Source organism: Falco peregrinus, chromosome 6, assembly GCF_023634155.1.
Source record: "Falco peregrinus isolate bFalPer1 chromosome 6, bFalPer1.pri, whole genome shotgun sequence".
NCBI classification, from domain to species: Eukaryota; Metazoa; Chordata; class Aves; order Falconiformes; family Falconidae; genus Falco; species Falco peregrinus.
Genome location: NC_073726.1, coordinates 68,959,831 through 69,513,598, shown reverse-complemented (window position 1 = coordinate 69,513,598; position 553,768 = coordinate 68,959,831). Strand labels below are relative to the sequence as shown.

The following is a 553,768-nucleotide window of genomic DNA, read 5'->3' as shown; positions in this document are numbered from 1 at the left end:
GCAGTGCTTGCTCCAGCTCCACCCCGTGCCTGGCAGATGAAGTATTTCCTGCTCCGTCTTCAGTATTTCATCTCTAAAATGGTGCTAATGATTTTAAAATATTTTGAGATCCATTGACGAAAATTATATTAAAACTGCATGTCATTTTCGTTTGTCATTTCCTGTCACCATAACGCAACCAGTTAAGAGAGAAATTGAGATAGGAATACTGACTGTTTCATTAAATATTAAATAAAAGGAATTAGGGTGGTTTATTCAGGTTTGGGAGCCTGGAAGTCAAAAAGTAAATTTGTGCTTTGCCATTTGGGGCAAAGTATTCATTCAGAAAGACGCATTTTTTAAAACTAAGTAATGTAATGCCTGACAATTTATAAAGAATTTCTAGAAATTGTAGCATTAATATAAAATGTTCACTGCCTTAATTCCATCTCTGAATGTTTTTGTCCTACATGCATAGCCCTGTACTTTGTGAAAGTTGGAAGGTTATTAGTTAACTCCGCTGTTGTTCCTGAGCAAGCAAAAACAAATTTGCCTCTGGTAAATGAAACTGAAACTGGGCAAAATCATCACAGTGAATTGCAGAGGGCTGCCACTCTAAAAACCTGGTCTAGATGTTTTCTCAGCCCGAGAAAGGTAATGGCCAAGCACTTGTGCAGGTCCTTCGGGCTGTGAACAAGGCAGGGCTACAATTAGCTCCAGCACAATGACTGTGACAGTCATTAAATGACACTGGGTCTTCCTCACATCTTTTTTTTTTTTTTTTTTTTTTTTTTTCCCTGAAAAGCAGGATTGTAATGTGTCCTTGCATGGTAATGCCTCATCCTGTCCATCCCACGTGATCATGATCCTCTTGCAGTCATGCCAAGAACTGACACAGCTATATGGCACTCCACGAAGAGCCAAAAGACAAATTATGATTCAGAATATAACTGCCCTAGGATAAGGAAGAGCCTGCACCCTTTTTTCTTTTTTTTTTCAGGATATGCCTTATTGCTACAAGCCTTTAAACTTCTTCACCTCTATTGGCAAACACACTTGAGCAGCTTCCTTCTGAATTCTCCAGGATGGCTGCCACCATTTGACAGCACCATGGGGCAATGTTAAAAGGGAAAGGGCCTGGGGGTGGTATTATAATCTCCCTGCTTCCCAGTAAAGCAGTGCCTGCTCACTTTCTTTGTATTTTTTTCCTTATTACAGTCTTCTTCACCTCCCAAATCACCAAGGGCCTGACTCTCACCCCATGCCCTATCAAACTGCTGAAGGCTGGTGCTTGCTGCAGCCACCAAGTTCCAAACAGAGCTGCTGCTGCTCCATGGGGCCATCAGGCCCAGCTTGCATTAGGCAGGCGGTATGGAGAGCTAACTGAAATTTAGGGCAGGTGTCCAACTTGAGTGTCACAGGGCAGTATTTAGTCCTCCATTTTATGGCTGCTGCATTTTATCCCAGCTCTCAGGGAGAACTCCCAACCCTGCTGCTTGTTCCCCCTTTGTCTCTCTTCGAGGAAATGCTATGAGTAGGTCATGCCTTTTTGAATTCTAATGCAAAAAGAATAGATTGCAGTTGTCGTTCAGATGGAAGGCATGAGTATGCTGTGATCATTCTACTATACTGGGGTTTTTATATTATTAATATGTATTAACAGTTAATTAATAATATGTATTAACAGTTTTTACTGCTGTTGTTTGGAGATTTACAACAGCTGATCATCATTCTTTTTGTCCTTTCTGCTATGTGTCCTGTTGGCCACGGAAATCTGTTTTGCTTATCTTTGAGGCTGGTTATATTTAGACTTCAGAGCTAATATGCTCATGACATGGCCCAGTCCCAAAGCCACCAGCTATCTATGCTGGAAAGGCTACCCACTCGATGGTCTCTGCATCCATCAGCCTTTGCACACAGGGTATTGGTGCCCACGCTGCCCTAGCAGGCAGGCAGGCAGGGTTTGGCCAGGATACATATCTGGACCAAGGAGATGGGATGCATCTCTGGGTCCCATGGGTTAGACATAGCCAGAGCCTACATTTGAGGAGAAGGGGATCCAATATTATGTTCACATCTGCTCACTATCTGTTGTATGACAGTTCCTTCAGAGCCTGCCCTTCAGCGAACTCGATTTCATGGAGTATCCTCTGGAAACTACTTAACCTGAAATGTAGTTAAACAAAAGCTAAATGAATGACCATATAAGCAGGTGGTTCTGGAAAACCTTGTGACAGACACTTGAGAATTGCCCTTTAGTCACTGGAAGTTATTTCCCAAGGTCTCCTTGGGATGTTCTATGTCTGTGTCAGTTGATGAAAATACTGTCTATATTTCTGTAGCCACTGATGACTGCTCCCACAGCGTAATTTAAACCTACTAGGCTTCTCCCTGGATGGGGTCAAGTGAGCAGAGAGAGACCCTTGTATGTTTGATTTTATATGACTGAACAAGATCTGCTTCATTCATGCTTTGTCCGGGCTACAAAACTTGGGTCCATATAGAAAGTGTAAGTTACACTCACAGTGTGTATCTGGGTTCCACTTGGCTGTTTCCTGAATCACAAAAGGCAGCAGTCTCTGTTATATTGAGCTCCGGGTAGGCACAGCTTTTGGGGACAAAGAATGGGAGCCTGCAGACAATGCAAATGGCCTAGAGTCTGGTGGTATTAAAAGGTTCATTTAAATATTCTCACAACCCTGACACTATCTTTTTACCATAACTGATATCAAATGAAAGTTTCTGTTTGTTCTAGGATCAGCTATTGCTTGGCTTACCTTGCAGCAGAAAATACTAAGGCCTCATTCATTCACGTTGTAACTTATGTATTACTAGCTGGTTGGAAAATGATGACAGATTTGCATCCTGTTCTGCTCCGTTTAGGAGCTGATGTTGACTGACTTGCAATAACCATATATTTGCATAGTGCCTTTAACTCCAAAATATTTTAGTTTTACATGACTTACGGGTGGTCATTTCTATCAGCCTTGAAGTGCAGTGACTTCAGGGTTGGAATGTGGCAGCCAGTTACCAGCACATACTATATAATAGCGTATTGTGTGAATATCTTATCCATATGAAACTGCAAACAGAATTTGAGTAGGCAGGTATTTGATTCAGAAGCCAGGCTAACCTCCCAAGGCCTTAGTCTTGCTACGAGATATTCAATACCCATAAATAAACAAGCCCAAAGTTCACCTCTCTTTTGTAGAACAGTCTTTCCTCCAGCATTGTACCAGACTAGGGCTTCACTGCAACTGACCTTCCAAGCCTCCTGCGGAGCCCCCAGCCACAACCTCTGAGCATCTGACCCCCCAAGGTGTCACTGAGCCTTTTTGTCCCGGATTGAGCGTGTCCCTGCACAATGGGGATACAGCTGTCTGCCTGCCAGAGTTAATGAGCGTAGAAGGTAGGCCTTCAATTATGGTTCTTCTCAGCTGTATTTCTGAAAAAGCTTTGCAGAAAAAAGGAGGTATTCTGCTCCTCATTTTATACAGAAGGAGGCTGGAGGCTAAAATGCAAAGAAATTAAGTAACTTGTTGAAAATTACAAAGCAGGTAATCGGCAGAACTCAAAATCAAGCTTAGCTTCCCACCTCCACATCCCTCTACCACTTTGTGCATCTAACAAGGCACAACCTAAAATCCACTTTATAACTCTCATGGTAAAGAAGCAGTTCTGCTACAGCTTTCTGTTCGACTTTCTTTGGCTTTGCATCAAACCAATCTGGCTGTATTCTTATTTTATACTTACTACCACCCGAAGGAGGTTCTTTTATGTGTGGGCACCATAAAAATTAAGTTTTAAGCTAGAGTTTAGTGGGATCAAATTTTTGGATACAAAACTCCCAGAAAGTCGAGAAGACTGAAACCTAGGTCTTGTTAAAAAAAGAAAAAAGTGGAGGGGGGAGAAATCCAGTGGTCACTTCTCCCCTATCGCTATATAGTCCCTATTCAGTAGGAAATGCTGGCTCCAACCAGGCTGCCAGAGGTCCGGAGTGCTGGTACAAAAGGCCAAAAATAATCTTTTTTCCATCCAGACAGTATTTTCAGTGGAAAAAAGGACATACCTAGGGACACCCAGATGAATAGTAGCCATAACAATGACAACATTTCTACCCTCAAAGTTGTTTACACCCACAAAATAAATTGTGGTGCCGAACTGCAAAGAGAGTTGTGAATCCCTTAGATGTGTGGTCTTTATCAGAAAGGCCAAATGAAATAATTTTGAATTATTAGGCACATTAACAATGCCTGAGGGTGTCATATACAAATAGCTGACACTTTTAAGTACTGACGCAATAAGGATGGACAAGAACATGAGGTGAGGGTGGTGGGAGGCAAAGTCTTTTTTAGATGTATCCAAGGTAGAGCAAGTTTTATTACTGGACTAGAAACATATAGTATCCCAGGAGTGAATAGCTTACACATTTGATCCAATCTTGGGCTCAGTCCAGCTCCCACTGAAGTTTAATGGGAGCTGGATCAGGCCATTGCACTCACATTTTTTCCATGCATGGAAAACTATTTCCGTTACTTTGAATTACAATACCACTGGCTTTGGATTTTATATAATAAAATAAATCTAGGCCACTGTTTATATTCCAAGAAACTGCATTCTGGGATGCCAGCAAATATATTGCCTGTTGGATTAAAAAAAATAAAATAAAAACTGGACACATCGGTTAAAAAAAACAACAGCTCCTAATTATTAAACATAATTTTTCTTCCTTGTGCTTTTCTGGAGTCCTCAAATATTTGAAGTATGAAAGGTACATATAAATTCTTCTCTGGTGGTTGAAATGGTGGAATCTGTAAAACTGCAATGCTTTATAAGAAACAGAGGTTTAATATAAAAATAACAATCTTCATGACTGGCTCTTTGCTCACTGGCATATTATGCACATTTTAAAATTTACAGGAGAAAAAAACCCAACACCCTTGGAATGTCAGTAACAAAGGGGACGTATATTAGCAAACCCTTATATTTTGGGAAATGGCTTCTCTTGATTGTTCTGACTGCAAATGAACTCTGCAGATGCTGAGAGGCACAGGAAATGTCTTGTGCTAGAAACAGCATTTGTTCCCTGCTTAATGAATTGGATTCTACTGAAATCCCAACATGGTAAGACTGATTAGCAGACTTTGGTAATGCCTTCTGCCCTAGTATGATTTTATTATACTCTTTTATTACCAAGGAAAAACCCATTGGTGAACATACACCCAAATTCTGGGAGAAAATGTATCGGTGATTAGCCTGTGCTGGGGAAGAGCATGGCCCCTGGACTCTGAAATACAGAGCAGCAAAATGAAAGACACCCCACCAAAAAAATAAAACAAAAACAGACATATACACAAGCAACAGAGGGAAAGAAATGTCATTGAGGGGTGTTTAATGTTAAAGAGAAACTATACATCTGGGATGGTGGTGAGGAGGATTTATAAGAGCTGAACAAGGTGACCACCTGCATTCACTTCAAAGAGAAAAACCCGCAGCAGTGTGAGGAGTGCTTATGAAGCTACGCGCATGTGTGTGCATGCGATGCTTCTTTTTGCTGACAAAGTATGAAGTATATTGTCTTCGCAAACATCCCTGGGCACCAGCAGCTTCTCCTCTATATTGACAAATTAAGTTTCAGCATGGGATTAAGAGGGGGAAAAAAATAATCTCCCTCATGCATGTAGCCATGTAGTCTGAGCTGGACAGATTTCCCCTTGGCCCAGGCAGTACAGAAGAGCTAGGTACTGGCTTCATGGGGACTCCCAGGCTATGCACTGGTCAGCCACAGGTCATACCTTCCTTCCTCACAACAGCAGGTTGTTAACCTTCCTCCACCACACTGTGGTCTGTGCAGTGTCCAGGAACAGTTTACAGGACTGCAAATTTTAAACCATATTCTTGTAGAAGAGCCTTGGTGAACTTTCCCTCTAATGTGACAAAGCCCTTTAAAGGGACCAAGAATTGGTTCCAAATTCCCCAGTGGGGTGGCAGGGTTTGAAGCCCATGTAACTAGGCCTCACCCATGTCTGGCTGTCATTTCAGATGTGCAATAATGATGCAAATTGCTGAGATTTACCGATGAGAGAGCAGAAAGAACTCACTCTTCTCCTCGCTGGCTTTGTTTCTGTAATGAAATAGCATGTGCTTGTATGCAGGGGAGCAGTTTACTTTGTCAGCACCTCCTCTGCCTCTTCACCCTGACTGAAGCATCCAAGGGGAGACGCACCCAAAGACAAACTCCCCAGCAGAACTGAAGGAATAGCAAACCAGCTGGCCTGATGGGGGAAATTTCAAAACCAAAATGTCTCTTAAATAAGCTTCTTTAATTATTATCATCATCTGTTTATTTATACAAATATAAAATATATTTATATAGATTTATATAATATAGATTTGTTGCTTTGGTGGCTCCTTTCATTTACAGACATACTGGTCGACGATCTCTGTGCACTTTTTACACTTGACGTAACAACACCAATGGAACTTGCAGTGGCAACGCTCCACCTGGACGCTCTTGAACTGGTCATAACCCCGTCCGCAGCACATCAGCTCACACCCATCCATGCCCTCCGAGGTCTTGTTACACAGTCGGCCCTGGGTGCCCAGAGAGCCAGTGGTCTCATTGCGCAGGCAATAGTCCGGGCTGGGGTCGACATAGACCAGGTCCTCTTGCGTCGGCATGTTGAAGCGGTTGTTCACCAGCTCCAGCTTGCCCTTGCGGCTGATCCTCATGGCAGCAGCACTGTCGTACTTCTCCTTCAGCAAGTCGCCCACCTTGCGGAAGTCAGCCAGCTGCAGCCAGCAGGTCTTGAGGCTGCAGGAGCCTGACACGCCGTGGCACTTGCAGGCCACGTCTGCCAGCTTGTACACCGCCTGTGGGGAAAGAAATGCCATCAGGCAAAGCTGCATTTATTCCTGCTGCACTGGCAGCTGACTTAATTACAATGAATTCATCACGTTTTCATAACTACTTTGATTACCCCCCCAACTTCTGTTGTTTCACCCTTCAGAAAGACAAAAGTCTCCTCTTCCTCCTGTTGCGACTGCTGCGTTCCTGTTCCCTAAATATTTCTATTTCTGGTCATGCTGCCTCCAAACATGGCTCCCCCACCCCACCTTCTTTTCCTCTGGCAGATTTCTGACTTGACAACAGGGTCATGAGCAGGAAAGATGAGAGAGTCCTCTCCGCGTGGACTCTGGAAATTCCCCCAGTCTCACAGACCACGGCAGTCTTACATGTTTTTCTCGTCAGAGCTGAGAAAAGGGAACACCTGGGAACCATCCCATGTCCTATCACCCACACCAGGGACCAACGCCATCGCTGCAGGGATGCACCTGCATCCTTCGGAAATAAACCCCCGGACCCACACCCTTTCCCTCCATCTCTGCCGAGAGGAGCTCGTTCGGGAGCAGTGTCCAGAGGAGGCATCATTTTCCAGAGGAGGAGCCAGCAGGGGTGGTGGTGGTGGGAGAGACGGACAGGCCTGGCCTGGAGCACAGCAGCTCACCTCAGCTCGAGGTGCGACCCGGGCGCCCGGCCGCGGGCCCTAACTGCAAGCCGGCGCCATCTTGTGTCCACACACGTCCCTGCACCAACGGGGCTGCCGCCGCGCGGAAAGGCCTAACGTTTTAAACCGCAAATGCAAGCTTTCGGCGCTGTCCTTTCCAAGATATTTTCAGCTACGTTTTCCGGAGTCTGTATGATGCATCATACCCCTGAAAATCCGGCATCAAAATCGGCAAACAGTCTTGAAAATTCAGGCCAGTGAGCATTAAACCCTCAGCAGAGCAAGTACATGATGTGAAGGAGCACAGCAGTTCCTCTCCTCCTCCCCACACTAGCTAGGAGGAGAGAGAAATATTGAAAAACACTCTGGAAGAACAAAGCTCAAAACCTAGGAAAATAAACTGAAATGCAGGTTGGGTTTGTTCTTTCCATTATTTTCAGAGACAGGCACCGAACTGCAAGGCTACGTGAGATCCCGTCAGCACTCACGAGCACTGACAGTTTGCAAAGCAAGGAGCCGGCATCCCCACGCAACCGGAGCAGCTTCCCCCCTGCCCCTGCTCATCATCCTCTCACAGTCAGTCTCCCATCTGCTCTCCCACGAACATCCTGCGTCCTGCACGTCCGCAGGACACTGCCTCTGCCAGATCCCTCGTGCCAAGCAGAGGTGTTTGGCATCTGCTGCAAACCTTATCTGGTGGGGCAGATCAAAGAACATGGGAAAAAGCTCTGAAGGTGACAGCAGTATGTCTTCTAGCCAGGTTTTTCTGCTGCAGAACACTGAGGTTTCTTTTCTGCCTCACTCACTGACACAGAAGAAAGCTTCCCAGCTCTCTGCATTCGCATGCCAAGGAGTAGGTGATTAAGGCAACTGAGCATACTGCAAGCAAAACCTTCTGCCTACAACTACGTTCTGGACCAGCAGCAAGAGGTCAGAGTTCTTCTACAGCAACTGATTGCTCCTGGTCTAACTAACATCTAGTGCTTTTGACAGCTAGTGAAGATTCAATTTGGCTTAATGGCTAAATCACATGGAGACCAATCCAGCTCCTGAGAAAGTCAATGGAGTGAGTCCTTAAAACAGAGAAGCTTTAGTTCTGCTCCTCAGAGCTCAATTTACTGAGGCAATCCCTCACGGCGCAATGTAACAGCTACAGGCTGGGACTTAAGCACTTGCCTTGGATCAAACTACAACTGCAGAGGACCAACCACACCGTTACTTAAGGATTCCTGCTGTACTATAACCAGACAGAGCTACAGCTGAATTTCCCGAGCCCCAGACACTCACTATATCCTCACTGCATTGCCAGCCTGCTTGTTATAAGCCTGTGTTAGCACTTTTTGGTTATGGTTCTGTCAAATCCCAGGCCACTCATGCCTCCCTTGCCCTTGCATGTGTTTTTATGAAGTATTACGATTCTTCCTAATCCTGGGCTTTGTTCCTTTAGGAAAACACTGCAACTTGATCCCTCTCAGTTAATGTCATGGGACTGAGTTCACTCTGACTTGGCTTTAAGCAACTGATGCTCAAAACATCTGGCCCATGTGGGTAGTAGCTGTGCTGGGGAATGCAAATGCTACCAGTTATCACAGGTAAGCATGGCGCCACTCAGCCCCCTGCAGCTCCCGCTATCAGCGTCCTGTGGAGGGAACCATAGCTTCAGCTGCTAAATGACTCTCCATCTTTGCTGCCCAGATGAGGAGAAAGCAGAGGAAATTGGAGAATTCCTCTCTGACCAGGCTCAGGTCAAGGTAAAGAATAACAGACCCCACATGCAGTTCTGAGGGCAGGGTCTGATCGATGGCCATGCCACTTAAGCAGGTTGAAAATGCCTCTAATGGAAAGGCTTAAAGCCCCTTCCCATAAGCCCAAGTTCTCTTCCAATTCTTTTCTTGCAGGGATGGGAATGGGAAGAGAATTAATGGGGAATTCCTATGTGGTCAATTAGCCAGACCCCCTTCCAGGCTCTTCTGACACTGGCTTGAGTGACTGATGACTGAGACCTGCCATATGCTGACTGGGTAAACAGCACGGAAGGACTGACTGCCACAGTTTGCCAGACAGGGCAACTGATAAGGAATGGGGGGAAATAAGAGAGGGTAATGGAGACCAATTGGAAGAAGACAGATGGAAGGAAAGGACGTATTGAGATAACAGCCAAAGACAAACAAACAAGGCCAATAAAGCCAGGAGCCACCACAGACTCCGACATGGAGTGAAGGGGTGATGAGGTCAGGACTGCTTGAAAGATGAAAGACCTCTGGTCCGCTCCCATCCCTCTCAGCTCCTTCTGAGAGCCATGAAGAACAGGGACAATCTTCTCTCTTGCCACCAGAGCTCCTCGAGGTTCAAGGAGAACTTTCTCACCTACAGGAAACTCAGTGAGGGGACGTGCCAAAACTCTGCCTAGAAATCAGAAGACATCAACTGAAATGCTGCCTGGGAAAGTGGGGCAAGACTGTACGTGGGATAGCACCTGGTGGACACTTAGCAGTGCTCACTGCCATGTCTCCAGTACTCCTTTCTTTCAGCACCAGCTTTTGGGAGTATGGAGTTACACATGCACCTTCCTACTTTCAAAACCAGAATCTCAGAAGTTTAGGAATGCAGGATGAGATGAGACCTCCTTGGTTATTAAGTATGATCTCTTGCTGTTGTGGGCACCACTTCAAATGATATTTTCCTTAAATGTATAGAGTGCCCTTTTAAAAGCAATTAGGTTTTCAGCCACCATTATTCTGACCACTATTCCAATGATAAAATATCTTTTTCTAATTTCCAGCCTAAATGTATTCACTTTATGCCCATTTGCAATTGTGCCAAATTGGCCTTTTGCTTAGAAAGTACTTTTCCTTCCCTATTATTTCTCCCACTAACACAGACATCAGTCATATCCTCTCTCAACTTTCACTCTGCTAGGCTAAACATGGCAAGCTATTCCAGGCCACTTTCTTAAGAAAAGATTCCTATCCCTTGGGTCAGCCATAACAAGCCTTTTCTAGTCTGAGGTCATTTTGCTTGGGAATATGAGACATACAATATTTTGGGGCCTCACAAGAGCTCAATACAATGACATTAGTATTCCCCATGTTTTATAAAAAGGCTTTCCCTAGTAAATTATAGGGTATTTACCACCTTCCAAGCCATGTTATATCTGCAGCTGACTGCTGCAACCAATTCTTTCCTACTCATTTCCTAATGACTAAAAATGTTTTTTATACAAGACCTCAAGTGATGGTCTTAATGTTGTTAGCTGCTGTACAAAATTCAGATTCTCCCCTGTATTCGTATTACCTGCCACCTTTGCATCATCAGTAAATTTCATCAGCCCATTCCTAAATCTTGTGTTGAGGCTGAGAAACAAAAATAATATGTGTTAGTCTTGAAGCAAGTCCTTGAAAGAACTCTGCTAATTAAGCTCTGTTAAGACCAAGAGATGCCCTTTCACACAACTTACTGACATCTTTCTTTGAATCAGTTTCTTGTCCATCTCATAGCTGCTGCATTTCTCCTTACCTTTCCCAATTTAACTAAGCGTTTCTCATGTGGGAAATACATTAAATGTCTCACAGAAGTTCAGATAAATGAGACTTGTCAGATCTAGCTTGCTTTTTAGGAAATCAGTAATGTTCTAAATGCTTGTGTGATCAATCTTTGAGAAATTCTTCTCCAATTATTTCCCATTTTGCCCCTTCCTCTGAGATATCCTTTCCCCCACGTCCTCCTGTAACACCGCCTGTGCTGCCAGGTGCCATCTTTTTCAGAGTGCCAGGAAAGAAAGTGGGCACTCACCATGACTTGAGAGCTTTATGACACTACCTGAGCTTTGCACCCACCTTGGTGGTGATAATTTACATTTCCAGCCCTTCTCCTTTGCTCCCATGCTAATATACTTCTAAGAGCCAAGAGGAAAGGCTGCCCTGTACTGCCCAAATACCATCCTGACCAGACAGCCCTGGAACCTGTAGCAATGCCATCTCAGAGCCATCCTGGGTCTTATCCCTAGATCATTTCACATCCACCTCCTTTCTTGATCCCAGCACCTCCATTGCTCACTACCCCCAAATCCTCATCCACCCAATCCACCCCAAAGCTCCAGCCTCATTTACCCCAGAGACCTCTGTCCTGTCAACCCTTTGCTGCCACTGGACTGCCATCTGAATCATGTGACCTGATCCCAAACTCCCCTCCATTAGCAGCCCCTGGCACCATCCCACCCATCTCGGGTCTGCTGACCCCAAACTGCGGTACCTGCTGCTCAGCTCTTCTTCCTCTACCTGTCTGAACAAGACAGCTGCCTCCTCCAGCTGCCTCCTCATGCCTTCCTCGCTCCCACATCATGCCAACACCATTGGCCACTGCCTACTGTGATAGACTGTGCCTGCCCCTAGGGCACTCTGCCTGACTTCCCCCAAAAAGCAGGGTCCCAGGGGGATTAAAAAATTTACACTACAAGCACTTATTCCCCTAGGCAGAAGCGCCGAGGACAGAAAAAGACATTTCCATTGTGCAGCAGGCATGCAGTACCCCTCCCTGGGAGCAATGCCCCCCATTCCAGTTTGAAGTCCCAGGTAAAGCACTCACTCACTTTGGGGACCAAAATGACTCTGTCTTTAGACTCAGCCCCATCCTCACTGACTAGGAGTCTCCTTTCTTCCAGCCTCCTCCTATTTGCAAAATTTAAAAAACTTTGCTGTTTATTTTACTACCCTTTGCAAGGTCTGACTCAGCATGATTTTTTACTGCTCTCACTTCATCTTTACACTTCTTGACCTCTAAGACAGACCTTTCCATTATTTATTTGCTATCAGTTCTTTTTTTCCATTCTTAGCAGTAGGCTCTCAGTCTATTCTTAACAGCTTCTCTGTGGTAGTTATTCATTCAGTGAGGTCTGGATAGTCTTCCTACAAGCTTTTTCCTCTTGCTTGGCATGCAGAATTGTAATGGCTTTAGCATCTTTGACTTGAAAAAGTTCCAGACCTCCTCCACATTGAGCTCCTCGGCTGAGTTTACTAACTGGCTCTCTTAGTTTATCGGTTTGTTCTTTGAAATCCACAAGCTTAATTACACACTGGTTTATACTTCCATTTAATATAATTAAAATTACTTGTATTCATTGAATCTAAGGTTATTTTCTACAGCCATCTGTTCTACAGAGTCTACAAAAACCAAGCTTGAAATAACATTTTCTTTTGCTGGCCCCTTTGGAAAGCTTTTGTCCAGGTCCTGTGTTAACTGAAATCGCCTTGAGAGCTTGCCTATGGAGTCCAGAGAAGCACGGGCACTGTAGCATTTCAAGTACAATTTAAACAACTTTCTGCACCGTAGTAGGCTGGACATAACTGGTTTTAAGTCTGTTCTTAAAGCAAGACAAAGCTTTCTTCCATCTAAAACCATACCATCATCCAAAATCACAGCTCAGTCAGATTCTTGCCCATATAACAAGAATAACAGGACAGGGTAGTGTTTTACCCATGCTGTGGAGCAAGTATCTTCTGACTTGATTTTCTAACACAGGTGTTACTACAGTTCAACTGGCACCTCAAACTATTGGCCATATTCTGTCTCTGGATCCCTCAAGGAAATGGGACTGGCTGTAAAAAAGTCTCATAACATATTCACTCCCTATTTTAGGCAGGGTATTTTTTCGTAGCAGTCCAAGTTCATGACTCTAGACATAGATGTTCAAAACAAGCAATGCAGAGAAGAATGTTACTTTCAGGCAGCTACACCATGGAGGAATGCCCCCCCATTTCTAAGCAAATGCAGACCCTCTGCCCTTCCAAGTCAAAGAAAACACAATGCCAAATCAAAAACCCAGTGAGTTCTACAGCTTTCAAGTTCACAGTTTTCGACGTACTGCTAATTTACCCCAATTTGATTTTTGCAAAAGAACCATAAAGTATTTGCAGTGCTTCAACCTGACGCATTGATTTCACAATCAAACAAATAGAGCAAATCTTCTTTGCTGGCAAAATGAAGCTGAAATCACACGCAGAAAAGACAGGCACACATGGGAAAAGGAAAGGTAATTCAGTAACTATTAGAAGTAAGAAATGGCATAAAATTGGTAAGGGAACTAAGGATATTAGTTAAGAGTGTACAAAAGAGCAAGTCTAAGTACACTTAGAATTGTTTAATGTGCATTAGAAATAAAATTAACCTTCGAAAAGCTCACTACTAGGGAAGAACGGTAAACATTTTAAACACCCCATGTAAAAGGCACAAATGTTCAAGTAAATATTCCTGTTCTACCATTTGGAAAGAGGCAGGATTACAGTTGTACTGCATATGACTGATGCTACACCTTCCAGGCTATTAATCACAGACAGAGGAATTGTGTAAAAAGCATATGTGCATACACTGAACACATACAAAGGGGGCAACTTCACCTATGTTTACAGCATCAGAATATACAAATACCAGAACCCAGCACATCATTTCGGTATCTAGTTTCCAAAAGGATATGGAAAAAACGGAACGGATACACTAAAATGCCATGAAAATGATTTGATGGCTGCTGAGTTTGTCAAGAAAGAGTGGTGAATGAATAAATTACAGCAGATAAATACTTCTAGTCAGAGGAAATTCCGATTACTAAAAGGCTTTTGGATCTAGCTGTAAAAGTCAGAAAAAGAACTGACTGGAAGCTGATGCCAGATAAATTCATGTGATGATGGGGTACTGCGCTGAAACATGGTGATTAATGACGGTAGTGTACTACAAAGGGAAGAGGTGGATTCTCCATCCCTAGGGATCTCCAGATCAAAACTGTATATCTTCTCAGAAAATGTCTGTCACCTAGATGCAAATTATTTATTTTGCCCAATACCCAGGTAACTGAGCAAGGCGTAAGTTTCAGAGATAGCCAGGTAGCCTGATCGGATGTTTGCTTCTGGCCTTACATTCTCCTAAATCTGAATGGTGGCAGTAGAAGAAAACTCCACAAGCCAAGAGATTCTTCTTTTCAGCACCAGCCTGCCACTTCCCAGCTCTGGGAAGACAGTTTCTGAGACGTAAACCTTGCAGGTGCGTCATGATAGCACCTAGTTTATTTGGCAGGTGTTTACATGCCTGCACACATATGTCATACAGTATCTCAACAGACCCAAAAATTCACTGGCTTTAGCTGGCAACAGAAGCCTGCCATCAAAAATGGAATATCATATTGTCAATATTGTCGGTAATATTCACTACAATGCAGAAAATGTCACCATACACTGCTACTGGGGCATCATTGGACTATCCCTCACCAAACCTCCAAGTAATTTGGTATCTAGGTATCTCAAGCCTTCTGAATCTGCCTCTGAGAAAGAAGAAAGGGTCAGCATTCAACTTACCCTACGACCAGCCTCATTGTTTTGCAAGTTCATCAGCATGCGAGCCTGCTCCTCTGAACCTCTCACGTAGTTCTTCTCCCTTTCCTTAGCATCCACAAACTCCTTGGCAAAACGATATCCATACTCCACGTTATCCCCGCAGCCACCCCACAGCCAGTCCCGGGGCAAGTCCTTGGGCCGGGCTGTCCGACTGCAGCCACAGCTGGAGAGCTCTCCTTCACGGCAAGCCCGGCTGATCGCATTCACCACCCCAGCGGCACTGACTGCATAGGTGAAAGCAGTCTCTCTGCTACCTGTGACAGAGACATGAGAAGCAAAGTTAACAAGAGACAGATCTCATTTAACAAATGCAATGCACAGCAAGGAGCCAGCAAACAGCTTCTGGAAAGTAGGACATGGTGTGCTCGGAGACAGTGCACAGAATTAACTGGAACATAGGAATGGGGTGGTCAGGCACAGGGGCACCACCCCGTTCTAGCAGAGAGGGAACTGTCTGCCCTAACACATGGTTTGCACCCTGTTTTTTTTCATTTCACAGTAACAGCCCCAGTCAATTGTCTGTCCAGAGCTGGCAGTCTGTAAACAGGATCAAACCCAAATATGACTATCTGACACACACCAGGGAAGGGTCTGAGATTCCTGCTGTTGCCTGCAGGAACGTTCTTGGGAAGAGCATGTTCTTCATGTTCTTCATCAATTTGTATGTGCTGCTCCTCAAGGATTATTATTTTTATTACACCTATGTTTGTCCATTTAAGAGCCCTGGAAACTCTGGGCCTTGCCCAAAGGAAATAGCAACACCACAGACAGGGACTGCTCAGTCTCTTTCCCCTTCAGCAACCTCTCATTTTAACCTGGAGGAAACTCAAGCAGCAAAAGGGTTATTCCCTTGCTGAAAATACAGCTGTTGCCTTAGCCACTGAATTTGCCAATAATCATTGAGACCCTGGGTCTGTGTAAAAGGAGTGTTCTGATTAAGTCAGATATCACTCTGGAATGGTTTTCATTTAATTGGGACAAGTGCTCTTTAAGGGCTCTTCAGTTCATCAACCTTATTTACATAAGACTATAGTTTTTACATTTGATATATGTATCATATATAATATATATCATAGATAAGACTATATATTTACGTAAGACTAAGTAAAACATCAGCTATATTTACGTAAGGTCAGCTGAGAATTATTTTGAGAAAAACTGAAGGAAACCCATTTTTACAATAAAGTATCAAGGCAGAGACTCTCCCAGTGCCTACAGAACCACAGTGCTGGAACGAGTAGAACTTTCCCATGTAGACAATAATAAATGAAAAGACTTTCCATTAGCAGGTTTACTAGAGGCTGCCCTGCTTTGAGTGTATGCTCTGTACAGCTTAAGAGTCTGAGCCAAGCAGCTGGATTGGGTCTCCAGCTATGTATGCCTGGCAGTGATTCAGCCCCAATTTGACCGGGGCACAACACAGCCAGAACACTGCATGAGACCCACAGAGAGTGCTGTGGGTCTGAAGAGGGGGAGTAGAGGGGGATGAGGAAAAGGAGGCAATCCACACCTGCACTTTTACCACGGGGTGTAATAAATAACTGACCTGACACCTTCAGAGTAATTTTGTGTGTCACCAAACTTTCAGGTGATAAAGAGAACAACTGCTAATGCTTCACTGGAATAAACAATCTGATTGTGAAGAGCTATTTACACCAAAACCCAGCAAGATGCTCTCAAACAAATTTGAATGACATCAGAGGGCAGATCCTCCAAGAACAGTTTGTCACCAGCCCACGAGGCTCTCAGTGCCAGCTCCCTCAGCAGGACTGAGCTGATGCTTTTGGTATGCTCTTGTTCCAATTTGCATGTGCTGACAATCTGTAATTAATAGCAGCTTATCACCAGCTTAGTGGTAATGACCCAAGATAAAGGCAAGGCTGTCAATGGCATCCACCTTGCAGAACAGCTTGCGATTTACAGCCGCTGCTGCTGCCCCTGTGTCCCCCCCCTGCCCGTTCCCCAATGAGAATTGTACACTAAGGGCTTCTGCTCTGGAATACAGCACAAGGCTGATAAAATGCTACAGGACACATAATATAGAAGGGAGGGCCTTACTAGCAGGTCATCAGGAGAAGACTATGTCCCTCAAACATCCCTGGTTCAAGAGGTAAAGAGGAGTGACTCTTAGCTAAGGTAATTCGGCTGAGACTGGCCCATAAGGGAGTTATGGCCATTTTTCAATAATCAAAATCAAGCTTTTACTCATCTAGTTTGTTTTGCATGATATGGCTATTTGAAGGTAATGGTCCAATGAGCAGTTTTGCCCCTACCAGTCTGTGCCTGTATGGTGACAGCCCTGCAGACACACCGATCGTCCTGTTAAGTAGGATCATCCTGTTAAGTAAAGCACTCCCTGCATCTACAGGGATTAAAATAAATACAAGGGAAGGACCTCCGGGTGTTACAGCTTATGCGACAGAGCCTGCATGACTCCAGGTGCTTAGCATCCTTACAGTTTGATTGAGATCTCTGAAAGCACAGGCTGGATTTACACTTTTACTGTCCACGTTTTAAACGTCTTCACGTTTCAGAGGTAGCTGCACGACTCAACACGCAGCCCCTAGATCTGCATGAGTTGTTCAGGCTGCTGAGCAGGCTGCAACAAGTCACAGTGGCGCTCACCCCCCCTCCCCTTGCTGCCCACAAAGCAGAACAAACCATGGTGCTCAGCAGATGTAGGTTTGGAAGACCGTGGCTTGGTTTGGGAGGTGGGACTGGCTGCATGCATGAAACCCTGTGCTAATAACACAAAGCAAATTTGTAGCTGGCAATTGCGGGCTTATAAACCCTAGTTTTCTTTGCCCTCCTGCCACACCTTCCAGCCTTGGAAAACTATTTGGGTTTTTGCTGACCAACTCAAAAGTTCACTCCAGTTCCACGCTGCCATCTCAAAAGGCAGGGCTGTTATTCCCCAAATTTAGGCGAACGTGAACAGAGGTTACAGAGATGGTCAGGCAGTAGCCCCCCCTCTGCCCCCTCCCGCGCCCCCCGCGCAGCGGGCTGGAGCCAGCCGGGCTGCCGTGCCCTGCGCGGCCCGGGCCGTGCGGGGGCTGCGGGCGCGGGAGGCGCTGCCCGCCGGCGCGGAGCTCCGCGGAGCTCTGCTGCCCTCCTGTGCCCGCCAGCCACCGCCACCAGCAGCAGGAGCTTTTTGGGGGGCTCTGCCGAGGGTGCCAGCGTGAGCAGTACCCAGACGAGGTGTCGGTCCCCACGGGTCGCTTTTCTGGAGCGGCTCAAAAAGGAAATAGGAGAACGGATCCCAGCGGGGAGATCGACGTAAAGATGAGAAAAATGTGTTGCTCTAACTTTTTTTTAATGAAAAAGTTTTCAGCTGATTCATTTTTCTCAAAAGCACATCCCTAGAGTTTGCCAGTCTCGAAGGAAAAATATTTCTCTTTGTTCTCTTCTTTTATGACTCTTTTTACATTTGAAAAGGCAGAAGAGATAAGATCTTTGGTTCCATAAATGAGTGGACTAACCTGGAAACCCCAGCCTTGCATTTAGGATTGCACTGAAGGAGATACATTCTGTCCTCCCATGAGGAAATTTTAACATGACCTTTTCGGGAGCTTTGTCTTCTTCATAAACGTAGCAGCAAGGAATGTGTCTGTATATAATAATACATATATAGAGAGAGATGCACATGTGCGCAGCCTAAAATCTGTATCAACAGAACAAGAAGCAACTTCAGAAGGATAATTTTTGTGTATCACCAGATATCATTATTGAATAAACCACATTTAAAATGCGAGAGCAACTCTCACACCACGACAGTAGGGAAAAAACAATGCTAAAAAAGCAGCCTACTTCAGCGCTACGGATGCCTCCACAAAAGCTTTGTATCGTTGGACGGCCTGACTCTATGAAATGCACAAAATGAAGGTGTCATGATTAAACACAGACCAACTAGGTCTCCCATTTCTGAGCTGAGCCAAGTTCTGGTATGGGGAAAGGAAACAAATCTTCCAGGTTTCTGAGTGAATGCTCTTACAAGGATCTCCCAGGCTTCGGACTTGGCCAGGGTAGGTTCTCCTCCCCTCTCACAATCCAGTGCAGCTCAAGAAATCATATAATATATACCATGCCTGCATCGGTGGGTGGGCAGCCGAGGGTTGTTGGCATACTACACACCTTCTGGGTCCTTCTTATCTTTTCCCTCCCTCAAGACTCTGGCATGCCTCTGCACTGTTGCAGATACTCTGGGCTCCAGACCTTCCTCATGCCATTGGCACAGAGTACAGAAAAAGGGCTGTGGTCCAGAACTGGGGCTCAGAGGTTGAAAACAAGGAGACAGGCACACAGTATGATCGCAGGGAAGAATTACTTTATAGTTGGCACAGCCTGAGAGATTGAAAGGCTTTGTTTTCTTCCTCAGCATGGAAATTTAGATTTGCTGAAATGATGAGCAAGCTTCATTACAAAGTAAGAAAAAGTGGAAGGTGGAGCTAAGAGAAAAGAGGCAGCATCTCCCTCCACAACAGCTTGTCACTGACACAGACAACAGCAATGCATCATCACAGACCCTTTAATACCCCAGGCCACCTATAGTGACATTTCTCCTACTGCTGTGCTGTCTTGTGCTGGAGTATAAACACCTGAACATGCTCTAACTAACCAGAGAATCTAAAGGAGATAGGTTCAAAACTCTTTGTTAGGATAGGTTTTTAAACAGCAGGCAATCACCTCACAGACATTACCATGAGCAGTGCTCCTAACAAACAAATGCACGTGCACACAAACCAAACAGCAGCCGGAATACCGGACATACCCATCACATACCCACCACACCTCTTTCCTCATCAAAAAACAAACCTACTCCCAATCTAAACTAATAGGATCAAATTAATTTTAGAGGGGAAAGATCCTTCCTCTTCCACTCTCCGCTCCAGTCCCTCCTTCCTGCATACCCTCTGATCCTTCCTGACAGCTTTTCATCCTTCAGCTCTGATCTTTGCTTTGTCTTAGTTCACCCTTACTTCTTTTCTCCAAGTGTGGACTTACCCAGGGCTGCAGGAAAATACCGAAGAAGAAGAAGAGGTTTGCCCCAGAAGGGGAGATTCCTATTTTCTTGTGTCCTTGCAGAGTCACTAGGATCTCTCTGGGGATCTTAAACTTACCCTATTATTTGGGATAAGTCACATGTGAGGGAGGGACACCAGAAGGAAAAGATGGAGTTGTATTTTCTTGGTGGCTGAAATTTGTTTTCATACCCCAAAGCACAAGTTTTAACAATCTGGGATTGCATGCAGCCTCACCTGGCCACCACCCTTTCTATCAGAAAGCAAGAGAGCAAGGGTGCAGATGCCTTGGATGTGCATCAAGAGCTGAAAGTACGCCTCAGGAAACGGCATCTCCCAGGGGAACATCCCAGAGAAGCAGGGATTTGCTGGGGTATGAGCTGGACAGAAAGGGAGGAATTAGAATGGCTGTGGTGGGCTGAATTAGAAATTCTGAAAGACTGAGTAACACATGCAAAAAAAATCTATAAAAGTCTCTAAGATGACAGATAAGAATTTCAGGATCAAACGGAAGGGATCACAGGACTTGATTACCCTGGTGCCCTATCGCCTTGACACCCCAGACGTATTAAAGATGCATCTCGGTGTCCTGCTGCCTACGCAGGTTTTTTTGAGAGTGAAGACAAAAAGGTGCAAGCAATACTGGGAGCAGCTGGGGGTGCAGGAGCTGAAGGTCTTTTCCCATCCCTTGCTAAGTGTTTTCCCTGACCTCACAACCAAGAAATAGTACTGGTTCTTCAGTGTAAATGATTGGCTTTGTGGGTGGGAAACAAGACCTCTACACAGGGGTTGGAAAGCGTGCATGTGTGTGTGTGTGAGTTGAGTGACTGTTTTAACACCTTTTCTTTATTGTCCTGGCTGTCGGACACATCAAACTGAGCCCGGATTTCTCAGTTTCTTGCCATCAGATGACTGCATTTCAAAAGGAGCTGGGACAATGCAGCTAGGTCACACCTCAATTCAAGTGCAGCAATGGCCTGTCAATGTGCCTCTTGCGGCCAGCAGGGCAGGAATTATAAAAATCTCCTAGGTTTACACAGAAAGTGGCAGAACAGTGAAGGTGGGGGAGAGATCCCATGCCAGAGGAGTCTGCATTTCCCACATGTCGAGGCTGCATTCCCTGTCCGAGGGCACTCCAGATGCTAGGAATGATAGCATGGGACCATTGTTCCTGGCTCCAGCTTCTACCCTCCCTACCTTTAAACACGCACACAAAACAAGAGCAGCCTCTCTCTTCCTGACCTTCCCATGCCCCCCCGAAGAAAGTGTGTGTGTCCCACTAACTCCTGCTGTGTCTCAGGTGCCCTGCTGCCACCCACCCAGGTGCGGGCAACACACAAGCAATGCCAGCACACCAGGGAATGGAAAAGCTCGTTAAGCACAGCTTTAGGAGCAGTGCTAACGGGGTTCATTACTCCTGCGTGTGTATTTGGCGAAAGGGAGAGCACTGCACAGGGACAGCCAGCCGGCGCCCAGCACCTCCCTGTACCGGGTACTCCTACCTATTTTCATGACCCGCCCGAAGACGGAGGTGTTGTCCACCGTGCTGCAGTTCCACCGCCGCTGCCGAAACTGGTACTGGCATTCCTTGATGGCGCTGCGGGCCCCTTCCCCAATGAACACCATGTGCTCCTGGTAGAGCTGGCAGAGTTTGCGCTGCCCGGGGGAGAGCCCCGGCAGCTGGCTGCACACCGGCTGCGCGCCGATGATGTACATCTCAGGTCTCTGGATGGGGTTCATGGCCAAAGACCTACGATGAGAAAAACATCCATGGGAGCCTGGAGGGAGAGGCCCCCTCCGCGAAACGCCCGGCACCTTTCCCCGCCAGCCCAGCCCAGCCCCGCTCCCAAAGCCCGGGCGCATTTCTCATGTCAGCTGCCTCCCTCTACGGCTCTGCCAGATGCAAGGCTTTTCCAAGGCTCTAGCGGGAGGAACACAGCTCGTTTGTAACCCGAGTTTAAACACAGAGGACACCCGGGATGGGGAGGGGGCAGAGAGAAAGCTCAGCACTTTCTCTGCAAAAGAAGAAAGTGAGCTGCTTTTTCACAGACCGCCAGCGAGCCATGCCTGCCTTCAAGCCAGGCTATTTTTCTCGCTCCTTAGGCGAAGGGGGCTCCGCGGCTGCTCCCGGGGCTTTTGGCAGCGGGTCGGAAACCTTACCCATCCTCTCCTCCCGCATTCCCCACATCCTCAAAGCCCGGACGGGGCTGCACCAAGCCCCTACAAACAGAGCCCAGAAACGCCTGGAAGAGAGGGGCTACGTCCCACGTCCCCAGAAACGAGGCAGGGTCAGCGGGAGGGGGGAACCTGGAAAGAAGCGAGCTGCGGCGAAGGACGCCCGGGAGGCAGGAAAGTTCCTGCGGGGAGCGCAGGGCGGCCGCCCCGCTCCCGCTCCCCCGCCCGCCCCCGGCCCCCGGCCCGCGGCGGCGGACAAAGGCGCCGCTGGCTGCCCCGCGCCCTCACTTACCACCAGGAGTTGGCGTCGGCCACCGGCGAGGTGCAGCTGCAGAGGAGCGCGGCGGCGAGGGCCAGCCTCGGCCCGGTCATGGTGGGCTGCGGGCGGCGGCGCTGGGGTAGCCCCCGCAGAGCCGGCCGCCGGGACGGGGCGCCCTGCGGAGAAGCGCCGAGGAGAAGCCCTGAGCGGGGCCTGCGTGCGGCGGGGGCGCGGCGAGCACAGCCCGGCTGCCGCCCCCTCCCACCCCGCCCCGCCGCCCCCCGCAGGACCCTCCCCCGGCCGCCGCCTCCCGGGGGCTCCGACGGCGGCCGTGCCTCCCGCCCGGGCCGCGCTGCCGGGGCTCCGCCGCAGCGAGCGACGCTCCCTGTCCGGCCCCGGGGGAGCGAGGGGACGCCTGGGGCTGGCCTCGCCCGCAGGGGCGTCGGGAGGGGCCTCCGGGCTGCCCCCCGCTCGGCCGCCTTTGATGCGCCCCCTCCCCCGGCCCGTGGTCCGCCGGTGCCACCGCGGGCCGAGCCGGGCCGGGCCGGGCCGTGGCGGGCAGCCCCGCGGCCGCAGGTGTGCAGGGAGCCGGCGGGGCACATCAAAGCGCCGCGCTGGCCCCGCTGCCTCCGTAACGCAGGGCCGGCTCGGAAATGGGCCGCCCCCTCCCCAAAACGGCCTCCAGAGGGGCCCCACGCCGGGGCCCCAGCCCCGCGCCCCGGGCGGGGATCTGCGGGGCTCGGCTGGGCTGCCGGCGGCCGCGCAGACGGGGCTGGCACCACAGCCTAATGGCTTTATGGGCTGGGGAGGTGGACAGGGGAAAAGCTTCAAAGGCTCCTCGTGTCCAAACACCCCTCTCCCCTCCCCGCTGGACCCACCAGGAACCTCAAAGGCAGAGGTAATCTGGCAGCTCCTCGGCCCTTTTCACCCCCCAACACCAGCAGAAAGCAAACGCAGGCATCCTGGACCAGTGCGGGTACTTGGAACAAACACTCCTCACACCCTGCCTCCCTCATGCCACAGCTGTCGACACCGCTGCTGCTGCCTCCATCTCTACGTGGCTTCCCACCATCCTGTCCTATCCTGTGCCACACAGTCCCCACCTCTCCACCACTGATAAATGCCCCCTTATCGTCTCCCATGAAATCCTCTCACCAGGCCTGGTGTCCCCCTGCCACTGCCCCTCCGGTGGTGGCTCCCTGAACACAGGCTGAACGTGCAGGTCCCCCCCAGGTTGTGGGCACGGCGTACATGGTCCAAGACCCGCAAGTACCCAGCCCTTCGCTCTGCCTCACGAGCAGCACCCGAGACATGAATCACCAGACTCGGCAGCTCAGACCGCTGAAGTATATTTTTTATCAAATTCCTCACACCCGCCACGGTGGACTTGCTGTGTTTGTTTGCAGCATGCTTCGCTTCCTCCCCCATCCAGATGTGCTGTACCTGCAGCTGGTGGCCCATCTCACCTGGCAGGCAGATGTGGGGCCGCAAGTGCCAGAATTAGCCTCAGGACAAAAAAGCCTTGTGTGACCCAGAACCTCGGTGGGAGGGGAGTTTTACTGCTTGGGCACAGCAGGATCCACGTCTGAAGAAAACAGGGTGACTTTATTCCCATCTTCTATATCCTCCCTTTTCCTCCTCCCACAGCTCCAAGCGTGACGGAGGGATGGCGAGGTGTATGTGTGTGTAGCCACGCATACATGTTTTGGGTCTGTTTCTATAGGGAATAGACAGAATGGAAAGTTTATCTCCGGGAGTCTGGGGAGGAAGGAAGTTGTGTATGGATGAATGGCTTTTCCATGACAAACAATGAGTCTGCACAGACATGGTGTGATGTCATCTAAAGAATTTCCAAGCCAGTCTCAGATACAGAAAACCTTCTCGCTGGCAGAGATGAGAGCGTCCCACCTTTCCATCTTACCACAGCCAGAAGGAAGAACTAGGGCAGGGGAAACAAAAGCCCTTGCTGTCTCACACACACACGCAAGGCATGCACCATGTAAATAGATGACACAATGGGAGAGGTGTATCTCCAAGCTTTGCCCTCACCAAGTCTCCTCGCGGATTCTGAGAAAGGAGTAGACCGTGGCAAGCCGCCCTGGTGCCTCTCCCAGCCAGGAATGTGAGACAGCACCAGCCGATGAGGCACTTCCACAAATACAAGTGATGTCAACGTCCGCGTTCGTATGAGTTTCTCTGAGCCCATGTGCGCAGCCGCAGCACTCCATGAAGCGACACGGATACACCACCATGCAGTGCTGGACTGGTGGCCCACCTCTGGCACTGCGGTATGGTGGAAAGAAAAACCCTTCCAGCTGCTAAAGTATGGGAAGTGCTCATGTGAAACTTGGTCCAGAAACACACAGTATTAATTAAATATCTCATTTTAAGTATTACTGTGTGAAGGTGGCTGACAATTAGCAACAGCAAAGTGTTGTGAATACTTCTAGTAGCAACCTGACCACCAACAAGCACAAGCAAGGCAATGATCTTATTTTGAAACACCAGACATTAAAATTGCCGGATGGGATAAGATCACATATCTCGGCAGCCTAATATCCTGTCAAAGGCAGCAACTAAAGGAGATGCTTCAGCAGGAAAGGTCTGAAACTCTGAATTCTACCTAAATTCTGCTGCTGGTGAGAGCAACTGCTGTTAAGATGTGAATTATGGAATTCAGTCCTTTTCAAGGTGCTGGAAGTAATTTCTTCACCGGCTGTGTTTATGACTTCAGATAAAGCGGTAATAGCAGGTGAGGCATTGTTGGAGTGGTTTAGCCTCAGCCAGCAACCTCTAGACAAAAAAGCTGCAAAACACTTGGCTGGTGGTCCGAAGAATACTGTCTATTCCTCTTGCGCCTGTTTCTACTTGCCACCAAAATCCTGAAAGAAAGCTTTCAATTTTGTAAATAAAAAGCTTGGGTTATTTTTTAAGCCCAGCTGCAGGGCTGGTTCAAACACTTTTGGTGAGGTTGTTTGCCAAAGCAGGGCTGGGTGGGAGAAGTCAATGAAATTTTGTGAGGATGAGAGGTGGGGTGAAGCGGGGCTGCTGGTGGGCTGCAATGAATGGAGTCCATAAAGCATCAGGTAAGAGAGGCGGGTAAGGAGCTGCCAGTGGGTAATCCTGGATGACCAACTGGGATGCTGGCAGGGTCATGATGACTTAAGAGGTTTCAGGGGAAGGAGGCTAGGAGTGAGCAGGATTTTGGGGTGCTCCATATAAGTGACATGAAGGGGTACTGGGTAGGACTAGTGGGTATTGGGAAGGCCCTGGAAAAAGCTGGTCTCACCTGCCTTTCTGTTCCCTGGTTAACCCTGTCTCAGATCCAGGAGAGCCCAATCTCACCCCAGGCAGACCACCCCTCCTGGCCATCAACCCCATCCTCCCCCTGCCACCCAAGGGATTCCCACTTTCCTCCCAAACCATCCCTCCCCAGCAGCATCCCACTCACACCAACTCACACTGCCCCTAGTGCAGTAGGGAAAGAAGGGTCGGTAGAAAGAACTCCAAAACCTGGGGCTGCTCTCGCTTCTGCTGATTATTGCCTCATCCTACCCCTTTCAGTGGGCCTGGCTCACTCAGACAGCAGTACAGAACCCTCACTGCAGCTCAAGCACTGCAGGTGCTTGCACCCAGACCACTGAGGATCACCTAGGCCAAATAGTGAGCTGTCTCCTGGAAACAGGACATGAATCTCAACCTCAGATTAAAGGTCTAATGCTCCCTTCTTAGAGGGAAGAGCAGCAGCAGCAAGCCTGCATCTTTGTAAAGCCTTGGCATTCTGCTGCATTCAACAGTCTGCTGCCCTAGGCAACTGTCTACTGTGTTGGCTGGCTGCCTAAAGTTAGTACCTGTGGTTTGCCTTTGTTTGCTTTTCAGAGGTGACAACGGTGGCACGAAGCACAAATTTACACACTGAGTTTCCAAAGTCACGGCAGAGCAGCTGGAGAGCTATCACTGCTTTCCCAATACCACCGCATTTGCTGGAGGGAAGCTGCAAAACTCCAAGAAGGGGAGGTCATGTCCATGAGATCATTTGCAAAGATTTGGCAGACTGAAAAACGTTGAACCCTAGCTGGAAGACAGCTCTGATAAATGAGAAAAGGAGAGTTCCTTGTTCTACCCTTTATTGTTTTTCAAAAATATGGGAGGTACTCAAGTGCGACACAGATTTTTAGCAAGTCCTATAAGGCATGCTGAAAGAAAACATAGGTCTCTTTCCATGTAACTCAAATGATCCTCATGTGTGCAATTTGCCCGGTTTCTCCCAGGCTTGGGAGAACTGGACGTACATTCTTGTTGTAAGGATCAAGAGCTTCTTTCAAGTTCCTGTTTATTCCTGCAACTTGACTGTGGTTCAATGCTTTTTTTTAATGCCACGCAATGTCCAGTGCATCCAGAAACATTTATTGCTCTCCCTGACATAAGACACTTCACCAAGACTAGAAAATTTTTCACTTTACTTAAGTAGTCTCCTCTACTTAAGGAGCCAGAGATACATTGCCCTGGAAGGAGGGTTTACATGTGCTGCTTGAAAGGGAATCCCTGCCCTCTGGTTCTGTGCCACGGACCTGCTGGTTGACAGCACCAAGAGATGTACCATAATGTCCTGCTATACATGTGCTTCTGGCAGCCAGGTTTGGTTTTAACCACAGTTCTTACTAAGATTTCAGGAATCTCATTAAAGTCACATACTTGGCCATTCAGCTGAACCAGTTTTAGAAGGAGTGTAGATTTAAAAAACAAACAAAAAAGTCCCTTAAAGGTAAATTGCAACCCTCACACTGAAACCTAAATCATCTTTTATCCCACCACCTCCCACTCATTTGGCCTGTGCTGCTCCCCTGCTGCCGAGCCATTCCTCTCTCAGCACTGTACCACCGTGTTGACCTTCCCAGATCTAAATGCATCATTTTATTTGTATTGCGATTAGTACTTAAGCAGCAACTGGAGTCACCTCCATAGGCCAAGATGTAGCTGGGGTGTTACAGAAGGTGTTAATAAAACCTTCTCAAAGTATCCCAGCATATCAGTCCTTTGTGTCTGCCTCTTTTGTCTTGACATTGTCTTGCCTCCTCAAATTGTTACCTGCTGTCTGTCTCCACTGGAAGGGCAGACTATTCCTGCTTCTGTCCTGCTTGTTTCTTTTGGAACTTACAGACTCAGTTTTATCTCCTGATGTGCTCGTGTGCTACCTTTTTCTGTATCTCATCACCTGTCACCCCTGCTGACAGATCCAGATTTCTTTTCACCACTACCTTGCTCTTTCATTTTTCCATGACTCCCCTGGCCAATGACATCCAGTCTCACTGTCACCCGGGCATGTGGTGCAGCAAATGCCAAAATATACCTGCTAGTCTCAGCAGACCCAGTGACAGCTTCTCCCTGAAGTTCCTCACCAAGGAAAGCAAAAATGGAGGAAAGCTGCAACTAAAGCAGAAGTATTAGACAACAAAAGAGGCCAGATACTAAACATTTTCATCGTTTAAAACCAGAATAGGTATAAAGGACAGTGGTTCTAGGAATAAAACAGCTTCTCATTAGTGAAAGATAGAGAATATATGTAAAGCCTTATGAACTTTGTCATTTATGCCATAGTATTTCACATGGCGGGCAACAAACTCATGTAGAGCAAGACCATCTCACCCACTACCAAAAAAGGAGCAAACTCCATGGATACACCAGGACATGACCCTCCTCCCTCTCAAGGTGATTAAATGGTAGTTGTACTCTTACAGCAGACTATATCCCAGTGTTGAGCCCACTGAGACCAGCCCCAGACATCCCAAGGGAAAGCAGTGACCTGCGAAGCACCTGCAGAAACTGCATATGCTAAAACAAAATAGGGTTTGATTTTTCAAAATCAAGAAGGAAGCAACATAAATCCATCCCTGCAGGTACATAGCTGCCTGGCAACCATCCATATTTACGATATTCCCAGGCACAGATCCAGGCCACCCTTTTCCATGGGAACTCTTATTTGCATGTTGGTGACCTCAGTAGAGAGCCAGAGACCTGAGCCGGGACATGTCTGGCCCAGTTTTGCACTTCTTGTTCCCATGACTACTAGAATACCAGGGTTTCTGGGACTGCAGCAAATCATCTGTAATCACAAACTGAAACCTTCTTAGCATCTTTAATTATATGGGCAAGACGTATAAGAAATTAGACCAGCTCCACTATGTATAGTCATAATCTAACAAATCACTAAATACATCTATTGGAAAAAAGTACCAAGTATTATCCTCTGCTGACCATTCAGCGGCTTATTTAACATGCCCACAGTGTCACAGCTTACTCGCCAAACAGGCACCCCATCTCCTTAATTTGCACTAACAATTCCCTCTTCAGAAATCGTTCCCCAGACCCCCCTGAAGGAGCCACAGGAGGTCAAGTTGAAACACAAGCCCAGGCAGGGTTAGGAAGTCCATGCTGCTGCTCCCCAACATCGCAGGTTTCTAGGAATGAAAGACTCCTACCCTTCAGGCCATCTAGCCCACACCTTTCCCGTGTTAAGTTTACATGGAGGATTAACTATTCTAGAGAGGAGTAAGACATGAGGAAAGTGAAAAGGCGCCCTCCTTTATTTGTTTTCCAGGGGCCAGCCCTGGGAGCTGGTTTGTTACCTGCCATAGCTGACTGTGCCAAGGACCCCTCAAGCAGTGACAGGAGGGCAGCCCTCATCCTGCTAGACAGCTGATGCTGGCTGCAGGATTTGCATGAGAACTCTGGACTCAGATTATGGTGGTTAGAAGCACATACGTCAGCCCTCCTTGAAGATTAGGAAGGATAAGAGGACAAAGTTCTCCGACAGCATGAGCAAGCAGGCAGCGAAAGGCAATCCAAGTCGAAGCAACTTCTCTGCGGAGATTTCAGAACAGACCAGGGGATGGAAACAGCTTGCTGATTTTTCTTCCTTCATCTGATCTTGCAAAGCACAGAGCACACTTCATCCTCCCTACAGGGGTGTCCAGCTCTCCCAGTCCCACTGGAGCTGTCGCAAACCGAGATTTATGTCTCTGCATTTCACGGGCCTGGACTTCATTTTTGCTCTTAGTATGTATTCCTTTTAGTTTGTTCCATACTATAATAATTACATCAACTGGCCAAGAAAGTAAAATATTTAAAATACAGTTAAGCTGCTGCTGCAGTGGTTCTTAGCTTTTCAGGAGTGAATGACCAGGGGAAACAAGGAGAAGCACAGTTACTGCTCTGTCTTGGACATTCAGCATCTTGGTGTAGGTCACAGGGACCGGTGTCAGGCTGATTCGGATCAATAGCCTCCTGTCAGTTAAATCATTGCCAGAAAAGCTTGATATATACATTTCCAAAGGAAATAGTAAGCCATGGAATAAATTCAAATTTAATTTAATCTCTCTCCTTCCTGTTACAGTCTTCAAAGATGTTCTTATGAAGTCCAGTCTAATGAAAATAATATTAATGATCAGCTCTTCCTCCATTTCAGAATTGCAAAGCAGGCATGTACACCCCATACATTAGACCACACAGCTCTAACAGCCACTATTTTCCCCTTACCTTACAGAAAGGGAAAGGGAGGTGCCGGAAGGGCTGAGTAACAGGTTCAAAGTAGTAAATATGTGGTGCAGATTTACCTCCATTCAGCAAACCATTATACCAGGTGCTTGAAAATAAGCATACACTTCACAGTTTTGCTGAATCAGGATCAAAATTAAAATCTGATTGCTTTTTCCATTCTTTTGACCACCAGATACTTCTGCCATGAATTAAATGTTGTTCCTGCTCAAATACAGTGCATTCAAAGCACAAGTAATAAACAAAACATTTTGGGAATAAACCCCCAGTGTATCAACTGCATCACCTACATAGTTATCGCAGTTTCCAAACCAAAGAAAAAAAACTTTCCCAAGCATGCTTATTATATTTTGATATTGAAAATTATATATAGAAAAGGCTGAAACACTATAAATAAAGCCCTGTCTATATCAGAAGATTACACTGATTGAACCAATTTCAGAACTTACCTTGTACACTGTCACACTTCAGTGAAGGAATTTCCTGTTAATTCTGGATGCAACAGATTTAAGCTAAACCTGTTCAAACTGTCTGGGGAACAGACTGCATGTACATTTGTACCCAAAAGATGATCATTTTATATCTCACCTTTATTCTAGCACCAATCATGTATGTGCAATTCTAACCGCAGAGAACAGAAGTATCCTATTTCAGATCTTGTTTGTAAAATGCTATTATAACATTATTACCTCCTTAAATAGAGTCTCCAGGTACAAATTTTCAGCAAAATGTGCATTCATGGAAACCTAATCTGGAAGAGCTATATCAATATATCAGTGCTGTGTAGGTTAGTTACCCTTTAAACCAAAAGCAAAGCCTTCAAAATTAAGATCTGTACTGATTTAACTAGACTGTTCAGTTAAACTGCCTTTTTTTTTCCTTTTTAAGTACATAAGGTCTAATATTACAAACAAGGGGTTGTGCCTCTTTTCAGCAACACATCATATGATCCCATACATAAACTCAGTGAGCACCTTGAAAGCCGTGGTTTATTTGGGGTCCCTCCTCTGTCTGGCATCTCACCACGCACAAAGCTGGGACTCTTTCTCTAATTTCCAGTCTAAATTTATTCATGGTCAGCTCATGCCCATTTATTCATGTGCCAGCTTGTCCCTTAAAACTCAGGATGCCAAAACCAAGGCTGGAGCCTGACAATATGGTTCTGCTGGCGGCATTACCGGGGTAATAAAGACCTCTCTCTCCCACCCGGGGGGGGTCATTCCAGCCCTGTGCCACAGGATACTTCTCTTTCAAGGTGCAGCCCCTTGATGATACAAGCAGTTAGACCAGATAAGGAGTTAAAATGACTCAAAATTAGACTTACAAAAAGAAAAGACCAGGTTTTACTTATTTAACTGCCGGGACTGGTTCACGTGGATATCAGAAGTGCTGTGGAGCAGGGCAGGAACACACGGCTGGAGGGGGCTGAGCCACAGCAGTACCACCTTCACCCAAGTTAAATTTGGATGGATTTGCACCGGCACTTCAAGGAAAGTTGTATTCCTGAGAGGTTTTTTTGATTGTGGATTCATTCCCTGACTGATTTCACAGCTCACTGCGACAGGCTGAGGGCACAGCTACACAGAGGGTGAGCATCAGCTTCTTGGACAGGAACTACTTAAACCCATGTTGCTGCCAAAGCCCCTGTGTTATCAGAGCAAGGCCTGAAGTGCAATAACATGGTAGTAAAATGCCTCTGTATAAAACTACCTGCTTCGGAACAGATGAGGTTTCCAGTGTAGCAACTAGTATTTGCTGCTTTGTAAATCCTCCCCTGAGCAGAAAGAAAAGAGAACTGGAAAAGTAACTAAAATTGCTAGTGCACTTTACTCAAATTTATTCCTTTTCAATGACTTTGAATTTGACTCAGTTTTCAAAGCATATTATATAGATATTTTAACTGCCAAAGCTATCCAAAAGCTTTCCAAAAAAAGCTATGCTTTTTTCCTGCTTCTCTCCTCAACATGAACTGTGATGTGACATTTTTGCTGGTGGTACAGCCACTAGAATAGCATCCATCTTCTCCCCCCCCCCAGCCCTGCTTGCCCAGCAGGGCTAACAAACTTGCTTTACATCAACACAACCAGTGCAAGTTGTCACCAGACCGGCTTTACACCCATCATGAGGTTTTCTGAGCACATCCCACACTCGACCAGTGGGGACTTTATCCTCCAAAGAGCTCAGCCCACACCTGGGCTTCAAAATGAGGAATCAGATTTCAGAGGTGCCTGTGGAAAACTGTGCTTTTCCTTTCCTGCTTTTGACATGAAAAATGTTGTAACCACCAGAAGCAAAAACTCCAAGAGGTTAAATTATCTGGAAAACGAAGGTGCTTATCTAACACCTCATCTACTCAGAAAGTAGTGTACAAGCCCATGAATGATGGACGCTGGAGAATTATGCCCTAAGTGTTCTAAGAGCCCAGCTGGTAGTACCCACATTTTGCAGCCCTTCCAATATGTATTTAAAAGTCACTGTTCCTGCAGCAGGTGCAGCTAGGCTGGATAAGGGTATCTGATTCAAATTGTTATGATCCTGCACACTTCGGAAAGGCACTTGGATGCTTTCACTTCTAATGCCAACCATTTTTTCAATCCAGTTTGCTACCAAGAGCTGAGGAAGGGCAGGACTGCTTCTTTTGACACAATGTGGGTTGATGTCACCTTTGAATGATCATACATCTACAGCACCAGATGGTGTGAGATTGTCAACAGGTCTCAGAATCACAGCTGAAGAAGGAAAGAAGTAATTACTGAATGATTCTCAACCCTGATGAAAATTCAGGTAAGTATACGGTCGTGCACTAATTTGTCAGAGGGAAGGGCATTTTCTTCAGAAGTAACCAGAGCTTGGAAGACGGAGGCTAAAATCCTCTCCTGTGGCCAAACTTTACCCTGGGCACAGGGTGGATATCAGGTCAGGTCCCGTGCAGGGACAGCCTGCCTCCCCTCCCCAGTCACTGAGGCTGCATCGCACCTTTATGCTAATGGTACTCTTTGGCCATATAACGCGTGGCACTTAAATTGCACTGCACTGGCATTTCCAGCAAGGAGCACGTACAAAGCCAACAATTTGGCACGAACAGTCCTTGCTGCGGTGACTTCGTCTGGAGCTCTGCTGATCTAGGCAAGGTGGGGATCTGACCCTGTGTCTGGTGACTACAGCAAGGGGTCAGGTCGGGACCTTGCCTTCCCAGCACTGCTGCTGATTTGCTTAGCCATCTCCTTTTGGTTATAACTAACTGAGACTCTGAAATTCAGCTTCTTCATCTGCCAGGGGGAGGTAAATTTATTTCAGGACTGGTATTGTGATCCTGCCTGTGGATGCTGTGATACGTTACAGGATCTAAGGCACTTAAAAGTGAAAATATGTAGATACAGTTATTATTAAGTCCATGCTCACAGTAATAACTCAGGCAGAACTTACAAAAACCAAGAGAACGGTCTATAGTAGACAGCTCTCTTTCAAAGAAAGAAATGTGTTTATTCTTCTCTTGAAGCTAAAGGGAAAACATGAACCCAGTGGGAGAAATCCAGTGGGTTCAGTTTTTCCAACTGCCACTCAAATAGGGAAAAATTAAAATGATCTATTTTATGCTGCCATCTAAAAGCATATTTGCAATACTGGAGATTTTTTTGCTTCATTATCTTCAACATATTTATCCTCTCTGGCAATATGTTTCTGAATATGTTGACTAGACAGGACTAGGGAATTCCTGTAGGTGGAACAGCTGTACATCTGGAATGCAGTCTTGGCTTTTTTGGACAAATACAAAGTTCTTGGCAGTGAAAAATGTGTTTGTCCTGAAAAAAATAGTGTATTTGTAGAGGAGGTAAGGACTGCTTCTCTTGCAGTTGAAGGAAGCATGCTGCACTGCACAGAAGGGTGGGTGACGTGTGTGATGTCTTGCGTCCTTGCTTGCAGGTGTGGACCACAGAAAGCTGGTGTATGAGGATATATGCACCCATCCCTGCAGGGGGCAAGGTGTAGGAAGAGAGAAGGAATTGCCTGAGTCTCTATATTGCAGGGAAAGCAAGAAATCCTATTAAGGATTTATGCTGTTCCAGCAAAATAACTTCCTCACTTGAAGCAGAAGCCAGCTTTTTCATTGTCTTTACTTCACTCACGCTGACAGCGTGCAGTTCTTCAGTCAAGCCCGGTGCCAGTTTTGTACTGAGAGATTCATCATTAGGAAACAGGCTACCAAGCTTCCTAGCTCCTACCCCTGCTCTCGGTCACAATTTCAGTTGCCTTTGGGATGCATTTCCCAGGCTTCGAGTGAACAGCCCTCACATTGCTGAACACTCATAGAGAGAAAACAGTTATTTATTACATGAATGGGTTTCAAAATACAGTGACATACACATTCAATATGTTCTAGAGAAGGCATGTATGGGAGATGTCTGAGAAGACATTTGTGCGTGGTGTGTAATAATTATAATATGTTTTCATTTACGCAGTGTCTCCTCCACACACAAGGGAATATAATAAAATGTAACTAAAACAGCATATCCTTACAAATAAAGGGAGAGAGTGCATTTCATACAAAGGTTAAACAAAAAAATCTGTTTAATGTCACATTGGGGATTAGAGGAACTGGAGTAAAACAAACATCCAGAACAAACTTTGAGGGGTTGCTTCAGGAAAAGCACGTGTGTGAGTGTGTGCCATCACATCTGCATATTCAATACATCTTGCTGGGACAGCTCAGGGAGAATAGGAAGCTGGAAATTTTCAGTGTGGGAGTTAGATGGAAGAATGTGAACCATTCTAAACAAAATATAGCAAAGTTGCCAGCTGACTTGATAAAATGCCAGTGCTCTCTAGGATCCCTTGAAATGGAGCTGAGGACTGGCCTCGCCGTTCAGGCAGTGGGTAGGCAGCCAGGAGATCTGGGCTGTATTCCTGGCCTTGCAACAAACCCAGCATGTGACACTGGAAAGTCATTCAGCCCTAAGTTTCCAAAAACCGATTTCATGCCTATATTTCTGGGCACCTAGCGTGAGATGATGTGAGCCCAAACATCCAGGATTTCAAACAAAGTTAAGCCGCAGGTACTAACTTCCCATCCATGCAGAAGATCCGTTTCGGGGCTCAGTTTCATCGTGGATACAATGGGACTGAAACCTGCAAAGCAACCCAAAATGCTACAAAGCTGCAGGTATTAGATGATTACATAGATCTCTAATTTTACCAAAGGAGAGGTGCTACGGCTATGCAAAGGAGTATTATTTAGCTACCTGTTGTTTCCCACATCCTGGCAACCACTGCCATTCTATAAACATTTTCACAGGTTTCAATACGTCTGAAGGTTTTTGTTTACATTTCCTGCTTCAGGGCATCAAGGAATAACCTTACGAAAGGATTCACTGTTCCAAAAGGAACATAAAGAATACAGACCAGGACTTCTGGCAGTAAGTGTGGAACAACAACACCGACAAGACTAGGAAAATACTAGATCTCAGGGGTGAAATAGTGGAAAGAAAGCAGCTTTTCCACATAATTTAGTCAGCATGTATGCTGGGGGAAAAGGAGTAAAAGCAGTTTTTCTAGCTTATGTTTTCCTGTGCACACACATTTTAAAAAAAATATTTGGAACCATCTGGATTAAAGAAAGTCGTGTTCTCATTGTACATGATAGGGTCTTGTCACAGAGATTATACTGTAAGCAAAGGATTATTGTGTTTTTTCTGAATGGCGTAGAAACAAGTTGAACGAACTAGCTTAAAACAGAGATCTTGTATTACCCATCTATATTTCCACTTCCAACATGGTGAGCTTTGTACTTTCTTCCCACCCTGTCTGTGTCTGCCCTTAATTTTACCCCTGCATTCTCAGAGAGGATTTTCAAGATCTTTGTTACACACGGGTAGATAACATGCATTGGTGAATTAAGCACTTTGAATTGGGTTTTAGAGTGTCTACATGTATCCCAGAACAGAAGCAAGAACAAAAGCAGTTTCTGAAAGGCACCTCCTTTTGCCACACCTCTCTGTGCATCCCACGGAGTTGCAGCAAGCAGGTAACTTTCAGAAAACAAGGGGAATTTAGCACTAACAGTTTCTGTGCTGTTACTTTTAGGAACATGTTAAAGTAACCTTCCTTTGGCCAGAACTAATGCAAATCCTCCATTAAGTATAAAACTGTATTTTGTATCTTTATCCTGCCTTCTATAAAACTGGTTTTTGTAACTCTCACCTGCAGTTTCTGCCGGGCTCTAACTATGACTGATTTCCACAGCATGTTTCCAAAACAGTACTGCCCTAATTTTCAGTTTTCCTCTAAGAACTTACTTTGGAGACGATGCTTGTAGGGCAGGTGACATAACGTTGTCTGATTCTAGTCAACTGCCAATTTTAGAATGCTATTTACTACCTGAAAATGTGCTGGTGGCCACGGCCCAGAGAGGGAGGAGTTAATAGTTAAAAGTAACGCTGTGGTAATCCACAGGTATAAAAATGCTCTGTTTTAAGAACCAGGCAGCTACAGCTGTACCGTCCCTGGGCCAAGCTTACCTTCTTGCAAGGTTACCTCTAACTCTTGCTGTCATAAGAATGTATGAGTTACCCATCCCTGGACCTCGCTCCTGGGGGCCCCATGCAAGGCATGACCGGAGAGGACAAGCCCAGCTCCTGATGCCTTCTCCTCCTTGGAGCTTCTGACAGAGAAGACACCAAGAATCTTACCTGGTAGCCAAATAACCCTTACCTTGCAAGCTGGCCAGTGTTGCTACATTTGCCCTGACTGCACGGAAACCTTTGGCGGAGGGGAGGCTGCTCCCACTCGTCTTCAGCCTCAGCCAAAGGCCAGAACATCTCCACCCCAGGCTGAACGTGCTGGCTGTCAGTGGAGCTACACACAAACAGCATCCAGCCATCTCCGCTGGGTTTTGGACAGAACAGCCGTTACAGAGGAAGACTTCACAAACCTGCTGCTGTAACAGGTACCACACAGCACGTTGGACACACATGTTTCTGCTGTAACTGCAGGGGCTGTCCCTTTTAGATCAAGTTGTAGAGGTCTCAGAGTTCAATCCCCAGGAATCGCTTATGAAAGCAATTACTACCTGAAAGGTCTCTTTGTTTTTGTGCCACTGCTTTTAATAATAATGATTACATCAGATATTTTCTGCCATCTCAATCTTCTTTGGTACTGCTAATAAAGAAATGACAAAGCCCAACACTTAAAATAGCACCCAGTGCAATGAACTGCAACCGCCGAGGCTTCAGATTTTACGTGCTACCCTCCCAGAGCACTTTCCCTTTAATGATTTAACTATTGAGTACTGAGCTTCTTATAAGCCACGAAGGGTGTGACACGTGTGGCGGAGTCAGAGAATCGCCTGCGGCCAGGGGCCCAGGTCACTTGCTCTAACCACCAGACAGTCCTGTCCCACAAGAGCAGACCAAAACATATGTGATAGGTACATGGCATTTAAGTGCAGTTGCCTGGACCATAGTATATTATTTTGGTTCTTTAAGCGATCCTTTCATTTGTGCTTGGTTCAGTCTGTTACAGCAGCAACAGTTGCCGGCCAATTTAATGGCAAAACTGGGAATATAATCCAGACCTCCCACACTTTACATCCTCTGACCATTCCTCCTCATACCAGCATAGTTATATTCTTGTCAGCTATTGACTGACAAGTAAAATCAAAACCTGAAGAAAACACCTAAATCCCAAAGGCTCAAATTTAGAGCTGGAGTCTGCACTCACACATCAGCTCTGAATTTTGCCCCAGCACCTAACTACATATTCACAGTACGCTGTATTTCGAATAAACCACCCCCGACACCGGGAAACACATGGCAGATCAGAATTGTTTTTTGCAGGAGGAACCATGTAATCCTAAAATACAAGCAACATGATACCTGCAAAGTACAGAAAAAGCACTAGTTTTTAATGTTTCAGAAAAGCTTCATAGTGACCTAAGCTTTGCAACAAAGCTCTGCATGCAAGAGGATCCTAATGTTACCATTTTCAAATAACCCACTGATTAGTTACACGCTCTTTATAATAGCTGGTCAAAAAAAAAAAAAAAGATCATGACAAGCATGAATTCCAAAGGAGATCCATTCACTTAACAGCCCTATCCTGATTTAAATATGAGCGTGTGCATGTACACAGATATGTATATATGCTTATGAATCTAAATTATGCACATTACACATCTGCTCTGCCTACACTTAAATGCATAACTTAAATGCATAATAGAGATCTTTGTCATGTAATTACTCATTGCATTCACAGAAGCGTTCTAGGGGATCATTTTCGCTTTACCTTCAAGAAAGGCTAAAACACGCTGGCGCAGCTTCTCTGACACCTTGCTAGGAGCAGAAAAGCACTGCAGTAGTAGCCAGGAGTCCACTCAGCATGAAATGCTGATGAGCACCACGTTCTCTCCATGACAAGGTGACACCCTCATTTTCCTGAGTCATGTCAGAAGATGGTGGCTTAGGCGTCATCAATGCTAAAGGACCGTTTTGGTCTCATTGATACACAAAAAACGTTCCACAAATTGACTTTTAAGAAGTTCCACTAAACCAACTCTAAACCCAGTTTAAGACCATGGGTTGTATTAGGTTTAGTTGGATTTTTGTGGATGCGCTGCAAATCTGATGAAGGTCTGGAAGCCAATTTGTGAAGGACAACTGTAGCCCCCTGGAGCGTGGCTGACATTAGAATTTGAACCAGTCCCAAACCAGTGTCAACTGAACTACTCATTAAGGCAGTTGCATGTTTTGGAGAGGTGAAATTTCCCCACTACAGCTTAGACTGCGGCAAAATGCTTTAAACTGAGAAGTAATGTAGTGGTGTGCTGGACAAAAGGACTGAAAACCCAACATCAGCTCGTCACAGGAAATTATCTAACAGATTATATCAGGCTACACCCCAAAAGGCACCAGCCTACAGCCTCTGCAACAGATGAGGGAGGCTAAGGCCGTCCATGCCTTGTTTCTTTCAAGGGTGGAAGTAAAAGCATCACTGTTTTAAATGAAAGCCTAGATCTCCAAAGCTGTTTGCATGACTGAGGCTCCTGCCTCCCTAATATCCCTTTGATCATCTTAGCCATAGCGAGCGGAGCGCATGAATCCAAGCTGCCTGTCATCTCCGCTCCCTCAGATGCTGGGATGTGGGACAGCGTGTTTGAGTGGGGCAATGAAAGGGATTAGCAACTGCGGGGCACAAGAGAAGGCAAGGAGGAACACAGTCTCAAGGAGCTAGTTCATCGAAAGAAGTATGGTTAGGCAAGGTGGGAAAATAGATTACTTTAGGAATTAATTTAAGGTTAAAGGGATCAAAAAGAGAGAGAAGAGTTAGCAGACCACGGGCTTTATGATTCAAGCAGTTCTGTGTCATTTCTATCCTGCAGTGCTGGTGGCCACCACCCATCGGTCAAGAAGAGGCCAAAGGCCAGGAATATTCCTGTGGGTAAATTCATGAGTTTTCCATTCCACAGCTGAAGCCATAAAAATGCAGAAAGCACAGGGAGTAGGGTGGCAGAAGAAAAGGAAGGTTAGGGAAGGATTCCATATTTGTTTTCTCTTAAATGATTAATTTGAGCCAAAAGCTACCCTGCAAATTGAGAAGCAAAAGAAACAAACACGGGCAGACTGAGATGGCAGCTGCAGAAAGACCTGGTGGACACTATGCCCAGCAATGCAATAAAAGATACAGGACAGACGATGGGACAGCTTTATCAGCACGACTTACTTCCAATCACAGAGGCCACAAGTGAGTCACACAGATTCTCCTGAACCTCTGCCAAGCAAAACTGTCCAGCCTCCACTGAACACCAGTGGTAATTGGGGGGAAAAAAAGAATGAAACATTTATCTGGCAAGTGCTTTCAAAAAGAGAAAGCGGCTGTTGGGAGCTGCTCAAGGGGCTGGAATGCTGGAGACAGTTCCAGGGGGACAATCAGCCATCTGAGTGCATACCAGGCAGGCAGGGATTTTTAATAAAACGCAGTTTATCGCACGGTGATTACCACCTCCTATTTATACCGTATGAGATCATTTAAAAACATGGCATGTATTTCCTTACTTCTGGAAACACAAAGTCAGCTGACCAACCATGTGATAGATTGGCCCTTTTCACACACTTTTACTTCATCTTTCTAAACCTCTATTTCCAAACATCTGTCACTTAGATATGTCAGAAATAAAAATCTACTGGAAAAATATCTTCTGTGCCTCCCCTGCCCCCACAAAAAACTCAGCCCCACAGCAGATTAGGATTATGAGTTCAAATTCCAGGGCTGTTCCATTTAACATGTAAATCTTAATTGTTCACAAGGAAGCAGACGCTCAAAGTATACGTGTGAGAAAGGGAACTGCAGGGTCTCCAGAAAATGCACCATCTATTTCTAACCTTTCCTGGTTACACACAACAGGTGTTACAGACACAACGTGCTAAGACATAAAGAAAAAAAGTACTTCAGGTGAGCTTTTATGCCTTAAAGAGCACGCCTTTCCTCACTCCTCCTCAAATGTGGTTTGAAGGTAATGTGAAGGCTGGGAGAGAGGAAATACCGCGTTACTTCCATGGTAAGATTCTGCAGTTGAATTTGGGATAATACGGTAAAAGACTTCATTAGCACTCTTTCAGAATTACTTGTATAACTTGCTTGTAGCTTTGCCAGTTATGAGTAATGCAACAATCACCAAGATACACCACCACCACCTTTATACCACATTTCTCTCACATGTTGCCTGGTGGCTACTGGACTCAGCCTTTTTGTAAGCAATCCCGCTGTCTTCAGCCGAGCAATCCTCACCCAGGCAGGCCCACGCAGCCCGCGAGACGCCGCACCTTTCACCTGCTCCTCACTTCACAGAAAATCTCCTTTTCAGTTGCGATGTTCAACAACTGGTTTGAGCGCAGTAGGTCTGCAGTGCGGCTGCTCAGCAAAATGTATTGCCCCTGATCTTTTTCTTATTAACCCAATGGTTAACCACCACCCCTTCAACAGCACAAAACTAACTAAATAACGCTACAAGGACAATTCATACTGGGTGACACCCCGGGACAGCATCTGTGTGGGACTGCGGCCCCACGATCATTAAAACCAGGTCTACACATTGCTGGATCACCCAGGAGTACAAATTTGATCGGGATTGGGCCAAGGCACATGATCACACTTCTGCTGAATGAGCCAGAGCGCACAATATGGAGCCAACGCCAGTTTTAGGCTGGCCATATGCCAGCCGCAGGGGTGCAGACGATACCTGATCTGGCTAGAGTTGTGTACAGTGATACCTGATCCAGCATAAAGCCTGCTAGTAAAAAGTTAACCTGTTAAAAACTTCTTGAATTAACTTGAGCAGTGAGTGAATGAATACCAGGTTAGCGCTTCACATCATGTGACCACCCCATTTTTGAGCCAATAATAGAGGAGTCGCACTGCTGGCTTTTCTGCATTGCCAAACCGCAGGCTAATGTCGATAGCAATGCTTGTATGCATGGGGATCTCCTTGAAGAATCAGGGCCTCAGAGTCCTTCAACTTGCCTTGCCTCCAACTTAAAGCAAAAAGGAAAGAAAAAAGTAGAAGTCTAAATGATTAACCTCCAAGTAGTCAACAGAGTCTACAAACACGGAATCTGTACATGGAGATGGAGCCACAGGCATTTCTGTAGCAGATAAATTTAGATGATGATTAAATAGAGCCTGTCCCTTCAGGTGAGTGAAACTCTGTACAGCAAACACATTGGTTACTAGGCTGATTTTTGTAGTACTTTAGTAATCTGAACGGTATTAAGAATGCACCCTGTTGTGCTGAACAAATGTGAACTTTATTTTTTTCTTTACAGCCCTTTGGCACAGATGTGCAGTCCTCTTTTGAAACTGTTCTGAAAAGCCTTACCTGATCTCTGGTAGAACTTAACCCATTTTTAATGCTGCACAATACTGCCCAGTGTCAAAACATGTGCAGCCACCCCTGCACGAGGCTACAGACCTGTAGGAAACATGGATTTCAAACATTCTTTTCTGAAATGGCTCGGTTTACGTGAGTACTTCAATTATTTTCAGAGCTACCTCAAGGAAACCGTTAGCTAAAAGCAGTTTCCATAAGTTTTTCCATTTCCTATCACAGAGGCCCTGCGATGGTCCACCCAGAGGTGTAGCAACCTTGACAGTTACCCAGGTCTCCGAGCTCTTTGCAGCCGCGCTCCTATGGCTCCTGCAGGGACGCACAGCCAGAGGGGTCTCGATCTTTGGTCCTCAAAGCTGTCCCGCAGCCTCGAGGCCGAGCCGCCCGTGCTCCCGCAGGCACGGCGAGGCAGTGGCCCGTGCTCCCCTCGCCCCACGCAGCGGCACAGGCCGCCGTCTCTCCCTCCTCACGGGGTCCGCCCGCGCCGGGCTCCCCAGGGAGCTCAGGGCTTCGTTCTCCAGCCGGCCCACCGCGGCCCTGGGCAAACCGCGGCGTGGGGCAGGCTGCCGGGCGGCGGGCGAGGAGGGAAGCCTGCGGTGAGGGGGCCGGCGGGCCCGCCATCTGCGGCCCGACCCTCCCCACGGCGCGCTCCGCCGCCCCCGCCCAGCCGGGGACGAGTCACCCAAGGGTGACAACGCAACGCCCAGCCGCGACCTCCCCACGCTGACAGGGCGGGAAGGGGGGCGACGTCGGCCGGCGGCGCTCGGGGGGCAGGGCGCAGAGGCCCGCGCACCCCTTACGGCGGCGGAGCGGCGCTGGCGGGGGCGGCGGGCAGCGGGGCGCCGCGGCGGCGGCGCAGCAACGGTTAACGGCGGGGCGCAGCGAATGGGCCGCGCTGTTTCCAGGGCGACAGCTCGGAGTGTTCCGGATCGTACCATTGCGCAAGCGGCGAGGGGGGGGGGGGGGGGGGGGGGGGGGGGAGAGACGGGGACGGGAGAGAGGGCGGGGGGTAACGCGCGCCGCCGCCAGGCCCGGCCCAGCACCGCCTCCTCCCTCCCTCCCTCCTCCCCCCGCCCCCCCGCCTCGCCTCCTCCCCCTCCCGCCCGGCCGGAGCGCGGCGCCGGGGCCCAGCAGCGAGCGGCGCGCGGCGGAGCGGAGCAGGCGGCCGGCGGCGGCCGGGCCCGGAGCGGCGGAGTCGGTACCGACGGCGGGGCGGGCCGGGCCGGCGCGACCCCCTGCCCTCGCTGCCTTCTCGCCGCCGCCGCCGCGGGATGCAGGCGGCCCGGGGCCGGGGGCTGTGAGCGGCGGCAGCGCGGAGACAAAGGGAGGCGGCGGGGCTCGGCGGCCGGCACCAGGGACGGAGCGCGGGGGCCGCCGCCGCCGCCGGGGCGCACCCGCCCGCCCGCCGGGAGGCGGCACGATGCGGCACGGGGCGGCGCGGCGGCAGCAGCGCGGCGGCAGCAGCGGCGCGGCCCGCCCGGCGCGGCGGTAGAGGCGGCAGCCGCAGGGCGCGGGGCCGGGCCGGGCCGGCGTTCGCGCAGCAGCGTCTCCCGCGGGCCGGGCCGCGCCGCGCCGCCCGGGCCGGCGATGTGAGGGCGGCGGCGGCGGCGGCGGCGAGCAGAGGCGCGGCGCGGCACGGCGCGGAGCGGAAGGCGGGCGGGCCCCGAGCGGAAGCGGGCCGGGCCCGGCGGCGAGGAGGAGCGCGGCGCCGGCGGGGGCGGCCGGGCGCGGGCGTGCGATGGAAACGCACATCTCGTGCCTGTTCCCCGAGCTGCTGGCCATGATCTTCGGGTACCTGGAGGTGCGGGACAAGGGCCGCGCGGCGCAGGTGTGCACGGCCTGGCGGGACGCCGCCTACCACCGCTCGGTCTGGCGGGGCGTGGAGGCCAAGCTGCACCTGCGCCGCGCCAACCCCTCGCTCTTCCCCAGCCTGGCGGCGCGGGGCATCCGGCGGGTGCAGATCCTGTCGCTGCGGCGCAGCCTGAGCTACGTGATCCAGGGCATGGCGGACATCGAGAGCCTCAACCTCAGCGGCTGCTACAACCTCACCGACAACGGGCTGGGCCACGCCTTCGTGGCGGAGATCAGCTCCCTGCGCTCGCTCAACCTGAGCCTCTGCAAGCAGATCACGGACAGCAGCCTGGGCCGCATCGCCCAGTACCTCAAGGGCCTGGAGGTGCTCGAGCTGGGGGGCTGCAGCAACATCACCAACACCGGCCTCCTCCTCATTGCCTGGGGCCTGCAGCGCCTCAAGAGCCTCAACCTGCGCTCCTGCCGGCACCTCTCCGACGTGGGCATCGGGCACCTGGCGGGCATGACGCGCAGCGCGGCCGAGGGCTGCCTGGGCCTGGAGCAGCTCACGCTGCAGGACTGCCAGAAGCTCAGCGACCTCTCGCTCAAGCACCTGGCCCGCGGGCTGGGCCGCCTCCGCCAGCTCAACCTCAGCTTCTGCGGGGGCATCTCGGACGCGGGGCTGCTGCACCTGTCGCACATGAGCAGCCTGCGCAGCCTCAACTTGCGCTCCTGCGACAACATCAGTGACACAGGCATCATGCATCTGGCCATGGGCAGCCTGCGGCTGTCCGGCCTCGACGTCTCCTTCTGTGACAAGGTGGGAGACCAAAGCCTAGCCTATATCGCACAGGGCCTGGATGGGCTGCGTTCCCTCTCCCTCTGCTCCTGCCACATTAGCGACGAGGGCATCAACCGCATGGTGCGACAGATGCACGGGCTCCGCACCCTCAACATCGGCCAGTGCGTCCGCATCACTGACAAGGGCCTGGAGCTCATTGCCGAACACCTCAGCCAGCTCACGGGCATCGATCTCTACGGTTGCACCCGCATTACCAAGCGGGGCTTGGAGCGCATCACCCAGCTGCCCTGCCTCAAGGTGCTCAACCTGGGACTTTGGGAAATGACTGAGAGCGAGAAGGTCAGGTGAGAGGAGGGGGGCACCCCGAGACCTCCATCTCCTCTGGAGGGACTCACTGACTGACTGACTGACTGCTGCAATGGAGGAGAGAAAGAGAGAAGAGAGGGGCACGCACAGAGCCATGCTACCCACACACCCTGGCACTGGAGGGAGAAATGGAGAGAAAGAGTGTATATCCTCGACCCTTCTGTGTTGCCTACCTACCCTTGCTCTGGACGAGGAGGAGGAGGAAGGGTGGTGGGGCAGGAGGAGAAAAAGCACCTATCCTTTTTCCAGGTCACGCCTCCAGCTCTACGCTGGGGAGACAGAGCTCCCCCTTCCCTCACAGCATCCTTCCCTGCGGAAGAGGTAGAAGCCCACATTCGTTATGCACTGGGGCTAGAGACACCCCTCTTTATCCCCACTCCCTGATTCCATCCCCTTGTGCACTAAGGATGGATAAAGGCAGACCCTTGTTCTGCCACATATCCAGGATAGATTATTTTTTGTTAATATAAAGGAGAGTGGGAATGGAGATGGGAACAAACAATAACAACAGCAGAAAAGGCTTCCTAGCTACACTTATGTACCCAGCCACCCAGTCATTCTGCGCTGGGCACAGACACAGCTTTTGGTAAAATAACCATTCCACCTCTGCGCTTGCCCCTCCCCTGTCAATTGGGAATTGTGACAAATACTGCTCCCTAGGTACATTGGTATTTTTGGGGTTGTTTTTTTTTTTGTTTGGCTTTTTTGTTGTTTTGTTTTTAAATCTGTTTTCATTCTCCAGTTCCATGTTATTTTCTCTGGTGTGGGCGGATGCAACCTCCCACTATTCCAGTTCTCCACTGCACTGAGACTAGGGATAGCTTCAGCCTTTTCTTTTGTCAGTATGTTTCTGTGTCATCCTGCACTATGGTTAATGGAAAAGCCTAGGCACTCCATTCTCTCTCCCCCCATCTCTCTACTGGAGATGAAGATACCATTTCCTTTTTCTCTTGCCTCTGTGGGGCCTGGACATAGACCCCAGTCTCTTAAGCCTTCCTGTGCACTGGGGGACACTGAGGAGTTACCAAGAGTCGTCTTCCCTTTCATCATTCTCTCTTTTTCTCCCCTCCTTGGCAACAGGGATAGACATATCCAGCTACATATCCATTCCTCTTTGGGTTGGGGTGAGCAGGTAGAAGGGGTGGCTAGCTCCCCTCTAACCAGGGGACTTGACGAAGAATCTCCAGCTTCATTTCTGCTTCATTTGAGATACTGTGACCTGTTCTTATTTTGAAATGCATAAAAAAAATTACTGCTACAAAAACAGCCTCTTACTCTCCCATCTATCCCTTGCTTATGTCCTGTAACTGATCCCAGTTTTCCTCACTCATTCTCCTCTTTACAGTATTCATTTTCTTACATGGTTTTATTTTTAAAGACATATGAAGTTGCTGTTCTTGTGGATTTTTAAGTACATTTTTTTTCTGCTGAATATATTCTATATATATAAATATATATATGATGTCTGGCTACCTCGTTTTAATTTGTTACTTCCCCTTCCCCCCCCCCCCCCCCCCCCGCCAAAAAAGAAAAAAAAAAAAAAAAAAAAGCCCTGGAATTCTTACAGGAAAGAGATTTTGAGACTGAAACATTTTTGTGCCTAGACTGGAATAATGCCCCTTGGGTTTGTTCTTCTTTTTCTCCACCCCCCCCTCCCCTCCCTTCCCTTTTTTTTAATTTTTGTTTTTAAGCTTATCCTACTGTGTCCCACCTTCACATTCTGGTTGTGCCTCTCCCTCCCTCTTCACCAGGGACTGGGGACCCGAACTGTGCTTTTACTCTTCTAGCACAAACATGTAACATGAGAATCCACACTGAGGATTGGGCTACTGTTAACAGAAATGTGTAAAATGCAAGTTTGTTTAAAAAAGAATTTATATATATAGATATATGCAAATGCTTTCCCCTCCCCTCCCAAATCACCTACAAAAGGTCACTATGCCAGGCTGCCTTGTTTGTAGGTGGAGAGGAGCAGAGCTGGCCTGCAGGCCCCGAGGCTGCAATGTGAAGGGGAGGAGACTGAAGTTCATCTGTCTTATCTCTGTTCTGTCAATAAAATGGAGCTGGGTCTTTACATATTTTTTTTATTATTATTTTAAAGAGGAAGTTTGGTTTTTGTTTTGGTTTTGCCTTTTTTTTAAAAAGAAAAATATCATGGCTTTTTTTTTTTTTTTTTTTTTATGCTTATCTGTTCAAAATCTCGAATCCTCCACAGTAACAGGCCAGACCACGGAGTTAACGCAAACCCAGAGACCCCTATGGATTAATTGTACTGTTTGTGAATTTGTATAAAAAAAAATAACAAAGATCCTCTTAAAACATTTTATATTCTTACAGTAAAAGGTTAAACATATTTATATAATAAAAGAGGAAATATGAAGTATGTTTTTAAAAAAAAAGCTGTATCTGTGTTGTCTGTGCTTTTTAAAGATGTGTATCTATCTGTCTATCTGTTGGGTTTGGTAAGTATGCTGTGCGACTCATGCTGGGGGTTTGGGGCTGCTCGCTCTTTTTCCAGTGAGCGACAGAGGAGGAGAAGGAAGGAAGAGAGCCTGGTGCCTCCTGTGCAGGATGTTGAGTAACATCACCATGAAGAGCTCATAAGGAAGGGGTTTGGGAGGACCGGCCTTGTCTGCAAGGGCGCTCGCAGCATCTGTGGGGAGAAACGAATTTCAGCTGCCCGGCGGTGTGAAGTGTCAGCTCAGTCTGAGGTCAGACAAACCCAAAGCACTGCAGCTCGCTGCCAAGCCAGTGAGTGTTCAGTGGCTGACGAAGACATTTGGGAGGGGGTACAGAAGGGCTGTGTTTCTTAATTTTTGAAAGCTCCAGGTAGATAGCTAAGGGTTTTTTTTTTGTGATTTAAATTGAGGCCCACCCTGGGTGGGAGACCCATCAAATAAAAACATTTCCCAGCAGTGACAACCACCAAAAAGGGTGCCCTCACCAGCACATGAGGACCTGGGAAATCTGAAATGGCTTGGCTGGTTTCTGCTGCCCAGGAGAAGATTAAAGAAGTAAAATGGGAATGTGTTAAAAAAAAAAAAAAGTTTGAATAATTAAGGTGTCCTTTGTCCTATGCCATAATCTTTTGCCTCAATGTATGACTTTTAACCTGATGGGGTCTCTTGGTAGCCTTCCACGGTGTGGGTTTTTTATTGTTGCTGGAGATGGAGCTAAGCGGTGCTTACAGGGCAGCGACAAAGCCCGTCTCCCCCAGCCCGGCGGCGGGGCTCGCCCGCTGCCCCCTTCCTGCCTCGAAGGAGGGGGAATGCGAAATGGTGGAAGAAGCCGGAGCCATTGTTCAGGAAAGTTAAAAGAGGAGCTGTCCTTGCTTGCTTGCTCAGTCATGCATACTCAATCTGGCCGGGCCGGGTCCCTGTGGAAAGGAGGAGGGCGATTCTTCCCCTCTTTTTAACATTCCTCTCCAGGCCTGGCTGTATTTAAGCTGCTTTCCTCCGCCGAGGAGGAGGGAGGGGGATGGTCTGAAGTTCCTGTACATTTGCATTTTAAGCACTTCCAGCGCTGAGCAGGCCACTTTGTTCCCCCCTGCGCTACCCTGCTCCAGCTCCAGCGGCTCCGGGGTGCTGCTCCAGGTGGGACAGATGCGGAGGTCCCCTCCGCGCCCACCCCGGGGGCTCAGCCTCTGCCGCCACAGGTATTTTTGGCTGAGGTTGGACTGGGCATACTTCTTTTGTTGCCAGCTCTAACCACCTCACCCCTTTTATGTCAGTGCTGCATTTCAAAGGGGAGAATAGTGCCCAGCTCTGGCCCTCCGGAAAAGAAACACTATCTCCTCCGCATCCCAAGGACCTGGGCTGTCTCGAGGTTTAGTCTCTGGGATGCGTGTTCTTTTTTCCACCTTCTTTCCAAGACTTCCAAGCTTTCTGTGGGGAGACCATCACAAAAGCTTCATTGTTTGCTTTCGGGAAAGCCACCACAATTGGATCTAATTGAGCCTGACACTATATCCATCTTCCTCTACTTGGAAGGAGGTGTAGGGTCTGTCTTTCCTGCATTAAGAAAAAGTTTACAGAAACTTCTTGACCAAAAAAAGAGGATGTATGTATGAATGTTAAAAGCAACGGGAATTCCAGGTCAGGTTCCCATTACCTCTGAAAATGTAAATGTTCCTGGGGTAGGCAGCAGTTCCAGCCAGGGATAGGTCAAATGATACATCTCTCATAAGGTAGGTTAGTTTCTGCTGGATTTGAGCGAAAATGGCATTTCCTTATTAAGCTCCATGTTCACATGGATAACGATGGGACATCTGTGCACTCATAAGTTCTGTAATCAGAACTAGGACAGGATTTTTTTTTCCCCAAAAAACCCCAACTTCCTCTCCCCATGTAAAAATAACAAGCCAAAAGCACTGCCCACATGGCCTGGCATGCTCTTTAAGGAGAACCCAAGACAAAGGAAGCTGCCGAAACCAAAGCCACCCTGAAGCCCAATGTTTAGACACCCTGGGCTGTTCCCGTAGATGGAGCAAGGGCTCCTCACGCCTTCCCCTTACGCCCCAGTGTGACAGCACCTCCTGAGGCACAGATGTGTGCCTCCCTGTTCTGTGAGGCCAGGGCTGGAGGAACACACGTGTTTATTAGTAAAGAAAAGGGTTTCTTAAAATAAATAATCGATCGCCAACAACCATAGACCAATTACCCCATGACTCCTGAGCGTAACAAGGAAACTTAATTTTCACTCTCCAGCCGCTCTTGAATTTCTGAACATGACTCAGTTGGCAACTGGGGTAGAAAACCACAAAAAACCCCCACCAAAACCCACCAAAAAAACACTACTATTTGAAAGCAAGCTGAAAGTCTCCCATCAGTATCAGGGAGCCCACAGAGCCCCAGTGGTGGCTTTGGTGCCAGCCTTTGCTGCTGCGCCCAGCAAAAGCACTCCCAGCCCTGCCAGCCGTGCCGGCTGGGGCTGCAGGGTCCCTCACCTGCAGCCACGCAGGCTGGGCCACGGAGGATGGAGGGTGGAGCTGGGACCCACTTTAGGGACCGGTGGCTCTGGGGAGCAGAGGGGCCACGCTCCAGAGTTAGTGGCAGAAAGCGGAACAGAGCAGGAGCGACGCGAAGAGAGGATGAAGGGACCAGGCAGGAGAGGAAGCAGCCGGGGACCGAGGGGCGGCGATGGGGGATGCTGGCTCGCAAGCTGTGGCCAAGCCTTGCGTGTGCGAGGGGGTCCCCGGGCTGCTGCAGCAGCTGCTCCCCTGGCCAAGCCAGTGGCTGGCTCCTCTCCCTGGGAGATGGGGAGCAAAAGGCGGCTCCACCTGGGTCCTACTGCCCGCGGACTAGCATATGGGAGGTCTGTGCGTGACAGATTTATACATGTTACACCTTCCCGCCCCATGCTGTGGGTTCGACTGAATCAGTTTGTTGTGGTGATTCTGGGGTCCCTTTGTTTCCCCGATAATAAATAACAGGGTCATGGGGCAGCTGTCATGCAAACCTCCTGGGGCCTCTGCTAGGACAAGAGGTGATCTCTGCGCTAGATAATACAGAGCTTACTACTGAACCTGCCCTTTGGAGGTCAGGGAAGAGTTAAAATGAGAGCTGGGTGGCCAAGACACCCAAATTTTTTGGAACCAAAGCTAGAAGTTAGCACAGGCTGCCATTAACAGCTCAAGGGTAGGTGTTCCTCCAGTCTGGCAGCCTTGCCACGTATGTACGCAGGATGCTTCTAGCAAAGTGGATCCTTTTTTATTTTCTCTCTCTCCCTCCTCTACCTGAGATCCCATTCTTTTAGCCAACAGCTTTGTAGTGGTGCCTTCTGTGGAGGAAAGAGATCACTGATAAACTCAGCCAGGTGGTGCAGGCTGGATGTGACGACCCCTCAGGACACCAGTGAGGCCCCATGCCAGAGCTGCTGGCTCGGCTGCGTGACGCTCCCCGCCACAGCCAGCCAGCGAGGCCGTCCCACGCAATTCCCCAGCCCCACGCTGCACGAAAGAAAGAGCTGGAGAGGGTTCGTTGGGCTCCTGTGCCAGAACTTAGACTCCAGCCATATTTGGCAGGCATGCTAGTGCTTCTCACTCTTCTTTAATTAAATCTACCAAATGCATTAGCTCGATGGCAGCCCACACTGAAATAGCACCATAGAGATTTTGAAGAAATCCAAACCCAATCTGTCCTTGCAACAGAAAGATGAACGGAAATGGGATTTTCCTAAAAGATTTCCTAAAGCCTGAGGTGTGCTTTGGAAAGGGTGTCAAAAGTTTAATACCAGGGCCTGGATGCATGCCCTGAGCAAGTATTTCCACGAGACGGTTACTGAGACATAAACCAAACTCGTATTCTGCTACAGATCTAGAAATGGGCAGCAACTCCTAGTTATTTTCCTTCCTTTAAGTCTTGTGTCTCCGGGCTCAGTTTAGTGATTTCAGGATGAAGCTCATCCTCTTCCTCCTTCTCCTTCCCCTCCTTCTCCTCCAAAACATCCCAGCTTTACAACCCCTGGGCAACTGAAGGGGCTTGGCAGGCTGGCACCAAAGGTGTACAGACAGCACCCTGGGGCATGCTGGCTGCAGCTCCGTGGCCAGCAGCCTCTCTCCCTGTTTGGTGAGCTGCAAGCCAAGCGCCCAGCAGCACTAAGGCCCTGCCATTATCTCCCTCCGTGACAGCCACAGCTGCATGCCCGGAGCCTCAGCTTCAGCGTGAACTATGCGCATCCTCCAGCGCTATAAACTTCTCCTGCAGCATGTTGGGGAGAAATCCTGTAAGGTTGCTCATGCCACAGACGAGCTGGTTTCCTCGGCTCCTGTAAGAGTCGGTCTAAACAGAATGATATTGTCTCAACATTGCTAACAGAGACCTGGAGATGGAATGTGCTCCTCATGGACACCGAGATGCCGAGACCCTGAAGGAGAACTGCATGGTACAAGGAGTACTATGCCGCTCCCTGATACCCGGTGCTGGAAGGAACAACTACGATAAGGTCGCATACAACTGTTGTTACGATGAACCATAACATGCGTGATAACCTTGCTCGAGAAGGCAGAGACTGACAACAAGCCATGGGCCAGAGGAGGAGCAACGTGTATTGCTTGGCATAAAAGAGGACTCTTTTATCAACCGAATTTGAGATCTTCCCCACCAAGGATCATGACAATCGGAAGGACTGGTGGGATGCTGCCTGGACCTGGGACCACAGGGACGCCTTGGACCCGTGGTGGTAGCTATAATCCTCTTTCCTTTTTCTTTTTACTTTATCTTTTCCTTCACTTTCTGTCTTTTTACTTATCGCACGCTGCTTTAACGGCAAACAATAAAACTGTGCTGTTTAACTGAAGCATAACCCCTTGGCGTGGTCGCCTTGATTTTTGCGCTTTGAGATCATAGTAAACGCACCATCACAAGTCCACTGAGTGGACCGTGCCAGCTCCTCCAGGCTCATGGAACCGCCTGGGACGCAACACCGGCTGCTCAGCTCTGGCAAATCTCCGGCCGCTTGGCCAAAGTTCCCTACGTGCCACCAATCCCTGTGTGGATTGGCCAGAGGTGATGGGGACAACGGGGTCCCTCGGGCCGCTTGTTTACCACCCAGTAAACCAGGCGGGGACGGCACGGGTAAGAGAACAGTGAGTGCTGCCCATGATACCGGTGGGGCTTATGCGTTGGCTGGGTGAAGCATCCTTATCCCCACCCACCCCCTTGCATCCCCACCCCTTACCCAGAGGCGCACAGCCCCGAATTTCTCTCTCCACCTCGCAGCACCTCCAGGGACCGGCCGGCTCCCCGCCCCCCCGCCGCCGCCCCCCGCCGGGCTCCGCCTGCGGCGCCGCGCCGTTCCGCCAGGCGGCAGCATTGCCCGCCGAGTGCCGCCCGCGCCCCTCGCGCCACAGCGCGGCCCGGCTGCCCGGGGCGGGGCACGGCGCGTCGGTGTAGCCCGGGCCGCGGCGCCGCACGACGCCTCTCGCTGCAGTTAATTACAGCTTCACACATTCGTTAATTAAAATCGCTGTCCCGCGAGCGGTCCGCAGCAGGGGGTCATGGTGTCGCTCGGGGGTCACCAGGGGAGAGGCGTGCGGCCCTGGCTGGGTGGGCGCACAGCAGCGCGGGGAGCCCGGAGGGATGGTGAGCTGCTCTCGTCATCACCATCGTCATCACCATCGGTACTTGATGGCGGTGAAGGGGCCTGAGGGTTCGAACCACGAACCAGGACGGGAAGCCACAGCTGGCACAGCTGGAAGGGTGGTCAACGCAGCCCATCGCTGCACAACACCCATGCGCCTCAGCTGAACTGGCCGCCTGCTGGGAAACATCCATCCTAGACCTGGTACTCCTGCCTGGAGGCCACACCTCTTGACATCTATAGCGTGACGCTAAGAATTTTCTTTTTTCTTTTTTCTTTTTTTTTTTTTTTTGTAAAGCATGCAAGTGTGAAAGCGGTGATGGAGCAGGACTGGATTATTTCAGTAAGTTTTGTTGTGCAGGGCTGGGCTGTGTTGTTGGTACAGTTACTCCACGGGGTATCCCCACAGCGATTAAGGTATCTGGAGCCATATGAATGTCCTTCCACTTTAGCACCTAAGCTTGAATAGGTTTTTTTAATCCACTTCTCATGCTGCTGCTACAGATACGGTGATGGTGTCTTTTTCACAAGCAGATATACCTGATAATTTACTAGAATTAATAATCACCTTCTGCACAGCTTATTACATATGCAGACATCAGAAAGGGACAAATCATCACCAATGGGGACAGAGAGGTGAAAGCAACTTTACTAAGGTAACATCCCAAATTCATGAGTAGCCAAACAGTGCCTGGCACTCACCTCTGCTGTCTCCAGTCCTGCTGGCCTCTGCCACTTGCAGCAGCAAAAATTGAAATGAGTATTCCAGCCTAAGGTAGCCCTGGAGAGGGAGGGCCAGAACAGAGAAACAGTGCAGAGGATATCTTCCTACTCTTCCCACACCAGGCTGTGCCACCCAGTGCTTCTGTGGTGTACGAGTGAGGGCTGTGGAAGAGCTCCCAGCAGCAGGAACCACCATCCCTATCTGTTCAGACTCATCAGCCGCCATCACGGCTTTTATTTCAGGCAATGGACAGTTTCACCAAACAAAACTGGAGCTGACAAAAAGCGCTGCCTTGACAGCCCTGAAGGCCAATGTCCAGTCACAATGTCAGGTACAGCTCAGATTGCAGCTCTCCCAGATGCTCTGTGTACATCTTCACCAGGACTGTCCCTGCGGAGACGCTCAGCGACCACCCATACAGATCAAAGGCACGAGCGGTACATGGTCCTTAAGGCTGCAAATGCTATCACCCCTCACGGTTCTGCTTCCCGAGAGGCACCTGTCCCTTAGCAAAAACGCACCCAGACCACACCAAAGACCGACCAAGTGACAGTGACTTTTGGTTTCCAGACCACACGGCGTGAGGACTCATGCCTGGGCTGCCTGCTCCCTCCCCTCACCTCTGCCAGCTTCAGATGCAAGTGCCAGGGGGACACTGGGGACACACATGACATATCATCTCCTGCACACACCTGCCAGGGAGTCAGTGAGGCTGGGGGAGGCTGCATGTGAGCGGCTGGGTGTAACTTCCACCCTGTCCCTAGTGCCAAAAACAAGCATGTTAAAGCTAATCTACCCCTGTCTCAGCTCAACTGCTTTTCTGTGACTAAGCCCCTTATAATGGTTTTACTAAAATCCTCTTTTGATGGAAAAAATCCCAGCTGGAAGTTTCAGGCAGCGGCACAATGTGCAAGTCTGCGTGTCCCTTTCCCCAGCTTCACAAAAGCCTCTAATCGAGTGGAAAATTTGCTGGAGGCCAGAGGTTTAGGCCCGCAATTATTTTTTAAGGGATTATCAGGAGAGAATGGCGGTACTTACGACCCTCCCTCTCTTTGTGTTTTGCTCTGTGCCGCTTTCAGACAGACTCAGCCAGAAACCTAAACCACTGCAGCTGGATGCAGCGAAGCCAGGGCTTGGCTGGGCGGCACGCCTCCTCACTGTCCTGCAGGACAGGCCCCAGCCTCCAGGTTAGACAAGTCCCACTCCAGCACCATGCAACAAACAGAAATGCTTTTCCACAGAAGCAACACTAGGAGTTTGGGGGTTTTTTTATAACAAAAAACTTGAGAAAAAGCAACCTATTCCAGTCCTGTGAGCCTAGCTGAACTGAATAACCAAGAAGCAGGCAGGGATGTGGTCCACTGGACAGGCTGGGCTTTGGCTTTGCAAAGCCATTATGCAGGACGCCTTGCACAAGTTACTTGCAGCAAGCTCCAAAAAAGACTTGGCACCGGAGATGCGTATACTGCAACACCCAGCTTTTAAGGGCCTTGCTCCAAGGGCGGATGCCGGGGTTAGGGTCCTCGGTGCTTTCACGGCCTCTGAGAAGAGTCAGACACCACTGAGGCTCCAAAACAACTTCTTGCCAGGCATGGAGCCGCTTACTGTCAGCATGCTTAGCATGGGCCAGCCAGAAGAGAAAGGCCACTAGCTTTCCTGCCTGAGGGGCTCCGTACCTTGCTCCGAGCCACTGGGAACTGCCTACGCTCACACAAGACCCAGAATTAAGTGCTCCTCCTCTGCCATCAGATTGCCACACTCCCGTTTGTGCACAAGCAAGCAAGCCATACCCAGAGGAAGCAGCAGCATGCCCTGCTTTTAAACAGTAGCCTGAGGAAGCGGGAGACTTTCTTTAATTCCTGCCTCCCTTTGCGGCATTTCAAACCTACCTCTCCTGGAGAAGGCACTAACCATTGGCCCTCCAGCCACAGCCAGGAGAAGGAGCCACTTTTGCTATTTCCATATACGCTGCTCTATGGTGTGGATGGTTATTCCAGACTCAGCGCAAGAAGCAGAGTACACAAAGGAAGCAATGGCTATGGACCACCAGCTTTTACTCTTGGGGCCAGCCTCCTTCTGAAACCCCTCGGGGTGCTGCATAAAGCAGCTGTTGGATGAAACAGAGAAGCAGGTTTTGATCCCTGAGCCTTCCAGCCATTTGGCTGCTATATAAGATGTTTCAAAACAAAGTGGCAGCTGCCACTGGGTTTTCGATCTTAGCGTGTCCGTGAGTGCTAGGTGTGCTCCAAGAGCGCCTGGGGAGGCTGAGGGGCCAGGGTGCTTGCTTTCTGGATCATGATCAGAGTCAAGCAGTTTTGGGCAGGCACCTAAGTACCTGAGGGGTTTTAAAACAAAAATAATTTAAAAAAAACCAGACAAACAAACACAGAGAAAAAGGCAGATAAGGCATTTGTGGAATTAAGATGCCTCCAGGAGCTAGGTGGTGCCTAAGCTGGGGATTTTGATTTTGCAATTTTGAATACTGCTTAGAAGTCATTTGTTTTGGTTTGGGGTTTTTTTGGATCAAGTCATTTGCCCCTTTCTGCTTCATTCTCTCCATTCACATGGACACTGTTTTTGCAGAGTTTTAAGACAATAAGATAAAAAGACAAATGGCTTAGCCTGCCCAAAATTGCTCATTAAAGCTGATGTGCTTTAAGATACTCTTCACATGTCTAACTTCTGAAAGACGAATGAGTCTGCTCTCCAAGATAGCTTGAGTATTCAAAGATAAGGGGCACAGAATCACCAGTAACTACTAGTGTAGTATGTGACCTGTGCAATTCATTAGTGGCACTAAAAATGTAAGGTCAGGTGAAGAGTCAGTTCCAGCTCCATCTTCTCTCCCTAATAAATCGAGTGCCGGGCATAGCGCCACAGGAGAGCCATCTTTTACTACTTCCAAGGAAGCAGTTCTTCCCCCCAGCCTGCTGTTCCTGAGTGCTGTCAGTGAGCCTCACTCTTGGAGTTTATACACAGCCTGCTATCCACCGATAACCTTGAAAAGCCCTACTTACAGTATCACTGAAACACCAGGGACTTCCAGAGATCACCATCCAAATTCTGCATGGAGGCAGGATCAAATATACTTGGATCATTCCTGACAAAGGTTTATCTTACCCATTCCTAAAACTCTCCTTAAAGACACAGCGTGCAGCCCCCTTACCCAACCACTTCCAGTTTACTTCTAATAATTTTTCTCCCTATTCACCTTAAATATTTTATTTTTTATCTCCAGATTAAGCTGTGTTTTTTAAAGCTCTGCACAATGGGCAACAGAAAAGAGTCGAGGAGTTCTTTGTTTAGGGCAACCTCTTATGGCCTGGACCACAACTCCTTTCCCCTAGTCCTCACGCTTCGCTCCCTGCAGATGCGCCTTGGATGCAACATGCTTCAACTCCACCTCTGTGCAGGGTCTGCCTCGTGAAGAGCCCAGTTATCATGCTGCGTTATACAGGTGGATTTCTACATGTGCGATAAACATGTCTGCAAACTATTACGATCCTCGCAAATGTTCGTGGCCTGCAAGAGTTGACATGAGAATGCCAACAATGTAAAGTGATTTGCTCACCAGGACATTATAAAGATTTTATCTTTTACAATATTGTTATAATACATACCATAAAGATACTATAAAGATACAACTTGCCGCTTGTAAATTGTTAAAGCTTCCTAAGACATGTAGATAACTCAGTATCTACCTTCTGTCCCAGCAATCCCGCTACTTTATTTTGTAGATACCTGCCAGCCCCATTCCTTTATCCTCCTTGCGGGTGTTCTCTCGTACTCATCGATCTAACAGCAGTGTTCCCCACAGGAGTCAACAGGGACCGTATTTCTGTCCCTTACCCAGGGGCCACTGATGGAGACATGAGGGATGTGCTCAGTTCAGTAAGACTGATGATAACCAGTGTTTCACACACAGCTGCACAAAGCAGAAGCAGCTAATTTTTCTAGCATAGCTTTATGCTGCAAGTGAAAAGAGAGGACTGACAGGCCATGACAACTGGAACCACTCCTGTCCAAGTGGGACACTGCACCAAAACTACCCCAGCATGAGCATTACAGACCTTTGAACTTCATGGGCTCTTGTCAATTCTGTCACTAGTATAGGATGTCTCACAGGCATAAACAGAGTGAAAAAAAACCCTTTCCAGCTCTCAGCAGAGTAGTCATGCTGACTGCCACTGTACTCAGAAGGTGCACAGTTAGGTACTAGTTTCCTGCTTGCACTATCACTACTATTTTCGAGACACAATTTCAGCTCCAGGCTCATCGCTGGAGCAGCAGAACAGAAGTGCCAAGCTGCAATACAGTACAGAAATAACACTACTCATCCAGGAAATTGCAACTCTGTGTCTTACACAGCGTATTACCCTCATGTGCAGGTATGCAATGGAATGGGCATCAGCAGCAGTGGAGCAAGGGAAGCAAAGAGGCTTACAACTTGAATTTTTAGAAATCTAGGCACTCAGATGTCCCAGAGCAACGTGGGAGCTTCTGGTGACTTGTACCTGTCAGGAAAACCAGTAGAGTGGATTCTGCTCTGGGCTCACTGCTTAGCTGCAGGCAAACCCTGCCACCCCTCTGCATCTCAGACGCTTTGTGCTTAAACCAAGAGCAGTACACACCTACAAGAACAGAAAAGCTTATTTTTGGAAGTTCAAAAAAACCCAAACAATTGAGATCTCTGCATGGAAGCCAACAGAGAAGTCTCAAACATAACCACCGATATTCCTGTGCCCAAGGCACAGCACAGGAAATTTGTCAGAGTCTCCCAACAGCTCTTGAGGAAGTCCCAGCGCATGTTCATTTCTACCCCCTCCATACCATTTCCCTGAAGAACGGGCCTTGTGGACAGTAGGGTTTCAAAACACGGCCTGAGTGCAGTAACTGCAGACATATTGTGTCAGACAGGGACTCGGTGTTGAAAGAACTGTCTATATATTCAGCTGCATATTGTTACAAACATTTAAAGAAGCTGCTGTATCCAAAAGGGAAAGACAAGTTCTATTATGAAAGCTGGGGGGTTTCCAGGGTTGCTGTTGTGCCAGCAGACGATCCAGAACCACTATAGATAATCACAGTAGAAACGACGCGAAAATCTACAAGCGCCTGAGGACCACCTATGCAACATCTGCACGTCTCATAAACCAGGTGTTGCTCCCCGGAGCACATAATTTGGGCATGCACTCAGCGTGCCACTCCTACCACCTCCTGGCTCCCTCTAGAACGATGTCACGCACTGCCTACAGCTACGTGCAAAGTGAGTAGCGCCAACCCCAGTTCAGGGAAATCTGTCATTTACCCAAGAATATCTTGTGTCAGTACAAAACTAGCCCACAGCTGGGAATTGGCAAGAACATATTTGAGGTATCACACTCACAGAGGAAGAACAGAAAAACTGCTTTGCCCACAACTACCCAAAAGCAACTGCAGCACTTTAAGTCAAAGAATTAAAGGGAGGCACACAGAGAAGTCAGAGGTCAGGCTCCAAGAGAGATGCAGATTCGCGCTCCAGAAAACAGACTACAAAGCACTGAACACAAAGAGGAGTTTATCCCAGCAGCAAACTTCACGCTGCGTACGGGCATGCTTTCTTTAGCGAGGCAAATGCGTCTTGGTATGCCCAGCATCTAGTGCAGCTCTGGTCGCTTAGTCCATGGATCCTACCACACTTCAAGGACAGGAGCATCTCTCCTTCATGCGCTAGCGGTTCTCAAGAGCTGAGGCTGAAATCCTGGCAGTAGTTCCCCCCCATCTTTACAAACAAAAGAAAAAACACTCAAAGCAACAAAGAAACCCCCCAAAACCAATCCCTGGTCAAGAGCCTGCTACACCACAGAATGAAAAAGTGCTTACTTTTCTTCGGGAAGATATTATTTCTTGTGTCAGGTTGAAGGTGGTCGTGGAATGGGGTTCAGCACATGGATGCAGTTCTGGAGGATTTTTACTTTAATAAATATGCATAACTCTAGGGGGAAAACCTCTGTCAATACAAATCCTATGGAAAATATTGCTCCTGTAGACAGAAGAGAGACCAGTTCTGTTTGTGTATTCAGGCACTGTATATATGAAGATATTTTAGAGGCCTCTATACTTAGCCATTGTGGTTTCGATCTTTCCCAGGCCAGAGGTAGCTGTGTAAGCATATAGTCAGCTTGGCTAAACAAGTACTTTAAAAACCATACTATTATTACCAAGTTAGTTAAAGACGACTTTTCTTCTTCTTCTTTTTTTTTTTTTTTTTTTTTTTTTTTTTGGGGTGTGTGTGTGTGTCAATCTGTAATTCAAGACAAAATCATTAAAAAAACCCAAACAAAACCCCACCACAGTTCTAGCCCTTAAGCGTGAGATGTGTTTTTTTCAGTATCTCTTTATACTTAACTGCAGCCAGACCACTGCAGGTCATGATTTCATCTGATCTCAGCAGGATGGCAGCACTGGGACTTGCCGATACTGGATACTGCAGGGGAAACCAGGGTCCCTCAGGATGTAATGCGGGTGACTCAGGCAGTGGAGCTCCTTCCTCTGAGTCAACACTGACCCAGTGTTTCAGCATCGTGCTGGAGGGCGCTGACCTGCTCCTTGCGTTGTCTCTCAGAGGAAATAAATGGGTGCCTGACCACACTCGTGGTTATTAAAGACAACATGTCACTTTACACAGACGCTGGCATTTGGCTACGTGACTGCTCCCTATGTGCGTAATTATATTTTTGCCTTCCTCCACTTTCTGTCCTGAATTGTTTCAATAGCTGCTCTGTTTCATCCAGCCCTAACTGCATTTCGATGGTTGGAGGAACAGTTCCAGCAGAGCCCAAAACTAAGAATCTGGAATTTTATCGCTGACCCCACCTTTTGTTGGCCACATATCCTAAGCATGTCTCTTCTACCTTCTCCTCTCCCTTGCTTTCCCAATATACAAAAGGGGGACCATGAGAAGAATCTCTTTTGTAAAATGCTTTGAGAGCTAGCAGTGGAAAACCCCGTGTAAAAGAGCACTATAAAGATGAATTATGTGAGATGGCGCTATTAATTAGGTATGCTGACAAAAGGTTAAAAGATTTTTTTCCGTAGAAAAGGCATTAGGGAAAATAAGAGAACTCTGTAAAGACAGCAGTAAAGTCTTCTGCATTTGATATAATCATGACCTATGATCTTTCTTTAATTCAGGAGTGCCTTGGTTTACAGACCAGACAGGTATTTCCCCCTTTGATGCAGGAGTTCAGTGATGCCTACTCTACCGTAAGTGCTCTAAAGGTGCTGAGCATTAGCAGGATTTTTTTTTTCCACAGGCAACTCAGCTGGCCTATAATTATCTGAAGAAAAATTCCTCCTCTTCTTCCCTAATCCCAGTGGCTCTGATCACATGCTGTGTTTGCTCTGGGGACTCCATTTCAGAGCCATGTGACATTTACAACACACAGTCTGAAAAACACACCTGGTTCTGGGATTTGGCACAAACTCAGCCCAGGTTCACCGAAAGGTTTGTGACCCTTCTGAGCACAGGCTGGGACCAAGTTACAGTTTTGCATTGTACCTTCTGGCTTGGACAAGAAAAAAAATCTGATCAAACTTGAAAGCTTTGACCGGAATGCACTTGGAGAGTTTGAGCTCAGTTTAGGCATAAACTTGGTTCAAAACTCCAAGGCTGGAAACTACCTTGAATGGAGAGCAGCTGGAGTACCTGCACTCACCTGCATGGCAAAAAGGATCAGCTCAACATGGGTGACAGGGACTTGACAGCAGATCTGACCGCTGCCAACACCGAGGCAGCCACGAGAACGCCGGTATTGCAGTATTGTAGTTCAAACAGGGATTCACTTCTGAAGCAAATCCCCCATCAGTCCCACGGCCCATGTGGTGGTTTGCAACTTGAGGCAGCCTTAGAGCTTGCAAGCTGGACTCCCTCTGGATGAAACTGCACAGGAGATCGTGCTTGAAGATACCTCACACACCTCCTCCATAACTGTGGCACCAGACAAAAACTAGTCCAAAATAACACCCCCAACCCACAGTGATGGTGTGGGTACCAGGTCTTCAGCACCAACTGTTCGCCCTCCAGACCCATTCCACTTGGCCCTCTCTACCTGTGAACATGGCCACCAGCACCGAAAACTGGGGCTTGGCCGCCAAAGAGCTGGAGCGCAGAGATCCCAGTGGTACCCGATTACTTGAGATACCTGTTTATGAGCACCCTCTACTGGATATTACAATTTTTTTCTCCCCTCCAGGCCAGCAATGCTAGCAGGCTACCTCTGCTAAGCCAGAAAAACACTGGGGTGTGGAAGCAGGGAGCCTGTCCCGAGTATCCCTGGGACGCCCCAGTGTACAACGTGCCCAGAGCACTGGGGGGACTACTCTGCACCAGTATATCCGCAGCAGGATATATCAGCGTTCCTTGAAAACAATTAGAACACAAAGATGTACTCAACAAGGAAAAGTCAAACCCCACGAAAGCCTTCCCCACATGACTAAGCTGCTTACAACTCACTTCAGTCTGAACAAAACATACTGCTGAGAAAAAAGACACTGATGGAACACCTGAAACTCATGGTTCCCCAGGAGGATGGGAGCCATACCAGCTCGGATGTTGCACCGTTTCCTACTGCGGCTCAGACCCACCGACACCACTGGGGTGGATGACTAGCAAAGAGGTAATAGTGACAACCGAGTTGGTGGTTTGACAAGATGGATTATTGTCATCTTGTGTCTATAGTCCAGGATGCCGACAACAACATCCTTATATCCTACATCTCAGCCTTCAGGTGATTAGAGAGTTGTGGTCACCTCTGATCCCAGCCAGGTTTATAGTAATCATTCAATGTAGAAATGTTTGGGAACACAAGGCTCAGGCAACGACTCCTCTAAGCTAGCGTCCACTGTCAGATGCTTCAAAGAAAGGAATTAGAGTTTATGGGGCCTGGAAGAGCATTTAACCAGCTGCAGCTGGAAGACTGTCCAGGAGCAGGAGGCCTGATACCTTCTAAAACAGCTAGAACAAATGTCATAAACTGTGCATCAGATTTTTATCCATATAAATGTCTAATCCTTTCTGCATTCTACTGTGTTCTTGGTCTCCACTATTTATGTGCTGTTAGAAAAAAGTAAGTTTCACCTACATCAGATGTTTTATTTCAGTTTCATTGAAAACCTCGTATTATGTGGAAGTATGCACAGGAATGCCTGGTTTACTTCTCTGTACTTCCAAGTTTATATACTTCTGTCATGTTGGTTTTTATTACTCTTCAGTCTAACCAAGGATGCGTAATTTTTTCAGTCTCTCCACACCTCTAAGAATTCTCATCACCTTTTCCTGCTAAATATTTGTAGCAGAGTGATTGGAAATGAACACATGATACTTATTTTTAAGACCAGAGTCCCAGAGAACCACTCATCTTTCCACCAGAGAGATCCAGCACATCCCCACTGCCAGCTGCCACCTCTTCACCCAAAGCAAGGGGAGCAACAGAAGAAGCAGGGCTGATTACATTGGACCCGTTCACACTGCAAAATTCATGACTACTGGAGGAGGTGTGTGCTTCTGTCCCCTGCCAGGCAGTGTCAGCTGTGGTAACACAAACGCATAGGCATTAACCTGCTCCCTGCTAGGAAACAAAGTCTCCCACTCATTCCTTAGAAAACTTAAAGCTACTAATTTCTGAGGGACTTGCAGGGTGGGTAGATAGGCTTACTGCAGTTCTCCAAAGATAGCTCAGAAATAACCTGGGAGGATCCCAGATGAAGGCTGGGTGTCTTCTTACATCTGTCTGGTTTGGGAGATGAAGTGTAAACAGTGGCACATTAACTTAGATTAATTACAGGCTGCTGGTATTTTGCTTTCATGTAGCGCGCTCTGGGAACATAACACCACTGATAATTAAATAGCGCCTTCCATCAAAAGGCTCCAAACCACCCAGCAAACCGGCCAAGCTGTTAAGGTAGAGTTGCTGGAGCAGCACATGGCGGCAGCTTCACAGGGTGTAGGAACACAGCACGCTTGTTTAGGAAATGAAAAATTTCTACGGAAACTACAGAAGGAATTATCATGTTTTACATTATGTACTGCACAGTAAAACCTGGGAACAACTGCATCAGTGCCAGGAGACCTTCATTGGTCAGACAAAGTTTTATATCCCATGAGACAGATTGTTTCTCCTGTGACACGGCACCCTTTTTCTTTTTTTCCAGGAACATTGGCTCAGTAATGGCTGAGGAATAATAATGATAAAAAAGTTATCTCCTGCTTTGTTTTCTTCAGCTATGGGGTTTCTTTGCAAATTTCCTACACAGGACGTGAGTAACGTGCAGGTTTTATTTGGGAGATGACACGACTCAGGTAAGCATGGGTAAGAAAACACAGAAGAGGAGATAGATGCCAACAGAGGAGAGCTCACAGCAGTGGGGCTAACCTGTGTTACCACATCCCCCGCTTCCCCATCTCTTTCCATGCACACCACTACCCGTCGGTTATGTGAGATTTTGTGCCGGGGTCAGTAGCATAGCATGCAGTGTCAGTACTGGGGAGGCGGGTAATCAAACCTGCACCCTCCTTCTCACATGCCACATCCCAGCTGGGTTAGCACATGCTCTTGCCCTGTTCGTTTCCTTTTCTGTTCCTGCTTTTTCCAGTCTTGAGGCTGCTTTTCCCTTTTTGGCCCCCCATTTCCTCACCCCCTTGCAGCCAATGCCCACCAGCAGCAGGGAAGGTCTTGGTTACTCCAGCTGGCATGGCTGGATGAATTGCTGCTGTAAGGCCGGGCTGCTCCCCAAAACTGCAGCCCTGAGATCATCTGTTCTCTCAAAGGCACCAAAATGAGAGTCCCATGCAGAAGCCAAAGGGAGAGCAGGGTCTGCCAGGATCTAGCCACTGCTTTACATTCACACTTGCAACAGGGAGCAGCACTGGTGGAGAGGTGCATGTTTTCTCCTGCGCAGCACATCCCCTGACACTATCTCACGTCCCTCTGCAGAAGGGACTGGGAACCTGCAGTTCAGGAACTCAGTATCTCTGCCCTTTATCTGCTGATAAGATCAGCTGCCGTGCAGTCGCAGCATATAGTGACTGGGGACACTAATGTACTGAAATGCAGACCAAATTGCTCTTGTACTCCCAGTTTCACTCTCAGAAATTCCAGCTTGAGCATTAGCAGCGTTACTGATGGGCAAAACCACAGGCTGTCCTTGCGAGCAGAGTGTTACCGCTCGGGGGTTTCACACAACCTGCCCTCTGTGCAGGCACAGGGACCAATTCAGTGAGTTTCACTTTCCGCAGCTGGATCCAAGGCAAGGCCACAGATGCTCTTCGAAAAGCAGACACTCAGGCTGCAACCTGCCCAAGGATACTAGAGGGCCAAAGTGCCTGGCCAGGAGGTGATCCATAGTGATAACGGGCACAGGGAGAAGGGATTTAAGAGTAGAGAAGGAAGGGAGCAAACTGAGCAACACTTATTTCTGAATGGTTAATTACATGTTATTATGGTTTAGTTAATAACCTGAGGTGGACTAGAGAGAGACACACGCTCCCACCCAGTGCCTCCTCACCTAACAGAGGTATCTTTCTGGCATATTGTGCAGACAGCCTTTACTTTTCACATAACGGCTGAATAAAAGACACAAATACTCAGTCTGTGCCACAGCATGTGGTACAGCAGCTGGAGCACGTGGCTGTGGGACAGCTATTTCTGAATTCTGCCTAACCCTGCCAGAAAAAAACCTTTCCCCAAGCCCTGACATCCCGTCACTGAAATCAGGTAATCCCAGCTACAGAAGCTGCACCAACTCCTCAGGGCTGAGGTGGGGGTATTGATGGAGGGGAAGAGGGAAGGAACGGACCACTTTGTGGATGTAAAGCACCAAGGAACAAAGTACAGGAAAGCCAAGGAGATTCAAAGCTACCAAACTTCATCAACAGTATCTGCTAGAATTGTTCACTTATCTACCACCTTCCTAGGAACTGCTGGACAGCTGAAAAAGCAGGATCAGACACAGAGCCCAGAGGGAAGCTAAGGAAAAGTAATTCCCACCTGCCCTCTCAATGTTCCTGTGTTACAGAGAGCAGAAACTCGACCTGGGCAGGTTCAAATGCAAACTGCAATCATCTGCACTCTGCTGCTCACAGCCACCAGCACCCAGGTGAAGCCCATGAAGGAACGGAGGCACTCAGGCTTACCAGAGGTCATAGAGCCTGGGTTAACACCAGAAATCCCAGTGCCCAGCCCTCACGCTCACAACTGAATCCTCTTAGAGAAACCTGGAAGATTTTATTGTCATTAGGCTGAAGCGCACATCTCAAAGCTCTAGGATCCCTCGGTGCAGACCATGACCCCAGCGTGCCAGGAGCTCTCTGCTGGCAAAGCGGTATGGCTTTGGTCTGCAATGTGTGCCTTGCACCACAGTAATATTCAGATGCCCCAGTGTGCTACGTGCTATAAACCACAAGACAAATCATTTGCACCATCATTATCTCCCTAGATAAATATAAAACCTTATACTGAAGAGTTTTCTTATCTTCTTTTTTAGTAAAACAGCCATATAGTGACACTGGCATTCCTTTCACTTATAGTGGCATAATGAAGAAGATAGAAAAATGTATTCAGCAGCCAGAGATGTGACTGATGTATACTAGATGTGCAGGCAGGTGATCCTGGTGAGCTCACGTAGAATGAGCAAGGGTTTCCACCTACCCATTTGCCTCCGTAAGTCCCTGTGAGTCTCCGCTAGGTTTGTGTCACCAATACGGCTACACTTGCCCTGTTGCTGTCACTTGCACATGGCAGAGACTACAGTGAGCTCAGGTGTGCCTCCTGCTGCACCCACCCCTCGGCATTCCATGCTGTGGGAATACCTTCCCTTCCTGTGAAATCACTCCCACTGCACTAGCAGAAACAGCAGAGGAAGACAAGCCAAAAGCAGGAGTAGAAATTAAAAAATGTAAGTCTTCTTTAGTCACCAAGTTGCATCTGCTCCTGACACATTTCTTGGGGGTATACATTTCTGTCCCAACACAAGTGAAAGCCCAAGGGCTCCAGTTGTCAGCAGGCTGCCAGTGCTGGAGTTCTTTCTGATATATTTAGAGCATGCAGCATCACACCAACTCCTCTACTCATTAAGCCATGATATTTGAGCTATGATTTTTTTTTTCTTTTTTTAAGGTGACCTATCTGAAGAAGCTCTCAGATCGTAAATCTGGCTGCTGAACCACAAAAATATGGTTGCCCCAACATCATTTTGTTGCTGCAGTTAGCCTGGCTTTTTAGAGAGTAGGTTCTATGTCTGTCTTGCAAGGACAAGCTCCTGATCAAGACTAAAATTCTGGGTGAGACAACTGACCAATGCATCTGACCCAAGGCTGAAAATAAAAGCTGGCTTCCCACCTTAGTTTCCAAGTAAACTCCACCAAATGACGCAGCACCCCATACTGCATTTCACAGGCAGTGCAGATATATTTAGCCTGGTACGCTCCTCCCAAAGCACAGCACGGGGCACAACTGGCTGAACAGAACCCAGGGAAGAATACAGGCAAATGAACCGGGCCAACCACCCTCTCCTATTCAGTAGCATGGCTCTTGTTTGTTTTCCTTTAAACAAAGCAAGTAAACAAACAAAACCACCACCAACAAAAAAAACCAAACAAGGAAACTTTGCAAGAAGAGTTTTATTTTCAAGTCAGGCAGCAAACCCAGAAGCTGTAATTAGGTTCTGGAAATTAGGAGTTTAATTTATTTTTGTTGTCAGATATTCTTTGTATTTCCATCCCAGTGCCAGATGGGAATATAGGCGACAAGAACAACATCTACCCTACCTCCTCAGGCTTATTGTCAGAGAAAATGGTAAAGCACCACACGAGCATCTCGGACATGTGAACACGCTGTGACTCACCTTCCATAGATGTGAAACTGGAGGCCAATAAGCCACTTTAACAGCAATATTTGGGTGCCTGAAGAAGCACACTGGTTGCTTTTGGTATCTAGAAAAGTGTCTGAGGGAGAAGAATTTCAGCAGTGTATAGCCAGCTAACTTGCGAATGACTTAGCAGCCATCTCCCTGGATAGATGCTTCCAGGGGTCACCCCAGGGCTGTGGGAGGGCTGGAAAGCAAGCTTAGCATTAGGAAGCCTAGGTTTTGCCCTGAGGGCCCTGGCAAGTGATCTCCTTCTCAGCCTCCATCAAATCAGATAACAAATAAAACAAATTATGGTGATCAGAACAATAAAAGGCAGTGGCTGCTCAGAAGCATCCACCAACCTGTTGGGTTTTGGCACCAGCACATGGCATGTGGTGATGATGCTCGTCCACCTAGAAAGCTACAGAGGGGGCTCTCTGCCTTCTCCAGAAGAGCTCCCAGCTGCAGCTCAGGAGCACAGGCCATCCTCTTGGCTTCCATGCTGGACAATCTCCTGGCCTCAAATCAAAAAAGTTGCACACCAAAGTCTCAGTTGTAAAGGACTTTCTTTTCTTCTCAAATCAGGAAAATTATCCATTACATACTAGAAATGAAACAAGAGATCAAGGCAAAACCTAATGACAAGGTTGTGTGAACAGGAGTATCCTATCAAGAGCCCTAGCCTGCAGCTTTTCCTAACATGGCTGGTTTTAGTTCAAGCCCTTGGGAACCTTTCACTCCCTAGGATGAACTTTCAGTTCTGAGCTGGAGTAAGCAGAGTGTGATTCATTAGGGAGACCTCAATGCAAAACACAAAGCAATTGCTCTTATCATTTTCCTCATCCCCAAATGGGAGGTAAGGTGGGGCCAGGGAAGGTCTGTAGCCATGAAAAGACTTTAATGTCTGAGTAGCACTACAAGCATGAAGACTTTTGATTTCTCAGAGTTGCACTGCACTTTGTCCTCTCCTGTGACATTTTAGGAGGTTGAGTGGAGTAGCTGTTTCCTCCTAGATTTCCCAATCTTTTGTTCCTTTCCCCTAGAGAGAGCTCTCCTGAGGCTTCCTTTCCATGCCCTTCCCTCAGCCAAGAAGGGCCAAGCACAGCTTTTTGCTCCCAGCACACGTTATCGCTGCCCCATGCCAGCCAGCTGAGAGAGGAGACTATTATTTAAAGAGGTGCAGAAAGGAACTGGGATATGATCATAATCACTGACCCTCGGGCACCCTAAAGCACAGGACCACAATGTGCCGAGACGTGAATAACCCTCCTCCCACGGGAAAGCTGGGCACTGCCACCATGTGTGACCACGATCCAAGAGCTAACCAGGTTTAGAAACCCCTGCACATCAGTGTCCTGTTTCACAGTCCTGCAACCACAGAGATGAATAACAGTTTATAGCATAAAGCTTGAGGAAACCTCTTCTTCTTATCAGATTTTTAAGAGAGCAACATAAGATTTTTCTCTAATTTGAGAAAAAAACCTGTTTATAAAAACTCCTGCACGTAATTCCTATGCTGTAGGTTGCTTGTGTACATATTGCTGACAATATCTGCTACCTGAAGACACAAGAGTGACAGGCGTAGCTTCTTATCCCCGACTGGGTGAATGCAATTCCTAGAACAAAATTTATGATGCAAATATTTGAAATTGAGATGTCAAAATGCAGGTGCCTTCAATAGCATGGAAGACTCTTCAAACACAAACACCACGCTTCCTCTAAATATTGGCTAATGCTAGCCAAAGAGTTTAAAATACTCGCCTAGCTCATCCTTGTTCCAGTGACACAATGTTTGCAACAGTCCCGCCAATGCTGTACACAAGGGAGGTTTCTGTGAGAACCAGTCTTTTCTCCTTCAATAATATGTCTCCTGCTCATTTAGATTAATTGATTTCACACACAGTTGTTTATGTGTGTGGCCTCCCTTGATTTTCTGAGCTCTCTTCGCTCCAAACAAAACAGCTTGGGATGTAGATGGAGCCAACTGCATTTTGGAAGAGAGGAGATAACACCTCAAAGCCAAACAGAAAAGGAGATTTCTTGTTTCAGAGACTTTTCTCTGAATTATGCTTTGAGGCAGCTTGACAAAAGCGTGCTTCTGGGGCACACCATAAAACTCCTTCAGAGACACACTGCGCAGAGCCTGGCAGGAAAAAGTTCCCCACAATGGTGGGAAGGGGAAAAAGTAACTTCTGAGCAGAAAGATATATGGCAATCTGTGAGATTGCAAACAATAGATGACCAAGAAGCTGTCTCAAATGTTAAAACATCCTGATTTCATATGAGAGCTTGTAGCTAGACTGAGAGTGCACCAGAGTCCTCATCTGTGCATGGAATATGTATCAGGCAGCTGTGCAGTGCACTACCAAATGCTGGTTCAAAAGGAAAATTTATCTTGGGAAAGAAATCTGGATATTAATTTGAAACCACGACGCAGAGCAAGAAAGATTAACTGCCCTCAGCCTCTCCAGACCAGCCATGTGGACACACCATGGATTCAATCTGCAGTGAATTACAAGTAATCACACACAAAGTATTGAAGTAGCTGGCCAGCAAAACCAGTGGAAATATACTTTTGTGGATCTGGTCAGAGAATGGAATCTCTGTTCCCCAAGAAGGGCTGGGATTTCAACATTTGCCTGCATCCCAAATAAAGATGAAAGGTCAAAGTATTAGACTATTTCATGCCATGAACAATTCCAAATACTTTTGATTTGAAAATGCGGGGGTTGTGGTGGTGGTGGTGGTGAACTCAAGACATTATTGATAGAAACAAAACATTCAAAATGTTTTACCAGCATTTTCTCTGCCTACCAGCACCACTGGGCCCCAGACCTTGGGAACAAAAATCCAGGTTGATGCAAATGCTGGACCCACCATCAGTGAAGGAAGAGTTGGGTCTGTGAACTACTACAGGAGCTTGACCCCTACAGACTGATGGGCCCTGATGTTACCCACCCAAGGGTGTTAAGAGAGCTGGCTGATGTCATTGCAAGGCCACTCTTCATAATCTTTGAGAAGTGGAGATTGGGGGATGTCCCGGAAGACTGGAAGAAGGCTGATGTCAACCCCCTCTGCAAGAGGGCTTAAAGGAGGGTCCAGGAAATTATAGGCCCATCAGTCCTACCTCAGTCCTTAGCAAAGTTATGGAACGAATCCTCCTGGGGGCTATCACAAGTCAAATGAAGCACATGACTGGGGAAAGCCAGCACAGATTCACCAAGAACCAATCGAGCTTGACAAACCTGATCGCCTTCTACAACAAAGTAACCTGCTCGGTTGATGTGGGGCAAGCAGTGGACATTATCTACCTGGATTTCTCCAAGGCTTTCAGTATGGTTTCCCACAGCCTCCTTCTAGAGAAGTTGATGTATTATGTTCTAGCCGAGGGATCTGTGCCCTGGGCGGGGACCTGGCCAGCAGACTGCACCCATAGCGGGGTGGCAAATAGCTTCTTCTCAAACTGGCAACCTGTCACAAGTGGGGTCCCCCAGGGATTGATATTGGGCCCAACGCTGAGTAATATCTTCATAATGAAGATATATCTGGATGATGGGATCAAGAGTACCCTGATGAAATTTCCTGATGATACCAAATGGAGTAGGGAAATGGTCACTTTGGAAGGGAGAGCCACCCTGCAGGTAGACCTGGATAGGCTGGAAGAGTGGGCTAACAAGAACCTTATGAAGTTCAATAAGGACAAGTATAAGGTCTTGCACCTGGGAAAACATAATCCAGGAGTGCAGCATAGGCTGAGACCTACCCAGCTGGGGAGAAGCCCTGTGGAAAGGGACCTAGGGGTCCTGGTAGACAAGAAGCTCAACAGGAGTGAACAGTGTGCTGTTGCAGCAAAGCAAGCCAAGGGGAGGCTGGGTTGCATCAACAAGGGCATCACCAGCAGAGATAAAGAAGTCATTATCCCGCTCTACTCAGCGCTTTTCAGGCCATACCTGGAATACTGTGTTCAGTTTTGGTCCCCCTATGCCAAAAAAGATGTGGACAAGCTAGAGAGGGTCCAGAGGAGGGCCACAAAGATGATCATAGGACTGAGACGCCTGCTGTGTGAGGAAAGGCTGAGAGAGCCAGGTTTGTTCAGCCTTGATACAAGAAGGTTTAGGGGAGACCTTATCACCATGTTCCAGTACTTAAAGGGCAGCTACTACGAAGATGGAGACTCCATTTTTACAGGGACGCACAAGGAAAAGATGAGGGGTAATGAGTACAAGTTAATCTTGGGGAGATTCTGATTGGACACAAGAAGAGGAAAATTTTTCGCAATGAGAACACTTAGTCATTGGAATAATCTTCCCAGGTTGATTCCCCAACATTGGACACTTTTAAGATTCAGCTGGACAGGGCGCTGGGCCATCTTGTCTAGACCATGCTTTTGCCAAGAAAGGTTGGATCAGATGATCCTTCCCAAACCTGGTATTCTATGATTCTATGAAAATGAAATGTTGATCCAAAATGACAGACTTGAGGATGTTGTCCTGGAATTTACACTCTTGTTTCAGGTTTCAACTTAAAATGACACTAAAGTCTGAATGTCAATTGGAAACAGAAATCATTAGGTTTTGAAACATCACTATGGAAATGTAAGTTTTTCTTCTGAAAATTTCAATTTAGACCAAACTATGTTTTCTTATGGAAGACTTTATTTTACCAGCTCTATGTTTTTTTGTTTTGCTGCCTAAGGATTGAGCACTTGCTCCAAGCATATGTGTGTTTGCAATGGGCATATCCACACTGGGGATACACCAGAGATTCCTTATACAAATCCAGGAATTTGGAATACCTGCACCCAGATTTGTTTAGGAACCTGTAATACTACAGAGCAATTAGAAATTTTAATTTAGGGGATAAGGTCCACAGTTTCAGATTAGTGGACAAAATGAAACCCACTCTACACACAGATGAGGAGCAGGGTCTGAGGATACTCCTAGATACCCTCCAAAGCAGAATCACTTCATCATCATCCAAGATTACAGACTCTTTCCAAAGGCTGGCTTTGCAAAACCTTGGAAAGGAAAAGGAAAATGGGCCTCTGGAAACATAAAATTACCTTTAACCACTTGTTACTTATTTAATATTAATTCTTTGCAAAAAAAGACAAACAAAAGCCTAATTTGAGCTCCAGGAATCCACACAATTTCTGAAGACATCTTTAGGCAGATATACGATTACCAGCAACTTCTGCCCTGTGCAGAAATAACCAGCTAGAGCTTTCTGTGGAAGAGGGGACAACGAGAGAAAGCAGTATATCCCAAATGTGGGGTTGGAAACGTTGACAGAAAAGGCAGCTACACCACTAACAACTACTGCTTCAGACACATGGGACAATGGCTATGAGCATGCAAGTCCATGCAGCCCAAAAACTGCACAGCAAGTCAATTTATGGCAACTAGTCACAGATGCAGGACCTCAGACTGCAAGTCATCAGGATGATCTGAAAGATCCAATCAGCACAATGCTGAGGTACACTGAAAGAAAGCCCTACCAAGGAAGGAGTGACAGGATCAAGTGCTGAATTTGACATGATGATGTTGGTATTAAAAGCCAAAGGCTCCTGCACATTCAGGCAGAGGAGCCACAGGGGTAAGTAAAATGCATTTAGGTGGAGTCACAACTGTGACTGAGCAGAGCAGCAACATCTGTCTGAAACCCAAACGGGAAACAGATCGCGTTCAAGTGACTCCGTGGCTTTCAACATCAGACCAGCACCTGCTAGACTGATGGACCTTCTGGATGGCAATCCATAACTTGGAAATGGGTGTTGCTTTTGACCTTTTTCATCCCCAGGCTGAGTTTATAAAGCTGTGCCCACCCCATGGCAGCCTCTGATGCCTGTCCCAAGATGTGAACAAGCCACAATTTCCACAGAGCTGCATCCTCCCCCATCCCTGGCCCAACTCCAGCATACCCTGCAGGCCAGCAGCACACACATGTCCTCTTGCACACGGGTCTGCCAGATAATCCTTCCCTGGCTATTGACAAAGGTTTTGGGCTCTGTGAAGATCACCACCTCTTCTACCAGAAGGAAGAATGAGTTACCAGATCAGCTGGGAAATAAGAGGATAACTGTCCCTGTTGCCTCAGGGAGGTGCAGAAATTGGTATAGGTGACAGGCAAGGCTGTCCCTGCTGGTTCAGAGGCATGCTATGACAGTCACCTCCCAGCTGCTCAGCTTGGGATCAACTGCATGAAGCACAAGGTTTGCCAACTCAGATCTCACACAGGTTTACCACAAGTGGCAATGAACTGACAGACTAATTAGACCTTACCTCTAATGTATTCAAAATACATTTCCCAGTTCAGCCCTGTCCATAAGCTAAAGTTAGGCTTAGCTAACACAAACTGACTCTGTCTAAACAGAACGACTCTCCCTATTGCTTGTAGCTTGGTTTTATGCTTGACTTAGAAGTGTTACCTGGCATTTATAAGTAAGGCATGGTCCAGACTATCAAGTTTACCCCATAAAATTTTGTTAGGTCATGGAACGACAAGAAAATGTCATAACCCCCCCCCAACACATCAGTGAACACTGCTGTGCTGACAAAGATGCCCATGTGGACACAGCCATGCCTGCAGGAGCTGTTGCTGCCTGCATTCACTGTCTTTGGAAAGATGTCACAGCTATGTGGGCAGAAGAGCCTGGCACTGCCCAGCCATGCTGGCACTACTCTACCATAGACATGACCTAACACAAGCAGCCAAATTCAGACAGAGATTGGTAGGAGTAGATTGTTCCCAGTGTGCCACTCTGACCTAAATGGCACCGTTTTCTCAGAAGATACAGAAGTTTTACATGCCTCATGGACAAAAAGTTTGGCTATTATGTGCAATGGGATTTTAAGCCACTGGAGTGCAACTGTTGTGCAGAAATACACTCTTAGATCATCTCAGCACGCTATGAAAAGCAGCAGCTCTTAAGCCTTTCAGGATTGCGCCGTCTCCTCGGAAAACGGCAGAGATGCTGAAAGAGCCTGAGCAGCTACAGTAAAAACTGAACATAAACAGTGCTGCACTTACCAGGCTTACCCAGCTGAAAACTTTCTTGCCGTTAATAAAAAATTAATAGATGTTCATTTTGTACCTTGGCAAAACTCCCAAACAGCTTGTTAAGAATAGGTGGAAATGGGGAATAGTTATAAAAACAGAAAATAAATTGGGACAGGTAATTGGTCATAATTCACTGGAGCACTCACTCCACTCTACCTGTATGGCAGGCTGCGAAATCTCCACAGGTGGAATAACAGCTGCAGCCACTTGCAAGGCTGCAGATGTCGGTGAGAAATCTGGTTTGTACACACCACGCGCTGGAGCGAGAGCTGACATTTTGGCCCCAAACCAGAAGCTTCCACTACAGCATGTAGAGTAATGGGGCTACCCCATGAGTATCTGCATCATCTCAAAACAAGATTATAAAGCTCCAGTTAGTCTTCAAAGATGCAAATCCGGGCAGAATCAACAGTGATGACAGCCACAAGATACTCCAAACCTTCCCAGCTGTGACACAGAAATGATAACGGCAAAATATTTACTAAACCAAACCCTGACATTCTGCCAGGACCAATATTTAGAGTAATTATTAACAAACCTGGGCCACAGAATATAATAGACCTCTAGAATTGCTCTGTCTGTAAAAAGAGGAAGAAAAAAAGGATCTTCATTTTCTTTTGTACAGTATCAATTTTTTATGATTAGAGACAACTTTGCAGTACTTAGGAACACCTCAGAGAGTAATAAACCTGACAGTCACAAAATTATTTTTTCTGAAAAATGTTCCATTAACGAAGACATATTTGGGCTCATATGTTTCTCTTGCCATTCTTTGATGCATAACAAAGCTCAAAAACATTTTCACAGCAAAGCAAGGGAGATTCTCATTTAATTTGCTTTACAATTCCAATTTGCCCATAACAGAGGTGCTACAATGCTTCAGGACTCAGTGAAAAAATGATATCACACCAGTCAAGAAGCTTAACAGAGAACAACTGGAAAAGGAAGATAAATTTAGGGAGACCACTGAAGTACTAGTACTGATACAACTTTTGTTAACCCTCAGCCCTGAATGATGAAAAAAACAATCCAAAATACGTGTACCATCCAACCACTTCAGTTTCCTTCATCTCCAACTGAGATGGGAGAGTTTACAGAAAAAATGTTTTCCCCAAACCCTTCAAATAAACTAAGACTTGAACTTCACATATATACACACAGAGAGAGATCTATATGTATATATATATAAAGATAGGAATTTGTTCTCCTTTCCCTAAGAGAAAAACTATAAAACCCTTAGAGCCTTTCTCATGAGCTATCGAAAACCACAAATTAAACTAAACCAAGAACTCTTTTTTCAAATCCCTGCACACAACAGTGCCATGAGCTCTCCGGCCACAACCAATTCCCACTCTAGGAAGACTCACTCCCATCTGAGGATCCTTGCTAGAGACCTACATCATGCATTATTTGATCTCATTTTGTTTTGCCTAATTCTGCTCCAGATCCCAAGATGAAGGTTTGAAAAACGGGCTAGTCATTTTGAGTAATCAAGTCCAGACTACTTAAGCCTGCCCAAGCATCAGAAACAGCTGAACTCTGGAAAAAAATCGGGATCTCTGACAGCATTTCAAGTCGGATACCCCAAATCACTAGTCATTGCTGAAAACCCTGGCCTTCATTACCTTTCCTCTGAATATGAGAGTATTAAACACAAGGCCACCGGGTTAGCTCAAAGAGTGACAGAGGCGGCCAGGATTCAAACCCTCTCTCTCATGTGGTAGACCACAGCATTAGCTACACAACAAGCAGGCATGCCTGGAAAAACAGAGATCAGTTAGGGGGGTCTCTTGTGGGGTTATGCAGGACACGAATGGTTTGATCCTGACAGTTTTATTTAGATGGAGAAGGCTGCCAGGTTGGGCCATATTTACTGTCCCGAATGCTGAAATTCTAAAGAAAGCAAATTCTGTCCAGCCTGATAGGAACAGTAGCACTCCCTCTCCCCTGCTTCTCCCACTCTCCAGCTCCTCTGAAGCTGAGGGGCACATCACTGTTGCCAAACAAACCGGGACAAAAGCCAGCTCGGAGAAGCACAGCTCTGAACAAAGTGAAATGAGGAAGACTCCTCCACAGGGAAGCACCTACCAACCCCACCGCTGGGGTCCTGCTGGGGGCAAAAAGAGGCATCATCCCTTTAGAGATGGCCAGGGAGCTCCTCAGCATGCCTGGTCTCCCTTTGGGAGCAACCACAGCCAGAAGGAAAACAGCTGTGGTCTGTAGCGGGACAAGGGGAGATTTCCTGTAGCCCACTGCAGAGTAAATACTCATGGCAATCTGGGGTGAGAGAACAAGGGACCCTCCAGTCCCGAGGGCTGCACAACCAGATTTAAAAATAAAACCTACAAGCGGGGAGAACTGGCTTGCCTGGGACCTCGAAAGAGCCAGCGTCCACCCAAGAGAGGGAGCGAGCGGCAAACCACCAGGCCGCGGCAGCCAGGAAACACTGCAGCAGGAGCCAGACCCACAGCTCAGCCACAAGAGAACAGGTCGGCTTAGGATGGATGAAGCCGGCTGGGGAGTTAAATTTAGACAGGTAAACATACCGAGGGGAAGAGATGGGGTTCACACAGCCCTCACCATCTGCCACTGCCAGGGCCTGGGGAGGACCCTCCAAAAAAAACCGCTTGGGGGGCTGTTGCCGTGAGCTGGGGCACCCCAGCATAGGGCCATCGGGGGCAAGCAGGTGGGGGAGCGCCTGAGGGCATGGGTGTTTTTCCCCATCATTTGCTCCAAGCACCTCTCTGCCAGGCACCATCCCTGGGAAGGGGGAAAGTGTGCAGGACATGCAGCCTGAGGAGAACCACAGTCCCTGGCAGGCACAGTGCAATGGGGTCTGTGCAAAGGAAAAGTACCAGGGAAAACCCAACCAGAAACATGGGGGCCACAGCACTGGTGTAGCCATTTGTTGGCAGAGCCCTGCTGAGCCCCCTTTCTGAGGGAAAAAGGGGTAAAAGAAGAGGCTTGGCAATCACTCGTGACACTTGATGCAAGAACAAGGAGATAAAGTCTTGCGAACTCAGCCAAACTCTAACCTGAGTTGTCTAGACCCCAAGAACTGGAGGGAACACACATCACTCCTTTCCCCATGCTACCTGCAGCCCTGCTGCAAGCCATCAAACCCCACTGCCCATTTGCAGCGCACAAGGGCAAATGAAGGATCCACAAATACGAACAGCCTGCCATCTGCAACGGGCTCCACTTGCAAAGCTCTTTCATGGAGAGAGGCCGTGCAATTACAAGGCACACGAGAGCATCCCTACTTTGTGCAAACAGCTGTGCTGAAAAGCAACAATCTGCTTGCAGTGACCCCATTGCTCTACCTCATACAGAGCAGGGGAAGGCTTGCGTAAGCTTTATCAAGGCCTAAGCCAACGCTTGGAAGGGGGTGGTGGATCACAGGGTCTGGTCTCATCTGTAATTCTGTCCATACGGGCTCAGCCAGTTATCCCTGCAGTGAGCCCAAGAACTTGCACTCCAGTAAAGTGTCTTTTCCAAAAAGACATTCAGTCTTTATTTGAAGATTCTAAGAGCAGGGGAAGCTAATGTTTTCTTTGGTTGTTTGTTCCAATGGTTAATCACCCTGCTGTTAAAAATGTTGCCTGTTTCGAACGTGAATACATACTGCTTAAACGCCCAGCCACACATTCAAGTTCTCTTGAATTAGAAAGCTCTCCAAGCACCAGTTATCCTCAGTGCCGCAGAAAGCATTCAGGTATCACACCACACTACCTCTTGATTTTCTTTCTGAAATGCTACCTATGTCCACATTCCTCAAGTCTCCCACTAGAAAAGGGCTTTTTCCAGTCTGGGAGAAATTCCCATGACTCTGCTCTGCACTGCCTTCAATTTTAATGAAGTCTGTATGCCTTTTTCCAGCGAGCAAAGGTCCCTTTCTGTGCAAAATCATGGACTGCTCTGTCTTACATGACAACATGCCTTGGCTATCTGCATCCTGATTTAAAAAGTACTGTGTTTACAAGTCTCTCTGAAACGCTTATTGTGTGTGTGTCCAATTAATTTGGAAATGATGAAATGGTTTTCACTCGAACTTTGATCAGCCATTAGAGAAAAGATCTTACGGATAGAAACAATTTATATTCATTCAAATAAGCAATCATGCAGTTTTCAGAAAATAACTGCTTTCCCTGTGCGCCTTGAAATCCAAACCCAACAACTTCAGGACAAAAGACTCAAGATCTGAAGCAGTTCAGAAACAGAGGCGCCTACTGGGCTAGAGAAAGGAACAAAGAGCAATAAAGGTGACTGCACTGATATATTCATGTTTTTACATTTCACAGTATTTGGTCTCTTCCTAAAAGTCCAAGCTCCTGGAGACTTCACTATACAAGAATGTGAATTTTTCTTGAAGAAGGTGTGTTTCTGGTCTTTGCAGAATAAGTCTGGAAAACACAATTGGGACATACTTTACTACCTGAAAAAAACATAGGACCCCCCCAACTTTTTAGACCCAATTCATTCAAAACTTCCATTGTTTTCAACTGAGGTAATGAATTCAGGCACATTGGGAGGGAAGGGGTTGAGAGAAAAGATTTCTCAGGGCTTGGAGCCTGCAGCCACAGTTTCAGCTTCAGCTTTCCCTAAACAAAGGTTAGTCACATATGGAAGGACATTGTCACTGTATGTGCACGAGACAGGGGAAAGGACACACGGGCTGCTTACAGCTACTGAGAAGAGAGGTTTGCTAATACTGAAGGCACAGAAGGAGCTAGGGAGGGGGTCCTTTCCCAAAGGGAGGAATCTCAGACACTCCCAGGCACAGAAATGTGCGACGGAGCCTGGGAGCAGAGGAAACCCACGGCTGGAATGGGGCCAGCTCACCTCCCCAGCTCTGCCTCCTACCCTGCACTGGCAGTTCAACCTTATGCTTTTCTCTTCACATACTTGGCTAATTTCTTTAAAGGAGGAGGGAAAAAAACCTGAGTACTTGGGCTAGCTTCACTGCCACATGTGGCAACTTATCCCATACATTGGATGCTTGGGGTAAAAAAAAATTCCACCCAAATTCCTGGAGTGCCCAACCTTCACCTTGGATAAACCCAGGTGTCCATGCATAGGACAGTGGTTTAAGAGGAGTCTGTCTCTCCTGCCAACTTTGAGAAAGCCCGCTTTATTCTCTTTTGGGACGAAGAGCATGTACCCCACTTGGTTCCGCATTTACAACAGCATCTGTGCGTGTGACAGAAGACAGGCATCTGCAGGTGAAACCCACCACCACCAGAAAAGCGGTTCCTTCAGCTCATGTGCCGATGCCTAGCAGCGAATGTGTCAAGGAAGGGCAAGAGCAGGTTTACACCTGAGTGTTGGTGCCCCCCTGCAGAGCTCCCACCTGCAGGGGAAGGCATGGGAGACATTACAGATACGCATGTACCAGGCAGGCTCTGAAGGGGCAGACGGACAAAGGTGAGTGCAAAGGAAGGTGATACCCTGTGTGCCCATTATACGTGTGTACCTGAGGCTGGGTGGACACAAAAGCTCACATAAAGGGTAACAGCAAAGAGCCCACAACATGTAGGCAGGCAAGGAGGCATTGGTGTAAAAGACCGTCCGTGTGTGCGGGTGATGTGTGGTAGAGCAGGTTATATTGACAACATGCAGGTGCACGAGGAGCATGATGCGCGTGCACATGGCTATAAAGAACATGAAACAAGAACAGAAATGCCGGTACGTGCGTGAGAAACAGCTCTGTCACAAAAAAAAGAAACCAACCCCCAAGATGAACAGGTGAGTACATGGGTGCAGGCAGCAGAGCAAGGGTGATGCTGATCACGTGCTGGAGTGCAGGCAGGAAAGCATTAAGAGGCAGGTAAATCACCCAGATGTTCTTTTCCTCTGCCATGGGATGCTCATCCAGTGGCAGAGGAAAAGTACAAAAAACATGGGGCAATGAATTACGTCACATGATATGAAAATCTGTTTGGGGAAGTTATTTTACCCATACCACTACGGGAAGTATTGCACCATAATTCCCAGGAAAAAACAAGTTTCATAAAACAGCATGTTTGTTACGGACATAACAGGGATGTTTGTGCCCTGGTACTGTGAGACCATACACACCATTGCTATATGTTGGTGTTTCCACACACACAAGCACCTTCTCCCACACCGCATGCCATGGCCTGTGACAGCACGTGCTGCCAAACTGCGGGCACATGGGTGACGAGGATGGCATGGGCCAGGGTTTGCATGCTCTCAGGAAAGCCGCTGTGCTCACGGTTAAGGAAAGGGCCCTCATCCGACAGTAACATCCCTCCGCTCAGAGTAACGTCCATCTCACCGCAGTAACATCTGTTTTGCCAAACTCTTGTCTGTCATGCTTGAGGAACATCTGTTTTACCAGTACAATGTCTGCCACCCCTGAGGATCGTCCCCTGCACCCCAGCAATGTCTCTCATGCCAGACTGCGGCGCCTCATGCCCCAGCAGCATCTCTCCCGCCAGAGCCGGTCTCTCCCACCGCGGTAACAGTACCAAGGCCACCCCGGGGCCACCGCGCGACAGACCCCTGCCCCGTGCTACGGTCCCCCCCTCCGCTGCTGCGCGGCGTGGAGGGCTCACCCGGGCACTGCTGCCCGGCGGCGGCCCCCCGACGGGCCCTCTCCCCGGTCCGGGCCGCCCGCCGCGGGGGCTCCGCGCAGCCCGCACCGACCGGTCCCCGCAGCCCCTGCCCCGCCCGGCTCCGACCGGCGGCCGTAACGGGCCGGGGGCGCCCCCGGGCTGCGCTGCCGGTGGTCGGCGGCGAAAGGCGGCCGCGTCTCCCGGGCTGGGAGAAAGCAGCGACCCCCCGGCACCGCCCGCGCCACCTCCCGCCCCCTCGGGGGCCGCCCCGGGAGGCGCCCGGCGTCGGGACGGGCCCCGGGCATCCGCGCCGCCCGGCACGGGGAAACACCTCCCGCCCCCCGGCCTCCTCCCCCCGCTGCCACCGCCCTCCCCGCCGCCGCGGGCCGGGGCCGCCTCCTACCTGCATCTCACGGGCGCCGCGTCCCCGGGCGGCGGCGGCGGCAGGTGAGCGGGCGCCCGCGGCGGGCACGGGGCTCCGCGCCCCCCTCCGCGGCGTCGCGGCGGCCGGAGACCGCGAGGGGACGCACCTGCCCCGGGGGCCGCGGCCCCGTCGCCGCGCCGGGCCGAGCCCCCCGCCGGCAGCGAGAGGGGAGTGGGGGGAGGCTGCCGGCGCTGCGCTCCCCGTCACCGCGGCGGCGCTGGGCTCCGGGAGCGGCAGCACCGAGAGCGACTCCCGGCCGAAGTTGGCGGCGGCGGCGAGTGCCGGGCCCGGGAGGTGCCGGCGGATCCCGGGGGCTCCGGCCGCCTCCGCCCCGCCTCCCCCCGCCCCGCGCCCGCCCCCCGCGCCCTGCGCCCGCCCCGCCGCGGGCGCCGCCGCCGCCGGCGGGATGGGGCTCGCTCGAGGGGGCGCGGCGGCCTCCCCCGCCGGGGCGGCCCCGGGATGGCGCGGGGGAGGGGCTGGCCCCGGGGGCGAGGTACGGGCCCGCTGCCGTCGGGGGGTGGTGGTGTCCGTGCCGGCGGGTGGGGAGGGCGACGCGAGGGAAACGCCGCGGCCCTGTGCGGTGGAGGGGACCGGGCTGTCTCCCTCCCGCCCCCCTGCCGCCCGCCGGCACAGCCCCCGCAGGGACGCTCGGGCACTCGGGGGTCGCTCCCGGCGCACCTCCGCGGTGTCCCCTCCCCGGCTGCCGGGCCCCGCCGTCTGCGAGCGCCCAGCCCGCGCCGCCCGGTGCCGCGGGCAGCACCGTGCCGTGCGTTTCTCGTTGTGGATGCTCACGGGCACCCTGCTCATGCGGCCCTGGCCTGGGGGCCAACGTGCTGGAAGCCAAAGCCCCTCCGGCTGGTCAGTGGGGTTTGTGGCTCCCGCCAGGCGAGGGGCCTTGACCTGGTGCCCTGCTGCTTCACCTCAGCAGGGTTTCAGGCATCTGCCTCCCAGTGCGGGCGAGGGCGGGGGCTGCGGGGAAGGTGCGAACCAGCCAAAGCCCTTTCGGTTCGGGGACGCTGTTAAAAAAAGGCTGGCGAAGTTTGGCAGAGGAGGCAGCGGACAGCCTGCAGGAAGCCCTTGATGGGAGTGCCTCTCAGCAGGCACATCCATCCCCTGCCTGCAACAGCGGGAATCGCACCGGGGGCTCTCCCCCACCTCTCTGCCCGTAAAACTTCACAGATTCACGGCCAGATCCTGTTCTCACTTTCTGTGGCAGAGGTAGGGAGCAGCTGCAGAGGCATTAGCAGGATCACTGCAAATTTATGTCGGTGTAGCTGAGAGCGGTTCCCAGCCCTCGGGGTCGCTGGGCATCTTGGCGCACAGGGGCAGGATTTACGTGCCTGGCCTCTGAGCAACCAGCCAAGGAAGCCAGGATTTACACTTGTGTCGGGATCCCTGCCTCTGGGCCCCACAGCGACAGGCATCTGAAGTCTCCCTGCAGCAGGAGCTGCAGAGCCTGGCACACAGTGCAAGGAATGCCTTGCTGCTCCTGCACACACACAGCCTCACGCATGTGAGGATTCAAAGGGAGTTACATCAGGGAGGCATTTGGCCCCCTGGGATTACTCAGATTTGTACCAGTTTGGGATTTAGCGCAGCTTGAGGCACGCACCCCTACCTGAGTGCCTGGTTTCCAACCGTTCTGAGCATCGGTTCAGGTTCAGAGTTAAAATACTCAAGTGAGCACTTTTAGAGGAGCAGGTAAGTGTTTGAATACAGGCTTCACGGTACAAATAATTGAAGGTTCCAAGTGTCTTAATTTATGACCAACTGTTCCAGTGTTTCCCATCATTGTAGTCATTAATGATACTTTGTTTTAATGGGAATAGGAGATAGAGGAGGTACAGCTGGAGGTAAATAGTAACCCAGTGTTTGTGGTAGGAAATAAGGAGCCATTGTCCTCAGCACTATGTAACTAGAAAGATAATAGTTGCTACAGCAAATACCAACTAATTAGAGGGCAAAGACAGTCTTGAAATTGCAGCTGGCTGCAGGAAATTTTAGGTGCCAGCTTTTTGCTCTGAGGTAAGGCTGGTTTACCATATGGGCTGTCGTTCCTGCTTGTCTGTTGAGCTTCTGACTTGCACATTAAAGCTGTGGAGGGCATGGGCAAGGTGCTCCTTTGGGGACCTAGCAGACAGCAGGGTCCCCTCTTGGGGACCTGGAGGTGTGAAGGGGTGCGTCACAGAACTGCGGCTTGGTAACAAATTGCTTGGCCTATTGACTAACACGCTTTTGCACTTCTGGTGCTACAAGGGACAGCTGGCCACAACAGGTCAGCAGGCCAGAGATCCTCAGGGGTCCTCAAAGGAATCCTCCTGGGGCTGGCACTGCTTCACACACTGAGATGGTGTTTTACATCAGCGTTAGAGGTGGCAGAAGGGGAAGGCAGAGCAATGGTAGGACCAAGAGCAGAGACCGACAGACAGGACTGGATACATGTGCTCTTTAAAACCTCCAGCTATGAGCTGTGTGGATTATTCAAAAAAGATCCCAGCTTACTGAAAGACCATGCTGCCTTCCACGCATAGTCCATGAGGGTGATAAGACTTCCTGCAGTTTTAACCCTGCTTTGCTGTCTCCACTCCTGCTTTGGTGGGACAAGAAGCACTGTTGGGAGACATGTAGGCATGTGTGAGTCCCGTGGTGGTGCTGGATGCCAGGAAGGGCAGGAGGGACAGCTGGTGGGGTGCACCTCAAAAGTTGGGTGGGAGTGGGCCCCTGGCTGGCTGCTTGGAGGGATGGAGAAGAGGCAAGAGGTCCTCTGCCAGCAGTAATAAGGTGCATGGCCATCTGGGAGGGTGTGTCTCGCAAGGGGGAAGACTTAGCACTCCTGCCAGCGTTGAGGACAAAAATCACACAATAAGTCAGTCGTGGTGTTTGCGTGGGTGGGTGAGGACAGGAGACCACCTATTGCTTTACCTCACTTCATCCCTCTGCTGAAATGTCATTGATGTTTTTCTCCTGGAAGGAGAAAAGTTGGTTGTCTTCTTTTCTTCTAGTTTCCCCCACAAGTTTGTTTTATTCTCTACCAAAACACTGCTCTATGAATATCATACCATAGGTTTTGTCCACTGAAGCTATTCCTCCATCTACAGAGGAGGATGGACAAGGATAGGGCACTTGCACCTGGCCAGGGGTGATCTTCACTAGATATCAGGGACACCAGCTGCCTGTAGGACAGGCTCCTATCTAGTCTCAGCTGCCAAAGATGTCACCCAGATGTTCTTTAGAAAATGTCCTGATATGATTAAGCCTCATTAGTTAAATAACTGCCAGTATCCACAACTGGAACTGGGCAGGGTGCAGACTTTACTCCGTGACCAGAGTCTCGTATGTGACCAATATTGGTGGGGGGTCTGTCACAGCATACCCAGGCAAGATGTTCATCTGATCAGTTGCAAAAAGTAGCTTAACCCACGCAGTCACCCTGGACACCACAAGCCATTTTACTTCTCTTCATCTTGCTGAAACACCCTATGGCTCCAGTCACCCTCACGCTCCTCTTACTCTTCTACTACAGTAATGGATGTTGTGACTCTCACCTGGCTGGCCTCTGCTGCTGGTGAGGAGGAAGAGGGTGGGGAAGTGCTCGAACTGTTTGAGATGTGGAAATACTCAACTCACTTGGCAGAGGAGAAGAGCAATTTAAAATGTATAAGGAACCTAAGTCCCTCCCAGTTAATGGCATCACACTGCAGACTATATTCAGAAGCAGGAGACCTTATCACCAAAAAGTCAGCCATGTGGCTCCAACTTAACGTAGGTGTAAGCCCAGTCTAGCACTTCTGTGGTGCTCATATGCTCTGATGTCTTGGGACGTTTCTTCCATCCCTATTGCATTTGCACAGTAAGCTTCCCCCCAGTCAGATGGTCCTGTGTCCTCTCTGCCTGCAGGGCAGAGCTGAGGCTGAGATGATGGCTGTTCTGTGACAGCTTTCAAGGAGTACCTGCTACACTTCTTTCATTGAGAGGGACCTTTTTTTTGGCCCTTTAATTACCACTCGCTCCACACTCTGTGGTGGGATTAGTAGCAGTAGTAGGAGCAAGTAAAAGGGAGTGAACTTCTTGTGAGGAATTGGACGTGTTTCCAGCAGTGAGATTTTTATGAGTCAAGGTGGAATTCATGGAATAAAAAACTGGAAATGGAAAAAAAAATAATCTTGAGCTCCTGCCAAAGGCGGGCTCATTCCAGATGAGTTACCTGATCTGACCTGCCTTGCAGGTGTGAAAATCTTCATTGACCCACCCTCATGTTCTCTACCTGCCCCTACAAACACCAAAGAAAACCACCACCTTATTCCCAGCCGCTGCCCTCATGGGAAGCAGCCAGTTTCCTTGAGGCATAAAGCTCATGACCTGAGAATTTGTGGCACTCCACAAAAGGAAATATAGGCTAAACTTCTGAAACATTTTCTAATGTTGACGTCTTTCAAGCGGTGGAATCGTCTCCCCAGGGACACGTGGATGCTCTGCTCCTTGAGTCAGGGAGACAGGACCGGACAACACACAGGAGTATTGTTGGGAACCTTACTGCTGCTGTCCCTGGGAGATACAGTGAGGGGGGGAGAGAGGAAATAAATTAGTTTACTTGAATCATTTCCAACTCTAATTGCTATGATCTCGCAGTAGTTTTCCCAGCCCCAAGTATAACATTAACCATTGAAGCACGATTTCACCCACGGTCAATTAAACCAGGATTCATCTGGCCTGACATCACCAAGTAAAATCCACCCTGGACTCAGGAACACCCCGCTGAGAAGAGACAGGAGCAAGACAGGCGTTCCATGGGATGAGCAGAAGCTGCTGCACTTGGAGGTGGACATCTCCGAGCATGCTCTTCCTTTCCGCTGGCACAAGGCCGATGCAGTAACTGTATGATGTGCGTATGCCTTTCCTCACCTCAGTGATGAACTAGTAGGGTCTCTGGGAGCAATCCTCCCATCTAGATGGTGGTGCTGGCTGGGGTGCTGCTCCAGAGGTCAGATGGAGCTGATGCGTGCCACCCTGTCAGATGGCTGGCTACCTCTTCATGTTCAGTGGCTACAAATGTTGTCCTTTGTCTGGTTTGCTTCTCCCTCCGAGTCCTCCACAGTGCAGGTCTGGGAAGCCTGGCCGGCGCCCACAAGGGATTCAGTGTCTGAAGCTGCATTTCTGAAGGTCGAGCTTCACAGGGTGGAGAGCGGATCAGGGTACGTCTCTCCTGTGGTGGATCTCCTGCAGCTGCAGCCCTCCTCCTTTCTCTTCCTCCCCAGTCCTTGAACAGAGGGGTGAACCCAGCCATTTGATAGGTTTTGAATATCAAGAAATAAAATTATGAGAAACCCTCATGAAGGTACAAGGATCTAAAGGACGCAGCAGCAACCAGATGGACCTGGTGACTGTGGTGGGGTGAAGTCCTGACTTGCCTGGCTCCATGTAACTTGGTAGCAAGGCTGGGGAGAGCACACAGAGTTCATGCCTCCTCGTTTAGCACTTTAATCATTAGACAGGCGCTCCCAACAGCGGGTTCTGTGGGCTGAGTTAAACTGTAACTGCCTTCCTCGGCAGTCCCCGGTGAGGAGCCCCGGCTGGCGTGACCAGGGCAGGAGCAGCCTCCCACCTGGGTCCCACCAGCTGTCACTGCTGGCTCGAGCAGAGATGCACAGCTGGCCCTGATTGTGGGCTGGCCATGGGGTAGCTGCCCCACATCCCCATGATGGCTGTGGGAGGACCCTGTTAGGTTTTGTCCCATGGAAGTGGGAGAGCTTCCCCATCCCTCCCTCCCATGGGCGGATAAGCATCACCTGGCCCCATGGCACTGCTGGGCAAGAGGGACAGGAGATGCCCCTGGGGCCAGCCCGGGGCACCAAGCCCCATGCCCTGCCAGTGGTGAGGACCAGGGCTACGTGGTTCGGGGAGGTGCAGGGCCACAGCCATAGCCAGACAATGAGGTAATCTGGCCCCCTGACTCCCCTCCTCTCAGACCAAGTCTCTTGGTCTTTTTTACTTGGCTTAAACTCCGAGGCGAAGAGTTGTACATCCTTTCCAAAATTTTTATCGGCATGAATTATGACAACTCTGGATATTCTTATTGTCTGTTTGAATGGCTGATCCCATTCTAAAGTCTTACTCAATTCTTGGCCTCGGCTGCTTCCTGTGGTAATGAGCTCCACAGCATAATTAAATATGGTCTGTGATAGCAACCATGTGATGGGCTTCAGCAGCAGCAGCAGTGCATGCGTGTGCATGCGTGTGTCTGTGTGCATGTGTGTGTGTAGGCTGGGGTGCATGGGTGGTGACAGTGCATCCCTGCCCTCTTCCAGGTAGGGCAAACATTGTCTTCAAGGACAGGAGCAACCCTAGGGAGCAGGCAGTCTGGGGCACTGGGGCACTGAGGGCACAGTGCTGTGCCTGTTACCCTGGGTGCTGTGACAGAGGGCTCCCCCCAATGCCTGACTGTCAGGGAACAACAAAACCCAAATTCCTGCCCTGCACGGTCATAAGGGAGCGGTTGCCCTGCCCCAGCACCCTCCCTCCAGGTTAGTGGAGTGATGCTGAAGTCCCATAAATCTGTCAAGAAGATGTCCCCAAACAGCTGAGCATCCAGAGGTGGTTTTGGGGAAAGCACGCAAGAAACTTTAGCTGGGATCTGTCAGGCAAGCCGTGGCATCCCCCTCTCCTGTGGCCGGTGGCTGCTCAGGGCGTGCAGCCATGGTGGGAGGGATGCGTGCCCCTCTGCGCGGTGCTGCTGCTGGCCGCAGCAGAGCCCCTTCCCTAGGATGGCACCAGGGGAATCCTGGCTGATGCTAAGGGTTTACCTCACTCCACTACATGCTCCCTGATTTCTCCATGTAATATCTCTCTCTCTCTCTTCTTTCCTTTTTTCTTTTTTCTTCCTTCTTCCTTCCTTCTTTCTTTTTTCTTCCTTCTTCTTTCCTTTTTTCTTTTTTCTTTCTTTCTTCCTTTTTTTTTTTTTTGGTCTTTACCTTTTTCTTTGTCTTTCTTCCCCCGCCCCCTTCTTTCTGATCATCTCTCTTTCTAATTTCTTTCTTCAATTGCTCAAATGTTCTGTAATTTCTTTCTTCAAAAGCAAACCAGGCCTCTGGCTAGATCTGGCACTGATGAGGTGAAAGGGGATTATTCTGATAATCGCTGGGATTAATACTGTGGAGCAACTTCAGCTAAAGTAGGAAACACACGAGTCACACATTACATCCAGCTTTTCCATGGACCATACAGACGGGTGGGCTCGTGCAGATGGGGAGAGCCCCCTCTCCCCTGCCTGGCCCTGCAGGCACTGCGGTGAGTGGGCATGGGGGGAAGAATCCCCCAAACCCAACACGAGAGCCACTCCCTGGGGGCCTCTGCGTCACCGCTGGCTTGGGCACTCCCAGCTGCGGGCCAGCCCGGCGCCCAGGGGCACACAGGTGACGCAGCTGGCTTCTGGGGCGGGTGGCATGCGCTCTGTGGCCTGGCAGGTGGCAAGAGAACAGAATGAAATGTGCTGAGACGCCAAGCCAGGAGGGTGCAACCAGCGCCACCCTGCCACCAGTGCCACCCTGCCACCGGTGAGCTGGGATAGTGGGCAGAGGTTGGATGGGGTCAGGAATGTCGCCATGCAGAATGAAGTCAGGAGGGTAGGACAGAGCTGCTGGGACTGCAGTGGTGGTGCAGAGGGAGGCTCAGGGCAGTGTGCCGGGAGGAATAATATGTAGGATATAATGCATGTCTGCCAGGCATGTGATTGCTGGTGCCACTGCCTGAGGGCAGACGCTGCCCTGGGACGCATCTCACACAGCCTGGGGACAGTCACTATTTGCAGCTAGTGAAACCACAGCACAGTCCGTGCTTTTATTTCTGGGTCCCACAAAGCCCAGGGACAAACTGAAGAGCATCAGCGAGGCTTAGGATGTGCTCTGCAGCTCCTGGCTGTGCTGCTCACAAGTCCTTCTGCAAACCAACCTGATGACAATGAAGCCTTTGTATGAAAATCACCACGTTTTGTAGGCTCCAAAGTGTCCTTTGATAACAAATGCCTTTGCTTAATTCTCACCTTGACAGCAAGCTGAAGGGAACATAAATACAATTCTTAGACACTGTGGCTTCTAAACAAATACATATAGCATGGGTAATATATTAGGGCTTATACAAACATCAGCATTAAAGCACAAAATGTAGGCAGGGAAGGAAACTATTAACTGAAACACCAGTGCAGTCACAAGATATGAAGAGGGAAGAAACCATGTGGCAATAGACCATTTTCTTCTCGGGCACTTGGATGTTGTGTTGAATATGGTATCAGTGCTTGGCCACCAGACAAAGGGATGCACATGGCTACTGGTGCTCCCATGGCACTGGCAGCCTTTGGCACATCTCATGGGCTTGTTCACAAAAAAAGTGTGTTTGTATGTATTTACACATGCAAGAAACTAAAGACACATAAACCAATGAGTTCCAGTTCAGATTGCTGTCATGTACTCTTGCAAAGGTAAAATTAAAGACATGGAGTTCCCCCATATAATTTAAGTCTAATTGTGTATGTGTTCTGCATTTTCTGTGGTTGACATCCTTAAGTCATGATTCTGAATTCTCAGCTTGAGACACTTATTTTTCAGGATGTGCAGAGCACCTACCTGCTAACACCACTTGTGGTATCTGAAGTTAAGCCAAATCACTAAATGCTTCAACATGTCCTGGGACTGTAATTATACGCACCTGCAAAAAAACCCAGAGAAAAACTCCCCCCAAAACCCAACCAAATAAAAAAAATCCCACAAAACCTAAAGACATCTCAATTGGTGCCCCAAAACATATTTGCTCACATGCATAAGATCTTGTTTTTTACTCAGGGAGGCTTTTTTTGTGGATTTGATTCTTGTTTCTGAGCCTTTAGTGTTCACTGAAGCTACAATATTCGTTGTTTCCCTCCAGCAATGGGAGATGGAATTCTTTCTTTTGTAAATGCAGGTGGAGACCCTCTTTGCATCACAAGGCTTCAGGGACTGTGTTTGGAAGAACCAAACATCATGGAAGATTGTACTGCTGTGTTCAACACCCTTCAAGATACGGTTTGCATATAATCCCTTTTGTAGTAGCGTGAATAATGTTGTGCACAGAGATCTGTGGAAAGTGAACGAGCTCTTGCATGGTGCAGAGGGCCCAGATCTGTCTCTCTTCATCCTTAACAAGTATATAAAATTAGGCGCTGGGAGTCGCAACATCGTTCGTTGTCAGTGAGTTATGGGAACCTTCCCAAGCACACAGCAGCTAAACCTCCAGGTACCCGTACTCCCGTTAGAAGCCTGAGCTGCAGCTGGTACATGCCAACAGAGCTCTGCTGAAGGCAAGAGGGGAGCTGGCCTTTGGCACTGTCCTTGGTTGCTTTGCTCTCTACCTTTTCTTACATTTCCTTGGCTCTTCCTTGTTGAGAAGATGTTAGTAGTTAATGGTGTCAGCGCTATGGTGAAGATGTGCTTCAGGACACCTGGATGGCAGGGATCCAGTCAGGTTTGGCTCCAAGCTGGGCATGAAGCGATTGCTATGCCTCACACATCTACAGAGGTTCCCAAATGATCCGTGACACCCTTGCTGCACAGCGCCAGGCTGCCACACACCCTGCAGCGACACAACCCAAAGGTCTTTGTCGTGTCCAGACTTGCCAAGATATCATCTTGAGATTGCACACGTAGCGATACTGTTGTGCTGAATAAGGTCTCTTACCAGAAAAACAAAAACAGGGAAAGTTGGCGTCATCGTCTCTAACCCCTGTCACTACTCAGCTGTAAGCAAACACAGAGGAAAGCTCTGGGTCAGCGTTAGGCTGAGTGACTTTGCTGTATGGATCTAAGACTGGTTTCCAAATGAAGTCATGCTCCGGTCTGTCACTTCACACAAAGGAAGCCGCCAGGTCATCCATGGTGATACTTGTCTGCAGCTCTCTAGATAGCTTTGATCTGCTCTTCTGACAGATGAGCATAAATCATTGTGTTACCGCTCTTGTTTTCAGGAGTCACCACTTCATTAAGAAAGGGATCAAATTAAAGCCTCTAAGGGTGAGGAGCAGCCTTTCACTGTCACCTTGAAGTCATTGTGCCTAACTTGGGCTGCTGGGGGGAGATTGCGAGGGCTGGTGCTGCATTAGTTGCACTGCATCTCCAGCATCCACTCTTCGGCAAAGTGCTTGTTCCTGCAGCTCAGTGTGACGCCAGCAGCTGCTGCCTCTCCTTGGCACACTGGGCTCATGGGCTGGGTGAGCAGCCAAAACCCTCCTTGGGTCCATGAGGAACCATGGGTTACAGACAAAGAGTGGGTGTTTGAAAACATTAATCCTTCCCTGCCACGCCAGGGATGGCTGTGGACATGGATTTCTGATGGAAGCTGTGAACATGCATTATATTCTGCTGATAAATCCCAGGTCTGCCATTTCCTTGGGGTTCCTCCAGGATGTTGTACCTCTCCTCCCCTGGGTCTAGTGAGGGATCTGTTCTGGATTCCAGGTGTTGTGTTGCTGCCAAACCCACAGGAGAGGACCCTTCAGAGGGCACTGGTAAGAAGCACAATTTGTGGTTTGCAATGTCATTGCAGTGATGGAGGATTTTGAATGGCGGCCTAAACACACAAGGGGAAAGAGTGTCTTTTATCTGTGCTCAAAACTGTTTCACATTCCTCATGTCATTGGGGCAGGAAAAATAGAGACCATACGGTATTATATTAGAAGTGGTCACAAAGGAGTGTGCAGAAGCCAGAGCAGTTTGAGCAACTTCATTCCTACCGTCTCCTCTTGAAGGACCAGCAGCACCATGTGCTCTGGGGCAGCAGTTCCTGCATTCACCACGCCTGTTGGATAACTTTGCAGGCGGTCCAAAGCAACCAGCAAACCCTTCATATTTAACTGTTTTGAATTAAAAAATAAAGATTAAAAAAAAAATCTACTACTGCTTAACAGATTGCTGCAAGTTAGCTGAGCTTTAGTGATTGGCAGTATGCATGCTCTTAGCCCAACGCAAATATGTCAGCTGAGTATGCCACGGTCCTGTATCATCCTCAGTGGAGATTCTTGGTTTTCCATAAAGTCTCCTGTTGTAGGGCCTCCTCTTATGCAGACAATCAAGATACCAGCGTGAGTTCCCACTTATCCTGCTTCATTTTACATCTTTGGAGCCCTGAGAGTCTGTAAAAACAACAGTATTCACCAGTTGTACCACGCACAGTAAAGAGGACATCTTGGGAACAGAGCCAAGGTCCGCACAAACCTGTTACTACCTTTGTTCACTTCAGCTGCATTCTGCTAAAAACGTTTAAAAACAAAAAAAAAAAGAGAAAAGAGGATATTTCGCACAAGTGTCTTTCTGCTGGATTTATGCACAAGAGATTAGTCCCCCAAATGAACTCCTCATCAGAGTCAAAATTATACAGCACATACAGTGTATACACTCAGTACTGCTGGGTTTTCCCCTCTGCATCAGATCAGGTGAGAAAGCAGCAATGAAGACATCCATTTCTGGCACTGCAGAAGGAGAACCAAGCGATCTAACACCTGCCTTCTACTGAACGTCAGCCTTTAAGAAGCCCAGCCTGCCCTGGGTGTGCTCTGCACAGCACAGGCAAAGGCCACCACTGACTGCACTCTTTGGCCAGACCTTTATGTTGACCCCTACCCACAGTAACCCAACACAAACCCACGTTTCCTATGAGGAGAAATAAGGGCAGGTTTTAGTCTCTGGTAAAAATCGTAGTGGTTTTTGCTTCAGTTGAAAGCGTCTCCCAGGGGTTTTAACATTTAGTATCAAGCTCAGGTTATAAGCTGCCTGGACCAGGTGAAGTAACTTGCATGTTTGATCTTACCCATGGTAGTAATCATAAAGTGCCTTCCCTACAGACACCTGAGCCTCTTTGGCTTCAGTGGGTGCCATGAGCCTATGGAGCTGCCCAGCTGCTCCTGCCTTGGCTGCTGCTGAGCTCCGTCTCCCTCTGAAAACAACCTTAAACGGTTACCATTTGGATTGGGAAAACATACCTGAAGCCAAAATATGCTACTTTACAGCAATGGAGGGTATCAGCAAAAGTGGCAATAGTTCAAAATATCCTTAGTAGTTGCACTCTTTGCTTTCTCAAACTTTGATGACTACTACCACCAAAATGCTCATAGTAACTGTTAAGGCTAAATTAATTCATAGAAGGATGGCATGAACTGCTGATTGAAGTCACATGGGGACGAAAAGATGAGATGCTGAAATCAAACTTATCTCCTTCTGCATTTTGCACTCCGTCTTTAAATCCCATGGGCATGTATTGCATGTGTCCTTCAAGCCATTAGGTATCTGACACAGCATCTTGCAGTTCTTAGCAACTGCAGCCTTCAAGTGCCTGCAAACACATGCCCCTTCGGTGATATATCAGTCACTCTGTCAGGTAGAGGTAGAGTCTTAAATGTCTTACACAGGACTTTGTGGGAGACTTGTGCTGCTGCCAGGAATGACCTGGCTGGGAAAGTCAATGTGTTTTGCAGACAATAAGGAAGAACAGAGGAAGCACATCGCTACCTCCACTTTAATGTCAAACCATATCTCCCTCTACATCTTTGACTCTCTAACGAGCCTTAGGCAGTCTTTGCTTCCTATGGTGCCTGCTCATAGTTAACATCCAGCTGTGTGTCTGAATAAACAGAAGCCTTCTTTGCTAGATGAAGACTTCCATTATTTAACCCATTAGAAATAAGTGGGGGCAACTGAAGTTCAAAGATGAGTCGCATGTGGAAGTGCCTGGGAGCAGCAGCATGAGCTGCAGTCATTGCAACGCTGGTCTGTGCTGTAGGTGTGAAGTTGGAAGTGGAGGTCTGCTCACAGGCACTGCTGAACTGCAGGTGCTTTGTGGCCTTGGCAGATGTTTTGTGTGGCCTTGGCAGGTGTTTTGTAGGGAAGGGTCAGATAACTCAGTCAAGAGAGGGGGACGAGCACAGAAACAAACTGAAGGTTTGGGCTAATGCAAGTGTATGGTTAAAGGGAACTAGATTGCATTTTGATGCTTGCAAATATAAACTGAGCCACGTACCCAAATAGGTGTTAGATGCACATATCCCTGGAATAACATGATCTTTCTTGTCAACCTAAAGAAAAGAACACATGTACAGATAGAAGAGATGAACTCAAATTTAGCTGAGGATGTGAATGATGTAGTATGCTGTGCTAGACCAAATCCCCTGCTCCAGGCACTTGTGGGCTGTGGAATTGAATTCTGTGTCTTCCCAAATGTCAGGATTAGGTTCATTTTGGAGGCATGTTAGAGCAGATATGAGCTTCTGCCTCTTGAAAAATACGAAAGGGCTCTGAGCAATTCCTTCTTTATAGGAGCAGCCCTTGACGTCTAAGCGGTCACTACTATGTGGGAAAATTTACAGAATCAAAGTAATGAGAGGCTTGCAACAAAGAACTGATGGTCTTGGAAGAAGCATGGATGGCAGCAATGCTAGGGCTTATGCAATTACTGATTTGAAGCAATCCATTCATCCTGCATGCTTAATGAAGGAAGGGTTTAGCAAAAAACCAGTTACATAAATGCATCACTGAAAACTGCATCATGGACCTACTAGTCATGTAGATTTTCTAATTTTCAGAACTTTGGCATTGCAAGTTTAGTATTGCAAGCTTGAAACATGGCTTTTAGTGTGCAGCTGTATATATTTGTATATTATGACACAGATGGGCACACACACACATACAGGTATGTGCACACGTATACATCAATACATTGGGCTACAAGATGACATATGTTTGAAGCTAAAATCAGTTTCTATGCATTGTATAAGAGAGTTTAAGAAAGTTCATATACATTCCAAGACTTGTGGTTCTCCAAAATGGTGTGCCCTTACAGAAAATGAAGGGTTTAAAGCTGAACAAAAATCCTTCTAGGAGGGGTTTGGAGCTACAGCTGCAACTCATCCTTTTTCCCCAATACGTAAAGAAACCAAATGTTTTTTAACTTGCCTTGTCACAAGGTTTGTGTCCATAGATATTCCTGGAACTGAATTCCTGCTGAAGCGACACTTTCACTCAAATGGGCTGCAGAACCTGGGCCTAAGTATTTAACTTCATAGTCATTCATCTAGAACAGTTTTAATGTTTGCAGTGGTAACCATTGGGAAAAGATACTGATCATGTACTTAAAACCAGCTGGATTCAAAGCCCACACCCAGAGAAGCACTTGCTGTAAGCCCACAGCTACACCCAAGCAGGTCCCAGCCATTCCACTTATGCTTTATAATAGATCATCAGTATATTCAGAAATAAAGCTTACCAACATAAAGTGTATGGGTCTGTTTGCTTGATAAGCAAAAAAAAAAATTGTTTGCAATTAATTCTATGAAATACAATACATTTAATTTCCCAGGGCATATGCCCTTTCTTGAGTTTAAGGGTTTTTAAAGATGGTAAAAAAGAGAACTTTGGCCATTTGCCCAAGATTTCTAACCATCCTGAAGCCCAGTGAGAAGAGTGGCTACTTGATATCTCAAAGTCCCAGTCTAAAGGTCACATAATCATATGCAGATCACTTCATTAGCACAGGCAGTTGGTTTGTAATTACTGGTTTGGGTAATCCTGCAGTGGTACAGCTGATGCATCCCTATAGCATCAGTCCACATAAGCAGGAGGCATCTGTATAGCACAAATGCAGCAGATCCTGTTGGAAACAGGAGATTGCAATTATGTTGCTCTTCCCAGTGGATTGCTGATGTAGTTTCCAGTTTCCCTCACCAGTGCAGGTTTTACAAAGTCATCCTGGCTATAATACTGCAGAAGGCCCATGTTTAATCGGGAGCCTGAGTAACACAGGGGGTCCACACACCCTTATGACCCTATCTTTGCAATGTGCACAAAGGAAAATGTTTTACATTTGTGTGCGTTTGATCCCAGGGCTGACCATTTGCTGTTTCCACTGCTCTCTTGCCTGTTCTGTGTCACAGTAGCAGCAGTCAGCACGGACAGTTTTGTTCAGATGCCTTGTTGTGTTTTACTGCACAATGCATAAAATGTAACCTGATAACACACAAAAGGGATTTGGCATCTTTGCTTTGTAGTGCGAACTGTGTTATTGTTATGGGCCATCCAAAATGTGAGTCAGCCTGTGGGGATACGGCAGTACAACACACCAAGCAGCCAGAGCTGGTGTGGGCTGAAGCAGCTTGGTTCAGCTCTGCCTGCAGATGTGCTGCTCTCCCTGCAGATGTGCTCTCCTGCTGGCGCTGGCTGCGACTCTTGCCTTTCACTTGTCCTCCTCTTTCGGAAGGACAAGCCATTCAGAAATGGCATTTGTGCTGCTTTCAGAACGACATATACCCTGTTGTACAGCAATTGGTTAAAGTTATGTGGCATGTGGTTTCATTCAGCTGATTTGGACTGTGCTGCAAAAGTCAGGCACACCCTGGCCTGACGGGAATCACGAATCCCCTTCTCAGCCAAAGACGCTCAAGCAAACATAAAACAGACTGGGAACCAAAAGGCCAATGGACTCTTCCTTTCAAAGCTCCCGAGACCCTTAATCCCCACGTATCCTTTTTCCAGATGCCCGATTGAAGCCCAAGTGATCGAACCCCAATTAGCAGAGGGAGGGGAACGTCCAAGCACTGAGATCAGGATGCCTGTTCGTGTCACACATGAAGTCATTCACATGGAAACAGCGAGTCAGGATCTTAAGAGCCCCTCGAACTGATATATCTACAGAAAGCAGAAGGGACAAGGCCAGCAAGAAAGCCCAGAGAAAAGCTGGTTGCACAGACAGACCAAAGGAGGAAGAAATGGAGAGGTTTTAAGAGAGAAGTTGGTTTGAAAGTGTCTCGACTTGGGGAGGTCTGGTCCGCTGGGGCTTCAGGACAGCTGTGGCGAATCTGGTGGAGTGTGTTTAACATGGACATTGTTTTACCAGTGGGACCCTATGTTGCAATGCTATTCTCTTTAGAACAGTTAAAAACGCCAGAAAAATAAGATTTTTACGGTGACATTTCTCAGGCAATTTCCCATGTCCTCAGAACGCGGCTGGAGACTGGACACCGGGTAGAGCCCATTTCCTCCGGCATCGCAGGGGGCATGGCTCATCTTACGTCAGGAAGCAGTGACGCTCCCCTGCTCCCATGGGGACAGGACCCACGTCTGGGTCTCACCAGAAATACACTCTGTAGGACGGCCTTTCTGACCTTTGCACAGTGAGGTTTTCCAGGGACATTATTCCGTAAGATGTGATCCCAACATTGACTCAACAGTGGATGCTCATCTGGGATTCAGTCACTCAATAGCAATGTTTAAGTCACATTTACTTGGAAAACAGGCAGGAGAGAGGTGAAGGAAACAGCAGACTGCAAACACAGTTGCTGTATCTCCACTTACCTGACCTGTGAAGTCCTGGGCTAACTGGGACATTTCTGTGATTGACAGCCCTGCACCTTCACCACACAGTCCCAGCGATGCCCATGAACATTGCCAGGCAGGCGGTGCAGCCGGGACCCCCAGCAGGGTTGTTCCAATGGTGCAGGTGGGCAACACATGGGACCTCAAGCCTGGTGTCAGGGAACAGCCACACAGCCACTCAGCCCTCCTACCTGCCCCTGCCCCTGCGCACGCAGGAGAGGACACCGAGCAAGACACACCAAAATTCATCGAAATGAAGACACGGCACAGAATTTTTAAATAATTTTATAATTTCCTGATGAACTTAGTCTGTGAATAAAAAAAGAAGAAAAAAAAATGAACAAAGTGTTTATATTATCAAGGCAAAGTTGAATATAACACATTTTCTTTGCAATTTCATTATTCTGTCAGTAACATGACTCCAGCAATAAAACACATACAAGTTGAAGGCAGCGTGCGCACTTGCATCACAGACATCAATGTCTCCCGCTGCTGTTATTTCAAAAAGGAATTCAAGTACACTAGATCCCATCCCCAAAGCCTGTCTGCCCCTCTGCTAAAGTGCAACATGTCTCTTCCAAAGCAAATGAGGGATCTGACTCTGTGGAGTGGATGGAGCAACCCACAGGCTTTTTTAACCCCACAAATGATTTGCGAACCATGTGTGGCTCTCCTCATTTACTGACTTGGAGGGAAACGGCAGTTTTAGTTTAGTGGGCTTCGAGCAGCATGTTGAGCTAGCACAGAAATTATTCCCCTGTTTGTGGTCCCGTTTGATTCAATCTCTTTCAGCATCTGAACAGATAAAGGCATCTGCCACTAAAGCATCCCCAGATACACTGTAATGAGTGTGTCAGTAAGGGCCAAATGCAGCTGCCCCTGGGCAGGCAGGGAGGACAGAGACTTGGCCATGTCCCCGGAGAGCTGGGAAGATGGGGTGGATTAAAGAAGCGATGTCTACCTGTAAAATCTGGCTCAAATTTGGCTTTTAGAGAACCACATTTTATAACAAATACGAGTACACATGACTGATAGAACCGTTTGTTGCCAGTTTCCAAATGGAAAAACAATGTTTTGAACAAAAAACCCCACCAAAACACCGAGAACCTAAGTGGAAATATCTATTAAAAGCAAAACTGATTGGCTTGATTTTCAAGATCCAAACTAGAAGTGCAAAGCAGGGACAAACAGTGTATGATAAATTTAATATAATACATTCATTTAATGAAATTCTTTACCTAGTCTCATAGGTAAAGCGATTTGTGTGGGGTTTTTTGCTTATGTTACATGCCAGTTTAGCCTCATGTTGTTCCTCTGAAGCACTGCAAGCTGTTGATGCAACCGCAGCAGAAGGTGGCTGCTAGTTTTTTCCTGTACCACAACCTGCTGAGCTGTGTGACCAATACTGGACACAAAGAAATAAAACTTTAATAATGGAACTACACACAACTACCTGCACCAGCCGATCTGCACTTGCATGTGTCCCTGGTATTGACCAGTGTGACTGAGAAGACAGGGAAAATTTGGCCAAAGCATTTGGCCCATTTACATCAGTGGTTCCTGTCTTAAGGGACACCTGGTGTTGATAACTGTGACCAGAGAAGATTGATTTCCAAAATACTGTGTCATTCTGCCCATTTCTGTATTATACGTGTACAGTATAAACCTGGGAAAGCAGGAATTTATACAGGGTTTGTAACATTTCCTAAGAGGCCAAACTGCCTTGGACCTCAAAAGCCTGTGAAAGGCAACTGTTTATAAGCCCACAAATCCTTTTCCATACAATCCCGAGAGGAGGAGTCATGGCTTTGTTGCGCCTTTACTTGAATTCCTTTTGATGAAATTTATTTTTATATATTTTTTAAAACACATCTTTTTCAGTTCTACTACTATCTTTTTTAATCCGACGACAGACACACATCGTTGGTAACTGCCCCAGCCTTAGGACCACACAGACAATATCGACAAGCAGAAAACAAAACAGGAAAAAAACACCCCTGAAAAAGTCAGGAGAGATACTGATGACGGGGTTACAGCACTCACCACACACACTGGAAAAAGTCAGGATTTCTGTGTTTATGCTTTTGACACTAAAAAGTTTTGAAAGAGTTTTTCTTTTTTTTTTTTCTTTTTTTAAAAATAGTCAACAGACACAGCCATTTTGTTCAGAAGGATCTGCTGTTGTGTAAGGTTCCTTCCATTTATGTGGAAAAAACAATTAAAAACATTATTTCGTTTAAACCCCCCCCCCAACACTCCTTTTCCTCGCTGTGCTGACAAGAGGGGCTGGCAGAGCTGGCCTCGCCAGGCGTGATGCCCCACGACGCCCCGTGCCCAGCCCTCCCCACCCCGCCAGCTTCGCTGGGGCAGTGTTAGTTATCCACAGCCTTCTGCGCCCTCTCCAGCTCCCCTTTCAGTGCAGGCGTTGAGCTGAGTAAAGGCTTCCTTTAAATATCAGATGCCTTGATTGTACTATTTCCCTTTTACATTTCATCGCAGTCATTTGAGGAATACATGTGTTACTTACGTAGTGAAATTTTTGCTTTAAAATGGTATCAGTGCGTGACTGCTCTACATCCTTTGTAAAGATCCCACCAGTGGAAACGATTGGCAATTAGTACAGCAGTGGGGACTTAACCCTGTCAACCTTTATCAGATGTCAAAATTTCCCAACAAATGGAGCACTAGCAGCAGAATGGGTGGGAATTACAGGGCGAAAGAAAAGAGGTTCCCCTTTTGCTTCAAAAACCAGGGTTATGTCTACGAGATTTATGACATAACTGCTCCCTTGTGCAAAATACCGAGAGCCCCAAAGTACCAGAAAATTTGCTAGAGAAGGGATATTCCAGCCATGCAACCAGAAACGGCACACACAGTTTTGTGCATCACGTCAGACCTTCACCTTCTGTCCCCCGGACTTGGCAAAAATCAGATACTCCAAAGAGGGTTTGGCATTTTCTAGAGGGAAAACTGGTTAGAGGCAGTCAAAATGAGAGAGAACACTAGAAGCTTAGAGCTTCATTTGGGAGCATGCCAGGCAATTCTTCTTCCAATCACAAACAGTGTTCATGCCCTCGCCCTGCAATTTTAGTGTTGTAACATCCTTTTAGTGTTTTACATGAGGCTGGATTCAGAGGAAAATATATACTTGAACTCATGGATATCATGAACAAGCGTGGTTGGGGTGTCAGCTTTTACACTGTACATGGGCTTCAGGCTTCAGTTGGTTTTTAGCCCAAACCCAGCTAAAATGATCTATTTAATTTTCTACAGACAGCTCCTTAAGTCCTTACATCTTTCAGTTTCTCTACAGATGACAGCTTGAAAGAAAAAACTTTCACAGCTCCCATGGCAAACAGAACTTCATTCACCAGGAGAAGAAAAAGCAAGTTTCCCCGGGCTCTCTGGGAAGGGCCCCTGATTTCCGAGAGCTGCTGCATTGCAGGACCACTGTGCTAGGAAACTGCATCTGCCTGGCCGCTGACACTCGGGTATAAGGTTTTAAAAGAGCAGTGGTGGGTCAGGTGACTGGATGAGCATCGCAGTATGTGCACAGATACAGCCCTTCTGCCATGTGTCTGATAAACAATTTCATGATGGGTTATGATAGCAAAATGCCTTTGTTGCCCTAAGGCCCATGGTGCGGCACTCCACACAAGCAAAAAGAAAAAGCTTTCGCTGGTCGCGTTCAGCATTACGCTGTGGCCAGCAGCACCTCCCAAATCTCATAGTTCCTCCAGCTATTCACCACGACAAGACCTCGGTCGACACAGGATCAGCGATATTGCCTGCAACAGTTCAATGGAGATCAAGTCGGATCAAGTCTGTTCCTAAATGAGATCTGCTCTCTCCCTGAAAGCACTTTATTGAGGTCTAAGATTGATGTTTAAGATGGGAAGCCTAGAAGACCTAGAAGATAACAGCAGTTAACGAGAAAAATTGCAAAGGCCCAACAACCCAGATGGGAGGAACAGCAGGTGTGTGGCCGGGAGATAAAAGACCAAATGGCCAGCGTGAAAACTAGCCAGGCTTCACAAATCCTCTCAGGGAAGAGGCCGGGAGATGTGTAAACAGGGAGATTCACCTGGCTGCTGACGCATGGATGCTGCACATGCTGTCATGACAGCACCGTGTCTTTGGCTGGGGCATTTTCCACTCTAGAAACGCAGCCACAGGCTGAGTTAAAGACAGAAGAACCAGCACTTTCCTGCCCTGTGTGGGCAATGCAGTAAACCAAGGGAACTGAAGTGATAGCCTGAAGTGGCCACTCCTCGTTCCCATCCCCTCCCCCTGCCTGCAGCAGAAACGCTATCAAGGAGCATCTCAGTGAGAGGTTTACAAGCAGGAGTCATTTGAACCATCGATAAGGGGAATTCCACAGCTTCTCACAGAGGAGGGATTGTTTTACAGCAGGGAACCAGGGCAGCTGGAGATTTGACCATATAAGTTAATGAGATAGTCAGGAGTGGTGGCAGTGGTGTGATGATGTTAGGCTGATGGCTCTGATGCTTTTACAGGTGGCATTAAATTCCTTGAGTGAGTAATTAGGGGTGATGAAGAAAAAGCAAGAGGAAAGATTTCAAAACAACAGCTCCTATCGAAATGTGCTGACTCAAATAATGGGACCAAAGGGGTGGTTCTGGGGTGAGGCACGGCTCAGTGGTACGTACAGTCACTGTCTACGCGCCTTCCGGCGTTCCCCCCTTGCACACATTCGGGTTCCCATTACTCTCCTCACCCATGACAAAAAAAGCTTCAGGCACAGACTGCTACCACAGCAAGAACTAAAGCTACATTTCCTGATTTGCAAAGCACTGGCAGTTCAAAACATGGAAAAGGCGTGAGTCACCTCTTCTTTGGAGACGTACATATTTCTTCCTAGTGATCGCCACGGTTATGGGTCTAGTTCATTCGGCTGAATCATTACGGTAGAATGAATTGGGATGTGATTTTTTTAAAAATCAGATCATTTTCAACAGTCTACAGGTATTTAAGGTTTCAGTTTTACCCCATTTTCAGTGCTTGTTTGAAAAAAAGATGGTACATTTCCCTTAAACTTTTGCTGATTTCCCTTCTACTGGAAGCAATTGGTCACTTCTAAAGATAAAAATAAGGCATGAAAGACCTACAGGGGAGCTGTGCTACAGATTTGAAAGGTGTAAGAAATGCAGTTTTCCTGAAAGTGCTTGGAACATTTTCCTTAGCATAACAGTTTAGGGACTGAGCTCAAAATGTAGTAAGTCACTGCAGGCTCTGAATGGGAGGTTTACTGAGAGAATTCATAATTAGCTAGTGACTAGAAAACTAAGTTTTCTTCCACTGCTGTGTTGATATTTGGTCTCCTTTCACCCTCCCCTCATCTCTTAAGTAATATGAGAAAGCTGAAGGGGAACAACTCCTTTAAGGAGCACATGGGGACGTGTTAAAGGGTTCTGTCCTGCAGATGCCCCCAGACACACATAACCAATGGTAGCCAGGAAAAAACGTGTCTCCCCATTAATGCATAGTCCAAGAACGAACACCCAAGTCCTACTCATAAAATAGGATTCTGACTTTCTACCACAATGACAAACTGACCTGCTATTTCAGGTCATACTACCTATCAGCAGGGGCTTTAACGAGTGTCAAAGATGGATGGGAATGAGACTAAGGCCTCTCATATACATGTAAGAATTGCACTGGTTTAACTAAAGCTGTGATTTTATACCTATCAACTCAGCTGGGTGCCAACTCCAGCAGAGATGCTCTCTTTATAAGAATGGGTTATTGCTCTCAACTCAAATTCATTCTTCGTCAACCTAAGCTAAACCAAAATAAATTAAATTATCATTATAGTAAGAACTATATTACCGATTTACCTAACAGCTTTAAAATCACACTTTCAAGCTAAATGATGCAATTTTTTCATTTACAAAATGGCTAAGACTACTCTGGTGGCAGCTAGTGTTCACGAAGCTATGGCTTGAAAAGTTGGCAATGGACAAGCTATACAAGTTAAAGCTGGGAGCTGACCTGTTGACCACACCTGCTCGAAGGGAGAGAGCTCTCTATAAAAATGAGAAACAGAACTATGATGAGAAACCTCAGCTAAAAAGTCCAAGAAACCAACAGATGAAAACAGTTACCTGAAAAAATGCTCCACTCAGCACTTCAGAGTCAGATCAGTGAACAATAAAAATCAAAGTAAACAGAAAGTACCAGTATGCCTACCTTGTTTCCCAGCTGCTAGATGAAGCGACAAACAGGAAGAAATAGGGAAACTTTCCCCTCTCTCTGTTATTTAAGAACGTAAGAAACATTGAGACAGATAGCACGACCTGAGCTAGCTAGCTGATGCTGGCCAGGCATAAGTCATAATCAGAGCACACTCAAGTTTGCTTTTAGCACTATGAAATTCAGGATTTCAGCTTTGGGAGGGGGGGCGGGGAGAGAGAAAAAAGCAATAAATGAATGAAAGGCAAGGGCTACCCTACTGCAACCTCATGGAGAACTAATGCTGCTTGTGTTCAGTGGATCCCCTCTTCTTTGCTCAGTAGACTTGGAAGAGCTCTGCTTAGCTGTATCCAAATGTCACCACCAACAAAGTCAATAGGGAATTGGATTCTAAAGTAAAAGGCAGTGAGAAATTGAATGAAAACATGACTGATTAATCATAGTCTGGAAGAACCTAGAGAGCATCTAGTTTTTAGAGGTTTTTTTTTTTTTTCTTTTGTTTTCTTTGTAAAAGGTGCACCAGAAGTTTCTATTCCATTTTTTGTCTTTCACATTCCTCTCCCCTCTCATGGCTCCTTGGACTGACTGGGCTTGGCCACTGGTGGGCTGCTCCGGTGGGGCTAGTGGCCGAGGTCATGATGACTCCTCAAGTGCATTGACGACTTGCTCCAGGATGTCCGGGCAGTGATCTGCTATCTGCTGTAAGATGGCATTGGCAAACTCCTGCAGCTCTGCACTTTCCTTCTCGCCCTTTTCTAACTCATCACGAAGCTGCAAGAAACACACAGAGACATGGTCATTCTTTGCTATTAAACGTGTTCACTGTGTAACAAAGTCTGCCCAGCAGGCTCTGCGCTAAGATAAACCACACTTTTTGAAAGGGAGTTTGCAGAGGTGAAACATGCTGGGCAGTTCCACGATCAGCACCTTCCCTTGGTGATTCCCTCACCAGAAACTGAATGCTCTCCTCTCTCTTTATTTCACTTCTTCATTCTACATGACCAGGCTTGTGACCTTCCCAGTCAAGGCCATGTCTACATGGGAAAACTAACTGGCTTACCTACTCCTGCATAAGTTGTTCTATGACAAATATAAGAAAAACTTCTGTAGAATGCTTTTCTGAAAGCAACTGTATTCCAGAAGCGCTACAGCATTTTGCCAGTATGTTAACTACTTTGACCTTTATTCATGAACAACAGGATGTTTCACAGGTCATTACTTCAGAATTATCTCCTATACAAAATCAGTAGGAATATTATATAATTATACATAATACACCCAGTGAACCAGAATTCTGATTTTTCTGTGGAATTATTAATTTTCAGAAACTGTGCTTCCTAACTTAGTCGTAAGATGACTATACACCATTATGGTGGAACCTACACAATTTTTGTTTACTAACTCTGCATTTCCTGTTGGATCATTCTTTGGTTAGATTACTATAATCGGCTCAGAACAGGACATGGAACTTCAAAACTTTATCTTATTCACTCTGTCTACAGTCTATTAACTGTTTTTCCAACAAGTGTTACAAACCATGCCACGCAACATTTTGGAGTGTATGTGAACATAGTCTTTAGGTCCAAGCCTAATGCCATTGCCAGAATTAGGGGCCCACTGAGTCTTAATGAAGACCAGGAAACATCTGCCTTCAGTAACCTGTTTATTCGTCCAGCAACCGATAAAGTCCATGCTAGCCTGTGAACTGTGCAGAATCTCAAGTAAGGCTGTAATTTGTGCAAACATTTTAGGGATTACTGTACTCACAGTGGTCTAAAGAACTAACAGAACAAGAAGAAGCAGCATCTCTTACTAGACAGATGACATAGCTATGCAGATTGGATAAGCTTTCAAGCAGATAACTCTTTCACATACTATATAATCAAAAAACTCTTTCTGTTTTTCCAATGATATGATTTTCTTCAAATAAATTATATACCCTATGAATATGACAAGCATATCTGTAGCACGTACATACGCTTAGATGGATTCTGAAGTTTATTGCAAGCTTCTGCATCCAAAGTTCTTTGTCACTGTGAGCAGCTGTAGCAACTAGCTTATCTACACTCGAACCTTCTTTTAAATTTGGGTTTTTTTCCAGTATTATGTCAGTCCTGTAACATTTCTCATTCTTAAGTGATTAATATTTTTATTGGAACTCTACTGTGTTGATATATGATATGGAAAGAATGTCAAATTGGCATTTTTTGTCCCTGAAGAGATAACTGGTCATCACTATACACATTTCTTGATCTGTATTTCGTACTTCTGTAACACTGCTCGTTGTAGATTTTAAAAAGAGAGAACTGTCAGGCAGCTGGACAACAGGGATTATTTCACCACTGTAAGAGCACAGCACAGTGGGAAAGGTTATACTTCTACAATCAGAATTCTAATCAGATACAACAGTATGTCTCTGTTTAGTGATGGCATCAAGCAAAGCATAGGAGATTGTTACTGCAAGAAATACTGTGTAAAACCAAACAGCCCAAGAATCACTAAAGAATAAATATAAATGCTTTTTAAGGAAGTTATGGTACAGACTTCTGTAGACAAAAGTGAGAGAAAGGAAATTAAAAGGGTAAGCCTGCTACACTATTCCCTTTACTAGGCAGGGTAGCATATAGTAAATTATTTGGGCTTTGCGTGCTGAATGTTAGTTTAATGTGTTCTTATGTGCTTTGTTCCTACTGGCTGCCATACTCACAGAACAGCTATACGAATCTGAGAGGGGCTCATGCCAAGAATCACAATACAAAAGCAACCTGATCCTGCTCTGCGGAGCCGGGGAAGTGGGGAAAACGAGAGGGAGGGGAGCACTCCAGGCTCTGTAAGGGCTCTCGGGGGAGAAGGGGGGGAATTCAACAGTAACCCATAATGGTTCAGGAACAGCACGCTGTGGATAGGCGATTAGCCTGGTTCCAACAGCCTAGCAGAGTTATTAGTTGGAAACTTGCAATGGATGGATAAGCCTAAAGCAGGACTGAAAGGGTCAGCACAGCCAGCTAGGAACAGTGCTGGATTAAAAACCAGGAGAGTGGGTTTCAGGGACTACTTCTGACTCTCCGGTTGCTCAGCCTAGCGAAACCCCAGCGGTTCAGGCAGCCTGCAAAGCCCCTAACCGCAGGTACATTCACAGGACTGGTTTAAGCATTGAATCCTGAGGCAGGGCTGCCTGGCTTCTCGGGCCAGCGCAAAGACTTCACGGTGCCGTTCATCAGAAGGGTGGGAGGTCGTGGGGGCCGGGAGAGACAGCACAGCAAGTAACGGGAGAAGAAGCCAACGATGTCATTCTGCTTTTCTTCATCCGGCTCCTGCCAGGGGCCGCGCTCCCGGCCCAGAGGAGAACCAGGAGAGGGCAGTGTTAGCAGGGAAAGCAGGGCCCGGCTCCCTGCCGGTCCTGCACCACCACCTGCCCGGCCAGCGTCCCTCCAACAGCATCCCTCCTCCCGGCGTTCCAGCCAAATGCTCCAGCTGAAGCTCCAGGAAAGGACAAAGCAATTAAATAATCCAACATAGAAGCAGCTCAAAGAGATTAATCTTCAAAACTGAAAGGAGGTTGGTGGACGAGGGAGAATCCTGCAGGATGTTGTCTTCAGCAGGGCAGTAATGCAAAGTCGGTGATGTCCCAGTTTCTCGCTGCACTACTCAGCATGTATGTATTTATAAGATTCCTTATAAAATCAAGGTAAGCCCAACAAAATAAGCCCATGCCAAAGCTAAAATAAATGACATGCAATCAAAGAAAAGTAGCCAACTTAACCAGATGAAGACAACATTTCCAAGAAATAAGTTTTTGACCATCAAGAGCCCAAAACGAGACAGCTCTGAATGCTGAAGGCCAGCAGTGCTTTGCAAATTAGTGCAGACAGAAAGTCTACACAGCTGGCTGGCAGATGTCTGTGATGAAATGTCTGAAAAAAAGTAGCAATGATAGCCTTGTGTTGAGTTTGCTAGCTTCAGAACATCTAGGTTTAATAATGTGATTTCTACTTAAACAAAGACATCTTAATTGACTATGTGGCTGGTTGCAGCATTTCTGTATCATGTATGTCATCTCCGTTCACGTCATTCCTTTCAGAAACAGCTGTGACCAGCATACGTCACTCCTCATTCAGACAAGCTCCTTAATGGGGAACATCCCGTTCACCATGGTTTAACTTGATTCACCTAGATGTTTGGCAGTCCAAATTTTAGGGAAGTTTCTTCAAAAGTATTACTATCAATTCTGCTCCTGGTTTCCCGTATTTTCTTCTTCTGAATGTAAATGAAAATGGTGTTATCTTCCCTGTGCCGTTTTTATAAAAAAATGGAGGAGTTTTAACAGTCCTTTTTTTGTTGGCACTTTCAGCTGAGGATATGAGGAGATTCATGCACTTGCCTCATAGAAATGACCAAAAAAGAGAAGGCAAGGCCAGATATATTTGCCTGGCCGATGACAAGTAAAAGCAGACAGCTCAGAAAGTAAAGGACAGTAAGGACCTCAGAAGTGCTTCATAGTATTCATACTTTATCTTTCGAAAGAAGAACAGAAAGGACCTTCAGCATCTCAGGGGAATGGAAGATTGCAGATAACCTGCAGTAGATTCAGACACCTTTCAACACTGCTGCCTTCCTTCCTGGGTTTAGAGTAAGTCACGATAGAAATACTTTTCCATTTATAGTTAAACTCCATCAGTGAAAAAAATCTCAAGTGGTTCACCATGAAGGTAGCTGGCATTGTGCTTCTCTAGTCCAAGATATTCTAGAACTTATTTAAAGATTAATTGATGTTCAGAGGGAAGATAACTTCATTGTTAATAGGATGCTATGGTTTTATATGCACACTAGGTGAACTGTGGTGCTGTTCCACAGAAGCTTTGTGGCCTTTGCTTATGCCATAATGTAAACAAGGAAATATTAAGCTAAGATCCTTTAAAACTTATTTAAATGGAGGAGGCTTACTCCCCAAAGTGTTATTTTCCTGTCATTAACAATTCCACAAAAACAGTGATGAAAAAAGGCAAACAAAAATAAAGTAGTGTTTAATCTCAGGCTATGGACAGTAAAACTGAAAAAAGAATATGAGAGCAGCACCAAAAAAAAAGAAGTTAACTGCAGGACTTCTACAAGGCTACAACACTGGGATCTGGAATTACAGTTTTACAAAGTTTAGGGGTTTCTGGATCAGGCTATGGTTAATCTGAAAAATACATTTAGTAACACAAATAAGCATCAAAAAAATTCATCTGATTTAATCTTAACCTTTGTTTTGTCTCAAGTTAAACTACACTGTATCTCAGGCAAATGGTTAAGAGCTTTTGCATCTTCCCAGACCAAGCAGCGTAAACGTGCGTTTTTGAAGTAGTGACAGCCAATTACATACAAACCTTTATTTCTAATTACAGACTTATAAAAGGTCCAAAAGAAAGGGTTAGGAATATGGAAATCCCAGTCTGCCAAGCTTCAAACAAACAAACAAAAATTATGTAGACCCTTAAATAGTTTTGCTCTATCTGGAAATTTTTGGTTTTATGTTAGCTTTTCCAAAATATTTAAAAACACATGCATTTAAAAATTAAAGTAAAATTTCAGATTAAACATTCTGTCTTGTCTTTTAAAATAATGTAAACTTTAAAAATATTTTAAAATATATTCAAATGCATTTGGATAGATTTTACAATCACTTTTGAAAAAACCCTGAAAAAAATTGTTGAGGGCTCTTGCACCATGTATTTGAAATAACTTTGCACATGGGATTTACCTGGCATTCCTGAGCATCTCTAAGCTTTGTGAATAGCAGAAATATTATTATTTCTTTGGTAATGAATGAACTTCAGAATTATATAAATGAGAGGAAGGAACAAAGTAAATGCCAGTAAGTTGTACTTTGCGTTTGAATGGAGATATTTTCCTGCAAATCCTGCACTTGCAGATAATATGTCCATCCTCCAGCAATAGCAGCAGTCATTTCAGTCAGAGGATGGTTTTCTGTTCATGTAAATTGTGGTGTACATTATACAATGAAAATTCATGCTGCTATAGTGTATGAAAGTTGTTATACTGTGGCTAAGCAGAACAAATAATAATCACTGGCTGTAACACAGGGCTACCTGCTAGGGCCAGGCCCCACTGACCTAAGCATGCACAATAATGGCAAACCCCACAACCCTAATCCATACCAACCCACAATTCTGCACCTGAAAGGGACTGTGAAAAAGAGTCAGGCAGCTACTTCTCCTAGTTTCAGCCGCAATGCATTAACCAAGGTGTCAGTTTACTCTCTCGAAGCCGGACTGCTAGATGCTGCCAGAATTACTCTGATGCACACCTCATGCTGGGCTTGTACGTTGCCCTTTGCTTTCTCTGCTGATGTACCAAACCTCTGTGTCCCCACAGGGACTCTGCCCGTTCAGTCAAGGCAGTACCCCATTGCCACAAACACAGGGAAAATTCACCTGTCTACAAGGCAAATCTTAAATACCTCCCTTACATGTCCTAGCTGATGAGTTTCAAAAATTTTAAACTGTTGGGACAGAGAGTAGGCAGGCAGCTGTGGTTTTGTACCTGCACAGCACAAAACAGAGAAGAAAGGCCAGCGCAGGAAGTACTTCAATGACGTGATGAAGTTACACGCATCCAGCTATTTCAAGATCAGAGCTGGAGCCCTGTCTACTCTTTCCACATTACTTACTTCTCTTCAAGAGAAATTTCTGTTAGTTTTCTTTATTACGAAGTCATGGAGAATCCTGTTAGTGCTGAAATTGCTGTCAGATATTCCAGGAAAGAAATTTCCATGGAATATTTTGGTAATAACTCAGGTTGGTACACCATCTGTTTGTAGGAACTGCTTGAAATGAGACATATCACACACACAAAATCCACTTGACCATGTCCTGAAAGCCATGTTTTCCCCTTTATATCGCTTTTCAAGTTAGGAATAGTTAGTATTACTGATTGATACTATACATTTTAATTAAAATTAGCAATTCCATGCACAAATAATAATGGATAGTTGCATTATGGATATGGTCAATTTATGGATAATGTTTGTGACCACATCCAGTATTTAAAAACTATGACACTGATCCTAAGTTCTCATCTTCACCCAAAACATTAATTTAATATAAAAGTTTGATAAATTGTAATAGTTTTAGAGAGTCCCTATATCCATTACTGTCTCAACTAAACTCAGGAAATACATTTGCACACGAAGGATATAAATTGTTGCAATCGTTATTTCTAATTTCTAACAGAGACCAGAAGTGGGCTGTTTAACTTTAAATACATTATGCATTCCCGTAAGATTACAAATTAAAAATAAATGACATAAATCAGGTGGGGAAGATAACAAGCTAATGGAAGAGCAGTCAGAGAAGGAAGACAGGGTAAACTCTGAAGTAATAGAGTAATTTAGAATGACTAAATGCAAAACATGGCAGAGAATTTCTTTACAGAAACTAAATGAGTAATTTCGCATAGATGATACAGAAGCGAGAGCACAAGTGGAATCTGAATAAAGTAGGACACAGGATGTTTATAAAATCACTATTTGTAATTTAGAGTAAACTTTATACCACTTACGGTATTGTTTGTATAACAAACCAAAATGTGTTTTTAATACTTTCAAAATTCAGCAAGCATATATGCAATTTTACAATGGAATTTGAAAGCTATATACATGTCCTTTCATACAAAAAGCTCAACATTAACTTTGCCGAGAGTAAAATGTGAATTATGTGTGATGTAAGTTATGCTCCTTGGAACCAAGCCATGACTATTTAGCTGATCCAGCAGGTTGGAGTGATACAGTGAAGCAACATTATCACCTTTTTCCTTCCTCTGCTGTGAGCAGTTGAGCAGAAGAAACATTCCTGGTTTCTTGGGAGAGGATTAGTAAGCAGGAATCCCTAGATGGCCTGTGCTTTGGCTGAAGCTGCTACACAGGGAGAGGGAAGACAACTTTTCTTTACTACAAAGGCTCTTCTATGACTATAAAGATTTTTCCAAAGCGCCTCTCTGTGTAACTCACAGCCAAAGCAGTCGAAGGTGCAACACTGTGTTAGCAGTGGGGTGAGACAAGCTCCCACAGCAGGTGTTTTCTGAGAGAGTATCTCATGGAAATGTATCTGCCCAGGTCTCTAAGGCTGCTGTTGATGCCCAGGTCACAATGTAAATGTGGCTAGAAACACCTCTGGGGAAAAAGGAACTTATCAGCTGTGCGGGGAAAAAATGGTGCTTGCCAGCCAGCAGAACTGGCAGGACCCTCAGTAGCCTGGATGAAGCCAGGACATGTTGGACATGGCTGGGAAGAGCCACTGACAGCTGGGAGCCAGGGAGCAAAATGCCTTCTCCTCCTCCTCTGACTGTTAAGAAAATTATTTTAATCAGATAGGTCCTCTTCTGTTGGAAGAAATACTTTTTCAGAATGACTGTCACTGTAGGACCCATTGCAAATAAGAAGCTCTCCATAATATGAGGTTCTGCATATTTTAGAGCTGGATTTGAAGCAGTAAGAAACATTTGTAATAGTGCTTAAGCTATTAATGGAATGCTGTTGCCTACTACTAATATCTGGTTGTTCTGTTTTGTTGTCTTTTTTTTATTTTCTTGTATTGCTGCCTTCCAACCACACCACAGAACACCACTACCACCATACTTAAATGATTTTCAGCAAGTACCTGTTTCAACTCCATTTTTTCCTTTTGTAAAGGTAAGAGAAAAACAAAAACCAAACTATAAATAAATATGGGGACCATATCATTATGTTCTTAATGTCATTTCCTTTCATACAGAAATAAAATCCCTCACTGAAAGGCAACTATCTGAAATGTGAAATGTTGCAGTAGTTCTACAGAGCCCAAGAATATTAACATAATGATACGTTTAAGACAAAGTGAAAGAAAATATTGTATTTAATAGAAATTGCTAGGATAAGGCAGTTATTTGTGATGAATGAATGGAGTTTTTATTTCTCAGTGTTGAGACTTGGAACATTCTTCCTTCCTTCTGGTAACTTCAATTTTTTAATAAGAAAGGTTGAACAGGACATGAACCGGTCAAAGAAGGACAGTTCCAGAAACACTGCTGGTTAACTTCTTTGAGGACACTGGGTCAGAACTACTGACCCAAAAGAATATTTTCCACCACATGAATAACTTAATGACATGGTTCCAAGCACTGTAGATACTTTATTGTCCAAAACTTAAGTCTAGTATACTAGTTTAGATTAGGTTTTGAGATACCATATACTCATAGAATACTGGCTTCAGGCCTTCATTACAAATGGACCAAAATTTTATTACAGCAAGTCAGCTTCACAAAATGTCTTTGATAAAATGCCAGCAAAGAATGGTATAGCATCTTGGCCCCATATTCTGATTAAAATCAACTGAAGTCACTAAGGGCTATAGCTGAATTTAATGGTAGCATAAAGAAACTATTATACATGAGAGGTATCAATTATCAGTCAAACTCTAAGAGTCCACAAAATTATTTATGTGGCAATACATTCTCCTTAGAACCATGATGTTGATGCTGGCAGATGCTTTTCAAACAACTTGTACATTAGTTTCTGTGGGTCACTGTGGATGTGCTGGAAGAGTAAAAGCTTACATCTACTTCATACACTAGTTTTACCTACCAGAAGAAGCCACAGAAAACTCCTACTATGTGCAACTGAGCCTCCCCAGCAGGTCTGAGACACCTACACAGTATATTTGCTATGATGAAACACAGCAGGATCAACCTTTGCCAGTAATAGTTGCTGCAGTGAGAAATCACAGCTCCAAAAGCAGCAGTATGAAAATGATTTCTCAACTATTTATCAAAAAACCCACCAAACCGAAGTAAATAATCTCATTGGTGAGAAATGGATACATTGGCATCATTCTTAAATATTATTGGTGTTCAGTGAAATGTATCCTCCCTAATCATGTTAGCACTTCTTAACACTCAAGAGGATTAATTTTTTCCCACTGAGGCTTGTGAAGCATTATCTACAGAAGATCATATTAGAAGGGACAGGAGTGAATTTAATGCACTGGATTTGAAGTAATTTACAAAACTCATTAAAATTCCAAAGATGCAAAATGAGTATTCTGTGATGGGCTTCTGCGAATCTGGAGTGCTGATTCCCACCCCCCATGGGAATCCTTTAAGCACAAAGGAAATTCCACAGTTAGAAACAGAAAAGCTCCACGACTTAAATGAAAAATCTGCTTTGTAAATTGAAATATATCATTAGTTTGTGTTTTCAACTGAAGCTTGCTAAATACAATCTAAGTGAGTATGGGAAAGCAGAAGAGACTGCTACATTTTATTTTAGCAGATGCTAGTTATGCATGGGAATCACAAATGGAGTAGCAAATTTAAAAAACTGTGGCGACAGCAATGCAGAATTAAGACAATAATGGGAGGGGATGGAAAAATACATTTTTTCCTCTTCTCCAGGACCACTTAGATAATACTTTTTGTCACAATTTATACTTAAATGCTTTCTTTACTCTGTAATCCATAAATGTTGCTAATGAACTAGCAAAGTTTGAATTAGCAATATTATATTTTTTTTAGACCAGTAAACAGAACTGGAAAAAACAGATGCTCTTTTGGGCTGATTGTCTATTCAGAAGAACCTGCCAAAGAAAGCCTTTTCTGTTTTCTTTACCTACATCTCTTGATAAAATAGAAGACATCACCTACCCTCACAGGTCCTGATTATATTCAAAGACCATCACAGCTATAACAAACCAGTTAGTTTATTTCAGGGATATCCAAGCTTTGTCCACATCCAGCCTCTACTTTTGTTTCCAGAGGTGCCTCCCATATGTACTACAGGGTTTGTCATCCACTGCTTCATCCCAATCTGACAAATATAGAGATCAACTGTCCTTTACCATCAAGGCCCTGTTACAGGCATATTTACCTCCAGAGATCTGCTCTTCTTTCTGAATTGTTACACATGCTTCTGTTGGCTTCCAGTAATTTGGCTGCTGAGCTGCTCTCTCCAAGTTTTGGATTAAAATTGGCTCAAGACGGTGTTCACTGACCTGCAAATGCACTTTTAACTATATAGGCCTTAGACTAGTTTGTGTGCATGCTGGATAGAGTTTGATATAGACATATGAAAGCGAATAATTCAGTGAAAGAATTGGCATTATAATCCAAAGTCAGGGTCAAAAAGACAAAGTCAGTCACATTTATTTCTGGTACAAGTTCCTTACAGTAGTGTAACTAAAAAAAAACAAGCTCAAAAGCATTCAATAATATAGGAGTAAAATTTAAAAAACCTGAAATGAGAAATAAGAAGAAATGAGAAAAAAAGGGTTGTGGGGAATGATGAATTATAGTCCAAAATCAAGAGATAAAAACAACCAGCAAAGGGAATAAGGAAGGCAAGACATCACTACAGCTGGGAAAAAGGAAGATTATTTCAGTAGTTGTTCAGTGGCTAGATTAACGGTCTCTGTAGAGACTTTATTGGACAAGCTTTTATTAAACCTTTTCAATTCTGTATTCCAGATTTCCTGGAAATACAGTATTGGACTTCTGAAATCACTGTGTGTGTGTCTATGTGTGCATAACCGTGGGGGTATTGCATCTAGTACACTGGGTCCAAATCTTGATTTAGGTATCCAGATAAGGTGGTAAGCAGAAAAAATTACTGGCAGAACTTACTGTAACAGAAGATAAGGACATCGTATTCATTTACATGAAGTCACTCATAAAAATGTGCTAATTAAAATATAAATGGTTACTGTCATTAAAAAAATATTTAAGACCTCTGTGACTACAGTAAGTTATAGAGAGCAGCTAAAATTTGTTAACAGGTAAAACATGGCAAAAGTGGTATCTTGCAGTTTGATTTCCCACGAGTGTGTAGATGCATGGCCTCAAATACAGCTAAAAGAACAGATCAGATTCCATAATAAGTGTCAGTGATACAAAAAATTACTGACTCCTCCGATCAGCTCAAGAGTGGAACATTGCTACCTGTTTTCACCACTTACAGAATGGTTTCCCAACATTTCGGTGTGGCACATCAGTAAGACCTACATCAACAGTTCAGGCCCTTGTTCAGAACTTCAGATGACACACTCACCTGCTCTGGGGTCATCTTCTGCAGCTCTTTTTCCCAAGCTGCCCGGTCATCATCCAGGTGGTAGGAAGCAGGTGGGGTGAGTCCACGCAGAATCAGGGGATCACGGTCATGGCAGAGGGCTGTCAGATGTCCAATGTACAACTTCAACTTGCTGCGATTCTGATCAAGTTCTAAGAGGGGTTGAATTATCTGCAATAAGAGAACAGAAACAGTGAGGAACAGCCTGAGACCCAAGCATTGGTGAAAGCAAAGACCAGTCTCTAAATTACAATCTTGTTCAGCTTCATACTGGAAGGAACTTGAACACCCTCTCTCCCACCCAGTACTGCCATCCCATGACCCAGCAACCATCTAGCTGAAGCAGAAAGAAACCAAGCACACTAGGGGAAGGAGGTGTGGTGATGACAGCTGTCCGATTAATATAGGAAATAATGATGATATGGGTGAAAAATGAAACAATATTAAATTGAATGCATTAATTCTTCTGACTATCCAGCAGTGCTTCAGTCAACTATTTCAACTCCCTGCTTTAGGGAAAATTAATTTTTCTGATAACAGGTGTCTGTCCACAACTAAGGCAATGGCAATGTAGATTTTAACTCATTTTGCCAACAAACATTTCATTGTAACTTAAGTATGCAATAAACATGTTCTTACTAAAGAGAATGGTTTAAAATGATGCCAAGATGTGGCACTTAGGGACATGGTTTAGTGGAGGACTTGGCAGTGCTGTGTTAATGGCTGGACTCCGTGATCTTAAAGGTCTTTTCAAATCTAAACAATTCTGTTATCCTATGATTCTACTTTCTAAGATGAATGTACCTCTACTGTAGAAATTGGATAGAGACATATCTTCACCAGAAAGTTAACATACAGTTTTCTATAATCTTTTCTAAAGTTAAGATATAGTCTTCTGTAATTTTGAAAAGGCGATGACCTTCATTTATTATACAAACCAGGTTCTATACAATAGACTACAAAACTAAAATCAAAGGACTTTAATAAGTACTATTTCATTTTCTTATACTTTACCCAATCCGCATCTAATCCTTGTTCAATGCAATCCAAACTGAAGTCATCCAGTTCTCATAAAAAGTGTCTGAAGAGCCATTTTTCATTTGTTTTACAAAAATACAGAGCTCAAGTGCATAAATACATACCAGGAATCCCTCACTATGCCCTCCCACAAGAATACTGCTTCATATTGTTCTAGGTGCTTGTGGGCATATATTCAAAACCGCAGTAATACAAATCTCAAGGGTTTACGGTTGATGAAAAATTAAGGAAGAATTGGGCTTAGTGCCTCTGTTCCATAAAATGAGGTGCTGAAGCCACAGGCACTGATGTGCACCAGCTAGGAGAGCTGGAAAGCGTTGCCACAATAGTGGCAACTTGTCTTTGTGTTCCTGGGCAGGGGCTGCACCTGCTGTTTGTTAGTGGGCCAGGGATATCTTTTCAATGGGACACCTCTGACCCTGCTAATGAATAAGGAGTGAGATAATCTCTGAGTCAACAGAAGCAGGGTGCTGGCGCTACTTTCAACAAAGACTCTGGCTTCGACCCCTTTTAATAAGGCTGTCAGGGCTCACTTATTTTGCTTCTAACACTGTTCTATGTAGATTAATTTCTGTAGAGTGAGAGGATCTGAGAGCCACGGCTAAGCAGCTAACTAATGTCAGGCTCCTTGTCCTCCACTCAGCAGCCTACAGCAGAACATCAGCGTGGCAGCAGCTACAAAAAGCCACATCAACATGGCAGCCACAGTAGAGGAGACAGACAAGAAACCTGCAGAGAGAGTGAGCTCATGGGCCTTATTAAAATCCCTGTTGCTATGTGCAGCCTTGGGGCAACATCTATTTGCAGATATAAATACACATATCAAAACAATGGTTCGATGTATGAAGATTGCAAACTGCAGAAGGGAAGAATAGCCTGCTCTCCTGCATACAGGGCAATAGGAAGGGATACTTCAGTAGCACCAACACACTAAGCACACTGTATTTAGCCTATTACATCCCAGCAGCTTTGGTTGTTTGCTGAATTGTGCTATTTACCCCTATTTCTTATAATCTGAGTTACCTAGGTTACAATCTGAAAGTGAACCACCTGTGCAGGTGAAGAAAACTGGTGATTCTAATTTAACTGATGTCTTTCCTATCTGTCTTACTATTCAGTTTGGCCACAGAGGGTACAGTGATGTAATATCACATCTTAAAAAAATACTGTTTTGTAAAAATGTGAAAATTAAGGAGTCAACGTCTAATAACTAGCTGCCTGATCAATGCAGTAGCTGCCTTGTATTCTTTTCAGATACTGCAGTGTATCAAATATCCACCAGATGTGCAAATTCCAGTCTGAAAAGAATCTGACTTGCAAACCTTCCTGGTTATTCTTTGTGAACAGAAACCCTCCCCGATAAAGCAGCACTATCTAGCAAGAAACGATGGAAGATTTTCATATAACAGTGGAATTGGACTGCCCAGGGACAAGTCCCCTTTTGAAACACATTCCTCCTGTACCCTTCCCCCTTACCTCAAGCTGGAAACAGGCCAAATGAGGCGTGTGAAAGTTCTTAACTAGCAGCCTTCCCAAAGCTGTTCACAGAGCAATCATTCCTCTCACTTGGGATCCATTAAACCCTGCCAGTCAAGTAGGAAATGCCCTTATATCTGCGTTCCTGCCATATCTAATTTGAACTAGCCACTTAGCAAGGGGCACTGTGCTTCCCACACAGCAGAGCTGCCACTGCCTTATCTCAAGAGGGTGTAAGAGCATTTGCTAAGTGGAAAGGCAGGGCAGTGCTGGATTCATAAACCACATCGAGTTCTCATGATCAGCTCAGAGCTGCAGAGCTTTCTAGGAAAACAACGGGTAAGCAGACCAAATCCAGGAATATCTTCTAAAGCAGCCCTGATTCATTAATTGCCCTGATAGGTTTAGGTCATCCTCATCAATGCGTGGAATGAAGTCTGCTTAATGTACCCTCAAGTTCAGAATATTGTTAATGGCCAGCTAAGTTTGACAACGTGTTTCACTAAAAAAGGCAATCACTACAACTCTGAAGCAGAAACATGAAATGCCTGACAAATCTCTGATACAAACCCAAACCATCTCCACCAACTGATAAAGACATTTGGGAACATATTCCAAAACACATTCAACTTGGAAACAACATGTTCTGGTTTCTTGAGATTTCACAGATATATTTTTTTTTTATCTTTGAGCATGACAAACATGAATCTAATTGTAGTTTTGCAAGTCACTGGGGCAAAAAAATGCTTTAGAATGAAATCAATACTGCTTCTTCAGTGACAGCCCTGCTGTTGCTGTACAATGGTCAGCTGAAATATGAGTAACTGTATTTAAAATTTTTTTTATGATAAAGAGTCGGCATTTAAATATGTATATATATGCTGCATAGATAAGAAAAGGTCCTTGTAATGGAATGCAGCTTCTATCTAAATGTTTGGTCACTTTCCCTGTGAAAGATGAATACACAGAGACGGTGGTGTCCAAAAGTTTGTCTGAGCAGTGTCTAATGTAAATACACAAAAACATGTAGGTGGTTATATGAAAAAGAAAACCAGCGAATGGGTGGTATAAGTGCAGCAGCGTTGATCTGAGACAAATGTAATATTGACTTTCCATAGATGTCTGCAGAATAAAGTATGGTTTTAATCAATGTGTAATAGGAGTCATTCACCACAACCACCAACTTTAAATTATGGGTTCTCCAGGCAGAAGGGCTCATGACCTGGTCACCTTTCTCCCTGCTAAAACTTCCTTCTTCTCTGAAGGAAGCAACCACTTTTCTTTTGCAGAATCAAATAATTAGCTTGACTTAGTTAATTTCTGAGAATACTTTCAAATTTCTATTTAGTAATAAAGCTGCAGCTCCCGTTTTGAAGAAAGTCTTACATGCACCCCTAAAAGCTAGTCTGTTTTTCCAGCTACATCAGCTGATCTTGTAAAAGTTAGCTTCTTACACAACTTGCCTTACTTATCAGAATCATGCATCAACATGCATGTTGATCGTGGATGAACAGCAGTGATCTTATTCTTACAGATAGGTGCCCGTGCTTTCTCTGAGCAAGCAAAAAAAAAGGAGAAAGAAGCATCTTCTTGACACAGCAATATAGATACAAAGTACCATATTTACACTTGGTACTGGCTTGACTGCTGTCATACTCTCCTATTAGCTTGACTGTCCTGCTGCACATATGCTGCATGTATATATTCACTACATAATGCTAAACAGCAGTCATGCAGATAAGTGGTCTTCATTCTGCAATCAAATAATTTAGTAGATTATCCTCAACTTACGCATAAATCTTTAAATATTTAAGAAAAATCCGTGAAAGAACAGTTACATCAAGAAGAAAATAAAAAAGAACTGACAAGTGGTGCTGGGGTCAAAGTAAATAATGAGGTCAAATTTTCACTGGTTTTGTATCAAAAGTGTTACAAAGAAATGTAATCTGAATGAATCTGAAAGCTTCCAAAGAATTATCTGATTTGGGAAATGCTCTAGCTTTCTAGACTGGTCTATGAACCTTGAGTGTTCTTTGTAGATCCTGCAAAGGCACAAAAAAAATTTACAGAATTCTGAAAAAAAACCCAAACAAAACCTGAAAACACCACCAAAGATCCCCTCAAAACTTCAGACTGGACATAATAAGTATGCCTGGAAAACAAGTTAAATGTTTATCTCCCATCAATCACATTTTCCATGTGAGTGTGGAAAATTACTTTCGAACTTCGTTACATACAGATGCAACTATGCTACCCAACAAAACCTACTTCCCAAACTACCACTGCACAGGAGAAGATTGGCTTGAAGTCTGGGCAAATATATAAGTTTTTTAAAAAGTAATTATTCCAAGGAGGACCTGACAAATCTAACAAAAGATGAAGTGGATCATAGTGGGTCCTCAGATGCCTCCCTGAATCTGGGTTTTACTACAGATGTTACTAGACAAGAAAATTTTGCCTATACAGCAAAATATCTTGTATCAGGAGATATGGAAATAAACTAAGATACCAAATGATACAGTCTGGAAGTATTTGCATGGCAAGTGAATTACGCCTTCTTGCTCGGACCATTTGTATGTGTTTGGCAACAAACACAAGGGTTCAACTACAATCATCTTGTAACCATTGAATGCAATGCAGTTTTATGAGGCATGAATTTGGCTCAGACAGTGCAAAGCTTTCCCAAATTCAGAACAATTTATCACTGATGTCTTCCCTTCATTATTTTAAATGGAAACAGAAGAAAGTTCTCAAAAAGACACAGCCTGACCTCAGTTCAGTTCAGCTCAGTTCACTTCTGCACAGAGATACTTGGTTTCTTCAGAAGACCACAACACAAAAGCTCAGGGACAGGCTCAGTTTCCTTTACATTTGTTTCAAAGACAAAAAATTGGATTTACATCTAACCTTTATCATTTTCTCCTCATAAACCAAACCAAAACAAAACAACATGCGTGAGGAGCCGAAAGAGATTCTGGCTGTTTTGACAGAGCTGTCTTACTCAGTTCATTTCTGACAGAATCAATTAGGAAATAATTTTTACATAGCAAATTCTTTTTGAATTTTTTATACACCATGAACAAATCCCTTGGATTAATCATTTCCAGAGTTCACCCTCTTCACCTTGGGAAAAATCCAGACCAGAAAAAAAAGAACAGAGAAAACACAAAACAGGGAAAGTAGTTTTGTCATTAGTTCCCTCTGTTTAAATAAAATCTTTTCCCCATAATGTAGATGAAGCAAAGAATTGCAGTGGGTTGGTAGGATTCCTAAAGCACTGAAAATAAGTGAGTAGTTAAAAAATATTTTTACACATAATGAATCCAGAAGTGCTTTTTCATGACACTGGCAACTTTTGCTTACATGGGCTGTGGAGCAAAAGCTTGCGGGGAAGCATGTGTGGAATAGCAGGGACTGCTGTAGCTGAGAACTGAAATACACTGGGGGGACTGTGAGAAGGCTGTAACTGGACCACGGGGGAATACAAATGTTCAGGTATGAGGTACCTCAGCACAGCTAAAGAGGGTTGTCTACATACAGCTTGAATTTTACCTGTTTCATCAATCCCTTACTTGCAAAAAACATAGCTAACTGCACTGTGCACGCATCGCATCATTTTATTCTGTAACAGTCCGTCCATATGCCTCTCTCTTAGCTGAGGTGAAGGAGAGAAATCTGGCTTAACTGCAAGATGAGAATCAGAATATAAAACTGAAATGCTGTTTTATTTGCCTAAGTTTTCTTTTGTCTTCAAGACTCCTTGGGAATCCAGCAGTCCAGAAGCTTAGTTCTGGAGCAGAACAGGGTGGGGAAAGTAGGGTGAGGTCTACAGAGAACCTAAAACCTTCCACTTCAATATATTAAATCTCCTTCATTTAAGAATTTTGTTTCTGTAAGTTTTGTTAGTTATCAGGCTAACATTTTAAATAATAAATTATAGAAAACTATGAAACAGTGTAGTCAGACTTAGGATATTGAAAATTAGTGTATCATCAAGAAGAAAAAAATATCCCCACAGCAAGTGAAAATAGATTAACAACTGTCTGCAGCTTGTACATAACACTATGGATTTAAATAGCATCCTCCTGATCAAACTTTTGTGTGATTAGGCAAGCTTTGATTTCACAGAATCCACCAGATTTTATGCTGCTTCCCTCTCTACAAGAACATAGCAGCTTGAGAATAAGAACAACCTGCTTATATTTTTAATCCATTTAAGCTTTCTAGCACTTGCTATCTATATAACAGCGAACAAGAGAGCACCCACACTCCTTGCTGTACTGTATTTTGTCTATTGCTTCTTCCTGTTACAAGGGATAAAAGGAAACGGTGGCTAATATGCTTATGTTTGAAAGCAGATCATTGCAGCACATATGCTGGGAGAGTGTGTCCATGGGAATGCTTATGTATCAGTGACTGCATTCTTCTGTCTCCTTGCTGTCTGTTCCATTGCTAATAGAAAACAGAAGGTATTTCTTAAGTAGTCTACCAGAGAACACAATCAGTGCTTTTCCTGTTCAGATGAACTATAACCTCCCTGTCTGCAGGTGACAGAAATCTTTCTCTCGTTGTTCTCTCACAGTGGGTCTTCATTCTGCTGTTCTAGCTCTTTACCTGCTACATGAGACTTTCAAAGCAAAGCCACACAAAGCCACCAAATGCCTGGTTTATCTGTCTTTAGGAGTTCTCTGGAAAGTTGTTTGCTCTACATTCAAATGCAAGATCCTGTTAATAAACACACCTATTTATATATACATGTGTGTATCTATATATATATTAAAAAAAATATACAAATTCTTATCTATATGTCGCATTGAACAATCAGATGTAGCTGACTGCCTGTGGTGAGCCTACTATGGGTTGGAACTGTAAATCCTGACATCTCCATCAGAAATTATGAACTTTACCAGCCAGGAAAATACAGCATCTAGATTGGCTACGTGCCCTTATCAGTTTTTATTTTAGTCATATTTCCCTTGAGCTTATTTTCATAGTTAATATGTTGGAAAGGAGGTTTGGGCTTGATTCTTTCTCTACTCTAACGTTCATTTCTCCCCTCCCTCACTTTCTTTGCTCCTAACTGACAACTAAAAGGTGCTGGCAGCAACACCCCAAGCCTGGCTGCAGCTATTCCTCTTCTGTCTCTATCCTGTGAGGGCCAGGTCTCAGCTCCCCTCTTCTTTATGCCACCAACAGGGTGTTCATAGTTTGCAGAAGCCTTTGGCCTTGCATGATTGCATTCTGAGGTGTGGATGAGTGCTGTAAGAAACCTAAATGGCAGAGCAATTGGGAGACAGTACAGACTATCATACAAGCTGTAAGGAACAACTCCCCTGGAAGTGGTCAGAAACAAAAATGTTTGCGTACAGAGTTCCTACTAGCTACAAAGATAAAGTCACTAGTACAAGATCACATTCAGCTGCACATCAAAAAAGAAAATAAGACACAGACCTAGAATAATCTCATTTGGTAGAAATGAATGATGGCCTTTTTGCAATTGTTTTGCTGAAAAGCACAAATCTCTACAAAAAGAAACTGGCCATCTGTTTTGAATGTTTTAAAATACAAGTATCTTCTTTGATCTGTAAGAATAATAGGAAGACAGTGATACGATCCAGTTACACCTCTGTTGTGAGTACTTAATTCATCCCAGAGCTCAGATTACAAAATTCCATCTGGAAATCTTAAGTCTTATCATTCTGGGATCAGAAAGAAGACCAACAGTGTATCAAGATCAGTTATTTTGTGCTCATAGATACAACATTCTTAGACAGAGAATATATTCTTCAAACACAACATAATTATGAAGATAGCAAAATAATAGATTTTTAAAAAACCCACCACAACAAAACCAAACTAAAAAACAAGTTATCAAGAGAACGCTTTGCAGAAACAGGGGAAGGACCAGGAGCAGAAGTTGACATAACTTTAAGGACAGCGTTCCTCTCTAGGCTGGCCCATCTCAGTCTAACAGTACTTACTGGATAAAAGATTACATGCCAGTATGGGTATAGAATAAGACAGAAGGTGGAAAGGCATGGTTTCAAATTGGAATGGTAGAAAATTAATCATAAAATAAAATATTAAGCATTACTTAAGTTGTTCACTCCACCGTAACAGATCCGTTACTTACGCTAAAGTGTGAAGGTCACTACAAAAGGCTCTCCATTATTCAGTTACTACAGCCAAAGGAGAAAAGGTTATTCTCTGAAAAAAGGCAAAGCTTGAAAAGGCTTGAAAAGAATGGGTAATTGTATGATAGCTAAAGATAACTGTATGGTAGCTAAACAAGGATTTTGAATTGCACTTCCTCAGAGCAGTAATTGTCAGTCCATGAACTCTGTGTCTTCTTGCCTGAACTTGACAGCACAGGAGTCTTTTAGTTTCGTAATTAACAACGACGCCCACATAAGCAGGGCTCCAGAAAAGCAGGATGGAAAGCAGGTCCTGTGTTTAACTGGGACAACTGTATTCAAAGTGCTGCCCTTGTAATGATTAATTAATTACATCACCTTACTTGAGTACACCACATTATGGTTCTTACTAAAGGACTACCCATCTGGAAAGTGGGAGTGAGGAGTCCTGACTGTCACCAGTATGACAAAACAAATCTGGCATCTTATCTCTCAGTCAGGCCAAGTGATAATGTTTAATTAAGTAAGATTATTTCATGTCGCTGCCTTCAAATTCTGCACAGGGTATGTCTTTAAGGCAGGCATAAGACATTCTTTCACAGTATTTTTACACATATGAATGAAGAACTGTAACAGACATATTATAACACATTATTATACTCTACACAACTAGGTTGTAGATATTTGGAGAGAGGAAGAAATGGCTCTTCCAGAGGACAAAAGATAACAGTGAAGAAGATGCAGCAGTCTAAAGCACTTCGTTCAGCATGCTGGAATGGCAGCTCCTTGAAATGTTTAACATATGGGTTATTTTCCCTTTTTTTGGAACGAATAGGATCTTGGAAGGAAAAACAAGACGTATTAATAAATTGAATCAAATACACATCTAACATAATTTTGGGAACAAATTCAAAATAGGTACTAGAATCACCATCATATCCCTGTAACAAAAATTTTAGAATACTGTGTAATAATATTACTTAGCACTTACATAGCACTTTTCCCAAGCAGAACTTCCACTTTACAAAAACTGCAGCTCATTTTACAATTAGAGAATTTGAGACAGGGAGAAAGAGAACAAGTGAGCGGTTGGAGATGATGCCAGGAAGGAATTTATCTTCTGAATCGTGATCTAGTACTGTGTCCAGCAAATTACATTGTAATATGAGCCAGGCATGAAAGCTGGGTGTTTTTGACCATTCTGCATGATCTAACAATTAAAAAGACCATATTGAAAATAAATTTATTTAAAAGGCTTATGAGGTCACAGTGTAATAAGTGACAATACTGAGCTAAAAGAAAATACTAGAAGTGTGATAGTAGGATGAGCAGCTCTCTACATGTTGCAAGCGTAAAATGTGTCTCACGGAAAGATCACATTCATGCAGTGAATGAATGCCCACATAATCATTTGAAAATGGAACTCACTGTGAATAAGATATTTACTTTACTAGAAGAAATCAGAGTATTAACCAAGCACTAAATAATGTAGGAAAACCCCCAATATTCTTCTCAAACTTCCCAAACCATAGACACTTTTAGTTCTCTAGTGATCTTGATGAAAAGTTCATGGGGTCTGACAGCTGTGGCAAAGGTTAAATGAAGTCCTGAGATGTCCTGTCCTCAGTGTCATTATTTCTGTTCCTCTTAATCCACCATCACAGTAGTCACAGTTCTTCAGGCTGTTGCCTGTCACCTACTTCTGCAGCTTTCCTCTAAATCTCTTTGAATAGCTATTTATGCTGGCTGACCAGGTGTGCATTCATTGTGCATTTCTTTTTAGCCGTAAAATGGAATAATAAATACCCTCTCCACAACAAAAAGGAAATTGTGAATGCTCATCCTGGGCATTCCTAGGGGTGAGACAAAATTGCTCTGCAGATAGAAGTTAGAAACACATGGCTTACAAGCTTGAGCATTCAATTGGCTTTTGTGTATACCTCTACTAGAATTAACTTCTCTGTGAGTTTTAATTGTTTCTATCATTACTGTAATCCTGTTTAATATCTTTGTCCCAATAAATGTAATACAGAAATGTCATTTTAGTTCCATTACCCTTTAATAATCACAAATGGCTACTTAGAATGAGCCTGGTTTTGGGAATGATATATTAATTAAAGATGACCTTTAGAATATTACAAGCTCTTGATTAAAAACTACAGTTAAAAAATCCAAATGGAATTCATTAAACATTCCTCTTATTGACGACTTTCCCTTTGTTTCAGGTCTTAAGTTTAGATGACTCTTGTCCACCAAAAAAACTCTTGGCAAAGTCAAATTACAACATTAAAAATGTAGCCTTTGGTACACAATGCGTACTTGTAATCTGGTGATGTTGCAAATTACATTTTATACTGGTTTTGACAAGGAGTGTATGACATTTACTGGAATTGACTGTTTTTCAGTTCTTAAGAACGATTCAGGTATTTCCCTGTGATGACTTACTCCTTTTCCCACTACAGACATCACCTCTGAAATCTTAAGAGATGTGTTAAATTATGCTAGTGTCTTCAGCAGTCAACTCACAATACTTGCTGCTTCTGTGTTAAAATTTGTCAAACTCAAGTATTAAAGAAAAATGTCACAAATAAGAGGCTTTTAGTCTTGCAATATTTTTATGGTAATAGGAACTTGCCAATATTTTTATAATTTTGAAAGATCCCCATTTTTATGCACTCTAGTTCAATGCTAGCTCTTTGACCATTCCACTGTTACTCTAACAAACATAAAATTAATTTTCAGATTCTGTTCCTGGAATTCAAGCACAGCAAAACCAAATGTCTTGCTCCTTAGCAGGCATATCTGTGATCGTTAATAGAAAATGCTTCCACGGAACGATTTCAAAAAGCTTGTCTAGTGCAAGCACCTGCTAGGCTCCAACTCCTACTGCAAGCCAGAGCCATGGAAGTTGGGCAGAAAAAGGCTCTACAACAGCATGTGTACTTCAAACACATACAGTAAGTATAAATTACATACCAGGATAAATCTGTCAGTTCTCGGAGTTTTAGTTTTGCTCTTCCTCTGTTCTTGCCCTTAGCACTTTTATTCTGTCTTTGCTTTTCCCTGTGTCCTTGCACTCTTTCAACTGTTTTTTTGTGATCCTGTGCCCACTATACCCATTCAACAAAAGCAGTCCTCTTCATTTCTGATGGGCAGAGGTGACACAAGCAGATTTCTGAATCACACCTGCACTTTCTCACATTGTAGGTAGCATGGCTGTGCTTCACAAGAAAACTCTATGAATTGAGTTAGCTTGGAAAGTTTATGTATGGAAGCTTTGCTGCTTCTTTCCCTGGTATAGCACGTACATGGCACATATTTACAAGATACACACACACACAAATCCTTTCATACATACTGGGTATCATAAAGTGTAAATTCATATTATTTTTTATAAAAGTGGATAATAACTAATTAAGCCATTGGCCAGTCCATTTTAGTATTTGAGAAAGACAAAGGGACATCCTAATGAGAAAGCACATTGGAATACGCTTGGATAAAGAGGGGGATAAGAAATTCAGACAACAAGGAAACAAGCCCAGAGAAGAAGGCTAGGAAAGACTATTTCAGGATGAAAGATGGTATTTACATTGAACTGTAAACTGAAAATGTAAACTACCATTCCTGAAACTACAGGAAGGGCGCATATGTTTAGAAACAGTGCTCCATTTCAAGGGAGTTATATCTGATAATGCTGTCATATACAGAACTGGGATAATTAAATATTCAATTCAGTCAATTCCAGAATGCTGGAGGGGAAAAGCTTTAATCCCCAAAACATACAAATAAAATAATGCAGTTTGCTATTCTACATATTTTTTACATATTTTATCTTCGGTATTGATCAGAGGTGATTACATCCTCAGACCTAAAGGAACTTTAAAAAACAAAGTTATCGCCAAGTCCTATGCTATTGGTTGCTTTTTAATAATTGTAATACGTACATTTAATTTAACAAGCAGGTCAGGGACTCTGTGACTTACATCATCTTTACTTTTACAAAGAGAATGAGGACTTTTTTTTCTTAATGTAACTGGAATATCATGCTAAAAACATGTACTTTGTTGGGAGTAACTGGCTTGGGAGGCATCAATCATCTTTATACTTTCCCTGTTGCTGTATGCAAGACAACCTTTAGGCTGACATGTTTCTCAGATGAAATGCATGTAAAGCAAGGATGCTGGCTGCCTCATTATTTTGTCTAGGATGTACTGTAACATGCTTTCCTGAAGAAAATGCCTCAAGTATGAAGTGGAGAGATAAGCTGTATTTAATGTGAACCGGCCATTAATTCAGTGAACTAAGAGAAACCAGACTCTTTGCAGAGTTGCACTCATAAATGTATCAGCAGATGGGAAAAAAAAAGCGAAAGATCTTTCTATTAGTGTTTTCTACGCAACCTCCATATTTGCTCTAGAATAAAAATCAGAATTATTCCTACCTTCATGGTGAGCATCTTCTTCCTTTTCATCCTTTACTTACCTGATCTTTCCTGTTTAATTGCTGTGCTTCAGCAGATCTTTACAAGCATTATCTCTAAAACTTTCAACATCATGTACTAACACACAACCATTGCAAGAGTGGTGATTCAAAAAGAATGTGAAATCAACAGTGAGTGTAAATTAATGAGGCACTTTATCAATTTTTCCACTAAAGAGATTTTCTCAGTTCAAACCCCAAGGCATGAAATTCAAGTTTGACACTGGCACAGTTGGATTAATTTTTTCAAATGGTTGACTTGAAAAGATGGATCTGCTCTACAGTCAGACAGACATGTAAGTCTGCAGTTAACTGAGCAAGTGTGAAGAGATCAGAGAGTAGCTTATTTTTTCAAGAATATTTTACAAATCTAATACAAAGTTATAATTTTCAGAAATGCAAGGCTTAAAAATTTCTGTAGAAATTTTCAGAAGAGTTTCCTTTCAAATAATTGATAGGGAAAAATCAAACTCACTGCAGAGAAACTAATGTGAAATTTTTTTCTTAAAAGGGTAAGTGAAGAAGGAGTTTCATATACATTTTTAAAATACTGTCTCAAGGCTCCCGGTCCATAAAGGATATTTTCTTTGGTAGAGAACTGGCGGGAGGAGAAGGGCTCTGGCCTGTGTTCAGCCTACTCTTCCGGAAATGGGGGTTGTTGTGTAGACAATTTGATGGCAGAAAAGAGGAATTTGAGAATGCAGATGTAAGAGAAACAAAAGGTACTTTAAATGACAAACAGCTACCAATTTCTGCCCTATTGTTTTGAGAGAACGAGGGAGATAGAGGGGAGAAGGGAAGGTTAAGAGGATATTCCTTTTTTTTTATTTACAGAAAATTTCCATTCCTAGTCCATTATCAGGAATCATCTATTCTGAGCTGATAAATATCTGTGGCTAGTTAGGTCAGCATGCATGGCAGCAATCTTGGCAGCAGATCTCAGCACGCTTAAAACCTTCAGGAGGAACATTATCTTCAGGAGGAACATTATCTCTGAGCAAATTCTTTACTAACTAGAATTGAAAAACCATACATAGATTTGGCTACAGTGCAAACTGCTTTGAAAGAGAATCCGACTGAAAACATTTCCTCCATGAAGTCAATGATAAATGATATGAGAGACATTTCCTCCTTTCTCACACATTAAGAGTTTGCTTTGCATAGAAACTCAATTACATGCCCTGGAAAGTTCTCCCCGCAACATCATGAAACAATGACATGATGGTTAGAAGAAGAAAATCACAAACTACACATAAACACACGAGAAACACCCTCATGCAGAGACTACGCAAGCAAGGGGGAAGGAGCACAACCAGGTTTCACAAAGCATATGAGAGCGAGATGTGAGAGTGACTGTTGGAAACTCTTCTACTGGCCAGAAAAGCTGATTCTCACCGTTCTGAACAAAATGGCTGAACTAAGAGCATCTGACTGGTTATGCCCAAATACCCTCCTCCTCATCCTAGCGGTGCAGAGGTGGCAATGGGAGAAAAGCCCCAGAGCAGCGTGGGAATGAAAGAAAGAGTTGGTTAGTATTTAAAAGCACATATGTAAGTACAAATAGTAGTATAAAGTGTTTAATTCCTTATGCGATATTCTGGGCCACCCTGAGGTACAGCTTTCTTTGCTGTCTTGTAGGCTTTGTCAGCTTTTAAAATGCCCCCAGGCAAAGGGAAAGCGCAATCAGACACTCCTCCCAAACCCTCCTCCCTATTGCCCTCCTCTGTGAATTTTTTGCAAAAATTTCCTTAAATGTTTAGATTTTATCTTTTCTTTACATTTTACCTTCTCATTTAATCTGTGAATGCTGTGCTGCATTCCTTTGCAAGCGTGTACTACAGTTACGTTCTGGAAATGGCTTCCTTTCTCTATACACCTGGGTGCAGAAACAACAGATATTCTAACATTTCCTCCAAACTTTAGGAAAGCCATGTAATTTGCAGTATTAACAACTGCACTCTCCTGAAGAAGGTAAGACCAACGTCTTCCAAAAACACTGCAGAAAATTCAAGCCAGTCAATTTACAGTGGAGTTGGGCATTAAAACAAGATGCGATAGGAAGTTGCTTTGAAAATGCTATTTTCTGTTTGTCTCTTTTTATATACCTCTTATTGTCTTCTGATACAGACATGAAAAGAGATTTTTAAAGTTCTGTTCTTATAAGGTGAATACGTAATTGCTTTTTGCCATTTTCCTCTTGTACCTTACTCATCATTTCTGCATATCACTAGGCTGGTGCTTAAAGGTGAGATGCCTTCCTTCAGATCTCAACAATTTCTAGATGAGCCAGAGGGCAAAGAGGAGTGCCAAACGTTCCTTCATTTTTTCAAGGCAGTGATTAATGATTGCTAATATTTTAATTAAACTGGAATGGATGAGATTACAACATGGGATATGCAATTATGTTGGCATTTTCTGTGCTACCCAAGGGACAGGTAATCTCTCTGATAGTTATCAAGCACATGACTGTGCTTTGTAAATGACACAGGAGGCTTCTCACTGCCTTGGAGATGGTAAATTGATTTTCCTTCAGTTCACGGCTCGCTGAGTTTGTGAAGGAGCAGTCTGTGCTCATTTGGCACAGAGGCTGGGATTTCCTCATGGGAAATGAAGGGAACTGCTCATATGTAAACCATAGATCAGAAAGCTGATCCTGGAGCATCATTTCATGCTACTGAAGACAAGAAACAGTCCTGGACACTCCACACACTCAAGCAGTAAACTTGAGTTACTATAATCTGAATATTCCAGACAGGACTCCAGTCTTGCATTTGAACAGAGTAACATTTCTTTCTTCCCTTTCATTGTCTGCCCCCTCTTCTTCACCCACTTAGTAACAGCTTGGTACCAGGAACTGTTTGCTCACATTTCAGGAGTTTTCAGTGAAGCTGACATAACCACAACATCCCTTTCTGGTTTATAACTGCACACCGGAATGCTATTTTTGTTTCATGGTACTGCAGGAATGTCAGGGAAAATTACACAAGACTCAAAATAATCAGCCTCCATAGTAAAAATTACTTTAAAACAAAAGAGACACACACATTACCTGGTCAGGGGAGGGCTTGTGGTTGGTTTGGTTGGAATGGGATGAGGATTTGAGGTGGTCATCCTCATAGTTGTCAGCCATCAGCTTCATACGGTTCTGAGTCTATTAAAAAAAAAAAGAAAGAATCTCAGTCTACCTTCTAATGTGATGATCACAGGGACTACAAGGAATAGGGTATTTATGCTATCCTGTGTATCCAAAATCTACACATGGAAAAAAATAGGACACACGCATGTAGAGAGATAAAAAAACCTGGGAGACACATTCCAACCACTTCACTTTGAGTTTTGTAATTAAGAGGCTCATCTGACTTGTACCTTACTATAACTTTGTACATGTGTGTACAAAGAAATAAATTTCTTCTTATAGACCCTTGGAGTTAAGGTTCAAACACCAACCTGGAGAGCAATTAAATGAAGATGTCCCCAAGTCAGTTAAAAAAAGCCAACAAAAGCAGAAATAAGTTTAAAAAACAAAAAGTAAACAGGCTGAAAATAGGTTATTACTTAAGAAGTCCATCCAGTTTCAATATGCCAATCAGTTTTCAACTGACATACCAAAGAGTAGGAAAATTCTGAGACTAGTCAGCAAAACGTGAATTATAGAAAAGCTTTCCTGTGAGGAAATGAAAACATTAATAAATAAGTCTTTGGGAAGAACAGGTGACATAATAAATATTTAGAAAATTAGAAACTGCTTACAGTCAAGCAAAGAAGAAGATACGAAACAAGTTTCTTAGCTTTTCTTCAACTTATCAGAAAAATTCAAGTTCCGGAGGATATTTAATGTTTAAAAACACAAAATATAAAATAAATTGTGTAAGAATAAATGGAATACCTTACCTTAACATTACCATTCTAGTTAAGCAATTGTGATGAATGTTAAAATACACTACTATATGCCTGTGTCTGCAAAGGACAGCGTTTGAGAGATCAAGACCTTTTAAAATACTATCCTGTAATGAGGTCCCCAGGCACCTACAAACACACACACACACACACACACACACGCACATGTGCATGCACACTAACAAGGAAAGAAGAAAGAAGTCCCCGTGGGCAAAACGTCCCACCTCCCAGCAGGGCTTGCAAAGACCATTCAGGCAGCAATGACACTCCAGCAGTAGCCTGGAGGGGACTACAAAACAGCTGGGTCTGGGGTCCTGCAGAGTGAACTGCTTTCCCGGAGTCAGCTGCTTCACTTCAGGTTATCTGGGAGCCACTTTCACTGGGCACCCACACCTGGAGCAGATCCCAAATGGAACGGCAGCATCTTTCCTCCCAGCTCATGAGGTAGACAAAGCCCTGTTTTGAGCTTTATGAAATCCAAAAAAAAAAAAAAGGCTTAGGCAGACCTATGTTCGGTATGATAGACAGTAAATTATGCACAGCTAGATATATTAAATCATCAGAGGTGCACTAAACCAAAATGTCTTAAATGAAAGCTCTAAGCTCATTGTAGAAATGCCAGCTGTTGATTCAATCCCTTCACAACTGTGTGGTTTCTTACTGAAAACTCTAATTTTAATGAGCATCTCAAGGCTAGAGAATGCAGATTCTATTTGGCTGTACTCGAATCACTACAGAAAAAGTCCAGGGTTTGAATCTGGATTTAATTTTCTTTTGGATTAATTTAACAAAAGCTAATAGTAAATTGAGCTTAAGCAATAAGCAATTTAATCACACAAAATCTTTATATTGTTTGCTCTGTTTTGTCAAACAAGTTTTGAATTCCAAGTCTGACTCATCATTCATAAATCACTACTTGAAACAATGTGCATCAATACTTAAACAACCAGTTTACTGTAAAGGCGCTTTCTCCTCGTTTATTACTTTATTAAATTTAAGGTTGGCTCTTTAACAATTTCTTCTTTACAATGAGAGGTACTGATTTTAAATGATTTCATATTTCTTTGGAAATTTTTGGTTTTGATAAGAAATAATAACTTCTTACATACCTTTCAGCATGTATGTAGAAAAAAATCTATTAAACCCCAGACGTTTAGCAGAAGTTAGTACAGCACATTAACTTCTCTGAGAGACAAAGTAGCTCTTCCCAGAGAAAGGCAGCATGTTTTACAATACTGTATGAACCCCCCCCCATGTTCGCACTAATACAGGAAGAGAAGAATATAAAGATCTAAACATTCAAAGCACAGTATCCCTCACAGAAAATTCTGAAGTGGAACTGAAGAAGTTGTGTACTTCTGTTACTTCAAGTAGAACAACCTACTATTACTGGGCAGGAGGTATGAAAAGAAGCTGAGAGAACTGGGCTGGTTTAGCCTGAAAAAGAGGAGGCTTCTTTAGTTACTTGATAAGAGGAAACAGAGAAGATGAAGACACACTCCTCCTGGAGAGGATGGGACAGGAGACAATGGATATAAATCAGAACACACAAAATTCTCATTAGAGATCAGGAATGTTTTTTTCGTAATGAGGCTGATCAAACACCAGAATGGGCTGCCAACAGGCTGTGGCATCTCCATCCTTCCAGAGAGCAAACCTGTGACTGGACAAGGCCTTGAGCAAACTGCTCTAGCCAGTGATGCTCTCAGCAGGTGGTTGGACGCAGAGGTCCACTCCAATCTAAAATATGCTGCAATACCCTATTATTTGGACCTTTAATCTTCAGATAATTTTCCAGCTATCAAGGCTGGAGTTTTCAAGAGGGAGCTAAGTTCTAAAATTCCTCCTACTTGTTAAATATGATTTAGCTGCTTAGCTTCATTACTACCTGTTGACCATTTTAACCCAGAACAATTTCTGCAGCATCCTGATGATTATAATCACACAGCATCAGTTCACCAAGAAGAACCTTTTCTGTGTTCCCCTTTTAATCCAGCCTGACCTTCTACTGCTTCTGCTGTTAATATAAGAGTGCATGTTTGTGATATACAAGTCTTGGCAAGAAACCCCCCAGATCAGTATTGTGATTTCACTACAGGAACTAATCTATGCATGTATCATTGGAATTATGCAAAAATCAAGAGATGGAAGAAAAGTAGTTTATTTCCTGACAATACCACCAAAAAATATTTTCCAACATTAAAATTCTAAGCAGTGTTGCAAATATAATATAGTATAATATTTTTCTAATTCTCTTTATGTCAAACAAATAAAAAGCTTCTACTTAGGACTGGAATACTAACTGATGAACTTCTAATTGGAAGTTTTTAAAATAACTGGAAATATATGAACTCAGTTTTTCTCCTACTGCTCCTCTCCAGAAAAAAATGTTCAAAAGGATGGAAATTTCTAGAGCATATGGCTGTTGCAATGATTTTAAAACAAACCGTTTACTTTACTGTGGGGAACCACTCCAACATCCTGCAGTCCTGAACTGCTTTGTCATGGCACTGTTATACAAACCTCTCCCACCTTATGAGGTTATGGCTCAGATCCTAGGGCAAACATTTCTACATCACTGTAAAAAGTATGAACAACAAAGTGGTTTAACCACAGTGTCCTATGAGAAAATAAATGAGCAGTGCAGACAAATCGGTTGTGTCAGGAGTGCTTTTGTCTAAAACCTCCAGAGCTTGTAAGCAGAACTAGTGATGATAAGAACTGGACATCAGATCCAAATTTTTGCTTAAAAAATAACATGTACCATTACAGGTACCTTCTCCATGCATGTGAAGATAAAATGCTATAACGCAAAAAGCAGGACAAAACTCCACAACTGAATAGTTTCTTGATTTTTTTTTTCCCCAGAACGTTTCTTGTTGGTTGTTTTTTTTTAACAGAACAGATTTTGTAACCTTATTCCTTGCCCTCCAATCACTGCCCTCTCCCCTGCCGAACCCCCACACCTTGTCAAAGCCCTTAACAATGCTCTTAACAAGTCTCCCAATAATCACTGTGCAAAAGAACAGTCCCAAACCCTTCAGACTACTGTCAACTCTCAAAATTACTAAAGAGCCATCCCACACTCTCAAGCTCCTAACTGAAAGCCGGGAATGACTGTGGAGAACTTGCCACATAAGGTCTGTGAACCACAGGTCTAAAGCACAACATTTGCAAGGGCACTGTATCTAAAAAAACCCCAACTTTCTCTGGTTATATATTAGGCTATACTCCAGTGTTATCAGATCTTGCTCACCATCCCTCTTTTTCATCCCAGAACTTCTGCAATTGTCCTTTTGCCTCTCTGATATACTTATTCTTAATGCCCTTCTTGCTTCTTGTCATTATTCAACCCTGGCCTCTGCCCTATCCCTTGCTACAGCAGGCAGTTATATTAAAAGAAAAAAACACCAGAGAAAGTATGAGATAAACTTGTTTTAATCTTAAATGTGACTGGTCAGCATCAGCACTTCTTTTAAACATGCTCTCTTTTCTTTTGCTGTTTCATGGTCCTGCAGGGATTTCACAATATTTTCACCATGCTTTTTCTAGTTATCATACAGTTTATTTCTGCCTGTATTGTATAATCACTAAATGTTTGGGTAAACAAGGAAATTGCCATGGAGTAGACTATTTCTAACGCAACCAACACCTGAAAACCTTCATTCCAAACAACACATGTATAATATTTTAGCTGCCAAAACTGTAGCCATGGTGAATTTTGTTTAAGCAGCACTAAGTTCCTCCTTCATGAATGTACTCCTTCCAAGCACACTCTCACCTGTAGGTTCCTACAAGTACGTTATTTTATGTTCACTGCAGGCTATACCCGTACCTTGTTTGTGCACCTCCACCCTAAAGACCAAATTAATAGATCTTATCACACTTAAATTGCTACATAAGAAAAACCAGAACTGATACTGATCCACAAAGTGTAGGGGAAAGTCAGAGGCATAGTCTGGAATATAGCTGGTAAAACCTAGAGGAGTCCTGCCCAGGTCTGACAAACTCTTTAGAATGGAATTCCACATATAAATTTGAAACCCATGGATTTAACTACAGGCAATATTTATAATATATTTTAGAGAATGTTTTTATTTGAAAGCTTGCACTAAGGTGTATGTTATAATGAGAATACATACCTTTCTTAAGCATTTCTGCAGGATAGCTAGTATTCTGGTAACCGTTACCCTGGCAAGTTTTTGAAACTAAATTTTATTTGTAGGAATCACACATTTCTGTATCGCTTAGGCAAGCCCTCTAATAAACAGCAGACACTAGTTCATAAGCTGTGCATTTGCTATATTAATCTAGTCTGCTTCACCCTCTCATTACAGTAACTTACTCAAAGAGTTCACATCAAATCTGTTTCTCCCCCACGCAACACAGCAGAAACCATGACATCAGTGGCTACTTTCTCATTTTTTGTAAAATATTTGCGTAGGGTAATTTCTGGCTTTGCCAACCAGTCTAAACAAGCTGTATTAATCCTTTAATGTAGAGTTTAAAAAGACCCGCATTAAGTAAACATTAATATAATGATTGTACTTGTGACAAATGGATATGTGGTGGAGACAGTATGTCAGTAAGTTAAAGGAGTCATCCCATTTCAATCTGAGTTGAGTGTTTCACTGGAAGCACACACATGCAAATGAAACAGTTTAGAAACCTTTTACCACTATTAACATAGAAATATAATGGAGAAACTCAGGCGATTTTGTTTTTCAAAGTCGCATGCCAAATTCAGTATCTCTGAAAATTACGTTCTTGCAAAGAAATTCAGGTAGTGCTTTTCTATTTGCTGAAAACACACAGTGAAGCCATACTCCCTGTAAATATCTAACCAGCTCCCTGCTGGAATCTGGCTGTCAGAAACACAGGAAGAATAATCCCTCCTGGCCTGTTATTAGAATGTGATGCCCTGCGTAACTACCTTGAGTATATCTATACCTACCTTGAATACACACCTAACCTGAGCTTCTACCTTGAGCACAGGGTCTCTGAAAGATTTAAAGTATTTTACTTGACACCCCCTTCCCATTCATGCTACCCGGAGACATTTTTCAAATTTGTGAAGGGATGGTACATGCTGCATTGTCATTTTTGTTTGTAAGGTTTAAAAGACCCATCATTAGTTTGGTCTGACTTTCCTTTTAGGAACTGAGATTCCTCTATCAGCAGCGAACAAACACAATGTTCAGTTGCATACAAATGAAAACCATTCCCATTACTACAGTTCTGAACATCCTGGAGCCGGTGTTTTTGTGAGCCAAACAAAGGGCGCATGCAATGCGCAGCTGCTGGGATTTGTCAAAGCCTGCAGGATTTAACACAGATTCTACCTGAGATACTGGCTTCTGCATGAACTGTTGGCAAAGTTACAGCAATATTACATTGTAAAGTGAAACACTTTATCAGTCCAGTTAATTTCTATGTTTAATGATTTCATTTTTCTGCTCATCTCCCCATGTGATAATTACAGAGAAAGTAATTCTGGGGAATTCATATTCAAAACCCCATGAACTACACTAAAAGAGGCATATCATGAATATATGGAATTCTTTCAAAGGCTTGAAATATGTAGGTATATGTGTATGGATTTAAAAACCTTAGGAGATGAACAAATAGTTAACTATGGGTTTGCCTGATAACAAAGTTTATTGAAATCTATTGCTCTGATTCCTGTATAAAAAACCCCACAAACAACAACACAAAAGACAATCCAGATCTTGTGTTTGGGATTCCTTATTGTGTTACACCACATAAACATTACAGTATATGTTCCTGTAGCTCTCTTGTACTCTCTTCAGAGATACCTCAGGCTGCGTTTAAGATCGACCAATCAGTGGTAACAGAACTACCTTTCTCAATTATTTGCTTCATAACAGCTGGAATCTGCCCAGTCCCAGCTTTAAAAGAAAACTAAAAATCTTCTTCTCTCATGGTTAACTACTCGGGAGAAAAAACCAACTATGTTAGTTCTTTGGCATCCTTCCACTGCATGTAAGGCTCTTAGGCAGAAACATTATTAAGGTGTGTTTTCCTGTACCTCAAAGATATCTGAGCAAGGGCTGGAGTCTGACAAAGTTTACCACCATATTGTAAACCTAATTTATACTGACTCTGTGGCCTATGCATCAAAAAAACCTTTCAGGCAGGATCAAAAGGACAAATGGTGTCCTGTGACAACGTATTCAAAGAATCCTGGATCCCTCACACCACACAAAACTGACAAAATTATTTAATGAAATTTAATCAAATGATCTGAAGATAGAAACAGCAAGCAAAATGAGCTGCTGTTTTAATTCTTAGGATGAAATAAGAGAACTGGTTATATTCACATTCCAGTAGTGAGCATATAAAATTACATACTGTAGGTTTAAAGCAAGCAGGTAAGTATTTTTTTTTTGTGTTACAAGCCTGCCCTATGGTGCAGTTTGTTAGGGCAAATCTGACCTCGGTTCCATGCCATGGCAAAGAAGGGCCTTACTGCAGAATTTCCTGCCAGAGAATATACGATCAGTATTCTTTGCTGCCACATGCCCTGAAAGCAGAAAAGACTCATTTATTTAAATTAGCTTAACAGCAACTGCTTTTTGCTAAATCATGCTGCTACATCCACTCTCCATCTATTGTGCTGCCTTCATTACTTCTTTAATCAATTAAGAACTGATTTCTTTGGCAGACAGCATGGCTACCCTTGAAGAGCATAGAAGTCCACTTTATTACCCACTTTATGCTGGCTAATGAAATCTGTGTGCTTTGGATTTGTATTCTACATCTAAGCATGGCCTTCAACCCTACAATAATTTCTTTCTCTAGCCTGCCTCCCCCATGGTGTCTCCAGGCAAGAGTCAGCTGGAACCAGTGCGAAAGTATGTCCTGAATGGCCAGCCATATGTGTATGCTACTGCCAAACAAAATATAGCACAGCTCAATTCTTCTTGCCTTTCTCTGTGTGGGAGCACTACTTCAGGTTTTTTCGCCTCTACACAGCTGTGGATGTTAACTAACTTCCTGTAAGTTACACAGTCTTTGAGATTTCTTTCCCTCTGTAAAATTTGGTTGAAAATGGTCAATAAACTGAAAAGTCACTTGGTGGGAACTACAGCTCAACTAAGCAGGTGGCTAGCACTGTCCGTTAAACTCTTCTTTGGAAGACTCTAGGATAAAAGCTGGTCCAAACAAGCATGTTTTGTTCAAGTTGTAAGGGTTTGGATGCAGTCTCTCAATATATCCTTGCACTAAATGTCACATAGAAGTAGAATTTTCCGATACCATGCTCCATGCCTTTCTCTAAGATTCTGGGAGGCTGAATTGCTACAAATTCCCAAGCGAACAGCAACAAGTCTCTCATGTTTAGTCCATGTGTCTGCTAGAACGTTTAATATGTACAGTTTATCTAGTCTCTTTAACCTACTTTGATACACACAACCAAAGATAACTCACTTGAACAAAAAAGTGAAATGTTACTTCTGTAATAACATGAAAGGAAGTACCAGTCTTTGTCATGGTCCTCATTACCCAAACTGGTGAAAATTCCTGACTACTTCTCCCCTTGCTCATTTTTCCCCTCTCATGGTGTGTTTGTGGATCCAAGCTAAAAATGTCATATTTTATCAATTGAGAGAAAACCAAAGACAAAAAACCAGCAAGGAAAAAAAAAGCTCAAATGTACTTTGGAGCATAAATACTCCCTAAAGACTTTGATAGGCTGGTGATACATGTGTTTTACAAAGCAAAATGTAAAAGATATCTCAGGTTATGTTAAGGTTGGAAATGCATTCCAACATAATAATGATCCTGTGATTACCTTAAACTTGTGCAGTTTAAGCACCAACAACACCAAGCATCGGAGGCAAGGTTAGTCTTATAAATATATAAATATCTGAAGGCAAAATCCCTAAATTACCTATGCTGTATCCCATTGAACAGACAAATACTTCTATCAAAAATAGAACAACCTTTGTTTGACATAAGTTGACAGGACTCCTGTTTTGTTATGACTACTTACTCAAAATTTCTCCTTCCCTTTTCACTTCAGGTTCACTCCACACCCTGCTCATCTTACTCTTGTCTACCTTACTCTGCTCCTCTTTCCTTTGTTATTCTATTTGGTTCTCCTTTCCAAAATCAATCCACTTGCATATGCTCAATTTCACAAACCTTCCTGTATAACACAACTGCCTTAGTCATTCTACTTTTTCTTTTAGTCTTTCTCTTAGTCTGAAATCAGAAAGTTTCTCTGTTCACTCATACCTATGAAAACTGATTGGCAAAATCTCATCCAGGAATTTATATACAAGATGCATGCTACCGTAAAATCTTAAAACCTAGTCATCATCCCCTGCTTTGACAAAAACATTTGCAGGCCATCTGCTCACGTGTATCTACATATTCTTTTCCTAGTTAAAGTAATCTGGAAGTTTTCAATACTTTGTCTGCTGTGACGGTGTCTTTAGAATAAACATAATAAAAACATTCCTTTATCCAGGTATTTTTACTTTTGGAAGGTATATACCAGTGTTTTTACCACAGGTCTTTTAGCCTTACCTATTTTTATTGTTAAATGACTTACCACTTCAACTGCATGTGCCTGCAGCTTCAAAGAGTTGTTAATAGTAGCCCCCCTCTATACATGCTGTTCTTAGCAAAAAAAGTAGTTATGTACAGATACAAATTCCTAGATGCTAAAGTGATGTGAGCTGCTCAGTATCATCTCAACACAGACTGTCTGTAACTGCCCAGAACCCAGCTCTGGGTGTATACATGAATGTGTCTGTGTCTACATGATATAAACAGTGTTGATAGCAACTTAAAAAAAGCAACCCAAAAAACAAAACCACAATGAAACCTCAAGACTATTTATGCTTGTCCTGAAATTAATTTTAAAAGCTGTTGTGTAGAAAAGAAAAAGACACCCAATATTATTCTTTTTCTGCCTCACATTCATCTTTGAATCTAGGCAAAATCCTTCACGGTAACTGCTGGAGGGAAGAGTTGAAAGGGTATTTCCTTTGACAACCAAAAGAGCTTTGCTACCCCAAACTAAATTAAAGCTAAAGAACTTTCTCTGTACGGCCAATTATTAGGGTTGACATCCACGTAGAAGAGCCCTGCCTCATAAGTTCCATACAAACATGCAGACATTACATTCCTGTCTGTCCACACCATCTGCGCGTGTGGTCTGCAGACACAGGATTCCTGTCCATCCACACTGTCCCTGTGTTTGGTCCACAGAGGCAGGATTCCTGCCCAAGCACACAGCAACACATGTGCAGTACAGAGCTGGACAGATGATTCCTGTCCATTTGCCCTGCTCTTGCTCGCAGTACAGAAGCAAGGAGGATCATAATAAACCAACTTTTTTTTTCTTTTTCTTTCCGCAGAGGTTGATTTTTCCCATTAAGTCTGCATCAAAGCTTAGATAACAGCACTAGCTGGAAAGACTGAAGAAACATTCAGATTTTCTGCTGCATTTGTACCAAAATCAATCTTACCAAGGAAAGAAGTTCTTTTGCTTTCTACTAAATTCATGGCACACAATGGGTAGACATGTGTCAGTTTGGTCAGATGAATTTCTCTAAGGTGTCTGCATTTCAGACAGTATTCCCACCATTGCCTGCTCTATTCCTGATCTGTTGTCCTTTTGTGATTTACATTATATTACACCATTACACTTGAATAGAGGCCCACCCAATGGGTACCATAAAGCACACTGTTAAACTTACAAAAAAATCTTAGAAAATTCCATCTCTGCTATAGAACCACCAAAGAAAAAGGTGTGTGGAACAAGATGAAAAAACAGCTAGTCATACCTCTGGTGTTTTCCCCTTAATCCTCTTACTGCAAAGTCATTAAACTTTGTAAATGACTTTGTAAACTTTGTAAAGACAGGTGATGCCACACATTAAAGAGCCCTGACAAAGCAGATGAAGAAATAGAGATGAATGAACAGCACAGGGGCAATCTCAACTGATTTATTTGCAACCAGCAGACTTAGAAGGAAACAAGGAAGCCTTCCTATTTTTTAAGCCCTCTTTGTATCATAAACCAGATTGTTGGCTGACAATGGAGAAGGACTAGCTACTCTGGGTAATCAGGAAGAGGGGGAAGAAAGGAGGAAGAGACATCAAGAAATCTTTTCATCGTCTGACAGTGATGAAAAGGATAGGGATGGACAATAAGCAACTAGTCTTAGTCTGCACTTCCCAGTCTGTAGATCCTTCCCTCAAAATCAGTGAATCCTCTTTCCAGTCCAGAAGAACATTCTGATACCTTGCCTGTGTCTCCATGAGATATGGAAGAGACTTGAAAGGTGCACAAAATGAAGATCTGTGTGTATAAATAAATATATTTTCCCTTAATAAAAAAGAAAAAAAGAAAAAACCTACAATGAGAAGGTACAGTAATTATTACTTCCACAAAACAAATAAACCCATGCAGTCTTTGAATTTTAAACAACTTAGGTATGTGTGTGTTCTTAAGGATCACTACATTGCTTTTATTATTTTTTCAACACCATTAATATCAGCAGTTGGCAGAAGTTTGGGTTGCTAGCTCTAATAAAGAAGGCGAAGCCAAGATTATATCTACTAGTGTTTTGGAGATGGAGGGCACATTGGCTCGGTATCAGAAATTACAGTTACATTTCAGGTTTATGTGAAAAAAGTGAGAAATGTAATTTCTTAAAGTATTAAAAGGATTAAGTGTGATACAGTGGTGAAATTGAATGTTTAAAAGAGTAAAGTTTCCCCCCTCCAAATAAAAATCCACTGTAAAAACAAGAAATACCTGGGTTATTCAGATCCTAAGAAGAACTTGGCTGGAGTGAGCTGTGAGAGCTCCCTTTTTTTTTTTGTTTACTCAACTACAGGAAATATTTGTATTCACACTAAGACAGACAGGAATTGGCAGTAAACAGAAAGAGAATAAAAGCCTAAGTTCTGTGACTGTAAAGTTGTGCTCAAAGAGAACAAACACCCTAATAAAATGGCTACTCCTTAACCTGGGCTGTATGTGACACAAAAGACAATTACTTCCCACAGGCACCAATACTGTGATCAGAGTTCAATACATATTTGGAGACTAAAGCTTTATGGTAGCTTTTCTATGGTACTATTCACCTATACTACTGGCAACCTAGAATTATGCAACATGTTCTTGCAAAGGTGAATTTACTCATATTGGAAACCAGCAAATTGATCTTATATCCACATGATAAATGTTTGATTATGCTAAGTAAAATCAATCAGCAATGTTTTGATAACTGAGTTTGAGACTTATTTTGTCTTTATGCACAATCTTGGGCTAATCCCTGAAAGCATTTCTTGGTACTGAAAAGACTCAAAACCTTTGGTACCACATTTAAGGCAAAGAATGGCAGACAGAAACAGATCCGTTCAGAGACAGCAGAACACAACTGCTCTAAAGATGATCTGCCAGATATCACTACCTCGTATTTGACGGCCTCATTTGCAGATCCCCGCTCAAGGGAGGGCCTGGAAGCAGGATCTCCATCAGTATCAACTTTCTCATCTTGTATCTTTCAGAGCTGGCAGCTGTTACCAGACTCCTCACAGCTTCCCAAGTTAGCAGCCAGCAGAAAAATAGCCACCCCCTTCCTACACACATTCACAAATACCAAGTGGCAAAAACATTACCTCTAGGGAAAAACTACACATTTTTTCTTTGGTTGTGAATATTTTCTCATCTTAGAAAAGGAGCGCAGAAAACAGCATGTACTTATCAAGGAGTAAAATGCATAATTTATTCAGCACCAAAACATGAATAGTAATTTTTTTAAGACTTGTATTCTTTAGAACACAACAACATGAATTTAACAGAACTGAAGGCAATCTGCAGCCATCAGCACCTGTCCATTGCAGAAGCTATCACAAGTAACTGATGCCTAATTTCATAAATCTATGTCTCCTTTTGATAAATGCAATATACTAGCCTATCAATTTCCACATCTTGATACGTAAATTACTGAAGGGTTAGTATCAAGAAACTAGTCCTAACTGACAGCACATATCTTGTATTTCCAACTGCAACATGAAACTTCTATTTTCCCCTGCATTACCTATTCATTAGCCTGAGATATGGTGTACTGGACTAGGCTTAATCAGACTGTTTCAAAAAGGGAAATTATTTTCAGAATTAGAAGGATCTTAATACAGTGGATGAGAAAAAAAGTATCTGTAGACTGAGAGGTATTTCAGTATATAAGCTCAAAAATACCTGAGACCACTGTTCATCAACAGCTCACTATTTACTGAAGCTGAAGTTCATTCTGTACAGTTAAGATTTAATTGTTTCATTATCCAGTTTTAAGATGGTGGGGATTAAAATTCTCTGTTGCAGAGACTGTATTTTTCTCTTCTCAAGCAAAGCAAGCACTGATTTATTATGTCATCCCCAAAATAACACAGTGAAATCCCAAACATGCAATACATTCTATCTTATATGTCATTAATTTTCATTACATATTTCTAGATGCACAATCCTTTCCATCATTGCTCCTACAAGTAAAGAACACATCACTGACATATTAAGTCATACAACTGTTCATCTGTAATCTACTTCAAACTTCCTACATATTTAGCTTATGAAACCATCAGTCACCTCATATCTCTGACTTCACCTTCTCCTTACATGTTTTTGGAACACACTTGCATCATATAACACCTTGCCAGTTACAGATCTTAACAAGTTAAAACCAACACTGAAGCTGGTTAAAATACCTTTCAGCTTTCTGCCACTACCTTTCTACTGACTATCAACGTGTGAATTGCTTTTTATGTAAGATATTTGTTAAAGTCACATGTTCTTTAGGCTTCTCATCCAAAGAGAAGTAACCATAAATAAAGTCTTACTTCATTGCTTCAGTGTGAAACTGTTCAGTGTCTTGTGTGTTCCCTGGGGAATAGTGCCAATAAATGTAGGAACAGATAAGCATAAAGTACCAAGTTGGCACATTTTGGATGGAGATGCGGTAAAGGGATATGTGTGTCTTCTAGACAATTGCCAGTTCCAGGTAAAACAGCCCAAACAAATGGGAATAATTTAATACAGAAAAAGTAGTATCCATCAATGAAATATCAGTAAAGATGGTTACACATTCATCTTGGAAAACCACAGTATTTTTACTGCATTCAAGGAAGTAATTCAAAATCTTCTTGCATCTGAAATTTCGATGTGAAATTCCTGTTTCTTCAAACAAAATATATTCACAGGTTTATCTCATCAAGATTACTTACATGTTTAAGTGGAATCCTCTCTGTCACCAAAACTTCAGAGTTCCCTGAACAATGTGTCTACATGACAAGATTAAATGTAATCATAAACTGACTGTATTTTCCGGTCAGCCTTCAAACATCATCAATTCAAATACCAAAAGAGTGATGCCAAACCAACCCAGCCACAAGAACCGATTGTCGTGAAGTCTCAAATATTTTACCCCTGAGGCACATCCTGCCACTGGACAACAAACAGGGAGTAGTCATGTACGGGTCCTTCCCAACCACCCCACAAACCGTAGAAGTTAAGCAAAAGAAGATGCACCCATAATTTTATTCTGTGAATGAACAGCTATTGGCAATCTTGAGCTCTTCTAAAATGTTCTTTCCGAGCTTTTGCATCTCTCTCACAAACTCACCAGCTAACACAAAGCTGTCAGAAACTGAGGATAAAATTTGGAGCACAGAACTCTTGCAGAAATAAATACCTAAATGCTCAGTTGGAGGTATGTATTAAAAAGACCTGTTTTAATATATTCTCTTTATTTAACTGAAAACCAGTGCCTGTCAGATCAGCAGTTTGTGCCACAATAAACTATGGAAAATCACCACCATGCAGTACAACTGTGATGTGAAATGACAGTGACTGTATTTACATTTCACTAATGTCCAGAAATACTATTCACAGACAAAGGAATTATTATTTTTTAGGCCCAAAATTAGATTTCCTAATGCAGCCTTCTGGAGAAACTCAAAATTACCCAGTGTACTTAACTCTTTAATGCCACTAACAAGCCTGGTCCTCCTAGTGTAGGCTTAACAATTATAACTGATATACCAAACACCAGCAGAGTGGTTGTCACTTACAGAAATGGGATATAGCGTCTCTTAACTGCTAACCTAGACTTGTCCAGCAATCCTGATTTTCTACTCAGGGACAACACTGCTTAAACATAGTATAGGGGTTCATAATCCTGAATGAGAGATACTGTAAATGTGTCAGTAGACGCTGTCAGCAACTATCCAATAATTTACATTTATTTGTGTCAAGTTTTAGTGAATCGCAAAGCTGTAAAACTGTAATATGAATATCTTAATATATTCAATAAATGGAGGAATATTTCTAATAGAATGAAACCGGTTTTTGAAAACTGAGATTGAACTTGGGAAGTAATAGTCCACAGAATACTTTTTAAAATGTAACAAATGCCTAGAAAGAAAAGGTAGGAGGTACTGTATTGTCATTTGAAGTCCAAAGTACTTTTATTAATCTTAAAGCTCAATCTCTCAGTGAGGCAAACAACCTTCCCCTTCAAGCAAACCTGCATAGCTGCCATTGCCATGTCCTGAAACAGCTGAGACATGAGTGAAGGCACAAAGAGAAAGCAGACGTGGCTGTCTACAGAAGGGCCAACAGGCAGTTCCCTTCTCTGGCACCATGAGGCCAGTGACCGCAAGAGGCTCACTTGAACATACATTATTATTTAGTAATACAAGAGGCAGAGGGTAAAAAAGGTAAAAGGAGGAGGGAGAGGGGAATGAGAGTGTAAGTAATACCAAGGGAAGATGAAATGCTGCCCTAGAAAAGACTGTTGACGCTGCACCGAGTGCTGTTACTGTGGTAATCTATGATTAAAAATGATGGGAAAAAAGTCTGGAGAACATTACATGGAGAAGGTGATTTCTTTTAATCTGTGAGGGCTTCTTGTGCTGCGCTTCAGGAAGCAGTGTTCAAGGACATGACAAAGCCTGGCTTTTTCTGTGCCTGTTTGGCTGCTGTCAGGGTGCTGGGGTCTGCTCCTGGCAGAGATCCCCCTTTGACAGAAACAATTACTGAGGAGCAAAGCCTGGCAAAACAAGCAGCACTATGATTGATAATCTGGGTGGATTACAGGCCTTCGACAAAAGCCACGATGCTTAAATTTGACAGCTGGCAATGCTTGATGAGAGCCAATTAGTGGATATATATTCACTTCACTCAGAAACTTCTCCTGTTTCTAGTCCCATAGCTTCCTGAATAGGAACTGTACAGTGATTTCCCCCACTTCTGCCCGCTCACATTTATGCCAGCTAGACTGTCAGTATAGCTAAGAATATACTACAAAACCTATATATTTTGGCACCTTTGTATATTAAAGCCAGTAGATTCAAATTTCATAAATCTGCATTTGACCCTACAGGCTGTGATGGGTACAAGAACCTGAAAAAATAGGCCTCTGTACTGAGTCTACATACCACCAGTGTGTAAATGAGGCTGCGACTGCACTCTTTATGTAACAAGTCTACTACAGGTGACAATAGTTCTCCAAATGCTTCATTATTCCTTGAACATTTCCTGACAAAGTATGTTAATCTGTCTGTTGCTGTTTCAAATAAGTTAACCTGACATCCAGAGAATACCAGAATTCACAGAGCACCTTCTGTTCCGCCTAATACATGCAGGAACCTCTGATATTCAAGTCCCATTCAAACTCATCTGCCTGTTCTAAAATTTCTTATCACATAGGTTTTCTTTCCCCGCTTTTGCATCTATTTCCACTTTTGCTAGTGCAAGTATGTGGGTACTGTGGTGAAGGGATCAATAAACAAAGATGGATTCAAGTGTCTTGAATCTCATAATTTGTTTCAAACATTAACTTTTACTTTGCTTTCTCAGCTATAACGAAGACAACACCACCCCCCTCAGACAACTTAAATACATCTTCCTAGATTTCTTAGGTCCCCTTCAGACAGTGGTTTGAGAGGTATCTCTGCTTATTAAACTTCCGTGGGCACCATCACACTGCCGGGGCCTCTCAGATGCCTTCAGAGAACAACGGTAGCTCTGTCACAGAAACAGCACTACATCAGCAATTACCTGCCGTGATTGTTTCCATGTCACCTGAAGAGGAAATTCATTTGCTAATAGGGTAATCACTCTCATCAGACATGGTTTCAAATCAGGGCAGCTAAGGCAAAGCAAAGACTAACTGCATGCCTCACAGAATCTGTATTATTTCATCAGGCAGGGTGGTAATAAAAACTGCCAGAAGTGTGGTCATGCTGATACAGCTCTGCGGCAGTAAGAGGAAAATGCTTGCCTGTCAGTCTCCTTTGACCTGTTTTACATTCTCCTGTTACAAAGAGAAATGACTCCAACCAGTGGAACTTCACTTTGGAAAAGTTCACAGCAGAGGAGTGTCAGGTGTCAGTGTGCTGGGTTTCCAGGGAAACCAGTAACAGTGGAAAAATAGCATTTTCAGGGGGCGAAGCTATTCTGGAATCTAAAATTCTTTCCTTTTCCTCATGATCCTATGAACCACCACGTTTACTTGAGAAACACATCTCTGCAGTACCTTGAGCTCATAAGGAAAGCCAGCCAAAATCTTTGCAGGGAAGAAGCACGAAGTAGCACAGAGAAAACAGCTTTGGGACTTGCATCACTGGATGAAATACATATTAAATATTGCATAAATGCTAACTATTAATACTACTAGTCATCACCAAATAATTCCTCTCAATTTATGAGAATGGTGAATAACAGCCCCTCAAATTCATGCTGGCCCAAAGAGGAAGGAATGATCTTGATGAGGATATAGAGTAGAAGGGAATGACAGTTATTAAAGATTCCTCTGAATAGTAAGCAAGCTAACTCCATAACTCATACTTTCAGCGGCATGAGGTTTCTTATCTCCCTTCACTGAAATAGAAAGGAGCTCTTTTCACTAAGTTAAGTATAAGCAAATAGCAAGAGTGTATGTGGCAAGAACAGGAAAGGTGATGGAAGTACTAATGGAGAAAAAGTACACATTAGAATGAAAAGAAAGCTGAAGACAAAGGTTAATCTACTCAGTCAAAAGCGAAAGCCATCAAAAAATAAAGTCAAGAAGCTCAAAGTGCTCGTGTCTTTTCTGTGTCAAGTCTTCACTAAAAACTGTACTTTAGGTGACTAACAAAAATTATTTCCATTCCCAGAGAACATAATTTTAGGTCAGAAAAAGAAAAGAACAAATGAGATGGTACTCAAAAAAAATCAGATGTCTTCCAATTTTCTAGCTCTGACTACACTATACTATACTATACCATACTATACTATGCTATGCTATACCATACCATACTATACTAGGGAAGAGTTTATCTACTATAACGAAAGCTATTAATGGTTATTTTGGGGAACCTGTGGGAACTGGGCAGGTTTTAGAAGACTCCGTTAAGGTTCCTAACACTCTCACATGACATGTTCATGACAAGTTCGGCTAAGGAAAGGCCTCATTTTGAGCTTTGTCAGTTTCAGATATCACACAAATCAAATCAAATCTAATCTAAAAAAGAACAACTGGAATGATCAGATATCTAGAAAACAAGACACATGAAAACTAGAAGAACTGAGTCTACCCAGTTTAGAGAGTAACACATAGGAGATACCTCTGTGTAAACCAAAATGGCTGCTAAAAAGTGCAAAGAAATAGTCTATACCCACAACAGATAGAAAAAGTAGTAATGAGCTTAAATTGCAGTAAGGGATATTATAGATGCACAACGACATTATAAGGATAAAGACAGATGAGCCACAGAAAAGACTTCTCAAGACTGAAGGTCTCCTTCACTAACAGTCTTTCAGAACAGATTACAGGCATAGCTGAATAAATCAAGTGGGTTACATGGAACTCTGTCCTGAGCCCAGTACTATTCATTATTTTTCATTAAAAATCTGTGTGGTAGAAGAAAAGTATATTCGTGAAATATGTGGAGAAAGCTTATGCTGGGTGGTTCTGTGAGCATGCTGAAATAGAGGATCAAAATTCAACATGTTCTTAAAGACTGAGGAACCGATCTGTAAATTACTTTTATTTAGAACAAGGCAGCATAATAACAACATGTCCAGTGTTAATCTAACCTAGAGTCACACCACTTCAAATAAAAATTTTGAGATCCCATCATCAGTAACACCGAATCAAGCTGGTTCCTGGTAACTTCTGCTATTGTATATTATAAAACAATCTGGAATAATTACAAAACATTACATAATAATACAAGAGAATACAGCAATCTACAAACTACTCAATTGAATAATACTCCAAAGTCTCAGAAAACGGACACCAATAAGGTTCAGAGCCTACTAAAAATTGCACCACTATTACTTAACATTTATGGCATAGTAGTGCCTAGGGATGCTGGTCAAGTCAGGCTCCCACTGTGTGAGACACTGTACAAACACAGAAAATGACAACCTTTCCTCCAAACAGCTCCTACTAGAAAACCCCAACCATTTAAGACTCAAAGCCCACAGACAGGAAAACCTCAGCCCATTCAGACATGCCTTCCCTTTGCAACTCGATGCTACAGATCAGCGCTTCACCCTGTTACAAAATAAATATATCCTGATCGTTAAAACTTGGCTTGACAAGGAAAGGCATAAATGGCAAACAGGCTACTTTCTAACAGATGAGCAGTGGACGTGCTGCCCCGATGCAGGCCAAAGCTCCTAGGGTCTCCGTCAATTCCAGTGTGACATACATCGTGGGGGCTTCTGTATGGTGCATAATGTGAGCACGCTGGCTGGCGCTCACCACGCTACATCTGGACTTTGTTAGCCACCCTTCAGCTCTGTTCTCTTGCATCAGCCCCGGCCCCCTCTGGTGAAGCAGCCTCCCAACCCACTGCTTCTCCATGAACTACTCACGGAGACAAAGTACTCTGGGAGGAAGTAAATTGGGACCACATTAGCTGGTGACCCTTGCCCTGCAATTGGCCTGCCTTTCCGATGACAGAGAAAATCCCTCATGCAAACTGACAAGCAATATGAAACAGGCAGCTCCATTTACTGGAAAGCTTGGTCAATGCCGAGTGCCTCATTAGGAAATGGCCTCTATATTGAGGCACATTCCTGCAATTCAGAGCCCAGAAACTCTAAATTAAAACAACATTGATGCCATATCCTCTTTCCGAAATGCCTCTCTTCATCCAAATTTTAATACACATACTTAAAGAAATTAAAGAACCAAAATGTCTTTGGCAGGACTCTTTCCCTCTCTTTCGCAGTAATACCCTTCCTGTGCGAGTGACCAGGAATGGGACAGTGTTGGGAAGGGAGAAAGGAGACTTAAAGCAAGGAATAACTGCAGAGTCCTCCAAAATCTATACCACCTTTCCTCAAGGAATCCATGTGTCTTCACCAATATTTTTAAATAAATAAAAATCACCTGAATTTGCAGGGCTGAAGAAGCTCATATTTATTTCTTTTTAAGAAGTAAATCAAGGCTCATCAGTAAAATGAGGTTTTGTTTTGTGAGTGAGTTTTATCTTTGTACACTCTAAGAAAGGTCAATTAACAGTAAGCCAGTTTGCTAACAGTGGTAACTACTGTAGCAACTCAACAGTAACCAGCACAAGCAATGAAAAGGCATAATCCGAATCCTGTCATACACACTTGGGTCCATTCACACACACTACTGCAGTGTAATCAAAAAGCTCCTTTCCCAAAGAGCTCTCTCTGTCAGAGGCTCTCTCCAGTTCGCAATGAGATTTAGCAATCAGGTCTATGGTACCCACCACAGCATGCATAACTCTTTGCACAAATCACCCCCTTCTGATATCGCTCAGCACTTCTTTTTGCATCCTACATACATGGAAATGGAAATGTTTTAGTCAACTGTGCCTGCCGGTCAACTGAAAACGCTGTTTTCCCACCATGAAGGCTAGGTGTTTACTAGAAATGGGATGGACTGAAATACCACATACTTATCAGGAAGTTCAACAGCTCTGAAACAGTGTTAAAGGTGGAAGGAATTACTGAGGTCAGGATCCCAGCTTTGGATTTGAAGGGTTGAATATACTTTTTAGGCTCCAGAAATGTTTTTGAAAGCCTTCTAGAAGATCTTGATTAACTGGCATCTTGAACAGCTGTGTTCAATACATCTGAAAGTCTCAAAGGTTTTTCAGCAACAGTTTCTACTGTAAATTCAGGAATTGCAGCTAAACTTTCAGAAAGTTCCTGAAATGCTATGTAGTTCTGTGGAGGCTGGCAAACACAGATGGACCTGTGTTCTCAAGATACAGAAAAGGGTTCACATAGAGAAAGCTTAAATTGATGAAGCAGCAGTTCTTGGAAAATACGAGGCTGGTGACCTGTAATAACTGAAGAGGACCGCAAGGGCCAAGCACAGAGATTATTTGCAAAGCATGCGGAAAAATGAGATTCCCTTTGACTATATTGGTAATGATCCTGTAAAATCTCATAGCCTTCTCTTCTGACCCATGTCTTATTTCCGGAGCTGTCACAGTTGGTATCATTTGAATTGATGCAGAAAAAGTAGATACCAAAACTATTGGTACTGAAAAAACATAAATGCGATTTCAGATCCCCTGCAACTTATAGAGGTGGTGAGTATTACTGTCCCATGACAAATAACTTTGAGAGCTTTCCTTCCAATGTGTTGAAAGCTGCACACAAAAAAGGATAAAAGATGAACCATCCTTAAGATGTATGATAGATTTTAGGGAGGATGTGTCAAATTTCTATTAGGTCAAATAAATATTTCTCAGGTATGGTTCAAGTATAGTTTCGATTGTTTATATATAAACATATATTCTGCCTTGGGGATTTGGGATGCACTGGAGAATACCTTGAAGCCCTATTATCTGTGATTTTATATTTATACTTATACTACCTATATATAGCTTCTATTCATACTACTCATAGCACAGATACGTTGAAGAGATTACTTTCTGCTTTCTTCTTTTTTTTTTTTTTTTTAGATGACAGTCTTAAACCATCTTAAAAAATGATAAGACTTTATAGCCGATGCCAGTTTTGGAACAAAAAACTTCAAAAGGCATTTGGATATTTCAATGAATCTTCTGAAAAAGGACTATTGCTCCAACATCAGCTCAGAACTGGTCTCACTTAATAGCAAGAAGAATTTCAAATTAATCTCCTTTGCGATTTTAGTGTATCTGGGAAATGAAGTATCCCACACCTATACAGAAAAGCACTTAGAATAGGCATCCTTAAAGGAAATGGCCATGTCCTTTCAGGAACACACATGGTATTGTAAGACTTGCCAGTACTGAAAAATAATGATATGAACAACAACTTTGTTAAAAAAATGACCTAAATGAAACCTAAGGCATTACATATAATCACAACCTTAACACAGAATTGAATATACACAAATTCTCAGCAGAAAAAAACCCACCACAAAACACTAAAGATTGTTCCATCTGTCCACAAAGGATAATCAGAAGGAAACTGGGAAGGGCAAGGGGCATGAAAGTGCTAGATTTTAAACTCGGGACAACAAGAACTGACAATAAAGTTCCTATTTCTCTTGGAATGCATAGTAATATATATTAAGGCTGTTATACCTACAGCCAATTACATGAAGAAAATAAGTACTCTATACTGCTGTGACTGCTTCTGAATCCTGTTCTAGGGGGATGTCATCTGGCTGACGAGTAATTACTACTGTCGCTCAAAAGTAAATAATACAAAACTGTAAACTATACTTCTTGCTCATTTTGAATCTGGTGTAACAATAAAAATCACTGTTCTTAAATTAAACCTTAAATAATTGTTATCTTCAAAATACATGGCCAATAACCTACTTGTGCTTCCTAAGGAAGAAGGACTGAGAGAAATCCCTTATCGGAAAGCAGAACAGGTTTTGTCTTACTGTCTTTGACAGCAACAGAAATCACCTGGTTGACAGATGAAATGTTGCATGTAAAACTTTGTGAAGATGGAAACGGTGGCACTGAAGAAGTTGATACTGGATTGGCAGCAGCATATGTGCTATTACTATGTATGTGGCAAGGGAGTAACTCAGAAAAATCCACCAGAAGTGCTGAAGAAAAATCTACAGATTTTTCAGATCCTAAATCTGTTATTGCCAGAGATGCCTTTTGCTTCCTCTGTGTTTTAATGGCAGTGTATTTTTTGCATTGCATTCAATACTGAAACACAGTATTAAACGCTTGAATGGAAACACACTTTTTCTGATTGTTGTGTCAACACAAAAAGATCTTAGCAATGGGAGAGGCCAGAAACAGGAAAGGACCAATCTTCTCACAAGCACAAGGCTTCCCAAATTCTACTTTAGTAGCTGCTGTTTGCATATGGTCCTCCTGTCACAGATTAGAAATCACACAGTAGAGACTGTGTGGTGTAACACATTCATATTTGAGCAAGGAGAATTCTCTTCCATGTATGCTTCTTCCCCAACAAGGCAAATACAGACCATCAAGAGAGGTATCACTACATTTCCCTGAATCTGTGGTTATTTGTGACTGCAGAAAATAATAATCAATGTCCTTCTCATTCACAGCTTCCTATATATTCTATCAAACATTTACTACTCAGGCAGTGACACAAATAAACTTCCTTCAGCATTGAGACTCCTTCTTTCCCCACCTCATTTTGCAGGCTTCATGACTGGAAGCTGGTTTGAAATCATTATTTATGTACTTTCTATCCACATACAACAGGATTATACTTATTAGTTCCATAAACCAAGATAATAATCTCACACCAGTTTATTAACCAGCTTCCTTCATAGCCCTCCTCTACCCACCTGCTGCTTGAGCTGTTGCACAAGACGGTCTTTCTCTCGTTTCAGTGCAGCCACTTCATCTTGGGTCTTCTTCTTAGAGGATGAAAGTTCTAGCAGAGCAATATTGGCATCTTTTTCACTAATGGCAGCAAGAAGGGCTTCCTGTCTGAAAAAAACATTAATACATTATTAACCTGCAAAACTTAGAAGAAGCCTCTCCAAAGCATTGAACCATAAATGCTGTAGCAGCATGCAGCTCTGAAGAGCAGCAATAAGTAGGTTTGTCACGGTCATATGTCTGTTGGTGGAGCAGGAAGCCAAGACCCACCTGCCTCCCCCTAAATGACTGTGCCGATACCATATTATTGCTTATAGGATAAGAAAAAAATATTATAATGTGTTATAGTTCTGCACTCAGCTTCCTAGTTTTTAATAACTACCATTTATTGTTACTTTGGTGGAACATTTTCTTTATAATGTTTTAAACACTTCCAGAACAGAATTTTGATAATACATGCAAAAATACTGGACTAATCATAAGACTTCTGTGTTAAATTATATTACGTTATACTGCCTATTCATGCAGCTATTTTAGAAGGAAGGTGGCATGTGACAAGTTTATTGAAATCACTTGAACAATACAGTGTATTCCCAGAAGGGAATGATGACACAGACACTTTTGTGCTACACAACAGACGTTGAAACAGATGCCTTCAGGAATGCTTGAGCTATTTGCGAGTAACCGATATAATGAGCTTGTTGGATGCATGTCCTGAGTAATTAAGACAAAGGTACGCCTGCCTTCATCACAAACCTTTTGTAGCCTTGCAGAAATGGTGTAAGCAAGAATACGCTGTAGCAAGATCTTGAGGGCCAAGCACTATAATAACTAGATACAGAAACACAACCTTGCCATACTCTTTCCCACTAACAAAAAACAAATTGAGTTCAGAAGCATTTTATAGATACTAGGATGAGAGAAGACAAAGACAACAGCCCTGACCATAAAATGGTAGTTCTCAAATGAACTGAAAGGCCTGCTCTATGTTAGGGAAAACAACTATTTCTGTCCTTTGACCTTAATTCTCACCTTAACTGGTGTGGCCAAATCAGGACATACAACAGAACATAAAAGAAAACTTTGGCCTTATTGCCCGATAGGGGTGGCTTGTCCCACCTCTCACCACCTTGCAAAGAATAAATAAAATGAGGTCCTAATCGTTTGTGGTGGTGTGGAAGATAGCATCATGTAGGAGTGATGATGAAATACAAACTCTGAATACTACAGATTTCCTAGCTACCTTTCATCTGAAAATTCAGTTACAAATGCAGCTAAAGTAGTAAAAATATCAAATTCCCAAATAATCCAAGATTTTACCTGTGCTAGTTTATAAAAAAAGGCATATTAATATTGCTGATTTCAGAGAATGATTTTTAAAAAAATATCAATGTGTTTAAACTATCCTGCTAATCAGTCAATAGTAATTATTACGCTATTGCTGTAACACTTATTTTACACCTTTCATTAAAGATATAAGAAAAGTTAGAGAAGCTTAATGCAAAGCATTAAGATTGCTTTTAATTATACCAATGTATCTTTCTGTTTGTTAACAAGATCTTTTTTAATAAAGACCCATCACAATCTGGTGACTTAGGACCACACTGGCAAACTGTTGAGCATAGCAGCGGCACTAAATCTGCTTTTTCTAATTCACCTGTTACCACTCCTTGAGCAGACTTTATTTGTAGTAAAACATCTTTCTCTTTTTCTTCCACTATCTTCTTTCTAAACAACTAACTTAATCTTACAAATTTGTAATTGTGGCTACAGATACTTGCTGCAAAAAGTACCCTTTCAGCTCCATGTGAAAGAATACATGACTGAGAAAATTTGAGAACAGGACACATGGACAACACTTTTATTTAATATTGATGTTTTGAACATATACATCTAACATACTGGACTTTTAAACCAAAGTCTTCAAAAGGGAAATGACTGGTACTACCAGAGTACAGAAATTTTTACCTGTTAAAATGCTGAAAATTTTATGACCTTGGTGAGCATGAAAAAGTGTATTTAATATTCTAACGTTTCTGAGGACAGAGCATGAAATAGCTTCATCAGGTACTTCAGTGCTTAGATCAAGGGTGTGGGGAGATGCATACCTAAATATGTAGGATGTAGTCAGATAACTTGCATTGGCTGCAGCTCAGCAGCACAAAGAACTTACTGTCCTGGGTACGTACTTAGTCATCCCTTCTCCAATCTGTAAGAATAACTGCATATATATTTGCTTCTTGAACAATACTGTTTTGACTCTTAATAAACCCCCCTCAACACAGTATTTTAATAGAATGGGACCAGGAATGACTACGTGTGCAGTCCTGTTGACAGATCTGAGTAGATGGTAGCCTCTAAGCAGCAGGTCAGGGCTACAACATTTTAACCCAGCTTGGCAGTAGCCCGCACACCACTTTTGCTCACAGAGTTATGTGAAGGGCATGCTGTCTCCACAGCCCCGGAGCAGAAACCACCAGGTTCTGAGGTTGTTCCTTTTTGAGAGTTGTATGGGTGAGACAACACATTTAAAAAGCTCTTGTGATTTTTTCCAGGTGGGAAAAAACCAAAAAAACTGCTCTCACTTGAAAGGCGTGAAGTTTTGCTAAGACAATAGGTGGAAATTGATTCAGTGATGAACAAGTCCACAACCACTTTCAGATGAACGATAGCTGGGGTGGAAGAACAACTTTTTCTTACGTATTACAGGTTTAAGTGAGAAGAGGGCGACTCATTTATGACCTGGCTTCTTCTGGTCCCAGTCAGTGACAGAGCTCTTGGAAATATTTATGCCAGTGAAAGCTTAAGACTTCTACCACTGCACAGCAGAAGAAACTAGCACATAAAAAAACCACTGCTAAGATGTGATCTTTGTTCATCTCCTCAGTTACTCCAATGACTTCTAGAGTTTTGCTGAAGCTACCCATACACAGAAGTTTGCTCTTATAAGGATCTCAGCTGAAACCATATATACTGTATCAAAAAATGTGAAAGAAACATCTATTTCAAGAGGAAAAGGTGTGTTTCAATAGACAGAACTATTCACCATCTGACAGCAGAAGGGACTCACACAACAGACTTTCTGTGGGTCAAATTTATCTCTGGATTTATATGGTGTTTCTTGTACAAGTATGCAAGCTTCAAGTAAGTTTGCTTTAAGAGGACTATCAGCATATCAAAATCTGACAGATCCAGTTTAGAGAGTACTTGGATCCTGCTTTGACCATATAGAGAAAAACTAGCACCTTAAATTATTCCTTGTCTTTCAAGACACAATACCACAAAGTTAGGCAATTTTTTTAGACACTGTAGGATAACAAAACAATACTCTAAATACATTTATACTATGAAGCAATATAAATATTCTCATGATTTAATGGAGCAGAAGAAAGGAAAAGATGCACATCAGGTTCTCAGTTGTAGCGTCAAAATGGCAGGTGTGGGAACGACCAATAAGGGGTGCATTATTGTTGCCACATCGGTTTTGTTGCTTTTGCTTTATACAAAAGTATCCAATTTTGGATGTCTGCCTGAAACATGAAAAATATCAATAAGAGTGAAGTGACAGAACATGATCCATGACCTCTGCTTTTTTCTAGCTATCGGTATCCTGGGAAAGACAGGCTGGCTTAGAGCTCTGGTCATTTTCACTTGCTTTAGAGTAATCTGTTTTGATTCTAAAGAAACACTTATTCTTTTAATAGTAAACCCACAATCCTTGCTGATGATTCAGGACCAGAGCCAAGAATATCCCTGTAACAGTATCTATATAGCCGTTACTCTGGTATGGAAATTAGAGGTGCCTCAAACAGCATGTAAAGCATGCCTTCTGCAATCAAATCCTTTGTTGCCCACCTCTACTTCTTAAGTGAACAGTCCAGGACCAGGACAATGAGATATGGGTAGCAGACCATTCCTTGGTTTTTTTCTGATTTAACTTCGCCACCATGCCTTAGAAAAAAATATCCCAATGGCCAAATCTTCAGTGCTACATTGTATGTGAGGCAGGGTGCTGGTCAAGAAGTGGTGTGAAAGGTGGTGTGGCTTTCTGACTGTTTTCTGGAACTGACCCAAAGTAAGAAAAAAATACAATGATGTGATACATTCGTTGTAGCTGCATTTTTGAATTCTGCAAGCTAAACGTATACTATTTCATAAGGGAGAAGTGCAGGTGTCACTGCCAACTCTGCTGGAAGGAGACATGTCTGCAATGGTGCACTACTGCTCTCAACAGAGCTTGGTATTGCTAAAATGATTCTAAAAGACGACAAAAAGCAAGTCTCACGAAGCAGAAGACAAAAATTGTGATTGAAGAGCACTACAAAACTGACTTGTTTCTCTTCTTGAGAGCTGTTATCCCCAGGGAGACCAGAAGAACATGCTGTAAGGCAGGTAAGGCGGCAAGAAGGAGAAAATGGGCTGCTGCATGAATGGTGCTGGTAGCACATGAACAAACCATCTGTCAGGAGAGCTGCAGTCAGTTGTAAAAGCACAGCTTCAGTTTAAGTAACAGTGACACAGGCTTAAGCTTCTTCAGAAAAACTGCATGTGTCTTCAGTTCATAACACTGGTGGTCCTGAAATATTCTGCTAGGCGGGCAAAGCATGTACTTGCTGCACAACCCAAGATGGCTGAGCTTTTACAATGCTAGCTAACGCCAGAGTTACTACAGAAACATAGCTCACTTAGTTCTGGTATTTCAGATACGGGCAGTGGTGTAGCTGTGGCAACAGCAGCTCAGCAGAGGGGAAACTGCCTATTTATCTCTCCATTTGGGGAGGTTCTATAGCCTGAACTGAGCTGTATGGCAGGTCACAAAAGGTAAGCAGATTTTAAACCAGACTGAATAATACCAAGAAAAACCTGAAGAGGCAATAGCGTAGAAAATCTAGTGAAAAGAGGGTTAGGATTAACTCTGAATTGGATAAAAAGAGGAAGATTTCTTTTCCCTTCTATTTATGCTGAAGCCTTTCACTGAATGTGGCTCATGATCACCACAGACCTGAGTGGTACCAAGACCAGTAGGTTCAATTCCTAACAGATGATAGCAGATATAATCTGAAGATCAAGATCAACATTATTTGCTCTGTTTGCAGTCTTAAAAAAAAAAATGCAAAGAAAGATGCGTGTACCTTTTTAAAAATAGATAGCTACAGAATAGAGTTAGAGCTGCCTTTAGAGTACTTGTGATTCATCCATGGTCTCCGTTCTGTTTGCAGTTCAGCTGGGACTGAGAGTTCGTATAGCCGATGCCAACGACACAGTGATAATGAGTGACTCCAACTCTGAGATACGGACAGATCCAGAGGACTGAAATGTCTTAGGAAGGGCAGCAAGGACTGCAGAGCCGAGAAGCCACTGAAAACAGCCATAACTGAATTCCCCTGACGCCAAATATCGTGAGCTTTTGAAGCATTCCTGATGAGGTTGTCCTGTTGCATTTACTGGCCATCCTAATACTTTTGTCAACACACAACAAAGAATAGTGTGCAAAGGCACATCTCCTTCAGACCTTGAATGGAAATGTCTGATTTTGGGAAGATAACTGGACAAGATGGCAACAGTTTAAACTGCAGTTTGGTTTTCAGTACAGGCCTTCAATCAAGGCAAAGCTTTAAGAATATCCCTCAGCCACAGAAACTGTTTGGTTTTTTTAAATGAAAGCTTAAAAATCAGAACAATGTACTATTATACTGCTACATATTACTAATAATACAAACTGTAGAAATAAAAGGCATCCAGCAAAGCAGTATTTTCTAAAAATCTTTCTCTAGCACACAGGGCTTAAAGAATTGTACATCATTTAACCTCAAATGCTAAACAATATTTTTCTTAGAAAATATTTCAGCTGCAGTGACTTTATTAAAAATGTCAGGTGCTAGTATCTCATACACATGCTTACAGAAGCCCTAGAAAAAGACATACACAGCACAGATGTGATTTCTTGTATAGACTTGGGGTGAAGATAAAGAAGTGATTTGGTAGTTTGAGTGACCAAGTATTGAGTGAACCTAGAAAATAAGGAACTACAGCTCATATAGATTCAGTTACTAAGTCCCATTAGCACCAAAACACCCTAGTGTGCAGTGAAAACTGTAACACATCTCCCTGGAGTACTGCAGACATCAGTCTTGTTTCTTTCCTCTTTTTCCTCTTTGGTGAAACAGAGCATATTTTTGAAAATGGGGACACGAGATTTTCTAACTACTCAGTAACCCTCAGCACTGCAGGACTAATGTGCTGTAGCCCGGATAACAAGCTGTAGCAGGATAAGTCCAATAAGTAGTAATAAAAAAGGTTCATCCACAACACTAAGAATGTTTTAACTACCAGGGTTGTCAAGTTTGTCCTCTGGCTTACAAATACTAACAGAAACAAGATGTCTTTAAATGATTCTCTATAGTACTTGGTTTCACGAGACTGTAATTCTTTCACAGCTCCTTCCTATTAAAGGAGAGGAATCCTTCTGGTAAAGCATGAATTTTAAAAAGCACTTTAGTACTTTGCAGCACAGTTCTCAGGGTCATAGTGCTGGAATATTTATCAGCTGTATGATTAGAAAGAACAACAGGCTGCAAACAGTGCCAAATTAATGACGCTTTAAAACATAAAAAAAAATACATAGTAAAAGAATATGCTTACATATGTCAGAAAGAACACAAATTACATATAGAAATGTTATAAATACATTGTTCTACATATTTTTTCTTCAAATTATGAGATTCCTTCCTATCTGAAGTGTTTCTGAAAGTGTGGATGAGAAAATACAAAAGCAATTTTGGGATCAGCAGCAGCTCTGACTTTAATGTCACTGAGGAACTGGGATAATTCCATCAGGCTTAGTTTCATTATAGGGATCAAATCTGCTTTCCTTCCAACTGGCATTGAACTACAACATTTAGGGGTCTGGACACAAATTTGGAGAGCTCAGGTAACTACAAGCTCTTAGCAATCCAGTCAGTTCCTTCAACAGAGACTGTTGCACTTCCATGAGGGATGACTGACCTGTCAGAGTTTTCAATCTCGCATATTAAGATAAACTGTAATTATGGATGTTATGCCTTTAATACACAAGGCTTCAAACTGGGGAGGTTCTGCTGTTTCATAGACTGCTTACTCTCACCAGTGGTAAGGGCATCAGTCACCACAGAAGGAAAGCGCTGCTCCTTGCGCAGTACTTGCTTCAGTTCTCTGATTTTTATCCACTGCGTTTAATCAAAGCCTACAGAAAATACTGATAAAAGCTTTTAATGCTTTTCTATCACAGACATTTGTAAGACTTACCATGGTGAATCACCGTTACAATAAGAACTGGATTATTTGCATGTGAATTAAAAAAAAACATCCCATGAAGTGACAACAACATAAAGAACTAGCAGGCAAAGAGACTCAGTTAAAGTATTGCAGTATTATGAGAGCTAGACAGACACTTCGGTGACAGCTTAGAACATAAGTGTGTTAGGACATGGTATTTAGTAATTTCATGAGTTTGGTAGAATGAAAATGTTTGGGTGGGTCACACGTGATGAACTCTCAAGAAGTAATTAGTAATGCAACACACCAAAGAGCTGATCCAATGGGACAGTTTCCCTGTCATCATAAACTGTGTCAACACATCTACAGTGGTAGTTCCAAACTTAGTATTTTTTTTCCTACTTTTTTTTTTTTTTTTTTTTTTTGCTGGTTATAGACCATCCATATAGAACATAGAAACTCTGAACTGTTTGAACTACATGAAGAGTAGATTTCTGTTTCTAACACCCTGAAATCCCAGCAGTTAACAGTCACCAGCCTGTCAGTGAACCTGCAGTACCTCACAGCGAGGAGGCAGTCCTTGCAGAGCTCTAGGCATCAGAATTTGGTTTCTAAAAGTAACTTCGAAAAATACTGGCAGTCAGACCAGAGAACATAATTTCAAGATGCCAACAGACCAGTGCCTCAATACACAAGTTGCCAAATTCTGCAGCAGCTACAATTTCTGCAGTAATTGAGATTCAGCTAAATGAAAAGCACAAAGTATCCTAAAGAGAGCAAAATATTTATACAAAAGAAACAGCAGCAAGCTCTCCCTGCAAGACGGTGGGGAAAAAAATGAACCTTGGCAATAAGTACTGCCTGCTCTTTCAAGTACAACTGGGAATAACAAAACCTCAGGCTGCAAATTAACTTTGCAAACACAGTCTTACACCCTCAGTCAAAAGGGGTAACACCACTCCTATTCCTGTACTTGCTTCCCGAATCAGCACGTTACCTTTGCCCTGTCTGGATGGTACATCAGCAGTCTTTCTCACCCCTGATCTACACTCTCACAGCTACCGAAAAAGGATTTGCAAATTCAAGCAAACCAAGTGAGAAGAAAATAAAAAGTTGTTTGTCATCAGTAAATTGAAGCCTCCTGAGTTTACACCTTTTCACTGTTCGTTTCAATGTCATTACATACAAGTGACCACAACTGGAAAGCAAGAGACAAAAATATAAATTCTTTGTGAATAGAGTTGTGTGGTCACAAAAAAGGTGTCCCTTTAATTTTCCACTGTATGAATGGTGTGATAATAATCAATGTTGATTTCAGACACAGGAAGCATTATCACTTGTGCTGTCCTTTTTTAAAAAATCCCAAACAGATACTGACAGCATATTTAGACCCTCCTATACACATTTTCTCTAACATCCTAAATGTCCAGAATCACAGAAGCATCATTTCTTACAAAGATTGATAAGCAATGCTTTTCAAAGTCCTTTCCCTCAACATATTTGATACAGTCACAAGTAATCCTATAAACATTTTATATTACCTTTCCCATCAATTTTTAGCCCTTCATTTACTTCAGCTTTCCATCTTAGTTTTACCACTTGAGGTAGAGTTTTGGCACTGCAGGCAAAGATTTGCAATTCCTAGTCCTTCTTATTTCTCAGCTCTGAGCACTCAGAATTGCAGTACAGCTCTAGATTGTGTCTGCCAGCATGTCCAGAAAAAAAAAATACCTAAAAAGCTTTTGCAGAAGGACTTTCCAACCCACAACTAATTTCCTGAACTATTTTTATTGATTAATTCCTCCAGTGAAAGAGTGGCTGCTGCATATCACAGCTGCTAAACTGATAGTCCATGGGCCTTACCTACCTGCCTGTAAAGAGTGGGAGTTCTTGAAGATGGCACAATTTAGAAGGAACCTTCAATCCTGGAACCTCATGTTACAGGAGATTTGTCCCTATAAGGAGTAGGGTTTGGGATTTTGTTAAGACAGCTTTCCTTGTTTTACCAGCCTTTGGTGCAGAAGCTGGATGAGAGACAGAAGTACTCACAAGGCTTTAAAGTTCCACGGAGCTGGCTTTCCTGAGCAGGAAGTCCTGAAATTTGCACTGTCTTTCTTCATCTGCAGTTTAACAGCAGTGCAAATAGAGCACAAACTTAAGGCATAATTTTCATCCAGGCTATACATGTCACCAGAATACATCCACCAGATTTTGAAAAATGACCTTATAAGAAAAGCAGCTCTAGTTTCTTTTCCTGAGACATGGCTGAGTACAAGTTGACCTTTAACTTAGCACGTGGTTTCAGAGTTGGCTTAAGCTGACACAAGACAGGGCTCTTGCTGAAAGAGATGGTTCTACCCACCATTTTCAGGTTCCTGCCCCCTCCCCGGTGTCAGCACGTGTATCACTGCAGCCTGGCAATCCAGTTAAAACCTAGCACTGAATAGACACGAGGAACCCACATCTGTCCACAGGTTCCCTATCCCTAGAGGAACTGCAGTTCTTCAAGATGCTCTGACAATGTTAAACCTTTAGTTGTTAAAGCCAGCGCTGCCAAAACATAAGAATGGAAAGCAAATTACGGAATTCACATTGATTGTAACATATCAAACAACCACAACTACTAGTGTAAGAACAATTGTTCTTTAATTATACCTTCATGAATCAGACCTCAGGTGGAAGATGGTAGAAAGAAATTTCAGCCATATCAGTCAAACGATGACAGCAATATTGCAGTCTTCGTATGGTTTCTGATTATGTGAAAAACCAAAGTCATATTTTATAACATAACTGCTTTCAGGAAACTATCCAACCTTTAGACTGGAATCAAATATACAAACTGATAAGAGAACCCACCTCCTTGCCAAATGACTATCATGACTGTTATTTCTGGTTAGTATAATTCATCCCTCTTCTTTCTGCATCTATCTTCTTTCCAAGCTTGACATACTTATTCTGATAGGTCATCATACCTTCCTTCCTTTATATTTTATCTGTCTGCTCACTGAAAACCAAGGCAAATGCATTAATTTGATTTTGGGACCATATGCATACTATTGCTAATCTCAGCCCTGTCCTCAGTGCATTATGGTTCCACTTCTTTTCTCAATCTTTTTATATCTATGCCTATATAATGTTTTATTATTTGCTTTTATTTCCCTTGGAAGGTCTAATTCAGCAGGAGTTTTCACAGTTCTCAATTTATTCGTGTAATTTCTGCCTCCCAGAAACATTCCTCTCTCTTGACCAATATTTAAAACTGCTGCTAATTTCCTTTTGGATGCAGATATACAGCCACTTAAGTTTGTAACTGTTCCTTAAAGTTTTTCTTCTTTGTCTGGAATCAAAAGATCTCATAGTTTTGGACTTTAGATTGAAATAAATTCCCTGCTTCCTCTACACTAGAATCTCTGTGTGCTTCTGTCCAATTTACTTGCTACCTAATACTCTTTTAATCTTTCAGTTTACTACTTTGAAATTGAAAACTTTACTTGTATAGCATAGTTTTTTTTTAATTTAAACATGTGTACCCAATTTGTGGTCACTACAACTGAAGATGGTTTGGGTGATGATTTCTTGTCTAGTATCATCAACACCTATTACAATCCTAAAGTCTTAAACCAACATTACTTCTTGGTCATCTACTGAGTTAAAAAGTCCAGCAGTTTCTTTTATTTGTATCCAATAAATAGATGTCTCCCATAACAACACATTTCTCCACTGTTATTTACATATACCACAACTCTACACCTAAAATCCATAGCAGACTACCATCTACTCTCTTTGTATAACTCCTTTTATGGTCCTTACATTATTTCGACTCAAAGTAACGCTATTTAATTTATGCAATCACTTCTTTATTTCCTCAGAATCACCAGTATCATTAATATACACCACCTGTACTTTCCTGAACAACTTGTACCCACATTCCAGCTGTGAATATTATTCTATTTCCCATTAATTGCCATTATCCCTGTGACATTTGGTTTCATGTTACATACCAGATGTGCAGAGCTACTTCATTTTGTTGTTCTTTTACAAACACCTCAATTTTCTTCTGCATTTCAACAAATTTTCTCGCTAGTTACAGACTGCTTTCATTATTTATTGTCTTTCTGACTAGCAACCTGCATGTGTCTTACCTGACTTCCTTCTCCCTCTGGTCTGAGGGTTCTTTTGTATGATTGTGCATGCCTCTCTCCCAAAGCCCCCTTGTCTGATTTCTAAAGAGATGTATTTCCTATAAGGTCAGACAGTATATGTGACTGTTTGCATTAATTCTGCAAAGGATGGCTTAGGGTTTGGTTGAACAACAGCAGCACTAGTGCTGACATCTGTTCCAGCCTAATCCTAACACTTACTACCTGTATTTCAGTCTTTTCTGTTTGCTGCTGTTGCCCAGAAGATGGATTGAAAAGGGAGCACAAGAAACGCCAAGTGTCTGGATAAAGCCAGGAATAGCAGCCTCAGGGGAAAAAGAGGATGGAAGCAATTTCATTCAGCACTGAGGCATCACTTTGCTTCCTGCTCCTGGTAGCTTCAATGACCGCTGGTTAAGTAGTGGCAAAAAAGTGTTTCTAAGCAAACAGAAGTTGTTGAAAGGGTTGAGGACAGGAATGAAGCAGGTGTCAGGGGCTATGGATAAAATTTGGATATATTTAGTTCCACAATTGCAGCAGAAGGGGCCTGAGAGGTTTCATTTAATTTCCTTTTTCAGATCTGGGTCTGAAAGTAGGTGTAGCTACTTGCAGCCTCTTACTGCAGAGGACTGTTTGAATTGGCACTACAGTATATTCTGATGAGCTCTGAAGATAAACAGCTTTCCAGATGCTTAAAGCAACGGGCATTCTACAGTAAGCAGGGAGCATCCTACCATCTTCTTTTCTGTTATCTCCATGCAGTTCCTGTTCTTCATGGGAAGAAACTGGAACTGCATGCTGTAAAAACAGTTTAGGAGACTGAGCATGTACTGTGCTCCAGGACAAGCACTGTTAAGCCTGATCTAAACCATGGAAACAGACCCCTGAAAACCCTTTACTATCAGATCCCTGCTAAGCATAATGATGACTTCTGTTTCTTTTTTCATGCATAGATTCAGAGTTTTATATAAAAAAAAAATGGAGCTCAACAGTAAGCTGTAATGGATCTCAAAGTAAGCTGTTACCGCCCATTTTGTAATGAGACACAAATTAAGTGAACCTTAAGCAACATGTTGAGAAAGCAAGTCATTCATACGTGAGGGAACTGGAAGAACCTCATATTAGCATACTGCAGCTACCAACACCTTTTCAACTGAATAAATTTGAAGCTGTTTTTATCCTGTAGTTCAAACAAAACTTCCACCAACACTGCCATATTGAGGAAACATCACCACATGTTAATTTTCAGATATAACTCTAGTATCTTAGAAAAAGTAAAAAACTCTGATTTCAAGGATGTGAAATAGAAGAAACAAACTTAAAGCAGCTTGTATCACACAGAGAGACTGGCTCATGAAAACCTGTCCACACTACAGATAAATGCAAGTTCCCATACTTTCTTGTAAGTAACTTTTTGCTTCTTTTGATATAGTTGCCCTTGAATTGGTTGTACCACTGTTAAGAAGTATAATTTGGCATCTACTTAGGTATTGAGACTTGTGGCAAGATTAATTTATTGTGACAAAATTTCTTGGTAAATTTAAAGATGTTTAAACTTTACCTACTTTATGGAAAAACCATGCATGTTTTCCAAGGCAGACTTCAGGATGAGAACTTCAAGGCAGAAACTCAAGCGTGTTGCAAGGAAGAAGACTGCTTTATAGGTTACAGCTTCTTCATTCTAACAGTATTATTTACAAACTATTAGAGGAAAAATGGCTTCTTCTGTCAGTTCCCTGTAACATCTACACTATTGAAAACAATTAGATTAAAGGAGACAAATGGCAAGAATTTGTCTGTACTGTATGTCCATACTGAACTGTATGGAGATTCACATGGGATGGCACAGAAAACTGTGAGGCAGGGGGAACTTGAGTGAACTGGACAACTTCTAATCCTGAAACTGTCCTTAAGAAACAGGTATTTTGCACATCAACAAAAATTCTGAGCATTTTCTGAAGGGTACGTACCTATGAATTTACAGGAAAATATAAGGATGCTTCATGCAGAATAAACCTTTTTAAAAACTGAGACGGAAAGACCACCAACGAAGAAAAGCGCTAGATTTTTAATACTAACAACTGCTAACTGCAAAACTTGTAAAGAAACATAGTCAATTGAAATAGAACCATGGCTAAGTGGAGCTCAGAGTCAGGATCTACTCTTGGTCCCTGTCACTTGTGGTTTGACTAAAAACATGTCATTTAACCTCTGTAAATGCAAATGCTATTTACTTAAGAGAAGAATTGTATGAGTACATCTGGTAAAGTGTGTAAATCAGTGACATCCTGAGCTGAAAACAGTCAGGTTTCTTTTTTAATTTTTTTTTTTTATTGTTAACTTAAAGGAAAAAGGGGATTACCAAAATCTTGCACACTGCATACCGCCTCATTTTTGCAAAGAGTACCACGATTGCACCAAGATTTTTCACTTCTTCACACAAGAAACTCAAGGAGCTACAAGGCCCCAAAACTATGAAGGAAACACCTGAGAAGCAAGAGGATTCCCCCACCACCAAACCCCCAGCAGACACACAGCAGAGAGCTCTTGGGCGAGACAAGTGTAACTGCCAGCTCTGAGCAAACCTGCATTTATGGATTTATGGCAGCCTCCCAGTTAAAGGCCCATCTGGGTTGGAGGGGGGGCAAGCTGGGAAGACCATGCACCGGTTACATTTTTGCCATTCCTGCTGCGGTATGGCGTGAATAAATCACAGGGCTGAGGTCAGAACAGCCAGCCCATAAAGTGATTCATGGGCCCAGCAGCACATTCCCCCAGGACTATGTACTTTATTACAGTAAACCTCAGAACAAGATACAATTTCCTGTCTCAAGGAGCAGCCTCTAAATCAGGACACCTGGACAGCCCTGCAACCGCTTAGAGAAACAATAGGTCCCAGCCCCACCGCTGCTCGCCTCGCCGGCCCGCGCTGCCCAGGGCCCGCTGCCTTTCACGCCAAATACCACCTCTAGAAACGACCTCCTCCTGCAGCAGATTACTGTGGTGACAAGACCCTGCAGTCAACGTACTGATATAATCCTATTCTTCAGACATAGCTCCCCAACCAAAACATAAATATTCTCCGCCTGTCGTTTTTCATTCCATTTTAGCTTTTAGGTCTCTTCTGCACTGTAAAAATTTGATCCAAAACATTAAGGCAATCAAGGAACTGAAAGGTAACTCATTGGTTTCTCTGTTTGCAAGCAGATCCTTCACGAAGAGGTGGGGTTTTTTTGCAAGCTGAAGAACCTGCCACGCAATTTAGGTTATAATACAGATTTTTCACTGTGATCAACAACTGTGATCTGAGCTTCGGGTTTGGCATCTGGGAAGAAACTGAGGTGGTGACAAAGATGATGGTATTGTCAGACCCCTGCTCCTCAGCCACCGGTTACATTTTTAGGAGAAAGAATAGAAAACTCATTTTAAGCCATGAAACAAAGTGGTGGGTATTTTCTGCTCTAAATATTCTGGGGAGCCTTATCTCTAAACACTTAAATCACACAGACCTTCTGGGCTGCAAGGAGCAACCTGCCGTGAGTGCCTCATATTCTAGTTGTGCCTCAGATGAAGGTGAGGCATGTGCTGAACATACTTCTGCTGTTCTTCCTGGAAGCAAGAGGACACTTTTCAAATAGAGGCTCCCCGTGTTCACACAAAGTGGGACAGAAGAAAAACTTGCTTTGCCTCCTTCAGATACATAAAGGATCACTGGAATGAGAGTTTCATTCAGGTGTATCTTTTCACATCCATCATTCATCACATACATCATTCAACAATGAGGATCATGAATAAGAAAAGGGAAGGAAGCTTCCCTTTCAGCATTTATTGGCAAAAGGCAAGACCTTCCTGTGGTTTTGCTGACAGTAAGTCGTTCTGTACAATCACTATGCAAGCAGTGGAAGAGATCCTGATTATTTTCACTCTTCAAAGTTGTTTTGAATCTTAAAACTATAGACGTAACAAGGTAAAATGTCCCTGGGAAGCTGCTTCATGGAAAACATTGCTAGGTATAAAAGGCTTACATGTACTGAGACACACCTGAAAAACTTTCAGAGGACAAGAACATAAGAGAAAGTGATAGAGGAGGGGAAGTCTGGGGGAAATTTAGGAGAGAATTCATCAAACACTTAAAGTTAAGAATGCTACTGAACTGCTCAAAGTGAGAAACAAATCTAGGTAAGGAAAGAGGAAAAACGAAGGACTGATAAAACAGATGTAAGTAACTAACGCTAAACCCATCAGATTTGTCCAAGACTGAACCCTCCTGAAGCTCTTTCTTTCATGATTACTTTTCCTACAAGCAAAAACGGTTATGTGGAAAACTAACTCTTCCACCTACTTATTTTGTTTTATCCTATTTAAAGGATCTACTTCACTTTTGTGGATTGTTTCAGAGCTTAGAGTAGGCAGAATCAAGGCTTATTCATTGATTTTATCCAGTCTGATTTCCTGTACAGAACAAATACTTGCATCATATCCAGTTGCTCGCATTGAAGCCAGTTACTTATTCTGGGGGGTAGGGAAAGGACATCCACTTGTGACTGAAAGCCATGAGGAACCGGCTGCTATCCTTGTGAGTTTGTCCCAGTGGTTAAGAAATTTCACTGTCAGAAAGTCGTAAGTCTTTCTAATCCTAATTTTTCTGTCAGTTTCTGGATAATGATCCTTGTTTCAGCTGTCTCTACTGGAATAAACAGTGGTTTAATATCACTGTTATTTAATTTTCTAGATATTAGAACTATACAGAGTATTGTGACAACTGTATCAACTATCCTTTAAAACAGAAGTAAAATCCTCATTCTGTTTGCTCATTAACCCTACTTTTATGTAGCCAAAGTCCTTCTGCCGCCAACATCACACTGCTCTTTTCCATAAAATTGCTGCATCTTTTCCAAGTCATTCCTTTCAAAATAATGTACAATAGACTCCATATTATTCTAATTTATATGTCTAATGTTCAGATGCACTTTGTGAAAATGAGTTCACACGAAGCAGCAATTTAAATTGCCCTACATGATTGTTCTCACCATTGGGTAACACTATGCCATTTTCTTTATCACTTGCATGTTCCACTGACTGTCATTTTATACTTACTTCCAGCTCAGTGATAAAATGATTATTAGCATCAAGCCTAGTACCAAAATCTATGAAGCTCAAATATAAATATCACTGTTCAGTTTAATTGTAATTGGTAAATGCTGACAGATAACGCTCCCTTTAAGCACATTGTCTATATAGCATTATTACATAATGTTGGGAATTAGTCATTTACAGACGTCTCCTATTTAATGCAGAAAAATATTCCTACTAAATAAGTTTTTTTTAAACAAAACTTTGGAGATAGTCAAGGCATCATATCACATTTTTTTGAGATTATATATCTTACACAAATTGAATTGACTGGTATTAATTAAAAGCCTATTCTTCAATTTTTACATTACCAGAATCTTTTATAAGCTTATTCATTACTTTGCTCACAAATTGTAACAGTTCATAGCAATTTAGTCATCCGGCCTGCTATTCTGCAAGACTTCCAGAACTTTAGCATTTCCATAACTTCTAGAATTTCAACAGAATTCCAGTATTTATTAAACTTTCAAGAAGCCAAAATTCCCTTCAGCCAACTTCTTGTAGTGTTCTGAGACACCAGAAATCTTGGCGTGACACCCCCAACACATGTATAACATCTTCAGCAGTTTCTTAGATTGAAAAGAAAGAGATACGGAATGCCACAGTGCCTTTTTAAGAAGAGAGGCAAAACCATTTCTGTTCAATTCCTGAGCGATTCAAATTAATAATGAACGATGTCACACACTAGTAAAATAATACATTAGGCATACTGCAAATACCTCAAATGGCTTAATGAACTGAAGAAAAAAAAAAAAGGAATACATCTTTATTGACTTTGTTTTTTCAGTAAATCTAATTATGCTGGCTGTTTTACTACTGACAGAAACCAGCAAATTTTTATAATTGAACAGGTTTTTAATAATTTCAATGCTGGCATTAAGAAAACCAGTAGCCATTTCATCACCACCACGGCAAATACAAATGGTGTCCTCTCTGAAACCAAAGACGAAATTCCCACTGACTTCATCTGAGAGCTGTATTAAGGGACCTGATTGCCTCTGCCTTCTAAATGGCTTTAAATATTCATTAAATATTCCTGAAAAAAACTTTCAGCATTTCATCTACCTATTTAAAAATACAGATAGAATCATAGTTAATCAAAAAAAAAAAGATTGCAAAGCAGAATTTGTGGAAGTTGAGAAATGTAATCATTATCTACTTGTGGGGATGCTTTATGCTGTCTTAGTCTTTTATTAAATGAACATATATATGTTTGACTAAATAACCTACACATCATTTCATCTTGAAAAGCTTATTTACACATGACAGTAATACATCCAGGGATAATGGCAGGAGAGCACCTCAAGCTGCTTGGCAAAATCACTTTCAGATAAAATAGAATTTAGCACCAGCAGATCCCTAAGAAGTGACATAGAGGATATGACTTCAAGAGTGGAGTGGAAGAGCAAGTTTTGATTTTTAGGTTTTACGTACAATGTGTAATCCCCCAATCCCATTTTCAAATACTCTGACAGGTAATGTTTTATTATTAATGTGATTTCAATGCAAAACAATGTAGAGAAGCAAAAGGAAATATAAGCTGTATTATTTTTTTCCCCCTCACACATATTGCTTTTTTACTTACTGGTGTGATAGGGACAAAGGGAAGATACTGGTAACTGAGTAGAATAAATAGTAGAAATGAGAATGATCTCTGTCCTCTCCACTTGATGGTGGTACTCTGTATAATCTTCTATTCAAATGTAACAACATCACTTCTGTGTCAATCAAGACATCTGTTTGTGGTGTTCAAACCTCAGAGCTAGTCTGTGCAACAATACCAAACATGCCAGAGATGCCATGAAAAGTTCAGTAATGTGCCAGACTCTCTAGGTTTTCCAGGTGATATTTTTAGGTTACAGCAAATAGCAAGGGAACATTCTTCTTCCTTCCCTCCAGATGAGCGTGTCCTATGAAAGGACCCGTGGTGTAGCAGGGTAACCAAAGTCTACCACAAGCCATGGCAAGGGGATTAACACTGCCAGCTTTGATGTGGCTCTAGAGCTGTCACTGCACCCCTTAGAGAGATCAGCGCCTTTTCGACTGGCTGCAAAGGGAACAGTGTGTTCAGGGATGTATGAAAGCCCCTCTTCCCCATCAGGATGCTGACTGAGGCCAGCAAATGTTCATAGCAGAGGTCACTCTGAGGGGAGGAAAGCAATAACAACCTGACTGGAACAGACACCTTCTTCACTGAAAAGTCAGCCATTTATGTTTTTGGTCTTGTACACCTCACTGCAAAAGATTTTGAAGCAGTTCATTTAAAAATAGTGCAGGGAGTCTGCTCTCAAAGCAGAAATAAAGTACACACACTAAATATAACCTATTCCAGCCTTCAGAAAATACTGCTGAGAGGAATGGCCCAAAAGATTCTCTGGAAAAAAGAATGTTTTAGAACAAGAAGGCTATCACACTGTAATAGCTTTACAACATTAAAGTTAATGGCAGTTTTTCATTAATACGGCTAGTCAGTATTATTTTGTTTAAATTAGCATTTCACCATTTTCTGATGTCTCAAGTTAGCTACCTAATTGTAGACATTTTCTCTTCCTTCTTCTCTAGTCGGGACTACTGAAAAGAGTGAAAGACTGCTACCTACAGCAGAATTCTTAATTTCTATTAAACCCTTTCAGAGTAAGGAGTGATGTAGGCATAAACCAAAGCAGTGGAAGAGAAAAAGGGCAGCTGAGAAGAGATCCCAGGTTGCCCAGGACAGACTTGAATGGGCAGCAGAGGACTGCGACCTCAGACTGTGCATTGCTTCCTCTCAAAAAAATGCAATTTAGGACCAATGAGCAATTTAACCATGAGAAACAAGATCAGACAATTTGCTTCCCCAAAGGACACAGACCACAGTTGTGTTTATATTAATTGACATCCTCTCCTTAATTTTCCATGCAGTTGGATCACTCCAAGCCCTCATACATTCTGCAGAGTTCTCACAATCATGAAAAAACGAATTCAAATCCATGAACGTAAAATGAGTGTGACACCCACCCACACATGTACAGGACTTCAAACAAGCCCACCTGAGTAACAGTGACTCTCCCTAACTATAAATGTCATCTTCTTACAAAGTCTGAGAACTTTCTCAGATTCAGAATACGTGATGGAGGAACGTCCATGCTACACTCGGTAATTTTGGGAGGGGAGGGTGTGGGTAGAGAAGAAGGGGTTTTTTCAGTGCAATTTGGTTAAAAAGCTTGTTTGCACAGGGCTGTGCTGGCCTCATGGTGACTATTCATAAGAGATCCCCTGAAGAGCTGTAAAGTCTGCCTATAGCCCAGGTGCTATAATTGCTGTCTGTCAAAACAGAGCTGTTTTCTCAGTAAACATTTAAGAATGCCCAATGGTAAGTTGATTAGTTTGGGGTTTTCTGGGGAGGAGTAGAAGGATGATGGCTGAGAGACAGAGTAAAATTGATGACTTGGAGAAAAAACTTTGATTTCATTAAAACACTCCAGAGAGCATTTAATTTTTCAGTTAAAAGACAATTCCTATCCTTGGAAAGGAAGGAGAGAGTAGGAGGGAGTTATTACCAATAATGTCCAATTCCCAACTGTAAGAAACATGGATCTGTTCAAGGACCAGAGAACTGTTATCAGTATAGAAACTGGCTCAGCTGCCCCTTCAGCGTAGCTGTTCATACAGCAAGATAATTCTCACGTCGCAGAGATGGCTCCCTTTCAGTACACACTGCAGCCAGTGCCAAGAGGTCTCTCTCAGTGAGTTTCTGAGGCTTCTCCTGTGCACAAAAGCTTTGAGAACCTCCATCTTCACAGCAAGCCTATTTCAAATCCAGCCTGCTCTGTGTTGGTAATATGGAGAGACAGACCCAGTTCCCTCAAGTGCCGGCAGCAGCACTGACCACACAGAGCCTATTCAAACCATTTCATGAGATCATCTGCTGGATTTGTACACAGGCTGAGCCTGTGCAGGTCCCAGACACCTGAGTATGTGAACTCTATAAAAAACACTTCTTGCATGAAGCCGCACACAGAAATGTCAGGGTGGGAAAGGGGGATAGCAAGCGGAGCTGGCACGAGGAAAAAAGGAAGGAAATTAGGAGCATATAACAGAGCAAGGCTTCAGCCATCTTTTGCAATTAAAGAAACTCTTCACAGACCCTTAAAGTGGCAGAAGGCATTAGCTGTGCATTTAGGCTGTGACTTACAACTTCCTACCTCTATAGCATGGTTAAGAAAGGCAACGCAGATATAAGTAATTGACAACCATAGCAGCCCCTTACAAACCCCTTTAGGAAGGAGTTGGTGAAGCAAATTCATAATGGCTCTTCCTGTACATTATCTGCACTTCTGTATTTTCCATCAGTAATCATTGCTCCTGAACATCCATAGTATTAAAGCGATTTCATTTGTACTGCTCAGGTTACATCAATGTCAACGCTTACTTGAAGTCCCAGGGTTTTAGGGGTTTGGAATTTTGCCATCAAAACTCATTCCAGGCTGAAACGTGGCAAAGTGGGGCTCTGTTCCTCCTCATTTCCCAGGCAGTTTCATGTAAGTCTTTTTTTTTACAAAAAACCCTCCACAAACACTTAAGATACTTTTGTTTTTCTCAAACTAGAAAGGTCTTAAATTATTACTATTATTATTGTATTTGACAAAAGTTAATTGTGACATCTCAAAATGTACATTAAAAGTTCTAACTAAAACCAAACACCTTGTTAAATGTGCAGCGTATGTTCTTACTCAATTGAAATACTTGATACATCTGAAGACTACAGAGGGTATGACAATGGGTAATTACAAGGGTAGCTCAAAAAGTACAGGCAATAAGTAATAACATTTTATGATTATTCAGAAAAAATATTGAACTGGTAACTGCTTAGGCATTGCAGTAATTTTAATAAAAATTCTAATAATGCAATGGACTGATTTAACAGTTTCTGCAATTTAATACTGATCAGCTAATTTAATGATTTTTAACAACACCCAGAGAAATACTAAGCTAATATTATTACTAGATTTTTTCCAAGCTAATGGTCATTATATAGCACTCTGGGAATGCACCTGTGAAGCAGACATCATGCCAAAGGCCTTCAGCAAGCTCTCTGGCCCACTTAAAAAGGCATTTATTTATGTTATCACTCTCAGCATTGCCTCAAACCAGGCACTTGAATTACAAGTAGAATTTACCACCCAGTATTACATGCACAGGCTCTATTTGCAGCTAATGAGGAAAGTCACGCACGTCATAGTGGAATTGATGTCATGCAACAAAACGGACGACTATGTTAATCAACCGGAGAGAGAGAATTTGTTTTGGTCCCAGTTTCAGGAATTAAACCTATAGCCATGGGAGGTTCTAGCTGTAAAAGTGGGATGCACAGCCCACAAGTGCCCTGACGATACATGTCTAAAACAGGCATTTGCATACAACTGATTGCATCATTTACAGAATATAAGTGAGAACTGAATGATGACAGAGGAAGGACATGGTAGTGACCACATTATCTACAGCAATCTGTTTTTTATAACACTGCCCAGGAACTGTGAAATTTTCAGTCTCTGAAAGTTCAAACCCACACTGTAGGACAGCTGCTGGAATAACCAGGCAATATAATGTATTCTATGATGATTTTTCATTTCCTATGCAGAAGGAAATAGAAAACTGGGGATCATTACTGGCAATACTTAGTAAGGTTCCTTACTTCATATTCAGCTATTTTAAATAGTATTTTATTTTTTTTATTCTTTTGATGGTGCACTTACGATCTTTATACTGTTAAACAAGCTCATACCAGGTAAACAGCGTGTCCTCCTTAAGAAAGTATAGAAGACAGTTTTACATTTAAGAACGATAAAAGCACAGATGGACTTTGCAAAGTCTCCTTTGCATGTTCAACCAAAGGAGAAGTTTGAAAGTTAGCCCTCTGCACTCTGAAAACAAATGCATTACATATAAGGAATTGCCGCTGTTCCACCCAGCTCCAGAAGGATCACAATCGGCCTCTGAAATACCACACAGGTGAGTCTGGACTGCAATGATGTAGCAAACCAAGCACTGATGAAAGCTGGAGCCAATGCCACTAAAAAGATGAACGATCTGAAGAGTAGTCAAGTTGTCAGCCAGCACAGTAGACTTTATAAAATGCCAAAGAAAATTTTTGCAACAGGATAGGAGATTCTTTATTGCAAATGCAACTCAATATGGAAAAAAGGATCCATTTATAAATACAGAATTGTATTAGATAAGATTTTAGGAAGTCTTGAAGAGCTATAGTCTAACATGCTGATTTCCATTCTAGAATTTGGTTTTCTTCTAGCTAACCTGCATGCAGACATTTCTCTTTTTGAATCAAGAAAAGGTTGGTGCCTGCAGCACCAACTAATTTTAGGCACTAAAACTGAATAAATTCAGGATTGGGCTCCAGTCAGTTCTGTAGCCCTTCTAGTATCATGGTTATAAATTCTCATGTTCTTACACTTCAGCAGATGAAAGGACCTCTGTGATAACCTTTCCCACCCTAAAGATGTTTTTTTAGATACAATTCAAATTGCTTTTTGTAAACACACGGACAGTAGCAAATGGGATATGGTGGGGAAAGTTCACCCTGCAAAAGCTGAGATGCCTCATTGCTGTAGCCATAAGACAATAAAAGAGACTGGTTGAGTTTTTTACAAGTTCTGACGGCCAATTCCACTACTGCTGGCTGGCTCATAGGATTTAAATATCTGCATCTCAAGTTTTATAACTTGCCTCCCTAAGGAATTACTAAGCTTCTTTCCAGAGTCTGTTTAGAAGGGAAACCATTCACTTTGGAAAAGACAGGACTAATGCCCGTACTCTGGGGGCTCTGGTTTTGGCTTAGTCCGCTCTGTTCCCTGTCAGACACAACAAGAGTGAACCTGATTGCTGTGAGTCAACAATTCTAATCCATAAAGTTCAAACATCAGGATGCCAAGGACCAGGCTTCACTCGCAAGCATTACCATGTCAGGCTCTTATTTCCTGAAATTAATGGAAAAATCTGAGGTAAAGCAAGATAAAGTTACAACAAGGAGGAATGAAAACAGAGATTGCAATTGTAGCAAAAAGGAATCAGATAGGTATTTCCATTATAGGAAAGCTAAAGCAAACATAATTTTTAGGTTAAAAAGAACCACTGTGTGATCAAACTGCTTAAAAACTATTTGTAGGCATTTCTGAAGAAACTCCAAATCTGCTTCCTCCAATCAAGTCTTGTTATTTTTTACTAATGATTAGGATAATTGAAGTGATCTCAACTCCAACTAACCACTTAGATCTGATCCACTTCGACACATGTTAATACACAGAAGCATTGCAGAAAGAGGCATTCTTAAGAGAAGCAGGATTAAAGCCATACGACAAAAAGATCTGAAGATTTTTAGTGTTATAGCACACTCACCTATGGCAGAAAAATAATTCTGCTGCTTGTCTTTTCAGGTAAAACCCCTTGATTTCCTTAGCATCTTCCTTAAACCATACCAGTGATTCCAAATTCATTTGGGCTCAACGCTGTCTCCTTAATTTCAGTACCTACAGGGATCTACTTCAGCTTTCCCACGAATTTGGTCTCTATTTGTTAACTTCACATGATGTAACACAAAAGTTACTTTCACCGTCTAAAATGTTGTTCTGACTAATTCAGGTCCTGCTCCTTAAACAGACTAATCTTCCCTCATTGCCTGCATCTCTGGTTCTCCTCCTATTTGCTATATTCCTCTTTAGATCTTTTTGGCATTCTTTATATTGGCATTAGTTAATCTGGGTACCAAAAAGAGAGACACATACAATGATTTTTTTTTTTTTCCACAAGCTTTTACAGTCCCTCAGTGCTCTCCAGAATACTTGTAATTGCAGCTTTTCAGACCTCACCATCAGGCTTTTCTCTTGGTGGCACTTTCTCAGTTCTAATATAATCTAATGTAGCCTATTGGTCTATTCATCTCATATTCTACCCGCACTGAAAACGACAGTATTAAGGACATTATAGAGCACATGCCTGACTAATTCATTCTAATATCCACTTACAGACCTATTGTCTATGAATCTGTCTAAGCCACGTTTGATCCTGCTAACACTGTCTCTACAGCTGTGTGTGGCCACAAAGCCTCATTACCTGATGCATAATTAAGTGCTTTTACATGTTTTAAAGTGATCTCTAGTTTCACCAAGGAAAGCCCAATTCTATTGCAATGAAATGCAGCGTCACCCATGAGAAAGATCATCTGAGCAGAAAACAGGCAATGCTCATCTTCCTCTCAGTCCTCCAATTAGCAGAAGAGTACAGCCTCCCCACAGCAGCCCTGTCCTCCTGTACAAGCAGCCTTATCTACATCCATGCAAGAGTTAAAAGTCCAACATGATAAATACATTCCTTCTTCCCATGAAGAAAACATTCTTTTTCACTCAGCAAGTGGCACAGTGCTGCATTAGCAAGCATTGTTATAGTGTCACAACTTCTCCTCTAAATAAAATTTAAAAAAGCATTCGATACACTATTGGGTGTCCATGACGAGGTGTTAGCAGCAGCGGGATTGCAGGAGCCTGTGTGAGAAGCGACCAGGGCTGCCTTCTGCTGGACACAGCCGGTTCCTGATGGCTCCAAATGGACCCACTGCAGGGCACAGCTGAGCCCCTCAGCCAAGTTGGTGGCACCTCTGCGAAAACACATTTTAGAAAGGGCAAAACTGGCCACACAGGCAGAGAAAGGGAGTGGGGAGGCGAGAAGAGAGTAAGAAACAGCAGTGGGAACAGCAAGGTCAGAGGAGGAGGTGGAAGAGGTGCTCCAGGTGCCGAAGTACACACCTGCTGCAGCACTTGCTGGAGCAGATCCAGCTATCCAGATCTGCTGCAGTCCTCTGAGAGCCCATGCTGGAGCAGATTTTTTCCCAAATAACTGCAGCCCCATGGCAGAACCCGTGCTAGAGCAAGGGAAAAGTGTGAGAGGGAAGGAGCAGCAGAGAGAAACTATGTACTGATCACAGCCACCCCATGCCTCCACGCACCACTCAGAGTTGAGTAGAGGAGTCTGGAGTGATGGAGTGAAGTTGAGTATGGGAAACAGGGGAGAAAAGGTGGTTTATTGTTTGACTTTGTTTCTCACTACCCAAATCAATTCTAATTGGCAAGAATTTAATTTTCCCCACTTGAATTTGTTTTGCCCTTGACAGTAACTAGTAAGCAATCTCCCTGTCTTTATCATGATACATGAGCCTTCTTGTTCTATTTTCTCTCCCTATTGTGTTGAGGAGGGGGAGTGAGAGAGTGGCTGGGTGAGAGTTTGGCCCTTATTCAAAATTAACCTACCATAGACATATTTTTCTGTTCAAACACTACCTTTGAAACACACTTTTTAAATGACTTCTTATTGGAAGTAAGCTTGCACATTCACATTCCAGAGGTGGCTTTTAAAGCTGTAGACAAACTTCTAGCTACGAATCAAGGCTCAAAGTGGATGTGCTTAACTTTTCAGTCTAGAGGAGAAAAAGATGAGCTTTCATAAAAAGAGACCAATTGCAGTCATGGGTATCATGACTAGTGGACCCAGTCTTGGCAAGGACACTTGGCCTAGCGGAAGGTGTCCCTGCCCATGGCAGGGGAGTTAGAACTAGATCATCTTTAAGGTCCCTTCCAACCCAAACCATTCTATGATTCTATGATCATGGAATGTGAAGAAATGAAAGAACTGCTACCATGCACCCTGGCACGGAAAGAAAACTGCACTGGATCAAGCCAGATGCAGCTGAGCCAGCAGGAAACATCAGGGGCACCTGCTCTCCAAAATGAAACTCCCAAGAAGCAGTGAACCATAGCAGGGAAGTGCACTCAGTTTATTTTTTACCCAGTCTATGTATTCAGCAAGGAAACACTGTTCTTTAAATGCTGCCTCACCCAGAACTTCTGCCATGAAATGTACTAAAAATTACGGTGGTAAAAAATTAGCTTCATTTCTTATACGATTCAAAGATACAGCAATCAACTTTTCAGTCTTAACAAGGAGTCCTTTTCTTTTTCTGCCAAAACCATCTTCATGCTGTCTTTTCTCCTACTCAGCCAAAAGCAACAGTGATTTTGGCTCTCTGCCATCACTGTAATCAGTGATACCAAGAAACTTAATCACAATGGCAGCAATGTTAATAAAGCCCTGGAAGAAGTCGAAGAAGTTTCTGTACAGCCATATTCAAAAGGAAATGTTTCCTAGGCTAAAGTGCTTCTATTTCGCTCTACACAACACCATGAAACATGCTCTCACACTATTCACATACCTCCTGTGGACAAGCAGCCACCTTGGTTTATGAGGATGATCCTTCCAGGAGGAGAGAAACATCCATTAAACAGTAGTAAGAAACTAGAGCAGATTAGAATGATTACTGGGCAGTATCAGCAACTCTAACACAGCCTGACTTGTGAGTATAATCAACAAAAACAGGGGCTAAAAAAAAAAAGGGGGGTGGGGGAAGGAGTGAATGAAAAATCCTTTCTGGGCAGATAATTACTTGGTATTTTCTAACCCATAATCAAGTTTAAAAACAGCGCACTATGGTTTCCTTGAGAGAAAAAAATATGGGAAGCTAAATATGAATGCACTGTGAAAACGTGGTGGTAGTCATCAATGTAAGTTGCTACCTAGAGCACTAAGAAACACTTTTAATCAAGATACATCTGCTTTTCTACTTAATTTTTTGTTACAATATATAGCTCTTCTAATTCTCCCAAGAATTAGAACACCTTACCTGGAGGCTATAAACCCACAAAATACTGAAAACAGAAAGAGACATTAGCTAGAAGATAAAGCTGATTGCCTTTATACCCAAGTCCTGTATAGAAGAAATCTGGAGATGACTTCTGATTTTTTATGCAGGGGCTCCAGTTTCCAGAGTCTGTTTCCTCACAGACCTTGTTCAAAGAGAGAGGAAGGAGAAGACAAGACTCATAAAGTTAATGTGAACAAGAGGAGATCAGTGTAATTCTGAAGTGTACAGGAACAGCTGTTTTTCTATGGCAAAAAAATCTTTTGTATTCCCTGTATCAAAATGTTTTATATTTTAGGTATGAATAATAGGCACATACCACAACTGAACAAATGGTCATAACAGAAAATAAAACAATAAAAGAGCAGTGACGTGTCCTTACTATGTAATTATATATAACAGATGATAAGTTTTTAAGTCTGTTCAGACAGGTACATTTGAACCTGTTGCTCTAAATTATTTTGGGAGAAATTCTGACAAAACTCACCTGACATAAAAACAAAAAAAAGTCCTTTACTGTGCACGATTCAATAATGCAATTTGATTGCCTTCCATCCATTCTATTAGAAGAAAAGGAACACTTAAAGATAGTATGGCCAGAAGATTATTAGAAGCTCTACTCAACACCATTGCTGGCCTTATTTGAGGGAGACTCTTGAGAAAAGGTTGCAAGTACACAATACTTTCTAAGATTCATTAGTGGGCAGTTATCAACCATATCTCATTTTATCCTGACCCTTTATTTTGAACAAATACCCTGCCCCTCCAAAATAAAAGAATAAGAAAACACATATATTAATTTAATTAATTTGAAAACTATGAACTACAACCTTAACAAGTATAAAAGGGACTGTTGTTTGGGGTTTTTTTGCTAGTCATATATCATAATCCATGATGCCAACTCCTTGCTACCTCTTCCAAATATACCAGGTTAAAAATAATTCCTTCCCCTTCTGAATCACAACATTCATGTTACAAATGAGGGATTGTGAAAAGAGGCATTCCTTTGGTAGCAATGAAAGTCGTTAGAGCCCTGACTGGATACCATATAACGTGAACTGGTACAGCTAACAAAGCAGAATAGTGCGCCAATTAAGAAAGGACAGATGTAGTCTGAAAGTTGTTAGTTGCTTTGACTGTATAAGCAGGACTGTTTTCCCTGTGTTTTCCCAACATTGCTGAAGGTCTACATGAACAAGGCTGATAATACAAGAATTTCTGAAATTCCTAAATTTCTTCCTGTGAGTGGAAAGGGCATATAAAGACACCGAGTAAGTTGTACAAAAATATGTACTTCAATCTGTCTGACTGCTAACAATTAAATAAGCAAATGAGTTTTTTATAAGGTCTTTACATGTTTCCCAACATCCCTAACATCCAATACCACTCATTAGAGTTGCCTTTTCTCAAAGTTGAAGTTACTAATTTTTCTTTTTTGGACTGGTTTGTCCATACAAAATGTATCACTACAATTGACATATGCAACCCCATGAATGCAGACATTGTTATAGTCATATAGACATACATATGCACAGACAATTTGGGCCTACTGGCTTAGGAAAAGAAGCTATATCAATGTAAGTCATATTTATAATGACAAAATTGCATTCAGTCTAAGGGTTGTACTAACAATTGTGCTGAGTTAGCCCTTTCTGTTAGGACCAAAAAGGGGGGTAGGGGAAGAAACACCTTTTACCAAAATAGTTAAAATGCTATAAAAAAGTCTGTGTATGCAGCCCAGGTCTTATAAGGAAGTGTTCTTAAACATTTATTTCTCGAAACACAAGGTTTCAATCAACAGCCACCGGAGACACCGGGGTCATGATCTTCCCTGTACACAACCCCCTCAATGTTCTGCATAAAGGTCAGAGAGGTTTACCCCCTATGAATGAAGTTGCCTTCCAAACACTTTGACGATGGAATAAACAGTTTCTAACCCAGCTTACTAAACTCCGCATTGTTTTCTAAGAAAAAGACAAACCCTTCCTAGGATATTTCATATCCATACTCTGTAGACTTTACAGTTAAAGACCTGTAAAATCTTGAACCTTTATTAAGTCTGTCAGCAACAAGTAAGTTGAGAAGAACACCGTATGTTAATTTAAGAAGCCCATTGAGTGCCTACATTGTATTCCTCAGCTATTCGTCCACCTAAAGTGCTTCTTATACCTTGATATGCTAGTATATCCATACTGTGTTAGTATGTACATATAACGAACACTCATGCTTGGCATTAGCTGGACTTGTGTCAAAAGTAAAATACTGTGAGGTTACATGGAATCTGGAATATGTTCTGATGAAAGACAGAGGTTTAAAGAAGAAGTAAGAAAAATAACACTTTGTAGCTCCCATAGCAAGGATGCAAAACACAAAACAATGTCTTTAGGATGTATCTGCAAATCCTGATTTGAATACCTTAAGAATTAATTGATAGGGTTAAGATTTGTTAGTAAGTGCCACCAAAAGTCAGAACTTCCAACGCTACAGGCTTGGGGAAAAGTGGCTGGAAAACTGCTGGGCAGAGAAGGACCTTGGGGTGCTGGTTGATGGCCAGCTGAACATGAGCCAGCAGTGTGCCCAGGTGGCCAAGAAGGCTGACAGCATCCTGGCTTGGATCAGAAATAGCATGGCCAGCAGGACTAGGGCAGTGATCATCCCCCTGTGCTCAGCACTGGTGAGGCCACACTTCGAATACTGCGTTCAGTTTTGGGCTGCTTACTTCAAGAGGGATGCTGAGGTGCTGGAGCGTGTCCAGAGAAGGGCAACAAAGCTGGTGAAGGGTCTGGAGGACAAGCCTTATGAGGAGCAGCTGAGGGAACTGGGGTTGTTTAGCATGAAGAGGAGGAGACTCAGTGGGGACGTTATTGCTTTCTACAGCTGTCTGAAAGGAGGCTGTAGTGAGGTGGGTATTGGTCTCTTCTCCCAGGTAACAAGCAACAGGACAAGAGGAAAATGCCTCAAGTTGCGCCAGGGGAGGTTTATATTGGATATTAGGAAAAATTTCTTCACAAAAGGGTGGTCAAGCATTGGAACAGGCTGCCCAGGGAGGTGCTGGAATCACCGTGCCTGGAGGTGTTTAAAAAACACATAGATGCAATGCTTAGGACATGGTTTAGTGATGGACTTGGCAGTCCTGGGTTAACATTTGGACTTGATGATCTCAAAAAGTCTTTTCAACCTAAATGATTCTGATTCTACTCTATGAAAACAGAAGAGTTACCTTCTGCAGAACTTCAGATGATGTTTTAAAATAAGTTATTTTGCATTTGATAAACTTTCTTGTTTCTGCCATTGCTCCTATTTGATCAGGCTGTCTGGTGCCTGAACCCAACAGAACTGCCATGCTACATATTTCTTTCATATCCACCAGTGATAAGTTACGTTTACTGAATTTTGTCCAGGAAAGTATACCTGTTAATTTTGCTTTGGATGGATTCTATTAAAATGTGAAAATCTTGGCAAGAACAGGGCTGAGACTTGCCCACTGTCTGGGTCCCTTTCCCACCCAGCCAACAGGGCAGACTTTTTAGTTCATTATCACCTCATCAGTGCTCCCTCAGCTGCCAGCAGCAGAAAGGACTAAGTCACTCACTAATTCCTGGCCCTCCCCCCTCCATTGAAGCAGCAGTAAATCCAGAACAGATGGATGCTCTTTAACCCTCTCAATCCAGACACCTACTTTAATCAGTCTAATCAACCCACTCAGCTCAGAACAAGGAATGACTGACAGAGGCAGAACGATGAAGGGACCAAAGTATTGCAGCTCAGAACCTTAACAGAAAACACTGCTGCTGGTAAGGGAGGCAGCTGGCCAAAGGCAGCAAGGGCTGTTAGGTCCAGAGTAGGATAGACCTTCTACTGAAGAGGAAGAAGCAGCAGAAGAAGGGATTATGAAGCAGGAGATTATGAAACATAAAGATCTCATCACAAGAAATCTCACCACGCTACACAAGCTATGAATGAAGACCAGAAGGCATGCACTCCATGCAGAGGTGGCTTGTGGTTTTGCAACCGAAGTTGCAGTTCAAGCCAATCTAACAGCTTGCTGTCACAGTCTTTTCTTTCCCAGGACACAAGATGTAATTTTCAAACCTTGCCTTGTGTTGTCTGAGACTTACGGATTGCCATTTCAGTGCACTAAGCCAGCAGAAAGCTAACTTCAGAAAAATGTGAACATTTTATTGCTAGGTTAGTGTGCTGAATTAGTTCAGTGGAGTTTTGTGAGTGCCAGACACAGCGTAAAGGAGGAACGGGGAGGAGGGAGCAGGACCAGATGGGTCAGTATCTGCCTGCTGTGCAGTCAGAAGACAGCTGCTCATGTTCCCCAAAACATATTTTCAGTCCTTGCCTGTACACTGCAGAGCTCAGCTTCATTCATACAATAAGGTAGACTCAGAAATTGCATGTTAAGTTTAAAATGCTTCTTAAAGGGGATTTTACTGAATCGTAACACCAAGAGGAACTCTTCTGTTTATTTTCATACTTGTATACTTCAGCAAGGCCTAAACAACTGTGCAGAGAATATGGCTAATTATACTATGCAGAAAGAAACAATGATTTTATTTTTTTTAAATTCTTTGTATGATTTTGTTTTCCTTGACCAGCTGCAGAAGGCACGACTAAAGAAACAGTATTATAGTGCTCTAGCATCTCAAATAGCTTTACATACCTGAAGGCTTACAGAAAACCTTCACTGAGTTATGAGGAAAATGTAAGAGAAAAAGTAGTTGTATATTCATTTTAGAGCTCAGAAACTTTATAAAGTGACTTGGCTAAGGTAAAATTGCACACCTAGAAAAATTTATGAATGCTGTTTAGAACAACTACCTTTCAGTCTTGCCAATCTGGAGCATCTCATTTATAAAAAAGAAAGAACAAACAGGAACAAATTCAAAGAGCAGTAACAAAATGACAGTATATTTGTAAAACCAGTCTAAACCTGGGAAAAATTCCAGAGTGGTGGCTCTGAATACAGATCAGCACATGGCATGAATTATTAGGAGCATCAACACAACTTAATCATCCTCCCACTCAGGTTGCTTTTTAACCCCAGAACTCTTATGTGATTGCAGCTTCTCTCTTTTGTACCTTTTCTACGTGTATATGAAATCCTGTTGTAAGGAGCAAGATAATAAAGAGGAGAAATGGAAGAGTCAGTCAGCATCTCACCATTTACCATGAATTAATACCTCCTGTTTACCTAAGGGACTAACTGAAACCAGTTTGCTGAACCTAGGAGAGGTTGACAAGCATGATATGGAAGACAAAGCTTTAAAAAAAGTAAGAGAAAGATTTAATTTCACCACTTCTACAAATATTCTTGATTAAACAGTATAAAAACCATCCTGTCGCTGCATCTCTGATAAGAAAACTATGCCCTTCTCTTAGCATTTCAATTTTTCGATTGGAAGCCATGCACTCAAATTTTAAGCTAAATCTCTGTAAGTTTCTGCATTACTTTTATAATTGACAACTTCAAAAGTTATAGATGAGGAATATATATCACGACAGCCCATTTATTCACTATCACAGTGTATTTAGCGCACATCTTCATTCACAAAACTGTCTTTCCACGTACCATTTGTTAAAATACATAGTTCTGCTCCTTAGCTAACACTGACCAAAATCTACAGGATTAGAAGGTGGTTCTGGCCAGCCTTGAGTGAGCAGGAGAAAGACTGTTTTGGCAATTGGCCAATGAAACCAGAACTTTCCCCCAAATAGCTCTAAAGACAACTACAAAGCTTAGTAACTACAGAAAAACTCATTCAAAGCTAGCTTTTTCTTAAGGATGACTACAGTAACAACTAAAAAGACAAAAAGCATAGATGAGTTTTGTAACTATGAAAAAGAGTGGGAAAATACTTGTGTATGTGCTTGTCATAACTGAATTTTCACTGAAAAGACAATCAAGGACAGTAAAATTATCTAGCAAACCCAGAAAAAATGTAGAATGACATTAAGAATCTACTATTCTTTGTTAAATAATAATGTACTTAAATTCCAAAAGACCAAAGTTTCTGTGTTTTTTTATTTTTTTTTTATTTTTTTAATTTTTTTTTTTTTTTAAGTAGCATAGTGCAGTCATGGAATGAGCTATCAAATACATTGTAGCATCTTCGAAGCTGAAGGTGAAAGTTAAGAGTCAGGTACTAGCAATGTTTCAGGAATAAATTATTCGTCCACAGTATGAAAAAGAAATAACTCATTAAAAGACCCTTTCAGCCTCAGTGATTATGACTAACCTATGGTGTGGAAGTGGCTTCACTGTGTGTGTTTTGGAACTAATCATTTCAAAGCTTTTAGGGAAGTATGTGATCTGAAATGTCATTGAGAACAATAACCCCTAATCCCAATGAGTCGGGGAAGCAATGTGGTCCTGAATAAGAAGCACAGGACCTTGACTGAGAACACGACTCCTTAGAGTGGCCAAAAGACATGCTAGAAGTTCCACTGAAACGATGAGGTCTTGCCACACTGAGTATGTTTACAATGTCAAATTTAGGGATCTTAGGACATTCAGCATCACTTAAGATGACCCTGTCAGTGCTGGGAAGCTGTCTGACCAGACTGCAGCCTCGTCTCTAACCGATGCTGACAGGCATCATGATGATTCAGTTGTTCTTGGTACGCTGCCCAAATAATGGTGTCTAATGCCACGTTAGCTGTTCTAGCAATGTAACACAGATTATATGGAAGATCCATGCCTTTGGAGAGGCACCTGGAGGTCCAGTGGGATAATCTAGTGCACATGAAATGGCAACAGACTCCTAGATTCAGACAATGCAGTTGCTGTTCTCCTTAGAACCAACAACTAAGTGATCAATAGGTTTCTCAGAGCTAGAAATGGACTCCTTTCTCATCCTATGTATGCATATCTTGTGTGTAGAATGGCATAAATCTCGAAAAATATTTCTTGGAGTCAAACATAAATCAGAGATGGTCACGGGTAGGCAGAGAACGAGGGTCTGAAGGCCAACCAAACAAAGAGGAAAAAATGAAGACTTGAGGAAGAGAGAAGATGGGAAAGAACTTAGCTGCGTATCTCCTAGTCTCTGTCCTATCCAAAACAATTTTCTATCATGAACAAGAAAACTAATTTTAATATTGCCCTTTAATCAATACTTCAATAACTGTCCTTTATTAATTTGCAATGGAATATAAATGTATTTATGGCAAAATAAAAAATTAAATCGAATTCCCTAACAAAGATACAGTTACATGACTTCAGTGTGATCTGGAGGTCACTACTACAAGCAATCCAGACCATTTTTTCAGGCCATTTAAATTTTCCTGTGCTGACTTTTCCTTATCCCTAAATAAGGTAAATACTTATTTTTTCAAAGAGGTATTTTGAGAATTAACATACCATTTGTAACTGCTTTAACAATCACAGATGGAAAGTGCTACATAATGTGAAGTATCATGATGAGAACTGAATGCCACAGCATAAATTGAAATCATAGAAGGCTGCATAATTTAAAAAAAAATCTATTCCTAGAAGTATTTTAAGGTCATGTGGAGACAAGGTATTGTGTCCCATTTTGAACAGTAAACTCCTCTTGCTTCTTAAAGGTGTAGGTGTGTATTTCCAAGTCCCAGCCGACTGCCACCAAGTTCTGCTGGAAGAGCTGAGAAGTTAGATAATGAAATACTTCCACTAGACTATCCTAACTCTTACCTCAAATCAAAACACATAGTTAAGACATAAACTAGAGGACTGTGCAGTGCACGGACTGCAAACAGGAATGTGATTTTTTTTTTTGGTTCCTTCAGTTAATATTTTAAAAATACTTTTTCTAAGACTTGTAGGATTTCCTTGGGAACAGAGCAACTGAAAAAGGTAGATTTTGTCCTTCACAATGCATGTTCCAGACCAGCCATATCACTATTTAGAATGGGGGTGAAAGTTTAACTGAAAATCTGTAACTGTTGGTCATGAGGAGTCAAATTTTCCATCTTTTCCAAGCAGGCATTTCCTGATGATGGTCTGCTGATTAATGTGCAACTGCTTCAAAAATGACTTGGCAGTGGGAATAGGAGGTACGGCAGCTCTGAGAGAAGAGTTGAGGGTTTTATTCAATGCCTCAGATTATAACCTGATGGTTCTTAAGTATTCCTACCTTGTAAATATATTAAATTATCATTAAATCACTCACCTGCTAAGAAACTTAGAGTTCATCAGAAGCTACAAAAAGTTAACTGTATTTATTTATAAAATAAAAATGACCCATACTCTTGGCAGAAAGTAAACAGAAGCGATGCATGCACTTTACACACTTGTGAGTTTCAGCACCAGGAAAAAGTGTAACAGCAATTGAGCTATACTAGGTGTACACTAAAAAGCATGTATTTCATTGTTAGGACTCACTGGTGTGAATAAAGCATAACTTATTACACTATTTACATATTAATTCCACATTGCTATTTTATCAGTTAGCAAAACAGAAAATGAAACCAGAACAGATATCTATTAAAAGATAATGCATCTCTCATGTGTGGGTAAAGCTTTTATGTTATTCGTATCACTGAGATGAAAACCATACAATTGCCCAGTGTAACTTCTGTCTCTGTAAAATTATTTTCATTAAAGGTCTACAAGTTCTGTTTCAGAAAGAGGTAACAAAAGAAGAATTTCTTGCACTTGTATTTAAGTTGCAATAAGCGCATATTTGTTCATAAAATGGAACAAGAAATTCTGTAAATAATGTACTTGAGACAATGGAGATGTATCCATACACATCCCAAAGTCACCTGGAGCACTCCCCAGAATGAGGGCACAAAATGTATAAGGAAAGGTATTGTCAGCTACAGTGTCTCTAGGTCTCCCTGACTGCACTTTTCAACTTCCCAGACAGAGGAAGTGCTACTCACATGCTCCATGTTGTAAGGGAGGCAAAAGCTACAGCAGCTGAGACCACCGGAGTTGCCTTGGTGAGAAGTTGCTTGAAGCAGCTGTGCATGACTACAGTGCATGACTCCAGTCCACAAACTTCTTTTGTCTGGGCCAAATGCAACATCGACACACTCTGCAGCTCAGCACCAACACCTTTTCCATTCTCCAACAGTTTACTTGCATTTCTGCGTAAGTGCTGGTTTCTTTTGGCTCCAATGACAGCTTCACCTGCAGGGTTTCATTTTTCTGTTTGACACCTTGCTGTTGATTTTCCCTTACTACACAAAAGAACTTGCTCCTTTGCCTCTTCCCTTGTAGTAAATGAAAGCCTTAATAATTGCATTTTGAATGTAGAGCTGATTAATTTTGACTTTGTTCAATTTGTAACCTTTGCTGAGATATTTAGGGCTGGGAATTAGAAAGCACACTGTACCACTGTACTTTGGACATTGTGGGTTTGCCAATTTGTTGCGTGCCTCATTTGTCACAAAACCTATGAAATTGTCATCCAAAGTCAGCTTCATATTTTTCAAGGCAAGGCAAAAATGTATTTGGCTTTGTTTTAAATTAGCATCTCCTGGCTAAATTCGCTTAGTTTTTCAAACTCCAAACCAAAGCCCTCACTAATAATGGGAATCTAGCAAGCAAGACGAATCAAATCAACTTAGCAAAAGTGAACAGATTGCTTCTCTCCAATTACAGCACTGAAGTGCTAAGATAAGCATACTCAATTTTAGGTATAGTCATAAAGAAAAAATGAGGATGTAGAAAGGATCTGTACGAGAACACACTAGAAGAGAGAAATAAATGAAGAAGTATGTACTTTACATGCCCATTTCCTACTAGATATTTGTGTTACAAATACTCAGATATTAAAAAACATACAAACTAGTATTTTCACATCTGAATTCCTGACATCACTGAAGTTCTGTGGCTATAGGTGAACAAGTCATTTCATGTTTATGTTTTCAGTTTACTCCTTTGAGGAACAACAATTTCTCCATTTCTGTGTTTTTATAAAAAGGAAGACTTTGACATGTAAGCTCTTTCAATGAAAAGAACTAAACTGCAAAGTACCACTATTAATACTTGCGTTACTGGTATTTTTGAAGAAAATGTGGCTAGTTGAGTTCACAAAGGCTTTCTCCAAATACCAGAAGATATCCTTGCTATCCTTTATAACCTAACCAGACCTGATCCTTTCAGATTTCCTGTCTACTTAGGAAAGCCAGCAAGAATTTTGCAGCTACCTTGAACCAAGAAACTGAATGATTAATTCTTTGAACAAACAAAAAAAAAGTTTCCTTGGCATGAAGAATACTCAAACTGGATTACCTACAAGTGCAAAATTTCTCTTTAGAAATTGAATCTGCAAGCTGAAGTCAGTATTAACAGAGAGAACTGAACCCCCATAATATGTAGAACAAGTTCACGCATATAATACATCTATTTTTACAAGATACATTTTTGATTCTTAAAGACATTCATTAAAGGAAGTACATGACCTGTGCTGAAGAATCACAAAACCTGCAAGATAACACCCTCTCTAGCCTCAGTTTAATCTAGACTACCCCCAAAGCACATTCAACTATATTTAAGATATTTGTGATATGTTGGTGTAATTTGTCTGTAAAAACCTCCAGGGAACAGTATTCTACATCCTCCCTAGAACCCCCCTCCGCTATATCAAGATAATTTTGAATCCTCATCTTGTGCTTCAAAATGCCTGAACACCCACTGTGGCATTTTAGCAAGAGTTGTCCTTTGGCTTGTCAGCCGTTTTGTTAACGGACATTTTGAACAGTGCCAAACCTGGGAGAGACCTTTAAGGAAACCATGTAACCCAGTTTTCCATTTTGATAATGAAGTACTAATTATTCCTTTCCAGCCACTTGATTATTCGCTTTATAGTAGTTTAATCAGGAATATAATCCCTACCTTGTTGATGAGAGAGTTCTGTTAGACAATGACAGAAATCCTCCTGAGATCAAAATAAATCACATCTACTCTATTACCAAAACTACAACTTGGCATATGGGGACACCTGGTTATCTGTCAGGATTTAGCCTCAGCAAATTTAGGTTCTCTGTTACCTAATACTCTACGATTTTCTAAACATTTACAAATAATATTTTTGATCACTTATTCTAGTAACTTCCTAGTAACTGAAGGTAGGCTGATGAAATCCTTGGCTGCTCCAAGCTACTTGCAGTAATTATCTTTTCACAAAAGTATCAGTGGCCTTAAATCTTTATTCATGAAACTAAACTAAATGATCAAACTAGTTGATTCTTAGATTGTATAGCAAATAACAGTTGCATTATTTAGTTTAACCTCGTATGCAAAGCCTGATTCCTAGATTTCATAGTGGAAATAAACCAGTGTGATTGTTCAGCTTTCAGTGTTTTCTTGACAACAGTTTTCAAGTTTTAAAATGCTAGCAGACTGAAAAAGAACTATAGGTTTACAGACAACTATAGCCATATCTATTTAGTGCTTGAGGAAAGGCTATAAAAGGACCTTTAGGGAAAACCAAGTATGACATTGTGTCAAATCCTTTTTCAGTCTTCCCTACAAACCTGTAGGCACTAGCTCCTAGTACCAGAAAAGACAGGTCTCTCTATCCTGTAATCTGCACACACTAACACTGGATGTTGGACTGGGAAGTGACTCAACAGCAATGACAGCATTATACCTTGAAGAAAGACACTTTTATGGTGCTTAGTGTCATCTTTTAGGACTCCTAAATTAACAGTCTGGTCACTTTTCATGCTTTTAACTCCTGTTACATGTAGTCACTTGCACTGGAGACAAGACACCACCAGACAAATCAACAACTCCCAAATCCTCTCACTATGGAGCTTACTCAGAAATTCCATAGACTTGCAGATGGTGTTTTGTATTTTGCCTGAAAGAACTCAAAAGTACTGTTTCAGAAGGGAGGAAACCAAAAAGATATATTGAATATTCCTCTACAGTACAAAAGATTGTAGGGACTGCCAACAACTTGATGTATTTCTCCAGTTTTTTTTAACACAACTCCCACTTGTTGTCCTCCAGGATTGCAGGGAAGCAATTACTTGCTTCAGAGGTTATTTCTGTAATTAAAGCAAATTGACCTGACTTTCAAAAAAGGAATTTCTGTTTAAACTCCAGAAAACAGTCTGAAGTTAGACACTGCCTTACCTACACCCTGCAAAGCCACGCTGTTATTTTAAAAACAATAAAAGAGTGACTCGCATATGCACAGTGGCCATATGAGCGCATCTAACCTTTGAGATTTTCCTCCTTGTATTTTGAACTATGTTGATGGTGTCCGGATGGGATTTACAATAGCTCAAAGCTACTATTGTTCACACTACATTAAATCTACAATATATGCAATGAGATACCACAATATTTTCACTTGGAACTTCTATTAACCCACAACTTGACTGTATTTAATGAAATATGTAGTGCTCACAGAGTTGATTTATATGCATCACTATTTACAGTGCAGGTTTATAAAAGAGGAAAAAGCACCCCAAGGAACTCACAGTTCTTTTGACTTTAACAGAAAATAAAAAGTGCCTGATTTGGTTTAGCTCAGTAACACCCCTGGAAGCCCCAGAATCTTATAGCTGGATTAGGGATGGCGACAGGAATCACTGATGCAGCTGAAATAGCCAGCATAGGAAACGTACTATTGCTACTAATCCTGAGCCAAAACACTCCTGCATATTTTAAAACAAAAATCACAGTTCTATTTATAGTCTTATTTATGTTTGTTGTGTATAGAAGTATACAGAAACAATAAAAAAGTCACGCTGAAGACCTGGAAATCTGTTTTGGTCAATGTTGTTCTAGAAATGTCTAGTGGACAATTCATACACCCATGGGAAAATCACACAGATTCTCTTGAACAGATAAACCTTTACTTCTGACAGAACTTCTGAATGTATTTAATTATACAAGGCATACATTAGAAGTTAGAATATAGTAGAAGAGCAGTGTTTTGTACTGGAAAAGGCATACAGAATTAGCTAGCAGAAGGCAGTATATTGGTGCCCTTACAGCTATCTTACAAGCAACATGTTCTACAGGTTAGTAAAAATAAAACCATTGCTCTCTCCATTCCTCTACTAGTTTAACATTGGGTTAGCTGAGTAATTATTTCCAGAAAAAAAGCATAATTCTTGTTATTCTTTTAGATGAGATGATCTGCATGCAGGTTATGGTAAAAACAAGCTTTTCCCAAAGCAACATCCTCTGGGCAGTAAAGAACATGGTGCACTAATGACTTCCAAGAGATTATTTTGTGCTGCACCTGCTCTCTAAGTGTGTTCGCAATAATGAACTAGCAAGCTGAGAAAAGACAAGAAGGGCATTCATTCACTAGTGCTAGGATTGTGTAAGCCTGAAAAACTTACACATTTTAGTACTCTCTGTACGTACGCCAAGATGCCTACTGATGAGATCTTTCATGGCAATTCCTGTAAGAATGCTGGAATCTATTAATAGAAAAAAAAACCACCAAACAACCAACAACAAAACCTGTGCATTCTTAACACTGAAGCTATATGGTACATTTTTCACATTCTCCCTTGAAAGAGGTCTCATTTCCTTTTGTCATCTAGAAAACTATGTTCCAAGAACTACCAAAGGGATCACTTACACTAAACCCAGTCCCCGGAAAACATATCCAGAAGAAAAAAAAAAATCTTCTGTGGAAAGGCATGGAAACAAGAGCACAGTGTAGCTAATTTCTCAGGAAGTTAATGACTGGACCTCCTTTTCCCAACTCCTCCCTACAACATTAATAGTCTTAGAAATTACCAAGTGGAACAAAACCCTTTAACACCACCTGGTGTACTTTTCAGCAGTTGGTCTTGCTTCCAGGCCTGTCATGGCTCATTAAGATAGTATAGTACTTTCTCTCTGCAAGACTGTTCTTGGGGACCATAGAATTCAAGATAAAATGCGATATGGAGGTTATATCGCAAGACAGAAGAGGACTGTGACATATTGTGCCAAGATTTTATTATCTGAAAAAGCCACAGAAGAAAAAGTGTTTTGGAGGCAGGTGAAGAGCAAAACCAAACCAGTTACAAAAGATAAATGTAACTTCCCAATACTTAAACAGAGTAAACCACAACAATGTAATTCAGTGTATGCTCATATGGGGCTCCTTATTTATGTAGGCTTTGCTAAAGGTTACCTTCCTTGCTTTGCTGTTTGTCTTTCTGTGAAACTTCAAGATTTGAGTTTAATAGCTCTCTCACTTGTGTGAATCATTTGACCAAACAGTCTTGCACTGCTGCCCGTAAACGGGTTAAGCTTTTCTCCTCATTTCCATGATTCAGGACATCTACTGTGGCTTGCACTGCAAAGGACACGGCAGGCTGTCTAATGCTGCCACAGCACTGAGGGTCTCTGAGTGCTCAAAGGCTCACGGATAAAGCAGAAGGACAGAAAGGGTAACCGGCTTCATTCCTTAATTGCCAAGAGAAAAGAAGTGCAAGAGATGATGTTTTCTCTCAAGCTTTCACCTGAATTAAAAAATAACAGCAGAAGCCACTGAATTTGAAGGTATCCAAGATCTACAATTAGATTTATGAGAAGCCTAACGTTTCACTACAGTAAGGAGAAGTGTAGAGTTTAAAAAAAAATATATATTTCTGGCCTTTCAATAAACTTTAGCCTTAACAGACACAAAATACATCTGCATGCTGTATTTCAGCCTTCCTATCTGATTCTGTGTGATTCACTTGGAGATTAACGGCAGTTCCAGGGTTAGTTTATTTCCAGTTATTTAAATGTCATGTCTGTATTGTTCAGTAATTAGAAATGGATAATTTTTCACTTTTCAGACTACTACAACTGAACTTCTGATAACTTAAACTCAAAATGTAACTGGGGGACCATATATAATTAAAAGAAACATATATAATAATTATATATAATTTATACTTGAAAATTAAAAAGGAAAAAACAATGGTAATAGGATATTGTTGCGTTCATTTCCACTGTGTGCCCTGAATAAATATTTTAAAGAAAAAAACCACCCATAAGCTTATAGAAAAAAAAGAAAAAGTGACTGACACAGATGCACTTGTTCAGCTTTGCCCCAGACAGTAAATCATATGGACCTGGAGTGCCCCCTGTGGGATTTTAGCTTATTTAATTTCACACTGACTAATTATAAGAGGCATTTTGGTACCATTGTTGCAATCACATGACAGCCTGATACACCAAGTGGCCAACAGACATTATAGCCCAGTTCAATATGATGAAGAGTCTGCACTGGGCCTAGCAAGCCATACCTCGCAGGTGCAAGGTTAAGATGTTACTGCTTTGCAGCACTGACAACAAATGCAAAGTGACTTCAAACTACTGACACAGTTGTTTATACATGTAGAACATGTATGTACTTCTGCAGCTAGGAATCACTTCTCCTCTGGAGAACTGCTGTTAAACCACAGGCATAAACCATAATTTCTCTAATGACAAAAAAGAGAAAAAAAATTCTTTCATTTCCAACAGGACAATTTCTGATGAGCTGACAATTTATTATTGGATGGATATTGATAAGTGGTGGGTTTTTTGTGCGCTGGTTCTGTTCACCATGGGTACACATAACCTGAAATATTTTTGTTTGGTTGAACTTTGAAATTACTTCATACCTCATTTTGGACCAACTGAAATACTTTTCTGGCAAATAAACCGTGTGCCAATTAATCAGTTTCTTTTGGACTACTTTCAATTTCAACTCATACTCTACCTCCAGATAATACTGCTTTATTGCTGAGAGGATGAACTCTTAAAAGACAAACAACCTCAACTTCCACTGGCTTAATTTTTAGTTGTGAGTGTTCATGTGTATTTTTCTTATCTGATAGCCAGAAAATGAACATGTGGACTTATCAACCATCTACCAAATATTTTTAAGTGTCTTGCATATCATGCAGGAAAACTGTAGCAGAGATAAGGATGAACAGTCTTCCTGCACAAAACTGCCCAGGTTGGCATTTTATTTTGAATAGTAGCCCTCATGTAGCTCTCAGCAGGCCTTCCAAGTCTGAGATGAAATAAGGAAGGAATACAATAAACAGCTTCATTAAGTTACACAGGCCTGGTTCATCTCTGATCACCGCTTACACTCTGGTTCAAACAAAACAGTATCTGTGGGATGTATCCATGTAATTAGAGACTACTGTGATAAATATTCAAAAGACCACTCATGTAAAGTCACATAAGAAATCAAAAGAATTTTTTTGACAGCTTGATTTTGAATCATAAATTATGTTCTGTTATAACAATTCATTCGTCTGTAATATCCTTGATTACTTTTAAAGAAAAAAGACGATAGTAAATTATTCTCTGACAAGTAATAATCTTTCTGTTGTGTGCCAGCAGGATGAAGGATTCAACTCTGAAGCGCCAACTACATTATGTAAGTCTGCATCCCTTGAATTATAGGGCTAGCAGCAATTGCAATTAGCAAGAGAAGGCATAATTCAGGAAAGGGCTGTTGGACAGTTTTCCAGGTCTGAAAGAACAGATTGAGAAATGCTCCAACTGGGACTATTCAACGCCAAAGCAGATGACTAGGAAGAACCTTCTGGTCCTTCTGACCATAACAAAAGGCCTAGTAAAAAAAAAAAAGTAAAAGTAAAAACCATCTCTGCTCTACATGCAGACACAGTGTCTGTTCCCCTTCCCTATAAGTGCAGTGTCTGCTGCTACAGTTTTGGCAATTGCATGAGCTCGGCCCTAGATTAGACTGTTTGTGCTCAGTTATTTTCACACACTGCCAAAATTCGCTGACAACACCAGGAGAAAAAAAAAGGAAAGGAAAACTGGTGATTTTCAACAGTTTATAACTCAGCTCAGCCTAAGCAGGTTTTTATAGGACAAAGAACAGAGATTTCTCTGTAGACAGCACTTTATTCCTGCCTAATTTAAAAGATTTGCTGTGAATGATGGAAACATTAGAACTTCTTAAAAGAAAACATAACAAAACAAAAATCCTAGCAGTTCACTAGTACTTTTTTACAGTGGATCAGGTTTGGTGATATAAATAGAGAGACCATTATCTACCTCTCTCATAATTATTTACAACAAAGTTTTTTTTTAAAGAAAATGAAAATATTAGACTTAAAGGAAGAGGGCTTCAAAATTCATAGTATTTCTTTAAGGAGTAAAGTTTCTTCCTTGGAATAATTCACACTTGAGCTATTCTAGTGCCACAGTATTCCCTAAGGAGTGTGAAATGATCTTCTCAGGGTTACAGAGTCAGTAGTAAACATAAGTTCTACTCTAAGAAACAGTATTTTAAATACATACTTTCACTAACATGATATCTAACAACTTCCTATTAAAACCCAGAGTTAACTTTCTGGAGTCCTCTTGTTGCTTTAACACTTTCCTTCAGTCCATATCTAGGAACTCCTAACTCAGCATTTCCTAAGCTATTTTACCCGTATGCTCCCCCGCTCCATTAGCTGACTGCAGGGCCCAGGCTGTTAGACTTACACCTCTATCAAATCTCAAATTTGACCAGTGCTGCTTTTGAGTCCCTCAAATTTTTCCCAGTGAAGCATGCCCTAAAACTTGGGAAACAATACTGCTTTACTGTATCTTTGAACAGTATATGTACAACAGCTATTGTTTTCTGTTAATAATATCAAAACCTGCATCACAAAATTGACCACACATTCAATTAATGTTGTTTTTCAGTTCAACAGTAGGAAATGTTTTAAAAACAGTTTTGCAAAACTAGAGAACAGATGACAAGAGTGCTTTTCATAAAAGGCATAGGCTGGAAAAGTAGGGCAACAGAGAATATACTGGAATTTCTGTACATAAATACAAGATATTTAATTGACTGGGAGTGCTCAGTAGAGACTTGTTTGCAACAGAGCCTCATGGTGACAGTGAGTTTTTGAAGTTTGGATGCCTTTGGCAGCTTTATAGAACTTTAAGACAGACCAACTATGACTAAAACATGCTCAGCTAGTTAACTATACGGATGTAATGTTTTTTCCATCTTTCTCCCCGTGTGCTGACAGCGTTACCATTCTCTCCAGTGTTCTTCTTCCTTCTGAAGTACAATGGCTCTACCAGTTTATGCAGTTCCTGATACTACATTTCAGTACAACTTTCCAACAATAACTTACTCAGCTAAGCGAGATCATCATTTAGAAGTGAGCAGTTACATTAAAGGCTCTAGAGCTACACAATTCCAAATATACTTCAGGATATACTGTACACTACGTGTATATTTTAATGAGAAGGCTTGGCAGAGCAGTTTGGCAGAAGAAAGCACTGCCAAGTGATTGGATATGGGATATATCTCCAGTTGCTTTGGATTCCCACATCACCTTAAGAGCTATTCTTCCCATCCCCCAATACACCAACTCTTAAGGCAGTCAAATTTATAGCTCAATAAAATTTTTTTATTAAAAATAAAAAGTGTGGCTTTTAAGTACTGCAGTCTTCCAACATCCTTATGCCAGGTCTAGATCAGACTGTTGTAGCTGAATATAAAGCTAGGGAGGCTTGGCCCACTTTATACAGCACGCCTAAGTTAGAGTTTCAAGATCTAAGCCACCTCTCTTTCCATTTTGTAACAGCTGTTTTTCTACCCTTTCATATAAAAAAAAAAAAAAAAAGGAAAGAGACTAGTGTAGAAAAGTTAAATAAATAAATAATAGCTCACAAAACCACAGTGGAGGAACCACTGCTGGTCCTGCCAATAAAAATGTTCCTTCTCTTCAGGGCTGGCTAAACAACTGAAAGTGTTTCTAATGAACTGCTGGCAGCGCTATCCATCATTGCACTAAATGGATTCACGTCTTCCTAAACAAAGGATAACTATTTATCTATAATGTACGGTCAGAAATTAGGAAGTATTTAAGCCTCAGAAGTCTAATTCCTCACTTTTCCTCACCTCCTCAAAGCTGCTTTTTGTTCAGGCCTCCCTCCTTCAGCAAAGATGATGAGAGAAATCTGACTGATAGAGAACTTCAGACTCTGTTCCACTGTTAATGAATCATTTGCATAAGTTTGAAAAATACTTTAGCAGACGAGACATATGCAGTCTGACTTCAGCACTACAACCAACTGACGTTATGTTTATCTTGTCCCCCATTTTTTTTTTTTTTGGTCATGTTACACCGACTTGTGTCTTACCTTAAGGTAGATAATAGACTACTCAAAGCAAGATGGCACATTCATAAGACAGGCAAAACAATGTCCCAGTAATTGTTAGGATCTTTGAAGATGCTATTGTGCAAATAATAGTAAGGAATCAGAAGGAAGAAATGTTGCTGAGTTCTAACAAAAGCATGAAAGTCATGTAGGTAATCCCTGGTCAGAAGTCACTTCTGAAGGTATATAGATATCTACCACCTGTAGAGATGTATTCAAGCAGTGGCTGTCTTCAGAACACCAGGGATCAGGGGCGAACTCAGAGATATCAATAAAACATGCCTACAAATAAGGTAAAGAAACACTTACTTCATTTCCAGAACTTCCTCCAAATGTTTCCTTCTTTCAGCTCGTAGGTTGGTCAAATGGGTTTCCTTCTCAGCCAAAGACTGTTGTGTAGAGGACAATTTTGCTTTCATTGACTCCAGCTCCTGCTTAACCTTCTCCATGGCCATCATCAGCTCTTCTACCTAAAACATTTGGGGGAAGACAGGAGGAGAGAAAAACAGTGTAATCAACTGGAACTTAATAAATGTCACAACTAAATTTGAGCACAAAGGTTACCAGTGTATGTACACTGCGTAACACTTCTGTAGACTGGAAACACCATCTAGTGCCGGGGACAGTACCTCAGTGCTTAATTGAAGTAACATTACAGTCTGTGAATTATCATAAGTCTGGTCACTGGAACATTACCATTATAATACCAAATCAAAAATCTCCAACTCTTTGGTATTTCTATTTTAGAAAACGTACCACAAAGATAAAAGGATGGCCTGTATGTGTTAGAATTAGCCCACAAAAACACTAGGTATTAAAGAAAATACATTGATAATACACCAAATGGATAAAAAACTTTCTCTGTAAATGATGCCTAGTGAGAGACTACATAGGCACTTTAAGAATGAAGGCAAGCTTTCCAAAACAGGGAGAGGACTGGATTCCCATGAAGATGTAAGTAAGGTTACCTCCCTCAAAGTATCAGTTGAAAATACTTATAGGAATGTTTTGTGATTTAGAAACATAAAAGACATTCAAAGTGTTGCTGATGGCAGACAAGTACAGCAGAAAAATGCTCATATCTTTGGCAAATGGGAAAGGTTCAGAATTAACACGATTGTACATTCTAGTATAGATATTACACAGATGAACACGGTCATATTTTATTTTGCACTCAGAGCAGGTTCTGTATCAGTTAAAATTTATCACTAATTAAATGCAAAACCACAATGAATGCTCAAGTATAGCTACATGTAAAATACAAAAACCTCTGGGTATTAATTTAATAATTTTATAGTAATGCTCAATGGTACACATTACTTTTACTGACTTCTTCCATACAGATTTTGTCTTTCTATCACAATCAAGTGTTCATAAACAGCCTTATAATGTGCTTCAAATGGGAGAAACTCAGATGCTACTGTTGCCACAGATGCTACTGCTCAGATGCTACATAATCAAACATTTGTATAAATTTAGTATGAAAATACAGCACTGCATTGCATTTATATTCCTGCATAACAATCAACCTGTGTTTGACCCTGGAAATGAATTACTGAAATTATATTAAGCTCAATTTGTACTTAACATGATTTTACAAAAAGAGCTGGGTACATCACTCGCTATACAGGTGCTGGAGGATGGAAGGTATGGGACATACCACCCCTTGCTTTAATAAATCCTGTACTCCTAAAGGCAGAGCTAATGACTCAGGACAGAGATGGATAGTAAGATTGGTTTTCATCCTCAATCAGTGACAGAGCAAGAAACACTGCAATTCAGAATTAGCAGATTTATAAAAATCTAGCATAGTCATTATGCAGTGTTTACTGCAGAAATTCCATCTACCTCCACTGAAATGCAGCTGACAAGCACTCTTCTTATACCCAGCAAAGTAAGAAAAATTTTAAATATGTAATTATCAAAAACTATTCAAAACATACAGCCAAGAATTCATCCAGCAATCAAAAAACCAAAGGAAAATCTCAGTGACACACAGGCCCAACTGGCTAGCTTGCATATAATCACCAAACTTTTCCTGTCTTATTAGTGTTTAGTGTGCAAAACAAGATCAGAAACCCTGTCAGCTATTAAAACAAAGAGAAAACTCCATAAAACGAAACAGAGAAATGTATCAGAAAAGAATGCAAAGAAAAACCTGCAGAAACAATGAATAGCAAAAAATACTACTAGGATGGGAACTGATCCCTAGAAAGAGAAAAAAAGCAACATGTTGGGGAAGTGAAGGTGTACTAGTGTATCAGCTTCTAGTATATCAGCTTCTACTTCCTTTAGGATCAGAATTACCTACATAAACATTTCCTTTATAACAGAATAAAAGAGGCACAACAACCACAAAAGCCCTTTGCTTATAACAGAAAACAACCTCAAATAAACAAGCCCTCAGCCAACTGCAACAATCAAACCAGCCTGCGTCAATCTGTCAGTTGCCAAGATAAAACCATCTTTGAAGCAACATTTTTCTATAATCAGGTTTGAAAAACTTTTGACATCCTTCATTCCATCCCCAGTCGCCAAGACTTGTGATGCTAACACTAAAGGACTGGTTTGCTTGATGCAGATCTGCAGCGTAACAGCTCCATGCTGTTTAGAAGACACGAGGCTAAAGGCCAAAGCTCCTAGTACTAGGTGGCCAGATCTAACTCTGCAGGAGAACTTTGTAGTAGCGTAGCAGTTACTGCCGGTACTTAACCTTTTTCTCATTGCTCTGTTTCCTAATTCTTTTAATTCTGAGGTTATGTTCTGTATTTTTCCAGGTTAACATAAAATTGATCTAATCATGGATTAGAATGGCTGGAATGCAAGTGGCTTTTAAACTGCGCCAACAACTTAGTTTACAGAATTATCATTACCTTCCATCCTCTCCAGCAAGTATCATTTGTCATGCAATTTACTAAAGACAAAATCCACCAAAACACTGATGACTGTATTCACAATAAAGACTTCATTGTTCAGATTCATCAAGTTATAGATATTCCATGGGATCATTTCAATTAAACTTCTACAAAAGAAAACATTTTATTTGGCAGTTGATGAATCTTAGTGCAGACCTGTCTGTGTATGTCCCAGTAGGCAGTCCCGTGAGAAATGATACAGGAATATTCACTGGAAGCAAACTGCTTGCAAAGCACATTTAAATTAGCCAATACAAAAAACTTCAAATCTACCCTTGATTTTTTTTCCCCTGAGAGCAGCTGATTACATAATAAAGAAAAAATATTTGCCAAGGACCTGAGTTGATGGCACACTGAGATGTTTACAGAGACATATTGTTGACATTTTCTGAGGTAAGCTTGTGCCCTGCCAGTTAAAACTACAAAGTTTCCATTTTAGAAGGTGTAGAGTTGCTTGCTTCTCTTCTGTCTCTGCTCAAATGGTAGTATAATAAAGCAGAGTGTATCTTTGACTATCCATGACTTACCCGTGATTCATTTTTCTGTAGGCAAACCTGAAAGATCTTCATGTATTCTAAGCAGGATGAATCTGCAGAGAACTTAAATGGAGACCATTTTTTTCATTGTTTTTAGGTCTTACGTGACCTGACCAGGTGACAGCTTATCTTTAAGGAATAACATAAAGCTGAATGAAGTTTCCATTCAAGGACAGAGCTCCTGAGAGATTGAACAAACTATGTGAAAGACTGTAAACTATGTCCATTAGATCAGTATGGAACTCACAGCGGCAGCAAAGGGTAATGTCAACATCGGACAAAGCTTTTACACAGCATGAACATCTCCTTAGAAATTATAAAAGCAAGGTGGCAATACAACTGGAATTCATCTACCATGTCAATGGCAGCCTGTAAAGAAATAGAAGAAATGACAATACCAAAAAAGTGAAGCCTTTTTCAGGAGCCTATCTAACATCTCTAATCTCCCTGCTCCTACAAACTCTAATTTCAGGCTCCTCTGATGCAACTGTACATCAGAAACCAGGCTGTTGCACAGACATACAGGCATCACATTATCTCCAAGTATGTGGTGTTTCCAGTAAGCTTTTCTGGCCATTGGGTAATGTGAAGCCAGGGACTTCCAAAGAGCTTGGTCAAGTTCCCCAAAAGTCAGTGAAAATATGCAAAATATTAATGAGAATGGGGATCCTACTAACCTCCACACTAGCTCCTGAAAAGATTACTGATGATCAGGCTAGGTAAGCTCAAACTCCCACCTCTAACGTAAGGAGAACTGAAAATTTCTGAGACGTAGTAGATGTGGCATGCCAGGAAGAAGGCTACATCAACTGATGTGGTTAGCTTTCTCTTAAAATCAGCACCCAGGGACTCCAACACCTGAGGTCAATGCAGACAGGCAGGCTAAAGCAGCCTCAAAATCCCCATGTGCTTCAGTGTGTTAAAACAACAACGTAGTGGCAACTACCTTTTTCTTCCCATTGTGAACTTCTTCCTCAGTGACAAAGGATCACCTGAAGAGACCTTTTCTACTGCACAGAAAATTGAAAAAGGCCTCCATAATCCTCTCAAAAAGACAGTTCTGGAGCTTAATCTATTGCTTACACTTTTTCAGAGAAGCAGAGCAATTTTGGGTCATCATCCAAGCAACAAATGCATCATGAACGCTGGTAACATGATGCAATTCACTACAGTGGTACTATGCAAATGAAGAGAGGCAATAGACAAGTCATCAATATGGAAAAAAAAAAAAAAGGAAAATGCTATGCACTTGAAAAAACTCTTGCACGGGCAGAGGACCTACTCTGAAATGGTGACCAATGCAATCCATGTTTATGTGCTGTGTGCATATCAAGAACAAGGAAAAGGCTAAAGAACACCCTCCACAGACACTACAAAGGAAAATTTTCCAGTCTCAAGTGACAGGATATGAATCCATCCATAGTTCAAATGTATATGACTGGCTTAAATAATATTTATTAAGGATAGCAAATCACTGGTAAACTATATAAAAATATTTTATGTTATTGTTAGATAAGGCTTTTCCCTACCTGTAGATTAATAATCTTTGCAGAAGAGACTGCATTTCTCTCTGTTATTCATTTCTTCATAGAGTAGTTTGTGTTGGAAGGGATCTTAAAGATCACCTAGTTTCAGCTTCCCTGCCATGGCAGGGACACCTTCCACTAGACCAGGTTGCTCAGAGTCCCATCCAGCCTGGCCCTGAACACTTCCAACAATGGGGTATCCACAGCGTCTCAGAGGAACCTGTTCCTCACCATGCTCATTGTAAAGAATTTCTTTCTTATGTCCAGTCTAAACTTACCCCTCTTTCAGGTTAAAACCTTTGCCCCTTGTCCTGTCACTACAGGCCTTGGTAAAAAGTCTCTCTCTGTCCATCTTTTAAGTCCCCTTTATATACTGCAAGGTTGTAATAAAGTGTCTCCAGAGCCTTCTCTTCTCTGGGCTGAACAACTTAAATTCTCAGCATTTTGTCAGAGAAGAGGTGTTCCAGCCCTCTGGATCACTTTTGTGGCCCTCCTCTGGACCTGCTCTAACAGGTCCATGTCTTTCTTGTGCTGGGGACCCCAGAGCTGGATCCAGTGCTCCAGGTGGGGTCTCACCAGAGCAGGGTAGAGCGGGAGAATCACCTCCACACTGAATACAAAATGATGAAATTTTAGAAAATACAGATACAAATACCAACACAAAAAAGTAATTTTCCATGATCACTATATAAATCAATCACTAGAGATTTTATTTTCAAAACCACCTCAGCAGGCTAACTTGTATATTTGAAATGATTGGCTTTCTAAACATAGACCCTTCTTGTATAAAAAAGAAATTACCATTACAAGACAAAATGTACTTGAAATCTGTACTTTTTTCTCAAAATGAATTAGGCCAGCAAAACAAAAGGTCTTGCAATTACAAGTCAGTAGTAAGAACAGTACAAGGACTGAAAAAAACACAATTAACATTTCTTAAAGTGTCACTCACTCTCTCAGAGGACAGTTTCCTACTTCTCTACAGCTCTTGAGTTTTTAAACTATTTTTCATTTCACTGTGTACATTACTGAAATGATAAAGGGTCTGCAAATTTCTGCATTAGCTTTTACTTAGTTGAACTGATTAGACCACAGGACAGAGAGAATGAAAAGAAAGAGACAGAAAAAAAAAAGACAAAGACAAGAGTTCTGGCTCCATGCAAACTTGTTTGGATCCCAGAAAAATTTCCCAGAACAGATGTTAAGACATGGAAAAAGCACAGGCCAGACTTGGGACTTAAGCATGTAATTTAACTGCCTCAAGTAACATATTACAGAGAGAAAGCATTGAGTCTGACATAACTTGGATTGCCAGCAGGACCAGATGGTTTGCTTAAATCACAAGCTAATAAACCTTTACACAAAATAAGAGGGAAATGAATTATGGTTTCATCATAGCCCCATTTTCGTTAAAGCAGTAGGGTGGCTTTAGGTACTCTTAAAGACTATATCCAAGACACTTAACTAAATTCTTGGCTATTCTGAATTAAGGGAACAAATTCTTGTAGATATTGGGAAAGCTGTTAGGCATAGCTTCTTGAGAGCTAAAAATATCAGAGAAACAAGTAAGCAGTAGGAAGAAACACCACCATCACCCCCACTCCCTGCCCCGATAAAATTAAAACGTAATTTCTGGTCTGTAAGGTAAGGACAGTTCTCAAGTAGAAAAGATGAAAGCTCTGCCACACTGACAGCAGCAGGGTATAAAGCAGAATGGCTCTGCCTCACCACACAGGCTGGAGGCTCTGGCTCCCGTTCAAGCCCCTCTTATTCACCACCGTGCATGAGTATGCATATGCCTGTAGGTGGACAGAGGAATCAGAGGAATGCATCATGGCTACTGGCTTCTCTACTACGACAATGTCACCACCACTAACCCTTTTGAAGGAGATATGTAAGGGGTTAAGATCCTTAACTTTTATTTTTATTCTGTAATTGTTGGCACTATAAAGATATACTAAGGTGAACAGATGTTCACCTGAAGAGACTGTTCTTCTGTACACCATACATATCAACCTATATAACTGCTTCACCTGTTCTGTGTGGCCACAGTTAATGAACATTGCCATAAGCTCCTATGCAGACAGATGAAAAATTCCTTCTTTCTCCACAAGCTGGAATTCCTTAGTTATAGATCCTATCTAAGGACACTTTGAAATAAACATAGCAGAATACTGCGCAACAATTTAGATATTTCTATACACCACATTTACCTCCATCTCAAAGACGATGCCAGATTTACAGTGCCCCTTTTGTGAAGGTCAACTGTGTATAATACTAGAGGACTATGGCAAACTGCACACAGAGGAGTTCTGTTTTGTTCACAATAAATAGGGGAGTTGGTGTCAAAGCTGTGAAAGTGGTGGATTATCAGTTCTCCAGCGAAAAAAGCAAGGTCTTCTGATCAGATCATCTGTAATATTCAGCAGTAATTTTAGGGATTAACTTTGTGCTTCTTTACATTAGTGTGTGATTTTCTTAAGCCTTGGTGCCTTTGTTTTTTAGGTTGTTAGGATTTTGTACATTCAGTATCCCTGACAGCATTCCGTGTTTTGGTGGCTTCATAGAACTGGCGCCACTGTCCCTTTCTTACAGTATTAATTGGGAAAAGGAGAGGATAAAGATAAAGTGAGAGAACAAAAGATTGGTCTGAAAAGCTGCAGGATACTGTAGTTGAATGTAAATTTTCTTACCACTGTGAAAGTGTGATACTTAGGCAGCTGCTGTCTCTTTGTTTCCATGAGTTGGTCTCTCATATAAAAAAAGCATCTGACAATGAAGAGGAGTTAATGCTCTGCATTGCTCCTTACTGTCTCCACTGATGGCTCCAGGCAATGAAGAGCATTAGTATTAGACTGATCAGATCTGACACTACCATGTTACTCCTGCAGAACCCACACGATAGAAATACAGGAGTCTTTGTCAGGGAGTACGTTACTTGAGTACCAATCAAGAGTGCTTTTTGCTCATAGAGCACTGAGCTTTTGTATGGAGGGGGAATCAACATCCACAGATGTTTAGGAAAGAGAAAACTCCTGAGCTGCCAGACTTCAGGACTGAGTAAGTCACAGCTGTGTCCTGTTAGGATGTTTGAAGGTAGCTTTGACAGTTTATCTCCTAAATGAGGGCCATAAGCCATATAAATAAGCAACAGCCTACTGCTGGGAGAAGAGCTCTTGAAAAGGAAGTAATAATTATCTCTGCTTAACACATACAAAATATTTGAGTCAGACCTGGAAAAAATAAGTGAAAAACTGAATTCTGATTTCTACTGAGGACAGAAACCTGTTGTAGTCTCAGGTATCTGAAGATTATAACAAATTACAATTTTATTTCTGCATTTCCCTCAAGTGGAACCATTACCCAAGGAAATATTCTCATTATGGTTTTTAACCTTCGCAACCATGCCAGTGGAAGCTGTCCTGTTTTTACTTCACATGGATCTATAGTCTCAGGAAACTGTCTTGTGTTTATCTTCTGTGGCTAGCAATAAATCTCTCCAGCCTCTTGGGAACACAGCAGCCATCACCAGGGATAACAAACAATCTTGCAAAAATTACCTTCTAAAAATCTCTTCAGAGGCAGAGAGACTAAAATATTGCACATTTAGCATATTCTGCACAATTTTGCACACACTCATTTAGCACAGCTTATTACATGTAAACAAAAAGCTCTAGAACTATGCCTAATTCATGGTACTCCAGCCACAACTCTAACCATAGGTATCTTCAAAGTAACTCAAACTTTCTTAGGGTACATCTATGCTGTGATTGCTGCAAAGGCAGCAGTAGCAACTGGGCCAGAGGAAGCCTGTCAGCTCAGACTAATTGCCCTGGGATTTCAGCAGTTTTTCACAAGCCTTCTTTAGGCCATGCTGATTTCCATTTGCTGGATTTTAGACAGTTTCAGGTTACCTAGGATATGTCACATGGCAGGCAGTTTAGATACAACTAAATAATATTCATAGTAAATATTTAATACTGTGCTATGTATGTACCATAGCATAGATTGTCAATTTATATAGCACAAATTGATTTTCCAAAGAGGAGAGACTCAGGGATTATGTATTAACTCACTACAAGTAGTGAAAAAATGGTATGCTAATTCCACATACAACTTTAACACTCTTTTCCTAAAAGACATTAAGGATCATGGGCATAAATACATGAAAAAACAGTTATTATGTGAAAGCACATGCATTGCCACATGAAGGTTGAACATGTGGCTAACTGAAGAAGTACAGTCTCACTGACAAGCTCAGGAAAGTTTCCACCCCTACCAACACGTGGAAGCAAATCTTCAGCATTGTAGTTAACAGAAAGCAAACAGCAGAACCTAACCACAATAATTAAAAAGGAATCCCACCATACTGAGCCAACTGAACTCAGGCTAAAATTCAGTGAAGGCTTTGAAGCAATCTGATGCTAAACAGCAGTACAGCAAAGTCTGGAAGCTTTTGTGTGAGTAGGAAACCTTTCAGAAGAGGCACCTTTAATTTAATGAGCCTCAAGTTCATACTCTTTTGTGTTCTATGTAGAAGAATGGTCTGGAAAGGAATACAATTTCTTTTCTTGCACTTCATCAGTTTCTGGGGAAAAATTACTTATGTCAGAGAAAAAGAGTATATATTTTTAAAATTATTAATCTAATGTACAAGTCTAATGAACTACTCTAATGCTCTAATGTACATATTATTGGATCATACTTGCATCTAAGATGACAGTTAAAGAACACAACTGGAAAATGGAAAAGAAATTCCAAATGAAAAAAGCACAGGACTAAACAAATATTAATAGAAGTATTTGCTTGGGTCCTTACAATTCCAAGCAAACATTAATGTAATCAAATCTGTAAGACTGATTTTCTCTTGAGCCACAACAAATAAGATACTGTCTAGAGTATTTGAGAAAATAATATAACAGGTAGATACCAAGACAGAGCTTTGTCTAGAATACTTGACTATAATAAAAGGCATAATGTGAAATCAGTATTTATCTGTTAAACAATAAAAAGGGATAACAATCCAGACAAAATGATCTTAAAATCAGCATTTGTACCAAATTTCTATATAACAGTTTCCATCGGTACTTCTCATTTCATTAAATGAAAAGCTGACTTATATGGGGAAATGCTCAATGTATATTTTGAACAGAGGTTAATTATGCTCTCTAATCCTCAGTTCTCCTAGAAGTCATCAAATTTTGCCCATTTTGCAATCTTAAATGAGTGCAATAAAAACAAACAAAACCAAAGTCACCATCCTTGGAGGTATTTAAAAGATGTGTAGATATGGTGCTTTGGGACATGGTTTAGTGGTGGACTTGGCAGTGCTAGTTTAATGGTTGGACTCCATGATCTTAAAGATCTTTTCCAGCCTAAACAATTCTATGATTCCAAAACATTTAGAAGTTTTTTTCCCCTATAATATTAGAAAAAGATCTCTGTCTCAAAGTCTTTGGGCATGATTTTCTATTCATCATTTTTTTTCCTATTCATTCTTCTTTACTGGAGGCAAAAAAAAGTCTTCCACACCCTCAACCTGGCACAGCTGAACACATCTAAGACAGAAAAGAGTAAAAATTCCACTGTTACACCTCTCCAATGGTATGTTACTGAATACAGAAATAATTATACACAACATGACCCTTCCCGTCCAAGCAGTGTGACTCAATACAAATCTGTGTATTTTTAAAGGAAGAGGCTACATAATCCATTTTGATACCTGGGAAGAAGTAGTAACTTTAGGAAGAAGCAGTGCTTCTAAAAATGGCTGGAAACATATTAATTGACAACGACACAGCACACAGTCAATGTGCTTTAACTAGCCAAATGCTTTCTCTAACCAAAGGAACAGAATCACACCAAAGAATGAAAAATATATCTATCTTGAACAACAATAGGAAGACTATACTTCAGGCTGACAACTGACTTAGAAAGCTGTTAAAAAATTGTATCAGTAAAAGAAATTGAAATACAAGTTTTAGCACAGATTTTTTTACTTGATATGAATTAAATACACAAATGACTTCGTACATGTATGTATAGACATACATTCAAAAATCAAAATGAGTTTGGCAGACTTTTATAGAAAGGAGCTTTGAAGAAAATATTCAAGAGATGTTCAGCCACAGAGAACATAAAGTGCTTAGAAAAATCAGTGAGAACCAATAAGACTACAGCACCTTCACCCCTGAACCATACCCTGGTGATCTTCATTCTCTTGGTTTATCAGACTTCTCATTAGGAGATACAGAAGAAGAGACAAAAATATTCATTAAAAGCAAACTGCCCAGCACCTGTTACAGAGCAGTCAGAATTCTGAGATTTCTATGGTGCTCAAAACACACCTATAGGTAGGTGGTTCAAAAGAAATTCCACTTTATATTTTCCATTTACAGGGACCTGTAGGAAGTAAATTAATGTGTCAGAATTTGTAAATACACTCAACATATTTTAGAAAATACTTTAGATCTATTACAGTAATAGAATGGTTACTGAAAAAATGGCATGTGTTTTAGTTTATTTTGCATTTTTAGAAGGTACTTCATAGAAAGGATCCAATATATCATAATTCTGTTGTAAATGTAGCTCCTACTTTATAGACAATGTAGCCTAAGTAAAGTAACCTAGAAAGTGAAAACAGGACCAGAATGGTGGTCTGATGAAAGTGCAAATGAGAGGTATCATTCAAAACTTGGCTAGAATTTCTGTACAGTAATTTACAGGTAAGAGACAAAAGGCTCTTTGAGGCTGTACTCTACATTCAAACCTCTGCAGACTCTGCACTTACAACAGGGAAATTCTGGTCAACAGGAGACGGGAAAAAGGAGAGGTGAAGGAGGTTCTAGTTGAATTATTAAGCTATTTCATATTTATTTCTCCTTAATAAACAGATACGTATTTTGAAGTAGGCATATGTGATAGAGATTCTCAGGAGTCTTGTTTGACTCATTTTACATGTAATATGTATCTGAGAGAATATTAAATCCTGCTGAAATAACTTATAAAGACAGTGGAAGAAAGGAATTAGTATTAAAAAATACATTTAAACAATACATTACTATTACAATATTCAGTCTTTTCTTTTTTTTCTAAAGTAAAGCAGAGAAAACTGCCCTGTGTAGGATAAAAAGACACAATGTATGAACATAGATATAGCTATTTACAGGTCTACATACTTAACCTCTTTAAAATTAAACAAACTTCTATTTCAGTTTATTCCACAACAAGGGCCTTATACTTTCATGAAGATCAAAACACATTTCCAGAATTGCCCTGGAATGGTGCTGGTTATGACTAAATTGATACAGAAGAAAACCTCCTGCCTCATGCTGCCGAAGAAGGGATGGTATGATGCACCAGGACAGTGAAAGAACATTTGTGAGCAAGACTGGGCCTTCTGTCAAAGACCTCCAGCAGTTTTTTCCTAGGGAAGTAAAACTACCATTGCATTTTTGAGCAGGGAAAAACTATTATTTGATTTATTCCCCCCACCCCCCCGAGGAACATAACAATAGCTTTACTAAAGTAAACTCAGATTTGGTTAATTCAGAAAATGTGCCTGAATCCACATTTGGTTTTGCCATCTCTAATAGAAAGAATTTTGTGATAGAAGTGTTTATCTGAGAAATCCTAACTTCAGCTTTATGGAGAGTACTTAAAAAGAAGTCTCCATACACCTTCCGACCTTCTACTTAGAGGGCTGAACTAGTGGGATCAGCCACAGTAGTACATAACTCCACAGCTGTAAAGAATTTACAGTAATATTTACATACAAGATTCAGCAGGTGCACCAACAAAACCCGGTGAATATGTTAGAAAGAACGAACTTGAAGAACTTTGTAAGACTCCACAGTTAATATATGCTTCCAGGATATTTTGAAACATTGGGTTAAAGAGAGCAAAATTTCAATCTGAAACGGGTATCTGAGAACCATGAAATCCCGAGTAGCTTCATGGACACTGTAATTCAAATCTGAAGCCTGTAAAATAGCAGGAAACCATAAATCATGAGATGATGGAGGGCAGGATTACACAGCACAGGACTACGAAAACAACATTAAATACTGGGGCAGAGGTACACACAAATGAGATGTCCTCATACCTTGAACCACTTAAAGCCAAAATGGTTGACCTCATGCATTGATTCATTAAACAGCTTCAGACAGGCAGTGAAGTGGCAGAATGGTAGAAAAAAAGATAAACATAAGAGAGGAAAGAAAAAGCATGCAGTTAAAAGCAAATTATAATCAGTTTGGACTACATTAACATTTTAAAAATCACACATATCGCTCATACGTGGTCTAAGAATGTTCCTAACCTGTCATTGTTTGTAGAAATCAAAGGACTGGCCGTTACTATTGTGTATAAAAGTGCCCCTTGCATTTTAAAACTCTAAAGCTATCTAAAGGTGTATTTCATAATTCTACAAAAAACCTCCACAGAACATAATAAAACAAAGACAGCATTCTTTTAAAGTGACTGAAGGAATATGAATGGAAAAACATTTGAAGGAAAGTCTCCTCCCTACCTTGGAAAAAAAGCGACTTGCCATCGCTCTATTACTTGACTGTATTTAATTGATACCAAAACAAAACCCTATTGGACAAAATGGGGCACAGCAGCTCTCCCAGTGCTGACTGGAAGAAGAGACTTCAGTTGCTTTTCCTTCATGCTGCCTTGTTGGTTGTATTTTAAAAACCATAACTGGTCAGAGCTGGCAGTCCTGTTGGAGTGGGACACTGCTGTCAATCAGTGATGGTATAGACTCTTCCCTCTTCTGATCCTGCTGTTTTCAATCTGTCCTTCTTTCTCCTCCTCACTTCTGTTCACACTACTACATCCAAATTAATTTCTTTTTCACAGTGCTGCTGCCCACCATATTCTACCATTTTCCCCCCACAAATTTTACTCCTCTTTATTCTCTTCCTCTCCTCTCAATCTCTCTCACTGGTCCTTATGGCTCACTGACCCTCAGGCTTCACATTTACATGCCTTGCTTCACCTTTCAGATTGTAGACTCAATTCCAACTCTCTGTTCACTGGCTATTTCCCTTTTTCACCAGGCTCTGACCAGCTGATCTCATTCTGTGCCTTTCATCAGGCTTTGCTGGTGAATCCTTTTTAAAAGCCTCTTTACTGCCATACCTGAAATTTGTGCATATTCCCAAAGCACTATTTTCTTTCCATATTCTTGTTTTAGGATGCCTTATGTATAAATAAAACCTCATTTCTATGACAACATTTTCCCATTTTACTAACCCAGACTTATCTCTTCTCCCCTCCACAATACACTTGCTGCCAACAGCTCACAGTGGAGAGTCATCTATGAGGAGTTCATGCTCAACACACTAAAAAAAAGTCTTCCTTCCCATCCTGTGACTGAAATCTTCCTTACTACTTACTTTGTTTTCATCTAGGACAGATCTTTCATGTTTTTGTTAGTCTTGACAGTATCTTTGACTCAATCCTCCATTAAAGTTTACTTTTAAAAACTTGCAGAAATTAATTTACGGAATATCTCTAATATAAGACTCTTCTGACTGCATCTATATAACTGAACTTCTCTGGTAGGATTTCTTCTGTGTCTGGATCTATGCAAAAGTCTTTCTTGTGCAGGTTGTGCCCATCTGTGCAGGAATTTTGTCTGTAGCTTTGGTCATGTTAATGCTACTAGCATGCCTCTTTGCTAGTGAATCAAATGTAAGCTACTCATCCTTTGGAAACTCTGCCCATCTTTCCATACTGAGATGGCCTGTGATCATCCTCTAATACAAGCCTTCATTATGTGTATAAAATTTGTAGATGCTCATCTCTGTGTTTACTTCCCTCACTTCAGATACTTCTAGCCCCTACAAAATTAACACACTCTACCTCCTTCTAAACCTTCCCTCAAAAAATTCAGTAAGCCTCATGCATTTTGTTCTACGTTTTGAGCAGGCATCACAAAATGGTGAGTTCTGTGGGCTTCTAGGTGCTCAAAGAACATAAAAATTGTCACTGTGTCTTGTAACAAAGAAATCAAAACATTATGACATCCTAGGCATCAAATCACATACCATTTTATTTTCCTTTGCCTCTCAGCATAGAACCTGCTGCTTTCTGAGATACATATTTTCCTTTCAAGAAGGTCTAAACTTTGATGTGGTCTACACTACCTAGTTAACATTTCTATTTCATGCAATTTTTTTAAAGGCTACAAGATGTTTGGAAAGAAGGCATTCTTGAAAGTGAATTCCATAACAATGTCTAAGATCTTAGGGTACAGCACCCAGAATTATCCTCAATACATCTACCAGCAAACAGCTAAGCTTGACTCTAGCCTGAAGAGAAATAGTTGCTTTCTTCCTGAAAACCTGGATTATTACTAAGATACTTGCATGTTCTTTTTTGTTAAAGTATGCGACACAAGAACACATGTTGGAAAAAACCTCTTAAAACATTTTAAAGTGCACTCAGAACTTTTTTAAATAGTCAGAACTATTTTATTCAAATAACAAAGAGAAGGAGATCACTCCATTGCAATGCAACTGACCAAATGCTCCTGTTTGCTAATTACAGTTAAGTAAGGAACAGTGAAAAACACTGAAGAGGCTCACAAAAAGCACAGTAAGAATGCCAGGTTCAGCTTCTACTTCAACAGCTTTATCAAAATCTCATGGAATTTTATTCCCTATTTATGGTATGTTTTCTTGATGATCACTTACCTGAGTTAAAATCAGGCACACAGATGATTCTTCAGAGTATGTCAGTAGCACAGAATCAGTCCATGCACAGAAGTTTATCCTTGTGGCTTCAACACACAAGTGTGTATTTACTGTGTGTATGCTTGGCTCAGGCCAAGGGATTTGTCTCTTTGCCCAGTTGTTTTGCCAGTGCAATGAGACTGTTGCCTATAAACACAACTATCCTAATAACAATAATCATCTTTAAATATGTTCAATGAACAACACAGTGAACCTAAGTATGCTTACACATAGGAAGATAGCTTTGACAGGCAAGACAGATCAGAAGAGTTGCTACTTAATATTGTAAAGCTCAGGATACCTTGTATTTCTTTATAATTTCAAGAAGATCTTACCTATGAAATAATGTTGGAACAGAGATACAGGATCATCAAACAAAACCATCTGTGTTTCACAGTAAAGCAGGGAAAGTAGTACTTTACTGTCTGGTTACCTTCCTAAGAGGACTACCAGTGACTTTATAAGATTGCAGACCTGTTTCTCAGCATTGATCCTGGCTGACTCCTCTTGTGCTAGCACCATTTCCCGCTCTGCAGTTATCTGAACACTTTCTCTGAGTGCCTCTTCCAATTCTTCAATCCGATCATCCTTTTTACGTAGATTGTCCTGGAAAATGATGGGAGACTAGGTGAAGACCACTTGTTTGGAACTATAGCCTTTTAATCAACCAAGTTTTATGTCAACCAAAATGTGTTTCTCCCTCCCAAGGCACAACTGCAGGCAAATTCTCTTCACACAAAGGAAAGGAAGATGAAGTGATGCAAGAGTAGGAGGAAGACTACAGTAAAGAGAAGGAGAGAGCAAGTAGAGCAGGACCTCAAAGCAAGAGTGCTTGCCCTCCGGGTTGGACATACCACAGTCCTGATTATACAGCATAGATAAGCAAGGGTTGCTGGTAAATAAAGATTAGTAAGCAGCTCCAAAGAAGCATAGAAGCCAGAACTGGTGGGAAGGTAGCAGGCATTCAGTGCTGCCCATTGGCTCACACGTTCACTAGCAGGTGTGGTAAGAACGGAAACAGTGCTGCAGTTTGGAATTTGCCATTTCCAGGTTAAGGGGGAGAGAAGCAAACATTAGCCCAACAGTTTTCCCACTGTTCAGATTAAGTCTTTAAGGAAGTTTTTAATCAAAAATTCTCTAGAAATTATGAAGGGTTCATCTGGGCTGTCTGAATCTCAGACATTCAAGTATCAAGACTCCCTTAGAATTTATTCTTCAATTCAGAGCATCTTCACAGTTGCAAGTTCAGGTGTCCAAAAATATTTTAAAGACCATTGAAGAAAACTGTATTGCTCCTCAGAAAATATAACATTTTATTGGTTTACACAAACACTGTAACTTAGAAAAATTATATACAAAATTAATGGTATTGTTATTTGTAAAGGACACCCTCCTTACTTTAATATTGCTAAGAAAATACATATGTATCTCCTGCTTCTGCTGCAGCAACTTGGACAAAAGACTGCAAAGCAGGCTGTCTTGAGAGGTTCATATTAATGTCTTGGACCATGTCTGCTTAACAAATCCATCAGAAGTTAGCAGCTTGATGGAAGACTTCTGCATTTCTTGTCTTGCAGATGGGTTTAAATTGAAGGGTTCAGATGAGATACTAATGCACATTTAAGTTACCACATGGGCTTTTTAGCCATCTCAGTAGCAGTGGAAGAATCAAAAATGTTTCCCTTTGTTTTTTTGCATCTTGCATTTTGTTAGATTTATTCCTTTGTCTTCTGTCCTTTTGTATTTCAGACTGAAATTTTCCACTGTTTCTCCAACAGTATTTCACACCATATAAAGAATAAGGAGATGACTGACTTGGAAAAAATTTGACCTTGCAAGCTTCATCATGCAAAAATTAGTCATTGGATTTTAAAGAATGAACCTGACTTATTCCTTAATTCCTTCTTTCTAGGACTTGGGATACATCACCAAGGATACTTGCTGTATGAACGCCATTTCTGGCAGTCCCAAAACTGCCGCTTTCAAAGACAGTGTTCCAGCAGAGATGCAAAGCTTTGTATCAGACCAGTGCAAGACCTCTGGCACCACTGCTCTTGTGTAGAGAAAGGCTAGTATTCAACCACTAGCTCAGGCAACAGTATTTGTTATGCTTTGCAGGGAAAGGAGCTTTCTGCTGATGGTTACTTTCCAAAATGGATTCACAGGGCAAGGAATTGCTGATTTCTAAAGAAGCAAATAGAGGTCTAAATTTCAAAAATAGGAGTTGCAGAACATGCTTTCATACTTTTTCGAATTTTTCTGAAACACTGATAATATCTTCCAAAACGACTTCATAGTTATGATTAGCCTAACTGAAGACTCATCAAAAAGATGAATAACAAGTTTACAAAAAACCTCAGTACAGAATATTAACCATGCCAGACAGGAGAAGTATTTACTTGCCTATCTGCATTACACAATACATATTGACTGTACTTCTTGATATATTATTCATGGATAGCCAAGGAAGTGTGGAAGTATAGCTGTCCATTTCAAACAAGAGAAGTGGGAATGGTTCATTTGAACAGTTGCATGTAAAATGGAAACTGCTTTAAAATAAGAATGCAGAATAAAACACTCTCACACATAAGGTATGTCCACTCTTCATCCCAGGTAAACATTTAAGAAGTGAATTCAACACTGTATTAACCTTGACACCATGCAGTACTCTGAACTGTTGAGGGACAGGAGGAAGAGCAATTGGTGGTACCAAAACTGATAAGGCAGTGCCCCATTACCTGCACTTTGAAAATCTATATTCATATATATATAATTACTTTTCCTAAAATAATACACAACCTTTTGCATATATGCAAGAGTGTTGCATGTTAAAGAAGTCTGGTGTTGACTTAAACCAATTGCCTAGAAATGATCTTATTTAGTCTAATACTAATAACCCATCCAGCAACAAGAAATTAGTTACAAGTTTTCACTTTCTGTCTCAGACAGATCTAGTTAAAAGACATGCAAGTTTACTCTTGTAATGCTGTCACAATGTGTGTAACCACCTTACAAAACCACACGGATGCCTGGCAGGAGTAGCAGATTGTTGCTTAGCCAGAGAGCATCTCCACTACTGCAGAATAGTCTCAAGACACTTTTAAATAATAATTTCATTTCTAGCTCTTTGATTCATGACTAACTGATTAGCATTGGAATCATTATTTTTTAAAATACAAGCTGCTGTTTCAGACAAAACATACCAATAGAGAAAAAGTAAATAAAAGCAAACCAGCATTTGCCTTTTAACATACCGGCATGTACCGGCATGTTTTTCCAGTTGTTTGGCTCTAAATCTAAAACATGACAGGCTCATGCTGACCTTGAATCTGTGTTGCTGTTGCTGCTTTCCTCTTTTTAGATAAATGAAGTGTTCTATCTTTATTATGATAAGCATTAAAGTCTGGAGAAAAAATCGGTTAATTATAACTACAGATATAATTTTTTCCCTGCAGTGACTGATCTTCTGAAGCAGTGGACTAGAGTACAACTTGAGGTGGCGGTCTCCTTGCATGAAGCTTATACAGATGACTTCAGAAAAAAAGGTATTACTTACCTGTACATTAAGTGGACTCTTCAAGATGTATTATCTACCCAAATATGTCTGTGAGCCTCCCTCCCTCCCTCTCCTCCTATATCCCATGTCCATATCCATGAGATTGTGCAGCAGAGGTGGAATTAAACAGGGACAGAGGAGATAGCTCTGCCTTTATGCTCACTGGTGGCAGCGCAAAGAAAATGAAAAACCCATTTGACACTGTGGCAATGCCAAGAGTTCAGGCAGAATAAAAATTTTTGCTACCTATACTATGATGCTGTAGCTGATTCCTATGAAAAACTCATTCCAATACATTTGTCTGAAAGGAAAAGGAGCTGTGACTGACTGATGCACATTTCTGGGCTTTTTCTTTCACTTCAGGAAGGAAGTGGTAGGATGTCCAAGTGTGCATGTTAAGAGGATGTATCAGTTTAATCCACCCTGCATTCATATGATGTGTAATCTCTCAAGAAGTTTTATGAAAGTGCATGAAACAGGATATATGTTTTCACCGAGGCATTTAGGTTCAATTAAATCTGAGGTATCCTGGCAAACTTCTTGGTAACTTTGTCTTGAACTAGACTCACAAAGGTCTTTATGGCCTAATTTCACTCTTTGAATTGGAATTAAGGTGGATTTCTCTAGTTAACTCTCAGGAGAGATTACTTAACAGTTTGAGAAGGCAATGAAATGCTTCTTTTAACTGTCAAAAACATTTTTAGGACTAGCCCGTCACCCAGGTATGGAGAAATCATGTTCATATAACCCTGTAATTAACATAATTAACATAATAGCACATTCTATCTGTGTGCTTTCATAGACCAGAAGGGAAGAACACAGTACTGTAAATGTTACAGTCTCAAACAGTGAAATTATTACCTCATTACAAAAACCTACTCCTGTGAACTATTCCTCTTTCTAATCACGTATTTCCTGAAGAAGCTATAACCTAGATAACGAACCCAATGATAATGATCTCAGTCCATTCTAGACTGAGGAAAACTCTCCCTAGAAAGAAAAATCCTCCTTTGGGAATTGACCTTCCACTAGATAAGTAGAACCTGGCAACTCCAGACTGTCAGCTGCCTCAAATACTACTTAAAGCTTCCCCCACGATACAAACTGGCATTTAGTTATTGATAGAACAAATTCTTCACCAGCATTTGGAGGCAGTAAATCTACAAACGTTAGGAATTGTTCAGTTAAAAAATATGAAGACCTGATTAACTGCAACTCTAAAGCGCATGCTAGTTGTTTAATATGAAAAATTGAAATCTTACTAAGTTTCTTCCATAAAGTTCCCTTGTATCCTGTCTTTGGTCACAACCAGTACCAAATGAGAAGAGGAAGAATTAGTTCTACTGTAGTCAGCCCTTTACTGAGGACTTCTGGTTTGCCATTTCAGGAGTCTACCAAAAGACTCTCACTAAATTATGGAAGGTGGATTTCTGCACTGCTGAACCCAGAAGGAAAGATGCTATCCCAAAATTGGAAGGCTACTCTTCAGAAGAGGACAAATGATGAAAATAAATCAATTTTTTAATGAATCTCTGCTTTTCTCTGAAAAATACTTGTAAAAACCTGCAGAAAAGGACAGTTACAGACACACAGGCCTACAAGGAATCGATTATTTCTATGAGAAACAGGCAATGTCTCTTCCTGATAGCTGCCATGCTTCTGACACTTCTTTCCTGCTACTCTAAGCTTGCCACTCCCAACACAGCAATCTGTTGGGTATGTTGCTTTTGTATAGGTGCTTTTCATTAGCAACAGCCTTAACTGATTGAAGTACTTTGCCAATACTAACAACCAGGTTTACCATTTAGCAGCTCACACAGTGTGTCAACAGCTTTAACATTTTGCTTCAGCTGTTGCAAATTACCACATCTGTATTTTTTAAAACCTAGAGGGACTATGCTTCTATCTAACCACAGTGGGTCACAGCATGCACTACTGGAATGAGACTCAAGGGTGACAATACAGCTGTGAAAATGTTCTGAAGTGAGCAAAAAGCCATAGATACCTGTAATTGTTATGGGGGTTTATGTGTGTTTGTTTTGCTTGGTTTTTTGAGAGGCTAACTGGGGAAATGCTGCTGTAAAAAGATTTCTTTTTCACACATAAATCAATACTATGACTCAAGACTCCTAAATTGATATGAGATTACAGCAAAAAACAGAAGCAGTTTTAATTAGGTGCACTATTAATATGAACCTCAAACCCATATGTTATTCCCTTGGTACAGCCCTGTTCCTCTGAACTCTCCTTGCCAGTGCCAGTGCTGTAGCATCATCATTTTACGAATACATCACAGTAGTTGTAAGGCCTACCTTTCTTTGCTCATTTTCAATCATTCAGCAAAAAACAGAGCATCAGAAGCAGCACACATAGACAGCTAGCTATAGAAGTTCACTTCTCTTGTTTTCCCTGTTTTTCATAGCTGAACATATGACAAAACCTGCTAGTGATACACCACCACTGAGGAAATGTTTACTCAGCAGTTGATGCCACTGAATCTCTCCCACTCTCAATTTCAAAGGGAATTCCTGAAATCACCTCTGGTCTCATACATTCATTTTAATCTCTGATGTCTCTTTCTTGATTTTCATCATAGTAGAGTAGCTATTGTATTTGTGCTAGGAACTGTTTTCTTTAATGCAGCCATTAGTTCTGAGATAGGGTTAACAGTCTAGAGATGCTATTGCTAACCACTATTAATTTTACTTAATGTAAAAAATCCTCAACATTATTTCACGCCATACAGATGTTCTCCTAACTCCCCAACTTCAAAGTAGAGACCATAAAAACAATTTCATGTCAGAATTAAATTATCACAATTTCTCACACTATCTGGGAACACCCAACCCACCCACAATTGCCCTGGAAGCCAGATGCGACAAGTGAAGCTAATTTCAAGGAAAATATCTGTCTTGGTTCAACCTACTAATTTCAAGCTACTAATGAAATATGTATAAGGAAATTTTTGCTTTAAATATTAAAATCTGGTTTCTGTTCTCAGTAACTTTACCAGCAAATGCACAGATCAGGTTTACCACTGTATCTAAAATCTAAGGATACATTCGAAGAAAAGAAATAAATATACTTATGACTTGGACACAATAACAGAAACTTTAAAAAATTTCAGCAGGAAAGGATCAGGAAGAACAGAAGGACTTAGGCGTGCAGCAGCAGTCAATTCATATGTATGTATGGAACATGAAACCTATAACATACAATTAATAAGAACAGAATACTCAGAAAAAGTAAACATTGGACATTTAGCTACTAACACAATAAAAAATGAGTTTAAAAATATTGAAATGAAGTATTTGAAAAGAAAAGCTTCTTGTTGGTGTATTTTCAGTGTTACACTGGTACTATCATTTAAAACAGGCAACACAGCATTACAATATAAAAATTACAACTTAAATTCACTGGCATAAAACCCAAAAGGATGAGAAAGTGGAAACTCTTCACATTCTGAGAGATTCTCACTTTGTAGGAAATTCCAATTGTTTCTATAAAAGCTCAGATTAGTTCAGAGGAAAAATAGTTATTGTTTTCCTTTAGCCCTAAATATTCCAAAATGATCATCTATTGTTCTCAGCCTGCAAAGCTGGAAAAAGTACTCCCTGGCTCTTGTCTTCACTCATTTTTTCTTTTCATGTTCAAGTGTTAAAATTTATTTAGTATCTCTTTGAACAGAAATTTGTCCTTATGTTTAGTATTTTCTTCCCTTTCTTTACCTTTTCTACTTTTGCCATATCCTTTCTGTGGTGGATGGCCCACATCATTGCACATTATTCACAAGATGAATGCACTGCTGACGTATATCATGGCATAGTAGCATTTTCTGTTTTGGCATTTAATATTTCTCAACATTGTGTTTTTAATAGTTCTGCTAAGCAATAATGTTTTCATGAAACTATTTATTCTAATTCCAAGATTGTTGGCCTATGATAATATAGATAAATCAGAAACCATTGCTGGTAAGCATATTTAAGCTCATTTCTCCTGACATATATTAATGTCATACTGATTATCTGCTGTTTTATCCATGAGTTAGAGTTAGGAGATACCTGTAGAGCTATGCAGGCTATCTTTCCTTTAAATATCCTGAATAAATAAATAAATAAAATTCAGAAATTTAGAGAAATTTAGTCTCATTCACAAGAAATGTTACACTTGACATTTACCCAGACACATTACCTCACCATAAAACAGTATCTGTTCCACAGCACTGGAACGTCAAGTCATGTGCACTTATAATGCAAAAAAAGTTTATTGTTTAAGAATATTCAGTGGTTCTTCAAAAGGAGGAAAAGTACCTGGGTGGTGACTGGCATGGAGAAGAATGCTGTGCCCTAGAAGGGCATGGATAACTGTTGTTGGGACACTGAATTCCATTAGCTTTTATTCCCTTGCTTTTCACTCCTTGCTTTGGAAAATCAACTGACCTCAAAGATATCAAGACTGAGGTAGAATTCAAACACCAGCAACAAAAACAACACAATGTCCTAAACTGAATTTGTTGATGAATTTTGACTATAGACACCTTCTAGAATGTTAAGGAGACTGTCCTCCTTTAATCGTCAGTAAAAGACTAAGTGATGCCAATACAGTTACTTTTTTCCCAACACCTGCATTCAGATCAGAGTGTACCTCAAACAAAATTCAACAGCTGAAAGGACTGGTGCTGACTTTTGGTATTTTAGAACCTTCTGCCAGTTATGAATACATGATTTGCAGCCTAAGCCTCAATCCCAGCTAATATGTGCACATCACAGTAAGGGCAGTTCTGATAAAATCCTATGGGTGTGTAAATTTGAGCCAAAGAGCAAAATTTAATAGGAAAAGTGCTAATTAAAGATAGAATAGGCTTATTTCTATAGGGGGGGTGGGAATGGGGAAGTAGTTTAAGGGTGACAGCTATTTTGGCAGCTTAGTAAGCAAGATTAAGGAATAATAGTGAGTTAGAATTAAGCGAATTAGGTTTATTACTACTTGAAATGAATTAGAGGAAATTTTTAAAAGGAAATGCTGAAGAATTTGTTGCCACATGTACAGAACTAAAAAAAATTCCATGTGCATTATTTTTTAAAAATACTTTCTGAATTCTGTCTGTCTTAAGGTCCCTATCATCACCCCATCCCCTTTCCTCTTCTATCGGGCAAAACAAGAATAAGGCAGAATAGCAATTTTATTAAACAATGAGACTATGAAATGAGCCACAGCAACTGGGCATTTTTACTCTTGGAGAGAGATGAGTTAGGAACCATTTTCAACACAACAAGTTAAAAAAACAAACAAACAACAACCTTGTGAGAGAGAGAAAAGGGAGGGGGGAGGGGAAATCCAAAGGAAAAAATGCAAATTTATTGCCATTTCTGAGGCTCATGAAATCAGACACCAAAATGAAAAGAGAACTGTTCCTCCCCTTGAATGTACTCCTATTGTTTTGCTTAAATCTGGCCTGCAATGTTTTCTGCTCTCAGGAGAGACCTCCTCACAGGAACCACACCATGTTGTCAACAGTGACATTAATCTCTCTGACAGTTTTTAGGAAAGGAGTTTGAACTCAGATACTAATCTTGGGAAAAAAAAATCCATGCAAAAAACATCTAGCGGTTAAGGTTGTTGGCATGCATTCAGCTGTCCAGTCCTCACTGTACTTAGTTTCTGGCATATCATAAAGGGTACCAACCCTGCTCCCTGCCAAACAGGCAATAGAGTACAAATAGCAGGTTTCATCTTCCACTGACACCTAATGTTTCTGCAGAAAAGACTGGGTGAAAGTGTGTCTGGAGAATAATATTCCTGATGGATCACAGAGAAATTTTAGGATGTAGGGAGTCCTCTTTCCTCTATTAAAAACTCTCAAGCCATATAATGGCTTTCTCTCACTACAAATCTCAATTTGCAGTTAAGGAAATACTGGGATAATTGGGAGACTGCCTAATGCTAGTTGTAAATAGCGACTTTCACAAAATTTTTCCAGCTGTCTGTTCAAAACTGTATTTTTACATTATAAAAGAAGACAGAGTCAAATGGTTCATCTTTTTTAAAGATGTGAAGGCAGTGAATACATCTAACCTGAACATAATAAATGTATGGTAAACTGAACTGTAAAGTGAAAACAAATAGAGCAGATGGCTAAGTGTCTGTCCAGGGATATGCTTATCCATTCCAAATGTCAAGCCTCTTCAAGCTTAGTTTCCATACATGTTATGGTTACAAGTATTCTGCAAGGAGTGCTCTCTTTTGGTCAGACACAGGAGAAAGTAATTCCTTAACAACGTATTTAATGTCATAAACATAGCTACATAGAATGACAGACTCTGTCTCTGTAAGAACTGCCATATCAAATCTAAACCCAAGGTCACATATTTATTCTGATATTCAGAAATGTATAGTATATTTTAGACAGAGAAAAAACCTGCATCTTCTTGATAACACAACTGAACAATTCATATAGTAACAGTAACCTGTTTCTGAGACAAATCATCTTCATGTCTAAAAGTATATTATTTTTGTTGTTGCTTCAACATGAAACACTGCACACATGAACAATGAAGTTAGTCAGATCTTATAAACGTTCAGAAAAAATGGCCTTGCTAAAACTGGAGACAGGGCTGTCCCCACAGTTTGCTTGTGGCTCACAGCTCACATTGTAAGAATGTTAAAACACCAACATCTCACAAATCCAAGAAAACTAAGAAATGGGAGAGGTAAATTTACACTGTTCTAATGGTTGCTCATACTACTATATACTCTGATTGTATGCAGCTGTTTGGAGAAACAGGTATCAGATTTCTGTATGGAAAACTGGGAAAACGCATTAGAAAGAGACCCAGGTAAATACTCTAAAGGCTTAATGTGTACAATGGTTGTCTTGATGAGCTCCCTTTATGTAAATGGATAATTACTGTCTCACAAAGTCCATCAGATCCACATGTGAAAGGATAAGAGATGTAAATGACTAATATTCCTAAGAACAGGACCTCATGTGAGCAGATCCTACAGGGCTTGACGTCATTCCTTGTTGTCAAGATATTTTTCCTATCCTGTCATGTTTACTTTCTGGTGATCTGTTAGCAAGTCTTCATCCCCTTCCTCAAAATAAAGTTGTACTTTATGACTTCAACAGAGGAACAGAGAAGAAACCTTCATGGGCACCACTATCTTGCTGAGACAGAAATCCAACAGTGTTAATTTTTACATGAAAACATAATTTTTGTTCATATCATGCACTGATTTTAGGTACTGTGCAGTATTTCTCCACTGTTCAATGAACTAGCTTTTTTTCCAGCCCGGTTTCTGTGATGTTAAATGGTAAAAATTGTGACAGTATTAACACTGTGAAAATGCCCAAGTCTTCTTTCCATTAGAGAGCATTACAAATGAAGAAGAGTATTGTCCGTAACTACCATATTGCTTCACACAGATATAACAACATATGAAGTGAGACTGTTTATTCATCATCATACATTGTCTGTCATAGAAGTAGATATATCCAGAAATGCTTAATTATGAGTTCCTGAAAAAAAGGCTGCAATTCAAATTAAGATCCCCTCCTTGAGAAACTGCCTTCACTGTAAGTCACAAAAAGCCTAGCTAAAAGGTAATCATTTTTGAAACTTCTCCCAGCCATCCACGAAGGTTAGGAAAAGCTCTCTTGACAGGGAGAGCTATGACATGATAAGAACAAGAACTAGTTTTTCTCAAAGTGTCTGCCAGCGTCAAATATTTGCTTGTGTCTACAGTGACTGCACACATCTGCTGAAAATCACAACCCTGCAAATAAGTATAGAATGTAACATTGGTGGAACACTGTATTTTCTGTAACATATTGTAAAAGTTGATGGAAATTAAAATTGCTACTGGAATATTACCTCACTAACAAATCATGATGCATATTAAAGTCTCTCCTGCATATGTACATCCTGTTTTCTAATGCACAGCCAGCTGTCACAGAATCTCTCAGAGAAAGGGTTGGAGGGTCAGATAATCCCAAAACCACCTACTGGCTATTACTGCATTTAGCACAAACAAAATAGGAGGAATCATTTGCACATATTTATTCCATTTTAAGACTTTTTTATGAGGTATGCTTGTTCTTTAGAGCCTGCACTTGTTCCTACCTGCTCCCTTTTCATTACCAAAAGTCCTATGTCATACTGACAGACAGACAGTACAAAAGTGATTCACATCATGTTTGAACTCAGAATCACATTTGGCGTAATTAACAAGATGTAACAATGTTAAGTTTCATCCCTTATGTGACTGACAAGAAAAACATAGCCCTTCAAAAAACGCTAACAAATTTCTTAAAAACTGACTGCAAAGTGAACACATATCCTTTCAGTGCTTTATGTCACGAGTTCTGTCCTAGATGACAGACAGATGGTGACCTAGAACTCAATAGTAGTGAAATTCACCATTTAGTGAAATTACAGCCACCTGCATAGGTGCTAATGGCATGTAGTCAGGCCCAAGGAACACTTAACACCTAAGCCTGAGCAGCACAGAGAACCACCCGGGGACAGGGAGGCCAAAACTACTCCCTGATGTAATTAATGTCTAAAAAGTACTGGGAGAGGAAGGGAGGGAAAAAGAACATTTTGATCTGTACAATTCCCAAAGATGTATCAGAGCTCAATGAGAAAATACAGGTCTGATATGTCAGATTGTTCCCTGGAACAAATCCTGCAGATGCAACACGGCAATCAAGAACAGATTTCTACCGGGCTGAAACAAAGTAGCTGACAGTTTCCTGGGCCTTAACATGTTGAGCTGTGCTATCCAAGGGGTAAAGAATGTACACGTCACTCAGCTGGCAGGCAAGTCTGGAATCTGATATGGAAGTGGTCTATATGGAAGAGAAATTAGCCGGAACTCAGCACGTGAAATTCACTTATCCCAGGAAAACAAGTGACACCATTTAACTAGCATAACCAATTCGCTTCAAAGCTGATGGTGTCTAGAAAGTTACAGAAGAAATTTTTTGACTTTCGAGTTTGGAAAGCTTTTCTTTAAATCTAACCATTTCTTCAGAAGCTTTGTACACACTGTCCCAAAAGCGAGTTCACAGATTAATTAGGGAAGCATGATCTCTTTTATTAACAGCTGGAAGATGACAAACCATCATTTTCATCATGGCATGGTATTACCATCAACAGACCAGAAAAAAAAAAAACACCCCACCTTCAGCCACCCTACTCTCAGGATCCGATCATAGCATGTCAAGAGGAAATTCTTCAGTAATTTAAGATCACATATACTGGGTTTCACTTCGCCTTTCACATTTTTCGACGTTGACATTGACTGCATGTACATGCTATGATGCCTCATAACAAATAGTTAATTAGAGTAGAATAGAATAGACTATTTCAGTTGGAAGGGACCTACAACGATCATCTAGTCCAACTGCCTGACCAATTCAGGGCTGACCAAAAGTTAATGCATGTTGTTAAGGACATTGTCCAAATGCCTCTTAAACACTGACAGGCTTGGGACACTGAGACTGGTATTCAATGAATTTAGAAGGTTCATTTGATAAGAAGGTATTTGGCTACTTATCCATTTCATCAAGTTCTGACTGGACCCCAGTAAAAGCATTATTAAACAAAAACCTGCACATTTGTTTATGCTGAAGCTTCAGATCCTTCCTCTAGAAGGCTATTTTCCCTATTTAAAGCTAAATATGATTAAATAATCATATAATCACAAGAAACAAACAACATATACTTGCATATATAATTAATGTATTAGGAATTATACACTGAATTATCTAAACTTGGGTGTGGAAAAAGAAGAAAAACATCATGAAGTTTACTTAGGCTTACATTTGTTCATTAAAGCGTTCAAGTATGTTTTACATAGCTTCTGGACATACAGTTTGTCAGCAGCAGTTAAGAGACTGATGTATAATGGCTGCAATATAGATCCAATAGTCCACAACTCCATGCCACAAGATACACAGAAAATTCCTCCTAAAAACTCTGGAAGATGCTGGAGTGACAGAACAAGAAAACAATAAGCATACTACCTTCCAGATGTCAATTCCAAGTACCCATTGAAATATCATGAAATTTCAGTAAATGTTATCTTTCCAGGACAAGGCAGCGTATCAATTCCTTTTCACAAGGCAGTGTATCAATTCCTTTTCACAATAGCCAAGCTTTAGTTACTTGAAGCAAAAATTTTCTACTCCAGCCCAACAGCTTGTTTTTTTCATCCTGCTTATAGACCAGACACTCGTTAACCTCTCAGATCTCTGGAGAGTTGTGGTTTAAGGGAACCCAGGAGGAAAAGACAAATTTGGAAAGCCATTTATCCATCTCACTAGAATTGAGACATTATGGTTTTCATTCTTCCCCCACTCCCCAAAACACAAAATTTCCGTCATCAGAGCTCTCTGAATAAACGAACATTTTGTTACTGGACTCAGGAAAAAAGAAACCACATGCCTGTAAGGAACAGAGAGAGGAGGAGTGGAGTATGTGCTTGGGAGAGTGTTTATTTGACTGGATTGCAGACAGTCAACCGAAGAACATGCAGATCATATATTTTTAAGCATTTCATAATGTCTTATTATTAATTCCAGCCAAAACCACCAAGACCAAAATTATCTGAAATTAGTGCTTCTGTGTCCTGACCCCAAAGCCAACAATGGTTGCATTAAAAAAGAAAAAAAAAACCAAACCAAAACAAAACAGAACAAAAATCTATGAGCCTCTCATGTTTAATTTTATTTTTTTGTTAATCGATTATAAGGCAGTGCCCTTTTGAGTCTATGGAGAAGACAGGTCTCCATAACTAAGTAATTGCAATGTGGTCCTGTGTAAATTTTACTTCCAGGAAACCAAAACGTTGCAGTCCTTGAGAGAGGGAGGCTACAAGCAGAGGGCTCTTCTAAAGGAAAGAGTTTTTATTGAACCTGTCACTTGTCATTAAACACTCCATATTTTACCTTAGCCTCATATTTTCATTAGAGCATACAGACCTTTTTCATCTCTGAATGAAAGCATTCCCTTCAGCCTTATGTTGAATACGGGGAAAGACTCTCTAAAATTGAGCCCACCCAAACAGGACAATTAGGTTCACAAAAGCAGGAAAGGCACTAGGGAAAATCAAATAATATTAGTACTATGGTAACTAACACATTTCAGTATTGACTACCATATCTCACTTCAATCTTAAATTCTTACATGCGTTTAATAATGTCTACTTTTAATCTTAGAAATGCTTGCATATAATTATATAGAAAGCAACAGACACCAGTGCACGATAAAACACAGCATAAGCAAAGTGGAAAAAAGTATGTACTGCTGTGTAGACATCTCTAATTGGAAAAGCTGAATGTAAAAGGGTAAAGACAATAAGATTGCACACTTTGATGACATCTTTGTTCCCAACTTTGGCTTTGTTAGACCACAAGCCTACAACAAAGTAACACGGGAGAAAGAGAGAGAAATATCAAACAACTTGGCTTCTTCAAAAGAGACAACTGGTTATTGGCTTCTTGTTCCAAGATGTAAGTTGGTTAATTTGAAATTAAGAAAAGAGGAACTATTTAGAGTAAAATTATGCTAAATATGCTATTTATAGCTTTGTATCTATGACCTCTCTACTGCTATAACTTTGTAAGTGAAGAATTGGATAGGACATTGTAAGGACAGCTATACATTCTTAAAGAACTCCAATACAAAGCACCATTTTTTGCCACCTAATTTCTGAGTTGCCTCACTGCTGCCACCAAAGCTGCACAATCTTTTTGAAGTATCAGAAACTGGTACTAAATAGTTTTAACAGGATTTAAAACAAAAAAAAAAAGGGAGAGAGCAATTGTAGTATGCAAATAAGAGCTGAGAGAAAACGAATTTCAGGCATTCCATTTGTGTAAAAGTAAGAAAAATGAAAAGGGAAAGAATAGTTGAGCGGGAAAAGCCAGAAAAGAAAGCCATACCTTTTAAAATCTGAAAGCGCTACACAAAAACAAAGATGATCTTGTGGAATGGTGTCATTTAATAAATATACCATGCATGTAATTGCAAAGCAAATGTCAAGTACCACTTATCTTTTCAACCTTAAACCACAGATTTACTCAAAACGCAGATTGGAAATCTAACCAAATATTGTATTAGTTTTAGGAATTTTTAGATATTTCACTAATACCAGGAGGATTGTGTTATTTAAACTTAAGCTGTCACATAACGAGAGCCTTGTGGATTGTCATAGCATTACAGCCACAAAACCCATTAGCAGATGTAGAAATCCCACATCCCCGCCTTTTATAAAATCTGCAGTCATGAAATCATTTTCATACACTTGGATCTTAACTATTTCAGTGCCCTGCACATACAGAAGTGGAATTGAGGGGGAAAACCACAAAATGGTGCATCTGAGAGCATTCCACATAGACACATGTTTCTGTGGTTCTTTCAAAAGTTCTTAAAGAGTTGAAACCTTCCCCCTGGAATTCCACAGAACAGAGTAGAGAAGTATCTGTTTAAATTAAGGAGGGGATATATCTTTGCTAGTGAACTATTAGGATTTATTCTGTGTCTTCATTGTAGGCATATTAAGATATATAGCTAGTAACAAGAAACAGGATTTAACCAAGGATAACAAAGAACACCTAGGAGAAGGCTTGCTTTCTAAAGATATAAAAAAAATAATTTTAAAGACCTCAAGGGTAGATTACTGTTCCCGTGTTTATTTTCACTCACCAAAAACAAAACTATTTTTGTAAATTAAAGAAATAACAGGCAAAATATCTATTATCTTTTCAACAAGCATCACGGTGTCTTTGCTTTACTTCATGGCAATAGTTTAACATTTTTATAACAGCACTTTAAAACTTAAGAGTCTGATAAACCATCTAAAGCTAATATCAATATACAGCACATTGAAAAATACTTGACTTGCTTTCCTACTGGTGACTTTCATATGCCTAGGCACACCTGAGGTAACCAGATAAATCCATGAGTCAGCAGCATGTTATCATTTCAGAAATAAACAGACTAGTAAGCATACCGAGAATTCATGAGGTAGAGTAGGATTTCACTGTCAAACAAGGATGAGTAAACACAGAAAACATGGTCCTCCGGTTACTCCACAATAATTCAAATTTACTATAAGAATACTTACTTGGTTATCTTTCATTTACTGAAGAAAAGGCACCAATGTAAGGTAAAACCAGCAGGGAAAATACACAGAACAGCTAAAGAAAAAGGTGTTAGAAAAGCAGCAAAGAAAGAAATGCCACACCAATCACAGTACTGAAATAATAAAGTTATTTCAATGATGTACTTCATAACTGAGTTGACAGTTAAGATTATTGCTCCCTTTTATGAAAATGGAGTAAGCTCTGAAGGCAACTGAGAGAGGCTGCTTTCTTTGAAGTGCTCAGGGATAGATGTGTCCTTTTAAACAATCAATCACAAATTTCTTAAGTAGAAGCTATGAAAACGGATCAGGAGGTACAGCAGAGAGCGAGGTAGCTAAGCCTGGTTGCTTGGCCAAATCGCTTTAATTCAATTCCTGTGTTACCTGAAGCTGTTGGGAGCTGTCATTAAGATTATCCTCTCGTCTCCTGGCCTCCTCCAGCATCTGTGCACTCTTCTTTTTCTCCACTTGCTCTTTGTGCTTCAGATTTGCTACTTTCTTATTTTGATCTTTAACTTGCCTGTAAAGAAGAAGAGCAGTCAGAGCGCACTCCAGAGTACGCTTCCCGTCAGCCACAGCGCTGGGCAGCTGCACTGGGGAAGAGTGGAACCCTCACATACCAGCACTTCATTTGCAGAAGGTCACCAACATCAAACCTATCCTCAAACATTAATCTCACCTGTTAATTCAGCCAAAAGAATGCTTCATTTTGCTAATTACTATTAAACTAAATGTAGACATTTCTGGAACAAAAACCTTAATTATTATTTGGTATAAACTATTAATCAAAAGATGCACCTGCACTCTGCGACAGAAATATTTTCCTTGTTCACACACACTTGTACATGTAAAAAATGCAGACATCTAAAGGCCTGTTTTGTTTTGGGTACCACTGTATCTAATGTAAGATACATTAATGTAAGATACAGAAGGATCAAAAAGAAAACCTAATGAAACATGACTTGAACATAGAGGACTGCCTACAAGACCTAGACAATCTATTTCCAGAAGTAGAACTGTTTCTTTTCAACCTCAAGCTCTACTTGTTGAGTAGGTATTTTGAGGGATTTCCTATCCTTTCTTTTTTACAGAAACAAGAGAGATCATGTAAGAACAAAATATTTCAGAAAACGTGCATAATTTCCTTTTCACTTGCATCTATGAATTATTTTTGATGATCCTGGCAACTACCATTGCTTGCAGACAGGGTTTGGCCTTTCTGGGCATTAAGACACATAGAGTATTGAATCTAATTACAGAGCCTTTAATCTCAGTCTCCTGACCACAGAGAGCTTAAGTCTAAACTTTTAGTCCAATCAAAACAAAACAGGCTAGCTTTGCTTCCTCAGCCCTTTTCTCCATAATTATATCTGGAGTTTGGATTTTGGAATAAAAGACAGATTCTTTGGTCGCAAGAGCTCCCCAAAACATCATACAAGTAGTAGAGACAGCTCTTTAATTTACTGTTTAGAAAGCAGAATGATATACTAGCTTCATATCTGGTATGTTATCCACACAGAGAGGGAAGAATGTTTCTTCTGTATTTCAGAAATACTTTTAGAACAGATCACAAACAACTCTGACTGCTTCAATATTTTCTTGAGAACTCATAACAAAAGTATGATCAAGAACATGTCTCTGCAATATGTATGTTCAAATTATGTGGCATATGGCTAGTCAGTACTTTGAGTTCTTCCAAAAAAATGTAGGTTCAACACTGGGCTCTGCTTTTTGCAATGTAAGCCAACTGTAGCTGGGAAAATTGCAAAGACAGCAAATTTTCCTTGGTGCTAAACAGACCCCTATTACTGTGAAAAAGTGCTGATGGCCTCCAGAGACCAAGAAAAAAAGGAAAGTCCTTTTCTGATGATGTTAAAAAATTACTGGCATACTTAACTACCTTGTTCAAAATTACAGCTGATTTGAGTCAGGATGCTTTTTAAACACAACCAATATAATTGTTAAGTTATTCTAACCTAAGTGCTGCACACTGGCAATGGGCACATTGCCCAGTTTGAAAGCAGACTTGTTCAGTGATTAAACAACTTATTGGAAATATTATGTTGGCACCAACTCAACTTGCACAATACACTGTTCTATCTGTCCAATAAAATAAACATAGACAGTACAGCTAAGTTAATGCTGAAAATGAAAATGTGTCAGCCCAACACATTAAATTCCATATAAGAATTCTTGTTCAACTTCTAAATTACTATTAGGGGAATTAATTTTTTTTATAAGCTTGCAAACCTAGATTCACCTGTTGAGAAAATGGTCTGTTACTGTAATCTCCTGGTTAGATAAGAGACAACAATATTAATAAACACAACTACCTCATCAAAGTATGTCTGAAGTAGATAATGTCCTGCATGGTCTGACACGTTTTCAAACAGAATATGTATTTCAAAGAAAGAAGTAATTTTAAGAATATATAGTATTGACATTCACTTTCTCATATCTCAACCAAAATTAATGTCTTTCTAATATATTAGATAGATATGTTGAGACAAAGGCAAACTTTCCTAAAGCAGTTTAGAAGATGGAAGTCTTGATATTACCTAGTGCTTGCAATACTCAGATCAATCATAACTGTCATACTTGTTTGGTAACTTGAATTCATAGAATCATAGATCCATAAAATGATTTGGGTTGAAAGGGACTTTAAAGACTATATAGTTCCACCCCCTCTGCCATGGGCAGGGGCACCTTCCACTAGAGCAGGTTGCTCAAAGCCCCATCCAGCCTGGCCCTGCATCACATGTAGGATACACTATCACTCTGTACCTCTGTTGTCAGAAAACAAGAAACGCTGGGCAATAAACCTTTCAAATTATACAGGTATCTATGGTATTACCTTAAATTTCCCCAACTGTTTAACTACATAAACTGAGGATGTCACATGAAACTCAAAATCTATAATCTAAAAGGCTTGCAATCATTTGATGCATGAAAACACAACTCATCTTATCTCAATGCCCATGGTATCAAATGATAATTCTCACTTTTACAATAATCCATGCAAATAATAATGTAAAAGCTTTAGCATATACAAGCCCAGAGTCCTTGAACATTTGCACCATGAAAGTTCTGTGAAACTGTAAGACTTCATACTGTTATTTTGTAAAGAATCCTCTTTCTTCTTCATCAGATAACTTTCAGTCTTCAAAGCCAAAGTCAGAGAATTATGTTTTTATATATACAAACAATATTTTAAAAATATTTAAAAATACACACACATATTTTTATTATCAATAGACCTCAAAGGCTTGATTAATAAGAATCACTCAGTTCACTGCTCAGTAAGACAGTTCCATTACTATTCTGAATACTGAAATATTTCTGATACTTGTTATATAACAAGTTCACCTTCACACCACCGCTGAACAATGTACAGAACTGGACCACATATTGAATCGAAACAATAAAATATAGAAAGTAGGGGGTCTTAAGTGAACACACTGCAACTGGTACATTCTATGAGGAGACAGTCAAGAGGAAAATAAAGATTTGTCATAATATATGTGCACAAGGAAACTAATTAGGACTGCAAAAAGAAACAAAGCTCTGGAATTCCCTCAGTTTGAGAGCTTCATTTTCAAGAACTTAGTGTTCTTTTAACGCCTTTGAATGCAATTACACATATATATAGCACATAACCCTGTCAAAGGGACAGTAAAGTTTAAAAGAAATCCTTCATCTGTTAAAAGTATTTCTATTAAAACTGAAAAAGAAAACCTGCACAAGATTAAAGATAGCAAGAAGAGAATGAAATAATTACAATGATGGCAACAGCTAAGAGGTTTATGAGTGTTTTCTAGAAAGCGCGTAAAGCAACTGAGTAAACATCAATTTGCAATGTGTACGTGGAATTCTCATCATACAAGAAAGAGCACATGAATTTCTGAGAGATACAGAGTATTAAATATTACTATAAGTTCATAGACCTACTGAAACATCTTTTTAAAATGGGACACAGAGAGAAAAAGAATGCTGGTTCTTCTAATAAAAATTGGAGAGCCAGCTCATGTTCCGTGAGATAAAGCTTTAAAGAAGGATATCACAGGAATCAACAGAAACAATAACAAAACTAAAAAAAGCAAAACTACCTTACCTCAGAAGACATTTATTTTCAGTCACCCTCAAATCAAATAATAAAAAAATGTTCTAGTCACATATAAAAGAAGAAAAACCTAATGAGAATGTTTATTATGTTGAATTACAGTGAAGAATCCCACTCATATTGGAAATAACAATTTATTTTGCACTTTTAATAGCAATTTTCAGATAATTACTTTTGTGAGGTACAATTCCTAGAAAATTTAGCACTAAAAAGTGAAAAAAAACTTCCATTGCTTAGAATTTTTCTCCATTCCATTTCTTCTCAAATATGTCATGTCAAGTACTATTACAATGGAATATATTAGAGAAAAGGAAGCAGAATCAAAATCAGGCTTCTGATTCAAAAAAATAAACCCTAAAATCTTTCAACTAAATACGAGCCAAGTTTTTCAGAATTAGTAATTTCACATCCTTTGATTTTGGGTGCCAAATTTAAGCAAAACGCCTGCTGGAAAAAAACCGTTATATTTCTCAATCTGGACACTGAAAATAACTATTTATTTTGATGAATGTATTCTTTTTTATATGAAACAAAGCTGCATCACTTTAAAAAAAATCACACCTTTCCACTTCTCTATGAAACTCTTGAATTTCCAGTGATGAGGTACAGCCGAACACCATGGGGAATTAATTAAAATAATGATAATAATCAAAAAAACCTTTCAAATGAGAAGATTTCACATTTTAAAATTATTTTAAAACAGGAAGACAAATATAAGCAATAGAAAATTAGTGGACTACCAAGCATTCCTGAAAAATTGTTATCTGTGAGTCCTTTGGAAGAGTTTTCCTCCCTACTAAAATCAATTGCTCTATAGACCCTATTATTTATTAAGACTTTGATGAAATTCATTTTTTCTGTCCTAATGTGAATATTTTTCCATTTTAATGCTAATCTTATTATCTTTTACTGTAATGCACATCAGCATACATAGCTGTCAATTCTTTCCTTATATGGATTTTCATGCTACATGTTATTGTAACGTAAGCTATGTTCCTCATCTGGTTATCTTTTCTGGCATAATTTCAGATGTTCTTGTAAAATAAAAGGTGACAAAATGTTAACTGAAAATATACATAAGTTAATTTGAATTTTATAATTATATTTTAGTATATTTTTCCTTCCTAGTTATGCACCTAACACACAACAGCGTTTTTATAATAATCCAAGTGTAAGTATACATTTACAATGCTTCTGAACCACCACAGCTTACCCTCAATATAAAATGTAGACACACATACTGTATTTCACCTAATAAATACACACACTAGATAAAAATATACAGATCTTGTGCACAGCTACAGAAACAGCCTGTTTTATTCATTTGACTTAGGTGCTCAGAAAATATTTCTGTGTGTCAGTCAGCCATGTCAGAAAGATTGTTTTGTTCAAGCCTTCATGGACGTAGCATTACCACCACCCACAGGACAGTCCACTGTTGCTGCAGCTACTAATCCTGCTGGACAGATGGACTTAATTTGCTTTAAAGCACACTTTGCTCCTCAACATAAGCTAAACTAATGCAATAGTCAACACTACTGAAAAAAACCCCTGCAAGCTGTATGCCATGAAGTAATACATTATTTAGTTTAAAATTGCCAATGTGCCTTGTTCTATGAAATACTATATTCTACAATGTGTAATAGAGAAACATAAAATAGCTCAAGTTAGAAGTGACCTGTAATGATCATCAAGTCCAACCCCCTGCTCTTCGCAGGACTACTTAAAACCAAACCATATGACTAAGAGCGTCATCCAGACACTCCTTGAACTCTGACAGGCTTGGTGCCGTGATCACTTCCCCGGGGAGCCTGTTCCAGCGACCGATCACCCTGTCAGTGAAGAACCTTTTCCTAATGTCCAGTCTGAACTTCCTTTGATGCAGCTTCATTCCATTTCCTTGTGTCCTATCGCTGGTCACCAGAGAGAGGGGATCAGCACCTTCCCATCTGCTGCACCCCTTGAGGAATTTCGTATCATTGCATAAGACCTTGAAGGACTTTATAGTCATTAAGAGACACAGAAAAGTACATTTATTCACTTGTGGAATGAAATGGAGCAGCCATATGAAAGACTATAATACTACAGCAATTTAGGTCAATGTGCAGAACACACTATATTGGGAAAAAATGCCAGAAGGAGATACTGGAAGGCAGGAAGCAATCAGCTAAGTTGTCCAGACCTTAATTAGCAGTCTTGTTCATTGATTAGATGGGGGAGAAAAAAAGGAAACTTCTACTGCAAAAAAAATCAACATCGACACAATGGGATGATAGTGATCTGAGTTGGATTGATTTAAAATTCACAGGAAAGTGTCAGATGATTTAAAATTTGCAGGAAAGTGTCCAATTTACTAAATTGGCACCACCATTTCCTTCATCACTTCTCTGTTTTTAAGGTCTGCCCCACCAAATATTTTAGCTGGCCATATCCTTAACCTTAACTTACTGATTTAAAAGATCACAAACACAGTGACATAACTGAGTTGTTGGGGTTTGTTGTAGTTTTGATACACAAAGAAAAGCATTTACATTCTGGGAAGTATAACAGAAGAAAGCCAAGGAAAAACTCTTCCCAAAGGTGCTACTTTGTTTTGAAAATAAGTAAAACCCCTCTTCTGAAAGGTTTTGCTTTAGCTTTTAGTTGCTCAAAACTCACTTCACCTTAACAGTGGTTGATCACAAAACCACGGAGAATAACGGCAGCGTTTGGAAAGCGTGATTGCTTAACCTCAAGAAAAAGAAAGTGATGCAAGGAAGCTACATAAGTGATGAAGGAAACAGGCTTGACCACATCACACAGTCCCATCACCACAACTGGATGTCTGATTGACAGTCAAAGGAAAGTTGCCAAAGGTTGAACAAAACTCCCTATCTTAACGCATTGAAAAATTAGGATCAGGGGAGTTACAATACTGCTGAAAATCTACATGGAATTTAGTATGGCTGGATATTTTTTTTTTAGAACAGTAAGCATTTTCTGGGCCTCTTCCTTTGCTTTGTTGGGCTGTACCTAGCAATCCCAGCTGCTTAAGTAGCTTGTCACTATTCTTACACTAAGGTCAAAAAATGGTGCATTAAATTACTAAGTGAAAAAACAATAATTTAATTATGCTTTTCAGACAGCTTGGTTTAATATTACTGCCTCTGTTGCACATTGCATCCAAGCTAAAAGGCCATCAACACACTTTCAGTGAGTTGCTCTTGTTTGGATGCACAGCTGGCAAGCTCCAGCACTCAGTTACCTCTTCTGTTTGTCAGCCTCCCCTCCCAGAATCTCTCATTATTTTGTTACACTGTTCCTCACTCTTCCATGCCATTGATATGACGAGGTAACATATGCCAATGAAAATATTAACAGACCTTGAATATTTAACAGGTCTGCTGTATGTGAGTCAAGTTGTCCTGCAATGGCTTTAAGAGATGGGGAGAGTGGACTTAAATTTCCTGAAACTAGGAAACTTTGATTTTCAAAAACAAAGTGTGTGTTCAGATCAGCACTGGAGGGGGCAAGGGATGAAAACTAGAAACGCTATGGGAAACCAGCTTGCCCCAAATTTTAGGAAGAGGAGCCTAACAGTGTCTGAATCAAGAGGTGTGCAAGTCAAAGACTAGAAGTAGATCTCAACTCTACACGGGTCACTGTCTTCAGTGTCAAGAATTATGTGCATGATGTCAATGTGCGCTTCCTGAGGCAGTTGGCATATCAGCCAGCACATCTCTCACTCTAGCTAAAACAACATTAAGATTTTCTTCCAGAAACAGCTGATGGGGAGATATGGGAAAGAGGAACACATGGCTTATGAATCTAGAAACTCAATACTAAAAAAAACGTAACCCAAACCCTCTTATCATTTAGAAACACCTCAGAAAGAAACCCCATCACCTGACCTGTTAGTAATACATAAAGCTTACAGATAACATATTTCAAGTAGTAAGGTGACATGAGTTATTAATGCTACATGGTGTATTTCATGAGAGGGTATTAGCAAGTCCTAACCAGAAAAAGCCATCAGCCCTTACTACAGATAACTGCACTAATGTACTACCTTTAAACATAACTTCTTTAGGAGTACCTAAAGGTCTTCAAACTTAGGTCCAATCTTCTCTGAGGTAAAATAAGTCAACTGGCAAACACAACCACCTCCCACATTTGGCCACACAATATATAATAATAGGTAATACACTTTTTTAAAAGTTTTTCTCTTCTTATATTAACCTCTCTGATTCAGTCTAGATGAAGATCAAGAAATATAGTTTAAGCCACACACACAAAATCTGAATGCTATAGGTGCTTTCCCTGTGACATGCTATTTCTCAAGGATCAGTAGGGAACACACATTCACGGAAACAATTTTCTTCATGATAGAGTGAAATGATGCAACATCAACAGTCAGTGAGCTTAGCAGGGGTCCTCAAACTTTTTAACCAGGGGGCCGGCGCGCGGATGCAGTGGCAGGCAGTCATCTGCGGCTGCTTGGTTTCCCCCCCCAACCCCCGGCGGGGAGGTCTGTAAATACCGGGGGCCGGATTGAGGACCCTGGGGGGCCGTTTCCAGCACATGGGCCATAGTTTGAGGACCCCTGGCTTAGAGAAAGGTTCATAATAAATACATTAACAGAAAGAAACACCTAACCAAGGATGAGAAGCACATGTCTCAAATGCGTACTGTAACACTATCACACTATACCTATTTCAGGGAAAATATACTTATTTTTTCCTTCAATCCCTTGATCAAACAAAACTAGAATAAACTCAGCTACTCTTCAGTCATGAGGCAGTAGCCCAGTTACACACAAACAATGGCGAAGTCAAATGCTGTTGTCTTAGTATTCTCATAAAAATTAGAAGAAAAAGGTGCCTTAACCAACTGGCTAAAATTGAGGGATTAACAGAAGTGCCTTTGTTTTAGTTCAGCAACAGGTGCATATAAAATTAAGCAAACCAAAGGTTCACTGTCAGACAGGGCCAGATACGACATACTAAAACCAAGAAACTCTAAAAACTTCAGGCAAACCTATAGCACCTCATGTCTTCACTAATCCATAATTCCAGTTTTGTAGCTATAATCCACAAGGCCCATTCGCCCCACTAATGTGTGGCTAAAAAAACCCTAATAAAACTAATGTGCAGCTTCCCAACTATTTAAATTCTCAGCATCCATTTACTAGGAAGCAAGTTTTGTGATGAAAATAATGAACATGTTAGCATAATTACATAAATGATGTCAAATTCAAAATCAGGTTTCAGAGATCAAATATCAGATTAATTATATGTCAAGTTCTTTAATTATTTTTGAAAGCTGATGGCAATTGAACTAGAAAAGAAACCTTTAAATTTAAAACTTTGCAACCTTTAGTTTTTAATGAAGCTAAGAGCATTGAAAATACAAAATCAAGGTGAACTCTGAAATAAATCTGTAAGAAAATGATATGGGTGCTCCTTTGTTAAGAATAATAGTAATGCTTTAAGGACCTTAATAAAAGCATTCAGTAGTTCAACAAATAAGTTTGTTCTGTTGTATTTTTTCTTCTGCTTTTGTTAATTAAACAAACAGATGCAAAGCCAAAGACGACATTTATAAAATGGCTGATTAGGCCTCAATGTGGATTTCTTCTCCATGCAACATGCTGGGTTAGTTGAATTTGGCCCTAAGAGTGTGGGAAGAAGTCCCAAAGGTGCTGTTCTTTTTACCTTTACCTCCAGTGCACAAGCCAACTGCCCTGTGAACAGATCACACACAGCCAGTCACTCTCTGCTCAAGAGACCTGCACCGTTTGGCTGAAAGAAGTATTTTCTAAACAGCAATAAAATCTTCCTTATGAATGGCATCTTATTGAGGTTTCAGAGGGTATTTTTGTGATCCAAGATCACACATGTCTCGTTTAACTGCAGTCCCACTAGCCAGAAAAGAAAACAAAACACAATACAGCACTTGTTTTCTTCCATATGGGTATGTGATCTTTTCATTCCTTCTAGAATAATAACTGATACAACCAATAATTAACAGAAAAATTGAATGTAAAAATCAGCCATTGAAACAACACCAAAAATTGAATATAATGCAAGAACAAAATTTAAAAAAAAAACATTTAAGAACTATGCTAGAGTAGTTTATGTTTGCCTTACGGCATATACTGAACAAGCTATCAAGAAAGAAAAGTCCTCTTCTAAAAACTTGCAGAAATTTGGGATAACAGTTGAATATGATCCTGTCATTTTGAAATAGCGTATGTTAAAGAATCAAGATACGTCTTACACTTTCAAGCTGACAGCTACCCAAAATCTAGTCTTCAGCAAAATGTATTAAACTGAACAGTTGCAAGGACAAAAAAGAAAGCACAGTGAATGTACCCACTCAGTGGAAGAGGATTTCTGATATAAAAACATGCATAAGAACATTCAGAGTCTTGCTCTAAGGAAAAGGATGGGAGGACAGTGATGCCAGCAGGACCATCCTGAAAAAACATAAACTGGTCCATTTCAGTGCTAAAAGCCCAGTAATTTTATGTCAGTCAGATGCTCAAATAAAAATCTTACATAACGTAGCTTATCTCCTTAAACCTAAGAATCTTTCAGACAGACCTCCTCTATTGATGTGAATGGAAAAGTGTTTATCCTGTCAGCTACAAAGAAGCTGTACCAAACCTGATCCAAAGTTGGCCATTCCCAGAGACTACACTGGGAAAAGTATGCAAACATATGGGGTTGACTGAAAAGCAACGTTATTATGCTGATCAAAGTGTACTTTGCCACATTGTCTTCATTATCATGAGAATCTGAGCTGGTAAGTATACAGTTCTGTTCTGGTATCTACTGGGTGAGATTCATTTCTGGTAACAAATGCAGACCACAGTGTCTCTCAGAATAGCATATTTGGCATATTTCTTTTGGGTGCTTAGCAAACAGATTGATTAAGAGGTATCTCTTCTTATGAAATACAGTCTGTAGCACTGGCTTTGACAGCTCACATCAGGTTAACACGAAGAATGCCTACCGGGATGATTTGTTACAGACTTCTGACTGTGTGGAAAACAGGGGAGAGCAGCATTATTTGTAATAAATATACCACACACAGAGCTGAACTGCCTATCTAAATAGTGCAGATGGCTTAGTTCCTCCTTCTCAGATATAGCTGTAATGCTGTCTTCTCAGTCTGTCAGCTGTAGGGCTCCAGAATACAGCTAGTAATACTTTGCAAGTTGAGTGAACATTGCTGGATTTCTGGAGAATTCTGTGAATATTGTAAGCAACATTTATGAGTGTATCTTCATTGGAGGTTTCTGTAATAGCCTTGGTAATGTGCATAGACAGGGTTAATGACTTCGGCATTTGAGGAGGGATTTCTACCATTTCACAGTAAGTGGAACGGCTACAGAACTAGTATGTCCATGAGTGTTCTGAATAAATACATTATTTTTTAATATATTAGGAAGGAGCATGGAAGAAAATATGTGGTGACAAGATGCGCCATGTTTCAGACATCTGAAATATACTCTGATATGCCCAGTGATCACAAAGTTTGTTAATTAAATTATCTCTAATTTGAACTATCTACTGAGGAAGATAAAGTCTTTATCTAGACAATTATATTACTCCAGTGAACTACTTTGTATATGGTGACCTTGAGACAAATGAGGCAAAATTAAGACTTTAATTGAGCTGATCCCTTTACCAGGGCAGCTGCCTTGATATAGCTGGTCCCCAAGATACCTTCTACCTGCCTTCAATGAATTTGTCTTCCTAGTAATTGGGGAACACTCATAATCATTAGGAAAGATCAACAAACAACTGCCTTTGCTGTCAAGAAAAATATTTTCTATAAATTATCTGTCTTTTTATATGAAGCCATACATTGCAGGTTGAGAGATACAAGCAGTGTTGAAAATCTAATAAAGAACTACTGAGGCTATGGTCATAACAGGATACAGAAAGACAAAAGGAGTTCCAGTCCCTCTCTACTTTGAAATAAAATTACCTATAATTCAAGAAGCATCTACTATTCCAAGATGCAGAAGAAAATGTACTCTTTCCTCTTTGGAATTTTTGAGAAATCAGCTGAAATTCATTTAAAGGTTTTGGCATTTTTTTTTCTGTTGTTCATTGCTTTCTGTTTGTGCAGACAGGTGTAAGGAAGAATGTAGCAGCATACAGATGCTTTAATTAAAAAAATTAAAAATCCATGTTGCTTTAATCAAACTCAGTATCTCTTGGCTTAAGATTAGATTAGATTTTTCTTGCAGATATGTGCAAACTAATACGATGTATTTCTGTCCATTTAAAAAAAATATATAAAAAGATAAAAATGGATCTGGGGAAGATTACATGCGTAATGGAAAAGTACTAGCAATTCATATGAGCTCCCAGAACTGTGTCAGTCCCTCTGAAGGAGAGAAGACAACCAAGCTGATCTGCCAAGAATATACCCCTGATGCACTCTTCCATGGTAAACTGCAGCTTTCCTCAGAGCTGGCCATCCAGGTCTTCACGCACAACCCACTCTTCCTGAATCTTTGGAGCAATAAAATGCAGATTGTTACTGAGCGAGGCAGGTCTAGAGAATGAACCAAACAACACTGAACACAGTATTGGTAAAAGAGAAAATGTGTGACAGGAGATGTCCCCATAAGAATGAATTTTCAAAGATACATCATTCCCACTGAAGCCTGCAGGGCTGACTCTTTACCCTTACATGTACTTGTAGGGTAAAGTTGTATTATGTCACCTCTCTTTTAGTTCCCAGCATGTGGGACTTCATCAAACATGGCATGAACAACTCAAGACATTAAAGAAGCAAGGGGAAGTTTGCAGGCAATCCGAGTTTTGCTGGAATTCAGAATGGAAACAATCTGGTCAGTGCTATTAGTGCCAGTGAGAATGATAAAGCTAAATTCTGGACTGATGCTGAAAGCGAAAGAAAAACATACACTTTTCAGACCTACCATCTGGTAGGCTACAGCAAGTCCATCACTTTAAGAAGTCACAAGTTTACATGCTAGGAGGGAGCTGAGCAACAGAGGACAGCACGAACTAGTGGGAAAGCAGCCTCCATTTTCTGTTGGATTGGCACCTTTTGCGATCTTTTGCCAAGGCTGGCACCGAGCGCGTCAGCTTGGCAATGGCCAGCTGTTGGCAGCTGTAATCTCTAGGACCAGATGAGGCTCTTCTGGACTATCTACAGAGAGTATTTTGCAACTCAAGTTTCCAATTCTTTCTCACTCACTTGGTTTTTTAAAAAGGAGAGAGGTTACTTGTAATGATCAAGTTCATTCCCGAATGCTTGAAAGGAGGATGCTGGAACTGAATCACTCGAACCCCACTGTTACCACGAAACTACCATCATGCTTGATCACAATTTCTATCAAATCCATTCAGTATTGTAAACAGACATATCATAATATTCCACGTAAAAAACAGTTAACATGGAACTGAGTATGCTGGGCCACTAAAGGCATAGGTGGCACTTTACCCCTTAACGCTAGGGGTCAATTAGTCAGCCATGAACAGAAAGCGACAACTGGAAATATTTTGTTCTCCAAGGAAGTGAAAAAACATTTCTTTTAAAAAAGAAGAATGGCCTATCTGCTGGACAAGAAGAAAATTAAGTAAGTTTCTGAGAGCATGATTAAATCTGCCTGAATTACCCGGGGTACTTCAAGAAGACAACTGGCTAAAAAAGCTGACATATTCCAGCATGAAAGGGGCCCTCTACTGTTTGCAAATGAAGAACACGTTATGCAGCAGGACGGAATACTTGACTACAGCACCCATCACAACAATGAAATGGAAAAGAGCCATGGAAGAGAAAGGAAAAGGAGGGAAAAAAAAGCTTACCAATTTTATCTTAGCATAAGAACATTAAGAATGTTTTTATCTTGCAATATCTCTAATAGCCTACTAGGGATTTTATGGACACACAATTTTCATATTACGGTAATGTGATTAAGACTGATTCCAAATGAATTGGGTCATAGCAATAAAGTGTGCATTGACTCTATAAATTGTATGACTGTAATAAATATCTATGTTTATCTAGCATATCATCATAAAGATGAGAAATTATTTGAAGAGAACATGCATGGGCCAGTTAGGAAAACTGGTTTCATAGGAACCAGGATGAAAAAATATTAGCTAGTGACTAATGGTAATAACAAATGCTCTCAGCTGATGAGCAACTGAAAGGCACGTCTGAAACATAAGGGTTCCTATGCCCCCATCTGAGGCAGCAAAGTCACCTTGCATGCAGGTCAAAAATGGAACTTGGTCTTCACAAGTACCACAAGAACAAAAGGTGTAATTTCAATTTAGTCACAGGTGCAGACAAAACACAAAAGGAGTAACTTCCTAGCCAGCTGAAAACCTCACAGCAGAAAAATGCTGTCTCAGCAAGCTGCTGAGACGATGCAGAGTCAACTGTGCTCTATTTCATGTGCCCACAAACTGAACAAGAGAAAGAATGTGACAAAAAGGGATGTGAATACTGCAAATGGAAAACGGTTCCCTCAACCCTAATGACAAGCACAACAGCATGCCTGGCATGATTCAGACTAGGAAACCCCCACGCTGAAAGATCTAAGGTCACTGTCCCAGTCTAAGCTCCCAGCCAGCAAGGAAAGGTTACAAAGAATAGATAAAAAACAGGGAGACAGATAACTTCCAATTTTATCTTCTCTGATTCCATTAACAGCAATAATGTTTGAGAGTATCTGTGTTTAGGGATGGGGAAGAAGGGGACAGAAGTAGGAAGACATTAGAAATCTTGAAAAAAATGTCTGGGTAAATTATTATTTATGAAAAGACAAGCCTATTAATACCACACTGACACATATCAAAGTGATGCATTATCCCACAAAGCAGCAATTCCTTGGGGCTTTTTAACATTGCTTAAAAACTGAGAATACGAGTAGAAATTTGAAAGAAATAAAACTGCAGTAGACTCCACCACCATATTTTTCTTACTTCTTTCTTTTCTTACAGCTATAGTGCTGTGAAATAACACGACAGTTATACTTCATCCTGCTTTTCAAGGTCAATATTATGCAGTAAATTCTCACCAAAACCACACAAAAATTGTAGAGTTTGTCCTAGAATACAAATTAACTTACCATGGTAAGTTAGAATCATGGAGTAATTTTGGTTGGAGGGGTGTCTGAAGGTCACCTGGTTTACACTCCTGCTCAAAACAAGGCCAGATTAGAGGAGGTTGCTTATAGCTTTGTTCCAATGAGTTTTTAGTATCTCTAGTGATGAAGACTCCTCAGCCTCTCTGAGCACTGGTTTCAGTATCTGACTCTGGCACCGTCAATTTTTTCTGCTGATTATGTCATTGGAACTTAGGTTGGAACATGCTGCAATTACTGTCTGTGACCCCTCAGCAGCCACCTGCTGCAGGAGGTCCTCCACCTGGGCACACCTTTTGCAGGCAGGTCTGCCGCCTGTCCCTGCCCGAAAGTCTTGGCACTTCCCACAGCCTGAGGTCTGCACTGCGGCCTCTCCCTTCAGCAGCTCCGTCTGGGTGGAGGCATCGGCCACCACTGGGGTAGATGGTGCCAAGCCCCCAGCCAGAGCTGCAGCCTTTGCTCTCAGATGGGTGCCCACCATTCTGCCTTGGGGGGCAGGTAGGATGAGTGTCCTTGACCTGTGCAGATGGTCACAGAACTGTGCCCGATCGCAGGGTTACGTGTACTCAAGTCTCTATGCTTACCCTGTGGAATGACCCTCCTTCGAAGGGGCAACCTCCCATGTGAAATGCCACACCATGCCCTGTTTGCCTGCTCGGTTCACAACACTCCCTAAGGCTCCCTTTTTCTTTTTTTGCTTCTGCTAACACAGCCCAGTATGCATTTGGCTTTCTTCACAGCAGCGTGACACTGTTGACTCAAGTTCAACCTGTCTTCAGCCACCCCTTGGTCCTTCTCTTGAACCAGCCTTCTACCAGTCGGCCCTCAGCTGGTGCAGATGCAGGGGTTATTCAACCCCAGGTGCAGAGCTTTGCACTTGCCTTTATTGAACCTCATGAGGTTTCTGTCAGTTCATTTCTCCAGCCTGTCAAGGTCACCCCAAAAAGGAGCCCTGCCCTCCAGCATCTACTCCCCATAACCGCTCCCCTCAGTTTGCTATTATCCATGAAATTTTTGAAGGTGTATTGCATCTCATCATTGTGCTGGTTTTGTCTGGGATAAAGTTAATTTTCTTCATAGTAGCTAGCATGGGCTCCGTTAGATTTGTGCTAGAAACAGTGCTGATACCACAGGCATGTTTTAGATACTGCTGCGCCGCGCTTGCACAGAGCCAAGGGCTCTTCTGCCTCTCACCCACCCTCCAGCGAGCGGGCTGGGGGGGGCACAAGGAGCTGGGAGGGGACACAGCCGGGACAGCTGACCCCAAGTGACCAAAGGGATATTCCACGCCACACAACGTCATGCTCAGCATATAAAGATGGGGAAGAAGAAGGAAGGGGGGAAGTTCAGAGTGATGGCGATTTGTCTCCCCAAGTAACTGTCACACCTGATGGATCCCTGCTTTCCTGGCGGTGGCTGAACACCTGCCTGCCCACGGGAAGCGGTGAATGAATTCCTTGCTTTGCTTTGCTTGTGTGTGCAGGTTTTGCTTTACTTATTAAACTACCTTTATCTCAACCCACAGGTGTTCTCACTTTTACTCCTTGTATTCTCTCCTTCATCCCACTGTGGGGGAGTGAGCGAGCGACTGTGTGGTGCTTGGTTGCCGGCTGGGGTTAAACCCTGACAATCATCCACATCATTAAAAAGGTATTAAACAGGGCTGACTCCCCTCTGAGCCAGTCATATCGCTGAAAACAATCAGGTTGGTCAGGCGTGATTAGCCCTTGTAAACCCATACTGGCTGTTCCCTATCACCTTCTTGTCCTTCAGGTGCTTGGAGTTGGCTTTCAGAAGGATCGCCTCAAAAAACTTCCCAGTGCGTGAAGTTATACTGACTGCCCTGCAATCGCCCGGATCCTCCTCATCCTTCTTGAAGATGCGTGTGATGTTTGCCAGTCATGAGGAACTTTCCCTGACAACCACAAGCTTTTGAAGATGATAGAAAGAGTCCTCACCAGGACACCAGCTGGCTCCCTCAGCAACCTTGTATGTATCTGATCTGATTCAATTAACCTGCATATTTCTAATTTGTTTAAGTGGTCAGTAACCTGGTCTTCCACCTCTGTGGGTAATATTTCATTCCTGCAGACTCTGCCACCATGCTCAGTGATCTGAAAGGAGCCTTATCAGTAAAAAGGGGGGAAAAGAAGCTACTGAGCTCCTCATCCTTTTCTGTGACCTTTTAAAAAGGTCTCCCGACCAACTGAGTTCTCTGTAACTACCATATTATTGCTGAGTCCAGGGTCTGTTAAAGCTTTTGATACTGTCAGTTACGGAAATGTCTGCACCATGACTGTTTTACAATAGAAACATAAATTCACTGTCTGTCCATATACTTACCTGGCTTTTCGTTTTAACAGAAACGAAAATCTTGCCACTTTTGGGGATAAATTTTTGCACTGAAGTTAGCCATTAAGGAAGAAAAATAACCTTCAGATTTTATTCCTTTGACTAAATGTGATGTGACACATATGGGTTAGGCAAAATGTTTAATGTTGCATGAAGTTTGACTGATAATTTCAGTTAATCTTCTGATGATGACATGTAATTTGTTAACTTTGGGATATATGAACATAAAGACACATTTTAAAGTGTCTTCTAAAAATAATGTTGTATTTTGATGTTTCAAATAGTACGGTAAAAAGCCGTCTTTGTTGCTATATCTGAAAAAAAGCAAATAGTGAAGGATTCCTCTAATCTCTCAGAGCATTTGACTCTGAGCTCTTCAAAATTCACAGTGTACTGTTGACATACAAGCATCCTCCCTAGTGCCATATCCAGTCAAGTGTCTTTCTCATGCTGCCACAGCTCGAATCCCCACAGGAAAGCTGCAGGCTTTGTGAATACATGTGCTGAAAACAGAGCAGTAACACAAAAAGAAAACCAGCTCATTGGTGTTTCATATAATTAATTTCAGCAGGTAACAGGAGTGAAATCAGATCACGCAAGACTGCAGAAAAATGAGAATTCTGAAATGATGTACAATTGTGAATAATTTGCTTTGTGAATGATGTGAATGCAGTGAAATGAGGCAAGAAAAGAGGACATTCGACAGAAAAGCTACAGATTTGACTTCAAATGGAGGAAGAAAGCTCTGATAATCACTATACCTAAAGCAAATTCAAAAGACTATGCCAGTGACCTGTTTTAAGGAAAACCACAGTTCTATTCCATGACCCACTCATCACCACCCAACTTTCTCAGCCAAGAAGTCCAATGCCTTATTTCTTTCTTTTCCCCATTACCATCTGAGATGCCTTAGTTCTCCTCACTCACAAGGAACAGACATCTCTTACAAGCAAAGTACTTTTCAATGTGAAGAATTCCATAAAGCCATTTTTGCTTTAAGTATAATTAAAGGAAACGTATTAAATAGAAAACAACTATTGGAGGTTGTTATTTCCTAGAAACAACCAAGGAAATTGAACAGAAGCTTCTCTGAACACAATGTATCTGGCTCTGCTGAGCTAAAACTAACTATTGCTGACTTGACATGCTTGAAATTTTTAATTCCCTGATGTGGTTAATGACCAGCATGGTGGCAGAATAAAAACCTGAATCTTCTGAAGGTATGAAACTGAAAAGCCAGCCACACTTCCAGTGAAATTTCTCCTGACTGTCCAGGCACATTCTCAGTACTCAGTTTCTGGGAGATACAATATATGACACAGTGTATAAAGGTATTTCCATCACAAAACCCACAGGTACCATATACTATATACCTGTAACTAAGGACTCTTGTCTTTTTTGTGTAACAATTGAGTAATATCCTGAGTTTCTTGTAATTGCTTTACTTTCTATGCAGTATTACCTGTCATTCTTTCAGAAGGATATTAAGTTTTATGTATTTCTTTGGTGGTTAAACATGTTCTGTTTAACATAAATTTAGGACTCTGGAAAAAGGACTGAAATAATCCCCTCATATTTTAGTATTTTGGTTTTATCCTTTGATTTTATAAGGCTACACTTGAGTTGCCACACTGACATTTAATTTTACATGGACACTCATAGCAGACTTTTATCTGGATTCATGCCACCAGCCTGTGTTCATCTAATCACCAAGTCACTTTGTTGTGTGGAAATAAGGATTACACTATTTTTTATTACTTGCTATTGCATCACATTCTCTTTGGTATAGCACAAAATCTAGGAAACCTCTATCAAGATCTGGATTACTTGCTTCGGAAGATGACACACAGTACAATTAACCATGTGATGTAAACTATTAGAAAATCTGACAGTAGAAAGCAGGATGCTAAAAGACAAGCTTTTCTCCTGTGGGAGACCTCCTGTCCTTCTGTTCCAGCTATTTTTCTATTCCAGTGCTATACTACAAAGATAAATCGTTGACGAATAGCATGCTCAATGTTATCCAGCAGACAAGATTAAAAAAAAAAAAAAACTTAAAAAAAAACTGAAGCAGTTAAGCTGTTTGTTACCCAATTTGAAGCTAGAAATCTTGCCCTTGCTTTATCAACACAACTCATTCTTTCCTTGAAAAGTATGCACTTGCTCGTCATAGCATCTCATTTTCTCAGTTTTGTTAATCATTTTCCATCACAACTTTCATGACATGTACATAAAAACCAATTATAAGAACTGTAACATGGGACTTCATGGTATTATTCTATTTTTTCCCTGCTGCAGCTAACGACACCGGAATAGTGTTATTTGGATTGTTACTCTTGAACTCAGCATTGGATAGCTCTTTACGTAAAGCTGTCATCAACAGAGATGCTTAGCAAAAACTCCTTATGGAAAACTGCTTTAATCCCCAAGCCTTCCAAGACAATTTTATTTACTGTGAATCCCTATGACATGCAGTCTAGGCCCTCAGACTTCAGAGCAGTAAGTACATGTCATAACAGCAACAGCAATGTGGATTATGCCATTATGTTCTGATTCACCGGCTTTATCAACAGGAGAGATGATGAAAGCTTAATAGATGGGAAAATTCAGAAGTTTTGCACTGATTACAGTAAGCAAAGCTGTTCTTGATAACAACAGATATAATTCAGAGTATTTCTTCCTGTTTCTAGAAGACAGATATACCTAACACATTTTTTTCACATATACAGTTCTTTTCCAGGAAGACACGTTTGCTTTGATGTCTGAAAAATGTAACTGTTTTACACCATTAAAAGAAAAATAAAGTTATGACTCCCACAGTAGCTTCCAGTGTAGAATGTAACTTCACAGAACAGCAATTTCTTCATATGTTGCACTTAATGGTAAAAAGGCAAACAGTGAAATGTACAGGAAAGAAAACTAGTGGTACTGCAACTCCTGTAATTTTCCTGCTTGTCCTTAGGAGAATCTTTTCATTGTATTTCTGGCCAGGAGGGATTTTGTAGTTTCAAGAGCAGTCCTTTCACTTATTCCCTTGTGCTCTTGATTTATTTAAAAAAAATATATGAAGACCTCAGCAACTAGCCATCATAGTCAATTTTAAAAATGGAAGGAAAAAAATCCACCCAACAACAACGACTAAGAAACTATGAGGACAGAGTGGTAAATTGCTTTAACATCTTATCAGAAAACTCTTCTAAGATCCTAATGCTTGGCCACCTCAAACTGCAGTCATATCTTCTCGAGCCAAATTTTACAATATGCTCCAAATGAGAGAAATAAACATTATAATTACATTGTTTGGGAAAAGAGAAATTATGCCAGGTCTCAGAAAAACCACACTCAAACCACACCTTAAAAATAGTTTCCCCTCTTGTTAATCACGCATTCCAGCATAAGTGCAGGTATTGATAAAAACCTATAGCCATATGGATTGAAGCAGAAGTATCTTTGACAGATGGATTCCATAACATTTAGGACTTTATTGGCCAAAGCACATCAAACTCCACTCACAGTGGCAACTGGCAAATGCAGACTACCCAACAGAAGTCCTGTTCATACAATAAATGACACTGTGTATTTCAGAGGAGAATGCTCACAGAGCAGAAAAGCTTCCTGACAGTTCTGTTCTTTAGGATCTGAAGAAAAGAGGGTCATCCAAGGACAGCTCTCCTCTCCCCCACAATTACAAGTATGCCACTACAACACACTGAATATGGAAGGTATTGATGGACGACAACATGATTAACTTCCAATCCTTTTCCAGTTTGTGGGAGGAAGGAAAATACGCAGCCAAGGCCACAAGCGCAACTTCTGTGCCAAACCAAGGTCAGAACACTGACACGATTTAAAGGCGGCAGCAGCACTGCAGCATCGTGGGATTCCACTCACCACCACATTTTTCACAGTGTTAATCAGAAATAGAAAAGTCAGATGTTGGTTGGTAACTCAGAACTTCAGTCATTAAGTAGTAGCATTCTGCACAAACACACTGTCTGATACAATTATAATCATTCTTTCATCAGAAGTCACGGACACTTTCTACCCAACAGGCTTTTTATCAGCAAAGATTAGAATCCAAAATGGTTTCAAAGGCAACTGGGGTTCATTAGATAATGTACTCTGAACTGTATGTAGGCCGCAGACTTTTACTCCTAGCTTCTCTATTGAAATCCCAAAATCTACGATTAGCAACTGCTTTGAAAATATAAAAATAAAAAATTGAGACAAGTCTGAAAGACTGCAAGACATATTGTTTCTTGGTAGGGATTTTTCAGTAGTTTATCACTTGGTGCCTTCAAAAAACTTATACTTTTGCTAATTTACTTATCTTTAAACCCTCAGCCCTTCGTTCTTTCTGACAGCACAACACACTCAAAGTGCACCAAAACTAGCTCTGCAACATCACTGCAAGGTTTCAGACACAGATGCAATAATAAAAATCCAACAAGTGAAGTATGTATGACTAGTATTTTAAAAGAACCAGTTCTGCACTCAACAGCTTGTATCAGAAAATATGGCTAATGTTCAATCTTTTTTGTTCTTGAAGTAACAGATAAACCCAATAATATTTCAACTGTCTTGCTTCAGCTTCCTGTTCCTGTAGTTTTTCCCTTGAAAGGCTTCATTGGTATGTCTTCCCCCTTCTTCCCAGTGCACTAAAACGTTGATTTACAGTGGTTTGATACAAACTGTTCCCTTCAAGTACAAGCTTCTTCTAAACGTGCACCCTGTCCAACCCATCCTCCTACACAAACCTAACTAAATCTCTGGTCTTTTGTTTTGTAGATCATGTAATTTGATGTGCAATCTTCTGTGAGATCTCCATTGTAGCTGAATTTAGACAACAGTCTTATAAATACCCTTATTAAAAGTGAATACTGACCTTGAGGTGAGGCTGAAGGAAGCAGCAAATCCAGGAAGGAGATGCGAAAGAAAAAGAGTTAAGAGTTTGTGAAAACAGTGTCCAGAGATAGAGCAGCTGAAGAACACAGGACAAAACAAGCAGATCTAAACCAGGTAATGACACACAGACACACAATCCTTCACAAACACAGAGCGGCATGTTTTATAGACATCCAAGAAAAAAAAGAAAAAAAGAAAAAGAAAAAAAGAAAAAAGGACCTTTACATTAGATTACACCATTTCACTTAGAGGCAACTTTCTGTAGAGAAAACAGTCTCCAATATGTAACAGTTCTTGGAAAAGGGAAATAAGCCAACTATAGAAAAATGTGGATTTGCACCACATCACTAGCGAGTAGACTTCTTCCAGAATTCTAACTGATGTTTTGAAAATGTGGAGTTTCACTATCTGAGATGAACCCTAATGTGTTCTTTTATGCCATCTGCTAGGGGCTTATTTTCTCTCCATGAGCAAGACACATCTTTTCACTTTTCCTGGAGATCTCTCAGACTTGTCAAAAGGGAACAAATAAAAAGGAGAAAACCCCCAACCATGGAGCACAGTCTTCAAGATCTGAAGATCCGTCAAACTTAAAAGTTCATCTTTTTAATAAATTTTGACATTGAAGTCACCCTTCCAAAGACAAACAAAAAAGTGCATCTGCCCCTTCTTCCTACAGTGTTGCTGTCTTAATTCTCCCATATAAGGTGCAATCTAAAAACAATAATGACCAAACAGGCATATTCTTGACAGTTCTCTCCAACATTGTTCAACAGCAGGATTGACCAAGACAAAATGCTGGAGTCTTCTGTATAACATAAGGTCCCATAGGTTCATTATTGCTTTTTTTTTTTTTTTTTTCAAATATCTCCAGTATCTTTTCATAGGCATCTGCTGTCAATTTCACTGATAACAGCAAGGTAAGTCAACAGGGAGCTATAAATACAGACATTTTCCAGCTGATTTTAAACTTTATTCTTTTTCAGTTAATAGAAGGGAGGAAAAGCAAATGTCCTGTCCAATGTGGCAATTTGGTTTCTACAACATACGTTGTACTCCTCCCATGGAAAAATTTCACTCCAAAAAGGCTGGATATGGAGAAAAAAATTTCTATAGGATAGGCTAACTGCTATATGCTTTATTACTCTTGGTATATGGAACCATGTAAATAAAATTTGAAGTCCTTATTTCTGGCATAAATTTTACAAACAACAATGTAGGATATTGAATTTGTACATGCAGTAGTTTCAGAGTGAGGTACAGCTGAGAAGTGTATTGTTTAGCTGGAACAGATAAACTAGTCTAAAGATACTTTTCTTTACCTTTTAAAGTAACACTCTTCAAATCAAGCTCTTCAAGGACAGCTATTGCAAAGGCTGTGTTATTTGGGAATTTTGGGAAAGGTTAAGACTTGCAAAATGCCAAATACCACATCTCAGCGCTCGATCTTGAAGTAAGTTACAACGTTCCAAAAGCCTCAGTTAATTCCTACAGAAAGGCATGTAAGTGACAATTCTGACTGAAATCCAAGAGTACACTCTTCAAGCTGAGCTGCAGAGCTATGACAGGTCAAACAAATTTAACAAAAGGGAGCAATAAAAGTGAAAATAAACACAGATGTGAATAAGGGGGGGGGGGGGAGCTTGACTTTTTAATGACTGTTATTGAATCTAGATTATGAAAGTTTAAGACTTCTCATTTTCTGTTTCAGGGACCCTTTGTAGCTCCTGGTCCAATTGTAAACATGTTGTGATATTGTTTCTTCAATTTAACAGCGAAAAAAGGTACAGGCTGGAGACTAGAATTCAGAATAGCCCTGTAAAGTTTGAATGAAATGTACTGTTTTGCCTACTGTTTATTAAAGGTAGCATATTTTGCTGTCACAAGATGCAGGCAAAACAGGTCACTTGCCATCTTCGTAAACTACAGAAGTACCATTTAGCCAGCTGCAGAGGATTTGAATGGAGCATAATTATTGCTATGTCTTCATTTTGTTATGGAATAAATTCTCTCTTCCACAGAAAAATACATTTTGTGTAATTGCTAGCCCCTTTTCCCACGCTTTTTTACAGGGTTTCAAAAATATTTTTTTAAATGTGGGTTTTTAGAATAACCATATTATTTATCAAAACAAAAATGAGGAATATGTCTGAAAGCACATTAAAATCAGGAAAAAACCTGCAACTGTGCTATCAGTCAAACTAAAAACAAGGCAGACACCTGAAATTGCCAGCTACTGGGAAGTCACTGGAGATCTCCTACAGATAAGGTGAAGCCTCAGTGCACGGGGCTACATCAGTGAAATTGAGCAGAGGAGCACAGCAAGCATCTGCCCCAGGAAGCAGCCTCAAGCAAGCAGGATCAGATACATATCGAGACATGCTCATTACAGAGCAAAATAATAATTTTCAGTTCGTACTATTTCCCTTCGAGCAAGAACACGCACTTGCAACATTCCTTACAAGATCCAGCAGCAGCCCAGTTTCTGCTCAGCCCCATTAACTGTGTAGTCCAATGCAACAGTCACACAGGGAAACAAGGCAACACCAAATGGTAGTCTCGGAGAAATCCATTTTCTTTTAAAATGCCATCTCATTGATTTTAAAGACATAGCTGACTTAAACCTGATCATTCAGTGCCAATCAAAAAAGTTGGTGAGGTGTGAACACTTTGTTATTTTAATTAAGAAATATATATATTTTAAATCTATTAGTCCAGCTATAATTTTTTCCACATACTTGTGTATTATAGGGACTGGAAAGAGTCTACCACATCAGTCTCAGATGTACTTAGTAAGAGGTTTATGTAATGATTTCTAGTCAACCTTTGGATTCTGCTTGTTTGACAGTGAGTGACTGTGTGTATTTACAATTTCGTCATTCCTTCAAAGCAGTCTGACAGGGAATAATATGCACTTGATCTTCCTTCTGTCAGTCAAAGCAGCAATGCTATTTACATTTACCACTTTTGACACCTTTTCTTGGTGAAAGAATAATGGCTGGTCTTTTCCTTTCTTTTTAGTTCATATTTTGAGGGATGGGGAAGAGATAGACCAACAGAGAGAGAGGTTTGTGTGTGCATCCATCTGCAGATGCATGCATGGGTCTAAGAGCACCAACATGACCACAGATGGCCATGGAGCACTAATATTGCTATTTCACTGGCTTACTGGTGATTACTGGATTTTCCTTTTGGTTCTTATGTACTCCAAGACAACGTAAGATCTGACACTTTTTAATGTATGGGTTCTATAAAAGGTGGGGTTTGGTGGTTTGTTTGGGGTTTTTTTACTCCTTACATACTAATTTATGAGTATGGGTACCCTCGTATCACTCAAAGACGTTGACTGAAACAAAACTACAAAACAGCTTTTAAAGAGACGTACTCAAGGCAGGTAACAACGAAACTCTGATATGCAAACTAGGCTCGTTATTTACACGATGTTCTTTCTCCTCTGGTTTTATAATTATTTTAATTATATCATAGCTCTTACAGTCTACTGATCTAGCAGTTGGATTAGGAGACATTTGCTAAACAAAACCCATCGTTGCTGCAATGCAGGCAGTGTATAAATCATCATCAGATGACAACTCCTATATTCAGTTACAGATAATAGACTTTAGGTGTGAGAGGGAACGCCTGATAACCATTGTGACCTAATGATAAAAACAAACAGGACTTTAACTCTACAGGAAATCTGGCAGGAAAAGAAGCCTTGAAAAAAGTTCACAATCAGTGCTCATTACTCGTAAGTATTTCTCTAGTGTAGGGTCCTTCTTGGAGAATCCAACATCAGATCCTTGGTCTTGGATTAGTGGACAAAATAAGCTTGCAGCCTGTCGCTGAATCTTACAACGGAGACAGTCTGCACTGAGTTCCATAGAGAAGAATCACCTTGTTTAATAATGTCCATCTGCCTGAACATGGAAATAATACTAGGGCAAACACCCAGGCTTAGATGGTTCAGTGATGGGATGACACAGCAAGCTCATTCAACCAAAGCCTGCACCAGCCCTGACCTCTTACTACATTAAGGGCTGGACTAATTGGGATGCTTTGACCTTGTTTTTTAGGACAGCTGTTTCTGCAATATCACAAAGTTTCAGTTTCTCCCAAAATGCAGGAAAAGGGAGAGAATGGGAAATAAAGGATAGCTAAATAAAGAACAAATGGGAAAAGGATATTCCATTACACGAAAAAGCTGAGGATGGATTGAGGAGACACTGTAGAATCACTATGATGGCTTTTTTATCTGGTGCTCTCTACAGATGGATTTGTAATTACTGGCAGTGTCTCTCTCTCTTGTCTTTTCTTAGATGTTGGTTTCAAAAGTGATTAGTGAGTCTGAGTGTTGATCTTAAGGCACTTTAACAACGGTTGAACGTCAGAGGGCAGACACTGGCCTTCTAAAAATCTGCGCACTTTCAAATGTCTGAAGTTAAGCACCTGTAAGTAAAGGTGCCTGTATCTTATATTCTTATCTATTTAAACCAGTAATGTTGATATAAAATGTGTTATTTTTCCTCTGTGAAACTTGATGTGAGTCTTCAGTTGTAATGTTCATTTTGTATGAAGATAAAGCAAGACTGAGAAGAAAGAAATTTCTCCTTAAATTTCCTAGCTTAGTGCTTCTGAGATGAAGCTGGACTAACTACAGGCCTGGCCACTTCTTTCCATTACAAAACCTGGTTCTCAGTTATTTGCCAAATATTAACAAATTGTGCTGAAATTTTTAATGACAGGTGTCAGTCTCACCCAGGATTTTTTGGGGACAATTTCAACTACATCTTTCACACACCAAAGGCAGCATTCTTGTGGAAAAAAATTGTTCATATGATTAAAGACTGTATCACTTTACTGTGATACATAGGCTCATGTAAGATGTGAATTAAAATTACGTGACAATCTTCATTTTGTAATGTCCTATATTTTGAGTGATTAAGCTTAGAATCTTAATATTCACTTAAGCTATGGATTTTTGAGGGAAGTGGATGAGAAACACAACAACAAATTCCACCTTTCAGTAAGACCATGCAATCACGAGATAAATATATTTGATTTCCTTTTATGATTTATGGTACAAAAATGAATCAAGGTATTTTCAAGTAATATTGAATTACTTCAGGTTTTCCTATGCCTGAATCAGAGTTCAACTAATTTTTGCAGGACTTCAACGAGTTATGACAATACGGAATTACAGTCATACCACCTCGAGAGGTTAACTTTAATGGTGATGATTATGACTTCATAAACACCTTTTGTTCTCTAACTTGACAACGTCCCTTTTACTTTAAATTACTTATATGCCCCAATGTGGTTCTTGTTTAGAAATTCTCTAAAAAAGTTATTTAAAACTTCACAGAAACAACCAACTTGAAAACCAAAGACCACTATTATAAGATATGAGTAGTGGTTTGAAAATACATATTTCCACTTCAAATTGTTGATGTAAGCTGAGGGCATAATTTACTAGTATAGTTTCCTTTACACTATTCTAGGAAACCATAAAGTTGATGGAATGTGCAGTTAATTTCTCTATGCATCCATCCTTCACAGACCACTACACAAACACACCACTGTCTTAAAGACATACAGAGTAAGATGCTTCCTTCTACTGCCTGTATTTTTTCAGCACTCCTTTGAGATCACCCTATGTTTTTTAATCTTATTTACTGTTGAGAAGAAATATTTGAGATAGGAGTGTACCTTTTAGCTGCTACACATAGAAAGTCTGAAGGTTTCTTCTTGCAAAGGGAATCCTTCAAGTCTTTCTAGAAAAACTCCCTAAAATTTCTTTCTTAAAATCATCATGATTTCCAGCTGTCCTTAAAAGGACTGCTGGTATTCCAAAACTGAGTACTGTCTTCCTTTGTTCCCACATCAAAGTCAAGCTTTCTTCAGGAAAAAAATGGTATGTCCTTACAAGGACTACCTATCATATATAGTGAGCATGCTAAATTGAAGTCAAGTCTGTAACTGGAACCAGGACTTTCATATATATTCACTCTGTGCTTACTTCTGAGGCAACATACATGTACATATTTACTGCCACCTCTCCAGTACAAAGTCGGTTCTTATTTGCAGAACATATACACACAAATACGTCTGTGTGTAAACTACTCATCTGAAGGCTGTGATGGCCATGTCCCAGATGGTTAGTATTATTTATCTTTTCTTTTTTATTTTTTTCTTTTTCTTATTACAGGATAATAATCACAATAAAACTCAAGAATAAGTCAATGCTGATCTCTATCAATGACACATTTTAGAGCACTTGAGTTTTAGTTGGTTCAGGCAGAATTGATAGCAGAGATTAGAATCAAAGGTAACACACAGCAAGATAATTAGAATAAAAAGCAACAGCTTCTGACTAGTTTAAATCAGGGAGAACAGCAGCAAACCTCCTCTGGGCTGTGGTCATAACCATTGTGACATGAATTGAACAGAGACTGTTTGAGCTTGTAGTTGACATAACTAGTTCCTGTTTGACCTAAGAAAAAAAGCGTAATTGCAGCAGACCCAAACAGCAGCAGCAGCAGCCGGGCAGCCAGCAGTGACATTCCATCCCATAGGAAACAGAAGCCTTATAGAGCACTCACTTTCCCAGGAAGTCCCACACAAACCCCCCTACGTGTTGTGGTGCAGGGACCGACACCTGGTAGGGAGGGTGCAATTTGCGGGAGGCGTGCTTTCTGAGAAAAGGCATAGTCAAAAAAAACCCCGCACGTACAAAACAAAACAACTCGTGGAGCCAGGACGTTAAGAGTATTAATGGAAAGGAAAAGCAAGGAAGGAAACAAAACACAAAATGAAAAGTTACACAGAGACAGAAGGTTATGGAATGGCAATACAAAAAGCAAACAGTTAGTTATAAAGAAAGTGAATAACCAGACAGCTACAAAACCCTCTACACCGCCACAATCCAGGGACAGAAACAAAACTTATAGGGCTGTTCACCCACAGAAGAAACGCAGACTTATGGCCCACCTTCCTGTAAGAAAAAGCAAAATCCTGCCCACAGAGAATATAAATTAATGAGCTTGTAATTTTCATCTCATGTTGACTCTAGAATATTTTTTGAATTTTTGCATAGCATGCACCATATCTAACACACTGGGTTTTGTTATCTTTCCTCCCGTTCACAGCTGAAAAAAATGCCCCCCACCCAGTAATCGCAGCAGTTACTGAAGAGTGTGTGTTTCCCTCTTTAATCTGAGCTAAAGGCAGCTTTGCCATCATTGAAAAGGTTTAAGAGAACAGTTTTCTGCTTTTCATCTTCCTCTCCTCCTACCTTTTCTCTTTCTCTGTTCCCCTATACATACCTCCCTAACAGGTGACTCATCTGTTCTATAGATGAAACAGCGTTACTATTTCTCTTCTCCTGATGAGGTATGGTCTAGCTGTCACATATAACTAGCATAAGGGAAAACTCCAAGGAGAGACTCTCTCTCTTGAAAAATCATGGGGTTTTAGTACAGTTATTCCCTGAATATGACTTTTTTCTTCTCATCTTGCTCTGCATTGATTTCCTGATAGGCAGAGCAATATTCACTTTCTTGCTTGCTGACAAATGCTTCTGCAAACACTACGGTTCTTCAAGTACAGCAGAGTTTGAACAGCTGTAGAAGCACTAGAAGTAAAGACAATTTCTAGCTTGCTCTGCATGGGCCACAGTTTAGGAGCGGCTTTTCCATGGTAAAATTATCTATTCTTTTCAGGAAACAAGACTCAGGCTCCAAAACATCCATGCAACATGTTTCGATATATTAGTTCAGCCATGAAAGAATACTTTACAAACAGGTGTAGCAGATAAAACCAGGACCAACCTATACATTTAATAGCCATGTTAAAATTTCTGCTTTCTGTAAATTCTCACAAGGAGGAAGCAAGTTTCTGGAGAACAGGGGTTTGGGGGAGCAGTTGAAAACTAAGGCCAAATTTCAAAAATTATTTAGAAAAAGAGAACGACTAGTCAAAACCTCACTACAAAGTATCTGAAACTTTGTGTCTTTTTCTCCAGCACTGTGATTATATTTCAGTTCCACCTGAAAACTCATTATTTCAGGTGTTGATACTTTGCTAATTCACCACACTAACAGTATGCATCTTATGTCTCTACATCTTGAAGACCTTTTCCATTACCACTTACAGTAGTTAGAGAATATGAATATTCTTATTTTTCCCCCTGTGATTTACACAGTTGCTGGCAATCACATAATAAAAAAAAGCTGTCTTTTCTTTGACATAGCTGAAACACCTATTCTAATTACTAGAAGTAAAGGATGACATATTCTATGCTATCTCAGTACTGGCAGAAAAGGTGACAGCTTAAAAAGAGAAGAGGATCACTAATTTTTTATAAGAGCAAAGATCAGGTGGTAAGAAGGAATGGATAACGCTGAACAGTCAAAGTATCCACCAAATTGTTACAGAATGATGTCCAGTTATTTGAGGCTTTTATGCTTTCATTGGTACAGTAAGAGTTTGGTCTGTGACTGAAAAAGCGAGAAACTACCACTGTAACAAGAAAACCAATAACTCCTTTGCAGATCTCTAGAACAGTATCTTTTCAAAGAAAAAGTTCCTTTCTAACTCTTTGAAGATTGGGTGCCAATGCTTTTATCTATAAAAGAGAAGGAAGACCATCTCCATTTCTCCTTTTTATTAGTCTTGCTTTGTAGACTATAAACTCCTTTGATTATGGGACACTTGTATATGTTGATTGACAGTGCAAGTCCCAATCTTGATTAGAGTTTGAATGCTAATGTAATAAAAAAACCCTGACTTGCATTAAGAGCGTGCATAAGAAAATTCTCCTCCTGATATTCCAATCTCCTCTAGGAATCAAGCTGAGGAATGATGAATATTTCTGCCTTATTTTCCTGAACAGTAATTACTTATGCCCATGAAAAAAATTAAGGCACTATGAACATATTTCTTCCCCCTACCTTGCTTCTAATAGAAGCTTGCTGCTTACAGCCTGATCCTTAGTCAACCTGCTTGCCTTAAGATGATGACATGCTGAAGTCATGCCTGAGATGGGCACCTCTAAGGGCTGAAGAATATCACACAGACAAATATGACTTCTAACTGCTATCTAGCTTTTTCACATCTATTCCTAGCGCACCTAACTCTATCAACCTATTGCCTAAATGTTCTGCTGAATACATCACGTATCAATGGGCTGAGTTATATCACTTAGAAAAAAGGGAAGACAGTTAAAAAGAACATATCATCACTTTTGAGAGTTCAAGCTTACACCACAAGTATAGATAATTCTAGTTAAAGACGACAACAACTTAAAGAAAAATAACAGGATGCTGTTTACAATCACAAAGAGAGAAGAAACTCAGCTGACAAGTCGGACTGTTTCAGAGCTCTATCATTTCAAGAAAACAAGAACGGACTTCTTAGAAAAAAGTTTTTCAAATCAGAGGGACTCATAATTTGACTACCATCAAGCGAATGAACAATAACCACTGCCATCATGCAGAACCTGAAATGCTGTCTACTCAGTTGCCCTAATCTTCCTGACACTAAAAGACAGTAAATGCAGAGAAGTTAAATAAGACAGAAATCAGGAAGTCTATTCTGGCACAAGGCAAATGGGAATAATCAAATTTCCATTTTGCTGTTCCATGTTAGTGATTCTTTATTGTTAACAGTAAACAAAATAACCCCAAGACAGGTGTTACTGCCTAGAAACTCCTTTTGGCCTCACCCACCCTCTTGTTAAAGTGCGAAAATGACAGAAACCAGATTCTGTTTGAGGTCTTTCTTGAGATGTGTTTGTCATTGTGATACAAATGTCATGGAATAATAATAAATTATAATTTTTGTTTGGGGTATTAAAGTCTAGAAAAAATATCTGGGCACCTTGGCTCCAACACAAACATGGGAAATACTGAAAAGCACTGAATCACATTTTGTTTATACAAAAGCAAATCTGTTCATTTGGCTTCACATGAGCCAAAGTTTACTCATGTCCCTACAGTACAAAGAGTTTCAATGCCACTTGTCAGAAGAACCTAAGTAACTAGTATCACAAGCTCTTAAAAGTAATTTTCCTTAATTGTTTTTTGGAGAGCCATGCCTGAGGAATTTATTAAATCAAAAGAACAAATTGTTCTCCAAACACACCACAGTGTCGGCAACTTTTCCTACCATCTCCATTCCCTTACAGCTCTACCTACCCTTCTAACTCTGTCAGCCCTATTTTTGAGCAGCCAGGAGACAGACATCTTTTTGTGTACAATCTACCAAATAAAGGACTGAAAGTAGAAAAACTCTAGGAGACTTTCCCAAAATAGACACTCTAAAGCTTTTAGGAAAAATGGACTGTTACCTCTAACTTTCATAACTCTTTTGCTCCTCCAGTAACTTTATACCATTCTCACCTTTCCAGTTCTGCTATCTTCTTATCTTTATCATTCTTCTCATTTTCCATCTCTTTCAAGATTTCCAGAAGACGATCCACTTCAGCTTGAGCCTTGCTAGATTCTTCCCGATACCGTGTTACCTCCCTTTCCAGTTGCTGCATACGATCACTCAGTTCTGGGCTAGCCCTAGCCTCCAGGGTTGCCTCATGAGCCTGTAAAAAAAAAGTTCAAGAAAAAACACTTCATTCACACATAGGCATTTTACAGATACTGTGATGACTGCAAGATGTATTTCAAAACGTCAAGATTAATTATTACACAGAAATAAATATACAGTGCATAGGCTACTTTTAAGTATGAGGAAATATTTTCTAGGAAAAGAAAAATCCAGAAACAGATTTGTTTAATTCAGTCTAAAAAAAAATTTAAGTGATTTTTTGATCTGAAACAGAATCAACAGAAGGCAGTAGTAAAAATATGAAAAAAGTTTAAATTCTTTGAAAGGAAAGAAAAAGAAAAGTAAGGGTGAGTGGGTACACACTTCATAAAACAGTGATATGACTGCAGAATTAATTATCTGAGGTATTTTTAGCTTAGATAATCTAGAAAAACAAATCAAAGGTTAATAGCCTTCCATAACTACATCAGTATGCAAAATGTCAGATTTGCACAGATGGTGCAGATATACTGAAACCCTTGCTAGGTACCTGAGCCGTATAGACTAGGACTAGTATGATTATGGCTACCTACTGAAATTATCTTTGCCTAGCTATCTAGGAAATGCAATTTTTCTAAATCGGGCTATGGGAACAAAAAGCATCAGAGGACTGAGGATTAAATGACCTCAACAAAATTGGGTTTTGGTTTTTTTTTTTCTTAAATGGCTTGGTTTGTTATAAAAATCACTAAACTACTAGTAAAACTCATCCAGCAGTTCCCAAGCATATTAAATACAAAGGAAAGGCATTAAACAAGCAGACTAAAGGCTCTTTCCATTCTCCCCTTCTGCTCTGCTCTTGGATCTTGAACTGCTATTTGATAACAATTAAAGTTTTTTCAGAATTGCTCAAATTTGCTTCAGTGAATAGCCAGTTTGGTAGAGCTATTTTGATGACCAAGATTGCCTGCAAAATCAAGGCCCTTCTCTGAGGCAAACATATAACAGAAAATGTCTATGGACTTTCTTCCCCGTGTGCAGCTGCGGAAAGTTGTTTTACAAGCTGCCAATGCTCTGCTCCAGAGCACAGTAAGTCCAAATCCAACAGTACAGGACTCTCTTGCTTTTAAAGGTAATTGGACAGAACTGCAGCAGCATAAAACTCAGGGTTAGAAGTTGCTGCTTCCAAAGAACCAAACAGCAAAAGTACACTTGGCTAAATCTGCGTAGTTATTCAGTAAAATAAGACTGGAGGAAAATATCTGTTCATTGACCCCAACATTTTTGCTTTCGAGTCTCTTGTTTTTAATTAGCTCTGTTAAAGCCAAGGCCCCATTCTATTGAAGTCCAGGAGAATCCTGGAAAAGAATATTCTAGGACTGAAGAACATCTTGATGCCTGTCTTTACTAGTTTATGACCTTGGAACAAATCTGGGTTTCCCAAACACTGGAATGCTTAATCTTCCAGGGCCTTGGCCCTGCACCTCCTGCCTGAGGGTCAATGCTAAACTGTTTTGGTTTCTTTTTTTTTTAAAAAAGCAGGAATTCCAGAAAGCTGGAAAACCTGCACAGTATTTTATCCTAGAACAAAATGCCTGGCAAACCGCAGGTCTCCCAGACAGATCTCAGCAGGAGTGGCCAACAACCATAGATCCTGGAAGAGCAGAATAATTTCCTGAGGCAATGCATTTAGGAAGACTTAAAGGGCTCCCTACTGCCCAGTTGCTTTCAAGTAAACCCCCACCTGGTTCCAAGTGCACCCCTGGTAAGCCTGGAAGCTTCAAGAAGCCTTTTGGAGTTCAGGCTGTCAATGCTTCCAGATTCCTTCCTGCCTCACAAGCACTTCCAATTATAGACCCTTGGAAAGGGCTCCCTACAGCAAGTGGAAATCTAATGAACATGTTACCAAGATGATGCAGACTCCAGGAGGACATTGCAGCACTGAGACTGACAAGTGTGTCGGTTCCATGAACAGCCAGCTGCAAGCATCAGGGAACATACTTTGCTTTGGAAGGAGGGTGTTGGTGGGTGTTCCTGAAATGCCTTAGTGGGGTTTCCAGCCTGCAGGAAATCTGAAATACTTGATTTAATTTCCATTTCAACAATATCTAAATTTCAAACAAAACCTTCATTCTTCCCTCCTAAATACTGTTTTGCAGGAACTGGGAATACTGTTTTTGGGAGGCATCTATATATCTACTGGGGGGCATCCGTAAGTCTACTGGGGGCCACCTATATTCTCCTAAGAGACACTATGTATAGAGTTAAGTCTGGTTTTCACCAGACGCAGAGACTGAATTCTTCAGTACTGGATTTAGGTATGTTTCCAACATCTCAAATTGTTTAACAAATACTCCTCCAGGCTCTTCAGAGTAATCTAAAACACATAACTAGATAATCAAGAAACTGCTTAAAAAAACCATAGCTAGGCCGTTAGCCTGGATTACTAAACCCCCTAATTCAAAATAAGTTATAAAACCTAATGCAATTCTACTGTCCAGACAGTCCTGATTTATATTACTCTGTGCTAATAAAGGCATCTCCACAACAACCCATGAGACACTACTGAGAGGAGGAAATCAATATTTTTTTTCAGAAAATTAGCCAGCAAGTCAGCGTGTCTGGTTCTTATAGAACTAAAGGGCTATTTACATGACATAAATTATTAGTTAAGACACATAACACATGTTATTTGTACATAATGCACATAAGTATGGATACTTTCACCTAACACAAAGAGAATGTTACGTGATATGGTGTAAGCTGGAGACCACTTCCTGAGCTGTGAGTTACTGACTGAGTGACTTTGGTCCTTTTTGTGGGTTATGTACCAAGTAAGTGTTGCATGACCATATCTAAAATCCTACTGGATTCATTTACTGTGTAGGAGAGAAAACCAATGCATTTAGAGGTTTCCCACAAACTCAAACTCACATCAAGATCTGGAACAGATGAAATTGGCTACCTTCCTAATGCAACATTGTGCAAAATAATTCAGCAGTATTTTTTTTAACCGAAAAGAAAGTTAAACACAAATAATGAATTCCTATATTCACAGTAAAAAAACCACGTACAACTTCCCCCTCCCACCAAAGGTGCACAACATTCCAAAATAAGGCAGTGATTTCATTTTCAAAACAGAATCAACATATATTTAGACAAATGCACTAAGACAGTTTGTGCTGTATTAAGACACATTAAGAAGTGCATTTTGATAGATTCAACTTCCAGCTCTGTTTGAGACAGTATCCCTAAATCTGCAACCTCTTAATATAGTTAGAAAACAAATGTGAAAATGTACAAAAGTATGAGAAAAATTAAACAAATTGAAAAAGCAGTTTGCTTGGGGTGAAGGGAAGATTGCACTTTCTCCTCTGACAAAGGAGAAATAAGAAAAGGTAAGTCTATACAGGCCACTGAGTTTACCTGATCCCAGGCTATTTTAAACCTCTTAACTGTTGCTACTGACCCTGTCATTAGCTCTCCATGTCTGTTCCAGTGTGGAGTCAAACAGGTGAATTTAAGCTACTTTCAAGAGCACAACGGAACTTGCATGTCTGATTCTGCATTGATCTGCCCAAGAAACACTGTCATACTTTAGCCAGAAAGCAGCACCTTCTTAAGCTATGTTTTTATTAGCAAAGCTCACCTGATCACTATTAATCGTTGCCAGTGTGAATTATAATTAAAAATCTAAGTGGTTCAGGACTAAGAATACTTCAAGCTTACTACTCTAGATATGCTCTCAAAGTTCTTAAGAGGGACTATAAACTAAGAAGTGGTTTAACAGCCTTCTGCTTTTCTGCTCTTAGCCATCATTTCCCATATGGAATGTAGTAAGTGATGGGGTGAGTGCTTCAGGTAACTGAAGAATAAAAGAAAGAGTGATTGTTCCTCAAATAAATGTGTTATAACTTCTATTGCTTCCACAGAAAATCAGCCGACAAAGCCAACTTCTTCAACTAAAACAAAGATGACTGATGTGTCACAGAAATAATGACTATTTACAGATGGGGAGGAGAGGAAGACAAAACACGTTAAAAATAATTTTCTAGGTTGATATTTCTCATCCCCAAAAAGGTTGTAATCTTACATAGCTTAAAGTGTGCCAGAGACAGGGAAGAAAACAATAGCACAAATCTAATTTAAAAGTTCTAAAATTTAAATAAAAATTCCAAACATTACGACTAAGATTTCAAACAAATATTACTGAAAGATTAACTAAACCAAACAGCAAATAATTCACAGCAAACACTTTCTACTTTTACCTATGAATCGAGACAGTACATTCAGTTTAACATTTCACATACAAACATTGCCAAGAACTTTTGACCACAAAGTAAAAGTTCCCAAGAATCCAAAATCCCATTTTAATCCACCCTCCTACCTCCAAGTGTGCCTCATGTCTCCTAAAAATAGTAAATGCAAACACAAATACAAAAATATATTATGACTATTTATTGCAAAATACACACACAGAACCATTTTCTTTATTTTTCCTATCAAGAAGGCAGCAATTCAGCTGACAAAACAAGTGTGCTGCCTTCTATCATGTCTTTATTAGTTTCAACAAAATTATAATTTGAAAAATGACCAGACTTGCTCCTCCTTTAGTTCTAATGCTCTAAACACCATGTAATGTAACACAGCTTTCAAAAAGGCTGTACTGGAAGTAAAAAGCTCAGTGAATTCACTGACATCCTATGTACCAGAAAACTCTGGTCTGTCACAAAGGTTTGTTTGTTATCTTATTACTGACAAAATCTTTTAAATGGTTGGTCTCTGTTAATGTGACTGTAAATTTTTAACACTGAATAAGCAAGTATTTGGTTGGAATAATTCCATAAAGAAGGCTGAATGTTTTAATAAGAGGAAGATGCTGTGAGACACCCCATTACTGAAAAAAGCAATCTCTTCAGAAAGATACAAGTTCCCATAGTTGTTATTAAACATTAACAATTTGCTCTCTTTGGTATTTACACCAACACAAAAAGTGTACAAAGACGGAGGGAAATGCCCAGGTGACGGCTGTCTCTGTGAGCGTACTTCATCCCCCCTACCCATGCCTCCTCTGAACCAGGCTTTACTCACCTGACCGCAGGCTACTATTTTACAGAAACAGAGCTTCATTCAGTGAGCAGAAGGGATTCACTCAAGTAATGATCCTCCCATATTCAGTACTTTTTTTTCAAGTAATGATCCTCCCATATTCAGTACTTTTTTTTTTTTTTTTTTTGATATTCAGTGTATGGCTCTATGCCTTGTTTACTTTAAATTGCAAAATGACACTTGCAAATTATTTTTTTTCCATTTTTCTTTCTACCATGCTAATCATGACTGCAGGCTATTACTTGGAAAATAGTAACTAATCACTTCATAACACCACTAGTGGGAAATGAGGATGCATTATTGTACCTGTTGTGTAGATGAAAAACTGAGCTGCAAAAATATCCTGCCTTATTCACTCAACGCTCTCCTACTATTAAAAAAAAGTATTCTATCATCTAATTTCTCTACATGATTATCATCTTCCTTATATATCTCTGGCTCATTCTTGGGAGTATTTGTCACACAGTATTGAAGACAGCAAGAGTCTGGATACAGTAATTTAATCATAAAATGTTATAACAACTACCTCACAATGAAAAATGAGAAAGGCCCCACAACGTTGCATTGGCCACTTCCTATATTTTGGATATTTCCTTTTTCAAAATGAATGGTACCTTAACAAGGTTTCTGGGAGGGGTAGAGTAGGTAACTTTAATTTTTTAGGTATAAGAAAATCAGGGAGAAAAAGCCTCCAACTTCCCATTGCATAAGATGATGCTGACATTGTCATGAACCATCAATAGGAATAGAACTTTAAAAGCCACCACACAGCCTCTTGTACCTTATCCTGGATGCTGGCTATATATAACTGGGGAATAAAACACACAGTTTGTTCCCACATTTTGTATTTTCTGGCTTCAGAGATTCTCAGAAATTTTGCACGCTATTAAAGATTTATTAGAGAATATGCTCTCCTGGACACAAATTCTCCTGCCTATTTGCACCAATTACAATCCTTTTGTACTTTTATCTTATTTCCTCAACCTTTTATCAACTTTATTTAAATAAATTCCATTCCTCCTATCCAGGCAGATGCCACTAATCTACCAGCTCTTCATTCTTTCCCTACCGCTTTTGTTCAGGTTTGGGGGATTTTTCTGCACAGTTACTTCTATCCAACCCCACCTGTACTTCCAGGTCTTCTGCTCATACGCAACCCCCTCCCAATACCATGTCGTCCCTGAGTCCCAGGTTCAGTACAATTTTCCTGGTAATCCAAGGTACTCATTCCCTCAGCAAAATCCTATCTTTTTCCCCTCCCAATGGCTAGCTTTCAGCTGCCAATCCTAACAGATTTTCTGACCTGATTTGCTCTGCACACCGAGACGCCAGTTCTTGCTTCTGCTGTATTTGTATCAAGCAGCTGCTCGGAATTAGCACGGTATTTGGTGAGTAGCCTACTGAGTGTCACTGCCACCAGCTCAGATGACCAGACCTAGAAGAGGCTGTGGCAATGGAGAGAGACAATGGGGAGGTCTTCCTCTCTCTTCAGGATGGGGTATAACCAGTGCAGCTGAAATCTTTGGGCCATTTCATTGCTAAATCTATCCTTCTACGGAGCATGTACAAACAGACATTACAAAATGCATTGAACCTTTAACTAATTTAGAAAGATTTAAAAAAGGGCATCAAAAATATCTGGTACAAGGACAAAATCCTTTAATAAAAAAATCACTAGTGTTAAAAAAAGGTTGAAACCAATGTATCTCTATATTTTGTTCTTGAAAACAGTGAGCTGCTATGGCTGACAGCTTCTTTCAAAAACACACAAATCCAAATAAAATCTGAGACTGAATCAAACAACGTAAAAAAGTCTGCTAAAAGATTTAAAAAGTTTCTCAAAACCATAAACAATTGATAAAGAATATACTTTATAGGATGCATTAAACAAGTTTAGTAGTAGACTGTACCTGTGTAATCTACAGGTTAGGAGGCTGGCAGATTATTTTAAAGTGGAGGAATGTATAAATTTACCAAAAAAGTCTTGAATCTGCTTTTCATACCTGAACAAACAAAACCTTTTTGGAAAAAGTATTTTTTGCTGTGAAACAGTAAATAATGAAATCCTTCAAATGTCACGTTCACTAATAAATAAAATTATGGGGTTTTTTTCCTAGTGTTTGTGCACCAAATACCTTAGAATATTTATTAATGACTGTTTTTACACATAATAAGTAATTCAAAAGGCAGTGTAGGAGTTTTTTATGCCCTAGTTGACTATTCATTGTTACTTCTGATAGTCTTAACAAAGTACTTTTCCGTATTACATACCATAAATATTTTCCTAAAACTAGCTCCATCAATGCACTGTATTATCTGTTCTATTAAAATAATTTCTAATACGGCCTCTCACAAAACCCGAACTATTAAAAGCACCAGCAATTCTCTGACTTTCAGACAATGATAGTCAGGATAGACAGCTACATTTACCCTGAACATTGTCAAGAGTAACACAGACATCAGCCTCTGAAAGTTTCGTAACACTTTTTTTTTATGCACACAGTCACAAAAGAAATGTCTCATGAAAATCACCTTGGGTTATATAATTTTCGGTGTCAAGATATTATTATACAAACACCCCCTAAAAGGAGTGCTCTTTGACATCAAACAGAAGGTTGGTAATAGGATCCAAAATTAAACTGATACAGTACCAGTGAGCTTCATGGTTACACACGTTTTTAGGCAATCTTTTACTTGCTATAACTTTATTATTTCTAATTCATGTACATGGTGTTACAGAATACTTTCATGCAAGATGCTTGATTTGCATGGAAATTCTACATTCTTGCCCTGAAAACGCATAGACAATGGAGACAAAAGAAAAGCTACAGGACACTTCAAGCAACTGCAGGAAAGGGAAACAAAACATTGGCACAATATTAAGCTGACCAAACAAAAATGAAGTTAGACCAACACAGCCAAAAAGTAAAAGCAGCTTAGAAGGCTTTTTTGAGCAGGACTAGCCAGTCGTACCATACATAGCATTTTGCTTGTATCCATACTATCCATATCCACTACTAAAGTAACTCACCAATATACTCTGTTGGCCCAAACATAAAAGCACAGGTGAATACACATGCAACACAGAAAATTAAATGGAGTTGGCAATAGCCTCTGATGTGCCAGGGAACTTACTGGCTTGGATGGATGAGTCAATAAAACTTCAGAGTGCTAAAGGGAGAAAGAAAATAGGAAAAAATGGGGAAAATTGGGGATAGGAACAGTGTGAAAGAGAAAAAGAAAAGATGCAACAAGAAAAGAATTTAAAATAACAGCTGCAACATTAATTTACTAAGACAACAGAATCTTAATTTGTGGTTTTAGCATGTGCTACTAACCAGCTTTTGAAACATAAGAAACATGGAGTTACCCTTGTGCACATTCCAAACTTGATCTTGATTTCTCAGTTTACCAGTTTTGTCCCATCCTCAAATACTTAACCTAATCTTGTGTTTGGGTTTACAGATGAGTTGTACAGGTTGAGAAAGACTTTAATTTCTAGTCCTTCACTTATATCAGTTCCAAGACAGCTATACGGTTTAGAAAACTAATTCTGTAACTGACACCACTTGAACGCTGAACATAGTTGCTGGCTTTTTACTTTCACAGGACATCCTTTTTTCCCTGGTAGCTTTTTTCTTTCCAACTTGCTACACTGAGTACACCATTTATTGTCCCTTCGTTGAAAATCATCGGCTGAGAACAAAAAATAGTATTTCTATCTTATATATCAATATAATCAGTAATTTTCAGTTGTGACAGGAAATTCATGATCACAAAAATAAAAAGCACCAGAGCCTGTATTAGACTAGCCAAGCTAAATCTTGAGGAACACAGAATTTGGGTTAACACTTCATTCAGTCTTTTTTCCCTGTCTTTTGAAAGACACTATCCTCCTGAACTTGAAGAAAGAACACCACAGCCGAAAAAAACCCAACCATCCTCTGAGTGAGCCTGTTGAATCTAGAGGTATTTTCCTGGCAGGGAATCACTGCTAACATTCTCTGATGAAAAGTTCCTAGAACTCACCAAGGGGAACTTTGTTAACATATGGGTTTGGACTCTTTCTTTGCTCTAAACCTGATCTCTTTCAAATAAGGAAAATATCTACAGGGAGAAAAACTATGCACTGGAAATGAAGACAGACAAAAATCCGCTCATCTTTGCTGGAACAAATTCTAATATGAGTTGGTCACTCCCACATTAGAAAAACAAAAGGAAACAAAGCATACTGGCTGGGAAACATAAGACAGAAAAGGCTAGGAAAAGAGCATCCTGAAAAAAAAACAAAACTAGACAAAAACTTTTTCACTGTAAAACTATTACATTAAAATAGATGTTGGAAAAATGAGTTTCCTAAGGAAAAAACCACCAGCCACACAGCATAAAACCACTTCACAGAAGAACAGGGAGACACCTCCTCTGTGTGATTTCTCTCTAATGATTCCATCTCAGCAAAAAAGGAGACTATTTGCGGCAGGACACCAGAAAATGTAAACTCAACAGGGATTTATGGCTTGCTTTCAGTATTCAGAATCTCCCATACTATCTCCTGCTGGCAGCAGGCTCACAATTGAGCACAGAATTAGAATATTAAGCACACAGATCTGTGTAATGGTATTGTTATTAAAAAAAAAAATCCCAAATACGAAAAACCCTGCAGTTTTATTCACTAGAACAGGCATCAATATAAAATAGTCATTAGCAAGAAGAGGTATAATAACAATGAGAAGTGAACACCTTGAGTCAGAAACTGGATACTGCTTACATGGAAAGAAAAACAATACCAGCAACTTTTCAGCACCCCTGCACTCCACTTGGTTAATAATATTTCAGTTTAGTGTAGTTAAATCCCTTTTACTGAAAAAGTGTAAAGTTGCACTGTTCATGTTTTCTCCAAGGCTCACTTTTTAGAGATTAGCAAGAGTTTTTTCCAAGGGCTGGCCAAATCTCTTTTATGAAATGGCTTCACAGTAGCCCAATTCAGTCTCTGTCAGCTTCTTAACTTCTAAGGGTAATAGATTAACTGAAACTGCTCAAACTGTTCCGTGGAAGTAAGTGACAAGGAAAACAAGATTCATGTTAGACACATTTCTGTTCAAACTGTAAGGGAAACAGCCTAAAAGCAAAAGCATTTGCTGTTAAGAGCTACACAAGAGTCCTTCCTGTATGTGTCTTATGCAAAAGAGCACTAAGATGATGTAATAAAACTCAACATAATAAACCTCTAAACTAAATGTTCTTATGTAGCCATTCGTTTTAAGGATAATTGCGATGGTTATTTGCAATGGTTAACAACGCAGATGTGTATAACTGAGTTTTTAGAAGCTTTACATTGGAGCTGAATTATCTGTCATAACTGTTTCAGGGATGACAAGGAACTAATACACCTTGACAATGTCAAACTGCCTGAATAAGTATCTACAATGCATTTTAAAAATGCAATTTTCTACTTCTCTGCAAGCAACAAAAAAAAGTGGCTAATTAAAAGCAGCTAGAAAAAAAGGTTATTAAAGAAATATCTAAACTTACTCATAAGTGTAAAACATTCAAGTCACTGCTAACTGCATTTTCTGCAGTATCTAAGAGTAATTATGACTTGGTTCTAGAAAGCAAGTAAGATCAGTGATAGAAGTAGGCTCTTCCGTACAGCTTGAGGAAAGCAAATGCACAGTTAATTACATGAAAGCCTACCTTGGTCCTAGAGCTTCAATTGATTCCTTTACAAAAAGCCACTGTGGACCGACTTCTTATCACCAAAAAATATATTTCCATTTAATTTGAATTTTCCCTTGAATAAGAGAATGCAGTAGCCTGGCATGACACAGCATTTAAAAAAGGAACAAGATATTGATGATTTTGTCTCAGTAGGCCTTGAGAGTACTTTAGGGTCTCTGCACAGGAAACAAACGTCCAAATACCCTAGAAAGCGGTAATGCCTGAAGCACAGGAGCAGATATCCACAGTATTATGGAAGGGCTTTCTAGTGCACATACGTAATGACAGACTATCAATTTTCTTTGCTTGTAGAACTGAGACCATCTTGACTGGATGATTTAGGTAGCTTCTTTGTATGGGAAGATGTAAATCTATTTGTATTTAACATACAATATTCATTATTTTTCTCAGAACCAAATTAAGAATAGTTATTTGTCCCATAGCTGTCCTGTACAATTAACAGTGCTCATTACATTTGAGCTATTTTTCCATTTTACCCATCAGGAAAAGGATCACGGGAGAATGTGATCAATCACCCTCTTAAACAATTTCCTGAAAAAAAAGAGATTAGATTATAAAAGTATATGGTCTTATGAACTGGTTCAGTGTCCTTATGTAATTTTCCTGGATACCAGCCATTAAGCACCATTCTCTCTAAAATGGAATGAGCAGACGTAGGCCTAAAGGATTTATAATGAAGAGTTGTCATCACAGTGCAAATTAACTGCACGTTCATCTTTTAGCTAGCAGTGCTCCACTAGATTTTGGTCACCCTCCACACCTGCTTCTACTACTGATATGCTCACTGATAGTGAGGAAAGCAATCTCAGGAGAAGCAGTGAAAAGCAGTACATTTACAAATGCTAAATATACAGACACGTTCCCTAATTAATTGAATTTCCACAACTGGTTTTTCATAACTGAACTATTTTTTCTGTGCTCTCCCAGTTAGTTCCTTTTTTTTTTTTCCTTGAGGTAATTGTAACACTGCTCTCCAGTGCAGCTGTCTACCTACAAACTTGTAACTATCATCCAATTGCTGCAACAACCTCTGGCAAATCTCAGCTACAATATATTCCTCATTACCAGCAACACACTGAACAAAGGGTGAAACTGCAGTTCATGACAGAGAATTCAAACGAAAGGGTCCTTCAGGCCTTCTGAAATACTCACCCACTATACGACACACTGAAATCTGCCTGTGAGACCAAATAAATGTGCACAACTATCTTTCCTTGCTATTGTGCTTTGTTGATGCTGAATAACAGAACTCTTTATTTTGTGTAACAGAGTTAAAAAGAAGGGCAAACATGTCTACATATGCAATATGAGGTTTCACTTACACAGAGTTCTCCGGTGCATTAACATCCACCTTGCACCCACACGACAGAAATCCTAAACAGGTCTTAACTGATGACTCAAAATTTGTTCTCACATTTAGTTGAGGAACTATGATGGAGTTGCAAACTACAGCATGGGCACTCCTCCTTTTCCTGGACAGATGTGAAAAAACAGCTAGAACTCCATAATCCAAGACTTAAATTTCTTTAAAAAAATGGGCTGCCTTTCGTCTTGTTCTAATTTTATAAATAGAAGTGTTATCACTATTTCAGTTAGTGTGTTTTGCACTTCTTCATCACCAGCTCTTTTAAAAGCTAATCAATGCTCCTTTAAACAGTGCAGTATGTATGCTACTCACAGCTAAAATAAAGAATGCTTGAAATGCAAACATAACCCAAAGATTCTGTTCAAATTAATTAGCTTGCTTGTAATAGAATATTATTCTTCCGAACAGTAAACTCCTACCAATGTATCAGCTGTGACTGGCAATGAGATTAAAACAAATGATCGCACACTTCACTAGTGATATATTCTTCAAAATTTTTTTATGCATTCCTATGGGCCGAGCTAATTATGCAACTGAATTTATCACGTTAACACCTACAAAGCATTGATACTTGAAATGTTTAGCCATTAATTTTTTAGCTGTTACACCAGTTTAAGGGCACAATTACTGCTATGAACTGTACCGAGGCAGACTAAATCTTTAATTCCTAGTACCTATTAAAAAAAGAAAATTCAACAGCACTGTTATTACATGTAAATTAAGTCCAAAATTAGCACCAGTGTCTGAAAGTTATTTTCTCATGGGCTTCGCTTGTAATATGGTTTGCATGGAAACAATTTCAGAGTGCTTGCTGAAAAGCAATTCACAGAATTCGAACTTAAGACCCAACGTTTTCTGTGTAGACATGGCTAATTTGTCTATCACTGAATGTTTACACCACATGTATAAATATGAAATCAGATTACCTTCTTCAATTGAGTTTCCATCTTCAAACATTCTTCCTTTTTCTGTTCCAATGCAATTTCCAGTGTCTTGAGTCTTGAATCTTTCTTCAGTCCTGATGAAGCTAAGGATGAAGCATGTTCCTTCAGATCCAGCAAGGATGACTAAAATAAAAGATGTGAAATAACTACCAAGTAAATACTCTTTATGTGCAATAGGTAGTTTCTTTTTGTCTTTATTTTCCTCCTATCCCTTCACACCATGTTCAGGATCCATCTTAGAATAACATCAGGATGTTTATGTTATTGATTTAAGACAGCTTGATTTAATTCAGGTTTTCAGGATCAAAATAAAACCTTGTCTAAATTAATTTTAAAATCATTTTTAAAGCTGGAGGAGTCTGTAAACTGGAACTTGTGCTCCAGTGACAGTCATGTTTAAGAAAAATTGGTTTTAAGTAAAATCCTGTTTAAAAACTGTAAGTGGTTAGCAGGTTTGGCCACTGTATCTGAAACTGAGTGTGTTCAAAGCTTTTCTGTATACAGTTGCTATGGGGTGAAACTGATTCATGCTACCTATCTCTAAGGCATCTCAACTTCTTGTTTTCCAAACCACTTTTTGTTGGTTTTTTTCCTGTCAAATGTTGACTTCCATGTAGACAAAATCTTAGCACTTCCTGGGTGCATATTCTTCAAATTGTTTTACTTTGAGTGATTTTTGAAAAAAGACTGTAAGTAGACTTGAATGTTATAATTCCTAAAGAAGAACAGAGACCCTTTATATTTCTCTAATATAATTATGTTAATTAGTCTAGCCAACTGGACCAACTCAATTATCAAAAAAGGACTCTTCAGAGTCAAAAGAACTAGCTGTAGTGTTTGCAAAAAGGAATAAACATTATCTACATGCTTTTGGCACCCACAGCTTTGATCAAACTCTGTCCTCTCCTCCATGTATTTAGACAGGAAGCCTATTCTCTGCCTTCAGTTGTCTATAAGCATAGCTCCAGAAAATGCTGTCATTGACCATCAGTCATTCACTACTAATACAATTAACTGCTGCAAATAAGGGGACTGCGTGCTAACCATGAAAAGATGGTTCTGAAACAATTTATGCTTTGAAAAATTCTCAAAGAATCTATTTTACTAAATAAACTTGTTGAAGGACCATTACCATAAAGGAACAGTTTTCTTCATCTCAAACACATACAACAAACAATTCATACATAACATAACAGATTCATTCTGATGGTCAACCTCTTTCTCTGTGAGATCTCCTTGTAAAATGCTGACTTTCTCTTTCAGATCCTTGATGTCTTTTTTGTAGTTGTCGATCTCTTCCTGTTTTTCTCGTTCGTCTCTGTCACGTTGCTCCTTTAGGCGCTCGATGGTCCTTTCCTGACAAAAGAAAGCACTCAGTGAAGAAAATGCCTTCTTAGTTCAAATTCTGACACTTCTTATCGCAATGCTTCTTACAGTAGACAAGGAGGAGTAGTGTTGGATACTGCCATTTTCTTTTCTTCATGGCTGTAAAACAGATCCTCAAGAAGGAGGAAACCTGAGAAATCTATGGATTCATTGCTAAGAACTACCAGGCTTTCTGTATCTCTGAAAGTTCACAGCACTGTTACAACGCAACACAATGTAACTGGTTCTGATAGTCAAAATCAGCTTGGACCAGGATAGGTTACATACTGCTGCCTTACTTTAAGGATTTAGATTCCTAAATCTTATTGTTCTAAAATGTACAGTTAGGTCTGTGGTCCTTCAGAGAGGAAGGCGTGTAGTGCGTATATGACACCAGGGTTGATATACAGTAAGAAAAGCCAACAAAACAATTTTTTAGTACACCAGGTATCAATGGAGCATCAGTTATCTTGGAAGCTGGAGGGATACAAGCGAACTCCCCAACCTCATAGCTTGACATTTATATAACCTGACAGAGTGAAGGAGCTGGTTCTCTGGGAATCAAGGAAAAATATATAGTAATTCCAAAAAGTTGCCCCACTGAATCAGAACAGATAAGGCTGCTCCCTCAGTCAACTATGTCCTGAGAACTAGGCAAACATAAAAAAAATATGCTCGTTATCAGGGTAACTATTCATTTTGATTCAATATTGGGAAGTAAAATTTCATTTCACACTGAAAAACTTTAAAACTCAATTTCTTATTAAAATATCTCAGCAAAGAAGATGAAACAAGATATTAGCAGACTTTAAGAAAAAAGAAAAAGAACCAAAAAAGGGGGGGGGGGGGGGGGGAAGTAGAAGAATCCACAGCTGAAAAGGTGTTCCACAGTCGTACCAAATGCACCAGGAAAGAGACGCCAACGTGAGAACAGCGATTTCCTTGGCGCAAGACGCGGGTGACAGCGCGTGGCTGAGCGGTGCCCTCACGCCCCGCCCCCCCCCGCCCCGGCCGGCAGCGGTGCGACCCGCAGCGCCCTCTAGCGATCCGCGCCCCGGCTGCAGCCGCGCTCCCCGTCGCTCAGCGGCAAGGGCTGCACTGCGGCACAGCGGCGGAGGGGCCTGGGCACAGAGGCCAGGAAACACACGGGAAAGCCGACTTGAGAGCGGTTATTAGCAAAAGGACCTTCCGAAGGAAGGGGCTTAGGCTTTCCATACTCACTTTTTCTGCAAGTGCTTCTTCCAGCGTGGTCAAGGCAGTGTCAGTATTTGTGGTGTCAGCTTGCAAGGATTTCACTCGATCCTTTAAGCTGCTCATCTGCTTCTCCTTATCTCTTAACTGTTCTTGAAGATTTTCAATCTGAAAGAGGAGTAAACTTTAAGACAGCAGCAAGCAAAACCGTTCAAAATCATCTTAGAAGTATATTAAACTTTTAAAAATATTCTTACAGCAAAGTAAGCAGGCAAAGGTCAAGTTCCTATAATCCTACATCACAACATCAAGCAACTCAACTATCAAATATTAACAAAAAATCAGCAACATTCCCAATAACCGGGAAAGAAGTCAGACAAGAAAGTCTAAATAACATTTACAAGAACAACATAAAGGGCATTATTCCCAAGTTCTGAGAATGTTGGGCACTGTGTGACTGAAGCATGATCAATGTATCAGCAATATGAAAGGAAAAAAGCTGAGAAAAACATTACTGCATATGTAAACCAAAAAAGGCACTTGATAATTGAGAAGCTGTTATTACTTCTTCAAAGTATTATTTTAAGTATTTCCTGTGGTACTATATTCTTTACTGTACTGGCATGTAGTTTTTTCATCTTACATAGTGGCTTGCTATATGATGGACTAACACAAAGCACTATTCCCTAGGCAGAAAACGTATCAGCCTTATTTTCTGCGGGTGCAGAATTCAATCATTTTATGATTTCTGAATATATCTTCTGACAGACTGAGATGACCTAACGCTAAACCCATTTTATGCATACATACACATCACAAGAAACAGACACATTAATATGATAACCTGTCGAAAACAAATTTATCAGCACAGGATTAAACTGGGTACAGACTTCTCAGGTGCCTCCTTTTTGCTTTTGCTGCTGACAAGTTCTTCTTGCATCAGCAAATGTACATCATGAACTGGTGAATGACATGTGGCATGTAAGGTACCTATCTCCAAAACACTGGTAGCAAAATATTCTTTCAAAGACATTTGTAAGAAATAATGCAACCAGACAACCCTGTAGTTGACAGGCTCCCAGATAAGCGATTAATGGGAGGGTCAGTCTATTATCTAACTTGAAATTCAGACAAAGTATGTAAAGATCTATAACAAAAACCAAGAAAAAAATCTGAAAAAAGAGAACGTTACAAACACTTAACAAGAGATGGCCTTGGAAGAAGGGACAGACACCATGAATACCTCAAGCTAAGAAATAACAAGATGAGCTCAAGGAGAACCAAATGGTTAATGAGATCAAACAGAAAATTACTTGAACTGTGTGTGAACTATCCTAATTATCATACTAAAAGATCCACCCTTGACTAAAGAAAGCCCCCTACTGACAAAGCCCATTCTCCACAGAATATGCTTGGTGAAAAGAAAGAATATTATACCTCTAAATGGAGAGGAGGCCCATAAAAACCGATGAGAATTCAGTGTGACTAAACATAACTGTAAACAATTGTTCAAAGCGTATAAAATGTTTTATCATGTGTTAAGAGGTAAGCTAGCTCTGGGGATTTACCACCTAACACCCACCTCTGCGCAGACGTGCAATAAATGAGCTCGCTGCTGTATGTGAGATTGACCCTGTGCACACCAGGTAACCAACTCCACCCGTGAGACACCCACCCCAAAGGCCATCTACTCCAGTACTTAGTAAACTCAGTAACTAACCTTTTGGCTTCACCTGTTGAGCAACAGTTTACAGCTCCTTGGTTAGTGGAAACACAGCAACTATCCCCAGGTTTTACTCTTCAACCCCGGAAAAACTGAGTTGCTGTGATTACAGAGCAAACGGCTATTACAACACGTCCACTACTACTTTGCTATCTCTAATAAAATTACATCTGGAACACAGTTTTAGAAAATGGTCTAGATCTGTAATGATAAATGCAAAAAATTTTGCAGGAGGCTAACCATTTAGTCACAAATAATGGCAGATGTGTTGAAAGTGGAAGCTAGGAAGAACAACCTAATTCAGGGAAACCCTTACGAATGTTCCTCTGCAACCCAGGGCCACAGGAGTCCTCTGGTATTAGATTCTTCATACCAGTTTTTGCTATTTCTCTTACGCAAACACATGTAGACTTATGATCCAGCTTTGTACACAATCTATGTATTACTGACAGCAGAAGAACTATGTATGTTTTGTTGTTGTTTACGGAATGGACTGAAATCGGTTTTGGTTTCTCTTTGACATTTGTTTCTATTAGAAAGAAGCATTAGGCCTCCAACATGCTCAAAATTTAAATTTGGGCACAACACAAATGACACTACAAAACAAATTTTAACAAGCATAAACCCCCATAACCAGTGATATATTGCGTGAGTCAGAAATAACTGTAAGAACTGAAAATTCCTTCTTTATACGCTCATCTCTATTATTTCATGCCTCATTAGCATACACTTGTCGCCCATGGAGCTTCAGAAAGAACCCCGCTAGTTCTGACTGAACAGTTCTCCCGGCACCCACACGTACAGCTGCTGAGGAGGTGGCATCCCCAGGAGTAGCCTACGTGGCTGCTTTTGACCTTAGGAGCTGTCAGTGTTCTCAGCTGTCTAGACAGGCTGGCTGTTTAGACAGCCAACCATTAAAATATACTACAAAGAAGGCTGAGCTATTCTTAGACTCATGTTTACTTCTGGAGGTGAAACACACTCTTAGAGGCTCCGACTGGCTGAAGAGGGGATAGTGCAGCGTGACTTTCTGCTGTGAGCAAACCACACACAAGAGACAGCTAAATAATACAGCTTCAGCATATATTACGATGCTTGCCAAGGCAGCACAAGCATTTGCACAAGCACAGCGCGCATTTTCATGTTTCAGTAACACTGTTTACTGTGACCAGAGTAAGACGACAGCTGTATGACAGAAGATGACTGCTGCATCTTCCCATTGCAACTGCATCCCCCTGTACACACAAGAATTAATAATAATGTAATGCGTAGAAAGCGCAAATCTGTCTATTCTTTCAGTCTACACGCATACTTTCAGACCGGAGTAATGTGTGGTGGTTTTCGTTATCATCCAGGGAACAGCAGGTACACTGAAATATTCTAAGTCATACTGATACCTCTAGGCACCAATTCAAAACCCCACTGCCTACATCTGTGCCTTTTGCAGGGTCATATAACTGTTAGTCCCCACACAAGGACATGACCCTTAAACTCCAGAAAACTGGAACTGGCACAATGTGTCAATATGGAAACATTTGTATAAGAATAGATGCAAAATTTCCTTACAAAATCCCAGTCAACAAGAACATAACTATCTTTATTCCAATTTTCTTCCAAACCTGCATTACTGAAATAACTAAACCACAGGTTCTCCAAAATTAAATAATCTGAAGAAGAAAGCAAAGCATAGTCTACACTTTGCCCATACAGTTAATTATGAAGAATTTTGCACTTAAGTCTTTGCAAGTACTTTAGGATCCTTTTTTTTAAAAAAAGGTCATATTTGTTTTACCTTCCTTTTTGCCTACCCAACAGCAAAAGCAGCAATTCTGAACAAATTCTCAAATAACTGATAAAAACAAAACAGATAACCCAAATAGTGTCTTTCTTTTCTTCCTAACAAAAGATGAAATAAAATGCAATGGAATCTCCAAGCCCTCTGGAAAGCATGAAGGGACAAGGAGTGAACGAGTACTGTACAAAGCTAAGGAATGTGTGTGTGTGTGTATATATATTACTGTACCACCTTTCTAAAAAGGAAAAATAAAAAATATGCACTCTATTAGATTATTAATAATTTTATTCTTGCCATATATACTTATTTTGCAGGGTAAAGACAGCAATCTACAGATAAGTTAGCAACACTAAGCTTACTGTAAAGGTACACATACATACACTGGGACCATCTGCTCTGCCTACCAATTTCCTCATCAATAATATTTACTGAAATCTTTCTTTCCAACATTACCAGTTGTCAGGCACTATCATGTTTCAACCTGGGTGATTTATTCCTAGTTGTGTGGAACTAAGTATTTTGCCTTCCAGCCCTGAAGCACAGAGGCAAGATAAGTTTCCCCTGGCATTCTGTTTCAAAGGCAAGGAAGCATTCTACTTTTTGCAAATAGCAATCTTGCTGGAAACCCCAAGCAAATACAAATTAAGAACAGCCTAAGGATTTAAATGAGACATCTAGTTATATATCTATCAAGGCCACACATCAATTCCCAAATTTCTCTAGATAGAGGTTACTACTAGATCCTTCCCATCATGCTTCAACCAAGAAATCCTTCTGTAGAACCATCATCAACCCTAGGGTATACGGAAATTGAACACTTGCAGAACAATTTCTATTGCACCAGTGACGTCTGAATTAGAATAAATGAAGTGGGTTTGTGAACTGGTCACTCAATTTCTTTTTTTTGCCCCACCATGTTACTGGAAAAGAACTTTTTTCCTTCTGCAGAGTATTTATTTTTAATCCAAGATCAACACTTTACAATGAAAACTTTTTTCATCACCTGGGCTGTATCAGAATTAACTGCATTTGCATTTCATTTCCCACTTTCAATTTTCTTCTGGCTATTCTGTGTGACTTGTAAAAGGAATAAAGTGATGAAAGAAAAAAATGCAAAGCTGTAAAAGCTCTTTAATTTAATTCATTCTGAGACAATGAAGAAGAAGAAACAATCTTCTTAGAAATAAAAAGATCCAGTAATGTTTGGAAATACTTTAAAAATGCAAACTATCTATTTTAAATTCAAATATTTTTCAACTTGAGAAAGTTCATTGCATATTCCACTGTTTGTGTGTGTTTCCAATATGTAGCGACTTGCTGTATTACTCACCTGCAGACAAATCTTTCATTGTACTTTTTTACATAAACAGGTGAAAATCCTTTGCTTATACTCTGCACTTGAATTCCCCAGTGCAGCTCTGCTTTGGTTTTCGTTTGGTTTGTTTGGTTTTTGCTTTTTGTTTCATTGGTAACATGACATCTTCACCGTGATACACACTGAATATACAGAGGACAATAAATTTAACATCTGATATTACTCCCTGATTGCATTAAAAAAACAGATGTACAAAAGAGTATCTCTGGGTACTGCTAAGCCTGCCACTTTTTCTGTTCCTAGCTTTCATCTGGTGGAAACAGTACTGCAAAAAGGATCTAAATAATCAGCTGAGTTCAGAGGTTTTCTATTGTATTCCTATGGCACAGCCATCCCAATAAACAAAAACTTGACATAAGCTGTGAGCTTTCCAAACAGTTCTTGCTTGGTTTTGTAAAGGCCCTGTTGGTCACATCAGCTCCAGGGTCAATGACTACAAGAACATGACGGACTCTCAATGATCACAGGCAGAGGCAATTCTGTCATTGTCAGGAATATTAACATGAGGACAAAAAAAAGCTGTGGAAGAGAGTGTGGGTGAGTAAGCAAGTATGTGATGACAGAACAGCTACAATCCTGTCTAGTTGGAGACATATACCACTCCCTTCAATGTAAGAATACCAATATAATGAGAAAAATTTGATAGCCTGCAGTCATACTTGATTTTGCTGGAATCCCACAGCATTTGAGAAGCTGAGAAAGGTGGGCTTGCATCAAAATCAGGATGAGAACATAACAGTTACAACAGACATGATCACATTGTTGTGTCTGACATAATAAAAAAAATGTTGCTTCAGAAGTAGAGAAGTTTACTCTAGAAAATTGAGATGGATCTGAATTCAAGAAATTCAAAAACCTATTAATGAGGTCACCTTAAGTCCTGAGAGGCTGTTGAAGAAAGCTACACTACTGGATTTGTAAATATTACTGTGTTTCTGAAACACATTGTTTGAAGACCACAATGAAAGCCTGTAAGCCGAAATTACCGGTCAATTTTGTAAGATTAAGCTCCCGTTTTACAAATGTCACACTGAAAACCTCATCATTATAACTGTCTTTCTATTGTAGATCTTGCAAAAGTACCACTACAACAGTCCTGCATGAACTGCAAAAATCTCTGTTTGTTTAGCACTAACAAATTCTGGGGATAGGGGCGGAGGTGTAGCTCACCACTTGCATGGATGGAAACAAAATTTGATCTTTTATACATGTGCTGGCTTCATGTGAACCTCCAACATAAGGTGCTGCTTTTAAAGTCTCCAGTGAAATAACGTCTGCCATGTTAGTGAATATCCTTCATATTACTGTGCTGAATCAATTAGACTGAAAGTAATGTTCTTGCTATTAATTTTAAAGGTTAAATTCCCAAGACTTGCAGCAATGTGCTGAAGCTGAATGAATGCTGAAGCTTCAGGCATACCATGTCTTGTTGTGAGGGTGTGATTTTTAAGTTGTTCTGAAGTTCAGGATAGATCAAAATAATTTGCCTTTTTTCAGTGACATTTTGGCAAACACAAGTCAGAGTTCCTTCCGAAGTTCAGCTGCATTCAGTATGCTCTTCTTAGTTTATGATCCAACCAATTGATATAAATACAGTTAAGTTGTTGCTAAGTTATATTCAGAGATTCTTGTTCTTGCATCATCATACTAAAAATCACCTTCAAGTAGTTTGCCTATCAGTTAATTTTGTTAAGTTTGTTAAGTATAAAGCAAATTACAGACACCTTGAAATGCAAGATACCAGTGGTGGTCTGTCTCTCTCTTCTTTAAGAACTTTAAATTCTGGAGTCCCAGTTAACACTTCAGCATAGAGATGGTAAACCGTTCAGTTAAGTAGAAAACACTTGTTCCGTTCACATTAATTTTGCTACCCAGTGGAGACAGGTCTACTTTTTATTTTGCCTTCCAATAAAGCTTTTACTGCTGTTTTACTTCAATGCTTATCTGGAACATTACTGTCTTTGCAACATCGTAATGGAATACCATTGTGCACTTTGGAAATGCCCTGACGTTTGGAAATGAACCTAACATAGTAGGATTCTGTAACACCTTGAACAGGTATGAAAGATCTTACACCAGGAGATTCCTTCAGTGGCCGTGGGCTGCAGAGGAACATATATCCGGCTTAAGAAAGAGAACCGGGCTAGAGGGGGTGGGGAAATCATGGAGAAGGACAGGGCAAAAAGAGAATGTGAGATGGGGAAACTCCAGCGTAGTGGTACATTTTACACAGTCATACTTAGCTACTACTATTCAGGTCCAGTTAAAACTCAGAACAGCTCCCATGGCGGGGGGCGGGGAATCAACAGTTTCTTGCTTTTCCAGATGGTAAAATCTTTTTGTCATCTTTACTCTCATGATCTCCAATTTGCAAAAAGTCCTTTGAAATTAGCATGAAGTTCTACAGTGTTTAGTTCTACAAATAAAACATTGTTGCTATGCAAGTTAGAAAGCACAAATAATTATTTTTTGTGATTTCTACTTAAAGTAAAACCTTAAAATCGTCAAATAAATGTATGGACCACAAACAGGCACATTGCTTCTGCTTCAAGAGGAAGAAACTTGCATATGGAGAAAACAAAGCCTAAAAAAACCCCTAGAAATTGCAGAATACCTAAAGCAATTAATGCTTTATTCTTGACCTAACTTTGCATGCACACTAATTCAATAAAGTTGTCTTGAGAAAAGAACAATATGCAGGAAGAAGTGCTGCTACAACAAAAATACAGTTAATTATTTTGCACCTTTGGTGAAGGAGCAACAAACAATTGACATCACTCCAGAAGACTATTCTCTTTCCATTGCTTTTTCATACAAAGGTGCTTTGCAAATAGATTTGTATCAGCCAGAAAAGTAGTTCATCTATGTTTACATAATAATCTCTAAGGACTTTTATTTCCATCCCATTGTTTCATTTCGTCCTTGTTTCTTTTGCATACCTAATCATCCTCTGGTAGCACCAGTTTGCTGACAGATCACTGCAAAGCAGGACAAGAACAGTCACCATAAACTGAAATGTGATTATAGTATCTTCCGAATACTAAATAATTTCTTCTGTACTGTCATATTCCCTACAACAAACAGTATTTAAACCACATTTCAAATCGTATTATCAGAACATTACTATCAAGTCTGCAGTTCTTCCGTCCTGCTAGCAAACAGCTTGAATTTCCTTCAAACCTACCACAATCATTCCGCTAATGTTTGCTATTTCTGAAAATTGATACTGAAAGGCATTTTCCTTACAAGCTTTTCAGGAGACTCCAGCATAATTCAAATTAGGGGGTCTGGGAAGAAAAAGGGGGGAAAAAAGAAGAGAAATTAGGACCCCAAGACTGAAGACTGATTTTTGAGTTGGTGAATGACCTGAAATTTACATTTGCAGGGGAGCCGATGTAGATGTTCTTAAGTGTTGCCTCAATTCCAAAGCATTTGCCTAGAAAAAATTATGCATTAGCAATGACTCACATCCTTAGACAGCTGTAAAACAGTTAAATTTAGTTAAGAAATTGCTTCATTCTGAGGAGGTTCAATAATATCAATAGCCTAACCAAGTCAAAAGCAGAATCTCTGAATTGCAAAGCCCTGTCATGGACACTAGCCGATACAAGAAGAGGGTTTTGAAGCGAGAGGTGCGGGGGAAGCACTCTTTCCAAACCACTGATAGTGGTTATGTCTCAAAGGATACAGGTTTTAATATGAATGGATAGTATTTATGTGAAAGGCAATTAAATAACAAAAATATAAAAGCTGGTCATAAGAGATTTGTTTCAGCAATATGTGAGAGAGTTGATTAAGTACATATGGTTAATTAAATAATCCATGAAACATCTCTACCATTAGTTTATCTTAAAAGCTTCACTGGGTGACTGCTGCAGCACAAACAAACCAATAGGCTGCCACAAGGCTTTACCATGGGCCAGATTCTACTGTCATCCTCCTCCCTCCAGAGGCCAGACCACACTGCTCCTGCTCCATCCAACCCCTTCTCCCACCATCCTCAGGGCTATTTTAACCACTTAGCAGGAACGAGCTACACCTGCACATCATCCACGTCCATCAACCCACTGCCTTCGCGACAAGGCCACAGCTGCATATTATCAATGCTAATCAACACCCTGCTTCATTCCTCTACAGGTGACCTCTTAGTTTCTGCTGGTATTCATCAGGGAAAAGAATGTATCCACTATCCACCACCAACAAGATTTCAGCCTGGATTATTCATTAGGACAATCTGTTGGTTCCAACTTGAGCGCAATACTTTCATTCACCCAAGTAATTCAAAACAGAACACTGCTATCATAAATAGCAAACCAAATTAATTTAGACCGTGCTTTTCCTCTTCAATGAAACACTAAGTTTATATATTACTCATTTATTTCATAGATGTTAAAATGTCACTTATACTGAGAACCATAATTGAAATAATCTGGTAATTTATGTCACAATTTAATTATGAGTAACATTCGTTTTGTTGACACCCTGGACTAATCATGCAGAACAACATCATGATAATTCTCCTTTCAGCTATATCCTGACATTATGAAACAATCTCTGTGACTATGCATTCTAAAGTTTGACTCCTATGACCTACCAAATACAAATGGATTAAAACCCCCAACTATTTTGGGGACACTTGTTCACTTCTGTTCCAAATCCCAGAAAAGACTTTGACAATAAATGTGCACAGATTTTATTTAGGAAATTTCATTACAGAAAAAAATACAAATACTATAATTTGGAGTATTTTCATATTAATGGTTCCCAAATGTTCAAAATAAGGAAAACCAAATCTACTTCATTGTGGAAGGCTGATAAAACAAGGGGAAAAATGGGAACCAGTAAATGTTAACTTAGATCTTATATTCTGTTTTGTAAGAAGTGGAATAAAACTAAGAAGTTTTAACACCGCTTTCAGAATAACTCAAGCTTTATAGGGTTATGTAACATTTTTAAAATGTCAAGTGAAAAAATTACTATATTATGAATTAAAGTTCTTTACTAGGATATACCCAGTACATTGTTTCATTGGTTATTATTGTGAAACAAACATTCTTCATTCTGTGGCAACTTGATCCCATATACTCGGGAATACTGACGCTGTTTTCCTGACCTGGTTTAGATTTTGATTTTGGTTCTACACAGAGTAAGGGTACTGTAACTACTGACACATCCCTGCTTCAATACATATGCAGTACAGTGCTACATACGACACTCTCATTAAAGAAAAAGACTGAGGAGAAAAGGCATGAAGAAAGGAAAGGCTTAACTCATCCAGCACTGAGATATCCATGAATGGAAATCAGGAAACAGAAAAGACCAAACACTGAGGCAGACCACTGGACAGGAGGGGAACATGGGATTTAATGTTGACTATAAAGAAAATCCTCAGAGCAAACTAAAATCCATTTACATTATCATTTAGGATCACTCAAGCAGAAGGCTGTACAACTTCAACAAATATTTAAAATTAGATTTGGATTCAGACACTGAATTACTTTGTCGAAATCACTGATTTATTAAAATGATCAAAGAAATAACTACGAGGTAAAACTGCCCCAAACCAAAGGGGAGATGCCCAGTCAACTGTGATTGTCTCATTTCATTCCTCTAGAAAGGATATGGAGTGATGAATAGGAAGGGATTAGGAAGTCATACTGTAAATACTGCGGGGCGCAGAGGAGAGGGAGGGGAGTTCTTCAGTATTTAGCTATCACTGCTCGTACAGAATTACTTCAGAACACACACTGATAGGTGACAAAATATCAGACTCTCAAACAAAATTCTTTCATGGCTCATGCTCAAACAAAATATACAAATTTAAGTACCCAATATATTAAATTAGTAGCATCATTTGGTTATATTCTTTCCCATTTTATACCACAGACTGCTTTAGGCAAATCAACGCTCCAATCTCTACTGAAAATAAAAGCTGGAAGGGACAGAGAGTGGTCCTGTTTATCCAGAAGTTGTGTTGAAAACCATCCTCCACCCATCTTTGCTGGAAGGTATCTAAGCCCTTCATCATGCAGAGGAGCATCCTAATTATCAAATGCATGTTATTCTGGGACAAAGTGATCTTAGTTTCTCCTGGTGATACTACTCCATACTGACCAGTTTTCTTATCCTTCAAATAAATGAAATCACAAGCTTGAAAGCTATTTGTATGCTTGTGCCTTATGACAATCCTAATGACTGCATAAATATTGTGCAGACAGCCACCTTAGAACACTGTCTAGCCTAGTGGATTCAAAATTCACTCTTGAATCCAGGAAATTATTGATTTAAACTGAAAAAATTACTCCTCCTTTGTTCTAGTGAAGATCCCTGAGTTGGCTAATGCAATCGCTAATGTCTGTTCCAGACACAACTCAGACAATCCCTCCAGGGGCAGAAAACGCCTGGTGACCAAAGCATTGGAAATTGTGAGTCTTGCAACCCAGAGAGCAATGAAAAGCCATATGAGGAAGACCGATGTAAGCAACCTCAAAAATGGCATACGCCCTTGCTTTTCCTGCCTCTTCAATTACAGGGAACTTTGTATTTGTCTAGTATGACAGCGAATACACCAACATCGCTTATTAGCTTTATCTTGCCAGAAGAACTACACGTTTAATTTATAATGAAGCCAAGAGGCCCCACAGTTGGCTGTTTTCCCAGATCCCTTCAAGAAACTACGATTTGTCAGTCCCACTACCTATGACTAATGTTCTGTCTTGCCAGTCAAGAGGTTATCTCAAGGCGCAAGGACATAATATTAAAATGACTGCTCCTCTTTAAGGGTTACTAAAAAAAAAAAGATACCTTCCATATATGACAGATTTGCTGAATTGCAGTTTCAGTTATCTGGAACACTAGAGCACAGATAATACCAGAAACTCCAACAGAGTTTTCTTGTAACTTTGCTATTCTTGTCAATCTCATGTGACACTATTACAGCAACATGTATCAGTTTAAAACCTGAGCCACCTACATTAGCCAGCTACAATAGCTGAACTACAGAACTAACATTGTTAACTCACAGTCCTGTTTTCCTTCTTTGTTTGAACCTACTTATCTGAAAGAAGTTGATATCCATTATTTCAGGCGGAAAAAAATATCACATACTTTAGTTAAAGGCAATAGCCAAGATCCTTTAAGAATATCAATACAAACTGAGAGAAGGTTCCTTACATTATTAGATCTCAAAGTAAGAAATTCGCTCGCTATCTTTCACACACATCAGAACTACATTTGATTTTTAAAAATACTACCATACATCTGGGAGTATAGGTACATATGCTACATATGATCCAGATGTTTTCAGTTGTACTGTGGTATCACAAAATGCTCCAAGCAAAAGAGGGGGTTATATAGAAACAAAGCAGCATATTCTCCATTTACAAATACCAATTTGTAATATAGGCAGGCATAAAAATTTATTTTGAATCCAGCAGGTTCCTCTAACCTAGGTGCTGCATTGGTAGCCACAACTGTGCGCTAAAAATTACTGTAAAAGCATAACATTTGTTTCATGTAAAATTAATTTTTCAAATTTAACTTAACTCCACTGGTTTAGATGTCCCACATAACTTACTAAGCAATCTTCAAGTGCATATTAGGCACTTTTGAGTAAATTCACTCACAGATTTCACTGCTCTGAAGTTATTCTTATGTAACCCGATTCAAAAGCTGTCTGGACATGGTTCTCAGCAACTGACTCTGGGTAGCCCTGCTGGAGCAAGGGGTTGGACACGATGACCTCCAGAGGTCTCTTCCAACTTCAACCATTCCATGTTTCTGTGAAGACAGTTTACCATAAAACCACAAAGACCCTTAGGACTAGAAAGTCTCGTGCTTCCTTTATTGATTTGCAATGCAAAAACATCTTACAGTGTTCTTTCAGTGATAGAAATCTGTGCTTAGGACAACTATACTAAGTCTCTGACTTCTGGTTTAATGAAAAAAAGCAATTCAAACTCTTCACTGTAGTGCCAAGAATGCCCAGGAGGTGATTTACTGTTTTCAATAAGTATAAAGTATCCAACAAACAAAAAGGAATTTCACCAATTAATACACAAGTGATCATGTACTGTTTATTATATCCTAAACAAGATACCCGTTACTATAGGCTGTGAACCCTAGAGCCACGAAATGCATGTTCCTTTGGAAACCAAAAGCCCTTACAATGAGAATGCTGGAGTGCACTTCAAGCTACAAGGCATCTGCCACAACTGATCCTGATCAGGCAATAAAATCAAAAGTATATTCCTTGGGTCAGTCCCTGGGGAACGTTGTCACCTCTACAAGCACCTGTGGGTGCTATGGACCATCTACCATTGAAAATACTGTCTGAAGCTAAGCTTGTAGACCTTTAAGGACCCATTCTCCAAATCAAAAAATGTGTGCTATTATATGGCTCAGAAAGAATCAAAATAATGTCAGAGCTCACAAGCTAAAGCCTCTTATGAGAGGGAAGGAATCTTGCTGACACCGAACCTGAAGCTACTGTAATAAACTCTCAGATGTCTATGGTAATCACTCACCTTTAAAACTAAACTAGCAAAGGACTGGAAAGTGATATGAAGAAAGTGAGGTATTCTCCAGCCCTAATAATGTCTTACTAGCCGTACAATCATAGAAGAAAAAAAAAAAAAAAAAAAGACACACCATACCATCTGAGCTGGGCTGCAATTACCCTAAAAAGGCTCAATGGATTCTCAGAGAATTGGTAAGTCAAAACAGAAGGGTAAGGATCCTATTTTCAAAGTGGTCATGGCTCACTGTAAAATGAAAATAAATTCTATGTTGCATCTTTATTTCTCATATGCAATTTAAACAACTAGTCTCCTTCCTGAATGGCAGAAATGAAAAAATCTCACAGGATAATTATGATGAATTTGAACTCACATAGTGAAACCTCTCCAATCTTCTCTGGCACTTTCATTGCTACCACAAGATTTTATCTAGTGGTATTTTGATAGAGATGAAAGATAAAAGCTTGCCTAATTTTTCCTATTATTACTCTAACTGAAGATAATACCTCTATCTAAAAATCCCATCCTACGTGGTAAAGTGATTCTGAGAGGATATTCCAGAAAAGAGAACAAACTCTAGTGTCTTGGAGACAGAGGGTAACAAACTAGACAAACAGCTTCTGGAAATTTTTAAAAGACATAAATTTCAGCTCTGTTTTTATGTTCGGTGGTTGATCAGCCAGCCTATAACAGAAAGACTTGAATGAAAGAAAAAGCAGCAGCAGAAGAGGTCTGATAACCCTTCAGGGACATGGAAGGACCAGTCCCCTGTGACCCTCCACTCCAGGACACATCTTTGAGGTCATGTCTGTCAGTTTCAATAAAGAAACTAGCACAAGCCTGTGGGTATGTTAGATCTTTTTTTGTGGTGTTTGAGATCTCTGAACTGGGTTTGGAACCAGTTCAGTTGCATGCTTTGAGACCTGCAGTAAAAGAAGCAGAAGTATGGCTTTTTCTGAGAGGTATTTACAGAAAGTCTTGTATTTGCACTGCTTGTTAAGCCACAGAGTTCCTGAACAAAAGTAGCTATTTCATCAGCCAGTCCTAGCTGAGCAGAATGTCCAGCGTACCTTCTCTCTACCTCCCTGCAGAAGCTGCCTGATGAGCAGACTAATATAAACCTGGAGAACTGTAACGGTGCTCCTCTCCGTAAATGTCCATGATTCAAAAAAGCACAGAAAAAGCAGAGAAGAAACTCGCCCACAGGTATATTACAAAGGCAAAACATTATCCAGCCTTAAATGAGAGGGCATATAGTCACCAACTTTGTAAATACACATGCGGACCATCTGTGTGGGACAGTCGTACTTTGCTGTTTTCTGTACAGTCTGCACAACCAGAGACTCAGACACACGGGGCAGGTTTGAACAGGCCGTCACCCACAGTGTTAATACGGCAGGATTTTTAAACACTAAGTGTCATCTTAGAGAAACTCAAAGGAATATCTGAAAGTCCATCCTACCTTTTATTAATTCTTAGAAAACCATATAGTCATTCATCTGGTAGGCAAGTTCAAGGTCAAACCAGAGAAAATGAAGCTATAATAAAATGAACTAAATGTTTGAAAACGTAGTTCCTTCTCTGTGCTTCCTCATCTCTTCGGGGTTGGAGTAGAAGAGTGGCCTGAGGAGTTTAATCTACTTCATGGATAAGGGAATGGAAAGAAAATAATCTTTAAAAGTACAAACACTAAACTTTACAAGCTATGAATGCTAATCCAACACTGCTGTTCTAGTAACTATGACCGCTACTGATTTCAAACGACTGAGTTATAAATTGCATCTGCAGTCCCTCTCTCCTGCCACAGAGTAATTCTTATAATTAAGCATAAGATATTTATTTTGATTTCTAACTTTTAGAAAAGCAGAGAGTGTATTTATTTCCTCTGGAGAAAGGCAGGGCTTCTTATCCAAAAGACAGGAAAGATGCATTTGGAGTCTTCCCAAATACTTAGCTAAACAAGTCAGTACAGCCACAAAAAAAAAAACAACCAGCAAACAGCAAAACAAAACAAAAAACAACAACAAAACAAAACAATGAACACACATACAACTCACACCCCAAAAAAATACCCCCAAGCCCACCCACACACCCACAAAACCCCATGTTCTTCCTTTACTTCATTACAGGTCAATTATCACATACTGCACCGGGAGCTGCCAAAACCCACTGCTATGTTCAGAGACTGAAACTTGCGTTTTGCCTGCAGCTGCATTGCACAATGAAGGGAGTGTTAACCCCCCCTCACCAAGACAAAACATGACCACCACCCCAAGCAAAGGGTGATTGATTCACTGCTTTTTTGTTCTTTCAACTTATCTTTTGTCCCAAATGCTATTTCTCTAAAATGCCTTGATTGCAGAGTATCGATTTTTTTTTCTATTCCTTTTCATCCTGGTCTACCAGCAGACAGACAGATGTCGCAAAGAGATTAATGAAGCACAATTTAATGTTTTTCAGGTTCACATTTCAAATTTGCCCAGCATGGTCCCTACTTTGTTTTCTGACATTCTCCCTTGCCTGGAGTTCTAAGAACTTAAAATAAGATTTTATGCAAGATTTATTTTCAATGAAATGAGAAAAAAAAATCCTGAAGTTCTATCAAACTAAGTTTTTTATATCGAATTTTCAGACATAAAGTTAAAACTAATTTCTGTAGTCTCCAAATTTCTAGCATTTGCCCTATTTCTGTTGTGTCAAATAAAGGTGCTACCAAGTACCATCACTGTAGGAGCTTAGAACGGGAAAGATTCCAGAATTTAAAATGTGAAGACTGTAGTTTCCTCAGCAACCTGGAAAATTTTGGTGCCTACTGGGCATCAGTAGTGATGCCGATTGTTATGTTAATTTTTCAGATCTTTGTTGCTCATAATCTTTTTCTGTGTCTTTTATTTGATCTCTAATCAGCCAATAAGCTCTCACTACTTTCTTCATCTGGATTTTAGAACAACAGAACTTTCTAGTTCACCACCCTTAATCAATATAACAATGATATTAACAGTTCATAAAACAAACTGTGCAGTGGCCTGCATCAATGAATCTGAAGAGATCAAATAGTAAAGGCTGCATTTTAAATAATTTCTGTTTCAATGACAGAAATTGCAGAAATTTACTATAGCACGGTTTTGGGCACCACACCAAACAACCTTTTGTAGTGTCATCAGATTAGGTGACTGCACATCTAAAACAGTCACAGAAAATATAATTTAAAAAAAATTATGAGCAGAAGTCCAAATGCCCAGCACAGCCCTGTATCATTTGGCTATGGCTACATTACTAGTAGAGGTGATCACTCCAAATTTCAAAAGAATGTAAACAAATTTTCCTAAACGAGTTAGTTATGCAAGTCAATGATTTTTCAATAAATTATCTTCTTTTCAACATCTTTATATTTCAGCTTTTGTTACAAATATTCTATTTACCTAGAATTAAAAAAATTTTGGTGTTCAAAATTTAGTTCATTAGGAGTAGCCACTTCAAAAATATCCTCAAATTTGAGTATATGCTGAGGGAACAGTACCCAGTAAAAACTGATTGAATAGTATCTATTCATCCAATTCTTAATTTGGTTAAATTCCCTCAACATGCCAACACCTGTACCTCATACCTCCTCATAACTGCAAGCAGCAGTTACATGCTGCTGCTGCTTTCAAATATCCATAAAAAATATTTCTTAACACTGCACAAGAGGAAAAGCTCTTTTTGTGCTACACTTCTTTCATAGCCTTTCACTGTGCTCAATTAAAATACCTATCTACCACTTACATCATGTTGATAAACTTACAAGCATTTAAAAAAACCCCACAGCCTACTATCTGTGACTTCTGAAGATACTTTAAAGTGTCCCATCCAGATCTTCAGTTAGAATATATGTATTAAAAACTGATCTGTCTGAACATATCCAGTTTATAATCAGAGGGAGAAATTAAAAAAGACTGTTGTGCATGGAGGCAAAAGTTTAATGGATGCACTTTTTTTTTTTAATGACAATAAAATTCTGAACTGTCCTGGAAGGTGTGAAAGGCGGCACTTGGATAAAGCAGAAAACAGGCTGTGCACTTTAATATGAAGGTGCACTCTAGAAATGCAAAAATGAAAAAGCACATCACAGTTTACAAGCTTTAAAAGAAAAACATTTACATGAGAGGAGCTACAGATTTCTGAAGGTCCAGGCAGAGGGCAGAAACAGCTATCTGGCCAGTCAAAAAACAATAGGTGTATATATCAGATAAAAATGAGACTTCATAATTTTCTCTAGTACCTGAAACAGATTTTATTCAAGTTCTCATGACTTTCACAATATACAGTGAAAATCAGACCTGTCCTTACTTAGGTATTTTCTCAACCTCTGCTTTTCTGTGGAAAAATGCTGAAGAGAACACAAAAATGCAAAGCCCAGTCTATAGAAAATCCCAAACCTAGTCTTACATTCCAGGTCTGGAGAACCAATTAAAAAATTAATTAAAGACATCAATCCTAAAACTTTAAAGGACTGAATTTGTGCTCATTTATCCTATGCTATTAAAAAAACTAAAAAGAAATTCCATATTGCACCACAAAACTCAGATAAAAGTATTGTCAGCTGGATTCTCCATAAAAATGTTCCAGGTTTGCTAGTTATAGAAACTGAAAAAATAACCCTTGGATTTAAAAACCTCACAATTTAACTGTTTATGTTAAAGAAAATGGTTCCAACAACTTCAAGGCTGAAACAAATTCATATTTCTGCAATGTGATTCTAGTTAGCAGAAAACAGGTATTTTTCTACAGATAGATTTATTTTTTTTTAAAGAAGCTCAGAGACAGATTTACAAAACAACTCAAACTGCAGTTTATTATGGTAGTGTTATCCTCTGTTGAACTATCTAGCAGAACAAGACCTCAAAACCTTTACATCTAAAAGCCTGGGCCCTTGTTTTCCAATCTGAAGAGACCAAGTACTTTTACTTGAAAGCAGCAGGCAAATGAACGTCAAAAAATTAGCTAGCCACAGGAAGAGACAAGATGAAACTGTCTTAATATGGATTACAGTGGTCTCAAGAAAAAACTTATAAAAAAATGAGTAAAAGGAGAACCTTTAGCACTGCCTATAAATGAACCAATGAAAGATGATTCTAAAGAGTTAAGTACAGCAAGTAAGAAAACATGCGAAAAAAGTGTAAGAGTCAATGGAAGTAAAACAACCTCACTGACATTTAACATTTATGCAAATATCAGATTCTCCGCTTCTTGGTTGAACATACAGCTAGGATCTCAATCAATGTCTGGAGTGTGCATGACTGATTTTGAAAACAAAATGCAAGCATAGTGTGAAAGTTAGAAATCTGTAAGTGTTTCTAAAGAGATGAACAGTCAAAAAATGAGACCATAAAGACTGGGAATCAGGGCTCTGTTCTAGAATTATTGGTTACTTACTTATGGCTAAGTTCCATGCCTGAACTTCCCTTCCTGCATGACGTTGGCTGTAACAGAACTGAACATGACCTAAACCCTCATGATTCATAGCTACATACGAGAAGAAAAGGCGTTGGCCAAGTGTCAGAAATCAATCAATATTCTGAGCTATCAAAATCACAGGAATTCCATAGAATTGCTTAAAGGTCTAGGAGAAAAAACCCAAAACCAAAACCACAAACACATTCACAGCCTAATACATAAAATACAAGCTCCAAGAGTAGCTTCTGGAAAGATACAGAGGGGAAAAATATTCTTTAAATTAAAATTTATTGTGATATATGCGTTTCTCTCTTTTTACCACGTATAGCAGTGATTTGGGATATATGTGCAATTTGCAAATGAGCATCCATAATAACATTCATTGCCTAGGATTCAATGGCCTTTGGGAAACCTCTCCAATTTCTCTGACAGGGTCTATTTTTTCTTATCCGGACCTCCCCCATTTCAGTGATAAGGTTTGCATTTTCTTACGCAGAAAGATACGCAGGATAGTCCGAACCCTGATTATCCTATTCTAGCAGTTCCCAAGAAATATCAAGTATGATAAAACAGCATTTCTAATGAAAATTATACAAAGTTCTTCCTGAACTTTTCTCAGAAAGTTACCCAGGAATCATCCTAATTGCTTCTACTGATAGAACCCCCCTCATTCATTTAGTCACATACAGAAGTCACAGCCACCCAGTGCCCCAAGTTTCAAATCAGCATTGCTTTGTTAAGGTGGTGGGTGTGAAAGGATTGATTTTTCAGATGATGTGCCCTCCTGCAAATATTTCGGTCATTCTTAACAGTGAAATGGAAGCAGAAGTAGCACATGCAGTCATTGCTTTGAATTCTGTTTTTTTCTTCAAAACACCAAAGTGAAATGTATCATTCACCACCTTCCCATTACATGAATGGACTCAATCATTGATCTCCAAAACGTAAATTCTAGTTGAGACTTTTTGACAGGCTTAGAAATCGAGATACATCAAAGATGTGTATCTGACTTAGACCTTAACAATCTTACCTTCTTCTGAAGAACGTTAACTTTGCGTTCCTTCACCTCTAACATGTCCTTGAGGTCATGGATCTCTCCCGCTTGAGTCCCCTTCTCCTCTGCCATCTCCTGAATCTGCTTTGTCTTCTTATTTAGCATAGTCTCCTTCTCTTCCAGACGTAATCGTAACGCATCCACCTAGAGTCAGACATGCAGAACAGGGTTTGGTTAGCACCTAAAAGTGAGAAATTTTAGAAAAGTTAAACTACACTTCCACAAGGGAGTGAGTGCTGACAAATTACAAACAGATTCAGAAAAATAACATCCCTTACTTTAAGACTGCAACATATATAAGCTTGTGAAAAAACAGTCATTTCAACTGGTAGGAGACTAAACAGCAAAAATAATCAAATGTTTTATTCTGAAATGGTATGAGACTAATGTTCCTTCTTGGAAAATCTCAATTCATACTTCTGACGTAACTCAGTCTTCTAAGACACAAGTCTGGATTTTTTTTCCTCAAAGAAGAAGCCACCAAACACAATGTGTTGTTGAGAAGTTCTCTCATACGTAGGGTAGGTGACCTCTTTATTTGGGACATTATGAACGTTCAGAGATTGAAACACTGACTCTTTAGTACCAGTCATTTTATATTCTAGGTTTTAATCAGAGTATTAGCTAGGCCTGGAGGTAATGAAAGCAGAGGTCTTCGTGGCCACTGCAGATCAAAACATGGACAGTTACCTTAGGATGTCTGAGAATATTTTGGCTTACATATCAACATAATAGTTTAAATACAACACATATTTTCAGCAGAATGCATTTTTATATTAACGATAAAAATGGAACAAATGACTCAGTACAGGATATTGTGGATGCAATTTGGACACATAAACATACTTGGAGCTCCCATGGCATCAGTAAATTTAGAAACACACTCTGGGAATTCTACAGTATCCTCAAACTTCGAAACTACATGTTGAGAAGCTTTTGCTTTTCCTTCTGCATTTCTCTTACACAAATGAAACAGAGCTTACAAGACAAAAGAAATGGGAGAAGGAATCAGAGCTATCTGAATATAAATTTGATGAGAAGAATAAGGTCACCACAGAGCACAGACTAATCTCAAAGACCATTGTGGAATACGAAATCCAACACCACCAACCTGCTCAGATACCAAAAGAAACCCACTGACCCCTATCCACTCGGCATTCAGACAGAGCTCAAATCTGCCAGCATGGCTGCTAATCTTATTTGACAGTATCAGATGTGGTTCCTGTTAGCTGAATCCATTACAGGACATCAGTCACACAGAGTAAACAGGGTGATCAATGAATATCTTGGTCCTTCTGCACAGCATAGGCTAGCAGAGACATGAAGTGAAAAGATGATTTGGATGACTCCAGCTAGAGAAAGAATTTAGGTAGTCGCTATGCTTATGGAATTTTGAGCAACATTTAGTTTTAATGTGTTATTCTAATTCCACTTTATTTTGATTTACTAATGGAAAACTTGCCTCTAAGGCTCTACATTTACAGTATGCTACGCCCACAAAACCCTTTGCTGTTTTGTTTGATTCCTTTTACACAGAGCAATAAGCACTTGCCAGTGGGGAAAAGAACTGCCCCGCTCTCCCCATCAGCACTGTAGTCCCGCTGCCACCTCTACGTCTGGAGCCTTCTCACTTACACATACGTTATTAAAATCACATTCCTGACCTTTCACCCAGCAAGTGGGGCATGGAGTATATTCTGCAGTGATATTAGAGTACCAGGTACTACCCAAATATGATTTATAGTATTGCTAGCATTTGTAATGAAAAGTTTAGCAGGTGGATCAGGCTTTGTCTTCTTTTTAAAAACACACGGTTTTATAGATTGATTAGGTATGTTCTCTGGATATCTCTAATGTTAAAGCTACGAGTCACTTTTATTAATTCTTGCAGGGAAACTGAAAATCTCCCTCTCAAGAAAATCCATATACGCTCAACAGTTGTGTTGCAAAATACTTGAGACAGTCCAGATGCCTACAGCACAGTATTAAGTGAAAAGAGAACATCTGCAAACAGAAATTTATCCATGGAATGCTTTCCATTTTCTGATTGATTATTCTCTTTGAACTCTATATTAGCTTATGGTTTGGGGTAAATTGCATTCCTGGTTTTATTTGTGCGAGGTCCCTGCCTAGGAAACCACCGAAAACACTTTCAAGAGTATTTTCAAAGACTGGCAGGACACACAATCATCACCTTAGCACTATTCCTGGCAGAACACTGCACTTGTTTATTCATGTCAACTCAGTTTATGTATGGCATCCTCCCACAGTGACAAGAATTGAGGTCTGTGGGAGTTAGGTGATGCCAACTTCAACAAAGTCAGCTTAAGATTTGCTCTGCACATGGAAACGACTAGGCAAACAGCTCCTGAGGTGCTGACGCCCCTTCTGACTTCTGCATCTTGGATGGTGTTATCTTAACCCTGGGTTAACCTAACTGCTTTTCACAGTAATAGACTGCCATGTCTTTAATTATGCATGGCAAGTAAAATCTTACAGTACAGCTCAGGCAATTGCTAGTCTTTCGTATAACAGTGGACTTGGTAAGTTGACCTGCACCTACAATCCAGTTTCTCATGAAGCTTTAGCAAAATAAACATATTTGTTGCCACCTTCAACACAACAGCCTTGCTAGGTACAGGTACAACAGGTACCTCTCTTCAGCTGGGTACCATACGTAAGACTTAAATTTCTTCACTGTACAGTGTATGAAAAACTGTGTTGGGAAACGAAACATTGATCTGTCTTTACAGAATTTTTCCAGGTGCAACAAGTAAAATTCTATGACTCTGTTCCTAACTATGTATAGCCATACACTAAGCACATAAAATTCCAAATTTCTAAGAAAAAACAGTAAATTAGTAGCTCCGGTGACTACCAGAATAAATACAATTAATGACATAATAATTCATTTCAATTTATTCTTAAACCTTTTTTACAATCTTGGATTCTGTAATTAGCCTTAGCTTTCAGAATATTCCCAATTTACAGCTTAGGGAAACCACTGAAATTTTCAAAAGTGAGCTTCAGAACCGACTCAGTAGTATGAGTCAATAGAACTCAGGTTGCACATGTGGTTTTCTCTTTTTTACCATCACCTCCACTGTACAGTAGCAATCAGAGTGTTATGACACTGGTGATTCCTACTCAGGTTTAGGAAGATGTTAGTGATGCCTAGAAAAAACAGTCTTCTACTCTTTTCCTGGGACTAAGTAATTCTTCCCATGTACCTGCCACCTGTTCAAACCATGGCTGAACCGCTGGTTTAGATCAGTGAACCAAGCCATACTCCATTCAGTTATATCAGAAGGTACAATTTCTCCTATGTTATAACCAAGCCCCAATTTCTCTGTAATGGCAAAATTCAAAATTTTTGTTCTCTGTTGGTATGACTACATTAATGGCAGCAAAAGGAACAGACAGAATATCAGTCTTGAAATACGTGTTTAGAGCTTTCTACGGTTTCTAAAAAAGAGCCATCTACTTTTTAAAGTATAAGTTGAAGTAATTCTGAAGCACTCCAAATTCAAAGATAATTGAGAAATGCACAGAGGAATATGTAATTTTTAATACATGCTTTTACATATTTTTTAATACATGCTTTTAACCTACTGTAGATATTGCTGTGTTAAGTCTCCAAGCACCTGAAATAAGTACATTTTTAAAAGGATCAGTTTTTGTGACGTTCTATTACTATCTTGAAATCGTATAAACACAAAAAAAGAGTTAGACTGGCTAGTCTGTAATTAAGACTTAAAAGCTATGTCTAGTAACTGATTTTGAATGCAGTGGTAGTTCACAAGACTTAATTCTCTATTTTTGACATTGACTTTTCTTATTAATTATGTTTGAGTTGACTCTTCACCTTCTTGTACAAATTGCATCAACATCCAATAGAGTCTGTAGAAGAGGGTGAATTCTTTCTGAACATACAGCTCCCACTTAACTGGACATCTTGGATTACAGGATTATGCCGCGGAGCAGAGGCACAGACATCTGGCTTTGTGCAGAGCCTGTCTGGTTCTTGCTAGGGTTATAAACTCCATGCAGGACAGATGTGATGCTTCCAGGGCCTGGTCAGGTCACGAATCAGTTCACCTTTAGCACGAGATATTAAATATCTAAACACGGTGAACTCTGTTCTGTGAGCTGAGCTTAATGTTTGCAGGTGTCTCACCTGCAATAGGTCTTCACGCAGCTGGTGCTAACAAGTCTTGTTAGAGACACCCAGCTTCCCTTTGCACATTCCTCACTAAAGGTGATCTGCTCACTGTCTCTGATTTAGAAGAGTCTACTATAGGTTCAAAATGCCAGTACAAGCCCCATAAAGACAGGCCCTTAGAGAATTTTATGTTCTACTGAGACATTCAGAGCAAACAAAATACTTCCAGAGGACTGGATTAATTTTTCTACTGACTGTTAATCTGAATTTACCATATGGAACAGACCAATTACAGAATCATGTCAGCTTGGGCAGTATACAAAAATAAAGGGGAATGTTCTCACCAATTTAACCTCCCACCAAGGCCACATACCTTCTGGCACTGACCTAAGCCAAAGGGCTCATTGGGCAAAACACAAACTTTATATGGATGAAGTCTTATTTCCAAAATAAATACTGATTTTTTTTGTTTGTTTACAAAGAGATCGTACATTTTTAGATCTATTTTTAAAAGTTCCTCCACAAATTGAAAAGTTAACCACAATATCCTCTCCACCCAATAGCCCTCAAGATAAACACCCCACAAACAGCTCACTGTTCTTTGTAGTTCTAGTGTGGCAGGTGGCAAATCCATTTTTGAGCTATTATACCAACACCTTTTCCCCACCTACCTGCAGTTTTCTTTAACAGAAGACTAAAAGGCAGAGGCCTATGAAGTTATTCTCTTTTCTCTCAAAATGTTTATTTAAATATGACTAAAATATCAATTCCCTATGAAGATGTCTGCCAATATCTGACAGAAAATGCACCTCTCTTCCTCCTCACAACTCTCTCTAGGTGTCTCAAGAGAAGCTAGTTATGTTTTAACATTGACCAGTGCTGTCAACAAATGAGGCTGAGCAGCATCTCACATTCCTACCCTATTCCTAGTGAAAATTCTTGTATAGAAAGATACCTTTTCCTAAAAATACCCAAATACATTGCAGGATGCAATGACAAACATTTCCATGCTGTGTTTTATCAACATGTTTCCATCTTGTACTTGAGAGGATCACTTGTGACAACAGAAGAAAGGTGACTGTGTACGATGATTTCATTGTTGAGCTTTCTGTCAAGAACATCAGCAAGGATGAAAAAGATGTTGTTTCAAAAAGTATAGATATATTCTTGGAATTACATAAAAATTATCAGGAACATCAACAGATCATTGAAAATACTTACTCTGACACAATGGAATAGCCTGATAATCAACAACACTTTGTGTGTGTTAAATTCATACCAGACTTCTACTTCTTACTGTGGAGAACATGCTAGACTGTATTGAATCCATCAAATCTATCATAAAATCATCATTCTAAAACAGTATTTTAATATTTTAGCTCCACAGCAATGCCTTACTGAAAGACAGACAGAAAATCATCTTTCATAGTTACTGTAGTTGTTAATTTTCACTTAGAATATGTGGAAGCAAACTAAGCGAATGACCTAAAAGCATTAAGCAGAAAAAAACCTCTCTTCCCCAGCCATTCAGCCACTTTTTTTTTTAGTAAAAGAGTTTGCATGTTTCAGAGGAAGAATCCAATTTGGTTTTGTATTGTGGTGCTACATGAGAATCTCATTTGGAAGAACCCACTGAAGAACAAATATTCTCAATAATTATTTAGTAATATTACAAGTTAGAGAGTAGAATAATTTTCTGTATTAAAAAACTACTTTGACCTTCAGCTAAAATAAAATCAAAATGTTCTGAATAACTATCAAGAGTATCTATCAGTGGTATATAACCTAGTCTTTTTTGTTTTCAAATATTTTATTTAAATTCCATACATCTTATTTGAATAAATATGTTCACCTACCATAACAGCTGAAATTATAACCATCTACTGAAGTCTTTTAACTTGTGAATGAACTAAATTATTTCAAGAACTTCACCTCTCATGGGCAGACAAGTACCACTTTTTATTATTTAAAAGTCAGAAGAGAAATGTGTTTCTAGCTTTGTAGGTTTGTCACAATACTGCACAGTAATTTAATATATCTATATTCTTTTCAATCATCATAATGGATCAAAACCTGCAATTTACATTATAATATGCTTATTTACCCAATACCTACTTCAAATTATATTTTAAAATGCAAATATTTTTTAAAGTAAACATGTACAAATTATGGTACATTCTTGACTAGTGAAAAAGAATGAGCAGAATTAACAAGAGGTTTGTGATTGTAAACTAGCACACTTTCACAGCTATACAGACTAATGCAATTTCAACTTCTACATAAATCTGAGAATAATCAGAAAAGCCATCTTAGAACATCAAAAGATATTTACTACGTAACTTGATTTCTGCATGTGGACAAGGCCATGTGCACGTATAGATTCACTGAACATGGCTAAAGGAAAGCTACATGAGGGTAAAAAGTCCAAATAAATTCTCTTACACTCTTGTAATACAGAATCTTCCTACCAGTATTATCTACAAATTTTCTGCATGCCTATTTCAAGGCTCCTTTGGCTTTTTCCTGTTTTAGCTGTAACAACACAAATATTTTTTGAGGCATGATCGCCATCTTTTGGACTTCTACTAACACTACAGTTTTCCAAGCCAGGGGATTGAAATGATGTCTTCACGCATTTCATGCTTATTCTTCAAGAAAGCCCAGAAGCAATAAATTTATGCTATACTTATTATCCATTTGATGTTCAGATACACAGTTGTGTCTTACATAATATGGGAATTTATTAAGTATTTGTTATCAAAACACAGTTTTGAAAATATTCTTCCTTTATCTTGGAATATGCATCATAAAACATGAAAGCCCATATTTCGGATGTAAACACAGGCTTACATGCAAGAGTTCCCGTACATGCTGACAGCAGCAGTGAAGCCTCAGCGAGCTGTACACTACTGGAACGTTCCTCCTTTCTCTGCTCTCTTTTAGCTACAAGGTCTTTGAAAATAAATCCCCCCAGCTCAGGCACTGCAACTTCCAATTGAGTTGTGCCTAGGAAAACTAGTATTAGTGACCACATGTTAGTGGAGCATGTTGTACAAGTGTGTCTTCATCCACAGGAATATGTGTGCACTTATACACACGTACTTGTCTTTACGATCAATCACGGGCCCTAGAGAATCAAACATAAACAAAGATACAACATGCTCAGAACAAGCAGTATGGCATGGCTATGGGACTGTATAACCTAAGCAAGAAGAAATTAAACAACACTTTTTATCTTTTTCTCTATGAAAGTCAGTCAGTACAGAATTGCCCATTTCACCTCTGTCTGCAGGATGGCAGCTCTTTGCTCTTTAGCTGTAAGAGACTCTTTGAGAACTTCAATATGCTGCTTGCTGTCAGAGAACTGATTTGTGAGGGTCTCCAGCTTTGTCTGCAAGGCCAGCAACTCAGTGTCTTTGCGTGACAGCTCCTGTTTCACCTGACCAATCTGAAAAAGAAAGAAAAGATAGGCAAAGGAAAAAATAATGTATACCTTCCTTACAAAAATAACTATAAATTCACATAACTAACAACAAAAAGTACGGTACTCTAAACTTATCCCATGGAATTGTGAAGTATTCAGTTATCTTGAATGGAAGGCCAGCAAAAATTTGTGTCATGAGCAAAAGATAAAGGAAAAAGAGGGGGGAGCAATAGCATCAATTTTTGAAGAGAAGTTCTTTTTAACAGTCAGTCTGTTCTTAATGATCTTTCAAAGGGCTGAACAAACCCAGTTCCTTAGCAGGGATAAATTAATGAAGATGAAGCAGAACTGTAATGAGAAAGTACCCTTACCCTGTAATACCAGAAAAGATGAGATACCTATGTGTCTCTCTCAGAAGCATGATGTTTGCTTTGAAATGTCAAACCAGCGCGTTTCTGTTCATCTCTCCGTCTAAGAATCCAGACTCTTGCTTACAGAGTATGTAGAGACACCTTTACTTTTCCCACTATTTACAAAACCACTGTTTCAATCTTGTAAGAAATACCTTTTCATTTATAGAAGCTTCTTAAAGCAGATGCAAACACACATCAAAATGACGTGAAAAGTCTTCGTGGACTGCACTTTGTTGAGAGCAATTTCTTAGGTTTAATGTAGTGAATTAAATCAGTATGGAAATGCCAATTTACTTTAACAAATGTAGGCTGGATTATCATTTAAAAAGACAAACAATAAGAAATGTTAAAAGGAAAGCACTGAAATGGGATGAAATCTCATTCTAAGTGCAGTCATCACCCAGGACAATTTTGATGCAAATCTGAAGGAAAAAAAAAGTATTGTAATTAAAGAGGACAGGGAAGTCCAAATGTAGACTTCTGTCTGAGTTTATAACAACCTTCTGGTTTGCCTCCAATACATGTCACAGAATAAAATGGTAATATTTTACTTTTACATATTATATAGCAAAGGTGGGCATCCCTCTAAACACTAAACAGTTTTCCCATTTTTAACTTGAACAATTTTGTCTCTGACACTTAAAAATAAAATATCTGTCAAAAGTATGTTGTCCAATGCTTCAAAACATCATAAACTACAAAAAATATCCAGGTCATACTCCATTTTTGGGAATGTGTCTTAATGTGAGATAAGCTGTGATTTATAATTTTTTAATTTTTTATTTTTTAAATCGAAAAAATGCACATACTAGTAGAAATAACTGAGAGGAAAAGCTTGGGTAAACGTGGTTTTATCTTGACAACATTGTTTCAATAATGGGCAATTAAAGAAAGGAAACTCTTTACTGAGGAGTATTAAAATAGCATCAAAAGATGTCAGCAAGCACTCCTGTGTTCCAGTGTGAAACAGCACACATGAGGAGATAAGGAAGAAGGGGAGCAGAAGGAGGACATGTATCTCAAAAAACCTCACACAAACTGATTTTTAAAATTGAAAAATAGGAAGGAGTGTAAAAAGAATTTAATTTATAGAATTATTCAATACTTTATTGCTCACTTAATTCAAACATACTAGGTTGTGGTTTTTTCGTATTTTTACTAAAAGCAACTATGTCCACAGAATGATTTCATCACCTATTTAAATTGGATACAAAACAATTGATGTTAGCAGCACTATTACTGCTGTCAGCTACTGGTCAATACAACCAGTTGCACAATACTGCTAGGCACAGCAGAATTGCTGGGAAGAGATGAACTATTTACTGCTAGTACTGTTTTTCTGAGGTACCTAAACTAAAAAGCCGCCTTAAAAATTCCAGACAACAAAAACTTTTTCAACTAGTAGGCAGCCTGTATTATAGCAAAGCTTTCTGAAACCAGTTTGGTCTCTCTCTGAACAGATTAATTCTCTTTGGGGTCATGTCAGAAGTGATGTTTACCCTAAATACTTGTGTTTTGGTGAAATGCTCTCATCTAAACATCTAAAATGCATTTAATTACATTAAAATTCCCAAGTGGCACACTAAGATCCTTCTCTCTAGAAGTCCCCATTTCAGAGATTTAAACCCACACTGCTAATGTGCTAAAGCTCTTTCAGGAAGAATGCAGCACATACCATTCCAAGTTGCAAGAGAAGACAAGACAGCATTAAGTGCTCACATCTCTTTTCTCGGTGAGACACTATGATCACTCAGCAAACGTACTAATTTCATGGCAAAGGAATTCATGCTGCTAAAATTAAACAATCAGTTTTAAAAAGCATTCAGCATCCAGCTTTTGTTATTTTTTGTGAAACAATATAAGGAGGGTTCAGCACATGTTTTCAAATTATTTTTCTTCTGCTAGGGAAAGCAAATCTCTTTGAAAGTCTGGCCCCAAAATGGGTGCTGAACACTTTTGAAAATCTGCTTCAATAGAGAAGAGTAAGTTACTGTTAAAACAGCTCATACCATTAAAAAAACAGTAAAAAAAGAAATAAAGATTTTCCGTTCAAGAGGGATGTTATGGACACCAAAACCGTGTGAAGGGAAAGGCAGCTACAAGGCTGAGCAGACTGTTAGTACTACTGTTAAGTCATAAAGAAGGCAAGAAAAAAATCTACCCCGAAAGTCAGAGAGCTAGCAAGCCCCAGTGAATGGCCACTGCACACAAAAGATAAATCTTACTGCAGAGACCTCGGCCTGGAGACCAGCCACTCTTTTTTTCAGGTCCTCCCCTTGAGCCTCTTTGGCACTCAGCTCTTCCTTCAGTTGCTCTACCTGTCACGACATTGTTATGTTTTTAAATATTTATTATTTGTCAGCTTCTAGTTAGTCTGTCTCAATCCAAGTAACTAAAAGTGACAAAGAACTCAACAGAAGGATCAACACTGGTCACTCATTTCCTCTTCCATTCTTCGTTAAGTCTTCTCAAAAGTTTCATGTCTCTGTAATTTCACATAGGCTGCCAGACAAGAATTTGATTATGAAACAAAAATGTATACTTATGGTTATGTTTATGTATGTCAAATATGGGGCACTTCACCCAGTGGTTTTGAAACTGCAATTTATGAGGAAATTAGGACAGGAAAAGGGACATTTTCCAGTTCAAGAGAAATAAAGTTAATTGTCAAGATACAGCCACAGATGAATATACAATACAATACTGAAAAAATACTTGTTGTGCAATTACAAAACAAGGTAGGACAGCAAGATATGAAGACTGTAGATGGCTACAAGTTGTGAGTGAATTGTTATCAAAAAGGACCAAATTTTCTGCAGGAAAATAAACAAGCAGACATAGTAGATGGAAAAGATCCAGAAACTGAGTAGCTAAACAGATCTATAGGCCCACAGAGGGAGAGGAGAAGGGGAAATTGAAGAGCTGCTAACAAGGGAAGAAGGAAAGAAGGCAGAAAGAAGAAAGGATGGAAGGAAGAGGTGCTAAAATCGTCTCTCTGTTTCTAATTTGAAGAGGGTATCCTTCCATTCCTAGAAGCAACTCGTGGGATAAAGGGCAGAAGTATAAAAGGACAGGTGTGGTTATCTCGAGGCAAATCAGTGAGCTCGTGTGAGGAAAGTGGAAGTAACATATACTTATTACACATCTCTACTTAAGAGCAAGTAACACATCTCCAAGAAACTTTCTCCAGCATTCTTTCTTCGACAAATAATTTAAATCAGGACAAATACAGTAGGTTACAATTGCTCAGGACCTAGTAGAGTAATTTTCAACCTCTGTTCCAGGAATTTGTACACTGCTTGCAGAGAGTACAAAAAAGCTAAGAAAAGTAGGACTGCTCACAATATACTTAAATGTGCTGTACAAGGTGGCCTGATTTTTCATTACAAAATATTAGGGCCCACTAAAAGACTGAGAAACACTTCTTTGGGAGAGACAAAGAATGAATTGACTTTTGGCTGTAGCCAATTCTGTAGTTGGTGTCCATCTTTATACCTGAGGATCAACATGTCTCACTGCTGTATTTGCCCTGTGTTCCCAACAAATCTACTCTCGTTCTGATGCCACTACTGGAAGCAGAGTATAATTCAAAGCCACTATAGTGACAGTTCATGCTCTTTTCAGCCATTACATAATAAAAGGACCTACTAGTTATAGTACAATGGTTGCAAAAAGAAACACTCCTTTTTCAATAGACTACATTTGAAAAGACTCTAGACCAAATAAAACCTAAATTTATAATAGATTAGCAATGGTCTAAAGACAAACACAAAACCCTTTTGAAATAAAAGAAAGTCAGATGTGACAGTAAAATCTAAATTTGCGCCGTTGAACTTACTGAACCATTATTATAGTATTTTTAAATTTCAATTCAAAATCCTCTTAAATATTTTAAAGTTATTTTAGTGGTTTCATGTCAGAATACAAATAAATTGTTTCCCAGCACGTGAATGGGAACCCAGACTGTAACTCCTAACTGAATTATGAAAATTTCTCTCATCTGTTCTCTAAGCTCAGTTTATCTTATCACTGTTATTCGATTTCTCAATACCTTATTTTTCATGAATTTGGAGTGACTACGATACACCTCCATTTGCTTCATTTCTTCTTCACGTTCCTCTGTGCTCAGAGCTCCATTTGACTTCAACATCTGAATCTCCTCTTCCAAATCCCGGAGGCCACGCTCCATGGAAGAAATTTTTGAATCCTGAAAATTATTAGAAGAGACAGATAAAGATACGCAGTTAGATGATTTTTTAACATACCATTGGAGCAAAAAAAAAAAAGGAAATAATTTCTTGGACGTGTCCCTCTCCTTGAAATTTACTCCTGAAGTTCCTACAGAAATCAGCCTACACCTCTTTACATAGCATCTGGCTGAGTGCCCAAGTACTCATTTTTCATTTTTTTTTATCCCTTTCAAGGAAAGCAAGAGTTTAGTACTGAAAGAAAACATGGCTAGGGGCGAGGGACACTGTGTATGGTGAAGAAATAAAGGAATATGAAAAAAGGTTGCCTTGTAATGCAAAGCCAGCACGAAGCAGAGAAATTTAATTCTAACCAAATGGAAGCAGCAAAATTTGACTGCAAGAATGGCAAAAACATGAGTTTGTGCTACTACTAAATTGAGTGGGGTCAGAAATAGAGGACATAAAAAACACCACAAGCAAGGAAAAGATGCAACAATCTGGTTTTGAGTGGACAATCTAGTTTTGAGTGGATAAAGCAGTTGGGGATCCCTAAAGTCTTCTGGCTCACATATACAACATAAAAAACATTTCATGGTTAAAAAATACACAGCTCAAAAAATAAAAATGTCCATCTACTATTATCCTCATAGTTTTACAGGTTTTCAATCTGCTTGATTTACTGTTTCTTTAGAAGTCTTATGTGTTAGAAACAGCAAGAACAGATTCATACAGCACACAGAGCTTCATGCATCCAAATAAACACAGGTATTATTTATGAATTGTAACCTCTTAAAACAGTCTATTTTTTTATTTAATCTCTCAAAAATATTTCGTCTTTCCTGAAATACAGGTAGGATTCGAAACTATCCACTCTTTCATAGAGCAATTCTTCATAACTGTTTTTGGTCTGATAATCAACGCACAACTGAAAAAAAGCACGAAACATTTTCACATACAGGTTTTCATTCATAAGAAGATTTTTTTCTGAAGGCCCATTATGAAGATCTAGTTGGCTCTCCTGCTTAGTTTTTGATGCTTAAGTTAAAATCAGTAAAGTGGATTTTTGCCACGAAAACTTAAGAGAAGTAGTAAGGTGAAGTGGTATGTTGTAATTTACAACAGTATTCAGTTTCAGTGCTTACATCATTTCCCAGAAATACCGGTGTTTCTCTTTTGATAGTAAAGACAGCTTATTGTTACCAGATGGTCAATTAGTTTTCATTACTATGGACCACAAAGATGACTAATAAAAGCAAGACGGTAAATTAAAGGCTCCAGAGTAGAAAGATGGAGAATTTCTATGGAAAATATTGAGAAGGAATGGAAAGAGTTGGAATAGGAAAAAAGGAAAATAAAAGAGAAAGGCACAGACAAAGAAGTAGGGAGAAAGATATGAAAATGGAAGAGTATAGTTTGCAAAGACAATTTCCGTTTTTTTTAATTGTATTTGTCCAAACCCTATCTGATATACTTTATGGACCATACAATATGAAATATGATTGCATAAAGCTGTGTAAACCACACACTCCACTTTGTGGCTCCTGAGTTCTTGGCAAATTGCCATAGTTCCATTATATTACTTGAGTTAATGGTTTAAGAATTCAATCACAAATTCATCTAAAAAAGTTAGGTTTATGATGGCATACAGACATCTTTCTAGCTATATGACCTATTATTTAAGTGGGTTTTGAGTTTGCAAATTGTAATTTTGTTGACACACAGAATGCAAAACAGTATTTCAAATGCTGATACTGTAAAAAGAAAATAACCCACATCATCATAAAAACCTACTAATCCATCATTTCCATCCTTGTAATACAACAGACTCTAGGTTAACCAAAAGAAATCTGTATATACTGCTGCAGGTAGACAGAAGGCAGGTTTCTATTGTGTCATGAGGCAGCTCTGTCTCTTCACTGATCAATAATAACAAATAAAGCAAAATAGATAATAGAATAGTATAAAATAAATATACTTATTTTAAATTCGAAGACTGAACAGAAGCGTATGGCATTTGGTAGTCACCTTTCATATGAAAACCCATTTTCCAGAGAACAAACTCTACTGCTGCCTATATGCAATCATTTACCTTCATCTCAATAACAGTTTGCAGAGCCTTTGTCTTGGCTGTGTCAGGAGCATTTTCAAATCGACGATGGATCTCCTGTAGCAGCAGCAAAGAAAGCAAGAGTTAGCATAATGTCATTTTGTCCCATCTATCAAATAAACAAAGTTACTAGAAGCTTCCCTTTCCAACACAGCATAATTCAGTGCTGCCTTCTGATGTTACCAGTTTATACACTTTGTTTTATCATTTATCATATGAAAGAAAGGACAGGGAAAAGTTCATTTAACAGAATCACAGCCTCAGTTAAAAAGGCACATAAGAAACTGCATCTTGCACTACCTACTTACTCAAAATAAACCACTGAAATGACAGCTGAGTACACCAAAAAAACCTATCATCTGGCTGCTAAACTAATCTAAACCATTACTAGTTTCTCATGGAAGACATACAAATAATTTATTTGACTAGATGCTTACTGAAAACAATAATGATGCGGTTTATGTTTCAACAAGCTATAGGGTGCAGCTGTACCGATCACACTTCTTTTCCAACTTTTTTTACACCCCAGAGTAGCAATGTTTAACTATGCGTGATGAAAATCGTTCTCCACTGGGCCTCAAATAAAGCTGAAAGCACGTGACTGGATAGTACATTGCTCTAGAAGCTCACAGTATGCAGACAGGAGGACAAAAGTCTGTGTGATATTTCTGTTGATGTGCATTCATGGAACTAGCATTCTTCAGACTGCTCACTAAGGAATAAAATGTTAGAATGCTGAAACAACTTGTTCTACCATATAACGTAGTTACGGGTTTCAAACCAACAAGTAGGAATACAGGAGAAACAATATAGTATCTACTCTGCTTTTTCATTATTTGTCTTACAATAATGTTGTCCTTACACCACACACTAATGTTAAATGTAGGAATGTGAATACTGTTAGAATGTTAATATTATATGACATAAAAATACTTTGGTGACCATAGAGTATGAACTGTGCTACCAGCTGACCTAACAACAAATAGCATATGTGCACACACAGTGTAGCCATGGCTCCCCTGAAACACCTAAAAGACAAATCAAAAAATCTATCCACAAACTCATACTTTCAACAGACATGGTGAAGACATAACATTTTGTATGGTAGCCATACATGCAACTTGCTCCATATGATTATTTGAATGAGAATGGTAGAGTTGTATAGTGCTTTTCAAAATACTGGAAACACTACTTATCTTGTAAGACTGTTAAGTGCTCTTACATAGCTGTGAAGTGAGCAAGATAGAAATGCGTAGTGATATGACAAGGGCCACAAGAAGAATTCTGCATATATTTGGCACAAGGCCATTTGCTTAAGTTGATGCCTATGAATGGTAGTAACCAGAAAACCCAGTAGAAGGTTCGTCTGTCTTTAAATACTACAGTTGTGTATTTCCCGAGAAGCTTTTTTTACATGTATGTTTGCAGAGTAGGGTGGTATTTTCTGGAGGAGAAAACAAAAAACCTCACCCGCCAACACTGAAAAAAAAACCAAACACAAAACCCAGAAAACCCCTTTAAATATATTTGCTTCTGTCATAGACAACAGGTAACTTTAGAGCTTCTGGTCATTTCTGGTCATGTATCACTGACACCACATAGACCAGAGTGGAACAATACCATCATTATTCTTCTACTTACCTGTACCTATATTCACATAATGGATTTACTCAAATCTAAGCAGCCTGACCAGACATTTATTTTGGCCCTAAGATGTCGTCTATCTGCCTGTAATGTACATGCCCAAAGAAAGGGCAGCATGCATACTTCTCTGCTATTTTTGTCAACAGACATCTGAATCACACCATAATCAGTAATTTCTCATCCCCAGCCTTCCACACTGTTGGTCTCCAGCACTCTTCCACTTTTCCAGCTGCCTGCAGGGTTAGGAGCATGCTTCTTTTTTCTCTACAGGTATGGCTTCTACCTACTCAAGAGGTTTTATCAGTGAGGCAGCCACTTTACCTTGAATATGCTGGTATTAAATCTAAGGAGGGGAACATACTACACTAAGATGCTCTTTCCAGGGTGTTGTTGATAGAGCCCTCTAAAGACTGCAGGCATTATCTCTATGATCATCTCCTTAGAAGGGCCGTAAGCTTTTTCAAAGCAGTCAGCCCAACCAACTGAACCTGTATCTACTACCATTTCCTATGCCCACCCTCAGAAGAAGAAAAAAGAAGCTGTCAGCACACAGGACATCATCAGCACAAACTGGACCAACACCCTCATGTCACTTTTATTACCTACTCCATCCTCGGCATTTTTCTTGAGCCACATCAATTAAACTATTTTTCCAGTCTGTCTCCACTGCTTACTATTCCAGTTGCCACCTCTTCAGAGGTAGTATTTCAGAGATTCATTTGGTTATGCTGCCATACAAAATGTTAGAAAAGAAGCTCAGCATGAGGTTGAATTTGCTTTAAAAATGTCATTTCAACTAAGCATAGGACAGACTGCCATATAAGAAACTCAGAACTTATCTTACTACCCCCAATCAAGGATCAGAGACAAAAATCATAGTGCTTCATAGTCTTAATAAGAATAAACTGTGACGAGCTTCTAACACTCAAGAACAGCATAAGCATTTAGAAATATGAAGGGAAGCAGATCCAACACCTCCACCTGTTTCTCAGTGCTCTTACCAGTACCTGTCATGGAAAACATGACTCTTTTTCAGTATCCTTGGTCTTCCTCCACAGGGAATGATCTCAGCTGCCCTCTTTAAGGTAGCTGTGGTATATTTTTCCCCTGTTTCCATCTCAGCCAGTTCTAATGTGCTGATTCAAGAACTGCACCTTAATTCCAAGATATTGTGGCTGTCAGTCCTTCTCATGAGCTCTGGACAGCAATGAGTTTCTGTCTTGCCACTGGCACAATGTTGTTACAGGCACCTTTTCAATATCTTAGTATGTATGACATTCTAGCTAGACTGGAGCCTTCAGAAATTTCCCAAGGAGGCTTTTGTACAACTCCAGCGGTAGGAGTGGCTTCCTTCTGAAAAATCTCCATATCTGAAGTTTGCAGAGTGGACTCTGGGAACTCCATTCATAGATTCACCGAGCAGCATATTGGTGGAGAGGCATCCAGGTACTTCACTGTTCTGGAACAGCAAGCCTGTATCTATTTGGCTGAAGTGAACCGCACTCCTTGTAGAAATACGCAAACATCTGAATAAGAAAGAAACATAACTTCTGACTATCCCTCTGGAGAGGCTCATACACGCACCGCATCCTCCAGTCCCTTCTCATTATTCTCATGTCTTTCCTGCAATTCCCAGGCTGAGAGGAACAGAGATGTTAAGGCACATACCATCCTTTTCGTAAATTCACACGGCACATTATGTGAGGTGGTATTTGAGAACGTTTATTGTACCACACATCATATACTGCTGTAATACCAAATTATTCTGTAATCTCTGCTTGGCTACAACAGCACCTACCAAGAATATACATATAAACAACAGAACTCCAATAATGTCATTTAACTCCTCTAAGAGCAAGCTAGTAAAACCAGTCCATAGTTAAAAGAAAGATGCCCCAATCACATGTTGGTGGCACGTTCAAATTCACATCCACTTATAAAAAGCTTATATGGTATAGGAAGAAAAGAGAGTTTGAATCCCCCAAAATTTCAGGATTAAAATAAAAAGTTGCTTCTTAAAACTTCAAAAGTCAGGGAAAAAAGGAATAATTCTGAAGATTAAATTTTGAGCTTAAAAAGGTAAAGAAAGATCCAAGAGTGAAAAGTATCCTATTCTGAATTGCGCGAGCTTTCACTAAATACAGAAAGTTGTATCTCCAGCTGTTCCTATCACATCAATTATACAACCATCCAAGGACTATCATTGTAGAATAAAATGAAACAGAGCTTAATAATAGAAAAGAAATTAAAACAAACTCTTGTAAAATCCTAGAAACCGAGAAAACAAAAGATAAAAGGTAAAAAAATAATAGGCCGAAAGCCTATTTTAAACAATTTATTATTTTTATTTTAGTAGTGCAATTACATACTAGATAATTTCCACTTGTGCAGAGACGTGGTCTCTGACCTGAGAACATAAAAGCAACTACTACTATAGAAATGGAATATATGGAATACACAGTAAGAGAACAGCATGTCACTAAAAGAGATGCTGACACACCAGTGTCTGCTATTTACATTGCACAGCGTTTCCACATATGGAAAATTCTTCTAAGCTTTTCTCTTTAGAAAGGCCTGTACCTCCACAGTCTGAATTGATGCTTTGCACTTCAGCAAAGGAAATGTCCTACTGCTACCATCTTAAGTAATTTCCCTGTGATTCGGATGACATAACCTGCTGAAAACCACCTCCCACCTCTTGACTGCATAGTAAGGACTTAATTTTGGCAACATGCCTACTATTCTGAAAAGCCTAAAAGCAGGGCTACAGGCAGACTGAACCTCCCTAGAACACAGATTTAAGTGTGGCTGCTGAAGGAAGACACTGAGTAGATATCCTTCTTAATTGTGAAATACAGGTTACATACTTACCTTTCAGTGGCAGAATGGAGAAATGCTAATATATCATATCTCTGATGCATTCAGATTCTATTATGGACACACCCCACACAGATGAATGAAAATTAATATTTTTATCTTCAAAACAGGACTTTGCACAATAATTAAAAGCATAGGACCACACACACATATCAGGATCAGAAAGATACAAAACTTAATCCTTCAATCCTTGCAAGTTATCCATTCTGATAAAGTAATAAAGCATTACTCCATTGTTCTGCTTTCACACATAAAGAACTTAAAACATGTAACTGATACTGTTCCTTAATGGATTAGTAAACTTCAACTTCTGCTTAACTTTGAATGCAACTTAATATAACAAGGGGTGGCTCTTATATATATGCTTTATATTTTTAGGGTTTTTATACATTCAATGATTCCTTTATTTTAAAAAAGACAACAGAAAGGTTAAAAAAAAGCTAGTAGCTCTCAAATTATGTGCAACATGCATGCTTTTCATTGATAATTATTATTACTATTAAAAATATGCAACATATTTCTTTTTCAGTTTAACCAGTGGGAATGTCTAGCTACAAGGTATCTTGACAACATTCCCAGGAATATTGAAGAATGCTCAATTATACAATTTCTGTTCCAAGTTTCATGTTTAGTACCCCATTACTACAAGCTACTAGAGTTTTTACAATTACTTGACATAAACAAGAAAATCTTTAGGTGGAGGGTCACTTTATTACCTGCTTGGTGCTAGAGCTACCAGTACAGGTATACCATGTCCACTTTGTGTGTCTACAACTTAGAAATGATATCGATATATTGACCAGAGTTCAAATAATGACTGCAGGAGCATAATTTGTCTTCAGGGGGAAAAAAATCAAAACAGAAGTTATAGTGCAAATTGATCACAACTTTAAAGTACCTTCACTGGCAACACAAATTCAGTACATATTGTTCTGTCTTAAAACCACTGGGATTCAATAACTAGAAACTGATGGCTAGAAATAGTCAGAAGTTTTAAACAGTGTGGCCATTTAACCAAAGTTGGGGTTGGTACTTCATCACTACCAATTTTTAGTTAATAATAGCTATCTTCCTTTAAAAAAAAATAAGAAAATCCACTTCAAAAAAGATATAAAATCAAGGTGTGCATCATAATACATCTACCAAATAGGTCTGCAAAGTACTACAGTACCCCTATGAGAAACAATACTGTAATTTTTCTGGTCAGCATAATGACATAGAACTGCTGATCAAATGTACTGAGAACATCGGATATGTAAATAGCTGTGATAAAGTGATTTTAATGCACCATAAGGAATGACAGATTCTGCGGGGTTTTTTCTTGACAAGAAATGCCAATATAATTGAAAATTCGAGAACATAGTTTAGAATTGAAGGAGTCCTCAACACTGAGCAATATTGGCACTATTTCTCAAAAATACTAAGAAATCATACACATGTACATAAAAATGAAGGGATTTAATCAGAACCTCTTCTTCCTTCAGAACCTGGCCATATCATGCACTGTTATTCCTTCAGTTACTCCTGCCTCTGATTTTGCATAGGATTTGGTAGAAATGTGAACGTGCACTTTTATGCAATGATGTTCTTATAGCGGAGTAGGCTTAAAAATACAGCAACTTATCTCTCAGTAGCACAAGATAAGCACTTTCCAAAGCAAAAAAGGACATGCCTTCCATTTCCTGCAGAACCTACAAAATCAGGCAGCAGGTACCACACAGAGAATAAGAAAAATATGCTCTCTCATACATTCCTTTTTTAAAAATTTGACAAAAAATATGATGTGCAATTAAAAAACACAGCTGTAATTCTGACTTTTTTTAATCTTAACTGGCATACTCATGTCTTTATACAATCAAATATGATGTTCTGTGCAGGATCCTTGCATCATTCAGTGGACTGGACAGTTTTAATTAAATAAGAAATAATTGGTTTTATTCTCCAACAGGTAGTCCAGGCCTAAGTGAATGTTACACATTTTGTACTTAAAGTTTAGATGGCTTTTCTGTCAACCTTTCACGTCTAAACCTTTGAAAAATTTTAGCAACCTAGTTTCAATTAATTACAATGAAACACAAATGTTATACCCAAAGGAAAATTTCACGAACACTGATCAGTTCATTATTAACTATCATTGTTAATTTTTGAAATTATTTTATAGATCTGTAAGATCAAATAGATCTATAATTGTGTAGAAGGACAAATCAGTACCTAACCTGATTTTCTTCTACTATGAAGTAACTGGTGGTGTGGGTAAATGGTGAGAAATGGGTGTTGCATGTCTTGACTTAATGCCTTCAACACAGCCTCCAAAACATCCCTGTAGCCAAATTGGTGATGTATAGACTGGAGAAGTAGTTAACAAGGTGGCTGGAAAATCAGCTGGATTGTCAGGCTCAAAGCCTGGTGATTAGCAGTATGAAGCCCAATGGGTAGCTGCTTACTATTGACAACCCTCAGGGGGTGGTACTGTGGCCAATACTGTTCAGTGCCTTTATTAATAATCTAAACAATGGGATAGACAGCCTTTTCAGCAAGTTTGCAGATTATATGAAATCTGGATAAAACAAGAATTGGGAGTAAGCAGTGTGCCCTTGCTGTAAAAATAAAAACAAACCAAAAAACCAACAAAACCAAAACCAAGGCCAACTACATCCTGGGCTGTATTAGCAAAAGTACACAACCAGGAGATGGGAAGCAGTTATTTCTCTCTATGCAGCTCTTGCAAGACCACTGCTGGAGTACTGTGCCAGATTTTTGGCTCCCGCAGTACAATGAAGACATTGAAAAGCTGAAGAGAGTCCGACAGACAGCCACCAAGGTGGTTGGGACTGGAACACACGATGTAAGAGGAGAGGATGAGAGAACTGGGTTTGTTCAGCTGAAGAGAAAAGAAGGCTTGGGGGGAATCTCGAAGCTCTCTAGAATTATCTAACTGGAAGCCGTCAAGATGATGATGGAAACAAAAATATTTTCAGAAGCGCACAGGAGAAGGATATAGGCAACAGGCAAAAGTTGCAGCGCAGAAAATTCTGACTTGTTAATAAATAAAATATTTTACCAGATGAGCAACCAAACACTGGTTGCCCAGAGTGGTTGTGGAATCCCTGTGACTTGAAATTGCTGATTTGAGAAGGAAGTTGCATGAAATTACCTCTGGAAGAGCCCTTCAACCTGCATGACTCATTTATGAAAACATCATTACTAACTGGGACCAGAAGAGACTGGATAGTATTTTAATTGTTTAGTTCCAGGATTTTTATGAGTATTTTTCAGAAAGTGCTCAATACCAGTAATTTTAGCTACTATTTCTGCAACACAAAAAAAAACCAAACTGAAAAGAGAATGTGTAATAAGAGTCCTGTGTAATTTGTCTCATTACTATTAGAGTTTTGCTACTAAAAAGATACAGTTATTCAAATTTGGAACCAATAATCATGGTATTTTTTTTTCAGAAATTATTTCTGTATTTTTCCATTTGTCATTTCCAGCATTTGCAAACACAATCAACATATTTCCCTAAAAAATAAATTGATTGTATTAATAAAGAGCTTAACTTTGAAAGATGTACTGAAAATTGCACACACATCGATAATGGAGAGAGCCGGTTGCTTTGAAGCTCAGTTACCTTGGTAAAGAAACTGATCTCTCTGTTTTGCAATTTTATGAATACATTCAGACAGTGATTTCTAAATCTGATGAAAACCTCAGATATTAGGACACTTAAGTTTGTCAACAAAAGCCTCATCTAAAGTGAAAATTAAAACTCAGCTTCCAGTTCATCTCAGTATTCCAATCAGCAAGAAACAAAAGCAAAATCCCTCAAAACTTCAGCGTTACAGTAAAAGCAAGATAAATATGAGACCAATTCCAATCATCCTATTACTTTCAAGTAGCAAGCCATTGTGTTGAAAACTGACTACAGAAGCGTGAATTCAAAAGCTAAAGAAAAGTCAATTAAATATTAAAATCTTAATCATGTAGAACTTTATTCACATATGTACTATTAGTTCCTCATTTTTCCTTTCTTCCCTCTTATTTAAAGTGAAAATGCATATTTTTTTCCACTTAAATTAGCTTCCAACTTGTTAATGGCATTTTCAATTATTTTTTCTCTTCCACTGCAAAGTTCCACACTTGCGGAAACAAAAGTCCACAAATTTCATTTCTACTGAAGAAAAAGTGCAGGATAATATTAACATCTCCAAGGAAAGTATACCTACGCTGTAATTTGTAACAAAGCAAATCATGTAATACATATTGACAAAGAAAATCATCTAATATAACAAAACCCCACCTAGAGGGGGATGGAGGTGCTAAAATGAACTAGTTAGGATTTTTCCCTTGTATGAATAAAAAGAAAGAAAAAAATGTCTCTGAAGACAAAAAAGCTCATTCATATAGAAAAAAAAAATTCAAAGTAAGTTAAAAATACTAAATCTCTATAGTTTTTGCCCCCATGCGAAAAAAAGCATAAGAATAAACCCACTGAAATTTTTTTCAGTTTGATGAGATCATAACTACAATAAAGAAAAAACACCCTGACAGATGACTGCAGTTCTGCTTTTTCCCGTTTACTTACTTCCTATGACCTATTAAATGGCCATATAAAAATCAGAATTTTTTTATACTAGAATCAGGTGGTGTTGATGATTTCTTTGTAGTCTGGAAATACGTGGAACAAGTATGTTATTTTACACACTGATTTTTCAACTTGCTAAGAACTATCAAGCTACACACCTCTGAACTGCGGAAAGATTAAAATAATTTTATATATGTTTACATATTTTCAACTGTCATTCTTTTCATAAAGTCACATATAAGACATTCCAAACTACAATGGTACCAAAAAAAGCAAAATGTATAAAGAATAAATTATGCATACTCTCAAGTTGCACTAGCCCATTTTTTCAAATTTTGATCTACAAAAGCTCTATGTGTTTCAGAAGTACTCGTAGACCAAACAAGTGATTCTAAGAAAGACGTAATGATTTAAAATACCTTGATTGAAATCACTTCTCCCTGCTATCCTCTTCTAAAAGGTTAAAAGAATGAAGCAGCAATAGAAAAAGCAGAAACTTAATTTAACTCATCAGAAAGATCTTCCCTCATATGACAGTAGTAAGACTTCCAGTTATTGAATGTGTCTACTCCAGCAAACAAAAAATTCTCTCTGCAAGCGTGTTTTATTTACGTTGCAAAGTCTTGGAACAGGAAAAAGAAAGTGTTCTTTGAGATAACTCTAATTGCTCCAATTAAAATTTCTAAACCCTTCTCTGAGCCTGGAGCAGAAAAGGGTAAGAACTTTAACAAATGCCTGGAAAAAGAACTTCTTTGCAAAACTTGTCACAGTTAATTAAAAACTGGTCAGATAAGGCAAACGGCCTTTCTCTTCATTTATTTCAGCAGTGCTTCAATGGTATCTTTAGATGGCACATCCATCCTTTCTCACTCATCTCTCAGCTCCTTGCTGCTGCTGTTTGGCCATCACATCAAGTTTGATAATCTAAAGCGAAGTCAAGTATACATATGTTATAGCCTAGTGCGCCTGCTCGCTGCTCTGACAGGCACCTGCCCTAAGTGGAGGCATAATGAAGATGCTCACAGAAATTTAGTGTTACTTCCTAGAATAAAGTGAGCACTGTTAAGAGTCAAATAGCTACAAACAGGGATCAGCTCTTGTAATAAGGCCATGCTAGATAGCTGTAAGACAGTTCACAAACAGGACTTTGTGGGGTCGCCGTTTCAGCAAACACTGAAGATGAAAAGAAATGATAGCTTTTTCTGCCATAGCCTCTTTCCTTAAGTTCACTGTCAATGAGTGCCCTTATGAATGACCCATTTCAGTGACTGCTTTACATACAAAGCTACCCTTTATTTGTTAAGTGCCACATCCCTAACTCCTTAATTCACTTGTGCACTCAGTTGTATTAAAAATTGACCTTGTCTGAATGGGCCCGATTATTATTTAAAAAAAAAAAATCAAAACTGTCATTTACTACCAAACACAGGTTTTGCGACACAAGTTACAAAGCTATCATTGGTTCCTTCGTTGTGCCACACCACTGTAACATGCAAACATTGAATCTAGAACTGACACCTGAAGAAACCTTCCAGATCAAAGAGCCTTCCCCCTGTTTCTGAATAAAAGGCTGTAGTCGGCCATCTCTCCCAGACCCGGGTTCACCGTTCAGGGAATAACTGTCCCGATTTTACCTATCAAATCAAATGGCTGTTTCATTCTTTATGATTAACTATGTTGACATTCTGTTACACTGATATTTCAATGAACACCTCACACCACCTTCAGTACCGGCTTAGCCTCAAAGTTTGAGATAATTGCTCCCTTTTCTCACGAGAATGCTACAGCTACAAGATCACAGTTTAACTTAGAGCTGGTTTTGACCTGCTGCCGAAGGTACTGACAACAGTTACAGCCGATCACAAACCACTTGCAGGACTTATGTAATCCTTCATTACAAATATGTGGTAAAACTGTTACAAAGGAAGAACAACTGGCACTGTGCATGACTTCTGCTGCATCTTTTCAGGAAAAGGCAATAGCTGGGGCCATGTATATTACCAGGACTCTCAATTTATGTTATACAAGGCAAGATGGGATTGATGGCTTCATAGGTGTATTCGGTAGATACCAGTAAGTACACTGGCCAATGAAAAGAAGGGAATACATTTGGGATCCTCCTTAGTTCTTATGATTTGAGACACCAAAGGATATCCCTACCTGAGCAAGAGAAAGCAGCGATATGCCAGTATATCTTGGAGACTACGATTAGTATATGCCATAGAGTGCTGTGAACAAAGGTGTATTTGGTTTGCAGAGTATGCATGTCCAGTAGCAACCCAGACATAAACAGGTCATCAGATTAACTACTGTTGTAAAGTCTGTGCTGATAGCACTTGTGAAGGAGTAAGAAAGTGGGACAACACGGCCAAAGTTGTTTGGCGAATATCTGACCATAACAGACGATGAGCAACTTCTTTTTGTTCCCCCTGGGTAGAGCCAATACAGAAAGCTTTGGTTTTATCCTTTCTTCTAGGCAGATGAGAAAGCTGGACTAAAATCTTTATCCAAAAACTTTCAAGAAGTTACCTCTTTACTGATTGTGATGCCAGAGGTGTATGATTTTAGTTTTCTTCAGATGTTTATTCCTGAAGACAGACAGTAATGAACAAACCAAAGAGAAAGGTTTAACCAAGTTTGTGTAATGATGTTGGACTGTCCTTATGAATCATAGTTTGTCCGTAGTACTCCAAGTGTCTAGAACACCAGATATGGACACATTCACATGATATTCTGCCATAAGTTGCACTGATATTTGGTCTAGTACTCTGTGTAGCTGAGAAAAATTTATTTCTATTCAGTGCATCTAGCATTTGGGGGGATGGGGGGGGAGGGGAGCAGGGAGGTTTTCAAGAAGAGCACAGCAAGCTTCGTTATCTTTAGAGCTATCTGCTGTCACTGCCATCACTGATAATTCTGCAACAGGTGAGTCTCGAACAATGAGGTGGCAGTTAATGTAACTTGGGAGCTATTCTGGAAGCTGTAGCCCAGCTGCTGGATTTTGTCAAGTATTTCTTGCTGGTATGATAATAATTTTGTTTCTGAAAGTGAAGTCTAGAATACCAACAATAATATGAATAATTTTCACTAAGACTTAAGAAGGGATAGTCAAAACAGCAGCTATCTTTTTATAAACTATGAAGCTTAAGCTTGTTTTCTAGGGTAGAGGAATGTATGCAGCCACACTTTCATCTGCTGAAGTTAGGGCATCCAGATCCATCCCTGTGTTCAGATGTTCAATTAGACATTTAATTTTTCATTATTTTGTATTAATGAGAGACTGTCCTCTGTATTAGTGAGTTGCCAAATGCATCCTGTGCTAGATATAGGACCTTTCCTACACACTTGTATGGAAAAATCGCTTGAGTTCCCCAGAATTCAGGATATTAGGGAAAAGCCCAAGAAAGTCAAATTGCTTATGGAGATACGTCTCAATATCTGCAGGAACATGGGTATGGGAGACTGAGACAGTGCTCTGGGAGATGTTCAAAGATATGCAATATCTTCTATATGAGGAATAATTAAGCAGCATTGGACTTTTCAGCCTGGAAGAAGAGAGAACACAGAAGAGATATGACAAATCTGAAATTGTGAGTAGCAATCACTCATTCTCTGTATTTTCCAGTGCAAGAAGCTGCCAATGAGGCTACTGGGAGACAGGTTCAAACTCAAAAGAAATGAGACTGGTTCTTCCTGCAACAGATAGTAGGCCTACAGAACCACTTACCAAATGATGCTACAGCTGCAAAAGTTTACAGGGGCTCAAGAAGACAATGACCATGTACCTGGATGGCAGATCCATGGAGGATACTAAACTGACAAGACACCAAAAAAAAAAATCAAGAAAACCCTCATCTGCAAATAGTTGGGAAGATGGGACAGCATTACAGAGAAGCATCATGCTTATCTTGTTCTTACCCTTACCTGGGTGTCTGCACATGGCCATTATGTGGCCACTAAGAGGATGAAATGGATCACTGGCCTGAACCAGTCAGCTATTCCTTGGTTATGATCTTATCAGAACCGTAAGTCTGAGCTCTCTAATAATTTCTTTTCCTTAGGAAATCAGTGCAATCTTCAGTACAATCACAGTACTAGCAATAGTTGAAGAAATCAATGAATTCGTATTTAATTTTCAAACTGCTGGCCACTGCACCTTCACTGTCAGTCCAAGAAACCATCTGATGACCCTGAGTTTCAACATCATGCTTTGAATTACATGTAGGCTTCAAAACTGAAAAATGGAGGGATACCTTTTTGCTTCAAGATGCAGGTCTTTATTATTATTCCCCGTAAAGATTTTTACCAGATGTCTGACACACTTGTGAAGTCAGAAGCAGTACTAGTGGGTTCTGACATCTCAGGAAGTGCTTCAGCTAAAATGGTCAAAACTGCTATTTAGGTTTTTCTCAGCTTTTCCAGTGTATTAGAACAGGAAGTACAAATGCTGGCCTCCCAAGCTCATGCAAATCCCTTTGAGATACTAATGCCCCCTCTAACAGCAGCATTTAAAAAAGAATTTAGCATGCCTTTCCAGATCCTGGGAATGCTAGATACAGAACCATGAAGATAGTTGATTGACTTCTTCAAGGCAGCTCAAAAAGTTCATAGTTTGTACCTGGGGTAGCAAAGGGCTAAAATAACCCAAAGCTATGGAAATACAGACAAACATGTAATGGAAGATTAGCTGAGGAGGGTGATGCAGACACACCTAAAATGTCCTGCACAGAGACAACTTCCAATGTAGAACAGTGGTAACAACTCTGAACCAGATCCTGCAGAGCAGAGCAACTTGATGCTCAGGAAGTCAGATACAACCAGCCAGAGTTCAGCGACATCCCCTGATTTTCTCCAGCTTCCAGGAGCCCCAAGGATGAGACCTGAGTTTCATGCAGACAAGCCTGAGTTCAATTAGCTCAGTCTAGCTCAGAGCTCAACGTGGGCACTTACACAAGGGTACTTAACAAAACCCTTCCTGATGTGACCCAGTTCCGCAAGGAGATAATTTGGCAACTCTGCATGTGGCACCATGTTCCCAAGGCTACTAGACTGGACCCCACATCGTATCAATGGCGTGAGCTACCAGTTACAGCACGCCCAGCTTACCCTTCTCAATGGATTAGAGCTGTGTAAGCAGCAAGAAGTCATTAATTTTAAAATATTAGATAAACAGCATTTGCGCTTTCAAAGTCAGTAACCCATCTCTACCTTCCCCAGGGAACCCTTTACCATAAAGGCTAGGATTTAAATGATTGATGATTTCCACATATGTGTGAATGAAACAAGAATTTTTATCCCTCGACATCTACTCATCTATAGCTGAAAAAAATGTAACTGCATTCCTAAAAAATTACACAGCTCCTGCCAGCTTTTCATTTATGTTGCTGGACTTAAAGCAGCAACAAATGGAAGCCATTTGGGGCTCTTCCTGAAATAGATACAAGAATTGGAACACAGTTATCATTGGTTGCTAAATAAAGGAAAAAGCATGGTGTAGAAACTCTGGAATCATACTATCTTCACTGCAGACACTCAAGAGATTACTGCTCTATAAAAATAAATCTGGCATAAATCTGGCTTAGAAATGCAATGGGCTCTAGCTTTCTTATATAAATGCTTGCAAGAGCACAAGTACAATGGGTCAGGCCACAGAAAATATATGAATAAGAGGTATTAAGTAGAATTTGCTCAAACACACCTCAAAACCCTCTGTGCCAGACCTTGCTTCCCTGGCTTCTTAGACAGAGGGCTTCAATTTTGTCTGTGTGCCAGGCTTTCAAAAAAAAAAGCTAAGCCACAAAGTAGACATACAATGCCCCGAACAGGTCATTAGATTCACATATATGTGTTACACATACCTGTATAGTTATCAATTCATGCATTCAGACTAGATATAGATGTAAATTAATCTTTACAGAAAAACTTAGCATTCGTGAATACACATATATACATACACACCTGAGTACGTACACAACACATGCTGAATTACTAGCCTTTCAGAACTTAATAATAGAATACTTTGGGAGGTTGGTTGACAAGAGGAAAATACATTTAACAATATAAAGAAATGTAATGACACTGGCTACAAAACAACTCATTTATTGTCCTTTATTTTTCCAAGATGCTTATACGGTTGGACATTATGATCTTAAAGGTTTTTTCCAACCTAAATGATTCTGTGGTTATACGTAGCCTGGATTTTATTATGACTAGTTTAGGATGATTAATAGTGAAGAATGCCTGCCATTGTACTCCTCTACAATACAGATATACAATACAGGTGCAATACAGATATAACAATGTTTTTTCTTTTCTGTTTTCAGAGGTATGGTGGGAAGGGGTTAATGTGTACAGCAATGTCCCCTTTAAGTTATCTTTTTTTTGGCTGTGCATCCAGGGCACCCAATAGTTTTATCAAATACCCTTCACAGCAAGAGGAGTGTTTCCATGGAAACCGTAGAGCAATCATCCATTACTCCTGCAAAGATTTCTCTCAGCTGTCTCCTAAATACAGGTAGCTACTTTCTCTCACACTAAAATAGAATGGAAGAATGAATTTTACAATCTGTGAAAATTCACCTCCAGAGCTTCATATGGAGACTACAGTGAAAGTGGGGCCTAAAGCATAAAACCCCAGAAAGCACACACAAGGAAGCCATAAAGAAGTTTTAAAACAGGGAAAAATTATGTCAAGTTTGCAATGTAAAAGATAACTTTTAGAGAGGATGGAAGATTCTCTCCTTAAAGCTGTGAAATGGAGGAGACAGAGAAGAGCTTAAGATTGGAGATGAACCCAAACTTGGTCACTTACCTCTCTCAGCATGTTGTTTTCTTTTTCCTTCTGTTCAAGAAGGCTTTCCAAGTGGTGCACATGCATCTCTGCCTCAGCCAACCGTCTTGTTCGCTCATGATCTTCCTCGGTGGCTTTTGCTGACAGACCTTTACTCTGCAGCATCTCCAGCAGCTTTTTGATGGACTCATCACGTGCATTTAAGGTCTGTTTCTGTGTCTCAATACGCAGTTCCATCTCTTCTAAGGTTTTACGTAGCAGGAAGAGTTCCTTGGCCTGGCGTTCATGCTCTGCATGAAGTCGTTGGAAATTTTCCTCTGTGAGCTCTGCCACAAAGGGCTCACTGGTTCTAGTGCTGCTGTCCTGCTGGAACAGCTGGTTCAGGTCCCGCTGGATCCGAAGCTCATCTTGGAGAGCCTGGATAGTCATCTGCATATGCTAAAAGAATAAATAAATAAAATCAGAGGATTCCCTCCACTGGAGAAAAAGAGAATAGTATGACCCATGCCCGTCCTCCTGAACTACCATGAGGAAACCAGAACACCAATAGACCTACATTTTTGAAAGCAGAATTGAGGTGGAACTGGATTATACTACAGAAATTTCAAGTCCCTCATTTTATACCTGGTAGAAGTTGCTTAACACTAGAAACCTCTTACTTGGGTGACTCTTCCACTTCCACCAACTCGACTGAGCCACTATTTCAAACAGGAAAACATCAGTAGGCATTTGTCAGTAAGCTGAGAGCTTAAAATATTTTTTTTCCAGATGTTTGTGTACCCCATAGAAGAATTCTGCATAAGTCCCAGACTAGAATTACTATCTTGGCAAAGCAGAGGGACACCTGATTATTAGTATTTACATATCGTCTAATAAAATGTCATCAGCCATGAAGACTCCCAAGGTCTTTAGCACTAACACTACACACAGCACAGATTTCCCAGCTGACTTACAGAAGACACTTCAGCATGTCAGAAAGAACTATAACTATAGACAGCTGAATATATGCTGATGGGGGAGAAGGGTCACATCATACAATTTTATGTATGAGGATTTTAGTACAGAACAGAAATTGCCACCTTACAAGGAGGAACTGATCAATCAAATGATCAGCAGTAATTTGTAGTTCTGCAGGACACTAAATCCTGTGAATACAGTGGGTTAATATAGTGGGATAATATGGGAGAAGCAGTTTACTTAGAAAAAAGTCCTCCCTTCATATTTAGATACACACGTGTTTTCTTCTCAGCAAGACAGAAGTATCAAGACAATAACCGACAAGTACTAACACACAACAAAGATCTGATTACCAAGGATGACATACACACCAAGTGATACTCCTATACTCCCTTAAGAGCGGCAGACGTACTTACAGTTTAGTCTGAATGTGAACAAGTCAGACAGACTGATCACTGGGGTCTACCTTTACACATTACAAAAATGTGTTTGCAATACAGCTACTTCCAATATTCACTAGGATTAAAGTACTAGTCAGAATTAGTTATAATCTATGATCAAGCTTGACGCAAGACACACACTGTTCAGGTCTATAATATAAAGATGGTGCCAAATTAGTATGTTTGACATAAATCCAGGTACTTCATTTCTCTCAAATATTTGTGAAAAGATGAAATGTAAAAGGATTTGAATTTAAGTACTACTTCAAGAATATATTTATACAATTCTTATGTAAAATTCCATGGAAATACTAAAAAACTGCCTGGAAATGGTCTTGGGCAACCAGCTCTAGACAGCACTGCTTGAGCAGGGAGGTTGGACCAGCTGACCTCCAGGGGTCTATTCCAACCTCAACCATCCTGCAATTCTATGAAAAGACAATACACAGAAGACAGTATTTGCAGCACAATCATCTATCTTTAACCTCTTTTACAAATGCTAATGGTTAGTTTGGCTGTATAGAATGGTGCATAAAGGCAATCCAATCCCACTTTCTTTACAAAGTTCAGTACTTCACAGAGTACTTCCCCTCCTTCTGTGTTCTGGCCTAGCTTTTCAAAACCGAAGGTGCTGTTCTACCATCAGCTCACTTAAGTCCACACTGCCGCTAAAAGGAACAATTCAGCTCTCTGTCCTTCCTTAGGTGGCTGGTACTGACAACTGGACCAAAATGTCACCTGGTTAAAAATTCAGCCCCATCCAAACCACACAAAACGTCTTTCCAGCCAGATCGTTGATCCAGTTGATGGGAGTGACTACACTGATGCTGATCCTGGTGCGAAGTAGGGGTGGGAACATGCAGTCAAAGAGCTGGTGGAGAAGAAAATGGAACCATCATTTATGGTATCAGCATAAACTGAAATAAATTTAAATTTGTAGCTTCATGGTCCATTTGAGATGCTGTTATTGTCTTTTCTTCTATTTAAATAACACAATAGTTGGCAGATACTAATTCTGCTAATCTAAAACTACACTTTAGGTTACAAAATATGTGATAACATAGCAAAGGTGTATTAGGTGAGGGAATAACTAATTACTCTGTTCTAAAAAGTACATTGTGTTTATATATTGGTGGATGCTCAGATTTATTTCCAAGTCAGCTTTTAGCAGTTTAAGAGAAGAAAAGAACTATCTCAAGGGAATCTATGGATTTTGAAAATGTTTTTAGAAATCACTTTTTCCCTTTTTTTTAATTAAAGATTCCAATTTTCATTTCTTGTCATTTCTCCAAACCACAGTCAAAGTGAGAATGTCAGACAAACTCCAAGCCTTAAAATTGCAGTGCTACCACAAACATGCCAGCATGCAGGCAGGCAATCAAAACTACCACATCTCTTCAATTAATGTATGTTGATCAAGCTGTAAGAGAAAACTGACTGCACTCATGAAAAGGGTTGCCTCATCTGTACCTATAGAACACCAATAAAATCAGAAGCACTACAAAAGCAGTAGTGTGAGAACATCCTTAAATTTCATTAAACTTACACAATAACCTCACTAGACACAACTTTACAATTCCACGAGTTAATTCCATTTGTATTTGAGAAGCTCTACTTACCCACAGCCCAGCTGTGTGTTGTTCCTAGCTAATAAACAAATTCCTACATGCTTCCACCTGCCTCTCCACATACTGCCACTTCAGCACTTCCTTTCTCCCAGGCAAGAAAAGAGCTGCTTCTGAAGAACCACATCATCTACTACATGAAATTACTTCCTCTACTCAGTGTTGTCTCCAAATGAAACTTGGGTTATTTATAAACATCAGTGGACTAAATCACCACAACCTAATTCCTGTATTTTTACCATTTGGTCTGTTGTGAAATCTCATTTCAGTTTACATAGGCAAAAACTGTGTCTCAGACCCACAGAAATTATCTCCCCCAAAGCTGGAAAAGCCTCCATGCAACTTTTGGGTCTGTCCTGGTTTTGGCTGGAATAGAGTTAATTTTCTTCCTCATAGCTGGTACAGTGCTGTATTTTGGATTTAGGATGAGCATAATGTTGATAACACACTGATCTTGTAGTTGTTGCTAAGTGGTGTCTACACAGAGCCAAGGTCTTTTCAGCTCCTCACCCCACCCCACCAGCGAGCGGGCTGGGGGGGCACAAGGAGCTGGGAGGGGACACAGCCGGGACAGCTGACCCCAAGTGACCAAAGGGATATTCCACACCACACAACGTCATGCTCAGCATATAAAGATGGGGGAAAAGCTGACCAGGGGCCACTTCTCGGGACCAAGCTTGGCATCGGTTGGTGGGTGGTGAGCAACTGCATTGTGCATCACTTGTTCTGTACATTCTAATTCTTTTATCATTATCATTATTATTTTCTGTTCCTTTTCTGTCCTATTAAACTGTCTTTATCTCAACCCATTAATTTTACTTTTTTTTTTTCACCAATTGTCTCCCCCATCCCATGGAGAGCAGGGGGAGTGAGCAAACGGCTGTGCAGTGTTTAGGTACCTGCTGGGTTAAACCACAACAGTGTCAAAGAACCAAAATCTATCATACAATTCAGAAATGTGGTGTGAAAAAAAGAAATTAATCCCAGTGACAAACAGTATTTATTGATACCCAACAGCCTTAAGTAAGGACAAGAGAGTTTGGAACACCCAACATGAGTGGTCAGCAAGTGTCTTGAATTCAGTTTCCCAGGAAAAATGAAGAGGTGGGGGGAGAGGAAGGGTTAGCACCAAGCTTATGAATTACTATCACTGTTCTCTGAACGCCTCAGCTGGGAACAAACTTCATTATGTACAAAGTAACTGGAAAATTCACCATAGAAAATTATTCTATGCTTTTGACACCCACTCCTTTCCAACATGCAAGATGTATGCAAAATGGGTTCTTTTCTCTGATTTCCAAAATTTTGTTATGATTTTCAGAATAATGGAACAAAACTCTTTATTAGTTGGCATCATAAATAAACTACTTTTTCAGTTAACATAGCTCGTCTTCTATATAATTTCAAAGAAAATATCCTTTTTCCTCTGAAGGAGCAGGCAAGTCTTACTAGCTTCTCAACCATTTCTTAGACTTCACTTTTAAATCAGTGACTATCCCAGAAAGGCAAAATATTTTCCAAGTTCATGCAATACTAGCCACTGATGCTTAATCCTACTCTAGGACCTGACTAGAGACCTCGATCAAACTTGAAAAATATTGTTGAAACTTCTTATCTAGAAATAAACAAGTAAAAATACTTTGTAATACCACTGCGCTTCGTTAGACCATACTCTGCTGAGTAAGTACCAATCATGCTTTTCTTAAATAGTTTAATAAAGGTAACATAATTAAAGTCAAAGCAATTATGTTGAACCTGTACATTGCTTGAAGCTTATTGCTCTTATTTCAGACCTTAAGGATTCTGTTTTTTCAAGTAATGAAAATAGGTCTTCAAGCAAATTATAACTACACCTGCAAATCACAAAGCTACTTTTGTGAGTACAGTTCTGTAGGGCTGGTTATGCCCAATGTACTTTTCTTTTGACAGATCTAAGCCCCTTCAGGCCCACCTCAAATGTAAATCCTACAAGGGCAATGTGCAAACAACCTCTTACTGGGTGTTCCTCTGCTTGTATTACTTACATGGGGCAACTTAAAAGTTTGTTAACCAGGTTCTACACAGAGACAGAGTTTACCTTTCATCCAGCAACACAAAATTTACATCTGTAAGTAGCAGAACATGATTCAGTCTTTGCCTCCACCTAACAGGATTCAAATCCACATTTCCCACACCTGGGAAGATTAGTTAGATAAGTTTCCAACCTACAGTATGACTGCAGCCAATGATAATAGAAGTTCTTTATGTTTGGTTCACAAAGCAGTCCTGCTGTTGCAGTCTCAGGATAAGGCAATGTACCCATTGCTAAACTGGCGAGTTTGAGAACCTTGCTGCAGGCAGCTATTTTCATCTCTCCCTGTTGAAGCTTTTCCATTTTGCATGAAATATTTAAAGATGCAGTAGGCCTGACAGAAAACACTAAAAAGAACACAGCTTCTTATTCTAATTAGTAGAACGCATAAGAACAGAAAGACCTGAATAGCAATACCTCCAATTAACTTAAATGTTTATCATCCTGCCATTCTAAAGGTAGTGGGGGATGTGCATTTTAACATACTCAGAGAGAGAAAGGAATTTGATACTCTACAGCCAAGACCTGTATTCTAACCCTAGACCTTAGATCAAAAGGAGGCAGCCATTGCTGCTAGCATGATTTTGAAAGAAAGGATTAAACTGTGACATGCTTTTTAAAGAAAGGATTTCCACACTCATCTTTGCAAAACAGAGTTTGACCTAGCAAGCCATGATGTTTAAGATTCCAATATGCATGTGTCTGTCTGGTTTTGGTTGCCTGATTTAGGCTATTCACACTGCAGATACTGTCTTTGTAACTACCGTAATCAGGTACATAATTAATCCCATACTTTATTCAAGAAGTCTAAATGCCTAAATTAGAACTGTGAGTTCTGCAATACAGGCAAGGCACCTAGGCACTCAACACATATGTGGTTAACTTCTCCTTAATCTCCTGGATTTAAATTCTAAGTAGGTTAATCATAGAAATTAATTTAATTTTTGGAATATCAAGACAAAATTTGGTATGTTCAAGAGATGCCTGTTAACAATCAACAAAAAGGAAGAGAAGAACCTACTCTCTCCCAGCAACAAGGGAAAACATAAAATGCAATTATGCGATACTGTGTCACAGAAAGGTGTCACAATGACGTGGGAAGCATCGTTACATTCTTCAAAACTCAACAACTTAAAAAAACCCTCCTCTTCCACTGAAGAACACTGAAGACTCATATTCAGAAGCAAGAGAATACAGGGTGATGGGAAGGACAGGGAGAAACAGCACAGTCTGACTACAATAGTTAGTGTTGTGTTAGAAAAGCTTCAGCCTGGGAGATAAAGGTTCAAGCTCTTACTAATCATCTTCATACTTCCCAAATGAGACTCTAGTTAGTAGGCAATAAACTGTCCTTGGTTACATCTGTAACACCATACTCTTATAGAAGGGCCTGAGAGATTCTGCTTTGTACACGTATCTATCTGAATATTTACTCACTTCAGAATTTAAATCTACATCTCTCACATCATGGTGTCATAAAGGGAAGATGAATCTCAGCTCAAGGTCTTTGTCTGAATTAGCCAAGAAACCCCTTAGCATCTCCCACACTCTACTGAGCATCCCTGACCAAGTCTACTTCCTGCTCAGGGGTTGATTGCACCTCACCCTTCTCTGATTTTTAATCAGAAATTCCACTCTACAGAGAAGATTTTTTTTTTTCCTAACAGAAGTTTTGCTGAAATTAGCAGATTCAATAAAAGTTTCTTATAAAAATATTATTGACAAACTTAGCTACTGAAAATTACCTGACAACTTCTACTGTTAACCCACAATGCCAGTACATTCTGTACTGAATGACAGCTTATGATGTACATGTATTTGGAAGTTTTCTACAAATCTGCTCAGTGATCCAAGCTGTTCTTCATGTAGAAAACAGTAAGTGCTTGGAAAGATATAGGACAGGTTTGCATTTTTTTATTACATATCACATATTTCTGTATTTATCTTTCAGGATTCAACCCAGGGACAAAGAAAAAAAATTAAAAAGTAAACAGATGTAATTTGTTTACCAAATTACAAAACCAAAAATCTAGAATTCTGCAAGATGCCAGTTAACAGCTAATCTTATTCAGCCAACTATTTTTACAGCTGGGGGGAAAAAAGACAGGCTTTCAGCTACAAAAGCCCTTCCAGGTCTGAAACAGATGTACTTGTAGTACATACAAACACTGCCTTACTTTTGTCTGTAGATCATCATGACTACAACGCTACTAGTCTGGAAAGAAAAGATACAACAGTTATGACATATTTTATTTCAGAAGACAATTCAGTAAGGTCTGCCCTCAAATGTACATCACCAGAAAATGACGGAAATTAAATGTCCTCTTACTGCCAGCAAATCCGCAGACACAGTCATAAACTTTCGCATTATGATGATTCCTCTCATGTTCTTTACAATGAAAGCACTTCAAACATTTTTAAGAGGACGAACCACATTCAGCTCAAAAGAGATCACATGGCAAATGCTAGAATAGGATTTGGTCACTATGGGAAATCATTCTTTCCCATTCTCAAAGAGTTAATGTTTTGGCGGCACTTCTGGGAAATAGATTCTGCTGAATGCACTGCAGAAGCAAAGGCCTGGCTGGCTGAGGGAGTCCCTGCTGACATTCAGCTGCAGCCCACGCAAAGAAACTGAAAAAAGGGCTAATGTCAGGTGTCCAGCAGGGCTGTGATGAAACAGAACTTGCTGATTCCAGAAATGCTACATACTCCCTGTAAGATGGATATGGGGCTTCAAAACCCTTATTTAAATGGAAATCATTGGGTGATTTTCATAATGTTTAGTTTAAGATACAAAATACAGCTATGATTTTAATAGGATTTAATTTGTGAGAGTCAAAGATAGAGACTTGTATTTTAAAGACAACCATACATTGCATTATCTCTGAGAAAGCAGAAGGGCAAGATGGTAAAAAAATGCTACAGGTAAAGAGCTTAATTTGTCAGTAACACATTTGTCAGCTGAACTAGACTAACGCAAATTGACTCATTTGGTTTAAGGGGGCAGCATGCAGCAGCCTAATTCCTTCGCCTCTGTCTGTAAAAAAAAAACCCAAACCACAAAAAACCCAAACCAAACACAAGCAAACCAGCAGGAATTAATTTAAACTCCTGAAGTAAGAAGGTCAGAAACTACCTAATAAACCTGTAGCCACAGAAGAACCAAAACCGCAATTCAATCACCTCATACCAAGTGTAGAGGTACATCCATAAAAAAAGCTGCAAGGTAAAACAGGATAAATGCAGTACACCAATTATTTAGTGGTAAATGTCCACGTGAAAGATTTTACCTATGATAAACATGAAGCAGTTTATGTTACAAAGAAAAAACGTAAGCTATTTCTATATTCAAGGAATAAAGCATGTATATGGGCAGTTTCTACAGAATACCTGATGCACAGTAGATACGTACCTTATTCTGAAGAAATTTCTTATTGCACATACCTGTGCAATAAGAATAAAAATTCTGATTAAGTATAGGCTAACCTAGTAAACTTCTGAAAAACATCAGTTTATCTATCAGTTTCTGAAATATGAATGTAATTCTGACAGTGCTCCCGCTTCCTAAGGGAATTTGAGCTCTGTGGCTGATACCACAATTGGTCTAGTAGGCTACAGAATTCAGAGGAAAATTATTTCTAAAGTCATACCAGTTAGTCCCAGCTACCATGTGGTTAAATTTCCAAAGGTACATCTACATTAGTAGTTTAGTGTGTTTCACAAGCTTTTTCTCAGGCAAATCTTCCTGCATCTACATTTCACATGCTTTGAGTGTCAGCGCGCTATGATTCTGGAGGCAGAAACTGGATTCTTTGAAGTGCCCCTCATCGTTCTTGAGAACAGGAATTTGGGGATTAGGGCAAATGTTTAGAATTTCTCATCAGAATCAAAAATTTCCATACGATTTTAACCTCTCTTTCCTGCTAGGCTGTCCAAATTGGGTTAGCATTACACTACTTAAATATCATGTTTTATTTATAAGCAGATATGAGCTTTGATTATTTGTTCTTATGCTGCTGGGGAAACAAGAGTCCTTGCATATACACAGTTTCACACACTGTAGTAAAATAGTTCTTTACAGTTTCTGAGTCCCCTGTCTGGCAAGCACAAACTTCTTTTGTTACAAACTGTGTTGATAAAATGGATCCTCATGCAAGAAGTTTCTATAAAAAAAGAAGCCAACACACAAACATCAGACTGATCTATACTCAGGCCAGCCACAACACAACTTCTAGAATTCAGTCCTACACTATTTTTCATGTGTATGCAAAACACCCGATTTAATCCACAGTATTGATTATTTCTAAACGTTGTGCCCATGAAATAGGTGCTTAGGTGCAAATTCAGCTTTTCTGAACCTCTCATCCCCGGAAAGTAAGTAGAAATCATTAGGATACTTAAGGGAAGGAGAATTTTAACATTTACATATGTATACATGTCTAATATTTTCAAATTAAGAGCATCTACATGAAACATGACTCATTTTGTTCATAGATCAGGAGCTTCTCTGCAAAAACATATTATTAGTCACCTCAATTAGGGAAGTCAGCAAATGTATCCTTCCATTAGCTGATGCAAAGAATCCATCCAAGATAAAAGGTGCTCTGCTACACAACCTTTGATCTTGTGTTCAGTATTTTCCAAGATACAAGCATACATCAACACTGTGCTCTAGTAAGGAAAAACAGCTGATGATTTATATTGGAAGAGTAGTATTCGAAAAATCGACGCACAAGAAGAAAGCCGTGACTACTTTATCCACATCACCCTCCCCTTGCCAACACCTCCACAGTTTAAACCTTCTTCTATACTAGTTGGTTCGGAGATATTACAGTATAAATCTCAGCAAGAATATCTTGACTGAAATATTTTGGATAATTGCATCTGCATGCATAAACCCTCTGTCTCTCATGTAAGGGGATAAAGCATGGAGCTGGCCTGACCTTTAAAGCTTTTTGAATACTTCAAGCTTGTGACTGCTGAGGACTAAAGAAACAGTTACAAGGTAGGCTGCGGTGTAATAAAACTGTAAGCTTTGCCAACTTCTGCTTGCCCAGCAACACAATAGTTTGTTCTTCCTTGTCAATCTGGAATGCAGCACAGTGGCACCCTTCACCTGCAAGCAGTAGTGGGAGATCTCCAGTGCCTAGAGACTACGGATTGATGACTACACCAGGAAGTGTTCTTTCCAAACTTGTGCCTCCAGAAATTGAGTTACTGTCCAGACAAGATATCAAAAGCCCAATATTCAGCTGCTAAGCTGAAGAAATGGAGTAGTTGCTAGCTCCATCAGACAGAACCATAAAATCTGGACAGTGGCTCACCAGCAAGCTGAAAACACTGAAATTAACTGGTGTTTTGTTTGTTGGCTTTTCAGAGACATTTTCTTGAGCAAGAAAAGCATCAGACAACCAGATATGGCCATAACTGTAAGAAGACTGCACTAAGGACTTGATCCTTAGTCAAATAATAGAACATACGACATTCAGGATTTCAAACAACATATGGCTGTTCCGTGACACATAGAAAGTTCTTGCCCATGGAGTCTTTGCACAATGTTCAACCAAGATAGGGAGATAACCAACTACTGCCTCTTGCTGCACAGACCATGTGTAGAATGAGACTTTGCCAGCCTGCTTATAATTTTCTTTGTGCTGATTAGATGCTAACCTTGCAAGGCAAAAATCATCTTACAGAGATGACTACAGTGTGAAGAGGCCCTGCATGCCCAACATCTCATCCCACTGTTTCAGAAGATGATGGGACCAATTTGGCTATGTCACAGTCATACTTTCATTCTTGCTTTACTTGTTCATAGCCTCTATAATATACCTTCCTAACTGCTTTCTATCCCATACATAATTGTAAGCATTGCATCTTCTCACATTTGCCATATCATCAGTTCTTCAGGGAAAGTAAAACAAGTTTCCTGGAAAAGCATTTGCACATGATTTTCTTGTATTAAGCCAAGTAAGAAATAACTGCAGACTTACATACTCAATTGGCCCCAAATCCAAAAGGCCTACAAAGACAGCTGCAACAAGAGCAGTACGCAGGTACATCATCAGTGACGTAGAGGACTATAGTTTGTGCATTGCTATATACAGACAAAACCCCCAAAACCTCATTCATTTTCCCTTATTCAAGTAAGTAGAGTAGGCTTTTTTAGAGTTATCAGTGGCACAGCAGTCAGCCACAATGGCAGGAATCACTTTAAGTCTATCTTGCAAGATTAGGGCTTGATGTTCTCACAAGCAAGGTAAGTTCTTCCCAAATGGAAGATATGCATCCCTTCCATCTTCATAACTTTGTTAATTTTCTTCGAAATGCAAGAAAGAATAAAATAGAAACCCATTTGTAACAAAATTTGCAATAGCAGCAATCATCAGTGAGACTCAACTAAGCCTTTTCAAACCTGTGGCTTTTCAACATTACACATGTTATCTTCTCAGCTCTCTGCCATAAAATATTGGCTGCACTCACAAAGGGACAGACTTGAAAACACTCTTTTCTGGATACATGAAGTCTCTTATGCCGAGTATAGTTTTGGGAAGACAGGCAGATCAAATGCCTTACTAGTATTTCAGGATAAATTTAGAATATGACTGCAGTAATCACTGTCCCTGTGAAAGAACATGTAAAAAAACTCTGATCACAATGTCCTGACACTTACCCTCACGCTGAAATGACAGCAGCACCTCTGATAGCAAAGCAGAAAACAGCACATTACATTAAGTTCTAAAGGAGCTTTCTGTGACCTTGAGGAGGCAACACAATACCCCTTGAAGGAGTTCAAGAGATAAGTGACAGCAAAGCATGAAGAGGAACTTAGATAGTTCTAGAAATGAGGCGGCCTAGTACAACCTACCTGAACAGGAGGCATTCAAATTTCTGATAGACGTACCATGATAGTGACAGATACAAGGGTCACATGCTGCTTTGGAAATATTAAGTCAAGGATTTTCACTATGAAAACCTTTATTGGATACTAGAATGTGATGAAAATACTTAAACAGAAAAGTCCTTCCATTTAGAAGAGTGTTTCTTCCCCGCAGACATCTTTCTGCTAGGTACAAGAATTTTCAAAGCAAGAGGCAATTCCCTCTGGCAGCTCAAGCCATCAGGTGCGGAAAGTTGAGTTCTTAGTATGCCAGAGATACATCTGATCAGAATGTGAATCAGAGAAGCTAAAATGGGTAGTCTGCAATAGGACTGACAGCTAGAACAACTTTTGTCAGTGAAAAGTTTTAATACTGTGTCTTGCACATCACTCTAGGAACCAAGTGAATAGATAGAAGAACATAAAGCAGATCTGAGTCCACTGCAATAAGCATGAAAGTATCTAACACAGAATAGTCTTGCATTGTCCATGGATCAAAATGGACAGTCGCTGTAGACTGTGTTGGTAAAATCATTCAGGGTGAATCTCTCACTGAACGAATACTGCCTCTTAATAAACCTTTTCAGGAATTACTTACTCATGAATCACTACTACATGGTCATTAAAGCAATATGTCACGCTGTTAGGCTTCTTGCAGAGCAATAACTGAACTCCCTTGCTTCTTTATATACCAGACTGACAATACATAACTGTCCAAGATCTGCAAAAATAGAGATAAAAAGAATAAAAATGCAGTACAATTCAGTATTTTGATTCTGGTTCAAGCGCATTTATGCAAACCACCTTGTAACCAAGTGATATGCATTTAAAAATTATTCAGAGAAGCATCTTAATCTTCTGATCGATCTGGATGAACAACTGTCAAGACAGAAAGGAGAACAAATTCCCTGTTGTGAGTTCAAGGTGTCAATCCACCAACTCTAGCAAGAGCTTAAGCATGGCACCAGTGTCTGAACACAGATGTTAATCTCAGAACTACATGTTTTATAAGAGTGTTAGTTCAAAACTAGAAGAAAAATTAAATTGAAAAGGGCTTGTAGCGTTGAAAATCTGGAAAGCTCATTTGTCTAGTGTTACACTTTTTATTTGAGGGAAACAGAACAAGGTGGGTTCTGAAGCCCCAGATTAGATTCTCCTCACCTGTTGGATATATTCTGGGACCTAGAAAGAATTAGGGAAAGGACTCCTTTCCTCAGAGAAGGAAGGAGAAGAGTCAGCAGAACTGCTACCCTGACTTTCAGGGGGCAGACTCTGGCCTGCTTGGGAGACTGGTTGACAAAAGTCCCTTGGGAGGGAGTCCTGAAGGGCAAAGGAGTCCAGGAAGGCTGGACATTCTTCAGGAAGGAACTCTTAAAGGTACAAGAGCAGGCTGTCCCCATGTGCTGAAAGATGAGGCAGCAGGGAAGATGACCAGCAGCCTGGCTGAACAGAGAGCTTTTGCTGGAACCCAGGAAAAAAAGGAGAGTTTATGACCTTTGGAAGAAGGAGTAGGCAACTCAGAAGGACTAGAAGGATGTCATGAGGTTATGTAACAAGAAAATTGGAAGGGCCAAAGTCCAACTAGAACTTAATCCAGCTACTGTCATAAAAGACAATAAAAAATGTTTTTCTAAATACATTAGCAATAAAAGGACAGCTAAGGAGACTCTCCATCCTTTATTGGATGCAGGGAAAAACACAGTGACAAAGGATGAGGAAAAGGCTGAGGTACTTAATGCCTTCTTTCCCTCAGTAAGACCAGCTTTCTCTGGGTACCCAGCCCCCTGAGCTTGAAAACAGGGATGGGAAGCAGAATGAAGCCCCCATAATGCAAGTTTTTGGGGTTTTTTTATCATTTTATCATTTTCAGCAGTCTTGGCTAACTGGAGAGGTCTCAGTTGGCAGGAGGTTAGCAAATGTGATGCCCATATACAAGAAGGGCCAGAAGGAGAATCCAGGGAACTACAAGCCTGCCAGTCCAACCTCGGTGCCTGGAAAGGTTATGGAGCAGATAATCTTGAGTGCCGTCATGCTGCATGTACAGGACAACCAGGTGATCAGGCCCAGCCAGCATGGGTTTATGAAAGGCAGGTCCTGCTTGACTAAACTGATCTCCTTCTATGACAAGGCGACCTGCTTAGCAGATGAGAGAAAGGCTGTGGATGTTGTCTATCTGGACTTCACTAAAGCCTTCAACACCATTTCCCACAGCATCCTCCTGGAGAAACTGGCTGCTCATGGCTTGGATGGGTGTACTCTACAATGGGTAAAAAATCTGAGTGGCTGAGCCCAAAGAGTGGTGGTAAATGAATGGTTAAATTCAGTTGGCAGCTGGTCACAAGTGGCGTTCCCCAGCGCTCAGTTATTGGAGCCAGTTCTAATATCTTATCATGATCTGGACAAGGAGATCAAATGCACCCTCAGTAAGTTTGCAGATGACACAGAGTTGGGCAGGAGTGTTGATCTGCTGGAGGGCAGGCAGGCTCTGCAGAGGGATCTGGACAGGATGGATGGATGGGCTGAGGCCAGCTGCATGAGGTTCAATAAGGCTCAGTGCTTTAATCTGCACTTGGGTCACAACAAATCCATACAACGCTACAGGTTTGGGGAAGAGTGGCTGGAATGCTGCTGGCAGAAAAGGACCTGGTGGTGCTGGCTGATGACCAGCTGAACATGAGCCAGCAGGTGGCTAGGAAGGCCAACAACATCCTGGCTTGTATCAGAACTAGTGTGGCCAGCACGACCAGGTCAGTGATCTTTCCCCTGTACTCAGCGCTGGTGAGGCCGCACCTCAAATGTTGTGCTGTTTTGGGCCCCTCACTTCAAGAAAGACACTGTGGTGCTGGAGCGTGTCCAGAGAAGAGCAACAAAGCTGGTGAAGGGTCTAGAAAGAAAGCTTTATGAGGAATGGCTGAGGGAACTGGGGTGGTTTAGCATGGAGAGGAGGAAGTTCATGGGGGACCTTATTCCTTTCTACAGCTGTCTGACAGGGGGCTGTAGGTAGGTGGGTGTTGGTCTCTTCTCCCAGGTTACAACCAATAGGACAAGAGGAAATGGCCTCAATTGCACTAGGGGAGGTTTAGATTGGATATTACAAAAAATTTCTTAACTGAAAGGGTTGTCAAGCATTGGAATAGGCTGCCCAGGGACGTGGTTGAGTCACCATCCCTGAAGATATTTAAAAGATTTGTAGGTGTGGCACTTAGGGACATGGGTTTAGTAGTGGACTTGGCAGTGCTATGTTAACAGTTGGACTGAATGACCTTAAAGGTCTTTTCCAACCTAAATGATTTTATTCTACTCTATGATTGTCACAGAATCATAGAAAGGTTTGGGTTGGAAGGGACCTTAAAGATCATCTAGTTCCAACCCACCTGCCATGGGCAGGGGCACCTTCCACTAAACCAGGTTGCTCAACACCCCATCCAACCTGGCCTTGTCAGCAGGCAATTTACAAATCAAAATGAAGTGCCCCAGATTCTTCAAGATTCATATGTGTTCCTTGTTTCTGATCATATCCCCAAGTTACCTAACCTAACCTACTAGAACAAGCCTGTCCCTACCTAGTAGGACAAACCTCAAGATTTCCTCACAGACCCATTAATGCAGCTGGAGTCCATACGTATAATTTCCAATAGCCATTTCTGACTAACGAGCCCTGACCAGATATGCACCTAAGCTTTCAGGGCTGTTGGTATTGGTGTTGGGGGAAAACTGTGTTTTGTTTTGTTCTTTTTAGAAACTTCTCTTTACAAACACTCTTCTTGGAGGACAAGATATTAGAGAACTACCTTTGGTTTGCTTTATGCCCTTTGCTACTGAAAGCAGACATCTATTTGCCACCTTGTTCTGCCACAGACTAATTGATTGCTGTTTGCATCTGTATCCCCAAATACAGAGTACCTTCCTCAACTGGTAACTGCATACATAATAGCATCAGTGACAAACTCCAACTGACAGGAAGGGGAAAAGCTAATCTACATAGTTTTAGGATTATCTTATGGTCAAGTCCCTAGTTATTACACAGAGGTAGGCAGAAAGCTGGATGGAAAAATCCTTCCTCAGAAAGCATGTTTCTATCCTCAGTTTCCAGAATAGCAGGGATAACGTTGTAGAGGAGGTAGTGTTGAACCTGGAAATTTTCACTTTGGTGTCTAGGATGAAATCCCAAGAATCTCAATCTCAGAAAAGAAGGAACTACACACTAGTCCAACAAATGGAAAGCAGAAATCCATCATGTCTTCAAATATGGCTCTGTGTTTCTAGTTATGCACACAAAATATTTCTATAATTTTATCTTTTTCTAACATGTGTTTCAATTTATCCAAGTTTCACAAAAGAACAGCTCTTACATCTGTACTTCATATACCTTAGTCATATCATTCTTTTTAACCGATATGCATCCCTACATCATGAAGTAAAAGCCAGTTTTAAAGTTCAGCACTCCATTGCAGGCATGGTTTGGGGGTTGGGTTTTTTTGGTTACAGTAATTTGTTGGGGTTTTTTTATTGTGATTCTGTTTTATGAGAAAAACTTCATTAAAAATCCTGATATACAACATTCAATAAATATAAAAGGATACCAGTAACATTATGTACTACCCTAAAAATAAAAGCCTGTTATTTGATTAATTTTACAAGGAAAGGATAGAGCAGCTCCTCTTTGATTAACCTACCACGAACAGTTCAAGAAAAAAAGTGCCAATTTAACCATCTTAGTTTAAGTGACAGCAGTTGAAAAAATAGCCAGTCATTAAACGGGTTCAAAGGGTATATTATAGAGAATAGGTGAAAAAAAGCTTTTTTTTCTTTAAAAATAAAATCACTACTTGAACTACTGAAAACTAATTTATAAGCTCAAACTGCAGCTACTGTCAGAAGAATGCAATATATAATAGGGGACTATAATCATACAAGTGCAACCTTTCCTTTATTAAAATATAATAATTTTTGTAAAAGCTCTGGAGAACACCTAAGCAAGTGATGCAATCACATCTCTGAGAAAAAAAATCATGATTATACCACTTTCCCACCATTGCTTTCTCCAACCTAAATCAGCAATCCTTTGGGCAGTAATGGTCATTTTGATGTATGTGGTAGTGTAACAACCAGACTTTTAATACAAATGGTTTTGTATTAAATCTTTTAAACTGTATAGAAGCACATAACAAATACAGTGAATTAATCTTGATTATGTACTTTAAAAATAGTATTTTATCTAGTAGCTCACAGGAGCTAGTTACTGTAATGAACTCCATAATATCCAGCCCCACTTACCTACAGCTACCAGCCAGATTTTTTTTCTACTGAAACTGAGTAGCATTACTCAGTGCAAAATTTCTAAATTTGTTCTCAACCGGGAAGTTGTTGCTTCTGTCCCTTTTCCTCCCATAAAAAAAAATAAAGGGGAGGGTTTGAGTCCAAAGTTTTGTTCGCTCTTCTCTTGGCTACATCATTTAATTTAGCAAGTTGTTTTTTTTTTCTCTACAATTTCTCTACAAGCCTTGCTGTGGTAATCAGCCTTTCTGTGGAGATGTTAGTGTCCCTGTCATCCCCTGCCTCCCCCCCCCCCCCCCCCCAAAAAAAGGGGGGAAGGTATTGTCATACAGATATTCAGAATATTTTATTGTACCCAAAAAAAGTTGTACTTTGGTAATACAGACATGAGTAGTACAACTTCATGACAATCTCTAGCATCTATTTTAAATATAACAGTTCAAGGCTGTTGCTAGTATGAGGTTTCTTTCCGAGTTCTTGTCTGAAAAATAATTTCCTTGAAATAAATCTGTGTATTACCGATATAATAATGGAAGTAACATTTAAGCATATGGCACCTAGACATTAAACATACCTTAATTTTCCTAGAAGATAATCTGATAGCCTTATTGGAACATTTGATAACTTATTTTGAGGAAGAATTTAACTCTCAAAATCTATGTGCATCGTTCCCTTTGCAGCAGAAGTATACATGACTCACTGCTGACACTAGGCAGTGGCATGATACAATAACCTTCCTGTGCTTCTCAACTGCTGGGACTGGCAGTGACTCACCAGCAATTTCTCTCAGGCCAAGATTTCCTGTGATGCAGGCTTCTGTGCGCACCACTTCAGCAGCCTTGCTTACGCACTCAGTTTCACACATCCAGCATCCACCGCCAGGTAGTAAAGCTGATACCCCATATCTTGTCTCTATCACATAAAAGCAATCCACACAAAAACTTTGGCTATATTCTAACACTACTAAAATAAATGGACAATGAGATTCAAATCTTCAAAAAGACTAAGACATTCATGGATTCTCTTATTTCTCTCCTTCCCCACAGCAAAATCTGTATTAGGGACCACAGTTCAAAAACAAAGACTTGTCTTAACCAACTGCATTTAATGCTTTCAAAGAAAAGTTTCAAGGAGTTTCAACTTTTTATTTATCTGTCTGATCTAAAGATATTTTTAGTTATATATATCATGAACAATAAATCACTAAAAATAATAAACTGTGCTGCTACAGCATCTTAAATAAAAAAGCAAGTATTCTTAGTAAGCAACTTCGAGAGACAAAAACCCCAATAATTATTCAAAATTAGTCTGACAGAAGAATTCCCTTTATTTCTTATGAAAAAGTAACACAAGAACCTTGACTCCCTCACAACCAACAGATGGTTGATTTAATTATATAAACCAGATAAGTAACAGCTGAGTAACGAATCCAGAACTGAACCAATGACTCCATTGATCCACTGAATCTGTTTATTCACTTCCATAGCAGGGTTCAGAAGGCAACACTAAAATTTATGAAGAAAGCATCTCCTTTCCCAAAATACAAGTAATAAAACTAGAAATAACTTAAAAATAAGCCATTTTCTATCAATTACTGTTGAAAAAAGTTACACTTGCAAAGAAGTAAAAAAGAAGTTTTAAACATGTAAAATATTTAAAAGATGTGTTTGACAAAAATGTGCAACTTTGGAAGTAGTTGTATTACATGAGAAAAGGTCCTTCAATGTCCTCAGTTCCTGCTTACCTACCAAACCTTAAGAAACAAAAGTCCTACATACGTATGTTTCAGCCTCACCACATATTTTAGAAGCATTGGTAATATAAGCACACTGTCCATGTGTAAGTAGTACTCCTCATTGACAAGGCTGGTTATAACTCAAAGGAACAAAAAAGCATAGAAACCACCAAAGGTTTAGAAGCCAGTTTCTTAATTTCAGTATTACAATCAACTCTAGAAACCATAGATGAAGCTCCTTAAAGAACAGAAGGATTCTCTTACGGGAAGTACTGAAGGAATTTCCTACATAGATCCAGAAAGGATAAAAATAGTATTTCCAACTCACCTCTTTTTTTCAAGGATCTAGATTATACTAGAAAATCAACAAAATATTAGACCTCATATGGGACTTCCCAATACTGGCTGGTGTAGAAGCTTCCCTGAAGGAATCTCCTGAGCCTTAGTCCCTACCACTCTTGCACGGGAGATTACAGTAATCCCTTTTTTACTTGCGAGTCTAGTAACTACACAACATGGTCAGCAAGAAGAGACACAGCCATACCATACAATTTCATCTATTTACAGGAGACTGATCCAAAAAACCTGTCTACAGGCAGTTTAAGAGAAAAAACATCATAAATCTCAAAGCTGAACCTGCAGCTGGGTGTCTGATGAGACAATAAAGACATGATGAATTTAGAATTCCTCTACCTGATTGTCCTGGTTTCAGCTGGTATAATAGAGTTAATTTTGTTCTTAGTAGCTGGTGCAGTGCTGTGTTTTGGATTTGGTGTGAGAACAATGTTGGTAGCACACTGATGTTTTTGGTTGTTGCTGGATGATGTTTATACTAAGTCAAGGACTTCAGTTTCTTTGGCCCTGCGAGGGAAAGGGCTGGAGGGGCAGGGGAAATTGGGAGGGGACACAGCCGGGACAGGTGACCCGAAGTAACCACAGGGATATTCCATACCATATGACATCATGCTGAGTATATAACAGGGGGAAAAAAGAAGGAAGGGAAGGGACATTCAGTGTTACAGTATTTGTCTTCCGAAGTAACTGTTACACATGACTGATCCCTGCTTTCCTGGAGATGGCTGAACACCTGCCTATGGATGGGAAGTAGTAAATTAATTCCTTGTTTTGCTTTGCTTGCATGTGTGGCTTTAGCTTTACCCATTAAACTATCTCAACCCATGAGTTTTCTCACTTCTACTCTTCCAATCTTCTCCCTCATCCTACTGCTGGGGGAGTGAGCGAGTGGCTGCATGCCGGCCAGGGTAAAACCACAACATTGATTCCGTTTTGTCAAGGAAGCGATAAAGTCTAAAATACCCTGCCACTCCTTGCCAGGAAACCTGTATTAATAGTAAATTTTGTATTTAATAGCTATGCCTGTTACTAATGGGAACATCCTTATGCTCCTTGCCAACACAGCTCTGCATGTGAATTTAAGAGATGACAAATCACTATTAGCAATTTTTGCACTGAAGTACTGCCTAAAGCACTCAAAGCAGAGACTGTTAACCCTAACAGAATCTTGTAAGTACATGCTCAATCCCTCCATTTCCACCACTTGTTTTATGAAGGACCTCAACACTCACCCCAGCCACCACTTTCTCCTCAATCACATGGATATCCTATTTTAAAAAGATCCTGTAAAAATAAGGTAAGGGCTCCAGATCAGTAGGTAAGACACACAGGAGGTGAACATAAATACAGACTGAAATTTCAAATAATAATGTTCCTGTTTCCTTTAAATGATTGTCCATATGTATCATCACACTACAGGTGACTATATGCAATACATTCATATTGAATGGATTATCAGAAAACCCAAAGACTGTGGATAGTTAAAGCTTTTCTGTTGGCTGGACACTTCAACCAGTGACGTGCTTAATGAATGTATGAATAAAAGTCCACTTGCAGCTCTCTAAGTCTCCCAAAGGATAATTTCTCTGAAATGCTACAGACAGAGTTTGTTCCCAAACTAGAAATTTGGCCCTCTGCTCTGTTACGACACATCCTAGTGACCTAGAAGAACAAATTCTGAGGAGAAACTGTCAAACCCAAAATCTTCCCACGAGGGAAACAATAACCAAAAATAAAGGCATGTTTTCAAAAAGGCCAAGTTTACATATAGTAACATGAAGCTTATTAGAAGGTAGCCTGTGTAATGCTGTCTCTGGTAAGGATGAATGGGTTATTTTGCAAACAGGCAAAAGACAATCCTCCACAGAAAATGCAACTCAAACCACGTGGGCTACTGGCTTCAGATATGCACAAAGTTCAACTGCACACTGAAGGAACGAGGCAGTGACAAAAAGAGGATCAGTCCTCAATTGCCTGAATTTCTACAGTCCTGCCTGCTGAGATAACAGCTATTGAGACATCCACTCCTGTGGACAGATAAAGATAGGAAGACCATAACCTCAAACTGCTACTCTATTGTTAATGCTTGTTTCATGATCCATTGTGGGTTTGTGTCACTGACTTGTGGTATCCACAAATTAATAGCACAAGATGACAGCTTCTTTAGAAGAAAAATACCAAAGGTTAATTTTTTACTCCAAGCCCTACTGGTATTTCAAAGCTGAATTCCATCTGGATGGCAATCAAGAGTCAGTAATCAGCTACATTAGTTTAGCACGATTTAGATATTTGTATCATATACATTTTCTAATTAACAGTTTGAATTAAAAAAATAAATAAATAAAGTTCAGGGCATGGAGACATTTACCAGGTGCTAAATCCCCAAAACACATGTAAGGAGAAGTACTTCTTAATGAGTCAATCAGTTGAACAACCAATCCAGAACAAGAGACAACATCTGGTCTAAAAAGCAGGACTCACATCCTCAGGGAAATGAATGGTGCTTATTTTAGTTAGAGCAGCAGAAACTCTAAAGAAGTTCTAAATAAATTTCTGAATTAAAAGACTCAGCAAAGGGAAAACTTCAATCTGTCTGGACAGCACAGACGACTTCAACAAGGCAATCAATTATAAGAACTAATGCTACACCAAGACAAATTTCCCATTAGTGCATGCAAACTAAGGTATCAGGTGTGCAGACACAAACTACCCAGTGAAACACATCTCACCAAGAGGTAGATCTCAACGCACCAGCTGCATGTCTTGACAACGGAGATGTGGGGTGGGAGAGCTTTGAGACTCAGTTTTGGCATAAACAGATTAAGGTTTCTCTTCTAATTCTGTGCAATGCTCTTTCATAAGCCACTTATAATGGTGTTATTTCATATTTATTCACAACATTTATTTACTTTTACAAAGCATTTTATAAATGTGTCTTAGAGGCAGCTTAGTTACAGAATATTCCTCACTTTAAGGCTGTAACAAATTCATGAACAGAACACTATTTTATGTAGGAACTGAAGCTGTGTTCAGCTCTTAGCACATTGCTCAGAGCATCCAAATGACAACTATTCTCACAGAATATGCATGGACAAGGTAGAAGGCTAAAAGAAAAACCTTCCAACAAGCAGGGAAAACAATGAAGGCTCTCCAGCATGCAACACAGCACTGAAGAACCTACCTAAACAGACACTGAAACTTCTTGAAAGCTGATCAGAAAAACTGTGAAATTAAAGAAAACTGAAGTCCTAAAACGGCTGTTAAAAGAACCTGTATGAATCTAACAGGTTAATGTTCTTAAGATTGACCTCAAAATCATATAGAGAAGGTCTTCCTGAATAACAACAGACCTCCAGAAACCCAAACATCATGTTCCTACTAACATATGTATGTTTTCCTGTCATTCAAAAAGAAGCTGCCTCTCTGGAATTCTGAGACAATCCTACTATTATCTTGGGTAAATACACAATGAGATGCAGATGTTCCACCTTTGGCCAGATTTCCTGCACATCAAGCTCCTGGAAAGGAAAACTGTTCATAAAAGCAGCAGTTGAGACATCCACATGAAGAGATAAAGGTTCCAAATCCATTGAGTACCTCAGTCATGCCAATACAGCTGAAATGACATCAGACACAACCTGTATTACCTTCTGCAACACCCTAGGGGCCTGCAGAAGATGAACACGTTAGCTGGTCAGTCCCACAGAACAGAGAAACTCCAGACAACCCTGGAAATAGACTTGCTGTGAAACAGAAGAATCAGCAACATTCTCCCACATCTCAAAGAGGCTGATCTCAGGTTTTCCGTAAACGCCAAATGGAAAACCAGAAAAAACACCCAGTAACAGCATCTCGAATAACTCAGTCGCAATGTATCACCTAAAATGTCTTATACAACCAGGACAGCCAGTTGCCAGCCACTAGTTCCAATTATAGATATGTCAGGAACTAGTGAACCCCCAAATGTTAGACGAGGGTGAATCTGAAGTCTCTATTTAATGAAACTGTTTTAGTCATGTGAAGTCATGACCTGCAGCTGATGCCTTATAACGAGACAAACCCATGGCATATTTTCCAAACTCCTTGTGCCTTGAGAACTTTTCTGCAAGACAAGCATCTTTGGCAGACCAGAAGCCCCAGTATGACTTGTCCTGGCAGGAGGTCAAATTGCCTGTTCTTTTGACACCAATAGAAAGTAAATGTGTCCTTTTACAGGATGTGCAATGTGATTCTGACTGTATGGTACTTCTGTAGACTAATAGGAGGGATCCACTAAAAGGGAGGGCAAGAAAAAAACGCAGGATGTCATATGCATGACTGTCAGTATCCAGCAGACAGGAGCCCAAGACAAAGGCGTATCAGCCAGAAACATGACTAACCAAAAGTGAGTACTGAAGAGGGCCAGAGATTGTGGAAAAATGAGTCATGCTTCTCAACGAACACTCAAAATACGCTGATGAGAGAACGCAAACTGAGGAAGTGACTGCGTTGTAACTGGTAGCCTGCATATAAGGAACATCAAAAGATGACATTTAGATAAACTGCAATGTCTGCCCAACATTTAAGAGGTTGAAGCAGGACACAAGGCTGATTTCTCTGTGCAGCAGGCTGCATAGCAATACCTGTCCCATCTAAAACTGCACCATGAGAGCAAGCCTTCAGCTTGGGCTTATTTATGAGAAGCTTTCTCAGCAGAGGAATCATTTAGGCATGCTTTGAGTTGGTTCAACTGAAAGCAGGTATAAACAGGTCTGAAAAGCTTCATATGTTTTACAGTCCTACACAGGATAATGCTAGAAGAGAAGGTTCCCCCTCCACCCCTTACACATCACATCTTTTACGATCCACACTGGTAAGACTTGTAAACCTAATGAACTCCCTCTAATTTTACCATGCAACAAAATAATTCAAGGACAGATATGAAAAAAAAAAATTTTGCTTCCATGTCAAGATTTAAACACACTGATGCACTCCAGGCTATATGGAAGCAAGAATATTCCACAGGGGAAAAGTCAGTTTCAGTATTGCCTGGTAAAGCACACAATTTAAAGAAAATATGCATAATAGGTCAGAGCAGTATGGAGGGAGCAGAAGGCAGGTTTCTGACTTCGATGTAACTAGAGTCCTGACCACTTGCCACAACAGATCCATCAAATACTCTAAACAGTCATGACAGAGGATACAGGCATCCCCCAAGTCCAGGATACACAAGAAAAATGGTCTTTATCATTTAATATGGTCATCAATTCAGGTAGGAAAAGCTGACAGACACAGAGCAGTATTCTCTGATCCACCTCTTGGGCTTGCTCATGTACAGGAAGTGATCTGAAAGTTCTCAACGACTGATGGGTGAAGCAGCAACCTCAGTACCTAAAGCATCAAGAACAGAATGGGAGAAGGTTCAGCCATTTGTAGAGGTCTACAACCAGGCAGTCATTTTCTACCTGCAATACCTGTATCACTTAATTCAAGACGACTAGAAGAAAAGATGTAAAAAGAGAATAAGAGAACTGGGTGACATATCTGCGTGATATATGTCTCTTGTAAAAGGAAAATCCCAGTGCTCCAGAGCAAAGGACAATTTAGAAATAGAAGTCAGATCCCATGCAATAGGAAGCCACTATCTGGCCAAGCAGCAGCTTTGTACTTCCTATCACCCTTCTTCATTAGCAGCCGTTAAGTGGAGCTTATGTCTTAAAGCTTAAGTCTTTCAAGATGAAAGGGATCTTCCCCTTATGCCCTAGAAGTGATCAAGTCTTTGGGAAAAAAAGACTGTATGGAGACACTGTCAAAGGACTAACTTCATGCTAGACTTCTTGTCCATGCGTTGGAAGATAAATCAGAGTTGAAAGTTTATGTAGATCTCAAACATTCAAGATCACTTCGATTCAAGGTCAAAGCTGATGGATGTGTCCAGCAAATAATTAAGCAGTCTCTCCTGCTTTCCTTGAATGGCATTAGACTTGAAGCCTTTGTAAATCAAATGTTTCTTCAGGGATCTAGTCCTCCAAGAAAACATGAGTATTTGGCACTCCTGCTGGGCGAGAGTGTAATGGATGCCATGTAAAATATGTCAGCTTCAGGAAATGAGACAGACACATGAAAGGAAGGCAAAGAGAAAGAATTACTTAAAACCAGCTAAAAGCCATAAAACCAAAGTCTATGCAATGCAAGCTGTTGCTCAGTCCTGTGCCACTGAAGACATTGCGTCAGCTGCGTGCTTGAGAGATGCACTACCTATTTCTTTTATACTTTGCAGATCCATAAAATACTTGGTCAGAAACTAGCCCAACCTCCCGCTTAAAGCAGGGCTAGTAGCAACACTGGATCAGGTCTGCTCCTCTCAAATATTTATCCTTGTGCCATAACCTGTGAATTAGCAACTTCATACATATTTCAAGCCTTGACATATGCTAATAGAATTTTCCTTTTAGCTTGTTCAAATAGGAAATAACTTGTATGGCATTTGTGCAAAAATCGACCAAAATTTCAGTCTTGCTCATATATACACGCAGTAATTCAAGCTAGAATTCCAAATCCTGTATGTACTGCATATATGTAATAATATTAACCACAGCATATCTCTGTTCAGTAAAAACTGTTCAAAGTAATTGTGATAAATTAAAGCTTCATCCTACAGATCAGTATTACAAAAGCTTACGACACAGCAGAACTGCCTCCATTTTACTAAAGCAAGAAGTCTCACAAGATCATAAGAGGACGAAAGTAGCAAAATGTACAAATACAGAGTATTTGGATTCAGTTACTTTTCTACCTCAGTGTTTTTCACAATTTATTAAAGTTAAATGAATGCAAGAAAAAGGAGCAAAGATACTGCATGTAAAAATGTTCATGAAAACCTATTAACAGCAGTATCCAAGTCCAAAAAAAACAGAAAAAAAAAAATCACTTAATAAAGATCTATGCTCTCTAGACCACAACAATGCTGCCCTTTTCAACAAAGATCAATAGTATCACATCTTTCAGTGCACCATCTCCTACTTTCACAAGCGCCTCTGCACTCCCTCAGGCAACCTTACATCTGTTCGGAACAGGGCTAACTTCTGTGCAATAGAAAACAGAAACCAGTTTAGCAAAACACAGGTTTAACCAACCTAACTGGCAAGAACTGAAAGAAAAAAAAAATAAAAATTATTAGCTTACTAGAATAACGATCAGCAATGTTGAGATTTGTAGGAATGTATGTGCCCATAAACAAGGTAGTGCAAAAGGAAATTTATACAACCTTCAACACAGAGTCAAAATTTTTCTGTTTTTTAAAAATTAAAAAATCTTTGCTTTTCTTCAACCAATATTTTAGGCTTCTTGTTAGGCACATTATATTAATCTGTAAGATGATGCTGCTCCCTCTCTTTCCTCCCAAACTGCTTTTCAAGAAATGTTTTCATACTGCCAGTGAACCAACTGGGTTTGTACTGTGGCATGGCAGACTAATTTAAACGAAATCTAGCAGACCAGGCTATGCGCAGCTATTTACAGCAGCTATTGAGGACAGCATACTTCATAGCACTAATATTTTTAAAAATTTGGCAGCCCAGACTAAGAGTACAAATGGGATGAAACTGTCTCAAGGCAGCTGCATACTAACCAAAGGTAAATATTCTCCCTGCATAAATCCCACCAGGAAGAAGCTGATTAATAAGCAATAAGCAATTAAACCCGCATACAAAATACTGTTCCATCCTGAGGATGGTGTGACTCCCACCATCACTGTGACCCTGAAGAAAAACATTGCTTTTTATATGTTCAGAACATTTTGTCTGAGACACTTCATACCCAAGGAAGCTGATACACCCAGTGAATGCACATTCATAGCAGTAATGGCTATAAGTAATGCCACGTATATAAGGCATTTGTTACTGCTTCCTTCGTATATTTACACCACCTATATTGCTTTTCCTATATAACCCTTTTAAGAGTTCTTTAACTCTCTACCCATTTCTCATACACATATGTAAGAACAAAATCCACATACATAAATGAATAAAAAACAAAAATAAAATGTATCCAGATTAACAGTAGTGTTAGAGAAAATTTATTTCTAAGAAAATGATGTTCCAAGACATATTAAATCTCCAGTGCTTCTATTAGGCAGATGTACCTCAGGCTTTTTTTCTAAGCTGAGATATGAACTGAAAACCTTAATTCCTCCTCACCTCATCCTGGCCAGGAGAGTGGTTGAGCCACCATCCCTCGAGGTATTTAAAAGAGTGTAGATGTGGCACTTAGGGACATGGTTTATTGAGGGACTTGGTAGTGCTGGGTTAATGGTTGGACTCTATGATCTTAAAGGTCTTTTCCAACCTACACAATTCTATGATTCTATGAAGCATGAAGATTTATTTCTTCCACAGTTTACGCAAAGGAAGTAGCTATTAAAGAAATATTCCATTTTTTCCACCAACGGCAATGACAAGAGGACTTCGCTGGGACTCATTTGCTTATAACCACTAACTTAGAATTACACCCTGTGGTATTTTTGAGTCAAGCTGATTCTGTGAGATTAAATATTCAGCTGATGGGATTTTTTTAGTATGATTATTTACATTTTAAATAAAACCTCATAGCTTCAATTCTAACCTCAGCAAGCTATTGCCTGCATTCTCCTCACCTAGAAACAGAAAAAAAGGACATTATTAGGCTTTTTGCATATAGATCTTCTGAAACATACAGTCACTGAGGCTGCCTGGGATTGCAGGTGCCAGCTGAAAAGCCTACCCCTCAGATTACTACTTAGCGGTAAACTAGGAAAACACCTGTATATTAAAAAGCAGAACAAAATTTAATTTGTTCATGAATTAAGTGTCATTCACAGCCAAATCACACAAACTCAGGGGAGACCACATGCCCTAAAGACCTCACTCAAAAGCCACACAACACATATCTCTGTTTCTCCCTGTTGTCTAAACAGGTTAGATACACACAAGTCAAGATATGAAGGAAAGCTTTTCATCGCTTGCCCATCAGCAGCTAATCTTTAACGTGGGGTCAGTTTAACTTACTGGAAAAAGAAGCTAACAGCTGAAAAGTTCAAAGATTTTGTTTAACATTTAGTTCTGTAACAGGAACTGAAGTGTCACATCACTAATGAGATTACACATTTATTTAAAATTCTCATGGATATTCTGAAATCTGTACAATCCACAAAGCATATCTAGTATGAAAACTACGCTTCAGCATAAACAGTTACAATTACCTACATGTCCATTGATCATTAATTTTTTGCTGGTTTTTGTTAATTACCGCTGTTCATAAGCATGTCTTTTCTCTGATTTTCTACCATGTCAGCAGAGCAAGGGTGACATGAAAGAAACATCAGCTTCTAGGTCACTCAGTTATATTTAGCAGTTAAAAGTAATGGTATGAACACAAAGAAATGAAAATAACAGTTAAGCCCCTGAAACACCAGTAAGACATAACTGTGTGCATCAATCCATTTTCAGTGGGTACTCACATTTATCAAGACCCAAAGAGCACTCTAACTCATCCCTATCTGTGGAACACACTTTGATGAAGTTGTTATGAAAACTTATATTCTACCACTCTACCACCGTGAGTTCCTCCCACAGAAAGATATTCATAAAGGTAAAAGGGGTTTTCTGCTAAAAATTCAGATAGAGCTTCAGCATGCAGCGTTATTTGACAGAAATGAAACATAATTCTAGAAGCAACTGCTGAAAGAAGCACTCCTTTTCAATTAAATTCCAGCATCAGGCTAACAGATCAATCTGTTTTCTAGACTGTAATGAACAAACACCCTTAGAAAAGCCTCTGCTCTGATTATGTGCTCACTGAAATTTTACTGTTGCTTTCTGAAGTAGCTGGTAAACACTTAGTGGCATTCAAAGCTCACGTTTACTTTTTCTGCCACTTTGAGTATAAATGACCACAATATTTTACCTCTTCCAAGGTTGATGTCCTTATACAATAAATTGAGACACATAGGTCAGGAATTTTTTGTTGCTGGTAAACCTCCTAACATAGAAGATATTTCATTTTTAAATGTCTTGAACAGCAAAACTCATACCTAAAGAAATACAGGGTAAGTCAGCAGGAGCTAGACAAAGGGAAATTATATCCACAAAGTCACCTCTGATTGGCCTCCTTAGAAGTATCTGAGTAATATTCCAGACATAATAGAAGAGAGTATATACTTTTAGCCTCACATTTTTAATCATTACCTTGAATGCTATGAAACATTCAGTAAATAAGATATCGCTGTCATTTTTTAAGAACTTATACATGCCTCTGAGGAGATTAAGCAAGAAACTAAGTTCCCTGTACATTTGAGACTGAAAATAATACCTGAAAATTATTTGCTATGTAAAGTTTTCTTCTAGCAATATAATTTTAAAGAACCAAAGCAATATTCAGTAGCATACCATTTATTTTCAGGGCAGTCAATTTCTACCAAGGAAATTTATTTTTTCTTTTAGAATTTCAGGTGTCTCTCTGAATTCAAACCACAAAGCTGCCCAAACTAGCTAAATCTATCATAAGATTTTATTTATACTGATAAAATGTCAAAACTGAAAGTAACTACAATAATATAACATCTAGATCACAAGATACTGTAGAGCATGTTCTCAATACAGATGTGCCATCCCTTAGAAAATGCTTAATTTTCCTCAGTTACAGACAGGTCAATTAACTGGTCACAAAGTAAATGTTTTCCTAGTGGGTACCATTAATTTATCAACGTTAATTTATCTGCAGTGGCTTCTCGAGTTTTTTTGCTTCTATATGGGCTCAATAAAATCACAAGTGGCATGGAGAAGACGCATCAAATAAAATTATTAGCTAGGAGGTTACAAAAAAGAACACCACCACAAGTCAGATAAAATAAAAGCTGTGGTACACATTGTCACAATATGACACCAGAAATTTACCCAAATTCTTATCTTAAGTAGATAAGAAATATCTACTTAAATACAAAATAGACAAAATGAAGATAAAATTGTCCAACTTTTTAAGCTACATATAAACATTTATATCTGTTGCCAGGGTTACTCACAACAGAACTTTATGAATAATAAACTACATTAGTAATAAGAAAGCAAGACTTTCTAAGATAAAATAACTCTAGTATACAGACAGTACCTGCCAGCCAGATGATCTAGGGCATTTTTTTTAATTTAAGGTTCATAATAAATCACCTAAATATTTAACAGCACATTAGAAGAAAAAAAACTAATGATGACAGTGGTTAAACGCTTTTCAGTTGTTGGAATATAGCCATTATACTAAAATCAACTAAAGAAAAAGTATTAGTATAAAAAGAAGAAAGATATGGTTTGTTAAATCAGAAACCTTGATCAGTTTCTTACTAAAACATCAAAGGTTTCATTAAGCACGAACATGAAAGGCACACAGAAATCCAGATTAGGCTTAATATGACTTATTTCCATCTTTTTTTAATGTATTTATTTAAAACAAATATTTCCATTATATTCATTGATAACAAATGAATTACTAGTTTATTTTCCAGAGCAGGGAGGTACTGGGCTGCTTTTCAGAGACTGATCTGTTATTCTTTATACAGGTCTAAATTCTGCCTTTTCACATTTGCTTGATCATATCACCTTATAACATGTTTCATTCCAATAATATCATTTGCAGTGAAATCACTCCTACGTAGCCTGAGTCAGGCAGACAAAAAGCATCAAAAGTATTGTAGAAATAGAACCTGTACAAGTTCAGCCAAAAGAAAAACAAGGAGCAGCAGAAAAACTGCTACCCCCTGACTCAGACGCCCTGCACCATTTGCCTCGCTGAAAGGACTGAGCATACCCCCGCGGTGGTAACAAGGGGGGAGGAGAGGTGTCTGAAGTGAAGCTGAGCCTGGGAAAGAAGAAGGGATGATTTTCCCCAAGTGTTTTAATGTTTGCTTTCTTTTGTTTCCCAGTAATTAAATATTTATGTTAATTTGCAATAAATTAAGTTAAATTCCCCGAGTCAAGTCTGCTTTACCCATGACAGTAATTGGTTAGCAATTTCCCTGTCTTTACTTCAACCCTGGAGCTTTCTCAATCCTGTTCTCCCTATTTGCTCCCCATCCCACTGGGGCAGGGACTGAGGGAGCAGCTGTGTGGGTGTCTGGCTGCTAGCCAGGGCCAACCTACCACAGGGACAGTATAAAACCCTAATGGTAAAATGTGACACTAACATTGTCATATTTGACCCAATTTCCACATGGGCAAAACGCACTGTTGTTAAAATTGTGTTAATTTATTACCAGAAGTATTGCCATTAAAGACGAGATACTCTTCAGTGGGGAAACTGAATACCAGATAACCAGGCATGCTTGTACTCACTTAGTAAGAAATCTGTATTTCCCTGAGCCATGACTTCAAGGGGCTGAACATTTAAACTCTAACTCAACCAGTGACATAAATATACAGAAAAATACATTTCTGAATTTTTTTAATAGGTTTATGGTTTGTGAAATAAAAAGCCATAACTACACCTGAGGAAAATTCCAACAAACTAAAGTGTCACTTGTTTAATGTCTACATGGAGTACTATGAGTGTAAGGATGAATTCAACTTTTACATAAAGTTGAAGAAAAATACTGCTTAACACTAGTTTCTTTTGACAGAAGTGGTCTTTTATGTCCAGGCACACTGTGGGTATGCACGTATCACTAAAATTGGAAGTCAAGATTTAACAGATTGTACCTAGAAGGCACAGACGCATATTTTGCAAGTACAGATATGGAGAATCATAGAACAACACAGACTGGAAGGGACACCTGGAATTTATCTAATCCAATATCCTGCTCAAACAAGGGCAATGAAATGAGTTTGCTCAGCACTGACACAATCAAGCTCTGATATCTCCAGAACTGGAGATGCTAATAAACCTCTTAGAATGTTTAATTACTCTTAATGGTGAAAATGTTGTTCATTGTGCATAATAAGAATGAACTTCCCTTGCTGCAGCCTGTGATCATTGCCCCCTTCTCTTCTACTGCCCACCTCTGAGAAGTTCACCTCCATCTTCTTCCCATGAGGTAGCCGAGGCCCACAATAACATGCCCTGAGCCTTATTTTCTCCAGACCAAGCAAAACCAGTTCTTTCAGCCTCTCCTCGTATGTCATATACTCCAGTCCCCTAATCATTTTGGCTACCTGCTAGACCCACTCCAGAACATCAGTGTCTGTCTTGTACTGCAAACCCAAAAACTGGATATGGTACTCTAGATGTAGTCTCAAGTGCTGAACAGAAGGAATGATTGCTCCCCTTAATCAGCTGACTACACTCTGGCTAATACACAACTTTATATAGTTGGCCTTCCTCACCACAAGGGCACACTGCTGATCCACATTCGCTTTGGTGCCCACCAGGACCCCTTATTGGAAAGCTGCTTAGTAGCCAGTCAACTCAAGCCTGAGTGGAGGGGGTTTTCCCATTCCATGTGCAGGACTTAGTGAGGTTCCCATCACCCCTTTTTTCCAGCCTGTTGAGGTCTCTGCAAATAGCTGTCCTCGCCTCTGGTGTATCAGTTATTCCCCACAACGTAGTATCTGCAGATCTGCTGAAAGTGAACTCCATCCTATTATCCAGGTCATTAATATAGACGTTGAACAACACTGACCCAATGCATGGCCCATGAAGAACACTGCTAGTAACCAGACATCAGGTAGATTTTGTGCTGTTGACCACCCTTCAAGCCTGGCACTCCAGCCATGAAAGTGCACTTATCTGGTGCATATTTTGCCAATTTGACAATAAGGATACTAGGGGAGACCATGTCGAAGGCCTCGCTAAAGTCCAGGTAAACATCCACAGCAGGCCCTTTATCCACTAGACCAGTCATCTCCTCATAGAAGAGGTGACCGTGTTGGTCAGGCATGATTTGCCCTTGGTAAAACTGTGCAAGGTGCTTCCAATCACCTTCTTCACATGCTTGTACGTGGGTTCCACAAAAATCTGCTATATAGCATAATCTCAGTCTCTTGAAAGGTTAACTGACCTACAGTTCCCTCTATCCTCTTTCTTGCCCATCTTGAAAATGGGTACGGTATTTGTCTTTTTTCATATACCCCTCAATTCTAAATCTCAGAATTTTAAGTCCTGAACCAAGATCAAAGGGAAGCCAATGCCTACAAACACATCATCTACTTACAGAGAAGTAAGCCTCTCTTCTGTTTTGAATGATAGCCCACACACATTCACAATGACTAAATAAGTATCAGTGTCAAAATATCCACTGGTGTCTTTCATGTGGTACTGACCCTTTCTTGTAGAACAATATACATCAAATAAGACATTCTGAAGTCTTGGAAGGTAGACATCTGACTTTTAAATATAATGTCAGAAAAACTAGTTCTCCACAGAGGAGACTGGGATTCCACACCTTGTTTGTTGACAAAAAAACATGGTGGCAGTGGTGTTAATGTCTAACATCTGACAGATCTACATACAGTAGTAGACAAGCACAAATGATGTGAAGAAGATTACTGATCCTATGTCACTGGCTTTTGATTGTGAGGCCCTGGAGAATAAAACAATAGCAAAGTAACAGAAAGGGCAGAATAAAATCAGTAGTTTGCCTTTTAGGAAGCCATCCCATTAAGGTTATCATCCCCTTCAAAGACAGGTTAGCAACTCAGCAATCCCAGTAAAGATACTTGTTGTTACGGAGTGGCTGGAGGAAAACACTTTGAATTGATTAAGTGGTAATCCTGAACAATGAATAAATGCAGATACTGTCTTAGCATAACTTTGATCATTATGCAGGAATAAACATCCTGCAATCAGAGACATGAACCAATTCTTTCATTGGAGGGACTGTACTATCACTGGCAATATTATCATTATGAACTTGAAATAAAAGTGAGAGGTGCTCAGTCCTCTTAAAATGAGGATAGAAATCCATCTTGGATTTTCTTTCCAGTATTGAACACTCCATAAATACCCCTTTTCTTAGAGCAGTTGTGGAGAAAGAAGTTTTAATTTCTCAAGCAATGGCTAAGGAACTGTACCTGTTGGATACATCAAACCCGCTTCTTTAACACAGAAAGTTTAAAGGACCAAGCGTTGCCACCACTAGAATCTCTGGCACTAAAAATTAAATCCTCAGCAGAAACAAGCAAAGTTCTTCAGTGTCAAAACCCAGTATGATCTCAGTACTGAAGGGAAGGAAGAAAGCAGGCTCTTCGAACAGATTGATTAAGCTGAAGTTAAGGAGGTGCAGGCAGGTACAGGCAATATACAGAGTGTGGGAGTGCAATTGCAACAAAGTGTTTGTACCAAAGTGCTAATGGTATGTGAGTACCAGCAACAAAGTGAGCTATCACTTTGACCAATGAAGGAGTATGAAAATAACGGGAAACCAGACATGCAAGAAAGAATAACAACACCCATATGAAGAAGCTGGTAAAGAAACTGAAACCGCTTACCTACAAACCAATTTCACCAACTTAGAGTGGAACTACGGAGTGGAACATCCAAAACTAGCAAGCCAGATAGCAATGAAAACGTAACGACTGATTTAACAGACACATGCTAAATAGATTTTAAGTATTTAAAATAAATATATGTTTTTATATGTATACATATACACACAGACCTATAAACATATTTAATAGAAGATAAACAGAAAAGAATGTCCTGACACACCTCGAAGCAAAGTTTGAGAGTCAGACTCAGAAAGTTAAAAGGTAGAAGCAAATGCCTTTAACACCTGAAAATAAGACAGGTGGGAAAAAAAGATTATCAGCAGTTCCTGACCAACACCAGGATTTCCAGATCCAGCCGAATGCTAGATTTGGAAGCTAAAGATATCCTTATAAATAAACCAAAGTCGAGTGACCAGACAAAGATCTTTCACAGAATAAAATCAGGAAAGGTATAATACTTGCAAGGTACTTACACAAACTAACGTTTTACAAGACTGTCGTAAGGAAACTGAATCAATGCAGACTCCAAATTAGTGCTGTAAGATGCAAAAAAAATCAGATTGCTTACTGTATATTTACTTTACAAACTTTGAAAGTGTTTATGATACCATGAGTACTTTAATTACCTGGAACGTAACGGGAGACTGCCGAAATCTATAATGACCTATTAATGCACAAGTTTTCTGTAATAAACACTCAAAAGTGACATCACTCACTCTCAGGTATGCACAGGTGCTCAGGGTTTACATGGTAAGGTTTTGGCAGTGGGGGGCTGCAAGGGTGGCCTCTGTGAGAAGAAATCAGGAGTTGCACCCACTTCACACAGGTATAAGAGCCAGGAAGGAAGGAGTAAATTTGAGCCTGGGAAGAAGAGGGGCAGAAAGGTGTTTTTTAGTTTTGCCTTTGTTTCACCAGCCTACTCTATTTTTAACTGGCAAAATATTAAATTAATTTTCCCCAAGTTGAGTCTGTTTTGCCCATGACAGTAATTGGTAAGTGATCTCCCTGTCTTTATCATCTTGTTTTCTCTCACCTGTCCTATTGAGGAAGGGGAACGAGAGCAGTTGGTGAACATCTGGCAGCTGACCAAGGTCAGCCCACCACAAGAGGTCGTGAAAAAAGAGCTTCTTTCACTGTCCTTCTCTACTAGTATCAAGATGAAATGAGAAAAGTGGTTAGAACTTAAAGGCGAGTCAGACTCAGTGTGGTTTACCCTATTTGCTACGAGTTAAACAGTTTGTATCTGCCATGCTGCAGCAGAGGGAGGAAAAGATGAAGATGGCAAAGACTAAATGGGAAGGCTGTGAAATTAGAAAGAAGGAAATAAAATCTGCTGAAAATAAATGGGAAAATTAGATCATTTAGACAAGAATAAGTCTAAAGGCTACTGACTGTGGCATTGGACAAACCACTACCTTGGACACATTGTGTGTATTCAGGGGTGCTGAGAAAGATTTATAAAAAGAACGTAGTGATAACTCAGCTAAATCAGTTTACTACAAAATATTTTTTTAAGAAAAAAAAGTTAAAATTTAGACTTTTTGCAAGAATTTTTTTTTATCATATAAGATTTATATCCAATAAAAAAAAATCTAAAAAAACCCCATGTCTTTAACTTGTAAAATCTGGCCATAGGTGTGCATTTTATAAATTGGTTAAACACATAGTGCAAGAAAAACTACAAAGTGTAGACCAAAACAAAATGGCTAACTATACTCTGAAAAATTAAGCTGTAAGACTACAGAAAACCCTCAGGGAACTTGGACAGCAAGACTACTGCAAAAGCTAACGTGAAGATAGTCTGACCTGAATTGAAATTGAACAGTAAGCCAGAAGCAGAGCAGCTACGGAACTGTAATGCAGACCAAACACTCTTCTTGAAGTTAAAAAAAGATCAAGTGACAACATAAGGCTCACCACAAACTCTCATGCAGATATGCCTACATGTTGATTAATATTTTACATGTACCATTACCATCTGTAACATAACTTTCTCCCTCACAGACCTATTTAGAACTGATAGTCATGAGCATTAGTTCAGTGCTTCGAAACACAAATTTTTTTCACATAGGTGTTAACATTAAAATTATAAAGAATTTGAAAAAAATGCATCTAGTAAAGAAACTAATCAACAGTTAAAAATAAATCTGCAATAGAATCAAAGCTAGCGAAAAAGTGGGAGAATACAAATCAAAAAGATCCATGTCCCGAACCTAGGATTTAGAAAGATAACAGTTACACTTTTATAGATAACCTTGGATTTGTGGGAATACTGTCAAACATAAGCCTTGAAATAATGCATCTGGAATACAACTCCTCCCTGGAAAGCCTGCATGCTTGATAAAGAAAATTAACACAGTGCAAGCAACAGTAGAACAGCAATTGCCATACCTTACACAGTTTCGTTTTAATTTTAACAGCCAAGGTGAGTATTGATGCCCTTGACTGTCAGGCCAGAGAACAGTCATCGCTGGCATGCAGAGGGCACACACCTGGGCAGCACTGGTATATCCAGCAAGAACACATCAGTAATATCAACAGAAACAAAAGCAGACAGGTTCCAGTTTCAGCACTGCCAATGTACTCAGTATAGTATGTGGGGTTCAATGTGTTGATTGTCTGAAAGTCCACTCAGTACTACTATATTTTATGCAGTGTTTTTGCAGCTAAACATACACAGGAATCCCAATCACTATGGAAGAACAAAAGATTTTGGGTTTCTATCAAGGCTCAGACAACTGGAAAACTTAGGTCATGATTTAGGGTAGAAACCTAAGCACACATAATACATTACGCCAACTAGTGTTTCAAAACTGAATTATAATAGAATAATTCAGGCTAGAAAGGACAGCAGGAGGTTACCTAGTTTAACCACTTCCTCAAGGCATGGCCATCTTGTTGAGATTAAACCAATTTACTCAGGACTTTATCCAGTCAGATCTTGAAAACCTCCAAGGTTTTCCTTACATTCAGTCAGAACCTCTTATTTCTGTTTATATCCATTATTTCTCACCCTCCCACCCTGCAGCATGCAAAGTCTGGTTCCTTTTCTCAATAACTGCCTCACCGTATGGGAAGACTGCTATCAGGTCCCCCCTAAAGACTCCTCCAGGATAAAAAAGGCCCATTCCCTCAGCCTCTTCTTACAGGGACTGTGCTTCAGCCCATTAACCACTTTGGTACCCCTCCCAGTAACTTGCTTACTTATTGATACCTTCTTTGTACTGGGCATCCGAAAGCTGGAGAGTGTTCTACACATGGTTTAACAAGTGCCAAGCCGAAGGATGTAATCACAATGAACTTCTCCACTGGCAGGCTACACCCCTGGCTTATGTTCAACTTGCCATCCACCAGGCCCCCCAAATCCTCTTCTGCAGAGCTGCTGCCCAACCAGTCAGACCCTAGCCTCTATTTTTCCAAGGGGCTCTTTATTCTCATTCATCCTTGTTGAACCTCATAAGCCTCCTGGTCTGCTCATTCCTGCAGACTCAGCCCCTCTGCACAGCAGCTTTGAGCATATGAACTGGTCCCCTTAGTTAGGTGTCCTCTGCCATCTGAATGTGGACCACGTCACTTCCCATCCAGGTCACTGCTAAAGATATCAAACAAGACTCAACTCGTTACAAGCAACTGGGTAAGTAATCACTACCCTCTGAGTCCGATCGTGCAACCAGCTTTTTACTCATCTGGCTGCTCAACCACTCAGACCATACCATTCTGACTAGAATGACAAGAATACTGCGGGAGATGGTGATGAAACTCTTACTAAAGGCAAGGTAAATGATATCCACTGCTCCCTTCCTCACTCACAAATCCAGACATTATCATAGAAGGCAATGAGATCTGGCATGATTTATCCTTGATAATCAGTCCATCCTGACTGTGCCCAGTCATCACCTTGTCACAGATGTGCACAGAAATGTATTCCAAAAGGACCCACCCCACAATATTTCCAGGGACTGAAGTGAGGAGAAGCAGCCTGTAATTCCATGGTTTGTCACCTGGACTGTTTTGAAGATTGTGGAACATCTGCCTTTCCACAGTTTATTGAAACCCCTCCCCAATTTCTTTTGTCTTTTAAAGATGATAGAAATAAGCCTTCCAGTGGCACCAAACAGCAATCTCAGCACCCTCTAATTCATCCTGTGGTCTTGTATGGATCAAGTTCTTTCAAGTAATCCCTGACGGAACCCTCATTCAAATCACTGCTGGTAGTGCTTCCCCTTGAACCCTACCTCTGATGGCTGCGGTCTAAAAGAACTTCTTGAGTACCTGAGCAGATTGGCATAGCACAGAAAGATGGAACATTCTGTTCAGATGTGTGATCTCTCTATTTGCATACTGTGGGAGAATGTAGGAAGCCAAATGGGAGGGCTGAAGAAATTGAGTAATCTCTTAGGGGATCGACAACAGTCTGCACTTCACATTAAAAGTTCTTGAAGAAATCCCTCTGTTCCACAAGCAAGAGTTGAGAAAAACCTTCTTTATTCCTTTCCCTTATACTTGCCCAAGGATGGGAATCTTAAGAAACTGAAGCATATTTTTAGTGAGTTTATAAAATCAAAAGAAAATTCAATCCTCATTTACTACTTCTGTCCAAACTCTTCTGGAAACAGAGATTTTGAGCAGGAAATAAATGATTCTTAAGTGTCAACAAAAGCAAGATTTATTTCATTCTAGAGCTCATTACAAAATGTGTTTTACAGTAACAAAAATATCCATACAGTTCTAAGGTTTTATCTTTTAACCTTATTTCCCTCAGTGCTGCTGTTAAAGGAACAAAGTCATGTGAAAAATCAGCCTTTCTGCCAAGTCACTTTCTAATCAGAACAGTTCACTGACACTCCGCTCAATCGAAGAATTCACTCAGCTCTCTGAAACTAGTACCAGCAAAAGGGGACCAACAATGACAAGTTATGTAAGAGAAACAATAGTGGAAATACAGCATTTTAAAAGCAAATTTCATCCAAAAAAAAAAGTTTAGGACTTCCTAATATTTGGGTGGATTCATACTGAATTGATTCTGCTTCATTCACCATATGTTGAATATGTGCTCACATTATTACAATACCAAATGTGCCTCATTTGGTGCAGAGACTGATGGGTACTACTGGGGGGGGAAACCCCATAGTGATAGTAATTACTGATACTGCTCAATAGATCTGAAATTTTGTTGCAGAAATTAAAGATGCATCAAGAATCAGCAGAAAACAGATTAGTGGAAAAATACATTTAAGACAACAGCTTGTATGTTTTTTTCCAGAGAGTTTCTGTCAGGTGTTGATTGTCAAATTGGTTAAACATTTCCCTAGAATTTACGATGTCCACACTCTTCTGTTGTTGACCTGACTGTTGGCCATTCAGAAAATACACAAATCATTTGGAACTATCAAGTCAACACAAACTGTGCTTTGAACCATGACACATTGTAAGAAACCCATGAAAAACAGGATCCTTCTTATTTCCATGTTAGCCACATAAATGAGTAGCTTGGAAACATACATGTGTGTGCCTTAGGGCACAAACTGTTGCACAAAACTGTACTTGTGCAATTCAAATGATTCCAACATCGAAAGTGACATAAGAACAATTATGCTACTCATCTCCTAACAGCTAACCCAATGCTGAAGGGGGCAAAAGAAAGGAACTGTGCTTAAGGGAGAAGAAACCAGCCCAAAAGAACACAACTTAAGAAATAAAAGACTTTGGGAAGAAGAAAACATCCATTTTAGCTAACAACTGAAGTATTGTATATGAAGGTACTGTTAATAATTAGCAATCATTTACTTCTAATAAAAATACATCTCTGATGCTTTATATTTCATGTTTTACACAAATTCCCATTTTCTCAATTTAATGCTGTACTGTTTAATAGAATCTTTTAATGGAAAAAAGCCTGATGTGATAGAGAAAAGTTATGAAAACAGAGATGTTAATTCAGAACGTGTTAAAACAAGTTAAAAGGGAAGAAGTTTCCTACTGGAAAAAAATCAAGAAAGTGACTTTCATAAATCAGAGGTGAGCTCTTTACCAGGCCTCTCATTGCTCAAAAAATGTGAAGATTTGTAAGAAATTGTTCACATAGTAAAAAGTTTATCACCTTTTCTGTTTGCAACATACATAAATATGAATAAATAAGTAGATACTACTGATTTTTACGGCTTAAAAGAACAACAAAAGAAGCCTAACTGAATGGAAGATTAGGGGCAGAAATATTGTTCATCCCATGAGAATTAAAAAAAAAAAAAAAAAGAAAAATACAGCATATTCCCTCTTAAAATGAAAAAGCAGTGAAAATATAGAATCATTGAGTCAAAATTACCCATTTTCAAGGAAAAAGTATTTCTGTGGTTTTGTAGCAAAGTCTGCTATTCATGAAGTTCTAATTGAGCAGATTAGAAGTCCAGAAAACTGCAGCGCTCTGCAGCAAAATCTCATCTCATCGTTTCAGTTACATATAAACCTATATGGCATATTGATCCTTCTTGTTATGGGTGCACTACTAAAATCAGTACCTTCACTCACAGATGATTAACAAAATTAACCAACATAGTTGTTTAATAACAGAGAAATACATGTCAACTGTGCAGTACAGCTGAAGCTCAACACCTTTCAAGAAAAGGTGGCAAAAATGAAAGATATTTTGTTTCAAGCGTAACTTAAGCATACTAGAGAACTCTTACGAATACATGTCTGAAAAGCTTACAGTACCTAAAATATACAATTACTTTTTGAAGTAGGAGGTGGTTTTGCTTTCTAATGGTTAACACAGGATAAAAATTCTCCAGTATCTCAAACTGCAGCAACCACTAACTGCATGATTTTGAATAATGACATTATCTCTAACCCAATTTACTGGTTTGGAAACATTTTACAATATGCATTCACTGACAGAAATAACATGTACCTTCCTGAGTGTTTAAATGTTTATTTCATTAGTATTTAAACTCCTTCAGAGGTTCAACCATTAGAAGCTGTACAAACACGACTACATACCCAACAGCCTTTTATTTTGCAGCAGCAGCAGTGCTGTTTGGAAGATTCTCAGATAGTTCCTACTTGTCATGTGTTGGTTGGTTTCACGGAACAGTTTTGGTGTGTGTGAATTAAATAGAAATCAGAGGAAACTAAAACAGAAGCTCTGCTCCAGATGCACATCAAACACATCCCAATCCCTAATGGAGAAAAAGAAGTGAGTCAAGTCACTCCTTCGGATAGCATAAAACCACATGTGCAGGGGAATGTTTGGTTCAGTAGAGCAAAATAAATGCAGTCAAAGAGTTAAATAGCCAGTTTATATACAGCATATATGAAGGGGTTCCAGCAACTACCAGCTATCTATAATTGGGTCTTACTGCACCAAATAACCTGCCAACAAGTTCAACCTGTGAAGTACAGAGCTACTTTTTCCACATCAGTCTTCAAAGACTGTCTAGCATCCAGCAATTCACAAAGAAACATTAACAACTGTATAAAGCATAAAAGAAAGTGAATAAATCATTTCTTCCACAAGTTCCCAGTCTTTCAGATTAAAGAAGTGTGACATGAAACACTATCAAGAGTTAATTAACAAAAAAGCGATGCTAAATATGAATAAATGACAATTCTCACACAGAGACAGACCTCAGACCTCTTAAAGGCATACAGATTTGAGCTGATTCAGCCAAATGGAAAGGAGAGGAATAATTTCTGAATAAGTACACACTAAATTGATTCTGCTTTGAGAAAACAAAGCAGTTTTAGAAGGCTAGTCTTGAATGCATTCTCAGCCTTAAAAAAAAAAAAAAAAAAAAAAGTAAAAGCTTTTCCTGGACAGAAACAATAACTTAGAACCTTCTTTAAATGGCAAACTTTGCATTTTTAATGTTATTTCTAGATGGGAGAGAGAGAACAGAGCAGCAGTGTGAACATACAGAAGTTGAACAAATTTCTAAGTGCAAAGCCCAATTTTAAAGTCAATTTGTAAACATACTTAGTGACTTAAAAGAAAACAGCTCAAGAAAAGAAAGATGGGTTTGTAATAGTAATTAGAAGTAGAATACTACTTCTGACTAAAATGGCTTATAAAGGATTAATCGCAGAACTACTAGTAGGGTCTCATTAGCATGTCATACAACTGCAAAAAGTATTACAAATCATAACCTGAGCACACACAGTTGTACCCACACCTAACTTCAACTGTTTGGTCAAGCACATGCACAGAGCTTCTCATGAATCATCGCCAACGCATACTTATTAAAGCTCTTCTTACTGTCAAAAACATCTGCTAGTTCAAACCAAAAGTAATTCAGTATTAAGAAAACTTTGGATGAACTCATTTTATAGCAAGGTGGTTTTTTGCACATACACCCCCTGCCAATACATTACTGCAGATAATTCCATTCTTTGGAACCTCTCAGACGTGGTGAAGTGATCAGAAGGTCCAAACACAAAATGGTTCAGTTTTTCGTTTTTCTTCATCTGTAAAAAATGCTGTTGACTGCACACATACAGCACACTATTTACTCCTTCCTTAGAAAGGTCCCTCCTTTGAGTAACTAGGCTCACAGATCTATTAAAATGGTTACATATTAACAGGCTCACAACCATATGGCCAAACCTGACCCATCAGATATTGCTTGAGAGAGAAAGCCTTAAAAATTGTCATCCAAATCAAAGCTTCCATTGACAGAATAATTTGACTTAAATGATCTACAGGCTGGTGAAGACTGGGAAATTCTTCTACCCTCAAAAAAAACCAAGCAAGCACATCTGTTGTCATAGGCCTTTTGTACAAGTACTCTGGATAAACTGTTAATCTTCACAAGTAACTACATCTGTTGCTTTTAACATATGGACACACAAAAGGAAGATTTTAAAAAAGTACAATTATTTGTTATATATTTGTTATGCTAATCTAAACCACACAAAAATTGTTAGACTGGGTCAGATCAAAGAATTACCTAGATTTTTACCTCTGCCCTCTCCCATAGTTCTTTTCTCCTTCCTCAGCAAGATTACTGTGCAGCACGATCAGCAAAACACTGAAATTTTGGTGTTTAACTATGCTTCAACACTGTCATTTGTAGTCTAAAATGATCAGAGATTAATAACGAATCACTGAACAATCCGATTCTCCATACTTACCCAATCAAGGGAAATAAGGCAGTTACTTCCTGAGTCTCCAGCGCAGGGCACAGCATTTCCTAACAATTTAATTAAAAGCCTTTACTATGTTTGTCCTTTCTGCCCATTTCCTTTTTCTATGATTATTCTGGGATTCATTGTTTCACCTATTAGCACTAATCCTCAGCCTAAAGCTTTTCTCATCTTCCTCACGGATGTACTTCTCTCATCCAGCAAAGAAACACTGAAATCTCTTGCCACAGAAGCCAAAACCACTTTCAGGAACTTCATATGTACATTTTTAGTTGACGCGAAATCCAGACTGATACTTAAGTCTTACTGTGAGCTGAGGGATCTCTTGTGGATCAGATCAACAACCATGTCCCATAAGACTTCCATAAAACAAATCGTAACTTAAAAAGAGATAGGAGCAAATCTTATCCTACATGCTTCTTTGCTCTTTTTAAGTCTACAATACAACTAAGACCAGCTTTTTCGTACGTGGAAGAGAAAAACCTCACAGTTGCTTTCCATTTGTGTGCGTGAGAGGCATCTTCCATTGTGAAAAGCATAAAAAGTAATTTCATTTTGTAGTACACTGGCAAGAAAGTGTTCAACATAGACATGATATAGAAACCTTCAGTCCTAACACCTAGCTTCACTGAAAGGATCTAGCCCAGGTTGTAGAAGTATGACCACTCAAAGACAACATCTTTTTCACCAGTCTACTGCTTCTTTAGATCAGATCCAAGGCATGAATTGACTATGGAGGATTAGCATCTTCTACAGTAAAGTTTTACTTTCCAAGAAGGTTGGTGTTTCTTAGCTGTCTTGCCTTTGACATTTTAACATTTCTATTAAGAATTTAAGAGCTTTGGTATACCCTGAATCTTTTAGCAAATCAAATGTTTAGTATTAAATGTTTCCATCTCTCAAAAGAGATGTAGCCATATGGATGAGCCTTGTGGATTCTTGGTGAGATTAGATGCTGGAATAGGCTGCATGGGTATCTTGCGTCCTTAATGAGGAAAACTCTAGTTTATCTCAATTTACTTTTGTTGCTTTATGTTTTATTTCTGTTCATCTGAGAACTGATATCCACTTATAATGTAGAAAGTTGACTCAATTATGCCAATATTAATTAAAAAAAAAAAAAAAAAGCAGCTTTGTTTCCTCACAGCAAGATAGGAGGTCTACTACAGGACACCACTGCCTTCAGTGTCAGGACTTCCTCCTGGTCAAAAATAACTCAAGTCTACCAATAGGTTAAGCCTGAGAAAAGCATTCTTGTGCTCATAGGTCCTCAAAGACAACATGGTCCAACACAAACATATGTTCAGAAAGCCTTTCCCTTGGCTAAGTCAAGAAAGTATTTCTCATCAGAGACATCATTCCACCAAAAACCAGACCATGCAAACAATTCCATGACTCCTGTAAGGAAAAAAGGCATTTTAGCCTCAGCACACTGCACTAAAGGAGGCAGGACCTGCATTTTTTTTTTTTTTAATGCCAGGAACAATCAACTACTATGGAAGAACCAGATCCTGTACAAAGTACCTGAAGAAAAGAGTGCTTCTTCTCTGAATGGTAGTAGTTCACCTGCTGACTTGTTTTAATCTCTGAAACAAGTGACAAAAAGTATCAGAAGAAATGCATGGTCCTGTATTCTTTGGAATCCACATCAACATATACTTAGAAGGCCATCTGTTCTCAAAACTGAACAACCCAAGGTAGCAGGTACCTAATCATATATGACAAGAGGGATCAAAAATCCATAAATTGAATGTCAAGCATAACGCCCGCATCTGTGAAATGTTTAGACAGCAGAAGAGTATTGAGTGAAGTGCCCTACTCCTTGATAGTGCTGCTAACAAGAACATCATGATGAAGTAGTATGCATTGGCCAGGAAAAAATGCAATTATACTTAGCTTTGATACAGATAACAGTGAAGTTTAGTTAATTTTGGACTATCATTTACTACTTGCTTATTCTTCTAAACCTAGGCTGTCTCCTTGTTTCTCTCCCCAGCACACTGGAATGGGACGTGAAGGGAGAAGAAAAGAAGGGAAGAAGCAGAAAAGAGTACCACTGCATAAACAGAAAGGCACAGCAACATGCTACAGAACCTGGTAACAATACAGGTATCATACAGCAACAGGTGTTAAACAAAGCACTTTTTTAAAAAGCAGAATTTATTTTCTACCTTACGCATAAGATTCGAAAAGCTATCACCCCTATGATCTGGTCTTATTTTGTTTACTTGCAATGAACTGCCCCAGATCTTTAGGAAACCACATACTACCTTTAAATTCCTTTTGATGTGGTGCCAAATACTGGAAGAATCTAACTGCCTCCAAACAATTGCTCACCCTTGTTGCTTATAGTATTTGTTTTCCAAAACAGGGACAACAAGCTTAGATTTGAAACACAATCCATACAGGAACAGCAGGCAGCATAGAGCAGCCAGGACTAAATAATTTTTCTCTCTCTTTCAAGGAGATCCTGGACCAGTAACCCCTACCCAAGGAAGAGCAAAAGCAGCCCACTGCACACACTTGAGTCATTGAAATAACGGGAAAAATTAGTAAAAAAATAAAGCTTTTATATAGATGAATAAGCAGTTTAAATGCAACAGCCACCAAAATCTCAGGTTTACTGATGATAATACATTACTTAGCATTCCAGTTTATAAATGAAGTTGCTAAAATTACACTGAAGAGGCCAGTCACATGGTATTTATTCCTGTAACTGCTGTAAGTTTAACTCCTCTGACTTCTAATGCAATGATCACTAGGAGCACTCTTAATGGTGTTCTATTGCCAGTATTTTGGCATCTGATCGTGCTCATTTCAGTGAGCACATATGCAATAAAATGACTATTTTACGTTTTGGGGGTTTATTTTTTGGTGGGTTTTTGGGGAGGAACTTTGATGTGTGGTTTGGGTTTGGTTGGGGTTTTTGTTGGGTTTTTCTTGGCATGGTGGTAGTGGTTTGGTTTTGTTGTGTTGTTGGGGTTTTTTTTAAGAATTCAGTCTCTTCCTAGTGTGAATCCCTAAGATGAATTTCTTAACAGAGGTCAACTGAAAAAAAAATCAAATTTCCATGAGATCTCCTTCAATGGATAGTTTCTTTATGATTTAAATGTAAATACTGACTCTACAATTATAAAACATGATGCATATTGGTATAACCCAAATGTCTCCCAATCAGTACAGAAATTTTTGGTGTTTTGTCTAAGGTTGTAAGGGGGGGGGGCAGAGGGGAGAGGAGTACAGGTACCTTAGGATAAAGGAAAACAGACTATTGATTATTTAATATTCTTTGGAAGCAAAACTGACTGTACAAAACAATACAGCAACAGGGCACAATTACGTTACAAAGCATTTCAACAGTAAATAAAAGGATCACTAAATCAAGGGTGGTTTTGGTGATTTGCTATGATCTTTAAGTTAGAATGGAGTTTTACAAAAGCTGATCATTGCTACCTGCTTCCCAAGGCTGCTAATATAACCAAAAAACCCATTTCTGCTTCACAGTCTAAGGTACCACTACTGCAAGAACTAAGCAAATCACTTAGATGTAACAAGTACTGACACAGAAGGAAGCTAATTACACTTTGTCTTTTTTTTTTTTTTCCACTACAAAAAGTGACTCTGGTCTTTCTGAAAGGACCCAAAGGAAATCTGCAAATACTAAGTAAAAATATACTTATGTAGACCTTGTGGGTTATAAAACTAAGTTTTGCTGAAAAGACTTTCTTTTCAAGGTCTAATAATTTCTATCTTCAGACAAAAAAATGGAGATACAATTATGATCTGCTACATTTAGTGGATGAAGTTTTTTTTCCCCTCTGTTCATGAGATTATGCAAAAAAAATATTAAAAAAAAACCAAACAAACAACAGTATAAAGCATTATCCATGCAGGAAAAAAAATAATAAATTGTATAATCCCGAACAGCTACGCTTACCTGCTGACAAGCCACTGTAATCTGATTTCTGCTGAGGAGCTCAGACCACCACAAATCACTATTACTGATAACACTATTATTTTATTGTGTTCACTAAACACAAGTGTATATACAAAATGAATTCAAAGGAGTTGTACACTGGAACATATAGAGCACTACCACGTTTATTCCCTGTTTTCCCTCCTGCCAGCTGAGACTAAAGTAGTGTTTCACAATGTCTCTTTCTTCAATTACCAATTCAGATAGCTGGCATGACGGCTCTTCGTAAGTTATCCACCACAGTAATCACTTTCAGAGCACAGGGATGTCTCTTCTGGACTCTTTTGGTCTCTAGCTGTTATCTCAGAAAAAAAAATAATAATAAAAATATATATATATAATGTATTTACCCTAAAGACAAAAGTTTCTCTTACTAATGCCTCAAGCGTTATACAGACTGTTTTACAGGATCTTATACTTTGCTGAAAAAGTAAATGCTCCTTCCAACTAACAATTTGGTCATGGCATGCCACTCCGCTGCATCATCTTCAAGTCTACGAGGCTTTCCAATACACAAAATTGGAAAGAGTTTAAAAAAAGGCCTGATCTCAGTTTTTGGCCTTGGAGGTATACATGAAGACTGGCATACATATTAGGACAACTTCAATCCTTTTTCAATGGACTGGCAGTTCCATCAAAAGTGCTCCTCTACTTAATACCACATAGAGTAAGACAGACACATGAATACTGGATTTGGCACTAGAAAGCTATAATTTCCGTACAAGATCCCTGCTAAAATGAACTAGTAGGTAGGAGTACCTCTGTGCTATTGCTACTATCTATTATTGTTCAACTGTCCACTGAGTGACTAAAAGGAAGCCTGTCCCAAACCAGAGCCTTACACAGTTCCAAGCTACCTACTTCATACTTTAGAAAGTAAGAAGACTTAAGGGAAAAAGTTAGTAACCTAAACACCAGAATTACAGTAATGCTGAAAGAGACAATGGCATCTAGACAAATACAGTAACACAGACAAGACTTTTCAGGAATATACATACTGAATTGCAGAGCAATACACTGCAACCCTAGTTCAGAGTGCAATGCCTGACCAGACTCAATACATAGCAGACAAAGAATTATAGCAGAGAGTCTGCTATTTAAAGTTCTGCAGAATTTAAAGTAATCCCTCCCGCAGCTTAACAGCAAAAAGCACAGTTAAACTACTAAGTTCAACAGCACCACTGACGTCATCTGTTTTATTACAAGCTCCTTTTAAGTTGGTAGTATTCCCCTTCTATGTTTAATGGATCAAGTAGAAACCAGCTGTTCAGCCTATGCTACAGTTCAAAGCAACTCACGGTTTTAGATTCTACCTCAATAGGAAACATGGGAGAAAAAGAGTGTTGGGGAAACCTAGATAAGCACAAAAAGTCTGATTTTTTTTCAGTAATATAAGTACTTCCTTATAGATTATAAATATACAAGATTTCCTTATAGAATTGCAGAAAGACTGAACACAGAAGGCCCATCTCTTGGGCAATTACATGACAATTTTTGAAGTCACCACAAAGCGCTGCAAATTGATAAATGCCTCAGATACCAAGCACACTTAAGGAGATAGTTTTGAGTTATTCTGAAAGATAATTAAGTTATAATTTAATGCTGCAACTGGAGCAAGACAAAGGGAACCTTAAAACTGTCAGCATTCTGGAGAGCCGACAGACATCTGTCATTGAAAGAATTTTTTAAGTGTAATGCTGCGGGATACAGATAATGCCTTTAAGCAATGACTATGGAACCACATATTGTGCAATTATACAATTATAATGGGAGAAAGTTTAGCCTTCTATCAACTAACAACCAACTCAGGAACGGTATTAGTATTAGAATGACACAGTACTAAGACAAATCAGAGCTCTATTTTATATATAATTTTAAAAAAACCCAAAAAATTACATCAATGCAGAAGTGAGAATTAATCCAATTTTCAGATCATGTACTCATTAGAAGCTCTGCCAGTCTCACAACAGCAGCACCCAATGCATTTAAGAGGCTAACACATGGCCAACTATACGTTAAAAAGTGAGATGCTCATTCCACGCTACTATGAAATGGAGGTTACTTCTGGCCCTCAAGAAGGCAGATGATGAAATGCTGCAGTACACCCATCACACTTCTCCATCACAATAAAGCAGATTATTCTTCAAGTGGTTACCCCAAGCAAGGTGAAATTCCTTTCAGAAATATTTTCTTGGTTAAACTCTCTCACTCAGACATCCAACGCCTCTAATCACAGAAAGACCACAGAAATACATCAAAGTAAAAAGATGTTTACAGCAGTACCACATCATTTCAGCTGAAACACATATAAGATCTTAAACATAGATCAGTCAAATGTGGGAGATTTCAATGCAGGGCGTTAGACATTTAATTTCCATTGCACTACTTTTTTTTTTTTTTAAGGGACAATCACCTTGTTATAAGGAAGTTTCAACTGAGAGAAGTTCCTTTGTTCTTGAGTTCCACATAGTCCACTATGGTCCAGTTTTTAGGAAAATTATTTCTACCAAAGTGCAAAAAAACCTGTCTTTCCTTCCCTCTTCTGGCTTCTGATGAAGAGGTTTCCAGGGAAACCTTAAACCACACACACACTAAAAAAAAAATAAATAATTTATACTCAGAAAAATACAGTTCCTTCTAAAGCATGCTAAGGAAAGTGATACCATGACAAAAACAAGTTCCTGTTTATTGACTCCATCAGTCCCTCCTTGGATATGCACATGTTTGTTAACCTTTAGGAAATAATTAGCACTCTCCTTTTGGCTTCTTGCAAAGTATAATTGGTTAACTAATCCACATTACACTGAAAACTATTGTATTTTTCCAAGAATCTACGTTAACTACAGGAATACTTTCTGTGTTTAGTTTTGAGCTCTTCAAGATGAGATGACAATGACATCCCCCATTTATGAAAAGAAAGGATTTTCTGGCTCTTCAAGATCAGTTACAAAGGATGAAAATAAAGTTCAGCATATGCTACACTCCACAGCTGTTGTATTTGCACAGAGTAACTGATGAATACAGCTGTGCTGCACCACAGCTCGTGAAAACACCACAACTGAGCAAGACTAAAGCACTCTCAACCCAAGTGAAAGCTAAAGAGATGCATGTGCATGACACTCAGTTATTACATCCAACTGCGCTAAGGCAGCAACTGAACAAAAAGAGATGTGACTGTCTCAGGACAGGCAGCATGCTCTTTCCCTATTGATTCTCTGATCTTTATTGAATTCAGAAAATTTCCTGGAAATTAGTAATACATCAATAACAGTGATTTATTTGCACATGTTCCCAAGAAATAGGGAAGAAAACCCAAAGGTACCAGTGTATTTTTCACCGGAGGCTGAGGTAGCAATCAACTAGAGCATACATTGTCACATATTTTTAACAACTTCCAAAATCAAGAGGCAATTCAATCATTCAAAGCTGAGGTGACAAGAATAGCAATAAAAAAAAATACAATCAGGGACAATCAAGTGTGGTACAGGAATAAAGAACCAAAACCACAGCAAAGAGATGAGATATCAGATAATCGCATGAGTCAGTCAGCATCTTGGCTCTGAGTTGAGTCAATTTTTAACAATGTATTTGGTCTTAGCTAAACATAATATAAAGCACAAGTTCTGCAAATGTGAGAAGTCTTTATTAAAAGAGATGTGCTGAAATACTTGCATTGAGATCTAAAACACAATTTCCTGCAATTATACTGGAACTCATTGTATGGGGAGGCTGGAGGGGTAATGAAAAGGGTTTTCTGATCCCCCAACAGATCAGAGAAATCCCTTGTTCAGTGTCTAAACAGAGAAGTCTGTTTAATTACAGTAAATCCTATTAAACTGATCTTCCTTATAAATGGCTGAAGTGACCAACTCCAAAAGGCTATAGAAGACACAATGAACGGAGTTTAATTAGGACACACTGTTAGCTAAGTATAATCTATTAATTAGCATTCTTAGTTTTTACAGCTCATTGCAATAATACCCTTTTACTTTTAAATTGCACCCTTCTTTTTTTGGACCAAAGTTATACAATTCTACCAGTGTGGTAGTAATTATAGTGATTGCCTAGAGAACAGTGGCCTGGAAATATCTGTAAATGCTTAATTAGGGGATAAACTTAAGACAAGAAAAAAAACAAACCTCAGATAGAAGAATCACTGTTCTTCAACCTATACATATTTGGTAACTGCTTAATCCATTCTAAACTATATACTCATGGCATTTTTCTTGCAAGATTTCCACAGCATCCTCAAATGTCAATATTTATTTCAGAAAAAATATATTCCGACATTCTCTTCAGTATGAAAACTGAACTTAAAAATGAAAATAAACTGAGAATTAAAATACTTACCTGCATCTGAAATACAAAGAACATTACAAAGATGAGTGAATGGTATTCCATGTTTTCATTATACTGGTACTGCACCACTACATCCTAAACTAAAATTGTCACTGGATTACTCTTTCTAAGGAAATCCTACTTCGCTACTAAAAGCTGTTCAACTTTAGGTTTTCTTCACTCCAGGGAGGTGTATGAAAATGAATACAAAATGTCACACACATGAACAAATCCCATGTTTTGATACTTACCACTCAGTAAGAATACAGCTATACATGACAAGTTCATTAAATTATTTCATCCTGACTCAGGAAAAGCAACTTACTTTCTTCAACTCAGTTCTTTAAAAAGTGAAGGGGGAAAAAAGAAAAAAAAAATCACACAGTTTCAGTGTAGCAGCAGTGTAGCAGATTATCACTAACAAAAGGAACCTACTATTTAAGACAGGTCGCCTGAAAGTAGCATATAACATGCCAAGTATAACCAGCACTACTTTCTTCCTCCAGCAGTATCTTCTCCCCTCCACCTTCTAAAGCAAATCTTAAAAAAAGCACTGCCTAAAATAGCAAGTATACCTTAAGAGCTTCAAGAACATGACCATGCTTGAGTTATGGAAAATATTTCATTAAACTTTCTTGGATATTTAAAAAGCTCAATGGGGAAATTTGTCAATTTCAGGAAACTTTTGGAGTTGGATGCTGGGCCTGTTTTCACTAAGAGTGGTGAGGTTTCTTACTGGAAAGTCAAGAGAGATGCCTAACTTGCATTTGACCACAAACAACTGAACAGGAGGACACTAACTCAAAGACAAGTAATTACTTCACAATTAAGCTAGCAAGAAGGCCTAGGTGGGAAAATTTTTAAAAAACTTTTAATAAGTACAGCTGACTACAAAGAGAGCTCAATTTTAGTCAACCTCTCAGTTTTATTCTAATTTAGGCATGCTTTTGAGAGGGACAAGACAAAAGAACTAGATGCCCAAGTTTCTTTATTTTTCTGCCTACTCTCTAACTAGCTAGACCACTACAAAAAAAATGGGTAGGGTGCTTTATGATAGTTGCATAACAAGATATGCACTGCTTATGACAAAAGAGTAGATGAGCAGGTATTAAACAGTGTTAGTTAAATGTAGCCAAGAACACAATTTATATCTGTTTGTGAAAACATCAAGTCTGGAATTTTTAACTGGAGCTCTAAAATAAGACCAGTGTAACGTGAACTTTGTTTTACTGGCAATCCGTCAACATTCAGCAACAGTTCAGTTGTATTGGGAGTCAGCAGTCAGTATATTCTGCATCTCAGAGAATTCTTCAGGAGGTAAGCACTACAGAAATATTAATTATGAACAGAGTAGAATACTTCCAAAAGGAAACCGAGTGGTTAACATCAGTCCCAGGAAAAAAAACCAAGACACAAGGAGAAATGAGCATTCAAGAGGTGCATTACAAGTCTGACAAGAAGTATTTAAAAAGAGGCTTTCAAGTTGAAAACACATCTTAGTCATACCAATTACCTGGAAAAAGCACCAATATAATTTAGCTACTTAAATGTGACATGCAAGTTTAATAAACTCATTTAATCATGCTACTGTACTAACACAAAAGTGACATCAGATGACAAACCTGGTTTTCTTCTTGCAAAACTCTATATTGTTCCTTCCAAATGGTGATTTTTGAAGCTTCATCTTTCCTCAGAGCTCTCTCCTTTTTTAGCTCAGGACTCCAGAAGGTCTTGATGCTGTTCATGGAAGAACTCAGCTTGCTTTCTTTCACCTCCACATCCTTGCGAAGCAGATCATTTTCCCTTAATACTTCTTTGAGTTGTGTCTGCAGATCCATTATTGTGTTATCCCTGGCCTGGCGCAGTGAGTGAGGCACAGTGGATGCCATACTCACTGGAGGGAGATGGTGCTCTCCAAATGCAATAGTATCACTGGCAACTCCACTACTGGCAATGTTAGGGCTGCTACCCATTGCAGTCATCCTAACACCATAAGGCAGCCGCCCCCCCGATCGTCCCAAAGTCATGGTGCTTTTTGGGGTATCTGCACCCACGTTCTCATGGTCACTTAGGTACATAGGGCCAGACGTAGCATAGGCAGCATTTAAGGACTGAATATTTTCCATAGAAAGGGTTTTCCCACTGCCACCCCCAGTACTACTCCCAGAACTGCCTCCTGTGCTGTTGGTTCGACGATGGCCCAAGCGTGGTGACCGTGGCAGCCTTGGTGAACGCCCTGGACTCTGGTTGCTTGGCTCAACCTTACCAACTGACCGAGCACTTCCATACATGATTAAGCTGGTGGTGTGAGGCAATTAGATAGGCATAAATCAGGAACAAGAGAAATCCTGTTAAGTTCTTCAACGGTTTTAAGTCAGCTTAAGGCCAATCACAAGTTATAAGAGATCCAGTTGTCCATCTTTGAAGTCACGTACTCCCAATGTTCAGGACCATATCTGTACCAATAAGAACAACATGTTAAAATCTTTATCAATATAAGTAACATCTTAAATACCTAGTTCATCATCAAATATTTTGTTCCACATTAGAATAAAGTGTATTCTACTGCCTTTACACTTCTCCAGCATCTTTTTAATCCCACCCACAAAAAAGCAATCTCTTATTTGAACATTAATATTTAAACTCAAAAAGGAACTTCTATTCTTGCTTTTCTGCTGTTTTATTATCACAGCAAAGTGAGAGAAGAAAAAAAGAATGCATCAATTTTCAAGCCATAATTTTGTCGGTCATGATCTGGACTCTACAATAGTCACCTAACTTTTTTTCCTATTTCTAACTGGTCCTAACTCTTTACCTGTTACCTTTCTGAATAACAGAGACAATCAAAATTTAAAGCCCATTCAGTCATATTTTTTTTCTTCAAGCACTGCTAGCTTCTGTAGGACACAGTTTCTAAACCCTGTTGCTGTGAAATAATCCTGCAAATGGGAAGGCAGGATGTACTGAAGTTATTTCAATCATGACTTTGACTAGCAGGTCCCTTTAGTGTTGCTGTCAGCCCTCCTTCAAACTCTGAAGGCAGAACTGAAACTAAAAAGAATCATGAAATCATCACTGACCGCAAAGCTTACGCAAGTACAGATACAACTCCAAAAGAACAGCCATCACACAGCAATGGGACCAGTGAGGTTAAGAGGAACAAGAGAATCACACCTGCACTGAAAACTGGTTCCAGTCTCTTATTTTCTCTCAAACTGGGATTCTGTCCACATGACTTAAATCTATATTCAGGTTAAGCAAAGAATTCAATGAAAACATACTTCCCATTAACCAGAGATTAATTCCATTAAATAATATCCTTCCAACAGCAGGGACGTCTTAAAACAGAACGGTAAGACATCATCATGTTGCAATTCCTTCTCTCCTCTACTTTTTCTTTAAACAAGAACTCTGGTAGCATGTGCAATAAAATTCCTTATTTTTGCACTGTAATATTATGCTGTTCCACAGACGTTAGTAGGTAACTCTTTAGTACAGGGGCAGTGGGCTGAGAGCACTGTTAGTAGTCAAGATCTAGTAGAGGAGCAAGAAACAGGGACGAAATCCACTCTTGTGACTAAACTACTGGACTGTAGAACCACTCCCACTGAACAGTTGTCACTTTTTTTCCTACTTCAAGTCACTATGGGGCTCAACTAAAATGAAAACTAGAACACTGAAACATTCCTTATCTGACCTCTCCCCATTAGACGAAAGAATACCAGAGAGCATCCAAAGAGCAGCAGCATCTTGCATATCCCAACATCCTTCCTTTCACACCAGCTTTCATCTAGCCTTACCTTCTGCTCTCAAGTTAGGTTTGCCAGATATTAGGAATTAATTTTTCCAAACTGCATGGCATATTTTTGAGATAATAAGTGGGCAAGCAGATGAAAGATTAGGCTTAAAAGAGGAACACACTTTAAAAAGAAATTGTAGAAACAGTAAAATGGGTGGAGGGGAAGAGACCGAAAAATAATATTGCAAAAAAATAATGGAAAAGGGTAGAATGAAAAAAAGCAAAAGCCTGATGAAGAAAAGATCCATAATGTTTTCCTTTCAGAAAAAAAGTTAGTATGGGGAAAGATACAACAAGAAATAATTTCAAAATGTTTGGTTTAACCCTAAGTTTTAATTGGAAAACAAGATCAGAGTAATCCAGCATTTTTTATTTTCACATTATTTTATAGAAGACACAATAGCATGACTATTTTACAAAGCTTACAGAAGTTGATACTATTTTGTGAGCAGTCCTCAAGAAGTTCAAGTGCTCACTCTTCCTCTCGCTTTTTTTTTGACAACCAAAGCGAGCTACCAAAACACCACCTACAGATTATTTTTAATACAAACTACAGATAAGACATTTCTTCTATTTCAGCTACATATCCTTATGCAAAACAGTACAGAAATATAAGCTATGTAATAAAGTCTACAGCGTTCCACTGGAGTTACTTCAGTAAGTGAGACCCTGTGCCCCAGATCTGGAAGAAAAACACTTCTTCCAAATAGAAAAGCTATTTCAGACTAATCTCACTGTGTGACATATCAAAATGCTAAAAACGCTGCTGTGACACCACTTGAGCACTCAAAATAAGTCAGATATGATTTCTTAGACACTACATAAAGTACATTCAACTGAGAGCTTGCATTCATGAGAATTCTCTTGAAAATTAATCCAAATCACTGCATTTAATTTATTTGCTAGAAACTCACCACAGTAAATCAGTGCAAACACTCATTCACTTAAAAGCTTTAAATGAGTTTAACTTGAACCAAAAGATTAGACATGTTTTATTCTGTGTATTTTAGTTAAAACACTTTCCTCAAAAAATATTAAATTTAAATGTTGCTAGAAGTACATTACAGCTGCATGTGGAAGTAACATCTAGTAAAGAAAGAGAAATGCAGAAAATATTTCAGATCACTTCTAATAAGTTCATTACCCCCACAATGGAAAATTCATGGAATTACTTTCTCCTTGCTTTAGAAAACATTTTGGTAAACTATTAATAGCCTTTTCAAAGAATGAAAGTGACTGATGTCCTTGACAGAAAGTAGCTGAAAGGAGCTGGTACCACAGCAGGCACTGTGCAGTAAACATCATCTAGTGTACAAGCAAGGCAGGCTACTCAACTCTTGTCCACCTTAAGTGGAAACACCAGTCCTGTGCTAATTCAGCTCTAAGCTGTGTTTCACAGGTAGGCACCATCCCCTCTGTTACTCCAAAAAAAATCAAATAATTCAAGCCATGTAAGCCAACTGCTAGAATTAGCTGTCAATGAGGGTTACAGAAAGGATTCCCACAGTGGGCACACATGAAACCCAGGGAGAACGACTCTGCCATCACCAACACACACTACCTGCACTAACTTTCCAAAAGGAAAACCAACCAAAAGCAGCAGATTAAGAAAAGAAGTCTTTGGAAACAAGCAAACATAGCCCTCCAGGTATTTCTCTTGAAATGAGAACTTTCATTACACCATTGTCACACTTTAAAATTGTGCATATTATCAACTAAAGACACTCTTCCAGCCATCCAGCCAGGTTCAGTATATTCACTGACACAGAGATCTGTCATATTTCAAGAGAAAAAAGTTACAAGAAAAATCTTAACTTCTTTTTTATTTTTTTTTCTCTAGTACTATTTTATCACTGTCCATTTTACTTTGTTACTAATTGGAATCCATAAGCAGACACAGATACTGAGACAATTCACACTAGCAAAAACATCTTCCATGCTGGACACAGCAAGTGAAGGACACAAGAGAAACATCTTTCCTCATTCGCACTACCAATTAACCAGGACGAAGAAAAGAGTTCTAGTTTCCCCCCAGGAGTCCAAGTAAAATTACTTGGAAGATTTATTTCAGACAGCAACATAACCAGAAAAGTTAACTTTTTCAGTATTCTGACTCATAGTAGCATTTTACCAGGAAGTTGAGCAGTACAGTCTCTTTATCTTCCATGAGGCCAACATGCAGCCTAAATTTAGTCCCAAATAAATCATCCGTTAACCTTACAGGATAGTTGTAACCACAAGGAACACTGTCCAACTGTGACATGAGTGCACTGACCGTTTTTCCTTTTCAAACTTTCACGTTGGTTTCAAAAACCTTTGGTCCTTTTGCCAATACAGGAACCCTTACCTAAGATTACAAAGAGAGACTATAAACTGCAAATGTTTAAAAAAAAAAAAAAAAAAAGCCACACACAAAAAAACACTGAAGCCACTAAACCATTTTCCTCAAGGTAGCTTGAATAGTTTACATTTGTGAAACAAAACTCTCTTTTCCCTGCTCATCAAGAGAACCAAAACTTCCAAAGAGCATGCTATCTGCAAACCAAATTTTAAAAATCCAAAACAATTAGTGTCAGCCAAATTAAAAACTTCATAGTTATCTAGAGATTGGCATAGCATCTTTACAAGTACAGAGACATACGATTGACCTGCTTTAGTATTAGCTGAAAATTGCTATCTAGTGATTAAGAAAAAGCTTGAAAGAGGGACTATCAGAAACATAAGAACAACAGATAAGATTTACACAACATTGTAGAAAAAGGTTTGAAAAAAGGACAGTTAGAAACACATTTTCTGTATGAAAACAGTAAAGCAGATTAACAGTACATCCTGTCTGAAGTGCCACCTAAGAAAAACATCTTCTAAGATCACAGGTAACTGTCCAAAACCATTCAGAGACAGACATCATGCACTGTGAAAAAAGTTTATAATCTGACAGTAAACATTTAAATTGTGGCATTGTACTACCGTGCAACCTGTAGAAACTAAAATGAATGTTTCATTACAATAGCCAGTGAAAAGCAATGGATAATCAAGCCTCCTTCAAAACAGCAAAGCAGCTACCGCTCCAAGTAGTGATACCCAGAACCATGCATCAATGAAACTGTAATTCAAAGAAGCACGAAAGCTGGTAACTCCTGCATCAGAACCTAGCATGCTGAAAGAATAGTAAAATGTAAGCCTCACAACTTCATGCTGATTTACTTGCAAGGCAGTTATGAAGTGAGAGCGGGCAGGAATAGGTACACTAGTCTTGTCAAAAGATCTGGTAGTTTTCAATATGAGTTGTATTCGGACATAGTAGAAACATAAATTCTGGAGGGATCACACTGACATCAACTTGAGGACAAAGAATCCAATAAAATGAGATGTGTTTACCAATGCTGTCACACTCAGCCCCTATACCTAGTACTTCATGTGAAGCAATGGCTCAACAAGCAGACATTCCTGGCTACAGCTGACAGAAAATAGGATATTCATTAACACAAAGGTTTTTTAACCTCTGGAGGATATCTGTGTCATATAAATATATGATGCCTTTCATATCTCCTCCCACTCTAGGGCAAATACTCATACCATAGTAACTACTTCAAGGTAAGTAAGCAACGAAATACAGAAAAACCCCTGCTTACATTTGTTAAAACAGAATTTTGGAACAACTTCTGCAGCCTTCAGCAAGTAATATTTCCTCTGAATTTCTTCTCTGTAGTTTCTGTTCAGCACCGACACCAGCTGACAGACAGAAACATTTACAGAGTCAACCCCTTAACAGCATTGCTGCCTGATAGGAACGGGGCAGTTTGATCACGAACTAGGCAGGCAAACACATCTTACCGCACAGGGACTCCTACAATGCCTCCCTTCAGCATAATGGAAGCCATATACCCAGCTTCCAGAAGACTGAACTTCCTTGTAGCACCAACTCCTGTCCGCACAAGGAAAGCTTTGAATGCAAGTTTTATAATAGCAACAGAAGAGTCAACCTTTTCAAGAGCCATCTTAATCTGATAAAGCACTGTAGCAGACACATTAGACTTCGTCAGCAGAAGTAACACATTTTCATAGTTCACACCTGAATAGTTCATTGTAAGTATGACTAGATTTTAGAGTATGACCTGGACTCCAGAATAGAGCACAGTGGGGGGAGGGGTGGAATTCCAAAAAAGCTTATATTCCAATAAAACCGTGCCAAATATCTTTACCCTGGAATTCAAATAGTGAGTGTGATGAGGGAATAGACAAGATTCACAACAACTCAGAGGTGCGTTAACCAAGAGAAAAATTGAATTTCTGTTACTTTCTGGTGCACACCATAATTACAAAAGCTAGTTACTTCATATAAAAATGTGATGAAGCATCTACCTTAGGACTATGTTGTAAAGCTCAGGTTTGACTAGCTTTGACAGGTAAGAGAAAGCTCACTACATTTCATGTTAGATTAATGACTATTACTCACAAAAATGACAGAAGAAAGTTTACTTTGGAAATTATTTGCAAGCCAGCCAATGCCAGACAAAAGGCATTGGAACCCATGGAATTCAGTTATTTATCCTTATCAAAGCAAGAAAGCAAAAGGGATGAATGAAATTAAGATAGAAGACAAAAAAGTAAGTGTACATATTATGGCTGCTCATTCCTAGAGAGCACGTGAATAGATGCCCAAGCAACAACATCTATTTATGTCCAGTCGTTTTTAAAAGTTTAAAAGCAATATTCATCAGCTTCCTCAATTATTTGTCTCCCACAAGTATACATTTCCTTTCATGAGATCTACTTATTCCACAAGGAAGACATAAGATGACAGAACATGCTCTACTCCATAGCAGCTGCTTTGCAAAAGCAGCTTTAACTGACATCAGGTTTTGTTTCTTATAATTCCTGTATGTCTTGATATCAGAATAAATGGTATGCTTTCACCACCACAGCTTCATTCCTTCTTATCTTCCCCAAAAAACAAGACCACAAAAAGAAAAATGGTCACTATTACTATAAAAATGCATGAATTTCAGCTAAATCTTTATTTACTCATATTTATATACTCTTTGTGATAAACCATTTGCTTATAAGGATTTTTTCCTAAAGCTCTCGAGGTTGGCCTCAACTCAAGGCAAAACATGAGGTACTACTGATATTTCTAAAAATAAAAAATATTTATCAAAAAAGCCTTCACCTCATCGGATTTGTCAGACTAAAGTGGTTCTGCTCACGGTATATTAAAAGTTAACCTCATCACTAAATTTGGGTGCACATGCAAGTTCTTTCCCTTGGTCAGGTTGCTGTGTACCAACAGGTATTTTTCTGTCTTCCTCCAGAAACTGGGGCACGTATTTCTTAACACTATATGAACATCACACTGAAAGGCTTCCCAGGTACGGCAGAAGTCTTGGACATTCTTCCAACATCTATTCTCTCCTACAGCTCTAAGTATTTCACTGGCACCATCGAATTTGTTACAGGTTGGTTAGCACACAGTGCAGATACATTGTGGACCATCCTCAGCTGCTGGTTCTTGCCTAGGTTTACCCAGGATTGGACCTTAGCAACCCACACAGTCCCTTCCCTATCCTACGCTCTTAACACTGACACATGCAGGTAGGCTGGGCAGGTATATCAGGATTTGTTTCGTGCAATCACATGGAGCTAGTTATAAGTCTCTAAATTTAAAGCAGATAGGAGAAACAACAAAAATTATGTGTCTTTTTTATTTTTAAAGAAGTTCAAAACACAAAAATCAACAGGATTCAGAACACACACATAAATTTCATAGTGATGAACTGATTAAAATCATAGAATCATAAAATGGTTTGGGCTGGAAGGACCATAAAGATCAGTTAGTTCCAACTCCCCTGCCATGGGCAGGGACACCTTCCACTAGAGCAGGTTGCTCAGAGCCCCATCCAACCTGGCCTTGAGCACTTCCAGGGATGGGGCATCCACAGCTTCTCTGGGCAGCCTGTTCCAGTGCCTCACCACCCTCATGGGGAAAAATTTCTTCCTTAGCTAATCTAAATATACACTCTCTCAGCTTAAAGCCATTACCCCTTGTCCTATCACTACATGCCCTTGTAAAAAGTCCCTCCCCAGCTTTCTTGCAGGCTCTCTTTAGGTACTAGAAGCCTGCTATAAGGTCTCCCCCCAGAGCCTTCTCTTCTCCAGGTGGACAAACTTGAACTCTCTCAGTCTGTCTTCCCAGGAGAGAAGCTCCAGCCCTCTGATCATATTCACGGCCTTCCTCTGGACTCACTCCAACAGGTCCACATCCTTCCTATGCTGGGGACCCCAGAGCTGAACACAGTGCTCCAGGTCGAGTCTCATCAGAGCAGAGCAGCAGGGGAGAATCACCTCCCTTGACCTGCTGGTCATGCTTCTTTTGATGCAGCCAAGGATACGCTTGGCTTTCTGGGCTGCAAGTGCACATGGTGTTTCTCATAAACCAACAACCCCAAGTCTTGTTGAAAGTCATGAGGTTCACACAGGCCCACCCCTCAAGCCTGTCAAGGCCCCTCTGGATGGCATCCCTTCCCTCCAGTGTGTCAACTGCACCACACTACTTGGTGTCGTCAGCAAACTTGCCGAGGGTGCACTCAATCCCACTGTACATGACGCTGACAAAGATGTTAAACAGCGCTGGTCCCAATACCAGCCCCTCAGGAACACCACTCATCGCTGGTCTCCACTTGGACATCGAGCTGTTGACCACAATTCTTTGAGTGTGACCACCCAGCCAATTCCTTATCCAGCAAGTGGTCTATCCATTGAATCTATGTCTCTCCAGTTTAGAAACAAAAATGTCACATGGGACAGTGTCAAATGCTTTACACAAGTCCAGGCAGATTACGTCAGTCGCTCTCCCCTTATCCACCAGTGCTGTAATCCCCTCGTAGAAGGCCACCAAATTTGTCAGGCATGATTAGCCCTTAGTGAAGCCAAGCTGGCTGTTATTACCAATCACCTCCTTATTTTCCATGTGCCTTCTCATAGTTTCCAGGAGGATCTGGTCCATTATCTTGCTGGGCACAGAGGTGAGACTGACTGGCCTGTAGTTCCATGGGTCTTCCTTATTTCCCTTTTTAAAAATGGGGGTTATGCTTCCCCTTTTCCAGTCTGTGGAAACTTCACCAGACTGCCAGGACTTCTCAAATATGACGGATAGTGGCTTAGCCACCTCATCCACTAGTTCTCTTAGGACCCATGGATGTATCTCATCAGGTCCCATGGACTTGTGCCTATTCAAGTTCCTTAGATGTTCTCAAACCTGATCTCCTCCAACAGTGGGCAGTTCATTTTCTCAGTCCCTGCCTTTGCTTTCTGCTACTTGTGTGGTGCGGCTGGAGCACTTGCCAGTGAAGACCCGAGGCAAAAAAGTCATAGAGTACTTCAGCCTTCCCCATAACCCAGGCAACCAGGTCTCCCATTTCCTTCTGGAGAAGGCCCACATTTTCCCTAGTCCTCCTTTTATCATTGACATACCTATAGAAGCCTTCAACTCTAACTCTACTAATTCCCTAGAAGACTGAAGACCTGTAGATATTAATTTTTTGTCACTAGAGCTAAAGAGTTTATAGCCTGATTTTTAGAGTATACAATCAGCAAATTTCATGCATTTGTACGCACGGTTGTTTCTCTTCCCCCCACCCCCCAGGTGGCATGCAACCAACAACCAACTTCCCAACAGTGGAAACAAAATGCTAAATGTGATAAAAGTACTCCAAAATCCCAGAAGTACTAGTGAATCCATGTAGACAGCTTCAGACCCTGAGGTCACCATGGGTAATATCACTGTGCAAAGCAAAGCAGAGTCCATCTACAGAATTTCCATCATGATTTTGTCCTAACAACAGAATTGTGTTAACAGTATTGACATAGCCCACATACCAGAAAACATCACTTTTCCTAAATCAGCATTGAATATTGTAGGGTCTCATGCTCTACCACTGCCACATGGCAGCCCACTGCATGCCACAGAGTTAAACTCATGGCTTAAACAGGCAGCAATTGACAGAATCCTCATTACTCAGACTGCTCTTACGGCAGGGCAGCCAGCAAGGTTCAAGAACATGTATTATTTTTTCTTAATTCTAGCAGTCTGATTATTTTAAAAGCTGCATGCATTCATCCATCCACATGGTTCTGCGCATACCATACTCAGATAAAACAAGCCAGACCTTCTAAACATACTACAATTTTCAGGTGGCTTAGTCAGGTTAAGTGTTGCAACAAACACCTCACACAAGAGAGAGGCCTTCGAGAAATAGGCATTAAAATAGTGAGGGGCAAGGGGGGGAGGGATAACAAGGGGAGAGTATCCCGCTTCACAGAATAAGGAATAACAGCAATGAACTCATGCACTGGTTGCAAAAGCAACCAGTGAAATACTTCTATTCATACAGTAACACAGATAACTGCTACCTCTCAACTCAAAGTAGCAGATCCAGCAAAAAAACCCCAACCTAGGTTTCTTCCATGACCAAGATACGCAATTCAATAAAAAGGTACAGGCTATGTATATATCAAATCTGCTTCTTTGCCAGTCAGGCCATTAGCCAGATATCAGAGATGAAAATTTATGCTAACAGAATCCCATAAAAGCTTGCAACAGGATCAAAGAAAAATGCTAAGACTTATGAAAAACATGATGCTTTAATATAGCCCAGACAGCAGAAACCCAAACTGAAGAAAACCTGCTAACATCCTTATAGTGATTTAATTACAGCTAAATCGGTTTCCCAGGAAAGTGGAAAAATCTCAAATTATATCAAATGTTATGATAACTCACATTCTGCTCAGCAGATCCCAAACTCTAAGTGCAGTCCCTCTTGCAGCTTGATGGATTGAAGACAATTCCAAATTTCTGGATGATACAGTCAAGTTATATACTAGACTATTCAGGGAACTGCTGTTCTATGGTAAAAGTTCTGAACTATGCTTCCAGAACCAAACTACATTCAGTACAGCTGTCTCAGTTATTAAATACCTAGTGGTTTTGTCCAAACATTTAATTACTGAAAAAATCAACTATTGTACTATCAGCTCTGCTCCCATTAGCATGGGCAAAGTGGTGATTTTTCTCTTCCAAACCTATTTGATATGGCTGTAAGGGTGCTAACTCATATGTGACCCTGAATTGGGGTACGCATCTGAGCTGCTCTAGTTTTCAACACAAAATAGAGTAATACATCAGGCTGTAGATCGCAGTAGCTCAGGAGGAGAGATGTATGTTCATCCACCTACTGCTAGAGATGCAGTAACCTCCGGGAGAAAAGGAGGGGCAGGCAGCTGGTGGAGGTTACTGCTGTAACCTCCGAGTCAGCCACTGTTTCAAGAATTACAACCCTGCAATCAAGCCAGACAACTTTTTTTGGTTACAGCCTGTTGAATTTAAGGTAACATACTATCCAGTTACAACTACCCCAGGTACATCAATGTGCCTCCCAAAACAAAAGTGGATAAAATGTTAAAACACACGTTGTTCTTTGGAACGATTCTATTTCTCTGAATTTGCTTTCATTCTCTCGGCTTCTGTACTGCTTTCCACCACCACCACAGGTCCCTATATCTTTCCTTCATATCTCCTAGTCTCTCACATTTCCACTGGGGTTTTACTTTAAACGACTTCACACCACACTGGCACAAACCATAATGTGAACTTCCAGTGCTGCACACAACAGTCCGTGTAAAATAAACCGTACGCTTCATAACTCAGAGTTCACGTTACAAATGAGACAGATGTGGAAAGACAGCAATTCCTGACACATGCTTCAGGACGGCAGCAGATTCAGAAACAAAGCACGGTGTCAGCTGACGCTTACTTCGTAGTCGATGCAATAAAATAAATGAGATGTGACCATTCAGCGTTCGCAGGGAAAAGATAAAAAACCCATCACCACCGCAAGGTCTAGGTAGAAAGACACCGGTCACTATTACCTCAGATGATGTGACTAAGACAACAAAAGCGTGAGCTTCCCAAGGACAGACGAAGTCAGGGCGGAAAAATACCACCCGGAACGCGAATGGGAAGAGCGGGAAGGACCCAACGTACGAGGAAAACCAAACCCCACCCGGCGCCCAGCAGCCCGCCCCGGCGCACCACCACCATGAGCAATGCCCGGGAGGGCGCGGGCCCGCTCGCCTGCCGCCAGCCAGGCAGCGGGCACGGTGATGTGGCCGTCCCCGCCGCGGGCCGGCCGGCCGGGGCCGGGGGAGCGCTGCCACCGCCCAGCCCCCGGGCGGTGACAGCGTGCGCGGGGCCCGGCAGGGGCGAGGCCCCGCACCCCCCCGGCCGCCTCTCCCGGCCGCGCCCGGGCGCCCCCTCTCTCCGGCCGGCCGACAGGCCACGCAGCCCGCGGGGGAGCCGCCGCCGGACGCGGACCCACCTGAGCGGCAGCTCCCCGGTGCCAGGCCCCGCCGCCGCCTGCCCCCTGCCCCGCCGCCGCAGCCCCTGCCCAGCCCGGCGACTGCCCGCAGCTACCGGCTCCCGCAGGCCCCGCCCCGCCCCTGGCTCCCCCCAGCGGCCGGTAAGAAGCGTGATCACCGCCCCCCCCCCCCCCCCCCCCCCCCCCCGACCCCCCGCGCCGAGCGAGGCCCCTCACCTGCCTGTCAGCCCGCGGGGAGCGGGTGCGCGACGGCGGGAGCGGGCGGCGGCGGCGCTCCAGCGAGGTCAGGCCGGCTCCGCGCCCGCCGCTCTCCGCCGCCTCCGTCTCTCCCCGCCGCCGCCTCTCGCGCGCGAGCTCCGCCGCTCCCTCCCGCGCCCCCGGCGCGAGACACACGAGCCCCGCCCCTGCCGCCGCCGAAGCGCGACGCCCCGTAGCCCCGCCCACGGCGCGCGCTCCCAAGCCGGGCTTCCCTCTGCCTCCCCGCGGGGGCGGGCTGCGCCGGGCACCGCCCCGCCTCCTGCGCCCCGCCTCCTGCGCCCCGCCTCCTGCCCCCCCGCCGCGGGCGTAGCCTGCGGCAGCCCCCGGCGCTGCGTCACCGGCCGGGCGCGGCCGTTGGAAGTCTGGCTCCTCTGCCGTGCCGTAGCGGCGGCTCCGGGCGTCCCTCCCGCCTCGCTCCGCCTCCCCGGGCGGGAACTGCGAACTGCCGCTGGAGGACAGAGGCGGCCCCTCTCGGCCCAGGTACCGCGACCAGCGGCCCGCCGCCGTGGGGCCGGAAACGCTTCCCCTCCCCTCCCCTCCCTTGGCGGCGGTGGGGCCGCAGCTGCTGAGCGGAGCCGGCCCCTCCCGCAGACCCACCCGGCGGGCGAGGGGCGGCCGTTAGCGGTCGCGCGGGGGCGCGTGTTTCCTCAGGGGCCCCGCGCGCCGGGAGAAACTGTTGGCGGCGCCGGCTCAGGGGCAGCGCCGGGGGCGGGCGGAGAAAGCTGCCGCCTCTTCGCTGCCCTCCGCCCTGCTCCGCTCCGCAGGGGCCCTCTCCAGTCTCCCGCCGGTGAGGCTGGAGGTTCCCCGGCCGCAGAGCTGCGGTGGGTCGGCGTTGGGAGCCCGGCCGAATGAGCGCGGTGGCGGAGCTGCGGGCGGCGGCGCGGCTCTCCTCGGGTGAAAGAACCTCTGCCTTAGCCTGTGGTATTCCCGCAAAGGCAGTCCCAAAGCTGGCATGCTCAGCCGCGCTGCTACCCAGTCACACTTACCTTGGGCAAACTTCGGTTTCCCTGAGGAACGCGCCTTCTAAAGAAGACTTCCAGCCTGCTGTAACTGCCTTGATCCAGGCAGACCTAGCAAATGACCTGTTCAGGAATCTTTCTGCTTCGATTTTTTGTGATTTCGAGGTCTAAGTAGCCAAAACCAACATGGACTTCCTTAGCCGTGATTCTTAGGGGATGCTAAAGTGAGAGGTTGTAGTAAACTGGACAGATCTGTAAGACTATACAAGGAATAACAGTTATTGACGTATAATTTATCACTATTTAAATTAATATCTTGTTGCAATAAATACACTAATTCAGGCCTCCCTCAGTGATGGTAGCTGATATACACTGAGGTCCCAAAAACCTGAACTTCTTTTCAACTGTAGAAGCACAGAACGCATTTTAAATTAATTTCTGAAGAATAATTCAGTGCAGATAAGTGCATGCTATAATATATAAGCCCTTCTGTCATCAAGAGTAAAGTATCCCAGGGATATTTCACATTGCTATCTAGGAAAGCAGGATGAAAGTAGACATAGGCTGGCCCATGCTTGTAGTATTCTGCCAATTTTAAATGTAAATGATTTTCCATTTAAAAATACAGTGTCAACCTGGAGCAAAACAGAAAAACAGAGAGCTTGAGACGTTTAGATTTTTCATGGTAATTTAATTAGTGTGTCAGCTTATTATGGTCTTGCTGCCAGAAGTGTCATCTGTGCCTGGAATCGCAATGGTTTTTATGATCTGCAGTTTGACAGATCTCCCACAGCTCACAGAGTTCAGATGTTTTAGATTCCAGCCTGGATTAATTTCTTGTCCAGTAATTGCGTTTGGCAAAACTACAGACTTTCTACAGTTGCAATTGGACAGGCTGCTTTTCCCTTTAAACCCTAAACCATTAGTCTTCAGTTAAAAAGCCTGCTCTCTTTTCCTTGCAGTGGCTAAAGTGGCTTATACATAAATGATGTTGTTATAAATTAATCTGACAGGCTTTTAGAAAGAAGTACCCACATAAATAATTTACAATATTTGAGTAATATTTCTGCCAGGTCTGGTCTCCAGAACAAGGTCTTTCCTTCTATGGTATCTTTGTAAATGAAAAACTAGTTGTTCAAGAGTGGGTTGTTCACTTTTTGTAACTGTGAGGTGTTAGTCTTTCACACCTGGAAAAGAGCTTGTATGCCAAACAAGTTGTTTTCTTTTTTCCTTCAGTTCTACCCCTTGGTGCAATAAAACAAAGCACCTCTTACTACAAAACTAGTTCATTTTTTGTTGTTATAGTGATTATTATTTTTTTATAATATCATTGAAAGATTATATGTGAAGGGGTAGTGGTTAGTCTATACAGGACTGTGGATTAATGCAAAGAAATGAAGTAATGCAAGAAATAAAAAATTTCAGATTTAGAATGGCTTGGAATATCTGTTTCATAAGGCACTATTATGCGTTTTTAACTAATGAAACTGTGCACCCTTTGTAAGGAAAAAAGTGACAATGGTTGATGATGAGTTTTAAAACAGCGAACAACACTGTGTAGGGCACAAGTAATTCACACATAACACTGCTATTAAGGAATGTGTTTGGAGGAGTAACCAGCAAAATTTGAAAAATGAGCAGTCTAAAACACAGCAACATATGTATTAAAGTAACCAGTTTGGACTGGAATGAGATTTGTAATTGCTGGGGAAGCAGGGTCTTAAGCTTCCAGTAGATTTATTGATGTTCAATGAATTCGTGACAAGTGTATAAAGGCTGTTATGACAGGAGACTCAGCATAATGAGTAAGGAGATGAGTTTCTCATCCTGTGTTCCAAAAATACAGGAACTGACCAGAGAGGCTTCATTTCAGACGTTGGAGGTATTCAGACATACTTAAATAGAAAAACTCCCCCCAAATGCATAATGTTACTCTGCTACGCTTGTATAAAGATAGGGAAGAAAGAGCTGTATGCTTTGTTCATTAAAGTGTTAATTAGTAAAAAGTGTAACAAATTAGTGTTTAGTGCAGGGAGTGTATCATCATCCCAGACATAACAAAAGTTAATGTAGTACTGCCTGGTAAATCTAAGGGTTAAATTATGTTTTTGGAATCACATGTATAGATTGCACTGAAATAGGCTATACTAAGTTATGTCAGATCTGACGTGCTTAACTGAGGAGAAATTGTTATAGTGGGGTTCATATGCCTTGAAAACAAGTACATCTGAACTACTGCAGATAGTTCAAACTTTTCTGTATTATACCTTTTTATTCTCTTGCTACAGAATATGGCCTGAATCAATACCAGTAAGATGCTTTGATACAGTACTGGAAGCATCAGAGGCCACCATTAGTCTACAATAGACATCCAGTCTCATGATCTCCCTGTGCGTTTCATTGTTCAACCTATAACATGCTGAATATCTTTTTCTTCTGTTGAATTTAGCAGAACATTACCTCACTTTTCTCAAGTCATCAAGGTTGTTTGCCTAGAGATACTATCAGAAGTCAAAACTGGAGAGTTAAATTGTATGCACTTTTTTCACAGCAGTTTTGTAATCTGTTTTTCACTATTTAAACTGGTGTAGTTCAGGCCTGTCTTGATAGGAACATCTACCCCATTATACTTCAAAGAGGTACACCTCAGCTCAGTGTTAGGTAAGGCTACCTTTGCATAACAGGTTAATCAACTTACAAAATAGTTTGGAGTTCCCAGAGGAGAATACTCCACAGAAACATAAAATTTTTATAAAGTTTTTTGTATGTTTTGTAAGAGCAATATGAACCTTAGGTTAAATATGTGGTATTATCTTTAGTGCTTGCTAAATCACTCATTGCTGCATGCATAGCTGTTTGCTCTTGGTGGGCTCAGTGGAATTGCATTTATTGGAAGAATGTTAAAGATTTTTACTCAGCAAACCAAAACTTCACTATGAAGGAAGCTTACCATATAGAAAAGGATGAGATTGAATGAAAAGCCCTCTAAAGTCGTATCTTAGATTGCGTGATGCTACAGTTAATTTCTTGAAACAGCCATGTTCTCGCTGAGTGTTTCCCAAGTTGTGATACTTACACAATTCATGGTATGCAAACTATTTTGAAGTGATGCAAAACTGCCTGCTTCTACCTTATATGCAGAGAACTGGGAACTGACACTCCTGGCACAGGATTAAAGCACAGTGCATGGTTCAAAAACCTGGTTTGTCAAGACAGAGGGGAATTGCTAGGAAAAGAGGTAATTTAGGACCAAAATCTCTTTTTGGGGGTTAACGGACAATAGGGTAGGAAGGTGAGTGAGGATGTGTTAATTTAGAAAATTATAAGTTATGTGCATACTATCACGGAAGGTGAAGATGTTGCCGCTGTAAACTACAGTAGTAGTTCAACAGATTACATTCAGTATTATCTGTTCTAGAAGACTGGTTTATTTCCTACATGGGAATTTGTGTACACACCCAGATTTTCTCAGCAGCTGCTCAGTTCACTACCACCACACAAATTAACTTTCAACAGCACTCTAAAAGCAGGTATTTGTATTTCATATCCAGTTTCCTAAAACAGCCATTTTTTCTGATTGTGTATCTAGTATGTTCAAATTTTAAGCTTTTGTGTTGTTGACTTTTTTTTAAAAAGCAAAATCAAAATATGGTAGTAAAAAGCTGTTAAGATTCTTTGCCTGTTGTAGTCTATCAAGGTAACATTTTGGAGCACAGTGCAACATCTGTAGTTTTGTGTGTGGTTTTTCTCAGTGATAAGAAAACTTCCTGAGAATATTACCAGGCAAACTGAAAAGAATTCCCTGTAAATAATAAGTAATGGTCGCAATCACACAAGTAATAAATTATAATTCCTAGGTGCTTTTAAGCTGATGATAAACAGCTTTTATCATCCTGCATACAGAGCAAGTATATTTGAACTTTAATTTTTGGTATTTCAAGATGGTTTGAAAATACGACTTTTTTTAACACCAGTTTATGAGTCAGGCAGTCTCCTAGCACTGTTCTGGCCCTGGAGAGAGTTCGAGGTTCTTTTGTACTCCAGTCAATAGCTTATTATCTGCTTCCGTATTAATGTTTCATGTGAGTTAAAACGAGGGTGAAGAAACAATACTGGAGAATGAAAGTGCCTTGCCTTCCTAACTTCTGGCTCCGATATTGAGGTAGATTTATAACTCCATTTGCAGAATTAACTTTTCTCCCTTCTGAACTCCTACTCTAATAATTTTGAAATTGAAGTTCTGTCGCTTTGAAATGCTCTGACAATTGCTTTGAGACATGAGGTTTTCTGTGCTGCATTTAACACATTGTTGTAATAGAATGTTTGGTTTAAACAAGGCTTACAGCTGAAGCAAATGGTTCTTACAGGCAAAGCCTGAAACTAAACTGGCATCATCTGTCTTCTCCATGGAAGCTGTAGAGTAATACATAATCTGAATACAAACCACTGACATGTTTTTTAACTGTTTACTGCAGAGAAGTATGTTGCTAATATACTCTAGCAGCATCTGATCTATTGTATTAAAACCATATATTGTGAAGCTGTTTTTAGCAGAATTCTGTACTCCTCATTCTCATTCAGAAGCAATTCCCACATCTTATTCCAAGCTTTACTAAAGGTGTATCTCTTTAGAGAATTTAGGCTGATAATGGTGCAGACCATATAAAAATTTAAAGGGCTTTTGGTTTCATTTAAAGCTATTTTGCTTCAAAATGCCACCCACCTACTGTGCATAAAGATTTATGGCAAACTGGTAACAGGGCTACGTAGGCAAATGCACATATTTCATACTTTGGTTTTTTTTTTCCCAAGGGCGTTATAATGATTAAGATCTGATTTAGGCTGCTGGGGGGGGGGGGGGGGGGGGCGGGGAAGTGGTATTGTTCAAACTTGGATTCCCTCTGCCAGTCACCAAATACTCTAATTTTTTTCTCTCTAATTTTCTCCCTCACAACACAGTGAACTCTTCACTTAAATCACAAGTGTTTCTGCTGGTAATATAAATTTCTATTTGTTCTCTTCCAAAACCAAATGTATTTACCACAAATTGCAGCTAACTTTTGATTGAAACACATTCAAATGTATAAACACTGTACAATTATAAAACTTTTGGACCAAAGATGAATAACTATAGCCAACCAAAATTAAGGAGAATTTGAGCTACACCTGGCTTAATTACCAGTGCTCACAGCTGCCAAGGAAACAACTAGTATCCTTTTTCTGAAAACTGTTTGCCAAGTTCTTAGTAAACTTTGGCTTCCTTGTTTAGAGTAGAAAAGCAACTTGTTGTAAAAAGCGCTGAACCTGGAGTATGTTGACAAAGCATAATACTAGCCAGGTTCTGACTCTGTCAAATAATGCTGTCTACTGAGGATTTTAGACTCTCAAATTGTTTTGACATCTCAGTTGTCTTGTATGTATATTGATTCCATTTATGTTTGTATTGCATACTAAAGTCTTAGTGATAGACTACCAATTTTTCTCAGCATTTGTGCACATACAATAAAAGATTGTCTCTGCGGGCTTATGTAGAGGACTGCTGTAGCTCCTTTGCAGGCCTGTTTAATGAGCTCTCAGCAAGACCAACTCTCCAGCAGCAGGGTGGAGTGGAAATGCGGTACTGGGTAGGTGCTGGAAAAGGGTGCCATCTACTGAGTTACCGGTACAACTTCCTAAAATTCTTACAGGTTCTCTGTATTTTTCAACTCTGCGTAGTTTATATGATACCATCATAATAAAAGACAGTATGATTACAGTCAAAACAATATTCTTAAGTAAGACTGACAAGTCAGGGTATAGGCAAGTAAAATTTTAGAAAGTTGTCTCTGCTTTTTATCAGTCTAAGTATTCATGAACATTGAAAGTGACCTAGGAAGACAGTGCTGAAGAATCTGAAAGAGGGAATTATTTCGTTTTTCCTTACCTAGAATGGTACAATACATTCATATATACCTAAAAGGCAGGGGAGGAAAGATAGCATTTGTTACCAGTGTAATATTTAGAATAAAGACTCTAGACATTATTCATTTTTTGTTCTAGTCTCTGATCTCATGCAGGATCCAGAGGCTGTTGAATTTATTTGGGGGTTTTATTAGCAAGAATAATTTATTTGTTCTTTAAATAAAATAATTGTTTCACTATTATAATATAATTTAATTTAGGTTCACCCTTACTGGTTTCATGGAAGACCAGAACAGCAACTCTGCTTCTAGGATGAAACTAGCCATTTCTGCCTACATAGTATAGCATATTTAAGAAGAAAAGTTGTAACTGTTCTGAAACAACATCAGAAAACAAATTTGCAACTGGGGCTGCCAGCAGTTCCATGGAGTGAGAAGTATAGTATTACTGTTGTGTCCAACATGTCTGTGACAGAATACTGTAATACTTCATTGGGCAGTGGACTTGAACAGCTTTTTGGCATGTTCTGTTAGTTCTGTTATCTTCACTGTTTATATTTTTCTCTTATCTTTAGGGATGCCTGAAAGTCAAGGGAAAGACAGCGAAAGCTATATCAGCAGCAATAATTCCAGCACTAGCAATTCGGTTGCTTGCTTCGGACAGGTCAGTTCCTTTTGTCTGAGTGGGAAATAGAAGTTTTATGCTTGTACTTCTGGAAATCTGCTGTGCATGTTTACTCATTTTAAAGTTGGATACCGAAGGCTGGAGTCATATCCATTGTCCTAGCTATGCTATGCATAATTATACATTACATTTTCCTCCGTGATAGCCTTGGCATGCCTCAAGTTACAATAAATTGCTCTGGGTTCTTCACAAAAGGTTTTTAATTCTGTTCCTTAAAAAATGGGGCTTATATTACTCTCTTTTATTTCCAGGTAGCCTGGGTCATGTGTACACACATTCTCAGTAGTGGTTCAGAAAAAGTCAGCTACTTTCAGCTATTAAAAAATAAGCTCAAAAAATAATTTGGAAAAAATAAAACTGTATCTGGATTGAGCAGACCTTTTGGTGGTGAATTCTCTTCTCCATAATAAGCATTTTTACATACTTCCTGTAAAAGTATGTGCCTTTTTTTCCTTATGCCATTTGGTTACAGGCTTGCATTCTAGTGTCAGAAAAAGACAGTTATTCCTTTAAATTTCAGTAGAACCAAATACAAATTAGAGTGGTTTGGCGAGCATTAGAATTTGTGCAGCATATAGTCTTACAGAATTCTGTGTTTGGCTGAATGATAGGGTACCAATACATGCATACACAATACTTAGAATTGAGGTGTTTAAATGTCTGTTCTGTCCTGCATCAGAGCATAGCAACACAAGCTTTTTAGGGCTTGAATCCTTAAACATGCTTTTAGGCTTCTCTAACCTTTATGGATTGTAAATGGTATGGCTACTAAGACAAGGAGCAAAAGTTACACCACTTTGGGCTTCCAGTGATGCTGGTGTTATCTAAGGATACCAGTGTTGTTGGAATTATCCAAAGGACCTTCCCTGCATGAGGGGAATTTGCTGAACACTCCTCAAGAAATTCCTATTTTGACTGCTTTCCTGAGCAGCTGTCCTCCCTGCCCCGATAGCGTATGGTGGTAACGTAAGGTCAAACTTTGGGTTTGTTGGAGTTTGTAAATACACTTTTCTTGTTGGTCACAGAGATACTATGTTTTATTTTTGAGAGGTAAAATACAAGCTTATATGTGTGTTCCTGGCAACCTTGACTAGGATTATGACTGCATTTAGATTTCAATACGATACTAATAGGCCTGGCTTATCTCAGTTTTTCTAATGTAAGTGACAGTTATGAGAAATGAAAAATAATTGCTACAATTCAATAATTAATGCTTTTATACCTGTACTTCAAGAGTAAGAGAAAAAAAACCAGTATAATGCACATACACACCCTAAGGTCTTTCCTTATCTGTCACATTCTGATTCTGAAAATGGATCATACACCTCTTGGAAGGACTGTATGTGGAAAAATGGGATTAAAAAAGTGATAATATAAGAAGGGGGGGAGCTAAAATAGGGAGAGTGAGAAAATCTGTCTTACCTTGTTTTTGTCAAGTATCAATACACAGCAAGTGAATATCAAGCTATCCAGCATGCTCTTCGTCAAAGACTAGGTCCAGAATATATCAGCAGTCGGCACGCTGGAGGAGGACAAAAGGTATGAAAAAAACATGCATAGATGTTTCAACTCACGGTTTTTTCCAAGAAAACTGGGGTTAAAAAAGTTACAGTAATCTTTATTTTTTTTAAGTTAATTTCCCACTAGTAGTTTAATATGCAGATATGAAAGGAAAGTCAGCATCACATAAATTCTGGCTTTTACTGAGCCACAGGTTCCTTTTACACCTTTAACTCTTCAGTGCTTCATCCTTTACAAGGGAATATTTATCTACTAGTGGAATATTGAGATGCTTTTCTTATTTTTTCCCAGAACTGAAATATACAGAGCATTACATAACACTGGGTGCATTTTACCGCTCTGTCTTCAGTTGATTAAGTCATATATGTTGTCATATTAACCCCCCATCACAGCTGCTGGAAGAGTGCGAACATAAAGCTGCATCATCATCCTTTTATTCACACTGTCTGAACCTTGAACTTTGCTGGGTTTCCTCAGTGTAAGATGATGTGTGCAATCCCTCTTTAAAATGAAGTATGTATAGATAGATGTGTGCACGTGTGTATGTCTTTTATATATAATATTTATGTATATATGCTTTTCTCTTCAGGTCTGTTACATTGAGGGTCACAAGGTAATCAGTCTGGCCAATGAGATGTTTGGCTTCAATGGCTGGGCTCACTCAGTCACTCAGCAGAACGTTGGTAAGTATCTCTGGAGGATAGAGAAGCCTTTACTCTTGTTTCACTGTGAGGCACTGAAGGATAAGTCTCTCAAATAAGGACCAGCGTATCTATCCTAGAACCTGGTCACTTCAAAGAACCTGGGGAGAGGCATGTGGAATTCCCAGGTGTCTCAGCAGTTGGTAAGAATGCAAGAAATTGAATAACAATGGAGCTTCTCTTTTTTTTTTTTTTTTTTTGATCTTGCACTGGAATACATCATAGTCATTTTTCTAAGTGTGTTTATGATTATTCTTGAGCTATTCTAATCAAGTTTTCTGATCTCTATGGGAGCACTCAGTCAAGAGTAATTACAATTAAACTATTTAACACCCAGCAGCCCTGAGCCAACTTTCATACTTGCCTGTAATTTTATATTCTAACAAGTTCATATTCTCAGTTAATATTCCCCTAATCTTTAGGGACCAATCTTTTTCTGTAGGTTCTTCTTCTAACCAGTACCTGGTTCTGAGATTTTTACAGTAGAGAGCTTTGGAAAAATTCTTCTTCTAGAAAATGGTATTCAGGTGATCTTAAAGCTTAAGCTTCTTCCATCTCTATAGCTGAAATAGTTCCTACCAGAGTAGTACTGTCCTTGTTTGCAGATCTGCTGTGTTTCGATTGAAGATTGGTTGTTGAAGGAGCTCAACAAAGCTGCTTAAGTGTACCTCCTTCCTTCCTCCTCACCTTCAGAAATCTTTTCTAACCTCAGGCTGGTAGATGGTAGACATAAAACAAGTTACTTCATTGCTTCTTATCTGTTCTGTACCACCGTCAGAAAGGACTGACATCCTTCAAACTTCAATCTTTTTCAAATAATGCCATTACAAATCATTCCTTTAGAAATTCAGAGACAGAGGATTTTGTTATGTTTGTTTTTAAATTCCCGAGTAGAAAAAGAGCTTGCACCTCCAGCCGGTTTATGAAACAAACAGACCAGATCAGTACAGAAGAACTTTCAAAGCCCAAAATACAGTTACTTGAACTTCAAAGCATTTCATTTCAGGCATGTATCATGTTTCTATCAGACTTGCAAGATTGCTAACTAGAGTGCCCTATGTATATTACGTAGCATTGCTTTTGGTGTAAAGTAAGGTAGATCAGAGATTCTGGATTGAGAGTTGTATTGCAACCTGTTAAGCTCTTCAGGCACTCTGTCCTGGATAAAACCTCGTGCAAAATTTCACAAATTGGAGACTTCTAGTATATAGTAGAGAAGAAATTACTTTTATAGATGGCAGTTTCTTTTCCACTGCTGTTTTTATAAATTGATTTTTTTTTTTTGTTAATTTAAATCTTTCCATCCTGCTGAAAAAAATGTTGTGCTTTGAACGTTTAGGAGATGTAGCTGAATGAGAAGTAACATTTATAACTCTTCTTTCTTTCATATGTTAAAGTCTATACATGTAGTAGAAGGGTGTGCATGTTTGGCAGCAATAGCCACTAATAACCAGAAAGTTATCACGTAACGTCCTCAGAGCCTATAGACAAGGTAGCATTCTCAGACTACGGTTAATATTTTGTAAGTCACGCTCCATTTTATAGAAGAGGATACAGTATCTTGGGCACATTCAATAAGTATGGTACAGGTTTATGAATGTCTTCAAAGGACAAAATAAGATCTAAATGTGGATCAGAAGTCTTGTATTATTTAGGATGTTATTTTTCCCTCCCCCAGACTTTGTTGACCTCATCAATGGCAGGTTCTATGTGGGGGTCTGTGCATTTGTGAAAGTTCAGCTTAAGGTAAGTGGATTTTTTTGTTTGTTCTGTCCATAACTGAGCGATTGCCTGAAGCTGTGAATGAAAGTTCATGCATAGGTCAGACTGTAGTTCTTGAGTACTGTACCATGCCAGAGAACCTAGTGTTGTCCAAAACATTGGCCTTGCTATAGAACAACCAGCTAAGAGCGAGTAATCAGGCTTAGGAAAGCACACCCTCTAACAAGAAGTGCTGTATGTGCTGAAATTCTCTTACTCTTAGTATTTTAAAATTTTTACGGCAGGATGGATCATACCATGAAGACGTGGGGTATGGAGTCAGTGAAGGCCTAAAGTCTAAGGCCTTGTCCCTGGAAAAGGCAAGAAAGGAAGCAGTAACTGATGGACTGAAGCGGGCACTCAAGTAAGTGATGATCAGTACTTGTATGTTTTCAGAAGTTAAGTGAGAATTAAGTGTTATTTTCAGTCACAGTGAGCTGTTTTGTTTCTCAGGTGCTTTGGGAATGCTCTTGGGAACTGCATCCTAGACAAAGACTACCTACGAGCTGTGAATAAGCTTCCACGTCAGGTGCAGTACATGGGCTATTAGAGCAGGGACTGCAAGACATCCACTGCTCCTAGTCCTTCATATTAAAAAGATTATAAATAATTATATCAATGCATCTCATCCCTGAATGTTTCCAACTATGAGACCAATAGCCTTTGCCCGATAGTTTGTGTGAACTGTTTGTTACAGTATTCTCCCTGACATTTTACTACAGCTACTCTAAACTTTGACTGTTTGCAGTAGGCAAGATCACTATGGTGAAGAAACAGTATCCTGCTCAAGACCTCATGTGACATTTATGGCCAGTTTATCTAAGCCTCTCTGTCAGTACCAGTAACACATACATCTGTGTTCGTAGCAGGTGAAATGTTACCACGGGAAACGCTAAACTCTTTAAAGTAGGTTGTTCTAGGTGCCATTTTCTCTATGTGCTGCAGTTCTTAAGACTTTAAGCTTTGTCAGCAACTCAGTTCATCACTGTCATCTAGCCACTTCTGCTTTAAATGTGTATGTATCAGCAATAATACCAGTGTCGAGTTACATATTCATCTCACAGGTGAAACAGAGGTCCTTGGGAGAACAGTTGTCGAGGTTGCATGCGTGTTTCTTTACTGTGTGCTTTTGCTCTGTATACGGCAAAGGCCAGAACACCTCTCTCAGTTTTTTCTCGTTGTCACTGGCAGCACAATCCAGTTTACTAGTTCTAATGAAAATCAAATGTACTTGCCGTATCCTTCTCATTACTGGACTTTTTCAGGAATAATAAAAAAAAAAAGAATAGGAAATAACTGCATACAGGTACATAATTTCCGATTGCTGTAATAGGTCAGAAAACCAGAGACTGTGGGCAGAACAGAAGAGTAGGCAGACAGTGTATCTATTATCTGTGTAACCTACCCTAAAGCAGGTACAGCTCTCTGCATTCCCACAAAATGGGGACTATTTCATTTGGTCCTGAAGTCTCTCAGGCTGTCAGCATATAATGTCAGCCAGTTGGGAAGCAGGAAAAAGGAGCTCTGGCAGACTTCCTCCTTCAAATCAAGTTTTCCGTATGCGTAACCCAGGATATCCTAGAAACAATACCAGGTGGGTCACATACCAAAGCTGTTTGTTGGAGTTGGAACTTTACTTAATTTTTGGTGAAATCCATACAGTAGCAATGTCAATATATGCATTGATAGTTGCTTCATCCTTTTATTAACTGGTATTCAAACTCTACCAGGTGCTAATGCACATCACAGCTAGACTGGAAATACACTCAACGTGGTCCTTGAAACAAAATTTTACAGCGTGCCAGTATTTCACCCCTCATTGTTCTTGTTAGAATAATAGACAAGTTATTCTGTACCAGTGCTTTTCTACTGAGGTCTCAAGCAAAGGTAATTTCTAAAGCTGGTTTCAACTTCTAAGTTAACCAGATTGGATCCTTCACAAAAAAACACTGCAAACTACTTCATGCATCTGCGATAGAAAGGGTGAACCAAGCTATTGACCCACAACAACTTTTAGCGGTTGCCATTCGCTTCAAAGTCTTACCACAGAACAGCGAACAGTTTACACTGTCTTGTTTTGCGACGTGTGGAGTGTGCAAATGGCCCTGCAGATGTCCTCTGCTTGACTTAAAAAATGTGTTGGTACCTGAGTTTTGCAACTGAATTATTAGAGTGGGATGTACTGGACTTGGCTGCTGGAGTTTGAGGAATAACATTAGGATGATCAACACTCCAATTTATTTGTCTTAAATACCTGAAATGATACTATGGCAAGCTGTCAGTCTTGAATGTAGGAAGAATTAGTGTGTATAACTGATGTGTACTTGAACACTTATTTTCCTTGATGTAAGTACGGTTCTGACTCTTCCTGAACCATAAGTGGCCAGGTTACATCTTGCTTTGCTTTTTCAACTCCTTGCCTCCTTAAAGGTTCAGTTTGCAAGGGAAGAGCTGCAGTTGACTTTACTGTCTGTGAAACACTAGGGCAGTGAACCCTCTGAGGTAACCAACACCATCGAGAAATGCCTCTTTTGGGGGTCTTTGGTCCAGAGAAAGAGATAAGAAATGGTGATGTACGTCTTCATCAGTGACAACCACACTTTAACCACCTTCTTCCTGAGCTATCGCAGTTTATAAGAACGATGTGATATAACACAGTGGTCTTCATAGCATTAAAGTTGTCCCGGCTGTTGCACTTCAGTAACTGACATCAGTCTTGTTAGGTCCCGATGTGTACCAGCTGGGGGCAGCAGGCTTCCAGGTGGTAACCTACCTTGCTGACTGAAGAAAAAGTAAGACTTTTACAGCTGTTGATCCGTGGAGTTTCACAGTAGAGTTGCTTTCATCATGCTAGGATTTACCAAGCTCTGCTAGCCAGCCTAGAGCTGAAAGGCAGTTCTGTCTAGCTAACTTAGACTGTAGGAGCAGATCCAAAGCAACATCTTGCCAGGATGGTGCAGATCTCTGCTTTGCCAGGATTATTTTCTATTAGTGGCGTTACCACCAATCTGTAAAATCACAGTGCCAAACCATCTCATCTTGAATAAAGAAAGAATGGTGTACCTTCCTCGGGGACCTCATGATTACAGAGCTGAGTAAAGGTTTCTCATGCCCTTTAATACAAGTATGAAAATGGAACTGGCAAAACTAACAGACTCAGCAACAGACTTGTGAGACTGAGATGCTGTAGAATTTTGCATCGATGATCTGCATTTGTTCCCCTTTGCAGAGACCAGAGTCGGGGGAGATATGGGCTATATCTGCCATGAAGCAGTGAACTATTAAACTAACAGAAAGTTGCATGAATTTGGTTACTAACTAGCTAAATAACTTCATACTGAAAATAGGTTTCATTTTTCTAACTTACTAACTCAGAGCAAACAGATTTTTCAACGGTACCATGCAGAAAACCCCTGTGCCTATTTCATTAACTCAGTGAAGGAAATTTCTAAATATGTTTTCTTTTTTTCCTTTACTAGATACCACCTGAGTTAGATTTGGTCAAAGCTAAAAGACAGGACTCTGAACCCGAAATAGAGAAAGCAAGATACAATAGCTGTTTGGAAAGGCAGAACGCAGGAGGGAGACGGCACTGTGAGATGACATCTGATTGTAAGCCTGGTCAGCCAGAAGCTGCTGTAGTGACAGTAGATCAGAAACAGCCAAATAGTTCTAGGTGAGACTGCTATTACAAATCTATTTTATAAGCTACGGTAGAAGTTACTGTACCTTTTAAAACACATGGACGACCCAATTTGGAAGATGCCATAGAATGCTATTTAGTGGATTTTTCTTGCTCTTATTTCTTTATGCATTTTTTTCTTCATAAAGTATAATTGCTAAAATCCTGTTTAACTTTGTCCTTATTTGTGGGGAGGAGCAGAAATACAGGCTCCTTTGCTTTCGAGTGTGATGCCACTTACCAGCGGAAATTGCGACAAAAGCAGCTGCAGCAACAGTTCCGGGAACAGATGGAGAAAAAGAATCAGGTTCCCGTAGTTACTCCTAGCAGCAAACAGGGTAAGCCTTGGCATTAAAAAATGACAGTTTTAGTGATAGCTACTGGCAGGCATGTGTTACCCTCAATATAGGAGCCTGACCAGTTTAATTTCTTTTTGTACTCTATTGTCAATATACTGTTGAGGCCAAAGGAAGGAGGATTATCGTGTTTTCCCCCGTGTTCTTGAAGTGGCAGGAGTGCCAGCTCTCAAACTGTGTCATTAAATCTGCAAACTTTCCAACCACCCTAAAGCAGCTGTTCTCAGTACCACTAACATGCTGCACCCGAGCTGAGCCTGCAGCACTTTGCGGAGGTGGTTGCAGGCAAGTAGGCATTGCATTAGCCTCCTGATACATTGCTCTTCACTTGTGGGGAAGTCTGGACAGCTGTGTGACAAGCAGGAACTGGGGGATGGGGTAGAGTAGTGTGGTTGCTCTTGTCAGCCGTCGTCATACAGAATCTTACCATTCTACATACTGCTATCAAAACATAACCAGCTCTAGGAAAAAAGAGGGTACCTGGTGGCAGCTGCTGCTTACCATTTCCGACTCACACTCAGTTAAGGTGCAAAAGGGTGCTTCTGTATTTCTAATATTCATCTCTTCTTGTGTTACCTCCCTCCAGCAACACCTGATCCTCCTGTAAAGCACAGCACCCCAGCAGAAGCACAACAGGAGCCAGCAATAGAAGAGTTCTTCGCAGGTCAGCCAGAAACTGATGAGTAATAGAGTGTTAAATCATTAGCATCTAAATCTGTTTTTTGGAGTACAGTGTAAAGGTAAGAGTTCTGAAGAGGCTGCAATAATGGAAGTGTGAGTATGAGTCTGATCTTAACAAGACAAACTTGGCTTGAGTGGCAGGGGAAATTATGTCTGTCACCATGAGGGGTTTCAGTAGAGTTGTTATACCTTTTTCCTGAAGCAATATTGTACAGAAACAGAACATTTAGCAGGGGAGACCATGACAGGGAGGTGTCATTTCTTAACATATCTATGGCTGTTTGGGTCACACAAGCAATGTCCAGGCACCGTGATGCACAAGTCCAGAGCACAAGGGGTAGTACCATTTCCCTGCTGATATAAAAGATGCTTTACAGTTTAACTTTTATAGTCATCACCACTTGTAGGAAAAGAGTGAGCTGGTCCTGGAGTTACTGTGATTCCTGTAGTGCAATCCTGTTGTCTTTGGTCGGAACACCTTTTCATTCGTTCTAGACGATCCTGAACTTTGGGACGTTTCCTTGGAGACCATTGATCTTAAGGTAATGGGTCACAAAATGGCAGACCCATCAGCAGGACAGCGGACACCTGAAACACCACGTGGACATCATGGAATGACTACTCGTAGCAGGACGCCTCACAGAATGAATTACCACAAAGCTTCTGCTAGACTTGCTCAGTTGCAGCCATCTGCTACAACCATGAGCAGCAACAGCAGCTGTGCCAACCAGCAGACCTCAGGTACGTTCTGTCTCAAAGCCAAGAGCCATTGTTAAAAGCAGCACTGTTAGATGAGTAAAGTGGAGTGGGAGAAACATTCCTCTTTTCTTGGACCTGGCTGCAGATGCTGTGATAGTGGGCTAGGAGAACTATCTGGTTTTTCTATCCAGCTGTCCTATCAAGGAGGAGCTAGAGAAAGAACTTTTAAAGCAGAAAAAAAGCTTTAAGAAACTTCCATTTCTCACTATCTCCCTGTTTGGCAGAGTGCAGCCCCCACAGAAGTCAAAGCTTGAAGAAAAGGAGGCTACAACCTATATAAGACACCTGGTGCTATCGTTACATCCCTACTGGATTACATCAGATGACTGCAGTTGGCTGTTCAAATTACGTGAGCAATTCTAGTGCATGAATGGACTTTCCTTTATATTATGGTGAAGCAACACAGAAGAGTTTCATACAGCCAGAAAGAACTCACTGTACTTTTAGGTTACTCTATGTTTCAGCTGCCTCTTTCTATAAACAAGCAATCATGTGTGCTTCTGCAGCACTAGACTTGGGGCTGTATTACAAGCTGACGTTACATGTGATTTGCCTGAAAGGGTAACAGAATTAATCTTTAAAATGAGATGCAATTCATAGCTTCTTTCTCTCTCAGCGTTGCATTTCAGCACGGAGAAAAACTGAGTAAAACAGGGAGAGGGCGGGTTATGGTCAGATGAGAAAGCCTGCAAGCTGCGGTCACCTGTTCAGTGAGGCTGAGTGTGTGGAGCGGTGGCAGCATCCACCTCCCGTGCACAGCCCAGCCCTTTGTGGTTGCACGAACAGGGTCAGAGCCCATTCCTCTGCCTCAGCTTGTTCCTCAAGACGCTGGATTCCTGTGCAGCAGCTGCAGATGCAGCTGTGCCTGTGCAACAGGGCAGCGCAGGGGCCAGAGCGTGCTGCAGCTGCTGCCGGAGCTGCATGTAGCATCTTAGTGTTTGCTTGGGCCCTTTGTAAAATGAATGGGAGCTGCACTTCAGTTTTTAAATAAGCTTTCAACCCTTTCCAATATAAAAATAAATGTGAACACAAACCACACTTGGAGGTGTGCATGCCTCTATACCCTTCAAACCGTTACAGCTCAGTTCCTGCTTAACAAGCTCAAAGAAGTTAATGCATTCTGACTAGTTACAAGTAGGAAGCCAAAGAGACTTACCACTGGGTCTGTACAGCCTCACATTTGCCTTAAGACAGGTAAACAGAACTTCCAAGTGAGTTTTAAAGGTTAGAGCAAAGCAACAGCTGTTCGTTCTAGTAGGAAGGTCAAAGGAAGAATTCTTAGGTAGTATGTGGAAGATGCTTCCGTATCCATTTTGAGCAGCTCTGCTCTGGAAGGGGAGGAGCTCTCCTGGGCAGCTCTTCCTTCTCTCCCACCTGCAGCAAAGCGGGTCCGCTGCAGCTCCCGCTGCCTGGCAGGAACCTGGCACCACCACTGCAGGTTCCAGCTGGTGTCTGCTGACAGCGCTCTCCCTGGCAGGTGGTGGTTTCCGCTTCCCCAGGCATCAGGGCGGGGAGCCTGGCACCGCAACGCCTACCTGCAGTGCTGGAGACACAGAGGGTGACACCGCCTGACCGGGAGCCAGAGCTGGACCAGGAAAACGTCCACGAACTCTTTGGATTGGTCCAACCCTGAACTCAGTGTCAGACTTTAAACAGGACCTTGTCCCTGTACTTTGCCACCTCTGCTCTGTCCAGTCAAGTCTCTTAAAGCAGTCCAAGCGTAAATACCTTTGAAGGATTCAGCGTTAATTCCTGCTCCTCCTGCTTTACTTTCAGCACTTAATAGGTCTTTTTCCTTCAGCTGATCCTCTACTATCCACTTACCTCCTCAACAGTATAAAGAGCAAGGACCAACTTCAGTATGGAGAGATAGGACAAATTAACATTAACTGTAAGAGATTACATCTAGAAAATAGTTTTGCATTTCACTGTGCTAGTTGCTGCCCGATTCAGTGCTGCTGTCAGAACAGCGCAGGGAAGAGGTACACACCGCACCTCTGAGCCATGCACGCACTGCTGGAATCGCACACCTGTCAGGAGGGGAACGTGCAGCGCTCAGTCGCTGTATTCAAGGCCACTCTGAACTTCTACAGGGAAAAACTTAAGTCTCATATAAACACAACTGCATCAGCTTTCTTGACTCTGTGCAAACATTGCACCAATAGCCATGCCCCCTCCAAGAGAAGTCACCGCAACAAGCCTCTCTGGATCCATCCTTCTGAGAAGGGCAGTAAAACTTAGAGCTGGAGCTTCCCTGCCCCTCCCCCCAAGGCCTCGTGCAGCATGACTCACACCAGAAGCTGTTCTTAAAATGGAAAAAAAATGCAGCAGCAATTAGTGTTTAGAAATGCCACAATTCCTGCAAGTCTGCAGTTGTTTGAGGATGACCCCATAAAATATACTGGTCCACTCCCACTCTACCAGTATGGTTGCAGATTTGGGAATGGAATTCCTACCCTAGAGCTACACTAAAAAGTTTTTTTTCCCAGCACCGGTGCGCATCCCTGCTCCTTTCCACCCCAGGGAGGGGGGCAAGGGACCAGCAGGAGGAGAGTCGGACTCTCCTGTGCCCAGGAAGGGCGGCCCCAGCCCCTGCAGCACACCCTGCTCTGGCCTCGCTGCCCGCAGGGAGCGGAGAGCCACCACCAGTGCAGCCCCACCTGCGCTCGGCCCCGGAGAGCCGCCTTCTCCTCTCACATCTCTGCATGTTTCCCTGCTGCTTGGTAACTTCCCGACAGTCTCGGCCATGAAAGCAGTCGTACTGTACGATTCTCCTACGTACCACTTCTCCCTCCTGTCCCCCGAGGCCCCTCCTCTCAAAGATCCTTTCTATGAATTATTCTTTAAAGTACCATCTTCCAGCATATTCGATTGAAAGGCCAGAGGCTCGTTACCGATCACTGCCTTTGAGAAGTTAAGGGTCTCATTAAAATGGGGTTTCTTGTACTTTCCTGTGATACAACTGGGAAGCTGGGTAACAGCAATCACTCCGGGAAGAGGACAGAGCTGATGGAACCTGCTGTTCAACAAGAAAACCCACAGCTCAACAAGAGCAGGTTTGGTTTATTTGAATGACTTCATTAAATATTCTACAAAGGTAACAAACGGCAGCACAAAGCGCAATCGTACTAGAAGCGCACGGCCTGGGTTTAGTGCAAAACATACAACTAACTATGGCCAGGGAAGCCCGAAGTTTCAATTCATTTTAATTTTTTATTTTTTTTATTTTTTTATTTTTTTACAGTGTACATTGTTAAATAATGTAAAGAAAACGCTTGAAATTCAGAAACAGATTTTATGTGGAAAAAGATACTCAAAGTGTAATATTAAACAAAATAATTTAACAGTTCAGTAGCATTAGTTTATTCCTCTAGACTTCAGTTATTCATCCACAGGAGGAGAGGGGAGGGGGAGGGGATATCAATGGTAAATAAAGCCAGTTCTTGCATAACATTAAGTGAAAAAACAACCTCAAACTTATTAGATCAAAATTAAATAACAATGTGCTGCATCCAGCCGACTGGTTCCCCCGTCAGGAACATTCCCCTTGTTTCATTACTGCCTCGGGTTTGTCACCGCTCCCGTTCCCAGAGCGCGCCTCCCCCCTCGCACCGCACCGGGGTGCCTTCGGGAAACTTCCCTGCGTTCCCTGCTTCGCTCCAGCCACCGGGACCCCCGTTTTCTCCTTCCAGCACTCACGCACACCATGAGCCTTCTCTCTCGTTCTGTAGCTCCAGCCTGCACTTCAGTTACAAAGAATAAACTCCCCAACGTAAGGAACTCGGAGCCCAGCCACCCCAACGCTATAGCTGTCGCCCCTCAGGCGTCCATCTCCAGCCTGTACCTGCCCTTGCTGCCAAAACCGCTGTACAAAAAGTGACCAAAGAGGAACGGATCTTGCAGTTTCTTTGTAAAAAGAAAAAGTGACAACATACGCAAACAGAAAAACTCCCTGTTAAGGCTCCACAGGGGAAGAGCGCCCCTGGGGGGGGGGGGGGGGGTGGAAAATTCAGGCAAGTAACACCTCCGGGATGCGCCAGCCCCCAGGATACTGGTGCGCGACTCCCGAGCGCGAGGAAGCAGTGCTCTCTCCCCTCACTGCTTTTTGCAGCACTACATAAATACTGGTTGGTATTGTTTTTAATTTGAAAGGGAAACCAGTATTTTTTAAATAGGAAAAGGGATAACGGCCAAAGCAGAAGGTACAGTACAGTTGCTAAGAGGTGACAGATAGTGACAGTCCTGGCACCAGCTTGAAATTTGTGAAGAGTCAACAAAATTGTAAATCCCCCAGCAAGACAGAGGAAGCTTCTCGATGCCGGCTGTTTCAAGTACATCCATTGCCGGCAATGGACGTTGCACCAGGACAGTATTCCTGGCTTAAATGGATTTTAAAAACAAAAACAAAACCAAAAACAAATCAAACAAAAAAAAAAGGTAAGAAAAGCAATCCCAGCAGACCAGCCCATGCCAACGAGCAATGGCACCTCTCCCTCAAGTCACATCCTGACCAAACATCTTTACACTTCACAGGTGGAGTCAAACTGCATTTTAAGTTGCGCCTTTCCCAAAGACACACGTTCTCCCCGTCCTCTCTCCATTTCCGATCCAGACCTCCTGCCTCCGTAGACACTACTGGTTAGTCTCGTTGTAGCTTCACCCGCGACCCTCCGTCCCACCCCCACCTGGCCCCTGTCACACCAGCAACTTCAGATCTGCCCACCTGGACAAGTTTCCCCAACACACAGAACGCTGGTCCAACCTGCTGCCTCAATGACTTCCCCCTCCTTACACCTACTCTAAACAGTAACGGTACCGCTAAATAACCGCGAACGTCCCAGTCGCTAGGTACAGATAACCCACCTCTGAACCTGCCCTCGCCTGCCCGGGGCTCTGCTGGGAAGATGATGCGAACTGCAGAAGCAATAGAAGTCCAAGGCACTAAAATATCCAGCAAGCATACTGGGAGAACAGACAAGTATTCAAGTACATTAATTTATACAATTTTACATTCACATTTATTTATCTAATACAATGAAAATACAAAGGAAAAAGTTAAAGTGTCTCCAATAAGTATAAGGATATAGCTAGCTTTTTTTCCCATTTTTTCTTTTTAACTTTTTTAACCCTCTATATTCCACTCATTTTTAAACTACTGTTGTCCAACAACATTTATATATCACAGTGTTTCCACATCAAAACTGATGGTAAGTACATGTCCGCAGGGAACTTTTAAATTTTTTTAAACAATTTAAATTGCTCTAATGCTGCAGTCAAAGCTGTTAATATCTTACTTAAAGCAGTAATGACCTATCAAGCACGGGCTGCACTGCAAGTCCATTCGTGTGCCCCATCATTTCGGAGCCAGATACAACTGACTGGGGAGAGGGAGAGGAGGGGGATTTGGACAGCTTTTCTCCTGGTCTTGGTTCTTCAGGGAGAGGTGAGAAGCGTACTAAAGCCTCATGCTAGGATTCAGCCCTCCCACCGCAACGCGTGTGGATTCAGCCTCAAACCAGAGAGAAATTTTACAGCAAGACTGCGTTAAACTGACCCCACGACTTCTCTTCACAGCTCTTGCTCCACACAAGAGCAGAACCCCTCGGTCAAAAGCACTGTCCCACCATAAGGATGCTGATCATCCTCCTCCCCCTTGAAAGTGTGTGGGGAAACTCCCCTTACAGAGAGCTGACAGCAATGGTTGGAAAAGAGAAATTCATTCCCAGTCTGGCAAGCTACCAGTTCATTGCAGCACTAAGAGTTGATACAGGGCCCCATCTCCCTCCCCACGTCCTGTCCCGAGGTCTAGCCAGCACGGTCTCCGAGCGCGGCTAAGTGGTCCGCAGGTTGGAGCCTGGAGGGTTGCTGATCGATTTTTGCAAATTGCTGATGTTGAAGCTTTGCAGAGAGGCGGCACCCACGGGCTGGAACTGGCCGAGCGGAGGCTGTGTCGGACCACCCGTCCCACTCCATGGAGCGGCAAAAGATGCTGCTGGATAACCGTACTGCTGCGGAGGGCACATCGCCTTTGTGAAGGGACCTAAAGAGGTAGCTGATGCTGCAGAGATAGGCGTAGCACCCAGGGAAGATGTCATAGAGATACAGAGCTGACCCGGTGCCGAGAATTTTCTTGCCATGCCAGGGCCCTGAAAGAAAACCCAGCCCCCAAGAAAAGTTACACAGCTGTGCTTAAAAACCACAGGTTCACTCCCCCTCTGTCCACAAGCTGCTCCCAAGGGATATTTACAGGAACACACCTCATGGCCCTCTTTTAGCTATCCCCTTCCCCTCCCTGTACAGGATTGTACAGGTGAGACAATCCTGTACGTAAAAGGTAAGTAATTTTCTAGAGCAGTTGCCCAAGCTGCAGGGCAACTGCACCCCAGCTGTGATGGATACCCAGATGAGACGGCAGCGACACTGAAAGTTTCGTACCATCAGTGTTCACGGATTCCGCCTTACCTCATAGCTGCTATGTCCTTTGCCAACTTTCTTTCCAGACAGGTTCATGGCATCTCGGGCCCAGTTATCTACCAGCTTGTGCAGGTCATCTGTGAAAGTCCCTTTCCGGCTCGAGGCAATAGCAGGAGGCTGAGGCTGGGGCGCTTGGCTGTTCACTGTAGCCCCGACTGTATTAGTGCTGCTGGTCCCTACAAATAAAAAAACCAAGAATCAAAACTTCAGTTACAGATAACCTTTCCTCTAGTAGCTTTAATAATCATGGTAATGGTACATCAATAGAGAGCCAGTTAAATGCCATGCAGATTAATTCTAAGTTTCCTTCCAGGACAGACTGAAGTGGGAACTACAAGGACTCCTACAGGCATTTTCTCAGTTTAAGAGAATTTCACAGATACGTTTACTTTTCAAGAAGCGCTGCAAGTAGTCAACTTAAGAGGGGAATGGTGGCAGCCCACAGGCCTTTGTAGAAGAAAAAGGAGATTAGATTTCAGCGCTGGATGACAGTACAGTCGCTGTCATTCTCTCATCCTACACCTTTTAACTAGCAGCAACCACTACTGGCACAGGTCAGTTCCACCTTGGAGGACACACGCTGGATGCTGGATAAGGAGCACTACAATCAGCATTGCCAGCTGCTCTGTAGCAAATTATCTCCACTTTGTAAAATGAAGATAAAAATTAACGGAGATTATGCAAAAAAGCCACAGCGAGAAACAGCAACTGTTGTTTCCAATAGCTGCCATACTTAGGTTCTTGAGGGTAACCAGATGGGACTGTCTTCATCCACCAAACAGCCAGGATCAGCAGAGGAAGTCTGCACTGCATTAAATTTTGCTTTTTGCCTCTGAAAGCATTTTTTTTGCCATTATGTTCAGATTTCTTAAGTCAGAAGAACAAGCATTTCAGATGCAAACCACCAATACGGCTTCAAGAAGGTAGAAATGAGAGTAGCTCCTTAGACACGCTTTGACAAGTTTTTCTGTTTACTGGGTTGACTGCACAAACACAAAAAGCCCTTCACATAAATACCATGATCCAGTTCTACTAGAAAGCTCACTGAACATTATCCTGTAGGGGGGGGGGGGGGGGGGGGGGGAAATATCTAGAAGCTTTGTTTTGGACAGCCTCACTATCCCATTCACACTTATGAACAAGCAACTGCACTCAAATTTAGGTTTTGCAGAGGCAGACCTCATAACATACAACTTCTTTGCAATACTGCTGAAAATTCAGGGTATTTGATAACAGGAATCAAAGTACCCTCATCTACAGATGTGGAAGTGAGAATTAACCACTAGGGCAGACTTCTTCTGAAGGACATGGTAAGGGCAGAATAAATTTACATTTTTCAAATCCATTTAGTACCAAACAAAACAACAAAATCAGTATCTGGCAACAGCAGTGCTGTCCCTGCACTCCTTGTAAGGACACATCCTCACCTAATTTTTTCCTCAAAGTTCCTCAAACATTTCTACTTGCTCACTCTAAGAATGCAACTGGGAAATCCAAGAAAACCTGAGTTTATGGTAGACATTTCTGAAGAAAACTCATTAGAATTGGAGCATCAAAAGAGCCAGAAATGAAAATCATCTCTCTATTGCAAAGGCCAAAGGACGGAGTCGCTGTCTCTTGCCCGACAGCTGCTTCATCTGTTCCGCTTTCCCTGGCTATCAGCCACACTCCTTGCAACCACTGTATCAAAGAGCGAACTGGCTCCAAACCCCTGCAGGAATGTTTCATATTGAGGAGTGAATTAGGAAGGTGACATACTTACTATGCAGGACAAATAAGCAAAGTGTTACTGCCTCTGGTGGCGCTGAAGAGGGAAGGATACGAATCCCTCCCACCAGTTCCAGCTCAAGCATGGAAGTGGCTCCCGGTCCGGGTGCCCACAGGTGGGGCAGCAGTTGTTACGAGCAGGCAGGTGCATGCAACCGTACACGTGAAATAAATGAGTACGGCTCCCTGACCAGAGCGTGCAGCTGCAGCACAGATGAAGAGTAGTATGAACACGCTAAGGTGGCAAGGAAAATCTACAGTGAAATAACAAGAACCTCAAGCATGCATCATGTGGAAAAGGCTCAAGATACAATTGTTTAATAAGAGCAATGATGTGAAAGGTGAAATTGAAGACAAATGAGGCAAAAGCAAGAAAGGGGTGCTCAGGAGAGCTGCCAAAACCAGTAATCATCACATTCCACCGTAAGGATTCATGCAGGGATCGACACACTTGCTCTCATCCTCTTCACGATGGCCACTATCTGCTTTGGATATTTCACATTTCCATTTTCATCGGTAAAGCACAATGGATCCTGGACCTATGCTAGAGAGCTTCCTCAGGCCACGGAAAAGAGAGAATCGATCAAGGTATGAAATATCGTTTAGGAAAGTTTAAGTGTTTCAAAAAGGACTGGACTGGCTCAGGGTGGGAACCTCAGGGAGGTTGCAAGAGCTTTGTCCACAAATATGATTTTGTTAGTGAGCTCTTATCTTGGATCACAGACAGACCAGCCTACACCACAACAGGGAGCTCTGCAATTACCAAAGCTCCCATGTAATGTCAATTTAAAAAAATTATTTCTCAGGAATTTCACGTTTTAGCTCCAACACAGTTACCACCTGCAGAAACTGCCATCCAGAAGAGTCTGAAAAGGAAGTGCTTCAACTTGTAGCATTCAATGGAAACAACCCCCCCACATTCCTGCTTGGTCACAGCAGCCGTCCCCAGTTCTGCTCTGACATGAAGGATCTGAAGTGAAACAGGCTTCTCTCTCTCCAGCCCGCTACCCGTAATGCCTTCATTCTGCCCTTTTATTCCCCTCCCCCCCCGCCCCATAAACCAGCAGTCAAAGACACCTGTAAAACAGTCTTGAGCAACATGAGCACACACAGGCTTTTCAAAACATCTCTCGCTTTGGGAGACACTGGAGATCTGACAGCTTGCTCTTAAAATGTCGAAGGAGTGTCCGCAATGGGATCTGGCACTGAGGTGCCAAGCCCCCTCAGATCTGTAAACGAACCAGCTGCTCAAAGGTCCAACTCTAGCACGTTACAGCGAGCAACTGACCTCGATGCTCAACTCGCTCTCGTTAGCGATGAGCCGAGTTCCACAGCGGAGGCGAGGTTCTGCCTGCCTCCACTCGCCTGCCAGAGCAATAGCCAAACTATTCGATATCCTAATGACTGAGCACACATTAGAGGGCATAACACAGACAGACAGATGCTGTGCTGGAGACAGAGTCAGGAAGGTAAGGCTTCAGTGACCAGAAAAAGCTGATGAATAACTTTACAATCAGGAATCGGAGATAACAGAAATAAGATAATTACTACAGAGCTGGTTGCAAGGACAGACTTTTTTCACCATCTTCCCTGAAGCACAAAGAGAGAGTAATTTGTTAAAGATAAGAGAAACAGTGAGAAATGTTTAGTATCAGGAAACGGTACAAAAAGCTTGGTGAGAAACAGAGGACACAGCATGGCAGGGCTCTTAGTCACTGCTAGGACACTCCAGGACAAACCCAAAGACTGCTCTGTGACAGTTTAACCAGTTGTACTTTCAGAAAGAGAAAAGGCCCAGCCTCCCACATTTCTTCTTCAGAATTTCCACGCCATAGTGAAGAATGTCAGGAGATATTACTGTCACAACTGGCTGTTATTGCAAAAGGAAAAGTACATCTTCCATTTTTGTCAGGACATAGGGAGCATTTTACACTATCAAAGTTCAACCAGTTTACAACAGGAGAGATGTATTCGATAGGTCAAGTGCTTTTAGTTTGTCACCTTATTTTCTCAATCCATGGAATAGTTCAGACATTCCCCGCCAAGCTGTACCACTCTGTTTCTCCAGCTGCACAGTTAAAAGCATCAATTACTGCACTGTTTCCTCAACACCACTGGTTCTAACCCAGCGCCTTCTCCGGTTGTCACTCTCCACAACAGTCTGCAATAACATTTCAAGGACAAGACTCCAGGAAGCAAGCAACCTGCCGTAAGCCAAGTGCCAGGCCAAGCTGTGCCATGCCAAGGATTACCTGCTTTTACAGGACAGCTACAACACACTTGTCAAAAGGAATCCAGTTCCCCTAGCTCCAGTCCCATGAGCAAGAGGTATACATGCCAAAGTACTCTTAGCCAGATGATGGTCAATTTGCAGCAAGCCAAGGCCTTATAAGTAAATGATGCTCTCATATATTCAGTTCATTGTCGATTCTAGACACAGAATGGCTGTTCTTTATATTCCCTAGCCCCAAAAAGGACAGACAAGACTAAAGATTATCTCTAAGTTTGCTTTAGTAAGAATTTAACTGCTTCCAAGAAAGAAGCCATAATTCCTGAGACTGCAAATGTCCATTAGTGCATATCTGCACATTAATATACTAGCAAAAACATTTAAAGCTGCTCAATTTGAAAAATTAAATGCCATTAGCACTTATATTCCCCAAATCCAATGAAGTGAGATGGAGGTATCATTGCAAAACAGAACAGCCAGGCAAGAATTTCCCCTCCCTCCAACTCATTCCCTCTCCCAGAGGATGGAGCTGATTGCATTGCAGCTGTCTCTGCAGAAGGGCCAGGCCCAGTTCCCGCACACAACTCTCTGGCTCAGCTGAGCTATGGCCAACTGTAGTGAGACAGATGCTACAGTTGTGTGGTACTGTCATGCAGTGCAGTGACTGAAGGTGTCTTTACAGCGCTTAAAGCTTTCATGTATCAAAGACATTCCAGAGGGTGGGAAATAAATGTCAGGACATTTAAAGGGTCCAGCCTGCAGAAGCAGCATGGGAGATGTTGCAGCACTCCTAATAAAAAGCATCACATCAGCAGCCTCAGCTCAAGCGTATCATTACTTCAATCACATCAGAAGTTTGAGGCTCTCTCGTAAGTCTGGCCTAGCGTAAGTACAAACGAAAGGATTTTGACAAGAACTGCAAAGGTAACTCACGAGGGTTGAGAGAATGTCTAAAGATGTCTATCTACCACCTTTATAGCTATTTGTTGCACATTTAGTAGATCTCCAATTCACAGTATAAAATTCAAAAAGCGGGCCCATTAGTAGGTAAGGATCTTTTGAGTTTGCCTGAGAATATGATTTTAAAACCCTCAACACTTTATTCTTTAGCTATTGGCTAATGAACATACTGACTGCCTACATCAACGGTGGCATCAATGCTCTGCACCGTAACCAGCACTAGTGCTGAGAACATGCAATACCAAATCAAACCTGCGCAGCAAGCATACTGCTGGAGGAAGTGAGCGTATTCCCTCCCATCAGTTGCAGTAGCATCTAAAGGAGAAATTTGGAAAACAAAAGTCTTCCTCACTGTTCCACTAGAAAGACTACTTTTCTTCCAAGTCTCATGTGCAGTAACATATGCTGAAGCATAATTACTAAGGCAGGCCAAAAGAAAATGCTCTCCCCGGTTTCTATCATTTCACTGAACTGTCGTGAAGGTTTCCACCAAAAGCTTAAAGAAAATGAGTGCTTGTTATTATGAGTTTAAGAACAGAGAACACCTAACATGAGAACCCAAACTTCTAAAGGCGTGCTAAGAGCAGCTCAGCTGAGCCATGGGACTGGAGGGAATACAAGGTGGTAGATGAGAATGGGCTGCATGAAACAGATCCGAGCAGCAGAAAAAAAAAAAAAACCAAACAAACAAAAAGACGAAACAAAAAACAGACAAGGAAGGAGTAAAGGTGTTACACACAAAGAGCCAAGCAGGGCGTACTCAGAAATCGGGTCCTCCTGCCACCAGGCTTGAACGTCACTCTCTCAGATGCACAGTTAAACTTCGCACAGCCTGTGAGAAAACAAAAACGGGAAGAACAGAGAAAGGAGAGGAAGAGGGACAGAACACCACTACAAGATGTTAGAAACTTGAGGTTGGAAGGGTGAAATGCATTAACATGACACACAAGAATAAGCCTCAAAGTGTGGACCAAAGAGTATGTAGACAACATACGGAGTGAAGAGACTCCCTCTAACACCTCCAGACTTTAGGCCAAGTTTGCAGCGTTACTCTTCAGTACATAACCCAACAATAAGGTTGCAATCAAAATAAGAAAGCCAAATGCTGGCAAAACTACCCAATTATAAAACTGTACTGCACAACTCTAGATACAGCCAGATTATTCAAGAAGCTCCAAAATACTTTAAACAGTTCATTAAAAAAAACTGCATAGAAAATTCTTAAACATTTGTTCCCATTTTCTGTCTGTACTTCTCAAGTTTCAGCAAAATCATGCATCAGAGTTGATGCATTCAATCAGACTATGGCAAAATTTCTCAAAAAGTTGTTCAAGGGGGAAAAGAAAACCTAGAACAGCCAAATTCAGAGAAATAAAGGAATCCAGCTATCACCCCCTTAATGACTGGAAGCAAAGAAGTGCTTCCAATCAAATGATCACAGCTGTGTAAGTATCTGATTAAGATACTAACTAGTAACAAGCAATCCACAACCTGAGTAATGAGTAAATGAAAAATTGATTATTCCTACCTTTCCATCCTCCCACACTACCTGTTCCTTCCAAGGATAATTCTTTAACTCACAATTGCAGAGCAAGAGCCTTTTTGACCTTTTATTGTTAAAAGTTCCATTGGCAGAAACAGCCAAAGCAGTCTGGAAGCCTAAACAGACATTTCCTACCATTTCAATTATGTGTTAACATTGATCAAAGCTGGTCTGCCCCTTCCTTAGTCCCGCTTCACATTTCCACCCCCCATTCTCACCTGCCTCCTCACCCTTTCAGCCAATACCTTTCCCCCAGCTCCGCAGAACACTGCTTGCCACACCATACTGCACTCTCTTGTATTCTCCTTGGTGCTTTCATCACAGCAGACAGGGCCATGCGCTATATGTTCATTACTTCAACAACCTCACGCTTCACTTATGTGAGAAGGAAGAAACCTCAGTTCAGAGAACACCCTTATCAGCCTCCGCACATAGGCTCGAGACTACCAATCTACTCCACGCTGTGCATTAAAAATCAAGTGTCATCAAGTTGATTATTTGCTCATCAGTAACAAAAGCGCAAGACTCAACACTAATTCCACTTGAAGTCTTACCTTGGCCTGGTGCCGAAAGGCTTGGTACCGAAAGGGCACCATCACTGGTAAAGGCAGAGTAGAGATTTTCGCTGGAAGGTGAAGGTTTGAGGGGCTGTAACAAATGGTTCTGCCCAGTCTCTGGCACACTACCAGGAGGATGAAGTGTCTGCTGTGGGGGCAAGACTGACGGCGCACTCTGAGCTGACAGATTGCCTAAAAGAAGAAGGAAGGCAAAAAGCTGTTCAGTGTTTCCGTTCCCCAACCTCATTTTCAAAGCTTCTGTCATTGCTCCCAAGGGACAGGAGAAAAAACAGGAAGTTTGACTGGAACGTTTACTAGGGGGGGAAGTCACTACCAGGTAACTCAAATGATCAGTTTAGCTATCACACTAGTGATTCAGAAAAAAGTCCTGGGGGTGGGGATGTTACCAAAATGTCGGAATGAAGAACTTATCAACACCAATGTGATGTAGATAAGCAGACACTTCTTTATTAACGGCCGGGTGCGTGAGCGAGTCCTCTCACGATCAACGCACACCAGGTCTCAAAATCATACACCTTATATAGAACTTATTCATACATATTCATTAAATATTCATGCATAATCATAATGTTTCCCGTAAATCATTAACATACTCTCCTCCTATATCCGATTCTGCGCAGTAAAGCTTAGAAAGGTCTAGAAATGGGTCTGGGGTACGATTTGGGTAGGTGGTGTATGAGTCGGTGGTCGCGATCTCCCCCTGCCGGAATTACCTTTTACTAAAGTTCACAATTTCTTGGCAGGTAAGTACAAGCTGTTCCAGTCGACTCTCCCCAGTTTCCATTAATCTCATACTCTGACATTTCAATACACCTCTACATACAGAAGACTGGTCAAATACAAAGAAACCTTTCAAACCCTAAAGTTACTACTTAAGTTTTAACAATGGTTCTAGCCCCTTCTTCTAGCCTTGGTACAGGATGTACAAAATCTCATAACAGCTTTTACTGTGCAGCTATAAGTTTCATTTAAAATATTTCTTATCCTTCTATATTTTAAGTTTATAAAATGATTTTATAAAATCAATTAATCAATCAAATAAAGTCAATCAATCTTAACTTATTAACGAATCTATAACAGGGAGGGGACGATACCATCCTCTGGTCAAGCATGACAACCCAAGGAAGGGGGGAGGCGCCAAGGGGAGGGAACTACTCCTAGTTTCTGAGAAAGCAGTAAGACTATAAATATTCTTATTTACTTAAGTTTTAAGGCAACTCTGTGCTAGCTTACTGACACATAGCTCCCATACCATATAACTAATCAAAAGTGAGCAGCCAGTGTGACTGGACACAGAAAATACAGCATGACATGGAATTACCAAAGTGAACGTGCAGGTAGCAGTTAACAAGTTCGTCTGCTCACAGTGCTGGCCCTCCAGTACTCTTTACTCAATGCTACAGGATGTGAGACATCTACAATTACCCAGCAAGCATCTGACATCCATGTCATTCAAAGTGTCAACAGTACTATTTATTTTTTAGTTCTGTTTATAATAAAAGTGGTTTTACTAAGACAGGAAGCCTTGACAATTGAAACTGTTTCTCAGTTTCTAAGTACCAAAAAACCTGCAACTCCATTTAAACAAACAAAACCAAAATCACTATTTGAACATCCATCAACTGTGACTAAGTTTCTGAAGTGTAAGGACTAGTAAGATCATGCTTCAGTGCTACTAAAGTAGAAAAAAATATCTCTGAAGATGATTGACGTTATCAGCCCCATTCTTTAAAATCAGTTTCACAAGGCAACAAAAGCAATTTATCTTTTAAAAAAATAAACCAAAGTTTTCCTCCATACTGTAAACTTACGCTTTTTTCCTGGTCAGAATTCTATAATTAATTGTCTAAAAAAATACAAATCACAACTCTAAAACTGCTCTTACAGAGCAACGTGACAGCATCTTTCAGTAGATCGCAAAAGTCACAAGCAAGACCACCAAACAGCAAAAGCAATTTCAATGATCTCGTAATCCGGGCAGCAGAGGAGTGGGGGAGAACACACATACCCCCTCCCAAAGACAAGACAGAGACACAGGCATAGATATAAGAATGAGATATGGTACCTTGTCGGTTTCATCCACTCAAAAAATTGAAGAAAGTCTCACCTGATAGCTGAGGGCTTTTATTTCCCTGGGAGCTGCTACGACTGGACTTGCTGCTTTTTCCTTTAGTAGGTCGCCTCCTCCTCCCCGACAGGGGTGCAGCTGGGGGGGATAATTACAGCAGGCGGCGCCTTTCCCAATTTCATGTATAGTGACTCAATCTCCTGCTTCTGGCGACTCTGCAGCTCCTGGATCTCTTTAAGGTGCCTAAGAAGGTACGAAGGAGTGTGATTTACCAAAATCCTATGTATATACATGCATGCATACAATCCCTCCCCTCCAGTCAAGCTCGCCCAGCTTCTTTGGTCAAATTCTCATTAACATTTAAGAAAGGAGGATATAAATCTTTTCCACAAATAACCACTGAACACATGGCAGAACACGTGCCATCTTCCACCGTGCACTAACCCTGGCTAGAATTCCAACACAAAGTTCCCAATGTTGTAATCATAAAACCCAGGGTAAATGGAAGTACAAACAAGAGCATACCCCTACTGTAGAAGATCAAATCATTCAGCTCTAAAATGCTACGGGAATAGCTAGATTATTCATTTTGAGATGTACGGCCTTGGAGACTTCTATATTTGTATTGCCTTAGGGGTGTGGTATTTTTTTCCAGAACACTTGCATACACAAGATTTTAAATTGCCAGCTACCCTAAAAAAAGTTCAACTTTCAGTATAAATAAATTAATAGGTCAGATTGCTTGACTTCCAAAATTTTTTTCTAAGTCAACAAGAATTCTTCAGGACAAGGGGAACCATGAGAAATGCCAGAAATGCATATTAGAAATGCAGTTGTGTGTTATTTTCAAATGAGACACCACTGTTCCCACTAAATACTAAGCTTCAGTGATATGCACAAGCTTCTATACATCTGCACTCTTACCCACAGTACAGCAACCAATCTACATATAAACACACACAACAAGGTTACAGGTCAGAAAACTAAACTCAGCAAACCTGTATATATACCTTTTTTGTTGTAATTGTGTACTACTTTCCCACTAAAGAACCTTTCTCCCACATAAACACTGACAATGGGTCCTGACACTTAGCAAAGGCTGTCTTTTTAAAAGAAGTTTACTTTCGTTCTTTGTCAAAAGTACAGAAGAAATTCGTGTTAATCCCCTTACGCACATTTCATACGTGGCCACACAATGAAAAAAGCCTTACTTCTCCCGTAACCGACGGAGTTCCAATTTCAAGTCTTCATCTTCAATATCCGACTCGTTGTCACTGCTCATGTAGGAGGAGTTGAATGAGTTGCTAAGGCTCTGAACAGGGAGGCTGATTTTCGACCCCAGAAGCTGGAGCGAGTCTGGGCTCCCTGAGCCATCATCCAAATCCTTAGCCATCCCACTTAAGAAGGCGGCCTCTGGTTCAGAGGACGGACCATTCATGTGTGGGGACTGCCTTGACTCCAACTCTTTCTTCGGAGCTGCAGCTGAAGAAGCAACTTGTTCCAAGCCCACAGACAGAGGAAGAGTCATTGGCTCTTTCTCTGCACAGCTGACCTCGTCCTGAGTCTTTGACACTGAAAAGCGCCCCCACTTGATCCGTTGTTGTTGTTACCTGAAAGCGCCCAACCTTAGTAGGCTGACCAACATCTACTGGCAACTGCAGCACTGGAACTGTCTGAGGAATGCCATCTACTGCATCCAAAGAAGAGTCAGCAACGGCCTCGCTTTTCCGACTGCCAACCTGCTTTACCAGTGTACTCTCTGGGCTACTGCCAGAAAGAGATGAAGAATCAGTGGAGGTGGTTTCAAATTGCACTGGCTTAGTTTCAGGTTTGTCACCCTCTTTTAGCACATCATCCACTGCCACGGATACCTAGAATAGAAATGTAATCATGCAGGCTTTCTTAGCTCTTCCTTAACATGATGCTTTTTTTTTACCTTTGTAGTAAGATGCATCTGAGAGGGGAAAATAACTTGTTTCCTTGGTATCCCACAAAGCAAACTACTATTTCCCTCCAAGTAAACACATTGCCACACAAAGTAGTACTTTAAGCGATCTGGAGGATTAACTCCAAGAAACACAGCAGATTCAGGGGGCATTTCCTCCACAAACAGTTCATGACACAGCGAACATCCCAGCATTGTTAGCCCAAAAGCAACTAACATTAAGGACCAAAGCCAACGGCTACATAGCTGAGGCCTGACACGATGGAATGCTGTATTCACAATTCCAGACCTGCATAATCTAGTGCAATCTCTGCCCTGAATAAAAACAGCATCTGCACAAAGCACTGCATTCACAAGCTCAACACGGACATTTTCTTCCAACAGGAAAGCCCCCCATGAGGCTTGCTGAGCTGGGACTACACAGGAACTGCTCCAAGATCCTCTATCAACAACCAAATTAGTTTAACATCTCCTACCTGAAACCGTCCCATCTTAAGCACACCAGCTCCTGCTGTTGTAGCCATAGCACTGCTCTCTCCACCACATGATGCTGAAGCTAAGGAGAAGGAGATTAAGAAGAAAGTGAGCAATACATTTGAACTCCAACAATTTCTTTTTATCTACTTCAAACTCAGCTATCAGTTAACTCCTAGCAGGCCTTTGGATTCATGGAACCTGACCTCTTTTTTTCAACTGTACCATATAGACTATCAAAGAGCAATGTTAAAATGAAGTATTTTTGTATCAAGTTTCCCTCCATGGTATACTTGCTAAAAGCATACTTTCAGATAGCAGTAAAAAAGCACACCGATTTCAAACAGGGATGTGAAATAGCCAAAGGATAAAAACAGAACCAAAATTCATCTAAGAAAAAATTTATTCTAACTCAATACTCATATTGACTACCTAAGTTTCACACATGCTAGGGACGATTTACTAACAGAAAAATCTAAGTTGAAGAAATGTTACAAACCACATTTACTCAAAGCAGTCTCTCTGAAGCTTTCAGAGCTGGATTACTAGGTGTCAGCTCCTAATTTTGTTGCTGTATGCACTGGCGGTATAAGGTTACAAAGCTGAGAAATAATATTATATTTTTAAATCAGTTCTATTGGACAGCTTGCTGTGTGTATTAAACAACTTCCCAGTTTACTCTCACCTTCTAAACTTTAGCAGGCAAAACCCAACTGATTTCCTAGCACACAGATGAGTTCTACAGTATAGTTTACTAACAATATACCAAAATGGAAGTATTTTATTTTCCCACTGCTTTTATTAGCTTTTGACGGTTTGTCACCGAACTTCACAGGCACATGCAAGTTAAATAATGTTTACTAGATAGTTCAGAAATCATTTTAGTACCACAAACAATTTCTTTTAAAAAGAATGGAAGGGTTTTTTTTTTTAAATTAAAATAACTAGGGGAAATACTAACAGGAAAGTCTCAGACTATTTTGCAAGTTGTGGGGTTCCCCCATCCCCCCAACAATTGAACTCATTTAGATCTGAACGTCATGAATCATTCAGACTTCAACTGTTGATCACCCAAGTCAACCTTCAGTTTTCTAAAGTAGCCAAGAAGGGAGCCTGATTTCCCTACTGCCTTTCTTAAATTTTTAGTAGTTTAACCTTCATTTATCCATTTAAATTGAAAGGAAACACTCCTACATTAGTAAGATGTATTCCTACATATAGAACACAGCGCAATGACACAAGATGAAAAGTCTTACTGTTGCTGCCAAGATCGTAGAAAACAGTTCCTTCAAAATCCTGAAGCTGTACCTCAGCTGCATACTGGAAATTCTTTGCAAGTCTTAATTTAGCATTTTGGAGAGCTTTACATCCTAAAGGAGTTACTGTAATATGCATATGTCATTCCCCTCCCCTGGTCTGCAGTGGAAAATTTCAGTCTAGTTACTAAGCACTAATACAATCCCTAAGGAATTGTCATTGTATGACTTACTAAAGAAAGGCTATATCCTTTGAAGTTGCTAGTCTGTTCGATGTTGGATTATATCGCCATGCTGAGAAACCATCTAAAATAATCGAGGCTGTCTTACCATCCTTCAGAGACTGCGGTGCTGAAGACACCAGCCCGGTAACCGTTGTAGATGCAACTGAGGGCACAGACTAAAGGTTCACAGGTGAAAACAAAACAAAATTAAAAGAATCAGTGGTTTGATTGAATGCCAACAAATCCACTATACTGCACAATACATAGCCTTTTATTTTCACCAGGGTCAAAGTATGACCGTGAGAAGACAAATGCAAGTTTTGAACCTCCAAAACAAGCATCATCACCAAGAGATTTTATACGCCTTACAACCCCCAAGGCTATCCCCATTTCGTATCAAAGTTTACTATTATAGTCTTTAAAAATTTCAGATCCACACTTTAAACATTCCCCTCTTAAATTAAGACTGACATACCACATACTGCTTGTTTAGTGCTCTTTCCCCTTATTCCATACTCACTTCTAGTTTGGTGACATCACCAGGAAAGCTGGATTAAGAACTAATACCCAAAGACATGATCTACTGCACCACACAGATTTTTCTTATTTTGGTTGACTCAGTCCCACAAACTGGAAGGTGACTTCATTTTTTTGGGGGAAAAAAAAAAAAAAGCCTGAAGATTTGTGTAATGATATTTAAGGTAGCGACCTAAGAGCACAACCTTGAGAAAACACTGAAGTTTTTCATGACTACTAAACTGCCAACATTGCAAACATACACAGGCAGGAGCAGATGTCACTGGAACGGTCTCTGGACTAAGGGTTCTTCTCAGCTTAGCATCCAGATCTTCCAGTGGCTGTTGGGACTGAGAAAGGAAAGAGTAAACAGCTGTCCCAGCTCAGTAGAAATACATCACATTTGAGAAACAGCCAGATTTAATACTAAAATTTAAAGCAGCCAGTACAGCTCCCCTATTTCTACTAAGTTCTCTTCCTACATGTTTACGTTTAACATGTATAGCATAGTTAAGACTGGAAGCAAATTTAAGAAACATATTTGGTAAAAAACAGAAAAGAAGCATTAACTGGAACTTCTGTTTTTCCTGAAGTTAGCATGAAGTACAAATTTCCACTTAAGAACTGAGCAAAGATGCTGCAAGCCTCCAAATTCCACATTTTTTGTTTGGAGGATAATCCATAACACGAATGACCTCCATTATCTAAAATCTTGAAGAAAGTGAAGGGGGGGGGGGGGGGGGGGGAGGGAATCACAGAAAAATTAAAAAAATATGCCTATAATTTCAAACGCAAACGTGGATAAAGCAAGACTGAGGATAACAATTTTTAAAACAACAATCAAACAAAACCCTCTAAGGAGCTATCTGGATGGACTGACTTGAAGAGGAAGAAGGGAGAGGGGCAGAATCTCTCACAAGTACGTTTATGACTTATATTTCAGCTGTTTGTGTTGGCATCTAAGACATTTTTCAAGCTTGGCCAATTGAATTGGGGAAAAGAAGAATTACCTAAAAATGTCTTATAGATAAGGAAAGTTCAGACTCACTCAAAATTATTAATTAGGGCCATACCCATAAGATATATATGGAAGAACAAACTTGGCAGATATCACTCAGTTGCAATTCTGACCCTATGGAGTAGAAGTTTCCATCCAAACTTTAGCATCATTAATATTTTTACATCTTTTATATTAAAAAACTAGATCTGTTTTTAGAACTGAAGTTGAGGTCACGGCAACATAAAAACATTACCTTCCACCTTCAAGAAACTGAAAGTTAGAGGTACACAAGAGCATAAAGATGCTTTCAACAGGTTGCCAGGATGAAATTCTTCCTGAATTGTGGATTTCAAAACAACCAAAGCGCCTAACAATAAGGCCCATACCAAATCCATCCAAATTTAAAAAATAAAAAAGAAGCACAAGAAAATGCAGGCTTCTGTGACTACTTTTCAGAAATCCAAATTCTTAGCAGACAAGTGAGCTAATTCAATAATACTGTAAAATACAGGACATTTCACCTGAAATACTACGTAATTCTCATCACTTATGTTCACAGGAAGATATTTGATTCAAATAGACAAAGAGCTGAGATATCAGAACGATCAGGAAATAAAGATTTCCTTTTGGGACAAGGCTACCAAAATGAAGTTTGAAAATTAACCTAAATACCCTTTAAAAAGCCATTAAGGAATAAACAGAAAAGGTATTTAAGGAAGACATTGTCCAAAACTGGTTTTGAGATGACATGTACTTGGTCTGCAAATTAGGAGTCTGGTATTAAGGAAATTATTAAAAAAAAAAGTTGTGTAATGAGCTACTGACAGAAGCAACAAGGAAGGCAAGCCTATCTACTTTAAGACAAGCCAGTAATTTTCCAGGTAGTATTATGTGATAGCAGCAACTGCTCTTAATAGTCAATTAGATTTGATCCAGTTGGTCTCGTCCAATTTTGTCTGACTCCTAGACAGGCTTTAGAGTTCAAATGAGAGTTGAAATTAGGTAAGCTGTTTGCAAAGGACAAGAAGGAAAGGATTTGCGTTTATGCCTCTTCCATACCACAAATCCTGCCAGAAATACCTAAGACAGAGAAAGAAGCCTTCTGCAGTGGTCCAGTGGCTTGAGTCACATAAGTGGCTACAAGTGCTTTGAGTTTTGGGGAAAATGTTCTGAAATACTCAGTTCCAAGCAGTAACAATAAGAAGGACTATGAACTTAGGTGTGACTCATTTTAACCAGCTGCCTCCATATTCATTTGCTACCTGTACGCACAGTAAGATCACACCTAAGTATTAACAAGAAATTGTCTCCTCTTCAGCAAAATCATGCTTCAGAAGGAACTAGCTGAAAGGCATAAACCAGCTTCTGTCTCCGGAAGATGGGGGGGGGAGTGTTACTTGATAAGACTACCATCTTACAGCTCTACTTAAGTCATTCAGCTTCTTGCTCATTTGGAGGCAGAAGATACCCATTTCCTGATGACTCACAGGGCAGGAATATGGCCCTCATTCAGCATGCTAGAAAGAAGCCACGTAAAACCAAATACAGCAGCACTCCTGACAGGTTTCAAGAGCCGTACATTGACTTTCATAGTTTTCTTACATAAAGAGCATGAACTTCTGCCTTTTCACAATGCACGATACTTTCCAAGTAGTGGGCTGATTCTTACTGCTTACAAAAGATTTAAACATGCTTTAATTAAAAAGAAGAGACAAACAAATAGTTCTGGACACAGAGGACATCTGCAAGGACTCCTTGATCAACACCACTGATTTACATTTGTTCCATCAGATGAAGACCACTGCGCTGGTAGAGAGCAAGGATAGACAGGATGAGATGTCAACTTTTGGCATGCCGTAACTTAGGTCCACTGGACTGCCTCCATTCTAATGCCCTGAACATACTCGATGCAAACGTAGGCTAAGAAAGATTCTTCAGAGACCACAAGATCACAACATTCACTGGGAGAACTGGAGAAACTGCTGAAGGCAGAGCTTCTGCATACAAAAGTACTGGAGGAAAAAAGCTGGAAAACCTAAAAAACCAGACTATTAATTTCATAACCAACATGAAACTACATGAAAGCAGCTGACATGCCCTGCTGCTCCACTCTACTCATGTCTTTAGAACTAGGCAGTATTATGGGTCTCACACTTGAAAAACTGAAATGGAAATACTATTCCAATGACATCTTTGAAGATTAGTACCCTAATACATGTAATTCAGTTTTTACAATTTCAGCTGTAGAACATGAGCCATGACAGCTTTTTAACCAAAAGTGCCTTAGCACAGTTTAAATGTGCAATTTTCTAACATTATTCCTTTGTATGACAGTCAGCTTAAATCCTTTCAGACGTAAGATCTCAACGATCTATTGTAAATCCCAAAAAAGGAACAGCTTGCAAAGAACTAAAGTGACCTTTAAAGTTTATTTTCAATTCCCTTCCACAGGTGAAACTTGAATTCAAGAGCTCCATTGCAAGACATGAGAGGGAGAACCTTAGGAGAGTGTCATGGAGAGGACTTCATCAAGGTTAGCTCAGTTTGCATTAAAATTCTCGGGGGTCCAAAAAACCAAAAAAGAAGTCAGGCCATAATGCCAGTAAGTACTGTACAAATTTTCATACTGTAGCTATTTTACTGGGATTGCTTTAAAATTATAGTTAAGACTTAAGTGAATAATTCTTTTCTATAAAAGGACAGACTCCAGGTGTAGGTTTTGGACACATACTCTAAGTCTATTCACTGTGGACTTAAGCCACAGGTAGAAGAGGTCAATACTGTAAGAAGCACATGCGCAGAGGAAACACTGGATTTCAGAAAAAATTACTGAGCCTTAAGCAGGCACCCCAATAAGGTACCCACCTGAATCACATCTTTACAGGTTTCAATATAAAACTGGTGTGAAAGCCATCTTTGTGCTTATTCACAAGATGCTTTCAAAAGTTGCACAATTCTACCTCATGGTCTCATGGGTTTGGTTCAGTTATTTTTTCAGCTTTTCTTTGCATATCTAAGTGCAATGTTCCCATGTTACATGTTATTACACACCATTCAGATGTTCCATAAAACAGCTTTGTCTTCATAAAGTTCTTTCAATTACAAGATATTTTTTCTGTTTTTTAAACAGAAATGAAAACTGATTTGTGTTTGTGGGTTTGAGCTGATTACCTGTCCCTTCACATACAAAATACTCAAGCTTACTATTGCATATAAGGACAGAATCAGAGCAAGGGAAGCCACGGTTACATCTCAACTCATGTTTATGATCAGGAGCTTCAAGTACCTTTTGCAAATCTGAAAGCCTAGTGAAATCAGAATGTAGTAATAATCACAAAAAAACAAAATAGGAATTTTCAAAGCCAGCAAATTTGCATTTTCTTCAACACTGAACTACAGTATATACTGCTTTCTTAATGAGCTATAATTTTGCCTCTATACGCTTTTTCAAGAAGAAAACAGGTCCAAGTTTTATGCACAGACTCACCCGTGTTATGTTTTAAAAAAACCTCTAATGTTCAGGTTAACACACCGAAGAACCCCAGGCCTGATTAATTGTTCCTGTACTTCAGACACCGAGTACAACATCCCAAAGGACAAGCTACATAGCCTGTGCTGAAGTGACTCTGGCTACTGCTACAGTTACACAAAAGGGGTTACTCAGTCAAAAGGAAAGAAAACCAAAGACATTAATAACATGCAATGGAGAGTTTAATCGAAACATGCTCTTTGAAAGGAAAAGCAGCAGATAAAACCTGCCAAGTCATGTAGCACCTGAGTTAGTGAAGGTCCTGGAAAAGGTGGCAGCGGCTCACTGGATGGAGTGCCAGCCGGAAGTTCAGAACCTATTGGTAGCACCTATGGATAACGAAGAGGAAATGCGAGTCCATCAGACATGGAACAACAGAAGGATCAGATACCAAGCTACAGTCAGTCACATCATATAACAGAAGCCTCAACATTTTTTTCTGTAGAGACTTCCTTCCTGGGGAGTTAGCATAGTCTGTAGGGATTTTTGCAACAAAGCTGGGGGAAGTTGTTTTGTTTGCTTCTGGTTTATTTTTTAATCCAGATTAAACTGGAAATTGTTGCTGTTTGAAGATAAACAAGCTTCTGCATCCAGGAGCAAAGCATCTTGGGGGTATTATTTTCAAGTCTGCAAGAAATGCTACAGTAGTTCTTCCAAAAATCAATTAAGTTTCCAAGAAGCTTAATTTATAAAAGGGTGCAAGAATGCACTCAATCTCCTTACAACAGATCTATGTTAACTGCCCATTAGCAACAGCAAGCTATGTGCTTCTGGCAAATTGTTTCAAGCAACTTGACTTGATAACACGAACTGTCGTGCCCAAGGATGTCTCCCACTCGTTGAGAAGCAGATTTATAGGCCTCTCACACCAATCTCTTCATCCATCACTTTTTTTTAACCTGAAGGGTGTTGATGACCCACAGAAGACGACTAGGCCATGCAACTGAGTAGGGGGAAGTCATCCAGGTTATGTGGAAGAGGTTAGAGAGACTGGAAAGGTTAGAAGGAGGCATCAAAGCCTCCCTGCCAGATCAGATAGCACATTCCAGTTAGTTACTTCCATTGTTAGGGAAGGGGGAAGTCCTAGGAATTAAGCCATCCATTACACAACTCACAATTCTTATTCTCAGCTGTAATCTTGAGGCTTGATAGCGACTGAAGTTTGAGAAACACATGATAGCCTTACAAGTTACAGGGTCAGTCAGCTGGCTTCCCTTGTATGACAGTAAGCTGTGCTGGATATGGATAATTGGCCCAGTCTGCTCTGGTCCTCGACAAGCAGAACCAGTTCCAGCTTGCAGTCACATTACCACAGCTTAACTAATGGTTCAAACTGCAGGAACAGCTGCCCGGGGAAGGCACACTCCATAGTTATCTATCCTCCCAAAAATGTTTCAGCAGGAACTGTGCCAAGCTGCATTACCTCAGCTTTTTTGTGCACTAGGAACATACATATGGACATCACCTCTTCCGAGGCATGATGAATTTTTAAGCTGTGGTAAGTTAATAATTTAAGTTTGTAAGTGAGAGAACATAATTTTAAATACTTTCTTAAGACAAGTCAAAACACATTTAAGTGTCTAGGTTAACAGGTTGGCCGTAAACAAAATAAAATGCACAGAGTTTAGTAGACCCCAGAAAAACTAAAGCAATGATCTCCTTAAAGCTGAAAAACAACACGAAGTGAAACTAAAAATAAGCTTTGAAAATCCAAACTAATTCATAAGTGAAAACTTCAGAGAAGAGGTAGTTTTTCCACAACAGAAAACCAAAAACCCCAAACATCTCTTATATTGAAACCCAAGCCTCTGTAATTACAGGTTTGCAATTAGCAGGTTCCCAACTGCTCCAACTGTTCCTGAACCAACACCAGGTTTTTTATTTTCTTATATTTCTTTTCTAATTCTCAACTTAATTTCAATACAAATGCATACCTCTGCATCTAGTTTTCCTTCCCAACTTCCCTGGCACATATTCCCGCTTCTCCACAGCGGCAGTTTTCTACTTTGTTAGAATACAAAAAGTACAAGGGAAAGACTAAATGAATGGGGACACTAGGAGCATTAGCTCAATTTGAATGGCCTGAAACTGGTTGATAGCAAGGCTAGCTAAAGACAACCAACACAAGTGTTGGTGAGTGGAGAAGAACATTACAGAAACAAAAAGGAGTATTAAGGTTTGTGGTCTGTTAAACACCTGAAAGTTTCTTCAGCCTGTTTCCATTTAAGTTTGAAAAGGAAAGCATTACCAATTATTTAAAATACTGAAATGCACTGCCTCCCAATATGGGGAGCCATTTAAAAGAAAACAGGTAGTCCAATTCACAGATTGATACATCTGGTTAGCAAGCAGGTAACAACATCTCCAACACAAGTTGTTCCTGTAAGTCATGACACTCTCTTTATGAAAGCGTGTGTCTGAAGAGCACAATTCACTAAAAAAAGTCTGTTTTCAGATACCCAGATACCTTTCAAACTTCTAAAAATTCTGCTTTCACAAACCTAACATTTGGAAGGAAAGGAGTATCCAGGCACCACATAAACAGCAGGACTTAAAAAAAAAACCAACACACAAACAAAACCAACAGCAACAGCAACCCATCCCAAAGTTCCAGTCAAGTTCACCCTTGCCTTCAAGGAACAGGCTAATGACAAGAAGCAAAGCTAAGCTATCCTGACTACTTCATGAGACACACAACCATCCAGTCTCATTCTGATGATCATGTACAAGACCAAAAGCCATTTAAAGCAAGCCTTCCAAATTCTGTCTGAGAAAACAACAAAAAAAAAAAAAAATCACAAAAAACCCAAGCCACAGTCACTTTACTCTTTGTAATTTAGGAGTAGAAAAAATTAAGTGACACTAGAGAGCTCTCTCAGAGGCACAATATAAGATTGGACCTTTTTCCCCCCCAATATGGACAAAAAATCCACAGAAACCACCAGAGCATAAAACTTTCAATATTATATTAAATGAAGATACCTCTGCCTGAGTAAGTATTCTGCTTTATAAAAGGGATTCTGCTGGAGAAGGCTGCTTCCTACGATATTTTTAATATTCATGCAAACATTGCATTTCTTACCGGTACCCTGCTAAGAGGGGGCTTTGAAGGAGAGGTCCCTGGTTTCACTACTGCTGTTGCAATGCTGCTCGATGCTGAAATATAGCTGACTGGGGTGATCACTTGCCCAGGAGTGGCAACTGGTGTCAGTACTGGCAAACCAGTTGGTCCAAGAGGCAAACTGCTTGGAGGTATACAAGTGCTAATGGATGTCAGGGGTTTAGTTGGTGCAACAACAGTGGTTGGTATCCCAGGAATAACTGTAGTTTCCATTACCAATGATGTCTCCAGAGATACTGATGGATGTGCTGTTCCCACGTTACCATGTTCACTGAAGAGAGACCGTAGCTTTTCTTCCAGGGTCTTTATATCATCAATACCAGGAGCTTTAGACTGAGCATCAGCATCAGCCTCCAGACAGTGGATATGAGGCTGATTGGGTAACGGAGCTGGCTGCGGCTGGCTGTGTATCAACGTTTGCTGTACTGCAGGCAAGTTAGTGACTGGCTGTGGCAAGACACCAGGTAAGGGAACCTGGGGCAACATGGGCGTCGCACCTGGAATCTGGGGTAGGACAGGTGTTGATGTAATTCCTGATGGGACAAGTAAGGGATGTATCACAGGCTGAGTGACTGAGCCACATATGTTTGTTGCTGCTGAGGATGATAAAGGTGCAGAGATCGGAAGTGATAAGCCAGTGGCATTGCAGAGCTGTGATTTATCCATAGATTGCCCGCTCTCAGGTAGCGACTGTGGAGCACTTACAACTGTTGTTTCTGCCAGATTGGAGACAGAGCCACTACTACTAAGTTGAGGAAGCTGCAAAGCCACATTCTGAGCCAGAGACAGGGCAACAGACATCTGTGGTGCTGCCATACTACTTGCAATCTGAGGAGTAGACTGAGATGTCACAGCTGGTGCAACGACACCAAGACCAGTGACACCAGGAACCTGGGTAGATGATAGTGCCAAAGATGATGGTGTGCTGATACTGGGAGCAATGTCTCCAGTTACTGTTTGAGCAGGCTGGGATGTAGTAGGTAAGGAGAAAGAAGCAGGGGCGCTCACACTGGTAGTGACACCAGTCGATTGCTGTCCAGATTGTGAGACTGGAGGTGGAGAAATAGAGCTTGGCACACTTGCGCTTGGTGTGACACCAGCAGCTGCACTTTCTGAAGGCAAAGTAACAGATCCTGGAAGAGAAACACCTGTGCTGGAGGGAACAGATACTGAAGAAGCAGCCACAGATGCAGGAGGTGCACCACTACCCGCCATGGTAGAAAGTGCAGGTGGAAATGGTGGCATTGTTTGATTGAACACTGGAGGAGCTGTACTAGGTCCTTCTGTCATTTGAGCATGCCCCATCTCAGAGAAAGCCTGCTGCAAGCTCAGTGATGATGCCGAGTGGGACAGATTCATTCCAGGACCATGTAGCGGAGATGCAGCAACTGGAAGAACAGAAAAATGTCAGTCCACCTGGAAGAGTTCACTACTAAAAGGCCATAATGCTCTAGACTAAGATCACATTTACCTCTAAGCATAATAAAAATAATTACAAATCCAGGCTTACATTAGAATACAGAATTAACGTTTCAGAGTCTTGCAGACAGCCCATCAGCATTTCCCACCGAGCTGAGAATCCTGCATGGTATTGCCCAAATTACAGAATCACTTCTTACCAGCACAGACAGTTCCTTATTTTCCCTAGTATTTTAAGAGGTCTTTAGGAACAGTTTAGTTAACTAAATTTACATTGAAGAACATGTCTTAGCCATCAGATTCTAAGGGTTTAGATAACTTACCCATATCTGACGTTTCTTTTCCTCCAGGGACAGCAGATGGGGGAAAGCCCTGTTCTTTTAACAGACTCTCAGGGACAGGGCTGACAATAAACCGTCTTCCTGCAGAATGGACAACCTGGGTAAAGGAGCTAGGAGGAACCCCTAAACAGAAAGAAGATAGATGTTTAGTGATACGTGGTTGTAACTAAACACACAGCCTGCAATATGGAATGTGCACTCCATCATACAAAATAAAAACTTGGCTGCACCCATCCGCTGAAACAGAAAAAGGTAACTGTTGAAAAAAAAAAAATCACAAAAGACTTACCTATTCTTTGTGGCATGGAAGATGTAGGATCTGGCTGTTTGAACTCTAATTTCTGTAAAGTAAGATAAAATTTAAAGTTCTATTCTGAAACAGAAACCCACAAGATAGTTTAAATGCTAGCTTGTTGAAATGTGGGCATTTAAGGTAAGCAGTACCTTGGACCCAAACACCATTACCAAACTAGTGGAATTCTGCCCAGATACATGTCAGCTACAGTCCTTTTAGAGCTTCTCAGCTTAGTGTCAGTAAGTCAATATAACAAATTGATCCAAACACTCTTTTGTTAACAGGCAGTCCAACTTATTTCCTTAAAGGTTTCACAGATAAATGGATGTTTCCAAGTAGTTCTGGGTGGAAATAAGGCAAATATTCAGGGAATCTCACCCCTTCTTATTCTCAGCAACCAGTTTCAAAACCTGTGTTTCCTAACCAAGCCATCCAATCTCTTAGTAGCTCACTAGGTAGAGGGCCTGAGACCAGGCTCTCAGTATTTAGTAAGCAGCACAGGGCTAGGGGTTTTAGTGTCCTACCTCGCAATAAGCTCAAAGCCAAGCAGTCTCAGCATTTAAAATTGGCTGTTTAGTCAACTGTTAGGAGACTCAGCAGCTTCAGAGTTAGAATACATAAAAAAGCAAGAGGTCTATGCTATTTAGCTTTCTAAATGAATTTTAGGCTCTCACTCCGATACGACGCTTTCTCTGTTTGTCTTCATTCAATTATTAAGCTTTGATATTTCTCACGAAAGAGTTTCCGTTTCTAACTAGCTCTACTCACAAAACCATACCACCCAATATGGAAAATACAGAATAGCCAAGGCAATCTGTCCTTTACATACCTGTGACCCTGGAAAGAAGCCATCATCTTTTGTCCGCATACTCTCCAAACCCTGATCACCTTCTGGCTCCACACTTACATCCTCACTTAGCATTTCATCTGCTTTCTCAATAATCTCTCGTACCTGTTCTACAAATGAGTCTCTCTCAGTTGCTAAAATGAACTCATTCTGAACCTGTAAGGAGAACAGAGCAACAATGATTTTCCACAAATTGTTTCAAACAATATTGAATAACTGTTATTTACTATTGGTGTTACTGTTTGTCCTCCCTTCACTGTTCTTATACACAAGATAAAAATGATGACACTTTAAAGAAATAAAATTGTTTCTAAAATCCTCTGCAGCACAGAAGTATTCGCCCCGATTTACGCAACATTCAATCTCACTTCTTCATTAAACTGGCACCTCAGTCTTCGCTTAGCACAGTGAAATTTTGAATTAGCAGCCTTATCTTACTGCAGTTGTTCTTATCTAGTGCAATGTATATTGAGTCACACTTAAAGGAAACCCTATTTTTTTAAAAAAAAATTGAAAATTCTGTATTGCAGGATGTGTTCTGTGCTTCTCTCTTTCCGCACCATATAGAGCTTCCACTCTATGCAGGCTGCACATCACTAACTCAAAGTCTGGCTGTAGTACATAAATGCAAGTATTAATTATGTTCCAAATACAAGGAGAGGAAGACTGCTCAGTCTATCTAGTTTCAATACATTATATTGCTTTATAAAAATACATTCTGCTGCTTATGTTGGAGGAAACAAGCTTAAACAAGTGTACTTGGATATAGATATTTAGAAAGACATTCTGAATTTGATCTAACTCATGAGAAAATTCTGTCTCCTGAAATAATGCATGGTAACACACTCAGAGACAGTCTGTGAAACAGAAGTAAAGCTGTCAGTCACAGTATCTCTGCTGGGAAAGGGAGAAAGTACCTTAAAGGTAAAGCCTGAGACATTGCTTTTATGTTAAGTTTGTGGGATGCTGGTTCAGAAAAAGGAAAGAAAGGTACGATGTGCTTGTATAGCCTTTGCAACACAGAATACTTACTTCAGTGCTTTAAACTGAGCAACGACAGACACCTATATGGGGTATGCCTAATAGTACCCTGATTAAAAGGAAACCAGAAAGTCTTACAAGCAGAGGTTTCCTCAATATTCAACAAGAAACTGATGAGCACAATCTTCCAGATTCAATTGTCTAAATTAGGTTGCACACTTTCAACTATGTGACTGCATTTTGGATGCACAATTCATTTATATTGCTTCTCATCTTCAAATATTTGCATTTGTTGGTGGTGTTGGTAGGGGTGGGGATGTCAGTTTTGCTCTTTTTTTTTACTTGAACAATTTCCTTATTCCTTCAGAGGATCACTTTTAGGTATGAGGAGAAGTGAGTCCTCTGTGTACTCTCCATATTTCTTGGCACTTCAAGTTACTGACTTGTTTACACTGCCAGTATGTGTACACAGTCAAGAATGACCTTTCTCATCTTGAAAAGCCATTAGTGGCAAAGAGATAATTTCTCTCATGTTCCTTCTCTCATGTTTCTTCATGTTCTTAGTTCCTTTTCACAGGTATAAATCCAGCACACACCATCTATTATTCTGCTCTCTCTAAGCTGAAAGACAAATGCTGCACAGGTACTCAAGAAGCTGGTTAACAGTATTGCTTTTTGTCATCCCCCTCACTTCAGTAATATTAAAACTATGTCAGTTTCATTCAGATGTACCAGTCCAAGAATATGAATTGTAATTTTTTTTTAAAAAGCGGGGGGGGAGGAATTCTAATCCATACTACACACTACTGATTTAAATGTATCTCTACAGGTTAAGTTTTCTATGCTTGACCATTATGCATTGAATGGCGAGGTTTTTACCTTTGAGAAAATCAAAAACAGCATCAGTCATTACTGATTTTTCAGAAACCAGAAAGTGATTACTTTAAGGGCAGAACCTTGCTGTTTCAGTTGAGAACAAATGGCAAAACACTCAAAGCTTAAGTGTACAACTTAAAGATCTAGCAATATCTGCTCTTAGAAAAACAAACAGGCTATTTTCAACCTGGCACTTCCACAAAGTTGTTTGCAGCTCTTCAAAAAATTAAATTGCAAAAAACCAAAAGCACATTTACTTGATCAAACCATAATTCTAAGGTAAAAGCTGACACAAATTTTCATGTGAACTGAGTATGCGATATTAACTGTGAATTTAGTATTCCACTGTGCCCAGAGTTTCTAGTTGTGCCTGCATACCAATAACATGAGCACACCATGCTACACGGAAGACCAATTCTGAAACATAGATGAGAAAAGACTGCTTATAGTACTACTGCAATTAAGACTGGTTTCAACTCTCCACCTCTAAAATATCTTACCATAATTGAAGCTATTTCCTCAGGGTTGTCACCATCCAAATCAAATTTGAAAGTAACCATTTTCCGATTGTGTGTCTCTAGCTGGCATTCCACTACCCGATCACCTTTATTTGAAACCTAAAGCAAATAAAACAATGGTTCAAACCAAAAGCATGAGAATGTTAGGACTTGTGCTTTAAAGCAGAGACAAATCAGTGGTACTGGTCTAATACAAACACATTCTCTCTTTCCAGTCTAATAAATGGTGCCATGTACAGCAGCATTTTTTTCTAAGGATACATCAAATATTCTGGAACAGCCTGTGGAATCATGACTAGCTAAGCAAGCCAGTTTGCCATATCCAATACTTCAAAAAGCTCTTATGAGATGAGGCTTGGAGCACTGACTCCAGAAGATGATGACACATTCCTCAAAGGAAAAGAAACTTTTATCTCAAAAGATGCTGTCACTACCAAACTGTCACTAAAATAAGAAACACTCACATTTAGAATCCTCAGTTTTGGCCTAGCAGTCTTCTCATGACGAGAGCGACTGCGGACAGACCTCCGCATATGACGTTTAGTAGTCCTCCCTTCATGCCTTCCGCTAGAAGCTGGAACATTCTCATTGCCATCACTCAATCCTGAAGCAACATCAGAATGTGCACTAAAAAAACCAAAAAGGCAACTTTACATTAGCATCCATGCACTCCATAACTGCAACAATAGACTCTACCAGATGGTATTCTCTTCCGGACAGCAGGAGTAGATGTCTGTTAATTGCAGAGTAAGGGAGAAGAGTCCTGTCAGTTAGGGTTGCCTGAATAGCAATTCTAATAGTAATTATTTAGCTATATCTCTCTTGTAAGCCAAGTTGTCGAAATGCATCTTCTGAATCTTTTCAAGCTATCTGGGGTTTGAATTCTGTTTAAAGTGCCAAAAAGACAGAAAAACATCCCTTATAATTCATTTGACATGAGAAATAAAAAAAAGGATTAGAAGTTAAATCATTATACATACTCCTATTTACTCCTTCCGTACGCTGCTGTAAAGTCAAAACTTACTCTACCTCTCATAAGCCCGTGTTTCCTCTAGGAAGTTTATTTCCTCACATCCTCAAGACACTCTCAGTGGAAAAAAAAATATCCTTGGTGAAAAAAGATACCTAAAGATCCCCCAAGGAAGAATAATCCAACAAACTGAATTTTAGTTTGGTGAGAAGAAAATAATGCTTACCTATCCATAGAGGAAGCCAAAGGGGTTGACTGAGCAGGCTGTGTTGCTGGAAGAGTCTCTGAAGGAGCAGTCTGTGAGACTCCCTGAGTACCCTATGGATAAAAACCTACATCAAGAACGGCCCCTGAGAATACCATTACTTTTCAAGTAACCCAGTTGTCTTCAGTGTTTCCTCCCAAACCAGTTGTAAAGCTAAAAGCACTACCCTTTCAGAACTTCAAACAGCTGGCATTTAGACAGCTCTTAATTACCAAAGATTCTAGAGCAAACTGCAGTGAAGCAAATCACCTAGGGAGGAGTGGGGAGAGGAAATCAGCCATCCTTTCTACTGCTGCATGTCACTACAGTTTGCCATGCAGCCACAGTCTTACCAACAGAATGTGCAAAAGGCAAGCCAATGCAGAAAACAAAGATAATTCAAATTCTCCCTAGCAAGAATAATGCTGCAGGGAATAGGCGTAACGACAGATTCTCAAAGGCTATAGGTTGCAGATTGTCTTTCATATGGCAAAATTGTTCTACAGTACTAGCAAGAAGTGAAGTGTTAACAGGTTTTTGCCTGCAGGATGCACACTCACTTCCCAACAGAACAGCCAGTGGCAACAAGGTCCCCACATTGGCATGACATTCTGCTGTAAGAAAAAGGTCATTTGAGTTATTAATTTCCAACTGAAGATAAGCATGGAAGGGATTAGCTCCCCACACATACACTGTTGCACAATTCAAATGCCCTAAATGCATTGTTATGTTATATTCAACATATTTACCTCCAAAACTGCCTGCTGCAAGGAGGCAGATGAGGTCTGTTGTGCTAAACTCACTGTAGGCTGGGGCACTTGAACTTGTCCTCCTAGGCCACCCATGGGAACTAGAACGTTCTGCTCCACATACGGCTGCACAACAGGAGCAAGGTAGCCTGGCTGAGCCATTGCATCTGCAGGTAAGGGAGGGGACAGCACGGCAGAAGGAATGCTAGCAGAGGCCACAGCAGAGGAAGGTGCAACATTAGAGTCCCCTGGGTACTGAGATGGCAGCCGAGATGGGAAGCCCTGTAACAGAAATGAGGGAGTCAAGTTAGTAAATGTCAGAGCTAATTATGAAACAAGAGTGAAAAAACCCAAAAGAATCAGTTTCACAGGCATCTTTCAAATATTCTGTACTTGTTCAAGCACTCCCAAAATCTTCCCAGAGAAGCAGAGCAAACCACTCACGTAGCCAAAGCTCAGTTTGTGAGTCACCATGATTTAATAAGCAAATTCCCACTCAAAGTTCCACTTCTTAGGCAAGATGATCTTCATCTCCCAATTCTCACAGTTACCTATTTGGCTTAATATTTTAAGGCTTGAGGCTTGAGACTTGAGACGAGTTTGAAGAATTTCCAGGCTGAACAACTACTGCCCAGAAGATGTTATGCAAATGCTACCAATTCGAGACCGATAGCAAAAATGTTCTTGTCCTCTTGTGATAAGCTGAGCCTGGAACCAAGGAACATTCCTACACACTGTTTCTGTACTACAGCACTCCTTATAATCCCAGTGCAGATATTTCTACATCTATAAAACTTCCGTTCTAGAGTAACAATCATATGCTGAGCACTATTTTTGTCACTATTCGGATTGCCATTTTTACAGTGATTGCAAGAACTAGCTGAAGCAGTCTGTGCCCACCAGTCTAGCATTTCACGACTTGTGTCAGGTACTTACGTCACATTCAAGTTCCATCTGACATTTCTAGAAAATACATGTCCCATCCCTTCCTGGACTTGGAATGAAATAACAAAATTGCAGAATACGCTGCCATTGATTTTCTTTCCAACACACATCTCCCATTTCTAAAATTACAGGGGGGGGTGATTTTTTTTTTTTCCTAAGTTGACAGGTTTCTTGGATATATATATATATATATATAGGTGTCCTTCACACAGTGGTGGAACAAAGTTCCATGCACTATGATTCTGTCATTTCAGACAAACTCCATTTCCAAGTATGAAAACCTCAAAACACCAGGATGTCCAAGGACTTCATTTTTCCCTCCTCCTCAAAATGGTCCTTTACCACACAACAGAATTCATCTTGGTGGCTCAGCAATGCTCTCACGAGAAGTGAGTTGGCCAGGGCACACAGTTCAGATCTGGTACCTTAAGAGTAACAGGTGAAAATGTGGAGAAGCGCTCTGCTGGCTTGAAACAATACCTGGTAAAGAGCATCTCCAGCAGGAAGTGAAGCTTCAGCAGCTTGTCCAATGCTGACTGGCAATCCCACGGACTGGACAGCTGGCTGCAGGAGCTGTGGGAGAACCTGGCTGGGCAACTGAGCCACAGGCTGCATCACTGTGGGAAGCTGGCTAGGGACAATGGTTGATCCTACAGGGACAGTTGTTGCCGCAGCAGACGTTGCCAGTGTGAGCAGTGGCTGATTCATGCCAGCTGCCATTGAAATGGGCATCGACTGGAAACCTGGTTGAGCCACTGACACATGAGGAGCTGCTACGGGCAACTGAGAGACTGAGAACTGGGGAACCAAGGAAGTTGGCAAGGGCTGTCCCACAGGTAGAAAATGAGAGCCAATGGGGACTGATGGGGCAGCTGAAGGCTGAGGGAGAGAAGGTGCTGCAACAGGTAATTGAGGCTCGCCTTGGATGATCGACACTGGTTGGGAAACAGGAAGCTGGGGAGGTAAAGAAAATAGAGATAGATTTTTTTTTAAAGCAGGGTTGCAGAAAGCAGAGTTTTTACACATTAGTCAAAGAAAGAATTATTCAAGTTACAGCACTCTGTTAAAGTGGCTGGGGAGCACAGTCAGCAGAGTGGCTAAGAAGCTGGCTGGAGTTCCAAAAGGTCCTCACTTTGCAAAACTTTCCTTTAAGAACTCAACAGGCTCTTGAAACAGACACCCACAGAAGATGAAAGAGCAACATTCAAATACCCTGAGGCACTGACTTGTACATAAACAGAATCTAATTCCGCTCAACTCTGTCCCCAAAGCCAAGCCTGCCTTCTTATAGGAAAGAAGTGCAAATCTTTTAACAAATTTGTCAGTTTTGAGTATGGTGACTAAAGCAACAGAGAATGAAAAGCCACTGTGCCAGCATTCAGAGAATGGCAGGGGATATGTCAATTAAAGCCAGCAAATGATGCAACTGGGAAGGCAGTTTAGATGAACAAGCAACAAAATAACAATTTGGAAAAAAAAAACCCAACAAAAAAACAACAAAAAACAAGGCTCACATGTTGAAGAGAGAGATATGAGCCAAAACGAAGTAATACTCAGTAACAGAAGCTTCTTGACCAGGGAGTAAAGGAGAAGAGCAGAGTAAGAAAGATGACAGAGTGGAGAAGGCAGTCTTTATGTTTTGCTACCTGTATCAGTAAACTTGTTTTACACATGTAACTGTGCCAACGATAGACACTGTATGGGAAGCAGAGAAGTGAAGTGACAAACTCCTGAAAATCCATTCATAATATATCATTTATCAGTATGTCTCACAATATTTTTGACAATTTAAAGATCTTTGTGCATGGAAGTGCTGTCCCTCCCTCAAATTACTCACGACTGCCATGTGGTGAAAGAATGGGTTTCCAACACATTTTCTAACAAAATTGACAGTTGTAATAGACTAAGAATACTAATAACTGGATGAATGTTTTGGAACTATTAGAAGAGAAGACAAAAGTGGAAGTAGCAGCGTGTTGAATTTGCCAGCTGTGAAGAAGAAATCTTCTGCTGGAAAGAATTTTGTTTACCTGTGTCCCAGCTGCTGCCTGAGGCATTGGCATAATCTGTGAAGTTTGAGTTTGAGAAACAGTTTGTGTGGGAGTTGCACCAGCAGAAACTGATGGCTGCTGCAGCGGGTATTGTCCAGGCTGTTGGGAAGAGGCTGGCTGCTGTGCACTCTGTAGTAGGGAAAAGAAGAGGCAGAAGCTATTTTTTCCCCCCCCACAGAAGTTTTTAACACATATCCTATTTAAATTCTACTTTTCACTCCCTCAGTTAAGTGACATCACTGGTGGTTCTGAGTATGCTGAGTCAATTAAGCTTCAGCAGTTACTTATTAGCATTACTAATACAACTCCATTATCGGGACCAAATCTTTCAACAGAATTATTTCACCTGTGAAAACAAGAATGAAGATCATATAAAGGAAGAAAATGCAGATAAGATGAGGATGTTGCTGAAGACAGTATTTCCAGTTAGAAGAAATCATGACAGTGAAGTCTGCCTGTCTAGACAGTCTAAGTTGCAAATCCTGACATGCCCCCCTTGAATCGGACTACCACTGCAAGCTCAGGTGGAAATTGGGGAAGACAAGCATATGAAAACAAGCATTGACATGATTCTAAAAACAAATTTCAGAAAGCCAATTAAGTTAATCCCATAGCACTCAGACTGAGTGAGAACCAGAAGATTCCTTTGCTTTTGCCCAAAACTATGGGTTGAAAGGGGGACCGAGGTAGTCAACTGTTCTTAAGAATCGTCAAAATCCTATACTAAAAGTATTTGAGTCCTAGGTTTAGGAACTGTGCTCTTACCTGCTGAGTGTGTTGGGTAGGCTGGGATGGCACCGATGCACTGCTTGAGGCTGGCTGGCCTTGCACCTGTGTCTGGAGGAGGGGAAAAAAATAAAAAAGACAGAAAGTCAGCTTAAAAATACCCTACGGTTTCTGCAGCAGGCAGTTAAAATCATTTCTGCCTGGAATGATCTGGTTGGCACAGGTTTCTAGCTGTCCCTTTGGACAAATTCCACTACAACAACCAGAACAAAGTAGAACAATCTGGAAAAGCACTGAACTCCACTTTAAGTCTTTCAAAGCAACCAATACAGAAAGTCTTTGCAACCCACACAGCCCTCAACATGAGACAGATCAGCCTACCAGCTTCGTCTTCCACTGATGATGCTTTAAGAGCAGGATGCCTGGGTATGATAACTGGAAATAGAGGCTTTAAGTTTTACCTTTACATGTGTTCTAAACACAGCTAGGTGGGGGATAGAAGGAAGCTAGAATGAAATAAAACTATCTGTTAAAAAATATCAAAAGATACACAGAATTCTAGACCAATAACAAAGCACTCAGTACATGTACACGTCATGAGTTCCCTTTGAGAGGCACGTCAAAATACAAGCTAGAAATCATTTCCAGGCTCACTACCATTCAAAGGCTATCAAGAACTGGGAATTGAAGAATACAGGGGCTCACATCCTAGCTAAGACAGAATTTTTGAATAAGCAACGAAAAAAATGGATGAGTGGCATACAAATGAAGGTGGAAGATGCAGAGAAAAATGGAATGGATTTTCATTATTATTTTTGTGACGATTATACTTCTTTATCAGCTCCCGGGAGACAGCTAGACTTCCAGATGAGTTCCCTGAGCATGCACCACTTCGTAAAATGAACTGCCTTTCCAAGAAACATATCTGGTGCATACGTATTGTATCAGAAATATCTACTATAATTCCTTAATGCTGTGATCATTCTGCTTGCAGAAGTCTATTAGGAACAAATTTAATAAGATTACATACTTTTTTAATTTAGAAACTTTGGGGAAAGCAGACTGCCAATGAGAAGAACCATTTTTTTCTTTGCTGTTTTTTAGAGCCTTGAGACCCTTATTGGCTGGCATCTAAACTTATGACTATATCCCACTGCTACAAACATCTGTTCACATTGACTCAGTTTGTGCTTCAAATTCTGATCTTTTAGTGCCTTAGAGATAAGAGATCCCAGAACTTATTTTACAGAATATAACCGTGATCCCTTACTGTCTTTTCCAGATGTATTTTAATCCCTCAGAAATCACTTCCTGAAGTTTAACAAAGATGGTTTATGGAAAAAACAATCCCCACAGTTTTCAAAGTTCTTGTATAGCAGCTTCACTCCACAAGTTCTCCTACAGCACAGAAATTACTATCTATTATACTAGTGATTAAAGCTGTTTCAGCTTTAATAAAATACCTTTATTATCCCACACAGAAAGCCTTAAGTACTTAGTTATTTATCTTACCAGAAAAAGCAAAATGATTCCCTTCCAGTACCTTCACATAAATCCCAAAGTTGCTAATACTCCAGTAACTGAAATGTCAGAGACCCTCTAATTCCAAGCACAGAAAGAATAGGGGAGATCTACTTAAAGTAAATCTTCTTTCACAAGAAAATTCACTTACGAGAAGTTTCAGACTACAAGTGCAGACACGATGTATAAACACATACACCTCGGTCACAGCGTACAAACTAATTACTGACTATTGCAAATGGAAATACCATTTTACATACTGATAAAACATGTGCTTCCAAATTAAGCTTAAGGCCTCAAATTTTGCTTTTTAAAAGGATGCCATATTCTAGGCTTATAAAGAAGCAGTACCTATTAGCAACAGTTGTTTCTGCCACTAATTTCCTGCTCAGCTTGTTTAGCTTCTTTAATGATCCTGCAAGCACGTTTCTAAATCCATGCACACATACCGCTCTTCCCACTTTCTTCCCCCAAGCCTAGAAATAGCTCTTGCATTTTGGAGAGTCACCAAATTAACCTTGTTATCTAATGTAACATTCATACGAAAGTTCAACTCTGAATAACATACTCTCATTAAACTGCTAAGGAGCAGCAACAAAAACACAAAGGAAGTTTTACTATCACTGCTGACTCAAACTGTGGAGAAGATAAATTTCATTAAAATCAGTGTTTAAAAGCCAATTTGGTACTCCAGCTGTCTCTTGCCAAAAGAACAACTAGTGCCAGCAGGAACACTGACCACTTGCTACCCTTAACACAAAAGCCCTACCAGGATTTCAGCTGAAGCTGAACACAGACCAGGTGGTTGCTGATGCCTCATTATTTCATTGTAACCTGGTAAGTTAAAGAGATCCTGGCATACCACTGACTTGGTGGAAAGACACCCCCATGAATGCCAATACTTCAAACCACATGGAGCAAGTCTGAGAGCAAGGCTCCTGTTTAAGTGCAAAGTATGACTCATAAAAAGCAGAGAAATTCTGGAAGGGTTTGCTCCTGTAACCTGAGGATAGAGTGCAGGTGGTCCTGATGGAAGCGAGGTGGACAAGGCCTGCTGAGTCGAGGCTCCCTGGGGGAAGCAGATGAAGAGCTGCGACTCTTGCAATACCTTCTGAGGCAGCTGAACAATGGGCAATGAGAAGTCTGAACCAAAAGCAGAAGATGACCCCCCTGTAGGGGGAGGAGACTGGAAATCGCCAGTGTCAGAGGAAGTCAGCTGTGAGGAATCACTGGAGTATTCTGGGCTTCCTTCCGGCCAGCTCCGCCTGGCAGAGCCTCCTCTGGGACCTGCTAACTCAGGACCAAGATAGTTACACTGCTCCTCTGTCACAGGCTGAAGCCGACCATGCGACCCTATGCCTTGAGTGGATTCCTCTTGACTGGTCTCCATAGAGCCCCGGCGACTTCTGTAGACCCGCTGGGGTAAAACTGCCCCTTCTGCTGAAGCAGAAGTCGGTGTGTGCACATGGAACTCAAAGACACAGCTCGCTCTGCCATCACCACTGTGAGAGAGCACAGCCGGGGCAGAGTGCGGAACAAATACCTGGTGGAATGTCATCTGAGCAGGATCTGCACTCAGAGGAGCTGAAACACTGGATAATGGAGAAAGGGGACCCATCCCAGAATCCAGCCTCAGGTTCTGAACATGTCTTGCCAGGTATGTTTGCCCCAATTGAAAGTCGAACACAGAGCTTTGTGGAGGACCACCTTGCCCATGGTTTGACTCAGAGACCTGCTTCATATGTTGTTCAGTCACATGAGAGTTATAAGCTACTTGATCATACTGCTCCGATACCTGTGATGGATAGTGCATGCCCACCAAATATACAGCTTCTGGATGCATTCTGTAGTGAGCATCCTCTGGAGGTGTTGGTCCAGATCTATAGTCACTGTGGACAGGAGCTGGCTCAAACACGGGATTAACTTGCACATGCAGAGGCTCTCCAGCGACTCTCTGAGCTGCTGTGCCCAGCATAACGAATGCCTCTGGTGTCCAATTGGTGGGACTACCACCAGGTGGAACTAAACTCTGGCCAGTCTTCAGCAATGGCTGGAAGTGGCAAGTTTGGGCTTCCAAAAATGAAGTGCTCTTGCGCCGCTGAGCAACTGCCACCTTCGGCGGGCAGACAGGTGGTGGTGAGAAAGACACCGGCCGTTCATGAACGGTTGGGAAAAATATCTGTGAATCTGGGAACGTTGGTGTTCCCCCACGCGGATGCTGAGGCTGTATTGACATGAACAAGACAAGTAATTCATACATTAAAAGTGAAAGCACGTCAACATGCACAGTTCACTAGGCAGTTCTGTGAAGTAACTTTATAGAATGACTACTCAATTCATGGTCAAAAACATACAATACTTAGGAAATTTAGGTGAGTCAAATATCCATTAAATACATCCATGGCAGGCGTAGCTACAAATGGAAATATTTGCTTGTGTTAGAGCTGCTTTTCCAGTCCAATTCCAATTGTTAACAAAAAAAATCCCAGTTTTGCTCCCCACAATGGAATGAGATTTATTGTTACAGGCTATCCATTGTAATCAGTGCTTGAAATCCAATCAGACCCCTGAGGTTACTGCCATATGGGGAATATGAGAATTCAGAACTTGATAGCAGCAACAATGCTGAGCCTCTGGTTCGCACTTAGAAGATAAAATGACATTAAATCTTAGTATTATCCAACACAAAACCACAGTGCTAACGTCCTGTATGCTATCCAGTGAGCTAAAGAGAAACCTTTTATGGAGACAAAACTGAACCATTCCAGCCCACAGCTGTGGGGGAAGTATGATAAAACTGCAAAGCCTCTGGATTCTGCTAGTTGATCATCTCTTTTGATCCCTTTGATCACTTCTGATCATACCTTTTCACACAGAAAATTAGCACTCGCTGAAACAAACCTAACTCTGACCTGGAGAATAAGAAATTCACAGGGTTAGTAACAGCAGTTCTTTGGCAATTCCACTCCATCTGATGTACTACTTCAGATGAGGGTCAACTTATTTAAGATTCATTGGGATAATATCACTAAAGAGAGTTCTGTGTAAGAATACCAAATAATTTAGTAATTCCGCATTTTTTCATCTCTGTCTACAGTATGCCAAGACAATGTACTATCTACCCTAAAGGGAAAAAAAATCTGCAAGTGTACTGTCTTTTAGATTGCATTTATGACTTTTTCAAGTTGCTGTTTCCACACTGTTCTTTCTCCTCAGCCCCTTTTTTCCAGAAAAGCAGCAGCAAATTTCCATATTGACCAATACTAGTAAGAAGGTCCTACAGGATTAAGAACTCTTCCTACATTCTGAAAACTGGTTCTACATACTTAATTTACAAAGAAATGTTTCTCAAAGTTTATTTTGTGTAAAACAAAGCCCAAAACTGAAAAGAAACTACCTGCTGTCTTGCAAGCTATCTTGCATCTAACTTTGAGAAACAAAACTATCACTTCTTCCCATCAAGAAGCAGTTGAAGTGGCATTTCCAATTAAAACTTACAGAAAAATCCTCAAAAGTATTTGTACTCTGAATTTCCAATATCACTAGTACAGCTAGCCATAGCTTTTAAAATAACCAGCCACAGTAACCAAGCTTTAAAAGCTGGCTGCTTTGTGCAAGGCTGGATTAACATTCAATGCGTGCTTTGAAGCTGGAAAATAAAAAGCTGGTCTTCTGACTTCAGGGGATGAGAACTAGTCTTCCCTTTACCTTCTGTGATACAACTGGGTAATTTACATTTATACTATCCTAAAATACAAAAAAAAAAAAAATATGGTCAGCCACTGTTTGATAATGTTCATGTGTACTGCTTCCAGAAAAACAGGAGGAAAAAAAAAAAAAATCAACATTCCAGCAGCACAGTGCAAGGAATAAGGAATCAACTCTTCATTTTCTCATTTTAAAAATGCCCAAAGCCTGGGATGTATTTAATGATAACTTATCTTACTGTGCCAGGAGGCAAATGGTAACACATACAGGACTGACAGAGAGGGAGGGCAGGCTGGAGCGTCGATGCTTGCGTGGAGAGGCAGAGTGCATGGGCAGGACACTTTCCAGGGCTTTAGAAAGCTTTTCTGCAAAGGTTTCTTCAGGGACAGTCCGAAGGTAGAAAGGAGAAAGAGGTGCAGACAGCGCTGGTGGTGGGGTGCAAGGAGCACTGAGAGGGATGCAGGACATAGAGGGAAGAGCAGGAAGGTGGGGGACACAAACTGACATGCTACGACCACGTTGAGGCTAAAGGAGGAAAACAAAAGTTAAGAATTGAACACTAAAAAATAAAAATGTGTAACCAAACCAGCAAAAACTATAATGAGGTAGAAAAGAAACACACACATAATGAGAGGCCAAATACTGACTCATACGAGTACAAGAAGATATGAGAATGCTGAATGAATGCCAACACACACTGGGAACAGGCTGTGTGCACCTCTGAGGACCCGTTTGCCTTAGGTTACTGCTCAGTGTTGGATGTTCCCTAGTACCCTTACAAGAAGCACGTGGAAAGCACAACAGACAGGAGAGAGTTTTTTCTCTGGGGCCATGGTGCAGCCCATACTGTGTGTACCCACAGCATCTGTTAGTCTGACCAAAAAAAAAAAAAAAAAAAAAAAAAAGCAGCCCTGAGTGGATACTGATGAGCTTTCAAACATTCATTCTTAGTTTAGTGACTGGGTATGTGTTTACACGTATCACCTCACCAGTCTCTCTGCTTGGGCACCTCCCTGCCTGAATTAAGTGGACTAACTGTATGCAGCTGGCTTAATTAACCAAAACATTACCATAAAAATTTAAACATTACATATTCTACATGAGTTGTGGAAAAAAAAAGGTTCTTTAACATGTGGAAAATACAGTAAAATTAGCCTTAGACAAGCATTTTCCAGATACTGGGCCAATAAAAGCATCAGGATTTTGTAATCTTGCCACAATCCATAAGACCACAGGTCAAAATCCAACCGAACTGTAAGAATTAGAATTAGGTTTTGCAGTGTTTTTTTGAGGGTTGGTTGAAGGTTTTTTTGCTATTGCTTTTTTTGGTGTGGTGTGTTTTATTGTGGTTTTTCTAAGTGAATGGAAAGATGTTGTTTTAAAGAGGCAGTCTTCAACACCAACTTTTCCTTCCCTAATGGTATAGGCCTCTTACAGATGTAATCCACAATTTGTTAATGAAATTAAAATCAAATACAGACTTCCAGGGAAAAAAACCACCAAGATATCCAGTAGAGATCTGGTTTTCAAGATTTCTCATGTGAGAAATCTTGCTAGACTGCTCAAAAAATTGGAAGAAGGGCATAAGGGAACTCAAAGGGTTAAATAAATACTTCACTCATAGCCTTTGCTGTTCCAAGGCAGAACTAGTTATACATGTCATTCATGATAAATTTATCTAAACTGTTTGGAAACATCTCCAGTGATGGAGACTGCAGTACTTAACTGTCCTTGTTAGTTAGGAAAAAAACCAAACCCTTTCCAAACAACAATTCCATGCTGCAAATTGGGCTGCTTATCTCTTATTCTATCTGACAACAGTGTTGTGATCTGATTAGCCTTCTCCTATTTTACAGCAGCCTTTAATGCTTTCTCTTGCCTCAAGCTCATCTTTCATAGGTTCAGCTTAACTATTTCAGTCTCCCTACATAAACCATGTTTTCTGTATTTCTGGTGGTGTTTCTTTTGGTCACTCTCCTCTGAATTGTCTTCCAGTTCACCCTCGAGTTTGCTCAAGCAGGGTGTCTAGGATAGACTTACCAATTGCCAAGAGCAGAAGAACTGTTTCACATAACATGATGTTTGCCTTTTTCAAAACAGTATGATGTTTTTGACCATGTCCAGCTTGTGGTCCAATGTAATCCCTGACACTTTTTTTCCAGAATTGCTGCCTAGTCAGTTGTTGCTCATCCTGTACTCATGTAGCTGATTCCTGTCTAAGCACAAACTTTGTTCTTGTCCTGATTAAACTGCATTCTGTTTCTTTTTAAGGCCATCTCTCCCCAGTTGTCAGTATCATTTTGACTTGTCATCCTGTCCTCCCACCTTTAGTAGTTCCTGTAGTGTTCTACTCCATTCTGTCAACCTCCTAGTACCACTGTCTTCATCATAGAGCATGAGCACATTTTAGCAGTGAATTAAGCAGCTTGACTGTACTTCTATCATATGCTTGTTCTCCCATCCCCTCTCAAAAGATTATGGTCTTTCAACCTGGAAGCTAGCCATCCCAAGACAGTGAAACGGCTTCTGGTCCAATATATGACCATACATGAAAATATGGCTTACCCAGCACAAGAGCTTATTTAGAGGGATCAAAAACCCATTTAATAAAGGACTAGCAGTACCACACGCTTCAGGTTAAGTGCCTTTGAAAAACATGGAGACGCTTTGCTTGTGAGTGAAATCAGCATGTTTTCCGAAAAGCTAGTAACACCAACAATTCTGTAATAAAGCCTACAAACCACCAGTACCGAAAAAAGTGAGGACTCTCAGTCTTAAGTGTCACATCTTCTCCCTTATGTTATTACTACATTATACCATAATGTCTCTCAGGTTTAGATTTTTATTTGTGTAAAAAACAAGTGACAAGGGGCACCACTGAAGACAATGTAACAGTAGCAGAAGTTCTACTCCAGAGTTAGAATAGATTTCTGCATACTCTCATACTTAGATCTAAAAACATACCAAGGAAAAAAAACCATGACAAAATAAAAGGGCAATACAAATGAACACAGTAGGAAAAGTATTTGTGCCCAGTGCAGACTTTCCAGGGAAAAGGAATACACATGGCAACTGATGAGCAAATCAACACAAGCTAGAAATAAAACTGGGAACAAGGATGAGGGGTCTTTTCACTCCAGAGTTCTCACATGCAGCATTCTATAACAGTTAAAAAAAAAATCTTACCTGCAGAATCTGTAATCAAAGCCTCACAGAACACACACAATTTCATACTTATACAGTAGCTCAAATTATTCTAACCCCTTCTTCAAAACAAACCAACGGCTTGACCCCTAGGAACTTCATATACACATACACACACCTTCCCAAGTGAGATACGCTTACTTTCATGAGATAGTATTGTCATAACAAAACTACTTCCATCTACTAAAAAAACCCTAACCCATCACTCTCCTAAGTGCACGCAAGATTAAATAAAAGTTTTAAAGACACATATGCCCTTGCACTTTCCTATCCCCACCTAGACTCAGTCACCTTGCAAAAACAGCCCCTGCACTACTCCCATGCAGAATTTGCATCACATGCAAAAGAAAACATACACAGAAGATTGCCTAGCAAACTTCCCGCTCACCTTTCAAAGGAAATACAAAATCAAATAATTTCATGCATTTGAAGTACTTTAGGTTTTGGCTTACCGCTGCAGGTGGCTGATATCCTCCATGCTGTTGTGACTGCACTTGGCCAACTGAAGCTCCATATCCCTGGGCTGCAGCTGTTGAGATTGACTGGTCATGCTGGGAACCATATGACACAGTCTGTTGACTGCTTACACATGATTCGGTATAAACAGATGATCCCTGGCCACTGTCAACTGTCCCATCAGCTGCAGAAGTTAAAGATTAAGATACACATTTCAAGAACTGCAGTCTGAATTCACAACTTTAAAGCTATAATAAAGTATTAGATCGATGTTTGTGCCATGTAACATGGACCTTATCAGCATTTACCCTCTTGTAATATTTAAGTTTAGTTAGAAAAAAAAATTTTCCCCTTCCTCAATATAGTAATTCCTTACCAATATGTTTTCCCCTAGGCTCTGAGAAAAATCAGTGATTTCAGGAGTTCCTTGGGAAGATACTTAACAGTAAACTATGTTTCCTATAAAAGGCTAGACTAGAAATAAAAACTTAAATTTCACATTGTTACAAATGATCTTTCAGGGTTTTTTTAATTATTATGTTTATTCAGTTTTATACAGATGTATAAAACAGGTCTGTTGTGTTGGCTAGCAGATGCACCTGATGTAGGCATAGCTGAGAAACTAAAAACCTATTACCTAAAGAGTAGAAAGTAATTTGCTTTCTAAGTTCACCATTCTAATACAGAAGTTCTCATCTACCATCATTTTTCAAATACTGATTCAAATGTAGGGATGGCAGAGGAGGAAAAGTTAAAGACATGAGTTCTTTTTTTTTTAATATATAGTATGTGAAACAGAAAAATCAAACCTTTTTTCAGTAAGGAAATTATGAGCTGAACTGCGTGTACATGAACCTCATTTCCACCTTAAACACAAGTTACCAAGGATTCAAACAAGTGTTCCTAACAGCTCTAACTGCACTGGTGCAAGAGTATCAGCCTTCTGCAGGGCCAAAGCATACTGTCCCTTATAGGAGGCCAGCAAAAACTAGGACATGTGTTCATGCTTCAGGTGCCTCTATTCATGTTCTGTATGAACTTAAAACAACGGAAAGTTATTTTGTGCTAAGACACTGGACTATGAATTGTGCCAAGACTTGACTCAGCTAAGGCATAGGAATGCATCTTATTTTGCTGTGCTTTCTAGTGGGCTCATGTTCCTCAGCAGACAACAGCGGTAGACAGCAACACCTTAAGATATTTACTGCTATACCCATCAGAAGTTTAAAACTTTAAGGAGGAGAACTGTGTAAGTGCAAGAGTTTCTAAACAAATCAACTGACACTTACAAAGAACAGATATACTGGGCTGCTGGAACTGCAGTTGTTGGTGTTGATCAGCTTCTGGTTCTTCAGGCTCCACTTGTGTAGAAACCGATGCTGAAGTAGCGGGGACAGGAGTAGTACCAGTGACAGATGGCGGATGCTTTGACCCTGCATGGGAAGCACTTGACGGTTGCTGTTGCTCCAGCTGCTGCTTCTGACTACCTTCTTCCTGAAGCTTCTTCTCCTGTTCTTCTCGCACCAATTGACGCTGCTCTCTCTTTCGCTTTATCAAAGACACCCTGTCCTTGATAGCTTTCGCCATTGTCTTGTGATCCCCTTCACAGACATAGCCAGATTCCACCTGAAGGAGGATATATTCACAGAATTCAGACTGTCATAGACAGCCACTGTTGTAGTGCTACAATATAAGCTCCCACTCTGGCATTACCTTCTCATCTGCAAACTTCTGAAGCTGTTTTATTTCTAGACAGTAACAACTGCAAAGGCAGCAGCTGACAGACTACACTTCACCGTCAGAAAACACCAGTACTTCCGACGCTTTGTAAGACCACCCTCACCACTTACCATTTCTTGTGCTACATCCTCTGGGACATCTCTCTCCAAGTCAAAGGAAAACTCTATTGCCTCATTATCTTTATATTTGCCCTTGAGTTTTTTTATGTCTTCAATTCTCAGCCAGAGTTTAATGGCAATTTTTTCTCCATCATCTTCCTCTGCTAGTTCTACCCGTACTCCAGTCTCTTCTTGGAAGAAAGCATGATTCAAAAGGTCCTTAATAGCATATCTAGCATATTGGGAAAGAATGTAGAAAGCACACACAGTTATTAGGTTTTCCTAAAATATTAAGGCATGTTCTTGCCTCATGACCTCCTGAATTTATTCTCTACATTTCACGCTTCTCCGAAAAATTACCTGACAGCCTATTATTCAAATGTCTATTTAAAAGCATGATGGAGAAACAAAATGCAGCAGATGTACCAGAAAAACACCATCACACGTTGGTCAGCAGCAGTACCAACAGATTTAAGCCAGCTGAACAGGATATATATATGAACTAAAGCGATAAGAAACCTTGAAGAAACAGTTGGTTTTACTGAACATAAAGATCCACCACAACTCTTCATCCCTAAATCAGTACAGTAATCCAAGTATATATTTCACAATTTCAAGATCTTATCAAAAGCCTCATCTAGTAAATTCAGCACTTGATAAGCACCACATGATGCCTTTCATATTTGATACTATTTTGAACCACTTCAACTTGCGTTCTGTTTGGCATAATTACCAGCTTTGTCCTAAAGGTACAAGAGATCTATGTGCATATATGCACAGCATTAGCAGTATTAGTCTAAAAGCTAACTGCTTGAACTAAATGGCAAGAAGTAAGTGATGTGCAGCCACAAAAGTAAAAAGGGGGAAAAAATAAGAGACTGTTTAAAACCAAGAAAAAACCCCATAAATTAAAAATATACAGCAATGCCATCAGGTGTAGAACTTCAAGAATTAATAGAAGGGGATTAATAAACACCCATAAACTGACAAAAGTAGCTCTGAACAAAACAGCTGGAGGCTAAAGGAGGTTCAAAGGCTAAAGCATTCTCAAGTTGGACATTCAGTAAGCAGTAACTATGTAAAATCTGAAAACAAAATAAACCCCACAAATAAGCCATCAAAGCAGTTACAGATCTCCTGTAATGGTATAAGTGAATCACTGAGTAGAAATGTAGATGAAAATGAGCAGCAAGAATTTGAAAAATAAAAAAGCCCTCAAAATAATCAGCCATAACACACCAACAAAAATCAAAGGGACAGGAAAAACAAAGGATTACAGAATAACAAACCAACTAAGTAATCCAAATACCTGGGAACCCAGAAGGATTGTCTTCCACTGTTTTGCTGACTAGGCCAAAGTTTTATTAAAAGCAGTAGAATTTCTGAATAAACTGACATGGATGGTTACTACAGCATTTGAACTTTTCCTGACATTTCATTCTCTCGAATAATCATTGAGTAAGAATCTACCACAGATTAGATGCTGCAGAAGTAATACTAGCTTTCCAACATAACACAGAAGATCCCAGGAACTGGATCTGGTACCATCACAGGTAAGACTCAGTCATACCTCTATCTGAAAAGGTAGTACTTACCTTTCACCTTTGTTTTGCCGAATGCATCCCTCAATAATCTCCTTCACTTCAGGGATTGCTACTTTATCGAAGCTGGCTGGCTTGACACCCTGAAACACATAAGTAACAACATAGAAACTGGAATCCCCAGCTGATTTAAGTTTTGGTTGTGTTTACAGGCTGTTTTGACTCAACAGGTAACTGGCCTGAATTCCCCACTAGTCCTACTTATTAAGAAATCTGACCCCAATCTTACTGTTCATCTTTTACAAACATCCCCCCTCAGCCCCATTTCTCAGCTACATTTCCACAAAAGAAGGCTTTAGCAGTTAGGGTCTCAGTTATGATAAGAGAACCATTTAGTTTCCACAGAAGGTATCCTGGTTAGAAGCAAGTACACAGACTGGACTAAGAATGGAAGAAAATGATTCCTATGTAACACTAACGCATGAACCTACACGATGCTGCTTCCCAGAATGTTTCCAACATGCCATTATATGCAGTAATTTTGGCATAGATTGATTTTACAGCAAGAACTTTAGCCCAGAATGATCTGACTAGATCATTAAATGTCCAATGTTTAAAAAAAATAAAATTAAATTAAAAAGCACAACATTTTCCTGTAGCTTAGCTCTCCCCAGAACACCTACTATATCCAAACCACACTCCTGCATCACTACTGTCCTGAGTTCAGGAAAATGAGCTTAGCAATACAGACCTTTACAAAAGCCCTTCAACAACACATGGCAATCCCTTCTCCAATACATACTAAAGCCATTGGGAGAGAGCAAAACAAAATTTAAGTATAATCAGCTACTCAAATCAGTAAAGCAAACAGGCTGTGAGGTATGACCACCTGGGAATTCTGCAACACTACAGGCAGAGCGCCAAGTTTCATCACTTAATCAAGGTCAGAATCTCTATTTTGGGGACAATTTGGCATTCAATTTTACTTGATTCAGCCTTTAGCTTCAAATTCTGTACTTAAGACCACAGACCAAGAGAGCGTAAAGACATCCTGTTCAAACTGCTACATTAGGAGTTTTCAAGCCAAACAAACCTGAAATCATACACTTGATACATCTGATCCTGTGCAACTGGTAAATCACAACTAAACAAAGTGAAAAACACAGGATCTGAAGTATAGAAATGAATGTAGTAGCAGTACAAGTATAATGATTCATGTCTAACCAGAAAGTATTCCTCCCAATACCCTACATAATACTGCTGCCCACCTAATGGGGACATCAAGACATGACACACACACACACACCCCTTCCTCTATTGCCAGCAGAAAATAAGTCTTGAAACGCAAAAGTTCAAGTCTTTGAACCAGAGCCTTTGCAACCACAGACCTTCATTTAACTGAACACAGAGACTTTATACCATAATAATTTCCATCTACATTTAGATAATTTTCTCCCACTTGGCCAGACTTGGCAGTATATTGACTCCATATGTCCGCTACCTAAAATATTCTCTACCACACTCTTCCAGGAGAGGGCACAGTCAACGTCAACTTGTAACTGATGCAAACACAAGTCTGGGAGAAGCACTGAGTCTAGTCTTTCAGCAAAGAACAGAGGTATTTGTCACTACATTTTACATAGGTATTATATCACAAATTTTTAAAAGGACATAAATCCTGTAAGAAAAAAAAAGTTTTCACTTTGAAAAAACCTTCCTGTAACAACACCATTCTGGTTATCTATTTCTTTTCTCTAAAATTTGCTCTTACAATATTCCAGCAGTTCAAATTCACAGAACTGAAGAGTGTATTGTGACTAGAATAAGCCCTGAAACACAGTCTGTCAGTTAACATTAGCTTAATGCTTTTAAAAGCTTCACTGAACATTAAGACTTCTGGAGATCAATGCCTCAGCTGCTAAGACACCAGATCAAAGTTTGGATGGGCAAGTTCAATATACTTTAACCAGGTCATATCACAAATCTCCAGCTTCCTAGCAGGACATCGCAGAGCCTCACATTCTATAGAGATTTATAAAACATGTTTTAGTGTTTATTACTGGCATCAAGTACCTGTTTGTATGTGTCTTTGCTCCTATAGCAGACTAGTCACAGACACTCACCTTTAATTATGACCAAGCTTAAAATATGGCCCCAGGAGCTGAGGTTCATACATGCAGAAATATATTCCTATACATAATTAAACGTTATGCTATATACACATACATATATAATCTAAGCAATAATTATTCAACTGCTTATTGCATATATTTGTATCCAAATTTGCTAAAGTTTAAAACATCTGCATCTCCTAAACAGCTCAAGCCCCAGACACAGCACAGCAGCTCGTGTGTATGTTCATTTACACTGTGCCAGCAGAAGGAAGATGTCAGATCTGTGGCAATCTCAGAAAAAGTAAAAGCTAGGATGAGTAAGACAACTGGTACAGCAAAATACTAACATAAAGCCAGAACATGAGTTTTCATGTTAACTATTCTATCACATGCTCTGTTCTTGCATTAAACCTGAACAGGTAAAGCTAAGAACAGTTTCTAAAAATCAGTAATTCAGTCTGCTACCCTGAAAGAAATTAAATACGTATTCAAAATCTTCAGGTCCTTCTATGAGGGCCATCTTACAGAGGCTCCCACCAGCCTCCTCCAGCATAGCTTCTATGTTCCTATCTGCTCCTCAGAAAATCTGAGAGAAGCTCACAGTAGGGCCTAAAGCCAACAGTACCCCTTACACTGAAGTCCAGGCCACCTAAGTACCATCAACTTTTAAAAAAATATATTTTTTTTTAGGTCCTCCAAACACTAGGGGAATATCAAACTATTTTACATAACAAGAGAGAGGATACTAGGAATGATAGAAATCAATAAATCAGTGAACCCTTTCCTAGGCATCCTAGGCAGAACTGAGGGTGCACCTTCGTTGGCCATCACAGAGAAACCAGTGAGGCCACGCCAGGCCCTGCAATTCACATAACCTTCATGTGTCCTTAAGATCAAATGAGCTGTGCAGCCAAGCATACATTCATTACTTTCTGCACCCAAAGCCACTCAAGTACATGCTAAGCCATTCAGGATTTCCTGTTTTTTACCACACTTACTGCAAGATGGGCACATTCTTATGTGCCTCTCCTGGTCCCCAAACTCCTTAGAAGAGTCAATCACAAGACAACTCATCTTTTAGTTTACCAGTCCAATTCCCCCATGGCAGTTTAATAAGAGCTAAACACCTGAACCTCACTAGCAGTTCTTGAGTCTTCTAAAAAAAAAAAAAAAAAAATAGAAGGAAGAGCTCTTGCAGAGGAAAAAAAAAGTGTAGACAGGTATAACAGGCAGGCATGCAAAGAAAGCATCAACATTTTCTCAAGCTACCACCTAAAATAGCCTGAACTGGCACGGCTGCTGAAAGCAAGTCTCCTGTTCTCCATCTCCCATTTCCACAGCCATGCCACTTCCTCCCTGTCGCCAGCACATACATTCATACAACTTCACAATGAACCAGATCATGGTGTTCATCAGGCTTGAAACAAATCCAACCAAAAAAGTCTGCTGCTACTTCCAGTGAGCTGAAGGTCCCCAGTCTGGCTCCCTACACTGCTGCACTAGCTCTCAGGCTTATAGAAAGAAAGCGATAGTACAATAGCTAACAAGGGCTGAACAGCTTCTTTTGAAAGAAGTGCCAACTTTAAACCCACTGAACACTTAAATTTTGAGAGCACCTCTAAAATGTGGGCATATATGTAGGTACCACCAAAGCGCAACTGATGCAAAACTAAATACTTATCTTAACAGTCTTCACATTACACATAAGAAGAGCTTTCATATTTCACTTATCTTAGATACGGTGAAGTTTGTTATTTTATCAGAATTTCATCAGGTGAAAAAAGTGTGTTTTAAAATTCAACATCCACATTCATATGGTTATTTGATCCATTAAAGGCAAGTTAGGTATTCTTAAAAACACTAGGTTTTCAAGTTACTTTAAACACCAAAGTATAAGCTACCCAGAACTCCTCTTCACAATTTTTGCCTAAAAACACGTAGTATTTTGCATCAGTTAGATCACCAGACTACTGAGTCAGTGGTTTAACATCTTGTTCTAATGCAAGAGATAACAAAAGTAACATTTACTACATAAAGTACAATCAGTGTTGCGTAACTTTTACACCAAACCAAAATGAAGACAGAGGTGGTGTAACATACCCTCAATCTCAAATTTTAAAAAATAGTTAAATTTGGAGTAACACCACAGGTGGAAAATAGCAGAAGTAGCAAGTGCTCCAGCCTTGCTGTTCAGGATTTTAATCGACAGTTTAAAAACTACAGGGAAAAAAGTACAGTCAAGTTTAAAAGCTGAAGACCCAAGCTATGCAAGTGTAAAACAGTCCAACGGATTCTTCAAGAATTCTGATGCACCCCCAAAAATCCTTTGCTGTGGCTAAACACACTTTACAGAGCTGAAATTCTTACTTACCTCTTTAACACAATCCTTGTGAGAGCAGCAGCAGTGGGAACTAACAATTACAAATACAGGACAGATCTCTCTTTTTGTAAAATCCATCAGGAAAAGACACACGCACACACCAAAGAGTTAGTTAAGTGCTAGTTTCCGATGGGAATCCACTAGGCTGTGGACTTAACGCACAGCGGAAGGAAAGCAGACATCAATGTTAGAAGGGAGCATTGTTTTCTGTTTGACACCTCTTCTACTTTTCCAAGTCCAGTACATGAGGCTGCCGTGATCTGAGCTTAGTATCTGCTTTTGCCACTCAAATACTGAACAGAATTGAAAGAATCGGTAAAAGCCAAGGGGTAAGCGTGCCCTTTCGGGCCTGCCCAGCTAACTGCAAGGCGGGGGAAGAAGAGGCAGTGCAGGGATCCTTTCCTTCCCGCATGTCCCCGCCCCACACCCCGTCCCCTCCCCCTGGCTGCTCTGCCTATTCTCCACCCAGGTTTAAGCCTGCATGGAGGATCACCACCCAGTCCCCTCCTGCTGCTGAAGTACACTTCCAAGCAGAGGGGAACAGGCCTGTCGCCCTGTTGTTCTGACCCAAGGCTGCCGGTACTAGTTTTGTACAGGGGGTTAAATACAGCTGCCGTTTCTCCTCTTTCCATGGAGCTACAGAAATTATACATACAGCTGACTACAATTTAGTCCTAACAGAACACACAAGTCTGCACTGGGATAACATAATAGATTCCACCTCCCTCCTTCCTGGCAACTGCATTCTGCTACCATTGGCAACATCATCTGCTTTCCTTTTACTAGGTCCTTAATGTAAGGGAATAGGTATTTGAAGGTAATTTTCAAATTGTTTGACAAAGTTAGAAAACCACATTGCTGCTTGTTTTACACCACATGCACACAAATAATCTAGAGTTGTATTTTTGAATGTCTTTTGCTCGACTTTAAACCTAAACCTGAAGTCCAAGGTGGTTTCAACCCCCCCCCCCCCAGTATCTAGATTCAAACAGCCGTTATAAAACTTGCTTACTAAATGAAAATGACTTGTCCAATTCGGGGCTTTGTGTGTTTTTGGAAGGACATCAGGAACAATGCTAAGAAAGACCACGTACACCATTCTGAAGTTTGAAATTATTTTTGACCAACTAGTGATGATAGACTGTGATAAAATTCAATTTCAAATCAAGATCACTTTTCAGCCCAAAAGAGCATACTTGGTTCCTCAAGTATACCACAGTTATCCTAGTGTTGTTATTATATCACATGACATCAATGTTGCAAAAGCAATACTTTTAGATCTTTTACTGAGCATTTTAGAAATCCTCTCCACCAGCTGTGAATCTCTAGAGGAGTCAAGGGAAAAGGGATCATTAAAGATCCTGCTATGTTGATTGGCCTTCCAACCACTTAGCTACGACATTTTGTAACCCCAAAAAAGAAATAAACTGTTGATTAACATCTCCACAGACACACTGCAGTCAAAGCAAATCTACTTCAGTGGAATAAAAATCTTAACATTTTGCACTGGTAATTAAGGCTACACTTTTCTGGGGTACACCACATGACCTGCAAAGAACATTAAATGTTTCAGCTTTTAACAAGCACCGAGTCCACCTGTCCCAATCTAACCACAATTCTTGCTTGGTTCTTTCCAAAGGTGCTATAAAAGCAGAGCTTGAAAGAAATCTGCTGTAACTGATTAATCTTCTCAAACCAAATGTTCTAATGTTGCAGTCCAGAGGCTAATAGAATCGGTAGCAAAGTCAAATCACACAAACAAAGTAATTAAAGTCTCTACATTTTCTTTTTGCTAAGTTGTTACCATTCTAGTTTGTGCCAGTCCCAGGCTGCCACAAACCATTAATTCCAGGAATTTAGACAGAGCATATGATTCCAGTGGAAAACAAGCCAATGGTCCTACCTCCTTCCCCACAGTCTCAAAGAAGCCCCCCAGGCAATGGTACATATGGCATTTAAATTGGTTTACCCCATGATCTCCTAAATTTCACCACCTATTAGTTAACTTACCCAGCTCTCAAAACCTACATGTTTAACCATTTCACCACCTTTTCCATCTCTATTCCTTCATCTTAATCCTGTTGCCTGTTCTAGAAACAATCTTTCAGATTTAGTCCTTAATTTCACACAGGGCGCACCCAGAACTAATCAATAATTCTCATTCCAGTCCAATCAAATACCTATTGTGAAAAGGAAGAATTCAGCTTAAGATCTACTCGGTTCAAGAGAGATATGGGCTGCTTACAGAAGATGGCTTTTATCTTTCTTGTTAAAAAGCAAGCTAGAGTAGTTGAGACTGCGGGGGGGGGGGGGGGGGGCAGGATTTAAAACAATGCAACACATCTAATACATAAAAATTTAGCTTCTCAGATTTCAGTATTTTCATAGCAATTTGAAAATTTAGCTTCTCTGATTTCAGTATTTTCATAGCAATTAATCCTGGACAATTGATAATTCTGCCAAGAATTAAATCAGTAAATCCTGCAGAATAAGCCCTGCACCAGATCACTATCCCAACAGAATAAATAGCATTACTGCAATACAAGCAGTAGGAGCAGATGAAAGCTTTCAGTGAGCTAGAGTTAGCTCATGAGGCACTATTTAGACTAGGACAGGCCTAGTTTTCGTCTCATCAAAACCAGCAATTGCACCTTTTGAACTCAACTGAGATCAAAATTCATATCTCAGCTATTCGAGAGCTCTATGTCACTGAAATAGCTTAACCAGTTGGTCCTCACCCTCTGCAATGCAGGTGTGTAAGTAACTTAAGTCCCATCATTCTTAAATTTCTCCAGACCAGCTGTCTTCACAACTTGCAACACCACGTTTGCCTGGATTTCACAAATTGTAAAGGACAACAGAGGTACTGTAGTATTTATACAGGCCTGCTTGCTGCAGCCCAACTGATGACAACTTAGAAACTTTTCCTCCTCTATTTACCACGTACTCTCAATTTGAGCCATTAATAGAGGCCAGTCAAAACAGCAAATAAAAGCTCCCAAACATACATGATTAAAAGTTGTTATACACAGCACAGAAGGTATATTTGTGTTTTGAGCGACACATCCATACTAACTGCTTATTCCTAAAGTTTATGAGGTTGTTTAAATATGAGATAATCTTGGGTGAAAAGAATAAAACTGACTCCTCATTTGACTAGCCATCACTGCTCACTGTCACCTCCACATCTGTACTCTACAACTGGTCTCCAAGCCCAGGGAGTCACAAGACACCGACTGCTTAACCAACTTCTTTGCCAGTGTCTCAGTACTGCATTTTTACTTATTAAAGCCAAAGAATTTAAAGCATTACAAACCTTACAAGACCTGTATAGTAGGCTACAGTTCTGCTCCTGTTTCTACACAGTTAAATTTGAACATGAACTAGCCATAACTCTTCCTAGAAATCGTTGGCTGTGATCCTTTCCAGCACTCTCAAGTAAAAGGCTATAACAAAGCAATAAACCCCACACAGACTGTTATCTGTGACAATATCAAAATACAGATTATGCTATGCACTACTGCTGAATACAGACCATGCCTTACAACTCACTCATTGACTTGCCCAGTACACCAGGCATTTTAAGTTTTTACTTTAGACATGACAGTTCACTGTACTTCAGCACCTTCAGGTAAATATCAACCTATTTCAGAAGTCCTAAGAATCTGGAGCCCTTATGACTAGCTAATTTTTCAGTTAAAAAGTAGATTAACGACTCTCAGCCTACTGTAACTGCACCAATTCTAATGAATAGAAGAAACTTCTCAAGCTCTAGAACAGGAAATTTTGTAACTACAAGGCAGGACACAGTTCCTTAGTGTTTAGCTGGCGAACAATTAGGATACTGGTGCACATTAACAGTGAAAAGGGCCTCGTTTAGAAACACACAGCATGAGGATGTAAGTTCGAAACAACAGTAAAGTCTGACTGATCAAGTGCACCGGGTGCTAACTTTTCAGTTTTTGCTCTTGCACAAGAGTGTAAAAGTAAGATTAGTTTAATCTGTTGTGCACTGTTCTCTAACCTCACGCTTAGGAGCAGGGATGCCACCTATATCATGCAAACAAGAATATGCAGGGGTGAACGTCCTGAACTAGCTGAATGATCTTCTGCTTTATTGAGACTTCAGCTTGGAAATGGCTTTAAAAAAAAAAAAAAACAGACATGCTTGGACACACATTTCAGTGCTATAAATTTAGAAATGCTACAGGGACATAGTACTAAAAGTGTCTTCTATTTTCAGTATGGAAAATATATTTTTGAAAAAATCAAACTAGATTTGTTGCATTCTCTGCTTTAATCAGTTACCATTCTGATAGAAAACCATCATCTGGTATTCATCTTTAAATTCAAGTACAGCAACAGTAATTCAAAAGCCACACATCTAGTGGACTCTGAACTGAATTAAAAAGAATGATCCAACATGAACTACAAAATACATCTGGTACCAGAACTAGCCCTCAAAAGATGATACCTACTAAAAGGCCTAGGATAACATTGCAAACACCAAAAATAGCGCACAATTCAGACAACGACCAAAAGTCATCATTCCTTTTATGTTATGACTTATTCCAGTAGGACTTAAGGACTTCTATTTACATACCAAAAGGTTCAACAGTTTTGAAGTACGGTCTTAAAAAGTACCGCTCCTATGCAGAAAAGTTTATGATGGTGGTAATAGGTGGTAAGGTAGAAAAATGTCTCAGAGATGTTTATCTTAAAAGAAAGACACAAGCTCATAGTGTTAGGAAGTTTCCAAATGCTTACACTAGACAAAAAAAAGCAACAGACTTTTCTCTTCAGCAGAAAAACATTATGCATAATAAGCAACAGAATTTCTTATACATGTATTTTACTCTATTGTGTGTTTCTACTTTTGGGAATAAGCTATATCTGCAAAATCACATTCAACTTTGGTGACCTCCACTCTTTCATACAGCAGCAAACAAAAGCATTCAAACAGGCGTATGTGCCCCCATGTCACTGCCTGCTCTAGCAACAGCCCTAAGTAACTTGGAGGTAACTATAAAGAGTTTATGTAGATTTTGGTGGAGTCCTGGCCTATGAATCACATCATAACCTCAAAATAACTTATTATTACTCAACACCCCTGTGAACTTCCACAAGACTAAAACTGTCTTGGACTTACCCCATTCCTAACCCTGTGCAATTGTAGCAGTACAGTTGGCAGGACAAGAAATAGTAGTCCACGCATTCCTAATGTCCGTATTTTTGACTAGTGGCACTACACTGACAAATAACATTAAACTACCAGTCTCCCCACAGTAACGTTTCAGTGATTTGTTAATAGTTCTTATCACACTTCAAAGCCAGGCATTATAAACAACACTTAGCACCTCCCTGTTCCTAAGAAAAGTCACTTTCCCATCTCTTGTTAAATTAAATTAATCTCTGTTAATATAAGAGCTAAACAGATGTCAGTACAGGACATTATTAAATAGTATCACAGTTTTAAAAGGCCTGATCCTTAATGGATAATGAACTTTGAAATTTTTTAAACATACACTGTTAACTCAGTACTCTATGAACCTATTTAGGTTTCTAAAAACACATTGGAAACTGCAATACCACCAAATTTTAGAATTTCAGATTTTAAAAATACATCAGATCTTGATTTTATGCAACTCTACCAAAGCTCACACCCTTCCCTGGCTTTTAATTCCCAATTAATTTTAAAATCATATCCAATTCAAAATTGCTAAGAGACACATTCCAGGCTCAGCAGTAAACAATATAAATAAGAAAGATCTTCTTTCACTTCAGACCAAGTTTTTTTTACACCACCATTATTAACAACACAGTTTTAGTTGTCATCTAGAGGCTTTTGATGCTGAATAGTACGGATGCCTTTAAGAGCAACTCATAAGCTACTATTAGAAAGGAATTCAGTTGAATGAGCCTTTTTCCTTCCAACCTCAGGTACCATCTGCCCTAGCTGTGCAAACCATTCAGCATGTTACATCTCAGTGTTCAAGCTGATCCCCACTTTTTTCTACTTAGTCATTTCTTAAAGACGACTTCTAATCTAACATGCAAAGCTTCTTGAGATACTAATGCTTCAAGACCTCAAATTCCCATCTTCCATTTTTAAGGCTAAGATTTCTGTCACAGATTCATCAATTCAGAACCTCCACCCTGGAAGATTATTCACTCTTTAAGACATTCCAGCAAAATGCCTGCAACTGAGTTAACAGCTACAAGAGGCAAGTGGAAGAAGCTTAAGTATTCTTTAGTCCATTCAGCATGATGCAGAGGAACTGCATCTGAAGTGATTTTTTTTTTCCATTTGATACTTAAGTACATGAAGTTTCTTCTTTCAATGAACACAAGAGTTTGCCATGTTTTTCAATTAATCTGTTTCCTGTGCTTGGTTGAAGATTTGTGGTCTCAGTATCTGGTTTAACAAGACCGCTTATTCTGTTTGAGGGTTACCTCCCCCCCCTCCCCCCCCTACTTTTCCATTGACTTTTTTCTGCAATGCTTTTTCCACTTGAAAGCTTGATAGGAAGGGCGTCTCTGTATCTATCTGAACCAGGCCAAGAAATCAAGTTATTCAAGGTAAAGAAACAGAGTTTTACATATGCCCAGAAGAAGTCACATACTGTTTTCAGAAAGCAAAACAGGACGTTCAATGTGCATTATGCACTTCCATTAAAATGAATCATAAGTCTAAAGGTTAAGCATTTATATTTGCTCCCTAGGACCCCTCAGGAATAAGGAAAAAAGAGCTGGGATATTTTGCCCATTGCATCTCTACTGAAAGTGAGGTAGTTGACAAGTCTAGACAATTATGATGTCTAAATTTTAAGACACGAAAAAAAAAAGATTAATTTCATCTCAATTGACCAAACTACAGCATTTTGTAACTGCCTGGTTGCTAGCCAAAAGCATGACCTTCACACTAACCAGTGAGCTTCAGTTCCCACCAGTTAGGGAAATTAAGGATTTTTAAACCAGTTAGACACTGCCTAGTCAGGTTACTCATTATGTACCTTGTTCCCTTGGGCCTCTTTTTAAGCTCTGTAGATCAGAGAACAAAAATGTTGTGCCCACTCTGTAGAACACTTTAGTACATTTTTTTTTTTTTTTAAAGTCAAAATGCAAAGTGGTTTTTTTTCCTCTTCTTATCATAAGGCCAGCTCACAAGGCAGACATTTAAGTTTTGCACTTGTCCTTGCTTTCACCAAAAGTTCAGTCTCTTCTCTGCAAACAACTTTGTCAAAGTAAACATGGAGAAAATTAAGTATAGAGCACAAGTTCATCAGGAGAACTTAGAAGGTAAGTTACGTAATGGGAGGGGGTGAAAGAAAAGAAAGTTACTGCTTATAGTCAGCTGATTACCTTTTAAGCTAAGGATGGTCTTACTGCTTTTGCAATGAACATGTTTGGATTTTCATGTTAGTAGTAGATATGCAAGAATGAGACAAAACTGCCTAATAAACCCATAAACTGTCTTTTTTACTAGTCCCTGAACGAGTCAATCACCTAGAAAATTTAAGACTTGGGACATCCAAGTATTAGAGATTGAATGATCAGGCTCTCTACACAGCTATAAAAATAATCTGTGCTTTAAAAAGAAAGCTTGAAGGAAATATAGTGTTAAAGTAATCAATGTCTATACCACATCTGCGAGTGGTAACTGCAACATGAGCAAAGAAAAAAAACCAAGCCAGCCTTCGAGGCAACTGCATGGGTTACACTGGTCTCACCAGAGGCTGAGATAAAGTGGCTGAAGATACTGCAGTTAGTTATGCCTTCACTGCATTGCTTTCCAGACAAACTAGATTATAGAACAGACATCTTAAATATGATTTCTTAAATATCTCTGTTTTCATTTCAATGCACATGTAAACCCATTTCAAATATTTCCTGTGACAAATTGTTTAATTGAAATATGCATGGAACAGGCCAAGGAAATACCAGTCTCCAGAGAGGAATGAAATCAGACGGGGAAATCTTCCTCAATTTTATCAAGATACTACACTCTTTTTTTTTGTGTGTGTGACTGAGTATGTAACAGAATTAAGTATCTTGATTATGTTTTGTATTGGAACTGTCTGTATTGCTCTGATACGGTGCAGAATTGGGGGAAAAATTTGGGGGGCAGGGAGATTCCCTAATCTAGTAGCATATCACACAGACAGTTGTGTCTGCACAAGAGGGCAGAGGAGGAAAAAACAAAAAAACAATAGGAACAGGCAAGACTACCTTAATAGTGCAGCTTATTTTCAATTATTTGCAGGCTTAGATGTTTTTCCCCAAGATCAAGTAGGCAGCAATAAGTACCCACTGGATGCATTCAGTCCCAGCTGAAGAGATGAAGAGACATACCGCTTACTCAGAAGAGGTATTGTTGCCCCTAAATAAGGTAAAAATCCCAGGAACTGCAATTTCTTTAAGTACTAAGCACTAATTTATTTGAACCATTTCCAAAGAGCAACAGAGGATAGCTTCAAATGAAGTAAACTGGTTTGAGACAAAATTGCAACGTTACGATTTAATGAAAACAAAGAGGAAAGCTAGGCTCCTTTATGCAGTGACAAGACATGCAGATCTCATTTTCCTTTCTCAAGAAACTGCTGGTGAAAGGGTCTGGACCAAGCATGCCGGGGGATGCAAGTACAAACAAAGGTCAATACTCATGTCAAACTCCTGCCAGCTTCTTAGTTTTATAGTTCTGGTAAGTTCTGCGTAACACCTTGAGCCCTACAAATTGTAGACAGTTGGCTTTATAAACCAGGCATTTACTCAGATTCTTCTATTGAAAGAATTATTCTAGTTCAAGTGAGCCAGAAAGACAATTTAAATTACATTTCTGTTTCTTGGGCCAGGGAAAATTCAGGAACCCCAGCACTGCTTTAAGGAAAAACAAACTTCCCAGCAAGACAATGTAGATAATATAGACAAGCATCTTGCTAACAGCAGACTCATGCAGCAGTGCCATTATCCAAGATGTGAAGGAACAGTAACTGCCTGGGCCAAGAAGTCTAACCTTGTAAGAGGAACTTTAGCCTTTAGATCTGGTATCTAGATCTTTGCTCACTTAACTGTATTATTTAATTAGAAAACTGCTTCCAACCATGAGGGAAGACCCTGAACAGTAAGAGTAGAACACGTAACAGAGTACTCTGAGCAATCCTGGCAAAACACCCAACACAATGCTGCAGTATCTGGGCATCAGCTAGAGCAATTCTCATCACAAGAGGTCTAAGTCAAAACACAATGCAGCTGAAGGCCAGCCTAACAACAAAAAACCCCACAAGAAACCACCGATGCATAGCCAAAATTAGAGAAAAGAATGTAAGCTAGTAGTACCAAGTCCAGACCTGAGAGGACACCCTGGGCATTAAGACACCTTTTACAGAGACTTTTATCCCAAGCAATATCAAGGCTTTAAGCCAATGGAGCAACTCTGCTTTCTAAACAGTTACTGCAGAGGGGGTGCAGGCAATTACTTGAATTTAGATACATACCACCTGCACTGAGTGGCTGCACACTTTAATCTTACTGCCTTTGGGGTTTCAGTGGTTTTTAAGCTCCTACATAGCATGATCTTCCAGGACTGTCAATAGAAGACCATTATTATTATTGTCTTTCCCTCTGGTCTCTGTGTAGGTATTCATCTAGGGAAAATAATCCTTTCATTTAAGGCACAGCAGGACTACAGCTGCAGCCTCAAAATATTCCTAAACATGCCTAGGAAAGCAGCAAACTAAGGGGTTGAAATTGAAATATTAAACATCTTCCACAAACCACATTTACCTTCCAACGTGCATTAGAAGGAAAGACACTGGTAAGTACTGTTGAAGTCACTTAAACAGGAAGTTTTCTGACTCCAATGTTATTGATGTTTCACACACTGTCCTTTTAGATACTGAATTTCTCAACTGGTTCAACCCTCACCCATAACTGCAGACATTATCTAAAGTCTCCTTTGAAATGAAAGAAAAATCTTACTTCAAGAGGGACAAGGGCAGAAAGTTTTATGTCTCTTTCACATTGGCTCACAGAGCTTTCACAGAATGCAAAGTATTTTATTTCACTTTCATAACATGGTTCTGCTTTCCTCATTATAGAGGAAACACTGAATTCCACATTATCAGTGAAGATAGGTTTGTGTTTTATTTTCAGATAACCTTGTCTTTCTTTACTGAAAGCCTTCCTTTTAAAGTTATTCAAGTTTAGTTTGTGGTTGGTTGTGGGTTGTTTTGTTTTAAACAACCTGCTTTGCAACTATAATGAAACAAACACACACAATTATACCAAAGCACGTAGCCTTTCATTCTCTGCCTAGAAGCAGATAAATATACATGTAATTTTATTCCTGTCCTTTGCTTCTTCTGAAAGAAAACAAGATTTCCTTGAATTCATATTAAGGTACATTTTAGAGCTCTCGAGCACTACATGAAACAGCGGGGGGGGGGGGGGGAATAAAAATCAACCTTTAAATTCAATCTATGAACCACCAGCAGCAGGGTAGAGTAGAAGGTGGTGTTGGACAAACCAAAAAATTACCAGTGTTTCTGATCCGCTTAGAATTTCAACACTCAACCAAAAATAGTGGGGGGAAAAAAGCTTCAGGCATAATAAACAAGTGCTAAGTTGAACCCTAGCAAGTCTCCAGATAAGTTTGTCCCCCCACAAGCCCCTACAAGGCTTTCCAATTATTAAGTACTTCACAGACCATGGAAAAGACAGCTTTTTAAGACCTGGGGATTTCCAAGCCTGAGCTTGTCTCAAAAGCTGATTCTCACCACAGTCCAGTTCCTAGTACTTTTTAAGGAATGGGCAGGGCAGTTAGATCCGGTATCTGTTCTGAGAAAAAGTGCCCATCCAAATTATGCTTCTTTAGCTCTGGCCAAGACACATACATAAGCACAGCAAAAGTTACCAAAACAGTTTTAGTGGTACAATACTTTAGTTTTCTTTCACCGATCCAAATAGCTTGCAGAACAGAATATGCTGTAAGCAAAGGCTAGACTTTACACTTGTTTTTCCTCTCCATTTAGAAAATTACAGATAAGCCCACCAGCATGCAAAAAAAAAAGACACTGTGTATACCTGTATATACGGATAAAAACTTAGCCTAACATCTGTTCAAAAAAAAAACCCAACCATTTATCCCTTCTTTCTTCCTCCTTCTGTGCCTCTCAAATATTCCACTTCAAACAACAGATAGTTTCATTTCACCAAGCCTTCCTTCAGAATTCATTGTTTTGACATGAAGACCCTTCCACATCTGCTACATCAGTAATTATATCTGCTTTTTATAGTGAGAGCCATCAGGAATGCGAGAAATTTATTTTTCCAAAGCAAATCAAGTTGTTTAGTAAATCCTCAACTTCTCCAAGATATATACACAACAAGATGAACAGGAATTTATTCATCCATGGATCAAATAAAGAGGTAAGGTTTTTTTCTCTCCCTTTGCACATCCACATAGGTATTCTGAAAATAGCAAGTTTTCTACTTCCCCAAGTAGCCACCTCACTATTCGTTCTGAATATTTAGATCAGAATGTTGAACATGTGCAGTGTTTTACTGCACTGGTGTATGGTCTTCACAACATTGTTTTAGCGATCATGAAGTACATTTAGCCACAACCATTCTGAGCATTCCCAGTACTACAGTTCTACAGTTTCCACTTAGTCTAGTCAGATGGGCAAACTGAAATCTCTCTCTTGCCTTCTCAGCCTTATTTGGTTTCACTTCCAATGCCTCCACCACCACACTTACCAACACTTTTCAGAGTGGAATACCTTCCTGCTATTGATCAAGTATTTCCACTGCATAATTGTAAGAAGTGCACCCAACACAGCAGCCCAGGGCCATCTGGAATTCAGTAAACTGTTACCTTAAAATTGCTCTAGGTAACAATTTATTATTTGCCTTGGCAGGCAGCTAAGCCAAAGCGCTCTGAATTTGTGATCCAGCTTTATTTCAGAGAACAAAGTTACCAACTAATCTTCAAGATTAATACTTCCACCATCCCCCCAGTGGCTTAGAAAACAATCTGTTACCATTCTAATGTGTTTTGTTGTTTGGGTTTTTTTTTTTTTAAACCCTATGCAATACCTTCTTAGATACTGAAAGAAGAGTATGAACACATGCAAAATGTTATTTACATTCACATAGTTTACAGGCTACTCACTGCTTGGTAAGTTGAACCATCCTATAACTTTACACCCCTCCTCCAAAATCCTCTAATCAGCTTCTCTTCCCCTCACCACCCACACAATACCATGCTGCTCAGCTGTACTCTTTTGCTGCTAATACTAGTAGCTTCAGAATCAGTAGTGGGGAGGAACTTACACTGGTCACTCGACGGTAGATCTGCGCAGCATTTTGGCACTCAGAATAAGGATACTCAGACGTGGCCATCTCTAGCATACACATCCCAAAAGCATATACATCAACGGATTCATCATATTTCTCCTCATACATCTCGGGGGCCATGAACTCTGGGGTACCTTAAATTAAAAGAACGATTCAGACTCTAAATGTCTCAAAGCGAGCAGAGGCTGCTGGCGTTACTCACCGCAGGGGGAAGCGGATGGGCAGACCTGTGAGACAAGAGAAAGTGGGAGGCAAAAAGAAGAGGGAGGAAACCCTTAGTCACTCTGTTGCATCAACATACTTTGTGAGTCTCCCATTGCAAGGCCTTTATGGAATAAGAACAGCATGAAACAACTGATGCAATTCCTCCTTTATGTCTGTTAGTTAACTGAAATATCAGAACAGACTGGATCAGGCTGCAGTCAAATGGAAGGGAGGGGATAAGAAGAAGAAAACCGTAGACTAGCCATAGGCTGCAAACCAAATACTAAGGAGAGTTAAGTCACTTACCTCTTCTCCCTGTAAGGAAGGAGGCACGTTAAACCTTGTTTCAAAAATTACCTGACTGCCCTCTGCTGCAAAAGAAGTAGTATTGGTAAGAGCCCACAGCTAGTCTCTGACCTGGTGCTCTCCATCTACTTTTTGAAGTAGAAAGGTTCAGGAAAGGCCTTGCAATGAAAAACTCTATTGCAAACAAAAATCTTCATAAAAAAAGGATAAAAAGTAATTTTCTGCAAAGGCCACTCACCACAGCCCTTTTTCTTCATATACTTACCTTCCCACCTGCAGTATATTTATAGGCCTACTGCAGATACAGGCATTAGTGAGGGACATCCTACAGTCAAAAATACTCAGAAATACAGAGAGATTGAGTTACAGGCATAGAGCGTGAGATTCAACAAGTCCCATTTAAATAGTGCGCAGAAAGTTATTGCCCAGAGAAGCATCACAGCGTCCCCCCTGTAACCAAAGGGACTTCACTGTATGAAATTTACTTAAAGCCAGAGGTGCAAGTTTGCTTTTTGTAAATTTAAGCACAGAATTACTTCCTGCAGACACCAGATTCAAGTTTACAGACCATTCTATAGCCACATTGTTTGTTTTCACCACACTAAATCAAAAAAAGATAATGTAATTGCAGTCTTTTATCCAAAGGCTAACCATTAACAGATAGCTAGATATGAAGTGATAATTTTCCAATGGAGAAGACTAGTATGCTTAAGAAAAATGTTTGGTGGTTTTGTTTGTGGTGGTTTGGGGTTGGTTTTTTTTTGGTTTTGGGGTTTTTTGTTTGGTTGGGTTTTTTTTTTGTTTACACTGTAAACTTTTCTTTCCTATTAATACTCTGGTTAAGCAGGAAATATTTCATCAACAGCTTGCAAGACAATTTACAGGTATACACCATTGATCTCATCCAGGAATCTAACACAGGACTGTTGAGTAATACTGCCTTTTAACAAACTCTAAAGACCAAGAATGAGAGCAACTTCATTCCCTGCAGTCTATTCACCCAACTATAAAAACAAAGCTGATAAGACCAACTCTTTCAAGAATTCACAATAAAGACTATACTAGTTCCATTAAGACAATTTCTGGAAAAGGTTTTTAGTGGATACACAAGAACAGAGTCAGTGTAAGGCAATACTTCCTCAACACATCCTCCCAACTTGCAGAAATCCACATTCTATAGACTCCCCAAGTAAGGCATTATACCACAGTCTAACTGCGATATATCTCTCTATATTGACTTTTTAATGTACCTTAGTTTCTGATTGCTCACAAAGTCTAAGAGATTTAATATTTAACACTGGTGACAACAACAAAGGTGGCTGTATAATTAATGCTACACTAAATATCAAAATTTTGTTTGGTCACCAAAATACATTTGTACATTACTGAAGAAGTATCATAATAAAGCTTGAGATTTTATGTAGTCAAGAGTGGTTTTATCAGCAATGTTGCACTAAACTGTCAGGCAGGGCAATGAACCTCTGTTCCAAAGTACTTAATGTTAATATACAAATACCAAAAACACAACCAAAATTTCAACATGTAATCTTATCAAGGATGACAGAATGACCTCAACAGTCAAGAAAAAAAGCCTACATATTTTCAGGCTTTGACCATGCACCTTTGAAAATGTATTTTCAAGAATAGCTCTTAGAAGACTCAAGTTCCCAAACAGATAGGCTGGCTCACCAGCCTCCAAAACAGGAGAGGCTCACCTATCACACTCTTGGCAAAAGAAGCTCGTTTCAGGGTTGCCAGACCAAGGTCTCCAATCTTGACTGATCCAGTGGGGCCAGTAATGAAGATGTTGTCACATTTTAAGTCTCTATGAATAATGGGAGGAGTACGCGTGTGTAGAAATTGTAAGCCTTTCAGTATCTGACGACACCAGCTTCGTAGTACTTTAATTTTCATCACTTTGAACCTTTTCAAATACCTAATGAAAAAAATAACAGTAGGTTAAACAGGTCTGCTAACAAGTAGTAGATTATGCTGTATCATTTGCTGTTCTCAAGTAAAAAAGCAGTAATTAAAGAGATGCACAAATTTCAACTTCACCTTCTATTTTAAAATCTACCTGTCATTTTAAGACTTCAGAGGAGCTAAAGATGATTCTCCCTCCTAAAACCTACTCCCTTTTTTCTAGCCAGGGGACTATAATGCTGAAAGATAATTATGAAATGCTTTATCTATAGCTAAGAATTTATCTGCATACAAAATAATCCTATGGTAATTAGGCAGTTGGCTTGCTTAGTTTCAAGGCACTGCTTCCCTGACAAAGAGTTAGAGGCTTATGTATTACAATTCTTTTATCTATTCATTTATTATGTTTTCTTCTCTTTTATCCTGAACCTGCTTAAATAGTTAGCACCTTTTCCTTGATTAAATATAACTAGGTAGGAAGGTAGGGCACCAGAGCCAAAACATCAATAACCACCACCTAAATACAGAGTTCTGCAAACTGTGTGAGAGCTCTGAATTCATTATACCTTAGTTATCAGTATTAGTCAAAGCACTCTGATCAAGTTTTCCAGGTTACACTTCAAATCTGCTTCAAGTTTACTTGTTGAGTTGTCAAGCAAATTAGAAATTCTCAAGAGATCACTTCCCTGGTGCAGGCAGGACAAGGCTTGATAACCTGGATCTGGCTGGTACTACTCACTACTTCAAAACTATGGACAAATAATTGATAATAAGTCAGTATCCTTTTGCAGGCAGAATGTGACCCAATCTTAATAGTTCTAACATTACTGCTTTTTAAAATCCCATGCCAGAAGAATCAAATTTCATACCAAAAGTATTTTCCAGTGCTTGTGACCTAAGATTATGATCTTACTCTACTCCATAACTTCAACAGATTAAAGATAGCACAAGATGAATAGCCTATGACAGTATTCAAGTGCTTTCCAGCAGTGTATTCTGACAACCTCTCTTTGGGTAAAACAATTTGAGGTGAAGAGTTGTTGTTTCCTTCCCTTTGAAAAAGAATGGGCTAAAATACATTTGGAGAAAGGAACTAGCACGCTGTGTAGAACAAGAACTTTATTCTTATTCACTCTGTTGCCAGAGTCTCATATAAGGACCAGTTTCATGCTACTTCAAGACTGGTAGTAAATTCTGTGACCAGTATGGAGTCTAGCAACTACAATCTTAAAACAAAACCAAGTCATGTTCAATTATTCCATGGTAGTGTTCAGTCTCTTCTCATATCCACTTAGGAGAAAAAGTCTTGATGAAATCACTTGAATCAACGCCAACATAAAAAATGCAGTATATTAATCCCTTTTGCTTTAATTTCTCCAGTTCAAAAGAAGATCTGGAAAATCAAGTTGCTAGCAATAATCCTACTGGTGAAAACATCTGTAAAAGCAATCGGGACCCAGCTCCAGAGGAAAATTAAGTCTCAAAACAGAATGTAAAGACAGGCAGGGAAAAAGCCAAGCCAATGAAGGAGACTAACTGAAGGAAGTTCTGAATCACATCAGCTACCACTTGAATTCTCACTATTGACACAACCCTCATTCATGTCTCTTGAGCCTGTTCCAAAGATCACATGGCAGGGGCACTTCAGTTCAGCATTTGGAATCCCTAATTACATTCTTGGTTTCAAATATGCTAGTCTACTGCCAGCTTCTCACTGTTAAAGGATCTGGGTCCAACCATCACCCAGCATCCTGCAGTGTTGCTGTCATTTTTCCATAACACTTATGAACAAAGTCACATGTCGCTTAAGGCAGAAACCATTTTAAAATGGAATTGTATATAAATACAAAAAAATACACAAACCACCCTATTAGCCAGTATGTTTTCAGCTTTCCTAGTATCGTAGGATAATTCAAGCTTTAAGAGACCTCAGGAGGTTTCTAATCTAAGTTTCTGGCCAAGGTAGGGTCAGCCATGAACTGAGTTACAGTTCCTCTGGGCTGTATCCAGCTAGGTTTCTACTATCTCCAAGGATGAAGCCTGCATAACATCTCTGAGCAACCTGTTCCACTGCCTATCACCACTGAAACAGCTTCTCCTTCCATCATTCTTAACCTTTTGTTTCAATTTATGCCTGTTGCCTCTAATCCTCTCACCATGAACCACTGCGAAGAGCCCGACTCCCTCATATGCCCTGGAAGGCTGCTGTTAGGTCCCCCCAAAGTGAGACATCATCTTCAGGATGACCAAGTCCAGTTGCCTCGGCTCCTTCTCACAGAGCAGGTACTCCAGCACCTGACTATCTTTGTGACCCTCCACTGAAACTGCTCCTGCTTAATCAGCATCACTCTTGTCTATTTTACAGGGTAGTAGTGAATTTAAAAAAAAGGTATTTGATCCTTCTACAGAATACAAGCAAAGATAAGAACACAAAATCTCCTAATATTTAGCTTCAATGAAGAGAGAGAAACAGGAACTAGAGTTTGGCTTTCTGTTTCAAGGTTGTTGTTTGGGTTTTTTTGTTTTGTTTGGGTATTACTTTTTTCAAGCAGGAAGGCTGCTGACCTATAGCATCTCAGCTTGAGGAGCTATAGGAAACCCAACTAAGCTAGTGGAATAGTTAAAAAGGTATGTGTCCTACCAGATAGCTGACATATTCATTTAAAGTGTATTTGGAACACACAAGACAACAGCCTTAGGCAAAACTAATGGCTGAGACCTAGGTCAGAGTAAATTGCTGTCTTTATTAATCATGTAATTAAGACTTAAAATAGACAAGTCCATCCCCCCCCAATATTTTAATTCCATGATAGTATACGATATCAGAAAGTAGTTTATTTCTTTACAACAATGAAGTTGTAAAACTTTTCCAGTGGTATGCAGAAGTTCAGGGACTTCTCTTCATGCAAAATTAAGAGATTTGCCCAGACAGCATTTGAAACAAACGAGTCTACAACATTTTAACATTGTGCATATATAAACTAAATGTAAACAAATATGAAAAAACATGAAGAAAATTTAAAGATATCACCACTTTTAACTTTTTTTTTTTTACATCAAGTGACAACAATGTCTATGTCCCAAGTCTCCAAGAAAGGAATGTATCACCTGTATTAAATGCAGGTAATGTAAACATACTGAAAACACATATGGAAGTAATACTCAGTCAGGCAAATATCATAATCAAACAGTGTGCAGCATAGATCTAGGAATACAACACAGGTACATGAAATAATAACATTAAATTTTGCACAACGGAAATTTCCCATATAGTTTACCTGTCCAGTCTCAAGTGAAGTGGAGAAGAATAACCTAAATCATAACACAAATAATACAAGGGGGGGGGGGGGGTGTGTGTGTGTGTGTGGAAATCCACTCAGAAGCCCACAGTTTAGAAGATCTTCAATTAAGCTGCCTATTAGTTCTTTATGGATAAAATAAAAAACCTTCATACTTCAGAGTACAAGTTAATCCTACAGCCAGCAAATCTGTTATTTCTTTCTACCAACACTATAACTGTCTATTATTACTTTATCATCTTGCTTATTCCACCACACAAACTCAAAAACTAAAATTTGTGAGAGGGAGGAAAAGAGTAACAAAGGAAGATAACAGTAAAATCTAACACTACATATTCTAGCATAAAATTAGGGAACCTTAAAGGCATCCGTACAAAGCTGTAACGCCTTTATTACTGCTTTGAAAACAGCACATGAAGCAACAGGTACATTATTTTGTCTGAAATACCTTAACAACCTCAGAAAAGTCTTCCGTGAACATATAGCTTAAAAAAAAAAAGTGGCCATATCTTTAGCCCTGCAGTTCAAAAGACAAACACTTCGCTGTAATTACAGCCCAGACTCCTCAAGAGCCATTTTTACCTTCTTTAAGTATGCCCATTTGTGGCTATTAATAATCATCATTCACAGGCTACTTTAACTAAATAGACTGCAAATTCTTTCCAGCTCCTACAGCCTGTTTAAACATTTAGGGTTTGAATGCCTCTCCAAAACTTAAATGGGCACCGCATTAAGACAAGGACCCACAATCCCTGAATTTCAAATGCTGGTAGTTTTATTTCCAGTAGATTAACGATGACTGGGTGCTTGCAACAGGTTTCTGCAGTGCAAGGCAAAGGCGGGATTTCAATGTAACTCCCCCCAGGCTCCACACACCACCAGAGGGACCTCGCAGCAGTTTCATGTGCTGGTGTCTACTGTTAAGCCTGGCTTAAACATAGACCTAGTTTCACTTAACTACTTCACAGGTTGAAACTGCTCCCACCTGCATACTTTCAGATTTTTGCTAGGTACTACTTCATGAAGTTTCATTTGTACTGTAGTAACACCCAAAACCTCCCGAAAGAAGTGAATTAATTCATGCTTTGAACTTTACAAACCAGCTCCTGCTAAATGGAAAGCAGCTGGAGAGGAAAATGAAAAATTCCGAGAAGCAAAAATAGAGTATTGTCTTTCTGAGCTCTCAAAATCTGCAACTTTTCTGTATGTGCTTACTAGGACATCACAAGGAAGAATCTGACAAGCTTGCTAACTTAAAGGATGTTTTACCATACCCTGCAGTGCTAGTAAGGCTCTCTTTAAAGAGAAATTTCCCTTCAGAAAGTCTAGCCCTCAGCAAAAGGGCTCTGTTCTTATCTATTCTGAAATAAGATCTATTTCTAGTGCTCTGATTTTGTGCTGATTTTTATATGCTTTGACATGCCTCAATTTACTTACGTTTTCAGTGTTCCTGATGTCATGAGCTCTGTCACAAGAACAATACATTTTTTTCCTTTGACTGTAGACTCCCAGGAATCGTAGAACCTGACAATATTGGGATGCTGAAGCCCTTTCAGCATCCCAGCTTCCTCTTTAAATCTTTGTCGCTCTGACTTGGACAGCTTCCGATCCTAATGAAAAAGAAAAGGTACATAAGAAAGCTTTGCTTTATTTCTTATTCGGAGGAGCAGCAACTTGAAAAACAGCTGGGTACAGTCAGCAAACAAGTAAGAATGAGCAGTCTTAAACATCATTCTGGTTTGCAATTACCCTTAAATACTCTATTTAAAAGACAGTCTATTACAGTCTTTATCATATTTTTCTCCTTACAATCCGATTGCTCTCAGAAGCAAGAATTGCAAGTCTTACCTTCCTGTTCCCTCCCCCCCCTACTCTAACACATTTGGTCATTGCCTGACTTGAGGTGGAAGGAGAACATAATGTCCTCAAACATTCAAGTGTCCAAGAGCAAACAAAATTGGATCATTGATTATGTTGTACATAATCTTGTCTGTTACCAGTGGTCAGGATTTTATACACATAGGAATAAAGATTATTAACACTCAGAGCATAAAACCTCTTAACATATAGTATGTACTTATTGCTGTAGAACAGTAATTGAATTGAGTTTTCTTTGATTAAAGGCATAACCTCTGACTGAGCAAGTTTCCTGTAATCTCGCATCAAGGAAAACAAAAACGTAACTCACACTAGACAGAAAGCAATCCTTAGGCCAGCCACAGATCATGAAAAAAGATTCCTGGACAATACCTTGGTATTATCTACCAACATCCAGCTATCAGATATCACCACTACTCTGAGTGGCTATTACCGGAATAAGCTGCACATCTCCAGAGAAAACTGTCTCCTTGTGGCATTCACTGTTCTCAGCTCACCAGTGCCTTACCAACACACCCGTCACACCAGTCAGATGGATCGACTGGCACAACTTGGATCCACAAGCAGTTTATATTAAAAAAACATTTCCAGATATACTTAAAGCCCAGAATTTTAGAATCATTGTTTCTAACAGTTACTTAGGAATAACCAGTAACCTTTGTCAAGCTTGAGCAAAAATTTTAAGTCACTTGATTTCATGCTTCTTTTTCAATTAAAAAGGAGGCAGTAAAAACATGCAGGGTTTACTTAATACTGTTCATAACCTCCTATTGTCCTCCAGGCATTAACTCCTCTTTCTGTTTACAAGTAATGTTTTCTCAATACGATTCAGCCACGCTAGTATCTAAGCCATCTGACAGTCACTTAAATCATTGACTTAAGAGGGTCACAGTATCTTCAAGCATGGAAAAAAATTAATTTCCAGATGAAGCTCCAATTTTCAGAAGTGTAAGAGTCTTCCAGGTGAAAGTTTGAAAACAGGTTTGAAATTACCTCAGGGATCAGTACCTTACCAGTGCCTATGAATATCAAACATACATACTTTCACAGTTCTTAGGAAGATGCCAAATTCTTAAGCCTCACAAGTTTATAGAGCTCAAAAGCATTCAATTCCACAACTATTTCACTCTGCAGGAATTAGTACTACCAACTCTTCTCACTCCTTTATAGGCATGCTTGCAGAAACCGAATTTCAATGTAACATTTTCATAAATCCACAAACATTTAAGTATTCACATCTGCTTAGGTGCTGGGGTTTCCTTAATATGGAAGTAGTACTTCCATTTGAGCTATCTTACCCATCCAACAGCTTTCCTCTCATTGCAATTAACAGGGCAGCCAAAGTTCTGTTCCAAACCAGTTAATACTGACTGTTACAAACAGCTGTGATACAGAAAAGCAGTGAGCTGCAATAGGTACATCAGTCAACAGACCATACACACGTGCTTCTAAAACACTGAATGCTTCACACAATACAAAAATCACAACAATCATTCTTACAGCAAAATAAATCATTCTTCTCAGCCTCTGCTGAGATTCTTGTTCCACAGTATCCACATTTCAAAACTGGTAGATGCAATTATTATATATAGTAATTACAGAAACAAGGCTGCAACAATTACTTTTAAATCACATTTAAATTTAGCTATGTAATATGAACACCTGCATTCATTTTTGTCCGAAATACCTAATTTTATACATACGTTTGGATTAAATTTCCTTTATTTTGTGCAGTCTAAAAAGTTACCTACCACAAACAGTACTAACCAGTTTTAGACTGCACTTGACATTAAATTCTCATCTTAATCTATGGAAATCTCATCTCCCTTAATGGCCTTATTCAGTTTTCCCCACCACCATACCACCAGCCCCAAACAGAAACTAACCGTGCTAATCACTTCTATCAATGAACAGACTCTTAATGGGCATGCATATGCATGTTTTGACTCATTCCTCTTCCTGGTCACATCAATGGTAGAATTGAGTTCCTGCATAATATATCTGTGATGTTTAAAAGGGACACTCAACACTTCAGTGCTGATATTAAAAAAAACAAAAAACAATACACAAGACAGGGACAACATACTAATAATTCAACACTTCTTTTAAAGTCACAGTGCCCTAATGATCTGGGACAAGTCTGGACACAAACACAGGCCAACAAATTTCACCCAGGGCAGACAGCTCTGTTTTTGCAACCAAGGAAATATCACACCCTTTGGTAGCGTACTGCAGCAGCAAAAGTGAACATTAAACAGAGCTGTAGGAAAGAGAGAGGCCACTTGTTTTGTAATAGTAGAGATTCATACTACCTTTAACTACCCTCATTTCCTTGCATACACAACTCATACACTCATCCATAACAGGGTTTTTATATTCTTTCCTGAAAGGAAAACTAACACTAGGTAACAGGAAAGGGTAAATATACTTTTAAGAAAAACCACAACCCTAGCATTCAGAGAAAAAATTACATCTCATGTACAATTATACCAACAAAATGAAACTGCATACACAATAGGTGGTTACACTTTTACAAACTATATTCTAACGCAACCTGCAAACAGCCTACAAACTAAAAGAGATTTAAAAAATGACAATACACTTTTAAAATTTGAGTGTTACATACACCAGAGCCTTAAAGCATATTAGACAGCAAGATCTTCCAGACTGCACCTAGATGGACTAGAACAAAGCCCATCCCAAATACTACATTTTGGCTTCCTTTGAGCTGTTAGTATGGGCAAATGTGACCATCTTTCTTGTAAAAAAAAAAAAGGCAATTTAAGCAGCTGCAACTACTAAACTACTGTGATAAGCAAAAAAAATAAGTAATAGAGTACCATATGTAATTTGGGAGAATGAGAAATGGTGTTACCAGCCACGGAGGTATGAATACTTGGGGAAAGGCAGGCGAATGTGAACATCTTGGTATCCCATGAAATACACACACACACACACAGTTGCTGTACAGCAGAGCTGTAGCAGAGAGAAAGAAGTCATCATCACATTAATGAGAATTTAAAAGAGCATTGCTGAAGAATTTGGGAGGGGGGTAGCTTTCACAGTTCTCTGTTATAAGTGTATACTCCAAGAGACTCAAGAGCCCAGGTGTGTCTTTCTAATGAGACAGCTACCTTGGGGCAATACTCAGATTCCACTGTGGCCTTTGACCAGGAGTCTGCAGGAAATGCAAAACCCTCAGCATTCCCTCTACCTCTAAAGAGGTAGCAATAAGTTTGTGGCATATTCAAAATAAGAATTCCACTCAATTAAATCATTTCAAGGATGATTCAAGTAAGTAGATCCATTCCCTGCAGCCTTCTTCTTGTAACTCATGAACTAAATAGGTATATAGATGGATCATTTCTGTATGTATTTGCTGGTTTTACCTGGAAGCAAAACTTTTCCTCTGAGTTTTTGCAACTTAACATTCCAATATCACAAAGTATTAGACTGGTTAAACAAATGTAATGTTTTCTTTGAATTTTATTTTATTTTTTTTTTTTAAATCAAACAGCCAGAAACCAAACAATAGAAAGACACAAGATGCTTTTCTATAATCCTGGGAAACTTAAGTATTTTATAAAGTAGTGACAACTTTAAGAAGAGTTAATAACATACAGCTTGATATGCTATCCCTCAAAGACCAATTTGTTTTGAAATTCCTACTAATTTAAAAAAAAATGGACACCCTCTCTCCTCCCTCAGCTGTTGGTTTTTGTTTTGTTTTTTTTTTACCATAAGGAAGCAGCCTTAGGCAGACAACACAAAGTCCTAAATCTAGAAGTTAGCAAATCAAATTCTTCTATCCCAGTTAACACATGCTGAGCTGATATAGCCCAAATAATTAAAAATATACAAAGCTGTCAAACTGTAGGAGAGCTTGCTTCCTAAAATGGATTTAACCATAAGATGGCCAGCATTGTTCTTCCTGAAACGATAGCTTCCCCAGAGGACTTTAGTGCCACATCCCAGTCACTGGGCTGCCCTTCGAACAAACTGAAACAGATGCATCAAGCCCACTCCGTTCATTTTATTCATTCCTTTCCACCTACATTAAATTGTTTTGACAAGCCAGGACAAACAGCGAGGCTTCCCAGCACATGACCTGCGGGTCTGCAGTGCCAGGGGCCTGAATGGAGACAGGCAGCAAATGAAACAATTGTTCAGCTCAGAATGATTCAGTAAGCTTTTCTTGCCCGTTTCCATTTATCAATGTACTTACCCTCTGATTTCTTTTGGTTGGGAAAGAGCTATCAGAGGGTTTTACATTATTTAATATAAAAAAAGGGATCTTGCTCATTCATGATAGAACAGGTATAGGCTTACTCTTTCACTAGGTACTTAATTTACAGGAGCATTAATTACACACAGAACTGTTACTATCCCCTTTCTATTCATGTACCTAGGTACCTTACATAAATGCAAAAAAACCCAACCCAAAACCAAAACAACCCCCCACCCCCTGGATCAGCTATTGTACCAAGCCACAGAAAAAAAAAGCTCATCAGCAAAATAATGCCTGCAGTCCTTTGGGTTTTTTTCCTCCAACCAAAGCTTATTATCTACTCAGCATCCTTAATAAGGAAAGCAAATACATTTCTGGCACTTAAATTAAGCTCAAATTTCAAGAGGGTCACTCACATAGCCGTTGAGCCTACTGAGTAATTTTTCATACCTTTTCATTTCTGACTTTCCACAGCCCTTCCGAGTTCTGTCCTATTAATATGGTGTCAAGTAATCACACATCTGCAAAGCACATCACACTACTCAAGTGGTCGCAGAGCCTGGCTCAGACACCTGAAGCTGCAGGAGAGCCATCTCAGCAAGGCATCGTACACTGCTCAGGCTGTTTGGGTCTGCTCTCCATTCAGACTGAGCTTAACTAAGGCTCTCACCTCCACTGTCCATTTTTACTAACGGACACCAAATGGCCTGAGCTAAGCTTTAGGACAATTTAACTGGCATTAGATTGATGTAGTTATGCAGAAGAGACACACCGCAAGACTGCACGCTCTCAAACACATGCTACAGGATACCAAGAAAGCAGATAACAAGAGAAGCACTCTACATGGAAGGAATTAGATCTGCTAACTCACACTATACATCCTCAAAGGTGATTTTCTGTTTCTTGATCTCAAGTACAGTTAACATCGCGAAAACGCCAGGGAACCTCTATGCACAACAGAAAAAACCCTAAACCGGAAATCTTCCTGTAATTTCCATCTTCTACAAGTAAGTAGAATCACAGGTGACAGGCCAACTTTAAACTGCAATATTTTTTTTAAATCAGCTCAATATGGGCTGCAACACAACTTAGAGCTGTTCCCTCTTCCACAATATTAGAAAGATCATCAATAAAAAGGGAACAAAGACTGAGCACTTTACATGCTACAGACAGGTTTTCCTAGCTTTCTACATATCCTACTGCTCAATCCAGAAATTCTACATAGCTATATTGCAGGGACAGTTAGTGGCTTATGGTTTTGGTTTTTTAAACTGCACTAGAGCGACACTATGTAGCTTTATCCAAAGAGATGCACTAGAAAGCACACTAGAAAAATTAGGAGCAGTGAACTGCCTTCAAGCAGTGTGATCTGAAAACGTACAGCCATGACAGACTTCAAAGTGCTGTTAAAATATAGATAGTCTGAATAATAAACAAGGTAAATTTTCTATCCTTACTGAGGCTGCACCAAGCAACATTTTATCAAGCTTTCCAAATGTCTGAAAATTTGAGGGGAAGACACTGCTGCTCCCAGCCTATTATTCAGAGGAAGAAGTAGTATACAGAAGAGACAAATGTTCTTCTGTGTGCATTTCTGCAGCATATGAGAAAGGCTTTGCAAGCCTTTTAGGCAAGGTTAATGAGGGGTCATCAGAGGAGAAGCTAGCAAGACTGCACTCTGATATTCAGCACTGTTAATGGAACTGAGGCTTTGTGGGCTGCAATGTTCTCATCCTGAAAAAATCTAGCAGTTAAGAAAAAAAGAGCACAGTGACCGTTGAGCTAGATTAACAAAATATCAACAAAGAATCCACTAAGCTTAAAAATCATCCAGTATTACACAGTTGGTACCTACAAATGGAAGTCTCCGTTGCATAAGAACTGCATCTACTTTTACGTGTCAATATATAAACCACTTCAGACGTTCCAGTGTTAAAGACTAGGCAGAGAGAAAAAAAGGGAGAGGGAAGAGACGGTTCAGAATGCATCCCTGTACAGCAACAGACGTGAAAATTGATCAAGGATCTGCACAGATCCTTCCACCATAAACCTTTCTACAAACCACTGAACACAAAAAACTGATCAAATGGAGCTGAACAGCTGCTGTTCCAGAAGTATGCATTCAGGCTAAACAACTCCAGTTCCCTCAGCCACTCCTCATAAGACTTCTAGTCCAGAGCCTTCACCAGCTTTATTGCTCTTCTTTGGATGTGCTCCAGCACCTCAATGTCTGTCTTGTAGTGAGGGGCCCAAAATTTTTCCATCCCTTTCCTCCTCATCTTAGTCTGTAGATGGAAGACAAAGCTCCTGAGGATGAGCAGCAGAATGAAAAGTAATACCAAGTTAATACTTCCTGAAAGTACAATTTCACATCACTGCTTGGCAAGTCTCCACGAGAAAATCAATTTTATATAAGCTACAGACAGTCTTTGTGGAGTATGCAAATAACCTTGAGAAAGGTAACACTAAAGTACAATATAGTCTAACACAATGGAAAAGAGTAGGCTTAAAACATTAATCCATTACACCTTTTAAAGTTCCTGATTAAGGGTAAATATTTTTTTCTAGGCTTCTTCTTATGCAAGGTATTAAAAATACTTTACATTTCAGGTTGATGACTTGTCTAATTTCTTAAATGAAATATTGAGGGATTATTCACATCAGTTGTACAGTTTCCTGGAGAAAAGCATCTACCTATACATTCTCTTCTGTATTTTAATTTCAGTGTACAATAGCAGCACAGCAGAAAATTCATTGGAAGATGCAGGCATTTTGTTAAAAAACACCAAAAAATACAATTGATTCTTCTAATATCTCTTACCATTCACAAATATAAGTGGTGCAGCAAATGTATGCAAGTTTCTTGCTGCTACTCCAAAGGTTAGCATTAGAGAATTAAGTTACACCTATCCTGACAAACATGATACTTGGGTAAACTAATGGCAGCAGGAAAAAAAAAAAAAAAAAAAAAGGGAAGAAGAGGAGGGAAGGGAAAATCTCAGTGATCAGAAGGGGAACAGACAAAAGCCTTCTTCAGACTAAATTCTGACTGATGAAGTCATGGATTCTGACTGAAAGGATGGATACTTCAGTAAGTCTCAGAAAATAAGAAATATGACTTTGTCTTAATAGTGAAGGGGGAGTATCTGCAACTAAAGCCTATGTATGTGACAAAGATCTTAGCACTGCTCCCCATTTTATCCTGCAATTGTTTGTCAGTTTCGAGGAAGCTATGATTCATCACCACAGGGGAAGGGGAGGACAACACCACCAATAATTATATTCCTCTGATGTGGTCACTTCCCACTTTTACATACATAGTAGCACCTGTGCCAGCTGTAGTAGTAGCAGCATTTAAGACACCTGGTGGCAGCAATGTCATAGATTTAACCTACGCTTGAACAGACATCCTCAATAAGTCTCCTGATAACAGAAAAGGCATCAGAACTGAAGTTTGTGCTTGCCTGCAGCAAGTACTAGCATGATTAAACACAACTGACCTGTAACTAGTCACAATTATGCAATTCTTCCAGGTCTTCAGCTAGAAAAAAAGAAAGCTGGCTAAATCCTTAAGTTTTCAGGATCCTATAATTCACGAGAACATTCAGAACAAATCTACTGCTAACGCTGTTACTGCTGTACAGGAAGCAAGCAGTAAGGAGTAACTAGGACAAAGAGAAACAAAGATGCTTAAAAAAAAGGAAGTTCTGAACACCGCATCAAAGATGATCTCACTAAGCTGATGAGATACAAAGCCATCCTGCCCCACTTCCTCACACTGAGGAAATGGCAGAAGTGGGATTAGAAGTGTGTAAGGGGCATGCAAATACAACATGCATTGTAAATACAGCAGCAGAAAAATGCTTTTGTTTCTCTACATGAAAACAGTAGATCAGGATGTTTCCTCTTTATGTAAGGCCATAAGAAATCCTGAAGTACAACTCCCAATGACAAAGTGTAACTTTTGCTGCAGTAGCACTGTGGGATTTTTATTTTCATCAATTCCAAAGATGACTACACTGCTACACTAGTGCACTTCAATATCATATGCAATACTAGATGGAATGCTCATGCTCAGTGCTCACCAGAGGCTGACAGATGCAAGCATACTGCTTAGACTGGGGCAGCCAGCTACACCTCAAGCCCTTCTTGGAAAGGTAATGACAGAGAATAGAACCTGTGCAACTCCAAAAAGGTTATAGAGTAGTCTGTCTACCTGCTTGACAGGCTTCCAAAGAATTCAGCCAGTGTAGATTTTTAGGTTACCACTAAAATTTTTAAGAAACTTGAGTATGATGTACCTGGCAGTAAAGCACCTCACTTCTCCCAGGAGAGAAAAAAAAAAAACAAAAAAAACCCACCAAACATCAGCAATATTGTACCACCTGTAAGTCTCTACTGGATTACTAGCTTGTTTTCCAGAGCTGTATGTGAACATACACATTAATACAAGTCTATACTACCTTTCTCCCCAGTCTCTCACATCAGCACATTCACAGACAAAAACAAGTAGGCCGAACTGAACCAAATTCCACTTCTGCAGAAAACAATGACTAAAACTAATCAGTACATTGCCTAATCCCACAGTTTCCTTGGGGAAACTTGCACTCTTCGGAATACAGCCATGAAAACTACATAGCAGCTTCAGAGTACATTAATAACTATACACTCATACTTTATCTAATTAATTTTAGATTTTCCTTCCCTCTCCACATAACCACTAAGAGAAAAAGTTTTAACAGTAGATATGAAACCTATGGCTTCATCACAGCCTCCTCTGGAATCTCTCAGGTCCTCAGGAATCTGGACTAAGAATGGCAAGCAACTGTTTAGGCTTCAGTCACTTCTATTCTAGGGTTGTTCTAAGCAGCATTTGTGTTTCCTTACACAGAAGTCGGGGGAGGGGGGGGGGGGAAGATGCCTATAAATTTTATTCAATTTATTCATCCTGAAGAGCTGAACATAAGGGACAGTAATCAAAATGGTGGGCTATACAAAAATAACCAGTATTAGAACAGAGAGCTGATCTATTTACTTTCACTTTAAAATTGCTGTTTGATCAATGGAAGATAAATGGATAAATCTGCTGTCTGATACCAGTTTTATTTATTACATACAGCTTATTATAGAACTGAAGTGTTAGCTGAACTGAATTCCTGATGAGCTATTAACCAGCTGGACCATCTTGTCACTTGGCTTAAATGCCTCATTAAAAGTTTTGAAGCTCACATCAACTCTCATTTTGCAGTGAATTGATTGCTTTGTCAGTGAGATGGAAGGTACATCCAGCCATCTCAGTTTAAGAAAACCCAGTTCTCCATTCAGGGGGTAACAATACTGCAGGAAAAAAAAAAAGCCTCCTCCACAATCCATTCTGGTTACCTTACAGATTTATTAACTCACTGCATAAAAAAAAATAATCACCACACACACACACACACCCCTGCAGCTCTGTTTCACATACTTCTGTATGACCATACAAGTCCTTTGTGAGTAGGTACATGTCTACAACATTAGGGTGAGCCCTTAACCAATTCTGATAAAGGCAAATCAACTCAGTATCAAAAATGTGCTACAACTCTTCATCCTATATACTTTACAAAGCTATTGGCGAAGGGGAAGATTTAGCTAGATGCAATTTTTCAGCGTACTGAAAAGCAGATAAACATGCTGGTTTGAAACCATGCAGATGTGTCAAAATTATTCTAAAGATTTACAAGTAACAATCAGATTAGGCAGTACACAAGAACTAGTAATATTCCTGTGCCTCCAACTAGTTCCCTTGAAAAGAATCCCAGCATAAAGCCTAGAGACAATTAAACTTAAATTGCCTACGCAAGTATTTAAGCAGCAGTCTTTGAAAGGCTGCCCCCTGCACCCCTCCAGTTGTAAAATGAACTCACATCGGCCTACAGTACACATTATCACAAGTTTACATACAACACTGGTACATACATTGCATATGCAGCCTGATTACACTACAGGAGTTACTCTTCCCAGCTTTGCTTCTTTTTTTGCCAACACATCCAAAACCAGTACTTCATTTACTTCACAAAATTGTGGATTACTATCAGTTATGACAGGATGACATACGAAATGTAGGCAAAGTACTGGCAGCCAACAGAAAATCCTTACAATAATCACTAGAGAACTCCATACCAGACATCTTTCATTCAGAGACAGATCTCTCATTCAATGATCCTTCACAGATTTGTCATAAACCCCTCAAACAATTGCCAGGTGTTCTGCATGTTCTTGCAATCTGGACAAAAATCAAAAAGGGATCTCCTGTAGGGAAAGACTGAAGAGTTTTGGAAACAATGAGTTTTATAGGGTGACCAAAATATGCATTTGAGATGAGGTCTCAGGAATGTCCTGCATAAATACTAGTATTAGTACTAGCATTTCACAAACACAGAGGCCCTAGAACACATCGGAGGAGCACTTTTTTTTTTTTTAAGCCTTACTGCATCAATGATGCAGTCTTCCTGTCATCTACCAGAATGCCCATCTTTATGAGAAGCCTGAGACGAAGGGAAGCAGTAGTAGTTTTCCCATGCTTTCTTGACAGGTTGACTTATGAAATCAGGTTCTTGCATCACTTGCATGTTTATTGTAGGCTTTCACACAATGATACCATATACATTAGAGACACCTATGTTTACAATGCACTGTGTACATCTTCCTTGGCAAACACCATACAAGATGTAGATCTAAAAAGCTACTCAAAGGCAGAAATATTTGACAGTATCAAATGTACCACTAATATGTAAGTTTAAAAATAGGCACATTATCTTACACAGAGCAAGGAATTTGAGCATAGCTGAGTCAGGAGAAAGAAAACACTCAAATATTTAACAGTAAGTGGCAGGATGAACAACTAGCACTATGGCACGATGAAGCATATTCTGCATCCAGAAGCATAACTGGCTTTACAGTTCAACCCTGAAAAAAATTAAGATTAGTTAAAATATGAGACAAAATATAGTGCAATTGAAACTCAGATGGAGGGACCAGTCAGCTCTTATTACCTAAAGCAACACATGATACAAAACAAAAACAGCAAGTGTTTTGCTGTATGATAAATCAAGGTAAAAATCATAGAATTGTTTAGGTTGGAATATGCACACCCCAGACATAGAAGAACTATCTTTAAAGAAGTTGGAAAAAAAGCAAACCCTTAAGTGTTGGATTGACATGCACAAAAAGGCTTTGACAACTAAAATTTAGTATTGTTAAGACAGCGGAGATGAAATATTATCAATGGAGTAATCTCCAAGGTGATTCAAAGCCTACATTAAATGGGTCATCACAACCTGTAAACATGCTTCCTTGCTTTCAATTTACCTCCTACTCTGTCACACCAAAGAACTCTACCTGCAGTTCAAAATTAATTTTAGTTGTGAACGAAACAGCATCATCCAAAAACGTTAAGATTCAAATACTCTTTGCATACAGTGAAATACCTAATGCTCTGTACATATACCAAAATTATTAATCACATTTAACACTGAAAATTTTTCCTTAGCCAAGAAGTTATCTGAAAACATTTTTAGAACCATGGCTCCACCTGAAACACACTTTTCCATGTTCAGCGAGTCTGCATACACAAGAAACCATGCAAGCTGGAATTCAAATATAAGTAGTTTGTCAGAAAAGCTGCACAAGTGTTCTGGTACTGCACCCTTTGCTTCAGTAGCAATAAGATGATTTGAGACATTCCGTACTTCTGTTTTAAGTTCTTTGCCCTACCACATAACCCCAAACAACATCCTAGTAAAACAACTTTTATTAAGCTAAAGACATTATCACAAAGGTGATAGACACTCGGGCCTGGTCTTAAGTCTTAAATCCACTAGTCACTACTTTAACTAGTACACAGGTCTACCCTTGCTAGAAGGGTCAAGAACTACCTTTCCACACTCGAGAGAACTGAGGCTATAACAAGACTCCTTTTTCACACAGAGACAGGACCCAGCTAGATCTCTGGACAGATATCTAATATAGCAGTGATACTTATTTTCAGAGTAAGAGCCTTCTGTCCAACTGCCTGGCAATAGGATGTGAGTAGAAGCAGAATGAATCCCTATAAGTAGCAGTCTGCAAGCACCTGAGAACCAGTTCCTTTGCCCATCCTCTGATGCCACTTACACATTTTCTTCAGTTAACTCAGAAACAATGCAAGTGCCAAGATAAATTTTACAAACAAAATTCTAATGTTTTAACATTTAGTATCTAGACATATTGATGAGAACTTCAATTCCTTCTGAAGATTTTCAGGTTTGTTTGTGTTTTTTTTTTTCCTTAAGATCCTACCACTACAATATAAAATATTTTTTCCACAGGGGGACTATGATCCAGATAGAGACCTCCATACTTCCAAAAGACAGCTGTGTGAAATACTCTCTTGGGAGTCCAACTCTAAGACTTTTTTTGCTAGAGGATCAAAAGGTAGAAGTGTCATTAGATAAATCCCCAGAACACAAGAAAATTCTTAAGACCGTTTTGTTAAGACCACCGCAGGATTTTGTGCACTTAGAACTTCCAAGTTTTAGTTTGGGCCACAAAAATGAATTACTGCAAAAGAGGCAGAGAGGGAAGATCAGTACCTTTAAGAACTCCTCATTTTTTGTAAACAATTAGAAAACAAGGGCCAAGTGTAGGCACCTGTTGCTGCAGCACCTCAGAAATACTGGACATCAGCTTCAGTAACCAGCAAAGCACAGAGCAGCAAGTTTTAAAACTCAATATTTATGCTTAACTGCATCAGCACGGATACTTAACGTCCTGCAATTGTGAAAAAGGGACAAGACCAACAGGCAATAAGCAGGAGCTGAACAGACAAATCACAGTTTCAGTCCTATCTTCAAAGCTGTTAGCAGGCTGAAAAGTTTATGATCAAGCTTCTTCAGCGTAAGTTGCAACATATCTGTCCATCAAAAACAGACGTTCCCCCTCATGACTTCACTTTGCAAGTAATAAAATCCAGACTGCATTGCAAACAAAGAACTGCAGTTCCTCCCTGCTTGCTCTTGCCCCAAGCACTTTGACAACAAAAAGCCACTAGTTTTTTGATGTTATTTTAATCTCTCCTATGCTTCCAACACATGCTGGTTCTCACAGAAACTTTATTGTAATTTCCTATTTCAAAGTATGCTTTCTAGATAGATCTGGTCCATACTTAGACACCTTCTGTTGAAGGTGCACATAACCAATCAGTTTGGCTCTGCATTTGCAGAGCAAATTAATGTTCAATACAAACCAAACTGAGACTTTCAATATGCTAAACTGCTGACTCAGTCCAAATGATTCCATTTTAGAATTAATCACCCATATAAGGCTGTAAGGTGGAAACTGAAATTTGTGCCACTATGAACTCTTCTTAAGCCAACCAACTTCAGTATGCTTGCATCTAAATAAGGACTTCACAAGAGATCTATTAGCAGTAATCAGCTTTGTAGAAATAGGATCCTTTCCCCCAAAATTCCTGTTCTTTCCAAAGACAGAGAGTATCGTAAGACCATGGTGAAATCTTAAGACCACAGAAGAGACTATAGCCACAAGTACCCAGAATTCTATTTTAGAAAATGGAGGGAACAATTTCCAGGCAATCCAAGAGATAACCGACTTCTACTATTACACATTCCTGCCAACCCTTCCTTCCAAAGCACTTTCAAGTTTCCACTTCACAGGAGGGGCAAACAGAGCTAACATGGACCTGAGCCTGAGCTAATGAAATTTTTTTTAAAAATACAAACATTTCTCTAAATCTGCATTTTTATAGGAGTAGTGTTTGCTGGTGGCCCTATTTCACTTAAAACCTGAACATCAAGAGTCCACTTTGATGTAAAAAAATCAAAAAGGTATTTAAAAGGCCAACCTGTAAACATAGAAACTCCTGTATTTTAAAATACATTAGACATAAAAGGACAAAAATAATTGCCAAATCTAGTAAAAAAATACATATATATATTCATTCCATTCTGCCCACGTAATTTTTCCCCTCAAGGCTTGTGGGAAAGCAGACAAATTTTGACACAATTTAAAACAATTTAAAAAATAATTTTGCAAGATCCTAATTTACTGTAACTAGAGCCCTTTGAGCAGTACATTTTCACAGAAGTTTCCATCAGACTAACTACAACATACCAGTGTACCAAAGTTAGTTCTCCATTATCTGAACACCGAGATTAACAGCTAGAAAGTCTGCTGCTTCTACAGAAGTGGAGGCTGCTGTTCCACAAGATATTCTGCTTGAAAACTGCAATTCCTTTTCCTCCAGAATAACTTAAATCCTGATGAAGCCAGCCATTTGTGAGGCTATTAAACTTTACTAGCTTAAACAGTTGCAACACAAAACACAGGAACTGAATTATATGGTGCAGCTTTCTATTTTGCATCCTGAGGGTTTGACTTGCACATACTGTACAGAAAGTAATTACACATTTGTAAAACAAAGTCAACAACATTGAAAGTTGAACAAACTGCTTCATATGGCATCACATGGATGCTAACACAGGCTACTGGCAGGCTGGAATATGGAACAAGTCTTCAGAGTTTAAAAAAGAGAGTTTCCAAGTAAGTTTAATCTAGAAAATGTCACTTATTTCCAAGTAAATAGTTTTCAGGTAATAAAACTTTTAAATATTTCCTCAGCCTGAAGACAATCCGCCTGTCTTAACACTGCTTTTACGTCCCTGCTTCACAACTCTGTAGTAGTACAAAAGCTTAAGGTGTCAACAGATGCAACAGAGCAAGCACTTTTCCCTAAAGCATCTGTACCATCTTGGCTGGAGCTTAACAATCAAGCTCAAGACATACACTTGAAGCTGAAGACATACACTTGGCTTGAAAACTTGCAGCCCAGGTGGTTAAGGTATAGAGCAGCTGAATAACTGAAAGCAGGTTCTCATAACAGGAATCAAACAAGTGGTGCTACCTCATGTATTAGTCCCACATGCCCTAGTAAAGAATTTAGAAGTAGATGACCACTACGTAAATAGTGTAAATACAGAGCATTACCAATACTTTTCTTCTAAAGACAGCTTTCAAAGTTACAGACCATTACAGATCCAAACTCCAGCAGTTACATGCTTATGCTATAGAGCTGACCTGACCTCCCAATCTGCTTGGCTGACTGTGCAGTCCAAAAAGTACAGTAAAATGAGCTCAGTAAGCAGCTTCTTAACACTGGATGAGTGAACCGTATTCACCTTGTCAAGAGGAGAGAACACCTGACTGACATTCACATTATTAAGCACATGCATCACTCACACCACACTAACTCAGAGTATTACAACGACATATACAACTGATTTCTCAGTGCTGGGCCCTCAGACACAGACTCTTTCCATTTCATTATAGTCCACGTTAAAACCAAAAGGTTTCATGGCATAAAACAAGATTTATTTTAAGAGTATTTCAAGTGACTGGCAAGGATAGAGCTCATCTGGCAAAAGATACATGTTGTCCCTTAGATGAAGGGTCTGCAGTCCTACTGAAGAAATCCAGCCCATCATGAACATGAAAAACAAATATGCCAATTTTCATAATTTTGGAAGAAGCAAAATATGTATTAACTTGCACATTATGCCAACTGATGGGTGATAATGCAAAGAAATTCAGTTATATACAATTAATAATAATTTTAACCATCATCACCAAGCACAGCACTGAACATTCAAATACTAAAATGTTGCGGTAAGATTTTTGCCAGTAACACCCAGAGGGGCTGCAAAAGCAAACAAGACATTTCTTCACCCAAAGAACTCCCCAGAACAACTTCTTTTGCAGCTTCATCGCACTGCTACTATAATACTTGGGTTTTTAGTTACTCTGCACAAGAGCATACTTGTCCAATGCTTTCAGTAACTCTGCTCTAAAAAGAGCTAACGTCAATTAATGCTCCATTTGCAGATGCTTCTCTGAATAAAACCAGAAAACTATTAATGCTCCACAAGGTTGTGTTTTCTAAAGCACAACACTCCAAACATAACACAAAGTTCAGACCCCTGAACTACAATTTAGTAATTCCAGAAGGTGTTCTCTATCCAAAGCTCCACAGCTGCAATATGCAGCTAGATCTCCCACAAGTAATCCAGTGGGGTAGATCCACTTCTTAGAAGAAAAGGAAACAGCAAGATAGGAAACTAGATGATACACATCATCTCCTTAACCCTCAGGATCAAAGAAAATCACACTGGACATCTACAACCTATAAGGCACAATAACTTGATACTTCTCCACATCAGTAACAACTATGGGAAGTAGCTGCAGCGCCGCTTAAGTCTACTGGTAAGCCTTCTTCTGTCCTTTAAGTTTCCTCTGCATCATTTCTTTTAGGGAAAGCAGCATACTTGTCATGGAATAACCAGTTGGGTCTCTATAGTTACGCAGTATCACTGGCACTAGTCAGACATTGAACTAGAAGCAATATATAAGACAGATGAAACCAAGACTCCTCATCCAATCAGAAATTCTTTTCCATAGATGATACAGCAAGAATTACATGGGAACACTGAAGAATGGGAAAATCATAGGAGGTATTTCAATAGGAACCAAGTGGAAGGTGCTAGTATAACTTGGAGGCTCCAAATAATATCACCATACTCCTATTAGATATTCTGGGATAATGTAGGCATGTAGCTAGATACAAATAGCATCTGCACTTCCACCATTCAGGAGGAACTAAAAATCAAAACGACGCAATAGCCATAGATGCTTACAAAAAAGTGAAACTAAACTGATAAAAAGGCAAATTAATTCAGCTCGGTTTCCCCAATGAGACAATCCACCCCTCTTATCTTTGATGAATGTGTCCCAAGATGTGATAAAGTGCATAGCACCATGACCCTTGATCTCTGCTTGACAGAAGTAGTCATTCAAGGCCCAAGACATTTTGTTATCCTACCATGTCTAACAGACTGTTCAAAACCCACAAAAGACAGCCAGGCTAACAGCTATACTTGCTATTTCAAGAGCACACACTGATGACTCCCAGACCTTGAAACTGTAAACCTGCCACTAACTAGAAAATGACCATTCAGATGAGGTTCCAGATGAAAGACTTCATAGTGCTTTGACACCAAAGCAAAAGATCACACTTCCATATTCAGCTGAAAAAACAACATTTATCAGAATATGACCTATCCCAGATATCTTGTTTTACAGAAAGTCAGAGAACAAGGGGAACTGAAGTTCATCATGATTCTGCAACAAGGAAATTGCAGACTTCTTAAAATATGTATCAAAAAACACTATCAGTACATCAATGAAAAGCACACTCTCAGTTCCCATCAACTAGATGAACTGCACAGATTCAAACACAACAGAAATTTTCACTGAAGGACACATGCAATTCAAAGGCCACAAAACCCTCATTAAATGACTCCAAAACAGCTTCAGCCTCCCTAACTCCCACTAGATCCCCCAAATCTCTAGAGTTGCAAATCACCTCTCTCATACTAACTGCAAGGCCTTCTGTTGCACAGGCACTGCGTTAGTGAACTCTACAAGCCAGAAGAAAACCATTTCTGAAACACAAGGTAACTGCAGGCAAAAGTGAAATCTATGCAAACAAAGCAACTCAACCAATGTTCTGGGGGGTTGTAATTTTTTTTTTTTTTTTTTGGGGGGGGGGGCATGTATTTGGGTTTTGGTTTTTTGGGGGGCGGGGGGGGGCATTGTTTGGGGTTTTTTTTGAGGCCTGCAGAAACTAGGAGCTAATAACATGGTCAATTGCATTTATTGTTCCATTGTCTAAAAGTATTAACCACAGACACTACAAATATCTTAAATACTCCTTTTAACTAGGCACAACTCCTCTGAAGGTTTCAGAAGCAGGTGGTTTGACTAAAACACAGCCAATTTTCCTGTTTAGGTGGGGTTTTTTAGCATAAGTCTGTAGTTATTGCAAATTTTTTCTTTTATTTCTAACTCAGTTTCAGTCCTGTACACTGCAGTCTTCACTAGTCAAGAGCTACAATCTCACTTTACATTAGTTTTCTGCAAAGAAGCTGTTTTAAGTTAATGACCATGCCCATTCTGCCATTAAAGTTTTTTTTCAATCATGTATTTAGCACTCACAGGTTTTTTTACAGCATTTTGTTTCACATTATGCTCAGCAGCCCATGCAACACATTGCATTTTGCAACCAAACAGCCAATGGCCATTGGCAGACTTCCATACACACACACCCCTTTCTCAATATTATTGGAATAAATCAAGGCTTATTTGCACATGGATGGCAGCAAAACCACTCTGCAACCCGCAAAGTCAAGTTAACCCCCTTAATTATCAGTGTCAAGTAGATTTATTATGACTCTCATTATACTTGATTCATTGTTAGCTAGGATCACATCAGGCATCTCTGCTTTTTTGCTAGAAATCCATATTGAAACAGACTGAGGATTATCAACTGGCTAAAAGACCACTGGGTAGGAGTCTGGATAAGTGTTCTTACCCAATAAAAGGACAAAAGGAAAAGACACAACACTACGATTTCAAAGCAATCCTTTTAGCTAGTTTAGGAACAGCATCAGTAAAATCTAGCACCAGTGGCCAAAACATTACCATCAGTGTAAGAGGACTTTTGTAATACTCTAGAAAAATAATAACTTCACCCAAAAAATGAATTTGCATTTAAGTGGTTCAACTTCATTTCTTCTTTCAGTGACTCTCAGACTGTTCCTAACAGTTTCATAAAGTGCAACTTCATTTCTAGTTAGAGCAATGCTTATGGATCTCTAATTTAACAATTTGGTCACCAACTTGCGATCCCAGTGACTCCTGATAAACTCACAGCTGTTGGACTAAGTATTTATACATGAAACAACTGACGTATTTCCATCTGGTCTTCATGACCAGAGGATGACTATATAGAATGGCAAATCACTACTGCTTCCAAACAAAACTCAGGGAAGAGGAAAGGGAAACTGCTGATCTGGACTGCCCTTGACCCACGAGAAACAGACAAGTCAGCTGTCACTTATGTTTTCGTCATTTGAGAAGCAGCAGAGAGCATGTATGAAATGGGACACCCTATTCAGCTGAAGCTCAATCTAGTCCATTAATTATTTTTTTTTCCCTTCCTGGAAAGAGATTTGGCTTGAGAAGGGGGAAGGGAGAAGGCAAGAGTATAAGGCAAATTCCCAAGAGAACCGTAAGCACATTTCCATGGATAAGATTGATTTACCAGCTGAAAGATCTAAGTTTGGAAGAAGGCAGCTCCAGGAGTCAAAATGTAAATGCAGATTTTAACCATGTTCATTATTCTTTTACATAGAGTAGCTGAACACAGAGATACAAAACCTCCTTCATTCCAGAGTGCAAAGTGGGGGTGAGGAAAAAATCTTTTAAAATCCTTCTTTTGCCAGATGGCTTATACACAGACCACAGGAGGATTCAGGAAGGCCAAAGTTAGAAAAAAAAAAGCAAAAGCCGACATTGGCAATGACTGATAGCATGTTTTGTTAAGGGGGAGGAATGAGAATACTTCCTGAACAGGTAAGAAGCAAGAACAATTACCATTCCCACACAGGAACAAGAAAAACAAAAGATACCATTTCCCTGCATATTATTGCCAGAGAAGATAAGAACAGAAGTCAAAGGGAAAGTGGAAAATAGTTTTCTACAACATCATCAACCAACTCATTCTTTCCATTCTAAATTCCAATGCCAACTGCCTCAGATTTCACACTCCTCTTATACTTAAAACATCACTATTCTTACAGCCTCCTGCTTTTTAACTGCACTCATTCACACCAGCTTAGTTAACACGCCTATCAGTTGCATCATTACCTGTATCTACCAGTGGGTTTAGATAAAGTAGTTGCACGCCTTCAAATTTTACAAGTTTATCCAAACCATGTGTTTTGTTGCAAAAAGTTACCAGGATCAGTTGAGCAACATAGTCTTGGACGTGATAAAACAGTAAAAATCACACAACACAATATTGAATTTCTAAAGTATGCTTATCTTATAAGCTGCCACATTAGAAGCCACAAGTGTTTTCTGACAAGAGGTCAAACCACTGAAGAACTTCAGTGAAGCGAACCTTCAGTTAAACAATTCAGAACACCAACCAGCAATTTGCAATAATAGTAAATAACAGAGGCTACCACAAGAAGAATTTTAGGAATTATTTTGCTGATGTTGAAAGTACAGCTAGCTGCTTTAGCACAGCTGATCCTGGCTTACTTCCTTTGGTTAGCCTGACCTAATCTAAAGCTACTTAAGCTTTCATCACAAAACTGCACCATTTCTTTTCTTCACCATTTTGAGATAATTACTGTTTGCATTAGTGTTCCTTTTCATATGTGAATAAAGGACTACTGGAGTTCTTGCAGATTCTTCTGAATATCAGAAACCGCTAATTCAAAACCCTATCACTTACATCGTTTAGAATCTAAGGATGGCTTCTCCCAGATGCCAAAGTACAATGGGATTTTTACAATATGGATTTATCAAGCAGAAACCATTTATAGTGTAGGTACATTTGGAGTTTTCCCAACATCTCTATATCTGGTGCAGCAATACTCTGAGAAGTGTTTCTTACCCTTATTCAACTCAACATTTCAGAGCTCTTCATCTATGTATCTTTGAAAGCAGATTCGGAAAACCTTCTGGAACAGCTAGTCATCTGTCACTAAGTAGGCCACAGATGCTGGCTTGGAATAGATGTCCCTCTGGTTCCAAAAATAACCTCTCACCTAAATTATGGTCACAAAGTTCTACCTTAAGAGACAAAATGTGCAGGTTCACAGTTTATTACAAAAAACTAAAAACCCCACAACAGCCAGCAACAAAATGTTCATCATTTGCAGCTGCTGCCCTTACACAGCTCCAGGTCTGAACACAGGCACAAAATTACTTCACATGTTCATGTAAGTTACAATAATTTAATCCACAAGTCAAAAAAATGAGAAACTGAGGTATGTCAACAGTAGGTAGCTTACTCGGTAAGATTACCAAAATAAAAATACAAAGGGAGGTATTTTGGCAAAAAGCAGTGTTTGTGGGTTTCTTCACTAGTATAAGTATTATATTAATGATACTTTCATGAACTAGCCATTCATAGCAATGGGAAATTTCAGAATTCATTGTTTTAAACTTGCCTGGTCCCAAAACTTCAACATTCATGTCACATATGTCCTAAGAAACAAGGGGGTTTGCTATTCCTCATCTTTGTCTTGTAAATGCCTTTGCAACTCTCAAAGTTCTTTAGAAGAAACTACTTAAGTCAACAGTAGTGAAGATTTAAGAGTCTCCAACACCAATAAACTAAGCTTCTATTCTGCTTATTTTTCTGGGATTTGTTCAAGTTTGAGAAGTAAAATTTCATAGTGGATAGAAGGAAGAAAAACACTTTTTTTGAACCCTAGTCTTAAGCTATAGACAAGACAACTGGCTATTTCTCCTATTTGGATTAAGTACCATCATCTAGTCAAATTCAGTTGCACTGATACAGCACAAATTACAGTGCATTACTGTTGTTGCACTTTTTCTTTTAACCCTCCCACACAGTTCCTTGACAAGTCCTGTATCCCATTTGATACATCTATGCAAACACCTTGAAAACTCGAGGGACACCAACTATAAGAAAAATCAATCTGTCAAGAAAGCAAAAAAAGTAGTGAACAGTATAAGATATTAAGCTATATTTGTCTAACCTGACTGTACCAAGTTTTGCTTTATATGCATACTACCTCAATAAATCAAGAAATTCATTTGGACAAAAACATTTTCATTACTAACACCCAGATAAAGGGGACAAATTACAAACTACAAGACCATTCTTAAATAGCTGCATTACTACCTAAAGCAACTGGAAAGCTTTGTTCTCCTACATAGAAAAAAATGCAGTCCTCAAACAACAGGATGTTAACTACTTACATTTTTCCATACGTGAAAGTTGCTTTAAGCACAAATGCAACCTGAACTAGAATTCTTTGGGATCTTTTCACTTTCTGCAAACACCAGATGACTACAACTTGAGACCCCAAAACTCCTTGTTCTTCCTCCTCGGATTTCTCATAATTTTTTTTTCTGATGCCACGACCACTGAAAAGCACTCAACATTCAAGCACATAGCCTACAAAAGCAGAGGGAGTCCATAGGAAACACATGCACATTTTCCTGGAGGAAGCTTTGAGTATTAATGACAGTTTTTTCTGACACATCTTCAGGTATAGGCCATGCACAATCTGTTAATGTACCACAGCATTTAGGTCTTCAGCAGCAACGCAGAGGCTCTCCACTTCTTGTTGTTGTTCCTGAGGGTAAATACGGAACCACTCGGATATGTTCAGGCTTGTATAATGAGATCAACAGAAGAAATCACACCATCACCTGAACTGGCTCACAGTTGCCATCAAGAGGCAAAAAAATACAAATTCAAGTGCCCTGTGTAACTTCCAGCCTGCTACCCCCACAAGGTACAGATAACCTGAAATGCATTCTGCTTTTGAGCCACTTGTCTGCAGAAAAAAGCTCAAACTGCATGTAAAGGAAGTAGAGAAAAACCACAGGAAAAACATTTTAAAACTCAACTTAGTCTTATTTTTGTATCAGACATTTCTGCAGCTTCTCCATTTTCAGCACACTGTTCCTGGCAAACATAACTCACTAAGCCTCAAATCACAATAAATGCAAATAAAAACCATGCCCTCAAAGGACATTCCACATACTGTCAAATCTCTACTTGTCTACATCCTACATCCGGAGAGGGCAGTATAAAAAAAAAAAAACCACCAAACTTGAATTGCTTTTGAGACAGTATTCCTTATGGTAAGATACTTGTCTGGATGGACCACTTCTACAGAACTCTCCAATTCAACTTCAGTCTCATTTAATATTTTTTCTTTAGGGAAGACTCAAAGGCTCAGAGTCCAAATCAGCTGTAGTAAAACAGAGCACATTAAGTTAGCATCTTGCAATTTTATATAGATACACAACCTACTTTTACCAAGTGAAAGCATACTGTAAGCAGCTGAAGAGAGGAGACAAACCAAAAATAGTTTTATGTTGGAAAATATCTCTAAGAATAAATCCCCACTTTAAAAAGCAGATTTGAAAACAGACATGGTAATATTCTGTAAAATTTGAGCAAAACTAACAGTTCAGAAATTGCCATTAACAGATGCATATTACATAAGCATACACAGATTTACAGATATGTAGATAATCAGCCTGGATGGCTGAAGCTTTTAATAGCAATATTTGTGGGTTATTGTTTGTGTGTCATTAGTCCTTGCCAGGATAGAAGCATTCAGAATACATTCAGACTGGGGTCATAAACTTGCCAGCAACAGTCAGCAAAGCAGAAACAAGTCACAGTGTTACTCTGAGAGAACTGTCCAAGGAAAACTGGGTAACACCATCAATTGGGTCATGAGACTATCTTAACCGGCCAAAACCAGATAAAATGCACCAAAATAATTGTTGGTGTCAGCTTTGCACTATCTTCCATTTAGCTAAGCATTCCTACACAGTTGTTTCAGATTTACCTCAATTACATATAAAGAGAACAGTATTCCTATTCTTTTCAAATTCTTCTAAATTGGGGTATTGGACTCTCAATCACTTACATGAGTTTTTCCATTTGTAGCTTCTTGCTTGCTGTTGCTAGCCCCGAATCTGCAACCAGAACCCGCTACCTTCAACTACTGACACAAAGAAATAGGTATTGCTGAAACCATGCAGATGAAAAATATGATCCAGAACAGCTAAACAGAAACAACAAAGCTTCTCCCTCATGTAAGAGGTCTAATGAAGCTTATTTTCCATACCATGTGCTATCCTACAGTAGAAAAATAGCAATTCAGTGGATAGCTGTCAAAAATTTCTATCAATGACTGCTTATTAAGAGGTGAGAGCATCAGAACTATTCTGGACTATGGCTCAAATCACAGCAAGTTATCAGAGTTGCCAGAGCTTCCTCTTCGTTTTAGTCTCACTGGTAACATGGCTAGGAGGTCCTACTAGCCACTTGCAAAATTAGAAGACTTTAAAAGCACCACAGCGATCCTGTTCTGAGAACAGATATGCCAGAGAATCACTGCCCAGACTATTGCCAATAGGTGAACCTGATTATTTCAGAATCATGTTCTCTGGCACACCACGTACAAAAAGAAATGCCATCCCCTACATTAAAACACACAGCCCTGGGCAAAGCATTCGTCCAGTGCCATTGATACATCACTTAAAAGCTCATACATATTTTAGTTACAAGGTAAATGGCCATCAAGTATGTAAGTAGCATTCCCAAAGATCCTGCTTAGACCCAAAATGATAAATTCAAACTTTGCAAGTTCGTCCCTCTGAGTAACTCAGAATGAGTTATCACAAAAACAGCTTACTGCTTTAGATACATATTAATACCTAAATAGCTTATGGAAGAAAAAAAAAATCAGTCCAATTTTTAGCAGGTTGCAGCTTCCTTTGCTGAAAAATAAATCGATCACATATTTAGTTGCTTACGATCCAGGCAAAGTAACACACAGTGCTGGCTGGAATTACCCAAACAAATCTGAAAGTGCTTTAGAATAAGCTGGGTATGTGCAATGCACCTGTCATCACCAGGTGAAAAACAATAACCCACAACTGGGACAATGTTTAGAAGTGCATCTGAGAACTGAATCTGAATTCTTCTGGTCACTGTATTGCATCCCAGTTATTTTACTCTGGCTTACTAGAAAAAAAAAAACACATGAGATTTGGCAGTATCTGTGAAGATCTTGTTGCAAGGATCTCCTTTTGGGTTAAAAGGATAGCATCATATAGCACAGAACATTACTGACACAAATTTATCATTTGCAACATGAATTTAAGGAGTATTCTGCAGGATGTGCCCATAAGACAAGAAGTATCTCCCTTTCTCAAGGATGACCTCAAGTGAGCTACAAATTCAGTCCTAGTCACCTCTTCACTTTCCTCAGCTCTCCCAAGGGGAATAATGAGGGCAACCAAAACCATACATTGAGAAGTGCTGGTATGATAATTTCTAAACAGGCTGAAGAAGGTGGAAATAAGGCAGGAAGAAGGATATCTGTAGTATCTTGACTAGAGACATTCTAACACTGTTTAAGGTTCAGTATATAGCCCAAATGATTCTCAAAATCAACCAGAATAAAGTCCTGGGGACTGTAAGCAGCTTTCACAAAAATACTTACGAAGCCAGTCTAAAATTTGAGTCTCATTTATTAGGATAAGCATTTTAACACCATATTTGAAAAGATTTTCAGATGGCTCACGTTAGCCTTCAACTACTCCAAGAAATCAATTTTCAAGCAGCACTACAAATTTTCCTATTTAGAATATGAATTGTTTCAAGTATACATTCCTCCAGGCATGCTATAGACATATGGTCAAGTTAAAACCACAGAATCATTATCTGAAGTTTTAAGAGTCAAAAATAGTAACTTTCTAGCATGTACTATTATAAACAAAAAAAACCACTCCCCAAAACCATGCTCTGCCAAGAGAAAGTCCTATGCCTAGCTGCAGAAGCACCACGAACTTGCATGTTATTTTTCTTACCGCCCAAATGTTACAGCCATTACGTAGACTAAAACAAGCTTGAAAATGTGAACTTAAAGACTAAAACAAAAAAACCAGTCAATTTATTTCAACTCAACCGTGATTTAGAAGAACTAATTAGCAATCTCAACAAAAAAAGGTAGCTAATCTTTACAGGAAATAAGAGTTTCTGAAGAGATGCATGACAGGAAGCATTAACACTGCCACTGCTTAGTACAAACTTCGTCACATGATGTATGGAAAACCTGGGTGACAGTCAGAGCTGTGATGTTTAAAAAGCTGCTGGTATGAAACAAAAAACCCACGACAAAATAAGAAAATACATGTGGCCCAGAGGGATGTTGCTAACAAAAGGTACTGAATCTACACTGCACCACAAACTGCATCCATGGAGACTACCACAGATCTATTACTGCTTGTTTTATTTATTATTCTGCTAGACAGCTCTCAAAGGATTCTATACAGGATGTCTCCAGGGAGTTTTATCAGGTGAATTTTCTCCCCCTCTATCAAAGAAAGATTATAGTCCCGATACTTTTCCTTAGCCCTCAATTGGTTCTGAAACTAGGTGTTTTTATTTTAAACCACAACAGCCCAAAACAAACCTCACCTAAAATATTTAACCCCGCAGCTCTCAAACCCACTGAAACTGATAAATAAAAAGCTGTTTATTTCCATAAGAAATTACGCATTTTCAGAATGTACTTACCTGATTACACTTATTGCCTACCAATCAGCCAGCTGCAAACTGAGCCACAGCCCTCTCCAAAAGTGGTATCCCTTTGAGGTAAGATTATTTTCCTAAGTAGAGGTCTCCTAACAGCTGCAGCTTCAGAATGTACTTTAAAGCTCCCTTCTCTCTTTCAGGGTCACCTTTGTAAAGTCTGAGGGAGCCTGACCACTGTTTATACTTCTGCAGGTAATTAGTCTGGCTCCTTTCCCATGTCATTTATCAAGTTGTCAATTGTGTCAATTACAGCACAAACACTCAGGAATATGGCTAGGTTTTGCTCTTCAGCCAAAGGAGAAATTTTCACATCAGAGATCTGAAGCCAGTTAATTTACTCTACCCTACAACACTGAAAACCAACAGAAAACGTAGACTTTTTCTGCCCAAGTCTTCACGCTCCCTATTTGCGCACATTGAAGACACTTGGAAATCCAGTGTAACCTGAAAGTGCTATAAACCAATTATACATGTACAGTTTTACAGCATTTTGGAATTTGTAGAGCTGAGAACATAAAAATCGCTCATAAGAACAGAATGATGTTCACAGAGATTGTCACATACCTTTATTAATCTACATTTGTGACAATTATGCATCTGACCCACTAGTCATGAAGAGGCGGCACACGGCTGCAGTTACAGTGGCTGTAGCCACATACGACTACACTCACAGACCAGAAGAGTATCTGAAACACTGACATGAAGTACAGGGTAGGCATGGAAGCCACCATACTTCATTAGACTTCATCTTTCAGCAAAAGTTTTATAAAAAGTATTTTTAAATATTGAGAATTAAACCAGTTAGAGCTTTCAAAAAAAATATGTATTTGTTTCAGGACGTCGACCATTTCTCCAGAACTAGCAGAATGTAATCATTTTCCAACAGTGCTTGACAGACAGATGAATTCCAGGTCCACACTCCTCAGCTTCCTCACTGCACAAAGGTTTTGATCTGGCTTTCTGTTTTGTTTTAATGTAGCTATACAATTGTGCATCAGAACTAGCATCTTTGCAGTCAGGCCTCCTAGTGAGCAATATGCAACCAGCTTTTGGGAAAAAAAAAAAAAAAAAAGACTACAGGATGCCACAGTTATGTGATACAAAGCCTTTTTTGGTTGTCAGACTTGAATGTGCAGTTTCTGAAATGCTCCCAGCTCATCCAGTCCAAAAAGCAAAGAGAGTTTTAAGAATTATACTTTGACTTCAGTAAGCTGATATTTATCATGGTAAGCCTGCAGTGGAGTCTATACTCCAGAGCACAGAAACTACATTCCATTGTTGTCTGCTGACTTAAAAAAAAAAATAATAATCAGTATTAAATAGAGCTTCAAGTCTACAAAATAGACAGGTATAGTTAAATCTAAAGTGTCACCAGAAGTGAAGATATACATCACATCCAAGCAATTCCCTACATTGCAAGTTTTAAATTAACTTCTATACATTGTTACACTCAGAAAAATTCTGACATACAGAAATATTATTTAGCATCTCACTACCTCCTATAATGAAGTGACAACCATTTATACTGTCATTTTTACCAGAGCGCAGTACAGAATCTCATGGTTCGTTTTTGATTATGACATGATGTTTGTTCTCAACTGGTTTTTCATTGCTACTCTTGGTCTACAGTTCACAGTCCGCAACAGAATTGCATACACGTAACCTACACTAACTTATTGCTCAGATGATTTATAACTAAAGATAACCAAATTCACATTCTGCTTCTCCTCAGAAGCAGTAATGAGTAGAACATACACTTCCTACACCACTTTTACCTCTCGAACTCATTTCTTACCCCCAGAAGCTCTATCCCACTTTAGACGCAGCCCTCAACCTTTTTCCCCTTCAGCATCCCACCTTAAGCACAACAACCTGACTAACGCTGCACTGAAGCCAGAGTAAGAATGGCAAAGTGTCTTAACAGCAAGACAACACATTTATGAACTGCAACTGCTGACTGACCAACCTACCCTTTCTGTCTAGGAAGTACAAGGACAGGAGTGATACAAGACAAGTGGTGTTGTTCCCCAATGCATGCAGTTTACAAGGAATGCTTTTCCAACTAAGATAAATATCTTTCCAATAACAGTTTCTAAATCATGCTTCCCTTAAAAGAAGGCACTGTCCAAACAAAAGACAATTAAGTCTTCAAATGCCTGCCAAATACACAGTTCAACAAAGAACCCAATTTACCTCCATATCAAGTACACTTTCATATTTGAAAAGTTACTAATTTGAATGACAGAACCCAGAGCAGTAATTCTAGGTAAGATTTTGCAGTCCAGCAAGTGACTGCACCACCCTGTATTGTTCTGTAAACCAGAAGTTAAATGATAGTCTTGATTTAAAGTCAACTAAAACTGAAACAGGGACTCAGACAATGAAACATTACCACCACTAAGATTTGGCTTTTACAGTCAACTGTGTGACTCTTGCCACCTTTGGCGTAAGAGTATTACTTTGTCTAGATAAACTTAATGCAACAGGAAAAGGCATCATATTTTAGTCACAAAGTTATCTGAACTGTACAGAGGTAGCAAAAGACTCACTGCTCAGAAATGTATTTTTAAAAGACTAACCAGTAACACAATTGTACAGGAAGAGTTATTTTAAATTAAAATAGAAAACAGCAGCAGTAATGACTTTTGTTATCTTCTACCTACTTAAAGACCATTAAAATTGGTAATTTTTAAAATTTGGCTTAGGTAGAACCTAACTCTTGCTTCATTCAATTTATGAGACATTCTAATGACAACAGTAGGAGGCACACTTGACTCGGAATAACTAGAGCCGAGATGAATATATACAATGGGAACCAAAGTATCTGAAGGCTAACACTGCATTAACAATTTCCTTGCAGCAACTGAAGCTGAGCACTGGTCCTCAGCAGTTGCTGCTGAGCTCTTCGCAGCTCCCCTATGCTCGCAGCACCACCATTCTTCACATTTAAATATCTGCATCCAATATTTAAGTTTGCTTCATATAGACAGGCCACAAAGTAAGCTACGATTGTCCATTAGTCACACCTTTGTTATGATTTTGTTACACATCTATAAGCAACCTTGAAATACTCAATTCCTTCAAATCTATCTTCCATCTTCCACAGATCAAGAAAACCTAGAGTCTTGGCCAGGACCTCCCTTGCTAGAGATCCTATGAACACCATTAGGTCACCCATAAGAATTTCAGCTCTTTCTCTCACTTCCTCCACTGTTCAGTAGATAAAGCATAAGGGGCATCACAAGGCAGTTTGAGATCCTTCTTAAGGATATGAAGTAATATTCTCCAGCATACCAGCAGCAGCTTGCGAACCCAAACTGTATTTGATAAACAGCCTCCAAACCCCCTTTGAAAGGAACCATAATGACATTCTCAGATTTTACACTTTATCACTACAGAGCATAAAAAATGAGTATAGTTGCATTATTCAGCATTTAAAAAGTCATTTTGACAGAGACCATGACAAAGTCTTCTGTATTGTCCTCGGTCCACAAGACTCCTACTACAGAATTTGCTACAATACCGAAACGCTGTAGTTTAACTGAACTGAAAGCTGCTGGCACCCTTGCTTCCTTCCAAACAAGAGATTTTAAAGAAATTGAAGCATTCTAGGTATGCTAGAAAAGCCTTACAAGAACACACATCCAAAGACTCTGCAGAAGTACAAAATGTTCTCACCTCATTTTGTCATACATCTTGCAGTCAAGAACTGTGATAAACCTTTAACAACTTTGGACAACCCATGAGAGCAACAACTTCACATAATCATGCTAAGCAGCCTCATTCCAGCAGCACTACAGTAGCACTGCTCAGAAGACTCTAAAGAGGTGGGACACCTAGGATGCCTACACTTGCTAGCACGAACACAGAGAAGAAAAGCTCTGCCATTGCTAAGGGACATTATTTCAAGACCAAAGTAACCATCAGTTAGTTATGGTTAGTGTAATATAGCATGGAAGAAAATAATTCATATTTCTGTGATAAAATAATTATGCTTTGACACCAATCCTCAAACCATGGTATTTTGGAAAACCAATGGCATCTAAGTTTCAGTACATGTTTGTGAATCCAGATTGCATTTTGATACAAATCATGCAAGATGAATATCACTAACCTGTCCACAATTACATTTTCCTAGAGAAAGAAGCGGATGTACCCATCACACCAATAAATATCAAGTTCCTCCTTTTATTTCTAGACAGAAACAATAAGACAGGATTTAACCTTAAAATATTCTACTAGCTGTAGAGCCCAGCTCCTTTATCAAATACTTTTAACAGCTATAAAATTTATATGTTTCAGACTTGTTGGTTTGGATGCAGTCTCCTTACAAAAGAAACTACAGCCTTCAGAACAATTTCACCCACGAAGCGCTCCTGTAACATAGTTCATCTCCAAGCAAAACATCAAATATTTCCCTCACAAATATTTCACTCATGCTTTCTGCAATCCGCCATTTTAAATACTACTCATTAAAATCTTCAATCAATTGAAAACTCAGCAACATGCCCTTTATAAATCAGCTTCTCTAAATTATCGCAAGGTGCTTCTTTAGACAGTTTGCCCACATGGTACTGACGACAAAACACTTCAACAGGGACAATGGTCATGAGAAGTGACTGAGACCAAGCTGACATTAGTTTCTGATCAGTAGGTAAAGCATGAAGATTAAAACAGATTTCCGGGATTAAAGTCAAGGAACTCCAAAATTCCAAATATTAACATTTCAAGTAAAAGTCATACCATTTCAGCAAATTATTAATCTCATCACAGTTCAAACTGCACATGAAAAGCTTAAGCAGAGCCCAACACTGGATCATTTCACATTTTTATTTAAAATTAATGCTCAAAGGACCATCACAGCAAGTAGAGAGCTAGCATGGAAGAGCAGGGCATGCTTAAGAGTCACAAAGAAAACTGGAAGCTTACTTCCCCAGTCAGTAAGCATAGAGTAACGGCAATAAAATGAACCAAGATGGTGGTAGAATGCTTAAGCAATCATCCAAAAGCAAGTATGAATACAAATCGAGAAGTCTCTTAATAAATTCTCTCAGTTTGACTGGCACAGATCTAAAATTGCTTTTGAGGGGAAGAAAGTCTTGGTGCAGTTACTGTAATCAGTCACTTGTGAGCAGCTGCCGCCTTAAAAACCCCACAAAGACTTCTGGGATTTTGACCCAATGCTCTTTTGTCTGCCCTAAATTGGATGGGAACAACACACAACAATTAAGCCATACTACATGAACCCCTCTACGAATTGCACCAAAACCCAACACTAAAAAACAAACACTGGCCTCTTAATTTAATGCTGAGGCTTTGAAAACAAACTAGTACACCAGGTATTTGTTCCTGGTACTCCAAGCTCTTCCCACTTCTTTTAAGATTGTTGCACAGCAACCTGCGTCTCTGTTATACAAGCTCCTACTCACATGGAACTACAGGCGTTCTTGCCATCGTTAGACCAGGCTTCTACAGAACTCTGGCTCTGCTCAGGTTAGAAACTTTGTAGAAGAGCAAGCAGTGTTTTAGTCCAGTTTAATCCACCAGTCATTTGGAAAGGTTAAACTTCCTAGGTTTGGGTTTTTTTGGTTTTGTGGTTGTTTTGGTTTTGTTGGGTTTTTTTTTTCTTTAAAGCTCCAGAAAGGAGACAATTACTTTCTTCCTTTCCTTGTACCTGTATCAAGTACAAACCTAGAACTCTGAATGAAAAAAACAGCTTTGCAAAACTGAACGATGTGATGTAGAATCCACTGCCACAAACACATGAAAAGGTAACTTCACAGACGTTTTAGTAATCTTTTCTAAGAAAAACACCTAAACAAACTGTGAAATATTAAGGCTAGTTCAAGTTGACATTCACTTACACATCTTCCCTCAGCTTCCCTGAAGCTGCGTGTAAGTACTGTTACAATCCCCCATGCTACCTTTTGGAGGCGTAAAATGCAAGATGTTATAAGAAACAGAACCGTAGTACATTTTCTGATGATAAAGCTAAAAAAATTCTTCAGAGAGCAGAGTACTTAAAAGAATTAAAAAACAAACACTATGAAAGCCTATGAAAGGCTGTACCTTTCCTCCAAAGGAGTGCCTCAGGTGAGGTCTGCAGGTTCCCTGTCTGAATAAAGCTGACCTCGAGTTGATGGATACTACCTCCTTCAAGCACACTGCCTAGCACCTGGGAGAGTGACTATGCTTTGGTAATTCACAATTTTTATTTACTTATTTTACCTGCAGCTCGCACCAGGCGACTTCCACAGTGGTATCCGTATCCAGTCCTTTATACACAGTTTTGAAAGAGCCTCTTCCAATCTCGATGTCAAACTTCAGAAAGCGGCCATCCGGGGAGATGCCCACTGCCTTGGTCTCAAGCTCTTCGATATCTTCCTGCTGCGTTCTTCGCTCCTCAAATTCCCGGCTGGCAGCTGTCACGCTGCCAGCAGCGCTGGTGGGGGGTAGCGCGGTTGCCTCGTCCTCCTCCTCCTTGGGCAGCAGCGGGACGGCATCCTTCGCGGCAGCGGGCTCCTGAGTAGACTGTCCTTCCAGGGGAAGCGGGGCAGGCGGCGGCGGCTGCTGCAGCAGCGAGGGAGCCTGGGCGGCGCTGACAGCGATGCACGAGGTCCGGCTGGCACACTCGGGAGGAGAGACCAAGGGAGCGGCGCTGCCGCCCGAGACAGGGGCCGAGGGCGCCGCGGGCTGCAAACTGGGTAGCTCCAAAGCCGTAGCGTTGGAGTCGCAGATCACGCTACGGCGGAAGAAGCGGTGCTCGGTGGCTGCCGCCCCTCGGCTGTCCTTGTCCATGGTGTGGCGGCGGCGCCGGTACTCCTCGCTACGGCCTCCGCTGCTCGCACCGCCGCCTGCTCCGCCGGCCCCGGAGGCTCCGTGGTCGGAGGCGGCGGCTCCCAGCTTCTCCCCGATGGAGCTGTCCGAGCTGGAACCGTTCTTGGGCGGCGGCGGCGGGGGAGCCAGGAAGCGAGGGGCCGGAGTGCCGCTGTCTGCGGCGCCCCCAGACATCGTGCCCCGGGGGAGCGCTGCTAGGGCGAGGCGGCGGCGGCGGGCAAAGGCGAGGGAAGGGGCCGGTCACTGAGCGGGGAGCGCGCCTGTCCGCGGCTGCCGTTGCAGCTGCAAGAGAGGGTCCCAAGGGCTCCTTACGGCGGAGCTGGGAGGCGGCTGCTGGGGAGGCTGGGCCGGCGGGGTGGGTCCCCGGTCAGTGTCTGCATCCATCCTGCAGCGGGGAGCCCGGCAGCGGGGCCGACATGGAGCTCCAGGAGCGGAGAACGGGGCGCGGGGATGGGGGCGGCGAGGGGAGGAAGAACCCAAGCGCCGGGCCCGGGCGGGGGGGGAGGCGCCCCGAGGCGGGCCCCCGGCCGGGGAGAAGCCGGTGCCTCGCCCGGCTGCTTTAAGGTGAGGGGCGTACGCTGAGGTTATTCCCCGGCGACGGGAGAGAAAGCGGGGAAGGGCCGGGTGCCCCCCGAAGCGAGGACCTAGGGGGAAGGGGCCGGGAAGCGATGCAGGGAGCGGGGGGCAGGCCCCGCACGCCGGCCGCGGAGAAAGCTGCCGCGCTCAGTTACTCGCACCGGGAGGGGGAGGCCCGGGCAGGCCCAGCGCCCTCACCCCAGCAAGGGGGCAGGGAAAGGGGGCCCGGGGGCTCAGCCCCGCCTCACAGGGGCGCCCATGGCGGCTGCGGCCTCCACCTCCCGGCAGGCAGCCACCGCCCGCGCGCGACCGGGCCGCGCTCCCTCCAACCGCGGCCGCCGCCGCCTCGCACGGCGCCGGAAACCCTCCTCCTGCCCCCCGCCCGCGGCTCGCCGCCGCTCCTCACCGGGGGCCGCCCGCCACCGCCACAGGTGCGCCGAGTCCGGGTGGCGCCCCGCGCCGCGGCGGGGAGGAGGGAGCGGGAGCCGCCGCGGCCGCCCTGGGGACGTCTCCGCGCTAAATGGCGACGGGAGCCCGAAACCGACACACAGGCGAGCGGGAGGAGGGGCAGCGGCGCCGGCCACGCCCCCTTCCGCGCCCGCCCTGCGCCCGCGCTGGGGAGGCGGCTCACCCCTCCCCCCGCCGCAGCCTCGCGGAGCTGGCAGCTCCCGTCGTGCGCCGCGCCGCGCGCGTGGTGTCACGGGAGTTGTAGTTTGCGGCGCGGACGGGCGGCTCGGCGGGCCGGGAGCTGCCCGCGGCGGGGCCCCGCGGCGGGAGGGGCGGGAGGAGGCGCCCGGCAGCGCCCCGGGCCGGGGGCCGCTGTGGTGCGGGGCAGCGAGGCCGCCCCTCAACGCCGGCGCTTCCCAAACCGGGGCGGCGGGGCACGCTCCCGCCTCACCTGCACCCGCCCGGCCCTCAGGGCGGCCTGGGCCGCCGGAGGTTCCAAAGGCGCTGAGCCTGCGCCCGGTGCTTGTTTCTTCAAGTCCTGTGTTACACCTGTTTAATAGATAAAGCATTTAACTTCTTGTTTTCAAACGGCCTTTACAATTCTTTAAAACTGTGGGCAGTGATAACTCCATGTACACGAGTACTGTATGAACAAGTGAGGGTTTGGGGTTTCCTCAGTGTGGGTCATCTGAAGAGGCGTTAATTGGCCAGGCAACCTAAAATGCAAATAACTGCCATGTAGACGTGTGCTCTCCACTATTTAAAAGACATTAGATTTGCACCCTTTGCCCTGAAAACAATCGTTATCCTATGGTCGCTTCAGTCATGACTGCAGCCGCTGCAGTTGAATCGAGGTTGTCCAGCAGCCAGAGAAGCAGCGAGAGCCCATGCGAACACCTACACAAATCGGGAACTTTCAGGTTAACAAAGCATCGGCACACACGAGTCATCTGGTTTATTTATATCATGTTCCTCTTTTGTGTTAGTAAACCAAAACCAAACACTTTCCTTCTTACAAGAGTGGTCTTTCAAAGTCCACGGGAATGTACCGAAGGAGGAGTGAATGATTTGGTACCATGCCTTACAGGCAACTACGAACCAAAAATTACGTTAAGGAAAAAAAGATTAGGAAATTTCCCTATGTAAACAATATGTTCCCCGCAAACACACTGGCATTTCAAATACTTTTTTAAAAGTTACTTTTAAACCCACAGTTTAGAGGAAGTTGGTGTGTTGCTGATGTGAGGCCTTAACTCCTTCTGCACAACATAACACAAATGGCCCTTTCCGAGCTCCACAGCCCCCAGCCACAAAATACCAGCCCAAGCAATTCTCACACACTTGTATCTCTCACGTACAAGATCTAATACCACAGGGTAATCAGAATACCATTGTTTTCTGTACATCTTTCTGTACTACTTGTCTTTGTAACAACAAACAAAAAAAAGATACAGTCTTCACAAAGACGACAAAACATACTTCATTGTACAACTCTTCAGTAAAGAATCCTGCATGGCTTAAGTCTTCTAGAGCTTGCCTTCACTGAAAAAGTTAATTTAGTTAGTATATTTGTTAGTGTGCCACTTGAACTGCATTGGCACAAGAGTAGACACTCTCCAAAACAGCGCTGAGCTGAACAGAGTAATGTGATTAACAGCAAAAAGTGACCAAATAAAAAATGCTTAATTCATACTTCAGTCTGCCACATCCCTGCTGTGCTGCCAGGACCAACGGCACCAACAACTGACCATCGACACCTCCTGTAACACCAAGCAGGGTCAGCTTTACTCAATGGCTACAGGTATTTGTGCATCTCTCTAGGCACTAGAGTAAAGATTAATTTGTGGTATCAGCAGGCTTATCCATGCTAGCTTTATACTGTTAAGAGCAGTAGAGCATAGCAGCAGAACTCCAGCAAGGGCTGGTAACTAAGACCCCATTACCCACCCCAGTCTGTGCCACTCCATCTTCATTGCTGTTGTTGCATTCTGGAGCTACATTAAAGCAGAGATCTGCTTTCCTCCACTGCCCACTGCATTACTACTAACCCTTTGGATGGGATAAGTAGGAGTAGGTATCAAACCTTGCTCCAGCTTGATGCCTGATGTAACTTTATGAGCATATACCTAAAATAATACAGTGATAAATCATTCCTTGTGGTGTAAGCCTACAGAGCTGTTAGGTGAACTCTGCTTGCATCATCAGTAGTCTTTGGCAACCAGCTCCCAGGTCTGCACCCAGCCACGTATGATCTACTGCAAAAGGTAGACAGGCTGCAGCTAGGGAAACCCCACCCTGTGGTCTACACATGTGGTTTAAATGAGACCTTGTGTGTAGCCCCTCTCTTACTCAAGTGTCTTTCACCCATTGTCCTTAAATATATTTTCCCTTAGTTAATTAAGCAACAGCTTTGCGAAAGAGACCTGCAGCCCCTCAGCGCACAGCCACAGGAGGCCTGAGGCAGTCTTCTACTGAAAAAAATGTGGTAATTATGTAAAAGAGCACCTCCCCGGTGTCTGATCCAGCACATTCCTTAGTACCCTTGAAATTCAAGGTTCATCCTCTGAGCCCAACGTATTCAGTGCGAGGTCCCCAACAGCCGGCTCTTCTCACTGGCTCCTCTTCTGGGCGGAGGTAGCTATAGCAGACATCTCAGCGGGGATGATGAAAAAAACCCAAAAAAACAAAAAAAACCCTGAGCAGCTGACTTGGAGGTGGGAATGATGGATTTTGTCGTCTTTGGCTCTGAAAAATGAAGTGGAATGATATTGGCAATTATATTTTATGTGGGTGTTGTTTTAATTTTGTCATTCTAAAAAAAGGCGAATGTAATAAAGTGTGGGCTTGCTTTCCCTTCAATTTTATTTCTTTTAATCTGTAAAACTGTGTTTAGGCTAAATGGAAAATTTCAGTATTGCAGCAAGATTTAATAAAGCATTAAAGTAAATTCTATATGTATTCTATGTTTAGAAACAAGTAATTAAAATAGTTTCGGTGCCAGAGTTCCTCAGCCAATTAAAAATATTTCTTTTGCCCATTGCTCTAAGAAGAATTCACAGAAATAGGGAGCCTGACAATACTTGAGAAATTACAGGCGAAGAGACTTAAATGATCTTTTGATTAAATCCAAAGGGCTGACACTTGACATAGTGAAAATATCCTTCTTCTGTCAAGCCTCTTTTAGTTACAGTCAACTTGCCTGGAACAATAATAGTTTGAAAAGTTACTCTGAATGAAGTGTGATTTTGAAGATGACTGAATCAGAAATTTTTTTTCTGTTTTGCTTTCTCCAGTGAAATTTCATTCACTGTTGGCAGTCATGACCTGCCCATGTGACAAACTATTAATGTGAAACAGCTATTCTCTATTTTCTCTTATGCAATACATTATGCAATACAGAAGGCTATGCCATAATTTTGATGCATGTGATTTTATTCCATAACCTAAGTGCTTTTCAAAGCAAACCATTCATCTCAGTTTTATTGCATGTTACCAGGATGCAGCTATAGTGCCATATAATGACAATAACAATCCAAATTTTTCTACCACATTTTCTTCTTTTTCTGCGACATTTCTCAAATCTAGGCTTCTGCCACAGTGTTTACTTTTGTTTCTTAATGCTGGAAGTCAGTGAAACAAAGTGTTTCAAGAACACATGCTTGAGAAATGAGAGTATTTAACTTTCCAGATACTCTGTTTTGCTTTGTCCACCCCCCGTCCACCCCCACCCCCAAAGATCAAATTTAATTGGAAATGTGTTCTAAAACTTTACATTTCTTTTATTCTTTTATCTTTAGTGAGGTTTTATACTTGCAAGTAGCTCTGAAAGTCAGGGCGATTATGAAATCACTGTCACCATCTCTAGGATCTTAAGTCTAGGGCAGCTTAAGTCTTCAGGCACTGTAGTAGATGATCTGTCAGCTGGTGTTGGATGATGAGTCCTGCCAAAATCTCTGAATGTGGGTAGTCTCTCCACAAGCAGAGACCATGAAAATTGAAAAAGAGCAAGAACTACAAGTTTTACAGGGTTCAAAAGCAAACATCCCTCTTTGTGATCTCCTGGCTTACAGAGTCTGCTAGTTCTGCAGGAAGACATGTCCATACAATGGCCAAGACACCTGAACAAAGTATGAGGTCTAACTAAAGAACTAGTGAAAGAGGCAGCCAGACTGTATAAGAAATACTGAATCCAGAGATGATGAATTTATGTGACATGTCTTATTTAATGCTTGAGAAAATACCAACAACCCCGCACCATAAAACTGGAGTGTAGCATGTGCTTCTTCATCAGATTGAAACCTACATTTCCCTTTCACCCACCCATCCACCCCCATCCTAGCTACTAGAATAGAAAGCATAACTCTTTTTATTTGCCTTCTTTCACCGTTCTTTTGAGCTACATTAACAAATTTGTTCTGCCCACGTGAAAGTAAACCATTGAGAGAACCAGTAGAACGATATCACACTGGTTTGTTACCTGTGTTTCTTACTGACCAAAGTACAATTTTCAGCTATATTTATAACCATTTTTAGTCAAGAGCTTCTTGTAGGCTGTGCTGCTGGCTCTCTGTTTGTATCTAAACAACTATTGTATTTGTTGTTAGCATATCTATTTATCTACGTACATTCTCCCAACAGAAAACATTCAGATAAAGTCAAACAACAGGAACATGATAAAAGGATATTTAAAATAACTCAAACACTGATTTTTATCAGAGATGAGACTAACTGTTTCAAAGTGTATCGAGCCATAATGGCAGGTGGCCAAATTCAATGTCGCTCCTATTTGGGGGCAGGGGAAAATTATTGCTCACTTCATTCTTTATGTCATCTTCATGGCTATTCTTGCAATATTTCTTTACACAACAAGTTTGTGAAGTAGTCTAACAGTGAGTAAGTGTTGTGGAAGCATGGATATTTGCTGAAATCAGCACTGCGTTCTTCCTTTTTCTGTGTCTTTAGTCATTGCTTAAGATGCCTCATTTATCTTTTTTCTCTTTAAAGCTTTAGGGAATTCTGTGCTTCACAGCAGTGTCATAACTCTTCTAAAGCAAGCAGAGAAGCAGGGGCACTGCTTTAATGAAGAGGAGCTGTTTGATGAAGGTGGGTGGAGGAAAGTGTGAAAAAGATGAAGATGCTGTGTTTGTGACTGAATCTGTTAGTGATGCTGTGCAGCAGTCATCCTGCGCTGCTTGCTGTTCACTGCTCACAAACTGATGAAAATCAATCACTCTCACAGCAGGTCCAGTCCTGCTCCTCTCTACATCAAAGTACAAAAATAAAATACTACTCACTTCAGTCAAAGCATGAGCAGGCTTATAGTTCAGCATAAAGAACTTCCTCATGTCCTTCAAAAGCACAGTCTGGTCCAAATGCAAAGCATTAGTTTGTTACTGTGTCGTTTGTCCCAGCTCCAGTACTGGAAGGTGCTCGTCATTTCTGAAAGTTGTCAAGCATTCCTGAAGGATAATGAGTGCTCTCCATGGCCTCTGATGGCAGGGAAAGTGAGAGCACTCAGCCCCTATGGTGAGGCTCAACACTTTGCAGAATCAAGCTCTTGATAAGGCAGGAGTCCTAATGAAAACAGGAACATGAGATCATTTGGCTGAAGGGAGCAATATAAATCTGGAGTAGCCTCCTCAGATCTGTTCTCTCCTTGCAAAATACTTAGTGCAAAGAGTGATTGTCATGTTGTGCACATTACAGAGCTGTCTGCTTGTGGAGCCAGTCAGCTGGCTCCTCTTGCAGTCTGTGGGGACCAGGAGTGCAGGTACAGAGTTGAAATATAACACACTGGCAATCTGCAGCTGATGCATGGTCTACTGTAGTTGTTTGTCAGTAGTAAAAGTATTTATTGATGGTATAAGCACACTGGTATTAAAAGTGACTTTAAACAAAGCTCCTTGCCTGTACGATCTCTGCTACACATGTGCGAAGTTTTCACACTCATGTAGTTTCAGTAGTGTAATTATAGTCTAATGAAAAAATACCCAGGGTAAACAAGCTCTTGGGTACCACTGCCAGATAACACAGGTCAGAGCAGCTCTCATGTTGCTCAAATCCATGTCCAAGGCTGGGCAGAGAATCAGGGAGCTGTAACTGCCTCACAGACAACACTAGATCTTCTGCTGTGCTTGATACTAAGTGAAATGCTCCAGGGAACCTACTTCATGTTTATCAGAGATCTCAGGAGGCTGATGAGTGTCTTAAAGCTCCAGGTGAGAAGGGAGAGGAAATCTGAGTGTATCTGAGAACTGATATAAACTAGAAAAGGTCTCCATTTCTTTCGCATCCATGTGATAGTACCTAAATGCAGACAACCCTGATAGGACTGTCACAAATGGCAGATGACTAACTCCATCACAAAATACTAGCCTCTCCAAACAGATGAGGTACACAAGAACTCATTAAGTAGGCTCAAATAAAGCAGAATGGAAATTAATAGTTCAACTGTCTTTGAGATGTGACAAAAATATTTTTAGAAGTATTTCAAATATACATATATATGACACCTCTATTTTAATGTCTTTCTCTGAGTAACAGTTTGCCCAATTTATCTGCCTCTGATACCAACACAGTGGTTCTGCTGTTTCAATCCTGAAACATCAGTCTCTTAAGATATTTCTGTTTCATATTCTTGTTCTCTGAAAACAACTTCCACTTCTTATACATCCTTCCACAAACTATTGACTGCCACTGAGATCTGGAAAGCAAAGATGTTGTCTTGTGGGGATAGTAGCAACATCACACTACAGAACAGACTATGAAGCACAGTAGGAGGTATGTTTAGATACAGCCATGGCTTCAAAACTTTCAGCTACACAAAAATTAAGTAGACAGATTGTCTACAACAACACCAGTGTAAAGGTCAAATTATTAAACCTTTTTGATGAGTCGGACTAATTTCCTGTAGTTCACTCCATCCTCTTTGGGATGCAGTGCTTAACTTCTCCTGGTGCCTGCAACCTGAACCATGAGCTGTTTTACTCATGGAATCCTGTACCCCCACCAGTAGCCTTGCCACTGTGGCTGGAGACAGGCACACAAATGGGCATTGTCAAGACACAAATCTGCAAACACTTCAGCTGGAAAGCAGTACTTAGTCCTACAAACAGTCCCATTGACATTTTACATTGCACACAGCAGTGAGTGTCCAAAGGATCAGGCTTTTATTATGTGATCACAGGTACAGCAGTTAAGGTCCAAAACAATGCAGGTCATGGAAATGCAAGTCATTTTGGTCTCTCCTAAAGTACTAAAAATTCCCAAATCAAACATCAGTACCTAAAATGAGATCCACAATCAAGAGATTACACATTCATTACAAGGTGTTCCAGGATTTTCAAGCAGAAAAGACCCAGAAGGAAATATAGATCCACTCATTAAGACTTCTAATATCACAGTGAGTAAAGTAAAATTACCTTTTTAAAACATCTTGCATTACAGGGAATATATAATCTCAGGGGAACCAAACAGTCTCTGAGCAGCTTACGCTTTTGGCAGCAGCACAAGATACCATGAGGCACAAATCACACAAATGTCTGAGTTTGTATAAATGTGCTCAACATCTGCACAAGCTTTCTTCCTAACTGTAAAAATATCTCAGCTGAGGCTTTGTTTCTTTACCCAAATTTCAAACATCATAGATGTTATATATGTTATCAGACAAATTATGGTTATTCCTTGAATCTGAATCTTTTGTGTCCCCTCACTCTACCAGATATGTTACATGGCACATGACAGATCATGTATTGACAGTCAATTGCAACATAAAACCAAGAAAAAGGAGGACAATTACAATGCTGTGATGATTTCTTCTTTATAAAGCCATTATTTACCTCCTTAAAAGGCCTGAAGTTCTGTTAAAATTTAAGTATTATTACAATGCAGTTATTATCAAGGACTAGAAATGTGATTATCTGGGCATTATAACAGTCTATAAATATTTAAAGCATTAAACCTGCAAGAAGGTTAATGTAATACAGAAAAGTAACATTAGAAACTCTAGAGTGAATTGTGGAATGGAAAACAGGGAAAGTTTGAATATATCTCAATGTGGAATAATCTCCCAGTAAAACAGAGCTGATACTGCATTATGTGACAACATTTCAGTGATGATCCCAAAAGAACATTCAAAATCTACTGAGTTAAACGTGTAAGATGAGCGGCACTTTAGAACATGAAACTGATTACTTGCATAAACTGCTATGAACAGTCCATCACCCTGATACTAAGAGTTCATCATTTTCAGTAAACAGTATAGTTGAAAATATTTGGTTGAGAAGAAAAACCCACATCAGTTTACATCTCTTAATTTTCACGCCCTGAATATGGACACTTTCTTGGTCATCCACCCCTCCTGTTTCAAAATCAAGACATACACCCTCTCTAGTGCCTGTAAAACTGGAAACACCTGTACACCATGCCAAGATATTAAAACTGGTCATATCATTTTATTAATGGTGTTGAGATCTTTATACAGGAGAGAGAAGTAACTGCCACTGTGGTGTGGTTTCTGACCTGCTTGTTAGCAGCTCAGCTAACTCAGCTGGCTAGTTCATAGTTTTTAAAAATGCAAGCTGACAACAACATGCTTTAAATGATGGACTAAGCAGTTTCAGAGTGCATATTTAGCTTACTGTCTTGATTCCTTTTTTCTTTCAAGTTTGCTTGGTAAGAATGAAATTTTGCCTTAAAAATGCTGATTATAGACAGACAGCCAGCATTTATCTAAACCTGTATATGCAGTTCAAGCTCTGCTTGTGTGGATGATGTACTCAGTCTGGACACATGATATTGGGAATGCTAGAATCCTAATATAATCCTAACTACTTTTTGCTTGAGTCTCATTAAGCCCTCCCCAAAAAAGCCAAAAATTATGGGAACCTTCCTTGTTAAATCCTGTTACCACTTAGAAATTTACTCTATGGATTTTCAGAACATTATACTTGCTCAGGATCTGTAGATGTCCCATAGCCCTAAATGCTTTGCTCCAAAGGGACTTATGTACATCCAGAATTTTGAGAGGACCAACACAAAGCCAGGTACAGTGTTCCAGGTGCTATAGCAAGAGTTGAGTAGGAAGTTCAAAAATGTCTGCCCAAGAGAAAAGTAGGTGAAAAGCAGCTCTCAGATTTCTCAGGCTCTGTGAATTCAGGAGCAGGAAGAAATATTGAGGCAAGTGGGGGAGGGGGGCAGGGGGAAGGTTTACTGAAACCCTTAGAAAAGATTTTGTATTTTCTATTTAGAGAATGTGGTTTTCATAATATGAATAAATATCACCACTGACACTACATGGTAGATGAGATCTCTGTCAGAAGGACAGAAGATTGCCGGAGGCAGACCACTGCACATTTTCATGATGTCATGAGAAAGGAACAAGAAGACCTTAGCTAGGGACAAGTAACCCACATTTCCTGCAGCAGTGTCAGTTTTTAGCTTCCAGTCTAAAAACTATACCTTTTTGCTCTTCACACTTACCAGTGTGAAATTGTCCCACTAACCCATTCAACCCTGTCTCTTCTCTGCGCTACTCAAGCAGTTCACATCATACCCAGATTGTTGAGACACCCGGTACTTCTTTCCTAGCCATCTATGGATTGTTTTCCTACCTGAATCCCGGATTGCACAATGGGTATGATTGCTGCTTGCCTCATGTTTGTTATAAAACCTGTAACAGCATTTTCCCCTCACTGCTCTACAAGCGGAAATAGCATTTTATTTGAAATGCTGTGCTGAGTGTCAACATGAGAGGTGTTTTAAAAGAGCTGAGAAGTATGCTGTCAGGAAAATGTTTCCAGGCCTACCTTCCCTCCCACATCCAACTGTGTTGAAATAATCAAATGCTATACCACTTACACTTGGGAAGAGGATGACTAACAGCAGCTAATTACTGCTCAGTCTGTTGCCTTCAGCAGCTATTGGTCTGAATCACACCTGCTGGCGTGGAGGGGCACAGTTTGCACTGCAGTGCTCTGCAGGCAACCTAATTTTCAGGGTCTTCCCTGGGAGGCAGCGACTGGGACAATACTCCAGGTATTATAATCCTACCACAGAGGCTGCTACTGCAGCCTCAGCAGATGGCCTGAACACCATGGCTCTGAGCCTCTCTGAGTAAGCCCTGGCTGGCTGGGGGGGCCCTGGACCTGTCCATGTCATACTGCCTGGAAAGGAGAAGGTGGTTTCTAATTTATTTCTGCTCCATCCCTCTGCAGCAGAGACTGAACCTAGCCCAGTGGTACTGGATATTAGTTTCTGCTTTCCTCCCGGTTTGCTGCTGCAGTAGCAAAGAGTTGGCAGAGGGCCTTCTGTATCATATTTGATCTGTTGACACTTGCAGCAGAGCTGGCCTGTAACACTGTAGGAGTTTCCGTCTGAAGAAATATGGTAGCCCTTCCTGCCTCCTCATTCCACTCCCTACGGAAAACCTCCCTCTTGTTTTCCCAAATTCTGGGCCAAATAAAATATACCAAAATAACACTGGAAACAGAGAAGGAATCTCTTGCCTCAAACTTGGCCTCAGAGCAATGCATGCAACCATTACTCGTCTCACAAATGAAGTCACGTGGGTGGAATCCAGGCAGAGTTTCATCAGCAGGGACTGCAAGTTCACCCTGGGTGCTATGCAAACAGATATCCCCCTTGTTTTTGGTGGCCAGAATGACCACTTTTGTCTGTTTTCGTGCTAGGTTGAGTTCATGGGAGTCCAGGCATTATACTTTTCAGCCGGCTAACTTTAAACTTTCTAGGAAAGAAAGGGCTAGAAGGTCTTGAACTGTGGTGGCATAGCTGCCTGGCCAATGTGTTGTGACATTTCACCATTGCATGGAGAAAAGGTAGGAAAGCAATACTTTTATCAGAGTGCTTAGAGATCCTGCCTCACTTGTATAGCTTTTTATTACTTTAGGGATGTTCTCCTGAGTAATCACATAGTTCAGCTGCACCCATATAGTGTATTCAACACCCAACACATGAGCCAGAGGGTGGCTTCCTATAGGATAATCCACACCCCCTCAACCCACCCCCCCACCCCCACCCCCAAGCAACCATTATTATCCTGTCTGTGCAGAGCACAGCTCTTTTATGGGAAGCCTCTTGCATGTGGGGCAGCAAGGCCCTGCACAGAGATACTACAGAGATGCTTTCTTACTTACAGTTCCTCAGTGTCATTCCAGGCTTGAGCTATTACATCATCTCACCATCAAAGAAGCTGGGATTTGGCCCAGAGCTGATGATGTTGTATAGTACTGTTCTTTACTTAGAAGTAAGATAAGAATTATTATCAAGCTTCTGTCATCACTGTCTCACCTGGGACACCTTTAATGTGTCATACTTCTGCACAGTTAGATTAATGGTGTGGTCCCTTTAAGACAGACAGAGGAGGTTTCTCTAAAATGCAGCTTCTTTGTCTGTTTCTGCCGAGATGTGTGCTGAAAAAGCATATTACTCAATAAAACTCTGTTTAATTTACCCTATCTTATATGGATTTTCATCCCTGTGTGCAATCAGTATCAAGGCAATATGTTTGGTGATAATGATTAGCCCTGTACTGTGTGCTGTAACTTCAGGTCTTTCTAGGGAGTTTTAATTTCTTCCTGATTTCTGTTTGCCTGCTGTTCTAACAAAGGCCATATGGCTCTTCAGAGCCACCTATGTGTTGGTTAGGTGGGATGCGAGTGTTTGAAGCAGCACTGTTCTGAGGAATTTTCCATTTCAGGTATAGGTTGAGAACAGGGTTAATGACTGGTTGTGGACACGTCTAGGGTACGTGAACTTAAAGGCCAAAAGGGGTGATCACCACAGTCCGACTGGACACCCTGTTTTACCCAAGCTGTAGAATGACACCTATTCTTTCACTTCCATATGATAAGCCTAACTGGTTGAACCACACTGGAATCATAGAACTGTTCAGTGTCTAAACAAAATCCTGAGGATGCCCTTCTGTCATTTGTCTCCAGCTTTCCATGGGTGTTGCCAAGTCAGCTAGTACAGACAACAAGCTAATTTATACCAGGTGAAGTGCTCAGCCTCCACTTTCTTCTCCTTACTTTCATATTCCTCTCTTCATCTGGTACTGGTCTACTGTTTTCAGTAGATGCAAATTGCTTGTAAAAATGTATATATCAAATTTGTTATCTTAGAAAGGATTTCTCCCTAATGGTCTAACAGCCTTTCAGTGGCAGCATTATTTGGCAGATATCCAGAAAAGAACTTCATGTTGCTAGCTAAGCTTTCACACTTGACTGTAATGTGCTCCCAACTTTATATGGAAACACTTAAGTGCTGATTGTGAGATCCCTACTCATGGATCTATCAGTTACAACAACCACCTCTAGATCACAATAATTCATAAAGTGCGCTCTGGGTAGCTACAGAGTATCCATTGCATGAATGTTCATAGGCTCATTGTTTAAGCAACAAGAAGAATAATGTTTTTTAAAAATCAAATAATAAAATGTGCAGGGAATCCAGCACTAGTCCACCTTTCCTGCTAAACAAGTCCTCCTTCTCTCACCTAACTTACTCCTGCGTGAACTTCAGGTTTCCTCAACTAATTCCTGACAAAACAGCCTTGCTCTGACTTTTGTATCTTATGCCCCACATTCTTTGGATTTTTTCCTATAGATGATATGGCTGAAATTTTTCACTTTTTTTCTTCTTTTTATCACATTCCCTTGCTTTTTCACCCAGCTCCTCCTAGTTAACTGGTTTTCTACCTCTGTTTGCCTTTCCATCCTGCCATTTCACCCTGGATGTCATCACCACCTGCCCTCTCCTCTGAGCCTCCAGAGCCTCTGTCAGTGGAGACCTTTAAAAGCAGGTTAGACACACACTTACCAGAAATAGCATAAGTACAGTTCATTCTGCCTTTGGGCAGGAAAAAAATTAAAGGACTTTCTGAGGCCCCTTCCAGGCCTGCATCATTCTGATTCTATTATTCTTTGCATTAGTGGGAGAGCAGTAATGGAGCCACACTTCTTGGCACAAATGTTTCCAAGCGATTGTTATCTTGGACTCTTGGGCTTGCAGCTGGAGCTCCCCTTTTGGCTGTCTGCAGGGTATCACAGGCTGCAGCTAGTGCCAGGGCTCAGGCTTGCCATTTCAGCTTCAGTGATGACTCAAACGTCTGAGCTTCTTCTCCCCATAATTTTATCCAATTACTTTCAGTCATTCTATGGTTTCCAAGTACAATGACTGTAGATGCTTAGATGTGGTTTTTATACCTATATGTGTAAAATAAGAATTATAGTAAGGGTCTTTCCCTTGAACTTCCCTGTCAGTCATCAGCTATTCCCTTGTACTTTCATTTTAGATTTTTGAGGCAAACATCACTCCTTGTGCACTAAAACCATGCAACCCTGCAGAGATCAATTGGACTGTGGATCTGTAACTGAGAATAGTTTCATTTTTGTTGTGTTGCGTGGCATTTTTTCTCACTGTCATGCCATTCTCATTATATCTGTATTTGTCTTTTCTGGTAATTCTGCAGGTACACAGGCAGCATACAATACACCACACTACATCCTGCAACCATTTTGAGTGTAACTGCTCTTCCAATCAGCAGATGAATTTGCTGTCAGGTGTGCAGGTAGGATATCCCAGTTAAGGAATCCAGCCCTTCCAAAATTAATTAATTTCCTCTTCTATCAAATTTCTTGATAAATAGGTTTATAAAGAGTAAAAAAATTAGCTTTATCCCATGTAAAAACATTCTAGAATGAATACGCCATTATACCCATCCAGCTGCAAATTGCTATTATCTGTTCAGAACAATTAGCCTTTATGCATCCTCTTAAAACCTGATACCAGCCCATCATCTTGGAGCCCAAAGTATAAAGCCATCCATTAACTTTCTCATACTTTGCATCAGCCCGCAAAAACAGCTTAGTGTTCCAGCATCCTTCGCAATAGGGTTGCTCATTATCAGCTATCAGGTTTTGTGCTAACAGTTCCACACTGAGTACTAAAAAGAAGCCAAGGGGTTCGCCTGTGGTTTTCTATTATTTTAAGTGCTCTGGACTGAACTTACATCAATATTGTTATTGGTGTACTTAAAATAATAGTCAAAAGAATAGATGACTGGAAAAAGGTGAGGTGGTTTGGGGAGGAGGAGGAAATGCCAATGCTGCTGGAAAAACAATTTTTAATAAAAACAAACCTGTTTCAGTGAGGCAGGTTTTACAACAGGCACCACTGACTTGTATGGAATGGTTCCTAAATTGTACTGAAAGAACTAAGGAGAGAGTAGAAATGTTATAGAGGCAGAAAACAGTTAAGGTGTATTAAAAATTTCAAACAAAAGGGATCTTTGAAACAATCAGAAGTTTTCAGAACTCTGGTACAGACAATGCAAAGCTCAAGAGGCTTTCAGGCTTGTGTAACCCTCTGAAGTAAATCCACACAGCTCACTGAGCAGAGAACTCACAAATGGCATTTTCAAAACCAAAGGTCTGACTGCTGTGTGGTTTACGTTAGAAAATTAGGTTGTCACTGCACTGTTAGTTAGTCTTTATTTACCTTTAAAGTACAACACGGTATGTACTTGTAGGTCATAGCAATTAATTTCTTTTCTTTTTGGCTATTCTTTGAAAGTACTCCTGGCTAGCCTTTAGTCTGAGAGGGAATTTATAAGTGTTAAATATCTGGGGGTTTAGTTGTACTCTATTTTATTTCCTTACATTTCTTTTCTGCAGTTCAGTCTTCTAATTGTTTTTATTGTCCATTGGATCTCTGTTATGCTAGAATGCAGGAGCACCTCAAATAGATAGATACATTTAGGCAGGGACAAAAAAACCTGAGAATAAAATCCTGTGATGTGAATGGAATTTATCTTTTTCTCCCCATCGCTTCCAAAGAAAAGCTAATTGTAGTCACACCCTGCACCACATGTGAGACACCACAAGCAGATTGCCTATACCAACAAAGATGCTTCTCCATCTCACAGGGCTGCTGGAAGCACCATCCCTCTCTGGGTACAAAGTCCCCTTTCACATTTACTTTAGGACTACTGAAAGGTAAATTGCAAGTTTCTCTTTTAGGTAGGGACTGGCAGAAGGACTCACTGTCCTCCTCCTTCTGCTGCTCATAGCAGGGCATGCTGGCCCTCTGAGAAGCCGGCAGAAGCAGCTGGTCCAGCTCCATAATAAAAAATGTACAGGTGCTGGGAATTTAGCTGAGGCCATGATGCAAATAAGGATGAGTAGTTGCAATGCTTTGGTAGGGGATGGACACAGAGACTGATCCAACAGTCCAACACAAAGGCAGCTCTTCCCCTAGGGTATCCAATGGACACTTCTATTTGGGCAGAAGCATGACAGGGATTTTTCCTATTTAGTGCGTTGAATTGTTCCTTTCCTTTGATTTGTTACAGGGAAAAGGGCTTAAATTGAGACATTTTCAGGTGAGTGCCTATGGTGTTTGTTATCATAAGCTGGCAGGAGGCAAGACTGTCCTGTGATGGTTAAAAGCAGGAACCCTCCTCTATCAGCATCACTCCATCTAAGCTGCTTGTAAAGCTATTCCGCTTTCTTCCCTCCATTTTCTCCTTCCTCACAGAGAGTTGCATACTGCCAGCAGCCCTCAGTGATAAGGGAAAACATCTGGTTGTGATGTTTCAAATCGGTGAACAGGTAGTGAAGGCTCAGAGCCTCTGTCTGCAGGTGACCAGGATAAAGTGTCAGTTTCTAAGGATGCTGTTTCATTCAGATGGCTGGTGCTGTCTGATAGGAAAAATTTCTAAACCAGTTTTCAAGGAAGACAAACTGGTCCTGAAACCATAATTCTACTATAAAGAGGAGAAAAAAGCAGTGAATCAGGGTGAAGTTTGATAGTTATGAATAGTGGATGTTGGAAGTCCTGTTTCAGACATTTATAAGCAAGTTGGTTATCTTATCATGCTAATTTATAATCCCCAATATGTTTTGTGTTTTCTGTGGATTATATACTGGGAAAGACTATGATTCTCCTTTGCCTGTTTAGGTTGTGATGACCTTGTAACTCGTACGTGATGGGCAGTCACAGATACCTGATATAATCAGGTATCACAGTCAGCATTTCCACAAGACTGGTGATGTTTGTGAGAAATGCTTTTGTTATCATATTTCTTGGCTTCCACAGTCCAGGCTTTTTTTGTAAAAAATATAACAAAACAAAACAAATCACCCTTCATATTAGTTAATGGGCATATAAAAAAAACCCCAAAACTGTTTTCCTTTGGGAGCAATTTTTTTCTAGCGTAATGATAGATTTCACTAGGAAAAAAATCTGTTTGTTCCAAAATAAACTGTTAACATTCTAAGCCATTTCTGTGGGTTTCTATCTATTATAATCTAATCAGAACCATTTTTAGAACACTAGTGAATAATAATATAAGACAGCACTGATCACTGAGACAATTCGAGACTCCCAGTTGATTTTCTGCTAGAGAAGCATATCATAAAAGCACTGTCACAAATTTGCCCCTTTGTTACAGAGGCTGCCAGAGAGATCAAGGACATAGAGGGCCTGCCATTTGCAGTCTCCTCAGTCTGAAGATGTACTGTCAGGGATCAGTATGGAGAAGGCTTTTGTTCTGCTGCTGGAGTAAGCGTTTGTAGATGAAAGGAGAACACTTGCGCCTGGGCCATCAACCCAACACTTTTCAAGACACGAAATTCACTTAGAGCTATGCATAGGATGGTGAACTGAAAAATAACATGTTTAGTTTTCCTTCACTTTCTGCCTTGAGGAGCATCCCAATCACTTTGTAAAGGAACACTGATACATAATTAACGTACTGGAATGGAGAATTTACAGCATAAAGAGCAAACATTTGAATTGCACAAGCATGCTAGCAGAGTGAAAAGTTCTGGGGCTACATTATAGTCACTGGTATAGCATAGCACACAGCATTATCTTCAGTGTGTTTCAATCAATTCCTTAAAACTTCTGGAGCGCAGGTATTTGGTCACCTGTCACCAAGATCCATGTCACAGAACCATCACCCTGGTAGACTTTTTTTAAACATGAACATAGGTATGGTGTTGTCTCTTACTCCTTGAGCAATCTCTTCAGATCCCAGATGAAATACACTGGGTAAGACAGTGGAAAGAGGAAGTATTTTCAAAGCCACATATAAGATTTTAGTTTGTTAATGTCTTCGACACCTTTTGCTTATGCAATAGAAAATCTTTTTTAAATGCACTTTCTTTTGTAATATTGCAAAATTGAGTATGAAAAGAGGAGAAAGGATGGGTCACTGTAAGGCTTCAGCTTATGTTATAGATTCTCAGTGCTTCTGGCCTTCTCACTTTACCCATCATACTCCTGCCATATATACTCCTGCCAAGGAGTGACTGGTTTAGGCCGTATCCTGTCTGAAGATCTCCAAGCACGTAATGAAATTCACCACCTGATTATTTACTGTATACACAAAGAGCATTTTGCTCAACATAGCAATTCAGCCACCTCTGGGATGAAAGTCAGTGTTTTAGGCAGACAGCATGATCTAAGCATAAAGTTCTGAATATCATGTTCTTAATAAAACTAAGAGGGAATTTTAGACAGAAATTAATTAATTACCCATCAAGGATGTTACCTGGATAAGAGAGATTTACAAAGAAAGTAATAGAGGATTTTAACTGACAGAATTAATTAAGTCCCTGGTTTTACTGCTGAGCTGAAAGGCACCCCCATATAAAACACGGCCTGCTAAATAACATGTTGGGGATTGGCTCAGAGGAAAGTACGCCAACACTGTTTAACATTTTTTAGGAGAAGAGGGACTAACCCTGTCTGCATTTTGAGTACCTCATAAGAAGAACTTGTTCCTGGAGAAGCAGACATAATAAATGACCATAATAATATGGAGAAACAGACACAATAAATGACCATATTCCCACCGGTGGGTGTCTGCCACAAGGCCTCTGCTTTCTGCCAGAGGATCTGAGTCAATTATGGATCCCTGGGAAACAAGGCTAATGTCAAAAGTAGCACCTTTTTCCCTTCTCTTCTGTCTTGGCAGACCCCTGCTGCATTCATCAACAAGGATGGACACAGTCACTTGGAAATACCGATACTTTTATTCACACACATGCAGGGAAAGGTTGGATATTGTTCCTGTTGCTTGATTTCAGTGTGATTTAGTGGGTGCAGCAGAAAGTGGATACTCACTGGAGTAGATTCTGGCACCACTTGTACCACTGTTAATTTGAGGTAAATTTCTGACATCAAGCGATCAATTCCAAATATACTGTGGTATAAATGAGAACAAAACATAACTCTAAAATACTAAATTTACTGACTGTCAATGCTTTAAGAAGTGTTTCAAAACATTTGTCATCCCAAAAGACTAATTTAGCAACAACTCACCCTTACAAACTGAAAGTTAATTTCTGATGGGTTACACAGTAGGATGCTGTTGATGCTCTCTTGTTGATTTTTTTCTGTTCATTTGTTTCCCTTACCAACAGCCTGGTCTTCAGTGGCAATAGAGAGTGAATGACTTCAAGATGGGAGAAGACAATTCCCTGTAAATTTCATAATCAGTGAGGATGCCTCAGACCTTTTAAACAGATGACTTTGTGAGTAGCTTGCTATAGCCTGGCTATAGTAGCCAGCTTTCAGGTCCAAGCACAAAATAATGTACGTGATCACACACAGCCTTGGCTTCCCTGTTCACACAGGGCTTGGCTGTGCAGGTTGAAGAGCAGACGGGTTGTTTGGTCACATTACTCATTCAACTAAAGCTCAGCACTTTGTTTAATGCTTTGCTGTTTAAGATTGGATGGCCAGCACTGCAGATTTGAACCTGTTCTTCCTACCACATCAAAGGAATCTGGATACTGGGGCAGATTTGGATCTCCCACCAGTTTTAACTGGTATAAACTATGTGATAACTGGTACGAACTATGCGTAATAACTATGTCACTTAAGGTCTCCAAGCACCTAATATGAGCACTAAGTGAGTTAATCTGTAGTGAAAGAGCAACAAAGCCCATAACGCTTTGAAACCACTAAGTAATATAGAATTGAAATATAATAAAAGTGATTGGAAAGCCCGAATTTGTACAAAACCTGTGGCCAATGTTGTATATTAAGCATCAGTCATTATACAAACTAATACTGAGCATAGCACATTGATTCTGTTAAGGAGCTACTGTAACAAAAGTACTTAGACTAGGAAGGATTTATAACTTCATTTTCTAATGGTAATTAGAAACAGTCCTGTAGAAATAAATGCAGTTATACTGGTGTAAAACCCCAGAATTCAGACTACCAGGCAAAAGATCATGTGTTGTTTAGTGACTCCCTGCAATCTATTTTTCTGCCATATTCTCTCATCTCACAAGCACATCTGGTGTTTTAGGAACATTGTATTCAACAGTGGTAAAAGGACACTGGGGCCAAGAACAACAAATGAAAAATGAAAACAGTGGGGTCTAATGCTGATCTCATATGGGTGTAAATCAGAGGGATTCCAGCAAAGCCTTTGGAACCACACCAGTGAAATATTTGTGTTTGATTCAGAATCAAAACTAGAATCCAGTAATTTTTGTCAAGTAAGACTCACTGTCAGGCCTGAAATTCTCCCATCCCACTGGGAAATATTACTGCAAAAGACCTTATAAGAGCTCCTCACAAGTATCACAAATGCTGAGGAAGTGACAAAGCTAAAGCAAAAATGCTTTGTGTCTGCACCACGTAATGTAAAATACCTGTCAAACCAGATTAAGCACAAGTTTTTGATTTGCAATTTGTAGCACAAAAAAAGGAGTTTGACAGCAAATAAATATGTATTTTACACGTAGTTACTGGATTCAATCAAAATCAAAATAAAAAAGCATGGTTGTTAAGCCCTTTAAAGACTGACTGCAGGGTGGATTGTCCTCAGTAAGATGACCTTCTGAATAATACACATAATATACTCTGTATTTCTGGTCTTGACCTGAAGCATTGCCATAACCACAACAGTTGTAATGCCTGGCAATTTAACTAAATAAACCGTCCTTAAAAGGTAAACAGATCTTAGCTGCTTGTTGATAAAATTGTTGAAGACCCCAGATACTAAAATCTCTTACTCCCCCTTTGTTGTAGGGAGATCCAAGCAGGGAGGAAAAATGTATCCATAAATATATGTACAGAAACCATTTTCTGAACCTGAAAATTCTGTTTTCCCTTGAAACACTGCAGCAAGAAAGCAAAAGCACATTCAGGACACCAATCCAATAACTGTGTTAAATTTCCTAATCCCACCTTACCTTCTACCATAAAAATCAATTATTTTGCCTTGTTACTGTTCACTTCTCAGAGCTAAATCACATCAAATTAGAAACATCACAAAAACAAGTCTTCATCGTCCCAGAGACATGATGCCAAAACATAAGTAAATTTTGTATGATTGACAGGTGCTGTTGTTTTAATTTCACCCCACTGTACCTGTATTTTTACTTCCTGAAATAACTTCCCTCCTCCCTCCTGTTTCAAATATTGGTGGAATCTCCCCCTCCCCTGCTGTCTCCCTTCAGGGCTGCTGTAAAGCTAACTGTAGACAAGAGGACTTTCTGTGGATTTAAAGGGGCCTTGTAAGAGGTGCTGAATTTAGCTATCCTGCACATATTTTGCTTTTAAAACACTTCTTTGCAAATTTTGCCTTTCACTGTCTTGCAGTCACTGCTGCTTGAGCTTTCTGCACTTCATCAGTACTCCGGGACAAAGCAGCCCACTAAGACTGATGCTCCAGGTCCTGCCATACAAAGTCTCTTCCTATTGTTCTCCACTGTCCTTTAGGTAAAGATGCCCTTTTAACGTCCACTTTACCAGAAGTCAGTGTGCTGCTTGCTTTGTAAACAGAGGAATAACCTACTCAGGCTTGCCCCTTGTTTGACTTTGTATTCAATGAACATCAAGCTAAACAGCAGCTATAATCCCTGACCTTAAAGACTGAAGTTCAGTAAGAAACGCTAAGATCTTGAGGCAAAGGGTCTCATATTACTGACTCCTGTGTCTTTCATTGATTAGATATTTTACAACTGATAGTGGGTTTCAAGGTTTATTTGGAAACTGTCAGGACGGCAGAGATGGGGGAAGGGAGAAAATAAGCAAGGCTGGGGTTTCTTTTATATATAGTGTGTGGTATTACAGTGGGAATAAACAGAGGTGGCAGAAGGGAATGCCATTAATGTAACATTTCCAGATTTACCCCTTGATTTATCACTGGGTCAGTTCTCTTCGGCAGTAGGTGGGGAGATGGGGTGGACATTGGAAGGAAGGAGGGTACAAGAGAGGGAAAATGGGACTTTTGCATTTGTTCACTTTCTGCAACATGTATTCAACTCCAGCTGAGGCAAATGAGAGTGATTTGAATATTATGAAGTAGTAAGTATGAGTAATCCACCATTGTGCTGGAACTTCAAATTGTAGGTCCTTGGGAAAATGTCATACAGGTGAAATGCTACACAGGGAACTTTACAGCATTTGTTCACAGCCTGCAAAATGTGCCTGTGGCAAGATGTGCTGCCAGGGTCAGATTCAGGAAAGGTTCAGTTCAAGCAGAGAGGAACACCAGGAAAAGTACCAATACAGAAAGGGGCAATAATGGAGATCCTTATTTTGCCCAGTTCCCAAGGGCCAGATTCAGAGAATACTTCCACAAGAAAAGCAAAGCAGCATGTAAGACAGAGTCTTAATTAGATGAGATTTCCAAGCTTTACCCTGGAAAATGGCTTTCTAGGCTGCCAGGCACAGCAAGGCTGGGAAACACTGCTGAGGCTAAAGTCAGATATGGATCAAGGCTGTAAGTGCTGAAGTGAATAGAATTACCCTACGTAGGAAATGTAGATATCAGCAAGTTTTTGGTTCAGAAGTACCACTGAAGATGTTTTGGTAATCACTAGAGGACTCAGGAAAAAAGTATTTAGTATGACTCTTTAAAAGACCTTGCAATGTTAACAACAATCATGTAATGGGGGAGTAGGGGGTGTGCCTGTGTGCCTGTGTGTCTGTGCGTGTGGGCACGCACATGCATGCCTCCTGACCCACTGGTTGAAAAAGTTTCAAGTATCAGTCTGTCTTGAACTAATGAGACAAAAAGAGAGCGTGAAGCAACCTGTAATTTCTGTAGGCTGTGGCTGAGGTGTTAAAGAGAGGGGGTGTATACTGGAATGCACATAACCCTTTTCTAACCTCTCACGCCTTCCCGTGTAGAAGATAAGGACTGACATGGGAGTTATTTGTCCACTCAAGCTCTCAAAGGGCTCAAGGAACTGCCAGTCAGGCTGCTGTCTGACTGAGCTCCCTGTCCCTTGAGTGAAATCTTCTGCCAGGCCTGTGGTTAATTAATGTTCTAACTTTCTGACTAAGGAAGACAAAATCCAGCAGTCTAGCACTCAGGAAAGAGCATTCAGGCTTCAAAAACTATTCCTCAAATAGGACATAGTTTCATCACTTTGAATCCTCCCTTTGAGATGGAGCAAGTATAGCCTGCTAGGATTTCTGGGAATTATCAGTAGCTGGTTACATGAGCTTCAGGAGGTGACCTTGGACTCCCTACAGCCTGATTCACCTTTACTCTATTCTCACTCTGACTGTGGCTTACCGCAACATTCAAAAAAGTTGAAGAGTGCTAAAGGAATCTTTCTTGTCTAGCATCTGTTCTGGCCTTCTAGTGGGATGTAGTGATTTTCTCTCAAAGACAGAAAAAAAATCATGCTTAGTCAGACCCCACAAAATGACAGTCTGTTCTCCAGACTCCCATCATCAATCCAAATACACAGAAGATTATTCCTCTATTATTTCTCTCACTTGCACCTCTACGACCATTTTCACTTGTGCTAATGCAGACTACCAACAGTTCAAAACTCTCCAATAATTCAACAGGAAACAGTTCAGAGAGCAACAAGAGTGCTCAGGGATCTATGAAATATAATTTATGAGGAAACTGCAAAGGAATTTTTGTTTTCTTAAATGTAGAGAAGACTGAACAGAGACATGATAACAGTCCTTAAAAATGTAAACGACTGCAGCAAAGAAGAAGGAAATAATCTCTTCTCTCCCACATGGAGAGGATAAGACTAACAGGCTAAAATTGCAGCAGGGATTTTTTTTATTAGATACTAGCAAAACCATTCCTAGCTGTTAGGATGGTGTTACTGAAGCACTGGAATAGGCTGCCTTGGAAATCTCCACATCTGGAATGCTTTTGAAGCAGGCTGGAGCAATATCTGTGCTAACAGGGCAGGTACCACTGACCTGCTGTGCTCTTGGAGCAGGAGAAGGAATTGGTGACTCCTTAAAATCCCTTCTAGCCTTGCTTTCATATAATTTAATGATTCATTGGATAAGTACACGTTCATTTATCACCCTCTGGGAGAATATTGGAAGTATTACTTGCATCTTTGTGTTCTTTGTCTCCAGAGCCTTCCTTAAGGTTATTACTTTTCCAAACACTAGGCTATGCTCTGTGGTTCTCTCCTATAAAAAGTGAAGCTAGCCCTGCCAACCAGGGGCTATAACCCTACCTTTAATTGAAAGACAATGCGACTAATGCTGCTAAAAATAGTACAAAAAATGGGCCTTTGGCTACCTAGTCGCTTGCCTTCACTTATGCAGCGGCATGCACTACAACATTGCTGAGTTTTGCTTTTCAAAGACAACCACCAGCGAGACACAGAAAATAAGACCTGGGACAAGAATGGTTAGCAGGGTCAGTTGCTGGCTGTCACAGGCAGCTATTATCATGTTTTTGGTAAACTCAGCAAACTCCATCTCCAGTCCGGTTCGGTTGCTTGTCCTTGCTACTCTCACTGGCTGGCTTCCCCAGAACATCAGCACTTAGGCAGCCAAGAACCTTCCTCTAATTTCTAACCTAGCATTTTTTCTTGGCCAGTTTATTCATTAGTTCCTGTGCTAATGCTGCATTTCCATTTCCCCAGAGTTTTCCAGTTTAGTGGATATGTAGTTGGCATCAGTATCCCTCTTGGTTTTCATTTGGTAAGGCTAAACAGGTCAAACTCTATTCATATCCTCTCAGAGAATCAGGTGAATGCACCCACAATAGATCACTAGCGCACTTCTTTCCTGATACAATGAAAAGGTGGCCCAGCATTACAGGGTGGAGAAGGGGTGTCTCAAAACCAAAACCAAACCACTCTTGTAACACAAAATTGAGTCCTGGAAAGAGTTAAGAAGTGAAGTTGCCCTGTTATCTGCCCTGTTAGAAGCATAGTTGTCCTACAGAAACTCTTGTGGTCTTGGTTCTATCTCAAGTACCACAACAAATCTGAGAGTGGTGGGGAAGAGCAATTCTTGCATCAGTCTTCACACAGCATGGCCTACTCCCTGCTGCCAGCAGACTCTAAGGGCTAGCGCTGGAGCCCAAGAATTGCAGCTCTTCTTCCCATGTCCCCTTTGCAGAGGCCAGCCCCACTGGTGGCACCAGCACTGCAACACTGTGGTTACACATCCAGCAGCAATGCTGCTTGAACCGGCTTATCCCCACCCTTCTCCACCCCTAGCTGCTTTTTCCATTTCCCGCCAGACACCCTCCCTGCTGCCAGCATAAGTGTTTGTGTAGTTGTGTGCTGAACCAGGTCAGGGATCTGATCCCAGCGAAAAAAATAGCCTGAAAACTTATTTTTTTTCCAGCTGGAAGAAGTTCTTCTGTCTGGTTTCTTGGGTGGCTGCACAAGCACATTGGCTGGCATTAAGGAAGGGAAGACGATGGGGGTGGAAACAAGCAACTTTGCCGTGTGTACTTCTCCAAAGTGAATGTGGCTGATCCACAGAGCCTCCCCTCTAATCTCAGTTAGTGTGGGCTTGCAAGGAAGATCACATACTTGTTCTTCATCATGTCCCAAATGCTCCCCACTCTCCTTTCAAGGAACACTGCTCTTTCCCCATCCGTCTCTAGTATGCATGACCAGGAACACTCTAATCAGTCAACATCCAGGTTTTGGAGGTCTCCCACTTGTCTCTTGTTATAGAAAAAGGACTGGAAGAGAGTTTAGGAGCTGTTGAGTCTAAAACTGGTGAGTGCTGCCACTCACATCACACCATTCCTTTTAGAAGTTGAGCAGCATTTTCTGTGCCTCAGTCTTTGGACAATTACAATGGTGCATTCTTGCATCATAATTAACAGTTACTAGAAAGATAGTTTGAAAAATGTAGTTCTTTGTAATTGCATTTAGTAGCAAGTAAATCTTAGTTATGTGTTCATTGAGTCACTCCTTTCTTGGGCAGCTATTACAATTCAGGTTAAAATAAACCCACTCCCCTCTCTTCTCATGTTTTTTGGCTCTGAGCTTTGCTATTAATGACACAGACAAATAATTTCCAAGAGAAAATTTATTATTTGAAGCTTTCTCATTCTAATGTGTTTGGGTCCAGACACTTCAAGGGAGGCTGATAGAGCCATTACTACTAATATGCTTTGCAGAAAGACTCTTTCATGTTATCCTGGGAGAGGGCATTGAGAAGCTGGTTTGATTGAAGTGTCTAAAAGGACACAAGGGTTACTGTAAGTTTTGACTGGTTTCTGCAGATATTCTGAGGACACAGCGCAAGATTATTACCCTTTGCAATACCTCTCTGGAGAGTATTAAAAACCAACCAAACAAACAAAAGCAAGCCCCTAGCATAGCATTTAGATATACTAAAAAAATCAGTTTTAAAAAGGCACATTGTTACATATCATGCAGTCTTGTCTGAAATTTTTACATTGGTGATATTTGTTTATCTACTAAATAAAGTGACAGATACTTCATTCCTCTCTGACCACTAGAAGATATTTTAGGCTTGTTTTGATGCTTATGGCACATATAGGAACTCAAAAACTTTGGCCAGACTTCATGGGTCATTTGCTGGAAGCCTGTTCACAAAGGACCTGCACATCATTAAGTCCTTTTAACTCCCATGAGTGCCTCAACAAACACAATAGACACCTACCCAATGTAAATTAACTATTAATAAACAAGATTTATTTATAAACTGATCAACTATAGCATCTTTTTATAAACTATGCTAAGAAAAGTAAACTAAAACAGGTAATTATCGTCTGTGCAATAATATACTTATAGGGAGTTTTTAGTTAACATACAGGTTCCATTAAGGAGAGCAAGTCAACAACAGCAGATGACTGCATTTTGGGATAAATGCTGCTTACATTTAAGAAAAAAAAAAGAGAAAGGAAGAAAAAAAAGAAAAAGCCAACAGGTGCTGAAGAGCAGAAACAAGTAACCTCTTTCCTCTCACTTCTATTTCCCTATAGGATTCAAACAATCACTTTAGTGATAACAAGACACAGGGATCTTAATTTTCATTCAGAAGTAGGAACCATGAGGGTGGCTTTTGGTTGTAGAATCAGCCTCATGGTTCCTGATGGGCTTTCAGCCTTAGGACAAACCATAAGGATGAAATGAACTGCATCCTAGTATCCTGCTCTCCTGTGTTATATTAGCACGGTCCCTAAACACATCTCTCTGCTTCAGTTCATACATCTGTAAGTTAAAAAAAAAAAGCTGTTTGAGAGGAATGTAGAGAGGCTAAATTCATCAGCACTTTGAAATGAACTTGCAGTTCTGGTGTTTTCATTGCAAAATAAGGCCTTTTGCTGGGAAGCATCAATGCAACAGGATCGTCTACTGACAGACTTGTCAGCACTTTTAGTCAGGCTGGAGTACTAGAACATGCATTTGGCTAAACTGTTTAAACAGAATATATTACTTACCATAAATTTTCCATGCTACTGTAACTACAGAAATTGTCTTTCAAAAGCCAAACACGCCTACCTGATCGGCA

General features: G+C 40.7%; 5 protein-coding genes across 17 annotated transcripts; 2 read left to right on the top strand and 3 right to left on the bottom strand.

Moving 5' to 3' along the window:
- Positions 1-5,354: 5,354 nt before the first annotated feature.
- On the bottom strand, positions 5,355-81,756 carry WNT5B (Wnt family member 5B). Its single transcript, XM_055808286.1, has 5 exons — positions 81,434-81,756; positions 22,352-22,494; positions 21,387-21,634; positions 14,828-15,120; positions 5,355-6,852 (listed from the first exon to the last, which is right to left on the bottom strand). The coding sequence occupies exons 1-5, from the start codon at positions 81,437-81,439 to the stop codon at positions 6,394-6,396; spliced, it is 1,149 nt and encodes a 382-aa protein (XP_055664261.1). The 5' UTR covers positions 81,440-81,756; the 3' UTR covers positions 5,355-6,393.
- FBXL14 (F-box and leucine rich repeat protein 14) lies at positions 42,836-46,220 on the top strand. Its single transcript, XM_055808285.1, has one exon. The coding sequence runs from the start codon at positions 43,486-43,488 to the stop codon at positions 44,686-44,688; it is 1,203 nt and encodes a 400-aa protein (XP_055664260.1). The 5' UTR covers positions 42,836-43,485; the 3' UTR covers positions 44,689-46,220.
- Positions 81,757-98,102: 16,346 nt separating the features above from the next.
- On the bottom strand, positions 98,103-400,400 carry ERC1 (ELKS/RAB6-interacting/CAST family member 1). 12 transcript variants are annotated; one of them, XM_055808142.1, is made up of 20 exons: positions 400,222-400,400; positions 387,456-388,289; positions 333,636-334,052; positions 317,704-317,778; positions 315,476-315,631; positions 313,659-313,742; positions 310,868-311,035; positions 303,402-303,569; positions 283,557-283,694; positions 282,186-282,326; positions 280,953-281,093; positions 267,674-267,867; positions 235,165-235,300; positions 218,547-218,678; positions 215,432-215,485; positions 202,660-202,820; positions 155,960-156,104; positions 132,320-132,421; positions 116,126-116,314; positions 98,103-104,817 (listed from the first exon to the last, which is right to left on the bottom strand). In XM_055808142.1, the coding sequence occupies exons 2-20, from the start codon at positions 388,122-388,124 to the stop codon at positions 104,680-104,682; spliced, it is 3,408 nt and encodes a 1,135-aa protein (XP_055664117.1). In that variant the 5' UTR covers positions 388,125-388,289; positions 400,222-400,400; the 3' UTR covers positions 98,103-104,679. The 12 variants fall into 12 exon arrangements, with proteins under 12 accessions (XP_055664117.1, XP_055664119.1, XP_055664121.1 ...); XM_055808140.1 differs by lacking the exon at positions 98,103-104,817 and adding an exon at positions 114,439-115,073; XM_055808141.1 differs by lacking the exons at positions 98,103-104,817; positions 400,222-400,400 and adding exons at positions 114,439-115,073; positions 400,006-400,093.
- A 215-nt stretch (positions 400,401-400,615) lies between these two features.
- Positions 400,616-418,306, top strand: RAD52 (RAD52 homolog, DNA repair protein). 2 transcript variants are annotated; one of them, XM_055808153.1, is made up of 12 exons: positions 400,616-400,743; positions 407,698-407,786; positions 409,245-409,346; positions 409,918-410,011; positions 411,708-411,775; positions 412,036-412,154; positions 412,244-412,319; positions 415,270-415,466; positions 415,674-415,810; positions 416,415-416,492; positions 417,005-417,250; positions 417,493-418,306. In XM_055808153.1, exons 2-12 carry the CDS (start codon positions 407,700-407,702, stop codon positions 417,546-417,548), a joined length of 1,260 nt encoding a protein of 419 aa, XP_055664128.1. In that variant the 5' UTR covers positions 400,616-400,743; positions 407,698-407,699; the 3' UTR covers positions 417,549-418,306. The 2 variants fall into 2 exon arrangements, with proteins under 2 accessions (XP_055664128.1, XP_055664127.1); XM_055808152.1 differs by having other exon boundaries at positions 415,668-415,810.
- Positions 418,307-422,255: 3,949 nt separating this feature from the next.
- On the bottom strand, positions 422,256-527,109 carry WNK1 (WNK lysine deficient protein kinase 1). Its single transcript, XM_055808139.1, is given in 31 exon segments — positions 422,256-423,414; positions 423,731-423,918; positions 430,797-430,991; positions 432,928-433,033; positions 433,035-433,131; positions 434,100-434,473; positions 434,475-434,759; positions 435,310-435,389; positions 436,894-436,963; positions 437,567-437,653; positions 442,078-442,161; positions 444,915-446,341; positions 446,696-446,836; positions 447,003-447,054; positions 447,838-448,011; positions 450,213-450,329; positions 450,695-450,857; positions 451,427-451,518; positions 452,194-452,475; positions 453,619-454,092; positions 455,169-455,318; positions 455,955-456,026; positions 459,232-459,660; positions 464,801-464,988; positions 466,094-466,430; positions 466,655-466,874; positions 468,238-468,326; positions 485,011-485,168; positions 487,260-487,480; positions 492,204-492,376; positions 525,365-527,109. Coding segments are annotated over 31 exon segments (7,623 nt in total). The 5' UTR covers positions 526,148-527,109; the 3' UTR covers positions 422,256-423,099.
- Positions 527,110-553,768: the final 26,659 nt, after the last annotated feature.

Bases quoted from the DNA above. Each gene is read 5' to 3' on its own strand.
- FBXL14 (XM_055808285.1), top strand. From the start codon at position 43,486: ATGGAAACGCACATCTCGTGCCTGTTCCCCGAGCTGCTGGCCATGATC.
- WNT5B (XM_055808286.1), bottom strand. The intron at 15,121-21,386 runs GTAGGAGTACCC...TCTCTGTCACAG, and splicing joins CGGGCGGGTCATGAAAATAG to GTAGCAGAGAGACTGCTTTC. The intron at 6,853-14,827 runs GTAAGTTGAATG...CTTTCCCCACAG, and splicing joins ACAATGAGGCTGGTCGTAGG to GCGGTGTACAAGCTGGCAGA.
- ERC1 (XM_055808140.1), bottom strand. From the start codon at position 388,124: ATGTATGGAAGTGCTCGGTCAGTTGGTAAGGTTGAGCCAAGCAACCAG. The intron at 317,779-333,635 runs GTAAGTGACCAA...CTGCTGCTACAG, and splicing joins AAAACAACATGCTGAGAGAG to GAGATCCATCGTCGATTTGA. The intron at 311,036-313,658 runs GTCTCTGCAGTA...TTTCTTTTTCAG, and splicing joins TGGCTGGTCTCCAGGCCGAG to ATTGGTCAGGTGAAACAGGA.
- RAD52 (XM_055808152.1), top strand. From the start codon at position 407,700: ATGCCTGAAAGTCAAGGGAAAGACAGCGAAAGCTATATCAGCAGCAAT. The intron at 409,347-409,917 runs GTATGAAAAAAA...TTTTCTCTTCAG, and splicing joins ACGCTGGAGGAGGACAAAAG to GTCTGTTACATTGAGGGTCA. The intron at 415,811-416,414 runs GTAAGCCTTGGC...ACCTCCCTCCAG, and splicing joins TACTCCTAGCAGCAAACAGG to CAACACCTGATCCTCCTGTA.